The sequence below is a fragment of the Nycticebus coucang genome, chromosome 15, assembly GCF_027406575.1.
Source record: "Nycticebus coucang isolate mNycCou1 chromosome 15, mNycCou1.pri, whole genome shotgun sequence".
Classification (NCBI taxonomy): domain Eukaryota; kingdom Metazoa; phylum Chordata; class Mammalia; order Primates; family Lorisidae; genus Nycticebus; species Nycticebus coucang.
The window spans coordinates 69,510,324-69,985,283 of record NC_069794.1 but is presented as its reverse complement, the minus strand read 5'-3'; the positions used below and the strand labels follow the sequence as shown (position 1 = coordinate 69,985,283).

Sequence of the window (474,960 nt, the reverse complement as noted above, 5' to 3'; positions counted from 1 at the left end):
TTATATTCTACATTTAGTAAGTTTCACATGTACCCTTGTAAGATGTACCATAGGTGTGATCCCACCAATCACCCTCCCTCCGCCGATCCTCCCACCCTCCCTGCCCTCCTTCTTACCCTTCCCATATTCTTAGGTTATAACTGGATTATACCTTTCATATGAAAGCCATAAATTAGGGCGGCACCTGTGGCTCAGCGGGTAGGGCGCCGGCCCCATATACCGAGGGTGGCGGGTTCAAACCCGGCCCCGGCCAAACTGCAACAAAAAAAATAGCCGGGCATTGTGGCCGGCGCCTGTAGTCCCAGCTACTTGGGAGGCTGAGGCAAGAGAATCACCTAAGCCCTGGAGTTGGAGGTTTCTGTGAGCTGTGTGATGCCACAGCACTCTACCAAGGGCGATAAGGTGAGACTCTGTCTCTACAAAAAAAAAAAAAAAGAAAGCCATAAATTAGCTTCATAGTAGGGCTGAGTACACTGGTTACTTTTTCTAACATTCTTGAGATACTTTACTAAGAAGAATATGTTCCAGCTCCACCCATGTAAACATGAAAGAGGTAAAGTCTCCATCTTTCTTTAAGGCTGCATAAATATTCCATGGTGTACATATACCACAATTTATTAATCCATTCGTGGATCGATGGGCACTTGAGCTTTTTCCATGACTTAGCAATTATGAATGGGGCTGCAATAAACATTCTGGTACAAATATCTTTGTTGTAATGTGATTTTTGGTCTTCTGGGAATATGCCTAATAGAGGAATTATAGGATTGAATGGCGGATCTATTTTTAGATCTCTAAGTGTTCTCCAAACATCTTTCCAAAAGGAATGTATTAATTTGCATTCCCACCAGCAGTGTAGAAGTGTTCCCTTTTCTCCACATCCACGCCAACATCTCTGGTCTTGGGACTTTGTGATATGGGCTAATCTTACTGGAGTTAGATGATATCTCAAAGTAGTTTTGATTTGCATTTCTCTGAAGATTAAGGATAATGAGCATTTTTTCATATGTCTGTAAGCCGTGCGCCTTTCTTCAGAGAAGTTTCTCTTCAAGTCCCTTGCACACTCTGAGATGGGATTGCTTGTTTTTTTCTTGCTTGAACGTTTGAGTTCTCTGTGGATTCTGGTTGTTAAACCTTTGTTGGAGACATAACCTGCAAATATCTTCTCCCATTCTGAGGGCTGTCTACTTGCTCTACTTACCGTGTCCTTGGCTGTGCAGAAGCTTTTTAGTTTGATCAGGTCCCAGTAGTGTATTTTTAAAGCTGCTTCAATTGTCCAGGGGGGTCCTCATAAAATATTCGCCCAGACCGATTTCTTCAAGAGTTTTCCCTGCACTCTCTTCTAGTATTTTTATAGTTTCATGTCTCAAGTTTAAATATTGTATCCAGTGAGAGTCTATCTTAGTTAATGGTGAAAAGTGTGGTTCCAGTTTCATTCTTCTACAGGTCACCAGCCAGTTCACCCAGCACCATTTCTTAAATAGGGAATCTTTTCCCCACTGAATGTTTTTAATTGGCTTGTCAAAGATCAAATAACGGTAAGTAGCTGGGTTCATCTCTTGTTTCTCTATTCTGTTCCATACATCTACCTCTCTGTTTTTGTGTCAGTACCATGCTGTTTTGATCACTATCGATTTATAGTATAGTCTGAGGTCTGGTAGCGTGATTCCTCCTGCTTTGTTTTTATTTCTGAGTAATGTCTCTGGCTATTTGAGGTTTTTATTTATTCCACACATAAAACGAAGTATTATTTTTTTCAAGATCTTTAAAGTATGACAGTGGAGCTTGCCCAGCTTTTTATTTGTTGTTAGGATAGAGGGTGACTTCTAAGCTCTTGACCAGAAACTGGAATTCCTGAAAAGAGATTTTCGAAAAAGGTAAAACCCAGAATTGTGGAAAATACAATAATAGCACAATTGTAGGAGCTCAAACTTAGGTGGACAAACTCAAGAATTCTGCAACCTAAGCTGGCATCAGAGAAAGTGGAGAACCAACCTAGTTAACGTCATAAAATTCTCCAAAGGCCCAGGTAATGGCAGCACATAGAACCTGACTGAGGTGAGGAGAATGCTCCAATAAAGAGCCCTGGTCTCTTTTAGAAGTTACCTAAGGCCAGGCACAGGGGATCATGCCTGTGATCCTAGCACTCCAGGAGTGCCAAGGTGGGTGGATCCCTTGATGTCAGGAGTGAGCTGCTTGAGCTTAGCAAGGGTGAGACCCCCATCTCCACTAAAAATAGGAAAAATAGCCAGGCATTCTTGTGGGGTCTTCTCAGTGGCCTCTCAAGGTTCTCCACCTAGAGGGCCCAGCCAGATTACTTTACACTGAAGCTTCAGCCACACACTCAGAGAAGGCTTTCAGGCACCATTTAATGTCTACCTCTCAGATCTGAACCTCTGAGGACTAAATGAACCCAGGAAAGCCTCTAACATGGATGATACAAACAAAAACCCACAGACAAAAAAAGTAGCGTAAGTGAAAGAGGCTGTGCAAGGAGAACGCTTCCACAATCATTAATATTTGAAGGTGTTAAGAGAAGACATTGCAACTTTGAAACAAGAACAAGATACAACTTTTTAAAAAACAATAAAAGAGTTTAAAAAAAAAAATGAGGATCTGGCATCACATGACAGGCTCACACCTGTAATTCCAGCACTTTGAAAGGCCAAGGTGTGAGGATCACTTGGGGCCAGGAGTTTGAGGTTAGCCTGGGCAACATGGTGAGAGCCCCCCTCTACAAAAAAAAAATAGCTGAGCATGGTGGTGTGCGTTTATAGTCATGGCTACTTGAAAGGCTGAGGCAGGAAGATTGCTTGAGTGCAGAAGTTGGAAGCTACTGTGAGCTATGATCACAGTGAGGCCATGGCACTCTAGCCCAGGCGCCAGAGACTCTGTCTCAAAAAAAAAAAAAAGAAAGAAAGTGGCAGCACCGATGGCTCAAAGGAGTAGGGCGCCAGCCCCATATGCCGGAGGTGGTGGGTTCAAACCTATCCCCAGCCAGAAACTACAAAAAAAAAAAAAAAGAGTTAAGTTCTTACCTTCCATAATGGGAAATACTGTGATGAGATCATGCCTGAGATAGAAAACTCCACTGTGTTGCACTGCAAGCATAAGATTTGGATACAAATCCTTTGTAGATGTATATTTTGAGACTATTCTACCTAATTTGCTTAATGATGTCTTTTAAAGAGCAGAAAGGTTTGATTTTAATGAAGCCCAATTTATTTTTTGTTTTCTGTTAATGCTTCTTGTGTTCTAGTTAAGAAATCTTTTCTTACCCTAAGGTCATGAAGAAGTTCTCTTGTGTTTTCTTCTAGAAGATTTTTGACTGTAGCTTTTATATTAGACCTCGATCCATATCAGACTAATTTTTGTGTTTGGTGATCTTCATTAAAGACTTTTACTAAAGTCATTGCTATACCACCTGTGCCATGGCCACACCCAAATCCTTGAATAATCTTTAAGTGTACATGGTCCTTCAGGGTTCCATCACTTCTGCTTGTGTCTCCTGTATACCTCAAAAGCTGTTTCCTCCACTTTTTTACCTTGAAAACCTCTACATGCACTTAGACATCCAGCTCAAGGAGATGAAGCCTCCCTGGGAATCCCCCAGAGTTCTGACCCTACAGATCTCGATCCCAGCACACACCACATATTGTGTGGGGTGAGGGGAAACGTTGTCCTGGAACATTTGCTGAAAGATCAACTCACAATATGGCAGATGAATAAGAGAAAGAGATTTATTTCCCTTGTTCATTGGGAGAATCACAGAGTGATTATCCAGTATCCCAGTGGGGTCCCGAAATGTATAGAAAACTCATTTTAGATGGAAGGTGAGATAAATAATGCATATTGGTAATTCTGTTTAGGGGAGGGAAATGGTTCTTAGGGAAGATAAATTGATACATGAGAGGATAAATGGGTGGAGGAAATAGATCAACTTGTAAATGATTCTCTTTGCAAATTAACGTGAAAGTCAAGTACGATGTCTAAAATGATTTTGGGACCAGGTTTGGTTGCCTTCTTGATCTTCTTTCCTGTAATATAGGATGTCCATAAAGTCTGTGTGCAGTTTATAATAGTTTACTCAATATATATTGAGATAACAGGGAAGAAGGGAAATCAATTGTTGTTTGTTTGTTTGGTTAGTTGTTGTTGTTGTTTGGATGGGTCTGGTTTGCTTTGGGTTTTTATTTATTTATTTATTTATTTATTTATTTATTTATTTTTGAGACAGAGTTTCACTCTGTTGCCCAGAGTAATTCTGTTACCCTGGTGGAGTGCCCTGTCATCATAGCTCACAGCATCCTCAAACTCCTGGACTCAAGCCATCATCCTGCCTCAGCCTCCTGATTAGCTGGGACTATAGGTATGTGCCATCACATCCAGCTACTTTTTCTATTTTTAGTAGAGACTAGGTTTAACTCTTGCTCAGACTGGTCTTGAACTCCTGAGCTCAGGCAATCCATCTGCCTCAGTCTCCCAGAGTGTTAGGATTACAAGCATGAGCTACAGTTCCCAGCCAATGGATTTGTTTTATAATGAAGAAAGAGGGAAAATCCCTTCCAAGGCCTGTTGATCTCTAAGGACTTTTAATGCAAAATAATACTCTTTATACCAAGGTGTCATATTTTGGAGTGAAATCTCTTGAGTTTCTTCAGTTGTAAGGGTGGTTAGGCCAGTGGCTCTTCCTTAAATGTGAGTTCTTTGGGGCAGTCACCAAGTTCTTTTCAGTGTGGCATACAGTAGGCACTTGGGAAGAAAGGTTTGCTGAATAAATGAATGAAAATTAGTAATTATTCAAGAAGAACTTTACCTAACAAATGCAATCAGTGTAACCTGGCTTATTGTACCCTCAATGAATCCCCAACAATAAAAATAAAGAAAGAAAGAAAGAAAAGAAAAGAAAATTAGTAATTATTAATGGCTCCTTCACCCATGATCTTAATCTCTCCTTGCCTCTGTTTTGTTATCTGTAAAATGGAGGTAAGGCTAGTGTCTATTTCAGAGGTTTTATTGATAAGAACTGACACACTACAAGTACTCAGCCAATTATTGGGCTCATTGTTTTGAAATGTTAGTGACCATTATAACTGAATTTGGTTACCTTGGGTAAGTCCAATAATGTCTTCTACCTCAGTGTGCTCATTTGTAAAAGGACAGAGTAGAACGAAATTACTGTATTTCTAAAGCTATTCTAGCTTTCCAGACTTCATGTTAGAAGATTTCATGATACTCTTGAAGAGATATTTGCATATCTATGTTCATAGCAGCACTATTTATGGTAGCCAAGAAGTAAAAGCAACCCAATTTTCCACTGACATATGAATGGATGTGCCGCACATGTACAAAATCTGGTATATGCATACAATGGAATACTATTTAGCCTTAAAATGGAAGATATGCTGTCATATGCTACAGTGTGGATAAACCTGGAAGACATTATGCAATATGCTGAGCAAAATAAACCAGCCACAAAAGACAAATACTATATGATTTTACTTTTATGAAGTACTTACAGTACTTAAAATCAAAGAATGTAGACAGCCTGGGCTCAGCACCTATAGCTCAGCAGCTAGGGCACCACCTACATACACCAGAGCTGGTGGGTTCAAATTCAGCCTGGGTCAACTACAACCAAAAAATAGCCGGGCGTTGTGGTGGGTGCCTGTAGTCCCAGCTACTTTGGAGGCTGAGGCAAGAGAATTTCTTAAGCCCAAGAGCCAAGAGTCTGCGGTTGTTGTGAGCTGTGACGCCATGGCACTCTACCAACGGTGACATAGTGAGAGTCTGTCTCAAAAAAAAAAAGAAAAGAAAAGAAAAGAAAAAAGAATGTAGACAGCTTGAAAGCAACAATAAAACAATAAAGTGTCTGTCGGGATAGGAGAGGGAAAAAAGAGGAGTTGTTTAATGGGTATAGAGTTTCAGCTTTGCAAGTTGCAGGGTTGCACAGCAATGCAGATGTACCTAAAACTACTCAACCATTAACTTAGCAATGGTTTAGATGGCAAATCTTACCATAATAAAAACAAACAGATTCTATGATAATTGTCTTTATTAAGTCTATGTATAGTACACCAAATTATTCTGAAAAAGCATATATAATAAAAGACCTACAACTTAGGACACAGGAACATGGGTTAAAGTCTAAAGCAGCTTCAATATAGCTGAGAAGTGATTTTTATGAAATCTTTTTTATATAATTTCATGAATTGTATCATTTTTTTAAATTTCAGGTTAATATGAGAGTACAAACAATGTACGTATTTGTTAGGTTTCTTCTTTGTAGTTATGGCCCTCACCCAGGAGATGGGCCATATCCCTTACATTGTGCCCATTAGGTGAGAGCACACCAAGGAGACCCTTACCTTCACCCCCTTCCTGAAACTTGAATTAAATTGAGTTTTTCTCTTGTGTGGGCATGTGTTAGTTCATCTACTGGCTTCATATTAGTATTGAATACATTAAATACTTGCTTTTCCATTCTTGTGATACTTTACTGAAGAGAATGTTCTCCAGCTTTATCCAGGTAAATACAAAAGATGTAAAACCACCATCCGTTTTTTTTTTTTTTTTGAGACAGAGTCTCAAGCTGTTGCCCTTGGTAGAGTGCCATGGTGTCACAGCTCACAGCAACCTCAAACTCTTGGGCTTAAGCAATTCTCTTGCCTCAGCCTCCCAAGTAGCTGGGACTACAGGCACCCCCCACAATGCCTGGCTAATTTTTTGTTGTTGCTGCAATTGTCATTGTTGTTTTAGCAGGCCCGGGATGGATTCGAACCCACCAGCCTCCATGCCCTACCCATTGAGCTACAGGAGCCGTGCAGACCTCCATCTTTTTTTTTTTTTTTTACAAGTTGAGAAAAGGTTTAATCTCCAAACCTATTAGACTGGATGAAGTAAGATCAGTAGCGTCCACCTTGCGACATTACAGGAGGTCTCATTCCCATCAAAGGTCGAGGCGGCCCACCTTGGTAAGGGGGTACCATTGGCGGTCCCTGCCCATATGGCGGCATAGCACCAGGAAGGTAACCTGACATGCCTTGATGATGACCACCATACTGACCATGAGGTGGCATTGGTGGTCTCATTCCTTGTTGCTGTGGGATGCCTGGTTGTGGTGGCATCATACCTCTAATTAGTCCAACTGGAGGATTACCAATGGGGTCTGTCCTGGTCGAGGAAGATTACATTGATATTTAGGTAACTGTGCCCTTCTTTCTTCCAGTGATATATCCTCATCTGGATGGATCAACTTACTGGTTGCACTAGTTGTCGTTAGTGTAGCAGGCTTACTTGTTATTGAAGCTGCTGGTTTAGCTGCAGTACTATTTGTCGTACTAGTGGTTGAAGCTGTAGACTGCGTATAAGCAGGGAACGTAGGCTTTGGGGGTTCTGTAGTTGTTGCAGGGGTACTATTTAAAGGCTTGAAATCTGTACCAACAGGTCCTTGGACAGCTGCCTGAGCCTGTCCAGCACTAGGGAAAAGAGGCTTAGTAATAGGAGGCTGTGGTGCAGGTACGGTTGCTGTCGGTGCAGGTGGTCTATTAAGAATACCTGGCGCTGAAACAGCCTGCGCTTGGGTCATTGGAGGGATTCCAGGACGTGGAACAGGGGGAGGCATACCTGGTGGCATCCCAGGCATCAGAGGTGGTATTCCTGGTCCACGTGGCATCATTCCACCCATTGGCATCATTCCAGGTGGCATGCCTGGCATAACTGGTGGCATTCCTGGCATCAGAGGAGGAACACCTGGCATCAATGGAGGTATACCTGGAGGCATTCCTGGTGCTCCTGGAACTGGTGGCAGTCCTGGCTGCGCCATTGGGGGAATATAACCTTGCTGAGGTTGAACAGGCTGTGGTTGAAATGAAGTTGAGGCTGCAGAATCATCATCATCATACTCATCAGAATCATCTTGTTGCTTCTTTTTTTGACTTTCTTGTGTCTTCTGTTCAAGAAGTCGTCTTCTTTCATCCATGTCTTTCTCTGGAATACCTTCCATACCATATATTTCCAACTCTATGTCTGTTCTCCCAGGTATTGCATTTGGTACAGCATCTATTGTCTCTTTATGTACCTCCCGACTCAGATTATACTAAAAGCATGTTACAAAATTCGTAACTGCCGTTAAACCATTTGTGATCGTTATAAATAAACGCAGTTCCATAATGATCTGTTTTACATCCAGGAAATTTAGTCAATTTTAACATAAAGAGCATTAACACTTCCGGAAGCGTTGAAGGATTCCACGTTTTAGCAGTTTTCCTTGTCATGAGGCATTTCTTTCTGCTCTTTTCCGACCCAAAGGCCACCACCGCGTCCCATAGGAACCAGACACAAAATGGCCGACGGCCTCGTTCCCCACTCCCCAGACCTCCATCTTTTAATAGCTGAATAGTATTTCATGGTATACATATACCACAGTTTATTAATCCATTAATTGGTTGATGGGCACTTGGGTTGTTTTCATATCTTGGCGATTCTACTACTCTCTTTTGTTTTTTGCAGTTTTTGGTCAGGCCTGGGTTTGAACCTGCCACCTCTGGCATATGGGGCCAGCGCCCTACTCCTTTGAGCCACAGGCACCATCCATCTTGGCGATTGTAAATTGAACTGCAATAAGCAATCTAGTGCATGGGCCAGGCGCAGTGGCTCAAGCCTGTAAATCCTAACACTCGGGAGGCCGAGGCAGGTGGATTGTTGAGCTCACGAGTTCAAGACCAGCCTGAGCAAGGGCAAGAGCAAGACCCCATCTCTAAAAATTAGCCGGGTGTTGTGGAGGGAGCCTGTAGTCCCAGGTAAACAGGAGGCTGAGGCAAGTAAATCACTTGAACCCAGGAGTTTGAGGTTGCTGTAAGCTAGGACGCCACAGTGCTCTACCCAGGGTGACAAAGTGAAACTGTCTCAAAGAAACAAGCAAGCAAACAAAAAAACAATCTAGTACAAATGTCTTTATTATACAACGATTTTTTTTTCCTTCTGGGTAGGTGCCTGGTAATGGGATTATGAGATCAAGTGGAAGATCTATTTTGAGTTCTTTGGGGATTCCCCATACTTCTTTCCAAAGAGGCTATATTATTTGGCAGTCCCAGCAACAGTGTGAAAGTGTTACCTTCTCACTACATCCACACCAGCAACTGCAGCTTTGAAACTTTGTGATGTGGGCCATTCTCACTGGAGTTAGGTGATATCTCAAGGTGGTTTTGATTTGCATTTCTCTGATGATTAGGGATGATGAGCATTTTTTCATGTGTTTGTTGGCCATTCATCTATCTTTTTCAGAAAAGTTTCTGTTCATGTCTTTTGCTCAGTGATGGATGGGATTGTTGAGTCTCTTTTTGTTGATTAATTTGAGTTCTCTGTAGATTCTAGTTATCGACCCTTTGTCATATTTGTAACATGCAAATAAATATCTTTTCCCCTTCTGAACTTTGTCTATTTGCTTTAATTGTTGGGTCCTTAACTGTGCAGAAGCTTTTTAGCTTAATTAAGTCCCATTCATTTATTTTTGTTGTTGAAATCGCCCACAAAGTCATCTTCATAAAATCTTTCCCAGGCCAATATCATCAAGAGTTTTTCCCATGCTTTCTTCTAGAATTTTTATCAGTTCGTGTCTTAGATTTAAATCTTTTATCCATCTTGTGTCAATTTTTGTAAGTGGTGAGAGGTGTGGATCCAGTTTCAGTCTTTGACATGTGGTTATCCAATTTTCACAGCACCATTCATTTATTGAATAGATATTCTTTCCCCCAGTATGCTTTTATTTGGTTTATCAAGATTGGTTTCATGTCCAGGTTCCATGTATAATTTCTCTATTTTTGGATCACTGTGGACTTGTAATATAACCTGAAGTCTGGTAGAATGATGCCTCTGGATTTGCTTTTTTTTGAGACACAGTTTCACTGTTGTCACCCTTGGTAGAGTGCCATAGTGTCACAGCTCACAGCAACCTCAAACTCTTGGGCTTAAGCATTTCTCTTGCCTCAGCCTCCGAAGTAGCTGGGACTATAGGTGCCCACCACAATGTTCAACTATTTTTTGTTGTTGTTGTCATTGTTGTTTAGCCAGCCCAGGGCGGGTTTGATTAGGTTGAAACTCACCAGCTCTGGTGTATATGGCCAGCACCCTAACCAGCTACAAATGCCAAGTCTCTGGATTTGTTTTTATTACTAGAATTGCCTTGGATATATGGGGTTTTTTATGGTTCCATGCAAAACAAATAACAATTTGAGTTCTTCAAAGTATGATGTTGGTATTTTAATGGGGATCGCATTAAATCTGTAGATTGCTTTGGTTAGTACAGACATTTTAATAATCTTGATTCTTTCCAGCCAAAAGCATCGTATATTCTTCCATTTGTTAATGTCTTCTGCTATTTCTCAGAGTTTTAATTCTCTCTGTAGAGATCCATCACCTCCTTTGTTATTTGTATTCTTAGGTATTTCATTTTCTTTGAAGCTACTGTGAAAGGTATTGTGTCCTTGATTTGCTTCTTAACTTGACAGTTACTGGAGTATATAAAGAGAACTGATTTGTGGACATTGATTGTTTGTTTTTTTGAGACAGAGTCTCACTGTGTCGCTCTCAGTAGAGTGCTGTAGCATCATAGCTCACAGCAACCTCAAACTCTTGGACTTCAGTGATTCTCTTGCCTCAGTCTCCCAAGTAACTGGGACTACAGGCACCTGCCACAATGCCCAGCTATTTTCTGTTGCAGTTATCATTGTTTAGCAGGCCTGGGCCAGGCTCAAACACACCAGCTTCAGTGTATGTGGCTGGCACCGTAACAACTGTTCTACTGGCACCGAGTCTGTGGACATTGATTTTATACCCTGAGATGTTACTATATTTCTTGATCACTTCCAGGAGTCCTGTGGTTGAGACTCTGGGGTTTGTAAGTATAAGATCATATCATTGGCAAATAGAGTTTGACTTCCAGTGTCACCATTTGAATGCCCTTAATATCCTCTCTTGCTCAATTGCATTGGCCAGAACTTACAGCACTATGTTGAACAGTGGTGGTGATAGTGGATATCCTTGCTGGTCCATTTCTAAAGGAGAATACTGTCAGTTTTACTACATTCAGTATGATATTGGCTGTGGGTTTGTCATAGATGGCTTTTATCAGTTTAAGAAATGTGCCCTCTGTGCCTATTTTCTTAACCATTCTTGTTAGAAAAGGATGTTGAACTGTGTGTTGAATGCTTTTTCTGCATATATGGAGAGGATCATATTGTCTTTGGTTTTGCTTCTATTTATGTAATGAATTATATTTATGGATTTGCGTATGTTAAACCAACCTTGCATTGCTAGGATAAAGCCTACTTAATTGTGATGTATAATTTTTTTTAATGTGTAGCTGTATTCTATTTGCTAGGATTTTATTGAGTATTTTTACATTGATGTTCATTAGTGAAATTGGTCTATAGTTCTACTTTTTAGTTGGGTCCTTTCCCAGTTTCAGTATCAGGTGTTCTGCTTCACAGAACATGTCGGGGGAAGGTTCCTTCCTTCTCGGTGTTCTGGAATAGATTCTGAAGTATAGGTACAATCTCTTCTTTGAAAGGTTAATAGAATTCTGGTGTGAAACTGTCTAATTCAGGCTTTTTGTTTTTTTCCATAGAGACAGAGTCTCACTTTATCGCCCTCGGTGGAGTGCCATGGCATCACACAGCTCACAGCAACCTCCAACTCCTGGGCTGAAGCGATTCTCTTGCCTCAGCCTCCCGAGTAGCTGGGACTACAGGTGCCCGCCACAACGCCCAGCTATTTTTTGGTTTGCAGTTCAGCCGGGGCCAGGTTTGAACCCACCACCCTTGGTATATGGGGCCGGCGCCTTACCGACTGAGCCACAGTATTATTTTTTGTAATAATAGGAGATATCTCTTGTATCTTTGTGGTATCTGTTGTTATTTCTCTTTTTTATTTCTGATTGAAGTTACTAGAGATCTTACTTTTCTGTTCCTAGTTAATCTGGGCAAAGGTTTATTGATTTTATCTTTTCAAAGAACCAACTTTTTGTTTCATGAATCTTCTGAATGATTCTTTTTGTTTTCAATTTTGTTTATTTCTGATTCAATTTTGGCTATTTCTTTTCTTCTGGTAGGTTTGGAATTGGATAGCCCTTCTTTTTCCACTTCTTTGAGATGATTCATTAAGTTGTTTCTGTTTCTTGGTGCGGGCATCTAAGGCAATAATTTTCCCTCTTTGGACTATTTGTGGAATATTCAACAAGTTTTGGTAGCTTACAGCTTCATTGTTGCTTTGTTCAAGGAATCTAATAATTTTTTTCTTTCTTTTTCTTTTTTTGAGACAGAGTCTCATTATGTTACCCTCAGTAGCGTGCTGTGGTATCACAGCTCGCAGCAACCTTTAACTCTTGGGCTTAAGCAATTCTCTTGCCTCAGCCTCCCAAATAGCTGGGACTCCAGGTGCCCACCACAATGCCCAGCTATTTTCTTTTCTTTTTTTTTAATTGCAGTTGTCAGTGTTGTTTTTTAGCTGTCCTGGGCTGGGTTTAAACCCGCCAGCTCTAGTGTGTGTGGCTGGCACTATAACCACTGTACTACAGGCACCGAGCCAATTTCTTTCTTTATTTCTTCCTTGACTCAGCTCTCATTCAGCACAAGGATTTTTAGTTTCCATGACTTTGTGTGGGGATGAAGGTTTTTATTAGAGTTGAGTTCTACTTTTATTTGCTTGTAGTCTGAAAAGATATAAGGTATAATTTTGATTTTTTAAATTTTGTTAAGGTTTATTTATGTCGTAGGATATGATCAATTTTGGAATATGTTTTCCATGAGATGACAAGAAGAATGTATACTTATTAGCTTTGGGATGGTATGTTCTGTATATGACTATTAAGCCCAATTGTTCTAGGGTCACATTTAAGTCTCTTGTTTCTTTGTTTAGTTTCTGTTTAGAGGATCTGTTCAGTTCTGTCAGAGGGGTGTTAAAGTCCCTAGATATTATGGTATTGTAGAATATCACATCATTAAGACCAGTTAGGGATCATTTCATAAAGCTGGGAGCATTTAAGTTGGGTGTATATATATTAGAATTGAAATGTCCTCTTGTTGTATTGTTCCTTTGACAAGAATATAGTATCCATCTATGTCTTTCTTTACTTTTATTGCTTTAAATCCACTTGTATCTGCAAATAAAACTGTGACCCCTCCTTTCTTCTGGTTTCTATTTGCCTGAAATATTGTTTTCAACCCTTCATCCTGAGTCTTGCTTTGTCCTTTGAGGTTAGATGTGTTTCTTGAAGATAGTATATAGTTGGTTTGTGCTTTTTTTTATCCAGTCTGCCATCCTGTGCCTCTTCAGTGGGGAATTCAAGCCATTCACAGAGAGAATTTGTTGGAGTTCTGTTTGTCTTGTTTTGTGGAGGTCTGATGCCTAATTTTATTGCTTGAGCCATAGAGGAAGCTGGACTTTGACCTTTTGTTTCTGGGTGACTTTACTTTGCTGGTGGTCCATTGTAATGATCTGTGTGTAGTATGGGTCTGCGTACTTCCTACAGGGCTGGTCTTATATTGGCAAATTTCCTCAATGATTGCTTTTCAGTAAAAGATTTGAATTCTCCATCAAATATGAAACTTAGTTTGGCAGGATGCAGAATCCTAAGCTGGAAGTTTTTTTTTTTTTTTTTTACTTGAAAGTCATAGCCCACTATCTTCTGGCTTGTGAAGTTTCAGCTGAGAAATCTGCTGTTACCCTGACAGATGTACCCTTGTAGGTCAATTGGTGCTTACTCCTGGTTGCTTACAGAATTTTCTCCTTTCATGTTGACCTTAGCCAAGTTCATTACAATGTGTTTAGGAGATGCTCTTTTGTATTGAGACAAACCTGGGTTTGATATCTATCTAAAAAGAGTATGTCAGGCTCAGCACCTATGGCTCAGTGAGTAGGGCACTGTCCACATACACCGAGGCTGGAGGGTTCAAGCCCAGCCCAGACCTGCTAAACAACCATGACAACTGCAACCAAAAAAATAGCCAGGCATGTGGCAGGCGCCTGTAGTCCCAGCTACTTGGGAGGCTGAAGCAAGAGAATCACTTAAGCCTGAGAGTTTGAGGTTGCTGTGAGCTGTGACGCCACAGCACTCTACCAAGGGTGACATAGTGAGACTCTGTCTCAAAAATAAATAAGTAAAAATAAAAAGAGTATGGGTGGCGCCTGTGGCTCAGTCAGTAAGGCGCCGGCCCCATATACTGAGGGTGGCGGGTTCAAACCTGGCCCCGGCTGAACTGCAACATAAAAATAGCTGGGCGTTGTGGCGGGCACCTGTAGTTCCAGCTACTCAGGAGGCTGAGGCAAGAGAATCGCTTCAGCCCAGGAGTTGGAGGTTGCTGTGAGCTGTGTGATGCCATGGCACTCTACCGAGGGCCATAAAGTGAAACTCCGTCTCTACGAAACAAACAAACAAAAAAAGAGTATGTGAGAATCTTTGTTGATTTTTGGGAAACTTTCAGTTATGATATTCTCCATCAGGGCTTCAATACCTTTGGGTCAATCTTCTCTTTCAGGGATACCTATAATTTGTATGTTATTAAACTTTGTGAAGCCTCAAAATTCTGTAAGAGATTGCTCAGCTTTTACTCCCTCCTTTTCTGCCTCTTTAAATGCCTGAGTTAGCTCAAGAACTTTATCATCTAGCTTGAAAATTTTTCTTCTCCATGGTCTAATTTGTTATTGATACTTTCTACTGCATCTCATTTTTTTTTTTTTTTTTTTTAGATAGACTCTCACTATGTCAAGCTTGGTAGAGTGCCATGGTGTCATAGCTCACAGAAACCTTAAACTCTTGGGCTTAAGCAATTTTCTTGCCTTAGCCTCCCAAGTAGCTGGGACTACAGGCACCTACCACAATGCCTGGCTATTTTTCAAGACAAGGTCGTGCTCTGGCTCAGGCTGGTCCCAAAACTGTGAGCTCAGGCAATCCACCCATCTCAGCCTCCCAAGTGCTGGGATTACAGGCGTGAGCCACCACACCTGGCCTTACTGTGTCTTTTAGTTCCCTGAATAACTCCTTCAATTCCTTATACTCTGATGTATCCTTTCTTTTTTTTTTTTTTTTTTCAGTTATGAAAAATATGGAACGCTTCACGAATTTGCGTGTCATCCTTGCGCAGGGGCCATGCTAATCTTCTCTGTATCGTTCCAATTTTAGTATATGTGCTGCCGAAGTGAGCACTGATGTATCCTTTCTAATTTTCTATCTTTCATTCATTTCTTGGATCAATTTTTTTATTTCTTTTTTCTTGTTATCCACTTTCCCTTCAATTCTCTTCATTGCTTTTGCCATTTATACTGTAAATCCCCTTTCTGTCATTTCCCTAATTTCTTTATAGGTGGGATCCTCTGTGGTAGCTACCTTACAATCCTGGGGTGGGGGTGTTGATCTGTTCTGGTTTTTCATGTTGCCAGTATTTTTTTGTTGACATCTCATCATATGTGTTTTCTTTTTGTTCACTTCCCTTCCCTTCTTTCTCCTTTGTCTTCCTCCTTCTCCTTAATTTTCCTTGTCCCTGTGCTAAGGTGTTGGTGTGGCCTTCTAGTACAGGGACAAAAGAGAGAAAAGCAAAAAGAAAAAGAAAGGAGAAAAAAATGAAAAGAAGGAAAAAAGATAAAAGAATATGAAAGAAGAAGAGAAAAAAATGGAAAAGAGAAAAACAGTAATAATACTGGTGCTGAGCTGGGCATGATGTCCCATACTTGCAATCCCCAGGATTCTGGAGGATGGGGCAGAGAGTCCCCTGAGATCAGGAGTTTCTCATCAGCCTGAGCTAGGGCAAAACCCCACCTCTATCACATATGGAGGAAAATCAGCAGTGTGTCATCCCAGGGACCCGCTAATACAGTCCTTCCAAAGGCCAAACCTAGAGGGATGCCCTAGCCTCCTTGAACCAGGCCAATGCCATGGCACCACAGACAGGCCTTAAAGCAAGACTCTGTCTCAGCAATAAAAAAAGAATGAAATAGAACAGAACAGACCAAAAAAAAAAAAAAAAAGAAGAGGAAGGGATATCTTGGTTGTTTTGGAGAATTATGAGGAAATGATGAAAAAAGTATAAAAGTATCCACAAGAAGAAAGAAGAGAGAAGAGAGAAAAGAGAAAAAGAAAAAAAACGAGGCAGCTCAGCGCCCATAGCTCAGTGAGTAGGACGCTGGCCAAATACACCAAGGCTGGTGGATTCAAGCCTGGCCTGGGCCAGCTAAACAACCATGACAACTGCATCAAAAATAGCTGGGCATTGTGGTGGGTGCCTGTAGTCCCAGCTACTCGGGAGGCTGAGGCAAGAGAATTGCTTAAGCGCAAGAGCTTGAGGTTGCTGTTAGCTGTGATGCCATGGCATTCTACTGAGGGCGACATAGTGAGACTCTGTCTCAAAAAAAAAAAAACAAGGCAGAAAAACAGTAACAAAGGTACAAACCTCCCACGCTCTCAGACTCCCTAGCTGTCTCGCTGCCCTCACAACGATGCCTCTGGGCAGGACAATCCCGTAAGAGGTGGCTGGAACCTCCTCTCCTGATCTTCCCAAGAGCAGCTGGTGAGATGTCTCTAGTACGCCATCTTGTAGCTGATCTGTATCATATATTTCTTAAGGTCACCTTCTGCAGTTTCACCTATTGTTTCTTTTATTCCAACCGTTTTCAGCTTCACATTCCTAAGCTATTATTTTTGAGGGGTTTTGTTTTGGTCCAAGAATCTGTAGGCATCTTCAATACTGAAGATCCTGCATCCTCTCAACTGATATGCAGTGAAAGAAGCGCAGAGTTTAAAGAGAAACCTCAACCATTGCTGTGGGCTACGATGCCATGGCACTTACAGAGGGCGACAAAGTGAGACTCTGTCTCAATTAAAAAAAAAAGAGAGAGAGAGAGAAACCTCAATTATATCAGAACTGCTAAGAAAAATATCTGTGAAATCTTTTAATAAAAGTTCTTTAGCAAGGTGCAGTAGTGGGGGGCCTGTGGTCCCAGTTACTCAGAAGGCTGAGGAAAGAGAATTGCTTAAGCCCAGGAGTTTGAGATTGCTTATACTAAGGTATAATGATGTCATTGCACTCTAGCCTAGATGATACATGGAGAACCCATCTCTTAAAATAATCTTTTTTTTTTTTGAGACAGAGTTTCAAGCTGTTGCCCTGGGTAGAGTGCTGTGGCGTCACAGCTCACAGCAACCTCAAACTCTTGGGCTTAAGTGATTCTCTTCAGTAGCCTCCCAAGTAGCTGGGACTACAGGTGCCAGCCACAATGCCCGGCTATATTTTAGTTGCAGTTGCCATTGTTGTTTTAGCTGGTCGGGGCCAGGTTCAAACCCACCACCCTCAGTGTATGTGGCCGGTGTCCTACCCAGTGAGCTATAGGTACTGCCTAAAAATAAATTTTTTTTAGTGCTTCAAATGTCTATAAAAAAACAAAAATCTACTTTTCAGATATTAACCTGATATAACTGTTGATTAGTTTTTATTATAGAAAACTTCTCTACATCTGCCTCTACCATGAATTAACCATCACAGATTTTATCTTTTTTGTTTACAATGGCTGGTCACAAAAATTAAAACAGTTTACATTGAATGAGGCTCTTCAGCATTTATGCCCATGATCTCATTTAATATTTGCCACAAACCTGAAAGATAGTAAATATTTACAGCTCATTTTACTGGTGAGGAAACTGAGGACTTGGAGACTTACCTCACAACACTAACACCTGTCATCTCTGTGCTCTGAACCCTTATTTTGGATACTGGGTCTAAGTTGACATTTTTGTTTGCGAAAGAGAAATGCATTCTTATTCAAAACTAATAGCCCTCTGTTCATAGTAGCCTTATTCACAGCAGCCATAAGAGGGAAACAGCCCAATGAATGGACAAAGAAAATGTGGGATATTCATACAATAGAATATTATTCAGACTTAAAATGGAAGGAAATTCTGATATATGGGACAACATGGATGAGCCTGAAGAACATTATACCAAGTGAAATAAGCCAGACACAAAAGCACAAATACTGCAAACACCACTGTGGTGTTATAATGGTGTGAGCCGTCAAAATCATAGAGGCAGAAAGTGGAGGGATTGTTGCCAGAGGCTGGGGGGGAGGGGAAATGGGGAGTTATGGAGTTTCACTTCCAAAAGATGAAGAGAATTCTGGAGATAGATGATGGTGTTGATTGCACAGCAGTGTGGATGTGCTTATTGCCACTGAATTGCACACTTAAAAATAGTTAAGGTGGGCCGGGCGTGGTGGCTCATGCCTGTAGTCCCAGCGCTGTGGGAGGCCGAGGCGGGTGGATTGCCTGAGCTCAGAGGTTCGAGACCAGTATGAGCAGCAGTGAGCCAGAGTAAGACCCCCGTCTCTACTAACATCAAGAACATCGCCAGAGGAAGACAAAAAAGAGTACTTCAAACGAAGAAGAATGAACAAGGAAGTTGAAATTTAACATAAAAAATAAAAAATAAATAGTTAAGGTGGTGAATTATATGTTATGAGTATTTTTACCATAATTCAAAATAACAGAAATAACGCAGGGCTCAGGTGGTGCAGAGGAGGAGCATGGTCATGGTCACTGGGCCCTGGGCCTTCGGTGGGGCCAGGTCTACTACCTGGAATCCTGCATCCCTGTCACCCTCTCTGTCTTAGCAGTCCCGTGCATGCCCAGGCCTTTTCAGGCACTGCAGACCTTGAGTCCCATAGGAGGAGCATGGGATGGAGCACTCCAGCTTCCTGCAGAGCAGTTGAGGAGCATGGGAGCTCTTCAGTCATAGAAAGGACACTTTGGTGTATTTATCTTCCTGGCTCTTCAAATCAGGCGGTACCAGTTCTGACTATACTCACACAAAAGTCTCACCTCCCACCTCTCTCTGATCTTTTCTCAGTCTCTCCAGATGACGTTTCATCCCTTCCTGGGGTTTGATCTCAAGTTAGCAGCCTGTACCTAACTGTATCTCCAGAGGCTAGTTACTAAGATTGGTGCCCAAGTGAAGAAGAAACCATTTCTGACTGGGTGCAGTGGCTCATGCCTCTAATCCTAGCAGTTTGGGAGGCTTAAGATCAGGGGTTCAAAACCAGCCTGGGCAAGAACAAGACCCTGTTTCTGCAAAAACAGAAAAATTAGCCCGACACAGTGGCACATGGCAGTTACTCAGGAGGTTGAGACAGGAGGATCACTTTAGCCCAGGGGTCTGGGGTTGCAATGAGCTATAATGATGCCACTGCACGATAGCTGAGGAGACAGGGTAAGACCTTGTCTCTAAAACAACAATAACAACACAAAAAGAAAGCATTTTCCTATTATAAACAAAATCATGAAAAAGATATCAAAACCAGGATGCTGTGGTTTAAATCTCAGATCTACCACTTACTAGCTCTGTGATGTAAGGCAAATTCCTATTCATATCTGTGTTCATTTTGCTAGGTTTTGAGTATTCTGTTAAGGGTCTTAGTGTTCTCAGTTCAGTTCTATAAGTGTTTAATAAACACCTACTATGTGACTGACACTATCTTAGAGGAGGTCTTCTCTCTGCTCTTCTATCATTCAATAAATATTTAGTGTACCTTGTGTCAACTGGAAAATGACAGGCACGTACATTTGGAAAGGGGAGCTTTATTTCTCAAAAAGGGTTGCAGGCTGCAGGGTCTTTTTTTTTTTTTTTTTTTGTAGAGATAGAGTCTCACTTTACCGCCTTCAGTAGAGTGCCATGATGTCACAGGACTCACAGCAACCTTTAGCTCTTGGGCTTCAGCGATTCTCCTGCCTCAGCCTCCCGAGCAGCTGGGACTACAGGCGCCCACCACAACGCCCGGCTATTTTTTGGTTGCAGTTCAGCAGGGGCTGGGTTTGAACCTGCCACCCCTGGTATATGGGGCCGGCGCCCCACTCACTGAGCCACAGGCGCCACCCCAGGGTGCCCATCTTGAAAGCCAGGAAGCAACCACCTCTGGCCAGAAGCGATATCAAGCACTTCTAGGGAGGGGAAATGGGACAGGAACTTATGTTGAATGGGGTGGCCCACATACATATTTAATAAGCTATGGGAAGAGTCACAGATATTTAGGAAAGGAGAAACATATAATTTTAATTGAGCTTCATGCTACTTCATGGCCTCAAATTCAAAAATGGCAGCGTTAGCATGACCCAGGGTGGAGATTTGGGCCCTCTGAGGTTAAAAGCTGAAGCATATGCTGGGGTTGGTGGCTTACCCTGTAATCCCAGCACTCTGGAAGGCCAACACAGGTGGATTGCCTAAGCTCAGGAGTTCAAGACCAGCCTGAGCCAGAGCCAGACCCTGTCTCTGAAAAAATAATTGGGTGTTGTGGTGGGCACCTATAGTCCCAGCTACTTGGGAGGCTGAGGCAAGAGAATCACTTGAACCCGAGTTTGAGGTTGCTGTGAGCTGTGACACCACAGCATGCTACTGAGGGCAACAAAGTGACACTCTGTCTCAAAAATAATAATAATGCTGAAGCAAAGAGCACAAAAGCCCTAACTGCACATCCTCCATAGACTGGCCAGAACCACTCCATGGTTGGTGGCCTCTTACCAGGAAGAAATGCTGGTCATTTGTGTCAAAACTGCAAAAAGATGGCGCCTATAGCTCAAGCGGCTAAGGCGCCAGCCACATACACTAGAGCTGGTAGGTTCGAATCCAGCCTGGGCCTGCCAAACAACAATGGCAACTACAACCAAAAAATAGCCAGGTGTTGTGGTGGGCACCTGTAGTCCCAGCTACTCGGGAGCCTGAGGCAAGAGAATCACTTAAGCCCAGGAGTTGGAGGTTGCTGTGAGATGTGATGCCACGGCACTCTACCCAGGGTGATAGCTTGAGGCTCTGTCTCAAAAAACAAAAAACAAAAAAACTGCAAAAGGAAAGGAGCAGCATTAGGCAGTTGACTGAAGTCAGTGGTGGAGTGAGTCTTTCTAAAGGGAGGTTCTGGTCAACCCTCAGGGAAGAAAGCCTGATGGCAGTTCCTACCCCTCTCAGCTATGAATCAGCTGTAAAGTTTCCCTGATCCCCTGAACAGAGGGGATCTGTTCAGTCGGTTGGGGGGCTTAGGACTTTATTTTGATTTCTCACTGCTATGTGCCAGACAATATCCTATTGGGATACCAACAAAGAAGGCAGACATGCTTCTTGCTGCCTGGGACTCACGGTGGAGTAAATCACTTGGGAAATGATAATATATTTAAAATTTAATTGTCTACTCAAAGGTATGATGGAGAAGTGGAGGATGCTACCTGAGCACCTGGGGGAGGATCAGATCCAGACTTGGGAGGTCAGAGAAGGCCACCCAGGGGAAGAGATGCCACCTGAGATGGATTGACAGGAGGGGTGAGGGCATAGTGCAGTGTGGCTGGAGTGTCATAGTGCCTGAGGGAGATTTGAAGCTACAGATACAGGTAGGAGCTGGGACCCAAAGAGCCTTATGAGTCTTATTAAAGAAATGGGGCAAGTTGGTTTCTGTTGCTTGCAACTGAAGAACTCTACTGGAATCAAAATGAAGCATAGAATCATACATCTCTAAGCTAACAAGGAACATAAGAGGCAATCTTGTTTGGAACCAGCCTCTGGGCGAAAAAGGTATTATTAGCCCTATCTTCTAGACAGGTTGGATCACTTAGGTGAGGGAGCATAGGTAATCCTTCAGAGTCACAGTGAGTATGTGCCAAAGCGAAAACAAAAACCCCGGCTTCCTCTCTCTTATGGTGGAGAGGCTCACCTCCAACACCTCTTTTTTATCCCACATGGTTTCTAATAAAATGCCTGGCTTTGTGAGGGAATCATTTTAGTAGAGATAGAGATACCCAAGTTAAGTATGGCAGTTAAAAACAATAAGAGAGGAAGAATAAATAAATAAATAAATAAAACAGTAAGAGAAGGTAAAAGACACATTAACTGGTTGTTAGATGTCAAAAGGTAGGTGCCACAAAGGCTGAGTAGAGTTAATGGCAGAAATTTATTAAGAGCATCTGCAAGCAGATTGGCTGCCGCTGAAAATGGAAAACAGTGACAACGCCAAGCTAGGACAAGGGGCCTCTTTTTAAGCAATTCAGGGTGCGGTAGTGGGGCATGCCATGACAAAAATCAAAGGTCATCTGCTGGAGGCCCTGCAAAAAGTGAGAGGGCCATCTGCTGGAAATCTTCTATAGTCTGCAAGGACTATTTTAACAGAGCAAGGAGAGTTCTATTCTTTGCTTAGTCAATGCCCAGTCTCACCAGTTCTCCTTACACTTCTTCTACACATTGTCCCAGAACCTACAGGAAAGTCTAGGAGAAATATTCCAGACTACCCCTCCCCACTTTTTTTTGTTGCAGTTTTTGGCCAGGGCTGGGTTTGAACCCGCCACTTCCAGCATATGGGGCCGGTGCCCTACTCCTTTGAGCCACAGGTGCCGCCCCAGACCCTTTTAAAACTGCAGAGGGGCTGCTAGCCAGGCTGGAAAGTCCACACTCCACAATATTCTGTGGAGTAATTGCCCTGCAATATTCTGGGGACATGGGGCTTTAACCATTGTTTTGCAGTTCCCAGATGATTGGCCATTGTTTTGTGATTTGACCTTTGGCTTAATTGATTAGACTTCTGGGCCCAGTTCCTCTATCAGCGGTTCTCAATCTGTGGGTCGTGACCCTTTTGTAACAATGAAAATATATCCTGCATTTCAAATATTTACATTACGATTCATAACAGTAGCAAAATTACAGTTATGAAGTAGCAATGAAAATAATTTTATGGTTGGGGGTCATCACAACATGAGGAACTGTATGAAAGGGTTGCGGCATTAGGAGGCATTAGGAAGGTTGAGAACCACTGTGCTAGAGTATATAGTACATATTGTTGTAGAGCCCCACATTCAAGCTTGTGCAGCTAAAGACAAACGATGTGACACTGGTGCCTGGAGACAGAGAGGGTTTATTTGATTTGGACAAAGTAAGAAGACAGGCAAGAAAATCTCTTAAAGCTGTGGCTCAGTGAGTAGGGCGCCAGCCCCATATGCCGAAGGTGGTGGGTTCAAACCCAGCCCCGGCCAAACTGCAACAAAAAAATAGCCGGGCGTTGTGGCAGGCGCCTGTAGTCCCAGCTGCTCGGGAGGCTGAGGCAAGAGAATCACGTAAGCCCAAGAGTTAGAGGTTGCTGTGAGGCGTTGTGGCAGGCGCCTGTAGTCCCAGCTGCTCGGGAGGCTGAGGCAAGAGAATCACGTAAGCCCAAGAGTTAGAGGTTGCTGTGAGCCGTGTGACGCCACGGCACTCTACCTGAGGGCGGTACAGTGAGACTCTGTCTCTACAAAAAAAAAAAAAAAACAAAGAAATAAGGCAGTGACTTTTTTTTTTTTTTTGAGACAGAATCTTACTTTGTCATCCTTGGTAGAGTGCCATGGTGTCATAGCTCACAGTGACCTCAAACTCTTGGGCTTAAGATATCCTTTTGCCTCAACCTTCCAAGTAGCTGGGACTATAGGCATCCGCCACAGTGCAAGGCTATTTTTTTATTTTTAGTAGAGACATCTCTCACTCTTGTTCAGGCTGTTCTCAAGCTCCTGAGATCAAGGGATCCGCCCACCTCAGGCTCCCAAATTGTAAGGACTATAGATGTGAGCCACCACACCCAACTCCTAGATGTCTTTAAGGGCTTGGCTATCTGGGGGAAAGGCAGTTTGATAGTAGGATTTTTTGAGACAAAGTTATTGGTAGGGTGAATGCATAAATCATGCTATTGCCCTAAGGATGGACTCCTCAACTAGTTTCAAAAGTCGTAAACACCTGGGGTTGTCAACCTATGCCAGGGCGACCTGGCCATAAAATTCACAGAGGCACAGTGGGCTGTTTCCGGGATTTGAGGGAAACACAGCTGTGCCTGTCAGATGCCACTCTATAGCGTTAGTTCAGGGTGGTTCATGGCTTCAGCGTGAGAACACAATACCTTCCTTGAATTGACATCTATCTTTGCAAAGCTGGGATTTTGTGGTCATCATGATAAAAAGCAAGTACCTTGTGAAAGAAAATCAATGTGGACCTGGTTCCTTATACCCTCAATGAATCCCCAACTATATATATATATATATATATATATATATATATCATTAAAACTATATATATATATATATATATATATATCATTAAAACTATATATATAGTTGGGGCCTATGGCTCAACTATATATATATATTTTAAAATCATTAAAAATATATAAAATAAAAAAAATATATATAAAATCAATGTGGAATGGGAAGTAAGGGTGGTGGCAGTGGCCAATCTTGTTCTAGTGCTTGAGGACTTTTCAGTGCCCCAGGCCCCCTCATACCATTAGAAATTGTGGTTACTTAGGAACGAAATAAAAATAGCATTTTCTGGGCAGCGCCTGTGGCTCAAGGAGTAGGGCGCCCGTCCCATATGCCGGAGGTGGCGTGTTCAAACACAACCTTGGCCATAAACCAAAAAAAAAAGAAACTGGAAAAATAGCATTTTCTCTTTCAGTTGATATGAACTTTTAAGTAACATGGCTACTAGGTTTTTAGACAAATACTTAAGTTGTTTGAAATACTTAAGTTGCATTTGGAACTAGCTATATAATAATGGAATGTAGTTAGGTAGGGGACTGAGAAGGTTGGGAACCTACAGTGTGTAAGAATAAGTAGGTCTTTATCCCCTTGATAGGAAAAAAATTCTCAGTAAGCCCGGAAGAGGTCTCAAAGTTTCTAGGAACATAGAATGTGGAGTTCTGGCTGGGCACAGTGGCTCACACCTGTAATCCTAACACTCTGGGAGGCCAAGGTGGGAGGATCATTTGAGGTCAAGAGTTCAAGACCAGGCTTGGGGCCTATGGCTCAAGCAGCTAAGGCGCCAGCTACATACACCTGAGCTGGCGGGTTCGAATCCAGCCCAGGCCACCAAACAACAATGATGGCTGCAACCAAAAAATAGCCGGGTGTTGTGCCGGGTGCCTATAGTCCCAGCTACCCAGGAGTTTGAGGTTGCTGTAAGCTAGCTGAGACCTTGGCTCTCTACCCTGGTGGGACAGAGTGAGACCCTGTCTCAAAAAAAGTGGAGTTCTTCTCTCTTTTTTTTTGAGACAGAGTCTCAAGCTGTCTCCCTGGGTAGAGCGCTGTAGCATTATAGCTCACAGCAACCTGCAACTCTTGGGCTTAAGCGATCTCTTGCCTCAGCCTCCCAAGTAGCTGGGACTACATGCACCCTGCTAGTTTCTTGTTGCAGTTGTCATTGTTATTTAGCTGGCCTGGGCTGAGCTTGAACCCACCAGCTTCCATGCATGTGGCTGGTGCCGTAACCACTGTGCTTTGGGCGCCAAGCCAGAATACTTTGTATTTATTGATGAATTTAGTCCTCTATGATATCAGAGCTATAATGATTCTCATGTTACAGACGAGGACACTAAGGCTCAGAGAGGCTAAGCGGCTGCCCAAAGCCACACAGACAGTGATGGGGTATGAACTCGTAAACCTATGTCAACCCAAGTAAGTGGCTGAGGCAAAGGCTTCAATCAATGGAGGTTTATTAAGCCAAAGTTGAGCATGTGCCTGGGAAAAACATGAACTACAGGCCCTGACTAAACTGCAACAACAAAAAAAAATTGCCAGGTGTTGTGGCAGGCACCTGTAGTCCCAGTTACTTGGGAGGCTGAGGCAAGAGAATTGTTTAAGCCTAAGAGTTTGAGGTTGCTGTGAGCTGTGAAGTCACTGCACTTTACAGAGGGTGACAATGTGAGACTCTGTTTCAAAAAAAAAAGAAACTGATAACAGACTGGTATACTCATCTCCCAAACTCTTGCCAACCAGCCTCATGCAGTAATGGCGCCAGTCAGGCGAGGAAAGTTAGAACTAAATCATGATAGTAGCAAGTGTTAATTTAGCCTTAAGGCTTACTGATATTCTAATTGTGCTGCTCAATGTGGGAGGATTATTTCATTGAAACTTATTTTATTCTTTGGTATTTCAAATACGTTCATTTTAAAAATAAAATAAAAATACAAAAGATGAATCCTTTTAATAAAAATAAAAGGATTTGCCGGCAGCACCTGTGGCTTAACGGAGTAAGGCGCCAGCCCCATATGCCAGAGGTGGCGGGTTCAAACCCGGCCCCGGCCAAAAACTGCAAAAAATAAATAAATAAATAAAAATAAAAGTAAAAGGATTTGTTTTGTAAAATTTGGGTTCAGTCAAAAAAACCATCCTTAAGGACCTTGAAGGCCACATTTGGCTTTAATGATGCAGGTTTCCCACTCCTGTCATACATAATCTCTTTCTCTCTCTGTGTCTTTTTTTGATCCAAGGATTATTTTGTTAAAATATAATGGGTTCCTTTTTCCAAAGAAATCTGTTTTTTCAAATTAAGTCTGGGGTCTTTAAAAGATAGTTTATAAAAAAGTAGGTGAGATATACTAGGTATGTAAATATTAGCACAGGAACTATGTAACAACTAAAATAATTCACTTTATAGATTGATTTGTGGGTAATTACAAAATTATTATTTACTCTTATTGAGGAGAAATAATTAGAATTCATATTACAGATTTCAAGATGGCTTTAGTACTTAGAATGAGAAATACTTTCAGACGTAAGGCTAAGAATGAAAATGAACTGTGAAAATGAACCTTTGCCTCATCTATGACTGCAGGTTTTCTTTGTGTTAAATTTGTGTGTGTACAAGATCTGACAATTAAGTTCACAAACTTGCCACCATGCACTTATATTGGCAGCACTGTACAAACAACTCAGTAAGGTTTCATAATGTTGGTGAATCAGTGTATTACAGTTGTGTTCATGTCGACGTTTGGCAGTGTCTTGCTGAGTGGTGTTCATTATTGTGTGTTTTTGTGTGCCCTCATGAGAATGTCAGAGGTTGAATTAGAGCAATGAACAAATGTTAAACTTCTTGTTAAACTTGGCAAGTGTGGGAGTGAAATCAGGGACATGTTAGTCCAAGATTATGGGGATAATTCCATGAAGTAAACAGCAGTGAACAAATGGATTAAATGTTTTTCTTTTTCTTTTGAGACAGAGTCTCTCAATTTGTCACCCTGGGAGCACTGTGGTGTCATACCTCACAGCATCCTCAAATGCTTGGGCTCAAGTAACCCACTTGGCCTCAGCCTCCCAAGCAGCTGGGACTATAGGTGCCTGCCACAATCCCTGCCCAGGTAGTTTTTCTACTTTTTTTTTTAGAGACAGAGTCTCACTTTGTTGCCCTCAGTAGAGTGTGGTGTCACAGCTCACAGCAAACTCCAGTTCTTGGGCTTAGGCGATTCTCTTGCCTCAGCCTCCTGAGTAGCTGGGACTACAGGCACCTGCCACAACACCCGGCTATTTTTGGTTGCAGTTTGGCTGGGGCCGGGTTCAAACCTGCCACCCTCGGTATATATGGGGCTGGTGCCCTACTCACTGAGCCATGGGCACCGCCCAGTAGTTTGGGAATTTTCTATGGAGGTTGTTAACTGTCTTGGTAAGCAGGGTTTCAGAACTAATGTTATTTTGAACTTTGTAAATGAGCTTTAGCTGCTCTGCCCTGATTTTCCACATATATCTTTTCCTGAGAGTATCTGAATTTTGAGTAGTTTTTTTGCATGGAAGTTTGTATAAATAGGTAACTATTGCAAGTCTATTTCTTTGCAGTAATAGCTTACGTAATCATAGTTAAAGCTAAAACAGAGGCACTAAGATAATAAGAATGCAGTAGAAATACTCTTATGCAGGGCTGGGCACGGTGACTCACAGCCCTAATCCTAGCACTCTGGGAGGCCGGGGTGGGTGGATTGCTTGAGCTCATGAGTTCGAGACCAGCCTGAGCAAGAGTGAGACCCTGTCTCTACTAAAAGTAGAAAAATAAGGCCAGAAGAATGCTTGAGCCCAGGAGCTGGAAGTTGCTGTGAGCTATGACACTAAGGCACTCTAGCCAGGGTGATAGCTTGAGACATTATCTCAAAAAAAAAAAAAAGGGAAGAAAGAAATACTCCTATGCAAATGTATTTGGTGGTTTAACTTTTTTTCACTCTGGAACATACAGAATATACAGATATTTATATGCTTGCCTATGCCAATAAATTCTCTGCCAGCAGAGAATTTATCCTGAACTCTACGCAGTTATTTTAGTCTAGAAAGAAATGTAGCTTCTCTTTCTCTGAGTTCCAAATCAAAAGAAACAGCAGAGGGAGCTGGTGGATGTGCAAAAGCAAGTAACATCAGTGCTCATTTCAAGGGTCGAGGAAATTTCTTTGCATGTGTTGCCATGGAGACAACGTAGGTATTCTTTATCAAGCTACCCACAAACTGCAGTGTTTTCTTTTAGTTATTTCTTTTTATATCTATATTTTCTAGGAAGGTAATGTTGAACCTACAAATATTTTACACATTTCTGTTATGTTAAATCAAATTTGCTTTATGTGCCACCCCCACACACACATACACACCGCCACAAAACAAACAAAACAAAAGAACTGAACACTCTTGAATGGCATAGTGTACTGTGTTCTGGAAACAAATGGGCACCTACTATTTATTCCTTCCATGTTAAATCAACAAAAAATTGAAATATATAGAACAGCATCATGTCCCATGTAAGTAGGTTCATTTTGCACATATTGAACGCTTAGAATTGAAGCCTAAATGTCTGTAAAATTTATGGGGAGTTTCCACATAAATTTATCACAATTTTTTGTAGAATGACAGTATAGAGCAGATAAGATTATCAAATTCAGCTGAGTTCTATTGTCATTATTATTTATTTGCAACAAATTTGAAATCTGTTGCATTTACTTTCCAGATTCAGAAGAATTTAGAACTTTGGAGAACAAATTAGTTTAAGGTTAAAGAAAGAACATGGTTTTGTTAGACTGAGTGGCTTGTGCCTGTCATCCTAGCACTCTGGGAGGCCAAAGTGGGTGGACTGCTTGAGCTCAGGAGTTCAAGTCCAGACTGTGTAAGAGTTGAACTCCATCTTTAAAAGTAGCTGGGCATTGTGGCAGGTGCCTGTAGTGCCAGCTACTTGGGAGGCAAAGGATTGCTTGAGCCCAAGAGTTTGAGGTTGCTGTGAGCTGTGACACCCCACCATACTCTTCCCCTTAATTAAAAGTAGGGACAAGTCTGTAATCCTAGCACTCCGGGAGGCTGAGGCAGGTGGATTGCCTGAGCTCACCAGTTCGAGACCACCCTGAGCCAGAGTGAGATCTTGTCTCTTAAAAAAAAAAAATGGTCCAGGGCGGCGCCTATGGCTCAGTGAATAGGGCACCGGCCCCATATACCGAGGGTGGCAGGTTCAAACCCGAATAGCCGGGTATTGTGGTGGGTGCCTATAGTCCCAGCTACTCGGGAGGCTGAGGCAAGAGAATCACCTAAGCCCAAGAGCTGGAGTTAGCTGTGAGCTGTGATGCTGCAGAACTCAACCAAGGGCTACAAAGTGAGACTCTGTCTCAAAAAAAAAAAAAGAAAGAAAGAAAGAAAGAGAATAGCCTGGTTTTGTGGCTGGTGCCTATAGTCCCAGCTACTCGGGAGGCTGTGGCCAGAGGATCGCTTGAGCCCAGGAGTTTGAGGTTGCTGTGAGCTGCAATGCTGCAGAACTCTACCAAGGGCTGCAAAATGAGACTCTGTAGGACAGTCAGAAGAGCTGGTGAAGCAGTCTTTGATAGGAGGGGCCTTGAACTTTGTTGGGAGAGAACTACGATAAAAATTCTTGCAGGAGGCAGGGATGGTGTCACTGGTGAGAACAACAGTCATGTCACAAAGTGGAGGCCAGAATGCAGCTGGTATGGCTGGTCGCAGCAGGGCCAGCTTGGCTGACACAGAGCACCACTTCTGTAAATAAAATACAAACAAATGAGCTGTTGGCAAATGTCATGTTCCTTTCCACTAGACCAATGAGTCAGAGGATGCTCTTCCAAATGCACGAGCCCACTACTGCAGTTGTTCTCAAAGTTTTTGTTTTGGAATTCCTACACTCTTTTTTTTTTGTAGAGACAGAGTCTCACTTTATCGCCCTTGGTAGAGTGTCGTGGCATCACAGCTCACAGCAACCTCCAGCTCCTGGGCTTAGGTGATTCTCTTGCCTCAGCCTCCCCAGTAGCTGGGACTACAGGCGCCCGCCACAATGCTCGGCTATTTTTTGTTACAGTTTGGCCAGGGCTGGGTTTGAACCCGCCACCCTCGGCATATGGGGTCGGCGCCCTACTCACTGAGCCACAGGTGCCGCCGGAATTCCTACACTCTTTAAAGCTCCTCTCTCAGCCTACAGCTCATCCTTGGAAGCCTTTAGGTCAGGTGAATTTTTTTTGTTTTTATTCCAGGTGTTTTGTGTGGATGGCTTGGGAAAAGTTAGGGAAGAAGGCAGTTTTTTTTTTTTTTGAGACAGAGTCTCACTCTATTGCTTGGGCTAGAGTGCAGCAGCATCATCATAGCTCATTGCAACCTCAAATGCCTGGGCTTAATTCTCCTGCCTCAAAGTAACTGGGATTACAGGCAAACAGCACCACACTCAGCACCTAATTCTTTCTTTTTTCTTCCTTCCTTCCGTCCTTCCCTCCCTTCCTCTTTTCCATAGAGGCAAGGTATCTAACTACTGAGCTCAAGAAATTCTCATGCCTTAGCTAGGATCATAGGGGTGAGCCATCATGTCTATTCAAACTTTTCCCCTTGTCCTGTGGCTGCCAAGTTTGCTGATTCTGTTGGTATCAGATTCATACTAAAGAAACGGGGCTTTGTCTTGCTGAGTACAAAGCCATATGCAGAAGATCGCGGAGTGAACGTGTATAACCCACGCTTTCTGGAAGAAAGGCAAAAGAGAAAGAATGAAGATTCTGCAGAATGATTTAAACAAAAAAGAATGAGGGCTTGGCGCCTGTAGCTCAGTGAGTCGGGCGCCAGTGACGTACACCACCAGGCTGATGGGTTCGAGCCTGGCCCGGGCCTGCTAAACAATGACGACTCCAACCAAAAAATAGCTGGGCGCTGTGTCGGGCGCCTGTGGTCCCAGCTACATGGGAGAGTCAGGCAAGAGAACTGCTTAAGACCAAGAGCTGGAGGTTGCTGTGACCTGTGATGCCACGGCACTCTACCGAGGGCGACATAGTGAGACTCTGTCTCACACACACACAAAAATAATAATAATAAATAAATAAGAATGAGAAAAACTAGGAACAAAAGGAAAGAAAACATCATTAAATAGCTAACAGTTGCCTAGTGTATATGCTGTACAAAATCTTCGTCTGTATTGTAGGTCTGTTTCAGTGCTTAGCTGACCCAGAAGTTTTTTTTTTTTTTTGAGACAGAGTCTCACTATGTTGCCCTCAGTAGAGTGCTGTGTCGTCACAGCTCAGAGCAACCTCAAACTTAAATGATTCTCTTGCTTCAGCCTCCAAAATAGCTGGTACTACAGGCGCCTGCCATAATGCCCTGCTATTTTTTCTTAGTTGTTGTTGTAGCAGGACTGGGCTGGGTTCAAACACGCCAGCCTCTGTGTTTGTAGCCTGCACCCTAACAACTGACCATTGGGCACTGAGCCAATCCAGAAGGTTTTTTGTTTTGTTTCTTTTTTTTTTTTTTGTAGAGACAGAGTCTCACTTTATTGCCCTCTGTAGAGAGCCCTGGCATCACACAGCTCACAGCAACCTCCAACTCCCAGGCTTAGGCGATTCTCTTGCCTCAGCCTCCCGAGTGGCTGGGACTACAGGCGCCCACCACAATGCCTAGCTATTTTTTGTTGCAGTTTAGCCAGGATCGGGTTTGAACCCACCACCCTCAGTATATGGGGCTGGCGCCCTACCCATTGAGACACAGCTGCTGCCCGACCCAGAAGTTTTAAAAGGACCAGAATAGTTTTGGAAATTTGATGAAATACGTTAAGTTGCCTTCAATATTATATTCTGGGATTCTGGAATATTATATTCTGGGTCACAGTGGTCCAGGGGCCAGCATTTACATCACCTATATCTTTTAGGACCATGTAATATGACAACAGCGTGGTGGAGATGGCAGAATATTTGTGGTAGCAGAATACTGTAGCTTGTGGTATCACAACATCTTTATTTTAAAAAAAAGAACACTGCTGCTGAAGACTGAACACTGCCCGTACCTTTCTGAATAGAATGATGGTATGGCTGGCTTCACAACAGAAAAGATGTTTACTGGTAAAGCTCAAGAATATGAACAGAAGCTACTTCAAGAATTTTATAAATTAAAGCCAGGTGTGTTAGGTCATGCCTGTAATCCCAGCATATTGGAAGGCTATTTGAGGCTATAATGAGCTATGATTCTGCCACTGCACTCAGCCTAGGCAACAGAGTAAGATCCTAATTCTAAAAATATAAAAAAATGGCTCGGTGACCGTATTTCAGTGGTTAAGGTGCTGGCCACATACACCAGGGCTGGCCGGTTCAAAGCCAATCTGGGCCTGCTAAACAACAATGACAACTACAAAAATATATATATATATATAGCTGGGCATTGTGGTGGGCACCTGTAATCCCAACTACTTGGGAGGCTGAGGCAAGAGAATCGCTTAAGCCCAAGAGTTGGAGATTGCTGTGAGCTGGGACACCATGGCCCTCGACTGAGGGTGACATAGTGAGACTCTGTCTCAAAAACAAAAACAAAAACAAAAAAAAACCTTAAAGGCTAGGTGCCTATGGCTCAAGTGGCTAAGGTGCCAGCCACATACACCTGAGCTGGCATGTTCAAATCCAGCCCAGGCCCGCCAAACAACAACGATGGCTGCAACCAAAAAATAGCCAGGCGTTGTGGCATGTGCCTGTAGTCCCAGCTACTTGGGAGGCAGAGGCAGGACAATCGCTTGAGCCCAGGAGTTGGAGGCTGCTGTGAGCTGTGATGCCACGTGCTCTACCCAAGGCGACAGCTTGAGGCTCTGTCTCAAAACAAACAAACAAACAAAAAACCTTAAAAAATAATTTTATAAATTAAATCCCAATCTTCTCCAATTATCCATAAGTTTAAATGGTAAGAATAAGACATAAATGACAACACTGTAGAGCTCTCTTGACAAACCTTCAGATTCTGTTAGTATAGGGAAGAAACAATTCCCACAGACGTTTAAACGAGATAGGGCTTTACCAGCACCAGGTTTGTTCAAATCCAGTTATCCCCGTCAGTTCATCTGGGCACAATTCATGGTTCCACCATTGGAAGGGATAGAGTCTCTGCTATTTTCAAATAATCCCACCCCATTCTAAGTGGGTTTTCTCCTTGCCCTAGATCCCCATGGCATGCAAGGACTGGTCCACAGTCCCATCAGAGACCATGGCACTATTATCCTCTCACACCAGCAAGCATTTGGGCTTAGGGTCTTCTCAACAACCAGGGGACATCTTGGGATTTGAACTCTTGATGCCACTTGAAAAGCCTTAGTGGGCTTGCCTGAGAAGGCAGAATTGAGATTCCCTTTGCCCACATCTCTTCAATAAGTGCTCCTGACACCTGTAGCTGCCAGTGATCTGGGCTCTGGCTTCTGGTAGCCTGCTACACTCACCAACGCCCACTCCCTTATTAATGCCTTTTCCGCATTGCCATGGAGGCTCCTCAGTTCTAGCAGTATCACACAGTTTATAAGTTATTATGTTTTCCAGGCCAGCCAGGCCTTGACCCTGGATGGCCTTTCCATACAGTAGCATCATGCACTTCAATAGCACAGAAAACCACACCTCAGACAATAACTTCTTAGATTTGAGTTTCTGGCCGCACAGCACCACACAGTCCTGAAGCAAGTAGGTTCCTTGAAATCCTTTGAGAATCTGTGAATAACTCACACCTCAGGTTGTTAAGTCAGTCTCAAGAAATTTATCTGAAAAAACATGCAGGGTCTTTATCACAAAATCAAATGTTTTTAACTAGATAGATACCTTACTATATTGAGCTTCATAAGAATTGTGGGCTTTATAAGAGCTTTATAAGAAATTTCCTGGGCGGCGCCTGTGGCTCAGTGGGTAGGGTTCCAGGCCCCATGTACTGAGGGTGGTGGGTTCGAACCTAGCCCTGGCCAAACTGCAACAAAAAAAATAGGCGCATGTTGTGGTGGGCACCTGTAGTCCCAGCTACTGGGGAGGCTGAGGCAAAAGAATAGCCTAAGCCCAGGAGTTGGAGGTTGCTATGAGCTCTGATGTCACGGCACTCTACTGAGGGCAATAGGGTAAGATTCTGTCTCTTAAAAAGAAAAAAAAAAAAAAGAAATATTGTACCCGGCTATTGGTTAGGAGCATCTTGCCTAATAGGGAAGTTCCTACATTTTCATATATCATATGCATGCAAAAACAAAAACAAAAACAAAACAGAAAAAAGAAAGGGAGAAGTAATGGAAAGAAAAATGGTTTCAAATTATGGTGCTGCAAATTTTAACAGCATGGTAAAAGTCCCCATTTTATGTTTTGTTGTTGTTGTTTTTTTTAATTTAGATAGAGTCTCACTTTGTTGCCCTTGGTTGAGTGCCATGGCTTCATAGCTCACAACCACCTCACACTCTGGGCTTAAGTGATCCTTTTGCCTCAGCCTCTGAGTAGCTGTGATGACAGGCGCCCACCACAACACCTGGATAATTTTAGAGATGGGCTCTCGCTCTTTGATTTTATGCTTTAAAAGTAAACTCAGCCGGGTGGCGCCTGTGGCTCAGTGAGTGGGGCGCTGGCCCCATATACTGAGGGTGGTGGGTTCAAACCCAGCCCTGGCTGAACTGCAACCAAAAAATAGCTGGGCGTTGTGGCGGGCGCCTGTAGTCTCAGCTACTTGGGAGGCTGAGGCAAGAGAATTGCTTGAGCCCAGGAGTTGGAGATTGCTGTGAGCTGTAAAGCCACGGTACTCTACCCAGGGTGACAGCTTGAGGCTCTGTCTCAAAAAAAAAAAGTAGATATGATAGAGAATTATGCTGGTATTAAAAATACACAAGGGCGTGGGCGGCGCCTGTGGCTCAGTGAGTAGGGCGCCGGCCCCATATACTGAGGGTGGCGGGTTCAAACCCAGCCCAGGCCAAACTGCAACAACAACAAAAAAATAGCAGGGTGTTGTGGTGGGTGCCTGTAGTCCCAGCTGCTAGGGAGGCTGAGGCAGGAGAATTGTAAGCCCAAGAGCTGGAGGTTGCTGTGAGTCCTGTGACGTCATGGCACTCTACCAAGGGCGGTAAAGTGAGACTCTGTCTCTACAAAAAAAAAAAAAAAAGTAAACTCATTCAAAAATAAATTTTAGGCTTGGTACCTGTAGCACAGTGGTTATAGTGCCAACCACATATACTGAGGCTGGCGGGTTTAAAGCTAGTCTGGAAATGGGAAACACAAAACACACACACACCCAAATAAAGCTGGCCTGGGCCAGCTAAACAACAATGACAACTGCAACAAAAAATAGCCAGGTGTTCAGGCAGGCACCTGTAGACCCAGCTACTTGGGAGGCTGAGGCAAGAGAATCGCTTAAGCCCAAGGGTTTGAGGTTGCTGTGAGCTGTAACGCCCTGTGCTCTACTGAGGGCGACATAGTGAGACACTGTCTCAAAAAATTTTTTTTTAATTTTTTATTTATTTTGAGACAGAGTCTCACTCTGTTACCTGGGTAGAGCGCCATGGCATCATAGTTCATAGCAATCTCAAACTCTTGGGCTTGAGCAATCCTCCTATCTCAGCCTCCTAAGTAGGTGGGACTATATAGGCACTTGCCACAATGCCCAGCTAGTTTTTCTATTTTTAGTAGAGATGGTCTCACTCTTGCTTAGGCTGGTCTTGAACTTCTGAGCTCAAGGGATCCACCCAACTTGGCCTCCCAGAGTGCTAGGCGTGAGCCACTGCACCTGTCCCCCCAAAAATTTTAAAATGGTAATTCATGAGAGCAAGAGGGATAAATCCACTCTTTACTTTTGCAATTACTTACTTTGATACACACACATGCACACATACATCAACCCATGCTATATATTAAGATATTTAATATTAACAAGTCACATATATATGCATATGTATGTACATATATGTACAAAAATATTTTTTGTGAAAGAAAGTTATTTTCCCATTTGGTTAGTCATATATTTATTTCTGGGGGAAGCATTTTAGGCTCCTGTATATTTGATACCGTAATACCTCTGGTCTGTACTACTGCTGCTGCCTTCAAAGGTTTTAGAACTTTGAGTTATAAGATTCTTTAACATTTTTTGATATCAAGTATCTTCTATATCTACAGTAACTATTCTTTTGTAGAGACAGAGTCGCACTTTATCACCCTTAGTAGAGTGCCATGGCATCACACAGCAACCTCCAACTCCTGGGCTTAGGCAGTTCTCTTGCTTCAGCTTCCCGAGTAGCTGGGACTACAGGCGCCCGCCACAACGCCTGGTGATTTTTTTGTTGCAGTTTGGCCAGGGCCAGATTTGAACTTGCCACCCTCAGTATATGGGGCCGGTGCCCTATCCACTGAGCCACAGGTGCCACCCTACAGTAACTATTCTTATTAATAGTGTTCTTGGCTGGGTAAAGTGGCTCATGCTTGTAATCCTAGCACTTAGGGAGGCTGAGGAAGGAGGATCCCTTAAGCTCAGGAGTTCAAGACCAGCCTCTTCAAGAGCAAGACCCCGTCTCTACTAAAAATAGAAAAAATTTTCAGGTGATGTGGCAGGTGTCTGTAGTTACAGCTACTTGGGGGGCTAAGGCAGGAGGATCATCTGAACCCAGGAGTTTGAGGTTGCTGTAAGTAAGCTAGGCTGATACCAAGGGACTCTAGCCTGGTCAATAGAGTGAGATTCTGTCTTAAAAAAAAAAAAAAAAAAGTAGGCCTGCCAACCCAGCCCTTGGGAGGCCAAGGCGGGTGGACTGCCTGAGCTCATGAGTTCAAGACCAGCCTAAGCTAGAGTGAGATCTCTTCTCTAAAAATAGCCAGGTGTTGTGGCGGGTGTCTGGAGTCCCAGCTACTTGGGAGACTGAGGCAAGAGATCACTTGAGCTCAAGACTTTGAGGTTGCTGTGAGCTGTGACACCACAGCACCTACTAAGGGTGACAAAGTGAGACTCTTGTCTTAAAATAAATTACATAAAATAAAATAGAGTAGAAAAACTTTTCAGCAGGGACAAGCTGTATCCAACCTCATTTATTCTGCTCCAGAATATGTCTCTTAAAAGCAGACCTGGTGGGGCCTTGGTGTGTGTCACACTTTATGGGGGCAAGACATGATTGCAAGAGGGACTTTCCCTAACAATTGCAATCAGTGTAACCTGGCTTATTATACCCTCAATGAATCCCCAACAATAAAAAAAAAATAAAATAAAATAAAATAAAGCAGACCTGGTAGGGCGGCGCCTGTGGCTCAAGGAGTAGGGCGCCGGTCCCATATGCTGGAGGTGGTGGGTTCAAAAACCACCAAAAAAAAAAAAAAAAGCAGACCTGGTAAATAGCTTCCTTGTAACCAGACATGTTGAGTTTGGGGAGACAAGATTCCAAGCATCTCTGGCTGGTAGGATCTGCCTATAATCATCCCTTTGAGGACACAGGGAGTCAGCGAGAGACTTCTGGACCCCAAGAGGAGGACAAAAGCAGTAGAAAACTGGCAAGTGGTTGTGTGTGTTCGTTTGGTCTAATCCCGCCATCTGTTTTGGTGTTTTTGGACTTGGCGCTCAATTGAACTGCCTTGGGAGAGCATGGGTAGGAGTGTGGAGAACTTTGGGCATTGTCTAGGGCCCCAGGCTGAGCCGCTGAACCAGGCGGAGCTAACAGTGTTCGACTGTGGGCCGTGGGGAGCCATTGTGAGAGAACTGCCCCGGCAAGCTCCACCTTCAGGGTCGCAGAGCAAGGATCGGGTGGGAGCTAGTAATCTAGTGACCAAGCAGCCTAAAGGCGAGGACTGAGCCACCTTACAGCCTTAACCCTAAGGGGCAGAGTGAGACCAGTTTTAGCGCACTGGGTAAGTGGATAGCCACTTCAGCAGTGATCCCAGTGAGAAGACTTTCCTGGGAAAGCTTCTGCTTAGCCAAGTTTAGAAGTTTAAAGTGCCCTTTAAGAGGGCTGAAGAGAGATTTAGGGTCTCCAACCTGCCGGAGTTTGAGAAATCAGCTGAGGCTTTCAGTCCTATCGGCATTGTGATTAACACCTCATACCTCAGAAGATCACCTGTTGCCCAGACAATATTCAACAAGAGATATATACTGCTTTGTTTTGTTGTTGTTTTGTTTTTTAATTTCAACCTTTTCCCTACTGATTTTTTTCTTTCTCCATTTTCCTAGTTTAAATACTATTTCCATTGTTGCCTTTTTCAATAATTAGAACTTCATTTTTGCTACTGTTTCTACCCCTATTATTTGGTTTTCCCCCCAATTTTATTCTATAAAGTTTTCCATTTCCTTGTTTTGGTTTGATTTATAGCATTTTTGTCTTTCCTCTCTACTTGGTGGAGGAGGGGTACTGTGTCTCATCAGGCTAGCAAAGAGCTGCTGACCTCAAGGGAACCACCCAACCCAGCACCCACAGAGTTGGGGTTTTTTTAAGGTTGGGTCAAAGTACCCTACTGTACACCTATATTACTCTGTCTCCTCTTTCTGTGCCTCTCTTCTTTTTGTCAATATTCCCTTTTACTCTCCCCCTCTCCTTTCTCTCTTTTTCTGTTCTTTCTCTCTCTTTTTTTTCTTTCTTTTATCCCTTCTTGCTCTTTAACCTTCTCATCCTTCTGGTTCTACACCAAAAGGACTCATTGAAACCCTAGTCCACAGGCACAGCAACTTAAAGAGCAAGAGGAAGTGAAAGGAAAATTAGGGCAAGGAAACAGATAAAAGAAATAACTCATGAAGAAGAATCATCAGAAAACTCCTGGCAACATGAAGAACCAGCCCAAAGCAACCCCTCTAAGGGACTGTGAGGTAGCTACTGCAGAGGATTACACCTATAAAGAAATGTTAGGAATGACAGAAAGGGAATTTAGACTACACATGATGAAAACAATGAAGGAAATGATGGAAACAATGAAGGAAACTGCTGATAAAGTGGAAAATAATCAAAAGGAAATCCAAAAATAGAATCAAATAAGAGACAAACGATATGAAGAATAGAGAAAGGATATAGCAGAGCTGAAGGAACTGAAACAGTCAATTAGGGAACTTAAAGATGCAATAGAAAGTATCAGCAACAGGTTAGACCATGCAGAAGAAAGAATTTCAGAGGTAAAGGACAAAGTTCTTGAGATAACTCAGATACTTAAAGAGGCAGAAAAGAAGAGAGAGAAATCAGAATGTTCACTGACAGAATTATAGGACTTTATGAAGCGTTCCAACATATGAGTTACAGGAATCCCAGAAGGGGAAGAAGAATGCCCCAGGGGAATGAAAGCCATACTAGAGAATATTATAAATGAAAATTTCCCAAATATCACTGAAGATTCTGACACACTCCTTTCAGAGGGATTATCAGACCCCAGGTCGCCTCAACTCTCTAACCGAGTTTCTCCAAGACACACTGTAACGAACCCATCCAAAGTCAAGACAAAAGAAATGATTCTTCAAGCTGTCAGGAGTAAGCACAAGTTGACCTATAGGGGCAAATCCATCTGGGTGACTGCAAGGAAACTTTCTAAGCAAGAAGACAATGGTCATCTACCTTTAATCTACTTAAACAGAACAATTTCCAGCCCAGAATTCTATATCCTGCTAAGCTAAGCTTTAAAATTGACAGAGAAATCAAATTATTTACTGATATACAAACACTGAGGAAATTCGCCACAAGACCAGTTCTACAGGAAATACTTCAACCTGTTCTACAAACTGACAATCACAATAGATCAGCAGCAAAGTAAGAACTCAGAAATTAAAGGACAGAACCTAACTTCCACCCTGATGCAAAAGATAAAACTAAGCAAAGGACTCTCACAAAATAAGATGAATAGAATGCTACTACACTTATCAATTATCTCAATAAATGTTAATGGCTTGAATTCCCCACTGAAGAGGCATAGATTGGCTGACTGGATTAAAAAACACAAGCCATCCATTTGCTGTCTGCAGGAAACACACCTGGCTTCAAAGGACAAATTAAAACTCCGAGTCAAGGGTTGGAAGACAATTTTTCAGGCAACTGGAATTCAAAAGAAAAGAGGAGTTGCAATCTTATTTTCAGATACATGTGCATTTAAAGCAACTAAAGTCAAAAAAGACAAAGATGGTCACTTTATATTGGTCAAGGGAAAAATACAACAAGAAGGCGTTTCAATTCTAAATATTTATGCACCCAATTTAAACACTCCCAGAATCCAGAAACAGAACTTACTCAGTCTGAGCAATATGATATCCTGTAATACCATAATAACAAGGAACTTTAACACCCCTCTCTCAGAGCTGAACAGATCCTCTAAACAGAAATTAAACAAAGATATAAGGGACTTCAATGAGACCCTAAAACAACTGTACTTCATAGACGCATATAGAATACTGCAGCCCAAAGATATAAAATATACACTTCTCATGGCCCCATGGAACATTCTCGAAAATTGATCATATCCTAGGCCACAAAACAAACCTCAACAGAATCAAAAGAACTGAAATTTTACCTTGTATCTTCTCAGACCATAAGGCACTAAAGGTGGAACTCAACTCTAACAAAAACGTTCAACCCCACACAAAGGCATGGAAATTAAACAACCTTCTGTTGAATGACAGTTGGGTGCAGGAAGAAATAAAACAGGAAATCATTAACTTCCTTGAGCATAACAACAATGAAGACACAAGCTACCAAAACCTGTGGGATACTGCAAAAGCAGTTTTGAGAAGAAAATTTATCACTTTAAATGCCTATATTCGAAAAACAGAAAGAGAGCGCATCAACAAACTCAGAAGGCATCTTATGGAATTGGAAAAAGAAGAACAATCTAAGCCTAAACCCAGTAGAAGAAAAGAAATATCCAAAATCAAATCAGAGATCAATGAAACTGAAAACAAAAGAATCATTCAGAAAATTAATGAAACAAGGAGTTGGTTTTTTGAAAAGATAAATGAAATACATAAACCTTTGGCCAGACTAACTAGAAATAGAAAAGTAAAATCTCTAGTAACCTCAATCAGAAATGATAAAGGGGAAATAACAGCTGATGCCACAGAGATACAAGAGATCATCTCCAAATACTACCAGAAACTCTATGCCCAGAAATTTGACAATGTGAAGGAAATGGATCAATATTTGGAATCACACCCTCTCCCTAGACTTAGCCAGGAAGAAATAGAGCTCCCGAACAGACCATTTTCAAGCACTGAGATCAAAGAAACAATAAAAAAGTTTCCAAGAAAAAAATACCGTGGTCCAGATGGCTTCACACCAGAATTCTATCAAACCTTCAAGGAAGAGCTTATTCCTATATTGCAGAAATTATTCCAAAAAACTGGGGAGAAAGGAATCTTCCCCAACATGTTCTATGAAGCAAACATCACCCTGATACCAAAAACAGGAAAAGACCCAACTAAAAAGGAGAATTTCAGACCAATTGCACTCATGAATATAGACGTAAAAATTCTCAACAAAATCCTAGCCAATAGATTACAGCTTATCATCAAAAAAGTCATACATCATGATCAAGTAGGTTTCAAGGATGCAAGGCTGGTTTAACATACGCAAGTCCATAAACATTATCCAATATATTAACAGAGGCAAAAATAAAGACCATATGATCCTCTCAATAGATGCAGAAAAAGCATTCGATAAAATCCAGCATCCTTTTCTAACTAGAACACTGAAGAGTACAGGCATAGGTGGCACATTTCTGAAACTGACTGAAGCTATCTATGACAAACCCCACAACTAATATTTTACTGAATGGAGTAAAACTGAAAGCTTTTCCTCTTAGAACTGGAACGAGACAAGGTTGTCCTCTGTCACCTTTACTATTCAACATAGTGCTGGAAGTTCTAGCCAATACAATTAGGCAAGACAAGGAAATAAAGGGAATCCAAATGGGAGCAGAGGAGTTCAAACTCTCCCTCTTTGCTGATGGCACGATCTTATACTTAGAGAATACCAAAGACTCAACACAAGACTCCTGGAAGTCATCGAAATATACAGTAATGTCTCAGGATACAAAATCAATGTCCACAAGTCAAGCCTTTGTATACGCCAATAACAGTCAAGATGAGAAGCTAATTAAGGACACAACTCCCTTCACCATAGTTTCAAAGAAAATGAAATACCTAGGAATATACCTAACAAAGGAGGTGAAGGACCTCTATAAAGAAAATTATGAAATCCTCAGAAAGGAAATAGCAGAGGATATTAACAAATGGAGGAACATACCATGCTCATGGCTGGGAACAATCAACATTGTTAAAATGTCTATACTTCCCAAAGCAATCTACCTATTCAATGCCATTCCTATTAAAATACCGACATTGTACTTTCAAGATTTGGAAAAAATGATTCTGCATTTTGTATGGAACCAGAAAAAACCCTGTATAGCTAAGGAAGTTCTTAGTAATAAAAATAAAGCTGGGGGCATCACCATACCAGATTTTAGGCTGTACTACAAAGCCATAGTGGTCAAGACAGCATGGTACTGGCACAAAAACAGAGACATAGACACTTGGAATAGAATACAAAACAAGGAAATGAAACTAACATCTTACAACCACCTAATCTTTGATAAACCAAACAAGAACATACCTTGGGGGAAAGATTCCCTATTCAATAAATGGTGTTGGGAGAACCGGATATTCACATGTAAAAGACTGAAACTAGACCCACACCTTTCCCCACTCACAAAAATTGATTCAAGATGGATAAAGGACTTAAATTTAAGGCATGAAACAATAAAAATCCTCAAAGAAAGCATAGGAGAAACACTGAAAGATATTGGCCTGGGGAAAGACTCCATGAAGAAGACTGCCATGGCAATTGCAACAACAAAAATAAACAAATGGGAGTTAATTAAACTGAAAAGCTTCTGTACAGCTAAGGAGACAACAATCAAAGCAAATAGACAACCGACACAATGGGAAAGGATATTTGCATATTTTGAATCAGACAAAAGCTTGATAACTAGGATCTATGGAGAATTCAAATTAATCCACATGAAAAAAGCCAACAATCCCATATATCAATGGGCAAGAGACATGAATAGAACCTTCTCTAAAGAAGACAGACGAATGGCTAACAAACATATGAAAAAATATTCATCATCCCTATCTATTAGAGAAATGCAAATCAAAACCACCTTGAGATTCCATCTAACCCCAGCGAGAATGGCCCACATCACAAAATCTCAAAACTGCAGTTGCTGGCGTGACGTGGACAGAAGGGAACACTTTTACGCTGCTGGTGGGACTACAAACTAGTACAACCTTTTTGGAAGGAAGTATGGAGAAACCTCAAAGCACTCAAACTAGACCTCCCATTTGATCCTGCAATCCCATTACTGGGCATCTACCCAGAAGGAAAAAAATACTTTTATTATAAGGACACTTGCACTAGACTGTTTATTGTAGATCAATTTACAATTGCCAAAATGTGGAAACAGCCTAAATGCCCACCAACCCAGGAATGGATTAACAAGCTGTGGTATATGTACACCATAGAATACTATTCAGCCATTAAAAAAAAATGGAGACTTTACAGCCTTTGTATTAACCTGGATGGAAGTAGAAGACATTATTCTTAGTAAAGCATCACACGGATGGAGAAGTATGAATCCTATGTACTCAATTTTTATATGAGGACAATTAATGACAATTAAGGACACGGTGGGGGTGGAGGAAGGGGAGAGCAAAGAGAGAAAGAAGGAGGGAGGGTGTGGAGAAAGTAAGAGCAGAGAGAGGGAAGGAGGAAGCGCGGTGGGGGGGGGCCTTGGTGTGTGCCACACCTTTTGGGGGCAAGATACAATTGCAAGAGGGACTTTACCCTAACAAATGCAATCAGTGTAACCTGGTTTATTGTACCTTCAATGAATTCTCAATAATAAAAAAATAAAATATTAAAAAAAAGTATTCTTAATTTAATTTGAATTTTAGATATGTCTGCTAAAAAAAGGAGACTTTGTTCCTCTTTTGATTCTCTCAGGTGTAAATAGTCTGTTACTCTTGCATGATTCATATAATTAATTCATCCTTATTCCTTGGATGGCCTTTAAGGCAGAGCTCAGTGTTATCATCAGAGCATGCTATTGAGCAGTGAATATAATATTTACTACTTGGTGATCTGTACCAGCAAGGTGCTTCCTTAGTAAGGCTGACAGATGCATTTACAGAGATCTATCAGGATTCTTGGCTCTATTCCACTTGTGATTCACATTGGATTGGCAAGGTGAGAAGCTGGGTTTAGTGTGTAAGACTGCGGTTATAGACACAGCAAGGTTGATCACACAAGCTGAAAGGTACAGTGATGTGCCCATGGCACAGCTCACAATTACAATGGCTGTGGGTCAGATGATGGCAGCTGGCAGCCAGTCAGTCCAGACTGGCCTTTCCCAGGTTTCTCCTGCACTTAGAAGTACTTTAAGTGTTCAATTCAGTTCCTCGTACTCTCTTTATGTTTCAAGAGGGCATGTTAAACTGTAATGTTTTGTTTTGATCATTTGGAAATGTGGCATTTTCATTAATAGTAGAAGATCTCTAACATTATTTTCAGTTGTAAAATCTTAAGATTCTTTCTTTTTTTTTTTTTGAGACAGAGTCTCACTATGTCACCCTTAGTAGAGTGTCATGATGTCACAGTTCACAGCCACCTCAAACTCTTGGGCTCAAGCAACTGTCTTGCCTCCAAAGTAGCTAGGATTACAGGTGCCCACCACAATGCTCAACCATTTTTTGTTCCATTTGTCATTATTGTTCAGTCGGCCTGGGCCGGGTTCGAACCCACCAGCCTGGGCGTATGTGGCTGGTGCCGTAACCACTGTGCCATGGGAGCCCAGCCTAAAATCTTAAGATTCTATCAGCTCTACATTTTCTTCTACTTTTAAAGTATCATTCTCTGTTGTTCACAGTAGTTGGCTTTTCCTTTGCACCACAATATCAGCAGCAGAGATAGTAAGTATATTAACAAATGTTCCCAGAGAACTACCAATTTAGTAAAGACAGAAAATACAGTAAAGTTGGCTATAAAATTAATATCATAAGTTTCCATTAAAAACCCAAAATACTGGGCAGCGCCTGTGGCTCAGTCAGTAGGATGCCGGCCCCATATACGGAGGGTGGCGGGTTCAAACCCGGCCCCGGCCGAACTGCAACAAAAAAATAGCCGGGCGTTATGGCGGGTACCTGTAGTCCCAGCTACTTGGGAGGCTGAGGCAAGAGAATCGCTTAAGTCCAGGAGTTGGAGGTTGCTGTGAGCTGTGTGATGGTACAGCACTCTACCAAGGACCATAAAGTGAGACTCTGTCTCTACAAAACAAACAAACCCCAAAACACCCAAACCCAGCAAATAGTTCCAAGGAAAAGTAAAAAAAATACTTAATTAATCACCTTTGGTGAAGAATAAGTAGGAAGGATTTTGGAACCCATGGTGTCCTAATATGAAGAATACTATGAAAATAGAGAGGATGTATTTGTGAAACATCTTGATTTTAGGAACATTTTAACCCTACCCTTTTCTGGACTACAAGTATTTCTCTCATGCCTAGTGAGAATTTTTTTTCTTTCATTTATTCTTTTTGAGACAAAGTCTCAAACTTTCACCCTAGATAGAGTGCCATGGTGTCATCATAGCTCACAGCAACCTCTAACTCTTGGGCTCAAGAGATCCTCCCACCTCAGTTTTTCTTTTCGTTCTTTTTTTGAGACAGAGTCTCAAGCTGTCACCCTGGGTAGAGGGCCCTGGTGTCACAGCTCACAGCAACCTCAAACTCTTGGGCTTAAGCAATTCTCCTGCTTTAGCCTCCCAAGTAGCTGGGACTACAGGCGCCTGCCACAACACTATTTTTTGGTTGTAGTTGTCACTGTTGTTTGGCAGGCTTGGGCTGGATTTGAACCCACCAGCTCCAGTGTATATAGCTGGCACCCTAGCTGCTGAGCTACAGGCGCCAAACCAAGCCTGTTTTTCTATTTTTAGTAGAGACAGGGTTTTGTTCTTGCTCAAACTGGTCTTGAACTTGTGAGCTCAAGCAATCCACCAGCCTCAGTTTCCCAGAATGCTAGGATTACAGGTGTGAGCCAATGTGCCCAGCTGTAATTTTTTTTCTTTTGGAGACAGAATCTCACTCTGTTGCCCAAGCTTGAGTGCCATGGCATCAGCCTAGCTCACTCACAGCAACCTCAAACTCCTGAGTTCAAGTGATCCTCCTGCCTCAGCCTCCTGAAAGCTAGGACTACCGGTATGCACTACAATGCCCTGCTATTTTTTTTTTTTTTTTTGAGACAGCGCTTCAAGCTGTTGCTCTAGGTAGAGTACCGTGGCATCACAGCTCACAGCAACATCAAACTCCTGGGCTCAAGCGATTGTCCTGCTTCTGCCTCCCAAGTAGCTGGGACTACAGGCCACAACGCTTGGCTATTCTTTGGTTATAGTTGTCATTGTTGTTTGGTGGGCCTGGCCTGGATTTGAACCCACCAGCTCAGGTGTATGTGGCTGGTGCTCTAGGCTGCTTGAGCCACAGGTGCTGAGCTGCTAATTTTTATTTAATAGAGATGGGGTCTTACTCTTGAAGAGGCTGGTCTTGAACTCCTGAGCTCAAGGGATCTTTCTGCCTCGGCCTCCCAGAGTGCTAGGATTATAGGTGTGAGCCACCAGGCCTGGCCCCTACTGAGAAATAATTTGAATAGGAACAACATTCTCCTCTTCTATTTTAGGCTATGAAGAGTACAGAGCTAGGCTGGACTACTACTTCCTCTGCACCCACCCTATGAGAATGTTGTTATTGAATAATAATAAATAAAGGAATAAAAGAGCTAGGCATTGAAGAGGAGTTAACCAGTAGGCAAATCTTAAGTATCTTCCCTATTGAGATTCTGCAACTTCAATTTTTGTCCTGAAATCCACAGCTCCCAGATATGTGAGATGTCTATAACCCACTTTATAAAGCCTCAAATTTCAAAGTACTGTTAAGAGGTTTTACAGGAAGCATACTTGTCCTCACAATTGATAACGTTCTTGTCCTTCCTTTTTTCTTGCACTTTTTGGCTGGGCCCGCCACCTCCAGCATATGGGGCGGGCACCCTACTCCTTTGAGCCACAGGCGCCACCTCCCCACGCCCCCCCCCCCTTTTTTTTTTTTTAAAGATACTCTCTCGTTCTTTTTTTTTTTTTTTTTTGCAGTTTTTGGTCAGGGCTGGGTTTGAACCCACCACCTCCAGCATATGGGGCCGGCGCCCTACTGCTTTGAGCCACAGGCGCTGCCCTGTCTCATTCTTTTTGTTCTGGCTACAGTGCCATGGTAACATCATAGCCCAGTACAAGTTCTGGTGCCTGGGCTCAAGTCATCCTTCTGCTTCAGCCTTCAAAGTACCTGGGACTACAGGCACGTTACCACCTCTGGCACTTAAAAGAAAAGATTTTTAGAGATGGGGTCCCACTATGTTATTCAGTCTAAACTTGGCCTCTCAAAGTTTTAAGATTACAGTAATGAGCCACTAAGCTGGATCCTTTTATCAAAACAAATGCTTTGGAAGCCTTAAACATTTAATGTCACAAACTATTCATTTATCTACACTTTTGCAGATACAGTATTGACTTTTGGTAATTACTCTTTGTAGCAGGCAGAGTTATTTTCTAATCTTTTTGCAGAATGCTATACGTGGTTAAATATTTATTAAGTGTCTAGTTAGGCACTATGATAAACATTTAGTTTTAAAAAGGACCATTAACTGCATCTTAGCTCATTTTACCCTTTGATAATAAAATAAAAGGCACTTCCTTTGTTTCTCAAGCAATAAGAACCTTGTTAATACACTTTCTCAACTTCAGGTAGTAAAGGTGTCAAATACAATAAACAGCTTACTTATAACTGGGCTGAAAAAACATACGAAGGTTTTAACAGAAGAAACTTACAAATACTGAAATAAATTTTGATTATTTAATTTCAGAAGGCAGAACAAATACCAAAAGATAGAAGTTATAGAAATGTAGATGTCAAAGGCTGGGTGCGGTGCCTCATGCCCGTAATCCCAGCTCTGTGAGGCCGAGGACCGCGTATTGCCTGAGTTTACAAGTTGGAGACCAGCCTGAGCGAGTGCCAGACCTCGTCTCAAACAGCCGGGCGTTGTGGCAGGAACCTTAGTCCCAGCTACTCAGAAGGGTGAGGCAGGAGAATTGCTGGAGCCCAGGAGTTTAAGGTTGCTTGAGCTGTGACACCTGGACAAAGTGAGACTGTCCCCCAAAAAAAAAGTAGATGTCAATTCAAAACAAAACAAATTCTTCACCCCAACAACTTAAACTTGGCTTGCATACTGAAATAGGTGCTGTTAGGATCACTTGCCTGGAATCTGGGAAAGGCGACTGAAGCACTTGAGGAAAGGTTGGATTACTACACATTCTACCTACCTTTTTTTTGAGACAGAGTCTCACTACTTAAGGTCTTGGGCTTAAGCGATTCTCTTGCCTCAGCCTCCCAAGTAGCTGGGAGGGCGCCTGCCACAACACCTGGCTATTTTTTGGTTGCAGTTGTCATTGTTGTTTGGCAGTCCGGGCTGGATTCGAACCCGCCAGCTCCGGTATATGTGGCTGGCACCCTAACCGCTGAGCTACAGGCGCCGAGCCATAACGTATCCCTCCTTAATTGGCATTACTATTATTAATTTCTTAAACCCAACCAAACTCATCTTACTGGATTCAAAAAGCCAGTTAGTCAAAGTCAGGGTTTTCTGTCCCTCTTTTATAAGACAGCCTTTGGAAGGTGAAAAAGGCAAGAGACAAAGGGTATTTTTCTGCTACTGTATGGCAGCAGCCCGCAACTGCTCCTGCAAAAGGGCCTTGGTTAAGAAAACGAAGCGTTCCATCCCGGAATGTTCTCTCCTTACGGCAAGGACCAGAGAAGTAGCAGGCGAGAGGCAGAGATGTTCTGAAAGGAGGTTCGCTCTCAGAAGAGGGAAGCAGGGAGAGTGGTTCTGAGTTTGAGAAATCCTGCACGTCGCTGGAGAGTGAAAGGCCAAGGAGGAGCTGAGGAAGCGGTGTGAAGATCAGAGAACTGAGGAGAGGGTGGTGTCCGGGTTGTGTTCGAGCCGCGGCGGCGTGCCGGAGCTGGTGGCTGGGCGGTAGCCCAGGGGCCTGGTGGGGAGTACCGCGAGGCAGCGACGCCGGACAGTACGCATGCGCGGGGTCCGGAGTCCAGCAGGGCGCGCGGCTGCCGGAGCCTGGGACCACAGCGAGGGCTTTGCCCGGCGCGGGCTGCGGCTGCGGCCGCCCGGCCCCAGCGCCGTGGGCGGGCTCACGCTGGTCCCATCCTCGCCGCCCAGAACCAGGCAGCCTGGGCAGGCCCGCCGAGGCCGCGACGCCGGCGTAGACTACGGCTGTGACGGTCCCGAGAGCGCGTGAGGCTCCGGGGTCGCGGCGGCGATTGGCCGGCTGCGGCGCCCGCTCCCAGAATGCAGCGCATGGCGCGTCATTGAAGAGAGACCATGATGGCGGCGGCGCTGGGGCCCCCAGAAGTGATCGCTCAGCTGGAGAACGCGGCCAAAGTTCTTATGGTGAGGACGCCGCGCCCCTGGGGTCCCGGGATTCCCGGGCCGCTGGCTGGCCTTGTCACGCCAGGCCTTCTCGCCCGCTGGGCTGGCGACCGGGAAGGGCCTCCAAGGAGTCTTAGAGGAGGAGGAGATGGAGGTGGCGTGGCGCAGGATTTTCCATCCTACTTTTCTTCTGCCTTCCTACCCTCCTTCCTGGGGCTGCCCACTTCTCCTGGCTGCCCAGTACCCTACCGGGTATCGGAATATAGTGGTGTAGGAAAGAGGGTTTTCTGTGCCACGGGTTTCACTCTACACCCTGCTTTGTAGACCAGGTCGAAGATCTAGGCGCGGGGCAGGAGGTCAGAGTTTTTTCCGCTGGGTTCGTTAGGGAAAGGGCTGTGTGCGCGTCCCTGGGGAGTTGGTGTCGGGAGGGAAGGGATGGCACGGCCCGGGTGCTGTTAGCAACTCCTGTTCCCTTCGTGCATTCGGATACCCTGGCGGTTCCCAGACGTGCTGCCACCTCTGGGGTAACCGCAGCCGGCAGCACGTGGATAGACCAGCCGTAGGGAGGGGCAGGAGGGGAATCTTTGACACCAAGGTCATTGGGGCAAAAGTTGGTCCACTACCTAGCTCCTTAAAGGTCGCGCGTTTTTAGAGAACTTTATCTAAGGTGCTCTTTGGCTTCATTCTTACGCTTCAGTAAAGAGGTTAACAGGGTTGTTTACTCAGAGAGTTTGAGAAGGCCAAGTCAAAGGATAAAAGTATAACGTGCTGGGAGTAGAAGCTAAGATGAACTACATTTAGTTACTCAGTGAACTGTATTTGTATTTGCAGGCTCAGTTTTGTTTTTGTAAATTATGACTTATGCGTTTGTAGATATTTTTGGAAAGTCAAGATTGATTTGATTCACACTGTCTTAAGAATTTGATGCAGCCAACTTTGTTGCGTTTTTGAACTTTATTTTCTTTTTGATTTAGCGTGTGTTCGAACATCACGTTTAATAATATTTGAATTAATTCTAGCATAATTTCTAGTTCTGTTTATCTGGTTTTGTTTTCACACACAACACCAGATATTTTAACTTCTTTAAAAATCGCAGTCCAATAAAAGTGTTTTCTTGTTTCCTTTACGAGTGAAGTTAATGTATCGTTTTATCTCGAAAGTGACTAGTAACGTTTTCTGATTTTTCAAGGTAAGCAAGTCTAGAAATAACTTGCTAGTATCCCTGTTAATACAAGGTTCTTAAAAATCCCTGATATACGGGAAATCTCTGAAATTTTCCTAGAACCTAGGAACCACGTTTTCGTTAGATTCTAGGAGTTTCTGACCCCCCCAAAACACTGCTTTAGTTCTTACATTGATCAGATAACAATTAGTGTCCTTCCTCATTGGAGTGATGGTAAGTATTTCTGCTTGCCTGTACCTTCCCTCTTCCCTGGCAAAGCTAGTTTTATTGTCATTAAGGGGTAGGTGAGAATAATAATAGTAAATACTGTTTATTGAGTGCCAAATATTGGGCTTGATGCTTTATATACCTTAAGTATTTTATTAATCCTTCCAACAGCTTTACATGGTCGAAAAAGAGTTTAAGTGGCCAGGGTTTCGTAATTACTAAGTGACCGAATTAGGTTTTTGAATTGTTTGGCTTTAAAGCTGGATGTTTTTCTATTCTACCCCACCATCTGTCGTATATATCGTACAGAGAATCTGTTTATGTGCTTTTTATCTTAACACAGGAGGAGGAGTATTAAAAAATATGTTATATTAAAATTAGGAAATTACTTTTTGGAGATTTCCACTTAGCATTCAAAAGGATATGTAAGAGTAGCAGTTATGGCATTATTTCTCAGTATGAAAGCTGTATTCCAAATTATTAAAAATAATAGTGTGTATATATATATATATATTTTTTTCTTTTTCTTTTTTTGCAGTTTTTGGCCGGGGCTGGGTTTGAACCCCCCACCTCCAGCATATGGCCCCCTACTCTTTGAGCCATAGGCGCTGCCCAACAGCTAGTATTTATTGAGTATATACTATGTTCAAGGAACTGTGCCAAGAACTTTACATATTATTATATGTAATTAGTATATTTAATCCTCAGAAACTCTATGAGGTGATTATTACTTTCCTTTCTTTTTTGAGACAATTTCACTATGTCGCCCTCAGTAGGGTGCTGTGGCGTCACAGCTCACAGCAACCTCCAACTTCAACTTAAGTGATTCTTTTGCCTCAGCCTCCCAATTAGCTGGGTCTACTATAGGCGCCTGCCACAATGCCAGACTTTTTTTGTTGTTGTAGTTGTCATTGTTGTTTGGCAGGCCTGGGCTGGGTTTGAACCTGTCAGCTCCAGTGTATGTGGCTGGCGTCCTAGCCGCTGAGCTGCAGGTGCTGAGCCTGTCACCAGTCTGTGTTTCTTTTTCTTTTTGCAGTTTTTGGCTGGAGCTGGGTTTGAACCCATCACCTCCAGCATACCAGGCCAGCGCCCTACCCCTTTGAGCCACAGGCACCGCTCCCAGTCTACATTTCTTAACACACAGGATAGATAGTAGGACGAGTTGGCAGGTAGATCAGTTCTTTTGGGGATAGTTAAAATTGTTTATTTCTTCTTAATTTTTTGAAATTTTATTTGTTTATTTTTTTGAGACAGAGTCTTACTCTGTTGTCCTTGGCTAGAGTGCTGTGGCATCATCATAGCTCATAGCAACCTCAAACTTATGGGCTGAAATTATCCTCCTGCCTCAGCCTCCCTTGTAGCTGGAAGCCCCTACCACTTTGCCTGGCTAGGTTTTCTATTTTTAGTAGAGATGGGATCTTGCTCTTGCTCAGGCTGGTCTTGAACTCCTGAGTTCAATCAATCCACTTGCCTTGGCCTTCCAGAGTGCTAGGATTACAGGCACAAACCATTGTACCCAGTCTACTCCTTCAATTATTAAACATTAATATATACCTAAAAAAGTGATTTCAGCATGGGTAAATAAATTCTGAGTCTGAGGAAATCTTATTTATAAAAAATTGCTATATTTCAGTTGTTAATATGTTTGGCAATGTTTAAATGTTAATATGTTTTCAGATTCAATATAATTAGTAATTATTTTTGCTTAATTTTTAATTAATCCATATCGGTTTTTAATGAAACTCAGCATAGAATTTTAGTACATAGAACAATCTTGAGAAATCCTTTTTTTTTTTTTTTTTGAGACAGAGCTTCACTTTGTTGCCCTCAGTAGAGTGCCCTGGTGTCATAGCTCACAGCAACCTCAAACGCTTAGGCTCAAGTGACCCTCTTGACTCAGCCTTCCGGGTAGCTGGGATTATAGGTACCCACCACAATGCCTGGCTATTTTTCACAGATGGGGTCTTGCTCTTGCTCAGGATGGTCTTGAACTCCTGAGCTCAAGCAGTCCACCTGCCTTGGCCTCCCAGAGTGCTAGGATTATAGGCAATGAGCCACTGTGCCCGGTCCTAAGAGATTTTTTAGTACAGAGGCCTTAACTGAGAGAGTCCAGGATGGATATCAGAAGGAAATTATAACAAATTTTTTTTGTGTAAACATACATTTTTGCTAATAGGATCTATAGCTTCTATCTTCTCTCAGGGAGTAGATAGGTAAGAGCCTCATTCTCCCTTCTACTCTGCAGATGGGGAAACTGAGGTTCCAAGGTAAATCACAGAGCAAATTAATGGTATAACTGATCCAGAACTTAAATTACCAGACTCATTTTAGAACTTTTTGTTTTTTATTTTATAATGTTTTTACTTGACCATTTACTTATTAAAGTTAATGTGTACCATAAATGTTATATTTTATTACTTAATGAAATAAATGTTACATTTTACTACTTAATGGAAAATTTATAAATGCAGTTCATCTATGTTCAGTCTTATTCCCAAGCTGCCAAATAAAGTAGTACAGTCATCCCTTAGCATCTGTGAGGGATCAGTTTCCAGACCCTCCCCTCCACCTGCAGATGTTAATATGTACAGATGCTTAAGTACCATACATAAAATGGCCTGGTATTTACATATAACCTGTGCATCCTCATATACTAAAACGTAGGAGGTATTTTGGTTTTGGAGACACTATTATTGAAAAGTTCACTGGTTTGTTTTTTTTTGAGACAGAGTCTCAAGCTGTTGCCCTGGGTAGAGTACTGTGCGTCACAGCTCACAGCAACCTCCAACTCTTGGGCTTAAGTGATTCTCTTCCCTTAGCCTCCCAAGTAGCTGGGACTACAGGCACCTGCCACAACGCCTGGGTATTTTTTTATTTCATATGTATATGTATATATATACATATATATATTTATTTCATATGTATATGTATATACATATATATTTATTTCATATGTGTATGTATATATATATATATATATTTTTTTTTTTTTTAGGTAGAGCCTCAAGCTGTCACCCTGGTAGAGCGCCGTGGCATCACAGCTCACAGCAACCTCCAACTCCTGGGCTCAAGCGATTTTCGTGCCTCCACCTCCCAAGTAGCTGGGACTACAGGCGCCCATCACAATGCCCGGCTAGTTTTTGGTTATAGTTGTCGTTGTTTGGCAGGTCTGGGCTGGATTTGAACCCGCCAGCTCTGGTGTGTGTGGCTGGCGCCCTAGCTGCTAAGCTACAGGTGCTAAGCCCATAAAATTCAAATTTTTAATTAAAGAAATTTACTTTCTTATTGGAATGATCCATTATGTTGAGTAAGCATCTTTATTTCAACTCTGTCTTTTGATCCTTACTGTACCAATTGATATTAGAAAACTGACACTAACAATGATTTTTCTCAAAAAACCAATTAATGGGAAATTTTTATTTCAAATTCAGTTCAATTACGTGTGTATTTTGTTTTTGGATTTGTGTCAAATTCAAGTAATTTGAATGTAGCCAGTGATCCAGAGAAGGAACGTGAGAAGACCTTTGAAACAATCTATAGAGGTCCAAAAGGCAGTTGATAAAATTTAACAGCATGGGCTCGGCGCCCGTAGCACAATGCCAGCCACATGCACCGAGGGTGGCCCAGACCAGCTAAACAACAATAACAGCTGCAACAGAAAAATAGCCGGGCGTTGTGGCAGGCACCTGTAGTCCCAGCTAGTTGGGAGACTGAAGCAAGAGAATTCACTTAAGCCCAAGAGTTGGAGGTTGCTATGAGCTGAGACGTCACAGCACTCTATTGAGGGCGACATAGTGAGACTCTGTCTCCAAAAAAAAAAAAAAAATTAGCAGTATATTATAATAAAAGATATCTGGAAAACTAGGAACTGAATGATTTTTAACAAAAATTTTTTTTTTTAGGCTGAGTGCAGTGGTTCATGCCTGTAATCCTAGTACTCTGGGAGACTTAAGGTGGGTGGATCGCCTGAGCTCAGGAATTCGAGATCAGCCTGAGCAAGAGCCAGACCCCATCTCTACTAAGAATGGAAAACCAGCTGGGTATGGTGGTGCATGCCTGTAGTCCCAGCTACTTGGGAGGTTGAGGCAAGAGAATCTCTTGTGCCCAGGAGTTTGAGTTTGCTATGGCACTCTAATAAGGGCGATAGAGTGAGACTCTGTACCAAAAACAAACGAACAAACAAACAAACAAAACTGGATTTAGCTGATACTAACAGTGATCAGCTTATTTCTCATTCTTTTAGAAATAAAAATTGTAGGCCACTAATAAGAAATATGCACCATTTTGTAAAGAAAACTCTACAGCTTATTTGGAGAATATAAAAGACCTGAGTTAAATGAAGGTTCTATTCTTTGGTCCAAAGGGTCAATTTGGTTAAGGTGGCAATTCTTCCATTCCAATCTGTAAATCTAATGTAATGTCAATCTATTTTTTTTAATTTTTTTTTTTTTTTTTTGTAGAGACAGAGTCTCACTTTATGGCCCTCGGTAGAGTGCCGTGGCCTCACACAGCTCACAGCAACCTCCAACTCCTGGGCTTACGCGATTCTCTTGCCTCAGCCTCCCGAGTAGCTGGGACTACAGGCGCCCGCCACAACGCCTGGCTATTTTTTTGTTGTTGCAGTTTTGGCCGGGGACGGGTTTGAACCCGCCACCCTCGGCATATGGGGCCGGTGCCCTACTCACTGAGCCACAGGCGCCGCCCGTATTTTTTTTAATTTTTTTTTTTTTTTAGAGACAGAATCTCATTTTGTCACCCTCAGTAGAGTGCAGAGGTGTCACAGCTCACAGCAACCTCCACCTCTTTGGCTTAGGCGATTCTCTTGCTTCAGCCTTCCGAGTAGCTGGGACTACAGGCTCCCGCTACAATTCCCGGCTATTTTTTGTTGCAGTTTGGCTGGGTCTAGGTTCAAAACCGCACCCTTGGTATATGGGGCCAGTGCTCTACTCACTGAGCCACAGGTGCCGCTCCGTAATGTCAATTTAAATTCCTCTTTCCTCCTCACCCTTTTTTGATAAGGGAGATTAATTAATTAGAAGATATATTACGTGGGCCAGGTGTGGTGGCTCATGCCTATAAACCTAGCACTCTGGGAGGCTGAGGCTGGTGGATTGCTTGAGTTTAGGAGTTTGAGACTGGCCTGAGCAAGAGTGGGATGTTGTCTCTAAAAAATAGGAATTTTGGTGGCTACCTGTACTCCCAGCTACTGGGGAGGCTGAGGCAGGAGGATCACTTGAGGCCAAGAGTTTGAGGTTGCTGTGAGCTGTGATGAGGCCAGGGAACTCTACCAAGGCCTCAACAGAGTAAGACTGTCTCAAAAAAATAAAAAATAAAAAAAACAATAAAAAAGGCTTGGCGCCTGTGGCTTAAGTGGCTAAGGTGCCACCCACAATACCCCTGAGCTGGCGGGTTCGAATCCAGCCCAGACCCACCAAACAGCACTGACAGCTGCAACCAAAAAGTAGCTGGGCATTATAGTGGGTTCCTGTAGTCCCAGCTACTTGAGAGGCAGAGGCAGGAGAATCACTAGAGCCCAGAAGTTGGAGGTTACTATGAGCTGTGATGCCATAGCACTCTACCCAGGGCAACAGCTTGAGGCTCTGCCTCAAAAAACAAAACAAAACAAAACAAACAAAAACAAATAAAAAGAAATAGAACTGGGCAGCACCTGTGGCTCAAGGGAGTAGGATGCTGGCCTCATATGCCAGAGGTGGCGGGTTCAAACCTAGCCCCAGCCAAAAACTGCAAAAAAAAAAAAAAAAATAGAACTAAGGATAAATGGATATTTGAAAATGTAAAGTTATGAGGAAGCAGACACTATTGGTGGAAGTATAAAATGTTACCGCGAAATGTGGTTTTATAGTATTTTTAAGAAAATTAAAAAAATCTATAAATCTTTTGATCCCAGCTATTTCATTTCTAGCCATTTATTCAGCTTATGAAAATACTTTCTCATGCCGTAAGGTGTCTATTGTAGTATACTTTGCTATAGCAAAGATTGAAACAATGTAAACATTTAATTGGAAGAAATTGGTTTAATACTGTAGTATTCTATATTATAATGGAATTTTATGGAACTCTTAAAAAATATGGTAATTTCCTTTTTTTTTTTTTAGAGACAGAGTCTCATTTTGTCACCCTCTGTAGAGTGCCTTGGCATTACAGCTCACAGCAACCTCCAGCTCTTGGGCTTAGGTGATTCTTTTGCCTCAGCCTTCTGAGTAGCTGGGACTACAGGCGCCTGCCACAATGCCTTGCTATTTTGTTGTTGTTGTTGTTGTTTGGCTGGGGCCAGGTTCGAACATGCCACCCTTGGTATATGGGGCTGGTGCCCTACTCACTGAGCCATAGGCGCTGCCCAAAATATGGTAATTTCTTTTTTTTTGTTTTGTTTTGTAGAGACGGAGTCTCATTGTACCGCCCTCAGGTAGAGTGCCATGACGTCACAGGGCTCACAGCAACCTCTAACTCTTGGGCTTACGCGATTCTCTTGCCTCAGCCTCCCAAGCAGCTGGGACTACAGGCGCCCGCCACAATGCCTGGCTATTTTTTTGTTGCAGTTTTGGCTGGGGCTGGGTTTGAACCCACCACCCTCGGCATATGGGGCCGGTGCCCTACTCACTGAGCCACAGGTGCTGCCCAAAATATTGTAATTTCTAAAATATAGTAGGTTTTTCTTTCTTTTTTTTTTTTAATGGAAAGATCTGAATGGACATGGAAAGATGCCCAAAATAAGCGAGGAAAAATGTGCAGAACAGAATATATAATTTCATTTGTGTTTTCTAAAAAAAAAATTTCTGCATATATTTGTATATGCCTAAAACCAGAATTGGAAGATATAAATTCAACTTTTAAGAATGGCTACCCAGGGAATGGGATTGAAAGTGGGAAGAGTCCTGATTTCTGTTTTGATATAGTTTGAATTTTTTACAATGTAAGAATATATTGGGTCACAAGTAACCAGTATTCCATTTTTTTTTTTTTTTTGAGGTAGAGTCTCACTATATTGCCCTGGGCAGAGTGCTGTGGCATCACAGTTCACAGCAAACTCAATCTCTTGGGCTCAAGAGATCCTCTTGACTCATGTCATAGCCTCCCAAGTAGCTGGGACTGCAGGTGTGCACCACCATGCCTGGCTAGTTTTTCTTTTTCTTTTTTGCAGTTTTTTGGCTGGGGCTGGGTTTGAACTCACCACCTCTGGTCTATGGGGCCGGTGCCCTACTCCTTTGAGCCACAGGCACTGCCCTAGTTTTTCTATTTTTAGTAGAGACAGGGTCTTGATCTTGTTCAGGCTGGTCTCAAACTCCTGAGCTCCAGCAACCCACATTCGTTGGCCTCTCATAGGTGTGAGCCACTGTGCCTGGCCTATAGCTACTTTCTTGAATGCCCTATAATTTTTTTTTGTTTTTGAGACAAAGTCTCGCTGTCACCCTGGGTAGAGTACTGTGGTGTCATAGCTCACAGCAACCATAAACTCTTGGGTTCATGAGATCCTCTTGCTTTAGCCTTCCCAGTAGCTGGGACTGCAGGTGCTTGCCACAGTGCCTGGCTATTTTTAGAGACAGGGTCGAGCAATCTACCTGCCTTGGCCTCCCAGAGTGCTAGGATTATAGGCGTGAGCCCCCCGTACCTGGCTCCTATAATTATTTGTATGTTGAAGGAAATTAAAAGCTATATCATGGCTCATATTGAGTTAAGACTAGATTTATGTTTGTTTTTTTTTGTTTGTTTGTTTGTTTTGAGACGGAGTCTCTGTTGCCCATTCTAGAGTGCTGTGGCATCAACCTAGCTCACAGCACCTCAACCTCCTGGGGAGGTTCAAGTGACCCTCCTGTCTCAGCTTCTGTAGTAGCCCACCATAATGCCTGCTGGCTAATTTTTTTCGCTTTTGCTCAGGCTAGTCTTTAACTCCTGAGCTTACGTGATCCTCCTGCCTTGGACTCCCAGAATGTTAGGATTATGCATGAGTCACCACGCCTGGCTAAGATGTGTGGTTTTGAGTTTATAAATCAGGTCATTCTCTTTCCACAAATTTGTTTAATCATTGCTAGCTAAGCATAATGTTGTTGACAAGTAAAAGGAGAAATGTCTTTTGAATGAGAAAGAACCAATAAAAGATGAATAAGCTTTATTCTGGAGAAGGGACAGGATTTACTCTTTATTTATTTGTAATTGTGGGAAAAGTTAGGTCCACTGTAAAGTAACAGAATATTTTAGAATAGGGACTTTCAGAGTTTAGTATATGCATGATTAATCTAATGGTGGAGTTTTAAAACTGCAGATGCTTTTATTTTACCTATGAAGGTTCTGATCTAGTAGGCCAGTGGTTCTTAACCTTCCTAATGCCGTGGCCCTTTAATACATACAGTTCGACCCACAGGTTGAGAACCACTGTAGTAGGCTGTGTTTTCTTCAATTACCTCATCTTTGACAACTTTCTTTGTAGGTCTAAAGTTTAGCATAGTTGTTGGCCTCTGCCTCATATTACCAGCTGTGAGGCTGTTCCTATCCACTTTTCTTTGTTTTTCCGCCAGGGCTGACTCCATAATTTGAAAGGCCCAGTGAAAGTGAAAATGTGACTCCTCTTGTTCAAAAAGCTGGAAAAAATTGCCATTAAAAATTACAAATATAAAGCATTTAAAAATTGGTATTATAACGCATAATAGGGGTAAATAGGGATTTATGAATAACAAAAAACTTATTTAAGTTGCAAAAATTTTTGGTCTCAATTTTATATAATACAATAAACAATAATACTTGACTAGTCAAGATAACACATATTTCTGGCTTTTCTCTATTTTTTTTATTAGGTATCAACATTTTTTTATTTGTAGCCAAGTTCATTTTTAGTCAGTATCATTGGTAGTGACATTAATTGCTCTTGCTAAATGGAAGATTGCTAATGATTTTTGATAATTTTGGCTTTTGACAAGGATCTTTCTGCTGATGAAACTATTGATTAGGGTTGTTATATTTTATAGGTTGTGAAAACACTATGCTAAATTTCTGATTATTTTAAGATAAAAATTTTAGTACATTTAGAGATGATGATTCTTTTTCTTTTTTTTTATTTTTTATTTTTTATTTTTATTAAATCATAACTGTATACAATGATATGATTATGGGACATCATACACTCACTTCATAAGCCATTTGACACATTTTTATCACAGTGGTTAACATAGCCTTTCCGGCGTTATCTCAGTTACTGTGCCAAAACATTTACATTCTACATTTACCAAGTTTCGCAAATACCCCTGTAATATGCACCACAGGTGTGATCCCTCCGATTCCCCTCCCTCTACCCACTCCCCCCTTTCCCACTTCCCCCTATTGTTAAGTTGTAGCTGGGTTATAGTTTTCATGTGAGAGTCCCAAATTAGTTTCATAGTAGGGCTGTGTACATTGGGTATTTTTTCTTCCATTCTTGGGATACTTTACTAAGAAGAATATGTTCCAGCTCCATCCATGTAAACATGAAAGAGGTAAAGTCTCCATCTTTCTTTAAGGCTGCATAGTATTCCATGGTATACATATACCACAATTTATTAATCCATTCGTGGATCGATGGGCACTTGGGCTTTTTCCATGACTTAGCTATTATGAATTGGGCTCAAATAAACATTCTGGTACAGATATCTTTGTTATGTTGTGATTTTTGGTCTTCTGGGTATATGCCCAGCAGAGGGATCACAGGATTGAATGGCAGATCTATTTTTAGATCTCTGAGTGTTCTCCATATATCTTTCCAAAAGGAATGTATTAATTTGCATTCCCACCAGCAGTGCAGAAGTGTTCCCTTTTCTCCACATCCACGCCAACATCTCTGGTCTTGAGATTTTGTGATATAGGCTAGTCTCATTGGAGTTAGATGATATCTCAAAGTAGTTTTGATTTGCATTTCTCTGATGATTAAAGATGATGAGCATTTTTTCATATGTCTGAAGGCCGTGCGCCTGTCTTCTTCAGAGAAGTTTCTCTTCAAATCCCTTGCCCAGCCTGTGATGGGATCCCTTGTTTTTTTCTTGCTGATGCGTTTGAGTTCTCTGTGGATTCTGGTTATTAAACCTTTGTCAGAGATATACCCTGCAAATATCTTCTCCCATTCTGAGGGCTGTCTGCTTGCTCTGCTTACTGTGTTCTTAGCTGTGCAGAAGCTTTTTAGTTTGATCAAGTCCCAGTAATGTATTTTTGAAGCTGCTTCAATTGCCCGGGGGGTTCTCCTCATGAAATACTCACCCAGACCAATTTCTTCAAGGGTTTTCCCTGCATTCTCCTCTAGTATTTTTATAGTTTCATGTCTTAAGTTTAAATCTTTAATCCAATGAGAGTCTATCTTAGTTAATGGTGAAAGGTGTGGGTCCAATTTCAGTCTTCTGCAGGTTGCCAGCCAGTTCACCCAGCACCATTTGTTAAATAGGGAATCTTTTCCCCACTGAATGTTTTTAATTGGCTTGTCAAAAATCAAATAGCGGTAAGTAGCTGGATTCATCTCTTGGTTCTCTATTCTGTTCCAGATATCTACTTCTCTGTTTTTGTGCCAATACCATGCTGTTTTGATCACTATCGATTTGTAGTAAAGTCTGAGGTCTGGTAGTGTGATTCCTCCTGTTTTGTTTTTATTTCTGAGTAATGTCTTGGCTATTCGAGGTTTTTTCTGATTCCATATAAAACGAAGTAATGTTTTTTCAAGATCTTTAAAATATGACAGTGGAGCTTTAATAGGGAGTGCGTTGAAATTATATATTGCTTTGGGTAGTATGGACATTTTGATAATGTTGATTCTTCCTAGCCATGAGCATGGTATGTTTTTCCATTTGTTAACATTTTGAGCTATTTCTTTTCTTAGAGTTTCATAGTTCTCTTTATAGAGATCTTTCACGTCTTTTGTTAGGTAAATTCCCAAATATTTCATCTTCTTTGGCACTACTGTGAATGGGATAGAGTCCTTAACTGCTTTTTCAATTTGACTGTTGTTGGTGTATATAAAGGCTACCGATTTATGAATGTTGATTTTGTAACCTGAGACGCTGCTGTATTCCTTGATCACTTCTAGGAGTTTTGTAGTAGAGTCCCTAGTGTTTTCCAGATACACAATCATATCATCTGCGAAGAGCGAGAGTTTGATCTCTTCTGACCCTATACGGATACCCTTGATCGCCTTTTCTTCCCTAATTGCGGTGGCTAAAACTTCCATTACAATGTTGAAAAGCAATGGAGACAATGGGCAGCCTTGTCTGGTTCCTGATCTGAGTGGAAATGATTCCAATTTAACTCCATTCAATATGATATTGGCTGTGGGTTTGCTGTAGATAGCCTCTATCAGTTTAAGAAAAGTCCCTTCTAGACCAATTTTCTTGAGTGTTCTGATCATGAAGGGATGCTGGATATTATCAAAAGCTTTTTCTGCATCAATTGAGAGAATCATATGGTCTTTGTTTTTTAATTTGTTTATGTGCTGAATTACATTTATAGATTTACGTATATTGAACCAGCCTTGAGACCCTGGGATAAAACCAACTTGGTCATGATGTATAATTTGTTTGATGTGTTGCTGGATTCTGTTTGTTAGGATCTTGTTGAATATTTTTGCATCTATATTCATTAGTGATATTGGTCTATAATTTTCTTTTCTTGTTGGGTCTTTTCCTGGTTTGGGGATCAGGGTGATGTTTGCTTCATAGAACGTGTTGGGTAGTCTTCCTTCTTTTTCTACATTTTGGAACAGGTTGAGTAATATAGGTACTAATTCCTCTTGAAAGGTTTGGTAGAATTCTGACGTGAAACCGTCTGGTCCCGGGCTTTTCTTTTTAGGGAGGTTTTGTATAGTTTATGCTATTTCTGAACTTGATATGGGTCTGTTCAACATTTCCACTTGGTTCTGGTTAAGTCTTGGAAGGTGGCGTGCTTCCAAGTATCGGTCTATTTCCTTCAGATTTTCATATTTCTGAGAATAAAGTTTCTTGTAATATTCATTAAGGATTTTTTGGATTTCTGACGAGTCTGTGGTTATTTCGTCTTTGTTGTTTCTGATTGATGATATTAGAGATTTTACTCTTTTTTTCCTGATTAGGTTGGCCAGAGGTTTATCTATTTTATTGACCTTTTCAAAAAACCAGCTTTTTGATTTATTGATCTGTTGTATTATTCTTTTGTTTTCAATTTCATTTAATTCTGCTCTAATTTTGGTTATTTCTTTTCTTCTACTGGGTTTGGGGTTGGAATGTTCTTCCTTTTCCAGTTGCGTGAGATGTCCCATTAAGTTGTTAACTTCCTCTCTTTCCGTTCTCTTGAGGAAGGCTTGCAGTGCTATAAATTTCCCTCTTAGAACTGCCTTTGCAGTGTCCCATAGGTTCTGATAGTTTGTGTCTTCATTGTCATTTTGTTCCAAAAAATTGGTGATTTCTTTCTTAATCTCATCTCTGACCCAGCTATCATTCAGCATAAGGTTATTTAACTTCCATGTTTTTGTATGGGTATGCAGATTCCTGTTGTTACTCAATTCAAGTTTTATTCCATGATGGTCCGAGAAGATGCATGGAATAATTTCTATTCCTTTAAATTTACTGAGGTTAGACTTGTGACCTAAAATGTGATCAATTTTGGAGTAAGTTCCGTGGGCTGATGAGAAGTATGTGTATTCAGTTTTGTTGGGATGAAATGTTCTGTAGATGTCTGCTAAATCTAAATATTGGATGGTTAGGTTTAAATCTAAGGTTTCTTTGCTCAGCTTCTTTCTGGAGGATCGATCCAACACTGCCAAGGGAGTGTTGAAATCTCCAACGATTATGGAGCTGGAGGAAATCAAGTTACTCATGTCTGTTAGAGTTTCTCTTATAAATTGAGGTGCATTCTGGTTGGGTGCATAGATATTAATAATTGAGATCTCGTCATATTGAGTATTACCCTTAACAAATATAAAGTGACCATTCTTGTCCTTCCTTACTTTTGATGGTTTAAAGCCTACTGTATCTGCAAATAAAATTGCAACACCTGCTTTTTTCTGATTACCATTTGCCTGAAATATGGATGACCATCCTTTCACCCTGAGTCTGTATTTGTCTTTTAAGTTGAGATGTGACTCTTGTATGCAACAAATATCTGGCTTGAGTTTTTGTATCCAGTCAGCTAAGCTATGCCTCTTTAGAGGACAGTTTAAGCCATTCACATTGATGGAGAGTATTGATAAGTCTGGTGGAATTTTGGGTATCGAGTTTTTCAAAGGTCCAGTGGACATTTTTAATCCTTTCGCCAGTGTGGAAGTTGGAGTTTGATCCGAAGTTTCTGAGTGAGTTTACTTTTGTGGTATAGGATTGGGTTGGTCATTGTGGAAGATAGGTCTGAGAACATCCTGAAGAGCTGGTTTACTTATGGCAAATTTTTTCAACATATGAATGTCATTGAAGTATTTAATTTCTCCATCATAGATGAAACTCAGTTTAGCTGGATACAAGATCCTGGGTTGAAAGTTTTTTTGCTTTAGGAGATTAAAAGTTGATGACCAGCCTCTTCTTGCTTGAAAAGTTTCAGCAGAGAGATCTGCAGTTATTCTAATATTCTTACCTTTGTACGTTATAGTTTTCTTTCGCCGGGCTGCTTTGAGAATCTTCTCTTTCGTGTTAACTTTAGTGAAGCTAATTATGATATGTCTGGGAGATGGCTTATTGGGGTTGAATCGTGCTGGGGTTCTGAAGCTGTCTGCTATCTGAGTTTCAGATTCTCTAGGCATGTCTGGAAAATTTTCTTTCATAATTTCATGTAGAAGGGCCTCTGTGCCCTTGGCAGCCACTTCATCGTTCTCCAAAATTCCTATAACCCTTATGTTGTGTTTTTTCGAATTATCTGAGAGTTCTCTGAGTGAGTGATCCGTTTTTGCTCTCCATTTCTCTTCCTCTTTGAGAGATTGGGAGCGTTCGAAGACTTTATCTTCAATGTCAGAAATCCTTTCTTCTGCTTGCTCCATTCTGTTACTGAGGGATTCTACTGTATTTTTCATATCTTTGAGGGCTGTAAGTTCTTGTTTCAGTGTGTCTAAGTCTTTGGTGGTTTTGTCTTTAAATTCGTTAAATTCTTGAGACAATTTTTGAATTTCTCCTCGAATTCCTAATTCCATTTTATTAATCTTGTCTGCAAACCAAATTCTGAATTCGACTTCTGACATCTCAGCCAGTTGTTTATGAATGGGATCTTCAATCACATCTGCCGTATCTTTTCTTGGGGGGGTTGATCTATTCTGGTTATTCATGTTACCAGAGTTTTTCCGCTGATTCTGCCCCATGGTTTACTCCCTTTGGTTTTTCCCCTGGGGTTTTATCGAGGGCCCGTACAGTGTTGTGGCCTGAGAAACTGGGGCCCTGTCTGGTGTGGTGGAGCAAAGTGGTTCTGTCTTGTTTTCAGCTGGTTTCTGTTTGATCCTATTGCAACTTCTACTCTGGCTTGAAGTCTCAGCTGTGTGGAAAAATCAGCAATTAAGTCACCCCGCCTGCCCACCTCTGGCCCCAGTTGGAAAAGGAGAATCAAACCTTCCTACAATCGCACACCCAGGGCACCGCCTGAAAAGTCCTCAGTCTATTAGTCCAGTTCAAAAGGTCCGAATCAACTGTCTCAATCGGCTCTTGTCTCGGGTGGAAGAGTTCAAGAGGTCTCTGGGAACTGGATCACAGGGGCCTGGTGACTCCTCTGACACAGCTCACCCCAGTGCAGCGTGGAGTCGGGAGGAGCCACCCAGCAAACAGAGCAGTCTGGGAAGGTTGACGTCTCCTTCCCCACTTTGCCCCTCCGTCGGACCCAGTCACTGGTATCTCTGCAGATGGCTAACCCAGTTGCCTGCAGTGAACAGACACTCCAGATGTTTGCACCTGCCTGAATCGCAAGGAAGTCTGCCAGGCCCCCGCAGACTGCCGCTATCTAGCAGGAGGAGATGGGGCCTGACATCTTTGAGTGTTTGATGCAGGTGATGGGAAGGAGGTGTTCACTCAGGCTTAGCCCCGTCCCTGATGGATGCTGCTAACAGAACAGAACAGAACAGACAACTTTGTGAGGTTCTGTCTCTGTTCCTGTCGTCGCCTACAGAAGACGGGCTGTTTTGAGTTCAAACGTCTTTGCTGTTGGAGAATTGCGTCTGAACACCTCTCTGGGTCGGCCCCGCCCTGGAAGCTTCCCGGGTTTGTGAGCCCAGTCGCCGGTGGCCTCCTCTGGTTGCCCAGGGAGACAGGGGGTGTGGCCTCAGAATATCCAGAAGTGAGCGTTCTGCCGTTAAAGAAAAAACGGCTGTTGATCTACCTCCAGGGAACTGCTGCTCTGGTGTGGGCACTCAGGCAACCCTTTTCTCCTCTGTCCCGCGCCCCAGAGTCAGCACTGAGCGGCCGCAGTTTGTGCTGGGTCCACACCCCTTAAGAGATCCCCCAAGAATCAGAACTCTTGGGGGATGGGCCCCCAGACCCCGATTGGGAGTGGGGGGGGGGAAGCTAGAGTTTCTTTCAGTTTTACGCAATACTACGGTCCGGGGAGGGCTCCTGCACTGCACCGCAGGGAAGTGCCGCCAAGGCTTGATTTCCCCTCAGCGGAGTGCCCTCTCCTTGCTCATGTGTCCCGGAGTCAGCGCTGACCTGACGCAGCTCAGGCACTGTGCTCTCCCCTGGAGAAATCACCCAAGGAGCCGAACTCCTGGGGGATAGGCCCTCAGACCCCGAGTGAGAGTAGGGGTTCTCAGCTCTCAGCGGGGAGGCCAGAGTCTGATTCAGTCTTGGGCCCCGTATGCCTGGGGAGGGTTGGTGCACTGCACCGCAGGGAAGTGCCGCGAGGCGTGACTCCCCCTCAGCCCGGTGCCCTCTCCTCACTCGCGCGCCTCAGAGTCAATGCTGACCAGTCGCAACTCGGGGACTGTCCACTCCCCTTGAGAAATCACCCAAGGATCCGAAGTCCTGGGGGACAGGCCTCCAGACCTCAGTGGGCGGGAGGGGAGCGCCGGGGATTCAGGGTTGCCGGCAAAGGATTCCCAAAGTTTTATTCAGCCCTATGTCCGGCAGGAGAACGCCACGGCACCCCAGTAGGGGAGGTAGGTCCAGTTTTTAGAAGGTCTCTCCCGTGGAGTGTAGTGGGAGGGCCTTTAATTTCTGCCCACTTGTTCAATTGTGGGGCTCATGAGCCGGTCTCATGGGGGAGGAGGACTCCCGTCCGCTTGGTGGTGGATTTTGTACCTTTTGTTTGCGTCCTTGTGATCACAACTTGCCTCAGCGGTGTTGATGTGCGTTCTTCAGCCTTCTCTCTTGGTGAGGCTCAAGTCCACCAGGATACTTACTAAATTCCTGTCCCTTAACTCTCCTTCTGGACGGGAGCCTTTGTTGAAAGCTGGCTTCAGTCCGCCATCTTCCGGACCCTCTGATGATTCTTTTTTTTCTTTTTTTGAGACAGAGTCTGACTATGTCGCTCTTGGTAGAGTGCTGTGGTGTCAAAGCTCACAGCAACCTCAGATTCTTGGGCTTAAGCGATTCTTTTGCCTTAGCCTCCCAAGTAGCTGGGACTACAAGCACCTGCCACAGTGCCCAGCTATTTTTTGTTGCAGTTGTCATTATTGTTTGGCAGGCTCGGGTCAGGTTTGAACTCAGTACCCTCGGTGTTGTTGCTGGCTCCACAACCACTATACCACGGGTGCTGAGACATAGAGTTGATGATTCTTGCAGAACATTATTTTTCTAAAAAGATTTAACTTCCAAATCAATTTCATGTAAATTTGAATTTAATTTTAGATACAAATTCATACAATGTTTTTAGTGTTTCCTTTGACAAGTCCTGTTTCTTGTAGAGGTCATACAAGAAACCAGAAGTAGGAGCCAGGCATGATGGTACACACCTGTAGCCCCAGCTATTTAGGAGACTGCAGCAGGGGATCACTTGAGGCTGGGAGTCTGAGACCAGTCTGGATAACATAGCCTGCCCAGCCTCTAACAAAAAGAAAATCAGCCACCTGTGGTGGCATTTGCCTGTAGTTTGAGCTACTCAGGAAGCTGAGGCAGTAGGATTACTAGAGCCCAGGAATTCAAGGCTGCAGTGAGTTGTGTTTGCACTATTGCACTCTAGCATGGGTGAAAGAGTGAGATCCCACTCATCTCTAAAAAAACAACCAAACAAAAAGAAACTAAAAATAGCTTCATGGTACGTATATACTTTAAAATGCCACTTTATTCATTTTACTGCTATATCTTTACATTATAAGGAAACTTATGAGGAAAAAAGTATTTAAAAATTTTCTCAATAATTGGTTCATTCAATGCTTTTTATTAAAATAGCATTCTTTTCTTTGAGTGTGATGATCTTTAAATATAATTTCTATTTCTTTTTCTTTTTTTTTTTTTGGTAGAGACAGATTCTTACTTTATGGCCCTCAGTAGAGTGCCATGACGTCACACGGCTCACAGCAACCTCCAACTCCTGGGCCCACGTGATTCTCTTGCCTCAGCCTCCCAAGCAGCTGGGACTACAGAGGCCTGCCACAACGCCCGGCTATTTTTTGGTTGCAGTTTGGCTGGGGCTGGGTTTGAACCCGCCACCCTCGGCATATGGGGCCCGTGCCCTACTCACTGAGCCACAGGCGCCGCCCCCTAATTTCTATTTCTGAGCCTGCAGATACTTGGTTTGCAAATACCTTAACAGTTTTTTTTTTCGAGACATAGTCTCAGTATATCACTGTCGGTAGAGTGCTGTGGCGTCACAGCTCACAGCAACCTCAAACTCTTGGGCTTAAGCGATTCTCTTGTCTTAGCCTCCCAAGTAGCTGGCACTACAGGCACCTGCCACAATGCCCAGCTATTTTTTGGTTGCAGTTGTCATTGTTTGGGAGGCCCAAGCCTGGCTTGAATCCGCTAGCCTCGATGTATGTGGCTGGCGCCCTAACCACTGAGCTACAGGCGTCGAGCCATCTTAGCAGTTTTCCAAACCAGAGATTCTAAACTGAAGAATTCTAGTAACTATGTAAAGTCCTTTATTGCACTGTCCATGTATATGCTTTTGTTCTATAATTCAGTGACAAAGTTTACTCTCTGAGTGTGGCTTTGGCAGTTTCTCCTCTGGTTGCTCAAGCCCAGAAAGTTATATTTGTGCAGGTGACAGGCTCTGTGGATGGACAGGCAAGCTGGCCTCTCACTGTGGGTCCCTGCACTGTCCGTCTAGAATGCTTTTTCCCTTTGCTTCAGCCATTGTGGGCCCAGGCCCCATTCCAGCCACCTAGGGGTGGCCTGTGTTTCCCCATATTGCCCTGAGATATGTGTGTGTACCTGGTCGCCAGCCTGTCTTAATAACTCACACATGTGCTCCTTTGTCCCATGGACTTTACTTAAAACACAAGTTCAAAGATGAAATTATTTTTTATTTGTTTTTTTTTTTTGAGACATTATCACTTTTTCGCCCTGGGTAGGGTGCTGTAGTGTTATCCTAGCTCACAGCAACCTCAAAACAAGAGATCCCTTTGCCTCAGCCTCCTGAGTAGCTGGGAGTACAGGTCCTGCCACAATGCCCAGCTTGGTTTTAGAGATAGGGTCTCACTCTTGCTCATGCTGTTCTCAAACTGGTGGGCTCAACTAATCTACCCTCCTCAGCCTGCCAGAGGTGCCAAAGATAAAATGATTAAGAATTCTAGGTTGTTGATAGGAGAATATCACATTAAGCTTGGAGCCCTTATGAGAGTAGGGCCCCTATATGACTGGATAGATTGCATACTGGAAAAAGTGACCTTGGACTCCAACAGAGTGGGCTTTCTGGCTCGGTGCCTATAGCTCAAGCGGCTAGGGTGCCAGCCGTATACACCAGAGCTGGCAGGTTTGAATCCAGCCCGGGCCCACCAAACAACAATGAGAACTACAACCAAAAAATTGGTGGACGCCTGTAGTCCCAGCTACTTGGGAGGCTGAGGCAAGAGAATCGCTTAAGTCCAAGAGTTGCTGTGAGCTGTGACGCCACAGCACTTTACCTGGGGTGATAGCTTGAGACTGTCTCAAAAAAAAAAAAAAAAAAAAAAAAAGGGCTTTCTTCAGTCTTCCACACTTGATCTGCTCCCTTGTTTCAGAACTTAACGTGTATGACTTAGAACACCCTTCTCTCACCTTTGCCTAGTTAATGTTCAGTTCTACAAATCTTAGTATAGTTTACTTTGACAGAAGAAGCATCACTACTTTGAACTAGAATAAATTCCTTTTTTGTAGCACCATCTGCTTTGGTAGCATTTATTATACCTGCAGTTTTAATTATTTGTGTGATTATATGATTGACTCCTCTACTAGATTGTAAACTCCTTGAGCATGGAGTTCCTCTATGTTTTTTTGCGCGTCATTGACTCACATTAGTGTCCATAGCATCTAGCACGTTGCCTGGCACATTGTGAGCATTTGATAATAATTTGTACTAAAGTACAGGAACAGAAGGTATGTAGGATAATGGTGGTGTCCAGAGACAGATGACCTATATGCAGACTGAGGTTTTATTACTGCTTGTTCCTGTGGGACTTTGATAAGTTAATATCTTTCCAGCTTGCTTTTTCTCGCAGCAGCCACACCAGCTTTCTTCATATATTCTTCTTTCTGCCTGGAATGCTCTTTTTCACTTTCACCTCATCCTGCCTCTTAACAGTCAACTTTCTCTCAGGGAAGCCTTCCTTACCTTCCTGAAAGGTGAAATTTACCAGTTCTGTGGTTGAATAACTGTGTAGTTCTTTTATAACTACGAAGTTTAGAATCCTACCTTGATTTGTATGAGTGATTAATGAGTGTTGGTTTCCCTTGCTGGGCCCTAATGTACCTATATTTCTATAGGGATCTTGTTTGCTTTTTTCCTTGATTGTGTGTACCTAGCATCTAGCACACAGCTTGGCACAAAGTAGTTGCCCTGTAATATCTGTTGTATTAAAAAAAAAAAAAAGAATGAATAAATGATGAAGAAAATAGGGTACAGTGAGTCGAGGGAAATAGCCAGGGACTGGGTTATCTTGAGTTTTCATTTTGTCTGTATTTATCTATCTAGAGACAGAGTTTCGCTGGCTAGACAACAGTGGTGTAGTGGTGTCATCATAGGAACATGCTACCATGCCCAACTAATTTTTCTATTTTTATTTATTTATTTTTAAAATAAACTATTTAAATTAATATGAGGGTACAATATTTAGGTAACATTGTTCTCACTTTTAGGGCAAAGTTTCATTTGTAGAAGAGCCCTTCACCCAGGGGGTGTGTTACACAGCTTCACAATGTGCACATTCGGTGAGATCCCGCTTCATGCCCTCCCTCCTTCTGCTATACATCCTTTCCCCTCCTGCTTCCCTCTACCCCTGAACTGGAGAATAATAGGGTTTTATTGTTCTCAGGAACATATAATTATTTATATATTGATTTCATATTAATATGGGGTACATTGGATATTCATCTTTCCATTCTTGTGATACTTTACTAAGAAGAATGTATTTCAGCTCCATCCAGGTAAATGTAAAAGATACAAAGTCTCCATCTTTTTTTTTTGTTTTTATTTTATTTATTTATTTATTTATTTTTGGTTTTTGGCCGGGGCTAGGTTTGAACCCACCACCTCCGGCATATGGGACCAACGCCCTACTCCTTGAGCCACAGGCGCCACCCATCTCCATCTTTTTTAATGACTGAATAATATTCCATGGTATACATATACTACAGTTTGTTGATTCATTCATGGGTTGATGGGCACTTGGGTTGCTTCCATGACTTGGCAATTATGAATTGAGCTGCAATAAACATTTTAGTGCAAATGTCTTTGTGGTAGAATGATACATGTTCTTCTGGGTAGATACCTAGTAATGGGATAACAGGGTCAAATGGAAGGTCTACATTTAGATCTTTGAGGATTCTTCATACTTCTCTCCAAAAGGGTTGTATTAGTTTACAATCCCACCACTAATCCCACTGTATTAGTTTGCAGTGTTCCATTTTCTCCACAACCACATCAGCATCTGGTGTTTTGTGACTTTGTAACGTGGGCTAATCTTGCTGGGGTTAGGTGATCTTAGAGTAGTTTTGATTTGCATTTCTCTGGTGATTGAAGATGATGAGCATTTTTTTTTTTTTGTTTGAGACAGAGTCTCAAACTGTCGCCCTGGGTAGAGTGCCATGGTATCACAGCTCATAGCAACCTCTAACTCCTGGGCTTAAGCAATTCTCTTGCCTCAGCCTCCCAAGTAGCTGGGACTACAGGCACCTGCCACAATGTCTGGCTATTTTTTTGTTATAGTTGTCATTGATGTTTAGCAGGCCCACAATGGGTTTAAACCTGCCAGCCCTGGTGTATATGGCTGATGCTTTAACCACTGTGGTACGGGCTCCTGAGCCACGATGAGCATTTTTTTTTTTTTTTGTTTTGGAGACAGAGTCTCACTTTATCGCCGTTGGTAGAGTGCTGTGGTGTCACAGCTCACAGCAACCTCCAACTCCTGGGCTTAGGTGATTCTCTTGCCTCAGTTTCCTGAGTAGCTGGGACTACAGGTGCTGGCCAGGATGCCTGGCTACTTTTTTTCTGTTGCAGGTTGGCTGGGGCCGGGTTCGAACCCTCCACCCTCAGTATATGGGGCCGGCGACCCATCCATTGAGCCACAGGCACCACCCAACGATGAGCATTTTTTCATGTGTTTCTTGGCCATTTGTTTGTCATCCTCAGAGAAGTTTCTGTTCAAATCTCTTGCCCAGGTGGTGCCTGTGGCTCAGTGGGTAGGGCGCTGGCCACATACACCAAGACTGGAGTGTTTGAACCCAGCCCGGGTCAGCTATACAACAATGACAACTGCAACAACAACAACAACAAAATAGCCTGGTGTTGTGGTGGGTGCCTGTAGTCCCAACTACTTGGGAGGCTCAGAGAAGAGAATTGCTTAAGCCCAAGAGTTTGAGGTTGTTGTGAGCTGTGACGCCATGGCACTCTACTGAGGGTGACATAATGAGACTAAAAAAAAATCTGTTGCCCAGTTATAGAGAGGGTTATTTGCACTTTTCTTATTGTTTCATTTGAGTTCTCTGTAGATTCTAGTTATCAGGCCTTTGTCAGATTTACTACATGCAAAAATCTTCTCTCATTCTGAAGACTGTCTGTTTACTTAGTGGTACCCTTAGCTGTGCAAAAGCTTTTTAGCTTGATCAAGTCCTAGTTATTTATTTTTGGTGTTGCTGCAATTGCTAGGGGGGTGGTCTTCCTCATCAAGTTTTTTGGCCAGGCCAATATCTTCAAGTGTTTTCCCCACACTCTCTTCTAGAATTTTTTTTTTTTTGAGACAGAGCCTCAAGCTATTGCCCTGGGTAGAGTGCCGTGGCATAATAGCTGACAGCAACCTCAAACTCCTGGGCTCAAGTGAGTCTCCTGTCTCCGCCTCCCAAGTAGCTGGGACTACAGGCACCCACCACAATGCCTGGCTATTTTTTGGTTCCAGCTGTCATTATTGTTTGGCGGGCCCTGGCTGGATTCAAACCCGCCAGCTCAGGTGTATGTGGCTGGTGCCTTAGCTGCTTGAGCCACAGTCGCTGAGCCTCTTACAGAATTTTTATTGTTTCGTGTCTTTTTTTTTTTTAGGAGACAGAGTCTCACTTCGTTGCCTTCGGTAGAGGGCTGTGGCATCACACAGCTCACAGCAACCTCTAACTCCTGAGGCAAGAGAATTGCCTAAGCCTCACAAGTAGCTGGGACTACAGGCGCCTGCCACAATGCCCGCTATTTTTTTTGTTGCAGTTTGGCTGGGGCCGGGCTTGAACCCGCCATCCTCAGTGTATGGGGCTGGCGCCCTACTCACTGACCCACAGGCGCTGCCCTGTTTCATGTCTTAAATTTAAATCTTTTATCCAACAAGAATCAATGTTTAACAGTGGTGATAGGTGCGGGTCCAGTTTTAGTCTTCTGCATGTGGATAACCAGTTCTCCGGGCACCATTTGTGAAATAAGGATTCTATTCCCCAGTACATGTTTTTTGTTGGGCTTATCAAATATTAAATGACATATGTGGTGGGGTTCATCTCTAGATTCTTTTTTTTTTTTTTTAATTGTTGGGAATTCATTGAGGGACAATAAACCAGGTTACACTGATTGCATTTGTTAGGTAAAGTCCCTCTTGTAATCGTGTCTTGCCCCCAAAGGTGTGGCACACACCAAGGCCCCATCCCCTCCCTCCTTCCCTCTCTCTGCTCTTCCTATCCCCACCCCTCACTCCTTCTTTCTCTCTCTGCTCTTCTCTTCCCTCACCCCTGTGACCTTAATTGTCATTAATTGTCCTCATATCAAAATAGAATACATAGGATTCACGTTTCTCCATTGTGGTGATGCTTTACTAAGAATAATGTCTTCCACTCCATCCAAGTTAATACAAAGGATGTAAAGTTTCCATTTTTTTTTTAATGGCTGAATAGTATTCCATGGTGTACATTTACCACAGCTTGTTAATCCATTCCTGGGTTGGTGGGCATTTAGGCTGTTTCCACATTTTGGCGATTGTAAACTGAGCTGCAATAAACAGTCTAGTGCAAATGTCCTTACGATAAAAGGATTTTTTTTCCTTCTGGGCAGATGCCCCATCTCTAGATTCTTTATCCTATTCCATAGATCTGCATCTCTATTTTGTGCCAGTACTGTGCTGTTTTGATCAGTAGAACCTAAAATCTGGCCATGTGATGCCTCCAGATTTGTTTTTATTTCTAAGAACTGTGTTTGTTTTTCGAGGCTTTTTCTGGTTTCATATGAATCGAAGTACTATTTTTTCAAGTTCTTTAAAGTCTGACATTTATGCTTTGATGGAGATTACATTAAATCTGTAGATTGCTGTTAGTATGGACATTTTAACAATGTTGGTAATATGGTATATGGACATTTTAACAATGTTGATTCTTCCCAGCCATGAGCATGGTATGTTCTTCCATTTGTTGACATCTTTTGCTATTTCCTTTCTCAGAGTTTCATAATTCTCATTATAGAGATCTTTCATGTCTTTTGTTAGGTATATTCCCAGGTATTTCATCTTCTTTGGTGCTATTGTAAAAGGAATAGAGTGTATGATTTTGTTCTTGTCTGGACAATTGTTGGAATATACGAAGGCTGCTGATTTGTGGGTATTGATTTTGTAACCTCTGATGCTGCTGTATTCCTTGATCACTTATTATTATTATCATTATTATTTTTGAGACAGAGTCTCACTACATCACCCTCGGTAGAGTGCTATGGCGTTATAGCTCACAGCAACCTCAAACTCTTGGGCTTAAGTGATTCTCTTGCCTCAGCCTCCTGAGTAGCTGGGACTACAGGTGCCCACCACAGCACCCGGCTATTGTTGGGTTGTAGTTGTCATTGTTGTTTGGCAGGCCTGGGCCAGTTTGAATCCGCCTGCTCCAGTGTATGTGGCTAGCGCCCTAGCTGCTGAGCTACAGGTGCAGATCCTTCTTGAGTCCCTGGGGTTTTCCAGATATAAGATCATGTCATCTGCGAAGAGGGAGAATTTGACCTCCTCTGCCCCCATCTGGATTCTTTTGATCTCCTCTTGCCTGATTGAGATAGCAGTGGAGACAGTGGGCATCCTTGTCTGGTTCCAGATTTGAGTGGGAATGCTTTGAGTTTGACTCTATTCAATATGATATTGGCTGTGGATTTGCTGTAGATAGCCTCTTACCAGCTTAAGGAATGGTCCTTCTAAGTCTATTTTCTTGAGTGTTTTTATCATGAAAGGATGCTGGGTATTGTCAAAAGCCTTTTCTGCATCAATTGAAGGAATCATATGGTCTTTGTTCTTGATTCTACTTATGTGGTTTATTACTTTTATAGATTTGCATATGTTGAAACAACCCTGTGTCTCTGGGATAAAACCCACTTGATCATGGTGTATAACCATTATAATGTGTTGCTGTTTTCTGTTTGCTAATATCTTGTTGAATATTTTTGCATTGATATTTATTAATGATATTGATGTATAGTTTTCTTTTTTTGTTGGGTCCTTTCCTGGTTTGGGGATCAGGGTGTTATTTGTTTGCTTCATAGAATGTGTTGGGGAGGATTCCTTCTTTCTCTCTTTTGGAAAAGTTTATGCATTATAGTTGTACTAGTTCAAACTAGTTCTTCTTTGAGGGTTTAATAGAATTCTGGTGTGAAACTTTTGGAAAAGTTTACGTATTATAGTTCTACTAGTTCAAACTAGTTCTTCTTTGATGGTTTAATAGAATTCTGGTGTGAAACCATCTGGTCCAGGGCTTTTCTTTTTTGGGAGATTTGATATAATTGATGCTATTTCATTACTTTTTTTTTTTTCTTAGAGACAAAGAGTCTCATTTTGTTGTTCTCAGTAGAGTGCTGTGGCGTCACAGCCCACAGCAACCTCCAGCTCTGGGTCTTAGGTGATCCTCTTGCCCTAGCCTCCCCAGTAGCTAGGACTACAGGTGCCCACCACGGTGCCTGGCTAATTTTGTTGCAGTTTGGCTGGGGCCGGGTTAGAACCCACCACCCTCGGTATATGGGGCCGGTGCCCTACCCATTGAGCCACAGGTGCCACCTGCTATTTCATTACTTGATACTGGTCTATTCAAGATTTCTAAATCTTTCTGGCTGAGCTTTGGAAGGTATTGTGCTTCCAGATATTGGTCCATCTCTTCTACATTTTCCTATTTCTGGGAATAGCGTTTTTTTTGTAGTAATTGTTAAGAATCTTTTGTATTTCTGTAGTATCTTTTGTTATTTCCCCTTTATCATTTCTGATTGTAGTTATTAGAGATCTTGTTTTTCTGTTTCTGGTTAGTCTAGCCAAGGGTTTATCAATTTTATTAATCTTTTCAAAGGACCAACTTTTTGTTTCGCTGTTCTTCTCAATACTTCTTTTGTTTTCAGTTTCATTTAGTTCTGCTCTAATTTTGGTTATTTCTTTTCTTCTGCCAGGTTTGGGATTAGATTGTTTTTCCATTTCCAGTTGCTTGAGATGGCCCATTAGGTTGCTGACTTCCTCTCTTTCTGTTTTCTTTTTTTTTTTTCTTTTTTTATGGCAAGACATGATTGCAAGAGGGACTCTGCCCAACAATTGCAATCAATGTAACCTGGCCCATTGTACCCTCAATGAATCCCCAACAACAACAACAACAACAACAAAAAAAATGAACATTAGTATTGGTGAGCATTTGGAAAAATAGTTTCTCTCACATACTGCTGGTGAAACACTGGATCATTATTGCTTTTGACAAACTAATTATTACAGGTGCATATTTCTTTCAACACAGCTGTCCCTCTCGGAATCTATCCCATAAAAATAAAAACATCAATATGAAAGGACACGGGCCCAAAGTTTATATTTATAAACTGGTTTGTTCAGCAGTGAGTTAAAGTGAATGACAATCGATCGGAAAATGATTGACTTTTCACACCTGTATCATGAATATTAGTGAGCCTGTGATGAATGTAAAACTGTATCAATTGACCTGAAGACATTTCCATGCAGTATTATGAAATGAACAAAAAGGTGCAAAAGAATGTGCATGATCCATGTATAATCCCATTGTTTTTTAATAAACCACAATATGTATGTGTCAACGGGAATGCAGCTGTGTGTATATATATATTCATATGTATGCCTTTATATATCTTTTTATAGTGTTAAGTGTACATTAAATAATACAAAAAGGCACAGACTAGGTCTTTAGCATATGTCAGTTATGTTCAGGAATAAATAAGATTTGAGACAGGAAAGGAAAAGAGATAGGGAAGGAAGAGGAAGCAAATAGCAAAAATACAAAAGACAGTGGTTTCTAACAGTACCCGTGATGTATCAGCCAGGACGCCTCCAGCTGCGGCTGACAGACAGTACCGACTTAATGAGAGTATGTATTATTTCAAGTAACACAAAATACTGAGGTAAGAAAGTGCTAGTTGGATTAATTCCATAAATTATGTTATAAAAGAAAGAGACACCACTTTTTTATTCTGTCATCCCCCGGATGTCGGCTTTGTCCTTATGTCCAAGGTCACAGATGATGGTCAAAACCCCAGGCATCACAGGTCCTCATGAACATGTCCAGGTTCTATAATTATTTTTAGAAATGAAGATCTTTCTGTTTTCTTGATGAACGCAACTAATGCTATAAATTTCCCTCTAAGGACTACCTCTGCAGTATCCCACAGGTTTTGATAGTTTGTGTCTTCATTATCATTTTGTTCTAGAAATCTAATGATCTTTTTGATTTTGTTTATGACCCATGGTGGTCTGAGAAAATACAGGGGGTAATTTCTATTCTTTTGAATTTGTTGAGGTTAGCCTTGTGACCTAAGATAGGATCAATTTTGGAGGATGATCTGTGGGCTGATGAGAAGAATGTATATTCAGTTTTGTTAGGATAAAGTGTTTTATAAATGTCTGTTAAGTGCATTTGTTCTAGGGTCCTTTTTTTTTGGAGATAGTCTCACTGTTTTGCCCTCAGTAGAGTGCTGTGGTGTCACAGCTCACAGCAACCTCAAACTCTTGGGCTTGAGTGATTCTCTTGCCTCAGCCTCCAGAGTAGCTGGGACTACTGGCACCTGCCACAGTGCCCAGCTGTTTTTTTTGTTGTAGTTGTCATTGTTGTTTGGCAGGCCTGGACTGAGTTCGAAGCTGCCAGCCCTGGTGTATGTGGCTGGAGCCCTAGCTGCTTAGCTTCAGATGCCAAGACTAGGGTGTTGTTTAAGTCCATTATTTCTTTGTTTAGTTTCTGCTTGGAAGATCTGTCCAGTACTGTCAATGGGGTGTAAAATCTCCAATTATTATAGTCTGGGAAGATATTATGTTGTTCAGATCAGTTAGGGTTTGTTTATGTATCAAGGAACATTCAGATGAGGTTAACTATTGAAATCTTTTCAGGCGGCGCCTGTGGCTCAGTGAGTAGGGCGCTGGCCCCATATGCCGAGGGTGGCGGGTTCAAACCCAGCCCCGGCCAAACTGCAACAAAAAAATAGCCGGGCGTTGTGGCGGGCGCCTGTAGTCCCAGCTGCTCGGGAGGCTGAGGCAAGAGAATCGCGTAAGCCCAAGAGTTAGAGGTTGCTGTGAGCCGTGTGACGCCACGGCACTCTACCCGAGGGCGGTACAGTGAGACTCTGTCTCTACAAAAAAAAAAAAAAAAAAAAAAAAGAAATCTTTTCAGATTGTGTGTTTCCCTTGACCAGTATGACGTGTCTGTCTTTGTATTTTATTATTTTTGTTGGTTTGAATCGCATTGTATCTGCATATGAGATTGCAACCCCAGCTTTTTTCTGCTTTCCCTTTGCCTAGAATACTGTTGCCCATCCTTTGTTTTATCTTTTGAGGTAAGGTGAGTTTCTTGTAGGCAATAGATATCTGACCTGAGTTTTTGTATGCCTTCAGCCAGCCTATGCCTCTTTAAAGGAGAGTTCAAATCATTCACATTAATAGAGGGAATTGATAGATGTGGCAGAGTTTGGGTCATCTTGTTTTTCAGAAGTCCAGAGCTTGCTTTTATGCCACTTACCATGTGGAAGCTAGGCTTTGTTCTTTCATTTCTGGGTAGGTTTGCTTTGGTGGTGTACCCTCCTGTTGCTTGTTACGAAGAATGGGTATGGGTATGAATATTTCCTGTAGAGCTGGTCGAGTCATGGCAGATTTCCTCAGCATGTGGATGTCAGCAACGTATTTGATTTCTCCATCACAGAAAAAAACTCAGCTTAGCAGGGTGTAGGATCCTGGGCTGGAAATTGTTTTGTTTAAGAAGGTTGAAGGTTGATGACCATCCTTTTTTGGTTTTGAAAGTTTTGGCTGAAAGATCTGCAGTCATCCTTATATTTTTCCCTTTGTAAGTAATGCTTTTCTTAGGCGTGGCTGCTTGCAGAAGTTTCTCCTTCATGTTCACATTGGCAAAATTAATTACAATGTGTCTAGGAGATGCTTTGTTTGGATTGAGTTGTTCTGGGGTTCTGAAACTATCTACAGTTTTTGTGTCTGAATTATTGTGTCTCTTGCAATACTTGGGAAATTCCCCACCATAATGTCTTAGAGCAGAGAATTTGTGTCTTTGGGACCATCTTTATCTCCTTTAGATGTCCCTATAATTCACATCTTTGATTTCTTGGAATGATCCCATAACTCTCTTAGGGAGTATTCTGTTCTTTTTCTCCATTTTTCTGCCTATTTGAATGCTTGGGCTAGTTGAAAAGTCTTGTCTTCTTTATCTGAGATTCTTTCTTCACACTGCTCAATTCTTGTTTCTGAGGGACTCTGCGGTATTTTGAAGCTCCTCAAATACTTTTTTTAATTCCTCAATTCCTTGTGCTATGCTTAATTTTTCTTTCTTTCTTTCCTTTTTTTTTTTTTTTTGAGACAGTCTTTGTCACCCTCGGTAGAGTGCTATGGTGTCATAGCTCACAGTAACCTTAAACTCTTGGGCTCAAGTGATTGTCTTGCCTCAGCCTCCCAAGTAGCTGGGACTCTGCCACAATGCCTGGCTTTTTTTTTTTTTTTTTTAGAGACAAGGTCTAACTCTGGCTTAGGCTGGTCTTGAACTATGAGCTCAGGCATTCCACCTGCCTCGGCCTCCCACAGTGCTAGGTTTATAGGTGTGAGCTACTATACCTAGCCCACTCAAACTGGTCTTGACCTCCTCAAGTTATCCTCCCTCCTCAACCTCCCAGAGTGCTAATACTACATTCTTGAGCCACCACACTCAGCCTATGTTGAGATTTTATGTGCTATAATAATAATTATCTTGAAGGTATCTGGTATACACTAATCATACTTGTGGTAACACACAAGGTAGGAAGACCAGTTAGGCTATTGAAGTTGTTCAACAAATATATGATATGATTCTGAACAAGACCAGGTAGAACGGACTATATTAACCTTAATTTTTTTTTTTTTTTTTTTTTGTAGAGACAGAGTCTCACTGTACCGCCCTCAGGTAGAGTGCTGTGGCGTCACACGGCTCACAGCAACCTCTTAACTCTTGGGCTTACGCGATTCTCTTGCCTCAGCCTCCCGAGCAGCTGGGACTACAGGCGCCCGCCACAACGCCCGGCTATTTTTTGGTTGCAGTTTGGCCGGGGCTGGGTTTGAACCCGCCACCCTCGGCATATGGGGCTGGCGCCCTACTCACTGAGCCACAGGCACCGCCTAACCTTAATATTTTTTTTTAAATACCAAAGTAACTTTCATGGTGAAGGAGAGTGAATTTGTATTTGAAACGGCTTGTATAAGTTCAAAATTTCTTCTCTCAACTTTTATCTATAGACATTTCGTTATAATCCATAATATATCCATGTTTTAATGTAAAATTATTTGTTTGCAAACTTTGAATAAGGTTAATAATTTTAGAAAGTTGGTCTATCGGGGGTGGTGCCTGTGGCTCAGTGAGTAGGGCGCTGGCCCCATATACTGAGGATGGCAGATTCTAACCCAGCCCTGGCCAAACTGCAACAAAAAAAATAGCTGGCATTGTGGTGGGTGCCTGTAGTTCCAGCTACTCGGGAGGCTGAGGCAAGAGAATCACCTACACCCAAGATCTAGAGGTTGCTGTGAGCTCCTCTAGGTTGCTGAGAACGCCATGGCATTCTACTGTGGGCGACAAAAGTTGACACTCTATCTCTTAAAAAAAAGAAAGAAAGTTGATCTATCTTTATTTTGTGGCGTTGTGGCAGGGATTAGAGAACTAATTGGAAAATGAATCTACACGTAGCAAGATAGTGACTTAATCAGGTGAGATTTTAGAAAAAAGTCATATTGATGTTATATTAGTATACATACATGAAAAAATATCAAAACCTTAGGAATTGAAAGGCAATATAACAGAGGGTGTGGACTGTCTTGGTTCATCTTGTCTCCACCAGTGATTACCTGTGTGACATTTGGCAAGTTCCTATGTTTATTTCTTAATTTCAAAATAGAGAAATAATCTGGGTGTGGTAGCCACACCAGTAGTTCCAGTAGCTCTGGAGCTTGAGATGGGCAGACTGCTTGAGCCCTGGCTCTAAAATCCAGATTTGGCAAAATAGCAAGCAAACCTCCATCTCTAATAAAATAAAATAAATAAAATAGTAGTTGTAAACTACCTCAGGGGGATTAATGTGAATATTAAATTATTTAATTTACATTAAAAGGGAAGTGTTTACTATGGTGCCTGGCATATAGTAAGTGCTCTGTAAATGTTCTTATTTTATACTTTTGTTTGTTTGTTTTTGTTTTTTTGAGACAGAGTCTCAATCTGTCACCATGGGTAGAGTGCCATGGCATCACTGCTCATAGCAACCTCAAACTCTTGGGCTTAAGCGATTCTCTTGCCTCAGCCTCCCAAGTAACTGGGATTACTGGCGCCTGACACAACGCCAGGCTATTTTTTTGTTGCAGTTGACATTGTTGCTTAGCAGACCCAGGCCGGGTTCAAACCTGCCATCCTAGGTGTATGTGGCTGGCACCCTTGCCAACTGAGCTACAGGTGCTGCCTCTTACTTTATACTTTAATATATCAAATAATATTATATCAAAGTGCATAAATCAAAACAACCTTATAGTAAGCACTTGGTAAATATTTGTTGAGTTAATTGGAATTTTTTTCCAGTAGTGCTATCTGACAGAACTTTCTGCACTGATGGAAATATTCTGTATCTACTTACTACAATAGAGTAGCCATGTGTCTATGGAACCATGTGTGGTAGCAGCTACTGCTTTGGACAGCACAAGTCTAGAATGTGACTATATGTGTGTTTGCGTCATCTTCTAATTTATAAACATTGATTCCACATTTCAGATACTTTTCATAGGTTCTAGCGTATTATGTCTGGTTGTTGCATTCCCACAGTCAACATGCAGTACTGATTATAGATATTAAATCTTTAACAGTTTCTATCTTATTACTTCTGGTTCTCTTCCTTGTTCTAGCATCATCAAAACAGTACTTTTGAAAACACTGAGGAGGCTGGGCGTGGTGGCTCACACCTGTAATTCTAGCACTGTGGGAGGTGGAGGTGGAGGCGGGTGGGTTGCCTGAGTTCACAGATTTGAAACCAGCCAGAACCAGAGCGAGACCCCATCTCTAAAATAGCTGGGTGTGGTGGCAGGCACCTGTAGTCCCAGCTACCTCAGGAGGCTGAGACAAGAGAATTGCTTGAGCCTAAAAGTTTGAGGTTGCTGTGAGCTGTGATGCCATGGCACTCTATCTACCTAGGGTGACAAGTAAGACTCTGTCACAAAAAAGAAAAAGAAAACATTGATGGCGTGTAATATTGAGGAAGAGAGGATGGATATATTCTTTGCTTCGTAATGGTAGATAATTTTCATTTTTAGATTTATAAATCTAAAAGTAGAATTATCAAAATACTGAATTTTCACCACCTTTATATACACCTATCTTTAGCATTTGTCTCCTTGTGAACTCTATCAAACTATTTTTTTTTTTACATAGATGTCATAAAAGATGAGAGTACTGTCACACATTCTTTTTGCAAAAGAGTTGGTTCAGATTCTTGCCACAGAATATTGGGTAGTAAAGGAACTCTTGTGTAATGTCTCTGAATGAGAATAGTGTATTTCCTTTTTTTTTTGAGACAGAGTCTCACACTATGTCGCCCTGGGTAGAGTGCTGTGGTGTCACAGCTCACAGCAACCTCAAACTCTTGGGCTTAAATGATTCTCTTGCCTCAGACTCCCAAGTAGCTGGGACTACAGGTGCCTACCACAATGCCCAGCTATTTTTTTGGTTGCAATTGACATTGTTGTTTAGCAGGCCTGGGTTGGGCTCGAACCTGCCAGCTGGGACTACCAGTGCCTGCCACAGCGCCCAGCTATTTTTTGATTGTTAGTTGTCATTGTTGTTTGGCAGGCCTGGACTGGGTTCGAACTTGCCAGCTCTGGTGTGTGTGGCTGGCACACTAGCTGCTGGGCTACAGGCACTGAGCCACTGTATTTTCTTTTTGTCTTTGGAAGTATAATGTTCACTCATTGATTCCTGAGCTTGAGGAATCTAGGCAGGATTTCTCAACCTTGTCACTATGGATATTTTGGACTAGATAATTCTTTGTTGAGGGCTGGACTGTGCATTGTAGGATGTTTAACAGCATCCCTACCCTCCATCTACTAGTTGCCAGTAGCACTCCCCAGTTGTGGCAGCCAAAAAGTTTCCAGACATTGCCACATGTCCTCTGGGTGACAAAATTACCTTGAGAACCACTGATCTAAGATATCGTCTGACGACTCAAGGTCTACACTTATATGATCAATTTTACTATTATAGATGGTCTAGAGCAACTCTGTTTATAAGCATTTTCTGCAGTAATACGTATGTTATACATCTGTGTTGTCAAATGTGGTAGTTACTAGCCATGTAAAGCACTTGGAATATGGCTAATATCTGATTAACTTAAAATTTTAATTTAGTTTAAATAAAAAAAATTTTTTTTGAGACAGAGTCTCCCTTTGACACATTTGGCAGAATGCTGTGGCATCACAGCTCACAACAACCTCTAACTCTTGGGCTTAAGTGATTCTCTTGCCCTAGCCTCCCAAGTAGCTGGGACTATAGGTGCCTGCCAATGCCTGTATATATATATATATATATATATTTTTTTTTTTTTTAATAGTTGGGGATTCATTGAAGTTACAAGAAACCAGGTTACAGTGATTGCATTTGTTAGGTAAAGTCCCTCTTACAATAGTGTCCTGCCCCCAAAAGGTGTGGCACACACCACGGCCCCAATCCCCTCCCTCCTTCCCTCTTTCTGCTCTTCCTTCCCCCACTCTCACCATGTCCTTAATTGTCATTAATTGTCCTCATATCAAAATAGAGTACATAGGATTCATGCTTCTCCATTCTTGTGATGCTTTACTAAGGATAACATGTTCTACTTCCATCCAGGTTAATACAAAGGAAGTAAAGTCTCCATTTTTTTTTAATGGCTGAATAGTATTCTATGGTGTACATATACCACAGCTTGTTAATCCATTCCTGGGTTGGTGGGCATTTAGGCTGTTTCCACATTTTGGCGATTGTAAATTGAGCTGCAGTAAACAATCTAGTGCAGGTGTCCTTATGATAAAAGGATTTTTTTTCTTCTCAGTAGATGCCCAGTAATAGGATTGCAGGATCAAATGGGAGGTCTAGCTTGAGTGCTTTGAGGTTTCTCCATACTTCCTTCCAAAAAGGTTGTGTTAGTTTGCAGTCCTACCAGCAGTGTAAAAGTGTTCCTTTCTCTCCACATCCACACCAGCATCTGCAGTTTTGAGATTTTGTGATGTGGGCCATTCTCACTGGGGTTAGATGGTATCTCAGGGTGGTTTTGATTTGCATTTTGCGGATAATTAGGAATGATGAGCATTTTTTCATATGTTTGTTAGCCATTTGTCTTCTTTGGAGAAGGTTCTATTCATGTCTCTTGCCCATTGATATATGGCTTTTTCATGTGGATTAATTTGAGTTCTCTATAGATCCTAGTTATCAAGCTTTTGTCTGATTCAAAATATGCAAATATCCTTTCCCGTTGTGTAGGTTGTCTCTTTGCTTTGGTTATTGTCTCCTTAGCTGTACAGAAGCTTTTCAGTTTAATTAAGTCCCATTTGTTTATTTTTGTTGTTGTAGTTGCCATGGGAGTCTTGTTCATGGAGTCTTTCCCCAGGCCAATATCTTCCAGTGTTTTTCTTATGCTTTCTTTGAGGATTTTTATTGTTTCATGCCTTAAATTTAAGTCCTTTATCCATCTTGAATCAATTTTTGTGAGTGGAGAAAAGTATGGGTCCAGTTTCAGTCTTTTGCATGTGGATATCTAGTTGTCCCAGCACCATTTATTGAATAGGGAATCTTTCCCCCAAGGTAAATTCTTGTTTGGTTTATCAAAGATTAGGTGATTGTAAGATGTTAGTTTCATTTCCTTGTTTTGTATTCTATTCCAAGTGTCTATGTCTCTATTTTTGTGCCAGTACCATGCTGTCTTGACCACTATGGCTTTGTAGTACAGACTAAAATCTGGTATGGTGATGTCCCCAGCTTTATTTTTATTACTAAGAACTGCCTTAGCTATACAGGGTTTTTTTTGGTTCCATACAAAATGCAGAATTATTTTTTCCAAATCTTGAAAATACGATGTTGGTATTTTAATAGGTATTTTAAATCCTTAAAGTACAATGTTGTCATAGATAGCTTCAGTCAGTTTCAGAAATGTGCCACCTATGCCTATACTCTTCAGTGTTCTAATTAGAAAAGGATGCTGGATTGTATCGAATGCTTTTTCTGCATCTATTGAGAGTATCATATATATGGTCTTTATTTTTGCTTCTGTTAATATGGTGGATAACGTTTGATTGCATATGGACTTGCGTATTTTAAACCAGCCTTGCATCCCTGGATGAAGCCTACGTAATCATGCTGTATGACTTTTTTGATGATAAGCTGTAATCTGTTGGCTAGGATTTTGTTAAGAATTTTTGCATCTATATTCATGAGTGAAATTGGTCTGAAATTCTCCTTTGTAGTTGGATCTTTTTCTGGTTTTGGTTTCAGGATGATGTCTTCCTCCTCAATTTCTTGGAATAATTTCTGCAGTACGGGAATAAGCTGTTCCTTGAAGGTTTGATAGAATTCTGGTGTGAAGTTATCTGGACCAGGGCATTTTTTTGTTGGAAGCTTTTTTATCGTTTCTTTAATCTCAGTGCTTGAAATTGGTCTGTTCAGGAGCTCTATTTCTTCCTGGCTAAGTCCAGGGAGAGGGTGTGATTCCAAATATTGATCCATTTCCTTCACATTGTCAAATTTCTGGGCATAGAGTTTCTGGTAGTATTCAGAGATGATCTCTTGTATCTCTCTGGACTTGTTTTTCATGTTGCAGGATTTTTCTGCTGATTCTTTCTCATGAGTGATTTCTTTTATCTGTTTCCTTGCTCTAATTTTCCTTTCACTTCTTGTTCTTTAAGTTTCTGTGCCTCTGGACCAGGATTTCGATGAGTCCTTTTGGTACAGGACCAGAAGGATGAGAAGGTTGAAGTGCTAGAAAGGAAAAAAGAAAGAAAAAAATAAGAAAAAAGAGAAAGGAGAGGGGGTGTGTAAAAGGGAATATTGACAAAAAGAAGAGGGGCACAGAAAGAGGGAGACAGAGCAATATAGGTGTACAGTAGGGAACTTTGACCCAAGCATAGAAACCCCCATCCTCTGGGGGTGCTGAGTTGGGTGGTTCCCTTGAGGTCAGCAGCTCTTTGCTAGCCTGTTTGGACACAGTACCCCACCTCCACCAAGTAGAGAGGAAAGACAAAAATGGTATTAATCAAACCAAAGCAAGCAGAAAACTTTACGGGATAAAATTATGGGAGAAACCAAATAATAGGGGTAGAAACACTAGCAAAAATGAAGTTCTAATTGTTGAAAAAGGCAACAGTGGGAAATTATACTAGAAAAATGAAGAAAGAAAAGAAAAAAAAGACAAAAATCTATAGGTAAGATGTGGAAATTAAAAACAAAACAACAACAACAAACAACAATATGCGTTTATCAAGCCCCCCCAAAACAAAGCAGTATATATAGCTTGCTGAATATTGTCTAGGCAATAGGTGATCTTCTGGTGTATGAGAAGTTAATCACAATGCTGATATTGCTGTACGAGATAGAGACTGGAGGCCTCTGCTGATTTCTCAACCCCTGCAGGGTGGAGAGCCTAAATCCCCCCTCAGCTCTCTTAAAAGGCACTTTAAACTGCTAAGCTTGGCTAAGCAGGGGCTTTCCCAGGCAATTGCTTGTTGCTGGGATCACTCCTGAAGTGACTGTCCAAAACCAGTGTGTCAAAACCGGTCTCACTTTATGCCCCTGAGGGCTAAGGCTGTCAGGCGTCTCTGTCCCCGCCTTTAGGCTGCTCAATCACTATATTACTCCCTCCCATGAGGGCGGAGCTTGCCTGGGCACGTCTTTAATGGGTCCCTGTGGCCCACAGCCAAATAATTTTAGCTCTGTCTGGCTTAGCGGCTCAGTCTGGGGCCCTAGACAACACTTCAAGTCGTCTGTACTCTTGCCCAAGTTCTCCCAAGGTAGTTCAACTGAGTGCCAAGTCCAAGAAAACCAAAGCAGCTCACAGGTATGGCCTTTGCAGTTTGCAATCTCACTGCTCCTGTATTTACAGCTTCCAGCGGGATTAGACCGAATGCACACACAAAACCACTTGCCAGTTCTCCACTGTTTTTGTCCTCATGGGGTCCAGAAGTCTCTCTCTGACTCCCTGTGTCCTCACAGGGTTGTTTAGGGGCAGATCCCACCAGCCAAAGATGCTTGGAGTCTTATCTCCCCAGACTCACTGTGCTCAGTTGCAAGGAAGCTGTTACTCGGCTGCCATCTTGCTCCTCCCTGCCTGGCTATTTTTTTTGTTAGAGTTGTCATTGTTGTTTAGCAGGCCTGCGTTGGGATCAAACCCCCCTGCCTCTGTGTATGTGGCTGGTGACCCTAACCACTGAGCTATGGGGGTTAGCCTAGTCCTGATAAAGTTAAATTTAAGTAGCCCCATATGGCTAGTGGCTACTGCATTGGATAGCACAGGAAATATTTTTTTTGTATTCATCTTTTGATTTGCCTCATAATTATAAAACATTTTCTTTGTCACTTCTTATTATGGGTGGGTAATGAAAAATTGCTAATACTTAACACTATTCAATGAAACATCTTTAGTTTTTAAAATATTTATTTATTTATGACAGAGTCTGTCTCTGTTGCCCTGAGTAGAGTGCCATGGTGTCATAGCTTACAGCAACCTCAAACCCTTGGGTTCAAGGTTTCTTCTTAACTCAGCGTCCCACAGTAGCTCCCACCACAATGTCTGGCTAGTTTTTTTCATTTGTGTTTGAAAGTAAAATTGACTGTAAGTTTCTTTTCCTCCTCTGTTATCTGGTTTTGGTATGGACATATTTATGATGATATGTGAACCTTCTAAAGTGGCTTGAAGAGTGTTCCCAGTTATGTAATATCTTAAATCTGTATGGGATTGGAATTATTAGTCATTTTTAATCATCATACATTTGTTTGCTAGCCTTTGATATCTTTTTATTTCTGAGGCATCTGGTGTTGCTTTCTCTTTTGATTCTTGCTTACTTACATATTGTGTTCTTCTTTTCCCATTTGCTGCCCTTAATTAACCTTGCATAAGTTTTTCAGTTTTCAACTTTTTGCTTTTTTTTTTTGGCCAGGGCTGGGTTTGAACCCACCACCTCCAGCATATGGGGCCAGTGCCCTACCCCTTTGAGCCACAGGCACCACCCAACTTTTTGCTTTTTTGTATGTTGCATATTTAATTTATTTCAACAGTTCTGTTCATTCTTATTTCCTTATTTTGTTTTCTTTGTGTAGATCCTGCTGTTTTTCTAAGTTCTTAGGTTTGATGCTTAGCTCATTCTTTTTTTTTTTTTTTTTTGGCATTATCAGACTTTTATTTTTTATTTTATTTTTTGGTGTTTTGTTTTATTGTTGGGGATTCATTGAGGGTACAAGAAACCAGGTTACACTGATTGCATTTGTTACGTAAAGTCCCTCTTACAATTGTGTCTTGCCCTCAAGAGGTGTGCCACACACCAAGACCCCACCTCCCTCCCTCCTTCCCTCTCTCTGAATACCACCACTCCCACTGAATACTAGGTCATTATATCAAAATTGTCCTCATATCAAAATTGAATACATAGGATTCATGCTTCTCCATTCTTGTGATGCTTTACAAAGAATGTCTTCCACTTCCATCCAGGTTAACACAAAGGAAGTAAAGTCTCCATCTTTTTTAATTGCTGAATAGTATTCCATGGTGCACATATACCCCAGTTGGTGGGCATTTAGGCTGTTTCCACATTTTAACAATTGTAAATTGGGCTGCAATAAACAGTCTAGTGCAAGTATCCTTATAATAAAAGTATTTTTTTCCTTCTGGGTAGATTCCCAGTAATGTGATTGCACGATCAAATGGGAGGTCTAGCTTGAGTTCTATGAGGGTTCTCCATACTTCCTTGCAAAAAAGGTTGCATTAGTTTGCAGTCCCACCAGCAGTGTAAAAGTGTTCCTTTCTCTCCACATCCATGCCAGCATCTGCAATTTTGAGATTTTGTAATGTGGGCCATTCTGGCTGGGGTTAGATGATATCTCAGGGTGGTTTTGATTTGCATTTCTCTAATAATGAGGGACAATGAGCTTTTTTTTCAAATGTTTCTTAGCCATTCGTCTGTCTTTTTATCTTATTTTATTTTATTTATTTATTTTTTTATTGTTGGGGATTCATTGAGGGTACAATAAGCCAGGTTACACTGATTGCAATTGTTAGGTAAAGTCCCTCTTGCAATCATGTGTTGCCCCCATAAAGTGTGACACACACCAAGGCCCCACCCCCCTCCCTCCGTCCCTCTTTCTGCTTCCGTGCTTCCCCCCTCATAACCTTAATTGTCATTAATTGTCCTCATATCAAAATTGAGTGCATAGGATTCATGCTTCTCCATTCTTGTGATGCTTTACTAAGAATAATGTCTTCCACGTCCATCCAGGACGAAGGATGTAAAGTCTCCATTTTTTTTTAATGGCTGAATAGTATTCCATGGTATACATATACCACAGCTTGTTAATCCATTCCTGGGTTGGTGGGCATTTAGGCTGTTTCCACATTTTGGCGATTGTAAATTGAGCTGCAATAAACAGTCTAGTACAAGTGTCCTTATGATAAAAGGATTTTTTTCCTTGTGGGTAGATGCCCAGTAATGGGATTGCAGGATCGAATGGGAGGTCTAGCTTGAGTGCTTTGAGGTTTCTCCGTACTTCCTTCCAGAAAGGTTGTACTAGTTTGCAGTCCCACCAGCAGTGTAAAAGTGTTCTCTTCTCTCCACATCCACGCCAGCATCTGCAGTTTTGAAATTTTGTGATGTGGGCCATTCTCACTGGGGTTAGATGATATCTCAGGGTTGTTTTGATTTGCATGTCTCTAATATATAGAGATGATGAACATTTTTTCATGTGTTTGTTAGCCATTCGTCTGTCATCTTTAGAGAAAGTTCTATTCATGTCTCTTGCCCATTGATATATGGGATTGTTGGCTTTTTTCATGTGGATTAATGTGAGTTCTCTATAGATCCTAGTAATCAAGCTTTTGTCTGATTGAAAATATGCAAATATCCTTTCCCATTGTGTAGGTTGTCTCTTTGCTTTGGTTATTGTCTCCTTAGCTGTACAGAAGCTTTTCAGTTTAATGAAGTCCCATTTGTTTATTTTTGTTGTTGTTGCAATTGCCATGGCAGTCTTCTTCATGAAGTCTTCCCCCAGGCCAATATCTTCCAGTGTTTTTCCTATGCTTTCTTTGAGGATTTTTATTGTTTCATGCCTTAAGTTTAAGTCCTTTATCCATCTTGAATCAATTTTTGTGAGTGGGGAAAGGTGTGGGTCCAGCTGCAGTCTTTTACATGTAGACATCCAGTTCTCACAACACCATTTATTGAATAGGGAGTCTTTCCCCCAAGGTATGTTCTTGTTTGGTTTATCGAAGATTAGGTGGTTGTAAGATGTTAGTTTCATTTCTTGGTTTTCAATTCGATTCCAAGTGTCTATGTCTCTGTTTTTGTGCCAGTACCATGCTGTCTTGACCACTATGGCTTTGTAGTACAGACTAAAATCTGGTATGCTGATGCCCCCAGCTTTATTTTTATTACTAAGAAGTGCTTTAGCTATACGGGGCTTTTTCTGGTTCCATACAAAAGGCAGAATCATTTTTTCCAAATCTTGAAAGTACTATGTTGGTATTTTGATAGGAATGGCAGTGAATAGGTAGATTGCTTTGGGAAGTATGGACATTTTAACAATGTTGATTCTTCCCGTCCATGAGCATGGTATGTTCTTCCATTTGTTAATGTCCTGTGCTATTTCCTTTCTGAGGATTTCATAATTTTCTTTATAGAGGTCCTTCACCTCCTTCGTTAGGTATATTAATAGGTATTTCATTTTCTTTGAAACTATGGTGAAGGGAGTTGTGTCCTTAATTAGCTTCTCATCTTGACTGTTATTGGCATATACAAAGGCTACTGACTTGTGGACATTGATTTTGTATCCTGAAACATTACTGTATTTTTTGATGACTTCTAGGAGTCTTGTGGTTGAGTCTTTGGGGTTCTCTAAGTATAAAATCATGTCGTCAGCAAAGAGGGAGAGTTTGACCTCCTCTGCTCCCATTTGGATTCCCTTTATTTCCTTGTCTTGCCTAATTGTATTGGCTAGAACTTCCAGCACTATGTTGAATAGTAAAGGTGACAGAGGACAACCTTGTCTGGTTCCAGTTCTAAGAGGAAAAGCTTTCAGTTTTACTCCATTCAGTAAAATATTGGCTGTGGGTTTGTCATAGATAGCTTCAATCACATTTTAGAAATGTGCCACCTATGCCTATACTCTTCAGTGTTCTAATTAGAAAAGGAAGCTGGATTTTATCAAATGCTTTTTCTGCATCTATTGAGAGGATCATGTGATCTTTATTTTTGCCTCTGTTAATATGGTGGATAACGTTTATGGACTTGCGTATGTTAAACCAGCCTTGCATCCCTGGGATGAAGCCTACTTGATCATGATGAATGACTTTTTTGATGATAAGCTGTAATCTATTGGCTAGGATTTTGTTGAGAATTTTTCCATCTATATTCATGAGTGAGATTGGTCTGAAATTCTCCTTTTTGTTTGGGTCTTTTCCTGGTTTTGGTATCAGGGTGATGTTTGCTTCATGGAATGTGTTGGAGAAGATTCCTTCTTCCTCAATTTTTTGGAATAATTTCTGCAGTACAGGAATAAGCTCTTCCTTGAAGGTTTGATAGAATTCTGGAGTGAAGCCATCTGGACCAGGGCATTTTTTGGTTGGAAGATTTTTTATTGTTTCTTTGATCTCAATGCTTGAAATTGGTCTGTTTAGGAGCTCTGTTTCTTCCTGGCTGAGTCTAGGGAGAGGGTGTGATTCCAAATATTGATCCATTTCCTTCACATTGTCAAATTTCTGGGCATAGAGTTTATGGTAGTATTCAGAGATGATCTCTTGTATCTCTGTGGGATCAGTTGTTATTTCCCCTTTATCATTTCTGATTGAGGTTACTAGAGATTTTACTTTTCTATTCCTCGTTAGTCTGGCCAAAGGTTTATGAATTTCATTTATTTTTTCAAAAAACCAACTCCTTGTTTCATTAATTTTCTTTTTTTTTTTGTTGATACAGAGTCTCACTTTATGGCTCTCCGTAGAGTGCCGTGGCCTCACACAGCTCACAGCAACCTCCCACTCCTGGGCTTAAGTGATTCTCTTGCCTCAGCCTCCCAAGTAGCTGGGAGTACAGGCGCCCGCCACAACACCCCGCTATTTTTTGGTTTTGCAGTTTGGCCGGGGCGGGGTTTGAACCCGCCACCCTCAGTATATGGGGCCGGCGCCTTACCCACTGAGCCACAGGCGCCGCCCGTTTCTTAATTTATAGCTTTCATATGAAAGCTATAAATTAGTTTCATAGTAGGGTGGTGTACACTGGATACTTTTTCTTCCATTCTTGGGATACTTTACCAAGAAGAATAGGTTCCAGCTCCATCTATGTAAACATGAAAGAGGTAAAGTCTCCATCGTTCTTTAAAGCTGCATAATATTCCATGGTGTACATATACCACAATTTATGAATCCATTCGTGGATCGATGGGCTCTTGGGCTTTTTTCATGACTTAGCAATTATGAATTGGGCTGCAATAAACATTCTGGTACAGATATCTTTGTTATAATGTGATTTTTGGTCTTCTGGGTATATACCTAGTAGTGGAATTATAGGATTGGCAGGTCTAGTTTTAGATCTCTTAAGTGTTCTCCAAACATCTTTCCAAAAGGAATGTATTAATTTGCATTCCTACCAGTAGTGTAGAAGTGATCCCTTTTCTCCACAACCATGCCAACATCTCTGGTTTTGGGACTTTGTGAATTGGGCTAATCTTACTGGAGTTAGATGGTATCTCAAGGTAGTTTTGATTTGCATTTCTCTGATGATTAAAGATGTTGCGCACTTTTTCATATGTCTGTAGGCTGTGCGCCTGTCTTCTTCAGAGAAGTTTCTCTTCAAGTCTCTTGCCCAGCCTGTGATGGGTTCACTTGTTCTTTTCTTGCTTATATGTTTGAGTTCTCTGTGGATTCTGGTTATTAAACCTTTGTTAGAGACATAACTTGCAAATATCTTCTCCCATTCTGAGGGCTGTGTGGTTGCTTTATTTACTGTATTCTTGGCTGTGCAGAAGCTTTTTAGTTTGATCAGGTCCCAGTAGTGTATTTTTGAAGCTGCTTCAATTGCCTGGGGGGGTCCTCCTCATAAAATACTTGCCCAGAACGCTTTCTTCAAGGGTTTTCCCTGCACTCTCTTCTAGTGTTTTTATGGTTTCATGTCTGAAGTTTAAATCTTAAGTCCAGTGAGAGTCTGTCTTAGTTAATGGTGAAAGGTGTGGGTCCAATTTCAGTCTTCTACAGGTTGCCATCCAGTTCACCTAGCACCATTTGTTAAATAGGGAATATTTTGCCCACTGAATGTTTTTAATTAGCTTGTCAAAGATCAAATAACGGTAAGTAGCTAGAGTCATCTCTTGGTTCTCTATTCTGTTCCAGACATCTACTTCTCTGTTTTTGTGCCAGTACCATGCTGTTTTGATCACTATCAATTTATAGTGTAGTCTGAGGTCAGGTAGCATGATTCCTTCTGCTTTGTTTTTATTTCTGAGTAATATCTTGGCTATTCGAGGTTTTTTCTGATTCCATATAGAATGAAGTATTATTTTTTCAAGACCTTTAAAGTATGACAGTGGAGCTTTAATAGGGATTGGGTTAAAATTGTATATTGGTTTCGGTACTATGGACATTTTAACAATGTTGATTGTTCCCAGTCTTAAGCATGGTATGTTTTTCCATTTGTTAACATTTTCAGCTATTACTTTTCTTAGAGTTTCATAGTTCTCTTTATAGAGATCTTTCATGTCCTCTGTTAGATAAATTCCCAAATATTTCATCTTCTTTGGCACTACTGTGAACGTAATAGTGTCCTTAACTGTTTTTTTCAGCTTGAGTATTGTTGGTATATATAAGGTCATTCTTTTTACCGTCTGAATTCCTAATATAAGCATGCATTTCTCTCTAGTACTATGTTTTTTGATCAGTTCTAAACATTTTCTAATTTTCTTGTCAAGAGGCATGTTATTCTTCCACTTTAATAGATTTATTAACAGTTCTGTCAGTGTTTGTTTTATATATATTTGAGGCTGTGTATTATTAGATATTATTAAATTGTTGACCCTTTTATAATTAGGAGATGACCCACTTCTCTTTAGTAACATTTTATCTTAAATTCTGTTTTTTTTTTCTTTTCTCTCTCTGTCTTTTTTTCGGATAGGTTTCATTTTATACCCTAGACTAGAGTGTGGTTGCATCAGCCTAGCTCTCAAGAACCTCAAACTCCTGAGTTCAAGCAATCTTCCTGCCTCATCCTCCCGAGTAGTTGAGACTACAAATGCCACCCTGATACCTGGCTTACTTTTCTATTTTTTTAGTAGTGACAGGGTCTCATTCTTGTTCTGTCTTGTCTTGAACGCCTGAGTTCAAATTATTGTTCTACCAGGGCCTTTCAGAGGGCCTTCCAGGCATGAGCCACCTCAGCTAGCCAAATGCTGTTTGTTTGTTTTCTGATAGCTATGTCAATTTCATTAACTTTCTTTTTTGTTATTTTAAGAGATAGTGTCTCACTGTATTGCCTTGGCTGGAGTGTGGTGGCTTGATCATAGTTCACTGCAGGGCTCATGCAGCCCCCCTGAGTAGCTGGGACTACATGTGTGCATGTGTGCACCACCACACCTGGCCAATTTTTCTTGTTTTTTTTTTTTTTTGTAGGGAGGGTTTTTCTATTTTACCCAGGCTAATCTTGAACTCCTGGCCTCAAGCAATCTTCTCACCTAGGCTCCCAAAGTACTGTCATTACAGGTGTGAGCCACTGTGCCTAGCCTTTTCATTCTTTCTTTTGATTAGAATGTTTGTCTTTCTTCATCTTTTTACTTTCAGCCTTTCTATGCCCTTGTGTTTTACATGCATTTTTTTTTTTCCTCAGCATCCCAAGCAACTGGGACACAGGTGCCCACCACAACGCCTGGCTTTTTTTTTGTTGTTATTGCAGTTTGGCCGGGGTTGGGTTTGAACCCGCCACCCTGGGCATATGGAGCTGGCGCCCTACTCATTGAGCCACAGGCGCCACCCTACATGCATTTTTTAATTAACATGTAAGTTTACATTTTCTCTTTTATCTAGCCTGACAGTCTCTTTTCTTTGTCTAGAACAATTTGTTACATTTATGTGTGATTACTCATGAATTATGGTTTGTTTTTATCTTATTTTGTGTGTGTGTGATTTTTTTCTTCTTTTGGGGTTTGATAATCTTTTGTTTCTCGTTACATAGTTTGGATGTTATAAACTACATTCTTAATTTTTATTTTTACTTTTTTATTGACCGTGGTAGACATTTTAATATCCGTATTCAGTTTAGTCTAGTTAATATGTATAGTCTATCAGCCAGAATAGAATAAAGACTTAAAAACATCATTTTCCTGACTTAATGTGCTATTAGTGTCCAGAGTTTTGTCTTTTTTCAATATTACAAATTGATCATTTAAAAAATATGATCAGTATTTACTTATGTTTTGTCAACATGTTTACGTTTTTTTACTCTTCCCGTGTCCCTTGCATTCAAGACTTTTCATCTGGGATTACTTCACTTCTTCTTGAAGTATTATCTTAAGAATTTCTCTAGGGGGTGGAGCCTGTGGCTCAGTCCGTAAGGCGCCGGCCCCATATACCGAGGGTGGCGGGTTCAAACCTGGCCCCTGCCAAACTGCAACCAAAAAATAGCTGGGCATTGTGGCGGGCGCCTGTAGTCCCAGCTACTCGGGAGGCTGAGGCAAGAGAATCGCTTAAGCCCAGGAGTTGGAGGTTGCTGTGAGCTGTGTGAGGCCATGGCACTCTACCGAGGGCCAGAAAGTGAGACTCTGTCTCTACAAAAAAAAAAAAAAAGAAAGAAAGAGTATGTTAGTGGTAAACCCTCTTAGTTTTTATTTGTAGGAATGTGTCTTCATTATACTCTAATCCTTGAAAGATCATTTCCCTGGATATACATTTCTAAGTTAATAGTTATTTTCTGTTAGTACCCTCAAAATGTTATTTTCTGTCTGGTCTGGCTTCTCTTGTTGCTTTAAGAAATCTGTTTCATTCTGTTACACCTTTGAAAAAAGTGAACTTTTTTGTTTGGCTGCTTTTGAGATCTTCCTAAAAGAAAATTGTTAAAAGATTATTGAATTCTTTAGCTTCACTGTGATATCAGTACTATAATTTTTCCCTCTTTTTACTCAGTTTGGGATTTGTTGGACTTTCTGATTTCTAGTTTCAATGTTTCTCTCCAATTTTGGAATACTTTTGTCATTAGTTTTTGATTCTTTTTTTCTTTTTTTGCAGTTTTGCCTGGGGCTGGGTTTGAACCCGCCACCTCTGGCATATGGGTCCAGCACCCTAATCCTTTGAGCCACAGACCCTATTCAGTTTTTGATTCTTTTAATCTCCCATTTTTCTGTCTTCTCCCTTTGGTACTCCGTGCTGTGTCTGACCAGATCCTGACAGGGAACCAAAGGATATCAATAATGAGAGTTAATGAAGGGATTGTTGTCAGAGGTTTGGGGAGGAGTAAGATGAAGGTGACCACAAAGCATGCTGAAGCCATTTTTGGGCCTGCAAAGGCAGGGGAGGATAGTGGATTTGAGGGAGCTATAGCTGAAGGAGAGAGCAGCCTTTCAGGAGCTGTGGCTTTGGTGGAGAACAGGAGCTGCTGGGATTGGGTTAAGGTAGGGAGGCAGCTTGGGTGGATCCAGGAGGCCCAGCGGAGAGTGGAGAATGGATTTTCACTTTATTTTCCAAGGTTCTTCAGATTTTTGCCTTTCTACGTTTGTAATAATTTTTTATATTTGTCTTCGGTTTTCCCAGTTTTCTTTTCAGTGTGTTTAATCTGACTTTTATTCTGTATTGAGTTTTTAACATGTATTGTTATTGAAGTAAGTTAACATACAATAAAATACACAAATCCTAGGAGTCCAGTTTGATGATGATGTGTGATCATCTCTGTGACTACCACCCAAACACATATTTATTGATATTTTTAGACATTTCACTTTTATTGCTTGTAAAAGTTCTGCTGTCAGAGGTTGGGGAGGAGTAAGATGGAGGTGACCATAAAGCATGCTGAAGCCATTCTTGGGGCCTGCAAGGGCAGGGAGGGATAAAAGGAGGGATCTTGCTCCTTTTAAAAACATGTATTTAGGTAAAATACAACATAAAATTGCACCATTTTAAGTACTTTCACATTATTGTACAACTATCACCAGCATTTATCACTATGTGCATAATTTTTCCATTATCCCAAATTGAAGCTGCCTGTACCCATTAAATAGTAACTTTCCATTTCCTACCCTACACCTTGGTAACCACCATTCTGCTTTCTATGGATTTGACTATTTAGGTACTTCTGATAAGTGGGATTATACAGTGGCTTATCTTCCTTAGCATAGTGTTTTTCAGGTTCATCCACATTTCGTTTGTTGATGAACTTGGTGTCCAGTGTTCTCTTGGATATATACCTAGAAGTGAAACTGCTGGATTATATGATCATTTTGTTTGAATTTTCTGAGAAACAGCTGTACTGTCTTCCACAGTGGCTGCACTATTTTTGTTTGGCTGTAACATTTTACATTCCTACCAGCAAGGCACAAGGGTTCCAATTTTTCTACATTCTTACCAACGCTTGTTATTTTCTGGATTTTTTTTATATAGTTGTCCTTATGGATATGAATTGGTATCTCTGTTTTAATTTGCATTGATCTATTGATTAGTGATGTTAGGCATCTTTTTTTTTTGGTAGTTTTTGGCCGGGACTGGGTTTGAACCCATCACCTGTGGTATATGGGGCCAGTGCCCTACTCCTTGAGCCACAGGCACCACCCAGTATTGTTAGGCATCTTTTCATGTGCTTATTGGGCATTAGTATATCTTTGGAGAAATGTCTGTTCTTGTTCTTTGCCTATTTTTTAACCAGGTTATTTTTATTTATTTATTTATTTATGTATTCATTTAAGGATATATTTTATTGAAAAATATCATGGGGGTACAAATTTTTGGTTACATGGATTGCTTTGGAATTCTTGAGTCAGGGCTATAAGTGTGCCCATCATTCCCAGATAGTGTTCATTGTACTCCTTAGGTAGGTTTTCAGTTAACCCTTTCCCCCCTGTTTTTGTTGAGTTATAATAATCAGGGAGGAGGAAGGAATACAAATTATACCCATGTGCCTACCTCCTAGATTAACAAATGTTAATATAGGCATCTTGCTTATAATCTTTTAAAAATTAATATAGCACAGATATATAATAATCGAAGCCCCCTTTAGGACCCTTTAGACACCATTCTTCAGTCTCTACTTCTTCCTCAACAAAGGAAATCAGCCTTACAGTTGCTTATCCTTTCTCTTCCATATTTTCATACTCTTACCAAAAGGTGAATAATATACTGTTGAGTTTTTAAAAATTTTATATATGACATATTTATACATGTCATTTGCCACTTTCATTCAGAATAATTTTCAGTGTTTAAGTTGGTAAATATAGGTCTGGTTCAATTATTTAACTGTATTATAAACCTTTGTATGACTATACTGCATCGTATTTCCAGTTGGTGGAAATTCAAGTTCTCACTCTTTCTCCTTTTTTTTTTTTTTGCTATTATATGTTCTTATGCATACCTTGCTGGTCAGGACTATTAATGTTTTCTAAATAATTCTAAATTCCAAATGATTGTTCCATTTTATATTAGCATCAGTAGTTTATAATGGTGCCCACACTTTCCAAACACTTGTTTTTGTACTTAATGTTTTCCTAAGTAGTCAATCAAAGGATAGGCCCCCCCCCCCTTTTTATTTTTTTGGCCGGGGCTGGGTTTGAATCCTCAACCTCCGGTACATGGGGCTGGCACCCAATCCCTTTGAGCCACAGGTGCTGCCCCGGGATAGCCCCTTTTTTAATTTGCATTTCTGTGGTTAGTGGTGAGGTTAAATATGTTATGAAGGATTTTTTCTCTCTCTGTCTTTTTTTTTTTTTAGACAGAGTCTCACTCTATTGCCCTGGTTAGAGTGCTGTAGCATCATAGCTCACGGCAACCTCCAACTCTTGGGCTTGAGCAATCCTCCTGTCAGCCTCCCGAGTAGGTAGGACTACAGGCATGTGGCACTATGCTCAGCTAGTTTTTCTGCTTTTAGTAGAGACAGGTCTTGCTTTTGCTCAGGCTGCTCTGTAGCTCCTGAGCTTAAGCAAGCCACCCACCTCAGCCTTCCAGAATGCTAGGATTACAAGTGTGAGCCACCACACTTGGCCTGTTCTCACGTTTATTATCTACTTTTACTTTCTACTTTGTAAATTGTCTAGCCTGGGCATTTACCCAGAAGAAAAAAAATTATTTTATCATAAGGACATTTGTACTAGACTGTTTATTGCAGCTCAATTTACAATTGCCAAAATGTGGAAGCAACCTAAATGCCCACCGACCCAGGAATGGATTAACAAGCTGTGGTTTATGTATACCATGGAATACTGTTCGGCCATTGAAAGAGATGGAGACTTTATATCATTTGTATTAACCTGGATTGAGATAGAACAGATTCTTTATAGTAAAACATAAGAATGGAGAAGCAAGAATCCAATGTACTCAGTTCTTTTTTTTTTTTGAGACAGAGTCTCACTATGTGATTCTCAGTAGAGTGCTGTGACATCACAGCTCGCAGCCACTTCAAACTCCTGGGCTTAAGCGATTTTCCTGCCTCGGCCTCCCAAATAGCTGGGACTATAGGCACCTGCCACGATGCCTGGCTATGTTTTGGCTATAATTGTCATTATTGTTTGGCAGGCCCAGGCGGGGTTTGAGTCTGCCAGCTCCAGTGTATGTGGCTGGCGCCATAGCCACTGAGCTATAGGTACCGCACCCTATGTACTCAGTTCTAATATGAAGGCAGTAGATGACCTAATATATGGTGGGGGGTGGGGGACCAGGGAGTGGGGAGAGGGGAGGAAGGAGAGGGTTAGGGGTTCACGGTGTGTTGACGTATGTCTTGGGGGCGGGACACAATTATGAGGGACTTTACCTAACAAATGCTATCAATATAACCTACTTCTTTATACTCTCAATGAATCCCAAACAATAAAAAATTATTTAGCCTATTATTCATTAGCTACTTTTCAGTTGCATTGGTTTTGGATTGCAATTGGCAGCATATAACAAAAATCTCAAAAGTGTTTTTTAAAAAGACTTGTTTGGCCCTGCTGTGGTGGCTCATATTTGTAATGCTAGCACTCTGGGATGCCAAGGAAGGAGGAATCGCCTGAGCTCCGGAGTTTGAGACCAGCTTGAGCAAGAGCGAGACCCATCTTAAATGAAGAAAACCAGCTGGGTGTTGTGGTGGGTGCCTATAGTCCCAGCTGCTTAGGAGGCTAAGGCAAGAGGATCTCTTAAGCTCAAGAGTTTGGAATTGCTATGAGTTATGACACCATAGCACTCTACCTAGGATAATAGAGTGAGACTCTGCCTCAAAATAAATAAATAAATAAATAGAGGGTTTATTTTCTCTCACATAAAGTACGGTGCTGTAAGGTCCAGGGATGGCTTAGTGGTTTTTTGGATTTCATCAAGGGCTCACAATTCTTCTGTTTTTGTGCTTTACTATTTTTAGGGGTGTCTTCCATCTTCTAGGTCTTCTTATGGTCCAGGATGATTAAGTAGAACTACAGCCATCATGTCCTTTCTAGGGAGCAGGAAAGAAGATTCATTTCTATCTGAATCGTCTTTTAGGGAATCCCACCCAAAACTTTGGTAACATCTTATTGGCTAGAAGATAATTCCAAAGCTGTGGCTAGCTAGAAGGGGGACCAGGAATTGACATTTAGGCAGGTGCGTTGCTGTGTAAATAAAATAAGGGCTTTGTTCGTAAGGAAAGAGAGAGTATAAAGTCATGCTTGTCAGTTTCTGCGTAAGTGGTCTTTTTTGTGAGTGTTTTATGTTCTGAATATTAACCCTTTGTTCATTATATGTAATGATGCTTTTGTCTTCTCATTTGTGACTAATCTTTTACTCAATGGTGCATTTAAATTCAGGAGGTTATGACTTTAATATAGTTGATTTATTAAGTTTTTGTTTTTTATTTTTGTTTTAGAGGGAGGATATTGTTCTGTTCCCCAGGCTGGAATGCAGTGATGCAGTCAGAGTTCACTGCAACTTGGAACTCCTGAGCTCAAGTGATCCTCCTGCCTTGGCCTCCTGAGTAGCTATACTACAAGGGCACACCACCATGCCTGGTTAATTTTTAATTTTTTTGTAGAGATGGAGGTCTCAATATGCTGCCTAGGGTGATCTCTATCTCCTGCCCTTAAATCATCCTTTCACCACAGGCATAAGCACCATACCTGGCCTGAATTTATTAAATTTTAAAAAGGATTTTTGCCTTTTATTTATTGTTTAAGAAATTCTTCTCTACTTTGACATCTTAGTGTCCTATGTTTTCTTCCTAGTACTTTGTTAAAGTTTTGGTTTTCATTTTTAATCTTAAATTCATCTAGAATTTATTATTATGTATAATATGAATAAAGATCTAACTTTATGTTTTTCTTTACAAATAGCCAATTCTAGCATTATCAGGGCTGTCTAACCTGTGGCCTGCAGGCTACATGCAGATTATTTAAGGCCTTTTTACTTACCCATGGTGTTGGATATCTTGAAAAGTATACAGGGACCTTTTCTTTTGCTCATCAGCTGTGTTAGTGTTTGTGTATTTAATATGTGGCCAAAGACAACTCTTATTTTTCCAATGTGTGGCAGGAAAGAAAAAAGGCTGGATACCCTGGATAGACCATTTTTCCTCACTGATTTGTCATCCATCATGGGTCTTTTCCTGTGCTGCATTGTTTTTTCCTACTTTAATAATGTCCTTTAAAATGATTATTAATATCTTCATAAGTGTTCATATTTCATTGGGTATGGCCTCCCCTTTTAGCATTTTTTAAAAAAATTAATTTGACCTTATTGGGCCTTTACTTGTACAAGTATTAGGATCACTTTGTCATATGAATTTTATTAGGATTTTAATTGCAATTATACTAGTTGTTATAGATTAATTTTAGGAGATCTGTATGTACATTTTTAAGTCTAGTTCTCCTATCAATTTGTGATGAATTCATTCGCATTTTGCAGATAGGAACCTGAAGTACAAAGAGGTATCTGTCTTTGCTGAAGGTTTCCCAACTAGAGTACTTCCGAGGTAGGATTAGAAACCAAGTCTTTCTGATTCTGTATCCTTTTTTGGTCATTTAAGTGAGCTGTGAGATTGCTTTTGAGATAGGGCAGACCTATTTGTAAACACAAAGAAGACAGCCACTCCTAAAGACAACATTAAGATTAGATGAGAGAGAGAAAGAAAAAGAAAGGCAGAGAGAGAGAAGAAAGAAAAGAGACAAAGATGGAACAGTATGTAAGAGAAGAGGATGTAAATTTAAGAGACAGTTAGGGAGAAAGGAACATTTTGCAAGAAATTAGAGATGATAGAAGCAGACCGTTGGGATGAAGAGAGATTTTTGAAAAAGAAGATATATAAAAAGGAGCCTGTCTTACTGGAAGGTTTTTATAGAAGAACAGCTTTCTGATTTGAAAGAACAACCTTGAGGTATATGCTCGGGAAACGCAAGGGATTAATTAGGGCAGTTGCTCTTAAATTTGTTTAGCTGGAAAGATCTGGTAACTGAAATTTATAGTAAGCTTTGTGGAATATTAGGAAATATTGTTGGCTGGGCACAGTGGCTCACAGCTGTAATCTTAGCACTCTGGAAGGCTGAGGTGGATGGATCGCTTGACCTCAGGAGTTCAAGACCAACCTGAGCCAGAGCAAGACCTCGTCTCTAAAAATAGCTGGGCCTTGTGGTGGGCGCCTGTAGTCCCAGCTATTTGGGAAGCTGAGGCAAGAGAATTGCTTAAGTCCAAGAGTTTGAGGTTGCTGTGAGCTGTTACTCCATGGTATGCTACCGAGGGTGACAAAGTGAGACTGTGTCTAAAAAAGAAACAAGAAATATTGTTATGATAAATTTAAAGTAACAAAGTCTTTCATTTTTATATTAGTAGCCTTAAATTTAGGAAGAATCAGTGATAAACTTCAAAGGTTTAAGAAAAGATTATGGAAGGAAAGTTAAAAGTTGAACCAATTCTTATTATTAACTTAAAATTTTTAGTGAATGAGTCAAGACTACCAACATTCACATTTTTGGGTCATATATCTGTCATTTTCTAATTGGCATATGAAACCATCTATCTTAGATCATTATCTGCTGCTATAACAGAATACCACAGACGAGGTAATTATTTATAAAGAAGTTTATTTGGGGCTCAGTGCCTATAGCACAGGGGTTAAGGCGCTGGCCATGTATACCAAGGCTGGCAGGTTCAAACCTGGCCTGGCCCTGCTAAATGACAACTGCAACAGCAAAATAGTGGTGTGTTATGGTGGGCGCCTATAGCCCAGCTACTTGGGAGGCTGAGGCAAGAGAATTGCTTAAGCCCAAGAGTCTGATGTTTCTGTGAGCTGTGATGCGATGGCACTCTACCGAGGGCAATATAGTGAGACTCTATCTCAAAGAAAAAAAAAAGTTTATTTGGCTCACAGTTCTGGAGGCTGGTAAGTCCAAGAGTGTGGTGCTGGCATCTGATGAGGACCTTCTAGCTGTGTTATCCCAAGGCAGAAGGGCAAGTCAACATAGGGGAAAGGGAAGGACGAGAGAGAGGGGAGAAATGGTGTTGAATTGAACCTTTTATCAGAAGCCTGATTTATTTGTTTATATTTTTATTTATTTATTTATTTATTTTGAGACAGTGTCTCACTGTGTTGCCTTTGGTAGAGTGCCCTGGCATTATAGCTTACAGCAAACTCAAACTGTTGGGCTGAAGCGATCCTTTTGCCTCAGTTTTTCATTTTTAGTAGAGATGGGGCCTCATTCTTGCCCAGACTAGTCTCAAACTCGTGAGCTCAAGTGATCCTGCTGCCTTGGCCTTCCAGAGTGCTCCGAGATTACAGGTGTGAGCCACCTTGCCCAGCCTCAGCAGTCTGATCTAATGACATTAATTTATTAATGAGGGCCACACCCTCCTGACATAATCATCTTTTAAAGACTCCCATCTCCCAATACCATTACAATGGCAAATAAATTTCAACATGAGTTTTGGCAGAATCAATCAAATCTAAGAAATCCTTAACATGAACTCTATGGTATGACTTGAAAACATGTTTTCTTTCTACTTTTGTAGCCTATTTCACATCTACAATTTAGTGCCTTGTTTTCAATCTGACTTTAATATTTTTCCATTTTTGTTTTTTACCATCCTATAAATATTTGTAGTAAGCCAAGAATATTATTCAGATTTCTCCACTACATGTTGGAGAGATTAGTCTACCCAGCTGTGTGTCCTCATCAGCGATACTTAATGGAGGTTCAAATTATTAACTTGGTGATCTTGGGTATGCACAATTTCTTAGTCTTAGTTTCTCCATATATAAAAGGTGACATAATTCCTATAGAGATATTGCTGGGATTAAGTGAGATAATGTATATAAAGCACTTAACACATTGCCTGGCGATTAAATGATGGACATTGTTGTTAACAGTTCTAAAAGTTATAATTATTGCTGCTTAGGGAAAGAATCTGAAGGTCCTGTAGGATTTGACAATTGGGATACCTGATTTCTATGAGGAAAGGGTTAGTTATATGACGGGTTAAGAAGGCAAAAATGAGTCAGTGCAGATAAAAGTACAGACTCAGTTACAGGCAGTCCCAGGGTTATGAATGAGATAGGTTCTATAGGTTTGTTCTTAAGTTGAATTTGTATGTAGTTTGGAGAGGTACATTTACCTATTACCTATAATAGCCTCCATTTGTGTGTGTCATATGTCAGTCTGATGTTTGTAACTAGAGGACTGCCTGTATTTGTATGACTGCCTGTTTTTTCTAACGGAATTCCTTAAGGGCAGGAACTGTTTTCCTTCCTTTAGCTTCCTTAGCTTCTGGCATGGTCCTTGGCATATAGTCAGCTCTCAGATATACTTTTTTTCTTTTGAGACAGAGTCTCACTATGCCACCTTCAGAAGAGTGCTGTGGCGTAACAGCTCACAGCAACCGCAAACTCTGGTGCTTAAGTGATTCTCTTGCCTCAGCCTCCCAAGTAACTGGGACTATAGGTGCCGCCCCAATGCCCAGATATTTTTCTTTTTGTTGTAGTTGTCATTGTTGTTTGGCAGGCCAGGGCCGGTTTCGAACCTGCCAGCCCTGTTGTATGTGGCCGGTGCCCTGAGTGACAGGCCGCTGAGCCTCAAATATACTTTTTGAACAGAAACCATTTAGGTACTTTGGTGTTTTTCTCCCTCTCTCAAAAAATGTGCCATTTAATCATTCATCAGTCAGTAATCTTTAGAGTTCTAGTTTTGGATGCCTCTGGCTCTCAGTCACTAACATACTTAAAGTTTTAGCTCCTTGCGTAGCTCAGGGTGCTGGCCACGTACACCAGGGCTGGCCCTTTTGAACCCAGCCTGGGCCAGCTAAACAACAATGACAACTGCAACAAAAAAAATAGCCAGGCGTTGTTGTGAGCACCTGTAGTCCCAGTTACTTGGGAGGCTGAGACAAGAGAATCGCTTAAGCCCAAGAATTAGAGGTTGCTGTGAGCTGTGATGATAGGATATTCTACTGAGGGGAACATAGACTCTGTCTCCAAAAACAAACAAACAAAAAAAGGCCCCTTTGTTATTATTTCTTCACTGAAGCGTCACAGGGTGTGGAAAACACCCGAATGTCAATGTTGGGTCCCAGAGGAAGACTTTTAGGGGAGATTTGCTTCCTTTCTAATGGCAAACCTTAAGAATGCTGAGACATAAATTTGAGCCATGTAAATATAGTTTCTTTTAAGAGTTAGAACCCTGGAGTTGTACTACCTGGGTTTAATTTCCAGCTCTGCTTCTTACTAATATGTGACTTTGGCATATTACTTACTCTCTCCATGCTTTAATTTCTTCATCTGTAAAATAGAGGTAAATAGCAGTAATAAATATTTTCTTTATAGGGTCATTGTTACGATTAATGAGATTAATTCCTTTTCTCCTTCTGTTCTTTCTTTTCTTCTAATGCATGTATCTATCTAAAACAATGCTTTGCAATGCTAAGTACTCAATAAATGTTCATTGTTATCATTAAGTGCCTCTCCCTTTTGTATGTGGTAGGCCTAGGAATTTAGAGGTGAATAAAATAAAATCCCTAGTGTCTGAGAACCAATAAAATGAAAGGGGGAGCAAACGAAGACTTAAAGTCCATTATGCTAGGTTGGGTGGTAGAGATGGACTTGTGGTGCCTTATGAGAGATAAGCGAGAGGGGGGCAATTGTGCTCGGTGCTCAGGATGACTGGAGAAAGGTCAGGAAGGTTAAGGCAGGAAGAAGAGGCTGAAGCAGGTATTTTAAAGTTAAATTCAGATTTCTGAAGGGAAAGTTTGATAGGTGAGGATTTCTAAAGGTTAGTACTGCCTGGGAAACTTGGAGGGAAAAAAATGCTTATATTTGGTATTGACTCCCAGACTCTTGAATCTTCGGGGGCTGGAAATCTGTTTGTTTTTTAAAGTTTTTCAGGGTTTTCTGATGCAGATAACTTGGTATTTGGAAATTATTGCCAAGTTAATTTCAAGTAGGAATTAAAAATTTTGATTTTTTGGAACTAAAATGAATACCATCCTATTTAATGCATTGACTAGATTTTATTATTTATATGATAATATTTAACTAGGTGGTTAATATAAACTTTTAGATTACATTTCATTATTAATCTAAAACCTAATATTTTATAAATAGAAGATCATTCTTTATTATATTAATAATATTCAGACCTGTACTATTTAGTGGATTAATTTAGAAACAATTTTGTTTGTGGACATAACTACCATGTTAAATTGCGTAATGTACATATGTAGTGCTTTTCAAGGATAAAGAGAATATAGAATGTATGATTCAGAAATTACCTGGATAATCTATAGTTAATTTTTATTTGTAGCAGTATAACATGGGTTGTGTTTACAAACATGCCACATACGCAGAGGCCATAATGTCAGCAGACATTAATGATAAGATGTCTTACAAAAACACAAGCTTATCTTGCTCAACTATGGAAAATGGTAGGAATAAAGAATTTGAAAATGGAAGGACAGAAATACTCACTTTCAGGATATAGCCACCATTCACAGTATTTTATTAGTAGAGGTTTTCATAAAACATATTTAAGAATTTAGTAGAATTAAATGTTAAATTTAATGGCAATATTTTCATTTTTATTAAGAGAACTGTAGAGGGTGCTGTATCACTACAGATTGTAGTCTAAATTAGCTTTAGCTAGCTCTAAGAATTCTCTTAAGTCAGTTTCACAGGAGTTTGTTTTCTTGGGTGTAAATCTTTTTTTTTTTTTTAATAATTTTGACTGAGATTAGAGTCAATCTAATGTTGCATAAAAATTGAACTTCGTTATACCGTTTTTTATCTTCCAGATTCTTTGATACAGTTGAAATTATGATTTGCTGTCTTTATATGGGTTTGAATAATAAAGGTTTTTTTCCCCACATCTATCACTACCTACCCTCTTTTCCCTAATTAAGATTTTGTAGTTCAAAAGATAACCAAACTATGTAACAGTAATATTTATTTTAGATAGGTTTGGGTCCAAAGAGTATTATCTTTAGAAGAAAGTTTGTTATACCAAAATGAAATTGAGAAAACCTGGGTAGACTTTAGAAGTTGTTTTTGTTAAGATAGAAATCTGACTTTTTTTGCTGATTAATTTATTGTTCAGAGAAGAGTTCTAGAAATTCTAAACCTTTTAACTGTTCCCTATTTTTTCTGGTTTAATGGTGAGTTTAGAAACCTTAAGGTAGAATTATTTGATCCTCTCTCAAGGTTGCTTTTAGAAATTGGTTTTAGTAACTTAGATTCAATTTCCCCAGTACTGAAGAATTGAGTAATTATTTGAACTAGTGTAGGTTAGACTGAGTAGTATATCTTGAAATAAAAGGTACTGAGAAATTATATTTTAAAAAATACAAAAAAGGTTAGATAAGTATCTATTTTTCTAAAATGCAGGCAACTTTAAAGGATTTTGACCCCAGCCGTGCCAGGAATTTCTTTCTTTTTCCTGAAACTATATTTTAAATATTTATTATCAATTTTATACCATAGTTCCTTAATAAAATTAAGCAAGAATTTTTCCCTGTTATATCCCCAAAGCCGAAGTATTTTCTCCTGTTGCGGGGGATTGCTTTTATTCAAGCTTTCTCATTAAAAGAGTGTACTCTGTTTTTGTTTTTAACTCTCAAGGCACCACCTTCCATGGTCAATAATGAGCAACGCCAGCATGCAGAGCACATATTCTTATCATTTAGGAAATCAAAATCACCATTTGCAGTTTGTAAGCATATTTTGGGTAAGTATTCACTTTAAAAATATTTTGGCATAATCAGATCTGGTTTTTCTATCTTGAACATAACCCATTTTAAATTCCTTTAAAAATAAACAGATTTATACAGCTAAAATTTTTTATTAATAATCATTCTAATGCAGTGGCTTTAAAGATATTCCAGATAGGAAATTTTCTTTTTAGTTTGGATTTTTCCCCCTAGATAATAGTGTTGAATAATTTGTTTTTTCATTCACTGTAACATGAAGGCTATTAACGGTGGGGGAAAAATATAATGTTTTTTCAGTCATCTTCAAATATTATTTATTGTAGAAAATGTATTATAGTTATCTATTATCTCAGTGTTAATTTTAAAATTAAAGTTGTTTTTGAACGTTTCTACATTTTCTTTCTTTTAGTTGTTTTTCCATAGTGCTTTTTTTTTTAAACCTTTAGTTTGTAAATCAGCTTGGCTAGCAAATACTAGTTATTTCTGGGTAGGTTGTCACTGTGTATCCTAAAATAAAGCACTGCTTTTTACTTTTGTCAAAAAATGTTTTATGAATGCCTTACATTTGATACATGGACAGAAATGATCTTTTCTAAAACAATCATATCTCTTCTCCAAAGATGGCATTTTCTAAGAGTTATATGTGTATATGATCCTGCCATCTGCCTCTTAGATATTTTTCAAAATTACTAAGAGAGATCTCATTCACTGTTCTTTTATAGCTTGATTACTATTGGCTGTATTTCTTAGTTGCAGCCATCTTTTATGACACATATTAAGGCTTCACAGGCTATTTGAGTCATTCATGACCATAAAATTGTTTAGTTGAGTATTAGGAGCTAAAACATCAGGCTTTATATCCTTGTGCTTTTAGTAAGACTTATCTGTTAGACACCAGAACACTGGTTTCCAGATTGAAATAAAAGTATGTGTTTAAAATGCTACACACATAAGGGCTTATGAATGAGAGTTGTAGTGGAAAGAATGCTGACGTAGGATGAGATCCCGGTGCAAGTGGTTCCTGCTGCATCTTGTCGGCTTGAGTAAATCACTTCTTTGGGCCTCTTTTTCATCTACCATATGGGAATGATGATACCATTTGCCTTAATGGACTTGCTATCTTAAGTTGTCGTGAGGTACAAATATAATTACATAAGTAAAAACACTATGTAAGATAAATGTCATGGCAAAATTACCTAATTTGAAATAGCTTTTTAAAAAAATGTGATCAGCTGAAATATTATGTTCTCTGTCTGCAGAGAGCTAGCAGCAGTGGTGAAGGTGGCTGTCTCGTTCAGGAGTTATAGCTTACCATTAGAGGAACAGCTTCAACATTAAATTCTCAATGAGGCCATTCTAATTAATTTATTTGATTGGTCAGCTTTTATACTTTGGTCAATTTGTTTCTGGCACTAAGGCAATTTATCTTATGTATGAGGAGAATATTTAATTTAATGTTAAATTAAAAGAAGCAAAACTAAACAGCATAAGGAGTTTAAGAGCATTAACTCATCCTCACTGCCTTGAAATTGTTCAGCATTGACAGATTTAGAGAACCATTGTGTTAAACTATTCACCTAAAATAATTTGAGTCTGGTTTTCATGGCATATGCCATAACTACTTTGACTAGGATTTCATCAGTGTTTCTTCTGACTTTTTATTGTAATTTAGTTGTCATTTCATACTAGTCAGGAAATAGTTGATCTAAGTTATAAGTATTTTATTAGAGCTTATTGGTTTATATCACTCTTTCCTTTTTAGCATATTTATATTGTATGCCATACTATTGCTTTGTTATGATTGAGCTTTTTGATACTTTTGTTTTCTTACTAAAAATTTCCAAAGAGTAGTATTGCTAGCTCTGGCCATGCTTTTAAAATCAGTATCGGTTTTGAGACATTGACTATTTAAAAGGTGGAGTGCATGTATTGTAAGCATAATCATTAATGTACTGCAAAGTTCTGTGTTACATTAATGTTTACATCTAAACTTCACAGAAAATCTTTTAACTCCTTACTCAGTTGCCACCAGCACAGAAGGGTAAATTCCTCTAAGAAGACTTCTCATACAAGTGGCAGTCAATCGCAATTCAGAATTTTCACATTCTTATTTAGGGATTATATGTCATTTTTATAGAATGTCTGGGTAATATATTCTAATAAAGGGAAGGCTTTCTCTTTGACACTTCCCTTTTCTAGCCTCTTAATATTCTTCCTTCTAACTTGCGTTTTATATGTTTCTCATTTTTCTTCATTTCTTTCTCTTATCCTTTTGTTTTCATTCTGGTTTTAATTTTCCTTCTCTTTTTTGTGTGTGCATGTGTGGTGTATGTTTCTGCGCATGCATGTTGTATGCGTGTGCATTTTTTCAGAAGAGTACTTTAGACTTCCTCACCTCAGAAGTCTTTGGCATTTAGAAATTTACTGTTTTTTTAGGGTCAGATGTTCCTTCACAGAGACCTATGAGTTCTGTTCTTGTTAAGGAAATAACCAAGAACCATGAAGGATTGGTTTTACCTCTTCTGGCGCTAACTTTGTAGCATTCTTTTGTCCTCCTCTCAGAGAGAACTAGATTTCATTCACTTCTGATCTCAGAAGTAGCCAGAACATAATGAAATAAGAAATCTCCCAAATGCAGGCTATCTGGATATGGAAAATTGTTTGCTTTGCAGTGGTATCAGTTATTGGGAATTGCTAGATACTGTTTCACTGGAGACTTTTTAATTATTGGTTGGTAGGCATATTAAGTCAAAAGAGTAGATTTTTGGAGCTTACATTGCCCAGGCTTTGCACAGAAATCTTAAGGCCAGAGAGGTAATTGCGGTAGCTGTACACCTGTGGCTTGACTACTAGGATTTTCTTTTTCTTTCTTTCTATCTTTCTTTCTTTGTTTTTTAACTTTTTTTGATCAGAATGTTTAGTGCTTTTTCTCTTGTTATTTATTTCACTTTAACTTTTGTCTTCATTGTTCTATCCAGCGTCAAATGGCTGACAAGATACAAATGAATTTTATTTTTATAGTTATTATTAAAGAAAGTTACCATGGTAGCAAGTACTAAAGCAATCTAAGATACTTTATTATCTGGATAGTCTCCTAGTCAGTGGCAGATCTTCCTAAATCATGAGTTCTTCATGAAGACCTTGCAGTGTCAAGCATTGCAGTGTCAAGCATCTTTATAGCAGAGAGCAAGAATTAGGCTCATGTGTACATGTGAAGGGTCTAATCATATATTGGTAGGCTTCTAGAGTCCCTTCTAGCATCTCCTACACGCTTACATAAGTTAAGTTAATGAGGACTAATAATGGTTTTTATGAGAAAATGTAATTTGTTGGCTTAGGAAAATTCTTTCTTTGAAATTTGGGTTTCTTTTTTCCTAATTCTTCCATTTTTAGAGACAGCTTCTTATGGGAAAAGTAATTTAGAGATCTTTATTTAATACCATCCAGAGATATCTAAGAAAGAGTTGTGAAATTTCTTTGTCTCTTGAAAACTTTTGAATGTTCATCTTCTGTAATTGCTCCCTCACCCTTATCTTCCCACAAAAGGCAAGAAAAAGGCTAGGATATAAGCACAAATAGAATTAACAATGTGGTTATTGTTCATGAACATTGGAGGTGCTTATTTGGTCTCAATCTTCATTGTCCTTTAAATTTAGGGTGGATTAGTATTGGCTCAAGGAACATTTACCAGACACGTGAACTCGAATTTTCAATCTGTTTTTATCTCTTAGGGCATTAGTTTCTTTAATGCCTATAAAATGCAGGAATTAATTTAGATGACCTTTTGAGTTCTATTTCTAAAATTCTGAGAGTCCCTCAGATTTGGGGTTTCTTACACTTAAAATTTTTATTATTGCTATAGAAAATAAAGACAAGCAAACAACCATCCTTTTCCTTCAAGAAGAGTTTTTTCATGAGAGATTATTTGAATTACCTTTATGAAACAATATACTTCTCCTTAAGTGAGCTATATAGATGTAGCTGGTTTCTGTTTCAAATCTTCACTGTTTTTTACTTCTAGAAGCTGGAATACATCTTTTATAACAGGTTCACGTTTTTTAGAAGCTATTCCTTTATTTTAATTACTTTAAGATTTCTAAATTTTTGTGGATTCTGATTATCCTCATGATTAGAATTCATATTAAGATAGCATAGAATATAAAATATTTTTTTAAAAGGTTCAAATTGGCTGCTCTTACTACTTTTGGTATGTTCAAAATGCCTATGTAGTAGTATAATGTGATAAGAATTTAAATACAGTATCCGCTTTCCTATGCATTTTTATAGCTAATTGTATTAAGACCAATAGTAGGACCTGAGCTTGGAATAGGAGAGAAAGCAGTGGGCCTGTTTGTATCTTTATGCTCTTCTGATAAATTCTTGAAGGTGCCATTCTATGCCTAGAGTTAATTTCTCATGGCTTTCAGATACTCATGTCCAGTGATCTTGGCAATAATCTGGAGTCTAATCATAGACTTTGTGGATTTCACATGAAGATTATTTTTTAGAGCTTTAGAAAATTTCTACTTTTTCTTTACTTCATTTTGACTGTTTCTCCCTGTTGATAATGCTGCTTGGAAATTGATTGTAGTGGTATTGGTGAATAAAAGAAAAAATAGAAAATTAATGTAAAGTTTTTCTTAGGTATGTTAATTTTCTATTTTTTCCTCTAATTTAGTTTTTAGTTCAGATTCTATGACTTACTAGTTAAGGCTGGTTCTTTCTGCGTATAGCTTTGGGATTTTACTCAGTTTGATCAGTATTGCGATCAGAAAATTCACAAGAGCTTCTCACCTTGTGTAAATGTAACTTGTTTTGTTTTATATTTTGAGAAAAACTAGACATGATTGTGTTTATTCTGAACTTGCTATTAGAGATGGGTCATCCTGCCAAAAGCTTAATTATTTAAAAGCCAAAATATTTTAACAGCATGGCTCATCACAAATAGTAATGTTCAAAGATTAGTTTCTTAAGATATTTTTCAGATATCAAGTTCTGTTTTGCACAGGGTGAGAATCTTAGGAGATTTTCTGATTGCTTTATATTTTTATTTTTATTTTTTTTAAAGCTGTGTTATTTTTTAGTTCTTCATGCTTTGGAAGTAACAGTTGAAGAGAGGTGAGGAAAGTTTGTGAAAATTGTGATCGGTGATTAGCTGCCACCTGCCTGAGGTGTCTTCTGAGAGGAACTAACCTCTTTGTGGTGCTAGAGCAAGGTCACTGGATAAAAAAAAGAACAGGTAATCATCTTATTCCTTGTCTGAAAAGATTCTGTTTTTAAAATTAATAAATGTAAAGCGTTCAGAGTACAGTGAACTACTATGTAAAGAAAGTTTTTAATTTTCTCCTCAGAAACTAGTAAAGTGGACTATGTCCTTTTTCAAGCTGCCACAGCCATAATGGAAGCAGTTGTCCGAGAGTGGATTCTCTTGGAAAAAGGTAGCATTGAGTCACTGAGAACATTCCTTTTAACCTACGTCTTACAAAGGCCTAAGTAAGTATACACAGAGGAGGTACTGCTAAAATAATGTTGTTGCTTACGTGTATGATTTTAGAGCTTTGAAAATTTGCATTTAAAAAAAAATTAAATGATAGACATTTGTGGGTAAGCTGTATGTGGGCTTCAGTTTTAAAGACTCATAGATACCATGCCTATAGCTAATTTTGGTACTTAATGAAACAATACTTTTTATTTAAGCTCATGATACTAAGTTTTGTTTCTTTGAAAAGATTGTGCTGGATATTAAGGGTTTTTGTTCAGTTTTGAAGAATCTGGTTATAAATAAAAGTTGATAATAGACTCAGTTGAAAATCTTTTATATTTACTTGTTATTTATTTGGTGCTTGGTGGGTAGTTATTTCTTTCAATATATTAAAATTTATAATGGTAAATATTTTGGCTCAGTGCCTATAGTTCAGTGGTTAGGGTGCTGGCCACATACACCCGGGCCGGCGAGTTTGAACCCAGCCCGCGCCTGCTAAACAGCAATGACAACTACAACAACAATAAAAAATAGCCGGGCGTTGTGGTGGGCATCTGTAGTCCCAGCTACATGGAAGGCTGAGGCAAGGGAATCTCTTAAGCCCAAGAGTTAGAAGTTGCTGTGAGCTATGATACTATGGCACTCTACTGAGGGCGACATACTGAGACTCTGTGTCAAAAACAAAATAAAATAAAATGGTAAGTATTTTAAGACATAGATGAGTATCCCAAAGCAGGGTCAGAGGAGAAATTAGGTACCATTAACATACCAAATGTTACATATGCAGTAGAACCTCTGTAAGTTGACTACTCAAGGGACTGTAACAGAACAGGTCAACATATGGAGGTGGCCAACATAAGGAATTAGACCTGCTGTATTGACATGTGGTGCATGTCCAGTCTGTACAAATAAGGTCAGCTTGAGGTGGTCAGTTGTGGAGGTTCTAGGTTATATGTCCATACAGATACGCATAGAAAAATCACTAAGTTCTTTTTTTGTTTTTTTTTTGTAGAGACAGAGTCTCACTGTACCACCCTCTGGTAGAGTGCCGTGGCGTCACACGGCTCACAGCAATCTCTAAATCTTGGGCTTACGCGATTCTCTTGCCTCAGCCTCCCAAGCAGCTGGGACTACAGGCACCCGCCACAACGCCCGGCTATTTTTTGTTGCAGTTTGGCCAGGGCTGGGTTTGAACCCGCCACCCTCAGCATATGGGGCCGGTGCCCTACTCACTGAGCCACAGGCGCCGCCCCATCACTAAGTTCTTAAATAAGTTTCCTTTAAAGAGGGGGTCAGGTTTGAGGAATGGGATGAAAGTAAATTTTCTTATTGCATTATACACATCTGTATTGTTTAAACATTTTACAAGATTGTGTACATTCATTACTTGAAAAATTAAAAAAAATCTAAGGATAAGTATCAACTATACAACTTTTGGGAAGAAATTGATTTACTACTTCACATTTTGTTTAATGTTCTTCAGATACCAAGGTGTTTTTTTTTTTTTTTGTTTTGAGACAGAGCTTCACCCTGTCACCTTGGCGAGAGTGCAGTGGTGTCATCATAACTCACTGTAGCCTCCAACTTCTGAGCTCAAGCTGTCCTCTTGCTTCAGCCCCACAGAGTGCTAGGATTACAGGCATGATCCATGACCTTGTTTTGATCTTTTTCATAGTAAAACAGTTTGAAATCAAGTGTGATAATATATGCTTATTGTTGAACAGAAGTTGAGAAAACCTTTCACATTTATCTATTTATTTATTATTTATTTTTTTATTTTGAGACAGAGTCTCGCTCTGTTGCCCTGGGTCTCAGTCTCAAACTCCTGGACTTGGTTGGGCTTGATGGCTCACATCTGTAATCCCAGCACTCTGGGTGGCCAATGCAGGTGGATCTCCTGAGCTCAGGAGTTTGAGATCAGCCTGAGCAAGAGTGAGAACTGTCTCTATTACAAATAGAAAAACTAAAAAAAAAATAGAAAAACTAGCCATGTGTGTTGGTGGACGTGTGTAGTCCCAGACACTAGGGAAGCTGAGGCAGGAGGATCACTTGAGCCCAGGAGTTTCAGGTTGCTGTGAGCTATGGTGATGCCATGGTACTCTACCCACGATGATAGAGTGAGACTCTGTCCTGAAAACAAAACAAAACTGTTGGGCTTGAGCAATGCTCTTACCTTAGCCTCCGGAGTAGCTGGGACTACAGGCGGGTGCCACTATGTCAGGCTATTTTTTTTTTTTTTTTTTTTTGGTAGAGATGGCTCAGGCTGGTCTTGCACTCCTGAGCTCAAGTGATCCACCCGCCTTGGCCTCTCAGTTAGGTTATAGCTATAGGCCACTAAGCTTGGCACAAATTTATATTTGAAAGAAAATGAAAGAAAATAAACCTTACGGCGCTTTCTTTATAGGAGTTTGTACGTGTGAAGATTAAAAAAAAAATATGTTGATCCCTAGGCCTAAAATACTAGAGTTTTCTAAGGCCAGTCTTGGTGGTTCATCCCTGTAATCCTAGCTCTTTGAGAAGCTGATCACTTCAAGCCGGGAGTTTGAGATCAGCCTGAGCAAGAACAAGACTTGTCTATATTAAAAATAGAAAAATAAGCTGGGTATTGTGTTGGGCGCCTGTAGTCTCAGCTACATGGAAGACTGAGGCAGGAGGATTGCTTGAGCCCAGGAGTTTCAAGTTGTAGCGAGCTGTGATGAGGCCACTGCACTCTAGCTGGGGTGACAAAGTGATACTCTGTCTTAAAAAGAAAAGGAAAAGTTCTCTTTTCTTTCTTTTTCTTTTTTTTGAGACAGAGTCTCACTATTTCGCCTTTGGAAGAGTGCCCTGGCATTACAGCTCACAGCAACCTCAAACTTGGGCGTAAGCGATTCTCTTGCCTCAGCTTCCAGAGTAGCTGGGACTATAGGTGTCCACCACAATGCGTGGCTATTTTTTTGTTGTTGTTGCAGTTGTCGTTGTTTAGCTAGTCTGGGCTGGATTTGAACCCACCATCCCTAGTGTATGTGGCTGGCACCGTAATCACTGTGCTACGGGTGCCAAGCCAAAGGAAGTTTTCTAAAGAGCAATCCATTTATGTGCCTTTGGGAAACTTATGTAAAATCTCTGGCATATTCTGCTTTACCTATAGAACAGGGGCTTGGTATCTAACTCATAGTGTTGGTGTTAGCATTACATGGGGCGGTCATGAATACAGGCCCAGTGGGAGTAAGAGCTCTGGCTATTGAAACCATCATCATCTGGGCAGCTTTCCTGAAGGAGTCAGGGTCAGCAGGAGAACTTTTGGCCAATGAAACAGGCTCTGGAGCTGCTTGTTTATCATAATTCTTTCCCTACTCCCCCAACCTGGGAACCTCTGAACTCTGGAGAGCTTGGGAGACTTAAATGTTTAACAAAATTTCATTTGTATATGTGTGTGATTTTTTGCATTATTAAAAAAAAAATCTCATTCAAATAATTTTGATTAGTTTAGAAGCTATTTCAGAATTGATTGTAGGGTTCCACATGGAAACAGTTCACTTATTTATTTCCTCCCAAATGTTTATTTTGAAAAAAATAAAAAACTTTCATCACAGTTGAAAGAATAGTACAATGAAAATGTATGTACATACTCTTTTCCCAGTTGAGGTTCAGTTAACATTTTGTCACATTTGATTTCTGTCAGGTATATGTGCATTTCTCCCCTTGAACCACTTGAGAATGTGCTGTAGATGTTGTGATATCTCACCTTTACATTTTTGTACGTCTCTCCTAAGAGCATAATCTCAGTACTATTGATAAAATTGCTATACTTATATTATCCAATACAATTCTAATTCCGTATTCTATGTTCTCTAATTGTCTGAATAATATTTATAGTCTTTTTCCTCTTTATAGGTTACCTTACATAGGTTATTTTTTTAAATCCAGGGCTTGGTCAGAAATTATACATTGTCTTTAGTTGTTATATCTCTATTAATCTCTTTTAGTCTCTCTGTCGCTCCTCTTTTTTTTTTTTTTTTTTTTTTTTTTTTTGAGGCAGAGTGCATCATCACAGTTTACTATAACCGCAAATTCCTGGGCTCAAGCAATCCTTTTGCCTCAGCCTCCCAAGTAGGTGGGACTGTAGGTGTGTGCCACCATGCCTGGCTAATTTTTCTAATTTTTAGTAGAGAAGGGGTCTTGTTCTTGCTCATGTTGGTCTCAAATGCCTGACCTCAAGTGACCCTACTGCCTGGGCCTCTCAGAGTGCTAGGATTATAGGTGTGAGCCACTGTACCTGGACTTTGTTAGTCTCTTTTGATCTAGAATAATTCTGTTCTTTTTGCTTTTTATAAGATAGATATCTTTATCTTATAGAATGCCCTGCAATAAGGATTAGTCAAATTGCAAATTTTTGGCATATTGCATACATAGAGTACTACAAGTTATCTATATAGTATAGATTACTATATAAATAATGTTGTGTACTTCCATTACATGCACAGAATTTTTCTTTTTCATTTTTCCTACTAATTGAAGTAAAATTTGTATAGAGTGAAATGTACAATGCCCTCTTTTTAAATAAAAAAGCATGTGTAGCATTGTGATTGAGAAAGAGATTTGTACCTCGTTTCTGCCACTTAATTCTGACATTTCTGACATTGAGCAAATGACTTGACTTCGTTGTGTGTTAATTTTGTGATTATTAAATAGGGTGAATAATAGTACTTAATTCAAGATTGTCAGAAGGATTGAATGTGTTAATGTTTGTGATGTTAGTTTATATAAAGTCTTACATATTATGACCACTCAAATGTTAACTACTTATTTTCCTAATACACTAGAACCTCCATAGTTGACCACCTTCCAGCATTAACCACTTCCTTAAATTGACCAAATTTTCACAGACAGGGCATGTGCCACATTTACATATCAGTGCAATAGGCCTAGTTCCTTATGTTGAACATCTTTGGATGTCGACCAGTTTGTTACAGTTTCTTGGTGGTCAACTCACAGAGGTTCTACTGTAATTTCTGATTCTTACCAGTAGAGATATTTCACATTAGCTTTACATATTTTTAGGTCTTCAGTTTTATGTATATTTTATAGTATTTTCTGACTACCGGTATATATGAAAAACTATTATCTCCCCCAAAGTACACAAATTCCTTTTGGTCAACTAACATTCTTACACATAATAGGATCTCTGCATTTGCTTGGTTAATGAATGAATGGTTCAAATCTGTGTTTTGAAGGAATATTTTTCACTTCAGTCTTGACATAGGGAGACAGATTCATTTGTATAAATTTTAAGTAAATGTCTTTTATATGGCAGGGAGTGTGCTAGAGTGGTCGGCTAACTGGGAGATAGAGTTAAACAGTAGTAAGAGATGTGTCATGTGATGTGTGGGTGCTCTGGTAGTGCTTAGTAATTAATAACTTTCTACAGAAAATGATATCACAGTCTTGGCAGAGGGAATAGAAGTTAAAATGCCTAGCAATACAGGAGTGTGACACCAGGAACTGAAAGAAGTTGAATTTGTGTCTAAACTGGGACACTTTTGAGAGGAAAAGCAAGCACTGTTAATAATTATGCTGGAAAGCCATGATGGCTTCGACTGTTTACAGGCCATGTTAAAGAATTTGAGTTTATCCCAAGGGCATATGGTTGTTGGTTCTTTGTGGCATTCTGGAGGCTGTATTATAAAATTCAGTGTTGTCTTTTCTCAGCCTCACCTTTTAGAAAAGGTTTTGAAAAGGCAATTAAGTCTCTGTATTCTTTTGGTTGAAAGGTTTTGTATAATGCCTCAACTTGGAAGGGTGCCATCTGTCATCACAGGGAGAAACAGAACCTAAATATGAAAAAAATTTTTTTTTTTTTGAGACAGAGTCTGTCTTGTGCCGGGTTGAGTACTATTGTATCACAGTTCACAGCAACCTCAAACTCTTGGGCTTAAACAATTCTCTTCCCTCAGCCTCTCAAGTAACTGGGACTACAGGCACCCGCCACAATACATGGCTATTTTTTTATTGCAGTTGGCATTGCTGTTTGGCAGGCTGGGCTGGATTTGAACCTGCCAGCTCTGGTGTGTGTGGCTGGCGCCCTAGCCCTTGAGCTACAGGCGCTGAGCTGGAACCTAAATATGAAAATTTTGAAAAGTTTTTTTTTTCTTTTTTTACAATTTATATCTTTCTGTAATTGTACATTGGATAGTTTGCATGTTTCCTTTTCATGATAAATGGAAATGAGATTTAGGATTAGACTACAGGTTGGAGGTAGATGTTATTTATAGATCAGAATTTATCTCCAAATCAGTAGAATCTTAATCTTAAGTGATTTTTCCCCCTACAGATATCCATACAGGGTGTCCATAAAGTTTGTGTGCAATTTAAAAGAGACAACTATTGAGCATTGCACATGAACTTTAACAGGTATAACAGGGAGCTGATTTATGTGTATCAAATATTTCCTGAAGCAGTTAATATTTACATAATGCTTAGTATATACTGGTCACAGTTTTAGGAGCATTTAATCTCTTATAATAACTCTGTTAGTGTTATCCCCATTTTACAGATAGAAAACTGAGGCTCTGAGTGTTAACTGTCTTGCCCAGGGTCACACAGCCAGTAAATAATAAAGCCTGGATTTGAACCCAGGTCTTCTGGCTTTGGAGTCTGTACAAAACTAGTGTGCGATTCTACTCTCAAATGTAAGCAATATTGTTAGTAGCTTTAGGCATAGTGAGAAATTTGGAATTATTTTTATATTAGATTTATGTAAATGTTTTCACAATGATTTTTATGTTTTACAGCCTCCAAAAGTATGTTCGGGAACAGATTCTTCTAGCAGTAGCAGTAATTGTAAAGAGAGGATCATTAGATAAATCAATTGACTGCAAAAGCATTTTTCATGAAGTCAGCCAGTTGATCAGTAGTGGTAATCCCACTGTGGTAAGTGTACTGTTTGTATTTGTAAATATGAAAAAATTTATCTTTTGTATTACACAAAGAGCATTATGGCAACAGTAATGGATATCTATGTAAAAGAAAGTATCTAAGTTCAAATAATAAGCAATTTTCTTTTTTTTTTAAGCAATTTTCATTTGTTCAGGTTTTCCTCTAGTCTTTTTATGTGTACTTAATATAGATATGGTATACATCGCTTTTTCATTTGATTCTGTTTTCCATGTAGTCATAGTATTCATAATCATTTTAATGGTAGCAAAATATTATAAGTGAATATATGTAATATTCTTAATCATTTCTTTTGAACTGTTTTTTAATTATTTAATTTATTTGAGACAGAGTCTCACTTTATCACCATCAGTAGAGTGCTATGGCGTCACAGCTCACAGCAACCTCAAACTCTTGGGCTCAAGTGATTCTCTAGCCTCAGCCTCCCAAGTACCTGGGACTACATGTGTCCAACCATGATGCCTGGCTTAGAGACGGGGTCTTGCTCTTACTTACGCTGGTCTCAAACTCCTGAGCTCGAGCAATCCATCTGCCTCGGCCTCCCAGAATGCTAGGATTGTAGGCGTAAGCCACAGCACCCGGCCCCCTTATTTTTCTTTTTTAATAAATCTTTGGCAACTTCTGGTGATTATAGAAATGTTTGAATAAAATATAAAATGATATCTGACATTACAAAAATCATTAAATGTTGCTGTCCTAATATATAACATGGCTTCTAGGAGTTAACTGTCGTCAGAACAAATATGAGGCCCTTGTTCTGATGAATTACTTTAGGGAACATGATTTCCCCTATCTCCGGATCCAGACGCTTGCCCATCTTTTAGAGGGCTAGAGTTGTGCCTGGAGAGTGGTTGTTTGGTTGTAATCACTCTTCTCAGAGTCAGGAGGAACTAGAGTTGGTGTTAATGATTGCCTGTGATCATTGAGCCATTGACTTTTATCAGCTGAATATTTTAATTCTTATAGTATCATGATCTGGCCATCCTGATTCTTGGTATAGAATCTTTAAATAATTTTGAGGTTTTTTACTTTTAGAATTTCTTTACTCATTTGCAAGATCTGTGTGTGAGGCTATATGCCTTATAACTCTTTATGAATTCCTTACATCTTCAGTAGGCCCTCAGTAAGGATTGTGATTTTAATGACATGATGGATACTTTGTGGTTAAGATGCCGTGCTACATTTTGGGAGGGCCAAAATATGCCTTACTTTCCACTGTCTACAATCTCTTCTCAATCTCCTGCCCAACCTTTTACTGTACATGGTTATATACTCCCCTCACTTTCCCAGCCATCTGCTTCTACTTTCCCTAGGACCCTAGACTGTGACACCAGAGGTTTAGACAAGGAATCCGTAAGCCAGCTGGTCAGGACTTTGGAACTTATACATACATACACACAAAGTATTTTTTGTTTTCTTTTAGAATTCATCAGTGATCACATGTTTATTCTTTTTTTCCTTTTAACTTTATTGGGAAGTAATGTACATGCCTTACTGCATCTTTCTAAATTGTACACCTTGTTAAGTTGTGACAGTTATGTATGCCACTGAACTACCACACTGTCAAGACACAGAACATTTCTCTTTGTCTTTACTTTCAATTGTGTGATGTGTTTTATGCCATTTTTATGACACATTTTTTTAAAAGTAGCACTGTCCAGTATAACTTTTTTTTTGGCACAAATATTCTATATTTGTACTCTTTAATATGTATCCATGGCACTAGCCACATATAGCATGTAAAATGTGGCTAGTGTGACAGAGGAACAGAATTTTTAAATTTTTAAAATTTAACTAATTGAAATTCAAATAGCCATAGTGGCAACTGTATTGGATATATAGTTGTAGGGAGTAGGTCTAATTTTATACCCTTTTAACTTTTTGTTTTTTGAGACAGAGTCTCATTTTGTCACCTTTGATAGAGTGCTGTGGCATCATAGCTCATAGCAACCTCAAACTCTTGGGCTCAGGCGATTCTCTTGCCTTAGCGTCCCTAGTAGTTGTGAGTACAGGTAGGTGCCTGCCACAGTGCCCATCTATTTTTAGAGATGAGGTCTAGTTCTGGCTCAGGCTGGTCTCCAACCTGTGGGCTCAGGCAATCCATCTGCCGTGGCCTCCCAGAGTGGTAGGATTACAGGCATGAGCCACCTCTCCAGGCCTTACCCTTTTAATTTAATATTGTGAAATTTGTTTCTATAAAACCAACGACTAAAAAAAGTTTGAATCATTATGTTTATAAGTCATTGTGGTTTTATTTTATATAGTGAGACATAGTAATCCCCTGAATAAGTCCATTAAAATTTTTATATTATTTTATTTTATTTTTGCAGTTTTTGGCGGGGCTGGGTTTGAACCCGCCACCTCCGGCATATGGGGCCGGCGCCCCACCCCTTTGAACCACAGGCACCACCCAAGTCCATTTAAATTTTTGAGGTGAAAACTATTGAGAAACTACTTTTAACTTGTGCTATGCTTTATAGGTTTAGATCTTTCTCTTGGTAGTAGGCATGGTCTCCATTTCTGATGAGCTTTGCTCTTGAGATGCTAATGTTTCTGGGATGCCTACGTTGGGTATATAGTAGTAATCTTGTCATTAGTGTGGATTTTGTTAGTATTGCTTTCCAACTAATAGCCATGTGCACAATCCAATGCTGTCCATCATCGATGACCAGGGAAAAAGAAGTGGTAGATACAAATTGCTATAATTAGTGCAGAAAACGTTTGAAATTGAGGCTGCTATGTGACAATATTAATATTATCTTAGCCCCTTAATGCTCTGAATCAAGTTACTCTTCATATTTCCATGTTTTTGTTAAGAACATCTTGTGTTTCATTTTAACAAATGAGTAAAGGAGTCCATCTCATTGTGATGGACAGAATCTAAACTTGAGAAATTCTGCCTCTCACTAGTGATTTCCTACTACCATAGAAGTGCTTAGCCCTGTTATTAGAAATTTGGCTTCTAAGAAATCTTTCTTTTGGAGTATTTCATGAGAATATTGAATCTGTCCATTAGTCTCAAAGTGTAGACAGTATGAACAGAGCAAAATCTTCTCTAAATAAACATCTGCATCTGTTCTAATCATTGTCAGAACGTCAGTATTTCAGTGGCTCAAAAAATCCAATTGCCAGGTTACAGTGGGTTACTTTAATTTCAAGTTTGCAAGATGAATTTGTTTTGGTGACCACATTAAAAACATTAAACTTGGAAACAATATTCCATTGCCATTTATATAGCAAATTAAATGCACACCGTGTCACCATCCCTATTTGTCCTTATCTAGTAGCTTGAAACTAGCTCATTAGCAAGTTGAAAAAAATGAGGTTAAGATGCAATTATCCAATGTACTTAATACTAATATGAAGCCAGTAGATGATCTGATGCATGCCCACATAGGAGAAAAACTCATTTCAATTCAAATTGGGGGGAGGAGTAAGGAAGGTGGGAGAGAGTGCTCTCACTGAATGGGCATTGGGTGGGGGTGTTTGGCCCTCCTTCTGTTTGTGGGACATAACCACAAGAGGGACTGTACCTAACAAAATCAAACATTTTGATCTAGTTGTTTGCACCCTCATATTAACCTGAAATAAATTTACTTAAAAAAAAAAAAATTTGGCTCAGTGTCTGTGGCACAGTGGCTAGGGCGCCAGCCACATACACCAGAGCTGGCAGGTTTGAATCTGGCCCAGGCCTGCTGAACAACAATGACAACTACAACAAAAAATAGCTGGGCGTTGTGGTGGGTGCCTGTAATGCAAGCTACTTGAGAGGCTGAGGCAGGAGAATTGCTTGAGCCCAAGAGTTTGAGGTTGCTGTGAGCTGTGATGCTACAGCACTCTACCGAGGACAACAAAATAAAACTCTGTCTCAAAAAAAAAAGGAATCCCTGTAATAAAGAAAACCAGCTAACATTAAAAAAAAAAATTAAAAAAAAAAAAAGAATTTGTGGGAGTGGTTGAAGAATTTACTTGAGATTTTCTTAGTTTTGGAGACACAAATGAATAGCAGTGGAAGAGAATATTAAAATCTCAAGAAAGTAGAATAATAAAAGGATAGTATTAGCTAGAAACTTAACTTTATGAAAGTCATTTAAAGTGAGATTTGAAAAGAAGAGAAAATTAACTAGTGATTTATATTACAGATGAAAAAGGTTAACTTTTCCTTCATACCCCTTCTATTAATAGTTTCCAGGGGTCCTCAAACTTTTTAAATGGGGGCCAGTTCACTGTCCCTCAGACCATTGGAGGGCCGGACTATAATTAAAAAAAAAAAAAAAAACAAAAAACTATGAACAAATTCTTAGGCACACTGCACATATCTTATTTTGAAGTAAAAAAACAAAACAGGAACAAGTATAATCACACTGCCTCATGTGGCCCACGAGCTGTAGTTTGAGGACCCCTGGTAGACTGTTCTGTCAGCTTTCTTTTTTTTTTTTTTGAGACAGAGTCTCAGGCTGTTGCCTTGGGTAGAGTGCTGTGGCGTCACAGTTCACAGCAACCTCAAACTCCTGGGCCCATGCGATTCTCTTGCCTCAGCCTCCTAAGTAACTGGGACTACAGGTATCCACCACAACACCCAGCTATTTTTTGGCCCAGGCTGGATTCGAACCTGCCAGCTCTGGTGTATGTGGCTGGCACCTGGCTGCCTGAGCTGTAGGCGCTAAACCATGTTCTGTCAACTTTCATTAGCCAGAAACTTTATGTAGTCTGGCTTTCCCCTCTTCAATTTTGAAGAGTATTAGTTTTTGGTAGGCCGTCTCCCTAGTCTTAGGTATGCATTTATACAGGTTTAGGGGGTGTTTTATAGTATTATAGGACGTTGATTTTTGGATTCAGTCTTAGGTTTAAGTCCCAGCTCTGCTATTTTCTACCTTCCTAACTTGAGCAAATTATTTGACTTCGCTAGACATTAATTCACTGATAGATAAAACAAATGTGATAATTTTCATTTCAGGGGCTACTTGTTCAGTACATGTTTGTGTTATCTCCCTAGTAGCCTCTCACCTCTTTCTTTATATTATCTTGGGAAGTGAACTATAGTAAATCATCTTTTTCTGTCAAACAGTATTTTAAGTATTGAAAAGCACAAGAAAATATTTATGCTCTTATCCATGAGTGAAAACTAATTATTTGTGTGTTGAAAAAAACACAGATTAAAAAATACTAGCTTTCCTTTAGTTGCTTTAAGAAGTATCATATACTATAGTCTTGGTTTTCTGGTTTTCTAGTTTTCTGTGGAAAACTTGGTTTGCTAATTCATATAAAATTGGTTTTATATAGAAACTTGGTTTTCTAATTCATATAAAATTTTTTCTAAGGAGAGGATATTTTTAGACACCACACCATTTTCCATCTATCATGATATATTCTTTTTTGTTTTTTTTTTTTTTGAGACAGAGTCTCACTATGTTGCCCTTGGTAGAGTACTGTGGCGTCACAGGTCACAGCAACCTCAAACTCTTGGGCTCAAGAGTGATTCTCTTGTCTTAGCCTCCCAAATAGCTGGGACTACAGGCGCCTGCCTCAACACCTGGCTATTTTTATTTGTGGTTGTAGTTGTCGTTGTTTGGCAGCCCAGGCTGGATTTGAACCACCAGCTCCAGTGTATATGGCTGGTACCCTAGCTGCTGAGCTATAGGAGCCAAGTCAATGATATATTCTTAGTGTGATTATGCTTGTATGATTTTTTGTGTGTGTGATGGAGTTTCACTATGTTGTCCTTGGTAGAGTGCTGTGGTGTCACAGCTTACAGCAACCTCTAACTCTTGCCTCAGCCTCCCAAGTAGCTGGACTACAGGAACCTGCCACAATGCCTGGCTATTTTTTGTTGTTGTAGTAGTAGTTGTGATTGTTTTAGCGGGCCCCTGGGCCAGGTTCGAATCTGTCAGCTCCAGTGTATGTGGCTAGTACCCTAACCACTGAGCTATGGGCACCGAGCCTGCTGTGGGCAGGTAAGATGTTTTCCTTTCATGATTATGAAGGTTATTGTGATTACTTCATCTCAGTTTAGTGTCAGACCTGCTCTTAATACTAATTTGAGAGGGATATGGAAATGAAAGTAGTTAAAGTTTCAATTTTAAGCTAATATTTAAGCTAAAGTTTTAATACATTTTGTGTTGGCCTTATTTCCTTTGAAAGTGGTAGGCATATGTTAGATCACGTTTAAAGCTGTTTAATTTTGCATTTAAGCCTCCTTTCCTCCTCTTTGCCATTCTAGAGAGAAGTGGGTGAGAAATTCACTTGTCTCCAGCAGCACTATCCCTGGATGTGATAGCCAAGTTAATCTCTCTTATCATAAGTCTCATTGATGTTTGCTTAGAAGAGCAGCTGGAAGTCTGCTTTATGTATGGCAGCCTTTCATAAAGTTTATTCTTGGTAATAAAGCTCCTGGGGTAAGAGCCAGGCATTATAAGAGATAATCCTCTCTCTGAACAAGAGTATTTTATTTTGTCAGCTGGAATTAGTGTTTGAGTAACTTGTGCTTGTGATGGTAAGCTGGTGAGTAAGGAAAGCTATCTCTGGAGGGCATTTTTTCACTAGCTTGAAATTAATGGCTTTTAATAGAGATGAAAATGCTGCTATAAGACTTTTAATGTGCAGATAGAGTTACTTAAATTGTTAGCCAGTGCATTAACTTTGTGAATTTGCAGAATTAGAGTTTTTCATAACCTGGAGACCTTATTGCATTGTATTCTGTTGATTTACCTGTTTTCTTGCTGAAATTTATAAACAGCTAAAAAAATTGAGAACACTGTTTATTTTTCACTTACTCTTGTGTTAACTTAGTGCCTGGCATAGAAGTAAACACTGACTCATTAAGCAGTGTTTGCTAAGCATCTATATAATGCTGTAATGATGCTCTGTTATTAAGTGATAGCAATCAAGAAATGGGACCAAAAGCAAAATAGGTAGTTGTTATTTTACGATAATAAAAAACTGCTGTTGCTACTTTATGAAACCCTCTACATTAGATAGTACTTTAACATTCTTTATCTAATTTGAACCTTAGGGAGTCACGTAAATTAGGCAGGGCAAGGTGTAGTAGTCCTTTTTATAGATGAGAAAGCTGAGGCCAAGATCAATGAAGGGCTTTGCCCAAAGTTACCTAAGTAGGAAATCTTGAACTGTAGGAACCCAGACTTTCTGACTGGTTCAAACTATAGTATTTTTTTTTTTCCGAACTATAGTATTCTTGCACTAAACTCTTAAAAGAGTCCTTGAGAGTATTTCATTTGTAATTTATTTTATATATAATTTTTTTTTTTTTTTTTTGACAGAGTCTTACTTTGTAACCGTTGGTAGAGTGCTGTAGCATCACAGCTCACAGCAGCCTCAAACCCTTCGGCTTAAGCGATTATCTTGCCTCAGCTTCCTGAGTAGCTGGGACTACAGGTGCCTGCCACAATGCTGGCTCTTTTTAGAGGAGGGGTCTTGCTCTTGCTTAGGCTGCTCTTGAACCTGTGAGCTCAGGCAGTCCATTTGGCTTGGTCTCTCTGAGTGCTAGGATTACTGGTGTGAGCCACTGAGCCTGGCCTTCATATAGATAATTTAAAAAAAATTTGTTGTTTGGTTTCTAACTTGTTGGCAAATGAAAGTGATCAGTTTAGAACTCCCTTTTGGTGGCAGTCATATTGCCGCAGCAGTTAGTGATGGACAACAAAGGCGATGCCTGAAAAGCTGTGAAGCAGACATAGAGCAACAAGCACTGGGATCTGGCACCTGCCTTGTCAATGGATGGAAGGTCTCTTATGTTTTAGTAACTTCCAAATAGTCACCTTATTATAATATCAAATAATAACTACCATAAAAATAATTCTTTTAGAAAAATGTACAAGAAGTTTCATTAAAACTACTTACTGTATTTAGAAAATTAATAGATATTATCCTAATTCTTTACTATATTGGATAAATGAAGCATTGTCATGTTAACCTCTTAGAAGTTGAAGAATCATAGTAATGTGGTATTTTATACTAGTCAAATTTATGTTAACTTTAGTATGACAGCCTCATATTGCTTATCAGTCCGTCAACTTTTATCTGGTTTCATTGAAATTATTTACAGACGCTTTTGTTTCTAACCTTCTTAAATATCAGAGTTACTGTCTCTAACATGGAATAATATCTAGTCATGATCTTCTCTCACAAAGTCCAGAGAGACAGTACTTGAAGGTAGTGGTCAGTTGAAGGAGAGTAAAGAGGTAATGCATTGGGATGGCTATAGAGACCTAAAAGTTTGAAGCAAGCTGATAGGAACTTTCTGTCTACAAGAGAAAAAAGAAATGCTACAGCTGGGAAACTTTCTGAGGCAGATTTGATGACCCAGCCCCCTTCTCTGTCCTGAGAAGGAGCTGTTCTCTGTTCTCCCTTGGGAGTTTATTTTTGGCTTGCTTCCCTTGCTGTCTTCATTGCATACAGTATGAGAGTAACTTCATTTTAAGGGGATTTAATCAATAATTAAACTCTAAAGATGAATAAACATATTTGGAAATGAGTGTTAGACATTTTGTAATATGTTTAATACCCCTATGAATAGGGAGAAATACTTTTGATATGTGTGGAAGTACTTTGCTCTCTTAATGTATAATCAGCGATAATTATTCATCAATCTCCAGGAATTGCTTTTCACTTGGCACCTCTGAGCCAGATCAGTGTAGTATAATTAATGTTTATGATACAAATTTTATATCCTTATAGGACTTCCAAATTAAGGAGGGATTAAACCGTTTGGTATCTTTTTTTTTTTTTTTTTTCCGGTTTTTGGCTGGGCTGGATTTGAACCTGCCACCTCTGGTATATGGGGCCAGTGCCCTACTCCTTGAGCCACAGGCACCGCCTGTTTGGTATCTTTTAATGATGAAAATAACCTTATTGAATTTTAATTCTTTGAAAGCTGATAATTTTAGCTACGGTTCAGAATATTTGATTTCTGTTAATAACCTCTAATTGTGCTATATGATTATATATATATGCACATATATAAGACTGAGGTCTTTGAGTGGTATATTTGAATAGAACATACTTTTTTTAAATATTTCTTTTTATTTCATAAGTATAAAGTAGAAAAGTAGGATATAAAACAACATATATGGGTTGCTAGCAGGGGTATATATACAGAATGTATATTAGACATTAAAAAATAGGAAAGGTGTAAATAACTTATAATAATAACCTCTGGGATGGTAGGATTGTAGACATTATTTTATTAGGCTTTTCTGTACTTTCTGGTTTTTCTCAGATGAAGGTATATTATTTTTATAGGATGAAAATATTAAGAATAATAGATTCTTTCATGTTCAGGGAGCTAACTCTGTAATACTGTGTTTTGTTTTAAATTCTTATCTATTAAGAATATGCATGCCTTTATGGGTGAATTTGTATTTAGTGTGAAAGTTTGCTGTTTTGGAGGGATGTATTTATTGCTACAACTTATAAGTAATTCCATGTGATTGGGGGCTCTTTGTCTGATGAAGTTTATAGTTAAAAGAGTCTTAGAAATCCTTCCTTTTTCTGGGTAGAAACCTTAGCAAGGCTGTCACCTGTCATCACTCTGCCCCTTTCCTTCACTCTTTTGTGTCACATCATGACCATAAACGTGTATGTAATCTTGGGAAATGTTTATTTCATATGAAATTAAAGCTGTATGTGAGTACATATTGTTTTAATCATTAATTAAATATGTGTTACTGAAATTTTGAATATGGTCATGGTTTAAAAATATGCTGTTTTGTGGTGAATGCACTAGAAAACAATCTGGCAAGTTATAAATTACTTGTAGAAAATTATTATATGTTAATTTATTTGTAAGAATGACAACAGTTTGTATTTAATGAGTAAGTACTTACGGGTTCTTTTTAGCTTCCAGGTTTTTGTTTAAGTTGTACATAAATTATTTTTTCAGTAAATTAATGATCTCGTCTAAGATTCTGAAATTAATAATTTCCTTTTTTTTTTAGTAAGATAAATTTTCTCAAACATTTAGGTACCTGTTTATAATGTTCTGTTGGCTGAAGTCCTATTTAGAAAGGATAAATGAAAAGCCAAGTCCAAGACTTATAAACGTTGTTTTTAGAATTCGAAGAAGGATCTTGGAATTCATCTTGTTAGATTATTGTGAATTATTCTTTTCCTCTGAATTTTATTAATTTGATTTAATACCTACTTTCTCTATCTTGATTTCATTTCACTATATCTGTGAAGTGTTGATTGCTGGTACTTTTTGTTTCTTTCTTCTTTTTTTTTTTGAGACAGTCTCACTTTTGTTGCCCTTGATAGAGTGTTGTGGAGTCACAGCGCACAGCAACCTCAGCCTATTGTCTCAGCCTCCCAAGTAGCTGGGACTACAGGCCACAACACCCAGCTATTTTTAGAGATGAGGTCTCACTCTTGCTCAGGCTGGTCTTGAACCTGTGAGCGTAGACGGTCCACCTGCCTCTTCCTCCCAAAGTGCTTGGATTACAGGCGTGAGCCACCTCTCAGGACTTGATTGCTGGTACTTAAATCATAATCACCATTCTAAAAGAAAGCCATTTTTATTTATTTATTTTAATAATTTATTAATTTTTTTTTTTTTAGACAAAGTCTCATTTTGTCTCCCTCAGTAGAATGCTGTAGCATCACAGCTCATAGCAACTTTAAACTCTTGGGCTTGAGCAATTCTCTTGTCTCAGCTTCCCAAAGTAGCTTGGGACTACAGGCATCCCCCACAACGTCAGGCTATTTTTAGAGATGGGAGTCTTGCTCTGGCTCTGGCTGGTCTTGAACTCCTGAGTTCAGACAGTCCAACTGCCTTGGGCTCCCAGAGTGCTAGGATCACATGTGTGAATCACCGTGCTCAGCCTTGGAACATTTTTATATTAAAACAAATATACATTTTGAAGTAAGATTACAAAATATGTGTATAAGCTAAACTAGGAACATTCAGAGAACTTTTGTCATTATAGAAGACATATTTCTTCAATATCCCCAGATTTCCCAAAAAATTTTCATTTACTTACTAGAGTGGAGAAGTCTGGGAAACTAATGTATGTGAGGTAGTATGCCTTCCATAAATATTAGCTCTACAGTGATGTTTATTTTAATTAAGATTAGAGACAAATAGGAATTTATTTCTTTCTTTTCAAGTTAATGGAAAATTTCAGATGTACATAATATCAGACACACAGTATATTGGTCGCCCACAGAACGATCACTGTCACCTTCAACAAATATCTCATACCAATCTTTAGGAATTTAGTTTTGTGTATATTTGCTAAGATTTGCCAAGATAAGCATCTGTAAGGTCAAGGTACTGACATCAGAAGCATTTCTGAACAAAGATGTTGCAGTTGGTGGGTGGGTATGACTCTGTTCAGCTGTTGTATAAGCTTGCATAAATAGTATCATCTTGACTTTAATCTTTCGGTTGTTCAGAGGTACTGTGCATATTTTTGTTTAATTCTGGAAATGTGTCAACATTATGTGTATCCTTTCTCCATCCTTGGTACCTTTAATCTAAGTAGTCTGTGAATAAAATCAGTGAGTTGATAGTGGGAGCCTGCTAGAAACAATGGGAAGGAGTATCTTCATTTTTGACTTTAAAAACTTTGGGTATTACCTGGTTAATATTTGGAGACTGAAAAAACTGTTTCACTTTTCATCCTTTTGGAAATGGGTTTTTACATACATTAGAACATAAAGTCAGACAGACCTGGGTTCAGATCTTAGCTGGCTTTAGGTAATGACTTAACTCTCACCAAATCTGTCTTTTCAAGTGTAAAATGATGATATGGAATGTTGTGTGAATTAAATGAAATAATACGTTTAATGCTTATTATTTTAAGATATCATTTGAATTTGATGGTTAAGCAGGAGTGTGTCCTGAGTTTAAGTCTAAAGTAGGTCTGTATAACTGCAGTTGAGAATGTGTAGAAAGGAGAGTTAATCTTTATTTTGTCATTTCTAATTTTCTGACTAGTAGTTGTAAGATCTAAAGATATAATGGAGTATTTAAAGATAAGAAGTGTTCCTCATGTTTGAACAAATGTATTGAAACAAGATATTGAAAAAATGATGCTTCACAATTATTTCTTATCAAATAATTACAGCAAACTCTGGCCTGTTCTATTCTAACTGCACTATTGAGTGAATTTTCAAGTTCAAGTAAAACTAGCAACATTGGATTGAGTATGGAATTCCATGGTAACTGCAAAAGAGTTTTCCAGGTATCGATATTTTTGTTCTTGTGTTTTAATGGTTAGATCATTCACTCTTTACTAATCTGTTCTTATTTTAGGTAGTTGAAAGACAGCCTGTACTTGAGGATATGTTTTGTGTTTTCAAAGGATATAGTAAAATGATAGGTTTGGTGAAGATAGTTGATGGTTTAAAATTACTTTGTTTAATTCTGATCTTTAGGCAAAACAAAAGAGGAATACCACTATAATGATCCTTAGTTTCTTATTTATTTCTTAATTGTGTTTAGAAATAAGTAATTCAATTGATGGAATTCTGTTGGCCATAAAAATAGGACTGGAAAAATGCCAAAGAGGGACATGTATTTATATTTAAAATGTTATTGCAGATGGTGTGGGCTCTTTGTCTCGTCTGTATTGTTTGGCTCTGGAGTGAAGTTATGTGAAGGCATTGGCTTAAATCCTAGGGCTCTGCACTATAGCAACTGACTCCTCCAGCTCCACAGTAGTTGTCAAAGATTCTTTTATATAGAGTAGCATTTATATTACAGTAAATGTGGTCAAATTGATACCACTTGAAAGCCTGCTCTGATGTAAATTATTAGTAGAAGCCTACAAATGGAAAATGTTCTTAAAGAAATGGTGTTTTCCACTGGAAATTTTAAGGTTTTTGTTGATTTTATCTTATGGTTCTAAAAGGGAATACATTTTGGGTAAGTTTTCCATAAAAAAAAGGCTTGTGTTTGTTTTGAGTATAGGAAGAAGACCTTCGCCAGATCTTCATGTTAACTGTTGAAGTGCTGCAGGAGTTTAGCAGGCGGGAAAACCTGAATGCTCAGATGTCTTCAGTATTTCAGCGGTACCTTGCACTCGCCAATCAAGTCTTGAGCTGGAATTTTCTTCCTCCAAATTATATCCTTTTAATAAATGAATATTTGTGGTAATTTTCATAGATGACATAATTATGGCTCAAAGTCTTTTTATCTCACAGGTTTTGTAAAACATTGAAAGAAAATAAGAATTTCTTCAAAAGGTAATAGAATTTAATTTATTTTATGATGTCACAAAGTGAGAAGAGTTCAGATTCCATTTACTGCATTGTGAAAGAAGGTTGAATTATGTGGAACTATTTGATGGATAATGGAGCCACTGCTAACTTAGAAATAGCAATATTCTGTGAGAAAGAAAAAAGGGGAAAGTGCATTTTTATTGAGAAACTGAATTATTTTCTCCTTAGACATGTAATACATTGAACTTTTGGACTGACATTTCTTAAAGCTAGTTTGGAGTGTTCTAATTTAATCTTGATGGTTGGTAACATTGTTCAGATGTAAATAATAAGTTATATGTTTATTCTTCAAAAGCTTTTTACCAGTATAAAGAGATGAAAATTTCATTTTTAGAAAAATATTAATTAGTAATACAAAGTAAATTTGAATAGGTTATATTATAGATACATGTATCTGCTTTTTAATCAGTTACTGAAGTGGAGAGATTTGTATTTTAGAAAGCAGTTTCTTTAAGTTTATGATTTACTATTCTAGAGCATCAGTTGCCTGTTAACAGATTTAAATCGAAGATATATTGTGGCTCCCCATTTGTTGTATAGTTAACTCAGGCAGACCTTTATTCAAGACTCACCTGATCTTTGACAAAGATCCCTGAGTCTCAGTTTTTCCAAATCCATAATGGGAATATGGATTATTGTGTGAATTAAATGAAACAATACCTTTAAAACACCTAGAAGTGAGCTTCTGTTTACTTAGCTCTTAATAGCCTCTTTGAGTAAAATAGTTCATCATATAGCTAATCATCTGTCTTATATTCTTTCTTGATCTACTAGACTCCTTAATGTTGTAGGAAAAGTAATGTAACCTCTTCTAGATGTCTTTAATCTGGGGACTCTACTTTTCATTTAGGAGAAAAAGACTAAATGATAAGCAAACAGGAAATACGTACTGAGTCACATCAGATGTTTAGGGTAGGATACATCTTTATTCCAGTAGAACCAAGGACTACTGTTATATATTCACATTCATAGATATTACTAATTGTTTGTGGCTGGTAAAATTATGGGCTTTTAATAAGGGGTGTGGTGGATTGTAGGTAGTAGCTTTTCCTTGTATTTTCAATTTGCTGTGCCCATGTAGTAGAAGATTAACTGTAAGAGGATATATAGGATAAAGTGAGTCTGACTCCTAAAATCATGTGTTCTTTAGTTTTCTTTCCCAAGGGTAGTCACAGTTGCTGCTTTATGGGATAAAGCTATAATGAGGTTAAACTCTGTTTCCTTTTATTCCTATCCTGTAATCATTTTTTCCTAATAACCACTTTTATATTTTCTTTCTTTCTTTTTTTTTGAGACAATGGCATTTTGTTGCCCTCGGTAGAGTGCTATGGCATCACAGCTCACAGCAACCTCAAACTCTTGGGCTTAAGTGATTATCTCGCTCCAGCCTCCCAAGTAACTGGAACTATAGGCGCCTGCCACAATGCCTGGCTATTTTTAAAGATGGAGTCTTGCTCTGACTCGGGCTGGTCTCGGACTTGTGAGCTCAGGCAGTCCATCCACCTTGGCCTCCCAGAGTGTTAGGATTACAGGTGTGAGCCACTGTATCTGGCCGTCACTTTTATATTTTCAATATATTAGCTTACTTCTTTTTGGTTGCAAAGGGGTACATGTTTTCTAAGGCTTACTTTTTAAAAATATCCCCTTAGGATTGTTGCAATATTAGTTTCGTTCCAGTTTTTTGTTATTTTTGTTTTATTTTGTAAGGCAGACTTTATTCAAGGGGGCTGATGGTAATAGGGATAGGGACCGCTGAAATGGGATCTTGTAGTGAGGGAGATTGGACTCAACTGGCGGTTCCAGTTTTTTTAGTTAAAAAAAGTTGAAAAATCTTGAGACAGATTTTAAAAGTATCAGTCCATATGGAGCAATCAAAACATTAATTACATATGTAGGGAAAATCAACAAAAGTTACACTGAATATGTTATAGCTAATTTAAAAGTGTCTGTTTGAGGGGAAAATACTGTTGGTGGAGAGTGACTATTTCATAAGAGAAACAGTTCTCTGGGAGTTTGGAAACAAAGTTTGCCTTAAAAGATACACACACATAAAATATTTTATAAAGTACTTAGATAAAGCTTTGGAAACCTGTCATCGGAAAATGATAAGTACTACTATGGTGTTGCCAAAGAAGAGAATTCCTTGTTTGACTTGAACATATACTTCTTCATGGCTTAAAAGTGAGTTCTTTTGTGACCTTAGATATTCATATAGTACTATAGCTAAATATTTCTTCTTTGAGTGCATTAGCTTTAAGTGTAAGAGAAAGAATTTGACAGTGGGATTAAACAAAGTTACAGTTTTGCACAATTTCAAAGAACTCAGTTCTCACTAAATTCTAATTTTGACAATTACCTGAATATCTAACATTCAATCAGTAGGGAAAGAATTGAGTAATGATTCAGTTTTGTACTGTGGAGAGGATCTATTAATCAAATTTAACTTAGTTAAAAACGTGTCAAGTTGATGGCTTCTTAAAAGATGATTTATCTTTAGGATAGATGAATAGTAAGACCACATACAATTTTTTTAAAAGGCCACATAAAATGTGTTCATATATTTTGTGTCAAATACATTTGATCATTTAGAAGGGTATCATGTTACGCTGCGCACCCATAGCATAGTGTTTGTGACGCCCAGCCACATACACTGAGGCAGGTTTGAACCTGGCCTGGGCCAGCTAAACAATGACAACTACAACAAAAAGTAGCTGAGTGTTGTGGTGGGTACCTGTAGTCCTAGCTATGTGGGAGGCTGAGGCAAGAGAATCACTTAAGCCCAAGAGTTTGTGGTTGCTGTGAGCTGAGACACCACGGCACTGTACTGAGGGCAACATAGTGAGACTCTGTCTCAAAAAAAAAAAAAAAATTTAGACCAACTGCAACCAAAAAATAGCTGGGCGTTGTGGCAGGCGCCTGTAGTCCCAGCTACTTGGGAGGCTGAGGCAAGAGAATCGCTTAAGCCCAGGAGTTGGAGGTTGCTGTGAGCTGTGTGAGGCCACGGCACTCTACTGAGGGCCATAAAATGAGACTCTGTCTCTACCAAAAAAAAAAAAAAAATAGAATGGAATCATGTTAATCAGGTTGTATTAACTTAGTTTAATACAATAATAATCCTCACTCATAATTTTTCATAATTGCTTTCTTTTTTGTATCTTTTTTTTTTTTTTTGCAGTTTTTGGCTGGGGCCTGTGTTTGAACCCGCCACCTCCAGCATATGGGGCCAGTGCCCTACCCCTTTGAGCCACAGGCGCCGCCCTCCTTTTTGTATCTTTTTAATTTTATTTATTTATTTATTTATTTATTGTTGGGGATTCATTGAGGGTACAATAAGCCAGGTTATATATCTTTTTGTTTTAACATGTTTTCAGGCATGAAGATATCCTGAAACACTAGCTCAGAGAACTTTCATATGCCCTTTGCTAAGATTCACTAGTTGTTAACATTTTTCCCATTTATATTCTTGCTTCTTAAAAGATTATTTATCTTTAGGATAGATGAATAATGAGACCACATAAAATTAAAAAAAGACCAATGAAATATGTTTATATATTTTGTATCAAATATACTTGATCATTTAGAATGGTATCGTGTTAATTAGGTTGTGTTAAACTATCCATAACAATTTTAACATTTTTCCCATTTATATTCTATACCCCCACAGGTTTGTACAAGTACACACATATGTATGTGTATTTATATATGTGTATACATATATTTAGACTTTTTTGGGGAGGAATCCTTTGGTAATAGTTGTAGACATTATAACCCTTTACCTCTGAATACTTCATTGTATATTTTCCTAAGATCAAGATTTTGATCACTGTAGTATGATTTTGATACTCAGGAAATTTTACATTGGCTGGGAGCAGTGGCTAATCCCTGTACTCATAGTACTCTGGAAGGCTGAGGTGGGTGGATTGCCTGAACTTCAGAGTTTCAGACTAGCTTGAGCAAGAATGAGACCCCATCTCTACTAAAAACAGAAATAATAGCCAGGCGTTGTGGTGCACACTTGTAGTCCCAGCTACATGGGAAGCTGAGGCAAGAGGATTGCTCAAGCCCAAGAGTTTGAGATTGTTGTGAGCTATGATGCCACAGCACTCTACCCAGGGAAAATAGAGTAAGATTCTGTCAAAAAAAAAAGAAAAGAAAGAAAAGAAATTTAACATTGTTACAATATTAACATCTGTTATATAATCAATCCATCTTCCAAAAAAAAAAAATTTTTTTTTTTTTTTTTTTTTTTGAGACTGAGTTTCACTTTGTCACCCTTGGTAGAGTGCTATAGCAGCATAGCTCACAGTAACCTCTAACTCTTAGGCTCAAGTGATTTTCTTGCCTCAGCCTCCTGAGTAGCTGGGACTATAGGCGCCTGCCACAATACCCAGCTATTTTTAGAGATGGGGTCTCTACTCTTGCTCAGGCTGATCTCGAACCTGAGAGCTCAGGACAATTCACCTGTCTTAGCCTCCCAGAGTGCTAATATTACAGGTGTGAGCCACCACGCCCAGCCCCCATCTTCAAATATATATATTTTAGAGATAGTCTCATTTTGTTGCTCTTGGTAGAGCGCTGTGGCGTCACAGCTCACAGCAACCTCCAGCTCTTGGGCTTAGGCGATTCTCTTGCCTCAGCCTCCCAAGTAACTGGGACTACAGGTGCCCGCCACAATGCCCGGCAATTTTTTTTGTTGTTGCATTTTGGCTGGGGCTAGGTTTGAACCCACCACCTTCGGTATATGGGGCTGGCGCCCTATTCACTGAGCCACAGGTGCTGCTCCCCCCCCATCTTCAAATTTTGTCATTTGTCTCAATAATGTCCTTAGTAATCACCCCTTCTCCCAAATCCCAGAACTAATACATTGTATTTAGTTATCACATCATGTAAATCTTCTTGGATCTAGAACAGAAAACATAACGAAGAAAAAATATTATTCATTAAGTGGAAATGAGTCAACATAGAGGTTGTCATCTTCAACAGACAGAGAAGGAAGGTTGGTCTTGTCTCAGAGATGGTAGAAAGGGAAGCAGGAGAATCAGGCACACTTAGTTTAACTTTTATTGGAAAAAATCCACATGTAAGTGGACCACCTATTTCAAACCTGTCTTGTTCAAAGATCAACTGTATAGGTAATTCACTGAGCATTGGCTGTGATAGCTGAAGGGAGTGGAAGTTTGTGCCAATGGAGGGTTATGTTTTGTATTTTAAATTTTGGAGAGATAAACCTATTTATTGCCTGAGGGGAGAGGTCAGGATTTAGGAAAGAAAATACAGTATTATAGTTGAGATAGCGCAGGGCTTAGCTGCAGTTGTGAGGAAGATATGTAGCCCTGTGTTAGTGTGGGATAGTTAAATTTCTTAGCCATCAAATGCTGATTTGATCAGCTTTGCCTAGGTTTGTTCTGAAAACTAGTGGTAAAAATCATCATCTGATGGCATTTTAAAGTATACTCATATGAAGTAATTGTGAAGAAGTATTTTCTTTAATCTTCTCTTTTTTTGAATGATCAGTATTTACACCATGTATTATGTATTGCACCTGTAATCCTAGCACTTTAGGAGGCCAATACTGGAGCATTGCTTGAGGCCAGGAGTTCAAGACCAGCCAGAGCAACATAGCAAGACCCCATATCTGCAAAAAAAATAGAAACATAAGTTAAATATGGTAGTATGGCCTATAGTCCCAGCTACTTGGGAAACTGAGGCAAGAGGATTGCTTGAGCCCCAGGAGTTTAATGTTGCAGTGAGCTATGACCACGTCACTGCACTCCAGCATGGGTGACAGAGTCAAACAGTGTCTCAAAAATATAAAAAGAAAATAGCACTGTCCCTGTAATCATGGCACTTTGGGAGTCTAAGGTGGAAAAGTCTCTTGAGGCCAGGAGTTTGAGACCAGCTTGAGCAAGACCTCATCTCTACAATCAGTCTATTAAGAAAGAAAGAAAGGAAAGAAAGAAAATAGAGCCATGAAGTCCTTAATGCATTATCCCTTCCAGGGAAAATATCCAAAAGAACCAATATGAAGAATTTTTTATTTTGGGCCATTAAGAGGAAAGGGTATGGGCGGCACCTGTGGCTCAGTGAGTAGGGTGCCGGCCCCATATACCAAGGGTAGTGGGTTTGAACCCGGCCCTGCCAAAATACAACAAAAAATAGCCGGGCATTGTGGTGGGCGCCTGTAGTCCCAGCTACACTGGAGGCTGAGGCAAGAGAATCACCTAAGCCCAAGACCTGGGGTTGCTGTGAGCTGTGACGCTACAGCACTCTACTGAGGGCCACAAAGTAAGACTCTGTCTGTACAAAAAAAAAAAAAAAAAGAGGAAAGGGTATTTGGAGGAGCAGTCCCTTCAGTCTTTGGTCATAGTTGATTGTCTATTTCAGCTTACCTATATAATATTTTTATAAGTATTTTGTTTAACTTGAGAGTTCTTATATCTGTTCTGTGTCCCCTGTCCTTCTTGTCCTTTACCTGTGATATGTGCCTGTACTACCTGTTATCACATAGGTGGTGGGAGGGAAGAAATAAACCTGCCTTTCTGATGTTCCACCGCAGCTGGAGCAGAGAAAGGAAGATTTGCTAAATAGTTTGCTACTACTTGAGCTGTGTTATACTTACTACATTATATAGTTTAAATTAGTGCAGCAGCAGGGAGGAATGGATTGAATATCAGAAAAAAGTCTCCTTAATGAGGAAACTTGTTTCTGCACTTTTAAACTTTTTTTTTGGACAGTTTTACTATGTCACCCTCTGTAGAGTGCGTGGTATCACAGTTCACAGCAGCCTCCAACTTTTAGGCTTAAGTGATTCTCTTGCCTCAGCCTCCCAAGTAGCTAGGACTCCAGGCGCCCACCGCAACACCTAGCTATTTTTTGGTTGCACTTGTCATTGTTGTTTAGCTGGCCTGGCTGGGTTTGAACCCACCAGCCTCAGTGTATATAGCTGGTGCCATAACCACTGTGCTATGGGCCCTGAGCCAACACACTTTTAAACTTTGAATTGTTTAGTTAATTTTAGGGCAAAGGCAACTTAGGAGCTGAACTTCATGTCAGTGGCAACATTGTTAGGTGCCCCTCCTCTTTTGGCTTAGTAAGTTATATCATTTACTCAGTTATCAGTTGGGCAAATCAGACTTAAATATTTTATTTTATATATTTATTTATTTTTTGAGACAAAGCCTCAAGTTGTCGCCCTGGGTAGAGTGCCGTAGCGTCATAGCTCATAGCAACCTCCAACTCCTGGGCTCAAGAGATTCTCCTGCCTCTGCCTCCCAAGTAGCTGGGATGACAGGCACCCTTAACAACACCTGGCTATTTTTTTTTGGTTGCAGCCGTCATTGTTGTTTGGCGGGCTGGGCTGGATTTGAACCTGCCAGCTCAGGTGTATGTCGCTGGCGCCTTAGCTGCTTGAGCCACAGGCGCCCAGCCAGACATAAATATTTTAAATATAATATTTCTCACTAGAAAATGATTTGTTTAAAATTAATCTAGATACTTGAAAATTCATACCGTATATTCACTGACTTCTTAATTTCATGAACTAGTTTAGGTTGTTTCAGTTCAGTAAATCATAATGAATTCCACTGTTTATGGGCTGTGGTCTGAAGCTGAGAGTTTAATATTTCATTGTTTGGAAAATGGTATTGATGGGAAGATGGCTGCTCGCCAAATTTATGTTTTTCTGCCATGTAGGTTTGAGTGAGAAGTGAGTCCTCAAAAAAATTACAACTGTATAATGAATTTAAGTTTATTACTATCTAAAATGAATTCTTGAACATCATTCTATGTGTTTTAATTTTGCTAGGAGGATCTTTTTTTTTTTTTTTGGTTAGAAAACTGTTGTTGAGGGAGCATTGTGACCACGTGGTTTTAATCCTTTCATGGATTAAATAAATTTTGCTTTTCTCCTGTGTAGAACTGTACTTCCCATCCAGATAGTTGTTTTTAGCACATTTTGGTCATTGTGTGCACTGGGGTAAATTATCTATGTAAATTTATTACCTTCACACAGTGTTTTATCTTGATAATATACCGGTATCCATAAAGTTTGTGTGCAATTTAAAATAGACTATTTATTTATTTATTTAGGCAAAGTCTTATTTTGTCGCCCTCGGTAGAGTGCTATGGCGTCATAGCTCACAGCAACCTCAAACTCCTAGGCTCAAGTGATTCTCCTGCCTCAGCCTCCCAAGTAGCTGGGACTACAGGAACCTGCCATGATGCCCAGCTATTTTTAGAGATGGGGTCTCGCTGTTGCTCAGGCTGGTTTTGAACTCTTGAGCTCAGGCAGTTCACCCACCTCGGCCTCCCATAGTGCCAGCATTATAGGCGTGAACCATTGCACCTGGTACAAAAATAAACTACTTTTAATTAAACAGGAACTTTGTGGACACTGTATAAAAATCACAAATATACCCTCTGGTAAATAGTTCTTGTGATGCATTCCTATGATTAGTGTTGAAGGTAAGGCCTCACAGCTCCACCTGCATCATATTTTTAAGTTCTTTGAAAGGGAAAAGTATGATTTCGGCTCAGAGCCTATAGCTCAAGCAGCTAGGATGCCAACCACATACACTGGAGTTGCTGGGTTCGAATCCAGCCCAGGCCCGCCAAACATCAATGACAGTTCCAACCAAAAAATAGCCAGGCGTTGTGGCGGGTGCCTGTAGTTCCAGCTACTTGAGAGTCTGAGGCAAGAGAATCGCTTAAGCCCAAGAGTCGGAGGTTGCTGTGAGCTGTGATACTAGAGCATTCTACCCAGGGCGACAGCTTGAGACTCTGTCTCAAAAAAAAAAAAAAGAAAGAGAAGAGAAGTATAATTTATTTATCTTCATATCTGCATTGATGCCTAGGGTTTATAGGTAACCAATATGTTGAATATAGAATAGAGCTTTTAATCACCTGAAAGTTATCTGACCCAGGCACCAAAGCAGTGTCCAATTGTCATCAACACCTAAATGTGTAGAGTTTAACTGAATAAAAGTAATGGGAATGTAGTCTAATTAGGGTAAATATTGCTTGTGGTAGTCTTTTGAATATTTAATTCCTCTATTTTTTGTATTCATATAGGATAGTAAATATTCTTCATTATGTATCAGTTTTGTTTTGCAAGGCAGAATGAATTCAAAATTGTTATATACAGAAGACCATTATTTTTAAAATCTAATTTAATTAAAAAATTTTTTTTTGTAGAGATGGGGTCTCACTGTGTTGCCTAGGCTGGTCTTGAATTCCTGGCCTCCAGTAATCCTCCTGCCTTGGCCTCTCAAAGTGCTGGGGATTACAGATATGAGCAGTGGTGCCTGGCCAAGACCTTTATTAAGATTCTAAAATAAGTTGCTTTTGGAGTAAGTTAACCAAAATGTGTACTTGATGCATTGTCTAATCTCTTTTCATTAAAATATCAGTTATTCTTAATTGATGTTCATGTTCAAAAACATATTTGGCATTGATATCACAATTTTGAAGTACAAGAAAGCACTGTTTTTTTCTTTTTGTAAAAATTGAGATCATTTGTACCATACAAATCACCATTTAAAATGTATAATTGTTTTTTAGTTTATTCAGAGAGTTGTGCAGCCTTCACCACCCTCAATTTTTTAGGGATTTTTTTATCACTCCAAAGAAACTCTGCACCCTTTAATAGTCGCCCCCTGAAAATCCCCATTCCACACCCCCTCCACGACAGCTACTAATCTACTTTATGTCTCTATAGATTTGCCTATTCTGGGTATTTTATGTAAATGGAATCATACAATATGTGGTCTTTTGTGACTTCTTTCATATGGCATAATGTTTTCAAGGTTTGTCCATGTTTGTAGCATTTAGCAATGATTCCTTTTTTTTTTTTTTAGGACACATTAAAATTTGCTTTAATACTTCTTTGGGGAAAAAAAATCACAGTTTTAGTGAATGAATAAGAAACATTTTTACAGTAGCAGTAGGCTATTATTTTTATCTACCATGCCATGAATTCATAGGGGAAGAGGTTCCAGTAGCTCAGGGAGGCACCTTGCCATTGAATGTGACAAAGTGTTGATTGACTTTTGAATTCGTGGGAAATAGGTTCCAGCACCTGTATCACTGTTACTTGGGGTCTATTGGTTATCCTGTGTGTGCTATGCTGTACACCTATTATGCCATGAGCTCATAGGTAATAAATAGGTTCTTGCACCTAAAAACATGGGTCCACTGGTACTCCTGTGTGCTATGTTATATGCTTATTATGCCGTGAATTCGTAGGGAATGGGTTCCAGCAGCTCAGGCTCCTTTCCACTGGTTCTCACAAAGTGGGTTTCTCTGGGTGGAACAGGCTGGCGCTTCAGTTGAACCCAGGTACCTTTATTGTTGGCTTCCTTCTTTTTCTGATTATTTTCCTTCATACATTTCAGGAAGCTATCTCGGCTCTTAGAGTTCTTAACATGCTCAATATGAACATTAATCCTCTTGGCAAGAATCTTGCCCTTAACTTGTTTGTTTACAACAATGCCAGTTTTGCCATGGTAACATTTGTGTGGCATGCCTTTTTGAACAGTACCCATTCCCTTGATGTCTACAATATCACCTTTCTTGTAGATTCACATATATGTGGCCAAAGGAACCAACTCCATGTTTTCTTATAGGCCTAGAGAACATGTATCAGGTGCCTCTCCTATTTCCCTTTGTGTACGTCATTTTGGTGAATTATTGGAAGATGGCGTCGCCGGCCAATGATTCCTTTTTATTACTGAATAATATTCTGTTATGTGAAGATACCACATTTTATTTATCTGTTTATCTGTTGATCAATTGATGGGCTTTTGAGTTTTTCCTACTTTTTGGAAACAATATCTAAAATATAGGCATACCTTCTTTTATTGTGCTTCGTTTTATTGTATTTTTTTTTTTTAACAAATTGAAGGTTTGTGACAATTCTTTGTTAACAAGTCTCTTGGCTCCATTTTTCCAATGGCATATGCTTATTTTGTGTCTCTGTATCAGCATATTTTAGCAATATATTATTAAGGTTCATATACTGTTTATATAGACACAATGTTGTGCTCTTATATACCATTGTATAGTGTAAACATAACTTTTGTATATACTGGGAAACCAAAACCTTTTTGTGATTCACTTTATTGAGTATTCACTTTGTTGCAGTGTTCCGAAAAGGTACTTGCAATATCTCTGAGGTATTCCTATAATGTAGAGTTCCTGCTGTGAACATTCATGTATGAGTTTTTGCATGGATGTATGTTTTCCTTTCTCTTGGGTATATAACTAGGAATGGAATTGATAGGTCATATAGTAACTCTACATTTATCATTTTAAGGAACTGCCAGACTGTTGTCCACGGCAGGTATGCTATTTTACATTAACATTGCAGTGAATGAGGATTCCATTTTATCTATATTCTCAATACTTGTTATCTTTTTGTTTATAGCCATTATAGTGGATGTAAATGATATCTCATTGTGGCTTTGTCGCATTACCTAATGGTAAATGCTTTTGAGCATTTTTTCATGTGATTATTGGCCATTTGTATATCTTCTTTGTAGAAATGTATATTCAGATCCTTTATCTAATTTTTACTTCGCTTGTCTTTTTTAAATTATTGAGATGTAACAATTTTTTGTATTTTCTAGTTAAAAGTCTCTTAACAGATATATGATTTTCAAATATTTTCTGCTATTCTGTGGGTTAATTTGGATGATGTCTAATTTTTTGGGGGGTTGTTTATGCTTTTGATATTATATTTCAGATGACTTTGCCTAACTTAAGTTCACAAAGATTGATCGTTTTTTTCCCTAAGAGTTTCATAGTTTTAACCCTTATATTTAGGCCTGTCATCCATTTTTGAATTAATTTTCGCATATGGTATAAGGTAGGCATCCAGCTTCATTAGTTCATATATGAATATCCTGTTGTTCCAAATCCATTTGTTGGAAAGAATATTTTTTTCCCATTGAATTGTTTTGAGCTTCTTGTGGAAAATTATTTGTGTGTAGATGTCAGGGTTTTTTTTCTGGCTTCTCAGTTCAATCTTTTGGTCTACAAGTTTGTTGTTATGTCAGTACCACACTGTCTTGATTATTGTAGCTGTGTAGTAAATTTTGAAATTAGGAAGTATGTGTTTTTCAACTTTGCACTTCTATTTGAAGATTGTCTGTTTTGTGTCCTTTACATTTCCATGTGAACTGTAGGATCCATTTATCAATTTCTGCAAAAAAGGAAGGTTGGGATTTTGTTGGGATTGTGCCAAATATGTTGATCAATTTGTGGAGGGAGTATTGCTAGGTCAACATCCATTTATTAACATTTTTAATTTCTTTCAGTGAATTTTTTTTTATTTTCTCTATAAATCATGTCATTTACAAACCAATAGTTTTTTGAAAGAATTGTTCTATGTAGGTTTCCTGTACAAAAAGGTGATTTATGAAGTTCCAGCTGTCTGGATGTGGGTGATGCAGGGTTCATAGCTTCTGGGAGTTGATAAATGTTAAAATCACTCTGTGGCCCAGTGAGCTAATTGTGCTGCCAATTTCCCCCCTATCTTCACTCTTTTGAAAGAGACTGTCTGCTTCCTTCTCATTCTGTCTTAGATGACTTTTGTGCAGAGAAAGTATCCTAATCCTTTGCTGTGCCATCATACCAATTTGAGCATGGATGCTAAAATCCTGAATGATCTTATCTCTAATTCTCTCTCACAACTCAGCTCTGTGCTCTTTCTGCTGGAGCTTCACTCACAGGCCTGAGTTCCCTCTGCCCTGGTGCTTTTTTTTTTGAGACAGAGTCTCAAGCTGTCGCCCTGGGTAGGGTGTTGTGGTGTCACAGCTCACAGCAACCTCCAATTTTTGGGCTTAAGCGATTCTCTTACCTCAGCTTCCCAAGCAGCCTGGACTACAGGGCCTGCCACAACACCTGGCTATTTTTTGGTCATAGTTGTCATTGTTGTTTGGCAGGCCTGGGCTGGATTCAAACCTGCCAGCTTGGGTTTATGTGGCTGGTGCCCTACTGCTGAGCTACAGGTGCGGAGCCTGCCCTGGTGCTTTTGTACATGCTGTTTCTCTGCCTGGATCCTCAGTCTTTGCCTAGTCACCACCTTTTGTGCTTCATCTGTGTATACCTAAGCTAAATTAGGTTAGATTTTTGGTATTGTGGCTCTCCAGATGCATGTTATATATGCTTTCTTCTTATTTGGCTCACTTCTCCATTGTAATTTTTCATTCTTTAGATTATTTAAGTATAGTTGACATTCTATGTCCGAGGGTTCCACATCCTCAGATTCAACCAACTGTGGTTCACAAATATTCAGAATAAACAAAAATAACACAACAGTAAAAATAATGCCTATTAAAAATACTATTTACATAGCATTGACATTGTGTTAGAGATTATAAGTAATCTAGAAGTGATTTAAAGTATACAGGAGTATGTGTGTAGGTTTTATGCAAATACTGTTGTTTTATATCAGGGACTTGAACATCTGTGGAATTTGGTATCCAAGGGAGGTCCTGGAACCTGAGGAATGACAGTAACGTTTGTTTACCTCCCCATGAAGCATGGGCCATGCTTTTTTGCTCACTGGATCATTAGCATCTAGCACAGACAATGTTCAAAAAGTATTTATTAAGTATTTATTATTTAATTATTGAAGGAAGCTAATTCAGAAGTATTAGCTCAGTTCTTGGATGTTTGTTTACTGCTGATACAGTTAAGCTAGTAGTTCACCTGGTGTCCATAAATGCTTAAGGGTTTTGGCAATGCTAATTATAAATGACAATATCATTTTGTAATAAGAATGTTTGGCAGGTATGTGTGGTATGTTGGCTTCAGTAATACTTCTTTTTTTAGTTTGGTTACACTGTCTTTTATTGGTATTCTATTTTTGTGGATCTGATTTGGTTTTGGTAAACTTTTTTTAACTTAATCTCTTGGGGAAAGCTAACTGGATCATAAAGTAGTAACAGGATATAGAAGTTTTCACCTACATTGGATTTCCAATAAAGCCAACCTTACTGTTTGGAGGCAAGGCTTGGGAAAAGGTGAGGCCAGTTTTTCTGTATTTCAAAGGATCTGTGGTTGCTTGTACTGAGTGCTAGCTATATAGGACTGGGCTCATTGGTTCTGTGCAGTGCCAGAAAGAGAAATAGCAGTTTTTATTGTTAGCAAGAAATAATTTAAGAAAAAAAAAATGAGGCTTCTTCTTGCTCCTGAAACTGTTTTACTAATGAACTGGGATAATAAAGAACATGAGAAAATGGAGAGATTAAGTATTTATTACTTTTGTAAAATGTCAGCTGTTGCTATAAGACTGTTCTATGTTGTAAAATACAAGAAAAGGCATTGGAAGTTTTCAGACTGTCCATATTTGCTTGATGATAATGTGTAACTACTGTATGACTCCTTTACTTATCTCTTTTCCCCACTGTCAGTCATCATTACAAATTGATACCCTAATTCAGTGGTTCTCAACCTTCCTAATGCCGCGGCCCTTTAATACAGTTCTTGTGGGTCGCGACCCAGGTTGAGAACCTCTGCCCTAACTGAAAGTGTTAGTAGATAAGCAAGAACTTATTTGCATATTTAAGTGTGTTTCCAAAGATAACTCACTCCCCTCACCCCATGTTATGTGCTTACTGAAAGTACTGTTTATTGTACGAGAACTTGAGACAGAAGACTCAGTAGGATTATCCAGTGACAATAGCAGGGTACAATTAAGCTCTGTCCTTCTAGCTCTTAGCCTAGTGTGCATGTGTCTCTGGTCATGTAGTTGTAGAATAGGGCAGGTGGTACATTATATATTCCTGATTCAGAAGTTGATGAGCTTTCCTAAGCAGACTATTTTAGAGCTATGTAAGATTGTTGTGAGAGAGAGAGCAGGGAATGGAGAGTGAATTCATCACTGTTAGTGGTGCAGTTGAATTAACATGTGTTGAATTGAATGTTAGTGGTGCAGTTGAATTTGCTGTAACTGACTTTCCAGGGCAGGCGTCCTCAAACTTTTTAAACAGGGGGCCAATTGACTGTCCCCCAGACAGTTGGAGGGCTGGACTATAGTTAAAAAAAAAAAACTATGACCAAATTCCTATGCACACTGCACATATCTTATTTTGAAGTAAAAAAACAAAATGGGAACAAATACAATCACACTGCTTCATGTGGCCCACGGGCCGCAGTTTGAGGATGCCTATTCCAGGGGATTATGATAGTGTTGAGCTTAGAAGACTTGTTTGGGTTTTAGCACTTCAGAATTGTATCTCTTCCTGGAACCCTTGCTAAGAGGAAGGTTGAGTTTGATACAGTGACAGAAATATTAACTCTTTAATTTGATGAAAACATGGGAAGGTAAAGGAAGATTAGATGTGGATGACAAATTTTTTTTATTTTTTTTTGAGACAGTTTCACTATGTTGCCCTCCGTAGAGTGCTGTGGCGTCACAGTTCACAGCAACCTCCAACTCTTAGGCTTAAGCGATTCTCTTGCCTCAGCCTCCCAAGTAGCGGGGACTACAGGTGCCCACTACAATGCCCAGTGACTTTTTGTTGCAGTTGTCATTGTTTAGTTGGCCTGGGCCAGGTTTGTACCCACTGGCCTTGGTGTGTGTGGCTGGTGCTGTAACCACTGTGCTACTGAGCCAATGTTTTTTTCTTTTTTTTTTTTTTTAGAGGCAGGGTCTTGTTCTGTTACATATGCTGGAGTACAGTGGCATAGTCATAGCTCACTGTAGCCTTGAACTCCTAGGTTCAAGTGATCTTGCTTCCTCAGCCTCCTGAATAGTTGGGACTATATAGGTTCAAGCCACCACACCTGGCTTTTTTTTTTTTTTTTTTGGGTAGAAACGGGGTCTTGCTATGTTGCTGAGGCTGGTTACGAACTCCTGGCCTCAAATGATTCTTCTCCCTTGGTCCCCCAAAATGCTGGGATTACAGCTGTGCATGCACCACCACTCCTAGGTGACAATTTTTTAAGAAAGATTAATGATTATTAAAAAACCAAAAGCAGCTCTATTTGCCTTTTTTTTTTTTTAGAGACAGAGTCTCACTTGTATTGCCCTTGCTAGCATGCTGTGGCGTCACAGCTCACAGCAACCTCCAACTCCTGGGCTTAGGCATTTCTCTAGCCTCAGCCGCCCGAGTAGCTGGGACTACACGTGTCTGCCAGAACGCCTGACTATTTTTTTTTTTGTTGTTGTTGCATTTTGGCTGGGGCTGGGTTCAAACCTGCCACCCTTGGTATATGGGGCCGGTGCCCTACCCACTGACCCACAGGCGCCATCCTCTATTTGCTTTTCTTGTTATAGAATTGTGTTTTATTTGGTTATAGATGAATCATTTTCACACACACAAAAATTACACAAATTCAAATAGTTTATTTTAGAAAAAAATATAAAGTCATAGCCCAAGAAAATGATTGAATTCTTCTCTTTTATGAACTTTGGTAAAAATGATACCTGCTTAACCAGTGCTATGATTTCTATATCTCATAAAATCTGACAAGCACGTAATACATGTAATAAAAGATTGCGTAGTAAATAATTAGTTCCTTGTCAGACTGCTCTTTTACTGGTGACATAGTTACTTAAGAAAGATAAAGCAATGTTATTTCCAGATAGTATAATGTATTAAACTAGTGGCTATAGACCAAACACTTTAAACTTTTTAAATGGAAACTATTATTTTACTAAAATTATTTTTAAGTGGAACTATTGTATTACTTGACCTTTAAATCATTGTTAAAATAATGTTTTGAGCGGTGCCTGTGTCTTAAAGGAGCAGGGCACTGGCCCCATATATTGGAGGTGCCCTGCCCCCCCACCCCAAAATATATATATAATAATGTTTTGAGAATAGGAATGTTGCATGTCTGAATTCTGGTGGTAGTGGTTTATTTGATTTTTAGAGTATTATTAAGAATTATCAGGGGTAGAAGTGATATGTTTGGATTTCTTATACATACAGACAGAAATAGTTGATTATTTGAGAATACCGATTAAAACTGAATTATCTTAATTCTTTACATTATTTAAAATGTAAATATATGGTCTAAATCTTTATACAGATATTCTCGCATTGTGATATGCTCTATAGTAGTTTTGGTTTTTGGCCAGGGCTAGATTTGAACTCACCACCTCCGGCATATGGGACCGGCCACAGGCACCACTCCTTGAGCCACAGGCACCACCCTATAGTAGTTTTTTTAAAACTGAAAAATAATACATGTTGTACATTGAAAATAACAATATTTCAGGTAATAGTAAACATTATGCAATGAATAGTAAGCTCTCCCATAAAAGCCTGCACAGTCTCCTATTCACAGGCAACAACTTCAGCAGTGTCACAGTACAATACAGTGACAGAAATATTAACTCTAACTGAAATGCACATTTCTTTTTAGAATAGCGTTTTTAAAAATTTGTTCTATTTATTGTTATACTATTCTTTTTGTTATTTTTCTGTTTAACTTTTTATTAAGTGCTTTTGAGGATAAATGTTTTAGTAGAGTGGGATATTATTTGTATGTATAGGGTTGTATCTTATAAAAGTAGTTATGTGTATTTTTATTAACATGTATTATTAGTGGTATTGCCAGACTGGCTGATTAAAAAGAAGGTAGTTAAGTCTACAGTGTTGTTGATTAGCTCTTTAATGGAGAATAAATATACTGTAGCCTTTTCGCGTGGTGTTATTACAGGTGTGCTTTGTTAAAAGAATGCAAACAATATGCTGGGGATAAAAATTCTTTCTAGGTTTGGAGTTAGAAAACAAAACTCACATTGGCTTTTAAAGTAATTACGGGGAAAAGTATTTTCTGATAGGTATTACTATTAAACTCACAAATCTCCCCATGCTGTTGACTAAATGTAAAAAATTCATATCTTAACAATATTCTGGTTATCAACTTTTTAGAGAAATTAGGCCATACAGTTGGGCACCAGGGACACTGTGGTATCCTTAAAAATAGGAGAGGGGAAAACCAAGATTAAAAAAATAAGATTTGAGGATTATTTTGAACCTGATGTTTAGGTGGGTAATTGCAGTAATTCCATTTCATATCTGGAAAAGACTCTCTCTTAAACTCATATTCATTTTCCTTTAAATAAATAATTGATATCCAGAAGTCTTTATGGAGCATGTGCTTTTATAGTTTAAAAAAGGTAAAGGAGAGAATTATACAAGAATCTTTGTTAGGTTTACTTTCTTTTTGTAAGATTTCTTTTTCTTTTTCTTTTTATTGATACTTTTGTAAGATTTAGTAATCTTTGGAGTTACCACCTCCCACTTACTAAAAAACATTGTTAGTCCCCTTGCTGTATTATAACTGACAGGCTTTGTTAGACTTTCTTCATTCACTTGGAATAAACTTTTCCATATTTCCAAAGGTAGCAAACTTTAAAAATATTATTTCCTTTGGTTTTGCCACCTATGTTCTTTATCTGTACTTGATCTATTTCCTATAGTTGCAGTATCTGACATATTTTTTCCTTCTTACCCAGAGGAAGCATGCCTCTGCTAGCTACTGAAATGGCAACTCATCTGCTTTGAGGCCAATCATTTTATTATGGTTACATGAACACATTTGTATCTCATATCCTACCTAATTTAAAAATAAAATCATGATACCTTTTATAACAGCTTTTTTTTTTTTTCTTTTTTTTTGGCCGGGGCTAGGTTTGAACCTGCCACCTCCGGCATATGGGACTGGCACCCTACTCCTTGAGTCACAGGCGCCGCCCTTATAACAGCTTTTTTTTTTTTTTTTTTTTTTTTAGTTTTTTGTAGAGACAGAGTCTCACTGTACCGCCCTCGGGTAGAATGCCGTGGCGTCACACAGCTCACAGCAACCTCTAACTCCTGGGCTTACGCGACTCTCTTTGCCCCAGCCTCCCAAGCAGCTGGGACTTATAACAGCTTTTTTCAATCAACCTGTGGGTTGCGACCCCTTTGTAACAATGAAAGTACGTCCTGCATATTAGATATTTACATTACGATTCGTAACAGTAGCAAAAATTACAGTTATGAAGTAGCAATGAAAATAATTTTATGGTTGGGGGTCACCACAACATGAGGAACTGTATTAAGGGTCGCGGCATTAGGAGGCATTAGGAAGGTTGAGAACCACTGTTTTGTAAGCATACAAAGTATTAATAAGTTATTGTCCGGGTTAAAAATGTTTAGTAGTTATATACATATATTTTGTTTGATTTGGTTATCTAAAAAAGAAACAATTTAGCTTTTTTTAATACAGTTTTTGGCCGGGGCTGGGTTTGAACCCGCCAACTCTGGCATATGGCGCCGGTGCCCTACCCCTTTGAGCCACAGGTGCTGCCCTATTTAGTATCATTTTTAATGTCAGATGGTAAACTAAAATATGGAACTAGATTGTTATAATTTGTGCATTTTTGTTTAACATAGTATCTAGGATAGCTGTTTATTATTTATTGAACAGTTTGCATACCTGAAAGTTTACCTTTCAGTTAAATAAGTGGCATTTTCAAAATAAAGGGAAATAAAACTGGAAAAGGATAAATAGGATGTGTGTCTATTTTTACGAACTACAAATAATTGATTGCCTTACTTGATTTATTTCACATATTATAGCCTCACCTCCCCTTTCTCATTGTGAAAAATTCCAGGGACTTACAAATGTAGAATACTCAGCTTTCACTGCAGTAAGTTCTCAGTCCAGCTTTGCTTTATCTATACCCTGCCATCCTTGGCGTATTTTAAAGTAAATCCTAGATGTCAGTAAATTTGATCCATAAATATTTCAGTTTATTTCCATAGAAGATAATCAAGCCTTCATTTTTAAACCACATTTTAAGGATCTAGTATTCAATTAGTATATCGTATTAAATGAAGGATATAGCATTAACGTTAGGCCAGAATAAGTGCCCAGTGAGGAAATGAACCCAGGTCATATCAATAATTCTTAGTATTCATGGGGTGAAATTTTTTCTCTTCTTTTTAAAATTCAGGTGTACTTTATTTTGAATTCAATGGGTCCTTTTCTTTTGGCTTTCTCTTCTTTCCCTGCACCTCCACAAGAGGGCAGAAAAGGAAGAAAGAAGTGAAGTTCAAATAAACTTGGTTTGATTTTCACTTTTGTTAGTCTAAGGGAATTTTGAAACATTTTTGAGGTGACTTCTTGAAACAACTTACAGTGGTCTTCCTTACTCTTTAGAGACAAAATAATATTAGCTATTTTAAAGGGGGGTAGGCAGAAATCTTTTTTAAAAATGGTTCCCAATGTGTTATCATAGCCTTTAATTTTCTCTGTTATTAATAAGTTCTCTTTTAAAATAATGATTTGAGGCTGGACATGGTGGCTTATGCCTATAATCCTAGCACTCTGGGAGGCCGAGGCAGCAGGTTCCCTTGAGCTTAGGAGTTTGAAAACAGCCTGAGCAAAAGTGAGACCTGAACTCTAGAAAAAATAGAAAAATTAGCCAGGCATAGTGGTGGGCATCTGTAGTCCTAGCCATTTGGGAGGCTGAAGGCAGGGGCATTGCTTGAAGCCAGGAGTTTGAGGATACTATAAGCTAAGCTGATGCCAAGGCACTTTAGCCGGGGCAGTAGAGTGAGATTTTGTCTCAAACCTTCCCCTCTTCCCCCCCACAAACAACAAGAATGATTTGGGCTTTCATGAAAATACGGCATTTGAATTTTTATCTAATTTTTGCAAACTGTAGAGTATTGTTAAGATTTCTCATTTAGTGATGTCAATGTTGCCTAGTTAAGGTATTTTAACTGGGCATTTGATTAGTGATGGAATAGGCATACGTATGGTTTTTAGCTCTAAACTTTATTTCTTAAAAAGCTTCAGTTACTATGGCTGTGTTTTTGAGTGAATTATATTCATAAACACCTAAAATGTATTTTAAACACTTTATGTCAAAAACAGTATTCTATTTCAGGCATGTTTGACACTGAATGCCTGAATGCTCCATAAATTGCTGTTTAGTCTGTGGAATTTTAAAAAAGCTTCTATAATGTTTTTTTGTCAATGGATTATTTTGTTGTTTAGACTTGGTATTTGGATTCTGTGATCTATGGTAGTTTTTGTTCTTCAACAGGATGTATGTTTACTTTCCTTATTTTTTTGTTTTTGTTTTTTTGTTTTTCTTCTTTTCCCAGTGAATATATTTCTTTTGGAAAAAGGCTAGTTTGTTTTGTGTATATCCTTTTAGCTGTTATACGATATTGGGGAAAATAAGACAAACTTGCAGAAATTGATTCTTCTTTTTGTATGTATTTTGTCATGTCTTTTGCAATTAGTGTTTTCCTTCTGTTGTCACGATTTGGATCTCTGGTTATCAAAGTTTCTGTATCCCTGCTGCATGACACATAAGTACAATGAAACTGTTATCTTACATTCCTATAGCATTCTTTTTCTCAGCACTTAATGCCTTTTATTCCTTAGCTTCATGCATGAATTATGTAGCATATGTGAAGAGGCTTAAACTGTTACCATTACATTCTTTCTGGATGGCTCCTGATATATTTAGGATATACTTATGCTTTAGACAAAGTAAGAATGTTATTGTTGTTGACCTTGACACCAGAAACTGGGCAGACATTATATAGCTATGTTTGAATCCTCACAAAATGTGCTATTGAAGCCAACAGAGTCCTGGCGGGAGACTCTCCTGGACAGCAGAGTTATGGAGCTTTTCTTCACAGTAAGTCTTAGTCTTCATCTCTAGTAGCAAGGGCCGCAGGAAGAGGGAAATGCCTTTGTATTTTTTTATAAGTAAGATAGGAACGATTGCTTTTCTGTCCGAAAGCTTCTCTCTCAAATATATATTTGCTTAAACAGAAATTATATAAAGAGATTCTTGCTGAGAAGAGTGGCATTATTTTATGTTTTTGCAAATCTTTACGTCAGGTTTATCAGGTGCTGTTACCTTCTGCAGCCTTTAATCAGTTACATCATGTGGCCTCAGGAAAACTCTATAGTATATGACAGTGAGAATGGAAAAGGCAGATACTGTGTTATTATTACTATGAAAATAATTTTGCCTACAGACAACCTCACAGAGTCTTAGGAGGCTATAGGAGGTGTTTGTACCACATTTTGAGCACTGTTCCAGTGTAGTGTACTTTTTATGTACTGATTATATTTATCAGTTATGGGTTAAGTTGAATAGAAATTTATTTCAAGTATAACTTATTATTGGGTAAATGTTAAAAGGTAAACAGTATGTTCTCACATTTGCCAATGAGTTTCCCCAATGAAGTAGTTAAAATCTGGAAAAATATGTATGTGTCTGTGTGTGTTAGGTGCTAATTTGCAGTAATAGGATAAGTGTACAAGTTAGTTATATATAATGATTTTTGGACAAAAGCCCAAATAAAGGCCAATTAAAAAGAAAAAAGAAAGCTGTCTTGCTTAATCCCAATCATTAATTATAGTTTCTTACCTTTTCATTGTTTTAAAAATATTATGGATGAGCCTTACTACTGCCTTTTTTGATTGAACGATTTAAAATATTGTACTTATGTGGTTATATATTATAAGATATCTAGAAGAAGGTTACCCATCCTTGAGTTACATAAAAGATATTTTCTGTAGAAATATTCAGACTGAGTGCTTATTACCTTACATTTTCATTTTAAAATTGGAGAAATGCTGACTAAAAACACTATCAAGATCAAAGAGGTAATTGTAACTAAATTTTAAAATTCTGTTGCCTGCCGCATCTGACAGGAATTGTTTTGATATAAAACCAAGTTCAAGTTTTTGTATTATGCACTTGATGAAAAGTAGATCCCACTCCAGCAGTTTTTGAAAAGGTGAAAAACTTACTGGCAGTATTGGAAACAACTCTACCAAATCCGAACAGCTGTCTAGACAAACTAGACAGCTGCTTCTGTCAGCTCTGAACTACCACATGCAAATAACTTTTGAATTTGCAAGTTAACCCTTTTTACTTTATTTTAACAGTTTTATGTTTGTGACTAGTTATTTTCACTTAAACAGTTTATGAACAATTTTAATTCTGTTAATGTAAGATTTATAATGGCTAATATTTTTATTTAATTTTTGTCAAATTTATTTTCTATAATGTGAATTCATGGCTAATTTAAAGCACTTTTCCACTGGATATCACTATTGTGCTAGATTTGAATAGATAACATGTAAATATACTATTACTTCAGATCAGGACTTTAAACATGATGATCATAAGACTGTAAGTATGTTGGAACACTTTTGGTTATATTTTGCCCTTCAGAAGTCTATGGACTTCTCTGTTTTTCTTTTTTTCCATAAGGTTTTGAAAAAACCCACTTTCATCAGATTTCCTCCTACCTTTTTGACAGATTCTTCTTGATCTCCATTATGGCCTCTTCTTTCCTTGCTCATGGCATAAATATTGGAATTCCTATCTTAAATCTCAACTTTGATGACTGTGTACGCTTTGCTAGGGCTATCTCCTCTACATGTAGTCTTTCAGGCACCAGTTCACCAATGACTCCTAAGTCTATATTCAGCACAGGCTGCTCAAGAGTTCCAGAGCCTTATAATCCAAGTGCTACTGAGTGTTTCAATTTGGATGGCTCACGGACATCTCAGATTTAACATGTTCCAGTAGAATTCATCATCTTACTAACTTCCTTCTCCTTTTTATTTCTTGTCTTGATGAATAGCCTTCCCATTCACCTTAGCATATGTCCTGTTAGACTCGATTTTCTCCAGTCCCTATGCCTCTTTCCCATATTCAGGTGGTGAATTCAGTTTGTAATAGTTTCTACTGACATACATGTTCAGATATGATAGAACTCTTTTGTAATGCTGACTTTGAAATAAGGGCAAAAATTTATTCTAGAAGAATGATGAGTTTTATATTCAATTAAGCTTGAGCAATATAGGCAATCTCTAAGTACACTTATCTGTTTTTATTTTGTTACAATGTCAGCATTAGCTATTTCATTGAGAGTACTCTTTCCATTCCTTACTCTAGACCAAGAATTAACAACCATCTGGTTCTCTGGGTACAGAAGATTGTGAGATGAGTTTCTTTTGTTCCAGATTACATTGCCTCTGTTAGAATGTATCCTTGGATATTATGCTTAAATGTTGATTGGATTCCTAGTTAAGATGATAAAAGTTTAGCTGTGGATTTCAGATAAATAACTTATGAGTTGAGCTCAAAAGTTCATGAACTAGACGATGTGCATAATATAGTGGACATTGGATTTGTCAATTGTACTCTGAATTTATTATATAAAACTTAAAATATATTGGAATATACTTTGAAAAACATTTGTATTCTAGACCAGGGATTTATAGACTTTTTCTGTGTAGGACCGGATAGTAAGTAATTTAGGCTTTGCAGAACATAGGCTTATATTCAACTCTGCCCTGACCGTGGATGATATGTAAACAAATAGGTGTGGTAGTGTTCCAGTAAATCTTTATTGATGGTTGTTAAAATGTGAATTTTGTAGAATTTTCACAGGTCACATAATATTATTCTTTTGATTTCTGCTTCCTCTTCCATGTAAAAATGAAAAAACTTAGCTTGCAGGCACACAAAAATAGGCAGGAGGCCACATTTGGCTTGTGGGCTGTTCTTTGTCAATGCCTGTACTAGTCCACAGAATATAACATTTTAAGCATATCAATAGATCTATTAATTTTGTAATTTTTAGAGTCATTTTAGTATTTTAAATTTTATTACCAGAACCTTAAGAAGTTCAAGGACTAAGGATTAATGGAATCAGTCAGTGAGCAAGGATTTGAGTGGTCATTGTGGCCCAGCATACCAGTGAGTACTTATAAGAAATGTTCTAACCTCCAGTAATTTATAAATGATTTGCAGAGTCAAAGTGCACATAACCTGAAACAAATAGTGAATAATGATCAGTATTACCTATCATTTACAAAGTAGAGAATGTTGTGTAGGAAAGCAAAGGGCTAGAATAGTTAAGTGCTTGTGGAAAGTAGAAAAGGAAGGGTCACAGTAAATGTTGGGTAGATTTAGATTAATAATTATCATATAATTTCTTCACTTAAGTTTTCTTGGTTATTTAAATTATTTCAGACCACAGAAATAAAACCTTTAATATCTGAGAATAGCAATAATGTGCAATTAGGGAGCAATATTTTAAGAGCATTTCCTTCATACAGAGAGCACTGTATACCAGATGTGTCACATTCATATTACATCATTGAAATAAAATCTAGATGAGCTTTTACATGGATTTAAATATAATTTAAATAAAATTTTTATTTAAAACTTTTTAGCATTTATTATTGGCAGTGGTGTAGGATAAAATGAAGTTCAAATGAATTGTAGGCAATCTGAGAATTAATGAAAGAGTGTACTTATATGTTGGTTGAATAAATGAATGATTGGTCTAAGGATTTTTTTTTATTAGCACCACATTCTAACTAACTGAGCTAATTGGTCATCTGCTTATCTATATTTTTGTAATATATAGATCACTACGAAAGTTTTGAGATGAACTGTGTTATGGTCCATTATATCACTTCCAACAAACACAGTCAGCAGTGTCCTTTCTTACTCGTGCAAATTGCAGCATGCTTGGCTCATCAGTTTTGTTGGGAGGGCTTTAATTGTTTCCATCGGTGTGGATTTTACTTTTCTTGATTTTTGTATATCTTCAGAACTTTCCTAATGACTCCCACATTTATTGGTTTTCTAAGTGTGCAACTGTTTACTTCCACTAAAGCAGCACTTATATACTCTTGATTGAACTTGTCTGCTAACTTTAGCAAGAAGCTGTAGCTAGGCATAGTTAGCATAATACAGATGACTGTCGTTGTTGCTGTTTTTAGAAGAAGCAGTATGTCTGATGGGCTGGCATCTGTTTCTCTTTGTCATAACATGCTGGAGACATTCATTTTTAAAAATGTAGGTAGCCCTCAGTTAAAAATGAATTGATATGTTTAAAATCATGGCCTATGATATAAAGTGGACTGAGGGACAATGTTCAAATTCAGTTTACTTCAGGAATTAATTTTCTAGAAATAACTAGCTACAGTGAATTTTTTTCTTGCCTTATTTGGCATGTAGACACATGACCTTTACAAAGGAAGAATTTATTCTTATGGATTAGTAATTCTTTCTAACAGGTACATCGAAAAATCAGAGAAGATTCAGATATGGCACAAGATTCTCTACAGTGCCTTGCCCAGTTAGCTTCTCTGCATGGACCCATCTTCCCTGATGAAGGATCACAAGTTGATTATCTAGCACATTTCATTGAGGGATTACTGAATACTATCAATGGGTAGGTATACTTGCCCTTTATAACTGAAAAATGAGCTCTCCGTTTTTTTCTGTGTTCAGTAGTGGAGGAAAAAAAGAAACTAGTGATTTATTTTTCTCCCTTATATTTTGAAGTGAAGTGTGGGTAATTTGCAGTAATACACAGACTTGACATTTAAAATGAGTAAGAATATTTGCATGTTTAGAAATGAATTATTGTAACTTTTCTTCTACAGTCACTTAAAAATATTCATTGTTTGGTTTGTAGAATTGAAATAGAAGATTCTGAAGCTGTGGGAATCTCCAGCATTATAAGCAACTTGATAACTGTGTTCCCTCGAAATGTTTTAACTGCCATTCCAAATGAACTTTTCTCCTCCTTTGTTAACTGCCTCACACACCTCACTTGTTCTTTTGGGCGAAGTGCAGCATTGGAAGAAGTGGTAAGTGACTGTTTTCAAATAAATTTGTATTAGTTTTTCACAAGAAAATTTGCTGTGCTGGTGGAACATTTTTATTTCGAGTGCTAGCTATTGTTAAAATTACATTTTTGTTTATATGTACAAATTATTTGGTGACATGTGTTGGGTAACATGACTTTTAAAAACAAGTGGATTAAAATCACTTTAGTAGCTGGTAGTTATTCGTCTTAAGATTTTAATTTTGAGAAAATTTAGTACCTGAATGTAGGAAATGGAATGAAATGCTTATATTAAAAATTATGTGAATCTTAAATGCAGCTGATAAATTTTTTTTAAACATGTTGAAAGTCCATTTTAATAATACAAATTTATTAAATCGATAGGGTACTTCTGTGATATGTGTAATTTATGGCTGTGATTATGTGTAATTTTATATATTTTTTTGAGAATTTTTTATTTTGGAATTGTTTGGAAATTAAGTATAGTTTGCTTCAAATCATTGTAATACTTATTTTGATTATGCTGTGCTTTTTATTTTTTGGTGGCATAGTTTAATAATACATCTTGGTAGAATTTACTTTAAATTAAGGCCACTACCAATACTAGAAATTTTTTTTTTTTTTTTGCAGTTTTTGGCCGGGGCTGGCGCCCTACTCCTTTGAGCCACAGGCGCCGCCAACACTATAGATTTTCTAATGTAAATTTTAATATGGATATATTCCAAATATTATATTTTAGAAAATATGTGCTAAAGCACCTTGATAACGTAATTGCTTTTGTAACAATTACTGCGAATACTTAAATTAATCATGGAAAATAATTGGTGTTTTCCTACAAAGTAGTTATTAAATTGCTGAAACTAATTTTTGCTTTTATGAATTAAAATGTAGATTTTAGGAGTAAAACGACTATTTGTAGATATAGTTAAAATTCATATTGAATACTAAGTTGTTTTGGTGGCGGTCTGGCAACATGTCTATGACTTTTTCTTATCTCTTCAGATGTGTTCAGAGAATAAAGAACTCAGAAGTGACTGTGTTTATGTAATTGGGTACTTTGGTGACTTGATGAAAGGAATTTGGTCAGAGAAATATTTATATGGTAGAAGAAATGTAGGCAGTAAAGAAAGTCATCATATGCTAGGTTTGAATTTTTCAGGGGGTTAATTTATGTGGTAAACATAAAAATCCAGAAAAGTTTTAAGTAGTTAAGCTTTACTCAGACTCCTGTCAAATGATCATCAATTGTGAACTAGTCAGCTTTCATTTAACATGGTTTCTTTGTAGTTTCCCTTTCCCCCCTTGGTTTATTTTCTCTTTGCCAGGTGGATTAAAGAGCATGTTGGTCACATATTTAGGAACTCAGCCGCCTTTTAATTTCTGTTTGTAAGTTAAGGATGTTCCTAAATTTTTTAAATATTAAATTTTTTTAATATATGACATTCTTAGTTTGCAAATTTTAAGTTCAGAATTTATTTATTTTGCAGTTTTTTTGGCCGGAGCTTTGCTTGAACCCACCACCTCTGGCATATGGGGCCAGCGCCCTACTCCTTTGAGCCACAGGCGTTGCCACAGAATTTATTTATTTTGATTAGGACATTGACAGCTTAGGAAAGAAACAATTTCTCTGTTGGAATATGGGAAGCTTAGACACATTTTTAGAGAAATAGATGTATATTGTGTTTCACGAGAAGGCATGTTCTAGTTATGATGTTACTAGTAAGTTTCATTTAAGAAAAGTGCTGTTTCTGTTGATCAATTTTAAAAATTGATCTATTTATGATATGTAAATTTCTCTTTAAAAATAATTGGTCACTTTTAAAAAGGGCAGAGGGAAGAGATTTGTTTGCTTTGCATTAATCATTGAAGCCAGGTCATGGAGGTTTGGTAAATTGAGAGCTAAGGGGGTAGCGCCTGCATGGTAACTTGCCTGAAGACTAAACAAATTCTCCTAAATGTCATTTCAGCCTCATGCTTTCATTGTATCTGGTGTGTGCTTGGGGGTAGGGGGAGCCTGGGGAGTGTGTAGCTGATAGCAGGAGTAGAAAAACAAGCCCAGCCTAATCAGATTGGACCTTCTGTGTACATAGCACATACTAGTTCTGAGATGGGAAAATAGATTAAGACATGATCTTTTAAGCAAAATTTGAAGTATTGAGACATATTAAAAAAATTACTTGATGGCGGCGCCTGTGGCTCAGTGAGTAGGGCGCCGGCCCCATATGCTGAGGGTGGCAGGTTCAAACCCAGCCCCGGCCAAACTGCAACAAAAAAATAGCCGGGTGCTGTGGCGGGCACCTGTAGTCCCAGCTACTCGGGAGGCTGAGGCAAGAGAATCGCTTAAGCCCAGGAGCTGGAGGTTGCTGTGAGCTGTGTGATGCCACGGCACTCTACTGAGGGCCATAAAGTGAGACTCTGTCTCTACAAAAAAAAAAAAAAATTACTTGAGGGGTGGTGCCTGTGGCTCAAAGTGTGGTGGGTTCAAACCCAGGCCCGGCCAAAAACTATAAAAAAAAAATTACTTCAGGAGTCTAAATGGTATGGAAAGATCTTGAAATTTGAAAGGTGACAGTATAGTTATGGGCTCGGTTAATAATGAAGTACAAGAGCTTGACAAGCTGCCTCACCTTTTATGAGCATGTTTCCTCATTGTTAAAGTTGGGATAATAATTCCTTCTGCTGCTTTATGGCATGATTAATAATGAGAAAATTCCTGTACAGTATGTACGATGAAATGAAGAATAAGAATTTTTTACATTAACCCTTATAATAGCATTTATTGAGAGCTTATATGTACTGTCTTACCACATAGCATCGTATGTTGAGTTTTGTTGTTCTGTGCAAATGAATTGTTTTGATTTTAAAAAAGTTTTATAATTATAATTTTGTGAAATGTTTCCTGTTTTTCTTTAATATTGAAAGTTTCTTTTCCCAGTAGGAAAATAGGTTTCACATATCGACTTGGTTTTTTTATGATAATACTTTTTTCAGACCTATATTTGTTTAGGAATACACATAGTTATATTTTTTAAAAATAACAATTCATGTCTTTGATGGTGATTATGTTGCTATAGCAAGACGAAAGTTTCTTCCTGGGAAGAAAAATTCTTGATATTAATGTGATTTAGAAGTATGTCCTTGCCTACTGGCTTAACCTGTGAGAGAAGAGATTATTTAAAACAGGACCACCTCGACTTGCATTTACCTGAGAATCTTTATTTACAGAGAGCAATGCTAGTGTTCAGCCAAGTTGTTCTGTGGCTGTTAAAGCTTCTTGATATTATTTGTGGCTCCCCAAAGCCCAGAATCTTTTCCTTATATCCCAGAAATTAAATTATTATCTATTGCTGTACTGAAGAACTGAGTGATTATAGAGATGAAATAAAATTGCCTTAAAGATGAAAGTTCTAACAGTAATTGTTCATATTAATACATCAACTATTTTATAAAATATACTAGAACATACATTTGAATTGGTTCAGCAAAATTTGAGGAGATTATGATCTGAAATGTATATTCTAGTTTGTTTCTTGGTTTCTTTTGTCAGTAAAAAATTTGGGCGGCACCTCTGGCTCAAGGAGTAGGGCGCTGGTCCCATATACCAGATGTGGCAGGTTCAATCCTGGCCCCGGCCAAAAACTGCAAAAAAAGAAAAAAAATGAATTCTGCTCACAAATAGAAGCATCAGAGTGAAGCCATGAAACATATTTAGTTACCCGAACAGTGCAGCCATCATGGCATGAAGTACGTGCATCTTGTGTGTGGGGTGGCATGTAGATTGTTTATAAAGGAAGAGTTTTATAGTTAGTTGTAGTTAATTTGTAGCCCAATCTCAAGACCATCAGGACAAGGTAGTAAAGAACAAGTCATTTGATAAAGTCATTAGGAAGTTCTTTATGGAGTGCAATGCAGTATAATAATTGTGCAATTTGTTCAGTGATTGCATTTAAAGGTTGACAGTCTTGGCTAGGTGCAGTGGCTCACACCTATATAATCTTAGCACTCTGAGAGGCCGAGGTGGGTGGATCCCTTTAAGCTCAGGAGTTTAAGACTAGCTTGAGCAAGAGCAAGACCCCATCTCTACTAAAAACAGAAAAATTAGCCCAGGCGTTGTAGGTGCAGTCCCAGCTACCTCAGGAAGCTGAAGCAGAGGATCACTTGAGCCCAAGCATTTGAGGTCACTGTGAACTGTGATGTCACAGGACTCTTGCCAAGGGAAACAGTGAGACCCTGTTTCAAAAAAATAATAATGAAATAAAATAATCTTGATTCTTATCTAGTTTCTCTAATTACTTTGTGAAGAGGGAAGATGTGAAAAGGAATACATTGAAGCCAAATTACGCATTCAGAATTGGGGAGCAGAAATTTTAGGTATGTCAGTGATCAGAGGGAAAGTAATACTCAGCTTGAATGGTGGAAGTATTAGTACAATTACAGTGTCACTGAGCAACCTACTTTGTGCCTTCACTCATGAAAGGATGAGTTGTTTGAAAAATCCTTGCTGGCCTTCTAGAATGATTCTGATATCTAGGGAAGAATAGATTGATGATACTGGAGAGAGCAAGATGCCTGTCCATGCTCTCCCTACATATCATATGTATGTATTTATTTTCTTGCCTTATAGGTTCAAAGAAAAAAAATGTGTGAGTTTTTTTTAGACCTTGTACATTAAAGTGTATATATATTTCTTTCTTTCTTGTTTTTTTTTTTTTTTTGCAGTTTTTGAACCCACCACCTCCCGCATGTGGGGCCGGTGCCTTACTCTTTTGAGCCACAGGTGCTGCCCTTCTTTCTTTCTTTCTTTTTTTTTTTTTTTTAAGAAAGAGGCACAGTTTGCTCAGGCTAGAGTGCTGTGGCATCCGCCTCAACTCACAGCAACTTCAAACTCCTGGGCTTAAGTCATCCTCTTGCTTCAGCCTCCTTAGCAGCTAAGACTACAGGTGCCCACCACAACACCTGGCTAGTTTTTCTATTTGTAGTAGAGACAGGGGTCTCACTGTCTCACTCTTGCTCAGGCAGGTGTTGAACTCCTGAGCTCAAGAAATCCATCTGCCTCAGTCTCCTAGAGTGCTAGGATAACCAATATGAGCCACTGTGCCCAGCCACATGCTCCTTTTTAATAGTAACAGTAGCTTTAGCTAATACTAAAATATTTGGAAGAAAACTAGTTATTATTACACTTTAAATATAGATTCTTAGTAAAAAGAAATGTTTTAAAAATTAGTTCAGTGTTTTATTTAATCCCATTAAATAATTTCACCGCGCATTGTTTTTATGAATTGTATGAGTCACCTCTGATTGTTTAAATCTGTTGCACTAATCCTAGTGCAGAACCAGTGTTTCACAGAATTCTTAGACTTGCAATGGGGTAGAGAGGATTTAAAATAAAACTTACATACTGTCATAACTGGTAGTCTATACAGAATCTCTTATGTTGTTTATAATGCTAGCATTAGAAACATAACCAGATCCAATGGGTCTGAGGTTTAAAAATGAGTGACGGAATGAGATAGAAAAGAAGAGATTATCCTTCTATGCCGTGTAATTTGGGTGAGTGCCTGAGACATCAGCCCACTCTTCAATTATGTAAACATTTATTGAGCACCCACAGTATACCATGGTGTACATAATCCTTTACATTAATAATTTGGAAATTCAGCCTGGGTGTAGTGGCTCATGCCTATAATCCCACTGCTTTGAAAAGCTGAGGAACATGATCGCTTGATGCAAGGAGCTTCAGACTAGCCAGGCAATGTATGGGGAACCTGCCTACAAAACAAAGTAGAAAAAAATAGCTAGATGTGATGGTGTGTATCTGTAGTCCCAGCTACTTGGGAGGTTGAGGCAGGAGTGTCCCTTGAGCCTAGAACTTTGAGGTTATAGCAAGCTATGATTGTATGATTGGACCACATTACAAGAATTTGAAAATTCACATGCCTTTCCAAAAGGAAGAAAGCATATTAATCCAGGAGTGTAACATTCAAAATTCTTTGTGTAAATTACAATTTGGACTCTTAGTGTTTTGGTGAATAGGTTTTTTTTTTTTTTTTAAGTGATCTATATATACGATTCTACTAACAGACCAAATACTTGTCTACTAAATCAAATTTTCTTGGAGAATTTCAGAAGCCAGGAATATTATTAGCTGCATAGGTAGTCTGAAGTTAAATTAATTCTGTACTCTAAGGACTAGATGGAAAAAAAAAATGAAAGTAACTAGATGATAAGTTAATTTCTTTTGCATTTTACAAAGTCTTCTAAAATCATATATTTTTAAATGGAGAGTTCATGAAGTTTTATTTGTGACATTCTTGTCACTTCTCTTTATTATTGCCATATTTATCTTAAATAACGTACTAGGAACAAGTCTATATAATACTATAGCTCTTTCAGTCTTTAATCTTTCATATATCCTTGTTAATGTTTTATACTATGCCATATGAATATTATTTGTGATCTGTCATTAGACATGGGGTTGTGCCAGTGCATGTAAGTTTGAAGCTTATTATGAAATATTTCATTTATATGACGTACTGATTTTACATGTTATAGAAATATAAAGAATAATAAAGCAGATAGCTGTGTATCAAGCACTCAGATTAAGAAATAATGTAGGCTCGGTGCCCATAGCTCAGTGCGTAGGGCATTGGCCACATACACTGAGGCTGGCGGGTTTGAGCCCAGCCTGGGCCTGCTAAACAACAATGACAACTGCAACAACAACCAGAACAAAATAGCTGGGCGTTGTGGCGGGTGCCTGTAGTCCCTGGTACTTGGGAGGCTGAGGCAAGAGAATCGCTTAAGCCCAAGAGTTTGAAGTTGCTGTGAGCTGTGACGCCACAACACTCTACCAAGGGTGACATAGTGAGAGTCTGTCTCAAAAAGAGAAGAAATAATGTAGTATATTGATAGAACCTTCTCCCCAAATCTACCTGTGACTTTTTTCTTCTCCTGTTATTGCAAGTAAAGTTTTTGTTGCATTCCGGCCAAGTGAGTTTTTTATCATGTTCACAAGCAGATGCTGCTAGTGAACTTCTCAGCTAGTGTTCTTGGCAGTTTTTCATCAGCATCTACAATCTCTGATAGTTGAATTTGTTTTCACTCCCAAATTCTTACAAAGAATAATATAGTACATCAGCCTCAGGCTGGAAATATGGAAGTCAAAGTTAAGTAAGATTAAGGAAGTTCTTAAAGGCTATTTCTTATAAATAAAATTTTCTGTGAAAATTAATTGCCCATACTCATCTCACTGTATTTCTTATCTTTGAATTATATACTTTTTCCTATCTGTTTATGTTTACATGTAGAGATAGTTTTGATGATAAAGAGAACGTCGTAATTTCATGAAAGGATTTGGAGTTTCATGATGGTTATTTGCTATTCATGGGCAAAAAAAATAATCTATTGTGGGATGGATTAGAGCCAAATATCTGATAGTAACCACGGTATCATCTTCGTTAGGAGTACATTGATTTGGGGTTATTTGCAGTATATAATCAATCTTCTATACTTTTACAATATATACATACACACATATACTTTATATTCTTGAGCAGTTCTGGGTTCACAACATAAATTGAGTGAAAAAACGAAGTTTCCATATACCCCTATCCTCCAAACATATAGTCCTTCCCATCAACATTTCACACAAGAGTGGTACTTTTGTTGAAATTGATAAACCTACTTTGGCACATCATTTTTGCCCAGAGTTCATAGTTTCCATTAGAGTTCACACTTGGTATTATATGATCAATGTATTTGGACCAACATATAATATTCCTCAGTATGGTATCCTATAGGGTAGTTTTACCGTCCTGAAAATCCCATGCTCTGCTCCTCCCACAACCTCTGGCAACCACTTATCTTTTTATTATCCCTATAGTTTTGCCCTTTTCAGAATGTCATATAATTGGAATCATACAGTGATGTTAGATTTTAATCTATGAAATTCGATTCAATGTCAGAAGAGGGGGCAGTTTTATATAGTGAAAGTTGTCTTTCCAATGCTTCATTCAACAGTATTTTCATCAATAAAATTAATCATTACTTTGGAATAATATATTGAATATAAGTGCTAAAACATAAAAGCAGATTTTTTTCTATCAACTGAAAGGTTGCAAATTTACTCCTCCACACTTCCAAGCTAATTATGGGCATTGAAAGATAAGTGCTGATATCATATTTTGATTACTTTCTGTGCTCTGCATTTCTAAACGGAGTAAAGTGGGGTCAAGTAGTCTCATTAGCTCTAAGCCCCTCTGCAAAGCCTCTCTGGCAGTAGGCCTGACAATACCCGGGTCATGAGCACACAGTGTCTAGCTTGGTCTCCTTAGTCATCTCTGTGCACGTGCTCCTGGCTTGGCTGCTGGGTTTTAGCCAGCGTGGCCATGGAGCAGGGCCAGGGTATCATGAAAAAGCGCTAGGTTAGGTTTCAGTTCTCCGTGATTAGACTGAAAGATTTAGTTGCCAATTGTCATCAACCAAATTTCTCATATTTTGTTTGATGTGTTGCTTGTATTAGTGTCCAAAAAGAACCAGATGCCTTTTTTAGAAGCCCACAATCTTTATTTTATATTGCCATCCAAGGAGTTGGGGCTCTTAGAGGCTACCTGTGATCTTTTCTTAAATAGGAGGGATTAGAAAGGCATATAATACATTTACTTCTTATTTATACTTTTCTGTATGTGAATAATTAAACTATGATAGAATGTATTAGACATATACTAAAAAACAACAAAGATAGGTCTTAGAAAATATTCTGCTTTTTTTTCCCTGTTGAGTCATGTACTTCAGAAGATGCTATTCCTAAATTCCTCTTAAGATAAGTTACCACTGTGTTTATTTTGGCAAGATAAACTGTCAAGACTTAACAAATGATGTCTGCAAAGCACATGCTTTGTTAAATATATAAACAGGCCACAGATGTGTCTATGGTACGAAAGTATCGTATTCATCTCCATAGTCCAGTGCTTAGTACTTAGTGCTTGATACATTTTTGTTGAAATAAAACCACCTTCTCCTGCTGCTAATAAATTGAGCACCATGTTTGATCATTTTACATATATACTGTTGTTAACCTTAAAACTACATATACTGTTGTTAACCTTAAAACTACCACAGTTGATTTTATGATGTCATGTGTAGCATATGTGTAGTTCTAAAATTATTATAAAACGGCCCTGCATGAACTCACTCAAGAGCATTTGCAGTACCTTCTTGTTGTTGTCAATGTACTCTATCCGAGTTCCATCTCCCTTGCTGCTGTCACCTGCAGCAGAGATGACCACTGTTTTGAAGTTTATCAGTCCCTTGCTTTTTTTTTAGTCATATGTATGTATCCCTGTAAGACTGTGTGAGTATTATAGCATAGTTTGTTTTTTCTGTTGTGTTGTAAATGACTTCTGAGTTTTCCATTTGCCTTATAAACAGAGTTGTAATAAACATTCTTCTGCGTGTTTCTTAGTACATTTATGAGAGATTTTCTAAAGAATAAAAACCTAGGAGTGGAATTTTTGAGTCATAGGATATATAAATGTTCAGGTATACAAGATAGTGTCGAATTATTGGCTGAAGTGTTGGACCAGTGTACATGTTCACTGGTGGTGTGTATGAGTTTTCATTGATCCATGTCCTCACCGACACTCATTGTCAAACTAACTAGTATAAAATATGTCTTTTTTTTTTTTTGGAGACAGAGTCTCGCTCTGTTGCCCTGGGTAGAATGTTGTGGTGTCATAGCTCATAGGAACCTCAAACTCTTGGGCCTGAGCAATCCTCTTGCCTTAGCCTCCCAAGTAGCTGGGACTACAGCTGTGCACCACCACCACACCTGGCTAGTTTTTCTTTTTTAATAGAGTGATGGTCTTCCTCTTGTTCAGGCTGATCTTGACCTCCTGAGCTTAAGCAATTCAGCTACCTTGGTCTCCCAGAGTGCTAGGATTACAGGCATGAGCCACTGTGCCTGGCCATAAAATATGGTCTCAATTTGCTTTCCCAGGTACTAATAATACTAAGCAACCTCCAACTCCTGGGCTTAAGTGATTCTCTTCTCTCAGCCTCCCAAGTGGCTGGGACTACAGGTGCCCAGCCATATTTTGGTTGTAGTTGTCATCGTTGTTTGGTAGGCCCGAGCTGGATTCAAACCCGCCAGCTCCAGTGTATGTGGCTAGCGCCCTAGCCACTGAGCTACAGGCGCCCAGCCAGTACTTTTTTTTTTTTTTTGGAGACAGAGTCTTGCTCTGTCACTCCTAGGCTGGAGTGCATTGGGCAGTCTTACCTCACTGTAACTTACCTCCTGGGCTCAAGTGATCCTCCCGTCTTAGCCTCCGAAAATGCTGGGATTTACAGGTATGAGCCACACTGTGCCTGGCTTTCATTTGTTAAAACTAAGAAAGTAACATTGATATATTCTTAGTAACTAAACTCTAGGTTTTATTTGGATTTAACCAGTTTTTCTGTTCCAGGAGCCAATTCTGGATATCACATTGGATTTGAGTTCATGGTGGTTTTTTTCATTGTGTATTTTTTTTTTAATTATTTATAATTTTGGTTGCTCATTTGAGACACCTATCCTTTCTGTGCCTTTAAAATTTGCCTTTCTTTTAAAAATCGATCAAGTAGGGGATCCAGTTTTGTTATTTTCCATGTGGATAACAGGTTTTATTGCCACATTTACTAAATAGTCCTTCATTTCTCAATTATATACAGGACTCTAGTTTTCATCTATGAGTGGGTCTTTCCTAAGCTCTCCAGTCACTTCATTGATGAATTTGTCTATTTCTGTGCCTGTATATCACATTGTCCTAAGGGAAGTCCATGTAAGAAGCAGAACATTATTCTTCAAGAAGAGTTTTGGATATAATTGGCCCTTTAGTCTATATAAATTTTGTGAGCTGTTCATGGTAGATTATGGTTGGGATTATAGTGAATCTTTATGAAGGGTGACTATTTCCACTATATTAAGTTTCTTTATTCATTAAAGGAACAAATTTTTCCTACTTAGCTTATATTTTTGTTGCTATTGTAATAGTATCTTTTTTAAACCTTATTTTTCACATTGCTCCTGACACAGAGAAGTGCATTTGGTATTTGTATGTTGAGCTGATACTAAACTTGCATTGATTCTGATAATTTGTCTTTAAAATCTTTTTTAAATGGATAATCTTATCTGTGAATACAGTTTGTATTTCTTTCTCTTATTGTACCATACATTGTACATTTGTGTGAGTGCCCATCTTGTCATCTCTTGATTCACACATAGAACTATATGATGCCTTTTTACCTAATTATATAGAATTTTTTTTTTTTTTTTTTTAAAGAGACAGTCTCACTTTGTCACCCTCAGTAGTGTGCCATGGTGTCACAGCTCACAGCAACCTCCAGCTCTTGGGCTTAGGCGATTCTCTTGCCTCAGCCTCCCGAGTAGCTGGGACTACAAGCACCCATCACAATGCCCAGCTATTTTTTTGTTGCAGTTTGTCTGGGGCCAGGTTCAAACCCACCACCCTCGGTATATGAGGTTAGCGCCCTACTCACTGAGCCACAGGCACTTCCCAGAAATTTAATACTTTTCTAAAAATTTTGAAAAAGCAAAAGAATTGGAAGTAAACTAAATCACTTTTAATCTTCTGAAACTTAATAGTTAATGTTTTGATGTTTATTATTTCCAGGTTTTATTTAATTATACTTAAATAAAAGGCAAAGTAAAGGCAAAGTCATTGCTAGTATTAATGAGCATATTCTTAGGTGCTTAACTGTGTTAGAAATCATGGTTTTTAATGTAAAATAATGGAGAAATGATTCAGTGAATTTATTTGCATTTTTTAAAATGATGCTGCAGAAAAATTCTTCTATATTAATCACTATGTGACTTTCCTGTTCAGTAGACATTATAAAGAAAGTTTTCATTTTTGGTCTTGGCACCTGTAGCACAGTGTAAATTTATGGCACCAGCCGCATACACCGAGGCTGGCAGGTTCGAACCTGGACCTGGTCAGTTAAAACAACAGTGACAACTGTAACAAAAAATAGCAGGGCATTGTGGCTGGGGTCTATAGTCGCAGCTACTTGGGAGGCTGAGGCAAGAGAATCACTTGAGCCCAAGAGTTTGAGGTTGCTGTGAGCTATGATGCCAGGGCAATCTCCTGTGGGTGATATAGTGAGACTTCGTCTCAAAAAAAAAAAGAAAAAGAAAATTTTTCATTTTTGATGAATTCTTCCAGTGATATCCTTTCTGCCTAAGGCCACTCTTCATACCTGAATGAATCAGGCAGGTTTTAGCAGAGTCATATCCTAAAGAGAAGAAAGAAAAGTAAATGAGCATAGCAGTGAAACGATATCAGAGATGATAATTTTTTTCCTGATCCTCTTCATTGCATACAAGATTTCTGGTGGCTTGTAAAAAGAACATTTAAGATGAAGTAATCTTTTAGAGTTTGCAGAAGAGATTCAGAGTAGAAAGTCAAGACTAGAGAATAGAGCAGTCTTAAAATATAGGATGTAAGACTGTCTATAGACAATAATAAATTTGCTTTTCATATGTGGATTTGACGGACGTGGTGTGGAAAGGCAGATACAGTTCCTTAGGATTATAGAGTCTCATGCAAAAAAAGAAGAAACTAACCTGCTCAGAGGAATTTTTACAAATATTAAGTAACGGCCGGGTGTGGTGGATTACGCCTGTAATCCCAGCACTTGGGAGGCCGAGGGATTGCCTGAGCTCACAGGTTCAAGACCAGCCTGAGCCAGAGCGAGACTTCATCTCTAAAAATAGCCAGAGGTTGTGGTGAGTGCCTGTAGTCCCAGCTAGTTGGGAGGCTGAGATAAGAGAATTGCTTGAGCTCAAGAGTTTGAGGTTGCTGTGAGCTGTGACATCATGGCACTCTACTGAGGGTGACAAAGTGAAACTCTATCTCAAAAAAAATAAACAAAAAACAAAAAAAAAACCCCTCAAATATTAAGTAAAATTAAAATAGGAAAATACCTATTGAAGGTAGAGGATTAAAAATCATACTTACTGCAACAGGTACCAATTTCAGAACTCATCTGAGGAATTGCTGAGAACAAGATAATTTCCTGGCAAGCCTGGAAATCTCTTGTGACTTGGAAGGCAGGCCACCAAGTAACTCAGTATAGGAGACAGTGAATAATATGGAATCCTCAACGTGGTCACAACAGATGATGCTTGAACAAATTTTAGCTGGCTCCTTCCTTCCTTCCTTTCTTCCTTCCTCCCTGCTTCCTTCCCTTCCTCCCTTTCTTTCTTTTCCCCCTTTCTTGCCCCCGGTACAGTACCATCGCATTATAGCTCACAGCAGCCTCAAACTCTTAGGCTCAAGCTATTCTCTTGGCTCAGCCTCCCAAGTAGCTGGGACTACTGGTGCCTGCCACAATACCAGGCTATATTTTAGGGACTGGGTGCACTGTTGCTCAGGCTGGTCTCAAACTCGTGAGCTCAAGTAATCCACCTGCCTCAGCCTCAGAGTGCTAGGGTTACAAGTGTGAGCCACCCCACCAACCTGCCTGGCCAATTTTGCTGTTTCTTATATTGTTCCTTAACCCTCAGTATACCATCAAGTGGTAGCTTTTGAATTTTTATGTATAGTTCTAAATGTTTGTGACCATTGATTTGTTTTTATATCTTTTAATTTGTCTTATAGATCTTAGAGCAAAAAGGGCATTTATTTTAAACAAAGTAGAATAAAACTCATGTTTTGCAGTTAGCTATGGATACATTGGACTCTTCTTACACATGTAAAATACATTATGGAATCATAGTGTTCTGTTTTCTTATCTTGAAGCATCCTACTAGTTCATCACCTTAGGAAGTATTTTCAACATTACTCATTAATTTTCCCGCCTATAGATAATGTAGAAAAGACTAAAATAGTAAGAAAATGGAAGAATGGTAAAAATCACCTGGAAGAATGATATGGTCATGAAGTAAATCACTTGCAAGTACAATAAACACTGTTAATTATTTTTCCATTTCCTTTGTTGAATTTCTAAAAGTATGGCATGATCTTTCAAGAAGCTAAAAAAGAAGCCTAGAGATAACATCTCTCAAGTTATTTTCTTTATTTTAAATATTTCATTAGCCACTGTTGAGAATTCAGAATTTTTCACTGTGCCCTTAATAACAAAGAAAAAGAAATCAACAGAATAAGACATATCAGAGTCATTGAACAAATCGAGTGATTAATCCAAAGAGACAGCAACACCCTAGGCCCTAATAATGATAGTAAAATTGATACTATAGGTGAAATCTCAGACTGAGTTTTAGCTGATATCATAGATACATTATCTCAAATTCAATAATTGCAAGAGCAAATAATATATTTCTAAGGACAGGAAAAGTAGGTGATATTCTAATTCACTCAGTCATTCTACAGGAAAAACTTCATCACCCATTATTTTGTGATGAGAGTTAGACCATCCCATTTTCCTAAAAGGATCTTGACAGTATTCTTTCATTTTTTTTTATGTTCCTGCAACATATTTACTTAATAGGATTTACAATTGTACCAGCACTAAAAGGAATATAGATGAGGCAGGAAGGAGATGAATGATGTAGAAATGAAAAAAATCCATTACATTTAAAAGTCTAAATGAAGGCTCGGCGCCTGTAGCTCAGTGGCTGGGGTGCCAGCCACATACACTGGAGCTGGTGGGTTCGAAAGCCGAACAGCAATGACAACTACAACCAAAAAATAGCTGGGCGTTGTGGAAGGCACCTGTAGTCCCAGCTACTTGGGGGGTTGAGGCGAGAGAATCGCTTAAGCCCAAGAGTTTAAGGTTGCTGTGGTGCCACAGCACTCTACCAAGGGTGACATAGTGAGACTCTGTCTCAAAAAAAAAAAAAAAGTCTAAATGAATATTTTATTGAATCTGGCCAGGTGCAGTGGTACACACCTGTTATCCTAGCAGTCTAGGAGACTGAGGCAGGCAGATGCATTGCCTGAGCTCAGGAGTTTGAGACCAGCCTCAGCAAGAGAGAGACTCCATCTCTTTAAAAAAAAAAAAAGCTAGCCAGGCTTTGTGGTGGGTGTTCTCAGGAGGTTGAGGCAACGGGATTGCTTGAGCCCAAGAGTTTGAGGTTGTGAGCTATGATGCCACAGCACTGAACCCCAGAGTGACTGAGACTGTTTCAAAAAAAAAAAAAAAATTTTTTTTTCTTTTTTTGATTTAGGGAGCCAGGAATATGACTAGTCTTTCTTTAACAAAATTATAAACTAGAAAATTTTTCAGAATTGTGACATATGTTGATGGTGCATGAGCAGGAAGAGCAGGCATTAGTAAATTACAACCTGTTAATGAGAACTTTTACAGGGACAGTTGATCCTCTTTATTCATAGATTTCATATTTGCAGGCTTACTTCCTTGCTAAAATACATTTGTAGGGCAGCGCCTGTGGCTCAGTGAGTAGGGCGCCGGTCCCATATACTAAGGGTGGCGGGTTCAAACCCGGCCTCGGCCAAACTGCAACAAAAAATAACCGGGCATTGTGGCGGGCACCTGTAGTCCCAGCTACTCGGGAGGATGAGGCAGGAGAATCGCCTAAGCCCAAGAACTGGAGGTCGCTGTGAGCTGTGACGCCATGGCACACTACCGAGGGCGACAAAGTGAGACACTGTCTCTAAAAAAATAATAAATAAATAAATAAGTAAAATACATTTGTAATCCCCCAAATCAACACCTGTGGCATCTTCATGATCCTTTAAACTATATTGCTGCTGTCCAGTTGGCTCACCAAACTCTGTGCAGTTGGGCTTCCAACTTAGCACCCTCCTCAGGCCCTTGTGTGGGCCCTGTCTTCATCCTTATTCTTTATCAACACCTTCTGTGTGAATGCTTTTGGTTTTGCAACTTTAAAAATAAATACTTAGGTATCTGTATGGTGATGTGTTTCCATCCCTGACTGCTTCCCTAAATTCCAGACATACATCATTTATCGAACATTCCTACTTGGATTACTAATTTGCATCCCAAACTTAACATGTTCAGAAGAGAGGCTTTCATTTCCCCGTTGTATGTCATCTCACATTTTTCTTTCCCACCCCACTGCCAGTCTCTGCAGTTTAGGAAATAAACTACTCTTTTCCCAACTGCTCAGGACAAAAATCCAGGTGACACCCTTGCTTTGTCTCTCCCTTGCTTTCTTTTTCCCTTTAGGTCATACTTGTAGTTCTGTTCATGTGTCCTGTTAGCCCTTCCTCCAAAGTCAGCACACGATTTAGCTGCTTGGCAACATCATCTTCCTATCCCAGGCCAGCCATCCTTCTCAGCGCAAGCTGTTAACATTAAATCCAAGTATGCTAAAAGTCTTTTTTTTTTTTTTTTTTTGGCCGGGGCTGGGTTTGAACCCGCCACCTCCGGCATATGGGACTGGCGCCCTACCCGCTGAGCCACAGGAGCCGCCCGCTAAAAGTCTTTTAAAGAGACGTATCATGTAGTATCAGCTATACTTCAGGTATTGGAGTGAGACTTTTTGCTGCAATTAGGAGAAAACCTAGTGTCCTCATCACAGCCTGTCAAGGCCCTCTTTGATGGTCCGGTCCTTACCTGCTATCCCCCATCCTTACCCCTCATTACATCAGGACCTATCCCTGTCTGTTCCAGGTATACTGGCATTTTCTCTGAAGTGAATGTGCCAAGCTCATTCCTGCTTCCTAGCTTTGCAGCTTTTCAAAGTAGAATGTCCTTTTAGCAAAACGTTGCTCCTTACAGGGAGGTTTTGGGCCACAAAATAGTTTGGTGATTTATATCCTATTCCTTGCTTTTTTTTTTTCCTTCAAGAATATATGCCTTATCTCTCAGTGGTTTAGTTTTGGTATAAAACTTTAATTCAGAAATAGTTAAATGAACAAGATAGACTAGGAAAAAGTAAAATTAAGAATAAGGAACTATGGTAGCACCCGTAGCTCAGAGGGTAGGGTGTTGGCCACATACACCAAGGCTGGCAGGTTCAAACCCAGCCTGGGTCAGCTAAAAACCAATGACAACTGCAACAACAACAACAAAATAGCTGGGCGTTGTGGCAGGCACCTGTAGTCTCAGCTATTTGGGAGGCTGAGGCAAGAGAATCGCTTAAGCCCAAGAGTTAGAGGTTGCTGTGAGCTGTGATGCCATGGCACTCTACTGAGGATGACATAGTAACTCTGTCTCAAAAAAAAAAAAATAAAAAATAAAATAAAAATAAAAAAGAATAATGAGCGAAATAATTTCAGTAAGACTGTACTGAAATGTGTATGTACCAACATGGTCTTATTAATGGGGCCATGTGCTGATACGACTTTGGAGAGGCCTCATTTAGTTAGAGCTTTGGGCAAGGAAAGACCTGGCTTTTCCTTAACTTCTTCTCTATTTGTCCCTTTCTCTATGTTTTCCACATGTGTTTCCTTGTAAGAAAAAAAAACTAATGAAAATAAACTAAGAAGGGGGGGAGAGGTATTCATTTCCACATTCACAAAGTTTCTATGCTTATTAACTTTTGACTTTTTTCTAAGAAAGGGAAACTTCTGGTATAATTATTAAGAATTGAGTCAGTAGATATTAAATTTTTTGAAGACAGTCAATACCTTTCTACTGTATGGAATTTACTTTTTTTTTAATTGTAAAATAAGTTATCACTTATGCAGGAGCATCTATGATGTTCTCCCCGCACATTCTTAAATTTGTTGATGGACTTTAGATTCTCTAAAACATTTTAAAGTATGTAGGATATACATATTTTACCTTTTTTTTTCTTTTGAGACAGAGTCTTACTATATTGCCCGGGGTAGAGTGCTGTCGTGTCACAGCTCACGGCAATCTTGAACTCTTGAGCTCAAGCGATTCTCTTGCCTCAGCCTCCCAAGCAGCTGTGACTACAGGGGCCTGCTACAATGCCTGGCCATTTTTGTTGTTGTTGTTGTTGTTGTTGTTGTTGTTATTGTTCTTTAGCTGATCTGGGCTGGGTTTGAACCCGCCAGCCTGGGTGTATGTGGCAGGCACTGCCCATATTTTACCTTTTCTTCACTACAGAAAAATGTTAATATTATTTTCATTTGAAAAATACATGTTCCACAAAGAATTTATTTAGATTGAAAGATTTTAGAAGTTTAATAGAAACTTAATAGTGAACCTTTGTTAAAGAAAGCACTTATAAAACTATTTCTGTGAATAGCCATATGACTTGTTATAATGCCTATTTGTTTTATGGATGTGCTCTTCTTATAGCTTGATAAAGATGACATGGTGTACATGGAAGCCTATGATAAATTGCTGGAGTCCTGGCTAACTTTGGTCCAAGATGACAAACATTTCCATAAAGGCTTTTTTACCCAACATGCAGTTCAAGTTTTCAATTCCTATATTCAGTGCCACTTAGCTGCTCCAGATGGCACAAGGAATTTGGTAAGTTTTAAGTCAGATGGTAATTAATCTATTTCATTATAAGGCTGTATTTCATCATGTTATATATTATGTAATACTAGAAGTTTAGGATGAGTTCACTCAGAAGATTTGCTGAGAGCAAAAGTGGTCCTCATTGTCTAAATGACTTCTTGCTATGTGGTATGCTTCTTGTACTTAACCTCTTCCTTAGTTTTCGGTTACCCACCTCTTTCTTTCTTTTTTTTTTTTTTTTTCTTTAATTTATTTATTATTAAATCATAGCTGTGTATGTTAATGCAATCATGGGGCACCATGCACTGGTTTTATATACCATTTGACATATTTTCATAGTTACTGTGTGCATTTTCTTAGTTACTGTGTTGAGACATTTATATTCTACCCACCTCTGTCTTTCTAGTTTGCAAGAGATATAAGTGATTGGGACCATGAATCTTAACCGTCTTTTCAGCAACAGAAGTTAAATTTTCCAGTGTGGGAGGTGGGTTGTGGGTGTGCATTTAGCTGTGATTATTACATAAGGTTGGACAATTTAGTTACCAAACTCATCCTAGAAAAAAGTGCTACATACCTCATTGCTAAATATCACTGGGCAGCGCCTGTGGCTCAAGGAGTAGGGCGCTGGTCCCATATGCCGGAGGTGGCGGGTTCAAACCCAGCCCTCGCCACAAAAAAAAAATAAAAAATAAAAAAAAAATAAATAAATATCACTAAGGTCACCTTCAAGCTACTCCCCTTGAGAAGCTATGTACCGGTGCCAGCCCCTAGTCCACTTTTCAAAGCAGTTTTGAAATTCTTTTTCTGGAATGGCCATTAGAACTGCTACTGTATGAGGTCTGACGATTAGGTTCACAATGTCATCCTTGAAAAAGTGCTACATACCTTATTACTGATATCACTACACTCACCAGATGGTCAAGGGAACTTAATTGTGCAGCCTTTTATGCACCAAAGGGTAGTACCCCTACTTCCTCTACAGTTACCTGTATAGTTAGAAAGGATTTCTGGATAGCTGCCTCAGAAGCGTGGCTGTGGCTTGGCCCAGTTCTCTTTTCCATAGGCAGTGTTGACGCTGTTCTGTAGTGCCACAGACATTCATGTTTTGTTGAATAGGTAATACAGTTTGTCACAGTTTGTTTCTTTCCTCTGTAATAGACTGCCAATGGTGTGGCTTCTCGGGAGGAAGAAGAAATAAGTGAACTTCAAGAGGATGATCGAGACCAGTTTTCTGATCAACTAGCCAGTGTAGGAATGCTAGGAAGAATTGCTGCAGAACACTGTATACCTCTTCTGACAAGGTACACACAGTCCAGAGAAACCCCATGGAGCAAATACTTTCTATTCACAATTCCCTGGAGAGCATTTAAAGTGTTTAAAGACGTTTAACACCCCCACCCCGTATCCCAGCACTCTGGAACGAATGGACAAACATACTCATGATTGCATTACTTGGCTTGTACATTTGGAGCCCAGGCACTACAGCATAGATCGCAGAGAGATTATGGAAAACATGGTATGAGAAATGATTTAAACCATATCAGTAAAAACTTGGAATAACCAGTTTTCAAATGCCTGTTGTAAACCTTGATTGTTTGTAAAACAGTGTTTTAATATTACGTCATATACAACAAATCATAATTCCTATAGTGCTATGAGAATAGTTGTGTTTATAATGTTCTTATATGTGTGTTTTTATGGCAGCACATTAATTTATGTTTCTAATATATGAAAGTTTGTGTTGTTCCAGGTCTTTGCTTATTGAACTTTATGAAACTATTATTTTTTTCCTCTTTTAGTTTATTAGAAGAAAGAGTAACAAGGCTCCATGGTCAGTTACAGCGACATCAGCAACAATTGCTTGCTTCACCTGGTTCAAGCACTATTGACAACAAAATGCTTGATGATCTCTATGAAGATATTCACTGGCTTATTTTAGTTACAGGTTGGTTGGTTGTTCCTTTTTAAAATGTAATTGCCAATGGAGCAATTTAAGCCATAAAAGAAGCTTTCTGTGTTAAAAACAATAGTTCACACATAATATTGGATGAAATTTGGATACAGCTTTTGTGTGTCATAGAACTATGGATGTATTTTTAAAAAACACTGGCTAACGTTTATTCTGTGCCTATTGCACACCAATGTTTTATGTGGATCTTTTTGTAGCCCACTGAGTTAGTTCTGTTAGGTATTGTTGTTATCATCATCATCATCGTCGTCATCATCATTATCCCCATCTAATAGTTGAAAAAGCTGAGACTTAGAGAATATAAAGAAAATAGCCCATGGTCACACTGCTGTCAATTTTTGGAGCCAGAATGTAAATCTAGGCGGTCTGACTTGTAGAGTCTTCTTCCTTAACCACCATACTCTTAATCTTTGTGTATTTTAAACAATCAGGAAAAAAATCTTACTTTTTGGAAAGGCATTCCCCAATATAGATTTCTGATATAGATAATAGCAGAATTTGTTTTAACTTTACAGACTATATTACTGAAAATTATTAAAAGGTAGAAAAAAAAAAGCCTACATGCCCCTATGAGTTATAAACTTGATGAATTAAAATTTGTCCTTTGTTCTTTTCTGTATTTTTGAGGGTTATCTGAGAAACAGAAAGTTTATCAACTTGAAATTAACAGGTTAACATTTATAATTTACTTTTACATCAATTTGTATGATGGATATAAATCAAATAAAACTGAAAACATTTATAGTACAATTTGATAAATGTAGATTTGTTAAGTGTTCATTTTTAATTTTTTTTAAACTAAAGGCTACCTCTTAGCTGATGATACTCAGGGAGAGACTCCGCTAATACCTCCAGAAATAATGGAATATTCCATTAAGCATTCATCTGAAGTTGACATTAATACAACACTTCAAATTTTGGGATCTCCAGGAGAAAAGGCTTCTTCCATCCCAGGGTACAACAGAACAGATTCTGTGATTAGGTAATATGAACTCTATAGCTGTGCTCTTGTAATTTATACTGTTTTATAAATTCTGAGTTGATGGGTAGATGACTGGAGTGATAGGCACGTTGTATATCGGAAATATAAAAACACAACTTGGAGAAGCCTTGAAATACATAAGGATGGCAAGTATTGAGTGTATGTAGGCAATGCCACTCTAGTGAGAATTGACAGATACATCCAGTATTGAAGAAAATAAATGTCAAATTATTCTGAATATAATGAGTCTTAGAAGGGACATTCCCTCTAATTTGCTATAAGCATAATGTTTGTCCATCATAAAGCAGAAGTGATTTGTGTACAGGCAACCTGAATAAGGAAACCAGATGAACATTAGCAAGTATTTATTGTTCATAAAAGCTTAAACTGCATTTCAGTGGGTTTCTTAAGAACTATAATTCAGGCTTGGCACCGGTAGCTCAGTGGCTAGGGCGCCAGCCACATACACCAGAGCTGGCAGGTTCGAACCCAGCCTGGGTCTGCCAAACAACAATGACAATTACAACATTACAGCCAAAAAATAGCCAGGTGTTGTGGCAGGCACCTGTAGTCCCAGCTACTTGGGAGGCTGAGGCAAGAGAATCACGTAAGCCCAAGAGTTTGAGGTTGCTGTGAGCTGAGACACCACGGCACAGTACTGAGGGCGACATAGTGAGACTCTTTCTCAAAAAAAAAAAAAAAAAGAAAAACCAAAACTCATATCTCATAAAGTGAAAGTATTTATTCTGAATATGTGAGACATAAGAGACCTACCAGGGACAGCAGAGTGCCTCCAATGAAAGTATTCATGTTAATCTTCCTGATGATAATGGCAAAATTTTCATTAATACTTAGTGGTGAAATTAAGGAAGGCTAAAGTGGATTAAATGTGTTTCTACAAGTGGATTGAAAATATTTTAAATTTCAGTGTCTTTAAATTTAGATTGTAAGCAGAGATGCAAGTATTGATAATAACATGGGTTTTTGTCAGTTGCAAAATTAGTAACCCAAACGGTGCTGTCCCTTTCCTTCTTTTTTTAATGCAAAAATATATAGATATAATTAAACATGTACAATAGAAAGTATGATTTTTTTTAAAAAGTTGAAACATTAAGATGGTATCAGGGAATTGTTTGGGAATTTATTTCCTTTGTTGGTGCATTCTCTTGCTTGAAATAAAGAATCAATATTTATTGAAAAAATTTTATTTCTTCCTTCTGTGATTACTATAGTCATTAAATTTAGTGTCTGTGGAAATCATTACTTTGTTTGGTTTGTGATGAATGTTAATTTCAAAGACAGTTCATTTCATTTCAGGGTCCTGTCAGATTTTTCATTCTTTGTTATATTTCTTATCAGGGCTATACTGTGAGGAATGCTTTCCATGTATTTTAAATGCTTTTTCAGTTTTTCCAGTCCTAGGTGTCCATGTGGAAGCAAATCATTTTGGTATTTGAGAGCACAGACTATGGAGGAATAAGAACTTCTTATCCCCCCCTCCCCCCAATCACTATTTTTTTAGTTCAAAGAATTAATGTGAAATTTAATTTCTTGTTTGACTAAAAAGATAGATCGTATTTCTTGTAGAAAGTATCATTGAACAAATAATTATTGAAGACTTATGTACTAGGGACTGTTCTAGGTCTTTTAGATCTGTCAGTGAACAAAACAGACAAAAATCACTCCCCTTTAGAGCTCCTTATGAGAAAGAGTAAATTATACAGTATGTTAGAAGACAGCAGGTTCTATGGGTAAAAAGCCAAACAAGAGTAAGAGCATCAGGAGCAGACTTAAGGGACTATTGAGGTTGTAAGCAGTGTGATCATTACAGGCTTTATTAAGAAAGTGACTGGTGAGCAGAGACTTGAGATTGGTGAGGGAGGCCATGAAGGTATCTAGGGGAACTCTGTCCCAGCAGAATAAACAGTGACTGCAAAGGCCCTGTGCATGCCTGGAATGTTGCAGAACAGTAAGAATGCCATGCAGGTTGAAGTGAGTGTGGTGGAATTTACTAGGACTTGGAGTTAGGAAAATAGAAGGAAATCAGATATGGTCTTAGGCCTTAGTAACATCTTTGGCTTTATTTTGAAGGAAGTGGGGTGCTATTATGGGGTTTTAAGCAGAAGAGTAATTTACGAGTTAAAAAGACTACCTGTTACTATGAGAGTAAAGTATGGGACTAGAGAAACCAGGTAGAAGGTGAACTGCAGTGACCCAAGAGATAGATGATGGTGGCCAGACCAGAGTGATAGCAGTGGAGGTTGTGAGAAGTTAAAGAAAGCTCTGTTTGAGTTAAAATTGTGCTGACTTTTGGTTTACAAAAAGCAAATGTAATCAAGGATTGATTTGGAAAATATAAGAAACAGTGATACTGTCTGGAATATAAAGTACAGTAGAACCTCCATAGCTAACTACTTCCCCACCCTGACCACCTCCCACATGTACATATCAGTACAGTAGGCCTAGTTCCTTATGTTGACCACCCCGTGTGTAGACCAGTTTGTTACAGTCCTTTGGGTGGTCAGTTTACAGAGATTCTACTGTACTTTTATGTAGTAATGCATAAGAAAGTGAAGTAGGATTGGGGTATTAATCTTGGAATATCAACAATAAAAATATTTTACTGGTGGTTTTGGGTACATCTTCAACTCCCGTTTGTGCTAGGAACTGAGAATATGTGTACAATAGAAGTGTGATAAGATTGGTGTAGGAGCACCCGGGTTCACCTAATTCACTAGCAGAGGAGGACCTGAAAGAGAGCATCTTGGAAGAGATGGCATTTAAACTGATACCTAAAGAATGAGTAGAAGTTTGCCAAGTAGAGAAGACATGGGGTGTGCCAGGCAGTGACAGAAACATAGGTAGTAAGAGAAAGCATGGCTTCAAGGGAGAGGAAGTCAGGTGTGGCTGGTGTGTGGAGGGATGCGGGTGGAGAGGCAGAGAGGAGCATGGGGCTGTTAAAGTAGGAGTAAAGTGGCATCAAGGATTTGAAGTAGGGAAGTGAACTGATCAAATTGTTTTAGAAGCATCATTCCATGAAAGATTGATTTAAACGATAGTAAGGCAGATTAGGAAGCATTTTCATTAGCAGTGTTGGAGGGCACTTGGAGAGAGGCTCTTGGGTTTGAGAGGTGTTTCTGAGGTAGAAGAAAGCCTCCCTTGTGGCCTCCCCTGGATTTGCCTGCCTTAACCTTTCTCCCATTTTACAAAAGACAGACCAAAGCTCATTCCTGCATTTGACTGTGTGCCCCTACAAAGTAAAGGGACCTTTCCAAATAATGTGTTGACAGAGTGAAATAGCAGTGAGTATATAATCTTTAGGCCTTTGCATTAAATAACATAAGACCTAATAAAGCTGTCAGCTAAGAGATTATTAAGAATAATTTTTGATGCTAGATCTCTGTGGGTTTTTGCATATAACTTGGAAGAAATTCAAATAATTGGGTGACCCTGCTATTTTCAAAATACCTTCTACTCATTTATATGACTATGTTTTCTCCATGCTTATATCTATTAAAATGAAAAATAGGAATAAAATTATGTTCAACTGTAGCTCATCTGACAATACTTAATATTTATTCAAAGACATATGAGCTAAGTGGGAAAAATAAACCCTGCTACATTCATCTCATTGAGATACACAGTATTTTACTTAATGATTTATTTAAATTTGTATTTGCTCTATTTTGTAATTTTAAGCATTGTAACAATTACTTAATCTAGAAGACATTTTTAAGTACTTTGTCTTCTCATTGGAAATTAAAAAAAAAAAATTATGTTTTAGTTTGGGCGTTGTGGCTTACGCCTATAATCTTAGCACTTTGGGAGGCCCAGGTGGGTACATCGCCTGAGCTCAGGAGTTTGAGACCAGCCTGAGCAAGAGTGAGACCCATCTCTACTAAAAATAGAAAAACTAGCTGGGCGTTGTGGTAGATGCCTGTAATTCCATCTATTCAGCAGACTGACGCAAGAGGATTGCTAGAGCCCAAAAGTTTTAGGTTGCTGTGAGTTATGATGCCATAGCACTCTACCCAGGGCACAGAGTGAGACTTTTGTCTCAAAAAAAAAAGTTATCTTTTAATGTGTAGGCATTTGTATAGGAGGTATGTAGTATGATCAATAAAACATTGGAACATAAAAATTTATTCAATTAATATTCTATGGGGAAATTAAATAAAAATTTGTTTTATGTTTTGAATGAATGATGATGGATATTAGAACACTATGATAATTAAATTCCAGTGCATAAAATGAAAGTGTTAATGTAACTATTTTATTTCAAATTCTGTTAGCCTGGAAATGATGTTGAAAACTATTTAATCTTATGGGGAAAAGTTGATACATTTACAACTTAAATGTATTGTGAGATTGTTTTTTTTATTTTTTATTTTTTATATTGTTCACATACCTCCTAAAATAAATTTAAGAATTTGAGCACTGGTGGTATAGGGAATATGTGGATAGTGAATAAAGAAGAGATTCTGAAGTGAAACCTGATAAGCCTCCTGATTTAAAGGTCATTAAAAAAGTAGGCTGCCATAAAGATTGGGAAAGAAGAAGCTGATAGCTGAGGGAAGCTCAGGCATGTTGTGCTAAAGGAGGCTGAAGGGAGGACAAGGCAGAGTGGTCAGCAAGTCACATACTTTAGAGCCATCCAGTGGGATAAGACCTGAAATGTGTCTAGGCCATTTCATTAAACTCATTCCTGAGAGCACTGGGGAAAGTAGCAGAAGCCAAACTTCAGTGATTTCAGTGTCTTGGCACTAATGCTCAATAAATGGTGGCGTAATGCATTCTTTCCATTATGTCCTTTCCTTCCTTGTCTTTTGGGTAAAGTCAAATTAAACATTTACCACTTCTGATTATCTGCCTTTCTGCCAACAGAGATATTTCACTTGTCTGCATGTTATGCTGTCGTTGACACACAGTGTAGGCAAGGGCAGTGTGTGTGCTTATGTAGGTAATCTTTCTGGCAAGAATTTTATCTTAAAATATATTATGAATCAAGTTTATTAGGAGATAAGTACATCGCTTCTCGGCCTTTTGGCTAAGATCAAGTGTAGGAGATAAGTAGTACATCATATTAAGTGACAAGGCTCACTATTCAAAACATTCTGGAAAAGTTAGTTCCCAGGTCTTATACCATAATATGACCATGATATACAAACACAAACTGTGCTAACCAGGGGAGTTTTAAGTAGTGATGGAGTGCTAGAAGAATTTGGCATGTACTCTGCATGTTTAATTTGACATATTTCTCCATTTTCAATCTGAAAATTCTCTTTAGACAGTAATGCTGAGATTCGCACATCCAATTACAACTTCAGCAGAAGGATGTCTCTAGTGTTGACTCTCTCCCTTTTCTTTGTCTTGTGTTCTCCTTTGTGAAAGATCAGAGATAATATGGCATTTTGTCTGCAACCTTATTGATGAAATTTTCAAGTATAGCCTGGCCTAAATCCAGAGTTGAAAGACAAAAAAGGACTTTTAGGAAAAAAATATTGCTAGACAACTGCTAAATAAATAAAAGAATAAATGACTTCTGTTTATGTCTACAGGCTATTATCTGCTATTCTAAGAGTTTCAGAAGTTGAATCTCGTGCAATAAGAGCAGATCTCACACATCTACTAAGCCCCCAAATGGGCAAAGATATTGTTTGGTTTCTAAAACGCTGGGCAAAGACTTACCTCCTGGTGGATGAAAAACTATATGATCAGGTCAGAAACTGAATGAATTAAATTTCATTTGGGTTTATGATGATGGCACCTATAGTAGGGGGAACATTTTTAGTAGTAATTTTTTTTTCCATTGAAATATAACTGCTTTAAGCACAGTTTAACATCTTCTACATGAAGAGAACTGTTAAATGGAATGTTGGGGGTTTTTGTTGTTTTCTGTGTGTGTGTTTTTTTGGAGGCAAGAGTCTCACTCTGTCACCTAGGCTGGAGTGGAGTGGTATCAACCTCAAACTCCTAAGTTCAGGTGATCTTCCTCCCTTAGGCTCCCAAGTAGCTGAGACTGTAGGCATTTGCCACAATATCCTGCTAGTTTTTCTATTTTTTTGTAGAGACGGGGTCTCACTCTTGCTCACTCAGGCTGGTCTTGAACTCCTGAGCTCAGGGGTCTGTGTGCCTTGGTCTCCCAGAGTGCTAGGACAGGTGTAAGACACAGTGCCTGCCTGGAATGCCATTTTAATAGCTTTTCTTAGAGCACATCATTTGATTCAGTTTATTTTAGTCAAATAAGGATACAGATTATTATTTGTGTTTTTTATATTTGGTTTAAATTTTATGTTTACTGTGTTAAGAATATGAGAATAATAAAAGTTGACTGAAAAATGACGTTGGAAAACATTAGTAGATTGAGAATATCTTTGTTTTGGATTTATGAAGGTGGACACATTTATAAAATTGATGTGAAATAAGCACTACTTAAATTTAGGTGCTAATTTCGGTTTGATTTTTCAATTGGAATTTTTTTCAATTGATCATTCTTTCTGACCTTAAAAAATTTGTTTTATCTCTTAAGATAAGTCTGCCATTTAGTACAGCATTTGGAGCAGATACAGAGGGTTCTCAGTGGATTATTGGCTACCTCTTACAAAAAGTCATCAGTAACCTCTCAGTCTGGAGTAGTGAGCAGGACCTGGCAAATGACACTGTACAGCTCCTTGTCACGTTGGTGGAAAGAAGAGAAAGGTAAGTCCATTGGTAGAGGCAGGCTGTGTATGAGGGTGGGAAACTCTTCTTTTGCCTTTTAGTTTAGTTTTTCAACGGGCAGACGGTTACATAATCTTAAGTCCAAATAGAGCTTACATTTTGTAGTAGTGTATTTTTTTAAAAACCATATCACACTATTGTTATGGATGCAGATGGGGCTTTTCCATGTTATAATTGAGGATTGCATTGACTAATCAAGGATTTGGCATAGAAGAACCTTATGGGTAACACGTAAGTCATATTTAGTAATTTGTAGTTTCAAAAACACCTCCATATGGAATATGTTCATGTGTTTTCAGACAGCCTGTTGATATTATCCTGATTTTATTTATTTTATTTTATTTTATTGAAACAGAGTATCACTCTGTTCCCTAGGTGGAGCGCCATGGCCTTAGCCTAGCTCATAGCAACCTCAAACTCTTGGGCTCAAGAGATCCTCCTGCCTCAGCCTTCTGAGTAGCTGGGACTACAGGCATCCACCACAACACCCAGCTAGTTTTTCTATTTTTAGCAGACTAGCTCTTGCTCAGACTAGTCTTGAACTCCTGAGCTTAAGCAGTCCACCCGCCCCAGCCTCCCAGAATGCTGGGATTACAGGCATTAGCTACTGCGCCCAACCAGTATTATCCTAATTTTAAATCTAATATTTAAACTCTACTGTTGCAAAGTAATATTTTTACTGCATTCTATAATAAATTCAGGAAATGTTTTCATTTTTCTTTATAGGAATATCATTATTATTATTACTACTACTACTATTGTCATTGGCTACTATTTCTTAAATCCTTATACAGTCCTAAGCACTTCATATGTAGTATCTCACTTAATCATTATATCACTCTCAGCCATGTGATTTAGTGCTTTTTCTACTCTTATTATTCATATTTTGTAGATTATAGGAAACTGAATATTGAGAGGAAATAAATTTTACATTGTCAAACAATTAGTGGGATTTGAATGCAAGTCTCTGTGACTCTCAATACTGTACTGAGTTTATTGCACTATGCTTTAAAAGTTAATTAAATACAATTATCTTTTCCTAGTGGATATATATAATACATCGTTTGTTTTATTATTTCTACCTATAGGGCAAACTTAGTAATTCAGTGTGAAAACTGGTGGAACTTAGCTAAGCAGTTTGCAAGCCGAAGCCCACCTCTTAATTTCTTGTCAAGTCCTGTGCAGAGGACACTGATGAAGGCTCTAGTCTTAGGAGGTTTTGCACATATGGACACAGAAACCAAACAACAGTATTGGACAGAGGTAACACTGCCCTCTATTTTAATTCCATTTTTTGTGTATTTCTACAGTTGCTTTATTTGTTTCCTTAAATTAATCTGTGGAGACGGACATGATAAACGTTTCAGTTATGGCCTTTTCTGATATTCTTTTCCTCCTAATTAATAACTTAAAGCTTATTTTTCAAGTACTCCCTTAGTATTTTTTCATGCCTGCTTATATGATAGCATTAAATATTATCAGTTGTTCTGTACTTTAGGCACACTTTCCCAACTCAGATGAAAATGTAAACTGGTTTATTAAATCTTCATTAAGAATCAGTGAAACATTCTTAAACATGAATTTGCAAATTGAGTGCTATAATTTTTTCCGAAGGCTGCTATAAGATACCACAAACATAATATCTTTTTTTTCAAAATTAAATCCAATTTATGTGAGAATTAGTCACTATTTTCTTTTCTTTTTTTCCTTTTCTTTTCCACCACCCCCTCCCTCCTCCTCTCTCTGTCTGCTCTCCCCTTCCCCCACCCCCCATTGTGTCATTGTCGTTAATTGTCCTCATATCAAAGTTGAGTACATAGGATTCATGCTTCTCCATTCCTGTGATGCTTCACTAAGAATAACGTGTTCCACCTCCATCCAGGTTAATACAGATGCTGCAAAATCTCCATTTTTTTTTTCCCCCCCCAGGGTCAACTTTTTTTTTTTTTTATTGTTGGGGATTCATTGAGGGTACAATAAGCCAGGTTACACTGATTGCAATTGTTAGGTAAAGTCCCTCTTGCAATCATGTCTTGCCCCCATAAAGTGTGGCACACACCAAGGCCCCACTCTCCTCCCTCCATCCCTCTTCTTTTTAAATGGCTGAATAGCATTCCATGGTATAACATACACCACAGCTTGCCAATCCATTCCTGGGTTGAGAGGCATTTAGGCTGTTTCCACATTTTAGCCATGGTAAATTGAGCTGTGATAAACAGTCTAGTACAAGTGTCTTTATAATAAAAGGGTTTTTTTCCCTCTGGATAGATGCCCAGTAAGGGGGTTGCAGGTTCGAACGGGAGGTCTAGGTTGAGTTGAGGTTTCTCCATACTTCCTTCCAAAAAGGTGGTATTAGTTTGCAGTCCCACCAGTAGTGTAAAAATGTTCCCTTCTCTCCACATCCGCGCAAGCATCTGCAGTTTTGAGATTTTGTGATATGGGCCATTCTTGCTGTGGTTAGATGATGTCTTAGGGTGGTTTTAATTTGCATTTCTCTAATAATTAGGGGTGATGAGTAGTTTTTCATATGTTTGCTAGCCATTTGTCTATCTTCTTTAGAGAAGGTTCTGTTCATCTCTCTTCCCCATTTATGGGGTTGTTGGCTTTTTCATGTGGATTAATTTGAGTTCTCTATAGATCCCAGTTATTAAGCCTTTGTCTGATTAAAAATATACGAATATCCTTTCCTACTGGGTAGGTTGTCTGTTTGCTTTGGTTGTTGTCTCCTTAGCTGTACAGAAGCTTTTCAGTTTAATTAAATCCCATTTGTTTATTTTTGTTGCTGTTGTAATTGCCATGGCAATCTTCCTCATAAAGTCTTTCCCCAGGCCGATATCTTCCAGTGTTTTTCCTATGCTTTCTTTGAGGATTTTTATTGTTTCATGCCTTAAATTTAAGTCCTTTATCCATCTTGAATCAATTTTTGTGACTGGAGAAAGGTGCGAGTCCAGCTTCGGTCTTTTATATATGGATATCCAGTTCTCCCAGCACCATTTACTGACTAGGGAGTCTTTCCCCCAGTGTACGTTCTTGTTTGGTTTATTGAAGATTAGGTGGTTGTAAGTTATTGGTTTCATTTCCTGGTTTTCTCTTCGATTCCAAATGTCTGTGTCTCTATTTTTGTTCCAGTACCATGCTGTCTTGACCACTATGGCCTTGTAGTACAACTTAAAATCTGGTATGCTGATGCCCCAGCTTTGTTTTTATTACTCAGAACTGCCTTAGCTATATGGGTTTTTTTCTGGTTCCATACAAAGCGCAGAATCATTTTTTCCAATATAGGATGTTATTACTTTATTAGGGATGGCATTGGATCGGTAGATTGCTCTGGGAAGTACAGACATTTTAACAATGTTGATTTGTCCCAGCTATGAGCATGGTATGTTCTTACGTTTGTTAAAGTCCTCTGCTATTTCCTTTCTTAGAGTTTCATGATTTTCTTGATAGAGGTTCTTCACCTCTTTTGTTAGATATATTCCTAGGCATTTCATTTTCTTTGGGGCTGTGGCGAAGGGAGTTGTGTCCTTAGTTAACCTCTCATCTTGGCTGTTATTGGCATATACAAAAGCAACTGACTTGTGAACTTTGATTTTATATTCTGAGACATTACTGTATTTTTTGATGACTTCCAGGAGTCTTGTGGTTGAATCTTTGGGGTTCTCTAAGTGTAACATTGTATTGTCAGCAAAAGGGAGAGTTTGACTTCCTCTGCTCCCATTTGGATGCCCGGTATTTTCTTGTCTTGTCTAATTGTATTGGCTAGAACTTCCAGCACTATGTTTAATAGTAATGGTGACAGAAGACAACCTTGTCTGGTTGCAGTTCTAAGTGGAAAAGCTTTCAGTTTAACTCCATTCAGTAAAATGTTATCTGTGGGTTTGTCATAGATAGCTTCAATCAGTTTAAGGAATGTGCCACCTATGCCTAAACTCTTCAGTGTTCTAATTATAAAAGGATGCTTGATTTTATCAAATGCTTTTTCTGCATCTATTGAGAGGATCATATGGTCTTTGTTTTTACTTCTGTTGATATGGTGAATAATGTTTATGGATTTATGTACATTAAACCAGCCTTGTATCCCTGGGATGAAGCCTACTTGATCATGATGTATAACTTTTTGATGATAAGCTGTAATCTGTTGGCTAAGATTTTGTTGAAAGTTCTTGCATCCATAGTCATTAGTGAAAAGGGTCTGAAGTTCTTCTTTTTAGTTGGGTCTTTTCCTGATTTTGGTATTAGGGTAATGTTTGCTTCATAGAACGTGTTGGGGAGATTCCTTCATCCTCAATTTTTGGGAATAATTTCTGCAATATAGGAATAAGCTCTTCTTTGAAGGTTTGATAGAATTCTGGTGTGAAGTCATCCGGACCAGGGCATTTTGGGGGGGTGTGTGTGATTTTTTTTTTATTGTTTCTTTGATCTAAGTGCTTGAAATTGGTCTGTTCAGGTGCTCTATTTCTTCCTGGCTAAGTCTAGGGAGAGGGTGTGATTCCAAATATTGATTCAGTTCCTTCATATTGTCAAATTTCTGGACATAGAGTTTCTGGTAGTATTCAGAGATGATCTCTTGTATCTCTGTGGGATCAGTTGTTATTTCCCCTTTATCATTTCTGATTGAGGTTACTAGAGATTCTACTTTTTTTTTTCTAGTTAGTCTGGCCAAAGGTTTATCTATTTTATTTATTTTTTCAAAAAACCAACTCCTTGTTTCATTAATTCCTGAATGATTCTTTTGTTTTCAATTTCATTGATCTCTGATTTAATTTTGGATATTTCTTTTCTTCTACTGGGTTTAGACTTAGATTGTTCTTCTTTTTCCAATTCCATAAGATGCCTTGTGAGTTTGTTGATGCGCTCTCTTTCTATTTTTCGAATGTAGGCTTCTAAAGCAATAAATTTTCCTCTCAGGACTGCTTTTGCTGTGTCCCACAGGCTTTGGTAGCTTGTGTCTTCATTGTTGTTATGCTCAAGGAAGTTAATGATTTCCTTTTTTTATTTCTTCCTGTACCCAACTGTCATTCAGCATAAGGTTGTTTAACTTCCATGCCTGTGTGTGAGGTCGAACGTTTTTGTTGGAGTTGAGTTCTACCTTTAGTGCCTTGTGGTTTGAGAGGATGCAAGGTAAAATTTCAACTCTTTTGATTCTGTTGAGGTTTGTTTTGTGTCCTTAGGATATGATGAATTTTGGAAAATGTTCCATGGGGTGATGAGAAGAACGTATATTCTTTATCTTTGGGGTGGAGTATTCTGTATACATCTATCAAGCACAGTTGTTCTAGGGGCTCATTTAAATCTCTTATATCTTTCATTTCTGTTTAGAGGATTTGTCCAGCTCTGAGAGAGGGATGTTAAAGTCCCCTGTTATCATTGTGTTACTGGATATCGTATTGCTCAGACTAAATAAGGTCTGTTTCAAGAATCTGGGAGCATTTAAATTGGGTGCATAAATATTTAGCATTGAAATGTCTTACTGTTGTTGTATGTTTCCCTTGACCAATATGAAGTGACCATCATTGTCTTTTTTGACTTTAGTTGCTTTAAATCCACATGTATCTGAAAATAACACAAACATAATATCTTAAACAACAGAAGGTTATTGTCATCCACTTCTGGAGGCTAATAGATAAGATTTTAATAAGATTAGTTCCTTCTGAGGGCTGTGAGAGGAAATTTGTAGCTTCCGGGGGTGTATAATCTTTGATGTTCCTTAATTTGTAAATGTATCACCCTCTTCTTTGCCTTCATGTTTATGTGGGAGACCTCCCAGTGGAGGTGTCTGTATCCAGATTTCCTTTTTTGTTCGATACCAGTTATATTGGTTTAGACGCCCACCCAACTCCAATGTAACTTCATCTTCACTAATCACATCTACAAAAACCTATTTTCAAATTAAGGCTGTATACTGCAGTGCTAGGGGCTCAGATTTACACATATAAATTTTGGGGGAGCAAAATTCAACCCAAACAGCCACCGTAGACATTATGTATAAGCTTTAAATAAGGGACCATGAGTTACTAATATGTAAGTAGGTGGCTGGCCTGCAGTCCACATGTTTAGAGTGCTCTTAATATCTGAGAAGGGGCATGGTGACAAAATTAGGCAATCATTCATGACTTCAGAACTAAGGCAACCCAGGCTATATATTTGTACTTTAAATAACCGTATTATCACATGGACAGCTCTGAAAAGAATTATGGTCAAGCACGTTGGCTTAGTAACCATAATCTCAGCACTTTGGGAGGCTAAGGTGGGGGGATTGCTTGAGGTCAAGAGTTTCGAGACCACCTTGGGGCCCATTTGTACAAAATATAAAAAAAATAGCCATGCATAGTTGAGTGCGCGTATAGTCCTACCTACTTGAGAGGCTAAGGCAGAAAGATCACTTGAGCCCAGGAGGTCAAGGTTGCAGTGAGGTAAGATCAGAGGCCACTCCTATGATTGGGTGACAAAGTAAGACCTTATCTGTAAATAAATGGGTACATGGGCAACAAAGTAATACCTTGTCTCTAGATATACAGGTAGGAAAGGTGGGTAAGTAGGTAGGTAGGTAGGTAGATAGATGGAATGAATTAAGATACTATCCTCATGAATATGAGTACTCACTGTTATATTACGTAGATAATATAAAGTTACATTTTTTGGCAAGAGGAGAGTTAGGGAAAGGGAAAACAAATAACTGTGGAGAGCTTTGTGTTGGGTTTGTCAGTATAAAGCAGAGGTTGGTGGACTGCCGCGCATGGGCCAAATTGTCCTGCTGTCTATCTTTGTAAATACATTGTATTGAAACATGATCATGCTTGATTGTTTGCTTTTTATATATGGTTGCCTCTGTAGTATGACACATTTGCAGTTGAGTAGTTTGTGCTGAGGTAGTATAATCTGAAAAGTCTAAATATTTACTGTCTAGCTCTTTAAAAAAGTTTGCTCGCCCCTGCTGTGAAGGCTAAATTTTTTATCCCCCTCCCCACCCTTTTTTTGGGGGGCGGGGCTAATCACTTGGAAAGAGATGGAAGGAAGTGGCAAGTAGCAGAATTCTGTAAATGCCTTTGAGAAAGTCATGTTCCATGAGAATGATGTGTCATTTCTTTGTTTGCCAGAAGTTATGATGACCTTAAAATGGAGAATGTAATGTGTGGTTCAGGTATACCTTGTGTTCTGTGTTTGTCCTTGCTCCAAAAATTACAAATGTTTTGGAAAGTGAATATTTATCCAAGTTGAAGAAAAAAAGGATGTGAATTAAACTTTTAGAGAGTTTATGCTTTCTTTTTATAGGTCCTTCAGCCACTTCAGCAGCGATTCTTAAGAGTAATAAACCAAGAAAACTTTCAGCAGATGTGTCAGCAAGAAGAAGTCAAGCAGGAAATCACTGCCACACTGGAGGCTCTGTGTGGCATTGCTGAGGCTACCCAGATTGACAATGTAGCAATCCTTTTCAATTTTTTAATGGACTTCCTTACCAATTGCATTGGGTTGATGGAAGTTTACAAGAACACACCAGAGACTGTCAATCTCATTATAGAAGTTTTTGTTGAAGTTGCACATAAACAGATATGTTATCTTGGAGAGGTAAGTGCTTTCTAATCCCTTCAGGATTAAAACTTCTTAAGGCAATAATAAAATAATAGACTCTTTTCTTCAATTTTAATCATTATTATATGAAATAATATTTTTGTTCCTCCAAAAGATTTTTCAAAAAGACTTTTTAAAAAGAACTCATAATTTAGAGAAAGTCATGTTAAATGAATATAAGTTCTTGTCCTAAAATTTACTGGTTAAAAAGAACAAATATTTTAGGGCGGCGCCGGCCCCATATACCGAGGGTGGCGGGTTCAAACCCGGCCCCGGCCAAACTGCAACCAAAAAATAGCCGGGCGTTGTGGCGGGCGCCTGTAGTCCCAGCTACTCGGGAGGCTGAGGCAAGAGAATCGCCTAAGCCCAGGAGTTGGAGGTTGCTGTGAGCTGTGTGAGGCCACAACACTCTACCGAGGGCCATAAAGTGAGACTCTGTCTCTACAAAAAAAAAAAGAACAAATATTTTAAATGTAACTATACCCTTATGCGTTTTAAAAATTATTGTTAATGTTTTCACGTAGTTAAAAGCAAGTATTAAGGCTAGGTGTGGTGGCTCATAACTGAAATCTTAGCAGTGTGGGAAGCTGAGATGAAAGGATCACTTGAGCTCAGGAGTTTGAAACCAGACTGAGCAAAGAGAGACCCTGTCTTCACTAAAAATAGAAAAAATAGGCAGGCATTGTGGTGTGTGCCTTACAGTCACACTACTTGGGAGGCTGAGGCACGAGGATTGCTTGAGCCCAGGAATTTGAGGTTGCTATGAGCTAGGGTGAGGCCACTGCACTCAAGCAAAGGCAACAAAGTGAGACTCTGTCTCAAAAACACAAAGGTACTGAAGCTACTATTGGAATTCAGAGTAAGTTTATCTAGATATTTTGAAGTTTGTTCACTATGTATATTTGATTCCCAACTGGATTCTACCAAGTAGCGTAATTTGTGCACATTTTCTTACAGTCCAAAGCTATGAATTTATATGAAGCCTGCCTTACTTTGTTGCAAGTATATTCTAAGAATAATTTAGGGCGGCAAAGAATAGATGTTACAGCAGAAGAAGAGCAATACCAAGACCTACTTCTCATTATGGAACTTCTTACTAATCTTCTATCAAAAGAATTCATAGATTTCAGTGATACAGGTAAAGTGTAGTATGATGATTTTTAATCTTTGTTGTTATTATCATTTTTATTAAAGTAAGGGATTGCATTCATTAAGTGAAATCTCTTGAGGAAGTTTAGCTTACACAAATGAAAGAAGATCTCTTTGGTTGAGGTAAGGATGTGGACAATTCTTCCAGCTTAGGTTTCCTTTTATAAGAACACTGCTAATAATATCTTTCATTACTAAGTGCTAAGCATTGTTCTTCTCACAATGGTGTGAAGTAGGTGTCATTATTGCAGGCAGAATGGGGATGAAAGACCCCATTCTTGGCAAGGGAAACCACCCGCAGAAAAAGGGGAAAATAAGTGCTCACTTCAGCAACACATATACTAAAATTGGAACGATACAGAGAAGATTAGCATGGCCCCTGCACATGGATGACATGCAAATTCGTGAAGCGTTCCATATTTTTGTGTTATAAGTTGCTAAAAAAAAGGGGGGGGGAATAAAAAAAGTAAGCTGAATAAGTTGGAACAAAGGAAAAGTCAGCTAGTTTACCTTTAAACCAACTGCTGCTAAATTTCTTTTTCTTTTAATTTTTTTTTTTTTTTTGATTCAATTTGCTTGTTCATTCTTCTTTGTTTGAAGTACTCCTTTTTTGTTCATTTTCTTCTTCCTCTGGCGGTGCTGGCTGTTTTTGATGTTGTTAGTAGAGACAGGGTCTTACTCTGGCTCACTGCTGCTCGTACTGGTCTTGAACCTCTGAGCTCAAACAATCCACCCACCTCGGCCTCCCACAGCGCTGGGACTACAGGCGTGAGCCACCATGCCCGGCCTGCTAAATTTCTTATCTGAGCAGGTTTCCTGCTTTTCCTAGAAGCCTGGCCTATAGGGGATATAGCTTGCAATCACCCCTTCTGGGTCTGTAAACACTCTGAAGGAATAATGGTCACAGAGGATGCAAGGCCTAGCAAAAACCATTAATAACTAGGCTGTCTCCTGCCCAGTCAACAGCCAAAGCAAATACCCATTGTGGAGTTTTGTATTATAGCTGGGGCAGAGATCAAGGGAACAGCTCCAGCCCTGAAATATGGGTAGGAAGACTCATATCTCTTATCACGGAGGAAGACCCTCTGTGGTGGTGATGAGAGGAAAATTCTTCTTTCCCACTGATTGTTTACAGGAGATTGATGCCAGTGGTGTTTTACTCCCCGGTGAACTGACAGATATTAACAACACCCCTCCACCCCACCCCCATGTGATCTGCATACAATGTATGCAGGTGTTTGTAGTAGTGGACATATTTTACTTCTTACTTGCATGTTTCTCTTTCTAGGCTAGGTACTGTAATATCCTCCACACCAAGGCTCAGATTCCAGAGATCTCAGGACTGCTCAGACCCTTAAAGTTACTGATTGTAGAAACAATAGGGGCTGATATGCTTGCTCAGAGAAACTGCTGGCATCTTTGTTCCCCTTCCTCAGCTTACCATCTGGGCTAATGAGCAAATAGCCATCAATAAAAGCTGAGTGGAACTGACACTCGGGGCCACTGCCACTGGAACCCCACAAACAGGCAGTGGTCCCCTGTGCTCCCACCTTTGCAAATTCTATTCTGTGTGTCTTGTCTCTTTGTCTCTCATTGCCGTTTCTAACTTTACTTTTCCCCAGTTGATCACTGCCAGATCCAATTAGTATTCTCATTTTTCAGATGAGGAATCAGAAAAACAGACAGTTTAAGTCACTTGCCCATCATGGTTACTTGCCACTAAGTTGCAGGCATGAGATTAAAATCTCACCATGTAACTCGAGACACCATTTTTTTCAGAGTAATGCTTTGTTAACTCACCTGTATTCTCAGAGGTGGCCACTCCTGCAACCCAAGTCAGGAGTGAAGCTGGAGAGGTTTGTGGGGTGGGAAGCCCTGGCCTCTGCAGTTGACAGGCCACACTTGGAATCCCCAGGCCTACTAGCTTATCGGCCCCATGAAGTGAGAGGTCACTTAGCCCACCTGTGCCTTTACCAACTGGTAAAAATGGGTGTGATAATAAATACCTCTCAAAATGTTGTGAAGATCAGTTATAAAGTATCTTTGGTGCCTAGCATCATGCCTGGCAATCAGTATGTAAAAGACACGTTGTTACAGTCAAGAACCTAATCAATACTGAAAATCTCATTTGTTTGTATAGTTTTCGGTGCTGTACAGTACTTCTTTATTTCTGTCTTACCGCACTGTGAACCTTGCCTTCAAACAAAATAGATCCGTTATTGTAACAGAAAAATCATATCTGGCATCTCCTTTTGTATGTCATACAGTGTATGCAGGTGTTTGTAGTAGTGGACATTTTTTACTTCTTACTTGCATGATTCTCTTTCTAGTCTAGGTACTGTAATATTCCGCTTTATACATTACTCCCAATCCCTGAGATTATTGTTTCTCTGTTTCCTTTATTAGTTAATTTTCCTTATTCACTGAACCATGGTTTTTCCAGTGTGTGCCCTGTGCTAGGTACCATCTGCTGTATAATTTAGAAGGTTCACTTTCCTGTGCAGTTAAATAGGGATACCAAGGTGAAATGCTTTGGAAACTATGGTCCAAACTTGCATCCAGTGAATTCTTTCTACTCTTTATTTTCAGTTCAAGCCTCTCATCTAAGTGTCAATCCTGTGTCTTCTAATTGCTTTGGGTCATGCTTCTCAATCCTGGCATTCTTAACCTTTTCTAGTTCATAAGTATCATTCTCTTGAAAACTATACATTATACCATTCCACAGTGTTTCACATCTGGTAGTAGTCATGGATTCTTAGAAACTCATTCTGTAGACTTTTCAGGGGTGTTAGGACCCCTTAAGAACCTTATACTCAGAAGAATGTGTGACTCAGTGATAAGACCCAGAGCTAAAACATGTACAATTTAGATGATTTACTTTCATGATTACCCCTGTGTATCATAAATCAGTTCATTGTTTCAGATTTCTCTTTTTTAGAAATAGGATCATTGTTTTCTTGGATCTTTGTTTTATGCTCAGAACATTCAGGACCCATCTCAGACCTACTAACTCTAGAAATCTAATGAAATTTCCTAAATGTTTCTGATATATTACCAGATCTGGAACATAATACTGTGCCCAATTCTCAGAATAATTTTCCTAAAATAAAAATTCTTTCATCTTCCTACTTAAGTACTACAATAGATCCCAGCACTGACCAGCTTATCAAGAAAGAGAGTAGCCTATATTTCCAGAATATTCCACAGTCCTATTGAAAATGGGGAAGTTATTAACAAGTAAGTATTTAGAGATAGTATTAGGGAGCTCTGGCCAGTTTGTAGTCTTCCCTTTTCTTTCTACACTGAAGGCCTCTTTAGGATATTAAGACTCTTTCTTGCTGCTGCTTCGGAGTCTGGATGGAGGCTCCTCCTAGTATAGCCTTCCTGAGCTTTGCTTTTGTGTAGCACACTTTCTATACTATTTACCCTGGCTTAGTATAAAAGGATAGCCATTAGTATTTTATAAATATTCTTTTTAAGATTAGAAATATTTCACATACTTAAGGGATCAAATATATATTACTATAGGAATTATTTAGTAGTATGGCCAGTATGTGAGTAAGTTTTATGTTTCAAAACATTGATTAAGCATTAATTTTATTTCTAGACTATCCCCTCCCTTCAACCTCTGCAATAATGCTACATCAAGTACTCAATCTCTAATAGAAAAAATACAAAAGGATGACACAGGGCTAGAGTTACCAGGTTTCTTTCTTATCCACTCATTGATTTATGTAGGATGGCTTTAGGGCTCGAATTTATTTTTATTTTCATGTGAGTAGTATAAAAACTTTAAAGAATTATAGATGTTACATTGATAAGACTGTATTATTCTTATTTTACTAGATGAAGTGTTTAGAGGACATGAGCCGGGTCAGACGGCAAACAGACCTGTCTCAGCAGCAGATGTTGTTTTGTATGGAGTAAATCTCATTCTGCCCTTGATGTCACAAGATCTTTTGAAGGTAATCGAAGGAAATAAATATTAAAACTATATGTGCTTCAAGTTCAAGGATATTTTAGACAAGAATACATCTTATTTAATTAAGGCATTGTATCTGTTAAGTGCACACAACAAAATTTTTGTGTTTTTCTAACAGTTTTTTGTGCGTGCTTCCTAGTAACACAGACCCTACTTAATCCTATGTTCCTGCTCCAGAGGATATATTAGTATATATTTTGTTGGGGAGGGCTACAGAAAAAAATCTGTCTTTTTAAATAGGAGATCTATTAGCAGTTATGATTCGTCTTTAAGGGAATGAAAGTTACATGTTTAGGTGTGGTCCTCAGATACTTTTTGAGCATAATTCTCAGGTTAAGGAATTAAGCAAAGAAAGGCATTTTCCAAGCCACTCCATATAACAATGGGATAATAAGAAACTAAGACTAATGCCATTCTGACTATACTGTGCCTTGGTTTCGCCAGTCAATACCCAGGGTATGGTGGTAGTGAGGCTGCCTTTTCCTTTTTCTCCTAAGTATCAGAGAGGAGGAGAGGTCTCTTGTCACAGAAGGTTAAGGTGAGGAGAAGGATATGGATACACAGAAGAGAGGTATGTGTGCATGTGCACACATGAAGTTGAGGGGGCGAGGTAATGGGAAAGAAGAGAATGGAGATTAAGAAACACTGGGAAAGTGGGTGTAAGAAGAGTAAGAGCTGTGAGGTTCTCAGCACAGGAGTCATGTGCTTCCCTCCTTGAGAAATGTTTCCAAATATTGGAAATAGTCCTGATGACCTGTGAGCCAGGTGTTCAGGCAGCAAGCGGTCAGCTCTGTATATTGGTTCGCTTTTAGGGTTGGTTGGTTTGATCAAATAAATCATTAAACATAGAGGTGTATATTTTTCTTATGTATGGTTTAACCAAATTTCCTACCTTTAACTCAGTTTTCCAGGAATATCTAACTGGAAAATAGTTTTTGGAAGTGTAGAGAACTGAATACTCAGTTTATGCTTCGTCTTAACAATGTGCATTATCTTCTACTATTTTTCTAATATGCTTGAATGGAAGTAAATACATATACAAAAGATTTTTCAAGTCACTTAATAATTTTAGATTTGGCTGCTTTGTTTACTTTATCAAGATAAACATAGAATATCTAGAATTAACTGCACAGAAGTTAATTAACTATACAGAAGATAATTGTTTCCACAGAAGTTTATTAACTATACAGAAGATAATTGTTTCCACTGTGTATTACTTTCTTTCCGAGTAGTTACTGAAGTATGCTCTTGATTGTATCTTATTTTTTACTTTTAATTAGGTCTTAATATTTTCTACATCTTGGATCTGTGTTGAAATCATCATACTAAGAAGCTTATTAGTTACTTTATTAATGAAAATAAAAATTAGATATTATTGAGCATCTAAATATTAATATTTCTTTTTCAGTTTCCAACTCTTTGTAATCAGTACTACAAATTAATCACATTTATCTGTGAGATTTTTCCTGAAAAAATACCGCAGCTTCCTGAGGATCTGTTCAAAAGTCTGATGTACTCCCTAGAATTAGGAATGACCTCATATCCTTTAAACATCATTGTCACTTGTGTTGTGGGAAAAGATCTTACTTAAAGAAAAATGTTTTAATTCATTTTTTTCTTTTGTGGTTCAGTTTTATTTCTTCAAAAGCTTACACCTCCATAACTGCTCTACTTCTGCTTTTCTTCTTTCAGTTTGCCTCATCATGTCCTTCTTTCACAGATCACTAGGGCATTTAACCCCTGGCCTCAAAGTCACTGTTTCTTAGGGCCCCAGTTAGTAATGTCATATACTGTCCTGGGTCTCTGGTCTTAGCTTTCTGACCATAGAAAAGGTGAATATCACTTTTCGCCAGTTGTATGCATCATAAGTAGAAATATGGTACAAACCACCCCAGTCCCAAGCCTAAAACTGTTATAGGTCATCTGAAAAATTGACTGAAAATATTTTTTTTCTTACACAACTCAGTAAAAATGAATCTACTTATGTATCTGTTTTCATTTCTAGAAATAGTCACCCATTTGATATTAGCTCTATACTCTTTTGATCTTTTATATGTCAAGTATATCCTTGGGTATGCTCTTTGACCTTAGTGATCAGAATGAGTTCGGAAGTGTGCCAGCTTTGCCTGGAGGCCTTGACACCGTTAGCTGAACAATGTGCAAAAGCACAAGAAACAGATTCACCACTTTTTGTAGCAACACGGCACTTTCTAAAGGTAAGATGTCACCAAAAAATCATCTACATTTAGTATAATCGGTGTAGATAATTCTGTGTTCAGAGGATGAAAAGCTTACATTCTTTCATAGGGGAAGAAATATTTTCTGTTCTTTGTTTTGTTCTGGAGAACAACTCTTCATGGACACATTGTCACCCATTTTTATTTTGTGTTATTGAAAATTGATGTGGTAAATATAATGGGGAATTTGGTAATTTGATGATTCTGATATCACAGCAAATAACAATAGCTGAAGGTTGTTCTTGAAAACATTTTCTTTAATTTTCAGATTGATTTAACAAATAGAATAACTACCAACCCTCTTTTTTTTCTTTTTTGGACTAGGGAAGGGCTAATGGATTATATGATTATTCTATATTCTTATTTGGAAGTCTTATTGTATAATTTCAGCTGGTTTTTGATATGCTGGTTTTACAAAAGCACAACACAGAGATGACCACTGCGGCCGGCGAAGCTTTCTACACGTTGGTGTGTTTGCACCAGGTACTAGACACATCTCTCTTTTCATTCCATTTCTCAAAGAGATTGTTCAGAAATGGTGGGTTATTAATATCACAGTTTTCACAGGATTTGTGACTCAGTGCTTCAGTTCTATTTCAGTGAGTCAGTATTTCTTAGATTCCTTATTAGCTCTAACTTTTCATTTTGTGTTTTTTTAACAGCTGTTTGTCAGTTCAAAGCATTTACTTTCCCTCTGCTACCAACATGAGCCATCTTTTGCAATGAATGTTGCCCCAAAGCTTGTCTTTAAGCAGCTGTGCTAAGAACCAGGAATATAAACCTGAGTGAATGATGGGTATTATTTCTGTACTTGAGGAACTTGCAATTTTGTATGAGAGACAAGATGAGTAAGATAGAGGACCAAGAGGAGTCTGCCTTCAGAAAGCATGGAAGACAGTTATTATTATATAAAATATTACATAATATTTTATTTACATAATATTTACATAATAATAGACATTATTACATAAAATATTATGGAAAATAGTATGTTTTGTTTTGTTGATCTTTTAAAGACCCTTGAGGCATCACTGCTAATAGGGTTAATGTAATACAGCTCATCTGTCTCCCCTTTTCTGATAGAATTGGCACCTGTCAAGTGTATTAGAAGAACCATATTGGATCATTTGACACCTGTCAAGTGTATTAGAAGAATCATATTGGATCATTTGCTGCCTCAGTTTCCCACCCCCCCTTCTCATATGCACGTGTATACCTCTCAGTATGGCCAAGTGATTTGGTATAGAATCTTTGGCATTTTATTTTTCTTTCAAAAAAGACAAAAGTTTTGATGGGGTCCTCTAAACTACTTGAATTCAGATCCCCTTCCTGCAGACTTCTATACCATCTGTGCCCTGAACCAGGGTGCTCTAGCATTTGATGTCTTATTCTCTGTTAGAACCAGTTACTCCCTCCAGATGGTACTCACCCTAGGATCTGTGGCTTTTCTCTGTCATTTGATGTCTATATTCTTTCTTGTCCCCACATGTTTAAACCATTACTTTCTGAATGCCTTTCCCCCCTCTTTTTGTTTTAATATACTCACACAATGGCTTGGTGCCTGTGGCTCAAGCAGCTAAGGTGCCAGCCACATACACCTGAGCTGGCAGGTTCAAATCCAGCCTGGGCCCGCCAAACAACAATGACAGCTGCAACCAAAAAGTAGCCGGGTGTTGTGGCAGGTGCCTATAGTCCCAGCTACTTGGGAGGTGGAGGCAGGAGAATCGCTTGAGCCCAGGAGTTGGAGGTTGCTGTGAGCTGTGATGCCATGGCCCTCTACTCAGGGTGATAGCTTGAGGCTCTGTCTCAAAAAAAAAAAAAAATATATATATATATATATACACACACACACACACACACACACACACACACATTCACACACACATTCACACTGCAGAAAAGAGAGCTAGGACTTGTGAATAGCTAGTGTGATGATACCCTGCTGGCCTGGCCCCAGAGGCACTACTCCTGTTTCTTGTGAGTAGGGAAATGACTGGAAATTACATTCAGTACCCTGTGAGCAGGTCTGTCCCTTGGATGGGGTAATTAGGGCAGTTACTCTGGCTCCATGATTACAGGTCAGGGGTGGGGATGCTACACCTTACTCTTCTTTTTCAAACAATTAATATGTGGTGTCACCATTTGGTGCTATCATGATATCCCAAGAAACTAATGAAAAATAATGGCAGGCCACCTTTTTTCAAGGCTTTATCTCTGTCCTGGTTGAGTTTCCTTTATGCTCCCACTCCCCTATATAAGGCTTTATGACAGAGCATATTAAAAATAGAAAACTCTACTCCTTTATTCCTGTATTTATTAAAGTCTTTTTCCTGGTCTTACTCTAAGAGCTTACTCTAACCCTGCAATCTAATGACGGATACAATCTACTTGTATGATAGTCTACGGAAGACAATGTTCTTATATATGCTAGCTTGGAGCTTTTAGGGTGGTCCTCCTCTACTTTGAAAAGGCGCTGAAATACACTCCACCCCCACCCTCTTCCAGGCAGCTTCTGCCTGTCCTTGTCGCGCATCTGCTGTGCCCAAAACAGAGTGGACAGAATGTACCTATGAACTTTTGGGGAACTATTGAAAGTTACATTGTAGACTTAGGTTATATACAAAATGCAAAATAAATATGAATAATGTGCTTTGAAAACACAGAAGAGACAACACAACAAAGTTAATAATCACACAGATCCAGAAGCCAAACTGCCTGGAGCCTTGTTTGAAGGCAGTGTGATTTGGAACATATCACTTCCCATCACTGAATGTTAAACCCTTATCTCTAAAATGGGAATATAAATAGTACCTGTCTCATAGCATTATTAGACTTGATAAATGAATGAATTCATGTAAAAGGTGAGAACCATAGTACCTGGAATAAACATTTAGTAAATGTTAACTCTTAAAAAGTCATCAGCCTCTACCTTTCAGAACCCTGCAATCTAATGACGGATACAATCTACTTGTATGATAGTCTACGGAAGACAATGTTCTTATATATACCTTATCTTGTCACTAGGCTGAATATTCTGAACTGGTCGAAACATTACTATCAAGTCAACAAGACCCAGTTATTTACCAGAGATTAGCAGATGCCTTCAACAAGCTCACTGCAAGCAGCACTCCTCCTACGCTGGATCGGAAGCAGAAGATGGCCTTCCTAAAGAGTTTAGAAGAATTTATGGCAAATGTTGGTGGTCTTCTTTGTGTAAAATAAACAACAAAACTTTATGTTTAATTTAGATCCTTTCTGCAAAGTGCACTGAATTGCTGAAAGTTGACTTGAGTCTTGTCCTCCTCTTCAGTTCATTTGGCCATTTTGGATTTTGGAGAGCCTGAAACTTTGATATGTAATACAGTGAAACAGGAGAGGTCAACTTTGAGTCAGTTTTTGCTGTTAGGTGTTAGCCACAGTCTGTCATATATGTGTCTCCTAGATTTTTAATGGCGATTTCAAATTTTCAACATGAAATTCCATATATGTGCAAACAGATATGGGCACCATGAAATACATATTCAGTGCCTTTCCCCCTTTTATCAAAACATAGGTGGCTAGCCAAAGTTTAGAATTTTTAGGTGGATGGATGTATGCTGGGCAATGTTTCTCGAAATGTCCATAGATCACCTGTGTCATGTGAGGAGCTGTGAAAAGGTAAATTCCTAGGCTCAACTGTAAACCTTCAGAATCAAAATTTCTCATTTACCCTGGAGTCTTCATTTAATAAGCTGCTCCCTTCCTTCACCCCAAAAGTTTTAAATCAATGTAAGAGAAACATCAAAAATTCTTAAAGAGGTTCTGAGCTTTCTACCTTTTCCTCTCATTGATGATTAGGTTTGTAAGTCAGCAGGAAGAAACGACGTCACCAGGGGTTTGCTGGCTTTTTCTTAGTTTCATCTCCCCGTGTCCCCTTCCCCCACCCCCCCCAACCAACCCAGTGTTGCAGGTTTTGTGTAATACAGGTTTCTAATCATACGCTGATGCCTGAACTTGAGGAGGAAAATAATGTGTATATTTTTGTTCCATAAAAATAACTTAAGGAACTGTAGCCATTTCATTGCCTTAATTTTAAGAGGAAAATACAAAAAAGGAGCAGATTTATTTTAGTGAGAAATCAAATCTTGATGCTTCAGAGTTGGTTTAAGGTGTTAGCTGCTATAAGCCTGTTGCCCTTTTGATCAAGTATTTATGTAGGTTTAAGAGTGGAATGAAAGGCTCATTCCTAGGTTGTCTAACTTTTTAAGTGTGTTTCTACCCAGCCACATAGACCATATCTATTCTGAATGGCTTACTTAAGCAATAACAGTTTTAAAGGATGTGAATTACTGATTCACACAGACTATTGCACGTTGGGGCATTAGGGGCAATAATTATGCTAGAGTGGATGTCATCTTTATGTCATGGGAGCTACATGAATTTAATTTGAGATTAAAAAATTCACTTTAGGGTCCTCTAGTTTGATCTTTCTAATCAGGATTTTTATACTGCTGCCATGGTCCCTTAATTCTGTGTGCCAGCTTAAATAATAGAAATGAAAGCTAACTTAATAAACTGCAGGCATATGAAACTCTGCCCACTGCAATACCAGACTCACACCAACACAGTGGCAGGTGAGGGCTCTGGCACAGGTGCACTCTGAAATTGCTTAACGTGTTCTGCTACACCATCCTGCAAATACAGTTTTTAAACCTGAATTGCATATAGCATATACATCTTTACATGTAATGCAAAACTTTGTACAACTCTGTGCTATTAACTTATAGTTAACAAAACTGGAGCATCTACATTACATCCAACCTGTGCATGTGATGATAGGTATGGGTGAATGTAGGGCCTAGGGTCATAACTTTTTAAGGAACATTTATCTTAATTTGACCACCATTGAGTAACATGGGGGAGCAAAATATGTCTTTAAAGATTGCTAGGAAGAAAACTAATATCACTCTTTATGAAATACATGTTTTCGTATTTTAAAAAATACTTTGATGCATGTATTTTTAGATTTTTTTTTTCCTTAATGAACTTGAAGTGGTATGCAGCATTAATAGATTTGTTTTAAATTGTTGTTGGTGTTTTGTTTTTCGTGTCTCCTAAGCTTTCTCAGTAGTTTTGAGTTATGTGTATCCGTGTGTGTGTGTGTGTGTGTGTGTGTGTTAAGTATAGCCTTTATCACAGGCACTGAAACACATATCTGACTGGACAGCTCCACTGGCCATGATAACACCATAATCAAGTTATTATTAAAAAGAAAGGTAACAGGAACGTAATGCCTTGGTAAGTAAAAAGGCATCTATCTGTATTTAGTAATTTTTCCCCAGATGGAAACATACTTGCTAAATTTGCCCAGATATTATTATGAGCCTGCAATTTTGTTAGAACAGGTTTTTTTTTTTGTTTGTTTGTTTTTCAGGCAGAGTCTCAGTCACCCTTGGTAGGGTACCGAGTGCTCTGGCATCATAGCTCACAGCAAACTCAAACCCTTGGGCTCCAGCGATTCTCTTGCCTTAGCCTCCCGAGTAGCTGGGACTATAGGAACCCGCCACAGCACCCAGCTATTTTTTTTTTTTTTTTGGCCGGGGCTGTGTTTTAACCCGCCACGTCTGGCATATGGGACTGGCGCCCTACTCCTTGAGCCACAGGCGCCGCCCGCACCCAGCTATTTTAAAGTTGGGGTCTCAGACTTGCTCAGGCTGGTCTTGAACCCATGAGCTCAGGCAATCCACCCGTCTCAGCTTCCCGGAGTGCTAGGATTACAAGCGTGAGCCACCACACCCAGCTCTGTTAGACCAGTTTTATTTATTTATTTATTTTTGAGACAGAATCTCAAGCTGTCACCCTGGGTAGAGTGCTGTGGCATCACAGCTCACAACAAGCTCCAACTCTGGGGCTTAAGCAATTCTCTTGCCTCAGCCTCCCAAGTAGCTGGGATTATAGGTGCCTGCCACAGTGCCCGGCTATTTTTTGGTTGTAGTTATCATTGTTGTTTGGCAAGCCTGGGCTGGATTCGAACCCACCAGCTCCAGTGTATGTGGCTGGCGCCTTAGCTGCTTGAGCTACAGGAACTGAGCCAACCAGTTTTAATTAAAACAAAATTTATTTCAGATTGGACCAAATAATATTTAACAGATCACCAGAATGACTACCATTTTTTTAGGTAATGGGGATGCCACTTAATTGCAGTCTCTTCAGGGTATTCGTGTGTGCTTTTCCCTCATTATTTGTTTAGGTTGGGTCTTTTATTTTGTCCAATTTTGTCTTTAGCTATGTTTATTAGCTTTTTAGACTTGTTTCATTTTAATGCTCTTGGTCAAGTGAGTATCAAGAACACTGTCTTAATTCTAGTGAACTGATTTTTCCCCTATTAAGACTTCTCGTTGTCAAATGATTTTTAAAAACCAAAACATTATTTGTGCCCTTTTTTATATATGTTAAGGAACACTGTCGAATTTTGATTTTTAGATTTTTGTGTTTACATAATTTCTGTTGTTCACATAGTATTCTTTAACTTCTATTTTCCATACTTCCATTGTTCAGTTTATTTCTTTTTTTTTTTATAGTCTTTGACCCTTTTGTTTCTCAAAACACAAGCTCTAAAGACTTTTTACTTTTACAATTTGAATTATTGTTAACAGCACTGGTATTCTTGTCTCTCTGTTAAAAGGGTTGGTTTGCTTTTATGATTCTTATGCTGGATGAGTGGCTGGCTGCATAAGTAGCAAAACTCTTTGCCAATATTTGACAGTGTCCTTTCCAACACAGTTATATGGGTCTTTCTGCCTGAGTCTCTTAATCCTTTGGGGGCAGTGGCATGTTAGTTTTCATCTAGTGTAAAGTGTGATGTTCTGTACAAACTTCACAATTTTTTCAAACTGATTTTAAGAATTCAGCCTTATTTCTTTGTAAACCATATATCTAATTATATTACATTACTCTTTTCAGATTAGATGGTTACTACTTCCCCCTACCCCCAGTTTTCATTTCACCATCAAGTATCTCTGTAATTTCCCCCATTAGCATTGTCTAACACTTCTCTTACTGTCTTTGGATTTCCTCTTTTACCAAAAATGTCATCTTTATAAGTCTAATATCACCATTTCTGTTAATACTTCTATGAACCCCCCAAGTATTGAAGGGAGCTAGTTTTCAGTTTTGAGGAGTTCAGGTTGGAGTCTCCAGTATTTAGTGTCAGTTGAACCCTGGAAAATACTATTTTTCTTTGTTACAATACTGTCTGTTTGCTGCCTCTGTTGTTAGAGGTGGTTGTCATTAGACCTTACTGAGTTAGCTGTCTCTGACGGGTAATTGTTTGGTTCAATTATTCAGTTGAATTCAATTATTGGTTCCTGAATAAAATAAGTCAGAAGGAACCTCAGTACTTCTTGGGGTTTGTTTGTTTTTTAAACCAGAGAGTAAGGAACTTATTTGAATATGAAGTTTAACATTATAATTTTCTGTAAATTTTTCTACGAAACATAGTTGATTTGAGGATATAATAATGCTTTAAATTATTTTTAAATGTAAGTGGATATTCTCTGACTTGGTAACTGTGTTCTGAAAATACTGCATTTAAGAATTCTTTAAAAATTGATGTTCTAAAATTTAACAATGTCCAAATTAGGCATATTGCTGAACTCGATTTGAAGTGCCATGGTTCAAGTTGAACATTAGACATGTTTTAATTTAGATGTACGAAATGTGATTGATTATAATGAGAAACCCATGACATAGTTAGCCAAAGAATATATTTGGTTTAGGTAAAGTTACAAACTTAATGAGCATTCATTTTATTTTAAACAGAATGAATGAAGAAACTGATTTCTTGTATCTTGCACTCTACGTGGAAGTTTTTGCAAAGATGAGAATGCTCTAAGCTAGGTGATTCCCTCCTAGGAATTGGGAGGAGTGGCCTGCCCATTATACCCTTGAGGTTGTACCACCAAACCAACCATCTTGACCCCACTCCCCATCCCCTGATGTGGTTTGCGCTTCACCTATTCCCAGGTCTTTCCAGCAATGGGGAGGTTTTGTTTTCTTGTCAGTCTGCATTTTTAGTCCTCTTAGCTATTAGGAGCTGTTGGATATGTACTAATTTGCCTAGCCTGAGATTAAATACCACATCTGCACTGTGTACCTGCTGGGGATCTGACCTCAAGTGTGTTCTGAGCCCAGGCTTCCTAGTGTGGTATCTTTTACCACATAAAATTATGACAAATTGCAAATACTGGTATCATGATTTGGTTCTGTACACAAAGAAAGAAGCTCTATGCAGTGAGTTGATGGTTTAATGGTCACAAAATGTTAGCACTGCTACCACTCAGCACGTGTAAAATTTTTTAAATTTATAAATATTAAAATTTTAAACTTACTTGAACACTTTTCGGTTTTTATTTTTAAAGAAACCCGGGGATGAGTGTCCTATTTCAATATTTACCTCTGTTAACATTAATGAAGGTATAAAGTTGCATTTAATTTCTCAAAGGATGCTGGGGTATGATTTTAAGAAATTTAGGAAATAAAGCTATGTATAGAGCCAGTTACAAGTTGACTGTCAAGTTGACACAATTTAATTTTTGAAATCCATGAATGGGAGTTAAAATGTCTTTTCACTAAATATTTTTATTACATTTTTGTTTTGACCATGTGTGATTTATTCATGGGTACTTAGCTGGACTGTTTCATGAAACTTTTTGAAATGGTGCTACTTCATTTCCTGTCATAGGATGATTGACACTGGTGACATTACATGGTCCTGAAATAAATTAAAAAAATGAAAGACATCTGTACAATAAAAATCAAGATTTATAGTATTGGTGTGGCAGCTCATGCCTATAATTGAAGCACTTGAGGAGGCTGTGGCTGGTGGAATGCTTGAGCTAAGGAGTTTGTGACCAGCCTGAGCAAGTGCAAGACTCCATCTCTACTAAAAATAGAAAATTTAGCCAGGTAAGGTGGTGCATGCCTGTAGTCACAGCTACTCAGGAGGCTGAAGTAAAAGGATCCCTTGAGTCCAGGAATTTGAGGTTGCTGTGAGGGTACCCTAGCCTTGGGCAACAGAGTGAGACTCTGTCTCAAAAAAAAAAAAAAAAAAGATTTGTATTACCTTCTGAGATAACCCCCCAAAACCTTTTATAATACCCCAGTATTCAGAAAGAGGATCAATATTGTTTATATCCTGTATTATTTATCTCAGCCCATAGTCTCAGAAACAACTTCAATGTAAGTTAAGTCATTAGATTCTGTGCATATTTGCAATAAATATTTCTAGTAGTTTGAGTCATTCTTTTTGGCCTTTAAGGAGAAGTAAAGAATTAACATTCTGTTGTGTGCTAGACAGACTTAAACCTTTTGTCGAATTTTAAATCTTGTAAACATGCAGCAAAAAGTTAATTTTTAAAGAAAATTCATTTTGAAAATATATTAACTTTTAGTTTGATTTTGTTTTGAATATTTGATTTATAATGTTGTATCTTAGGTTATACCAAGACTTGATTCCCCTCCAAGGGTAGCTAAAGAAAAAGTTAAGTTGTTAAAGAAAACTTGAGTTTGTTTGAATTTTTGTTTCTCCTCTTTATTACTAAGGGTGGGACCATAGGCACAGGCTACTCATCTGTCATTTGGTAGCCATAGATGATTTTAAAGATTGCAAATATAAAAACCATTAATAAAAAAGATTTTTAGGGGTGGCGCCTGTGGCTCAGTGAGCAGGGCGCCGGCCCCATATACCGAGGGTGGTGGGTTCAAACCCAGCCCCAGCCAAACTGCAACAAAAAAAATAGCCGGGCGTTGTGGTGGGCACCTGTAGTCCCAGCTACTCGGGAGGCTGAGGCAGGACAATCGCCTAAGCCCAGGAGTTGGAGGTTGCTGTGAGCTGCGTGACACCACGGCACTCTACCAAGGGCAATAAAGTGAAACTCTGTCTCTACAAAAAAAAAAAAAAAAGATTTTTAATAATTGTGCTCCCCCCAAATACAATCATTTTCTAGAGTGGCTTGTGAGTGATGCCTTTGGCATGTTGATTAGATTATGAAGCACTTTTGTTTGTTTTCTAAACATAGACTCTCAGATTTGGTCCTGTGCTTTCTATGTAATCTCAAATGGCTGTTCACTTTGACTTTTTTTTTTTTTGCAGTTTTTGGCCAGGGCTGGGTTTGAACCCACCACCTCCTGCATATGGGGCCGGCACCCTACCCCTTTGAGCCACAGGCACTGCCCCACTTTGACTTTCTTTTAAAACTAAGTAGGAACAAAGAGCTTATTTGGTGAAGTTAATGAAAGAATCCTTTGCTGGGAAATTCCACATAGCAGTAATGGCAATTATGTCCCAGTACTGACATATAAATCACCTCCTCCTGAGCTCTTTCCCTGTAAATTATTTTTTAATATCTAGCATGATAGTAAATTGAGGTAACTTGCTGATGTTTCCCAGGGTTGATGAATGAAAACCTGAAGCAAGTAGAGCTTAAATAGGGATGTGCCAAATATTTTTATTCCCATAGTAGTATTAGCAGTTGTGTTCTTAACTTTTGATGTTTACTTCTGCCTACTTTACCTAGTTAGGCTTCATATACTCCTTTTAGACTAAGCCTAAGACGTAATATTGCATATTGGAACTTCTCATTTGTACACCTATTTATAGCACTGTGCTAGATGTCATGGTCTTTTCGGAACACTGACATGGTACTGTGCAGGGTAAAGGCAGAGAGACCTAAGATTCAATTATGAACTAAGCTACTTAGAGTTTACATTAATTTCCACAGACCCATGCTGTTCTTCCCAAAGAACAAATTTAAAACAGCGATGGATAAAATGTAATGTAGATGTTCGATAAATTCCATTATATTTAAAGATTATTTCTGAAAACACATTCTACTTCATTGGATAAATGTATCCTAATATGAAGTCTAATACCTACCCTGCTTCCCCGAAAATAATACATCCTCTGAAAATAAGACCTACTTACAGGAAAAATAAGACGGAAACAGGTTAGTAGTTACTCTTAAGTATATAATTCATATTTTCACATCAATACATGATCTTAAAGCCATAACCACAACCACCACTGTAATAATTGTGATAAGAGTTCACCAGACTATTTACTTTGTTACCTTTTTTTTTAAATGTGAAATTAATCTATTTAAGTCAACGCTCTTAATCCTTTTGTGCTGCTATAATAGAATACCTGAGACTGGGTAATTTGTAAAGAACAGAAATTTATTTCTCAAATTTCTGAAGACTGAGAAGTCCAAGATGAAGGCATTGGCATCTGGTGAGGGCTTTCTTGCCCTGTCTTCACCTGGTGGAAGCTGGAAGGGCAAGAGAGAACCAACCCCTCCCTTAAACCCCTTTATAAGGATTTTATGAAGGAGGAATCCTCCTGGCTTAATCATCTTATTTTTTTGGAGACAGAGTCTATGTTGCCCTCAGTAGAGTGCTGTAGCGTCACAGCTCACAGCAACCTCAAACTCCTGGGCTTTAGTGATTGTATCGCCTGAGCCCCCCAAGTAGCTGGAACTACAAGGCACCCGCCACAATGCCCAGCTATTTTTGTTGTTGTTGTTGTTGTTGTCATTTTTGTTTGGCAGGCCCAGGCGCTGAGCTACAGCTGGCTTAATCATTTCTTAAAGGCCTCACCTCTTGATACTATCAAAGTGGCAACAGCTGAATTTTGCAGGGAACACATTCAAACCATAGCAACATGATTTGTGGAGTTTAGAAGATCTTAATTGATTTTCCTCATCGCATTTAATGCAGTCTTTTCTCAAAGTACTTTTTGGGACTAGTAGTTATCTAAAGGATAACTACTTGAAGAATGGCAGAAAAACACCTGAATCATGTTTTTGTATTAATAGGTAATTAGTGATTAAAAACTAAGAACCGAATTTAATTTTGTCTTTAAGAGATCTTTCCAGAGTGATCCTTATTTCTTATTTGCACCATTTCTGGAGAGAAGCAAAAGTCTTTTGTTAAACAAAAGACATTGCTGATACACAGAAGGGCTAATTACTGACTTAAAATTGATTTGAAGGTATCTTCCAGGTCCAATTTAACTACACAAGTAACTTCAAAGAGAATCAGTTTATCTTTGGTATTTAAATTTCTGTGATTTCTGAAAACTATTACATTACAATGCATAGGTTTCACCAGGGAAATAGTAATCTTCATGTATTAACTGATAAGCTGAGTAATTAACACTATTGGAGGAGATAGATAGAAAGGTAACCTCTAACATCTATGGTCAATTTTTTTTTTTTTTTTTTTTAGACAGAGTCCCACTATGTTGCCCTCAGAGTGCTGGTGTTGTCACAGCTCACAGCAGCCTCAAACTCTTGGGCTTAAACGATTCTCTTGCCTCAGCCTCCCAAGTAGCTGGGACTACAGGCGCCCCCACAACGCCCCGCAATTTTTTTGTTGTAACTGCCAGTGTTGTTTAGCAGGCTGGGCAGTTTGGAACCCCCCAGCCTCGTTGTATGTGGCCGGTGCCATAACCACTAAGCTATGGGCGCTGAGCCTATGTTCACTTTTTTTTTTTTTTGAGACAGAGCCTCAAACTGTCGCCCTGGGTAGAGTACTATAGCATCACAGCTCACAGCAGCCTCCAACTCCTGGGCTCAAACGAGTCTCCTGTCTCTGCCTCCCAAGTAGCTGGGACCACAGGCGCCCTTCACAACGCCTGGCTATTTTTTGGTTGCAGCCGTCATTGTTTGGTGGGCCCGGGCTGGATTCGAACCCGCCAGCTCAGGTGTATGTGGCTGGCGCCTTAGCCGCTTGAGCCACAGGCGCCGAGCTGAGCCTGTGTTCACTTTAATAGTAAAAACAGCCTGTAGTAAAATTTATAAAGGTAAGTATTGTTTCACATGCTGTTGAAGCAAAAGACGCTTTAAATGCCTAAATTGATACAGGCACTTAACTAAAAAGTAAATTTAGGGCCGGGCCCAGTGGCTGGTGCCTCCTGGTACTCTGGGAGGTGGAGACGAGTGGATCACCTGAGCTCAGGAGTTAGAGACCAGTCCCAGCAAGATTGAGGTACCGGCCAGATACACAAGGCTGGCGGTTCAAACCCGGCCTGTGACAGCTAAACAACAGTGACAACCTTAACAAAACAAATTAGCTGGGCGTTGTGGCGTGCGCCTGTAGCCCCATGTACTTGGGAAGCTGAGGCAAGAGGATCACTTGAGCCTAGCAGTTTGAGATTGTTGTGAGCTATGATGCCACTGCACTCTATCCAGGGCAAAAAACAGACTGTCTCAGAAAAACGAGTAAGACCAAAAGGAATTTGCTTTTAAATTATAATCCAAGGCAATCTCTTATGTATGAAGCACTACCGCTAATAAACAAAACACGCATAAAAGTTTGTTAATTGTTTCTTTGTTCATGTTAATTAGTTTATTTTAAATACAGTATTTTCTTCCTGCTCCTCTGTCAAGTTATACCTGGTCTTGAAATACTTGGTTTTATGCTCGGCGCCTGTGGCTCAAACAGCTAAGGCATCAGCCACATACACCTGAGCTGGCGCGTTCGAATCCAGCCCCGGCCCCCAAACAACAACAATGGCTGCAACCAAAAAATATCAGGCGTTGTGGTGGGCGCCTGTAGTCCCAGCTACTTGGGAGGTGGAGGCAGGAGAATCGCTTGAGCCCAGGAGTTGGTGGTTGCTGTGAGCTGTGATGCCACAGCACTCTACCCAGGGCGACAGCTTGAGGCTCTGTCTCAAAAAAAAAAAAAGAAAAAGAAATACTTGGTTTTAATAGCCTTATAGTTAAAACAAAGTCAAAATGAGCATGGGTCATTACAGACTGAAAACTGCACTAAAATTAGAAACTGGTACATCCAAAGTTATAACCCTCTGTTTTCATGAACTACTTACTAAATGGCATCATTTGGTAGCTGAACAAGTCACATCCTCACCTTACACTAGAAAGAATTTAAAAGTTGCTCAGCAGAATATATAGAATTTAGCAAGAAAATGCAGGAAAGGGAGGTATGAACATATATATATAGATTGATTTCCTTGAGGAATGGAAAACAAATACTGTATATCATTTATAGTTTAGCCGAACGGGACCTTATTTTTAATTAAGTGCCTAATCTCGGTATCCTTGACCAAAATAGATATTACAGTGCTAGATTTTTTTTTTTGAGACGTAATCTTACTTTGTCGCCTTCAGTAGAGTACTGTAACGTCATAGCTCACAGCACCTTCAGACTCCTGGGCTCGAGCAATTATCTTACCTCAGCCTCCCTGTAGCTGGGACTGCAGGCGCCCGCCACAACGCCCGGATACTTTTAGAAACAGGGTTTTGCTCTGGCTCTGGCTGGTCTCGAACTTATGAGCACGCAGGTGATCCACCCACTTCGGCCTCATGAAATCAACACTGAAGGCTCTGAAAGACTGAGTTTGAAGGTTCTTTTCCCCTCTAAAACCTATCAATATCACCAAAACCTAAATTTAAGGTATAAAATCATTTGGATAAGACCAAGTAGACTAGCAAACTGAGAAATGAAGACTTGGGCGGCACCTGTGGCTCAGTGAGTAGGGCGCAGGCCCCATATACCGAGGGTGGCGGGTTCAAACCCAGCCCTAGCCAAACTGTAACAAAAAAATAGCTGGGCGTTGTGGCAGACACCTGTAGTCCAGCTACTCGGGAGGCTGAGGCAAGAAAATCACCTAAGCCCAGGAGTTGGAGGTTGCTGTGAGCTGTGACGCCAAGGCACTCTACCGAGGGTGACAAAATGAGAAAAAAAAAAAAAAAAAGAAAAATGAAGACTTGATGGTGAAAACTTACATGCTTCATCGCAAAATAGTTAAACTTTTTTTTTTTTCCTTGAGACAGAGTCTCCCTATGTCACCTTCGGTAGAGTGCAGTGACGTCACAGCTCACAGCAGCCTCAAACTCTTGGGCTTAAGCGATTCTCCTGTCACAGCCTCCCAAGTAGCTGGGACTACAGGCACCCGCCACAAAGCCCGGCTATTGTTTGGTTGTAGCTGTCATTGTTGTTTGGCAGGCCCAGGCTGGATTCGAACACGTCAGCTCCGGTGTATGTGGCTGGCGCCCTGGCCGCTGAGCTGCAGGCGCCGAGCCAAAATGCTTAAATTTATATGTAACTAAAAATCTTAAACTTTTTTTGGCCATCATTCTTGGAGGCAAGTAAGAAAATAGAGAACTATTCACATCAGGAAACCACCCTGCTGCAGGCGCCGGATCCAGACTCTCCTGGAAACCGGCTCCCTGGCGGAAGCGCCCTCGTCCGGAGGGTCTGCGCCTGCGCGAGCGCAGCTCTGGCTGGCCCCGCCCACGTTACTCGCCTCACCGCGGTGACTGAGCCCACGCGGCTGGTGAGTGGAAGGTTTTGGCGCGGCAGTGGGCTTGGCTACGCGCCGACCAGGTCATTTGGAGTCGGTCACGCGTCTTCTTTTTGTTTCTTACCCTTTGTCCATTGCAGTAGTGGTGGAAAGTTTTAAGTAACAAGTCGCGGTGGCTGGCGCACGGTCGGCTAGCAGGAACTGAACCGAGGGCCTCACTGGGAGGGCAGCGAACTGCACCGCGCATGTCCGCGCCCAGCTCTTGACGGGCCTGGCGCCAAGCGGGAGATGAATCCTCAGCTGGGGCAGCGCGAGGAGGCCAACCCCCTTTCCGAGGAAACAGGACTAGGCCTCCTGTGCATTCATCTTTGCCCCCACATGTTCGCTGAGGCAGTTTGTAAATTCCCAGCCAGGTTTCATTGCTTCTAGGGGCGGTGACCACTCTGCATCCGTGTTTGAGGGCGTCTGAGGTGTGTCCTTCCTCTGTGCGGGAGTGTGGGGTTGCATGGATGGCTGTGCGGGCAACTTCACTGAGCAAACCGGGCAGCGCTTGAGGGGGTGCAGGCCTAAGTGCTGTTCCTGGTGACGAGCAAGGGTCCAGTTGGATCGTGGTGGGGCCCAATCCTGGGTGGGAAACAGGTCAGAGAAGACTTCCCGAGGGACCGTGTGTAAAATCAAGGGTAACTTGATAGGAGTTGTGGTTAAAAACTTAACCGCATTGTACATTTATGATTGGCATTTCACTGTCACTTTTACCCCCTATTTTTGTTAAAAGTTAGCCTAAAAATAACAGGACAAACAATTTTAGAAAGCAAAAGGGAAGAAACTTTGAGGCAGAGGAACTGCATTTACAAAGATGAAAAGAGAAAGATTTTGGCCTTTTTCTAAAGTTGGATTAAGGGTAGAAACATACAGCACTATCCATAAACTAGAAAACATCTAGAACTTTTCCAATCATAGAGCTTCACGGACTAGTCAGGTACTCTTAATTTCTTACAGTTTTCTGAGGAGTATGGGATAAATCCTAGGTTTGTGCTCTTTCCTCTGGATTACACTTGTCTTGACCTACATTTTGTGCAGAAGGCAGTATGATACCAAGTGAAATTGTAGCTTGATGGTTTTGCTTTAAGCAAATTTGATACTTGGAAATCGAAATGCTTTGAAGAAGGCCTCAGTGCGTAGTTTCCCAAAGGAGTACCTCGAAGATAACTGTAGTGATATTCAGCAATGAAGAGGGTAGCACTTTTTCTCAGAAGAGTTCACAAACTTAATTGTCAGACCCTGTACTTAAATCTGCTTTTAAAAAATGCTGATGTCCTACTATATCCATTTCATAACAATGAGAGGATCAAGCTATGGTATAAAGAAAACTGGTAGAGGAAATTCAGATGAGTTATTTCATACGAACGGTTTTACTTTAATGAGGTATCACATTTTTTGGAAGTCATTTCAGGAATTATAGAATCAAATCCACAGATCTCTGCTAATATGTAAAAAATAAAAATGTTTGTTAAATACTTTTATAATTTTATAACAAATTTTATAGTTTGTTTAATATAAGTGTAAAAAACAGTTTTATTAAAAGTTTAGTGATAACAGTAACAGGAACATCTGTGTATATACCACCACCTTACTAAGTACATTATCAAGACTATTCCTCCCTAAGCCTGTCCCTTACACCTATAGGCAATCACTTATCTTTTATCTTGAGTTTTTCAATTGCTTTTATCTGTATGTTTTGGAGTTTTTAAAATGAAATCATCTATATTGTGTATATATATATATATATATATTTTTTTTTTTTGCAGTTTTTGGCCAGGGCTGGGTTTGAACCCACCATCTCTGGCATATGGGGCCGACACCCTACTTCTTTGAGCCACAGGTGCTGCCCTATTCTGTGTATTCTTAATGTGACTTTATAACTTAACATGTTCCTGAGATTTTTCCTTGTTAATACATACGAATAGACCTGTAATTAATTATTTTTCACTGTTGAGAACCTCCACATGGATTAAACAAGAACTACTAGGGGTGTCCAACCTGTGTGCCATGTGCTGCATGCTGATTATTTGACAACTGTTTTGCTTATCCATGATGTCAGATAATTATGAAAATTATGCATGGAGTTTTCTTTGCTCATCAGCTTCATTAGTGTTTATGTATTTTTTCTTCTTTTTTTTGAAGAGACAGGATCTCACTTTTTTGCCCTCAGTGGAGTGCCGTGGCATCACACAGCTCACAGCAACCTCCAATTCCTGGGCTTAGGTGATTCTCTTGCCTCAGCCTCCCGAGTAGCTGGGATTACAGGCGCCCGCCACAACGCCCAGCTATTTTTTTGTTGTTGCAGTTTGGCCGGGGCTGGGTTTGAACCTGTTAAGACCAAATTCCACCACTGAGAAATCACCAGACACACATGTAAAAAACAAAGGAGTGACTTTATTCGAGCATGCTCCAGCCGTACCTCTGGCAGAACTCTGCTCAGAGGGCATGACCCTGAGGTAGAAATGATGGCAGGTTTTATACTCTTTGGTGTGATGCATTTTGGGTTGCAACAAAAGGCGGGAGAAATTTCCTGGGGGAAACCGGGACCAAGTTGGGGGGATGGTCGGCGCAGGGACTGAGGTAACTTAGGTGGTTTAGGATTGGCTGGCTGTATCCCGGACTGGCCCTACCTGGAGGCTGTGAGAACAAAGGAGTGCATGTTGGATTGGCTGGCACTATCTGGAACTGACGCTGCCCGGAGTCTATGAGACCCCGGAGGGCAGGCCCTCACTGGTTGTGGCTGGGGCACAAGGGCCAACTTTTCTTTCTTTTTTTTTTTTTTTTTTGGCTGAGGCTGGGTTTGAACTCCCCACTTCCAGAATATGGGGCCAGCGCCCTGCTCCTTGAGCCACAGGTGCCACCTGATTTTTTTTTTTTTTTTTTTTTTACAAGGGCCAACTTTCACCCAGGGGGTGGCCGCTGAGAATCTCTCAGCCCCTGGTGGAAGACTGACTCTGCTCAGACCCCCACCCCCACTTTACCCTGCTAACTAGCCGTTTTATCTTCTCTCTCTCTTATATCCCCTATGTCTCCCACTACCTTTAACATCTCTGGTTGAGAGTTAACATTGTACTGTAAATAACCCACTTGTAGTTAAAACCCTCTCCTTCCAGCAGTTAAAGAGTAACTACAGAGTTTTTATTTATTTATTTATTTTTTATTTATTTATTTTTTTGGCCGGGGCTGGGTTTGAACCCACCACCTCCGGCATATGGGACTGGCGCCCTACTCCTTGAGCCACAGGCGCCGCCCAACTACAGAGTTTTTAAAAACTATTTCTTTTGGCTGCTAGAAAAAACCTGTGGTTGCTATGTTACAAGTAGTCTTGAGATAAGGTGCTGACATTCAGCAAAAGACTCAAGGTCAATTACTTATTTAGAACTAAAGAAGAACAAATGGTCCTTTTTAAACTGTTAGGATTAGGGTTAGGATTCGGCACTGGGCCCTTCAAACCTACCACCCTCGGTATATGGGACCAGCACCCAACCCACTGAGCCATAGGTGCCGCCCTTTTTTTTCCTTTTTTAATAGTTTCACTGTGTTGCCCAGGCTAGAGGGCATCATAGCTCACAGCAACCTCCTGGGTTCAAGCTATCTTCCTGCCTCAGGCTCCCCAGTAGCTGAGACTACTGTAGCCCACCATGATGTCTGGCTAATTTTTCTATGTTTAGTAGAGATGGGGATTTCACTCTTGCTCAGACTGGTTTTAAACACCTGAGTTCAAGAGATCCTCCCATGTCAGCCTCCCAGAGTGCTAAAATTGCAGGCATGAGCCGCCGTCCAGTGTTTGTGTATTTAATGTGTGCCCTCAAACAACTCTTCTTCTTCTGATGTGTGACAGGAAAGAAAAAAGTTTGGACACCCCTGTAACTTCCCTTTCCATCTGAACAGTCAGGCAAAGAATTTTTTTTCTTTTCTTTTCTTTCTTTCTTTTTTTTTTTTTTTTCAATCAACTAGGGTGAAGGGTACTGGCCAAGTCATAGCTCACTCAACCTCAAACTCCTGGACTCAAGTGATTCTCCCACCTTACCCTCCCAATTAGCTAGGACTACAGGTGCACAAGACCACACCTGGCTAATTATTAAAAAAAATTTTTTTATTGTTGGGGATTCATTGAGAGTACAGTAAACCAGATTACACTGATTGCATTTGTTAGGCAAAGTCCCTCTTGCAATCGTGTCTTGCCCCCTAAAGGTGTGGCACACACCAAGGTCCCACCCCCTCCCTTCTTCCCTCTCTCTGCTCTTCCTTTCTCCATCCTTCCCTCTTTCTTTCTCTCTCTGCTTCCCTCACCCTCACCATGTCCTTAATTGTCCTCATATCAAAATTGAATACATAGGGTTCATACTTCTCCATTCTTGTGATGCTTTACTAAGAATAATGTCTTCCACTTCCATCCAGGTTAATACAAAGGATGTAAAGTCTCCATTTTTTTAATGGCTGAATAGTATTCCATGGTATACATATACCACAGCTTGTTAATTCATTCCTGGGTTGGTGGGCATTTAGGCTGTTTCCACATTTTGGCAATTGTAAATTGAGCTGCAATAAACAGTCTAGTGCAAGTGTCCTTATGATAAAAGGATTAGTTTCGTTCTGGGTAAATGCCCAGTGATGGGATTGCAGGATCAAATGGGAGGTCTAGCTTGAGTTCCTTGAGGGTTCTCCTTACTTCCTTCCACAAAGGTTGTGCTAGTTTGCAGGCCCACCAGCAGTGTAAAAGTGTTCCCTTCTCTCCACATCCACACCATCATCTACAGTTTTGAGATTTTGTGATGTGGGCCATTCTCGCTGGGGTTAAATGGTGTCTCAGGGTGGTTTTGATTTGCATTTCTCTTAATAGATAGGGATGATGAACATTTTTTCATATGTTTGTTAGCCATTCATCTGTCTTCTTTAGAGAAGGTTCTATTCATGTCTCTTGCCCATTGATATATGGGATTGTTGGCTTTTTTCATGTGGATTAATTCGAGTTCTCTATAGATCCTAGTTATCAAACTTTTATCTGATTCAAAATATGCAAATATCCTTTCCCATTGTGTAGGTTGTCTCTTTGCTTTGGTTGTTGTCTCCTTAGCTGTACAGAAGCTTTTCAAGATTAATTAAGTTCCATTTGTTTATTTTTGTTGTTGCAATTGCCATGGCAGTCTTCTTCATGAAGTCTTTCCCCAGGCCATTATTTTCCAGTGTTTTTCCTATGCTTTCTTTGAGGATTTTTATTATTTCATGCCTTAAATTTAAGTCCTTTATCCATCTTGAATCGATTTTTGTGAGTGGAGAAAGATGTGGGTCCAGTTTCAGTCTTGTACACGTGGATATCCAGTTCTCCCAACACCATTTATTGAATAGGGAGTCTTTCCCCCAGTGTACGTTCTTGTTTGGTTTATTGAAGATTAGGTGGTTGTAAGTTATTGGTTTCATTTCCTGATTTTCTCTTCGATTCCAAATGTCTATGTCTCTATTTTTGTTCCAGTACCATGCTGTTTTGACCACTATGGCTTTGTAGTACAGCCTAAAATCTGGTATGCTGATTCCCACAGCTTTATTTTTATTACTAAGAACTGCCTTAGCTATACGGGTTTTTTTCTGGTTCCATACAAAACACAGAATCATTTTTTCCAAATCTTGAAGATACGATGTCAGTATTTTAATTGGAATGGCATTGAATAGGTAGATTGCTTTGGGAAGTGTAGACATTTTAACAATGTTGATTGTTCCCAGCCATGAGCATGGTATGTTCCTCCATTTGTTAATATCCTCTGCTATTTCCTTTCTGAGGATTTGATAATTTTCTTTATAGAGGTCCTTCACCTCCTTTGTTAGGTATATTCCTAGGTATTTGATTTTCTTTGAAACTATGGTGAAGGGAGTTGTGTCCTTAATTAGCTTCTCATCTTGACTATTATTGGTGTATACAAAGGCTACTGACTTGTGGACATTGATTTTATATCCTGAGACATTACTGTATTCTTCGATGACTTCTAGGAGTCTTGTTGTTGAGTCTTTGGGATTCTCTAAGTATACGATCATATCCTCAGCAAAGAGGGAGAGTTTGACCTCCTCTGCTCCCATTTGGATGCCCTTTATTTCTCTGTCTTGCCTAATTGTATGGCTTGAACTTCCAGCACTATGTTGAATAGTAAAGGTGATAGAGGACAACCTTGTCTGGTTCCAGTTCTAAGAGGAAAAGCTTTCAGTTTTACTCCATTCAGTAAGATATTAGCTGTGGGTTTGTCATAGATAGCTTCAGTCAGTTTCAGAAATGTGCCACCTATGCCTATACTCTTCAGTGTTCTAATTAGAAAAGGATGCTGGATTTTATCAAATGCTTTTTCTGCATCTATTGAGAGGATCATATGTCTTTATTATTGCCTCTGTTAATAGATTGGATGACATTTATGGACTTGCATATGTTAAACCAGCCTTGCATCACTGGGATGAAACCTACTTGATCATGATGACTGACTTTTTTGATGATAAGCTGTAATCTATTGGCTAGAATTTTGTTGAGAATTTTTGCATCTATATTCATGAGTGAAATTAGTGTGAAATTCTCCTTTTCAGTTGAGTCTTTTACTGGTTTTGGTATCAGGGTGATGTTTGCTTTCTGGAATGTGTTGGGGAAGATCTTCCTCCTCAGTTTTTTGGAATAATTTCTGCAGTACAGGAATCAGCTCTTCCTTAAAGGTTTGATAGAATTCTGGTGTGAAGCCATCTGGACCAGGGCATTTTTTGGTTGGAAGCTTCTTTATCGTTTCTTTAATCTCAGTGCTTGAAATTCGTCTGTTCAGGAGCTCTATTTCTTCCTGGCTAAGTCTAGGGAGAGGGTGTGATTCCAAATATTGATCCATTTCCTTCACATTGTCAAATTTCTGGGCCTAGGTTTCTGGTAGTATTCAGAGATGATCTCTTGTATCTCTGTGGGATCAGTTGTTATTTCCCCTTTATGATTTCTGATTGAGGTTACTAGAGATTTTACTTTTCTGTTTCTTGTTAGTCTGGCCAAAGGTTTATCAATTTTATTTATTTTCTAAAAAAACCAACTTCTTGTTTCATTAATTTTCTGAATCTTTTGTTTTCAATTTCATTGATCTCTGATTTGATTTTGGATATTTCTTTTCTTCTACTGGGTTTAGGCTTAGATTGTTCTTCTTTTTCCAATTCCATAAGAATGCTTGTGAGTTTGTTGATGTGCTCTCTTTCTGTTTTTCGAATGTAGGCATCTAAAGCGATAAATTTTCCTCTCAAAACTGCTTTGGCAATATCCCACAGGTTTTGGTAGCTTGTGTCTTCACCTTGTATCTTCTCAGACCTTAAGGCACTAAAGGTGGAACTCAACTCTAACAAAAACGTTCAACCCCACACAAAGGCATGGAAATTAAACAACCTTCTATTGAATGGCAGATGGATTGTGTCTTCCTTATGCTCAAGGAAGTTAATGATTTCCTGTTTTATTTCTTCCTGCACCCATCTGTCATTCAATAAAAGGTTTTTTATTTTCCATGCCTTTGTGTGGGGTTAAATGTTTTTGTTAGAGTTGAGTTCCACCTTTAGTGCCTTATGGTCTGAGAAGATACAAGATAAAATTTCAATTCTTTTGACCATCTTTGTCTTTTTTGACTTTAGTTGCTTTAAATGCACATGTATCTGAAAGTAAGATTGCAACTCTTCTTTTCTTTTGAATTCCATTTGCCTGAAAAGTTGTCTTCCAACCCTTGACTTGGAGTTTTAATTTGTCTTTTAAAGCCAGATGTGTTTCTTGCAGACAGCATATGGATGGCTTGTGTTTTTTAATCCAGTCAGCCAATCTATGTCTCTTCAGTGGGGAATTCAAGCCATTAACATTTATTGAGATAATTGATAAGTGTGGTAGTATTCTATTCATCTTATTTTGTGAGAGTCCTTTGCTTAGTTTTATCTTTTGCATCAGTGTGGAAGTTAGGTTCTGTCCTTTAATTTCTGAGTTCTTACTTTGCTGCTGATCCATTGTGATGGTCAGTGTGTAGAACAGGTTGAAGTATTTCCTGTAGAGCTGGTCTTGTTGTGGCAAATTTCCTCAATGTTTGTATATTCATAAATGATTTTATTTCTCTCTCAATTGTAAAGCTTAGCTAAGCAGGTTATAGAATTTATTGGCTGGAAATTGTTCTTTTTAAGTACATTGAAGGTAGATGACTTCTTGCTTGGAAAGTTTCATTAGGGAAGTCTGCTGTCACCCTGATGGATTTACCCCTGTAGGTCAACTGGTGCTTACTCCTGGCACCTTGAAGAATCTTTTCTTTTGTCTTGACTTTGGACAGGGTCATCACAATGTGTCTCAAAGAAGCTCGTTTAGAGTTGAGGCGACCTGGGGTCCAATATCCCTCTAAAAGGAGTGTGTCAGAATCTTTGGTGATATTTGGGAATTTCTTTTATAATATTCTCTAGTATGGTTTCCATTCCCCTGGGGCATTCTTCTTTCCCTTCTGGGATTCCTATAACTCGTATGTTGGAACACTTCGTAAAGTCCCATAATTCTGTCAGTGAACGTTCTACTTTCTCTCTCTTCTTTTCTGCCTCTTTAAGTATCTGAGTTATCTCAAGAATTTTGTCCTCTACCTCCGAAATTCTTTCTTCTGCATGGTCTAACCTGTTGCTGATACTTTGTATTGCATCTTTAAGTTCCCTAATTGACTGTTTCAGTTCCTTCAGCTCTGCTATATCCTTTCTATATTCTTCATATCGTTTGTCTTTTATTTGATTCTGTTTTTGGATTTCCTTTTGGTTATTTTCCACTTTATTAGCAGTTTCCTGCATTGTTTCCATCATTTCCTTCATTGTTTTCATCATGTGTATTCTAAATTCCCTTTCTGTCATTCCTAACATTTCTTTATAGATGAAATCCTCTGGACTGGTTCTTCATGTTGTCAGGAGTTTTTTGCTGATTCTTCTTCATGAGTGATTTCTTTTATCTGTTTCCTTGCCCTAATTTTCCTTTCACTCTTCTTGCTCCTTAAGTTGCTGTGCCTGTGGACTAGGATTTCAGTGAGTCCTTTTGTTACAGATCCAGAAGGATGAGAAGGTTGAAGAGCAAGAAAGGATAAAAGAAAGAAAAAAAGAGGAAAGAAATAAAAGAAAAAGTGAGAAAGGAGAGGGTGAAGGTAAAAGGGAATATTGACAAAAAGAAGAGAGGCACAGAAAGAGGAGACAGAGTAATATAGGTGTACAGTAGGGTACTTTGACACAACCTTAAGAAAACCCCAACCTCTGGGGGTGCTGGGTCAGGTGGTTTCCTTGAGGTTAGCAGCTCTTTGCTAGCCTGATCAGACACAGTACTCCACCTCCACCAAGTAGAGAAGAAAGACAAAAATGCTATTAATCAAACCAAAACAAGCAAACGTAAAACTTTGCGGGACAAATTTGGGGGGAAAACCAAATAATAGGGGTAGAAACAGTAGCAAGAATGAAGTTCTAATTATTGAAAAAGGCAACAATAGGAAGTTGTATTTAAACTAGAGAAACTGAGAAAGAAAAAAAAGAAAAGAAAAATCTGTAGGGAAAATTTTGAAAACAAAACAACAACAAAACAAAACAAGTAAAAAAAAATACCAATAACAAAGCAGTATATATATCTTGTTGAATATTGTCTGTGCAACAGGTGATCTTCTGGGGTATGAGATGACAATCACAATGCTGATACGACTGCAGGCCTGTGTTGATTCCTCAAACCCTGGCAGGGTGGAGACCCTAAATCTCTCTTCAGCCCTCTTAAAAGGCACTTTAAACTTCTCAAGTTGGCTAGCAGAAGCTTTCCCTGGAAAGTGCTTGTCACCGGGATCATTGCTGAAGTGGCTATCCACTGACCCAGTGTGCTAAAACCGGTCTCCCTCTGCCCCGAGGGTTAAGGCTGTAAGGCGGCTTAGTCCCCGCCTTTAGGCTGCTCAGTCACTAGATTACTAGCTCCCGCCTGATCCTTGTTCTGCGACCCTGAGGGCGGAGCTTGCCAGGACAGTTCTCTCACAGTGGTTCCATGCGGCCCACAGCCGAATACTATTAGCTCTGTCCGGCTCAGCGGCTCAGTCTGGGGCCCTAGAGAATGCCCAAAGTTCTCCTTATTCCTTCCCAAGCTCTCCCAAGCCAGTTCAACTGAGTGCCAAGTCCAAAAACATTAAAATGGCTCACAGGTAAGGCCCTTCCAGTGTGCAGCCTCACTCCTGCTGTACTTACAGCTGCTGGTGGGATTCGAATGAATACACGCAGCCACTTGCCAGTTTTCCACTGCTTTTGTCCTCCTCTTGGGGTACAGAAGTCTCTCGCTGACTCCAAAGGGATGATTATAGGCAGATCCCACCAGCCAGAGATGCCTGGAGTCTTGTCTCCCCAGACTCACCATCTCCAGTTGCAAGGAAGCTGTTCTGTTACATATTTTTTATATATACAGAGTCTCTCTATGTTGCCCAGGCTAACCTCAGACTCAAGCGATCCTCCCACCTTGGCCTTCTGTAGCGCTGGGATTGCAAACATGAGCCATCATACTTGGCTAAAAGCATTTCTTCATTGGAATGAATGCTTTTAGCCAATAAAAGCCAAGTATGAATGCTTTTAGCCAAGCGAAATATTTTTGAATACATTAGATGCTAGGAAACAAAAGGCAGAGATCCCTGGAGAAGGAAACAAACTGAGCTTAATGGTTGCTCCATCTTGTTGTCCTGACAGTTTTCAGGCTGCTGTGTGGGGAGGGAGAAACCAAGAAGAATCTAGCAGACTTCCTCAGTTTGAGATTTTGCTGAGAATCTGGGTAGGCTAAGGTGACTAGAGTGCAAAGCAGAGTACCAGATACAAAGAAACTGCATAGAGAAAACTGCAGATATCTACAGAGGGACCTCCTTGAGAAACAACTAGCAAATAGGGAAAGAAACATCTGATAGTAGCAGAACTCATTCAAGACCAAGAATAGTACCTTTTCCTACCAGCTGGACTGGAAAACCTCATTCATTGGGCATTGAATAGAATTCTTTTTTTTTTTTTTTTGTAGAGACAGATTCTCACTTCATGGCCCTCGGTAGAGTGCCGTGGCCTCACACAGCTCACAGCAACCTCCAACTCCTGGGCTTAAGCGATTCTCTTGCCTCAGCCTCCCGAGTAGCTGGGACTACAGGCGCCCGCCACAACGCCCGGCTATTTTTTTGTTGCAGTTCAGCCAGGGCCGGGTTTGAACCCGCCACCCTCGGTATATGGGGCCGGCGCCTTACGGACTGAGCCACAGGCGCCACCCTGAATAGAATTCTTAGCAAGGATTTGCTTTAATAGTGGGGAGTCAGCAGCCTTGACTGAATGCAGCTCAGCTCTTGCCTAACAGTTAAAATAAGATTTGAGAGGTTCACATTGTTTCCAAGTAACTTAACTGTGTCCCAGTATAAATCTCTAGAGTATTTATAGGAATAAAAAATTATATGCATCCAAGAAGTTAAAATTCATAACTTGGCATTCAATAAAAAATTACCAAGCATGTGAAGAAATTAGTAGATAAGGACAACGAAGTAGTAAAATTTTATTTTGGGCTTTCACGAAGCTAAGGAAAGAGTGAAGATGAAAGATGTGAAAAAGACTCATATAACTTTAGAGATTCTGAGATGTAAATTACACCATATGGAACTAACAGAGTAGACACTGAAGAATGAAAAGATAAGGAAACCTGAAGACTAGAAATAAGAACACCTATTACAAATGAAATACAAAGGAAAACCTTACAACGAAGGAAGCATCAGAAAACTGTGGGACAATTTCATGCTTCTTACTACACGTGTAACTGGAGTCCTTGAAAGGGAAAAGCAATAGAAAAGTATTTGAGAAATAGTGGCCAGATGTTTCCAGATTCATAAAGAATAGTAAACCCATAGATCCAAGAAACTCAAAAAAGCCAGAGTAGCTGGATGTGGTGGCTCATGCCTGTAATCCCAGCACTCTGGGAGGCCAATGCGAGTGGATTGCCTAAGTTCCAGACCAGCCTGAGCCAGAACAAAACCTTGTCTCTAAATAAAAAATAAATAAATAACCAGGTGTTGTGGCAGGTGCCTGTATTCCCAGCTTCTTAGGAGACTGCGGCAAGAGAATTGTTTAAGCTCAAGAATTTGAGGTTGTGATGCCACAGCACTCTACCAAGGGTGACAAAGTGAGACTCTGTCTCAAAAAAAAAAAAAAAAAAAAATACAATAAATTAAAGGCAGATTATAAAAAACGTTGAAAATCACATCAAGGCACATCATTATCAAAAGCTCAAAACCAGTAATAAAGAGAAAAATCTAAAGGCCATTAGGAGAGAAAGACACATAGGAAGAAAAATAAGAATTATAGCAGATTTTGTGTTTGAAACAATGCAGTGACTAGACAGTGGGGGGAGTATCTTTAAAGAAAAAAAAACACCTGTCAACTTCTGATTCTATCTGTGCCCAAGGTGAAATAGACATTTTCAGATACATAAAAGCTGAGAGAATGAATCACCAGCATCCTCTCATTTTCATTCTGTCATTCATGAAATACTATTATTAAATACTGTCAGCTGGCAAATACTAATCTATACAACAGAATGAAGGGTACTGAAAATGGTTATTATGTAGGTAAATAGATGAGTTTTCATTTCTTTCTCTTCCTCCCCTGACACTTGCTCTGTTGTTCTGGGTAGAGTGTAGTGGTGTGATCATAGCTCATTGCAACCTCAAACTCTGGGGCTCAAATAGTCCTCCTGCCTCAGCTTCTTGCATAGCTGGGACAATAGGCATGACCCACACACTTGGCTATTTTTTTCTATTTTTTGTAGAGTTGGTGTCTCACTCTTGCTTGCGTGATCTCAAACTCCTGAGCTCAAGCAGTCCTCCTGCCTCAGTCTCCTAGATTAGTAGGATTACAGGCATGAAACACTTTGCCTGGCCAATATATGAGTTTTTAATTTAACATTACAGTGTGAAGTTTATGAGAAATGTAAAAGTAAGATGTATGAGAACAGTAAAACAAAGTCTTGGAGAAGATAAGTGGATGTGGTTACACTAAGTCTTACACGGTACACAAGGTGGTTTAATACAATTTGAAGGTAGATTTTGATATGCTAAAGAATTATTATACTGTTCCCCTTCAACAACTAGTTAAATAACAAAGAGTCACAGTAAGCCAACGATGAAGAAAATAGGGAATCATTAAATGTTTCCATTGCTGTGTAATGAATATACGTACATAGGAATATAAATATACAGCATATAATGTCTAATCATTAGACATTTTGGTTGAATTTGATTTTTGCTATTATACATTTCTAATTAAGATATCTTATACATGTCTATTCATAGGAATTATAGGAGTTTCACATATTTATATCCCTAGAAATAGAATTGCTGAGATGAAGGTTGTAGGGTTAATGTCAAACTCTTTTTCAGAGTGTTTGCATCAATTTACATTTCAACTAGCAGAGTAGGCCATTTTTATTACTCCATATTCTCAAAAACACTTAGTATTGTCAGTCTTCTTAATTTTGTTAGTCTGGTAGGTGTGTAGTGGTATCAGATGAGATCATTTGATTATAATTTGCATTCCCTGATGGCTAACAAGGTTGAATACCTTTTTTTTTTTTTTTACTTCATTGCTTTTTATTGCTGAATGAGTATTCCATTGTATAAATGTACCACTGTTGTGCGAGGGATGGTGGAGTGACTGGCGTCACAGGTGTAAAGCCCACTCCTGAAATGGTATGAAAACAAGAAACGGCTACAAGTCCATGATGGCAAGTAGCCAAGGTTGAATACCTTTTTAAATGATATGTTGCTTTTTGTATGTCATCTTTTAGGAAGTGCTTATTTAAGTATTTTGCCTATTTGTCGTTTGGTATAAATGGAATTCTAAAAACTTCATATAAGATATAAGAAGGTCAGAAAATTAAATAGGAATGAAAAACAGAGGAAACAAACAGCAAATAGTAAAATAGCAGTTTTAAGCACAATGTATCAATAATAAAATTAAATGTATATAAAAGGTCTAACTATAACAATGTAAAAAGTTTACTGGAATGTATTTTTTATTTTATTTATTTATTTATTTTTGAGACAGAGTCTTACTTCGTTGCCCATGATAGAGTGCAGTGGTGTCATAGTTCACAGCAACCTCAGACTTTGGGGGTCAAGTGATTCTCTTGCGTCAGCCTCTCAAGTAGCTGGAACTATAGGCACTCACCACAATGCCTGGGTATTTTTAGAGATGGGGGTCTTACTCTAGCTCAGGCTGGTCTCAAACTTGTGAACTTAGGTGATCCACCTACCTTCGCCTCCCAGAGTGCTGGGATTACAGGTATGAGCCACCATGCTGGGCCCTCAGAATGGATTTTTTAAAAACATAACTGTATACTGTCTAGAAGAAACTTCAAAAAAAATTCTGGTGCATATACAAAGGGTATACATATTTAAGAAATATACACATTTTAAGAAAAGGAAAAGAAATTAAATTGCAACACTCAATACATATCGGTAACAAAAGATGAATATAAGTCACATTGAGCACCTATTGTAATTGCAGAAGTCAAATGTGACTTGAGTATTACAAATTTGTACAGTTTTTTCCTTAAAATATTCCCTTTTTTTGACACCTCTGTGTGCTTGTTTGTGTGTATCTACATATATATATGAATGAATAGGAAGGTGAAAGGAAGGGCCTGGTGAGGTGGCTCATGCTGATAATCCTGTATTCTTGGAGGTCAAGGCAAGTGGATTGCTTGAGCTCGGGAGTTCAAGACCAACCTGAGCAAGAGGGAGACCCATTTCCACTAAAAATAGCCAGGCTTTGTGGCAGCCACTATAGTCCCAACTACTCAGGAGGCTGAGGCAAGATGAGTGAGCCTGGGAGTTTGAGTTTGCTATGAGGTAGGATGACTCCAGGTCACACTAGCCTGGGGCACCAGAGTCTAAAGCATTTAACTGTCTCAAAAACAAAAAAAAGAAAGAAAGAAAGAAAAAGTATGTCCTATAGAAACATCTTTATGCAAAGGGATGAGTACCTTTATTAATACCAGAAAAAGTAGAAATGAGAGTAAAGAAATCATCAGCAACAAAGAAAGACATTATATAATGAGAAAAGGATTAATTTATCGAGAACACTTAGCAGTTCTAAATGTGCATGCACAGAATGAGAGCGGTTTAATTACATGAAACATGAAGGAAAAACTGATAGAACTGAAAGAAGAAATAGACAAATCCATAACTACAGTGGGGACTTCAGTTCCCTCTCTCAACAATTGATAGAACTACTAGAAGGGAAATCAGCAAAGATACAGGAGAACTTGTCACCATTAACCAAAAGGATCTATTCACATTTACAGTACCCTCTGACCACCAAGAGCAAAACAGACAATAGTCAACATAGACATTCACCAGCGTAGACCGTATCCTGGACCATAACATAAATGTCACTTTTAAAAGAATTGAAATTATATAAGCTAGAAAACAAGTAGCAGGAAAATCTCCAAACACGTGGGAACTACACAGTGTATTTCTGAATAATGTATGGGTCAAAGAGGCATTCCCAAAAGAAATTTTAAAATATATTGAATTGAGTGAAAATAAGCAAAAGTACAAACTTGGTGAAATGTCACTAAAAGGGAAATTTCTCTCATGATTGCATTGATGTACACAGCTATGATTTAATAAAAAAAAGGGGGGATTTCTAATATTATACACTTAAAAAAGAAAAAAGTTCTCAAATCAGTATTCTAAACTCTTATATCAAAAAAGTAATTATAGAAGAACAAATAAATACAGAGAAAGCAGAAGGAAGAAAACAAAGACCAAATGACAATTTAGTGATAGTAGTGGTTGACAAATTTTTGTATTAGGCTTATGCTGGCTTCATAAAAGTTGAGAATTATTCCTTTCTTCTCTGTTTTACATAAAACTGCTGTCATTTCTTCTTTAGATGTTTGATAGAATTCATCAGTGAATCTTCTCAGTCTGGCTTTTTGTATTTGGGGAGGTTTTTGATAACAAATCCATCTATTTGTTTTGGTTTAGAGACAGGATCTTGCTGTGTTGCCAGGCTAGAGTGCAGTGGCTATTCACACTGTCATAGCTCACTGAAGCCTTGAACTCCTGGTCTCAAGTGATCCTCTTTCCTCAGTTTCCTCTGTAGCTGGGACTATGGATATGTGTTACCACAGCAAGCTCAAAATCCATCTATCTTTGATAAACAGAAGGGTGTGGCATCCTTAAACTCATCTCTTAGTTGTACTTGTTTTTGAACTTTATATATAATTGTATTGTATGTATCTTGGGTTTTGCTTCTCTTTTTCCTAGAGGGGGAATTGCTTATTCATAGAGAGCTTATTTGTATTTTTAGATTAACTGTATCATGGGATGTTTATTGGAGCAAGTTTTTATACAAGTAAGTCTTTGATGTAGAAAAGAAGGAAGGCATCAACAAGTTATTTTTCCTTAATGAAATACTGTGGGTTTCACTAGTTGGTACATACAAGGTTTTTGTTGTTATTTTAAGGATCTTGGTCAAATGGCTAGCTCTCTGATTCTGAAAAGAAAAACAAAAGCAGCATCTAGTAGATATTTTTCACCTTAAATGGCTGCACGGAATCTTTTGAATAGTCATCCTAAACTTGGGGTATTTCCCACTTTCCCACTTTCCCAGCCTCCCTTGCAGTGAAGGCCCAGGCACATGCTGTAGCCTGTCAATCAGATGTACCCAGGTAGGCCTTCCAGTGGGAAGAGAGTAGCGGGGGAGGCTCTTGAATAATCTTCCCTGATTTTGAACATATCACTCACTATAAAACTTAGGCACAATATTTTAACAAGGAAACAGGATGCTGATTTTTCTTTTATTGTATAATTGGTAACATTTGGTTTAGAAATGTTTTTGATACCTGGGTAGTAAGGAATTTGACTTCACCAAAGAGAGGCCTGGTCTTTATCTTAGCTCCTGGTGGTAACCTCTAAACATTTGGAATTTCCCAAGTGATAGGAGTGTCTTGTCATGGCGGGCCCCTCAAATCACATCTGATACTTTATGCTAATAAGGTGACTCATGAAGGACCCCTGAGCCCATACTCTAGGAGGGACGGGACTAGAGACTGACTTTAGCTAGTTTTACAATTTTTCCATCAGTAATGAAACCTCAATAAAAACTGGACACTGAAGCTCCAGTGAGCTTCCTGGGTTGGCAGTTACTCCATGCATGTTGTCAAACATCAATGCCGGAGGACGATGAAAAGCTTTAAGTTTGGAACTCGCATGGACTCTAACCTATGTTTTTTGCTTTGGCTGGTTCTAATTTGTGTCTTTTCTCTGTAATATATGTAACTGTGAATATAATTGCTCTCAGTGAATTATTTGAGTCTTCCTGGCAAATTATTGAACCCAAGCGTTTTTGGAACCCCCTAAACTTGCAGTTGTTGTCAAGTACCTTGGCAGTCTTGGCCATCTGGGGACTGTGTCCTGACTTCATGGTTTGGTTTACTCTGGAGAGTGCCTTAAGAAGAAGCCATTGTGCCTGGCCATCAGTGTCTGCAAAAACATCTTTTCTCTATTTCTCTACTTTATTCTTCTTTTTTCCCTTTCTCCTTATTGTCTCTTTTATTTTTCACATCTCTATTAATACCCCTTGTTTTTTATTGATAATTCATGCCCACTCATAGGGCTTGATTCACATAAACAGTGACATTCAAGCATGGAAAGGTCTCTGATCCATGGATTCTACTGTGAAATGTAGATATTTAGATAGATGTAGAAACTATCTAATGTAGATTCAATGTAGAATCTTTAGATATTTATGGTAAACATTTCCTTGTGCAATGAATCATGAAAATGAGAAAATAATATTTACAAAAACAGGATATATTTAAAAGAAAAGCCTGAATTGGTTGAAATGTAGTTCAGCAGAAGCCCTCTGTTAGATATTCGGTCTCAGAAGTTTTAAATATGTATGTTTCCTATATGAAACTCACTTCAGTTTGATGAAATAAAAAGTTATTTAAAATTATTATTTGATAAGAAAGGGAAACAAGATCTGTATAGAACATTTATTCCTCAACCTGCAGGTTAGAGCCAATTTGTGAAATGAGTGACTCTGAAGATGATGAGACCCCACAGCTTTCTGCCCACACCTTAGCAGCTCTCCAGGAGTTTTATGCTGAACAAAAGCAACAGAGTGACCTGGGTGAGGATGATAAATATAACATTGGAATAATAGAAGAAAATTGGGTAAGTAAATACATTCCATATCCATCGGAAAATATTGATGTGGATCCTACTCTGTCCGTGTTTTTCTGTATCCCACCTAATACTGAAATCTATATTTCTTGTCACTTGTGATCTGATAATCTCTATGGGGAACTAAGAAAACAGTCAGTGAACCTTTGAAGACAGCATAAATTGAGATTGTACTGATTCTGATTATCAGGCTGGTTGGTGATCATAAGTGTGGGTTTCTCAGATGGAGGATGATGTGTTATGTCCAGCACAAACTTGTGCTTCATTATTGGGTAGAGATATACCCTATTAGATTTTATGGAACTCAGAAATCTGGTGGAAAGAGAAAAATATGTCATTGCCTTAACTGGTGGAACTGAATTTAAACATGTAATGAAAAATTCATGAGAGGGTGTTTTTAAGAAAATGTTAATAGTTTCTGGTGTATAATATATACTTCAGTTGTATTTTTATAGTTCAAATAAAAATAGAAATTAAGAAAAATGAGGGAAACTACTAACATAAACTGGAAACTAGAAATTTAAAATTTTAAATGATGATATTTGAGAAATAGACAAGCCTCAAAGGTTGTCTGTGGCTGCCCCTCAAAGTAGTTCTGTTTTCATCACTTTGCGATCAGAAGGAAACTTCTGTATGCTTATTCTTTTTTTTAACAGTCTTTTACATTTTGTGTCTAGTTTGGATTTCTAAGTTATATAAAAATTTCCTATTTACCCTCTGTTTAAAACTATGATAAAAATGTTTCTTTCCACTTACTCCACATGTTCCACCTAAAGTCTCTTACTCACTATTTATCTTCTTTATGTATTTTAGTCTTATAGCTTGAGGCTTCTGTAGATTATAAATATTAGAAACCTAATGTACTGCATTTTTCTTGAGGTGTTATGTCCATTTCTTTTTTCATTCTGCTTAATTTTTAAAATACTATAAGTTTTTCTTTTCTGATTCTAAAAGTAGCCTGCAGTTGTAGAAAATACACAGAAATGTGAACACAAAAAGAAAAAGTAGTCCTAATCCCACTAGTTAGAATTAACAATTTTGATACTTTGGTTTGGTTTATTTTGTAAAATTGAGGAAATACCCTAGGAAGTAGAAAAAAATGACAACGAGATAAAATTTAGTCAAGAAAGCTGGCGCAGTGGCTCTTGTCTGTAATCCTAGCACTCTGAGAGACTGAGGCTAGAGGGTCACTTGAGCCTTAACCCGAGGAGTTTGAGGTTGCAGTGAGCTATGATGACACCACTGTATTAACTGCGGCAACAGACTGAGACTCAAAAAAAGAAAAAATTAGTCAAAATAGCTCACTAGAGGCATCTGGTACTTGCCTCCTCTACAAGAAGAACCAAAATATCAAATAGGTAATCACACTTCAAATAGATCATCTAGGAGATCTAGAGAATGCTGGAATTGAAGAGAGACATGACAAAGATTCACCTAAGGCAAGGGAGAGGGAAATAAGGCTGCTTGTCCAGCCAGAATTGGCTGGGAGCCTAGAAAGGCTCCCTAATGCTGGGAAAAGGTAACTGAGTGACTCCTATTCTATATTCCCACAGCAGACTTGTGTACTCCTAGTTACGGGGAACCCCTCAACCCACTCAGGCCCTGAGACAAACACAAGTCTATCTGGAGACCACAACATTGCTCTAAACAGGGAGCTCATGCTGGGTCTCACAGCCCACCCTTTGAGTCCTTAAGAGATATTTCAAGGTGCTATTTTGAGAGTTTAGCTTCCACCAGGCTACATCCTTGCATGGAGCCCAGTAGCCCTTACATTTTCATATCTCTGGAGGTCCATTGACCCCACCTGCTGGGTTCACCAGCTGGCTGCTGCTCACCAGGTGAGCCACTGGGAACAACCCCACTGCCCCCAGTAGCTGGGTTGCTGTGCATTTATTCGTACCCTGAGGAAAGGCTAACCCATTTATACCCACAACATAGGGCCATGGTGCATACTCCTCAACTGCCTGTTTAAGGCAGTGGTTCTCAACCTTTTAATGCCACGACCCTTTAATACAGTTCCTATAGGTCACGACCCACAGGTTGAGAACTGCTGGTTTAAGGCCACTGCCCTTGAAAGCAACTTTCCCCTTCCCAGGAATAGGGGTGCAATATAGCCACTGCCAGCCCTACCTGAGCATTCTGCTGAGGGCTTGGGGAATCACCCTATCCCTGCCTATACAACCAGTGCCCAACCACTTGGGGGCTTGAGGACAGGCCTGCTGGGCCTGGCAACACTCTCCCATTGCCCAAGCATGACATCTGGGGGTTATCCTATCCCTGTACCACTATTGTTACCAGAGATGTAAAGGTCATTGGAAATTAGGAACGGTAGGGGGAGGAGTACAAACTTAAACCTGTCAGGTACAATGAATACTATTCAGGTGATAGGCACACTAAAAGCCCCAATGTAGGCATATAAAAGGCATCCATCTAACAAAAACATTTGTACCTTATATTTTAAAATGAAAACAAAGATAACTCAGAAGTGGCTTATCTCATTTGGGGAGGTGTAAGGAGGATTGCTTGAGGCCAGAAGTTCAAGACCAGCCTGGGCAATATAGCAAAACCTTATCTCCACAAAAATTAAATTAACACGGTGGCATGTTCCTGTAGTTCCAGGTGCTCAAGAAGCTGAGGCAAGAGGATCACTTGAGACCAGGAGTTTGGGCCAAGACAGCAAGACCTGTCTCTTTGAAACAAACAAAAAAGAATAACTCAGTCTGATGGTGTTCCCTGAAATAGTTTCTGTTAAGTAGGAAACACCTGTGCTTATATATCAGTTGCAAGCTATTTGACACCTGTCATTTTTTTCTTAGCAAATAGTTCCTACAAATCAGTCATAAAACAATAGCCTAATGAAAAATTAGAAAAGGGAAGAAACAACAATTTATAAAAGAAGAAATAAAAATAAGAAAGTAAGTCTGGGTATGGTGGCTCATGCCTGTAATTCCAGCACTCTGGGAGGCCAAGATGGGCTGATTGCCAGAGCTTAGGATTTCAAGACCAGCCTGAGCAAGAGTGAGACCCCCGTCTTTAAAAAATGGGCGTTGTGGCTCATAGCAACCTCAAACTCTTGGGCTCAAGCAGTCCTCTTGCCTCAGCCTCTCAAGTAGGTGGGACTATAGGTGCCCGCCAGAATACCCATCTGTTTTTAGAGACAGGGTCTCACTTTTGCTCAAGCTGGTCTTGAACTCCTGAGCTCAAGCAATCCACCTGCCTTGGCCTCACAGAGTGCTAGGATTGTAGGCATGAGCCACTGTTACCTGGCCCTTATTTATTTATTGTTTTGAGATGGGGTCTTGCTCTGGTCTCGAACTTGTGAGCTCAAGCAATCCACCCACCTTGGCCTCCCAGAGTGCTAGGATTATAGGCATGAGCCACCATGCCCAGCCTATTTTTATTTACTTATGTTTTGAGACAAAAGTCTCATTCTGTCACCTTGGTTAGAGTGCCATAGCATCATCATAGCTCACAGCAGCCTCAAACTCTTGGGCTCAAGTGATCCGTTTGCCTCAGCCTCCTGAGTAGCTGGGACTACAGGTACCCACCACAGTGCCCAGCTTGTTTTCTGTTTTTAGTAGAGATGAGGTCATGCTGTTGTTCAGGCTGGTCTCAAATTCCTGAGCTCAGCCTCCTAGAGTGCTAGGATTACATGCATGAACCACTGTGCCCAGCTAGTAATATCATTTTAAAAATATGTATTAATTAGTTTGGAATTGATTATTTGGGGTGCTGGGCTGGTCACATGAATTATCACTTTTCCTTCCTATTGAATGAATAAAGATGTCTTTAAAAAATTATTACAATGGCCGGGTATGGTGCCAATTATGCCTGTAATCCTAGCACTCTGGGAGGCCAAAGCGGGTGGATTGCCCTAAGCTCAGAGGTTTGAGAACAGCCTGAGCCAGAGTGAGACCCGTCTCTACAAAAAAAAAAAAAAGCTAGGCGTTGTGGTGGGCACCTGTAGTCCCAGCTACGAGGCTAAGGCAAGAGAATTGCTTAAGCCCGAGAGTTGGAGATTGCTGTGAGCGGTAAGGCCACAGCACTCTACCAAGGGCCACAAAGTGAGACTCTGTCTCAAAATAAATAAATAAATAATTACAACATTAGAAAACAATGAATGGACAGAGGATGCCTTTGGCCAGAAATTTCAAAGTATTTCTGGAAGAAAGTAAATGGACATTAGATGGTCTATGAAAGAGTAAACTGCCACCCAGGGTGAGAACTGTGGCAAAAACAAGAGCCTTTCTTTCAGTGGAACAGAGACTCCAGATTACAAACTCAGGGCCTGTTGAACATAAAGGATAAAAGTGGCACATGGTTCTGTATCTGTGTGATCCTGCTAGTTGGGCCAGTTGGTCTCTGTCTCATCTTCTAATCTTATCAGGAAGTCATGCATAGTATGGGAGGCACCTTCTTCTAAGCCAAATCTCAGAGAATTTTTTACTAAACAAACTGGAAAATCTGCTTTGGGAATGCCCTAGTTTAGGTATGAAATTCATAAAGAGACACAGAATAGAAAAAGGGAAAAAGACAGTTTCATTCAGGAAGGAAATACACAAAAGTCTTCCATATTTAGAGTAAAACTCTCTTTTTTTGAGTAGATTTCAGTTTTCTTGGCATATGATCACATACCATACAGTTCACTTTTTTATTTTTTTTGTAAAAAATTTTTTTTTAGAGATAGTATCACTTTGTCACCCTCGGTAGAGTGCCGTGGTGTCACAGCTCACAGCAACCTCCAGCTCTTGGGCTTAGGTGATTCTCTTGTCTCAGCCTCCCGAATAGCTGGGACTACAGGCGCCCGCCACAACACCCGGCTATTTTTGTTGTCGTTGTTGCAGTTTGGCCAGGGCCAGGTTTGAACCTACCACCCTCGGTATATGGGGCCAGCACCCTACTCGCTGTGCCACAGACGCCGCCCATACAGTTCACCTTTTTAAAGTGTATAATTCAAGTTTTTAGTCAGTGCACAGAATACCCTCTACCATTTATCACCTATGAATCCATAATTATCCCAACCCCTGGCAACCACTAATCTAGTTTTTGTTTCTCTAGATGTGCTAATTCTGGATGTTTCCTATAAATGGAATCATAAATACATAGTCTTTTGGTATGTTTTATTCACTTAGAATAATGTTTCCAGTAGTTATACATGCTATCTAGCTTGTATCAATACTTTGTCCTTTTTTATAAGTGAATGATATTCCTGGATGGATGTATACCATTTTGTCTGTCCATCCATCAGTTGATGAGTGTTTGAGTTGTTCCCACAGGGAGCAGATTTTTTTGTTGTTGTTTTATCTTTTTAGACAGAGTCTCACTATGTCACCCTCAGTAGAGTGCTGTGGCGTCACAGCTCACAGCAACCTCTAACTCTTGGGCGTAAGCGATTCTCTTGCCTCAGTCTCCCATGTAGCTGGGACTACAGGCACCCTCCACAACGCCCAGCTATTTTTTTGTTGTTGTTGTTGTTGCAGTTGTCATTGTTGTTCAGCAGGCCCATGCTGGGTTTGAACCCACCAGCCTGGGTGTATGTGGCTGGCGCTGTAACCATTGTGCTACAGATGGGTGCCTACAGTGAGCAGATTTTTACAGCAAGAATTGTGTCTTCATGTCCAAGATATTCCTGTAGTTTTATTTTTGGATTTTTTTCCTTCTTTGTCTTTTTTTTTTTTCCTGGTCTCTTTTGTTCTGTTTCGTTTTGAATTTTATGTATGGGACAAAGCCTCGCTTTGAGGCCTAGGCTGAGGAGCCATAGCATTGGCCTGGCATGGAGAGGCCTTGAACTCCTGGGCTAGGGCATCCTTCTGGTTTTGGCCTTCTGAATAACAGTATTGTGTAGGTCTCCACTGCAACACATTGTTGATTTTCTTCTATATTTGGCAGATGTGGGGTCCTGCTCTTGCCAAGGTTGGTAAGGAGATCTTGGCCTCTGGGGACTTGCTTGCCCTGGCTCCCTAGAGTCATGGAATAGCAGGTGTGGGTCAACATGCCCTGCTGAATACCATTATTATTCCTGTTTTTCTCTGTCTATCCTTCTCTCCTTTTTTTTTTTTTCATTTTTCTTTTACTTTTGCCTTTTCTTTCTTCTTTCTCACTTTTTATGTTTCTCTTCCTTTTGTCCCTGTACCAAAAAGGCACTCCATCAGTCACACACAGAGACAAGTAAAATTAAGGGAAAGGAGGAAGTAAGAGGAAACAGTAGGGGAAGGAAGTGAATGAGAAGAAAACATACATGAGGAGGAACCAACAAAAATAATTCTGGCAACATGAAAAAGCAGAACAGATCAACTCTTGCAAGGGATCATAAGATAGCTATCATAGAAGACCCCACCTGTAAATAAATTATGGAAATGACAGAAAGGGAATTTAGAGTATAGATGGAAAAAACAATGAAGGGAATTAAAGGGAAAATGGAAAACAAACAAAAGGAAATTAAAAAATTGACCTAAGAAATGAATGAAAGACATGATGAAATTAGAAAAGAAATATTGGAGCTTAAGGAATCGAAGGAGTCACCTAGGGAACTTAAAGATGCAGTACAAAGAATCCACAAGTGGGTGGCGGCTATGGCTCAGTGAGTAGGGCACCAGCCCCATATACTGAGGCTGGCGGGTTCAAACCTGGCCCTGGCCAAACTGCAACAAAAAAATAGCTGGGTATTGTGGTGGGTGCATGTAGTCCCAGATTCTGGAGAGGCTGAGGCAAGAGAATCACCTAAGCCCAAGAGCTGGAGGTTGCTGTGATTTGGCGTCACAGCACTCTACCGAGGGCGACAAAATGAGTCTCTGTTTCTAAAAAACAAACAAACAAAAAAGAAAGAAAAGAAAGAATCCACAAGATATTAGACCATAGAGAAGAAAGAATCTCAGAACTAGAGGATAAGGCTCTTGAGCTAACTTAGGCATTTAAAGGTGCAAAAAAGAGAGTAAAAGCAGAGCAATTGTTTAGGGAATTATGAGACTTCACAGAGCATTCAAACATATGAATTATAGGTATTTCTGAAGGGGAAGAAGAAATACTCAAAAGGATTGAAAGCTGTACTAGAGGATATAAAAAATGAAAATTTCCCAACCATCACAAAAAATTCTGACATAATCCTTTTAGATGGGTATGAGACCTCTGTTTGTCTCAATACAAACAGAGTATCTCCAAGACACATTATTACCTAGCCAAGGTCAAAGTGAAAGAGAAAATTCTGCAAGCAGGCTGGAGTAAGCACCATTTTCCTCTACTTCTAGGAGTAGATCCATCAGGGTGACAGCAGACTTTACAACTGAAACTTTTCAAGCCAGAAAAGGGTGGTCATCTTCCTTTAGCCTTCATAAACAAAAGAATTTCAGCCCTTGATACTGTATCCTGCTAAACTAACCTTCAAACTCAACAGAAAAATTAATTATTTTACTGACATGCAAACATTGAAGATATTTGTCACAAAAACAGAAGTACTCAGACCCATTCTTCATAGACCCTTTCTTGACATTGACCATCCAGCAAGGTAAAACACCTAGAAACTAAAGGACAAATCATAGTTTGCATAATGGCAAAAAGATAAAACTAAGCAATAGACCTTCACAAAATAAGATGAATAGAACTCCACCATACATATCAATTCTCTCAATAAATGTGAATGGCTTGAAATCCCTTTTGAAGGATTGAAGAGGCATAGGCTTGCCCACTAGTGAAAAAAGCATAAGCCATGTATATCACGTTTTCAGGAAACGTCTAACCTGAAGGACAAAAAAGACTCATAGTGAAAGATAGGAAAACAATATTTCAGGCAAATGGAAATCAGAAGAAAGGTGGGGTCATAATTTATGTTCAGGTACAAGTGGATTTGAAGCAAAAGGAAAGAATGATGGCTAGTGTGGTGGCTCATGGAGGCTGATCAGGGTGAATTGCTTGAGTTCAGGAGTTCAAGAGTGAGACCCCCCATCTCTAAAAATAGCTGGGCATTGTGGCAGGTGCCTTTAGTGTCAGCTACTAGGGAGGCTGAGGCAAAAGAATTGCTTGAGCCCCAGAGTTTGAGGTTGCTGTGAACTGTGACTCCACGGCTCTCTACCAAGGGCGACAAAGTGAGACTTTTTGAAATATCAAAGACTTCAAGATGATATTTCACTTCTAAATATATATGCACCCAACTTAAATGCTTTCAGATTTGTGGAAATAAACCCTAACTGGTCTCAACAATACGATATCCTACAACACCATAATAGCTGGGACTTAAACACCCCTCTGACAGAACTGGACAGGTCCTCTAAACAGAAACTAAACAAAGAAACAAGGGACTTAAATGTTACCTGAGAACAATTTGGCTTAATAGACATAGACAGAACCTACCATCCCAAAACTAATGAGTATGTATGTTCTTCTCATCAGCCCATGGATCATACTTCAAAATTGATCATAATTTAGGACATAGATCAACCTAAACAAAATTAAAAGAAATGAAATTACACCTTGTATCTTTTCAGACCAAGCAAATAAAGGTAGGACTCAACTCCAGCAAAAACCTTCAGCCCCACACAAAGTCATGGAAATAAATCAGCCTTATGCTGCATGATAATTGGGTCAAGGAGGAGATAAGGAAATTACTAGATTCTTTAAACACAACAAAAATAAGCCACAAACTACCAAAAGCTGTCTGACACTGTAAAAGCAGCCCTAAGAGGGAAATTTATCTCATTAGATGCCCACAGCCAAAAAACAAAAAGAGTACACTTCAACAACCTAATGAATCATCTCAAGGAAATGGAAAACGAAGAATAATCCAATTCCAAACCTTGCAGAAGAAAAGAAATAACTAAAATTAAATCAGAAATAAATGAAATTAGGGCGGCGCCTGTGGCTCAGTCGGTAAGGCGCTGGCCCCATATACCGAGGGTGGCGGGTTCAAACCCGGCCCCGGCCAAACTGCAACCAAAAAATAGCCGGGCGTTGTGGTGGACGCCTGTAGTCCCAGCTACTCGGGAGGCTGAGGCAAGAGAATCGCTTAAGCCCAGGAGTTAGAGGTTGCTGTGAGCTGTGTGAGGCCATGGCACTCTACCAAGGGCCATAAAGTGAGACTCTGTCTCTACAAAAAAAAAAAAAAATTAAAAAAAAAAAAAAAGAAATAAATGAAATTATAAACAAAAAGAATTCTTCAGAAAGTTAACAAAACAGGCCAGGCACAGTGGCTCATGCCTGTAATCCCAGCACTTGGGAAGCTAAGGTGGGTGGATTGCTTGAGCTCAGGAGTTCAAGACAAACCTGAACAAGAGCAAGACTCTGCCTCTAAAAAATAGCTGGGCGTGGGCAGTGCCTCTGGCTCAGTGAGAAGGGTGCTGACCCCATATACCAAGGGTGACGGGTTCAAACCCGGTCCTGGCCAAACCAACAAAATATAGCCAGGTGTTGGGGCGGGCGCGTGTAATCCCAGCTACTCAGGAGGCTGAGGCTAGAGAATTGCCTAAGCCTGAGAGCTGGAGGTTGCTGTGATGCCACAGCACCGAGGGCAACAAAATTAGACTCTATCTCTAAATAAATAAATAAAAATAAAAATAGCTGGGCATTGTGGTGGATGCCTGTAATTGCAGCTACTTGGGAGGCTAAGGCAAGAGAATCGTTTAAGCCCAAGAGTTTGAGGTTGCTGTGAGCTGTGACACCATGGCACTCTACTATGGGCAACAAAGTGAGACTTTGTCTCAGAAAAAAAAATTAACAAAACAAAAAGTTGGTTCTTTTCAAAGATAAACAAAATTGATAAACCTTTGGCCAGATTAACTAAAAACAGAAAATTAAGATCTGTAATAATTTCAATCAGAAACAAAAAAGGGAAAATAACAACTGATACCTCAGAGATACAAGAGATCATTTCTGATTACTACAAAACCCTCTATACCCAGAAATTTGACATTGTGGAGGAAAGGAACCGATACCTGGAATCACAAATCACACCCTCTCCCTAGACTTAACAAGGAAGAAATGGGTCTCTTGACTAGACCAATATTAAGCACCAAAACTGAAGAAACAATAAAAAGCTCCCAACAACAACAAAAAAGTCCTGGACCAGACAGCTTCATACCATTCTATCAAACCTTCAAAGAAGAGCTTGCACCTATACTGCAGAACCTATTCCAAAACATGGAGAAGGAAGGAACCTTCCACAACACCTTCCTATGAAGCAAACAAGGACCCAACAAAAAAAGGAGAAATACAGATGGGTTTCACTAATGAATATCAATGAAAAAAATACTCAGTTAAATCCTAGCAAATAGAATACAGCTTACACATTATAAAACTTATACATCACAATCAAGTAGGCTTTATCCCAGGGATGCAAGTTTGGATTAACATATGCAAATCCATAAATGTAATTCACCACATAAATAGAAACAAAATCAAGGACAATATGATCCTCTCAATAGATGCAGAAAGAGCATTTGATAAAATTCAGCATCTTTTTCTAACAAGAATGCTTAAGAAAATAGGCATAGAGGGCACATTTTATTTTTTTCTTTGAGATAGTCTCTGTCGCCCTGGGTAGAGTGCTGTGGCATCATAGCTCATAGCAACTTCAAACTCTTTGGGTCAAGCAATCCTCTTTCCTGAGTATCTAGGTCTATAGGCACCTGTCACAATGCCTGGCTATTTTTTTTTTTTTCAGAGATGGGGTCTCATTGTTGCTCAGGCTGGTGTCAAACTCCTGAGCTCAAGTGATCCATCCTCCTCAGCCTCCCAGAGTGCTGAAATTATAGGTATGAGCTACTCAGCTCGGCCCTGAGGGCACATTTCTTAAATTGGTAGAAACCGTCTATGACAAACCCACAGCTAATATTATACCAAATGGAGTAAAACTGAAAACATTTCCACTTAACTACTGGAATCAAACAAGATGTCCACTATCGCCACTTCTATTGAATAGTTTTGGAAGTATTAGCCAATTCAGTAAAGAGAAGGATGTTAAGGGGATCCAAATGGGGATAGAGGAGGTCTAACTCTCACTCTCTGCCAATGAAATGATCTTATACTTAGAAAACCCCAGAAGAGACTTAACCACAGAACTCCTGGAAGTGATCAAGAAATGCAGTAACATCTCAGTGTATAAAATCTGTGTCCACAAATTAGTAGCCTTTGTACATCACCAACAGTCAAGTTGAGAAACAAATCAAGGACATAATACCCATCACAGTAGCTTCAAAGAAAATGAAAAACCTAAGAATATACCTAATAAAGGAGGCAATGGACCTTTACAAAGAGAATTGTAACACCTTAAGAAAAGAAATACGAAAAGATATTAACAAATGGAAGAACATACAATCCTCTTGGCTGGGAAGAATTGACATTGTTAAAATGTCTATACTACCCAAAGCAACCTACAGATTTAATGCAATCCCCATTAAAATACCAAAATCATACTTTGAAGAACTCTGACAAATAGTTCTTCATTTTGTATAGAACCAGAAAAAATCCTATATAGCCAAGGCAATTCTTGAAAATCAAACAAATCTGGAGACATCACTGTACCAGATTTCAGGTTATATTTGAAGTCCACAGTAGTCATAATAGCATGGTATTGGCACAGACATATGGAACAGAATAGAAAACCTTCAGATGAAACTGGCCTCTTATTGCCATCTGATCTTTGATAAACCAAACCAAAGTATACACTGGGGGAAAAAAATCTCTATTCAAAAAGTGGTGCTGGGAAAATTGGATAACCACTGAAATTGGACCTGCACCTCTCACCAGTTACAAAAATTAACTCAAGATAGATAAAAGATTTAAATCTAAGACATGAAATAATAAAAATCTTAAAAGAAAACATGGGAAAAATTGATGGTATTGGCCTGGGGAAAGATTTTATGAAGAAGACCTCACTGGCAATCACAACAACAACAAAAATAAATAAATGGGACTTAATTAAGTTAAAAAGCTTCTGCACAGGTAAGAATACAACAATTAAAGCAAATAGACAACCTTTAGATTGGGAAAAGATACTTGCATGTTACAAATCTGACAATGGGTTGATAAATAGAATCTACAGAGAACTCATATTGATCAACAATAAAAGAGCAAATAATCCCACTTATCATTGCACAAGAGACATGAACAGAATCTTCTTCCAAGAAGACCAGCAAACATGAAAATGGCCAGCAAACATGTGAAAAATGCTCATCGCCGGGCACAGTGCCTCATGCCTGTAATCCTAGTACTCTGGGAGGCCAAAGGTGGGTGGATTGCCTGAGCTCAGGAGAGACTAGCCTGAGCAAGAGCAAGACCCAGTCTCTAAAAATACCTGGGCGTTGTGGCGAGTGCCTGTAGTCCCAGCTACTTGGGAGGCTGAAGCAAGAGAATCTCTTGATCCCCAGAGTTTGAGGTTGGCGTAAGCTATTACACCACGGCAAAAAACAAAAGAAAAGAAAAAAATGCTCATCATCCCTAATCATTGGAGAAATGCAAATCAAAATCAACTTGAGATATTATCTACCCCCAGTGAGAATTAGCCCACGTTGCAAAGTCTCAAACCTGCTGATTCTGGCAAGGGTGTATAGAGAAGGGAATACTTTTACACTGTTGGTGAGACTACAAACTAATACAGCCTCCTTGGAAAGAAGTATGGTGAATCCTCAAAGAACTCAAAATAGACCTTCCATTTGATCCCATTACTTGGCAACTACCCAGAAGAAAAAAATAATTTTACCATAAGGACGTTTGCTCTAGATTATTATTATTATTATTATTTTTTTTTTTTTCAGTTTTTGGCCGGGGTGGGGTTTGAACCCACAACCTCTGGTATATGGGGCCAGCGCCCTACTCTTTGAGCTGCAGGCACCGCCCATGCTCTAGATTATTTATTGCAGCTCGATTTACTTGTTTTTTTTTTTTTGAGACAGAGTCTCATTATGTCACCCTCGGTAGAGTGTCTTGGAGTCACAGCTCACAGCAACCTCCAACTCTTGGACTTAAGCGATTCTCTTGCCTCAGCCTCCCAAGTAGCTGGGACTATAGGTGCCTATCCACAACGCCCAGCTCTTTTTTTGGTTGCAGCCATCAATTGTTGTTTGGCGGGCCTGGGCTGGATTCGAACCTGCCAGCTCATGTGTATGTGGCTGGCTCCTTAGCCTCTTGAGGCACAGGCACCAAGCCAATTTTTTTTTTCTTTTGTTGCCGTTGTCATTGTTTAGCAGGCCCAGGCTGGACTTGAACCCGCCTGCCTTGTTGTATGTGGCCGGCGCCCTACTCAGTGAGCTACCGGTGCTGCAGCTCAATTTATAATCTTAAAGATGTGGAAACAGACCAAGTGCCCATCAACCCATTAATAGATTAATAAACTGTATACCATGGAATACTGTTAAGCCATAAAAAAGATGGAAAGTTTTTTGTTTTGTTTTTTTTTGGCCGGGGCTGGGCTTGAACCCGCCACCTCCGGCATATGGGACCGGCGCCCTACCCGTTGAGCCACAGGCGCCGCCCAGATGGAAAGTTTTTATCTTTTGTACTAACCTGGATAGTGTTGGAGAACATTCTCTTTAGTAAAGTATCACAAGAATGGAAAAACAAGTGTCTAATGTACTCTGTACTAATATGAAGCCAGTAGATGAATTAATACATGCTTATACAAGAAAAACTCAATTCAAGTTCAGGGGAATGGGAGAAGGGAAGGGAGAGAAAAGCAGAGGGAGGAGGATTGGTGTGCTCCCCATTAATGGGCATAATGTTAAGGGTGTATGGCACACCTTCTCGTTGCGGGACACAACTGCAATAGTGTCCTTACCAAACAAACGTAAGTGTTGTAATCTAATCGTTTGTATCCTCACATCATCTGCAGTAAAAAATGTTTATATATAAAATATGAGTTTGGGGGCGGCGCCTGTGGCTCAGCGAGTAGGGCGCTGGCCCCATATACCGAGGGTGGCAGGTTCAAAGCCCCAGCCAGACTGTAAGAAAAAATAGCTGGGCATTGTGGTGGGCACCTGTAGTCCCAGCTACGTTTTTCTAGACGGAAAAACACATTAAATAATAAAACACATTAAATAGCTATCAACATTAGGAATAACTTTCAACCTTGCCAGCATCACTGGTATGATGTATATTTAATTAAAGCACACTTCCCCTACCATATACTTAAAATGACAATTAAAGCCATTCTTTTAAATGTTTGTGACTCTTTCCTAAAGCCAAAGTTTCTGTTGAAATATGTATTGACACACCCCTGAGTACAAGGTGGCATGGTTGTGTACATATGCTGCCTTCCTGGGGATTCAAAAACTGGTTTTTGATTTTGAATAGTTAGTAATATAGTGCTATTTAAGCTATTAATGATTAAAGTTAATAACATTTTGTACACTTTCCATATAGTCTGTTCATTAAGTAATCTTTTTACAGTTACATCAGGCCTGAACTCGTCCATTCAGAAAGCTTCAAATTATAGAAACAATACTGTTCTATACGAGTGACCGATTATGCTTTCTTTGGCCTACCTTCTTTATTCTGTGGTGAAGTTGAGGCTTGTAAGTCAAAACAAAGGAACTAACTTACTATCCACCAATTTATACAGAATTCACAGTATCTATGACTTTTTTAAACTAAGATCTGTTAAAAAGAAATGTTTCAACAGATGACCGTGTATAATACCATGTGGTGAAAATGCATTCAGACTTATTAAATGATGAACTTGTTAAAAAAAAAAAAAATGCTGAGGCAAGGGAATTGCCTAAGGCTGAAAGATGGGGGTTGCTGTAAGCTGTGATGCCATGGCAAAGTGAAACTCTACCTCTAAAAGGTTGAGGCAAGGGAATTGCCTAAGCCCGAAAGATGGAGGTTGCTGTGAGCTGTGATGCCATGGCAAAGTGAAACTCTACCTCTAAAAAAACAAAAAATTAAAATATGAGTTTGTTAATTTTCTTATATGTGGTGCCCTTTGGGACACCCTGTATTACAGAGGAAAACCAAGCTATTTTTTTCATTAAAATCGTCCTTAATTTGTAAATACGAATAAATAATCAAGTATGACTAGAAATTTTTTAAAATCATTAGTCAGCATGAAACCGAATAAGCATGAAAAGAAACAACTGGCCCCTGAGGGAAAAGAAGGTAATTCCAGGAAACATGCATAAGGTAAAGATGAGGCCATGAATTAGAGCTGATTGCATCCTGTGGTATTATTTAATGTGTTTTTCCGTCTAGAAGCTTAATCAGATTCAAGTTCAGTTTGCTTGGGAAGACTCACACATAGGTGGGAGTATGATCTTCCATTAGGAGAAACATTGACTGTAAGTCATCCTTTTTATGATGTTAGTGGCCATTGACACTCAATGCATAGATTCCATTAATTCATTAGTGGCTGGTATAATATTAATTTAAAATAATTTCAATATGGAGCGAGACAGGTCACATCTATAATCCTAGCACTCTGGGAGGCCAAGATGGGCAGATTGCTAGATTGCTTGAGCTCAGGAGTTCAAGACCAGCCTGAACAAGAGCAGACCTCATCTCTACTAAAACTAGAAAAACTAGCCAGGTTTTGTGGTGGGTGTCTGTAGCTACTCGGCTGCTAGAAAGGTTGAGGCAAGAGGATCTCTTGAGCCAAAGTGTTTGAGGTTGCTGTGAGCTCTGATGCCATAGTACTCTACTGAGGGCAACAGAGTAAGACTCTGTCTCAAAAAAAAAAGTTCCTACCAAAGGGCATGGGCATTTTAAAGGTCTTAATGACTATTATCAAATATTCCAGTAGGGTGTAACACTGGAAACTCTGTCTAAAAGAATTTAGTGTTTAAGAATGCCTCTTTCTCATGCTTGCTGTCTGGTTACCTTTTTTTTTTTTTTTTGAGAGAGTCTTACTCTGTTGTCTGGGCTAGAGTGTGACGGCCTCAGCCTAGCTCACAGCAACCTCAAACTCTGGGGCTCAAGCAAGGAATAAAAAAATTTTCTATAAATTTATATTTTATATAAATAAAAGTGAATAAATAAAATAATTTCAAAGAAAAATTAATTTTTAAAAGAAAAATTTATTTAAAATACATGCATGCTGGTATAGTAGGTATAAATTAAAAGGACAAAGTTTACGCCAATTCTAAAATGATCCCAACCCATTCCTCTGTTACAGCAATTAAGCCAGTTTTGGTATAGTCAGGAAACTGCTTTGCGACTTGCACAGGAAGTCATTGCTGCTACTGGAGAAGGTGGCAGGTGAGATTCATTTTTAATTCTCTTTTTGTCTTCTAGTCTAAAGTAAATTTAGAATGTCCTTCCTAGTAGAGATGGTTTGCAGCACATGACAAAGATGTGCTGCAATACTGAGTTTAGGGACCCACTCCAGTATCTATACATTGTAGGATTTCTTATCTCTGTTTTAACATTTTCTAACCTGATTCCTATCTTTATAGTTTTACAGTTTGCTTTAAAAGAAAAAATTGTAATGTTTGAGTCTTCTGAAATTTTAAGAATATAGGTTTTTCTTTTCTGTTAATTTTATTTTTATCAAAACTTTGTGCGAAAGTTCTAAAAGATTTATCTAAAAAAATCTATTGCTTGTTTCTCCTGTAGCTACCTTCACTTTCATCTCCCTTTCAATTTATTCCTTGGTATTAGGACGGCTCCTGTGGCTCAAAGGGATAGGGCGCCAGCCCCGTATGCCGGAGGTGTCGGGTTCAAACCCAGCCCTGGCCAAAAACTGCAAAAAAGAAAAGAAAAACCTTGGTATTTATCATCAGACTTCAAAAAAACGTTTATATTGTTATGACTACGTAAGTGTTCTTTACAGTTGAGCCTCTTCCTTTCTTTTCATTTTCCATGAAAACATAGTTCTCTTAATTTTATTGTAGTCTATCTCCATGTCACTAAATTACCCCTTAATTCTCTTTCTAAATCTGCTATAAATAAGTTAAAACATACTTCAACTTTTTTTTTTTTTTTTGAGACAGAATCTCACTTTGTCACCCTCTGTAGAGTGATGGGGCATCACAGCTCATAGCAACCTCAAACTCTTGGGCTTAAGTGACTCTCTTGTGTCATCCTGCCAAGTAGCTGGGATACAGGTGCCAGCCACAATGCCTGGCTTTTTTGTTTGTTTGTTTGTTTGTTTTCTTAGAGACGAGGTCTTGCTCTGGCTCAGGCTGGTCTTGAACTCCTGAGCTCAGGCAATCCACTCACCTTGGTCTCCCAGAGTATTAGGATTACAAGTGTGAGCCACTGCACTGGCCTGTTTCAACTTTTTTTATTTGAGACAGAATTTACTTTTCTGAGACAGAATCTTACTCTTTCTAGTGCCCAGGCTAGAATGCCATGGCATTAGCTTAGTTCACAGCAACTTCACACTCCTCGGCTCAAGTTATCCCCTCCTGCCTCAGCCTCCAGAGTAGCTGGGACTATAGGTACCTGACATAATACCCCACTAATTTTTCTATTTTGAATAGAGATGTGTTCTTGCTTTGCTCAGGCTGGTCTAGAATTCTTGAACTCAAGGGATCCTTCCACCTCAGACTCCCAGAATGCTAGGATTACAGGTGTGAGGCACCACTCTGGTCTGGTCTTGTCTCCTCATCGTGTAGTATTGTCTTCTCATCGTCTCATCTTTAGAAAGTCTTACTTTTGTCTCCTGGGTAGAGTGCCATCGCATCATAGCTCACAGCAACCTCAAATTCTTGGGCTCAATCAAGCCATCCTCCTGCCTCAGCCTCCTGAGTAGCTGTGACTACAGGCACCCACCACAACACCCGGCTAGTTTTTCTATTTTTAGTAGAGATGGGAGTGTCTTGCTCTAGCTCAGGCTGGTCTCGAACTCTTGAGCTCAAGCAATCCACGTGCCCCTGCCTCCTAGGGTGTGAGGATTACAGGCGTAGTCACTGCACCAGGCCTTTATTTTTTTTAGTAGTGATGGGGTCTTAATCTTGCTCAGGCTGGTCTTGAACTCCTGAGTTCAGGGATACTCTCACTTCGGCCTCCCAGAGTGCTAGGATTAATAGGCATGAGCTACTGCACCCAGGGTTTCAACTTCTTGAATAAAATTCCTTCCAGGGTTTTGTTTGCACTCTGTTCCAGTTTGTACCCATTGGTTTCTAGCTTTGTTCAGCTCTTATCTTGGTATCTCCCTTCACTGTCATATTGGAGTCCTTTTACCTCTATCTTATTCAGGATTCCCTGTTTCCCGTACCCTGATTCTTAGTTGACAGTGTTATGATGGAGGCATACATCCTCCTGTAGCTTCTACAGGGAAGGTATATGGGATTGAAACTTTCATGTCTGCAAATGCTTTTGTCCTCCCCTTACTCTTGATTGTGATAGTTTTGTTGGATAGCTCATTCCAGATTTTGAAGACATTTTTCCCTTGTCTCCAGGCTTCCATAGGTACTGGCAAGAAATCCAACATCATTCTGATTTCTTGTAGGAAACCTGCCTTTTTCCATCCTGCCTGCTGCAAATTTAGGATTTTCTCTCAAGCCCCAGTATTCACTGTGTCTTGGTGTGGAGCTTTCATGTACTGTCCTGGGTGCTGGGGAGCCCTTCATGTTCATCATTCATGTCCTTCAGTTTGAGAAAATTATCTTAAATTAGTTATTTGATTTCTTTTCTCACTGTTTTTTTTCTGTTCCTCTTTCTGGAACTTCTATTATTTGAATATTGGACCTATCTTCTAATTTTCTTCTTTTGCTATCTACTGTCTCTTTATACTACTTTCTGGGAGAATTCCTCAGCTGTGTCTAAACTTTCTACTGAGTTTACCCTATTTGTTACTAATTAGTTATCTGTAGCTCTTTTCTGGCCTGTAAATATTTCTTTCTTTTTTTTTTTGGCAGTTTTTGGCCAGGGCCAGGTTTGAGCCCACCACCTCCAGATATGGGGCTTGAGCCCTACTCCTTTGAGCTACAGGTGCCACCCAGTAAATATTTCTTTATTATTGTATCTCATTCATCCTTCTGAGGATGTTACAGGATCTTTGAAAAAGTTTTCTTCTCCCTGTAGAGTCCGTTTAATTACAAAAGGCTGTTTTCTGTTTATTTAATATTAGATATTTATCTAAGATGTGCTCCTTGCCTGCTGTCCCCCAGCTGTCTGTTCTCATGTAAGGAAGGAGCACTCAGGAGCTGGAAGCTGGGACACAGGGTAGACTCATCTGCATGGTCCCTACACTTGGAGGGTCTGCACGAGCTGTCTCTTAGGGACCCTCAGTGTCAGTGTGGCTAGGCCCTTTCTTGCAGTTGGGTCAGAGGTCTGGGGATGACACTCAAAATTCCTACCTGGAAGTTTAGCATGCAGTTGCTGTCATTCTTGGAGGAACATGACTGAAAGAAGGCTGGTAGTCTCAGATGCAGTGGCTTTAACTTACTCCTCCTAATTGCCACGTGGCTCATCCTCATCAGCTGTGCCTGGCATCCCCTTCCACACATCCCCCAATCTGGAGAATATTCCTTCAGTTTTCCGTCTCAGTTGTGTAGAGGCAGATTCATCAAGGCTTGGGATGTGGAATTTCCTTGGAACCTAACTGCTTCCTAAATAGGCCTTTCAACAAATCCTCCTGGTTTTGCCCCCACCTTCACCCCTTCTCCTTGAGTTACCTAGTTTGGCAGTTTCCAGAGCCCTGGGGGATGCCGTGATGTAAGTAAGCCAGGGTTCTCCTCAGCTTTCTGGGATGCCAGTGCAGGATTTGGCCTCTTCCGATGTGCTGACAATCACCACTCACCATTTGCTTTTCGGTTTCCCAGCTGTGGTTCTTAAGTATCCTCTGGTATCCCCTTCATTCTGGGAGGTATATGCCTAAATAGCAAAACTGATTGAAATTTTATTCTATTTGATTTAGTGCGCTTTCATGGGTGAGAAAATCAAAATGCATGCATTCTGTCTTCCATCTTTAACAGAAATCTGTTTTTCATTTTTCTGTTCTTTTTTAATGATTGTATATAGTTGTTTATTATGTTTTTCTTAATAACTGGTTTTACATATAGTTTTTGTTCTATTAATAATAAAGGCTTTGAAAACAATTTTTTATTTTTCCTGAAAGGCAACTCCATTATTTATAGAACATAAATGATAATTTTAGAGAGGTATGATAACAGGCAATATTTATTGAGCACTTACTGTGTGCCCTCTCATTCTTTCCTTACATCTCTGTGAGGTAGTTATTATATTACACTCTGCATTTTAAAGAGAGCCTCTAACACCAGAGTCAACTATCAGAAAGTTGGGGTTTCAATTCAAGGCCTTTTATCCCATGGCTACCTAATAATCTCTGCTGTCTCTGCCATATTCACTAGTCTCTCTGCTCTCATTCCTTCTTGCATTCTGGACCACTAGGCTGCCTTACTTTATATGCACTGTCCTGCATCCTTTAGAATTTCTCAGGGAAAGTTTGCTAGAGGCAAACTCTCAGATACTGTTTGTCTGAAAATATCTTCATTTCACCTTCTTTCTCAGAAGATATTTTCATTGTGTTTATATAATCCTCAGTTGCTGCTGTTCCCTTGCAGTGCAGTGAAGATGTAATCCCAGTGTCCTTGGGCATCTTCTCTCCCCCGGGGCCTAATCCAGAGCCACTGCTCAGGGACAGTTGTGCCCTGCTGGCCAGGCTGGGACACACAGGTTCCCCACAGAATTCTTGAGCCTTTGTTTTTTGTTTTGTTTTTTTTTGGCCGGGGCTAGGTTTGAACCCACCACCTCCGGCATATGGGACCGGCACCCTACTCCTTGAGCCACAGGGGCCGCTCCCCCACAGAATTCTTATGTGACATCATGGACTTTATCTGCTCCAAGTGTATTTGAGCTGAGAAACATTTTTAGCCTAGCACAGATACCTAACTGGGATGGGTAACACTGTCTCTATTAAAAAAAAAAAATGTATCCATTTTTTGAATTACAGTATATGCACATCATAAAAGTTCATAAGTGACAGAGGGAATTTAAAGGAAATGTCAGTCTCTTCCCCACTGTGTCCAGGTTCCTTAAACCCCCTCCCATGCCTTCCAGAGGTTGCCTATGCATCTGTGAGCAAATATTGCTGTATCCATGAAAGCATATTTTACACTCTTGTGTTCCTTGAATAGATCTTGGATATTGTTCCTTATCAGCATAGAGAGGGCTACTTCAGTCTTTTTAAAATGGCTACAGAACATTCCATTGAAAGAGGTATACCAGAGTCAACTCAACAGTTCAATGTTTAGGTTACTTCTAGCTTTTTCAGCGGCTAATTTTAAAAGTTAACTCTTAGAACATTACTCATTCACAGAACTGAGGACTGCCTGTAATGAAACAGATACTTTAATTTCCTTATAAAAAAAAGAAGCAGAAATTCAAAATAGCTTATCTGAAGTGAAACCTCATTTTAATGTATACTTTTGGAAACCACAGCAGATAGGAGTATTTCAGTATGACTTCAAAATATTTAGTTGGAACTACAAGTATTTGAAATAAATATTAAAGGCCCAACATGAAAATAATGGGTAGATTTAGGCTTTGGGCTAACTACATCTAACTTTTGTTATAGTGTGTTCATGATATTTTACATTTATTACTGTAAAAAGCACATTTATCTTTTCATACCTCAAAATTAGGAGTTGCAGATTAATAGCAAATTCCTTAAAAGTAAGGAACTATAAATTGTTTACTCAAAATTTACTATCACATTAGTTTGCACTATGATTTCCTTTAAGAAAATCTGAACATTAGGGCCTTTTGGCGGGGGTGGTGGTGGTGAAGTAGTTATTTAATTCCATAAGCTATCTATTTAATATGAAGGCCATTTTATGAGTGTGTTCGTTTTGTCTTCTAGAATAGCATGTGTGAGTGCCCCCAGCATTTACCAGAAACTCAGAGAGCTGCACAGAGAAGACTTTTCAATATATATCTTCGAATATGACAAAAGATTTGCTGTGTACGGAGAGGAGTTTATCTTTTATGATTACAATAATCCATTGGATTTACCTCCCAAAATTGCTGCTCATAGTTTTGACATCGTAGTAGCAGATCCTCCCTATCTTTCTGAGGAGTGTCTCAGAAAAACATCAGAAACCATCAAGTACCTGACTCAAGGCAAGATCCTGTTGTGCACAGGTAGATGCTACATTTCATTATTTCACAAAAGCCAGTGACAGCTGATATATAAGTCTTAGGTTTCAAAAGTTGGAAGAGATTTAAAACTCAAATTCTCCAGCACTCTGGGAGGCCAAGGTGGGTTGATTGCTTGCGTTCAGGAGTTCAAGACCAGCCTAAGCAAGAGTGAGGTCCCCATCTCTAAAAATAGCTGGCATTGTGGTGGGCTCCTGTAGTCCCAGCCAATAGGGAGACTGAAGCAAGAGAATTGTTTAAGCCCAAGAGTTGGAGGTTGCTGTGAGCTATGATGTCACACCATTCTAAGGAAGGGAGGCAAGAAAGTGATACTCTGTCTCAAAATTAAAAAAAAAACAAACCTCAATTCTTGGGCCAGTCCATGGTGGCTCACACCTACAATCCCAGCACTTTGGGAACCTGGAGGATTGCTTGAGGCCAGTAATTTGAGTCTGGCCTAGGCAACATAGTGAGACCCTATCTCTACAAAAAAATAAGTACATTTAGTCACACGTGGTGGTGTGCATTCTTGAGTCCTAGCTATTCAGGAGGCTAAGGTGGGAGGATTGCTTAAGCCCAGGAAGTCAAGGTTACAGTGAGCTGTGATTGCACCATTGTACTACTCTAGCCTGGGTAGTAGGCTCAAAACAAAACTCAAATCCTGAATCTACTACTTTGTATGTGACCCTCAAAAGGTTATTAACCTCTCTGCTCCCAGTTTCCTTATCTGTAAACTAGGTAATACTACTTGTCTTTGTGGGTCATGGAGAATTCAGTGATACAATTCACATGAAGTTCTTATCTCAGTGTGTGGTACATAGCGACTGCTTCATGAATATTAGCCATTATTTTTACTTAATCATCATTATCATTATCATCGTCATCAACATTGGTAGTAGTGTTTGATCCAGACAATCTACTGGATAAAAGAGAAATTTAGAATCTGTAGAGTTAGAGTGAATTGCATAAGGTTATATATAGAGGTAGACAAATGATGAGGTTCCTTAAATTAAGAAGAATTTGAGATTGATATACTTGTTTGAGGTGAATATAGTAAAATTGGGGAACTGAAATGTCACCTCCCAATCTCTTTACTCCAGGGCACTCCAGGAATTCAGGCCCATGGGTGTTGTTCCTGGCCCTGGGCTTGGGCCCTCAAGGGTACACTTCTCCCCTGAGCACATAGCTTTGAGCAGGGGCTGAGCCACTCCCTGGAGCTTCAGGGAATCTACTTTGATGTTAGAAATTGGTTATTTGCTCAAAAATGCTACTCTTTGATCACACAAAAATGGTAATTTATTTAATGCTTATTAATTTAACTGCTTACTAACATAGGCAGTGCTCTGACCTCACGGTGTATACATTTTAGTTTTAGGAGCTAGGTTACAAAAAGGTAGCAAAACATACTGAAGAAATGACATTCTTATTCTGACAAGTGTAATGAAAGAAGCAGAGACCAGGGGTGCTGGCACAGTAAGTCTAGAGGGTCACGGAGCTATGGGGGCTGCACCAGGCCAGGCACAGAACCAGGCAGGAGTCTGGTGAGGGTAGAGTCATGGGCATGAGGATCCCCAACAGGTAACAGTTGGGAGTTGGAGTTTTCTTTTCGAAGTGTTCAGCCTGAAATCACAGGATCTAATTTGTCTAAAGAAGTTGGCTTTAACTTTGTACAGAAGAGATTTCATGGGGGAAGTGGGTGCAGGCACCGTATGGACTGTTTCAGTGTCCAGGTGAGAGACAGTAGCTCTTTGGACAAGGTTGTAGCAGTGGGGGGGAGGGGGCAGGAGATGGATTAAAAGATGCTTGAAGATAAAATTGGAAGAGCTCACTGGGCTCTGAGTGTTGGGGAAGAAAGGGCAAGAATGGGGCTGTCCCAGGTTTCTGGCCTGTGAGGGCTGCCAGGGCCACCTCCTGCCAGGGGATGTTGAGGGATCTGGCTGTATTGGAGCAGGGGGTGAAATTGAGAGCAATTGGGGAAAAGGTGGCAGTGCATTCATACTAGTTTGTAAGATTAGATATTACCAAAAAAGAGGTTCTTGACTCCATGGTGGGAAACCCTGGCTTTTAGCAATGAGTTTTGCTTTCCTTATGTTTATTTGTGGGATATAATCTACTTCTAAATTTCTATGTGAGCCCAACTATGAAACTAATTTATGGCTTTCACATGAAAGCTATAACCCTGTTATAACCCAAGAATAGGGGGAAGGAAGGAGGGAGGTGGGCGGAGGGAGGGGGATTGGCGGGATTACACTTGCAGTGCATCTTACAAGGGTATATGTGAAACTTAATAAATGTAGAATATAAATGTCTTAACACAATAACTAAGAAAATGCCGGGAAGGCTATGTTAACCAGTGTGATGAAAATGTGTCAAACGGTCCATAAAACCAGTGTATGGTGCCCCATGATCGCATTAGTGTACACAGCTATGATTTAATAAAAAAATAAAAATTAAAAAAAATTAATAAATTTCTATGTGTCTCAGCTTTGCAAATTAGGAAAATTAAATTTTTTTTTTTTTTTTTTTTTTTTTTTGTGGTTTTTGGCCGGGGCTGGGTTTGAACCCGCCACCTCCGGCATATGGGACCAGCACCCTACTCCTTGAGCCACAGGTGCTGCCCGGAAAATTAATTTTTAAATAAAAAAGAAATGGAGAAAAGTAGGTTATTTTTAAAAATGTTGGAGAAGGTAAAAGGGACCATAGAGACCCTCCTGCTCTATTGTCAAGTGATTTTCTGGGACTTAGAGGCCCTTCCTTGTGGTTGTGTTGATGCTGAAATCTGGGGCTGGTGATTCACCTTTTAGATTCATTTAATTTGTTCTCTTTAGGGGCCATCATGAAAGAACTGGCAGCAGAACTCCTTGGAGTGAAGATGTGCAAGTTTGTTCCAAAACATACCCGAAACCTGGCAAATGAGTTTTGCTGTTATGTGAATTATGAATCTGGGCTAGATTGTGGTCTGTAAATATAGGGAGTAACATGACACAGTCAGTGCCCCTGGCACATTTCTCCTCTTTTTTTATTTTCCTTTTAGATTGAAAAGTTATACCCTCCTCCCCTCCCCACCAAATAAGAGCTGTCCTTGGCCTGATTTTCAAAATAAGATCACAACCTGTCATTGTTTCCTTAAGGAGAACATCTAGTTCAGTCTTCTGCCAACCTGAATCCATGGAATTAGAGTTGGAAGAAACCTTAGAAACTGCCTAATCCACTCTCATTTAATGTATGTAAAATCAGAAGAACAGTTTAGTGGATTGCCCAAGGCCTCCTGAATTAGATAGCACCTCAGCCATGGCCTCAGGCCATAGGTTCCCTTAAATGGGCTCCTTCTGACTGTCTGGCACAGTCTGGTAGCATCCTAGGGCTCGTAGGCCCCCACCCCCATCTTGTACCAACCCCACAGGGAGGTACATTGGTAATCCCAGGAGCTAGTATCTGGGTGCCTACGGGAATTCTCCTCTTCCCAGTTCTGGAAGGGCTAAGATAGTGAAGAGAATGGAACACTGATGGCTTCTGTGCAGCTTAGTCTTGGCGCCCTCACTTTGAATGGCCTGGGAAGATGAAAGTTCTGTCTGTAAACCAAACCCCAGAACCAAAAAGGGAGATGGGAAATATGTGTGTTGTCACTGTTCAAAGCATATTCATCATACACCTGCACCCCAGAGGACGTCAGCAGCCAGAAGAGATGATGGCCCGTTGATTGACGCAAGTGGGATGGACCTCAAGAGCATCAAACTAAATGAAAAAATCCCCAAAGATCATACATTGGATGTTGCTGGTTATAACATTCTTGGAGGGGAAACAGATTAGTGGTTGGTAGGGGTCATGTAGATACAGGAGGAGTCCTCTTGTACTGTAGTAGTAGTCTGTGTCTTGCCTATGGTGGTGGCCTCACGTATCTGCACATGTGACAGCATTACATGAAACTGTACATACGCACATATGTGCATATCTAAAACTGGTTACCTCATACTGGGGTCTGTGAGTTGAACCAGTATTGTTTCCTGGTTGTTACATTGCACTACAGTTAGGTAATTTGTTAGCAAGGGGAAACTGGGCAAAAGGTATGTAAGACCTATCAATAGTATTTTTCCAATTTCTTAGGAATCCACAATCATTTTAAAATAAAAACTTCTAGCTGGGCATTGTGGCAGGTACCTGTAATCCCAGCTACTCAGGAGGCCGAAGCAAGAGGATTTCTTGAGCCTAAGAGTTTGAGGTTGCTGTGAGCTATGATGATGCCATGGCACTCCACTAAGGGCAACAGAGTGAGTCTGTCTCAAAAAAAAAAAAAAGACAATAAAAGCTTTCCAAAAAAAATTCCTTTTCTCTGGGAAAGGATTACACTTCCCCACCTCATACCACTTGCTTTGGCCAACACAATGTGAAAGGAAAGGAAATACATCACTTCTCTTTGGCTGTCCCTTTCTTGTGTGGGGCAGGGCCACAGCCCCCCTGCAGGGTGTGTGTGGGGTACAGAAATGAGCCTATGCCATAGGACATTACTCACTGTCCTGACTGGGCCCGAGAAGAAGGCCAGAGCACAAAGCCCTATTCAGCAAGCCTGGGCGCACTTGCTCCTTCCCCTTGTTTCTCAGATGTCAGCTGTCATACTTCTGGATGACTTTTAATTTACTTTAAAAAATCACTCTGTTTGTATGAAATACTGGTATTTTTAACAGTACTGCCTGGCACATGTTAAGTATAAATGTCTATTCTTTTAAAAATAACCCCTATTATTTCCTTATGAATCAGTTTGCTAAAAATTACCTGGGCCAGTAATAAGTTGTAGTAACAAATTGCATATAGAAATGCAATGTTGGGTGGCGCCTGTGGCTCAGTGAGTAAGGGCACCGGCCCCATATACCAAGGGTGGCGGGTTCAAACTCAGTCCCAGCCAAACTGCAACAAAAAACTTGCCGGGTGTTGTGGTGGGCACCTGTAGTCCCAGTTACTCGAGAGGCTGAGGCAAGAGAATCGCCTAAGCCCAGGAGTTGGAGGTTGCTGTGAGCTGTGTGACACCATGGCGGTCTACTGCGGGTGATAGGGTGAGACTTTCTACAAAAAAAAAAAAAAAAAGAAAGAAAGAAAAGAAAAGAGATGCAATGTTTAGGCCAGATACAGTGGCTCACATTTGTAATCCTGGCACTCTGGGAGCCGAGCAGGTGGATTGCTTGAACTCAAAAGTTCCAGACCAGCTGAGCAAGAGCAAGACCCCATCTCTACTAAAAGTAGAATAAAAAACTTAATGCACATGGCGGCAAGCGCCTGTAGTCCCAGCTATTCGGGAGGCTGAGACAAGGTGATCGCTTGAGCCCAAGAGTTTGAGGTTGCTGTGAGCTGTGATGATGCCGTGGCACTCTGCCCAGGGCAATAGAGTGAGACTTTATTAAAAAAAAAAAAAATGCAATGTTTAATGTAGGAATTCTGACAGAGTAGTAGCACCCTGGAAATAATAGAATTGTAATTGTCCTGTAAATGTAGCACTCAGTTAAAGAGAAACATTTCTTCCTAAGAGGTAAGTGGTGGAAGTGCAAGCTTGACTCCCTTCAGAACTGGACATAAGACTGGATACCAATATCTCTGTGGTTAGAGTGCCAGCCCTGTGCACTAGGAGTGGTGGGTTCAAACTGGGTTGGGCCTGCTTAACAACAACAAACAAAAAACTGGACATGTTAAGAGGCTTATGAAATGAAGTAATTGCTCTTTTGTTTAATAAGCAGCCAATGTGTTGTTTCATGGCTTTGGAACCGTGATGTGATTTTGATTTTAGCAGATCTTTGTTTGTAAGTGACCTACTTCTGGAGAAGAGCTGCCGCTATAACTCTGCAACCTTTAAAAAAAGACTTGTCAGGCTTGGTGTGTTCCTTGGGGCCCGTCTTATCAAATGGGAGGTCCACAGGGGACAAATGATAGGAGGGTAGGCCAGCCCATCCTGTTGCCCCACCTGTGCATTGCAAGTGCAGACGTGGAATGAACTTCACGAATGCTCACAAGGCTCCCTCGCCTCTTCTACCTCACCTCCAGACTTCAAAGCCTGAATGAATGTTTTCATAGACATCTTTGTAAGTCCTTTCTGATTCAGAAATTTGCACTGAGAGACAAATTAGCCATCACACAATGGGAAGAGACAGGATAATTTCATTTTGCTAATAAAATCCAGAGAGTTCCTTGTAACTGCTCAACTGTGTGTTGGGGGCAAGAACAGAGGGAACACACAGGAAACTTTAAACTGTGGAGACAGGATTATATGCTCGTTTCTATGGTCAGAACTGGAGCAAGTTACTAAAATTGGCCATTCCCCTTGCCCTTTGCCCTACTGAAAGATGTAGCAAAACAGGAAGTGTGGGTGTTTGGCACCTGAACATGGCACTGTTGGTATTTGCAGAATGTTTTTGGATGCCTGTTCCCAAGTGATTCCATGTGTACAGGACAGGTATACGATCAAGGTACCGTCAGTTGGTTGGAAAACACCTTCAGTAACCAGCAAAATACCTCCATTCCAAGTGTTGCCACAGAATCCTCAAGACAGAATTCATTTGATAAGAACATGCACTTTTCTGGAGGAGGAAGAAACACTGAAATGTATAGCATCAAGGTTGCACCTCTGCAAAGCCTAGAAATGAACAGTATACATAAAGACAATCCCTAGTCAAGTGGAATTTGGGGGGAGGGGAAATGTCTTTGAATTTTGACTGGCATAGTTTCTTCAGTGTGTAAACTTCCCTTTTGTTTGATAAAACACAATACCAACACCACCACCACCCCCAAAAGACTTTAGTGTTAAACGAGAACAAAATTCTGTTCAATAAAATATTCATTGAAACAGCACCTCCCCAAACTTAGCCACCACCTCTAATTTCAAAGTGTATCCAATAGCAGCTATCTAGTGAAAGTTCTACAGATTTCATTTTAAACGTAACCTTTTTTTTTTTTTAGACGAGTCTCACTATGTCGCCCTCAATAGAGTGCTGTAGCGTCACAGCTCACAGCAACCTCAAGCTCTTGGGCTTAAACGATTCTCTTGCCTCAGCCTCCCAGGTAGCTGGGACTACACATGCCTGCCACAACAGCCGGCTATTTTTTGGTTGCAGTTGCCATTGTTTAGCTGGCCCAGGCTGGATTCAAACCTGCCAGCCTTTGTGCATGTGGCCAGTGCCATAACCACTGTGCCACAGACAGCCTAAACTTAATTTGTTATACCAAAAAAAAAAAAAAATCACATCTGACAGATGCCTACTACAGCAATAAATATAATACAAAGGAGGCTTAGCTTGATTTTTATTTTAAATGTAGCTTATACATGTTTGGGACAATGTTTTAATGCCTACTGTATTGGGTACCTGTATACTGCAGGCCAGGCACTGCTGGGGGCTTTACCAACTTCCATGAGGTGGGTGTTATGCGCTTATTTCCCAAATTAGGAAAATGTAGCTCATCAAGGAAAAGGAATGCAGATTCATACATAAGGCAGCACCCTAGCATGTAAGCAGTTGGGGGCTTATAGTTTTTGTTTTAGCTAAAGAAAGAGATTGTATCTAGTTGACAATTGTCTTGTAGAAGCTCAGTAACTGGAACCAGGGAAGTGCCCAGTAGGAATTTACTAAGTGGATGAATATGCCGTTAAGAGAAAAAAACACAGGGCAGCGCCTGTGGCTCAGTCGGTAGGGCGCCTGCCCCTGCTGAACTGCAACCAAAAAATAGCTGAGCGTTGTGGCAGGCGCCTGTAGTCCCAGCTACTCTGGAGGCTGAGGCAAGAGAATCGCTGAAGCCCAGGAGTTGGAGGTTGCTGTGAGCTGTGTGATGCCATGGCACTCTACCGAGGGCCATAAAGTGAGACTCTATCTCTACAAAAAAAGAAAAAAACACAGAGCTTGCTTTTCTAAATTTTTGAACGGAAAGCTAATTTCTTCTGAGAATATGGTAACTTTTAATAAGCTAACTCATAATACAATGAATAAAATTGTGACATTTTCCCCATGCAAATAATTTGCTCTACTGAATGCACCTTCCTCTTAGCTTACGCTATTTATATTTAGGAGTAGCCTGGAAAATATTACACAACAGACTGAAACAATATCCACATTACTGGATTGAATGGCATTTTCCTATTAATATATGGATTTTTGTAGTTGCTTTAAACCTTGTTTTCTCACAGGAATGTATTCTAGACATACAACCACGAGAGGATCCCATTCCTCTCCCCCAGGTTGAACAAGGAAGTAAAATTTCCCAAAGTCTACAGAGCTATTGCTTTCAATTGTGAATTTTTTATTTGGACAATGTGGATTTTACCAAGTGATGTTTTCATACAAAATTTCTGTCAATATTTTATAGGAGCTTAAAGTTCCCCAAGTGACCCTTCTGTTGGGATCAAACTAAAGCTGATAGTTGGAAATGGAGGGAAGCCAACTCTTTTGTTTCTATGGCGATAAAGCTTGTGTGTGAAATACATTTGAATAAAGAACACTTCTTGGTCTTAGTTCGGAGTGTCACAAAAGATCAAAGAGATTGTCATGACTAATCTTTCTAGGACCAAATCTTTATGAACTTAAATTTTAACTATAAGATTAGATAAAGGAAAACTATAGTTAACATTATTTCTTCTAAAACTCAGTCGAGCCCACCCAAGCAGAATCCAGAAAGAAATGCACACAGCCAGCATATCTTTTACTTATAATTGTTTTTAATGATTACTTATAATAATTTTAGAAATAATTGTTTTTAGGGACAATTTCAACATAAGAGAATAAGGACTTAGCTCATGTTGAAGTTTGTAGAAAAAGAAGCCTCAGAATGGATCTCTAAATTGGCCCACTTTCTCCTCATAAATGGCTGATTCTGAAGCCCTGATAACCATATGCCATTACCTGCTTGGATTGTTCCTGAAAATTGGCAAAGATGTCACATTGCACCTCTTATCTCACCACCCTGTATCCACAATTGGCTCTTGTGGCTTTCAAAAGTGAAAAACTAACCAAAATTTAGACTGTATAAGTTTGAGACCATTTATATACTCATGAATAAAACCAAGTTTGAGATTTCTGGAATTCTTAGCCCATTCTGGGATATAAGCCACCTGCACATCCCCTTGGTTCACCTGGTGGCCTGTGAAGATCTTCAGTGGGAGTAACAGCAGGTCCAATTCACATGTGTCCATTTCAGTGTCACACTGGCAGTGGGTGAATGACTGAACTAGGAGACCCCAGCCAGAGCACCAGCTAAAAAGTTTATGAAGGATTCTAAAATATTCCATCAGAATAAGTGAAAACTGAATATTTATAAAATGTTTATATGTCAAGTAAAAACAATTTAATATATTTGCTCTAAAGTGCTAATATAAAAATAGTTTATTCCCCTATTCAAAACAGTTGACTTAAAAAGTAGGTATATGCTCTACTTAAAATAAAATAAAAAAAAAAAAGGAATTCTTTAAAAAGCAGTCTCTCCCTCTCAGGGTACCCGCTGCAGCTGGAAGATCCCCCAGTTCCTGGAGGGCCTTCTCCAAACCCCAGGCGGCTCCCGGGGGCTGCCCGTGCCGGGGTCTTTCCCCACTAACTTTCAGCGACTCTGCCCACTTTTGCCTAAACGTAAGCCAGGGACACGCTGCGCCGGAGCCGCCGGCTAACTACGCTAGATGGAAGGGCCGCCATCCCCGGGCAGCCAGCACACGCGCTTCGCCTCGGGGCCCGTGGGACCAAGCCAGCTCAGGGGCGGGCCGGCTCATCGTGGGGGCCGAGCAGGAGCTTGGCGCCCTGTTTGTCGATGCTGGAGTTGAGGCTGTCCGCGTCCTTCTCCTGCTCAGGGACGCAGGTGCAGCCCACCGGGATGGTGACGTAGTCCTCGGTGTAGACGGCGCGGCCCCCAGCGCAGGCGGCCGTGCGGCGCAGGACCACGGTGGGCACGTAGACCGGGGCGCTGCGGAAGCGCAGGTCCTCCTCCCCGAACAGCCCGGTCAGGCAGCCCCGGCACAGGCAGTAGGCTTCGGGCAGGTACTTCGGGTACCTCTTGGGGTCGTAGGAAATTCTGCCGGGAGAGAGCAGAGTTGAGTTCATGTCGACAAAGGGCAGCCCAAGAAAGATGTTTGCTTCCGAGACCAAGAAAACAGGTCGGACACTCTGTTGAGATCAGGGACTAAAGGGAAGAAGGAAGAAGGTCGGGCTCGTCAAGCCCTGGTCTCAAACGCCAGGAGAGTATCTGCTGATGTGATCTGCACATGCCACCTGCATGTGACAGAATGAGACACCCTGCCTGGCTGTGGACGCAGCTTCAGCCCCAGGGGTCACCTCAGTGTCCTGAAGAGCCACCCCCAGTGCGCAGGGCTCTGCAGATCCACAGGCGCAGGTAGGGCGGACATTTCCACCCTGGGGTGCCAACCCGGGAGCCAAGCACCTGTGCAGGAGGCCACCTTCCTCTGCCAAGAGCCCCAGCTGGCCCAGCGGACAGGACCCGCCAGTCTGGAGTCAGCTAACTCCCATCAGCTCTGCCCGCCTGTGGCCACGGTGTCCACAAGTCTTAGGGACCAGGGGACTCCTTGGAAGGAGGCGACCACCCTCCTGGGCCAGACGCTGCCACAACCCTACAGCCAGCAGGCCCCTTCAGAGTGTCCCCTTTCTCATGAGGCAGCATTAATCTGTCCATTTACGATATGCACTGTCCTCAGTGCACAATGTTTCTTTCTCAGCAGCCAAGTCCCACAGACCCACACATCTCATGGTCACTGCCACGGCCAGAGAAGCAGGTGCGCATTTGCAGGCACACGACATCCATGACCAGGAAGGACTGGCCCACCGAGGAAAAAGTGAGCTGCAAGGGAAGTACCAAGCCCTAAAACTGGAACGGGGGTCTGACCTCTTGTGGGGCCAGCAAAAGTCCATGGCCTATGGGCCTTGGAGAGGGACAGGGCCAGAACACTCAGGCATCTGGGGAGGCAGGGGGTCAGGGGCAGGCAGCCTGGAGGCTGGTCTGCAGAAAGGGAGAGCCAGTGACTGCTGCCTGGCAGGCAGCATAGCCAGAATGAGTCTTGGACAGGATAAAATTTGCTAGATCAGGCCAAGAGCTTTCTCATCGGGAGACTTTTGTCAGTAGTCAACATCTTTAGACCTGGATGGGCTGAAGCATGCCTGGGTGGTGAATCTAGACATGGTGTATTCTTTCCACAGGGAATCTATGTGAAGGACCCAGGTGGGCTTCTACAGAGGAGGGCAAGCAAAAGAAGAAGCTGTTGATCTGGGCCCAGGAACCTGTAAGGCAGAGGTAGCAGGTGGAACCCCCTGCTGGGACACCACAGGCCCAGCTGCCCCTTCACACACACTGATGCTCAGAGGGACATTTCCAAGTACTTGGCCAGTTTGAACGTGGGGCATGAGGTCAAAAGAGGTCAGTGATGACTCCAAGGTTTCCAATCAGGGTGTCCAGAGGAGGGGCAGGGGAGCAGAAGCCTAGGCTGAGGCCCTCCTGCTCCACACGAAGAGAGTACGGAAGACAGAGGCAGGAGTCCAGGGCCAAGACTAGTAAGTTGGGAGAAGGGCAAGGGAACCATCAGCAAAATGCACAAGTTGTCTCCAAAGCAAAAACCAATTTTGTCCATTCACATCTCCCTCCAAAATGCACACAAACAGCTCCTCAAGGCTGTTTCCTCCGTTCCACCACCAGGAGCTCCTGAAGCACAACGACCTTACGGAGGCAGGAGGAAGCTGTCCACGTTCACATTCCCAGCAGTGCCAGTCTTCTGTGGTGCCTCACTCGGCCCCCTCAGTTCTGCGGTTCCCCAGCCCACACCTCTCATGCTGCAGGTGTTCACATAGGAAAAACCCAAATTCCTCTGCTTTGCTGTCAGAGGCCTCCAGGTTTAGCCCACACTTTCCTGTCCAGCATCCCTCATGCGTCTCCAAAGTGGAATGCCCTCTGCATGGCCAATGACCAGGCTTTGCTTGAGAGGCTTCTTCCCCACACATGTATCAACTCAGTGAAGCCTGAATCTAATATTAAGGTCCAATTCAAGCCATTATTTTAAGTTTATGTTCAATTATTAAATTTCCTCAGTTGAACTCTACTCTCCCTGTGTGCTCATAATGGATAATTCCACATCTAAGCCTGCCCTGTGAGGGAAGGGTTGACGCCTCCTCAGGCTCTGACGTGACATTCCAGAGCCTTCCACAAAGGAGGAGCTTGGAGCTGGATGGGGAACCTGGCCTATACCAGCTTCCCGCACCTTCACACCTGAGCTCTATATAAGCCCCTAACTTAATATATGAAGGACAAGGAAATCCTAAACAGTTAGGATTTATGATCTCCAAACATTTTCAGCATATAACCAACAAATACGTGTGTGCTCTTTCAGGTGAAAGGGACACAGACAAAACACCTCCTGGCCAGTAGCTCAAACTCTGGGGACAAACATGCAAATCATATGGCCACAGGGAGCCTCCTGGCAAAGGTGGATCCTGGGTCGGTTTATGTGAAGAAGATGAAGGCCCTGGGGGCACAGTTCAAATCCGGGGAATGTGTCATAGCTAGTATGAGAAAGGGCCAAAGCCCAGAAAGAGAGTGGAGCCATGAGGCTGGAGCTCCTGCATACCCGACCAGGAGGGCCTGGCAGGAGTATTCAGGAGCCTGGCTTTGGCCCTAAAGGCAATGGAAGGGATCTGGTCAGATGGAATTTTAGAAAAACCCCTCAGATTACAGAGTGGAAGAAGGTCTGGAGCCCCAGGGGGAAGATCTTAACCTGAAAGTGGAGCTTTTTTTTATTTGTTTGGGCTTTTTTTAGACAGAGTCTTACTATGTTGCCCTTGGTAGAGTGCCGTGGTGTCACAGTTCACAGCAACCTCAAACTCTTGACCTTAAGCTATTGTCTTGGCTCAGCCTTCCAAGTAGCTGGGACTACAGGTGCCCCCACAACGCCTGGTTATTTTGTTGTTGTTGCAGTTGTCGTTGTTTAGCAGGCCAGGGCTGGGTTCAAACCAGCCAGTCTCGGTGTATGCGGCTGATGCCCTAACCACTGAGCTATGGGAGCCAAGCCAGGTGGAGAGTTTTTACCATTGTCCCTAAGACAATTCAAGGGAGTGTGGAGAGGGAGAACAAATGGGGCACAGGACACCAGGGCACACCAGCTTTCGTGGAAGAGCTAGCCTGGTGGATGAGACTGTTGGACACAGGGTGTCTTAGTGGGTGGAAACCTGACCTGGGGAAGTTACAATAAATTAAGCCCCTTCCATTCTCAAATGTCTATGTCTGGAGGATCAATTACGTGGATGCTTAAAAAACACATCCAACCCATACTGAGACACATTCTACAAAATCTTTGGCCACCTGAGGCAATGAGTGAGTTGTGCTGGATCCTAGGACAGAAAAGGGGCATCTGCAGGTTACTCTAACTCAGGTCTGCAGGTTAGATCAATTTTGAGCCAATGTTCACTACCTGATTTCACTGTTTTGCTGAAATGAGTCATGACACTAATGTTTGTGGAACCTGGGCAAAAGGTTCCTTTTCCTAATGCACAAATTATTTCAAAATAAAGAGTTAAAAGTAAAACAAAACAATGAAGAAAAGTTTTAAAAATCACTTATGGGACAATCAGGAAAATCGGAATGTGGCTTAACATTTGTAGATGTGCAGGCATGGTGAGGGGACTAAGGCCTGGTTGGCAAAGTCCTGAGCTCTAAGGCTGCCCTTGTTCAACTATCAATGCTAGTGAGGTCTCTGAGCATCCTGGCATCAGCAGTGTGCAGGTTGGTATGGGTGTTAATTTGGGAACATTCTCAAGTCCCATCCTCGCATGTGGGCACGAACAACCATGTGGCACCACATGCACAGTCTACTGCCAGCCCTAGGAGGGCTCAAGGACAATGAGGGCTTCACAAACAAGAGAGGGAATGAAGAAGCTCCAAGCAGAAAGAAGCAACACACAGCAAGGCCAGAAAGCAGATGACCATGGTGGGCTCTGAACTGCCAGTGGGACTTTGTAGCTGGTTTGGGGGTGGGGAGTGAGCACCTGAGTGTGTGTGCTCACAGACCTGCATGATGAGTGGAGACCGGTGAGAGATTCTCAAGTCCACAGGGACCCAGAAGGCCAGAGCAGAGCCTAGATTGGATGTCCCACTAGGGACTCCATGAGGGCATGAGCAGCCGAGGTGAGCTCCCCATATGGAAAGTGCTTCTGACAGCAGCACAGGGAACAATTCGATGAGGACCAAGGGTAGGCATGGGCCCAGTATGGCCTCAGTGGATTCTTTTTTTTTTTTTTTTTTTTTGTAGAGACAGAGTTTCACTTTATTGCCCTCAGTAGAGTGCCGTGGCGTCACACAGCTCACAGCAACCTCCAACTCCTGGGCTGAGGTGATTCTCCTGCCTCAGCCTCCCGAGTAGCTGGGACTACAGGCGCCCACCACAACGCCCGGCTATTCTTTTGTTGCAGTTTGGCCGGGGCTGGGTTTGAACCCGCCACCCTCGGCATATGGGGCCGGCGCCCTCCTCACTGAGCCACAGGCGCCGCGCGGCCTCACTGGATTCTGCTTCCTCATTGGTACTGGGAGCTGGACGGGAAGGCACTGCCAAGCCCTTGCAGTTCTCATCAACTGGAACTTGTCCATCCATGCCCACAGTGTGGAGGTAACTGCTCCCTGTAGGCCATTTGGAAACAGGTGTCACCCTGCTGGTTTTGCAGGTGAAGCTGACAGGCACTTAGATACACTGAGGGTCAGAGGTTTATCCAACTAAAAATGTCTCCCCCCACATCCCCCAGCCTTTCAGCCGGACAGACTGAAACTTCTACCATCACGACCACCCTATGGGCTAAGGCCTTTGACAGAAAGTCATCTGCCCCAGTCTGTCCCGCTGCCAGAGACCATGAGAGGCATGAATAGGGCAGAATGCAAACTGCCAACAGGGGGCTAAGACCAGTGGTTTCTTTCACAGCAAGAAAGTGCTGCCAGTGGGGTGTAGGACACCTCTAGCACCCCAGGCACCCAGGGTGGCAACGTCCATGCCAGCAGGCCATTATCCAGGCAGGGCAAGGGGCTGACGGAAGAGCACCCCAGTCCTCCTGGAGGGAGTTGCAGGGGTTGGGGTGTGTGTAGAGGACATCAGCTGGGAGAGCTGCTACAGAAAGGAAACAGAACAAACTCCAGCTGAGAACCTTTTCTCTTACCAAACATGGAAATGCAACTGAGTAAGAACTCTGCAGGCCGCCTCGCCTCCTGTGAGCAATAATTCTTTTGTCTTTACATTTTCTGCATGCTGTTCTGTGGAAGCTTGGCACAGGGACATGCTTGAGACACATCAAGTTTTCCCCTCTGACGGATCTCAGAAGCGTCCCAGCCACGTGGGAAGCTTGGCTTGAGTGAATGACAGGTGGTTTAATCCAAGAACAAAGGACAAGTCCTCTAGGGATGATTAAAGGTGATGGAAACCAAGCTGGAGCTCATGGAGGAATGTAAGTGACAGCAGAGACAGAAAAAGAGCTCTGCCCCTGGGGCCCAGACGCAGTAGGAAACAATTTGAAGCTGTTCAGCCCACTGTCCGGAGCTCTGAGAACAATGAGCACGTGGGGGTGGGGGACATGGACACCTGGTATGTTCTCTATCTGATGCCCAAGTATGGCTGGGCACTTGATGGCACCAATGGCGAGCCTCCTGCTTTGCAAAATCTGAAATTAATTTCAAAGTGGCAGGGGGTGAGTAGGATGATTTCTCTTACCACAATCAGAAGACTTCAACCCTGTGAACAAAGTAGGGAGAAATGCCTTCCCCAGTCCCGACTAGAAATCCACACGTACTGACAAGTACTGAAGTGACGTCAATGAGTTCAACCCGACTGACTTAAAAAGGTGGGAAGGAATCTATAAGAGTCCTGGACCTAATGTTTTGGTCCAACTGAGTCACCAACCAGTGACCTTGGGCAAATTGCCCTCCCTGCCTAGTTCTTTACAGTGTAGGAGATAGACTTGACAACTGGGCCACTTCCCCCACCTTCCTGAGGGGCAGGGATGTGATGTTTTAATCAACGTTTTAAGCTCAGAAAAGACACAGGCAATACATCAAGTCTCTAAGGTCTTAGAAAATTCCACCAGTTAATCTATAAAGTCGGTACAATTCTAGCCAAATCCCAGAAAGATTTCTCTGGGAACTTGGCAAGGTGATCTTGAAATTTGTAGAGAAAAAAGGGCCAAGAATAGTCAAGACAATTTTGAAGAATGAGGGGGTGGACTCACTCCAGCTGATCGCAAGACATTATACAACTATGGTAATACCAAGATGCCCGTGGGCTGCTGGGGACACTGAGGGACATGTACTCTCCCTTTCCAAGAGCAGAGATTCTGTTGAAAAACACCATCTTTCTGGAAGACAAGATGGCGGCAAAAACAAGATTTCCAAAGCTTGGGTCTGGCTATTTGCGTCAGACCACCACAGAACTCTTATTAAAAATGTAGGTTCTCAGACTTCACACCATGCACACTGGGAAGCTCCGAATGGGAACAGTGTCCATGCCATCCATTTTGTTCATTTAAATGGGGAGTTACTGGATTCAGATGCATCAACAGAAACCCCTTCCTGGCTGTGCAATGTGCAGTAGGCATCATTTCTAAAGAGCAGTTAGCTCTTTCTAAGTATCACACTGATGCAGTGACGGCTGGCAATGAGATGACGGCATTGTCCGAAGCACATGTGAATGTCACAACCACACTAGCCAGCACTTTCCTAGCTGCTGCATCTAGTTAGTGCAAGAAAGTCATTAATAACCCAGTAAGCAATCAGCATTGCCAATGGAATGGCTTCCCTAGAGGCATAAAAGTGAGCTTTTAAAAATAGTGATCGCTGTTCCCCCATCCCCAGAGATTCTGAATGAATTGCTCTAAAGTGTGTGTGTATAGAAGGGAGGTGATGATAGTTTTTAAAAGGTCCCCAGATAGGGCAGCACTTGTGGCTCAAAGAGTAGGGCACTGGCCCCATATACTGGAGATAGTGGCCAAAAACTGCAAAAAAAAGGTCCCCGGATAATTCTAATAGACAGCCTTGGTACAGGCCAGTCAGTCTCCACATTTAAGAAATGTAACAAGTCACTCAGACAGGGGTTTGTATTAACATCCGATCTCTCACTTTCCCTTCGGACCACACTGGGCAGCAAGAGCAGAGCAGCTACGAAACTGCAGGGGAGGGCAGCATCTACCATGCTCAGGTGGCCTGGGCTGGGGGCCGGGTAGAGTATGGCTCTGCTGGCCAACCAGGGAGTAACTGGAGACCACAAACAGCTTCCCTCTGCTGGAAAGTTTTTGCTAGCAGGCCCATCAGCTCCACCCTCCTTCCATTGGCTAAGGCCCCAGGGAGCCAAAGATCTTCAATATGCACTGCCAAGAAGCTCTGAAAAATGCTTTTCTGGCCCCTACAAGAAACATTAGTTACACATATGTCATGAGAAAGGACATGGAGAATCAGCCTGGGGTTGCAGTAAGGCCTGACCTGGGCACTGATCCAGCCAGTTTCCCCTGACCAAGGACAACTAGGGGTAAGTCCTGCCCCCATCAGGAGACTGAGGATGACTTTGGTGTGATCCTGAACTTGGCATTGAGGTCAGTCCTGAAGTGGAGCCATGGGGACAGGTTCCAGAACAATCTCGGCTCTCCTGCCAACTGAGCCAGCTTAGGGCTACCAGGAGCAGGAGGGCTCATGAGAAAATTGAGGCACTGACATGGAGATAGCCTGCCCAGCATCCTCCAGCTTTCCTGGGTTAGCCCATGGCCTGCACTGATGGCCCCATATGGCCAAGCTGCCTAAGCCACTCAGTGACAACAGGCTCTGGGCTGAGGTTTGTGGCTATTTAACAACTAGCTAGGGCTTGGTACGTGGTAATGTTGCAACCAGAAATCCATTTATTCCGTGTAAAATCTGTTCATCTGGGAGATCTGGGAAGAGGAAAGAATAATGCTTTGGAACAGAATTTGGAAGATAATTCAAAGAAAAAATGTTTTGCAAAGGGAAAAAGAGACAGAGAAATGAGAATGAGAGCCCACATTTCTTGAAAGGTTTTATCCTTTTGTCATGGCAAATGCCATACATTCAGTGCAGATGGGAAACATTTCTTCAAAGGAAAAACATGACTCATGCCCACGGGATAGCTTGGCTATCTGTCTGGGGAAGCTGCACAGGCTAGGTTCAGAGCCACCTTTGAAGTGCCCACTCTTGGCAGTGGGGTTAGTGCCCATGTACACAAGGCAGGGAGCTTACTTGGCCCCCAGGGAGTCAGCTGTCGCCACTCGTGGGTTGTGAGGAATAGTTGCTATCACAACACTCACCTAAACTCTAATTCTGGAAGAGTTCTTGGTAGGTTGTTTTCTCTTTGACCTCGTATTAATTAAGTGAGCAGTGGCTCATTGCCAATTTTCACATGTCATTTCTGGAAGACAGACACACAAGGAATTTCACTTCATGGCATGCACAGAACTTCCTGGACTTGCCCAAACTCTTCTACTGGCATTAAGGGCACACACATTTTCTTCAGGTCAAGAACTTTGAAAGAGGTGCTGATGGAATGAAATATTATCATTATCCCTGGCTACCATAAGAATGTTGAAGTAAAACCCAGGCAGTTAGGGAAAATAACCATCAAAGCAAAATGAACACATCTATTTTCAGAACAAGAGGCTTTAAATCCCATGACAATGCCCCGTGACAATGCTTTTATTTTTGCCCCATGGACAGTGATAGGGGCAGTAGAGCCTGCTGTATTTTGAGAAGCCAGGGGTTGGGGGATTAGTCTATGTAGGGCTTAGGCCAATTCAAGGTCACCTATACATGAAAATATGTTTTAGGGGAAATACCAACACTTACATAAGCTGCTTTAAACAGTGAGCAGCTCCTTTTCTCCCAACAATAAATGATGATGAGCAATGACCCACCCAGACAAACTGTGACTGGGCTAGGCAGCCCTTCACTCTTTTTTTCCTTTTCTTTCTTCCCGTCCCTTCCTCCACCTTTGCCTTATTAGCAGAACGTTATCATCCTAGTGGAAAGGACACAGCACCTGTGCTCATCTACTGGAAAACATACCCCTAGAAAACAGATTTGTTGTTTGCTTTAAAGTCATTAGAATGACCCACAGGACTGCGGGCCCCAAGACTGCGCCCAGGCTGGCCGCCCCGGCAGCGGCCATAGGGACACTGGCGCGGCGCTGCCCCCTATCGGCCGCAGACGCTGCTGCAGGCCCTCCACCTGCCCAGACTGAGCCCGGCCTCCGTCCCGCCGCTGGGAGGCGCGTCCCACCTGGTTGTGCAATCCCCGCCTTGCATTTTTGGAGCAATAAGGAACGCGGGTGCGTTTGAAAAGCGCTAAATGGGAATCAGAAAGAGGTCACTTTCAGAGGGGATGACGTTCTCTAATATTATACTCCTGACGTCGTCTAACGTTACGTTCCTTTGATAATATTTTTGTTTTTGAGACAGTGTCACTCTGGTGCCCTGGGTAGAGTGCACTGGCGTCACAGCTCACAGCAACCTCAAACTCTGGGGCTCAAGAGATCCTCTTGCTTCAGCCTCCCAAGTAGCTGGGAATACCGGTGCCCGCCACAATGCCCAGCTAGTTTTTCTATTTTCAGTAGATACAAGTCTCTCTCTTGCTCAGGCTGGTCTGAATCCTGAGCTCAAGTGATCCGCCTGCCTCTGCCTCCCAGCGTGCTACGATTACAGGTGTGAGCCAGGGTGACAGGCCTCCTTTGATAATTTTTGTAGAAGGAAGGCGCCAGGGCCTGTGGTTTTCGGCTCCCATGTACCCTGGTTAATGTTAGATGCATGAATGTGACCCTAAGTTTCTGTAGGGGGAAATTGGAATAATAAGGGGTAGTCCACATGGAAAATGATGTTTGGCTTAGCTGCATTTAAGGATTAGAGGAAGGATATGCAAAAATATCCTTTTTAGAAATCCAACCTTTCCTGATGAAAACTGCTAATATACACTATCACTAAATATCAGATGATGGATTTATCCGAGAACGAGGGTCACTCTGAGAATATGTCACCCCTGATTGGCCCACAAAATACTGGTCCATTTAGAGCTGCCTCAATCTTCTTCATCACTGTATAGCATTTTATCTGACTAGTTGATTTTTGATGTCTATTTACAGATGCTTACATGATTTTCAGTTCTTTGCTATTATAAACTTATGCCCAACACTGCTACTGTGTGCCTTACAAATGAAATCCTTCAGGATTTATCCTCTTCCTACCTGTCACCTGATTTATCAAGTTCTGGTAACATGGCCACAGGAAAATACTGAATTTCCTTCAGCCTTGCTGTCTACTCTGGTCTGCTTTTCCTTTGCAGCCATGCCTTGCCCAGCACCCCTGTACCTGCACCTACCTGCTGGCGGTGGGCTCTCTGCCTCCTCAAACCTAAGTCATTCAACCTCCACATCCCCTATCCTCCCTTTCTTACATTCCCTGCAATAGTTTGAATGTGTCCCCCCAAAATTCATGAGTTGAAAACTTTCTAGTTTTAATTTTTGTTTTAGACAGAGTCTCTCACTCTGTTGCCCCGGGCTAGAGTGCTCTGGTGTCTGAGCTCACAGCAACATTAAACTCTTGGGCTCAAGTGATCCTCTTGCCTAAGCCTCTCGAGTAGCTGGGTCTACAGGTGTGTGCCATGACACCAGCTGATTTTCCTATTTTTTAAATAGAGATAGGGTCTCACTCTTGCTCAGGCTGGTCTCCAACTCCTGAGCTCAAGCGATCTACCCACCTTGGCCTCCCAGAGTGCTAGGATTATAGGTGTCCATGGTGCTCAGCCATGAGTTGAAAATTTAGTTGCCACTGTAACAGTGCTGGGAGATGAAGCCTTGAAAAGGTGACTAGGGCACAAGGGATCTACCCTCATGAATGGGTTAGTGCTTTACCCCAGGAGTGGATTCCTGATAAAAAGGGTGAGTTTGTCTCCTTCCTTCTCTATCTCGTGAGCTCACTTCCACACTGTGCCTTCCACTATGGGGTGACTCTCACCAGATGCCAGCTCTCTTGGACTTAACCAGCCTCCAGAGCTGTGATGTGAAACAAACAAACTTCAGTTCTTCATAAATTACCCATCTGTGGTATTCTGTTACAGTAGCACAAAATGGACTAACATACTCCCTATCCTGTTTCTTTGTTTTTCTTTCCACTTACTCCCTTCTTGGTACAGCTATCCATAGAATTGTTTATTGCAAACTAAATTTAGATGTAGCCTCTTAAATTCCCTGGAGGAAAAGAGTTAAATAAAAAAAGTAACAAATAAAGCCTAAAAATAAAATGTTGTACATTATTCATGTCCTAGAGAAAAGTTATCTTTAGACTACTACCAAAAATTGAAAAATATAAACCATTAAGAATTATTATTTAGAGTTCTGGTAGGTGTTTATCTTTGGAGTTTCATCAGAAATGAGTGATGTATATCTTGATACTTTAACAAGCCTCTGCTCCTACAATGTTATTTCTTAATATGTCAATTTGGCTTAAAAAAACTTACTGAGCAATGCAATTGATTTTATTTTTGGCATTTTTGTTTTGAAAACTAAAGAGAAACAAACATTATGCCACAAAGTAAATGAAAAAATATTTTTTCTTTTTTTTTTTTTTGTAGAGACAGAGTCTCACTGTACCGCCCTCGGGTAGAGTGCGGTGGCATCACACGGCTCACAGCAACCTCTAACTCTTGGGCTTACGCAATTCTCTTGCCTCAGCCTCCCGAGCAGCTGGGACTACAGGCGCCTGCCGCAACGCCCAGCTATTTTTTTTTGTTGCAGTTTGGCCCAGGGACTACAGGCGCCTGCTGCAACACCCAGCTATTTTTTTGTTGCAGTTTGGCCGGGGCTGGGTTTGAACACGCCACCCTCAGCATATGGGGCCGGCGCCCTACTCACTGAGCCACAGGAGCCGCCAAGAAAATATTTTTATATTCTGGAAGTTGAATGTTGCTTTTCTAATGGCCAGCCTGAGTCAGGGAGGTCTAGGATTAGATTCTGACTCTACCATCTCTTTCTAGTCACCTGGGGCCAACAACACCTTAGTCTCTCCAGGCCTGGACTTCTCACCTATAAGCCTAGACCAGCTATGGAGTGACTGAGGCTCTGAAATCTCCACCCACCCAGCTGTTACCAGGGTGGCATCTATAAGCCTGAGAGCCTGTCAGAGCAAATAGTTCCCTTCACACCAATGCTCTTAGTATGTCCAAGGCTGTTATTATAAACTGAAGCTTCATTTGTCAGTATCCGTTTTTCTCATTGTGTGTTTCCTTTTCTGCTCTCAACTTAAAAATTAAAATGTCTTTGAAAAAATAATACCTGCATATGGCAAAAATGTAAAATATTTAAGAGTGAAAAGTAGGTCTCCTCCCCAACACTGTTCCTAGCTTCCCAGAGCCCTTCATAACAGGCACCATAATAACCACATTCCAAAGATGCCAGTGTGTGTGTGTAGGTAGACATTTAAAATATCACGTATCACAAGTATATGTTATGTCATATTTTCTCTTTTAACACAGAAATGGCAGGATGCTATACACACCTTCCCCTTTATGTTGGTGACTGGTCTACTCAGGTAGCTTTAGAGCTGCCTCACTTTTCCTTACAGCTGCAGAATATTTTATCTAAGGTATTGTCTATTGGGGGTGTTTAGACGGCTTCCAATCCCTTGCTGTCACAGCAACAAGCTCACATCCCTGTATACTTATCATTTGGCATATGAGCTATGTGTCTGTAGGAGAATTGCTAGGTTAAAGGGTGTGTGAATTTAAAATTTTGACAGTCAGTACCCAATTGACCTCCTTAAAAGTTATGCTGACTCATGCCTGGATGAGAACGCCTTTCTCCTCACACCTTTGCCAACATAGCCTGCTGAGTACCCTTGCCAAAAAAAAAGGTTCTCAGTATAGTCTTAACACACATTTCACTTAGTGTGCCTGAAGTTAGCATCTCATCACGAGTCAAGCATCTGAGTCATTTGACTTCCTTCCCTGGGAACAGTCCCTGACCTTTGCTCATCTTTCTGATAATATCATTGTTCTTCTTCTGATTGGTTTATAGGAGCTCTTTAGGAAATGAACCCTGAGCAATTTGTGACAGGGGTTGCAATCATTTTTCCATAGTCTGCTCTTGTATTTTTCTTATTTTATTTTGCCAAGAAGAAATGGTATGTAATTACATAATTGCATTTCTTGATCTTGCCTTTTATGACTTTAGGGGACTGCGAGCTGCTAAATAGGCCTCCTCCACTCTAAGATTATAAATATCATTGCTTGTGTTTTTCTCTGGTTTTGTGGTTTTAGTTTTTACATTAAATCTTTGAATCATCTGGAATTTACTTTCACATAGGAGTGAGGTCTAGGCTGTCCCAACACCATTTACTGTATGATCCACCCTCCCTGCAAAGATATGGAAAGCCACCTTATTATACAGCAATGTCTATTTTAAAATGTATCTTATCCTCGGGTGGTGCCTGTGGTTCAAAGGAGTAGGGCACTGGCCCCATATGCTGGAGGTGGTGGGTTCAAACCCAGCCCTGGCCAAAAACTGCAAAAAAAAAAGAAAAAGAAAGAAAAATGTATCTTATCCTCCTACAGTGATCCTTTCTGTGCCTATCAGCACTTCTGACCTGCAGCCCATTTCCCCATCTTTCTCATTCTCCCTGTCATGCCTTCCGAAATACCACCCAGACCTGAGTGGTAATCAGCCTGCAGGTTAGCATTCTTCCACAGTTCTCTCTTTGCCCAATCTTCCAAGAACTTAAGAGGTGGTGAGAAGTGATGAGAGGCACAAGGTCAGAGAGGAGTCTCCTGGCAAGAGATGAGGCAGGGCCAGCGTTAGCGGCCAGCCGTCTGGAGCTCTGGCCCAGCACCTGTCTCCTGAAGGCCATCTTTCCTTCAGGGAGTACAAGGTACCCGGCATCCATTTCCCTACAGAGAGCAATCTTATCACTGTCACTAAAATAGTGTGAGAAATGACGCACAAGACACCTTAAACCACCTGATGCAGCCGCAGCTCCTTGCTCCTGGGGCTACACAACACTGGCTCTAAACCTAACAGATCTGGGTAGCCAAGACACCCCCACCCCCAGCCCTTTTTGTCCTTCTCATCGGTAACCTCCTGCTGCCCCCACCCGAACCCCACCCTTCCTCGCTCCCCCCTCCCCGGGCCAGGTCTGCCCCATCAAGGGCAGCTCAATTAAATTTACTGCATGCAGAATTCTAGGGTTGCTAACTCCCCATTTGTCCTCCAGCATTGCTCTCCCTCCTGAGCTTTGACACCCACTTCCATGGCTAAAGGGTCATTGTCACTGGTATGCCTCTCAGGCACGTAAAACTCAACGGGTGCAAGATTAACTCGTTCTTTCCTTTCCAAACACTTGCACTTAATTCTGTTTCCCCATTTTGCTTCATCTCAGCAAACCAAGCTGACATGGGAGATGTGCATCACAGGAGGCCTGGCCCTCACCACTGCTTAGTACTCTTATGCCTCTGGCCTAGCCCAGGGCAGGCCTGGACTTGCTCACAGAGTTGAGCCTTTGCTACAGGGAGATACAGAGGCAGCAGCTTCTGTCCGGAGAAGCCATACTGTAGTCCTCAGGTCCTCAGTGCCTTTACTCCTACTCAGCATACCAAAGACATGATATAACATGGGAGGAAGAAGGGTGAAAGCATAGCCCACACTTTTGGGTCTTGGGAATGGTGGGCAGAGACAGGAAGAGCAAGAAAATGAAGCTACCAGTATGAATGGTCCTATGGTGGGTCCTGAGGAACCAGGTGAAGGAGGGAAATGACAGGGCAGCATCCTGGCCAGGGCCAGCTGTCTACACTTGGGGGAGGTCTGAGAGGACAGGCCACAGTGAACTCTGCAGAGTAGCCAAGTGGAGGGAGATCCTACCATTTAGCTTCCCAGGGTAAGCTTGGTTCCTGCATGGTGCTGAGTAAAAGGAAAAGCGGGGGTTGGGGGTGGAGTGGGGTAGGTGGGGAAAGCTGGAGAAGCCCAGAGGCAATATAAGCAGAATCAGTACTTTCTCTGACTCTCCCTTTGGCAATATGATTAAAGCCTTGAGCCATGACACATTGTGTGTCCTTCTTCCATTGCTCCCATAGAATCAGTCACCCACTAAATCCTGTCCCTATGCTTTTTTTTTTTTTGAGACAGGGTCTCACTCTATTGCCCTATCTAGAGGGCAGTGGCATCATCATAGGTCACTGCAACTTTTGTAGAGATAGGGTTTCACTCTCTTGCTCAGGCTGGTCCTGACCCCCAGCAGTCCTCCCATCTCAGCCTCCCAGACTGCCAGGATTACAGGCATGATTCACTGTGCCTAGCCCCTGTAGTTCTTTAGCATCTTTCACATGAAGCCTAGTCTCCCCTTCTCCCCTGCATGGCCTGAGAGATCCTCTCTGCCTTTTGCTGGAAGCATTACAATATCCAACCCATTCTCCATCCTAAAACCCCCTCCCAAAATGCAGTGGCTTTACACAGCTTCCTTGATCAAAGAACATCCACTGGATAAGTGTCAAACTGTGCGTACTGTCAACAAGGCCCTGACCCAGCTCCTGGGCTGCCTCCAGCCTTAGCTGACACTTCACCACAGGCAAACACCCTCTACCTTAAGCTGTCCCTTTTCCCCAGGACAGCCTTAGTCTGTGGGAGCTTGTCTTTGACTCCTTAGGGCTGCCCCTGCTAGCCTGTGAGCCCTTCCCTTAAGAGGAAGGTTGGCCACAGTGCCAGCTGAGGATGCTCTAGCCACTCCCAGCACTCCTAGCCTTCCCTTCTTGTAGGCTGTTCCTTTCTTCTGAAATGACCTCTTTACCAGGCCAAGCTCAGAATCTTGCCCATTCACTAAAGTGCATTTCAAATGCCATTTGGATCTTCTAGAATTGCAAGTATCAGTCCCCGGCCTGCAGTATCACTCCTTGAGCTCCGCCTCTTGTAAGATCGCTCCACTCCCATCCTTGGAAAATCTGTCCCTCCCTGGTCCCAAAAAGGTTGGGAACCACTGCTCTAAAAAGTTATCTCCCCACCCCCAGCTTTAACAATCACACTCAAAACTTTTCCCATCATATTCTGCCTGGTGTTATGGTTTCCTTCCCAATTATCCCCACTCTTCCCCTAGCCTAGAAGCTACCTGGGTTCAGAGTGTGCTTCCCAGGCCTCCACACCAGCAGTCTCTGAGACCCATGGGCGACTCAAGGACTGTCCGTACTTCTGTACTATCCACATGCAGGTCAGTTCCCTTGGAGGGGACTTCCACAGGTCCCTAGGGCAAAATGCTATAGAAATTAATAAAGGATCCCTAGACTTAGTTCCTTGTTCACAACTTACAAGCCTGGCAAAGAATAGGTGTTCAAGAGATATCTGCGCTTATGAAACAAGGGAAAGGTAAATAAGGTAAACAGGATTCCTCCTACGGGAGATAAACAGCTTTTGTGCTAATGAGCTACTCCCCACTCCCAACTCCGACTCTCCATTAATCCGCCTCGCCCCCGTTAGCCCCGCCCACAACTCAGCATCGCCCCGCCCCATCCCTCCGCAATCCACCTACCCCGTCCCTCCCCCTCCCGTTTCACCCCTCCCACCTGCCCGCATCGCTCCGCCCTCCCCCGGCCGCCGCGCGCCTCGCTCACCTGTAGGCCCAGGGCGAAACGCTGCGCAGGTTGGTGGGCGGACGGAAGCGGCGGTCGGCCGGCCTGCCCCCTGCCGGGCAGCTCGCGTTGCGCGCTTGCTCGCGCGGCCCCAGCTGCAGGGTGTGGTGGAAGGCGCCGAACACGCCGGCCGCCAGCCGCCCGTAAAGCTGCTCAAGAAGCTCCTCCGGCCGGTCCGCACAGCTCCGCTGCCGCGCCGGGCGCCTACCCACTCTCGCTGTGCCTGCAGCCCGGCAGGGTGGCAGCGCCAGCAGGAAGCCGGCCACCAGCATCCAGACCTGTGGGACAGGCCGTGCTCAGCGCCCGCGCCCCAGAGGAGCTTGCCCGCGTCCCACGTCCCTCCCGCGGCGTCTGGAGCCGGTGGGCGCCTCCCATCCCCTCGCAGACCGTGGGCCGGCCCGGAGGATGGGTGCCGCGCGGGCGGGCCCCAGGGCGCCCTCCCCGCCTGCCCGCCGCCCCCGGGGCCCCCGGGGCCCCGCCCGGCGCCGACCCGCGCGTCCCCGGCCTCCGCCGCCGCCGCCGCCTCGAGCTGGGGGGCGCGAGGGGGTCGGGTGTGGGGCGCGCGTCCACGTGTGCGTGTGCCTGCCCGGCTGCTGCGCGGCGGGCTGCGAGTGCCTGTGACGCCGCCGCGCCGCTTACCCCGGGGCACGCCATGCCGGCGCCGGCCCCGCCACCTCGACGCTGCGCCCGCGGAGCCCGCCCGTGCCAGCCGCGCTCGGACCCGCCGCCTCGCAGACTCACGCCCCTACGCCTCGTCATCCGCCCGCCCCCGCGGCGTCTGGCCTGCCAGCCCGCGCGGGGTCCCGGGACCTGCCTTTCCGCAAGAAGCCCCTGCGGCGTTCCTCCGCGGTGGCCGAGGACGCGGACGGAGGGGGGCGCCGCCTGGGCGCTCTGCACCCTTTGCCTCCGGGAATTTAAAACATTTTGTCACTTACGAAGTGTACTTACCAGGGTCCCCAGCATTTCCCCGAAACGTTTTCAGACTTGTTTTGAGGTGGTGGTATGCGGCCGTTCTTTAGCGGAATAAATAAAAGGGCCACGCCAATCGGAGAGCTCTAAGCAGCGTGGATCCCGACCGCTTGGCTGTCTGAACTCCTGGGGCCTGGATGCCGCGAGCCCCCGACTGTGTGCGGTGCCGGAAGGAGGAGAAGTCTGGCTCTGCCCGCAGACTGGTGCGGGCCTTACTGTCTGAAGGAGGAGGTGGTAACTGGCCCAGGAGTCTCCCGAGCAGAGAAGTGAGGTCGACAGAATGGAGTTGGGGGAGGCAGATTTTGGCTCAGAGGAGAAAGATTTCTCTAATAACTAAGGCTATCCAAGAATAGAATGGGCCACCTGGAAAAAGAAAGCTCAAAACCTCAAGGATCCTCCGCCTTATGGCTACTTCCTCTTCTGAGATTCCGTAGGTCAAAGAAATATTTTGGAGATATTTTAAAATCTCTATTTTTAATAAGGTCAGAAGAGGCTGTTTCCCTTTTCTCCCGAACACCCATGATGTGATCCTGTGCCTCTATCAAACAACTCTTGAAAGTACTAAGTACTTCCCCCAAGTGACACTTTTATGGCTCAAAGTGGCCATCACTTGGTCTGTTATTACAGTGTTGGAGAATTCCTACTCCGTGATGATAAATTCTGAACGCAAGCAGTCATTTAAAATGAGCCTGATAATTCTGTGAATAAATTCAAGGAAATATACATAAATGAAAGACTATATTGCACATTGTAAGAAAACTTGCTCATTTGTTCATTCTACAAATCCTCAATGCTCTTTTAGATGGCAAGCTAATGAATAAATATCATTTTAAAGAACTCATGCTTTGAAAATAAATGACCGAGCCCAGTTGAAATCTTTATGAATGTGTACAAAATATGTAATTTATGATCCCCGAAGTGGTCTGCAGCTTTGGTATTTGAATCGTAAACCATTGGTTAAACTACATTTCAGTTATGCTGTGTAGAAAAACTTTTATATGCTTTGGATGTAACTAAGGAGTTTAGTAATTATTTACTGCTAAAATCCCACTGGAATCTCCAGTTTAAGCAACTTAAAGCTCTTGGTGAGTAAACACTTGTTTTGAGTCATGAAACACTTGTTTTTTCTGACTAATAGGTGAAGTGTTCATGTTCTTTCCAGTAAAATGGGAATAAAGATCCATTAGTTCTCAACTAATGTTTTATTTTATTTGAAAAGGAGAAGCGTGGGAGGCCTTTAGGAGAGATTATTATTACAAGAGTTTCACAGAAATACTGAGTATGTATTTCAGCATCCATATGATAGGTAAGGTGCCACAGTGCCAGACTTCATTCTCTATATTAAGTAATAAAATATTCCATTGTCTGGTAACGTGGCAACTTTTTTTCTGATTACCTTGGGAGTGGGAAAGAAAATATTTGCTTTCCAACAATTTTCATTTTGTGAAAGATCATAAATTACTGAAAATGCTTGCCTATTTGCAAAGTAGAACATAATATTCATCATAGACTGAACAGTTCAGAAAAAAGTCATTAACAGGAGCAAATATTTTAGTTCCTTATAATGAATTCCCTTCAAATTTCAACCTATATGAAGATGCAAAGTAAACATGTTAATAAGCCCAAATTTAAGACATACAAATGAGAAAAAAGCAACCAAGTACTCAAAAGCTAGGGCATCATATTCCCTTAGAAACTAATGTATCTGCAAGTGTTCTCTGCTGAAGATGTTTACATCACGTAGTCAGGCAAGCTGGATTTTAAGTCATCGCTCTTCCCTTTCTCTCATCTCCTGGTTTACTCAGCAACCATATCACTAGCACAGCTGCAACACTGCTTAGCCAGGGCCAAACTGTTGGGGAAAATCTTTTAAAAAATTCTTAGGCACCATAACTCCAAAAGCCAACGTGTGGTTGACTACCTCCAAGCTTCTCTTTTTGGGTTACTGATGTGCATATCTACCCAAACCTCTTGCTCTCATTTAAAGGACTGTTGTCAGACTTGCCTGTTATTCCATTCATTCACTCATGATTTTAGAACCTGAATCTGCGACTATTTCTGTTAATCACTTCTGGTAACTTTAAAATGCACACAGATGAAAAACAAACATACAAACAAAAAAACCCAAGTTAATTCTTGGGCAGCGTCTGTGGCTCAAAGGAGTAGGGCATCGGCCCCATATGCTGGAGGTGGTGGGTTCAAGCCCAGCCCTGGCCAAAAACTGCACACAGATGATTTAACATACTGATTTTTGAATGACTAAGTAGTTACAGTTGTCTTTTTTTCTGGTTCAACTATGAAATCAAATGGTCATCTCCAAGGTATCATCACCAATCACTATACCACATTCAAACGTCAGATTTCAAATATCCTATTCCCCGACACAATCACCTGTCCTTACCCACTCCTGTAGTTCTCTGATCTCATCAAGACTTCTACCTCTGCCACTTTTTACTAATTATTCCACTCAAGTCCTTACTTCCTTTTTGGTCTAGTTTAGATTTCACACTTCAGCACCTGTCTGTGCTAACGTACTTGAATTCAGTTACATATATCCCCACTTCTTTCCTGATACATTTGACGGATCCTCTCTTGACCAGATCTTGCTCTACTTCCCTTTACAGCAAACCATTCTGAACTATCTTTATTCTCTGGTTCGAAAACCTCACTTCCCATTTTCTTAACCTGCTTTAATTGGGCATTTATTCTCAATTCTTCATTGCAATGACTTTTAACAAAGTTGCAATGATAGAATTATTGCCAAAGTCAGTTAATCTCTATCTTACTAGATTTTTCTACATTTTTAGACAAAATTGACTACTCCCTTATTACCTTTTAAATAAAAATATTAATAATGATTCTATTTTCTTGCTTATTACTTTTGATTAATATTTGTATAGTATCTTATTTCATCATTCCTTTTCTTTTCTTTTCTTTTTTTTTTGTAGAGACAGAGTCTCACTTTATGGCCCTCGGTAGAGTGCCGTGGCCTCACACAGCTCACAGCAACCTCCAACTCCTGGGCTCAAGCGATTCTCTTGCCTCAGCCTCCCGAGCAGCTGGGACTACAGGCGCCCACCACAATGCCCGGCTATTTTCTTTTTTTTTTTGGTTGCAGTTCTGCCAGGGCCGGGTTTGAACCCGCCACCCTCGGTATATAGGGCCGGCGCCCCACCGACTGAGCCACAGGCGCCGCCCCATCATTCCTTTTCTAACCTACCTATGCCTATATACAATTGAGTGTCACTTAATGACAGAGATATGTCCTGAGAAATGTCGTTTGGTGATTTTGTCATGTAAGCACCATAAAGTGTGCTTACACAAACCTATATGGTAGACCTACCACACCCCTAGGCTATATGCCTATTGCTCTTAGGCTACAAACCTGTACAGCACATAACTATACTAAATACCATAAGCAATTGTAACACAATGGTATCTGTATATTTAAACACATTTACACATAGAAAAGGTACAGTTAAAATAAATAATCTCATGGGACCACTGCCACATAAGTAGTCTATTGTTGACTATAATGATATGTGACACATGACTATATTTATAATGTGTCTCTCATAAGTAACATACAGTTGAGTCTTGTTTTCTTCTTTTTTTTTTTTTGAATATGTAATGTTTCTTCCAATTGTTTATTTCCTGATATTGATTAAGCAGTGGTAACTGGGTAAACACCTTGCCATACTGATTATATTTGTACATTTTGGCATCTGATGATAGTATTTGTTGGTGGAAGGATAATAAAGTTTTAATGAGAGACTCATCAAATCGACCACATTTAGAAATGTGGTCTTCACTTTTAGGTCTCTGGTCTTCAGAAATATTTGACTGAACACGTAATCCAATCTCATATCCAAAGTCTCGGGTATCTCTGGGGCTTCTGAAAGACTGGTTATTGCTTCCTTTACTATGTAGTGCTTTTCTCTTCCATGAGAAGGACCCACTTCCAACTCACTTTGGAAGTGCTCTAAACTTTCTCTTTGTACTTCCCAGATAAAATCTGTTACCTGTTTCCTGCCTTCCATGTCCTCCCGGCATCTTCCTTACACATCTTGCAGTATCTGCGAGTCACAGGGTGACAGGGACCGAGGAGAGACACGGGGGCCTTCCTGAGGAAAGCGGGAGCAGCAAACACTGACTGACTGTGGCGTCCCTGAGTCATGTTTTCTAATAGTTTAATAATCTTTGTCACTTAATTGGCGTATTTATTCAATCTATATTTACTGTACTTGCTAGCATACATAATTACTACAATAATTAGTATTTGTAAATTATGTAGTTACTAATATTATTATGTTTAAGCTCTACCATCTTTTTTTTTTTTTTTTTCTAGAGATAGTCTCACTCCTTTGCCCTCGGTAGAGTGCCATGGCATCACAGCTCACAGTAACCTCCAGGTCTTGGGCTTAGGCGATTCTCTTGCTCCAGCCTTCCTAGTAGCTGGGACTACAGGCGCCCACCACAACTCCTGGCTATTTTTTTTGTTGCAGTTTGGCCGGGGCTGAGTTCGAGCCTGCCACCCTTGGTATATGGGGCTGGCCAGGCCCTACCTACTCAGTGAGCCACAGGTGCCACCCAGCTTGATACTTGATACCATCTTGATACTTGTTTCTTCTTTGTCCATCTGCTCTTTATTCTTTTTTTTTTTTTCTCCAATACTTGTTTTCCTTTAGATCAGTGGTTCTCAACCTTCCTTATGCCTCAACCCTTTAATACAGTTCATGTTATGGTGACTCCCAACCATAAAATTATTTTCGTTGCTACTTCATAACTAATTTTGCTACTGTTATGAATCATAATGTAAATATCTGATATGCAGGATGTTATTTAGGCGACCCCTGTGAAAGGGTTGTTCGACCCCCAAAGGGGTCGTGACCCGCAGTTTGAGAACTGCTGCTTTAGATTGTATTTTGTATCACTATATATCTTCCATTAGCTTAAAAACTTATATTTTGAAGTAACTTAAACATATAGAAAAGTAGTAAGAATAGTATAAAATAACCTTCATTCAGATCCACTGGGTTTTTGTTTGTTGGTTTTGAGAAAGACAGTCTCACTTGGTCGCCCTGGGTAGAGTGCTATGGCATCACAGCTCACACCAACCTCAAACTCTTTGGTTCAAGCAATCCTCTTACCTCAGTCTCCTGAGTAGCTGGGATTATAGGCCACCACTATGGCACCCAGCTAGTTTTTCTGTTTTTAGTAGAGACAGAGTCTTGCTGTTGCTCAGGCTGGTCTCTGAACTCCTGAGCTCAGGTGATTCACCAGCCTCGGCCTCCCAGAGTGCTAGGATTACAGGTGTCAGTTACTGGGCCTGCCTCAGCTCCACTATTTGTTAACATTCTTCCACATTTGCTTTTTCTTTTTTCTTTCATTTTTTGAGACAGAGCCTCAAGCTGTTGCCCTGGATACAGTGCTGTGGCATCACATCTCACTGCAACCTCCAACTCCTGGGTTTAAGCGATTCTCTTGCCTCAGCCTCCCAAGTAGCTGGGACCACAGGTGCCCACCACAATGCCTGGCTATTTTTTGGTTGTAGTTGTCATAACTGTTTGGCAGGCATGGGCTGGATTCAAACCCGCCAGTTCTGATGTATGTGGCTGGCGCCCTAGCTGCTTGAGGTACAGGTTGCTGAGCTGACACATTTGCTTTTTCACTGTACTTTCTTTTGAACCATTGAGCTGCAGAAATCAGGACCCTTTGTCTCAAACAGTGTGTATTTTCAGGAACAAAGACATTCACTTATTTAACCATAGTGCAATTACCAAAATTAGGACATTTTACAGATACAATACTATTTGATGTAGATGGTCTCCAACTTACGATGGTTCAATTTAATGATTTTCAACTTTATTATGCATTTATTGGGACATTACCCAATTGCAAGTCAAGAAGCAGCTGATACTACAATAGTTCAAATTATGCTTTTTCAACTTTAGGATCTGTTTATCAAGGTATTCAATGTATCTTCAACTTACAATATTTTTGACTTAATGATAGGCTTATTGTGATGGGACCCTATCATAAACCGAGGAGTATCTGTATACTGCTATTCACATTTAAGCAATTGTCTTTATGAAGTAGTTTTAAGTTAGTTTTCCCCAGTCCAGGATCTGATCAAAGTTTATGCATTTTGTTGTCATGCTTTTTAGTCTCCTTTAACCTGGCATAATTTCTCAGATATTGTCTTTCACAGGTTTGACAGTATTTTGTAGAATATTCCTCAATTTGGGATACTTTCTCATGGTTAGATTCAGGTTAGTTTTTGGGGGGGCAGGAATATTAACTTAATCTGTGTCCTCTCAATGAAGGAAGTAAATGGTTTTTACATGTCCCGTTATTAGCCGCATTAACTTTGGTCACTGGTTAAGGTACCACCAGTTTTCTTTAATATTAACTATTAATATATCATATTAACTATTTTCCTTTATAATTAATAATTTTGGAAAACTGAGGCCATTTGAAAATACTGTTCTCATCAAACTTTCTTTCACTTGCTTTAGCATCCATTAATAATGATTCTGCTTGAATCAATCACTACTGTGGTGGTTGCAAAATGATTTTCTAGTTCTGTGTTAATTAGTTGTATTCTTAACTTTTTAAATATACATTCTTCCTCCCCCACATTGTTGGGGTCCAGACCCTTTAATTCACTATCATGTAGCTCATAACCCTCTAACACATCCAGATTATTTTTTTCAGCAAGGGTGTTGGGCATTTGCTGTTGCTTCTTCCTAGAACATTGCTTTCTTTTCATCGTTCTAATGTTAATATAAAGGTCACCTCTAAGAGACCCGCCTCACAATCACTACCTATTGCATTACTCCATTTTATAACTGTACTTAACAATATCTAAAGTCATTTAAAAATATATTTATTGTCTGTCTTCCCCCCCGAATTTAAGCTCCTTGAGGGCAGCATATAGTTCTTTCTTGGTCACTACTGTGTCCCCAGAATTTTGAATAATTCTCTGCATATACTTGATGTTTAGTGTATTTGCTGGTTGTATGCTTCATTAGATCATAACCTATCTTGGAAGCAGGGAACATGATCTAATTTTGATTTTCCTGCTCCTGCACCTAATGGCATGCACACTATAAAGATAATGTTAAGGGTGGTGCCTGTGGCTCAAGGAGTAGGGCGCCAGTCCCATATGCCAGAGGTGGCGGGTTCAAACCCAGCCCTGGCCAAAAACCAAAAAAAAAAAAAGATAATGTTAAATAAGATGAAGGGTCCCATTCTCTCTAGTGTACTGTTAAAAATGAACCACTTCTTCTTATTGCCCGATCATTATAATTCCTTGGACAGTATCTAGACCAGCCAAACACAATGGGAAAGAAAAATGCAGGCAATCTTGCTTTCTACACCATGCCCTAAGTCACAAATGGGAAAAGCAATCTTAAGAGATGTCCTTGCTCTGTGCTATTGGTACATACCACTGGGCTGAAAGCAGAAAGGAACTACAGAAAGGAGTGATAGGTTGTGGTTTGGTATTTTCTCTCATTATACTTTACAGTGCTTCCAAAACATAATTGTTTTAATAGTGTTATAATCCTCATGAGACAAAACTCACAAAGACTTACAGTTTCTAAATTCCATGGAATTTAGCTTGATAAAGATTCATCATGGGCCAGGCATGGTGGCTCATGCGCGTAATCCTAACACTCTAGGAGGCTGAGGTGGGTGGACTGCTTGAGCTCAGGAGTTGGAGACTAGCCTGAGCAAGAGCATGACCCGGTCTTTACTAAAAATAGAAAACCCAACTGGGTGTCATGGTGGGTGCCTATAGTCTTAGCTACTCAGGAGGCTGAGGCGAGAGGATTGCTTGAGCCAAAGAGTTTGAGATTGCTGTGAGCTATGATGCCATAGCACTCTACCCAGGGTGACGGAGTGAAACTGTCTCTAAAAAAAAAAAAAAGGGGCGGCGCCTGTGGCTCAGTGAGTAGGGCGCCGGTCCCATATACCGGAGGTGGCAGGTTCAAAGCCAGCCCTGGCCAAAAACCACAAAAAAAAAAAAAAAAAATTAAAAAAAAAAAAAGATTCATCATGCATATATTTTAACATGGTATTTTTCAAGCTGCAAGCCATGAAATCAATGTAGTGATTTTACTACTAGTATTTTATTTTTAATGAAATTATAGAAAAATCAGCATGTGCTACAATAGAAAGGGCACACTTCTGTGAATTTAAATATAATATATATTTATATTTGTGCATGTAGGTACCAGGCTGTGCTACAAAATTTATTTTTTCATGTAGGTCAATGTCTTCACAAAAGTAAGGAAGTCTCTAGACTAACTTATATATACCAGAAAATAACAATACCTATATAATGGACAAAGTATAGGAAGATAATTCCAAATGTAAAGGAAACGTAAGGAAGTCTCACATGTTTTTATTCTATAAAAAAATTCATACAACTTAAATCCAAATTCATAAAACAGAATATACTTAAAGTTTTGACAGTGTACAAAATTAAAGTTTGAATATTTAATAAAAACTTTAACATGAGTATTATTTTTTATGGCAATTTCTTTCCTTTAATAAAGAACATATTAAGGCATATATTATTCTGGAAGCAAATCATCTCCTAACTCTTCATCAGCAAAATCATCCTCGTCCATTCTTTTTTTGGCTGCAGTTTTTGGTCTTTCTATTTGAGGGCCAAGTGGATCCACATAGGAGGCATCTAGGTTTCAAAATAGAATGTTACACTGGAGTTACATAGAAAAACAAATGTGCAACCAAGTAGTCTCATCATCAAACTGAATAACTCAGAGTGAACAGAAATGGTCTCCCAAGTCATTTTAAATTTTGTGTATAAATAGGAAATTCTTAATAATTCCCAATTACACATTTTTTGCCATCTCACCAATCTTCTTCAGACCTGCTATACCTGTAGGAACTGGGTGGGGAGTACCAGCACTTGCCTATTTCTTTGTTACTGCTACTTTCATAAGGTTCATTTGTCCCAGGTAAAGCTCTGAGTTTGGCACTTAGTCGTTCACCTTTACTACTGGCACTACAGTTCTGGCCACTATCTGAAAACACAAAAATAAAAATGCATTTGTTTAATACGTTGAGAAAATATAACACTACATTATGCATCTTAAAGAATACTTATTTGCCAAGAAATAGGCAAGTTGTTTCATCTGGAAGCCAACTTCTTAGGGATGTCATTCTTGATTTCTGATAGTTAAAAGAACTCTCTTGTAGGAAATCTATAATATAGATATAACATCACATACAAAGAGTAGTCTTTATATGTATTCTTTCAAATGTATTCTTACAGGTTTCAAGTTTATAGAAGAATTTGTGAAAAGTTAAAAGACTACCCTAACTAGTATAATCTAGCAAAGAACAAATAACATCTGAAGAAAGAACAAACAGCAAGTCATAAGGTCAGTATGAGCTCTATCATCAACCTCATATCAAGACTGATGAGAGGTCCTAAAACCACATCATATGAAAAATAGCAGAGGAGGCTAGGTAAGCTTAACCTGGGTGGCAGACAACCTAGATCACACAGTCACTTTTGTTAAACATTTGAAGAATGTTCATACAGAAGAGGATTAGATTTTCTCTGGATAATAGGATAGATTTTGGCTAAGGAAAAACCTAAAAAGAATTACAGCTGCTCACACTTTATGGGGGCAAGACATGATTGCAAGACGGACTTTGCCTAACAATTGCAATCAGTGTAACCTGGCTTATTGTACCCTCAATGAATCCCCAACAATAAAAAAAAAAAAAGAAGAAGAATTACAGCTGCCAAAACATGGAATGGCTATGTTGGGATAGAATGCTATCTGTATGTATCACTGAAGATGTTGAGATAGTTCTGAACACTTAATGTACTTTTTTAACCCTAAGTTTCTATTATATTTTTTAAAAGAATCATTCCTTTAATCCACAAGTTTTCATTCCCTTAAAATTCCTACAGTGGTATTATTTTTTTAATATGTGAGCTTTACTTTCAATGGAAGTTGTCCACTGTATATACACTGATCATTTCCTTTTTTGAGTATACTCCATATTTTAGTTTACTGGTAATGTCTCTGGGAATAAATCTGAATAAGACAGTCTTTAAAATTCTCACATTTTGGCGGTGCCCATAGCTCAGTGAGTAGGGCGGGGCAGGTTCAAAGCCAGCCCGGGGCAGCTAAAATCAACAATGACAACTGCAACAAAAAACAGCCGCGTGTTGTGGTGGGCACCTATAGTCCCAGATACTGGGGAGACTAAGTAAAGAGAATCATCTAAGCCTAAGAGCTGGAGGCTGCTGTGAGCTGTAACTCCACGGCACTCTACCGAGGGTGACAAAGTGAGACTCTGTCTCTTAAAAAAAAAAAAAAAATACAGTAACTGATTTGAAAAATTCACTAGAGTAGTCACTAACAGATTTGAACAAGCAGAAGAAAGGATCAGTGGACTCAAAGACATGTCATTTGAAATTATTGAGTCAGAAGGACAAAAAGAAAATAACAATGAAGAAAGCCTAAGGGAATTGTAAGACATCAAGCGGACCTATATATGCCTTATGGGAATTCTGAAAAAGTAGATAGAGTATAAGGCAGACAGCTTATGTGAAGAAATAATGGCTGGAAGTGTCCCTAACTGAGGAAGGAATGGACAACCACCTTCAAGAAGCTCAAAGGACTCCCAACTATGATGAACCCTCACAGGCTCACTCTTTATATAATCAAACTTTCAAAAGTCAAAAACAAAGAGAATCCTGAAGTCAGCAAGAGAAAACCAAGTCATCATCTATAAAGGGAGCTTCCCACAAGATTACCAGTTGATTTCTCAAAAGAGTCATTACAGGCAAGCAGGTAGTGACATGATATATTCAAAGTGCTAAACGAAAAAACCCTGCCAATCAAGGATACTGTATTTGGCAAAACTGTCCTCAAAAATGAAGGCAAAGTTAATTATGTATAAACTGCAGCTGAAGGAGTGCATCACCACTAGAACTGCCTAACAAGAGTTGCTAAAGAGAATCTTTCAAGTTGAAATGAAAGGATACTAGACAGCAACATAAAAGCATATAAAGACACAAAACTCTCTGGTAAACGTAAATATAGAGACAAATACAGAATCCTGTAATACTATCATGGTGGTATACAAATTACTTTTAATAGATGTGCAGAATTTAAAAGATAAAAGCATTAAAATATAACCATAACTATAAAACTTACAGAAACATAACATAAAAAATGTAATTTGTAATAATGAGGCCTGACAATTAAGTTCATGAACTCATCCTAGAAAAGGTGCTACATATCTTATTGCTGAATATCACTATGGTCACCTACAAAGTACTCCCCTACTATGCCAGTGCCTAGTCCACACTTCAAATAAATTTTAGAACTCTTTTTCTTTTCTTTTTTTTTTTTTTTTTTGTAGAGACAGAGTCTCACTTTACCACCTTCAGCAGAGTGCCATGATGTCACAGGACTCACAGCAACCTCTAGCTTGGGCTTCAGCGATTCTCCTGCCTCAGCCTCCCGAGCAGCTGGGACTACAGGCACCCACCACAACACCCGGCTATTTTTTGGTTGCAGTTCAGCCAGGGCTGGGTTTGAACCCACCACCCTCGGTATATGGGGCTGGCGCCCTACTCACTGAGCCACGGGTGCCACCCTTAGAACTCTTTTTCTAGAATGACCATCAGGGTTGTCACATGGCACACAAAACCATGCAAAAAATGTGCATGGTTCCCAAGAGGAGTACTTTGAAGGTGACTGTACTGATATCCAGCAATGAAGTATGCAATTTTTCTTTTTTAAAAAAAAAAAAAAGCTCTCCAGCCCAAAAGCAGGAGGTTGCTGTGAGCTGTGACATTACAGCACTCTATTGAGGGGGACAAAGTGAGACTCTGTCTCTAAAAAAAAAAAAAAAAAAAAAAGCTCTCCAGAAGACAGACAGACAGACAGACTGATTTGGAGACAAGAGTCTCACTCCATCACTTTAGGTAGAGTGGTGGGGCATGATCATAGCTCACAGCAACCTCAAACTCTTGGGCTCAAGTGACCCCTCTGACACAGCTTACCATGTAGCTGGGACTACAGGCACCCGCCACAATGCCTGGCTAGTTTTATTTTCTTTTTAGTAGAGACGGGATTTTGATGTAGCTCAGGCTGGTCTCAAATGCCGGAGCTCAAGCAATTTACCCATCTTGGCCTCCCAGAGTGCCAAGATTACAGGTGTGAGCCATTGTGCAGGGCCAGATATGCATGTTTTCTAGAACAAGTTCACAAATTTAATTGTCAGACCTTGTATAGTTGGGGGGGAGATGTGAAAAGAGTACATATTTTATATATGACTGAAATTAAGTTGTCGTATGTTAAAAATAAATTGTTATAACTATAAAATGTTTTATGTATTCAACAATAAAAACAATTGTGGTATATGTATACCATGGAATATTATGCAGCCTTAAAACAAGATGGAGACTTTACCTCTTTTACATTTACCTGAACGGAGCTGGGTCTTCCAAGAGTAAAAGAAAAAATATCCAATGTATTCAGTACTATTATGAAATCAATTTACAATCACTCACACTTTCATATGAAGAATAGATCACAACTATGGGCCAAGATGAAGGAGGGAGGGGGAATGGGAGGGCAGTAGAGAGGTTAGATGGAGGGAGGGTGAAAGGTGGGATCACACCTATGGTGCATAATGCAAAAGTACATGTCGGATCTATTAGTATGGAGTATAAATGTCTTAACACAATAATTAAATAAACAAGATGAAGTATATATTAAAAAATAACTATAATTGATATAATCTCTTTAGGGGATAATTTTTTAATATTTTCTGTAATTATTATAAGTTTTGGAATTTCTGCTTTAGGATTATTTATCCATTTTGTCAATCTGTCTATATATTTGTTTTCTTAAGGATGTTTTTAGAAGCTCTTTTTTTATGTTGAACTTTTACTTATTTCAAGATCACTGGTTGTATTTTAAACACTTAATGCATTTTTACATCAACAGTATAGTATTGGATTTTGGCAAAATGTAAAAACATGAAATGGATATTTGAGTTTCAAAAAAAATGTTTTATGTAATCTCCATGGTAACTATAAAAAATTAAAAGATGCAGAAAAGAAAATGAGATAAGAATTAAACCATGTCACTACAAAAAAAAATCAATGAAACATAAAAGAAGGCAACAAGAGGAATGAAATAACTATATGATACACAGAAAATAATGAACAAAATGGCAGTAGTCTCTAGGCTTTACTTTATGATTACACACTATCTTCTGCTAGAAAAAAATAATGGTAGTAAAAAACTGACAGACTTGAAAAAAGAAAACAAAAAGTAAATGCTTGTAATGCCATGTCACCTTGGTAGAATCTAATTTTAAAACATGAATTGCTTGGCAGAAGCCTATTCAGTAGATGTTTCTTTGTATTTTTTATGGATTTATTATTAAAATGCTGCAGTTGTATTGAATGAAAAAAAGACCTACATTATTGCTTATAAAGAAATAAAGCCAGCATTGGTCATTTAATCTTGTTTCTCAGGTCCAACCAGAAAAAAAGAAATTCAGTGCCTTAAGATAAGATTAAATAAATATATTTACATTTTTTTAATAGATGTGCAGAATTTAAAAGATAAAAGCATTAAAATATAACCATAACTATAAAACTTACAGAAACATAACATAAAAAATGTAATTTGTAATAATGAGGGGGGTAAGAGGTAATTACATGTATGTAATGCTTTATTAAATTTCTGAAATATTTGGTAACTAAAATTTTCTTTTTAGAAATTCAGCTAAATCCAGGTACATTTTTTTTTTTTTTTTTTTTTTTGCAGTTTTTGGCTGGGGCTAGGCTTGAACCCACCACCTCGAGCATATGAGGCCGGCGACTTACTCAGTTGAGCCATAGGTGCCGCCCAATCCAGGTACATTTTAATGTTAATATGACTAAAAACTAATAGGAAAAAACTGAAATTTCTATTTCACCAACGTGTAGAGCTGCTGTTTTACCACTAGGAGAATGTGAAGTAAAAGCTGGATACTGAAGGTTTTCCTTCCATTTTCAACTCTTTTAGAGAAAATTGTAAGTGTCTGCTGTCATGGGAGAAAAATAATTATCATCATCAGTAAGTCTTGAGTTCACTAACATTGTGACCTTGTGGAGGGAGAGTTATTGAGGATATTGAGGTGATATTCCACGTTTGGTCTCAGATTCAAGTGATATGCACAAACTGAAAATACAGGTTTTCAAAGCACATATTGCTCGAAATGCATAATACTATACAACTTGCTGCCAGAACCAGAGTGTTGAAGAAAGAAAAAACCACCTCCTTTCCATAGCCATTAAAGCAGTTTACTGCTTTGTTCCAACACGAGTGTATTTTATTTTACATTACCACACATCTGCTTATGTAAAAAACAATATCCCTTCAGCAGTAATGGTTTAGTACCAGTAGGTATTACAGCTTGATGCTTGTGTGTCCTAGGTATCTTTTATTCCAGGTCATATAGAGGAGTTAAGGCAACTGTTAACAGCATTTTAAAAAAATATATTGTAAAATAATAAATGATAACATAATTAAAATTGGATAGAGATTTTAAAAAATGGTAATAGTGAGTCCTTCACTATCAGTAATTACTTTAAATGTAAATTGATTAAATTTCCCAATCTAAGGACAGGGTGGCTGAAAAGATTTTTTGAAAAAGATTCAACTATATGCTTTACTTTTTAAAAAATTTTTGCTCTTTTGGGAGACAAGGTCTAGCTCTGTCATCCAGGCTGGAGTCAGCAGCCAAATAACAGCTCACTGTAATTTTGAATTCCTGGACTCAAGTGATCTTCCAGATATGTGCCAGCATGCCTGGCTAATTTTTAAATTTTTTGAGGAGATGGGATCTCCCTATGTTGCTCAGGCTGGTTTCAAACTTCTCTCTTCAAGCAATCCTCCTGCCTCAGCCTCCCGATGAGGTGAGATTACAGTCATGAGTTACCAAGCCTGGTCAAGACTTTATTTTATCTATTTATTTTGAGACAGAGTCTCACTTTGTCACCCTTGGTAGAACGCCATGAAGTCATAGCTCATAGCAACCTCAAACTCTTGGGCTCAAGTTATCCTCTTGCCTCAGCTTCATGAGCAGCTGGGATTACGGGTGCCCGCCAAAATGCCCAGCTATTTTTTAGAGATGGGGTCTTGCTCTTTCTTAGGCTGGTCTTGAACTTGTGAGCTCAAGTGATCTGCCTGCCTTGGCCTCCCAGAGTGCTATTACAGGTGTGAGCCACCTAGCTAGACTTAACTTTAGATACAAGGCCATACATGAGCCAAAAGTAAAAATCATGGAAACAGATACCATGCAAATGATAAGCAAAAGAGAAAAGTGATTGTACTTGTTTGAGACAAAATAGACTACTCTCACTATTTCTATTTAAAAGAACAGTCAAGCAAGAAAAAAAAAAAGATAACCAAATAGAAAAGTAAAATTATCATTGTTCACAAACATGATGTTATGTGTAGAAACCCCTAGAGATTCCATTAAAAAGCTGTTAGAACTAGTAAACAAATTCAACAAAGTTGCAGGATACAAAATCAACACACAAAAAGCAGTTACATTTCTTTTTTTTTTTTTTAGTAGAGACAGAGTCTCACTTTATGGCCCTCAGTAGAGTGCCATGGCCTCACACAGCTCACAGCAACCTCCAACTCCTGGGCTTAAGCAATTCTCTTGCCTCAGCCTCCCGAGTAGCTGGGACTACAGGCGCGCGCCACAACGCCCAGCTATTTTTTGGTTGCAGTTCAGCCAGGGCCGGGTTTGAACCCGCCACCCTCAGTATATGGGGCCAGCGCCTTACCGACTGAGCCACAGGCGCCGCCCAGCAGTTACATTTCTAACACTAACAATGAATAATCTGAAAATGAAAGTAAAAAAAATCCCATTTACAACAGCACTGAAAAGAAGAAAATATTTAGGAATGAATGTAAGTAAGGAGGTGAAAGAATTGTACATTGAAAACTATAAAATGTTGCTGAAAGAAATTAAAAACATAAATAAATGGAAGGCCTCTCCTGTCACAGACTGGAAGACTTAATATTGTTAAAATATCCATACTACCCAAGTGATCTACAGATTTAACACAATCTTTATCAAAATACCAGTGCCATTTTTTGCAGAAATAGAAAATGCCACTCTAAAATTCATATAGAATCACAAAGGATTCTCAAACAGACAAAACAATCTTGAAGAAAAAAATAGCAAGCATATGATCCAGCAATTCCCCTTTGGGTATATACTAAAAGAAATGAAAACAGGATGTCTAAGTAATATTTTCATACCCATGTTCAATATTGCATTATTCACAATAGCCAAAAGATAAAAGCAACCTCAATGTCCATCAACAGATGAATGAATAAAGAAATTATAGTAAATATATATATGTAAAATGGAATATTATTCAACTTCAAAAATTAGGAAATCCCATTATGTACTACAACATGGTTGAATCTTGAGGACATTAAGCTAAGTGAAATACACCAGTCACAAAGAGACAAATGCCTCATGATTCCACTTATGTGTAATATCTAATGTTAACCAACCCCACTTCTTGCCTTAGTAATGAGACTTAGGACAAATGTTACAAGTATTTCTATAATACTTGGTGGCAGACTAACTGCCTTGACCAATGCTTTTACAAGGTAATTCATACTAAGATGATAATAGGCTCTATTCACAGACTAAATTATGTAAGATTAAGGGGCTAACTACATAAACTTTGTTGAAAGTTTCTCTTTAAATAAATTTCCAAAGGCAGTCTTTACTTATTTATAAATATTCCTATGAGCATGAAAATAATTTATAAAAGTAAAAAAAACTATAAAGAGAAGATGAAAATCAATGTCTTCATTTTTGTTATAGTAATTTTCTACACAGATTATGGCAGAGATTTTTTTATCATATTTAAATTCACTGATCACATTATACATTTACTTGAGTAATGAAAATAAGAAAAACGTAAAGCTTTCCATAACACCATCAATGATGTCTTAAATTCCAAGGAGTGTTAACTATGTTACCTATGGTCCTGCTCAGTCAGTACCTCATGCTGTTCCACACACAGCCAAGGCAAAAGGAGACAGGGCCACTACCTTCAGGATCTTCACAGTCTGTGGACTTGTACCTTAAACATTTTCTATAAATAATTTCCATAATGTCACACCTATAACACATTTTATAAATCCCCCAAAGTCTGCATTTCCTGCATTTTTCTCCTTTTATTGATTTCTGTACACTTTTTTGTGTGTGTGTGTGGTTTTTGGCCGGGGCTGGGTTTGAACCCTCCACCTCCGGCATATGGGACCAGCGCCCTACTCCTTGAGCCACAGGCGCTGCCCAATTTCTGTATACTTTTATGTGAACATTTTGTTTAGAGAGAAAGGAAGACACTGTGTAATTACTACAATTTATTGCATTCAAGTTGCAAGTAAGATTGGTTTTTGAAAGTTATATCATCGGGCGGCGCCTGTGGCTCAGCGGGTAGGGCGCCGGTCCCATATGCCGGAGGTGGTGGGTTCAAACCCAGCCCCGGCCAAATTAAAAAAAAAAAAAAGAAAGTTATATCATCTTTTGAAGCTGTTATGTTAAATGATCCAAGTCTCTAGGGCTCCCAAGAGCAACATAATCCCTCTGAAAGATCAGCCAAGGAAGCCCAATGAAGGATCTAGGCCAAAAGGGAGGACAAAGGGGCCTGTGGTAACTACCACGAGTAGCAACTGGAGAGATCGTAATTAAAGTGGGAATTATTTCCAGTTTAAAATATAATTTATTCCCAATGTTTCTAACACAAATGTGATCAATATGTGTACACATAATTTTTTGCAAGCATCTTATTTCTTTAAAATAAGTTCCTAAAAGGGCGTGGGGCATTTTAAAGGTCTTAATGAATATTATCAAATATTCCAGCAGGGTGTACACTGAAAACTCCTTCCAAAAGTATTTAGTGTTTTGAGAATGCTCATCTAATCTCATCCTTGCTGTACTTTTATCTTTTTTTTTTTTTTTTTTTTGAGACAGTCTTGCTCTGTTGCCTGGTCTAGAGTGCCATAGCCTCAGCCTAGCTCACAGCAACCTCAAACTCCTGGGCTCAAGCAATCCTCCTGCTTCAGCCGCCTAAGCAGCTGGGACTACAAGTGCCACTATGCCTAGTTTATTTTTCTCTTTTTAGTAAAGACAGGGTCTTGCTTTGCTCAGGCTGGTCTTGAACTCTTTTTTTTTGTAGAGACAGAGTCTCACTTTATGGCCCTCGGTAGAGTGCTGTGGCCTCACACAGCTCACAGCAACCTCCAACTCCTGGGCTTAGGTGATTCTCTTGCCTCAGCCTCCCGAGCAGCTGGGACTACAGGCGCCCGCCACAACGCCCGGCTATTTTTTGGTTGCAGTTTGGCCGGGGCTGGGTTTGAACCCGCCACCCTCGGCATATGGGGCCGGCGCCTTACTCACTGAGCCACAGGCGCCGCCCTGGTCTTGAACTCTTTTTTTTTTTTTTTTTTGCAGTTTTTGGCCGGGGCTGAGCTTGAACCCGCCACCTCTGGCACATGGGACCAGCGCCCCACCCCTTTGAGCCACAGGCGCCACCCTTGAACTCTTAAGCTCCAGGTGATCCTCCTGCCTCAGCTTCCCAGAGTGCTAGGATTACAGGTGTGAGTCACTGCTCCCAGCCAAGAATTATCTTTTTTTAAAAAAAAATCATTGCTCACTTTATAGGTTAGTATGCATTTATTTATTGGTGTGGCTGCACATGCATGCACCAACATGCATGAGAGAATACTTTATGTCCTCTTCTCTACCTCCCTGCCACCCATTTACTTCTTAAATCACTGGACTCCGAATTTTGTTTCCAACAGTGTATTGAGACTGATTTACAAAGGGCTATCAACATTATGTTGGTTGAAATATCTAATAACCCTTTGTTGTATTCAAGCTCAATTAATCAATACATATTCAATAATTCTTCACTATTCCTTGTACTCTTAAAGTTAGGAAGCCTATCAACTAACCCTTATCAGTTTCTCCTTCTTCTTCTTCTTATTTTTTTTGAGACAGAGCCTCAAGCTGTTGCCCTGGGTAGAGTGCCACGGCACCACAGCTCACAGCAACCTCCAACTCCTGGGCTTAAGCAATTCTCTTGTCTCAGCTTCCCAAGTAGCTGGGACTACAGGCACCCGCCACAATGCCCGTCTATTTTTTGGTTGCAGTTGTCATTGCTGTTTGGTAGGCCCGGGCTGGATTCGAAGCCGCCAGCTCTGGTGTATTTGGCCGGCGCCTTAGCTACTTGAGCTACAAGTGCCGAGCCCAGTTTCTTATTTTTTGAAAGTGGTATTTTAAAGTGAAACTTTCTAAAAAAGTCCGCCCATTCCTCTGAATGTTACAAATATAGTGATCCTTATTCTTTCAAATCTCTTTGTAAACGATTTTCTTTTGGTGAGCTAAAAATTGATTTCATGAACCATTAGACTTTTTTTAAAAGTTTTGGTCTCTCTTCTCCTTGTTTGTTTATGAGACAGAATCTTTTTTTTTTTTTTTTTTTGCAGTTTTTGGCCAGGGCTGGGTTTGAACCCGCCACCTCCGGCATATGGGGCCAGCGCCCTACTCCTTTGAGCCACAGGCGCTGCCCGGTCTCTCTTCTCCTATTCCTGATATGACACTCAACTTAGCAACTACTAAGATGTAATCACTAAGAAAGATCCTTCTCATTCCTTAAGTATAAGGAAATTTTTGTTTATGTCTAAAAATACTGAAGAATGTCAGAAACACCTTTGAGACTGTTGGTGTCTGTTGTCTAATTTACTTCTAGGTACTCTGTAGTCTGACTTGGAAGTGCCTTATCCTCTTGTTATAAGGAAGCTGATCTTCCTTTGCTCCTGTCCCTTTGCAAAGTTCAGGGGCAGCAGAGTATATCTACAAATCCAAAGTACCCTTCTAACCCCCACTGACTAAGAAAGCAATAACATCCTCCACTTGGATGACATAACTCACATATTTTACAAGGACCATTGCTTGGGTCTAGTCTCACACTGAGAATTTTAGCTCATTCTTACATTGTTACAGTCATTTTACAGTGACTCTCAGTTTGCAGTGACCTCTTACCCTCTTCTTTTACTGATCCAATTATAGTATTACCCAACAAAATAGGTAACAAGGATATAGCAAAGATGGAAAAGTTGACCCTGCTAACTATTGTAATAGGCAAGTGAGAGGGGGCTGGGGAGGGACTCAGTGAAGATGTAAGCAAAGGAGGTAACTGATTTACTATATTTTTATTACATTTTGCAACTTAAATGCTTAACTCAATTGTTGGCATGTAAAGAGAATATGGCAGGAGAAGCTGGAAGGATGTTGGTATTTACAGAGCACCTACTATGGCCACAAACTTGATAAATGTTTATTTGCTTACAGAAAGGCAGAGAAGTAGGAAGAGAAAGAAGGAAAAAAGAACTGATGAAGTGTATGTGTTACATGTGTACATGTGTGTGTATATAAGATACACATGTGTATACATTAAAGATATATATGCATACATATGTGTCTATGTATATATGTGTGCTTATATAGATACCTTTCATAAAAATTTTATTATTATTATTTTTTGAGACAGAGACTCACTTTATTGCCCTTAGTAGAGTGCCGTGGTGTCACAGCTCACAGCAATCTCAAACTCTTAGGTTCAAGTTACCTTCTTGCCTGAGTCTCTCGAGTAGCTGGGATTGTAGGTGCCTGCCACAATGCCCGGCTATTTTTAGAGCCTCATTCTTGCTCATTCTGGTCTCATTCTGAGTTCAGACTCATCCTGGTCTCAAACTCCTGAGCTCAAGCAATCCATCCACCTAGGCCTTTCACAGTACTAGGATTATAGGTGTGAGACACTGTGCTCCACATTTTTGTAAAAATTTTAGATTGGATTCCTTGTGTTTTTGTAATTTGCCTCTGATGGCAGTTTAAAAAAGGAGTTTTACAAATGTTTTGATTACCAGCAATGTTACTGGAATAAATATCCAGCTTTCCAAATTGGTACCTCAAAAACCAACACTAGTTTTTATATATAATTTTTAGGATTTTTCTTTTAAAAATCAAAATTAAATTCCATAGTAAGACAGAGGTACATTTGTTTACCTTTACCTTCATGCACGGATAAATGTGACCCTGCAGTGGTAGGAAAAAGCACTGATGATGACATAGTCAGAGGTCCCATAGCAGCTGCAGTAAGAACACAGACACTGGAGTTGGAGTGGATCCTAGGATCCCAGGTACCACCGTGTGCTCCCTTGTCAGACAGCAATCATGATAACCACATTCACTCTTATGGATGCTTGCGCATGTCAGGAATTATTTTAGAGGCTTTCCATGTATGAATTCATCTTCTTTTCAACTTTATTAGGTAGATGCTATTTTCATTCTCATTTTACTGATGAGGAAATTGTAACAGAAATTAAGTAACTTGCTCAAGGTCACATAAGAAGTGGTGTATTTGAGAAAGGGGGATCCATGGATGATGAATGAATGCCAAGGCTGAAGAATTACTCACAGTAACCTTAAACTCAGGGCAGTGGACTAAGGCCAGGGGAAAGGAACATATTCTGTTGAAGACACAAAGCTTCATAGACTTTATTTTAGTGTATTGACATATTTGAAGGTAGTTGAATTATAAACAGCTAAGACAGTTTTAAGAAAAGAAAGAAATTCACTGATAAAGAATCTTACTCAGATTAGATGCTATGTACTTTGACCAAAAGGCTAATTCTTAGACTCCACCTATCATTACGAGAATATTCAAGGAAAGTGTGCCTTTACAACAGAGATTAGCAAACTCTAGTCTGTGGGCCAAATATGGCCTACTTTGTTTTTGTACATCCAGTGAGCTAAGAATGCTTTGTACATTTTTAAATGATTGGGAAGAAAAGTAAAGAATATTTCATGACACACAAAAATTATATGACATTTAAATTTCAATGCCCAACAATTAAGTTTTATAGATACTGTCAGACCATTCACTGGTTGTTTACAGTTGCTTTTGAGACCCAATAGTGGAGTAGAGCAGTCCCCACAGAGGAGAGGTAGCCCATAAGCCTGAACTACTTACTCTCTGGCCCTTTATAAATAAAGTGTGCTAACCTGGGATTAAAGAATTAGAACACAAGGGACTCATTAGCAGATAAGACCAGCAGGGGACACTAATATATGCAAATTTCTTCTGAAACTGTAACATTGAAACATTACAGTACTGTAAATATTTACTACTTATCAAGCTCCCCTAAAGTCTTTGGATACAAGTGTGTCCAGCAGGACTATGATTTAAATCTCTGTGGTGAACAGGTGCTCAGTTGAGACACCCTTTGCCTCCCAAGACTCTCTCCTCCTAAACATGCCCAGTGCTTCCTCTGTGTAATTCGCTGCATTTTGTTGATCTGGTCCTTTCATATTTGGGCATATGCACCTACTCAGAGTATGCTTCTTGACAATAATCTGTGTCTCTCCATCCCTGGTGGGCACTTAAAATGACTTATTCACTCTCTGCTTGTGACACCATCTAGGCCTAGCAAAACTGCAGAAAGGGGTTCTAGCCACCCCTGGTTTGTATTCTTAAAATACAACTTCAAGTTTTTAAAAGGGAATATAGCCACCCCTGGTCTATATTCTTTAAGTTTTTAAAAATAAAATAAAACCTGGTTACAATATACTTTACAAAAGAAATGTTCCTCAAAAAGTGACCATAAAGTGAATTTCTGTTCACTGAGTCATTTACCCTGATTTTAATTATAAAATTATTTTCATTGTAAAACTGATACATTTTCATAGGAAAATTTCATACCCAAGACATAATTAAAATCAAACTAAAAAAATAGCAAGCCATTAAAAATCAACAGTCAACAAAAAAGCAATTTATAAATAAAACCTTAATAATGCCATACTCAAAATAAGTCACAAAATGTCACTCATGCAAAAATATAAATGCCATATGAGAAGGCATCCTTGTGTCTTGAGGACAGCTACACATGAGAAGCAGATAAGTGTTCTGTGAATTTCCTGCCCTTTTAAATGTAGTGAACATAATAGGAAGGAATATGGTTATCTTCTTCGTCAGTTTATCCAGTAGAATATAAATACCTTTAACTATCAAGACTTTGAAATCACAGAATATAGCCTTGCTTTTGAAAGTGTGGCTTGATTTTATTTTAATTTTTCTGAATCAATGTTATGGCATTGAGTTGCTAAAGCCTTACCCTCAAATTGTGCCTTTAAAAAGTAATGCATTTTTACTTCAAATCATTAAAATAAGTTCAATTCAAGTTAATTCTGCAAGAACAAACTAAAGTACTAAAAATCCTGGGATAGAAAAAATTCTAAACCAAGGCCTAGTCATTCTAATGCAATCTGTACCAAGTAATGACAGTAAAAGTAGCTACTATTTACTCAGCATCTGGGATGTGCTAGGCAGTGTGTAAGCTGGTTCCATAGATAATGCTCACGCTACCTTATTGAGGGTCTCCAAGGTGACACACTAAGAGTTACAGCACCAGGGTGTCAGGCTATAGACTGGATGACTAAAGACTGCCACATACTGGGAATATGGCTATGGTGGTAATAGCAGTAGTGACATTTATCCACTCTAGCACATTGAGTCTTGCACTACCTCATTTAACATAGCGCTGTGGTTCTCCTAGTGTGGTTCCAGGACTAGCAGTAGAAGTAGTGTCACCTGGGAGCTTGTTCATGTTCCGAGGCCTCAGCATAGGTTGACTGAATCTGAAACTCTGGGGATGGGGTTCAGCAGTCAGTTTAACAAGGCGTCCAGGTGATTCTGATACATACTAGAATTTGAGAATCACTGAAGAGGAAGGGAGCTAAAGTGCACTTAACAAATTAACAATGATAATGAGGAGCAATAAAACTATTCTGATCCAGAAAACAAAAAACAAAAAATTTTCAAGGGCCCTTAAACATTTCCAAAACAGCTATATAATATAAATCAATAATTTTTTTTTTTTTTAATTTTTTTTGTTTTTGAGACAGAGTCTCACTCTGTTACCCCAGGCTAGAGTGCTGAGTATCAGCCTAGCTCTCAGCAACCTCAAACTCCTGGGCTCAAGCAATCCTCCTGCCTCAGCCTTCCAAGTAGCTGGGACTATAGATGCCTCCTGCAATGCCTGGCTAATTTTTCTATTTTTAATATATACAGAATCTTGATTTGCTGAGGCTGGTTTCAAACTCCTGTGCTCACGGGTTCCTCCTGCCTCAGTCTCCCAGAGTGCTGGAATTATAGGTGGAAGCCACTATGCCTGGACATAAATCAATAATTCTGATACACTAAAGTTCCCAATGGTCCTCTCTTCTAAGAATTACTTTAAAAATCCAGTTGGAGGTGCTGCATTTGTTTTAACATATTATATTTAAACTAGCTTAAGGCAGGCCTCTTATAGATTCACATAAAAACTGTCCCTTCCCCGGATCTGAATTGTGAATAGAATGCAGGCAGAGGGCTGAATATTCCATTCTAAGATGTAAAGGTGCATCTCTATGTTTCACAGGTTAGAGGTGGAAGACAAGAGAGATTGAGCTCCCTTTTACCTGTTGCTTTGTCCCAGGAATTCCTAAATGGGGAATGAGAATGAATAAGGGACACTATCCACAGAGTGTCTTGGGAAGGTGGCTGCTGTGAGGATGGGGGTACATCCACAATGGCCATAGGTACTCTGGGAGAGCCCACCAGGAAGAAGGAAGGAGAAAAAGAGAGAGGCATCATAGCTTGATTTATTCTGACTTTACAGCTAGGGCCTGCCTTGGAGCATGGGCTGTACTGAGAACTGGAGAAAGGAGATAGAAAACATGATACCTGAAAAAATGTCAGGTGGAGCCAGCATAAACACCATAAGGAGGCATCCCAACTCAACTGCAGGATGAAGGGCAGAAATCTACAATGGTATGTAACTCAAGGTATCAGGAAATCAGGAGCAAAAAGGCAAATGATAGGAAGAAAAAGCATCCTAAAAGGGACTGTCTAGTACTTTAAGCTTGTGTCAAGAGAACCAAGCAACCCGAACCCTGCTAGTAAAATGCCAAACAAGCACAGAATTTCTACTCTGAAAATCCCTCAGATGAGAATAAAGCTTATTTGTGCACCAGAACTATTTGTGTTGAACTGAAATGGACTGGATGAGAAAAAGGAAATTGATTAAAAATGAAAAAGCAGCTGTAGGGGGCCAGGATAAAGGAGATGGCTTTTCAACAAGAAGGCCTCTCTTTTCCTGAACACAGGTATCAGCCCTGGGGTGGCAAGCCCTACCTCCTCCTTCCTTTGCCCCTCTTCCCTGCCCTAACACTGACTGGAGCGGGTCCCAGGAAGGGCAAAGAACTCTCCTGTTCTAAGCCAAGCATAATTGATAGGGAACAGGTCACCAGGGAGGCCAAGGATTCCTCATGCCAGAGTATCTGAACTTTGTTGGATGTTCCAAGAGGCATCCACCAGTCTTCCTGGAGATACTTACTTGGGGTGAGTCCCTGGACACTATCCTCTAGGGCAGGGCCACACTATGCAGCAGTACTCAGGGCATGCTCCAGCATTTCTTTGAGAGACAGATTTTCAGAGAGAAGACATTTGAAAACTGAGGTTCAGTTTTAGGGTAGAGATTTTATAAGCCTAAGAACTACCAGGGACAGCTCTGAAAACTTAACATAAGTTTACTAATGTTTGGAAGGAACAGATTGCTTATTATGAATTTAAGATTTTCAGAAGAAAGTATAGGGTCCTTAGGGTGGTACTAAAATTTTAATAAATAATTAATACTTTCCTAGAGGTTATTCTTTAAAGGAACAATTTCAAAAGACCTCCTTCTAAGAGCACAGATGAGCAAGTAACATTAAGAGTTTCTTTTAACTAATGCACAATGACTTGTCTGCTGACTTTTTGACTGTTAACATTTCTGGTATAGGTCCATGACCCCTTATCTATAATACTAAATTCCAAACAGTTCTGAAATTGAATTTAGCCAAAAGGCTAAGAAGCAATTCTAAAGAGTTCTGAAAGCCACGTTTTCAGGTGGCAGTACCTGAATTTCTTGGGCGTAAAACTTGAGTTGATTTGAAGATGTGAAGATAGTTATAGTCTTCATATATCCTTAGTTTCAATATTTGTATTTCACTGAATTAATAAGGAACAGGATGTTTCATTATGAGACGCTCTCCATGAATAATACATGATACATGCCTAAGGTACCACAACTCCAAAAGTTCTCTATTCTACAACACACCCAGTCTCAGAGGTTTTGCATAAGGGGCTGTGGGCCTTTATAGCTGTCTCTGATTTATGAAGACTTGTGGGACCATAGGTCTCAGATTTAATGTAACACCAGATGGTCAAATGCATCTATTAAAGCATGAGTTTTGGGGAAAGTGTGTATGCAGCAGAAGTAAGGAGATACCTGGGGGTCAGAAGATAGGAAGAAGACAGCCACAGAGGCTGAAGAGGTAGGATTGACTGCTCCTTGAAGTGGCAGGCTGCTTTTACTAAGCCCTGACTTATGTAATGACTCTTGTGGCTTAAATAAACAGGATAGGACTATGAGGTTTAGGTGGAGATGGACTAAGCCCTGGGGAATCAAGTGGTCTGGCTAGAGCTAGATGTTGTTGATAACTGTAACTGCCTAAACATACATGGCAAAGCAGATCTCTAAATTCAAGAAGTCTTTGTCTCAACTACAGTTTCTATCCCCAGGAAAGTAAGAAAACACACGTGCATTTTTCTATCATAGCAGCACTCACAGCAGCATTAGAAGCTTATGTATCTTTCCAGCTAGATTCTAATTTTCTTGAGTACGGGAACCACAATGTCCCCATGTCCTTGGCATTTAGTATACAATATGAATCCTATAAATGTGTGAATGAATGAAAGGCTTACCTTCTTTGGATGTGGAGGCTCATGTCTGTAATCTTAGGACTCTGGGACATGTAAGCAGGTAGACTGCCTGAGCTCAGGAGTTCGAGACCAGCTTGAGCAAGAGTGTGAGACCCCTGTCTCTACTAAAAATAGAAAAACTAGCCAGAGGTTGTGGCTGGCCCCTGTAGTCCCAGCTACTTGGGAGGCTGAGGCAAGAGGATCACTTGAGCCCAAGAGTTTGAGGAGGCTGTTGTGAGCTATAATGCCACTACACTATACCCAGGGTGACAGAGTAAAACTCTTGTCTTCAAAAAGAAAGGGGTTTACCTAAACTAAGAGCTACATTTGTCTTTGTTTTGCCTCCAAGATTACAAAAAGATAAGAGAGTACTGGGTAGTTACATGGAGCAGGGTCACATATGCCTGAGAGAGTGCTGGGTATGGATAGGAGAGAATGTAGGTATAGATTCCCAATCTCAGATTTCTTTTTTTCAATTAGCTGCCTTAAAAATCACCAAATTTCTACTAAGTTTAATTTATACTACCTACTTAGAGAAAGAAGGTAGATTTTTGTTGATGGGTAGAAAGGATAAAAAACTATAAAACTATAAAACTTATTAAATAAAGATGTCACAAGAAGTCACAGAGTTAAGTAATTTAAGAGATGAAAGAACTTCAGAAATCACTCAATGTCCACAGCATTTATGTGCCCAAAGGAATATATATATGCTGTCATGATCAAGATTGGGCGTTGCACCATGTCTCCTCACTCATAGATTGGCACTGTTGCTACACTGAAAGTCAGACTAAAGATTTGGGGCTGCTGGTGTTCTAGAAGACCATCCTACTTCTCATGGTACTTCCTTCAGATGGAAATTTTACAGTGTAACACAGTAAAACCTCATTAGTATGCTCATCAATGATAATCTATCCAACCTGACAGGTTGATTAATAAATAAAAACTTGTGTATTAACCAATTAGAATGGTTAACAAGCCATGGTTATTTATAAACTAAAATCTTCTAAACATATATACTAATTTACATATCAGATTGTTTACCAAATTAATTAGAATAAGTGAGGTTTTACTGTGTATATAAAACAAACACAAGCTAAAGGACACTTCTGGATTATTTCAAGATGTTTTCCGTGGACCAGGAATGTGTGAGACCCACCCTTTGAAGGAAACAGGAAGCACTTACCGTTGCTGGCGCTCCCCTCTCTTTTGCCACGGGAGGCCCCACTGCCATCTCTGCCCGACTTTATGCGCTAGAGCAATAGGAAAACAAGTTTAGAAGAAGTGCTATTCCTTCAAGGCTAAATTAAACTAGCGGTTGGTTTTTAAAAAGAACACTACTATGTAACCCTTTGGGCTAATTTATCATATCTGAGAGCTGATTCTATTAAAAAAAAAAAAAAAAAAAAACCCGGGCAGCGCCTGTGGCTCAGTCGGTAGGGCGCCGGCCCCATATGCCGAGGGTGGCGGGTTCAAACCCGGCCCCGGCCAAACTGCAACCAAAAAATAGCCGGGCGTTGTGGCGGGCGCCTGTAGTCCCAGCTACTCGGGAGGCTGAGGCAAGAGAATCGCTTAAGCCCAGGAGTTGGAGGTTGCTGTGAGCTGTGTGAGGCCACGGCACTCTACCGAGGGCCATAAAGTGAGACTCTGTCTCTACAAAAAAAAAAAATAATAAAAATAAAAAAAAAAAAACTGAGTTGTTATGTAAGTAAAGGATTCAAAGCTTGCCCTCCAAGGCTTTTAAGAATATTCAAGTGGCACTTTAAAAGTGTAGTCATCTTTGTTTACACAAACAACTCAAAAACTAAACAGTATTTTCTGTTTTTTTTTTTTTTTTTTTTTTGAGACAGAGTCTCAGTATGTCGCCCTTGGTAGAATGCCATGGTGTCACAGCTCACAGCAACCTCAAACTCGGGCTTAAGCCATTCTCTCCCTGCAGCCTCCCAAGTAGCTGGGACCACAGGCACCCACCACAATGCCTGGCTATTTTTTTGTTGCAGTTGTCACTGATTTTTAGCAGGCCTGGGTGGGGGTTTGAACCCGCTTGCCTCGGTGTATGTGGCCAACACCCTAAGTGCTGGGCTACGGGTGCTGAGTCCAAACAGTATTTTCTTGATGTGAAGGTTTAGGGCTTAACCAAAATACTTAGCTTAAGGGAGGGATGGTCAAGGAAAGGAAGAGAACCTATATAAAGGGCCACTTCCCATTTTAGGCTTAACCTGTAATGGTGGGACCTAAACTATTTGAGGGTTAAAATGAGGTAAACTGGCTTTTGAAGTTCAACATGTAAAATAAAGGCCCTATTAAAATCTTACAAAATCCTTAAGATCTGTCCAATAGTTGACTTTCTTAGATCTAAACCTATCATCATAAGAAATATCTCAAAGCTGGGCAGCGCCTGTGGCTCAGTACGTAGGGTGCCAGCCCCATATACCTGGTGGCAGGTTCAAACCCGGCCCCAGCCAAACTGCAACAAAAAGATAGCCTGGCGTTGTGGCTGGCACCTGCAGTCCCAGCTCCTCAGGAGGCTGAGGCAAGAGAATCGTCTAAGCCCAAGAGCTGGAGGTTGCTGTGAGCTGTGACGCCATGGCACCTTACTGAGGGTGACAAAGACTCTGTCTCTAAAAACAAACAAACAAACAAACAAAAGAAATATCTCAAAGCTGTGATATTCTTAGGTTTCTTCCTACATTTTATGGTTCTTTTGTGCTTTGCCTAAGTGTTAGAATTTTTGTATTAACAATGAATGTGCCTCAAGTCACACTGTCAAATTTTCATATGAATAATGATTTACAGAGATATAGTATGGTTAGAAAAGATAGATGATGGCTTTTCATAGGAATATATAATTGAATTAAAACTTCTTAACATAGGCAAATATTTGTATTTAATTCAAAGGACAAATGACTTGCCCCTCAACCCTGACAAATGTTGGGGAGCCTAACATGGCCCTACACAAACACTTCCTGGCCTTCTCTCTTCTAAAACAAAGAACACAAAGGACCTAATTAGGCCCAACCCTGAAATTAGGCCCAACCTAAGAACCCTAACCCACTTTGAGCAAGTTGTGGAACTTGTCCACCCCTAACCTCCCCTCTCAAAAGGTGGCTCCAACTGCCCCTGGAGGCAGATGCCATCTTTGCCCTGCCTAGGCGGGTCACTGTCCCTTTCAATAAACCTGGCCTGAACCTCTCTGCTCTGGGTCTCTCATCTTTGGGTACTGCTGCTCCACCTTTCAACAACTTCCCAAATAATTATAAATTACCAGGTCATAGAGGAGGTTATTGCCACTGGTCTGCTTTAGGAAGAAAAAAAATTTCCTTTTGATAATTCAAGACTCAGATTTATGGAATTAACTGTTTTTCTAAAACTTCCAAACATTCCATATATTATGTGTAAGACTTCTAAATACATAAATATGTACATAATACATAAATATAGCCCATTTTTTAAATTTCAGGTTATTGTGAGAGTTTAAAAAACCAGATTATAATATTTGAATCTGTTAGCTGGAGTCCATCTTGTAGTTGTATCCCTCACCCAAAAGGTGTGCCATATACTCCTACATTGTGCCCATTAAGTGGGAGCACACCAATTCCCCCTTCTTCCCTACTCCTCCCTCTCCCATGCCCCCTCCTCCCAACTTGAATGGAATTCAGTTTTATTCCTATGTGGGCAAGTCAGGGATCCTCAAATTATGGCCTGCAGGCCACATGTGGCGGTGTGATTATATTTGTTCCCGTTTTGCTTTTTCACTTCAAAATAAGGTATGTGCAGTGTGCATAGGAATTGGTCCATTGCTTTCTTTTTAAACTATAGTCTGGCCCTCCAACAGTCTGTTTAAAAAGTTTGAGGATCCCTGTTACTGGTTTCATATTAGTATTGAGTACGTTAGATATTTGCTTTTCCATTTTTGTGATATTTTACTAAGAAGAAAGTGCTTCAATTCCATCCAGGTTAATACAAAAGATGTAAAGTCTCCAAACTTTTTTTATGGCTGAACAGTATTCCATAGTGTACATATACTAGAGTCTGTTAGTCCATTCCTGAGTTCATGGGCATTTCAGTGGTTTCCACATTTTGGTGGTCATAAATTGAGCTGCAATAGACAATCTAGTGCAAATGTCTTTATGATAAATGATTTTTTATTTTCTGGGTAGATCCTAGAAGTGGTATTGCAGAATCAAATGGAAGGTCTACTTTCAGCTCTTTGAGGATTCTCCACACTTCTTTCCAAAGAAGCTGTGTGAGTTTGCAGTCCTACCAATAGTATAAAAGTGACCCCCTCTCTCCACATCCATGTTAACATTTGCAACTTTGGGAATTTGTGATTGGGCTAATCTTACTGGAATTAGGTCGTATCTCAGGGTAGTTTCTCTGATGATTAGGGATGATGAACTTTTTTTTAATATGTTTGTTAGCCATTCATCTGTCTTCTCCTGTCAGATTCCTAACACGCAAATATTTTTCCCATTCTGAAGGTTGTCTATTTGCTTGTTTGTTTATTTATTTTTGAGACAGAGTTGCACTTTGTCATCGTTGGTAGAGTGCTGTGGTGTCATAGGTCAGCGCAACCTCAAACTCTTCGGTTAAGTGATCCTCTTGCCTCAGCCTCCCAAGTAACTAGGACGATGGGCGCCCACCACAATGACTGGCTATCTTTAGTGATGGGCATCTTACCCTTGGCTCAGGCTGATCTTGAATTCATGAGCTCAAGCAATCTGCCTGCCTCAGCCTCCCAGAATGCTAGGATTACAGGCATGAGCCACCACACTTGGCCTTGTCTATTTGCTTTAATTATGTCCTTGGCTGTGCAGAATCTTTTCAGTTTAATTAAGTCCCATATGTTTATTTTTGTTGTTGCAATTGCCACTGAAGTCTTCTTCATAAAATCCTTCCCCAGGCCAGCATCCTCAGGAGTTTTTCCCATATTTTTTTCTAGGATTTTTATTGTTTCCTATCTTAGATTTAAACCCTTTATCTATCTTGAGTCAATTTTTGTAAGTGGTAAAAGGTACGGTTCCAGTTTCAGTCTTTTACATGTGGTTAGCCAGTTCTCCTAGCATCATTTGTTGAATAGGGATTCTTTTTCCTACGCTTTTGTCTGGTTTATCAAAGATCAGATGCTGATAAGAGACTGGTTTCATTTCATGGTTTTCTATTTGGTTTCATATATCCATGTTATATTTTTGTGCTAATATCATGCTGTTTTGATCACTGTGAACTGGTAATATAGCCTAAAGTCTGGTAGAGTGATGTCTCTGGTTTTGTTTTTATTACTAAAAATTGCCTTGGCTATATGGGATTTTTTCTGGTTCCACACAAAACAAAGAACTATTTTTTCCAGTTCTTCAAAGTATTATGTTGGCATTTTAATGAGGATTGCATTGACTCTGTACATTGCTTTAGGTCAGTGTTTCTCAACCTTCCTAATGCTGCGATCCTTTAATACAGTTCCTCATATTGTGGTGACCCCTAACCATAAAATTAGTAGCAATAAAAATAATTTTATGGTTGGGGGTCACCACACATGAGGAATTGTATTAAAGGGTCACGGCATTAGGAAGGTTGAGAATTACTGCTTTAGGTAGTATACACATTTTAACAATGTCAATCTTACCAGCTAAGAACATGATTATGTTCTTCCATTTGTTAATGTCCTCTGCTATTTCATTTTTAATTTTATTTATTTATTTATTTTTGACAGGGCTAAGTGGCTTTTTAATTAGAGAAAGCCAGCATTACAAAGAACTTTTTTTTTTTTGTCTCCTGCTATTTCATTTCTTAGGGTTTCATAATTCTCTTTGTAGAGGTCCTTCACCTCTTTTGTTAGATATATTCCTAGTATTTCATTTTCTTTGAAGATACTGTGATCTTCAGATGATCTTTCTTGCTCTTATCAGCAAGAAATTAAATCATTTCTTGACTTGGCTACTATTGGTGTATAAAAAGGCTACTGATTTGTGGACGCTGTATTTTATATCCTGAGACATTATTGTATTTTTTTGATCACTTCAGGAGTCTTGTGATTGAGTCTGTGGGGTTCTGTAAGATCATATGATCAGCAAAGACTGAGCATTTGAGCCCCTTTGCTCTCATTTGGATACCCTTTATTTCCTTCTCTTGCCTGACTGCATGGACTAGAACTTCTAACACTTTGTGAGTAGTAGTGGTGATAGAGGAATCCTTGTGTAGTTCCAGTTCTAAGTGGAAAAGCTTTCAGTTTTACTTCATTGAGTATATTAGCTGTGAGTTTGTTATAGATGGCTTTGATCAGTTTAAGAACTGTGCCACCAATGCCTATACATTTTTTTTATTTTTTTGTTGTAGTTTTTGGCCAGGGCTGGGTTTGGACCTTCTATCTCTGGTATATGGGGCTGGTGCCCTACTCTTTGAGTCACAGGCGCTGCCCTATGCCTATATTCTTAAGTGTTCTTATTAGGAAAGAATGCTGAATTTTATAAAATGCCTTTTCTGCATCTACTGAGAGATCAAATGGTCTTTGTTCTTGCTTCTACTGATACGGGTAAATGACATTTTTGGAATTGCGTATGTTAAACCAATCTTGCATCCCTAGGATGAAGCCTGCTTAATCATTTTTTAATGTGTGTCTATTGGCTAAGATTTTGTTGGGTATTTTAGCATGTATATTCATTAGTGAAATTGGTCTTTAGTTCTCCTTTTTCACTGGGTCCTTTTCTGGTTTTGGTATCAGGGTGATGTTTGCTTCATAGAACAGGTTGGGGATCCTCCCTTCTCAATGTTTTGAAATCGTTTCTGCATTATAGGTACCAGTTCTTTGAAGATTTGCTAGAATTCTGGTATGAAGCCATCTAGTCAGGGTTTTTTTGTTGTTGCTGTTGTTGGAAGATTATTTATTGTTTCTTTGATCTCAGTGCTTGATATTGGTCCGTTCAAGAGATCTATTTCATCTTAGTTAGGTCTAGGGAGAGGGTGTGATTCCACATATTAGTTCATTTCCTCCATGTCGTCAAATTTCTGGGCATAAAGTTTCTTGTAGTAGTCAGAGATAATCTCTTGTATCTCTGTGGTATCTGCTGTTATTGCCCATTTTTCATTTCTGATTGAAGTTGTTAATTAATCTGGCCAAAGGTTTATCACTTTTGTTTTATTTTTCGAAGAACCAAGTTTTTGTTTCAGTAATATTCTGAATGATTCCTTTGTTTTCAATTTCATTTATTTATAATTTGATTTTGGTTGTTTCTTTTCTTCTGCTAGGTTTTGGATAAGATCGCTCTTTTTTTATCCATTTCTTTTTCTTTTTTTTTTGCTTTGCAGTTTTTGGCTGCAGCTGGTTTTGAACCCGCCTCCTCCAGCATATGGGGCTGGTGCCCTACTCCTTTGAGCCACAGACGCTGCCCTCTTTTTCCATTTCTTAAGATGATTCATTAGGTTATTGATGTACTCTCCTCTGTTTCTCAGATGTAGGCATCTAATATGATAAATCTCCCTCTTGGGACTGCTTTTACAGTGTTCCAAAGGTTTTGGTAACTTGTAGCTTCATTGTTATGTTTGAGGAATTTAACCATTTCTTTATCTTTTCTTGGAACCAACTATTATTCAGCATAAGGTTGTTTAATTTCCATGCCTTAGTGTGGGGATGAAAGTTTTTGTTGGAGTTGAGATGAATCTTAATTGCTTTGTGGTCTGAGAAAATACAAAGTATAATTTTAATTCTTTTAATTTTGTTGAGGTTTGATATGTATTCTAGAATACCATCTATTTTGGAGTAGGTTCCATGGGCTAATGAGAAGAACATATATTCCTTAGCTTTGGGAGGGTGTGTTCTGTATATGTCTATTTAAGCCCATTTGTTCTAGGATCACATTTAAGTCCCTTGTATCATTTTTTAGTTTCTGCTTAAAGGATCCATCCAGTTCTGCCAGAGGGGTGTTTAAGTCCCCAGTAATTATGATAGGATATCCTATTGCTCAGCCTAATCAAGGTTTGTTTGAGAAATCTAGGAGCATTTATGTTGGGTACATAAATATTTAGAATTGAAATGTCCTCCTTTGTATTATTCCCTTTACCAGAAAGAAGTGATCATTTTTGTCTTTCTTAACTTTAGTTGCTTTAAATCCACTTGTATCTGAAAACAGGATTGCAACTCCTTCTTTCTTCTGCCTGAAATAATGTTTTACATTCCTTTATCCTCAGTCTTGTTTTGTCCTTCAAAGTTAAGTGTGTTTCCTAGAGACAACATATGGATGGCTTGGACTTAGTTTATCCAATTGGCCAGCCTGTGCCTCTTCAGTGGAGAAGTCAAGCCATTAACATTAATGAGAAAAATGATAAGTGTAGCTGAGTTCTCTTCATCTTATTTTGTGAAAATCTATTGCTTAGTTTTGTCCTTTGTACCACTATGGAAGCTGGCTTTTGTTCTTCCGTCTCTGGGTGTTTACTTTGCTGGTGGTCCACTGTAATGGTCAGTGTGGAGAGTAGTCTAAGTATTTCCTGTAGGGCTGGTCTTGTTGTGGCAAATTTCCTCAATGTTTGCATGTTAGTAAAACATTTCATTTCTCCATCAATTTTGAAGCTTTAGTTTAGTATAAAGAATTCTGGGCTGAAAATTGTTTTGTTTAAAAAGGTTAAAGGTAGATGACCATTCTCTTCTGACTTGGAAAGTTTCAGCTGAAAAGTCCACTGTTACCCTGATGGCTCTGACTCTGTAGGTCAATTGGTACTTATTCCTGGCTGTTTGGGGAATTTTCTCTTTAGTCTTGACTTTGGATATGTTCATTACAATGTGTCTTGGAGATGCTCTATTTGTGTTGAGACAAACTTGGGTTCAATATCCCTGTAAAAGGAGTATGTCAGAATCTTTAGTGAAACTTGGGAAATTTTCATTTATGATATCCTCTAGAAGGGATCCATTCCTTTGGGATGTTCTTTTTCCCCTTCAGGGATACCTATAATTCATATATTTGAGTGCTTCATGAAGTCCTATAATTCTCTGAGTGAGCGTTCTGCTTTCTCTCTCTTTTTTTCTTCCTCTTTAACTGCCTATGGTGTAGCTCAAGAGCTTTATCCTCTAGCTCTGAGATTCTTTCTTCTGCATGGTCTAATGTGTTATTGATACTTTCTACTGCATCTTTAAGTTCCCTGATTGACTCCTTCAATTCCTTAAGCTCTGTCATATCCTTATATATTTCTTCATGTCTTTCATACATGTTTTGGTTCTGTTTTTCTTGTCAATTCCCTTTATTGCCTTTATCATCCATATTTTAAATTCCCTTCTGTCATTTCCATTAATTTTTTATAGGTGGAATCCTCTGTGGTAGCTGCCTCATGGTCCCTTAGGGGCTTGCTCTATTTTGTTTTCTCATGTTGCCAGAATTTTCCTATTGGTTCCTCCTCATGTGTGGTTTTTTTCTTGTCCACTTCTTTCCCCTACTTTTTCTTTCTCACTACCTCCTTCACTTTAAATTATCTTGTCTCAGAGCTTAGGTATTGAAGTGGCCTTTTGGAATAAGGCCAAAAGAAAGAGAAGGGTAAAGAGCGAGACGGGAGAAAGAAAAGAAAAAAATTATGAGGGGGAAAAAAAAAAGAAGGGTGAAGGAAAAAAATTTCAGAGAAGGACATAAAGAGGGAAAGAGTGATAGGAGAAATGGTGATCATCAGCAGGGTGCTATGAGCACACTGCAAATCTAGGCCTTTGGAGGACCAGGGTAAGTAGTCTCTTGAAGTCAGGAGCTCCTTACTAGCTTGGGCAAAAGCAAGACCCCACCTCTGTCAAATATAGAAGAAAATGAAGAGAAAAAAAATCAGCAGTATGTCATGGTGGGGACCAACCAATACTGTCTTTCCAAAAGGCAAAAGCTAGAAGGACATCCTAGACTGTGAGCTCATTACCTCTTTGAGCCAGACCAATGCCATGACCTCCCAGCCAGATCAATGCTGTGACCCCCCCAGCCAGACCAATGCTATAACCTTGCAGTACTCACAGAAAAGGAAGAAAAATTAAAAAAAAAATAAAAAATAAAAAACAACAAAAATTAATACTATTACAAGAGAAAAAGTGGGGGATATCTTGGCTGTTGTATGCAAAATTTATTTGGGAAAGATGAGAAAAGCAGAAAAATCTCTACCAAAGGACAGAAAAAAGGAGAGAAGTAAAAAAGGAAGAAAGAATAAAAGGGGTTAAAAAACTGTAACAAAAATGGAAGAGCTCTTGCTATTAAAGAAAACAAAAATGAAAAAAAATAAATGCAACTACACCAAAAAAGGAAACAAAACCAAAACACAAAATAACCGCAACAACAAGAAAAGGAGAAAACAAACTATGAAAAATCTTGCTAAAAGGACCAAAAAAGGGAAGAACTACATATATATGTGTATAAATATATATTACAATATATATATTTGTAGGTGGCGCTATGGTATTAGGAAACAGAGAACACATGGGGCTTTTGCTATATATAAAATGGAAGCTAGAAGTCACTTTCTGGCTGCATAGGAGATTGGGTCCTGTATTCCTGACTTATTTGCCCTCAATCACGGCCTGGTCATTTGGTCAGCATTCAGTGCTCCCATGATTGGGGGCCTAAAGCTCTCTACAGTTTCTTTAGGAGGCATGTCAAACAGTGCCCCTGACAACCACGTGACCTTCCTGGGGCTGCAGGGTCTGCTTAGCTTACCACAAAGATAGTTTCCAGAGCTCAGCAAGCATACCAGAGTCAGCCATGCACTATGACCCCGAGAACTGTTCTATCGGCAGGGCCTTCCCACAATGGTGCCACCCAGTTAGCAGCCAAGCAGATGGGAGATCCATCCCAACCAGTATTCAATCTCAGCCAGTGACACTGCTTGAGTCCCATCACTTGTTTGAGCAGTTTAAACTGCTCACTGGAGCTGTTTAGCCCAAAATCAATAACCTGCAGGATAGTCCTTTCCTGTCCCAAAATTGAGTGAGGGCCTGTTGGCTGGCCCCTGCTTATACACAAATACTTGATTTCTGTGCCAGCTCTCCTCAGCTTCAGGCCTTCTTGTTTATTCCTGGAGTCCACCACTGCTTCACTGTGCCCTTGGCGTGATGTCCCTGCGTAAGCTCCTCCAGCAAGATGTGGCTGGACTTCTAGTTCCCTTGTCTCACCTTGAGTGGCTAGTAAGAAACTGTTTCTAATCTGACATCTTGCTCCACCCCTGTTTTTCAGCCCCCTAACTTTATTTTAAATTTTTATTTTATTTTATTTTGAGACAGAGTCTCACTGTGTCAACCTGGGTAAAGTGCCATGGCATTATAGCTCCCAGCAGCCTAAAACTCTTGGGCTCAAGGGATCCTCAAGGGATCCTCTTGACTCGGCCTCCTGAATAGCTGGCTACAGGCACCCACCACAATACTAATTTTTTTCTATTTTTAGTAGAGATGGGGTCTTGCTCTTGCTCAGCCTGGTCTCGAACTCCTGAGGTCAAGGAATCCACCCACCTTGGCCTCCCTGAGTGCTAAGATTACACACATGAGCCACCATGCCCAGCCCTAAATTTTTATTAAAAAGAAATCTCTCTTGAAATTCTATCTTTCTTCTTGCCTTCATAGAATTAAAATTTTGCCATCACACAATAAGAATCTGAATTTAAATGTCTATAATCTGATTTTGTTTCAAAACTTGATTTTCATCTATCCAGTTTGATTATCTATAGCATTTATCTAAAAGATCTATAAATGCTAAAAGTAAAACTTTTCAAGACAAATGCCCCATGTATCTGGACAATTTATCAAATCACATGTGAAAATAGATCTTACCCCTGTTTGTGACCACATGTTCAGAACAGGACAATGTGGAAAGGCAAGCATTTCCATGATCACTACATTCTTTACCCATCCCCCTGCATGCACCTGTTTTGTGTCCTCACCTAAAACTTTCTAATCCTCTGGCTCTCATCCCTCTTTTCCTATTTATCTCTCTAAATCCCTACTTTCCACCCTAGACTTGAGGCCCACCACATTCAGTGTAGCTCCATCAGAACTTCCAAGGCCCTCACTTGCTTCACTCACCAAGAGAAACCTAAGCCTGCCTTGAATCAGTGGCTGGGGAAAAAACTTTTTGAGCCTGAAGACTAGAGCCTCAGGATTCTATCAATTCAATTCTGTTCTTCTCCCCCTACACACCCAATGCATGCCATCTCACACACACTATGTTCTGTCCACTTCTGGAACTGACCGTCCCGCCTCCTTAGAGGATACAAAAAAGGCAGCATCTCCTTAGATATGCTGCCCTGATCCCTGTTACTGGTGGTTACTCCATCTGCCTGCCCTTCATCATTTTTTTAATTTATTTTTATTTTTTTATTTTTACATACACATGTATTTATTAGGTTTCTATTTTTTGCCTTCACAAAATTAAAGAGGCTTAAAATTTAATGACAATAACAATGTTTAAGATAAGGACTAGAAACAAAAAACTCATAAAGAATGAACGAACATAAATACATTCACAAAAGAAATCAGAGAATTGCTGCATCAAAATATTAAGCAATAGGGGGGAGGAGACAAGATGGCTGACTGAAACCAGCTTTCCACAGAGGCTCCTGTCCAGAAGGAGAGTTAAAGGACAAAAATTTAGCAAGTAACCTGGTGGATTTGAGCTGCACCAAGAGAGAAGGTTGAAGAACACACGTCAACCCCGCTGAGGTAAGCTGCGACCATAAGGATACAAACAAAAGGTACAGAATCCATCACCAAGTGGACGGGAGTCCCCTCCCCCATGAGAATGGCTCAGAGTGCCCCACAAACAATTGGGCAGAGTTCAAAGGTCCTCCCACTACACTCCATGGGAGAGACCCTCTAAAAATTGGACCTACCTCCCCTAGTAGGGTGCCATGGCATTATCCTGCCAGGCATAAACTGTATAAAACTGTATATATTCTTTACCTGAAACTCTGAGCTCCCAGCACTCCCCTCCACTCTCACTCTGATTTCTGGAGACCTGTCCCCCAGGAGTTCAGATTCTTGGGTGATTTCTCGAGGGGTGTGGACAGTGCCTAGACTGCAGCTGGTCAGCGCTGACTCTGGGGCACGGGAGCGAGGAGAGGACAGTTGGCTGAGAGGGAACCACACCAGAGAGGTGATTCCCTGAGGCACAGTGTGGCAGCCGTCGTTTGGCGACAATATGGCCAGGCATAAAACTGTGTAAAATTGTATATATTCTCCACCTGCAACCCCGAGCTCCCAGCACTCCCCTCCACTCTCACACTGAGGTCTGGAGGCCTGTCCCTCAGGAATCCAGACTCTTGGGTGATTTCTAGAGGAGTGTGGACAGTGCCTGGGCTGCAGCCGGTCAGTGCAGACTCTGGGGCGCAGGAGCGAGAAGAGGACGGTCGGCTGAGAGGGAACCACACCAGAGCAGCCCTCTTTTAGCAGTAATATGGCTCACCCCCGGATATTCTGTAGCCACACCCACTGTCTCCCTGCACAACCAGAGACCATGAGTCAAAGATTTGCCTGAGGCAGCACCGGCTTGCAAACCGGGGAAACTCCCAGGGCGGGGCTGACCCAGAGGACCGCTTTACTGAGACTAAGATGCACCTGGCCCTCAGGAGATCGTCAGCCTATGGACAAAGGAAGGCAGCAGGACAGAATTGACAGCTAACTGAATACAAACCTGCAGGAGCAAAGACAAGCTGATTTGAAACTCAAATCAGCTTATCTTCTGCAGGGGAACCACAAAGTTGTTCTGTTCTGTCAGTAGCATTAATCAGGGGCGGGACTGGACCTGAGCGAACACCCACCAACCTTCGTCAAGTGCCCGAGGCTGTCAGGCCTCACCTCCTCCTGCTAGAGAGAGGCAGGGCGCAGGCAGACTTCCTTGTGATTCAGGCAGGTGCAAACCGCTGGAGTATAGGTTCACTACAGGCAACTGGGTCATCCAACTGCAGGGCTATTAATGACTGGGTGTGACAGTGGTGCATGGTGGGGAAGGGGGCATCAACCTTCCCAGACTGATCTATTGACTGGGTGGCTCCTCCTGACTCCACACAGCACTGGAGCAAGCCACATCAGAGTGGTCACCAGACCCCTGTGATCCAGTTCCCAGAGACCTCTTAAACTCTCTCACCTTAGACAGGTGCAGATTGAGACAATTAATTTAGACCTTTTGAACCGAGCCAATCGCCTGAGGACAAATCAGGTGGTGCCCTGGGTGCGTGGTTGTAGGAAGTTTGGATTTTCCTTTTCCAGTATTTGTCTGTGGTGGGCAGGGTGACTTAATTGCTGATATTTCTCCACAGCTGAGACTTTAATCCAGAGTATCTGTTTCACTAGGGTCGAAACCAGCTGAAAACAAGACAGAACCACTTAGCCCCACCACACGAGACAGGGCCCCAGTTTCTCAGGCCACAAACTGTACGGGCCCTGACAAAGCCCCAGGGGAAAAATCAAAGGGGGTAAAACAACCATGGGGCAGAATCAGTGGAAAAACTCTGGGAACATGAATAACCAGAATAGATCAACCCCCCCCCCAAGAAAAGCTATGGCAGATGTAATTGAAGATCCCATTCATAAATAACTGGCTGAGATGTCAGAAATCGAATTCAGAATTTGGATTGCAAACAAGATTAATAAAGTGGAGGAAAACTTGGAATTAAAACTTCAAGCAGCAATTCAAAAGTCGGAATTAGGAATTCGAGGAGAAATTCAAAAGTTGTCTCAAGAATTTAATGAATTGAATGACAAAACCACCAGACTCAGACACACTGAAGAATTTGCAGCCCTCAAAGATCTGAAAAACACAGTAGAATCCCTCAGTAACAGAGTGGAGCAAGCAGAAGAAAGGATTTCTGACATTGAAGAAAAAGCCTTTGAATGCTCCCAAACTCTCAAAGAGGAAGAGAAATGGAGAGCAAAAATGGATCATCTCTCAGCGAGCTCTGGCATAATTCAAAGAAGGCTAATATCTGACTCATTGGAATCCCTGAAACCAATGAAGTGGCCTCGCTAGGTACAGAGGCCCTTCTCCATGAAATTATGAAAGAGAATTTTCCAGATATGACTAGAGATTCTGAAATTCAGACAGCAGACAGTTTCAGAACCCCAGCAGGACTCAACCCCAATAAGACATCCCCCAGGCATATCATAATTAACTTCACTAAAGTTAATATGAAGGAGAAAATTCTCAAAGCAGCCAGACATAAGAAAGCCATTACCTACAAAGGGAAGAATATTAGAATGACTGCAGACCTCTCTGCTGAAACTTCTCAAGCCAGAAGAGGGTGGTCATCGACTTTTAATCTCCTACAGCAAAATAACTTTCAACCCCGGATCCTGTATCCAGCTAAACTGAGTTTCATTTATGATGGAGAACTTAATACTTTAATGACATTCATATGTTGAAGAAATTTGCCATAACCAAACCAGCTCTTCAGGATATTCTCAGACCTATTCTCCATAATGACCAACCCAATCCTCTACCACAAAAGTAAACTCACTCAGAAACTTTTGATCAAACTCCACCTTCCACACTGGCGAAAGGATTAATAGTTGGAGATTTTAACACTTTTTTGGCAGTGTTGGATGAATCCTCCAATAAGAAGCTGAGCAAAGAAATTTTAGATTTAAACCTAACCATCCAACATTTCGATTTAGCAGACATCTACAGAACATTTCATCCCAAGAAAACTGAATACACATACTTCTCATCAGCCCACGGAACATACTCCAAAATCAACCACATCTTAGGTCACAAGTCTAACCTCAGTAAATTTAAAGGAATAGAAATTATTCCTTGCATCTTCTCGGACCACCATGGAATAAAACTTGAGCTCAGTAACAACAGGAATCTGCAAACTCATACAAAAACATGGAAGTTAACCTTATGCTGAATGATAGCTGGGTCAGAGATGAGATCAACAAGGAAATTGCCAAATTTCTGAAACAAAATTACAATGAAGACACGAATTATCAGAACCTCTGGGATACTGCAAAGGTAGTCCTAAGAGGGAAATTTACAGCACTGCAAGCCTTCCTTAAGAGAACGGAAACAGAGGAAGTTCACAACTTACTGGGACATCTCAAGCAACCGGAAAAGGAAGAACATTCCAACCCCAAACTCAGTAGAAGAAAAAAAATAACCAAAATTAGAGCAGAATTAAATGAAATCGAAAACAAAAGAATTATAGAACAGATCGATAAATCAAAAAGTTGGTTTTTTGAAAAGGTCAATAAAATAGATAAACCTCTGGCCAACCTAATCAGGAAAAAAAAGTAAAATCCCTAATCTTATCAATCAGAAATGACAAAGACGAAATAACAACAGACCCCTGAGAAATTCAAAAAATCCTCAATAAATATTACAAGAAACTTTATTCTCAGAAATATAAAAATCTGAAGGAAATTGACCAATACTTGGAAGCACATCACCTTCCAAGACTTAGCCAGAATCAAGTGGAAATGTTGAACAGGCCCATATCAAGTTCTGAAATAGCATCAACCATACAAAACCTCCCTAAAAGGAAAAGCCCAGGACCAGATGGTTTCACATCAGAATTCTACCAAACCTTTAAAGAGGAATTAGTACCTATATTACTCAACCTGTTCCAAAGATAGAAAAAGAAGGAAGACTATCCAAGACGTTCTATGAAGCAAACATCACCCTGATCCCCAAACCAGGAAAAGACCCAACAAGAAAAGAAAATTATAGACCAATATCACTAATGAATATAGATGCAAAAATATTCAACAAGATCCTAACAAACAGAATCCAGCAACACATCAAACAAATTATATATCATGACCAAGTCGGTTTTATCCCAGGGTCTCAAGGCTGGTTCAACATCTGTAAATCTATAAGTATAATTCAGCACATAAACAAATTAAAAAACAAAAACCATATGATTCTCTCAATTGATGCAGAAAAAGCTTTTGATAATATCCAGCATCCCTTCATGATCAGAACACTTAAGAAAATTGGTATAGGGCGGCGCCTGTGGCTCAGTCAGTAAGGTGCCGGCCCCATATACCGAGGGTGACGGGTTCAAACCCGGCCCCGGCCAAACTGCAACCAAAAAATAGCCGGGCGTTGTGGCAGGTGCCTGTAGTCCCAGCTACTTGGGAGGCTGAGGCAAGAGAATCGCTTAAGCCCAGGAGTTGCAGGTTGCTGTGAGCTGTGTGAGGCCACGGCACTCTACCGAGGGCCATAAAGTGAGACTCTGTCTCTACAAAAAAAAAAAAAAGAAAGAAAAAAAAAGAAAATTGGTATAGAAAATTGGACATTTCTCAAACTAATATAGGCCATCTACAGCAAACCCACAGCCAATATCATATTGAATGGAGTTAAATTGAAATCAATTCCACTCAGATCAGGAACCAGACAAGGCTGCCCATTGTCTCCATTGCTTTTTAACATTGTAATGGAAGTTTTAGCCACTGCAATTAGGGAAGAAAAGGCGACTAAGGGTATCCATATAGGGTCACAAGAGATCAAACTTTTGCTCTTTGCAAATGATATGATTGTATATCTGGAAAACCCTAGAGATTCTACTACAAAACTGTTAGATGTGATCAAGGAATACAGCAGCGTCTCGGGTTACAAAATCAACATTCATAAATCGGTAGCCTTTATATAAACCAACAATAGTCAAGTTTAAAAAACAGTTAAGGACTCGATTCTATTCACAGTAGTGCCAAAGAAGATGAAATATTTGGGAGTTTATCTAACAAAAGATGTGAAAGATCTCTGTAAAGAGAACTATGAAACTCTAAGAAAAGAAATAGCTGAAAATGTTAAATGGAAAAACACACCATGTTCATGGCTGGGAAGAATCAACATTGTTAAAATGTCCATATTACCCAAAGCAATATATAAATTTAACGCAATCTCTATTAAAGCTCCACTGTTATACTTTAAAGATCTTGAAAATACAATACTTCATTTTATAAGGAATCAGAAAAAACCTCGAATAGCCAGGACATTACTCAGAAATAAAAACAAAGCAGGAGGAATTATGTTACCAGATCTCAAACTATACTACAAATTGATAGTGATCAAAACAGCATGGTACTGGCACAAAAACAGAGAAATAGATGTCTGGAACAGAATAGAGAACCAAGAGATGACTTCGGCTACTCACCATTATTTAATCTTTGACAAGCCAATTAAAAACATTCAGTGGGGAAAAGATTCCCTATTTAACAAATGGTGCTGGGTGAACTGGCTGGCAACCTGCAGAAGACTGAAACTGGACCCACACCTTTCACCATTAACTAAGATAGACTCTCACTGGATTAAAGATTTAAACTTAAGGCATGAAACTATAAAAATACTATAAGAGAGTGTAGGGAAAACCCTTGAAGAAATTGGTCTGTGCGAGTATTTTATGAGGAGGACCCCCCTGGACAATTGAAGCAGCTTGAAAAATACACTATTGGGACCTGATCAAACTAAAAAGCTTCTGCACAGCCAACAACACAGTAAGTAAAGCAAGCAAATAGCCCTTTGAATGGGAGAAGATATTTGCAGGTTACGTCTTCGACAAAGGTTTAATAACCAGAATCCACAGAGAACTCAAACATATAAGCATAAAAAGAACGAGTGATCCCATTGCAAGCTGGGCAAGGGATTTGAGGAGAAACTTCTCCAAAGAAGACAGGCGTGTGGCCTACAGACATGAAAAAACGCTCAGCATCTTTAATCATCAGAGAAATGCAAATCAAAACTACGTTTAGATATCATCTAACTCCACTAAGATTAGCCCATATCACAAAATCCCAAGACCAGAGATGTTGGCATGGATGTAGAGAAAAGGGAACACTTCTACACTGCTGGTGGGAATGCAAATTAATACATTCCTTTTGGAAAGATGTATGGAGAACACTTAGAGATCTAAAAATAGATCTGCCATTCAATCCTATAATTCCTCTACTAGGCATATACCCAGAAGACCAAAAATCACATTATAACAAAGATACTTGTACCAGAATGTTTATTGAAGCCCTATTCATAATTGCTAAATCATGGAAAAAACCCAAGTGCCCATTGATCCACAAATGGATTAATAAACTGTGGTGTATGTACACCATGGAATATTATGCAGCCTTAAAGAAAGATGGAGACTTTACCTCTTTCATGTTTATGTGGATGGAGCTGGAACATATTCTTCTTAGTAAAGTATCTCAAGAATGGAAGAAAAAGTATCCAATGTACTCAGCCCTACTATGAAACTAATTTATGGCTTTCATATGAAAGCTATAACCCAGTTACAACCTAAGAATAGGGGGAAGGGGGAAAGGGAGGGGAGGGAGGGGGGATGTGGGCAGAGGGAGGGGTATTGGTGGGATTACACCTGCGGTGCATCTTACAAGGGTATTAAATGTGGAATGTAAATGTCTTAGCATAATAACTAAGAAAATGCCAGGAAGGCTATGTTAACCAGAGATGAAAATGTGTCAAATGGTCTATGAAACTAGTGTATGGTGTCCCATGATCACATTAATGTACAGAGCTATGATTTAATAAAAAAAAGAAAGAAATATTAAGCAATAATAATAATAATGCAAAGAAAGTAACATTCACATTGTCAAATAAGAGTATGTCTATTACAGAAGGCTTTGACTCTGAGATTCAGTATGGAGTCATCAGTTAACTTCTTTTTTTAAGTCTCAAAAAATAGACAACTAATATTTATAAATAAAAGTAAAAGATAATTTCAAAAAACAGATCAAGCCAAATCTTATAGACAATAGAAAAAGAAGAAATACTTCAAAATCATTCTACTTGATCTGGATACACCTGATATTAAATTGGAGAGGATATATTATTATAAAGGGGAAATTACAAACATATTTCACTTATAAATGAGGATGGCATATCCCAAACAACATATTAACAAGTTGAATTAAAAATTAATATTTATGTAATATACTTTGGTCAAAATTAAATCTAATTTATGAGAGAATTAGTCACTATTTTCTTTTCTTGTTTTTTTTTTCTTCTTTTCCTTTCCCTCACCCACTCCCTCCTTCTCTGTTTGGTCTCCCCTGCCCCCAAGCCCCACTGTGTCATTAATTGTCATTAATTGTCCTCAGATCAAAATTGAATATGTAGGATTCATACTTCTCCATTCCTGTGATGCTTCACTAAGAATAATGTGTTCCACCTCCATCCAGGTTAGTACAAATGCTGCAAAATCTCCATTTTTTAAATAGCTGAATAATATTCCATGGTATACATATACCACAGCTTATCAATCCATTCCTGGGTTGAAGGACATTTAGATTGTTTCCACATTTTAACAATTGTAAATTGGGCTGTGATAAACAACCTAGTACAAGGTTGTTTTTTTTTTTTCTGGATAGATGCCCAGTAATGGGATCGCAGAATGAAACAGCATGTCTAGATTGGGTTCTTTGAGGTTCCTCTGTACTTCCTTCCAAAATGGTCGTATTAGTTCGTAGTCTCATCAGCAGTGTAAGTGTTCCTTTCTCTCCACATCCGCACCAGCATCTGCAGTTTTGAGATTTTGTGATATAGGCCATTCTCGCTGGGGTTAGATGATATCTCAGGGTGGTTTTAATTTGCATTTCTATAATAATTAGGGATGATGAGCATTTTTTCAAATGTTTGCTGGCCATTCGTCTGTCATCTTTAGAGAAGATTCTATCATCTCTCTTCCCCATTGATGTATAGGATTGTTGGTTTTTTTCTTGTGGATTAACTGCAGTTCTGTATAGATCCTGGTTATTACGCGTTTGTCTGATTCAAAATATGCAAATATCCTTTCCCATTGGGTAGGTTGTGTATTTGTTTTGGTTGTTATCTCCTTGGCTGTACAGAAGCTTTTCAGTTTAATTAAATCGCATGTATTTATTATTGCTGTTGTTGCTATTGCCATGGCAGTTTTCCTCATAAAGTCTTTCCCCAGACCGGTATCTTCCAGTGTTCTTCCTATGAGGATTTTCTTTGAGGATTTTTATTGTTTCATGCCTTAAATTTAAGTCCTTTATCCATCTTGAATAAATTTTTGTGAGTGGTGAAAGGTGTGGGTCCAGTTTCAGTCTTTTACATGTGGATATCCAGTTCTCCCAGCACCATTTATTGAATAGGGAGTCTTTCCCTCAATGGATGCTCTTGTTTGGTTTATCAAAGATTAGGTGGCTGTAAGTTGCTGGTTTCATTTCCTGGTTTTCATTTCCAAATTCCAAATGTCTATGTCTCTATTTTTGTGCCAGTACCATGCTGTCTTGACAACTATGGCCTTGTAATATACGCTGAAATCTGGTATGGTGATACCCCAGCTTTGTTTTTATTACTAAGAACTGCCTTAACTATGCGGGGTTTTTTCTGGTTCCATACAAAATGCAGAATCATTTTTCCCAAGACTTGAAAGTAGGATGTTGGTATTTTAATAGGGATGGCATTGAATTGGTAAATTTCTCTGGCAAGTACAGACATTTTAACAGTATCGATTCTTCCCAGCCATGAGCATGTTCTTCCATTTGTCAATGTCCTCTGCTATTCCCTTTTTAGGGTTTCATAATTTTCTTTATAGAGGTCTTTCACCTCTTTTGTTAGGTATATTCCTAAGTATTTCATTTTTTGGGGGGCTAAGATGAAGGGATTGAGTCCTTAATTAACCTCTCATCTTGGCTGTTGTTCGTGTATACAAAGGCAACTGACTTGCAGACATTGATTTTATATCCTGAGACATTACAGTATTTTTTGATGATTTCCAAGGTACTGTGGGGCACTGTGTCTGACTCAGCTGGCAAAGAGCTGTTGACCTCAAGGGAATCACCCAACCCAGCACCCCCAGAGGTTGGGTGTCTTCAAGGTTGGGTCACAGTACCCTATTATACACCTATATTACTCCTGTTTCTTTCTTTCAGGGCCTTTCTTCTTTTTGTCAATACTTCCTTTTACTCACTCTCTCTTCTCTCTCTTTTTTCTTTCTTTTAAAAATCTTTTTTCCCTTCTTGCTCTTCAATTTTCTCATCTTTCTGGTCCCGTACTAAAAGAACTCATTAAAACTTTACAGCGGCACAGTAACTTAAAGAGCAAGAAGAAGTGAAAGGATAATTAGGGCAAGGAAACAGATATAAGAAAGCACTCATGGGGGCGGCGCCTGTGGCTCAGTCGGTAAGGCACCGGCCCCATATACCGAGGGTGGCGGGTTTAAACCCGGCCCCGGCCAAACTGCAACCAAAAAATAGCCAGGCGTTGTGGCGGGCGCCTGTAGTCCCAGCTGCTTGGGAGGCTGAGGCAGAAGAATCACTTAAGCCCAGGAGTTGGAGGTTGCTGTGAGCTGTGTGAGGCCACGGCACTCTACAGAAGGCCATAAAGTGAGACTCTGTCTCTACAAAAAAAAAAAAAGAAAGCACTCATGAAGAAGAATCAGCAGAAAAATCCTGTTAACGTGAAATACCAGTCTTGAGTAATCCCTTCTAGGAATTGAGAGGTAGCTATAGCAGAGGATTCCTCCTATAAAGAAATGTTAGAAATGACAGAAGGGGAATTTAAAATACAGATGATGAAAACAATGAAGGAAATTGCTGAGAAAGTAGAAAACAATCAAAAAACAATGAAGGAAATTGCTGAGAAAGTGGAAAATAACCAAAAGGAAATCCAAAAACAGAATCAAATAAGAGATGAACGATGCAAAAAGTATAGAAAGGATATAGCAGAGCTGAAGGAACTGAAGCAGTCAATTAGGGAACTTAAGGATGCAACAGAATGTATCAACAACAGATTAGATAATGCAGAAGAAAGAATTTTAGAGGTAGAGGATAAAGCTCTGGAGATAACTCAGATAGTTAAAGAGGCAGAAGAAGAGAGAGAAAGCAGAATGTTCACTGTCAGAATTATGGGACTCTATGAAGCTTTCAAACATATGAGTATAGGTATCCCAGAAGGGGAAGAAGAATGCCCCAGAGGAATGGAAGCCATTCTAGAGATTATAAATGAAAATTTTCCAAATATCACCAAAGATTCTGACATACTCCTTTCAGAGGGATATCTGTTCTCTGGTCGCCTCAATTCAAATAGGGCCTCTCCAAGGCACATTGTGATGAATCTACTGAAAGTCAAGACAAAAGTAAAGATTTTGCAAGCTGCCAGGAGTAAGCGCCAAATAACATACAGGGGCAAATCCATCAGGATGACCGCAGACTTCTCTAATGAAACTTTTTAAGCCAGAAGACAATGGTCATCTTTTTTTAATCTACTTAAACAGAACAATTTCCAGCCCAGAATTCTATATCCTGCTAAGCTAAGCTTTAAAATTGATGGGAGAAATCAAATCTTTTATTGATATGCAAACATTGAGGAAATCTGCCACAACAAGACCAGCCTTACAGGAAATATTTCAACCTGTTCTCCACAATGACCATCAAAATGGACCTTCGGCAAAGTAAGCACCCGGAAATTAAAGGACAGAACCTAGTTTCCACAATGATGCAAAAGACAAAATTAAGCAATGGACTTTCACAAAACAAGATGGAAAGAACGCTATCACACTTATCAATTATCTCAATAAATGTCAATGGCTTGAATTCCCCACTGAAGAGGCAGAGATTGGCTGATTGGATTAAACAACACAAGCTATCTATTTGCTCTCTGCAGGAAACACACCTCACGTCAAAAGACAAATTAAAACTCAGAGTGAAGGGTTGGAAGTCAATTTTTCTGGCAAACGGAATTCAGAAGAAAAGAGGGGTTGAAATCTTATTTTCAGATGCATGTGGATTTAAAGCAACTAAAGTCAAAAAGGACAATGATAGTCACTTCATATTGGTCAAGGGAAAAATACAACGAGAAGACATTTTAATTATAAATATTTATGCACCCAATTTAAATGCTTCCAGATTCTTGAAATAGACCTTGCTTAGTCTGAGCAATATGATATCCTATAACACCATAATAACAGGGGACTTCAACACCCCTCTCTCAGAGCTGGACAGATCCTCTAAACAGAAATTAAACAAATATATTAGAGATTTAAATGAGACCCTAGAACAACTGTGCTTGATAGACGTATATAGAACACTCCATCCGAAAGATAAAGAATGTACATTCTTCTCATCATCCCATGGAACATTCTCCAAAATTGATCATACCCTAGGATACAAAACAAACCTCAACAGAATCAAAAAAATTGAAATCCTACCTTGCATCTTCTAAGACCACAAGGCACTAAAAGTGGAACTCGGCTCCAACAAAAATGCTCAACCTCACACAAAGGCATGGAAGTTAAACAACCTAATGCTGAATGACAGTTGGGTGCAGAAAGAAATAAAAAAGGAAATCATTAATTTCCCTGAGCATAACAACAATGAAGACACAAGTTACCAAAACCTATGGGTACAGCAAAAGTAGTCCTGAGAGGAAATTTTATCACTTTAGAAGCCTACATTTGAAAAACAGAAAGAGAGCATATCAACAAACTCACAAGCCATCTGATAGAACTGGAAAAAGAAGAACAATCTAAGCCTAAACCGAGCAGAAGAAAAGAAATATCCAAAATTAAATCAGAGGGCGGCACCTGTGGCTCAGTCGGTAAGGCGCCGGCCCCATATACCGAGGGTGGCGGGTTCAAACCCAGCCCCGGCCAAACTGCAACAGAAAAATAGCCGGGCATTGTGGCGGGCGCCTGTAGTCCCAGCTTCTCGGGAGACTGAGGCAAGAGAATTGCTTAAGCCCAGAAGTTGGAGGTTGCTGTGAGCTGTGTGATGCCATGGCACTCTACCCTCTGTCTCTACAAAAAAAAAAAAAAAAAAAAAAATAGACTTGCCATTCAAAATTAAATCAGAGATCAATGAAATTGAAAACAAAAGAATCATTCAGAAAATTAATGAAACAAGGAGTTGGTTTTTTGAAAAAATAAATAAAATAAACATTTGGCCAGACTAACTAGAAATAAAAAGTAAAATCTCTAGTTAACCTCAGTCAGAAATGATAAAAGGGAAATAACAACTGATGCCACAGAGATACAAGAGATCATCTCTGAATACTACCAGAAACTTTTGCCCAGAAGTTTGACAATGTGAAGGAAATCGATCAATATTTGGAATTGCACCCTCTCTCTAGACTTACCCCAGATGAAACAGATCTCCTGAACAGACCAATTTCAAGAACTGAGATTAAAGAAATGATAAAAAAGCTTCCAACAAAAAAATGCCCTGGTCCAGATGGCTTCACACCAGAATTCTATCAAACCTTCAAGGAAGAGCTTATTCCTGTACTGCAGAAATTATTCCAAAAAATTGAGGAGGAAGGAATCTTCCCCAACACATTCTAAGAAGCAAACATCACCCTGATACCAAACCAGGAAAAGACCCAACTAAAAAGGAGAATTTCAGACCAATCTCACTCATGAATATAGATGCAAAAATTCTCATCAAAATCGTAGCCAATAGACTACAGCTTATCATCAAAAAAGTCATACATCATGGTCAAGTAGGTTTCATCCCTGGGATGCAAGGCTGGTTTAATATACACAAGTCTATAAACGTTATTCACCATATCAACAGTAGCAAAACCAAAGACTATAAGATTCTCTCAATAGATGCAGAAAAAGCATTCGATAAAATCCAGCATCCTTTTCTAATTAGAACACTGAAGAGTATAGGCATAGGTGGCATATTTCTGAAACTGATTGAAGCTATCTATGACAAACCCACAGCTAATATTTTACTGAATGGAGTAAAACTGAAAGCTTTTCCTCTTAGAACTGGAACCAGAGAAGGTTGTCCTCTGTCACCTTTACTATTCAACATAGTGCTGGAAGTTCTAGCCAATACAATTAGACAAGACAAGGAAATAAAGGGCATCCAAATGGGAGCAGAGGAGGTCAAACTCTCCCTTTTTGCTGAGGACATGATCTTATACTTAGGCAACCCTACAGACTCAACTACAAGACTCTTGGATGCCCTTCATCTTTTTTCCACCTCTTTTCTCCTTTCTCCTTTTTAGGAGACTCCTTGTGTGTCCCACATAGGGGCTGGCTCTGTGTGCTCCACCGCACTATTTGTTCATCACACTCGGGGGCAAGCTCCTCAGGCTCATCTTTCTCCTCCACTGTGCTAATTGTCACAGATGCCAACCAAATGCCTATTTACAGTTAAAATCAGTGAATTCCACCATAACAAGTCTTGTGCACCAACCACTATGATAGTTGTAGCAAGGATTTAATGTGTAAGTTACAAAGATGGAAAGTAATACCAAACATTTATCAAAACCTTAGTTTGATAAGGTTCTAAGTTCAAAGAAATGTCTAATACTCCGGGGGCATCAGAGAGTCTGTCCCATAGCCTGGCAGGGCAGACTCTGGCGCCTGTAATCCTAGCACTCTGGGAGGCAGAGGCAGGAGGACTCCCTGAGCTTAGGAGTTTGAGATCAGCCTGAGTAAAAGTGAGACCCTGAATCTACTAAAAGTAGAAAAATTAGCCAAGGTTGCAGGAGGCACCTGTATTGCCAACTTCTCAAGAAGCTGAGATAGTAGGATCTCTTGAACCTATAAGCTTGAGATTGCTGTGAGTTGGACTGATACCACAGCACTCCAGCCTGGGCAACAGAATGAGACTCTGTGTCCATAAAAAAAAAAAATCTCTAGGAATGTGCCTATAATATTAGGGAAAAAACCACAGGGAAATCTCAACTATCAACACTGCATAACTGCTCATCTCTTATACCATTTACATGATTGAGGTCTGATCAGTAATGATCTAAGTTTTTCTTTAGTAGATGCAAAGTAAAGCCCTCAAACAGAACTACTGTGAACAGCAATCCTGCTAGGCTATGGGACAGACTCTGTGATGCCCCCAGTGTATTCCAGGGCTGTGATAAAAGGTAAAGTTTTGAAGGAGCCCAGAAGAACAAGAAAACTAGGAAGGGGTTTGTCACAGGAGCCAGAACCACAGTCAGGCAGAGGGAAAATGAAAACAGAGTGTTATACATATTTATCAACATGTAGGTGATTGACCTTGGTGAGGGGTAATTTTAGCTGTGCAAAATGGACAGAGTCAAGGTTAAATTTGATTTGCAAAGCACCTGAGAGGTGAGAAAGTAAGGATCAATTGTAGCCCATATTTTTTTTTTTTTTTGTCTGAGACAGGGTCTCACTCTTTTTGCCCAGGCTAAAGTACTGCAGCATCATCTTAGCTCACCTCCAGCACCTGGGCTCAAGCAATCTTCCTGTCTCAGACTCCCAAGCAGCTGGGAATATAGGTACATGTTACTATGCCCAGCTTATTTTTTAAGTAGAGACAGGGTCTTCTATGTTACTTAGGCTGCCCACCTTTTCAGAGTTTTAACATTTAATAAAGCTCACAGAAATTCAGTTTGGAGTTACATGAGGTAAGACCTGATAGTAGGTAAGAGAAGATGCATTTAAGTAATGTCTTAATTGGGTATATGTACCAATTACATAGACAATATGATTCTCATCACATTAATGCTAACATGAGAAGGAAATACTATATAATAGAATATGGAGAAAAAAGAAATGACATGGAGAGTTGTCCATGTTGCTTTGCTAAATGGAAGGAAAAGGTTATAAGACAGTAACAAAAATAAAGTCTCATTTAAAAAATATAGGTATCAATTTATCATGTATCTATTTGTAAAAATCCTTAGGAAGATAATATGCTAACAGTAATGTCTAAGTAGTAGAATGGGTGATTTTCACTTTTGTCTCTATAAATTTTTACCTGAATTAAAAATATGGTGCCATTATTTCCACTTTGAAAAAAAAAAAAGAGAGAAGGAGGTATGGAATAGAGAAGCAAAATAGATACAAGTAAAATAATGAAACATATCAAACAAATGTTGGGAGAAAGAAAATAAACATTTTTTTTCTCTTTAAGCCTACTCTTAAAATATGAATTTATGACCATACATGTCACAACCACTCTTCTGGAACTGAAATAAAATCAGAACTGTTACAAGCTGTTGGATCCCACGGGTCATCCAGAACAGTGCTACCCTGTGTGTAGTTTGGAAACCTCTGCTGGCAACAAACAGCCACTTATACTCAATGAGATGAATGTAGGGCAACCACTTACAAACTTTTAGTGATGTGACATTGCCAACATCCAAGTGCATTATCATTTTTCTAGTAACATCAGTGACAGGGAAAAAATCACCACAGATAGTTTGAGAAATAATGATCTAAAACATTCTCATTTACAGCTAACAAGAATGATGTCCAGAAAGTTCAATGTCCACTCCAGATCACAAAGATGATCAATGACCAAGTCAGGAAAAAGTCCAGGGTTCTGTCAACTACACACTGTGTTTTTATTCCATAAGAATTGGGGTTTGTCCAATGGAACAAGAAAGTTACTTGTCACCTATAACAAGATTGGCTCTAACTTCAAATTCAAGAGAAAACAGAATTTAAAACATTTCTTAATGGCTTCAGCTCCCAAGAACCCATGAGCATGGCCTTAACTTCCTGCCCTTACACCTCTGCCCAGATTTTTTTCTTTGCACATCAAACTCCAAGGTCTAATCATACCTACTCCAAATAGGAGCTCTCCCAGAACTACTTCTGAGTTCCTCATCTGGAGCTGAGCCCCACATCGGTTCCACAGCTCTGATGTTGTCCTCAGATGCCACACATCTCTGTGCTGGTGACAGACTAACTCGAGTTTTTCTTATCCTTCTACTGTGCTAGAATACCTTCAGCACCAAAGAGAACTCTTCCGCCTCACTGTATCCTCCATAATGCATGGATTTTAATAAATGCTGAGCAAACGAACCAAGAAACTAACACAAGGCAATCCATAAAAGCACTTGAAATCAATGACCTTGAAAAAAAAGCTATTGGTAATCTTACCACAGAAATGTAATCAATGTGTAAATCACCACAAATTTGATACCAAGTATATATTCTATTTTGTATTTTTTTAATTTTTCCCTTTTATTAATCTATTTTGTATTTTTGTTGAATTTTGTCAGTATAATAATGCATTACATGTGCAAGACATTCTTGCAGACTTTATTATATATATGAACTTTAAAAAATTTGCATTTTTCACTATAGCCTATTTTAAAGCTATGCCTTTATGAGACCTGAATGCTAAATGTCTTTCAAGAAATATAATCAAAAGGGTTTCCATTCAATTCGACTGCATACTTATTTTAATTGTTTTTTTGTTGTTTTAACTGGAAATTTGAGTACATATACCAATTATATATTATATTAACTTTGAATGTCACATTCTTGAAATTCTTGAAATTGCTTCCTGATTTCTTTTGGGGAAAAATAGCAAATACTGGAATGGTATTTCTCTATTTGATATTTTGAACATTTAGAAATTTGATTTTAACAACTGAATTAATTTATTTTTGTTTGTAGACTAGCAATTTCAACTTTCTGTATTCTGTGTATTATTCCTCTATTTTCTTTTTCTTCTCAATAGTTTACTTTTGTTCTCTACCCTCTTTGGTATTTTGGCTGATAATTTTCTCTTTCTTCTTATTTAAAATATTCATTCCTTAAGTTCTGCTCTTCCCATTTTTCTCTTATCTAGACATACTGAGAGCACAGGTAGTGAGAATAAGATGGAATCAGTTAGGCTAGGGCCGACATGACATAGCTGGTCTGGTTGGTTTAGGTCCTAAGTGACCTTTACCTCATATCTCCTATTCTTTTTGTTTTATAAACTCAGCTTTAACCTAAAAGTACACATCTTGAGTAGTTTAGGGGCAACTGATTTAGGAGATTAATTTTTGAATTAGAAGTGTTGTTTTGGGTCCTGGTCATAACAATTATTGTTTATTATGTGTCACAGGTTATGGTGATCACTATTGTTTTTTTTTTTTTTTTGCAGTTTCCGGCTGGGGCTGGGTTTGAACCCGCCACCTCCAGCAAATGGGGCCGGCGCCCTACTTCTTTGAGCCACAGGCGCCACCGGAGTGATCACTATTGTTTAAGGTAAGTGTTAATTACTTTGTTTAAGATAAAGGTTAGTATGGTTCTTGCTTTTAACTTTTATGTATAAAACTGTGATTTTGGAAATGGAAAACAGAACAGTCTTCTGTCTGGAGAACTCTCACTGTTCTCCAGATTGTTGGCCTTCTGACAAAGTTTGGTGGACCTATCCCTGGCTGACACTCACAAACGATTGGACCCTCGTCTGTTAACAATACAGTCTAGCTTTAAGAGGCTTCCTTGTTTGTTTGCTAATGTTTTTCATCTTCAGTGAAGTGGAAAAGCACAAACATCTTTTAAAAAGCAGCATGCTTAGGGGCTCACAGTTTTCAGGGGCTGGTTCATACCACTGCAGGGTTCACAGTGCTCAGGAGTGTGTCTCATTTGGCCAGGAACTGTATGCCTGGAATTGCTTCCTGCTGGACTAATGAATACAGAAGGTGCAAAGTTTTCTTGGAATGTGGACTGCTCCCCCACCCCCCAAGCATAAAGAAAAGAACAGTCTTCCTTTCTACAATAGCTCAAAAAAAAAAAAAAAAGAGCTCATTTCTATATCTCAAAAATCAGTTTATAAGGTGGGTGCAGTAGCTTACACCTGTAATCCTAGCACTCTGGAGAGTTGAGGCAGGTGGATTACTTGAGCTCAGGAGTTCAAGACCAGCCTGAGCACCAGTGAGACCCCATCTCTCCTAAAAATAGAAAAACGAGCTGGGTGTTGTGGCAGATGCCTGTAATTCCAGCTATTTGGAAGACTGAGGCAAGAGGATCCTTAAGCCCAGGAGTTAGAGGTTGCTGTGAGCTATGATTCCACAGTTCTCTAGCATAGGGCAACAAAGCAAGACTCTGTCTCAAAAACTAAATAAATATAAATAAAAAGTAAAAGGGGTCAATGCTGGAAATCTAATAAATCTTAAGGCAAGAGGAGAATTATGTATGATCCATGTTTGCAACAGGTTTGGGTTCACTGTTTAGTATAACTAACTTAAACTACTGATGCTTAAACTTGTGAGTGTGAAGAATTTGACTCTTTACCATAACTTATATAATGAAATAAGTTCCAAAGAATATTCTTGGTTTGAAATTCATAGTACCAAAAAATGCATATACATTTTAATAAAGAAAAAAACTATATTAAAATTATATTACTTAATATATCCTGATAACAAAAGATGAATACAAGTCACATAGAGTGCCTCTTATAATTGTACAAGCCAAATGTGATTTGAGTATTACAAATTCAGTAACAGTTTTTTCCTTTCTTAAAATGTACTCTCTGTATATACTTCTTTTCAATTCTTAATAGTGAAACACATTTAATAGTGATTATGATGAAAATTATAATCATTCAAACTTCAATTTATACCAGTTTATATTTTACAAAGTTTTCACACACATTACCTAAGTACAGGGCATAAATTGGTCATTACAGTAGATTTTAACTATATATGCTAGCATGGCATTTTAATCTCAACTTGATATTTTACAGAACTTTTAAAGTAAAAAAAAAAATCTATCTTTTCTCAGATGCTTTTACAACTGATACTCTTAAGAGAATAATCAGATAACCATATTTTGAAAGCATGTATGGAATTTAGATTTTCTCTATAATTTTTTCTTTTCCAAGACAATTAAATTATTGAAAAAGTACTTTGTCACTATATTTTCACCATGTAATAAGAAAAAAGAAACAATTTAGTTCTTTTTAAACTCGAAATACTTTCATGTACAATTGTTAATATTATTCACCATGTTATAGGGGTCCTCAAACTTTTTAAACAGGGAGCCAGGTCACTGTCCCTCAGACTGTTGGCGTGCAGGACTATAGTTTAAAAAAAACTATGAACAAATTCCTATGTACACTGCACATATCTTATTTTGAAGTAAAAAAACAAAACAGGAACAAATACAATCACACTGCCTCATGTGGCCTGTGGGCTGTAGTTTGAGGACCCCTGTTGTAGGCTAGCCTCTCGTGGACCACCGGAATCTCCAATTAATATTTAAGTCTTCAAATTAACTTATAAGTTATTTCATGTTGTGGGAAATTATAATTATTTGTCTGTTAGTAGCTATCTATAATAAAGTATATACAGAATCTATTGTACTTCCTCCTATAAGGAACCCACTTTTATTAGAATACTTTCCTAAAACTAGAATTTTAGTTATTCCTCTCATTATGCCAGAGCAGATAAAACTTTCAACTCTGTTTTCAGACAGAAGATCCTAACATCACATGATTGAGCCAAAGAAGGCTGACATAACACACAGGGGTGGTGCCACCCATATACCAAAGGTGGCAGGTTCGAACACAACCCCGGCCAAACTGCAACAACAACAAAAATATACCTGGGTGTTGTGGCAGGCTCCTGTAGTCCCAGCTCTTGCCTCGGGATGCTGAGGCAAGAGAATCACCCAAGCCCAAGAGCTGGAGGCTGCTGTGAGCTGTGATGCCACAGCACTCAACTGAGGGCGACAAAGTGAGACTCTGTCTCTAAAACAAACAAACAAACAAACAAAAAAAAACCCAGGAATTTTCAGCCCATATGAGATACCTGTTCTCTTATTTCTTTCATCTTTTCCAACCTCTTGAGTTTTGTGGCATATTCTTGAACTTCTTTTAATCCAATATCTGTGCAGAGACGAACCAAGAAACGCAAACCTAAAATTGTGAAAAATATATTTAAGAAAGACGATATTCATAGTGTAAAAGTGCAACAAATCAATGAGCTCAGTCTTTTAAGATACTGGAACAAATGATGCTGACAAATACTGTTTCTCTTATGAAAAATAATTATACTTTGCAATCTCTGGACCTGGGTGAACTGACTTCCTTAGAAGGGGATTTAAAGGAACTCTCTCTACATGCCTGTCCTTATGCTGCCAGACCCTAGAAGGAACATGGCACAGGACATGCTGGGACAGAACAGAAGAGGCAGATGCAACATTTATTAATGTTCTAAGATAGTTTCATAAATACAAACAAATAGTTATAAGGGAGACTAGGCTAAAAAATGTAAACAGTCTGTTAATAATAATACTAAATGTTTTTTTTTTATTTTTTTATTATTTCTTTTTTTTTTGTGATTTTTTTTTGGCCGGGGCTGGGTTTGAACCCGCCACCTCCAGCATATGGGACCGGTGCCCTACTCCTTGAGCCACAGGCGCCGCCCAATAATAAATGTTTTTACTGTCAGAAAATTCATGTTAGTAACTATTATTCACACGATATGCAAAACACTGGGAATGTACAAAAGATGTTTATACTCCCAGCAAAAGCTCACAGGAAGTCTCACTGCTTTATTTTCCTTAAGAGTAGAATGCTGCTCATGCAATAGGGAAGGTTGGTATTATTATATTTTCCTACCATCATCAGGATTCAAATGATACTTTTTCACACTTCTTACCATGATTATCACCTAAAGTAGGCTTTATAATTTAAATATTTAAACTTAACTCCACATTATATTAATTTCTACTCTGTCTACTTGTTCTGATATAAAAACATTTCCCGTTTTGAGTGCTAAGATTTAATTCAATTTTCCAGTGAACTTCCTAATTAAGTTTTTAAGTCAACTTTTTGTTTCTCCAAGAAGAGGAGATAATATTTTCCAAGCCCTTATATATCTAAGAATTTCTCTCTGTTGTTTTTACATGCAGAAGTAAAGAGATTCTTGAAACTCGGTAGAGACACTGCTTGATGCCTTTGGTATGCAGCGGTCAGCGTTAAGTACTGCTGATAACCATCCAATCTTTCTTCCTTTGTAGATAACAGATTTTTTTTCTATTCTAGAATACTATATTTTAGATTTTTTATTTTAGTGCAAGTATTGTGGTTTATTCCTTAGCAACATCTATAATTCTTAGTTGTATATCTCTCTTGACTTCTTTATCGAACCCTCTTCTTCAATTGTTCTTTTCTCTGAATTCTAGAAGAACTGATCAGTTTTCCAATTACTCATTTTATTTTTTGCTCTTTTAGTGTCTTCAGGTAGATTTTAATTCTGCTACACATTTTTAGTTTCCCTATAAATCATCCTATTATCATCCTCCCCTTACTTTGTATTAACATGTTATCTTTTCATCTCAGCTTGTGGCTTTCTGCCTTTAAGGTAGAGATCATCATATGTTCTCTGAATCTTACCAAAGGGGCCAAACATTTCTATACGTTTTCTTTTGGTTCCTGTCATAATTTTTTTGAACTCTTCTACATATTTCTCTGGGTCATAAAAAAAATTTGTATTTCCTTTTTTTTTTTTTTGTGAGACAGAGTCTTACTATGTTGCCCTCAGTAGAGTGCCGTGCTATCACAGCTCACAGCAACCTTAAACTTCTGGACTTAAGTGATTCTCTTGCCTCAGACCTTCCAAGAAACTGGGACTACAGGCACTCTCCACACCTGACTACTTTTTGTTGCAGTTGTCCTTGTTGTTTTTGCTGGCCCAGGCTGGGTTTGAACCCGCCAACTTTGGTGTATGTGGCTGCCACCATAAACACTGTACTACTTGCACCGAGCCTATAATTCCTTTTTAAATAGAATTTTTCATAACTCCATGTTGACATTTTTTTCTCTTACTTGGAAAGAAATGAGAAGAAATCTATTTAGACTTTGTATTTGCCAAGAAAGAAGCATATGGCTTTCCCTTGATCCTGCTCTTGGTCTGTAAGGATGTTGATAAAATGTCCTTCTCTTGCTTTGCTAGACTGACTTTTAAATATTGTCTTATATGAGAAATGCCCTAGCACTTTTCAAAAGTTAAGCTATTCACCCTGTTTCGTTCATTCTATTCCCTTAAACTTTTTTTCCATCAATATTCCTTCTCTGGTATTATTTTCAATTTCTCTTTTTCTTCTAGATCATTCCCCTTAGCCAGCAGAAATATTCTTTTCTTCTCATCCTTAAAAAACCAGTTTCCCTGCACCCTTCTCCTTCCTTGAACTATAAATTATACAAAGGTGCCCTATTTCCTAAACTTCCGTTTCCATTTCAAATCCACTATGATTCTGCTTCTGTCTCTACTATTTCCCTGATGAATTTCCAAAGTCAAGGGCTTTTTTCCAATCTTACCTTTTATATAGTTTTTAAATTTTACAAACTATCATATCTTTGTTGAAATTCTTCTCCCTAGGTTTCTGGGCCATCACTCTTTTCCCCCCGATCTTCCTTCTCTTGTGTCTTTACTATTTCTTCTATTCCATCTAAATGTCAGCATGCCACAGGGTTCTACTCTTGGCCTTTCTCTTTACTCTAAAAACTTCTCTGGGATGTTTCATTCTTTTTCAAGTTTCAACTAGTCTACTTGTTGATGATTTAAAACTAGTGTATAACTCCAAACTGGACATTTCTCCTTAGCTTTTACTAGAGAAAGTAAAGGAGTATTGTTTCATATGCATTATGGCAGCTTTGCTAAAATAGACTGACTAGAACCTCCACTGACATCCTCAGTACCTCAAAGACAACCTACCCCAAACTGACATTATCATTTCCTCCAAATTCTCTCTTCTTCCTGTATTTTCTCTTGAACTTTATCCCCATCTACATAAATCAGACATATTCTTTTCTTTCTCCTATCTTTGCAATTAATCATTTTGACTCTATTGGATATCTTTCAAATACATCTCTCCATATCAGCTACCAACATCATTATTGTACTATGCCTAAATTACTGTTGCACAGTTTAGGTAGGGGATTTGGAGATCTAGCTGTTCCTTATATAGACTTTCAGCTAACCCTCCTCTTTTCAGCACCAGTCAGCAGATCTACCCTTTTTGATGCCTCCAATACTTGAGATTTAAATTTATTTATTTATTCATTTTGAGACGGAGTCTCTGTCACCCAGGATGACAGAGTGCTATGGTGTTATAGTTCATTGCCTCAAACTTCTAGGCTTAGGTGATCCTCCTCCCTCAGTCTCCTGAGTAGCTGGGACTACAGGCATGTACCACCATGCCAGGCTAATTTTTTAGTGATCCTAATGCCTGGGCCCAAAGTGCTGAGATTACAGACACAAGTCATTGCACCCAGCCCCTCCTGTGGTTCTATGTCATGAACTGTTTTGCTTCCTGTTGACCCCTCTACTACCACCCTACAACTGCAGTTTTTGGCCGGGGCTGGGTGAATCCGCCACCTCCGGTATATGGGGCTGGCGCCCTACTCACTGAGCCACAGGTGCCGCCCCTGCAGTTTTCTCAAACTTTAATTATCTTTTTGTCCTTGTGCATTTATAATTCTTATAAAATGTATTTATGTTGGTAGGATAAGAAAACATATGTTAAAGCTGTTATATTTTTCAAAATAGACTATCTTTCAAAAAAGACTCTGCATTCTTACATCTCTTTGCTTTTACTAATGCCATTCTTCTACCCACCTGGAGTACCTGTTTCTGTCTTCCCTGTCTGGCAATAGCCTCTGTCCCCTTCAAGGCTACTTCAAATGTCACTTCCTCTGTGGCATTTGGCAATCATCCTCTAATTATGGCAGAGTTAAGAGCTCCTTTGTATATCATTTTGGACATTTTCCCATCATCTCACTTGTTATATTGTATCAGTTAATTGACTATTTAACTGATAGGGGGTACTTAGGGGGCAGAAATCAAGACAACATCAATGCTATATCCCTAATACATAAGAAATAATAGCTTAAAATATGGGGGACCGAATGAAACAGGGAAGTCTTAAAACTAACAAATGACAACTTTTTTCAAAAATATTACTCATAATTTATATGGTAACAAAAGAACAAAAATATGTGCTAAGTAAATGTATATGCGTATGACCTCTAGCTGCCTCCTATATGCCTATTTAATACATCCTGTTGGACATCTAAGAGGCAGCTTCAACATAACACATCCAAAATAGAGCTTTTCATCTTTCTCCCTGAGAGTACATGTAGTGAGAATGAGACGGAGTCAGTCAGGCTATGCCGATATGACACAGCTGGTCTGATCAGTTTAGGTCCTGTGTGACCTTCACCTCATGTTCTCCATCCTTGTTGTTTTGTAAATTCAGCTTTAACCTAAAAGTATATTATCTGGAGCAGTTTAGGACAATTGACTTAGGAGATTAACTTTTGAATTAGAAATGTTGTTTTGGGTCATAGGTTATGCTGATTATTATTGTTTAAGATAAGGGTTATTTGAGGTAAGGGTTGTCATGATTTTTGCTTTTAAATTTTATGTATAAAACCGTGGTTTTGGAAATAAAAAGGCAGAACAGTCTTGGAGAGGCTACTCTCAGTTTTTTCCAGAATCTCTAGCCTTCTGGTAAAAAAGATTGGTGGACCTATCTCTGTCTCTGCATATTGGCTGATAGCACAGGCGGCCAGATTCTCTTTGTCTGGTAACACCTCCAAAACCTCTTTACCCAGTGTTCTAAGGCTCAGTGAATGGCAGTTTCATCCTTGTAGCTGCCCAGTCCTAATCTGTGCAGTCATCCTTGACTTCTTCTCTTTCTCAAGTCTCACATCCAAATAGCAAGCAAATTCTGTCAGCAAAACCTGAACACACTGGGATCTAACCATCTTTCACCACCTCCAGTGCAATCATGTTAATCAATGCAAGCACTGTAATTTCTCATTCTGATGTTGCCTATCCATTTATTCTCCAGATAGCCTCCAAAATGATCTTCTGACTTGAACCTCAGGTACAAAAGTTTGAATTGATCATACTCTACTGATCCTTTAAAAATATATGTTAGCTCCTATTACTCTCTCTTTCAAAATCCTCCTTGCCTCACCATTTTCCTAAAACACAATTCAAAGCCCTGACTCAAGGCCTGTAAGGACCCACAGGATCTGGCCTGCCCACACTGCCACCTCTCTCTGATTTCAGCTCCTCCTACTCTCCCATCATGTTTATTGCACTCCCACCACAACCTCCACATCTTTTTGGCTTGCTTCTTTCTATTCTCCCAGGTCTCTGCTCAACTGCTACCTTAACAGAAAGCTCTTCCCATGACCATCCTGTCTAAAACACAGTCTCTCTCATGTTCTCTATCACGTTACCTGTTTTTCAGTCACACACTTAATGACATTATATTATTTGTTTATTATCTCTTTCTTCCAATTAAAATGCAAGTTCTATAACACCAGGGATTTTGGTTTGCTTTGTTTTCTACTACATCTACAGTACAATATTATCTGGAACACAGTAGTTACTCCACAAATATTTATAAATATATAACCAATTTATGGCTATTAAAGTATTACAAAAGTTTATAGTACTAAAATAGTTTATTAATTGTCCTCATATCAAGATTGAGTACATAGGATTCATGCTTCTCCATTTTTGTGATGCTTTACTAAAATAGTTTAAAATATCATACAACGCTATATAAATTACCAATGTATACATTTATAATAATTCATAATAAAAATGTAATTTTATTTTTTGCAAATAATATACAACTATTTCTCTTATCTACTAAATGTCAGAAGTGTGAAGGCTGAGAAACTCTTTTGCTTAGCAGACTATTAGGTTATTACTACTACAAAAAGTTATTACTACTATCTCTCATTTAATCTCTAAAGTACCAGTTCCCTAATGTGACTGAGATTAAAAATCACATAAGTTTAAAAAAAAAAATAGGAAAAATTATATCCCTAGGTCCCCTGCAAACCTAACTGAAAATCTCTGTAGCCAGAGCCAGAAATCTGTACATTAAACAAGTTTTATGAGCAATTCCCATCTTTCCTGACTAGCATTTAGAAACTACTGCTCAAAGCTGATGAATCTATTTCTAATTAACTTGGAGAAGACCTTGCTCTTGCACTGTGCTGACTGAACTATCTGCCATTGTACTTCTGTCAAAGCCAAATGGAGAAATATGTCAATGAAGGAACATGTAGTACATTCTAATCCTTCCTTCAGTCTGAGCCATCAAAAAACTTGGCTCAGAAAAGATTTGGTTTTACTGAATTGTAATGTGTTGTTTTGTATTCATTGTCACTGACGAACAAATTTTAATTGTCTTTTCAAACATGTTACTTGGTTTGTCGTAGAAAAAAAAATTTTTTTTGAGACAGAGTCTCACTATGCCACCTTCAGAAGAGTGCTGTGGCATCACAGTTCACAGCAACCTCAAACTCTTGGGCTTAAGCAATTCTCTTGTCTTGGGAGACTACAGGTGCCTGCCATAGCACTCAGCTATTTTTCTCGTTATAGTTGTTATTATTGTTTAGCAGGCCTGGGTCGTGTTTGAACCCGTCAGCCCTGTTGCTGTGGGTCCAGCCTGTAGAAATGTTATTAAAGAAAGTATTGGGTGGTGCCTGTGGCTCAAAGGGGTAGGGCGCTGGCCCCATATGCCAGAAGTGGCAGGTTCAAACCCAGCCCCGGCCAAAAACTACAAAAAAAAAAAAATAATAATAAAGTATCTATTGTATCTTTCAATGACTTTATCTACTTTATCTCTCAGTGTCTCAACGTGAATAAAGAGTTAGAAAATTTTTTTCCACCCGAGGAATTGTTTTTATTTTTTTGTTTTTGTTTTATTTGTGTGTGTGTATGTGTGTTTGTTTTTCAGAGACAGGGTCTGTTGCCTATCCTGGAGTGCAGTGGCACAAAAGTAAGTCACTGCAGTCAGAACTCCTAGTCACAAGCAATTGTCCTGCCTCAGACTCCCAAAAAGTTGGAACAACAGGCATGTCACTGCATTAGCTAATTAAAAAAATGTGCATGTCTCACTGTGTTGCCCAGGCTGGCCTTGAATTCCTAGACTCTATCTTCCTGCCTCAGTCTCTCAAAGTGTTGAGATCAGGTGTGAACCACCTGGCCTGGCTGGAACGGATTTTCATTTCCTTATCAAAGAGTAAAAATTATTCAACTGACACTAAACTTTTCATTTTCCTTTGGCTACAAGGCTATTCAGGGCCTAATTTACAGTTTAGTGGGCAATGGAAAAAATTTATATTTTTAATTATATTAAATATACATATAATAATATTTTAATAATGTGATATTTTTCTTGATACTGATTTTCTTGTTATTGTTGTAATACTTGATATTATCATTGTAATCTGCAAATCCATTGTGCAATAAAATGAGAAATGAATATTTTCTACCTAGCTGACTCTACAAATGACAAATAATTAATATATCAATATAACATTTAAAAATTAAAAGTAACATTAAAAATAATTTGTTATCAGCATCAGCAAGATTATTAGCATTCTATTTTCATAAACTCTAAAAGTGTTTTCTCAACTTCAAAAAGTTATATAAAAAATAGACACTAAATATGCCTTTCCTGGGCAGTGCCTGTGGCTCAACAGAGTAGGATGCTGGCCCCATATGCCGGAGGTGGTGGGTTCAAACCCAGCCCCGGCCAAAAACTGCCAAAAAAAAAAAATTGCCTTTCCTATAAAATAACATAGTTTATGAACTTTAAAAAATTAATATGCTGAAATTTATTCTGAAAATTTTATAAAACTTTGAGATATAGACTTATTTTTGAAGAGAATTTGGTGGCATGTTTAAATTCATCAATTAGTTCTATAAAAATGTGTACTTATTAGTCAAAGTTTATGATCCAATAAACAGATATACCACAAATTACAGGTTGCTACTTATGTATTCAATTATTATAGCAAAGGTAATTATATATTAGGGCATAAAATGTGAGAAACTTACACTTTCAAAGTTACAAAATGTAATGTCACTTACATTCAACATTTTCTGGAAATTTTCTGTGAATATCTTTATAAGTATCTAATGCTTTTTGGTAGTTACCTGTAAGTAAAAAAGAGAAAAACACAAAACACTAGCAAATTATGGAAACTAGTAAGATTCAGAAAAATATTAATTTTAATTCAAAATACTGGTACACTTTAAGGGATCAGTAGAAAGTTTCATGTTTGCCACAAACATATCTATATATATCTATATATATCTATATATATATATATATATATACCATTCTCAATATCACTTTTGGAAAAAAAATACGATAAAAATAAATTTGAAAAAAGGGTTAAAGCAGAAGTAAGTGGGTAATGGCAGAAATTCAGTTTCGCTGTTTGTTTTTTCTCCTTTCTTCTTTTTTTTTTTTTTTTATTTTAGAACTGGAGTCTTGCTCTATTGCCTAGGCTGGAGTGCACTGACTATTACAGGTGCAATTATAATGCACTTTAGCCTCAAACTCCTGGGCAATCCTCCTGCCTCAGCCTCCTGAGTAGCTGAGACTGTAGATGAGATACTCTGCCTGCTTTATTTTTAAAAATAAATATTTTTAGTGGTGAAAAATTAAGATCCATTCAATTTCCTACAAAGGATTATTCCAGATGGACAACTGACAAATTTAAAAATAATTTAAGAGATCCTGGGCGGCACCTGTGGCTCAAGGAGTAGGGCGCCGGTCCCATATGCCGGAGGTGGCGGGTTCAAACCTAGCCCCGGCCAAAAACCAAAAAAAAAAAAAAAAAGAGATACACTAGTAGTAATTTCAATGTTATTCATTTGGAAAATATGAAACATTGCTTTATTAATAGTTTTTTTGGACATTACAAAGTATATAGGATGGAATTTGTTTTTTAACAAAATAATTTAGCCTCACACACTGACAAAGAATAGGAGAAATGAGTTTGGGCTAAGGATCTTTGCTAAAATCTCAGCAAGCAAGTTATTAACCTTCTGGGCCTCACTGTACAAGAGAGACAGATATTCTAATCCTTCAAAGAGTTGTTGTAAGACTTAAACGAAACAGGGATAGGCAGCACCTAGCAGGTTCTCCATGCTGGTGGCACTTCTAACTTGCACTTCCATAACTCAAGCAGCTTTGTCAACTATGTCTTTAAACTATTCAGAATAATTCTCAGAATAATTATATATATATAAATAAATATATATATCAATAATTATATATATATATATAATTTTTTTTTTTTTTTTTGAGACAGAGCTTCAACCTGTCGGCCTGGGTTAAGTTCCGTGGCATCACAGCTCATAGCAACCTCCAACTCCCGGACTCAAGCAATTCTCCTACCCCCGTCTCCCAAATAGCTGGGACTACAGGCACCTGCCACAATGCCTGGCTATTTTTTGTTGCAGCCATCATTGTCTGGCGGGCCCGGGCTGGATTGGAACCCACCACCTCAGGTGTATGTGGCTGGAGCCTTAGCCGCCTGAGCCACAGGCACCGAGCCAGAATAATTCATATTTATGTACGCTTTACATATATGACTGACACTGAAATGAACAGACAATTGAGAAGTCACATTGAAATGAAATAAAAAATATATGATATAATCATGTTGTATACCCAATAGGAAATATTGTAAGGTAAATTATCCCCCAAATGATTTGAGGACTACGCTGAGTATATATTCAAACAATTCTGATGCCACTCTGAAGGTGCTCATAGAGATAAAGAAAGAAACCTCTCATAAGACTGAGTGAGAACACACTGTCAACACTTTTAAAATTTGTGCTTCCCTTAAACTAAAGAATTTCATTTCCTGGGTCATATTTATGTTCTATAAGATGGATTACAAATTTGTTAGCATTTATCGACTGGCTTAATCTCTGATATTATAATCATATCATTCACTGCAGTCAAAACTAATAGAATCTCTATCCTTTAGGGCATGTGTCATTAGTACAGAATGTAACAAAAGCAGTAACAAAAAACACACATCAAGGTAACTAGTGATCTTTGGTATAAAAAATGGAAAGTCCCAGTTGTCCTAGTCTGAGCTTTCCTTAGGGCTTTTCAGGTGAGAGGGTTTCATCACTTTTGCTGAGCACACAGGACATTTATAATCAAGTAAGTAGAAAACAGAAATACAAATTAATGTATACAGAAGGTCTAATTTTTTCTTGAGTCTTACTTATAAAAATGAGTTACATGATACAAGTTACAAGTTACGTGTTAACTTTGAAAAATAAAAAAATTTGTTTTTAAGAGAAGTATGGGAATACATTAATAACCACTTTGCAGGTATAACCTTTTCTGATTTTCATGTAATTATGTTTTTCATATAGTGTTTCAAATCTGTATAGTTGTCAAAAGCTAGTATTTTAATAAACAGATACAAGTAGACAACTGGAACCCATTTACGTAATTACCTAAAAGAAGGGAAGAGGCAAAATATCTGAAAAATGAATAAAATTAAAGCATTTACCACTTCTTCTAAAACAACTAGCTACCATCAGCTGCCATTTCACTTGGGTAGGCCTATAAAAGAAATTAGATAAAATTAGAGATGAAAACAAAAATAATTTGTTTTCTAAAGCTGTATGTCTATATATTTTCAATAATTGTCTGACTTTCTTTTAGATGATTTTTATTATTGAAAATAGCAGATATTAATACATAATTAATAGCAGATATTAATACATAATTTCCTTCACTATTACTTCACTATTACTTGTTATATTTACTTGTTATAGTTATATTAGGACATTTAAATTTAAGAGTATTTCAAACTTCATCTAGTTCATGCATTTATTTAGATCTTCTTATGAGAACCACTTAACCTGTTTGGTTAAAAACCACTGCATTCTATTTCAAACATGATCATTACTTATGCCATAATCTTTAATCATAATACTTTGGCTTAGTGCCCGACCAGCAATTTTTGAACTTGTATTTGAACAATCAGGCTTCAACAAAAGAAATAGTATAAAATTCTTTTCTAAAATAAATAAGCATAACCATAACTTCTAAAGACTTCTGTAAAAAATATCTAAGAACAGCAAGACTTAAAGAAAGGCCTAGGGAACAATTTAATACTCCCGTCATTTATTTCAATTCCCTTCCAAGTTGAGCCTGATGGCTTCAAAGACAGCCTCAATTCCTACTCAACTTGATGGAAAATTTACTAGCTTTGGAATCAGATGGATAGATCCTTCCTTCCCTCCTTCCTTTCTTTTCTTTCTTTCCACCAAGCTTTATTGTCAGAAAGTCAGCAATCTGGTGAGCAGTAAGAGTAGCCTCTCAATTCTGTTCTGCCTCAGTTACAATTCTAATAGTGTTTACAACTGGATATGAGGAAACAAATTGAGAAAATTTTAACTTTATCTTAAAGAATCATCAAAGAAAACAACATAAAAGGAGCCTTTACTCTGACAATACAATATTTAAATGACATAAAAGTAACCTTTATTCTAACAACAACACTGTCTAAGTATTACTACCTTCCCCAAAGTCTTTTGAGATAAACATCCTCATAATCAAGATGTAACCTTAAGTAGATAAACATGAAAGGTATGCAGGAAAAGAATGTGGGCTGAGCAAACAAGTTCAGCTGTATTGCTTCAGCTTGGCTTCTGAGACTCCATCTTGTAGGCTGCTTTTCTGGGTTCAGACTTTGCTAATGGTAGAAAATGTTCATCTGAAATTTCCTTTTGAAGAAGTATTTTGAGAAAAGATAGCTTTTTTTGAAATGTTTGGATTTCTTTTTTTGGTCACATATCATACAGCCTTAGTTTTAACTTACGAAGAAATAGTTAAGTCATTTTGACTTGACACCTCACACAGAAATGATGCATTCCTATAGAAACTCTTCCAATAATTCTCATTGCTGATTCTGTTCTTTATAAAACTTAATATATCTGGCTTTAAATTACAAAACTGCTACTTGGGCAAGTTATTTAACTTCAAATCCATTGCCTACAAGGCCACCCACTGTAATCTAAATAAAATACATATCTAACCATATTATTTCCCTCCTTAACACCTGTCACTCTCTCTCTCTCTCTCTCACACACACACACACACACACACACACCCCTACATGCTGTATCACAGGCTCTAACCCAATTTATCCGCTTTCTAGTGCTTGTCTACCTCTCCAGCTCATGTTCCACCATGCCTTGCTTAACCTGTCAGCTCTGGTGTATCTGGCTGGCGCCCTAGCTGCTGAGCTACGGGGCACCAAGCCTACTATCCTGACTTCTAACATGATGATTCTAGCCTGTTTTTGAACTTTTAATGACTGAAATCATACAGGTATCTTTTTTGTTAATAGCTGAATTATTGAGGTATTCACATGCCACATAATTCAACCAAATTATACAATGGTTTTAGCATATTACATTAATTTTGAAAAATTATGATAAAATATCTACAACATAACATTTGCCATTTTAACCACTTTAAGAGTACAATTTAGTGACCTTAATTATATTCACAACATTATACAACCATCACCACTATCTATTCCCCAAATGTCTTTATGACACCAAACAGAAACCCTACAACCATTAAGCAATAACTTTTCATTCTTCTCCCTACCCCTGTTCCTGGTAACCTCTAATCTGCTTTCAGCCTCTATAAATTTGCCATTTTAGACACTTTGTTTAAGTGGAATCATCTGATATTTGCTCTTCTGCGACTGGCTTCTTTCACTTAGCATAATGTTTTCAAGGACCTTCTATGTTGTAGCATGTATCAGAACTTCCTTTTTATAGAGGAATAATATTCCATTGCATAGATCTTTAGTATTCCCCCTCTTATCTGCAGGGGGATATATTTTAAGACCCCAAATGGATGCTTGAAACCACAGGTACTACCAAACTCTATGTTATTTCCTGTATAAACATATCTACAATAAAGTTTAATTTATAAATTCTGCATGGCAAGAGATTAACAATAACAACATAGAACAATTATAACAATATACTGTAATACAAGTTGTAGGAACATGGACTCTCTGAAAATATCTTCTTGTCCTGCACCTGTAGATAACTGAAATTGTGGACAGTGAAACAATGGAGATCAAAACAATGGATAAAGGGAAACTACCATATCACTTTTTGTATTTCCATTCATTCTTGATGGACACTTGGGTTGTTTCCACCTTTTGGCAATTGAAAATAATGCTGCTGTGAATACCTAACTGCACACAAGTATCTGTTTGAGTCTCAGCTTTCTTTCCTTTGAGTATGTACTTAGGAGTAACCTCCTAGATCATAATCATTAGATTGTTTGAGGAACTGTCAAGCTGCTTTTCACAAAAGACCTTTTTATTTCTTTCAGACAGTGTCTTGGTCTCCCTCTGTCACTTGGGCTAGAGTACTCTAGTGTCAGTCTAGATCACAGCAACCTCAAACTCCTGGGCTAAACCCATCCTCCTGCCCCAGCCCCCCTAGGAACTGGAACTACAGGAGTGTGCTACCCCGCCCAGCTAATTTTTCTATTTTTTTGCTCAAGGTGGTCTTGAACTCCCAGCCTCAAGCAATCCTCCCCTTGGCCTCCCAAAGTGCTATGCTAGGATTACAGGCCTGAGTCACCGCACCTGGATCCCCAAATGCACAAAGGTTCCAATTTCTCCACATCTTCAACATTTGTCATTTTCATTTCTTTTGATAACAGCTATCCTGAAAGGAAGGAAGTGGTATCTCACTGTGGTTTTGATTTCCATTTCCCAAATAACTAATGATGGTAAGCATCTTTTCATGAATTTACTGGTCATTTGTATACCTTCTTTGGAGAATTTCTATCCAAATTCTTTTCCAAAATAAGTCAAATTATTTTCTAAAAACAAACATCACTAGGACTTCTAAAGACTTCTATTAAAAAACATATAAGAACAGCAACATTGGAAGAAAGAAAAGCCTAGAGAATGATTTAATACTCTTTTCAGTTCTTCTGGATCTCCCTTCTAAGTAGAAGCCAGTAACTTCAAAGACAGCCTCAGTTCCTACTCAATTGGAACTGCGTTGGGTTTTTATTGTTGTTGAGGAATTATAGAATGTCTTTATATACTTTGGCTATTAATCCATTACTAAATGTGTGATTTATAAATATTTTTCCCACTCAGTGGGAAATCACTCTGCTGATTTCTACCTTTGCTAAGCAGAAATTTTTAAGTATAATTTATCTATTTCTTTTATTTCTTGTGTTTTGGTATCATACTCAAGAAATCATTGCAAAAGTCAATGTCTTTTAAGATTTTTCCCTTATGTTTTCCTGTAAGAGTTATATGTCTTTAATCCATTTTAAGTTAATTTTTTGAATAGGAATAGGTAAGAGTCCAACTTCATTCTTTTGGATGTGGATATCTTGTTTTCCAAGCACTTTTTGTTGAGAAGATCGTCCTTTCTCCATTGAACTGTCCTGGCACCTTTGTTGAAAAATCAACTTACCATATATGTGAAGGTTTACTTTTGTGTTCTACATTCTTTTCTATTGGTCTGTATATCTATCCTTCTGCTCATAGTACCATACTGTTTTGATTACTGTAGCACTGAAGACAATTTTGCAAATCAGAAAGTGTGAGTCATCCGACTTTGTTCTTTTTCACATTGTTTTAGCTATTCTGGGCCCCTTCAGATTCCATGTGAATATTTCAATGGATCTTTCTATTTTTGCAAAAAAAAAAAAAAATCATTGGAATTTTGATAAGGATTGCATTGAATCTATAGATCACGTTGAGTAGTACTCTCATTTTAATAATATTAAGTCTTCCAACCCATGCACCTGGGTGTCTTTCCATTGTTTTAATTTCTTTCCACAATGTTCTGACATTTTCAATATATAAGTCTCTTGCCTACATGGTTAAACTAATTTCTAATTATTATTTTTTTTTGATACTACTCTAAATGGAACTGTTTTCTCAATTTCCCTGATTGTTCATTGCAAATGTATAGAAATACAACTGATCTTTTGTGTGTGCTGATTTTATATCCTGTGACTTCACTGAATTCATTTATTACATCTGAAATTTTTTTATTTGGATTCCTTATGGATTTATACATATAAGATCATATAATCTGCAAACAGGCTTAATTTTACTTCATCCTTTCTATTTGGATGCCTTTTATTTCTTTTTCTTGACTAACTACTCTAGCTAGACCTTGTAGTATTATGTTGATTAGAAGTAGTGGAAGCAGGTATCCTTGTCTTGTTCCTAGAAGAAAAGTTTCCAGTTTTTCACCATTCAGTATCCCGTTACCTATGAGTTTTCTGTATAAAACTTTATCATGTTAAAGAAGTTCTTTCTATTTCTTTTCTTTTTTTTTTTTTTTTGTAGAGACACAGTCTCACTTTCTGGCCCTCGGTAGAGTGCCATGGCATCACACAGCTCATAGCAACCTCCAACACCTGGGCTTAAGCGATTCTCTTGCCTCAGCCTCCCGAATAGCTGGGACTACAGGCGCCCGCCACAACACCCAGCTATTTTTTGGTTGCAGTTCAGCCGGGGCCAGGTTTGAACCCGCCACCCTTGGTATATGGGGCCAGCGCCTTACCGACTGAGCCATAGGCACCGCCCTCTATTTCTAATTTATTGTTTTGGTTTTTCTTTTTTTTTTTTTGGTCATGAAAGGGTGTTGAATTTTGTCAAATGCCCTTTTTGCTTTAACTGATATAATCATATAGGTTTTTTCTTCATTAATGTCATATAATATATATATATTCATTGATCTTCATATATTGAGCTATCTTTGCATTCTGGGAATAAATCCTACTTGGGAATGAAGAGTAATCCTTTTAATACGTGGCTAAATTTGCTTTGCTAGTATTTTGTTGAATATTTTTGCATCCATATTCATAAAGAACATTGGTCTGTATTTTTTTAGGGGGTATAGTATCTTTGCCTTTTTTATAAGGGTAATATTGGCCTCACAGAATGAGTTAGAAAGTGTTACTATCTCTTCAATTGTTCAAAAGAGTTTGACAAAGATTGGAGTGAATTTTTCTTGAAATGTGTCGTAGAATTCACCAGTGAAACCGTGTGGTAGGGCTTTTCTTTATTAGAATATTTTTGATTACTGATTCAATCTCTTTACTGGTTATATATAAGTCTATTCAGATTTTTCTATTTCTATTCTTGAATCCATTTTGGTTGGTTGTGCTAGGAATCTATCTATTTTATCTAGGTTATCTAATTTGTTACAAAACTATTCATCAAGGCACCTGTAAACCTAGCTACTTAAGAGGCTGAGGCAGGACCAAGATGGCAGCCGAGTAACAGCTGCCTTCCATCTGGGCACCGTGAGTCTGGGGAGATAGGACTCCAGGCATCTCTGGCTGGTGGGATCTGCCTATCATCACCCCTGAGAGGATACAGGGAGTCAGTGAGAGACTTCTGGATCCCAAGAGGAGGACTAAAAAAGTGGAAAACCGGCAAGTGGTCGCGTGTGTTCAATCCATCTAAACCCGCCCGCAACTTCCACAGGCACGAGACCTTAAAGAGCAAGAGGAAGTGAAAGGAAAATTACGGCAAGGAAACAGATAAAAGAAATCACTCATGAGGAAGAATCAGCAGAAAATTCCAGGCAACATGAAGAACCAGTCCAGAACAACCCCGCCAAGGGACCATGAGGTAGCTACTGCAGAGGATTCCACCTATAAAGAAATGTTAGGAATGACAGGAAGGGAATTGAGAATACAAATGTTGAAAACAATGAAAGAAATGATGGAAACAATGAAGGAAACTGCTAATAAAGTGGAAAATAACCAAAAGGAAATTCAAAAACAGAATCAAATAAGAGATGAACGATATGAAGAATATAAAAAGGATATAGCAGAGCTGAAGGAACTGAAACAGTCAATTCGGGAACTTAAAGATGCAATGGGAAGTATCAGCAACAGGTTAGACCATGCAGAAGAAAGAATTTCAGAGGTAGAAGACAAAGTTTTTGAGATAACTCAGATAGTAAAAGAGGCAGAAAAGAAGAGAGAGAAAGCAGAACGTTCACTGTCAGAATTATAGGACTTTATGAAGCGTTCCAACATACGAGTTATAGGAATTCCAGAAGGGGAAGAAGAATGCTCCAGAGGAATGGAAGCCATACTAGAGAATATTATAAAAGAAAATTTCCAAAATATCACCAAAGATTCTGACACACTGCTTTCAGAGAGGTATCGGACCCCAGGTCGCCTCAACTCGAACCGAGCTTCTCCAAGACACATTGTGATCAACCTGTCCAAAGTCAAGACAAAAGATAAGATTCTGCAAGCTGCCAGGAGTAAGCGCCAGTTGACCTACAGGGGCAAATCCATCAGAGTGACCACAGACTTCTCTAATGAAACTTTCCAAGCAAGAAGACAATGGTCATCTACCTTTAATCTACTTAAACAGAACGATTTCCAGCCCAGAATTCTGTACCCTGCTAAGCTAAGCTTCAAAATTGACGGAGAAATCAAATCATTTACGGATATACAAACATTGAGGAAATTCGCCACAAGACCAGCTCTACAGGAAATACTTCGACCTGTTCTGCACACTGACCACCACAATGGATCAGCAGCAAAGTAAGAACTCAAAAATTAAAGGACAGAACCTAACCTCCACACTGATGCAAAAGATAAAACTAAGCAATAGACTCTCACAAAATAAGACGAACAGAATACTACCACACTTACCAATTATCTCAATAAATGTTAATGGCTTGAATTCCCCACTGAAGAGACATAGATTGGTTGACAGGATTAAAAAACACAAGCCATCCATTTGCTGTCTGCAAGAAACACACCTGGCTTCAAAAGACAAATTAAAGCTCCGAGTCAAGGGTTGGAAGACAATTTTTCAGGCAAATGGAATTCAGAAGAAAAGAGGAGTTGCAATCTTATTTTCAGATACATGTGCATTTAAAGCAACTAAAGTCAAAAAAGACAAAGATGGTCACTTTATATTGGTCAAGGGAAAAATACAACAAGAAGACATTTCAATTCTAAATATTTATGCACCCAATTTAAATGCTCCCAGATTCTTGAAACAGACCTTACTCAGTCTGAGCAATATGATATCTGATAATACCATAATAACAGGGGACCTCAACACTCCTCTTACAGAGCTGGACAGATCCTCTAAACAAAAATTAAACAAGGATATAAGAGATTTAAATGAGACCCTAGAACAACTGTGCTTGATAGACACATATAGAACACTCCATCCCAAAGATAAAGAATATACATTCTTCTTATCACCCCATGGAACATTCTCCAAAATTGATCATATCCTGGGACACAAAACAAATATCAACAGAATCAAAAGAATTGAAATTTTACCTTGTATCTTCTCAGACCATAAGGCACTAAAGGTGGAACTCAACTCTAACAAAAATGCTCGACCCCACCCAAAGGCATGGAAATTAAACAATCTTCTGTTGAATAACAGATGGGTGAAGGAAGAAATAAAACAGGAAATCATTAACTTCCTTGAGCATAACAACAATGAAGACACAAGCTACCAAAACCTGTGGGATACTGCAAAAGCAGTTTTGAGAGGAAAATTCATCGCTTTAGATGCCTACATTCGAAGAACAGAAAGAGAGCACATCAACAATCTCACAAGCGAACTTATGGAATTGGAAAAAGAAGAACAATCTGAGCCTAAATTCAGTAGAAGAAAAGAAATATCCAAAATCAAATCATAGATCAATGTAATTGAAAACAAAAGAATCATTCAGAAAATTAATGAAACAAGGAGTTGGTTTTTTGAAAAAATAAATAAAATAGATAAACCATTGGCCAGACTAACGAGGAATAGAAAAGTAAAATCTCTAGTAACCTCAATCAGAAATGATAAAGGGGAAATAACAACTGATCCCACAGAGATACAAGAGATCATCTCTGAATACTACCAGAAACTCTATGCCCAGAAATTTGACAATGTGAAAGAAATGGATCAATATTTGGAATCACACCCTCTCCCTAGACTCAGCCAGGAAGAAATAGAGCTCCTGAACAGAACAATTTCAAGCACTGAGATCAAAGAAACAATAAAAAATCTTCCAACTAAAAAATGCCCTGGTCCAGATGGCTTCACTCCAGAATTCTATCAAACCTTCAAGGAAGAGCTTATTCCTGTACTGCAGAAATTATTCCAAAAAATTGAGGAAGAAGGAATCCTCCCCAACACATTCTATGAAGCAAACATCACCCTGATACCAAAACCAGGAAAAGACCCAAACAAAAAGGAGAATTTCAGACCAATCTCACTCATGAATATAGATGCAAAAATTCTCAACAAAATTCTAGCCAATAGATTACAGCTTATCATCAAAAAAGTCATTCATCATGATCAAGTAGGCTTCATCCCAGGGATGCAAGGCTGGTTTAACATACGCAAGTCTATAAACGTTATCCACCATATTCACAGAGGCAAAAATAAAGATCACATGATCCTCTCAATATATGCAGAAAAAGCATTTGATAAAATCCAGCATCCTTTTCTAATTAGAACACTGAAGAGTATAGGCATGGGTGGCACATTTCTAAAACTGATTGAGGCTATCTACGACAAACCCACAGCCAATATTTTACTGAATGGAGTAAAACTGAAAGCTTTTCCTCTTAGAACTGGAACCAGACAAGGTTGTCCTCTGTCACCTTTACTATTCAACGTAGTGCTGGAAGTTCTAGCCAATACAATTAGGCAAGACAAGGAAATAAAGGGAATCCAAATGGGAGCAGAGGAGGTCAAACTCTCCCACTTTGCTGACGACATGATCTTATATTAGAGAACCCCAAAGACTCAACCACAAGACTCCTAGAAGTCATCAAAAAATACAGTAATGTTTCAGGATATAAAATCAATGTCCACAAGTCAGTAGCCTTTGTGTACACCAATAACAGTCAAGATGAGAAGCTAATTAAGGACACAACTCCCTTCACCATAGTTTCAAAGAAAATGAAATACCTAGGAATATACCTAACGAAGGAGGTGAAGGACCTCTATAAAGAAAACTATTAAATCCTCAGAAAGGAAATAGCAGAGGATATTAACAAATGGAAGAACATACCATGCTCATGGATGGGAAGAATCAACATTGTTAAAATGTCTATACTTCCCAAAGCAATCTACCTATTCAATGCCATTCCTATCAAAATACCAACATCGTACTTTCAAGATTTGGAAAAAATGATTCTGCCTTTTGTATGGAACCGGAAAAAACCCCGTATAGCTAAGGCAGTTCTCTGTAACAAAAATAAAGCTGGGGGCATCAGCATACCAGATTTTAGTCTGTACTACAAAGCCATAGTGCTCAAGACAGCATGGTACTGGCACAAAAACAGAGACATAGACACTTGGAATCGAATTGAAAACCAAGAAATGAAACTAACATTTTACAACCACCTAATCTTTGATAAACCAAACAAGAACATACCTTGGGGGAAAGACTCCCTATTCAATAAATGGTGCTGGGAGAACTGGATGTCTACATGTAAAAGACTGAAACTGGACCCACACCTTTCCCCACTCACAAAAATTGATTCAAGATGGATAAAGGACTTAAATTTAAGGCATGAAACAATAAAAATCCTCCAAGAAAGCATAGGAAAAACATTGGAAGATATTGGCCTGGGGAAAGACTTCATGAAGAAGACTGCCATGGCAATTGCAACAACAACAAAAATAAACAAATGAGACTTCATTAAACTGAAAAGCTTCTGTACAGCTAAGGAGACAACAACCAAAGCAAAGAGACAACCCACACAATGGGAAAGGATATTTGCATATTTTCAATCAGACAAAAGCTTGATAACTAGGATCTATAGAGAACTCAAATTAATCCACATGAAAAAAGCCAACAATCCCATATATCAATGGGCAAGAGACATGAATACAACTTTCTCTGAAGACGACAGACGAATGGCTAACAAACATATGAAAAAATGTTCATCATCTCTATATATTAGAGAAATGCAAATCAAAACAACCCTGAGATATCATCTAACCCCAGTGAGAATGGCCCACAGCACAAAATCTCAAAACTGCAGATGCTGGCGTGGATGTGGAGAGAAGGGAACACTTTTACACTGCTGGTGGGACTGCAAACTAGTACAACCTTTCTGGAAGGAAGTATGGAGAAACCTCAAAGCACTCAAGCTAGACCTCCCGTTTGATCCTGCAATCCCATTACTGGGCATCTACCCAGAAGGAAAAAAAATCCTTTTATCATAAGGACGCTTGTACTAGACTGTGTATTGCAGCTCAATTTATAATCGCCAAAATGTGGAAACTGCCTAAATGCCCACCAACCCAGGAATGGATTAACAAGCTGTGGTATATGTATACCATGGAATACTATTCAGCCATTAAAAAAAAATGGAGACTTTACATCCTTCGTATTAACCTGGATGGACGTGGAAGACATTATTCTTAGTAAAGCATCACAAGAATGGAGAAGCATGAATCCTATGTACTCAATTTTGATCTGAGGACAATTAATGACAATTATGGTTATGGGGGGGAGCAGAAAGAGGGAAGGAGGGAGGGGGGTGGCGCCTTGGTGTGTGTCACACTTTATGGGGGCAAGACATGATTGCAAGAAGGACTTTACCTAACAATTACAATCAGTGTAACATGGCTTATTGTACCCTCAATGAATCCCCAACAATAAAAAAAAAAAAAGAGGCTGAGGCAGGACCATTTGAGGCAGAAAGTTGGGGCCAGCCTGGGCAACATAGTGAGACTATCTCTAACCCCTGCCCACCAAACCCCCTCCTTGTTCATAAGGTTTTCTTATAATTCTTTTTATTTCTATAAAATTGGTAGTAATGCCCCCATTTGAATCTCTAATTTTAGTAATCTGTGTCTTGAACCTTCCCTTTTACTTCATCCACGTAGCTAAAAATTTGCCAATTCTGTTGATCTTTTCAAAGAATCAATTTTTGGTTTTGTTGATTTTTTTCTATAGCTTTTCTAGTCTCTATTTTATCTATCTCTGCTCTAACCTTTATTATTTCCTTCCTTTTGCTAGTTTTGGGTTTAATTTGCTCTTCATTTTCTAGGTTATTGACTTGAGCTCTGTCTTCTTTTTAAATACATTTACAGCTATAAATTTCCCCCTTCGGATTGCTTTTACTAGATCTTGTAAGTTTACGTACATTATAGATTCATGTCTTTCCTGAAATTTGACAAGTCTGTCCATTATTTCTTCAAATAGTCTCTCTCCTCTTTTTTGTCTCTTTCTCTTATGAAATTCTCATAATACATATATTGGTCCGATGATGATTTATAATAAAAATCATGACAAATATTAAACAATGTTCTCTAATGCTGCACAATAATGGAATTACATTAAATGTACTAGTTAGGTAAGACTAGAATTTCTTGAAGTCTTAAGACGTGATCTATGAACATAGAGAAAAACAATACCATAGGCTTAAACTTACGACAAAAAATACCAGATTACTAAAAACCATAAAAATCTTAAGAGATATAGCAAGGCGAGAAGTTGCTATATTAAAGAAAATCATAAAAGAAAATTTAACTTAGGCTTGGTGCCTGTAGCTCAGGGGTTGGGTGCCAGCCACATACACGGGGGTTGGCGTGTTTGAACCTGGCCTGGGCCTGCTAAATAACAATGACAACAAAATAGCCAGGTGTTTTATGGTGGGCACTTGTAGTTCCAGCTACTCGGGAGGCTGACGCAAGAGAATTGCTTAAGCCCAAGAGTTTGAGGTTGCTGTGAGCTGTGACGCCACAGCCACTCTACCAAGGGTGACATAGTGAGACTCTGTCTCAAAAAAAAAAAAGAAAATTTAAGTTAATAACACTATATGCCACATTGACTATGTAAAGAATATTTAAAACACTATGTAACACAAGAACTAAAATTTCCACCCCCGAAGAGCTTACATTTTTATATTAGAGGTAAAACTTACATAAAAAATAAAGGGATAGCATATAAAATAAGAGAAAAAGTGAAAATTAAGATATATAAAACAAAAGCTCAAAAGAGGAGTGGAAATGTAATTAATGTATATTGGATGCTTCTCGCACTGAGACAGAAACTAAAAACAGGTACAAGTGAAAGTAAGTTTAAAGGAAAGTAGCAAGAAAGAAATGTTAGGGCTCAGCACCCATAGGCACAGTGGTTACGGTGCCAGTCACATACACCCAGGCAGGCAGGTTCAAACCCAGCCCAGGCCAGCTAAACAACAACAACAACTGCAACAAAAAAATAGCTGGAAAAATAGCCGGGTGTGTGGCAGGTACCTGTAGTCCCAGCTACTTGGGAGGGTGAGGTAGGAGAATCACTTGAGCCCAAGAGTTTGAGGTTGCTGTGAGCTGTGACATCACAGCACTCTACCGAGACTCTGTGTCTCAAAAAAAAAAAAAAAAAAAAAGACAGAAAGAAATGTTAGGAGAGTTTCTACAAAAGGCTTTCATTTTCTAGTTGAAACATAAAATAGGGGGAAGAAATGAAGAGACTTGAGCAGTGTTAACCTAACAGATTTATGTGGCATCCATTTTCCTGGTCACATAATTTATCTCTCTGATAATGCTTCACAGACTATGGTATAGAAATGAAATGAATGGCTGAATTAACCCAAGATCTGAATTTGGGGGGAACAAATTGGGTAGAAAAGAGAAGAAAAAGGAACTGAGGATATCAGCAAGAAAGGGACTAGAAGTGATCAATTAAGTAGTCTAGAAGGAGCAGTCTTAGAATTAAAGCCAGAAGGAGGCCAGACTACAAGAAAAGGGGAGGATTAAGAGGTTGGAGATCTCAGTATTACCAAAGAAAAACTTAACTGGAAATTAGGGAGTATGAAAGAAAGTGAGGAAGTTATGTTCTGACAGCTGGATATCATAATGTAAGATTTTATTTATGAAATATGCTAGTGATAATCAAAATCAGGTAATTGTAGGTGACTGAACTGCAGAGATGGTCAAGATCAATAGAGTTGGGGAGGTCAAAACTTGTGAGGCTAAGGTATTTATGGGATGGAGAGAAAAAATATAACGTAGACTAGGTAAGGGGATGCCTATTATATCAACATATGACGTCCAAAAAAAGGAGTCAAGGATGGAACTGTGGTGGTCTGAGGCTTAATGGAGGAAGGGTCTTATATGAGCTAATGGCTAAGTCTAAGGGGATTATTAAGTGTAATAAAAAAGCTTAAAGTGTATTATGTCTTGAACAAAAACAAAAAGGATGTAATTAAGTTAAAACTATCCTCCTATCCTTGGTAATTAGTATATTTTTTCCTGAGATAGGGTCTCACTCTGTCACTAGAGTACAGTGGTATCACCATGGCTCATACCAACCTCAAACTCCTGTGCTTAAGCAACCTTCCTGCCTCAGCCTCCCAAGTAGCTGGGATTACAGGCAACTGCCATCACTGGATTATTTTTCTATTTTTTGTAGAGATGGGGGTCTCACACTTGTTCAGGCTGGTCTTGAACTCTTGGTCTCAGGCAATCCTGCCTCGGCCTCCCAAAGTGCTAGGATTATAGGCATGAGCCACCTAGTCCAGATGGTAATTAGTTTTATAATTCTCAAAACATTTATATAAAACACATCATAAAAATTATCTGACTAATTCAAATACCACACAGAGATAATTTAAATAAGCATTCTTTTGGCTCAATGCCCGTAGCATAGTAGTTATGGAGCCAGTCACATACACTGAGGCTGGTGGGTTCAAACCTGGCTCAGGCCAGCTAAAATAACAATGACAACCGCAACAACAACAAAATAATATCCGGGAGTTGTGGTGGGTGCCCGTAGTCTCAAATACTTGGGAGGCTGAGGCAAGAGAATCATTTAAGCCCAAGAGTTGGAGGTTTCTATGAGTTGTGATGCCACGGCACTCTACCAAGGGTGATATAGTGAGACTGTCTCAAAAAAAAAAAAAAAAAAAGCATTCTTTTATCATTTAAATGATTTTAAGTTATATTTCATCTTAAAATCAATATAGCTAAGTATGAAGCAGAACATGATGTATTTCAATTATTTCTGAATCACCATGTGCAAACGAGTCTCCTAAGTGCTTAAAGACACTTAAAACAAGTTAACTTTTAAAATATTACATATTATAAATTAAAATATTTTTCTATTAGGACTCTTCCAGAAATAAAACTTTGTCCTAGAACTAAGTCATTTCCTGACTGGTATAAAGAAATAACTGTTTTCTGAGATGTGACTAAGAAAAATACATAAAGAAAAGTACCTTTAATAAAGCATTTTTTAAATTCCATGCAAAGGGAAATACATTTATCACAACAAAGACCACATAAAATGGAACAAAATATAAGAAAATGAAAATAGTTCAGAAATGTTAATGATCTGTTCTTGAATTTACTAGGTTTACCAGACACTAATTCTAGGGATAAATAGAAATCTCTACATAAGACATTAACCAAACATAAAATCCTAGTAGTTACTTACTGTATAAGAGAAGCTCTTTCAAAGTACTGAATGGCTTTCTCACAAAACTGGGTGTCAATGTAATAGGCTCCAAGCCATTCAATGACTTCAATATTAGAGGGGAAATACCTATATGACTGAGAAAATATTGATTATGACAATACAACTTCAATGGCAACATACAATTTACTTCTTGAATATTTTAACTATTAAATGGATTAATTTACCCAATGTAACATTTCTTATAAAGTATAAGTTGTCATAAGTACTTTATAAATTTCGAAACTATACATGATTTAGAAAACCTAAGCTTTGACACACTTTTCAATTATCTATAAATATCTTCTTGACATATTTATATCTGACCTGTGTCAAATTAAGTATTACAGAGAATCAAAAAGGGATGCAAATCATGCTTGAAGAGAAAAGTGAGTATGTACTTTATTGTTTTTATTAAAATTAAATAAAAACTAACTTCATACTCTAAGAATGCTTTATTTTAGGTAAATTGTTATTAATAATATTTTAATAAACTAAGATTTTATAATATATTTTATTATTTACTAATAAATCTTAGTTTATTTACATAAACTAATAAGATTTATCATTAAATAAATCTTAATTTATTTAGATTTATAATAAATCTATAATAGAAATAAACTAATAAGATTTTATAAATTTTTAATGACCTGCCATCTTTTATAATAATTTATTAAAATGTTAAAACATAGAAGAAAGTAACAAAACATACCCACCTCATAGTAATATTGAAATGCTTGGGATTTATCTCCTTCACTATCGTATAATTCTCCTAGTTTAGATAAAGCTCTAGAATCAGTTGGAACAACACTGATCAGCTGCATTAGCCATTCAATGGCTTGATTGGGATCTTCCATTAATTCATATCTTGGACAATGTCAGTTAAGGATAACATAATTTTTCTAAATTCATTAATCAATAAACATACCTAAAAACAACATTACAATAAAAATATTTCTTAGCGTACAGGATATGTGCTATTTTATATTGGTTACTCTGGATTTCTTCCCATGTGGAGATAAGAAATGGATCAGTACTGTGTATAACACTCTTGTTCCCTATATATATCTTGCTTTCCCTTTTGCTTCATTACTATCTACTAAGATAACCCCCAAATTTCTAGTAGAACTATTCAATTATTATATAAATGTACCCTTAATAAAAATACCTGAATGTTGTATTCAATTATCCTATCTCTCTTAACATGCTCAGCATATTAAGGGAATAGTTTTCATGTATTTTTCCTATGAGTTCTCCCTAATTAGATTATGAGCCTAAGGATAGGTTATTTCTGAAACTTCCTCTAATATCTAGTAAGTCATATGCATATATTCAAATAATTTATTGATACCAATACTTATTGACTATTTGCTACTTATTTTTATATTAGATGTCTCAATGAAATGCAAACATTCCAACATTCTACTGAAAAAGAGGGGTCTCTTGGTTTTAATGATGACAAACGTGACATGATGAGAAAAAATAAATCAAATAAAAGAATATTCCAATAGTCTCAAGCATATCAACTGCCTGACCATATCCAAACTTATCATGAACTAGGTAGTATAAGAATATGATACCGGCAGTTTAATAGAAATTAAATAAATAATAAACAAAACAAAATAAAAAGACTTTTAAAAAAGAATAACTATGACACCACTTGGTTTAAAACTAAATTTTTTACAAAAAATTTTAATCTAATCTATCAAAAGTACAGCAGATAGTATGTAAAATTATTAAAAGTATATCTCACAATATGTTTTTAAAAACATATTTATATAAAACTTATGTCATGATAATAGATAATTTAAAAACCTACCTATGATTTTAACCCTTCTCAATGTGTGGCCAAAGCTTATGAAAATAGGGAAAGAAGTGCTTTTCAAATAGCATGAAAGGCATTAAAACATTAACAAATTTCTGGTTTTCTGACTAAAGGCAGGGATTGAGCAGGGGAACTAAAGAAAGATGAGAGTTATAGAAGAAACTGACACAAGAGAAATGTTTTATTGTCCTATATTCCCCAGAGTTCTGAACATAACATTGATATACATTGATATACTATATATATCAAATAAATGACTACTGAATGAACAGAATTATTGAGTCGGTTCATATAAAGTACTGCATAATTTTGGAGGATAAAGATCTTTGAAGAGTTACATTTATTGTATCTACATGTTAGTTAAAAAAAAAAAGATGAATTATCCAAACTCAATCAATAATACTAATCAGTAATGAACAGTATTTTCCTTTTAATAGTAAGTTACCTCAGGTTTAATATAGCATTCTAACGTATCTAATTGACTTTCAATGAATGAATTATGAGTACTAAAATGTCATACTCTATTATTTCAATTATTTCCAAAAATTCATAATAGCTTTAATCTTTAACTAATTCCTCTTAAAGTACAAATGATTTTTTAAAACAGTAGCACTCAAATAATATTTTATCACATTACTCTGCTAACTAGATTATCCTCCTTACTTACTTCAAATATTATCCTCATCAATTACTTCACTGGTTAACTTTTTTAATAATCTAATCCTCAATCACCAATAGAGTGAATTAATAACTGCCTTTAAGTTTTTCAAATAAGATACACATTCGCTATCTGGTAAAGAACTTGGGCGCTGTTTCGTAGAATTGCATGAAGTTTCAGGAAACAGTCCAAAGCCTCATCTAACCGGTTTAGCTTCTTATAGGTAAGGCCTTAAAGAAAAGGGGCGGGGGAAAGCCTATAAGCATTATTACTGACATTAATTTGCCCAATGTAACAGAATCAATCTTTAAATATATGTAAATATTCATCCAGAAGAGAAAATGAAGATGAATTTTTAAAAATGGGAGTGAGGCTACAAAGCTTCAGTGGTTTAAAAGTGTGTGTGTGGGGGGGCCAGGGAGGGGGCAGCGCCCATAGTGCAGTGGGTAGGGTGTCAGCCACATACACCAAGGCTGATGGGTTCGAGCCCAACCTGGGCCTGCTAAACAACAACTGCAATAAAAAAAAGAAAATAGCTGGGTGTTGTGGTGGGCGCCTGTAGTCCCAGCTACTCGGGAGGCTGAGGCAAGAGAATCACTTAAGCCCAAGAGTTTGAAGTTGCTGTGAGCTGTGATGCCACAGCACTCTACCGTATGCAACAAAGTGAGACTCTGTCTCAATTAAAAAAAAATGTGTGGCAAGGGGGGAACAGACAAAAAGATCCACAGAACAGAAAAAAGTTCAGTAATGGGCTCAAAGAATTAAGTTTATGGACATTTAAAATCAGTGAGGAGGAAGAGACTAGTAAATAAATGGTGCCAGGAAACTGACTACACATGAAGGAAAACAATGTAGATTATTATTATTTTTTTTTTTGTAGAGACAGAGTCTCACTTTATTGCCCTTGGTAGAATGCTTGCCATCACAGCTCACAGCAACCTCTAGCTCCTGGGCTTAGGTGATTCTCTTGCCTCAGCCTCCCCAGTAGCTGGGACCACAGGCGCCCACCACAACGCCCAGCTATTTTTTGTTGCAGTTTGGCTGGGGCCGGGTTTGAACAATGTAGATTCTTATTTCACAAAAAAAGAATTCAAAGTTTACTTTCAAACTAAATAGGAAAAACAAAGCTGTAAGAATATGAAATGAAAATATACAGAACAAACAATTATTAATATTAATAATAGAAACATTCTGTTTGATAAAAGACATTATAAATGAAGTCAAAAGTCAAGCAATGCAGTAGGGAAAAGTATTTAAGACTTAACAAAGCAACTAAGTAAGGATGTGTCTAGGAAGCAAGTGCTCTCCTCCCTGTGCCAGTAGTGCTCTCTTCCCAGATGCCCAAATGGTCATGCTCTCCCTTCCTTCCAACATGATTAGGAACATTACATTGTCAGAAAGGCTCTCCCAGATTCCATCTAAAATTGCTACTCCCTCACTGCCTCCCCTATTTTCCAAGGTTAGCAGTAGGCCTGCCTTCTTCCTTTAGGGAAGAGACTGAAGGAATCAGACTTCAGGAGTCTGACTGAAGTAAAAGATCCAGCTGACTGATGGGAAGGTCCTCAACTGAACAAATCAGATAGATTAGTTTATAGCACAGTGCCAGCCCCATCAACCTCACTTATGAACTCAGAGATCCTATTCAGCTTTTAGCTGAAAACTCCTGAATATCAGGAGATGGCCCAATTTCATAAGATCATCAGATATTTGGAGAAAAGCTATAACATGAAAAAAGAGAATAAAATAAGCAAACCAAAGAAAGCAAACAATACCTATGCAGTGAGAAGAAAATTTCAAAAGAAAACTTCAGTAATAACCTAGAGACAGAATACAGTACTGCACGGATGTGTGTTGCAACACTGCAAACCATGCCTAGGGAGTGATGATGCCCACTTTAGGTGACCTCCAAAAGGCAGGGAAGAGAATGTGATGGTGATGAGCCTTCATAGCTTGCAGTATTTTATTAAAAACAAAATCTTAAGTAAATATGGCAAAATGATAAAACATGTTAAATGGAATGGAAGGTATGTGGGTATTTATTTTTTCTGTCTACTTTTTTTGTATGTTTGAAATTGTCCATAATTAAAAAGAAAGAAAATTAGACTTTTTTTCTACCTCATAGTTTTGCAAAAGTTAAAAAGAATGCCAATATCCAGTATCATCAAGAATTTGGGAAATCAGTCTTATATACATACTGTGGTAGAAACAGAAATGGGAAAAGCATTTTAGGAGGGCAGTATGGCAATTCTGCCCAAAGTTGGCAGTATTGGCAACTCTGACCCAAATTTTACATGTGCATAGCTCTTTATTTTATTTTTTTTTCTTTTGTCACCCTTGGTGGTAAAGTGCTGTGACATCATAGCTCACAGCAACCTCAAACTCTTAGGCTCAAATCATCCTTTTGCCTCAGTTTTTCATTTTTAGTAGAGACGGAGGGTCTCACTCTTGCTCAGGCTCGTCTTGAACTCTTGAGCTTAAGCGATACACCCATCTTGGCCTCAGAGTGCTACGATTACAGGCGATAGCCACCATGCCCAGCCAATGTACAAAATTTCTGAATCATTAATTCTACTTAAAATAATCTATAATCCATGAAACAGTAGTGTTTAATTTTTTGTTAGAAGGAAGTCAATTCCTCTTCCTAATGCGTTACAGCTCTTTATACAAAATTAAAACAAAACACAGACACACACCCCAAAATAAACAAACAATGGAAAAACAATTTTGCCTTACCGATATTATAAAGTGCTTCAGTACAAGAAGAATCATTTCTTAAAGCCTCTTTGTAGAATTCAGCTGCCTTCTCATAATCACCATTTGCAAATACCGTATTCCCTTTATTAGTAAGAGCTGATGGATTGTATCTATCAGAGTTCACAGCTAAATCTGCATAGCTGCTGGCTTGTGCAAATTCATTTTCCTAAATAAAATAAAAAATGTATAGAAATTACTTAAATTTCATCTAATATCTTTTCTGACTATTCTGAGATTAGACATAAACAGACTTTTTGAGATTATAGATATGATGAACAGAAACAAATATTTTACTTAGCTTGGTCTTGATAGGCTGATTATACAAAAGAGTTTTAATCATCAGGATCAACTACCCAAGTTTCCTATGATTGACTCCACAGCCTCATGGTTTGAATCACAACACTATATGTATAGGTGGTTCCATGTTCAACGCCCAAATCCATGTCGTCATTTTCCGCAGAGCTCCCCTTCCCACTTGAAGCCTTGAAATAGCTGTAAAGGCAGCACTATCCCTCCTGCCCCTAGCACATGGGCTGTGTCACCTACTAGGTCTCTGTGTTTCTAGCACTCTATTGTTTTTTCTTCCTCTCCACTGCCAAACAGTTGGTTAGGACCTTGCCATCAATCATGTGAGCTTCAGGAACCTTTCTATTCTTAAATACTATGGCAGATTTTGCCAGGTCACCTTGGTTAAGCCAGGAGCTACATTTCCTAGAACTCCCTGCCCTGAATGGCTCTTATCTAGATTTGGCCAAAAGAGGAATCTGGGTTGCATGAGGAATGCCACCCTGACACAGCAGCCTTTTTCTTGTCATCAGATGTGAGACAGATGCAAACATGCCTGTGAGTGCTAGCCCTTCTTCACTCACCTCTACTCCACATCCAGTTTTTCCTCCCAACTGTGCTGACCATGCCCTATCACAGTGCTTGGGTGTGGACCCACAAGGAGGCAGCTGCACAGAGGCATTTGCTTGCCACAGACCTCCCCATGGAGGCCCACCAGGTTCTGGGGTGGCAGCTGGACACATATGCCAATCACTGACTGATGGTGACTCTTCCTCAGATTCCCCTCCCTGTGTACTTCCCCTGCGATGGCTCCTCCACCAAGTGTGAGCCCTGATTCTCACCATCCTTTCTCCCATAACACTTATAGTCCCCTGGTTAAACTCTTAAAAAACTGAGAATAACTCATAAAATGAACCCTTTTAAAATGTACAATTCAGGGGGATTTAGTACATTTACAATGTTGTGCAACCCACTGCTGACACTGTTGATGTCTATGTACAGACAATTTTCCCCAATCCTATACCCATGGGCAGTCGTTCTCCATTCTCCCTTTCCTCAGCCCTGACGATCACCAATCTGCTTTCTGTCTCTATGTTTATTCTGGACATTGGACATGAAAGAAATTATACATTATCTACACTTATACATTACGTCTGGCTTCTTTTCCTTTGCATATTTTTGAGGCTCATCCATGTTATACTGTGTATTAGTACTTTACTCCTTTATATGGCTGAATGCTATTCTGTTGCATGGTTATATCACATTGTTTTTATCTGTTCATTGTGATGGACACTTGGGTTGCTTCCAGTCACCTTTCTGTTACTCTGAATAATAGTGCTATGAACATTCACATGCAAGTTTGTATGTGGATTCTGAATGTACTCTGACTGATACAAAAACTTGTACCTTCAAGTGGGGTGCTGCTGTTTTAAAAACTAAAATATCTAACATTGTCTTTTGGACTGGGCAGCAGGCAAAATCTAGAAAAGATATGAGGGGCTGGAGAGGTGAACCATGAGTGGCACCTAGAAAGGCAGGAAGGAATTTTCATCAGAGGCTGGGTAAAGGGCAAGCCATGTTGCAGTGGTGAAACACTGGCAAAAGTGGTACCTATGGGGTAGTGTGGAGACAGGAAATGTACCTAATGAACATGTGCATGTGGCCAAGATGATTTCTACGCAGAATGTGAAAGGCCAATTAATTTATTTTAACTGGGTATGACAGGGTACAGGAGGAGAAAGATGAGCTAAGGAGAGAATTGTTCAGTTTGCAGGTAGAATTTAGAGGAAATACAGAAGAACCAGGACTTGCTGGGCTGGAAAATAAAATTATTTCATGTCTGTACTAGTTTTTCCTGGTGGCAAAAGACCATCAAAGTAGGAAATGATTACAGGGTAAGGATCAATTCAAGGGTGTGGCTATAACACTTTTTGTAAATGTTTAAAAAGATTTAACGTTGCACCTTGCAGAGCTTCTCTCTCAGGTTAAAAAAGGGGGAACGCTTCTAAGACTTTTCAGGGCTCTGTTCCATAGTACTTATACACCTAAGTGGAAAGGGATTTGTCCTGAAAAGAAATGGATGTGAGTTTGGGGGCATCAAGAAAATCTCAATAAGCTTTAAAGAAAATCCTCCAAGTTTTTAAGGGAGTTGTATCAACAAAAGTGTTTGTGGTTTGGATTAAAGGAACAGATACAGTCTAAAATGAAAAACTTCCTCTGAGCTCTAAATTTCTCTGGGCAGAAAGTGCAAACATAGGAAAGGAAGATGTTCTCAGAGGGCAGAGCCAAAAGCCACACAAGAAAAAGGATCAGGAAACCACTTCCAAGGAGCAGAGTTGGGCTCTAATGAAAGAACATTCCCTTTCCCACATTAGGGGACCCCTGACCACATGTGTTTAGCAGTTTCATAACTGCTAAGACCAATGACTGCAATGTGCTACCATCCTTTCCCTTTCTGAATGAAAGTGTTTGTTACAGTTATCCTGTTTTTATCTCAACATGGTATATTGAGTGTATGGAGGGCAGGTGACAATCACAGATCTGGGGATAAAGATAAAAGAGGAATTGTGCCTGAGAAAGCCCCATCTCTATCCAAACCTGATGCAGAACATGATTTTTGAGTCTGATGCTGTGACTGAATGAGGCTCTGTGAGTCTTAGGAGGAGTAAATACATTTTGCCTATGGGGGGGACATTAATAATTGGGGCTTTAGTACAGGCAGTGGATCATACTGGGATTGTACCTCCCAATACTCATGTCTTAGTATGGTTTTCTCCCATGTTTGCTTAGCCCCTCAAACTACTAAACCCAATGTATGCAAGAGCCTGATATGTGCCTGTGCATTGGTGTTTGTTCTCATAGAAAATCCAGTCCCATGTAAGAAATCTGGTATCTCCTGCTGGAATGGCTTCGAGAGAAGACTGAGTCTTCCTGGCCAATAGCAAAGTGCCAGATGTGAGGGAGGCACCTGGACTACCCATCCTCAGTTAAGCCTCAGATGATGGCAGCTGCATGAGTAATTACAGGTCATTAAGTTTTGGGGCAGTTCATTATACAGCAACAGAAAACTGATGTAACTATATGCTGGATACCAAAAATATACTTTCAACTATATGTCATACACAACTATATACCAGACTCATTAATTTCATCAAAACATTCTTAATTATAACCAATTTCTTCAGAATCAAGTATAAGAAGTTATTGTTCAGATGCCCCAACACATCTGCTCCTTTGATTAATCTAACAATTCTCTTCCTTGCTTCTCTAAAATTTTTATTAGTCTCCTTCTGCACATCCATCAAACTTGGTAAAGATTTGGTCACAAAATTCATTAGTGGTTTCCTAAATTCAAAATTTAAGAACCCTTATAGATACTGTTCTTCAATCCCCAGATTGATCTCTAAGAACTGCTAGAAATGGATCCTAGAAGCAGACCCCAAGAGAGGAGTTTATTTGGGAATTGATCCCCGGAAACATTTCCATGGGTGTAAGAAAGCAAGAGAGGCAAGGAAAGGCAGGAAATAGAGGGCAAAATATCAAGTAGGTTACCTCTGGACAGAAGCTCAGTTCTGCTAGTGAACCCTGGGAGCCAGTGAAGAGCACATGCCTGGTGTTGAGGGTGGGGAAGAGCTCTGGTAGGTGGATACAAACTGATGTTGTACATCTTCTTGATGGATTGAACTTTGTATCATTTTGTGCTGTCCCTTTTTATCCCTGAAGATACACTATATGTTGTAACAAAAGTGAGAAGAATACCTAATTTCTACAAGTTTTCTGGAATAACTATCTCCGAGTTTCCATGTTGTATGAACTAGCTTTCCATTTTCTATTAAAAAAAATAAGACTAGAAAGTAATTGCCCTTGAGGTGGACCAAGATGGCAGCCGAGTAACAGCTTCCTTGCATCTGGGCACCGGGAGTCTGGGGATATAGGACTCCAGGCATCTCTGGCTGGTGGGATCTACCTATTATCACCCCTGAGAGGATACAGGGAGTCAGCGAGAGACTTCTGGACCCCAAGAGGAGGACTAAAACAGTGGAAAACCGGCAAGTGGTCGCGTGTGTTCAATCCGTCTAAACCCGCCCGCAACTTCCACAGGCACGAGAACTTAAAGAGCAAGAGGAAGTGAAAGGAAAATTACGGCAAGGAAACAGATAAAAGAAATCACTCATGAGGAAGAATCAGCAGAAAACTCCAGGCAACATGAAGAACCAGTCCAGAACAACCCCGCCAAGGGACCATGAGGTAGCTACTACAGAGGATTCCACCTACACAGAAATGTTAGGAATGACAGAAAGGGAATTTAGAATACACATGTTGAAAACAATGAAAGAAATGATGGAAACAATGAAGGAAACTGCTAATAAAGTGGAAAATAACCAAAAGGAAATCAAAAAACAGAATCAAATTAGAGATGAACGATATGAAGAATATAAAAAGGATATAGCAGAGCTGAAGGAAATGAAACAGTCAATCAGGGAACTTAAAGATTCAATGGAAAGTATCAGCAACAGGTTAGACCATGCAGAAGAAAGAATTTCAAAGGTAGAAGACAAAAGTTTTTGAGATAACTCAGATAGTAAAAGAGGCAGAAAAGAAGAGAGAGAAAGCAGAACGTTCACTGTCAGAATTATGGGACTTTATGAAGCGTTCCAACATACGAGTTATAGGAATTCCAGAAGGGGAAGAAGAATGCCCCAGACGAATGGAAGCCATACTAGAGAATATTATAAAAGAAAATTTCCCAAATATCACCAAAGATTCTGACACACTGCTTTCAGAGAGGTATCGGACCCCAGGTCGCCTCAACTCTAACCGAGCTTCTCCAAGACACATTGTGATGAACCTGTCCAAAGTCAAGACAAAAGAAAAGATTCTGCAAGCTGCCAGGAGTAAGCGCCAGTTGACCTACAGGGGCAAATCCATCGGAGTGACCGCAGACTTCTCTAATGAAACTTTCCAAGCAAGAAGACAATGGTCATCTACCTTTAATCTACTTAAACAGAACGATTTCCAGCCCAGAATTCTGTACCCTGCTAAGCTAAGCTTCAAAATTGACGGAGAAATCAAATCATTTACGGATATACAAACATTGAGGAAATTCGCCACAACAAGACCAGCTCTACAGGAAATACTTCAACCTGTTCTCCACACTGACCACCACAATGGATCAGCAGCAAAGTAAGAACTCAGAAATTAAAGGACAGAACCAAACCTCCACACTGATGCAAAAGATAAAACTAAGCAATGGACTCTCACAAAATAAGACGAATAGAATACTACCACACTTATCAACTATCTCAATAAATGTTAATGGCTTGAATTCCCCACTGAACAGACATAGATTGGTTGACTGGATTAAAAAACACAAGCCATCCATTTGCTGTCTGCAAGAAACACACCTGGCTTCAAAAGACAAATTAAAGCTCTGAGTCAAGGGTTGGAAGACAATTTTTCAGGCAAATGGAATTCAGAAGAAAAGAGGAGTTACAATCTTATTTTCAGATACATGTGGATTTAAAGCAACTAAAGTCAAAAAAGACAAAGATGGTCATTTTATATTGGTCAAGGGAAAAATACAACAAGAAGACATTTCAATTCTAAATATTTATGCACCCAATTTAAATGCTCCCAGATTCTTGAAACAGACCTTACTCAGTCTGAGCAATATGATATCTGATAATACCATAATGAAAGGGGACTTTAACACTCCTCTTACAGAGCTGGACAGATCCTCTAAACAGAAATTAAACAAAGATATAAGAGATTTAAATGAGACCCTAGAACAACTGTGCTTGATAGACGCATATCCCAAAGATAAAGAATATACATTCTTCTCATCACCCCATGGAACATTCTCCAAAATTGATCATATCCTGGGACACAAAACAAATATCAACAGAATCAAAAGAATTGAAATTTTACCTTGTATCTTCTCAGACCATAAGGCACTAAAGGTGGAACTCAACTCTAACAAAAATGCTCGACCCCACCCAAAGGCATGGAAACTAAACAATCTTCTGTTGAATAACAGATGGGTGAAGGAAGAAATAAAACAGGAAATCATTAACTTCCTTGAGCATAACAACAATGAAGACACAAGCTACCAAAACCTGTGGGATACGGCAAAAGCAGTTTTGAGAGGAAAATTCATTGCTTTAGATGCCTACATTCGAAAAACAGAAAGAGAGCGCATCAACAATCTCACAAGAGATCTTATGGAATTGATCTAAGAAAAGAAGAACAATCTAAGCCTAAACTCAGTAGAAGAAAAGAAATATCCAAAATCAAATCATAGATCAATGTAATTGAAAACAAAAGAATCATTCAGAAAATTAATGAAACAAGGAGTTGGTTTTTTGAAAAAATAAATAAAATAGATAAACCACTGGCCAGACTAACGAGGAATAGAAAAATAAAATCTCTAGTAACCTCAATCAGAAATGATAAAGGGGAAATAACAACTGATCCCACAGAGATACAAGAGATCATCTCTGAATACTACCAGAAACTCTATGCCCAGAAATTTGACAATGTGAAAGAAATGGATCAATATTTGGAATCACACCCTCTCCCTAGACTCAGCCAGGAAGAAATAGAGCTCCTGAACAGACCAATTTCAAGCACTGAGATCAAATTAACAATAAAAAAGCTTCCAACCAAAAAATGCCCTGGTCCAGATGGCTTCACTCCAGAATTCTATCAAACCTTCAAGGAAGAGCTTATTCCTGTACTGCAGAAATTATTCCAAAAAATTGAGGAAGAAGGAATCCTCCCCAACACATTCTATGAAGCAAACATCACCCTGATACCAAAACCAGGAAAAGACCCAAACAAAAAGAATTTCAGACCAATCTCACTCATGAACATAGACGCAAAAATTCTCAACAAAATCCTAGCCAACAGATTACAGCTTATCATCAAAAAAGTCATTCATCATGATCAAGTAGGCTTCATCCCAGGGATGCAAGGCTGGTTTAACATACGCAAGTCCATAAACGTTATCCACCATATTAACAGAGGCAAAAATAAAGATCACATGATCCTCTCAATAGATGCAGAAAAAGCATTTGATAAAATCCAGCATCCTTTTCTAATTAGAACACTGAAGAGTATAGGCATAGGTGGCACATTTCTAAAACTGATTGAAGCTATCTATGACAAACCCACAGCCAATATTTTACTGAATGGAGTAAAACTGACAGTGTTTCCTCTTAGAACTGGAACCAGACAAGGTTGTCCTCTGTCACCTTTACTATTCAACATAGTGCTGGAAGTTCTAGCCAATACAATTAGGCAAGACAAGAAAATAAAGGGAATCCAAATGGGAGCAGAGGAGGTCAAACTCTCCCTCTTTGCTGACGACATGATCTTATACTTAGAGAACCCCAAAGACTCAACCACAAGACTCCTAGAAGTCATCAAAAAATACAGTAATGTTTCAGGATATAAAATCAATGTCCACAAGTCAGTAGCCTTTGTGTACACCAATAACAGTCAAGATGAGAAGCTAATTAAGGACGCAACTCCCTTCACCATAGTCTCAAAGAAAATGAAATACCTAGGAATATACCTAACGAAGGAGGTAAAGGACCTCTATAAAGAAAACTATGAAATCCTCAGAAAGGAAATAGCAGAGGATATTAACAAATGGAAGAACATACCATGCTCATGGATGGGAAGAATCAACATTGTTAAAATGTCTATACTTCCCAAAGCAATCTACCTATTCAATGCCATTCCTATCAAAATACCAACATCGTACTTTCAAGATTTGGAAAAAATGATTCTGCGTTTTGTATGGAACTGGAAAAAACCCCGTATAGCTAAGGCAGTTCTCTGTAACAAAAATAAAGCTGGGGGCATCAGCATACCAGATTTTAGTCTGTACTACAAAGCCACAGTGCTCAAGACAGCATGGTACTGGCACAAAAACAGAGACATAGACACTTGGAATCGAATTGAAAACCAAGAAATGAAACTAACATTTTACAACCACCTAATCTTTGATAAACCAAACAAGAACCTACCTTGGGGGAAAGACTCCCTATTCAATAAATGGTGTTGGGAGAACTGGATGTCTACATGTAAAAGACTGAAACTGGACCCACACCTTTCACCACTCACAAAAATTGATTCAAGATGGATAAAGGACTTAAATTTAAGGCATGAAACAATAAAAATCCTCCAAGAAAGCATAGGAAAAACACTGGAAGATATTGGCCTGGGGAAAGACTTCATGAAGAAGACTGCCATGGCAATTGCAACAACAACAAAAATAAACAAATGGGACTTCATTAAACTGAAAAGCTTCTGTACAGCTAAGGAGACAATAACCAAAACAAAGAGACAACCTACACAATGGGAAAGGATATTTGCATATTTTCAATCAGACAAAAGCTTGATAACTAGGATCTATAGAGAACTCAAATTAATCCACATGAAAAAGGCCAACAATCCCATATATCAATGGGCAAGAGACATGAATAGAACTTTCTCTAAAGATGACAGACGAATGGCTAACAAACACATGAAAAAATGTTCATCATCTCTATATATTAGAGAAATGCAAATCAAAACAACCCTGAGATATCATCTAACCCCAGTGAGAATGGCCCACATCACAAAATCTCAAAACTGCAGATGCTGGCGTGGATGTGGAGAGAAGGGAACACTTTTACACTGCTGGTGGGACTGCAAACTAGTACAACCTTTCTGGAAGGAAGTATGGAGAAACCTCAAAGCACTCAAGCTAGACCTCCCATTTGATCCTGCAATCCCATTACTGGGCATCTACCTAGAAGGAAAGAAATCCTTTTATCATAAGGACACTTGTACTAGACTGTTTACTGCAGCTCAATTTACAATCGCCAAAATGTGGAAACAGCCTAAATGCCCACCAACCCAGAAATGGATTAACAAGCTGTGGTATATGTATACCATGGAATACTATTCAACCATTAAAAAAAATGGAGACTTTACATCCTTCATATTAATCTGGATGGACGTGGAAGACATTATTCTTAGTAAAGCATCACAAGAATGGAGAAGCATGAATCCTATGTACTCAATTTTGATATGAGGACAATTAATGACAATTATGGTTATGGGGGGGGAACAGAAAGAGGGAAGGAGGGAGGGGGGTGGGGCCTTGGTGTGTGTCACACTTTATGGGGGCAAGACATGATTGCAAGAGGGACTTTACCTAACAATTGCAATCAGTGTAACCTGGCTTATTGTACCCTCATGAATCCCCAACAATAAAAAAAAAAAAAAAAAAGGAAGAAAAAAAAAAAAGAACTGCTAGAAATGCCATTGGCCACCAGTTTCAGAAGGCAACCCTCTCTGGCAACTTACCTATGCCAAAGAAAAGAGGCAACTTGCCTGCTTCCTGGAGATGCCTCCTTCAATCCCGTGACTGGTTGATATAGGAGAACAAAGGACAGAGTTGGGGGGCCACCCCAGCTTCAGAGCATGCTACAGGGTTGGCTAAAGTGGTAAGGCCAACTTCTGCCTCTGCTCAATCCTCTTTCCCCCAAGGCTGTTGGCACCATGTGCTGATCTAGAGCTCTACTAGGTAGCAGGCGTATCTCCATCTCAGAGTCTGCTGTCTGAGCCTTTTTTCTCTTGATACCCTGTATCAGCAGTACTGATTTCAATACTGCTCCTCTTTTGTGCCTTCAAGACATCATACTACATTGTTTCTTTTCTTGTCTTCTTGATCTGATTCTTACTCTGGCTTTCTTAGTTCCAAAGGTAGTACTTAGTTCTGTGCTATTATCTTGACTAGGAAGAGGTCATCTATTATCAAAGCTTTAACCTCTACAGAGATGATTACCAAATTTCATCTCCACCTGGTTTACCTTCTGTGATAGATCTACATGCTTCCTAGATACTTCTATTTCCATCACTACAAAAAAATGTTTAACTATATTTAAGAACAAACTCAGCATCTTTCCCCCTAATCAGCACCCCCTTCTGGACATGTAACTGGCACTATTCTCCTGCCAGCAGATTTGTAACTCTGGAGTCATTCTTCAACCATTAGTTTTGATCTCTTTCTTCATCAGAAAACCTGAGGGATGTAACACCTTTCCATCAGCAACCATAGTTCAGCACAGCAGTGATTCTTAATGGTGCACAAATCAGAAGCTTTAAGAGGCCAGCCCCGGCCAAACTGCAACAAAAAAATAGCCGGGCATTGTGGTGGGTACCTGTACTCCTACTACTCAGGAGGCTGAGGCAGGAGAATTGCCTTAGCCCAGGAGCTCAAGGTTGCTGTGAGCTATGACGCCACAGCACTCTACCGAGAGCAACACAGTGAGACTCTGTCTCTAAAAAAAAAAAAAAAAAAAAAAAAAAAGAAGAAGCTCTAAGAAGGGCTAAAAATGTGGTTTAACAATATACAATGACTCTTATGTACATCTCCCCTCATAATACTTTCTCACTTCTGTGCATTTAGTTTGTCAGTCTCCCCACAAATGCCCCTTTCACTCTTATCTATATTATGACCTTCAAGATCAACTTCTTTATGAAATCTTTCCCAAAAGTCCTAAATTAAAATGTTATTTGCCTCCTCTGAATTTCTGAAGCCTTTATTATCTATGATAATTTATTGTTCCCTACTTTGAACCTTCCTTCCTAATCTACCCCCACCTGCCTCCTTTGTTCCAAATTAAGAAAGCTCCCTTTTAAGGAGCTATTAGACTTTTGGTGTTCCCAATGATTGGCATCCAGTAGATGCTCAATGAATGCTTGTTAAAGATGATTCCCTGTAACCTTATATAAATCATTTAACCTAAGATATCACTTTCTTTATTACTATTACAAAAAAGCTGAAATATATCTCTAGCTTATTTTCCAGCTATACACTCCACAACTGTATAATGATGCTTACCACCACAATTTTTCTTCCTTCTCTTCTCGCAACCTTTGATCTGGCACTTGCCATGATCGGATCCACTATACACCCCATTTTGCTTACATTCTCCCACAATATTCTTTGGGGTCTCTCCTTAGTCATGATCTTCAAGTGAAATTTAGCAATATAGAAATGCCACATGGTCAATTGTTAGTTGTGAAAAACAAAACTTACCAAATAATACAGGAATGAGAGGTTGGTTGCAGCTGCACTTTTCACTCTACTGTCCTTTTTTTCAAACATTTTTAAGGTCTCTACAGCCTAGAAATAGAGTATCTGAAGGTTATTATCACTGCAATATGATAGTACTCCAGCTTATGGTTGGAGAAAAAAATGCACAAGAGGGGTGGATTAGTATGTTCAAGAAAATAGATGAAAAAAGGAGAATTTCACTGAAGAATTAAAATTTCAAAAAAAGAACAAACAGAAATTCTGGAACTAAAAAGATAACACCTGAAATTAAAAACATAGATGGGTCTATGGCAGCTGAAAAGAGGACTGGTGACTGGAAGAAAAGTTAGTAGTAAATATTGAGCCTTAGGAGTCATGTGATGCAATTTAGCGTTTATCCTACACAATGGGGTAGAGAGGAGCCTGAAAGGTTTTTCCCAAGACACATAATCAAATTTGCCTTTTGCAAAGTAATTTTGGGATTTCTGTTTCTGGCCTTAATAGTCTATAAAAGGCCATTTTCTCAAGAAAACTTACTAGAGAGAAGTTATATAAAATAATATTTCTTGAAGGCACTGGAGAGCTACCAAGGCAATCAGGATTTGAAAACCAAGATGCCAGAAAATGTTTAGACTAAATAAAGCACAGCAAAAGAAAAGGCTAAAAATATGTTCTTAAAAAAGAACATAAGAGACATAGGAACACAGTGAAAGGGTCTAATATAAATGTAAATGGAATTTCAGAATAGGAAGAAAGACAATGGCTAAGAATTTCCCAAAAACCAATAACCAAAAATAATTTTGATAATATTACAAAAAATCATCTAAAGTATCAGGATGGTGCAAAAGTAACTATGGTTTTGTACTCGGGATTTTAAATCATTATAACTGGGCGACGCCTGTGGCTCAGTGAGTAGGGCACGGGCCCCATATGCCAAGGGTGGCGGGTTCAAACCCAGCCCCGGCCAAACTGCAACAACGACAACAAAAAAAAAATAGCCGGGCGTTGTCCCAGCTGCTCGGGAGGCTGAGGCAAGAGAATCGCGTAAGCCCAAGAGTTAGAGGTTGCTGTGAGCCGTGTGACGCCACCGCACTCTACCTGAGGGCGGTACAGTGAGACTCTGTCTCTACAAAAAAAAATAATAATAATATAACTAGGCTCAAATACATTTTTACTATTCAAAACAGGAACCATTACAATCAACACATTGTTGCCAAGGAGAAGTAAGTTTGTTTCTTTCTGTAGTATAAAAATCCATGCCTCTGGATCCAATCAACTCTTGGAAAGCATTTTTTTTTTGCATCCTGATGGTTGTTTTCCCTACAGAATGTTGTAAAGATGCTTGAAGAAGTGGTAGTTGGTTGGTGAGAGGTCACATGAATATGGTAGATGAGACAAAACTTTGTAGCCCAATTCATTCAACTTTTGAAGCGTTGGCTGCGGAATGCACAGTTGGGCATTGTTGTGGAGAACTGGGCCCTTTCTGTTGACCAATGCTGGGTATAGGCGATGCAGTTTTGAATGCATCTCATAGATTTGCTGAGCATAATTCTCCTGGTGTAATTGTTTCACCAGGATTCAGAAAGCTGTAGTGGATCAGATCAACAGCAGACCACCAAACATTGACCATGACCTTTTTTTGGTGCAAGTTTGGCTTTGGGAAGTGCTTTGGAGGTTCATCTCTATCTAGTCACTAAGCTGGTCATTGCTAGTTATTGTATGAAATCCACTTTTTGTCGCAAGTCACAATTTGAATAAGAAATGGTTCACTGTTGTTGCACAGAATAGAAACCATACCTGAAAACAACTATTGTTCTGATTTTGAGTCAGCTCATGAGACACCCACTTATCGAGCTTTTCTGCCTTAATAATTTGCAACAAATGCTGAACAACTCAACTGTTCTTTGACAACTTCTCATAGTTGTCAGAAGATCAGCTTCGATGACTGCTCTCTACTGGTCATTGTCAACTTCAGATGGCTAGCCACTGCTCTCCTCATCTTCAAGGCTCTCATCTCCTTTGCAAAATTGCTTGAACCACCACTGCACTATGCGGTCATTAGCAGTTCCTGGGTTAAATGTGTTGTTGATGTTGCAAGCTGTCTGAGCTGCTTTATGATCCATTTTGAACTCAAATAAGAAAACTGCTCAAATTTGCTTTTTTGTCCAACACCATTTCCATAGTCCAAAATAAATATAAACAGTAAGTCATTAGCAAAAAAGCATAAAACGAGAAATGTGCATTAAAACGACATATAACTACATTTAAGAATGTATTCCAGTATCAGACGGCAAATTTCAACAATGCAAAAACTTCAGTCCCTTTTGCACCAATCTAACAGATCCAAATATAATTACATTTTCAAGTCACGAAAAATGAAAAGTACATTTTCTATCACCTGGAAGGTCTTGATAATTCTAATCAAACAAGATTTGTGGAATGGTAAGATAACCTTGCATGAAGGGTGAATGAGTACTCAACCTGGAAATGACTTCAGAATATCAAAAAAGGAAGAGAAAGGAAATGGCTTTTTCTTAGTTCTTTCTTTTAACACACAATTACTAAATAAAAGATGTTCAGCCTCTTGGTACCTCCTGCTCCTGGACAGTATTAGTGTTCAAGCAAAAGCCCTGCTTCAGCTTTTACAACTGTCATCAGCTAAAGTTACTGCAAATATCTGGCAAATTTTGAGATGTGTGCTGTGTAGGGTTTAACCTCAAATAAAGTACATCGAATGGTGTACCAGTAAGTATGTTGACTCAATTTCTTTGTAAGATAAAAGATTTTAAAATACCAGATACAGATCCCTGGGTTATGATATAAATAAATAATTTATTTTATTTTTCTTACATAATAAAGTATCAAGCAGTTATTTTATTATTACTATTTTTGTTGTTGTTGAGACAGAGTCCCACCCTATGCCCCTGAGCAGAGTGCAATGGCGTCATACCTCACTACAACCTCAGACTTGGGCTGCCGGCATCCCTCTGCCTCAGCCTCCAGTAGCAATTAAAGGTACTTGCCGCAGTACCTGGCTGGGTTTTTCCATTTCTTTCTTTTCCAGTACCCGGCTGAGACACTGCGCCCAGCAAGCAATTATTCTTTTAAAGCCGTTTTGATGACTTTAAAGAAAATTGCTGGAATTTTCTAGGCCAGTAATTTATAATTCCACAAAGTAAAAAATTGGAAAAGAAAAACCTAAATATGCTGGGTGTGGTAGCTCACACCTGTAATCCTACCACTCTAGGAGGATGAGGTGGATGGAGTGCCTGAGCTCAGGAGTTTGAAACCACCTTGAGAAAGAGTGAGACCCTGTCTCTAAAAATAGCTAGGCATTGTGGTGGGCACCTGTAGTCCCAGCTACTTGGGAGGCTGAGGCAAGAGGATTGCTTAAGCCCAAGAGTCTGAGGCTGCATTGAAGTATGACTCCACGGCACTCTACCAAGGGAGGCAAAGTGAGACTCTATCTCGAAAAGAGAGAGGGGAGGGGAGGGGAGAGGAGGGGAGGGGAAAGAAAAGAAAAGAAAAACTTTAAACACCACATCCTCACTTTTGAGATTCTATTTCTCATTTACTTCCTTGGAAAAATCTATCATAAAACTGCCAAGAAGTTCCTTAAACTCACCTCAAAAATCACTGCTGCTTATATTGTTCATCCTGTAGAAACTTAACTCACTAATCCTTTACACAACCTCCACAGCTATTAATGTAAAAACACTGCTGTTTTGAACCTCTTAAGTTTCATAAGCTGCATTTCACATTGAATATGTTTTAGTCCTCACTTTTAAATCAGATTGTGTCACAATAAATGTATGTGCTACTTCAAAAAGGCACTTGAATAGGTATCTCAGATATTCATTAAACTCTCTAAAGTGTACAGGGAAAGAAAGCTGTTCCCTAATGTTTATGACATCCATAAAACAGATTACAAAAAGAAAGCTAATAAGCAACAACAAATTTTTAAATAAAAGGAATATTGGTTTATATCATTCCTTTTAGAGCAGCCCTTTACATTACAGTCAAAGAAATGTGTTGAGGGCGCCACCTGTGGCTCAGTCGGTAAGGCGCCGGCCCCATACACCAAGGGTGATGGGTTCAAACCCGGGCCTGGCCAAACTGCAACCAAAAAATAGCTGGGCGTTGTGGCAGGCACCTGTAGTCCCAGCTGCTCGGGAGGCTGAGGCAAGAGAATCGCTTAAGCCCAGGAGTTGGAGGTTGCTGTGAGCTGTGTGAGGCCACGGCACTCTACCAAGGGCCATAAAGTGAGACTCTGTCTCTACAAAAAAAAAAAAAAAAAGAAATGTGTTGAATTTTAAAATTTTGATATTTATTGCTTTGCAGCTCATTAATAACAACACTTTAAGGCTACATTTAGCACCAAATCTATTTTCACCCAAAATAGTTATTCACCCAATAACATGTAAAAAGCAATACAATCCAAAGTTATTATTTAAAAGAATTAACAAAGATATTTAGAACTTAAAACTGCCATTTGAAAACATTTAACAGAGTAAAGACATTTCATATTGTAAGTTACTAAACTATGAGCTATTCTAAAAGACTATATTCTTATTCTATTAAAAGGAACACTCTCAGGGTTTTTGGCTAAGAAATTTGTTTTGAAACAGACTATTTTCACAACTGTTTTATAAATGTCCATGAATGTATATCCAATAATTGTTTTTAGAAGTAAAGCTCTATAAATTAATTTATAAATGAAACTGATAAAAGTGCAACAAATGATGAGAATAAACATTGCTAGTTTGGACTTTTTTTCCCCCTAAAAGCAATGAGAAAAATGTCTATTTTGGCTTCTTTTCCAGCTGATGGCATCTACCTCCTAGCTTCAGCATTTCATCCTGTCTGTTCCTGTACTATGACTGGCCTTCAGCCCATTTACTTCATTTCATCTCCGCTGGCTTTCTAGCACATTTTTTTTTCCTATTACAAAAGTGGCCACAAATACTACCATTATCATAAAAAAATCATATGTTTTGATTTTAGCATATTTTTCTTTTAAAAAGTATTTACAGAGCTAACTCTGGAACTATACCCTTATAGAAAGACATAATTTTTTCTCTTTTACTTTGAATTGTAAATAAAGTAGTCTTCATCACATATGTTAACCCAATCTTTTTTTTAACCTAATAGTGTTCCTTTCAAACTAAGATTATATTACACCCACCTCATCATACTTACAATACGCAAACAAAAGAAACACAAAGTGAAAGCAGCAATGTTGAAAGAAAGCAGAGATGACATTTTAAAAATATTGATAAACTAATTGATATTAAAAACTTAAAAATGCAAATGGAACAAAAGATATTCTGAATGAAAAAACTAAGAAAGGAGCAGACAGTAAGATCTGAGTTAAACAAATTTTAATGTGAAAAAATTAAGAATGTTTCTTAATGGACATAGTTTTACAACATTAACTGTAGCAATGCATTGTTCGTTCCTTCTAAAAAGATCATTGAAAAATAAAGTGTCAAGAGAAAAATGGCAACATGCTTTTTTTCCCTAACCCATTCTGCCTTCTACATTAGTATATCTCACACACACACATACATGTTTTTTTTTTGATCATGTATCATGTCAGCAAGGTAATAAACACCAATCTGTCTTACTTCATTTCCACTGAATGGCATGACAACAACGTTAGAGAGTTATCAGGGGCAAGGATGTGATGACAAATGAAAGGATATTAGACAGAAAGATACTTTGAAGAGTGTTTTTCTTTTTCTTTTTTTTTTTATTTTTATTTTTTATATATATATTTTTTTGTAGAGACAGAGTCTCACTGTACCACCCTCGGGTAGAGTGCCATGGCGTCACACGACTCATAGCAACCTCTAACTCTTGGGCTTACGCGATTCTCTTGCCTCAGCCTCCCAAGCAGCTGGGACTACAGGCGCCCGCCACAACGCCCGGCTATTTTTTGTTGCAGTTTGGCCGAGGCTGGGTTTGAACCCGCCACCCTCAGCATATGGGGCCGGCGCTCTGCTCACTGAGCCACAGGCGCCGCCCTGAAGAGTGTTTTTCAATTGCTTAACTAAAAAGTTAAGCCAAGTAGATTAATATATGCAACAGGAACATTCCATGGTATTGTACTTCATGATGCTGCAGTTGCTTTTTCCTATTCGCATATTCTTTGAGTAGATGGGGTTCTCCCCACTCCCTGGTTAGTTCTTTCTGTTGTCTCCCAGACAAGAGAAAGATCCTTAGATAGGAAGAGAAACTGAAGCACAGGCTTGGGACAAGATGTTGGAAATATGTGGTGGCTTTCTCTAGCCCTTGCTCTCTGAGTCTAACCTGGAAGAACTGAGCTGAAACATGACATTAACCACTAGTGTTACAGCCAAGGACATCAAGTTTCATTGTGTTCACTTTCTTTTGCTGCCCCCTCATTTTCTTTCAGCTGTCTGAGCCTCCTGATCTTGTATCAGCTCTGTAGCACCTGAGAGACTACTGAAGGGGAGCGCCCTCCACCTGCACCCAAAGCAGCAATGTAGCAGGGCCAGTGAGACAGATATCCACAGGGTTAAAAAACCATGTCCGGCAAAGAGAACCTCTTATTTCCAATGATACATCAATGAGGAAACACATACAAGGTCTGACAATTAAGTTTGTAAACTCATCCTAGACAAAAAAGTGCTACAAACCTCATTGCTGAATGTTGTAACCTTCAAAGTACTCCCCTTGGGAAGAAATGAACCTTGTCTATTCTTCAAAGCAAATTTGTAACTCTTTTTCTGGATTGGCCAGCACAGTTGTCATATTAATTACCCTTGATGTCCTGAATGTCATCAAAATATTTTCCTTTCGGGGCAGCTTCTGTGGTTCATTGAGTAGGGCACTGGCCCCATATACTGAGGGAGGCGGATTCAAACCCGGCCCCAGCCAAACTGCAACAAGAAAAAATAGTCGGGTGTTGTGGCGGATGCCTGTAGTCCCAGCTACTGGGGAGGCTGAAGCAAGAGAATCACCTAAGCCCAAGAGCTGGAGGTTGCTGTGAGCTGTGACACTACAGCACTCAATCAAGGGCAACAGAGTGAGACTCTGTCTCAAAAAAACATAAATAAATATTTTCCTTTCAATATTTCCTTTTTCTTTGGGTAAAGAAAAAAGTCATTGGGGACAGATCTGGTGAGTAGAGAGAGTATTCCAACACACTTATTTGTTTGCTGGCTAAAAGCTCCCTCACAGACAGTGCCACATGAGCTGGTGCACTGTCACAATGCAAGAGCCATGAGTTGTTGGCAAAATGTTCAGGTAATTTTCATTTAACTTTTTCACACAGCCTTTCAGCACTTCCAAATAGTAAACCTGCTTAACTGTTTGTCCAGTTGATATAAATTCATAATGAACAATCCCTCTGTTATCAAAAAAGGTTAGCAGCAACATCATTTTGACACTTGATTTGGATTGATGGAAAATGGAAATTGTTTGGTTGTAGAGAATTGACTGACTTCCATTGTGGACTTTGACGCTTTGTTTCAGGGTTATATTGGTACACCCATGTTTCATCACCAGTGATAATATGGACCAAAACATCATCTTTACCTCATCCAAAAGGTCTTGGCAAACTGACTCTTCTTTGCTTTTGTTCACTGATGAGCTCCTTTGGAACTACTTTCTTGGCACCTTTCTCATGCCAAGATTTTCAGTTAAGATTTTCTTGTTTTTCTATAGATCTTTACTTGGTCTGCTATGCTTCTCACAGTCAGCTGATGATTCTGACACACAATTCAATGGATTTTTCCAAAGTTTTCATCAGTCCTGCTCATTACCAGCCACCCTGACCTCTCTTCATCAGTGACAATGTTTAGACAGAATACTGCTGTCTTCTTCATGACATTATCCCCATAAACTTGAACTAACATGTCCCTGATTTCACTTCCACTCTTGCCAAGTTTAACAAGAAATTTAATGTTTGTTCATTGCTCTACTTGAAGCTCTAGCATCTTGGTGGCAGCACACAAAAACACACAACAATAATGAACACCACTTGGCAAGATACCACCAAATATCTACAAGAACACAGCTATGAGACACATATACCAAGGTTATGAAACCTTACCAAGTTATTTATATAGGGCTGCCAATATAAGAGCATGGTGGTGTTTGCAAACTTAATTGTCAGATCTTATAAAATAGATAACAGGAAAGTGGCTTGGTGAGGACAGCAGGATGGAAACACAGCAGGATGGGAACACATCAGGCTACTCTTCCAGCTCCTCTCCTTTCCTGTTCTCCATGTACAATAATACTAATCCTTACTGCTTTGGGGAACAGTCTGAAAACCTAGAAACTTAATTTTCAGAGTAAAATATGGTTTGGTAATTTAGCAACCATGATGTACAAAGAAAGCATTTAGACCAAATACGTAAAAATCAATAAAAGTTTAAAACTATGTTAATGGAAATTATGTTAAAATAGAAATAATATTATCCAACCTTAGAATAATCACAGGAAACATTATTCTAGAAAGCATTTCCCTATTTTTATTGCTTTTATCTATTAACACATAAAATTCCATCTAAAAGTTTTTAAAAACTTACTTGGTTAAAGTCCTTTTGTCTCAAGTATGTAATTGCTTTATTTATTTCCAGATCATTGGCTAGCTCTACATATTGAGAAGCTTTCACTACTTCTACGCACCTATAAAAGAAAGCATAAAAAGGTTGTTTGATTATGTTTTAGTATATTCATGATGTTGGTCTAAATATGACATTTCAAAGATTTTTGTTTTTTCTGAGACAGAGTCTGACTTCTTGCCTTAGGTAGTATGCTGTGGCATCACAGCTCACATTCAAACTCTTGGGCTTAAGCAAATCTCTTACCTCAGCCTCCCAAATAGCTGGGACTACAGGTACCCACCACAACACCCGGCTATTTTCAAAGGTTTTTGAAAAGAGTCGCTAGTGCTCTATAAGGTTAAGCAGGTGGTTTCTTCCAAGACAGGCTTTAAATTACTAAAGTCTTCAATTCTAAACTAATTTCCTTATCCAACTTCTCAGTAGCCTACTGTCAGTTCTAATTATTTATGGTATTTTAAATAAAAATTGGATTGATATATACACTCTCATTTTTTAATATCCTAAAAAGATTTCATTTTGTGACAGGTAACATTGTTTCTATATTTTTTCACCTCTTAAATGCTCTCATGGAAGAAAAATTCTATACAAGTTATAGAAGACATTTAATTCTTTGTATCCCATTTGAACTATTGTAGATCTGTTTATCAAAGGATAGAACATTTACTTTTTACCGTATGTCAGGAATTGTGCTAATTGCTTTATAAGCACGTTGAATTTTCATAAAATGCCACAAAGCATTGAGCCAGGAGCTCTGACACTAAATGTGTATTTCTTTTATTTTTTTTTTTAGAAATAGAGTCTCACTTTGTTGCCCGCAGTACAGTGCTGTGGCGTCACAGCTCACAGCAACCTCCAGCTCTTGGGCTTAGGCAATTCTCTTGTCTCAGCCTCCCAAGTAGCTAGGATCATAGGCACCCGTCACAACACCTGGCTATTTTTTGCTGCAGTTTGGCTGGGGCTGGGTTTGAACCCGCCACCAGCGGTATATGGGGCCAGTGCCCTACACACTGAGCCACAGGCACTGCCCTAAATGTGTATTTCTTATAATGACAAAGGTTTAGACAAGACCATCAAGGTAAGTAGAGAACTTGGGGAAGTGAAAAGAATAGAGGGCTGACAAGAGTCAGGGGAACAAAGGCTTTTCTGTGACCAGAAGAGAAGAAGGACATGATGTAGTCTGACAGGAAATGGCAAAACAACCAGAAGAGGATTTTTGACAGTGTGCAAAGATCATTCAGTGAGGAAATGAAAGTCTTTTTTGCAAATTGTTTTGGCAAAAACCAGCTATCTGACTGTCAAAAGAATGAAGATAGATGCTTGCTTAATACCATATATAAAAATTAACTAAAGAAGACCTAAATTTAAAATCTAAAACTTTGAAACTCTTAGAAGAAAATATAAGGCAAAATCTTCATGACTATATTTGGCAATGATTTCTTGGATATGACACTAAAGGTGCAGACAACAAAAGAAAAATAGACAAAGTAGATCTCATGAAAAAAAATGTCTTTGAGATAGGGTCTTATTTTGTTGCCTGGGCTAGGGTGTTGTGATGTCATCAGATCTCTTGTCCTCAAGTGATCTGCCTGCTTTAGCAGCCCAAGTAGCTAGCTGGGACTACAGGTGCACACTATCATACCCAGCTAAAATTTTTCTGTTTTTTGTAGAGACCAGGTCTTGCTATGTTGCTCAAGCTGGTCTTGAACTCCTGACCTCAAGTTATCTTCTGACCTCAGTATCACAAAGTGCTAGGATTACAGGAGTGAAACACCAACCCCAACCATCATGAAAATTTAAGAACTCTGTGTATCAAAAGAACTATCCACAGAGTAAAAAGGTACAGAATGGGAGAAAATGTTTGCAAATCATATATTTGATAAGAGATTAATACCCAGAATGTATATAGAACTCCTAAAATTCAACAATTCAAAAATGGCAAAGGACTTGAATTTCTCCAAAGAAAGTAGACAAATCACTAATAAGCACATGAAAGGATGCTCAACAGCACTAATCTTAGGGAAGTATATTTCAAAACCACAATGAAATACCACCCCACACCATTCAGATGGCTACTATCCAAAAAACAGAAAATAACAAGTATTAGATATGGAATAATTGGAACCCTTAGGCACTATTAGTGGGAATGCACAGTGGTGCAACCACCGTAGAAAACAGTATAGCGGTTCTGCAAAAAACTACAAATAGAACTACCATATGATCCAGCAGTTCCACTTCTCAGTATATATTCAAAAAACTGAAAGTGGAGTCTTGAAAAAGTATGTCACAGCAGCATTATTCACAGTAGCAACCCAACTGTCCATTAATAGATAAATGGATAAGCAAAATATGGTATATCCATATAAAATATTTTTTCAGATTTAAAAACAAAGGAAATTCTGATAATAAGCCATACCATAAATGAACCTTGAAGATACTATTCTAAGTGAAACAGCCAGTCATGAAAAGAAAAATACTGATAATACTGTAAAATTTGATGAAAATATCTATAAACATATAGCAAATATAACCCTTAATGGTAAATTGTTAAAAGCTTTGCTCCATGAGATCAGAAACAAAACAAAAATTGACCCTTCTATACAGCACTAAACTGGATGTCTTAGTGCAATAAAGCTAGAAAACAAAAAAGAGCATAAAGATTGGAAAAGAAGAAATAAAACTGTCATAATTTATAGATGGCACAAATGTGTATGTAGATATTCCAGAAAAATCTAGAAATATCCATTCAAGTCAGTAAATTAATTTATGAAGGCCACTATGTAAAAAATAAGTATCTAAAAATCAACTATATATCTATATACCAGATAAACATAAGTATAAAATTAAATTTAAAAACTATACCCCTTATAACCAAAAAAAGCATCAAATACTTAGGAATAAATATAACAAAAGATATGCATATCTCTCAACATAAAACTATATTATTAAAAGAAATTAAGAAGACCTAAAAAACGGAACATATAACATGATTCAGATTGGAAGACTCAATGTTTTAAAAATGTCAATTTTCCCCACCATGATCTACAGATTTCAATGAAATCCTAACTAATCTCCGATCACGTCAAGACAAGGAAAAGACAAACGACAGACTGGGAGAAAATGTGAAACACTTATCTGATAAAGAACTATTATCTAGAGAAAATATGTAAAAAATACAGGACTACATAGACGTGAAAAGAAGGATACTCATTGACAGCACGGGAGCAGAAGTAAGAAGCAGAGCGCGGCCTCATTCAGCCTCAGCAGGGATGTGCATATAAGGCCACTCAGCCCACCACACCTGCTCTGCATGAGCCTGAGAACAACTGTCAACAGGAGTGATTTGGGATCACAAATGAATTTTTAGGGCTCCCATCCAGAAGGAAAGTTAAAGGACAGAAATTTAGCAAGTAACCTGGCAGATTAGAGCTGCGCCAAGAGAGAAGGTTGAAGAACACACATCAACCCTGCTGAGGTGAGCTGCGACCCCAAGGATACAAACAAAAGGTACAAAATCCATCACCAAGAAGACAGGAGTCCCCTCGCCCATGAGAATGGCTCGGAGTACCCCATAAACAAATGAACAGAGTTCAAAAGTCCTCCCATTAAACTCCATAGGAGAGACCCTCTAAAAACTGAACCTACTTCCCCTACTAGGGTGCCATGGCACTCTCCTGGCAGGCATAAAACTGTGTAAACTATATATATTCTCTACCTACAATTCTGAGCTCCCAGTACTCCCCTCCACACTCACCCTGAGGTCTGGAGGCCTGTCCCCCAGGAGTCCACATTCTTGGGTTATTTCTCGAGGGGTATGAATGGAGACTGGACAGCTGCTGGTCAGTACTGATTCTATAGCACAGAAGTGAGGAGACGATGTTCGGCTGAGAGGGAACCACGCCGGAGAGGTGTTGCCCCAAGGCGCAGAGCAGCAGCCATTTTTGGCAACAATAGAGCTCACCCCTAGGTATTCTGGACTCACACCCACTGTCTCTCTGGGAAACCAGAGGAGGCCAGGCATCTTCTCAGGTGGTAACAACTGGCTAAACGCAGGCCCTGTGAGTAAAGTGTTTGCCTGAGGCGATACTGGCCTAGGTGAAGTGCGGGCACTAGAAAACGCACACGCAGTGCTGGTTGACTTCCCAGGCGGGGCTGACCCAGAGGACCGCTTTACTGAGCCTAAGAAGCACCGGCCCCCTGGGGATCATCAGCCTAGACAGAGAAGGGCAGGAGGCTAGAACTGACAGCTAACCGTGCTGAGAATAGAAACCTGCAGCAACAAAGACATGGCCTGAGGCGCAGGTTCTGTGAACACAAAACAGCTTCTCTTCTGCAGGGGAATTTAACTGGGACAGAAACAAATTCCGCAAAGTTGTTTTGTTCTGTCAGTAACATCAATCAGGGGTGGGGGTGGAACTGAGTGAACACCCCCAGCATCCATCAAGACCTCACCTCCCCTGGCCAGATAGAGGCAGAGAGCAGCGGTCTGGCTGAGGAGACAGATTTCCTTGTGATTCAGGCACATGCAAACCCTTAGAGTATCTGCTCATTGGAGTGAACTGGGTCACACCCTACAGGGTTATCAGTGACTGGGTGTGACAGAGGTGCAAGGTGGGGTAGGAGGCATCGACCTTCCCAGACTAATCTATTTGCTGGGTGGGTCCTCCTGACCTCACAGAGCACCAGAGCAAGTCATAATTCGAGTTCTCAGCCGACCCCTGTGATCTAGTTGCCAGAGACCTTTTAAACTCTTCCACCTGAGATAGGTGCTGACTGAGACAATTGATTTGGACCTTTTGAACTGAGCCAATCACCCAAGGGCTGTCCAAGTGGTGCCCTGGGTATGTGATTGTAGGAAGGTTTCCTTTTCCTTTTCTAATTGTTGCCTGTGGGCGGCGGGGTGACTTAATTGCTGGTATTTCTCCACAGCTGAGACTTCAACCCAGAGTAACTCTTTCACCAGGGTCAGACAGAGACCAGCTGAAAACAAGACAGAGCCACTTAGCCCCACCACACCAAACAGGTCCCCAGTTTCTCATGCTGTAGCACTGTACAGATCCTCGGCAAAGCTCCAGGGGAAAAGTCAAACAGTGTAAAATAATCATGGGGCAGAATCAGTGGAAAAACTCCGGTAACATGAATAACCAGATTAGATCAACGCCCCCAAGGAAAGATATGGCAGATGTAACTGAAGATCCCATTCATAAACAGATGGCCTAGATGTCAGAAATTTGGATTGCAAACAAGATTAATAGAATGGAGGAAAATTTGGAATTAGAAAATCGAGGAGCAATTCAAAAGTTGGAATTAGAAATTTGAGGAGAAATTTAAAAGTTGTCTCAAGAAGTCAACGAATTTAAAGACAAAACCACCAAAGATTTTGACACATTGAAGCAAGAATTTGCAGTCCTCAAAGACCTGAAAATACACCAGAATCCCTTAGTAACAGAGCGGAGCAAGCAGAAGAAAGGATTTCTGACATTGAAGACAAAGCTTTTGAACGCTCCCAAACAATCAAAGAGGAAGACAAATGGAGAGCAAAAACAAATCATTCTCTCAGAGAGATCTGGGATAATTGGAAGGTGGCTAATATCCGCCTCATTGGAATCCCTGAAAGAGATGAAGTGGCTTCGCAAGGCAGATAGGTCCTTCCCCATGAAATTATGAAAGAGAATTTTCCAAACATGCCAAGACATTCTGAAATTCAGATACCAGACAGTTTCAGAACCCCAGCAAGACTCAACTCGAATAAGAATCCCCCAGGCACATCATAATTAACTTCACTAAAGTTAATATGGAGGAGATAATTCTGAAAGTAGCCAGAGGTAAGAAAACCATTACCTACAAAGAAAAGAATATTAGAATGACTGCAGATTCTCTGCTGAAACTTTTCAAGCCAGAAGAGGGTTGTCATAGACTTTTAACCTACTAAAACAAAATAACTTTCAACCCCGGATCTTGTATTCAGCTAAACTGAGTTTCATTTATGATGGAGAAATTAAATACTTTAATGACATTCACAAGTTGAAGAAATTTGCCATAACCAAACCAGCTCTTCAGGATATTCTCAGACCTATCCTCCATAATGACAAACCCAATCCTCTACCACAAAAGTAAACTCACTCAGAAACTTTTGATCAAACTCCAACTTCCACAGTGGTGAAAGGATTAAAAATGTCCACTGGACTTTCGAAAAACTCGATACTCAAAATTTTACCAGACTTATCTATATTCTATATTAATGTAAATGGCTTAAACTGTCCTCAAAAAAGGCACAGGTTAGCTGACTGGATACAAAAACTCAGGCTAAATATTTGCTGCATACAAGAATCACATCTTACCTTAAAAGATAAATACAGACTCAGGGTGAAAAGATGGTCGTCCATATTTCAGGAAAATGGTAATCAGAAAAAAGCAGGTGTTGCAATTCTATTTGCAGATACAATAGGTTTTAAACCAAAAAATGTAAGGAAGGATAAGAATGGTCACTTCATATTTGTTAAGGGTAATACTCAATATGATGAGATTTCAATTATTAATATTTATGCACCCAACCAGAATGCGCCTCAATTTATAAGAGAAACTCTCACAGACATAAGCAACTTGATTTCCTCCAGTTTCATAATAGTCGGAGATTTCAACACTCCTTTGGCAGTGTTGAATAGATCCTCCAGTAAGAACCTGAACAAAGAAATTTTACATTTAAACCTATTCATCCAACATTTGGATTTAGCAAACATCTACATAACATTTCATCCCAACAAAGCTGAATACACATACTTCTTATCAGCCCACGGAACATACTCCAAAATCAATCACATACTAGGTCACGAGTCTAATCTCAGTAAATTTAAAGGAATAGAAATTATTCCATGCATCTTCTCGGACCACCATGGAATAAAAGTTGAACTCAGTAACAACAGGAATCTGCATACTCATACAAAACACGCAAGTTAAATAACCTTATGCTGAATGATAGCTGGGTCATAGATGAGATTAAGAATGAAACTGCCAAATTTTTGGAACAAAATGACAATGAGACACGAATTATCAGAACCTCCAGGATACTGCAATTTCCCTAAGAGGGAAATTTATAGCACTGCAAGCCTTCCTCAAGAGAACGAAAAGAGAGGAAGTTAACAACTTAATGGGACATCTCAAGTAGGAAGTGAACAACTTCAAGGGACATCTCAAGCAACTGGAAAAAGAAGAACATTCTAAGCCCCAATCTAGTAGGAGAAAAGAAATAACCAAAATTAGAGCAAAATTAAATGAAATTGAAAACAAAAGAATTATACAACAGATCGATAAATCAAAAAGTTGGTTTTTTGAAAAAGGTCAATAAAATAGGTAAACCTTTGGCTAACCTAACCAAGAAAAAAAGAGTAAAATTTCCAATTTCATCAATCAGATATGACAAAGACGAAATAATAACAGACTCCTCAGAAATTCAAAAAATCCTTAATGAATATTACAAGAACTTTATCTAAGAAATATGAAAATCTGAAAGAAACTGACCAATACTTGGAAGCACATCACCTTCCAAGACTTAGCCAGAATCAAGTGGAAATGTTGAACAGGCCTATATCAAGTTCTGAAATAGCATCAACCATACAAAACCTCCCTAAAAAGAAAAGCCCGGGACCAGATGGTTTCACGTCAGAATTCTACCAAACCTTTAAAGAGGAATTAGTACCTATATTAATCAACCTGTTCCAAAAGATAGAAAAAGAAGGCTGGGACCAGATGGCTTCACGTCAGAATTCTACCAACCTTTAAAGAGGACCTAGTACCTATATTACTCAACCTGTTCCAAAGTATAGAAAACAAAGGAATACTACCCAACACATTCTATGCAGCAAACATCACCCTGATCCCCAAACCAGGAAAAGACCCAACAAGAAAAGAAAATTATAGACCAATATCACTAATGAATATAGATGCAAAATATTCAACAAGATCCTAACAAACGGAATTCAGCAAAACATCAAACAAACTATACATCATGACCAAGTCAGTTCTATCCCAGGGTCTTAAGGCTGGTGCAATATCCATAAATCTATAAATATAATTCAGCACATAAACAAATTAAAAACAAAGACCATATGATTCTCTCAACTGATGCAGAAAAAACTTTTGATAATATCCAGCATCCCTTCATGATCAGAACACTTAAGAAAACTGGTATAGAAGGGACATTTATTAAACTGATAGAGGCCATCTACAGCAAACCCACAGCCAATATCGTATTGAATGGATTTAAATTGAAATCATTTACACTCAGCTCAGGAAGCAGACAAGGCTGCCCATTGTCTCCACTGCTCTTTAACATTGGTATAGAAGGAGGCCATCTACAGCAGACCCACAGCCAATATCATATTGAATGGAGCTAAATTGAAATCATTTTCCACTCAATCAGGAAGCAGGCCAGGTTTCCCACTGTCTCCACTGCTCTTTAACATTATAAGGGAAGTTTTAGCCATGGCAATTAGGGAAGAAAAGGCGATCAAGGGTATCCATATACGGTCAGAAGAGATCAAACTTTCACTCATCGCAGATGATATGATTGTATATCTGGAAAACACCAGGGATTCTACTACAAAACTCTTAGAAGTGATCAAGGAATGCAGGAGCGTCTCAGGTTACCTAATCAACATTAATAAATCCATAGCCTTTATATATACCAACAATAGTCTAGCTGAAAAACAGTTAAGGACTCTATTCCATTCACAGTAGTTAGTGCCAAAGAAGATGAAATATTGTGAGTTTATTTAACAAAGGACACGAAATATCTCTATAAAGAAAACTATGAAACTATAAGAAAAGAAATAGCTGAAAATGTTAACAAATGGAAAAACATACCATGCCTATGGCTGGGAAGAATCAACATTGTTAAAATGTCCATACTACCCAAAGCAATATAAAATTTTAATGCAATCCCTATTAAAGCTCCACTGCCATACTTTAAAGATCTTGAAAAAAATAATACTTTGTTTTATATGGAATCAGTAAAAACCTCGAATAGCCAAGACATTACTCAGAAATAAAAACAAAGCCGGAGGAATCATGCTATCGGACCTGAGACAATACTATAAATCGATAGTGTTCAAAACAGCATGGTACTGGCACAAAAAAAGAGAAGTAGATATCTGGAACAGAATAGAGAACCAAGAGATGAATCCAGCTACTTACCATTATTTGATCTTTGACAAGCCAATTAAAAACATTCAATGGGGAAACGATTCCCTGTTTAACAAATGGTGCTGGATGAACTGGCTGGCAACCTGTAGAAGACTGAAACTGGACCTATACCTTTCACCATTAACTAAGGTAGACTTTCATTTGAGTAAAGATTTAAACTTAAGACATGAAACTATAACAATACTAGAAGAATGTGCAGGGAATACTCTTGAAGAAAATAGTCTGGTTGAATATTTTATGAGGAGGACCCCCCGAGAAACTGAAGCAGCTTCAGAAATACACTACTGGGACCTGATCAAACTAAAAAGCTTCTGCACAGCCAAGAACACAGTAAGTAAAGCAAGCAGACAGCCCTCAGAATGGGAGAAGATATTTGCAGGTTAAGTCTCCGACAAAGGTTTAATAACCAGAATCCACAGAGAACTAAAACGTATTAGCAAGAAAAGAACAAATGATCCCATCTCAGGCTGGGCAAGGGACTTGAAGAGAAATTTCTCTGAAGAAGACAGGCGCATGGCCTACAGACATATGAAAAAATGCTCATTATCCTTAATCATCAGAGAAATGCAAATCAAAACTACTTTGAGATATCATCTAACTCCAGTAAGATTAGCCCATATCACAAAATCTCAAGACCAGAGATATTGGCATGGATGTGGAGAAAAGGAAATACTTCTACACTGCTGGTGGGAATGCAAATTAATACATTCCTTTTGGAAAGATGTTTGGAGAACACTTAGAGATCTAAAAATTGACCTGCCATTCAATCCTATAATTCCTCTACTAGGTATATACCCAGGAGACCAAAAATCACATTATAAAAAAGATATTTATACCAGAAAGTTTATTGCAGCCTAATTCATAATTTCTAAGTCATGGAAAAAGCCCAACTGCCCATCGACCCAGGAATGGACTAATAAATTGTGGTTTATGTACACCATGGAATATTATGCAGCCTTAAAGAAAGATGGAGACTTTACCTCTTTCATGTTTACATGGATGGAGCTGGAACATACTCTTCTTAGTAAAGTATCCCAAGAATGGAAGAAAAAGTATCCAATGTACTCAGCCCTACTATGAAACTAATTTATGGCTTTCACATGAAAGCCATAACCCAGTTATAACCTAAGAATATGGGGAAGGGGAAGAGGGAGGGGAGAGAGGGGGAGGATGGGCGGAGGGAGGGTGATGGTGGGATTACACCTACAGTGCATCTTACAAAGGTACATGTGAAACGTAGTAAATGTAGAATATAAATGTCTTAACACAATAACTATGAAAATGCCAGCAAGGCTATGTTAACCAGTGTGATGAAAATATGTCAAATGTTCTATAAAACCAGTGTGTGGTTCCCCATGATTGCATTAATGTACACAGCTATGATTTAATAAAAAAAAAAAAAAAAAAGAACTAGGAGGAGAGCAAGATGGCGGCCGAGTAACTACTTCCTTGCATCTGGGCACCGTGAGTCCAGGGAGATAGGACTCCAGGCATCTCTGGCTGGTGGGATCTGCCTATCATCACCCCTGTGAGGATACAGAGAGTCAGCGAGAGACTTCTGGACCCCAAGAGGAGGACTAAAACAGTGGAAAAACGGCAAGTGGTCACGTGTGTTCAATAGGTCTAAACCCACCCACAACTGTAAGTTCAATAGCAGCGAGACTGCAAACCAGAAAGGCCTTACCTGTGAACTGTATTGGTGTCTTTGGACTTGGCACTCATTTGAACTTCCTTGGGGAGAGCCTGAGCAGGAATGTGGAAAACTTTGGCGGTTGTCTAGGGCCCCAGTCTGAGCCGCTGAGCCAGACGGATCTAACAGTGTTTGGCTGTGGGCCACAGGGAGCCACTGTGGGCGTTCCGCCCCGGCAAGCTCCGCCCTCAGGGTAGCAGAGCTAGAATTGGGTGGGAGCTGATAAGCCAGCCACCGAGTAGCCTAAGGGTAGGGTCTGAGCCGCCTTGCAGCCCTAACCCTCAGGGACAGAGTGAGACCAGTTTTGGCACACTGGGTAAGTGGATAGCCACTTCAGCAGTGATTCCAGCGACAAGCACTTTACTGGGAAACCTTCTGTTCAGCAAGTTTACAAGTTCAAAGTGCCTTTTAAGGGGGCTGAAGAGTGACTTAGGGTGTTTACCTGCTGGGGTTTGAGAAATCAGCAGCCTCCAGTCGTATCAGAACTGTGATTAACATCTCATACCCCATAAGACCACATGCTGCCCAGACAATATTCAACAACATATACATACTGCTTTGTTTTTGGTTGTGGTTTTGTTTTTCCTATTTTTTTTTTTTGGTTTGGTTGTTTTTTTGTTTATTTTGATGTTGTTGATGTTGTTTTGTTTTTTAATTTCAACCTTTTCCGTACACATCTTTTTTCTTTCTCATTTTTTCTAGTTTAATTATAATTTCCCGTTGCTGCCTTTTTTAATAACTAGAACTTCATTTTTGCTAGTGATTCATTTTTGCTATTATTTGGTTTATCGCCCAATTTTATTCCGTGAAGTTTTCTGTTTGCTTCTTTTGTTTTGATTTATAGCATCTTTGTCTTTCCTCTCTACTTGGTGGAGGTGGGGTAGTGTGTCTGATCAGGTTAGCAAAGAGCTGCTGACCTCAAGGGACCCACCCAACTGGCCACCCCAAGAAAATGTTTTTTTTTAAAGGTTGTGTCAAAGTACCCTACTGTATACCTATATTGCTCTGTCTCCCTCTTTCTGTGCATCTCTTCTTTTTGTCAATATTCCTTTTACCCACCCCCTCTCCTTTCTCTACTTTTTTTTTCTTTTCACTCGGTCCTCCTTTCTTTCATCCCTTTCTTGCTCTTCAACCTTCTCACCATTCTGGTCCTGTACCAAAAGGAATCATCTAACCCTTAGTCCACAGGCATGAGAACTTAAAGAGCAAGAGGAAGTGAAAGGAAAATTAGGGCAAGGAAACAGATAAAAGAAATCACTCATGAGGAAGAATCAGCAGAAACTCCAGGCAACATGAAGAACCAGTCCAGAACAACCCCTCCAAGGGAACATGAGGTAGCTACTGCAGAGGAGTCCACCTATAAAGAAATGTGAGGAATGACAGAAAGGGAATTTAGAATACACATGATGAAAAAAATGAAAGAAATGATGGAAACAATGAAGGAAACTGCTAATACAATGGAAAATAACCAAAAGGAAATCCAAAAACAGAATCAAATAAGAGATGAATTATATGAAGAATATAAAAAGGATATAGCAGAGCTGAAGGAACTGAAACAGTCAATTAGGGAACTTAAAGATTCAATGGAAAGTATCAGCAACAGGTTAGACCATGCAGAAGAAAGAATTTCAGAGGGAGAAGACAAAGTTCTTGAGATAACTCAGATAGTAAAAGAGGCAGAAAAGAAGAGAGAGAAAGCAGAACGTTCACTGTCAGAATTATGGGACTTTATGAAGCATTCCAACATACGAGGTATAGGAATCCCAGAGGGGGAAGAAGAATGCCCCAGAGAAATGGAAGCCATACTAGAGAATATTATAAAAGAAAATTTCCCAAATATCACCAAAGATTCTGACACACTGCTTTCAGAGGGATATCGGACCCCAGGTCGCCTCAACTCGAACCGAGCTTCTCCAAGACACATTGTGATGAACCTGTCCAAAGTCAAGACAAAAGAAAAGATTCTGCAAGCTGCCAGGAGTAAGCACCAGTTGACCTATAGGGGCAAATCCATCAGAGTGATGGCAGACTTCTCTAATGAAACTTTCCAAGCAAGAAGAAAATGGTCATCTACCTTTAATCTACTTAAACAGAACAATTTCCAGCCCAGAATTCTGTACCCTGCTAAGCTAAGCTTCAAAATTGATGGAGAAATCAAATCATTTACGGATATACAAACATTGAGGAAATTCGCCACAAGACCAGCTCTACAGGAAATACTTCAACCTGTTCTCCACACTGACCACCACAATGGATCAGCAGCAAAGTAAGAACTCAGAAATTAAAGGACAGAACCTAACCTCCACACTGATGCAAAAGATAAAACTGGGCAATGGATTCTCACAAAATAAGATGAATAGAATACTACCACACTTATCAATTATCTTAATAAATGTTAATGGCTTGAATTCCCCACAGAAGAGACATAGATTGGCTGACTGGATTAAAAAACACAAGCCATCCATTTGCTGTCCGCAAGAAACACACCTGGCTTCAAAAGACAAATTAAAACTCCGAGTCAAGGGTTGGAAGACAATTTTTCAGGCAAATGGCATTCAGAAGAAAAGAGAAGTTGCAATCTTATTTTCAGATTCATGTGGATTTAAAGCAAGTAAAGTCAAAAAAGACAAAGATGGTCACTTTATATCGGTCAAGGGAAAAATACAACAAGAAGATGTTTCAATTCTAAATATTTATACACCCAATTTAAATGATCCCAGATTCTTGAAACAGACCTTACTCAGTCTGAACAATATGATATGCGATAATACCACAATAACAGGGGACTTTAACACTCCTCTTACAGAGTTGGACAGATCCTCTGAACAGAAATTAAAAAAAGATACAAGAGTTTTAAATGAGACCCTAGAATAACAGTACCAATTTCAAGCACTGAGATTAAAGAAACAATAAAAATGTTTCCAACAAACGAATGCCCTGGTCCAGATGGCTTCACACCAGAATTCTATCAAACCTTCAAGGAAGACCTTAATCCCGTACTGCTGAAATTATTCCAAAATTTGAGGAGAAAGGAATCTTTCCCAACATGTTCTATGAAACAAACATCATCGTGATACCAAAACCAGGAAAAGACCCCACTAAAAAAGAGAATTATAGATGATTTAATTAATGAATATAGATGCAAAAATTCTCAACAAAATTCTAGCCAACAAAAGGAGAATTTCAGACCAATTTCACTCATGAACATAGACGCAAAAATTCTCAACAAAATCCTAGTCAATAGATTACAGCTTATCATCAGAAAAGTCATTCATCATGATCAAGTAGGCTTCATCCCAGGGATGCAAGGCTGGTTTAACATACGCAAGTCCATAAACGTTATCCACCATATTAACAGAGGCAAAAATAAAGATCATATGATCCTCTCAATAGATGCAGAAAAAGCATTTGATAAAATCCAGCATCCTTTTCTAATTAGAACACTGAAGAGTATAGGCATAGGTGGCACATTTCTAAAACTGATTGAAGCTATCTATGACAAACCCACAGCTAATATTTTACTGAATGGAGTAAAACTGAAAGCTTTTCCTCTTAGAACTGGAACCAGACAAGGTTGTCCTCTGTCACCTTTACTATTCAACATGGTACTGGAAGTTCTAGCCAATACAATTAGGCAAGACAAGAAAATAAAGGGAATCCAAATGGGAGCAGAGGAGGTCAAACTCTCCCTCTTTGCTGATGACATGATCTTATACTTAAAGAATCCCAAAGACTCAACCACAAGACTCCTGGAAGTCATCAAAAAATACAATAATGTCTCAGGATATAAAACCAATGTCCACAAGTCATTAGCCTTTGTATACACCAATAACAGTCAAGATGAGAAGCTAATTAAGGACACACTTGCCTTCACCATAGTTTCAAAGAAAATGAAATACCTAGGAATATACCTAACGAAGGAGGTGAAGGACTTCCAGAAAGAAAATTAAGAAATCCTCAGAAAGGAAATAGCAGAGGATATTAACAAATGGAAGAACATACCATGCTCATGGATGGGAATAATCAACATTGTTAAAATGTCTATATTTCCAAAGCAATCTACCTATTCATTGCCATTCCTATTAAAATCATACTATTAAAATCATACCAACATCATACTTTCAAGATTTGGAAAACTTGATTCTGAGTTTTGTATGGAACCAGAAAAAAATCTGTGTAGCTAAGGCAGCTCTTAGTAATAAAAATAAAGCTGGGGGCATCACCATACCAGATTTTAGGCTGTACTACAAAGCCATAGTGCTCAAGACAGCATGGTACTGGCACAAAAATAGAGACATAGACATTTGTAATTGAATAGAAAACAAGGAAATGAAACTAACATCTTAAAACCACCTAATCTTTGATAAACCATACAAGATCATACCTTGGGGAAAGACCCCCTATTGAATAAATGGTGTTGGGAGAACTGGATATCCACATGTAAAAGACTGAAATTGGACCCACACCTTTCTCCACTCACAAAAATTGATTCAAGATGGATAAAGGACTTAAATTTAAGGCATGAAACAATAAAAATCCTCAAAGAAAGCATAGGAAAAACACTGGAAGATATTGGCCTGGGGAAAGACTTCATGAAGAAGACTGCCATGGCAACTGCAACAACAACAAAAATAAACAAATGGGACTTTATTAAACTGAAAAGCTTCTGTAGAGCTAAGGAGACAACAACCAAAGCAAAAAGACAACCTGCCCAATGGGAAAGGATATTTGCATATTTTCAATCAGCAAAAGCTTGATAACTAGGATCTATAGAGAACTCAAATTAATCCACATGATTACAGCCACATGAAAACAGCCAACAATCCCATATATCAATGGGCAAGAGACATGAATAGAACCTTCTCTAAAGAAGACAGACGAATGGCTAACATGAAAAAATGTTCATCCCTATCTATTAGAGAAATACAAATCAAAACCACCCTGAGATACCATCTAACCCCAGTGAGAGTGGCTCACATCACAAAATCTCAAAATTGCAGATGCTGGCGTGGATGTGGAGAGAAGGGAACACTTTTACACTGCTGGTGGCCCTGCAAACTCGTAGAACATTTTTGGAAGGAGTATGGAGAACCCTCAAGGAACTCAAGCTAGACCTCCCATTTGATCCTCCAATCCCATTACTGGGCATCTACCCAGAAGGAAAAAAATTCTTTTATCATAAGGACACTTGCACGAGACTGTAGCTCAATTTACAATTGCCAAAATGTGGAAATAGCCTAAATGCCCGCCAACTCAGGAATGGATTAACAAGGTGTGGTATATGTATACCATGGAATACTATTCAGCCATTAAAAAAAATGGAGACTTTACATCCTTTATATTAACCTGGATGGAAGTGGAAGACATTATTCTTAGTAAAGCATCACAAGAATGGAGAAGCATGAATCCTATGTACTCAATTTTGTATGAGGACAATTAAGGACATGGTGGGGGTGGGAAAGCGGAAAGCAGAGAGAGAAAGGAGGAGGACAGGGTGGAGAAAGGAAGAGCAGAGAGAAGGAAGGAGGGACAGGGTGGGGCCTTGGTGTGTGCCACACCTTTTGGGGGCAAGACAGGATTGCAAGAGGGACTTTGCCTAACAAATGCAATCAATGTAATCTGGTTTATTGTATACGCAACCAATTCCCAACAATAAAAAAGAAAGAAAAACTAAATTAAATTCAAGTAAGGGGAGTGGAGGGGCTGAGTACGCCTCCCAGTGTAAACACTGCATGTATATATTGCACATTTCCTGAGTGAAGGGCACGATTACCACCTGGACTTTAATCTTACAAAGGAAACTATGCAACTAAATCATATGTACCTCCATATTAATCTGAAATTTTAAAAAAATTATTCATTTTTCTAATGATATTAATTTTAATTCAAAAATATAAATTATGAAAATACCATATCCATGAAGTTTTATTGAATTTCTTCTCTCTTACCAGTCATAACCTACAGCAAAAGATGTTTCAATCACAGGAGCAATGAGTTTTGCAGCTGTCATGATGTATTTTTCTGCCATGGCTTTCCTATAGCAAACAAACAAAAAAAGTTACATTTAAAAATACAGTGTAAAAATAGTTTGGATTTACTTTTTAAAATTTAAGTGTAACCATTACCTATCAAAGCTAACTTACCACAAAAACCTATTAAATGATGGACTAGAAATCTATTTATAAGTCAGGCTAAAAGCCATGTCCAGGAAATGAGATTAGCAAGCCATGACTGCTTTCTCGGTCAACAATGTTCATATCTTTTCTTTTTTTCCTTTATGATGCCTTCTGACAAACCGAAGAAAGAGACACTAGAGAAAGAGACACTGCCCTAGAAGCTACATAGCCTGCACTGTGGGCATCAAAGTACAGAGTGAAATGGCCACTGAAGAAATAGGATGTGGTAAATAGTAAAACTGAATTACTATTATACCTGTTGCTTTGGTATGTGGTATATACGTATCCATCTATAGGTATGTGTGTGCATACATATCTATTGTGTACATATATGAAATGTGCATGATCACCATTACTGAAAAATGGCAAAGTACTTTTCAAAGTGGATATTTGGATACCCAATTTATAGGGTAGATAAAAATTCTTTGTCATTTATTCTTGGACTTATATATACAGTTGTTATATTCTGCTCTTCATACTTAATATGCTATACTAATATAGAAATAACATCTTTCCAAGTCATTAAACATTCTGTAATAGTTATTCTTGCTTTTAAACTTTTTGAGACAATTGCAGATTCACATGCATTTGTAAAAAATAACAGTGATCCCATGTACCCCTTACCAACTCTCCCCAATAGTAACATCTTTCAAAACTATAGTATGATATCATAACCAGGTTACTGGCTGCTAACCAAGATACAGAATATTTCCATCATATTTCCATGACCTTACGTTGCCCTCTTATCCCCACACCCCCAACTCCTGAAGACGACAAACCTGGTCTCCATTTCTATAATTTTATCATTTTAAGAATGTTATATAAATGGAATCATTTAGCGTATCTTTTGGGATTGGCTATTTTCATAAGGTACAACTCCTTTCAGATTTATTCATACTGTTGCATGTATCAACAGTTTATTCCTTTTGTTATTAATACCGATGTTACAAAAAGTGATGCAGAAAAAGTATTTGACAAATTCAACACTCATTCATCACAGAATCATAAAAAGAAACAGAGAAAAGGTTCATCTTTTTTCAATCATGATTGTTTTTTCTTCTTCAGCTTGTTAGCATGGTGGATCACACAGACTGATTTTCTAATAATGAACCAGCCTTGCATCCTTGATATTAATCCTATCTGGTCACGGTGAGTAATTTTAAAAACAGACTTTTGAATCCTTCTTTTCTTTCTTTGAAACCTTCAGAGAGGTATAACTCATATACCATACAATTAACCTATATAAAAGCTGTAATTCAATGGTTTAAATATTCTGGCAGATTTGTGCAGCAATCACCACAATCACTCTTAGAACATTATCATCACCCCAAAAAAGAAACCCAGTACTCATTAGCAGACATTTCCCTATATCTACAAACTACCTACCCACTACCAACCAGTAAACTACTTTGTCTTTTTCGATCTGCCAAATCTGTACTGACATTAACAGAATCACAGAATAGATAGCTTTTGTGACTGGCTTTTTTCACGTATCATCTTTTCAAGGTTCATCTGTATTGTAGCACGAATCAGTACTTCATTCCTTTTTATGGCTGAGTAACATTCCACAGTATGGATAGAACATATGTTACCTATCCATACATGAGTTCTTGGACATTTAGATTATTTCCACTTTTTCATACTACGAATAATATTACTAAGAACATCTGTGTACCAGCCATTAGGTGGACACATGCTCTTATTACTTTGGATATATACCTAGAAATGAAATTTCTGGGTCACAAAGGTATATTTTAACCTTTTGGGGAACTTCCAGACTGCTTTCCAAAGTGCCATTTTATATTCCCATCACCAGCATATAAGAGTTCCACACCCTCACCAACACTTCTTATTTTCTCTCTTTTTTTTTTTCACTATAGCATATTAGTGTGAAGTGGTGGTATTGTGGTATCTCTCATTGCTTTAATTTTAGAGGCAGGGTCTCTCGCTCTGTCACCAGGCAGAGTGGCATAGGTGCACACCATCACTATGACTGAGTAATATGTAAATTTTTTGTAGTGACAGGATCTCATTGTATTACCCAGGCTGGTGTGGAGCTCCTGGGCTCAGGCAATCCTCCTGCCTCAGCCTCTTAAGATGTTGGAATTACAGGCATGAGCCACTAGGCCCAGGCTGATTGTCTTTTTTTATTCAGGTTGGAATCTTCCTTCCTTCCTTCACAAGTGATGGATTAATGAGACATTTCTGAATTATGAGACCCTGGATTTTATTTAAATCTGTTTTAGCTGGCTTTCTGGATACCACTCCAGCAGAGGAAGGAGAGAAACCACCTTATCACTACCAGATGAAGACAGAAATCCCTCTGACACTATCCCAAGAGAAAAGTGGAGGGGTACGTCACAATTGCTGGGTGGGGGTAGATTTCCAGGCACCCCTCATTAGTCATCCGCTGACACCACAGAACAGACTTCAGGGATTAAAGTCCTGGCTCCCTACTTGCCCTCCTCTGACACCAAGAGAAGCAGGGTGGTGTTTAGGGGCATCTTCTCACAGCTTTGCAAGGATGAAGTCTAGGCTCCCTTCCAACTTGGCTTTTGCTGGTGTACATGGGGGTACAGACACTTTCTTCTGTGGTATTTATCTAAAAGTTTTCAGTACTGCTAGCTTATTCCCTTCCTGATCCTTTGGCTAGAGAAAGCAGATTTTACTTGGTACTTTCTTGTTTTGTCTTGTAATGTACCCATTGGTTTCGATTGCCACCTGCTTTAGCTCCCGAGATGTATGAAGGGAATTCAGTACCTCATTCTGAGGCCCTTTGCTAATTTGCCTTTCTCTTTCCATCTTCTTATATTTGCTTTATATATAAAGTTTCCAGGGTTTTCAGTTGTTCTTAGAGGAAAGAATAGGAAAAACTATGTCTAATTCATCTCCCTAGAAGTGTAAGTCTGTGTTTTAATTTTAAGGCAAAACTAATTCCTCAAGATTAAGGGGCCTCCATACATACCATAGAATATCACTCAGCCTTAAAAGAAAGGAAATTCTAAGACAAGCTATACCATGAATAAACTTTGAGGATATCATGCTAAGTTCAATAAACCAGTCACAAAAAGAAAATACTGTATGGTTCCACTTATATGTAGTATGAGGTACCCAGAATAGTCAAAATCATAGAGACAGTACAATGGTGGTTGCCAAGTCTAGGAAAGAGGAGCTATTGTTTAATGAGTACAGAGGTTTATTTTAAAAAGATGAATAGAGTTGTGGAGACTGGTTATACAAGAATGTGAATGCATTTAATACGACTGAACCATACTCTTAAAAATTGTTAAGGTAGTAAATTTTATATTATATGTGTTTTAACTACAATTAAAAAAAAAAGATTAAGGACCCTCCATCATATGATATACTCTTAATATACCCAATGCATGTTCAATAAATATTAAAACTTTCGTGTTTTTTTTTTTTTTGAGACAGAGTCTTACTCTGTCCCCGTGGATAGAGTGCTGTGGTATCAACTAGCTCACAACAACCTCAAACTCCTGGGCTCAAGGGATCCTCTTGCTTCAGCCTCCTGAGTGGTTGAGACTACAAGCACCTATCATTAGTTTTTCTATTTTTAGTAGAGATGGGGTCTCACTCTTGCTCAAGCTGGTTTCAAACTTCTGAGCTCAAGCAATCTACCCGCTTCAGCCTCCCAGAATGCTAGAACTGCAGGTGTGAACCACTAGGCTCAGCAATATTAAAACTTTTCAAACCATACTTGGAAAAGACTAGGTACCTGTGATGTGATATAAGAAGTAATATATTGGTCTTCATCCTGGTTCCTGACACACACTTCCTAAAACCCTTGAAATTTCTTGAGTGATAGAAGTATCTTTTGCTCCTCATAATAAGCCCCTTTTACACATACCTGAGTTTATGCTAATGAGATAATTTCTTGGTGGTCCTCAGAAAACTTCAAGATAGGGGCTGGTTGTCACAGGAACCAACCATGATATGAGAGAGTTGGAACTCTCAAGAGCTGGAGATCGAGTTCATTCAATAATATAATCAATCATGCCTACACAATGGAACCTCCATAAAAACCCAAATGATGGAATTCAGAGAGCTTCCAGGTTGGAAAACACACAGAGATACTGGGAAAATGGTACATCCAGAGAGGGCATGGAAGCTCTACACCCCTTCCCACATGCCTATGCATTTCCTCCATTTGGTTGTTTCTGAATTATACTTTTTATAATAAAGTGGTAAATGTAAAATGTTATCCTAAATTCTATGAACTGTTCTAGAAAATTACTGAACCTGAGGAGGGGTTCACTGAGGATGGGGTACTGAGAACCCCTGATTTATAGCAGGTCAGTCAGAAGTACAGGAAGCCCAGACTTAGAACTGGTTATCTGCAGTGGCGAATGGGACACTGGAGCAGACTTATCAGACAGAGCCCTTGGTGTCCAGAGAGTTGGATAATTAAGGTAGTTGGTGTGGGGAAAACCAGACATTTAGTGTCAAGTGTTCTAAGTAGAAATAGGTTGTAATATCACATCAGAAGAAAAAAGAAATGAAATAAGTACAATTTTGTCTCAGAGTTGATATTTAATTGGGAGGCAGGACAAAAATACAAAAGGCATAATTTTTAAAATAAGGGCAAAGTTAAGTTTTAATATTATACCAAATACAGAGGGAAAGAAATTACAGAATTGAGTAATAAATAAATAAAATCAGCATGAGAGCTGAGATGAGTTGATGGAGAAAATAGAATCTAGTAAAGTGCAGAAATGGTGAAATGATACCACTATTCAAGAAATATATTGAATTTAACAAGTTTTATAAGAAACAGTCAGAAATGAATATTCAACTCTTTTATAAAAATTAAAACTATATTATTATGTTTTAATTATTAATTGCCCGAGGTATTACCTGTCACGTTCCATTTGCCTGAGATGATCATTTTTTATAGCTTCAATCACTAAGTTAGTATGGGGATCATCCTGGGAAAATAAAATTGAAAAAATGAATAATTGTGAAGTAAACACCATGAACTTGGATTTCTAATCAACTTCCTCACTTAACTTACTAGTTGTGTAAAACAGAAAGTAAATTAATCCTTCTTAACTATTTTCCTTTATGTAGAGTAGAACTTTTTTTTAATATTTCTGATTATCCATCAGATATCTATGTTCACTGAACTAAGCTTGATTCCAAGACACTGATAAAACAGGCTGGAAAGATTAGGGCCAAATATATAGAAGCTGTGGTTATTAGTACCACTGTCTGGTATTTTAATTCTAAATATAAAACCTCAAATATAATTACTTAGTATGATCCATAGCTCTACTCTCCATTAAAAGTACATTCTCCATATGAAAATATATATAATTATTCACATTTACCCAGCACTTAACTAGGTTCTAGTACTATTTTATGCATTAAACATTACTCATTTAATCTTCACAACCTTTTAAGGCAGGTTATTATAATTAGTTCCATTTTATATATAAGGGAACTAAGGCACAAGAAGAGTAAGAACTGCACAGTGGAGCCAGGAATCCAGTTTAAGAGCCTGCACTCTGTACCACTGTGCTACAGTACCCTTATACTCTACTAGGAAAATCTATAAAGGTTAACTCTATGAAACTAAAAACATACCCTTTTGATCTATAAATACAGGCAATTTTACATAGTTTGATTTAATATAAAATAATATAAAGTATACCAATATTTTATATATAAAAATCTGGAAAATTTATTCAAATCATTAAGAAGAAAAACAATCTCATAGCCTAGAAACTACTATTTCTACTTTGGTGTATGTTATTCTAGTTTACATTCATGTAGGTGTGTATATATATTTTTTCATTTAACATTATATAATGTTTCCCTTGGTCTTGAAAATATGATAGCTGTATAATGTGTTACTGTATCAAGGAGAAGGAATTACTTTATTTCACTCTTGATATATTTAGTATACAAGCAGTCCCCAAGTTAACAAACATCTGACTTATGTACACTCACACTTATGAATGGAGGCTATTGCAGTAATTCCCCAAGTTACAAACATCCAGCTAATGTATGATTAGCACTTATGAACAGAGGCTTTTATTGGTAATAAACATACCTGTTCCAACTTACATATAAATTCAATTTAAGGACAAACCTACAAAACCTATTTCATTTGTAATCTAGGGATTGCCTCTACATGGTTTAAGTTCTGTCTACTCACAATGACTCATAAAAGGTCAAAACAAGAATTTGGGGGTTCCTTGGTCAAGATATTACCTTTAATGAATGATATGCCATTTTATGTTTAATAACATTTTTTTCCTCTTAATGAAATAATTAAGTTTATTTAAACCATAATCTTTATCCAATTTTAATAAATTCCCATTCTCAAATAATAAATGAAATATATCAATAACAAAACACATTAATAACCCAGCCCCGGCTGAACTGCAACCAAAAAATAGCCGGGCGTTGTGGCAGGCACCTGTAATACCAGCTGCTTGGGAGGCTGAGGCAGAAGAATCGCAGAAGCCCAAGAGCTAGAGGTTGCTGTGAGTCCTGTGACATCATAGCACTCTACTGAAGGCGGTAAAGTGAGACTCTCTCTCTACAAAAAATATATATATATATATATATGCCTGGGGAAAAACCCAGGAAGTAATGTATTTCAACTTTCTTATTCTGAACACAGAAAAACACAGATAACTGGAAGGTGGCTACATAACTGTCTTTTTCATACTCACGCTTGGTGAAATATATTTGTCATCTTCATCAATTTCTAATGGAACAGCAATCAATTTTTGGAATGACTTCTTCATTTTCTCTCGGTCTCCAATGGCAAAATAACTGAGAATTAGGTTGAAACCTGCCTTCAAATTTGGTGCCATACTCATTATGTGCTCAAATGAATTAATGGCGTCTGAATACTGACCAGTCCTAATAAATGTAACTCCAATGTTCTGCATTATTTTAATCCTAAAAAAAAAGATAGGCTTTAAAATTTTAAACTCTTTAATATGGCATTCAAGCCTCTCCACAAGTAATTTCCTTTTTACTTTTGCCACTTTAAAAGTTTTTGCTTTGTTAAAAACTTTACTGATGAAGCTTTATACACACACACACACATACACACCACATACACCATAAAATTATTTAAGTATGTGATTCAATAACTGTTGCTGTATTTATACAGTTGTGGAACTATAACCACATCCTTACTTTAAGTCATTTCCATTACTCTAAAATGAAAACCTATGCCCGTTAATAATCTCCATTTTTTCTTCTAGCCCTTTGTAACCACTAATCCATTTTCCGTCTGCCTTTTCTAGACATTGCATGGAATTATACAATATGTGATATTCTGTCTGGCCTACTTCCCTAACATAATCTTTTTGAGGTTCCTTCTTATTGTAACATGTATCAGTACTTCATTCCTGCCAAAAAGCAATATGTAGTATGGATATATATCATACTTTATTTATCCTTTGCACTTTTTTGCTGTTATGAACATTCCCAGATAAGCCTTTGTGACAATGGATGTTTTCATTTCTTTTTGGTATAAACTTAAAAGTCGAACTGATGGTCATATGGTAAATTTGTGTTTCACTTTTAAGAAACTGCATGTTTTCCAAAGTAGGTGCACCATTTTATATCTCTAAAGAGTAATGTTTCTAATCTTTCTACACTTTGACCAAAAATTTTTTACTGTTTTTCTGATTAAAACCATTTTAGTGGATGTGATCTCACCTTATTTCTAACCAGTCCTCAAAATAATCCCTCTACCAAATTAGTTTATTCAGAATCCTCTGATCATCATGGATATCTACTTCCCTCAAAGTGTACCCTTTGTATAGAATGTTACCCCTTCTCTTCTTTTCACTTAAGGAACCTATCTCAACTACACCTTCCTCATAAAGCCTCCCTTGATTATTCTTGTTCTCAATAATGATTTCCTCAACTTACAGCACCGATTGTCTCAATTATTGATTATTAACCACTTAATATCTGCTACCCAATATTATTACCTTTTTCTAAAATGCTCAATTCTTGGCCTCACCTCAAAGGCATTGTGTTTTGTAAGCTAGATAATGTCTGCTGATGATAAGGAGAGAGCATGCAAAATTCAAAAACAAATGATCATGAAAGGTGGCATTACAAATAAATTAACTTTCACAAAGGAAATGTACTGGGTCTAGGGAATTATGTCCAGTAAATATGCTGAAAACTTCATATGTTCCCTTAATTACTAAGAGTCTAGACCATAAGGTAATTTACTGTTTTTACACCTAAATATTATAGGAATAGAAAATATCACAGTTTCCACCCCTCCTCTGAAATTCAGATGTAATCCTTTCCTCTCATTATTTTAATCTCTAGCTATAGTAACAACATAAGGGTGTTTTAATTTCTAGCCCTGTATTCTAGAATTTTATATGTTCTGGAGGAATGCTATTATGATTCCAGGTTGTAATTAAGTTGTATCATGTACTAATGGCTGGCAGGGTTAATCGCTCTATCAGTCAATTAGCTTAGTTTAATTTCCCTTGGTTAAATACAACACCTTTAACCTTTAATTTGTCATTATACAAATGTGTGCAAGTAGCAACAAGGGAATAGATCAAAATACACCACATATAACATAAATCTAACACCTTCATGTATAAGCACTTCAAAACCATTCAACCCACTAAAAATAGATCAGAAGAGTTACTTTGTTGTGGAAAAACAACACAAAAGAAAAAAAAAGAAAGAAAACAACACTTAAATTTAAGTTATCATAATATAAACTTACCTCATTTCCTTATGGACACTTGGAATTTGATCTAATGCCATTCTGTAGAATTTAATGGCTTTGGAATAATTTCTTTGCTTTAAATAAATATTTCCCATATTCACTTTCAATCTTCCTAATTAAAAAAAAATAATCAATGTATAATGGTCCTATTTTTTCACCTTTTCCACTTTATATGACTTTAATTCATTCATATTTTCTAAAGCTTTTCTCAAGTTATGACTTCAGACACTACCTAAAATTCTAATGTTAAAACAATTATACTATTTTCACACTTATCTTCTCTGAGGAAAAGGAACTTAAAGATAGGTTCCTGAAATATGGCTGTTAAACAACTAATCTACCTTATGAAGTTGGAGGCGTATTCTTCTAAGAAAAACAATGGGTTTAAGAAATATAAGATATTTTAAAAGTAGACTCAATAATGCCACATGAATTTTAGTATATTAAAGGAAATGATATCCTGATAAACATTAATACTATCAAAAAATTACACAATGTAAATGCTAAATATAAATTATAGTCTCTTGTGTATAAGTTTATATTAAAGAAAGCATGTTCTATGAGGTTGCCATGGCTCATTCTACTTGTATTAACATAATATAGTTTTTGTATCCTATAAGGCAGTAATACCTCATACCAACTATATTTCTTCATATGTATTTGTATAGATTTTCATATAAATAGTATCATTAAGCAAAGACCTCTATCAAATACCCATTTGCTTAGCATTTCATCATTTCAAAGGAACTATAACTATTGGTTCTTTTGTAGTGATAATTTATGTCTCCTCATTTTATAAAACTGATTATATCCACGTACCTGCATTGCTAAACATCTTGTTTTTCACTATTACTTGATATGTGTTTAGTGCTTCAGCATACATTTCATTAGCTGAATACTGACTGGCCAAGTTGAAAAGAACCTAAGGAAAAACATATTGCAAAAAAGACACATAATGACCATGTTAAGCCTCTTTCTCCTGTAAGCTTTCTAGAGATTAAATTCCTATAGCAAAGTTACCTGTTTATATTAAGATACCAAAGCAATTAGAAAATTAAGTAAACAAAAAATGTCTTGCATTCCAAATGAAGCAGAACAATACATGAAGAGTGGTCCCCTAAATTTCAACTTAATTTTTTATGTATTCTATTTAATTAAGTAGTATTTGCCATCCATAAATCTCTGGAAGATATACAAAGAATAACTATATATCACTAATGCTGCTGGTGATAAAAGAAATCAGAAAGATACTGGGCTAAAATCTCTTTGTAAATAGGTGCTAAATATTTTGTGGAGAGCTGGGTGCAATGGCTCTTGCCTATAATCCCAGCTACTTGGAAAGCTGAGACAGAGGATCACTTGAGCCCAGGAATTTGAGGCTACAGTAGTAAGCTACGATCATGCCCCTGTACTCCAGCCTAGATGACAGAGACTCCCATCTCCTACCAAAAAAAAAATTAATACAATTTTTTAAAAATTAAAAAAAAACCCATGTGGAAATATCTTAAACCTTAAAGTAGATTAGGAATTTGCACAGTAAAAGCTCTATACACTAAATTCTAATTTAAGTTATTAACTTACAGTAAATTGTTTCAGAGGTAAAAAATGAACATCACAAATTATCCCTGTAAGATTTCAGAGAATTTAAAAATATTTGCTCTAAACAGTAACATTCTAAAGTTTCAAATCACCTTTTTCCCCATTTGTTTAATGCAAGAAAATTGAGCTCGCTGAAAATACACCCTTTAGGTGGTGCCTGTAGCTCAGTGAGTAGGGTGCCAGCCACATATATCAAGGGTGGCAGGTTCAAGCCTGGTCCTGGCCTGCTAAACAACAATGTCAACTGTGGCGGGTGCCTGTGGTCCCAGCTACTCGGGAGGCTGAGGCAAGAGAATCGCTTAAGCCCAAGAGTTTGAGGTTGCTGTGAGCTGTGACACCATAGCACTCTACCGAGGGTGACATAGTGAGACTGTCTCAAAAAAAAAAAAAAATACACCCTTTAAAGCAGAAGGAACATCAGGGAAAATTAAGAACATTTTGCTAGAAATTAGAGGCACTATCATTGTTTTACCCACTACCCATCTTATTTGCTTAGTTTGTTTTGAAGTCCTTGAAAAATCACTGACTCACAAGCTTGTGAGTCTATGTCCTAGATAGAGCATAAATACTAACACACTTCAAGAAGTAGACCCTAAAGACCCCACCGTCAATTGAAAAAAAAAAAAAAAAGAAAAGAAAAAGAAAGAGAGCCATTGGACAATGGATATTTTCCAAGTACTTACTAACTTATTTAACAGCTAAATAAATAAAAGAGGTCTTTGCACAAACCAAAGACGAGAGTATCTCGTGAACTAAAGATTATTATTACTCTTGATCTTAGCCCAAATGCCAAAAGGTGATAGAGATTATTATTAATCTAATTCTGGCACATGAAGACCAATAAGATCTTTAAAGTAAAACAAGAAAGAAAAAAGAAAGAAGTCTTTGGAATCCACAAATCCTAGCCAAAATAATTTTTTTCAGCAGGTATTTCAACACTTACTGAGTAAGTTAAATCCAAATTGATATTTTCTGGAGTTGTAACTTGTTCTCGTTGTCTCACCAGGACTCTCTCTTTTCTTCCTGCATCTTTTGCCTTTTCTAAGGCCTGAAATCAGATTTATACAATGTAAATCACTTTGAGCCTTCATCAACTTTTATGCATTTGGGAAAACTCTACACAAAGCTTGGCTAAATTCATTTTCTATCCCTGGACTTCCCAGGATGTCACTCTATACTCTTACCATAATTTTGCCTTGAAAACATAGAACTCAGAGTATTTGTTTAAACTGATGCTCATTGGCATAGAAATGTCGGTGTGGTTTTTCTGGGAAAGAAGGAGAAAATATAAGGGATCAAATGTGGGGTGTATTTATCCCAAGTCCAGTTTATTATACGACTTGCATCACCGTTTTGGCTTGACCATGCTCACCAACCTTTTTGTCTTCCCAGGTTCTTTATGTTTGGGTATTTTAATTCAATTTTGCAAGGTAGGAATTTAGATGAATTTTATTTGCTTCTGGGGTGCTCAAAATACAGACAAGTCAAGAAATAACTGTTGCCCAGTGTTACAACAGATGCTTAGCTTGGCTCATACCTTACTCAGAATGCCAAGAACCTTTCTCTGATTCCTACTGAGTCTAACCACAGACAAATTCACCATGGGAGTATTTTTTTTTTTTTTAGGGCTACCAAAAAAAAAAAGCACCAGTTCTTTGAGCAATAAAAGTCGCTTTTTTATTTCTTTATTTTTCTCTAGAATTTTTTTTTTTTTTTTGCAGTTTTTGGCCAGGGCTGGGTTTGAACCCACCACCTCTGGTATATGGGGCCAACACCCTACTCCTTTGAGCCACATGCGCTAAAAGTAGCTTTTTTAGATTGACTATTTCTCTCTAATAGTATTCATTAATCCAATAATTAAGTCACAGAAATTAAATTTATATGGTACAACAATGAAAGTAATGTGATTAAAACAAATTAAAAGACAAAACTTTAAAAAATAGGGTTGGATTGCCAGGAAGCAAACCATGGTTTTCTAGTTTACTTAGGAAAAAATATTTCAGGGTAATGAGTCTTCAATAAGAAAACCATAATTAGTACCATATATGGCTCAAGATAGCTATGCCTTTCAGCAACACATTGGCATCTTATTCAGTAGTTTACCAGGCTGCAAAATTAAATCAACCAGTACATTAGAATTTTTTCCCTACCCAAAATATCAATGTCAAAAACTACAAAATCAGCCAATTATTTTGACACCCACACTCATGAAACAGAGTTACAACTCCTGGTTCTCAAAAATAATCACTTCATTCAAAATTCAAAGACCACTCAACAATAAAAGTATATATCTATACATACACGTGTATATACAAAAGCCTATACACACTTCATGACCTGCATTCTATTAGTATCTAAACGTACCAATTTTAAGTCTCCACAACTGTTGGCAATACAGCTCTCTTCTACCAACTCATTTACTTTCTTCTCTAGTTGTCTAATCTTTTCCTCTGGACTATTAAAGAAAAAAATAGGCATAACTTAAATTATTCAACTACTAAGAATTTATACTAAAATTTAATTTACTTTTAACAGTGTCCATTATATTCTTTTAAACTTTTAAGAATAAATCACAGATAAGACAAACTTACATACATTGGAAATGCACCATTTTTTAAATAACTACATCAAGTAATTATTTATAGTAATAGTAAAAACAGATAAATTAGTAATTTAACACCCAGCTTTACCCTAATTATTTCATTTAATCATATAATAACCTCAAATAAATTTACAAGAACTACCATCATTCCCATTTTATTGACAAGGAAAATGAAGTTTAGAAAGTAAAGTATTATGCCCAAGATCACAAAGTTAATGAATTATGGACTCAGGATTTAAAGCCAAACTATGTATTCCAGGACCCAGGCTATCATATTACCACCCCAAGAAGGAAGCACATTTTTTTTTTCAGATATTATGGCAAATGAAAACTTTATTTTATGGTGGAAAACTGAAAGCCCTATAAAGAGATACTACATAAAAGTTTTATTTACTAACAGAAAAATGCTATAGAGAAAACTTCTTCATTTTTGTTTTTGTTTTTTTGAAGAGATGGGTCCTCCTATGTCGCCCCGGCTGGAGAGGAGTGCAGTAGTGATTTATAGGTGTAATCATGAGGTACCACAGCCTCAATCTCTTGGGCTAATGGGATCCTCCTGTCTCAGCCTCCAGAGTACTATGACTATAAGTGCACCACACTCGCCATAGAGAAAGTTTCTAACAAGGTAAAGAAGTTTAAAAATCGTGGCTTCAGGCTTAGCGCCTGTAGCTCAGTGGCTAGAGCGCCAGCCACATACACCGGACCTGTCAGGTTCAAATCCAGCCTGCGCCTGCCAAACAATGACAACTACAACTAAAAAATAGCCAGACGTTGTGCTAGGCGCCGGTACTCCCAGCTACTTGGGAGGCTGAGGCAAGAGAATCAATTAAGTCCACAATTGCTGTGAACTATGATGCCATAGCACTCTACCGAGGGCAATATAGTGAGACTCTGTCTCAAAAAAAAAAAAAAAAAAAAAATCCTGGTTCCATTAATACCAACACATGTATCCCCAAATAAGTAACAAGAGGAAGTGAAATGAAAATTAGGGCAAGGAAACAGATAAAAGAAATCACTCATGAGGAAGAATCAGCAGAAAACTCCAGGCAACACGAAGAACCAGTCCAGAGCAACCCCTCCAAGGGACCATGAGGTAGCTACTGCAGAGGATTCCACCTATAAAGACATGTTAGGAATGACAGAAAGGGAATTTAGAATACACATGATAAAAACAATAAAGGAAATGATGGCAAAATAAAGGAAACTGCTAATAAAGTGGAAAATAACCAAAAGAAATCCAAAAACAGAATAAAATAAGAGATGAACGATATGAAGAATAATAGAAAGGATATAGCAGAGCTGAAGGAACTGAAACAGTCAATTAGGGAACTTAAAGATGCAATGGAAAGTATCAGCAACAGGTTAGACCATGCAGAAGAAAGAATTTCAGAGGTAGAAGACAAAATTCTTGATATAACTCAGATAGTAAAAGAGGCCGAAAAGAAGTGAGAGAAAGCAGAACGTTGATTGTCAGAATTATGGGACTTTATGAAGCGTTCCAACATACGAGTTATAGGAATCCCAGAAGGGGAAGAAGAATGCCCCAGAGGAATGGAAGCCATACTAGAGAATATTATAACTGAAAATTTCCCAAATATCACCAAAGATTCCGACACACTGCTTTCAGAGGGATATCGGACCCCACGTCGCCTCAACTCTAACCAAGCTTCTCCAAGATACATTGTGATGAGCCTGTCCAAAGTCAAGACAAAAGAAAAGATTCTGCAAGCTGCCAGGACTAAGTGCCAGTTGACCTATAGGGGCAAATCCATCAGAGTGACTGCAGACTTCTCTAATGAAACTTTCTGAGCAAGAAGACAACGGTCATCTACCTTTAATCTACTTAAACAGAACAATTTCCAGCCCAGAATTCTACATCCTGCTAAGGTAAGCTTTAAAATTGACAGAGAAATCAAATCATTTACGGATATACAAACATTGAGGAAACTTGCCACAACAAGACCAGCTCTATAGGAAATACTTCAACCTGTTCTACACACTGACCATCACAATGGATCAGCAGCAAAGTAAGATCTCAGAAATTAAAGGACAGAACCAAACCTCCACACTGATGCAACAGATAAAACTAAGCAATGGACTCTCACAAAATAAGATGAATAGAATACTACCACACTTATCAATTATCTTAATAAATGATAATGGCTTGAATTCCCCACTGAAGAGACATAGATAGGCTGACTGGATTAAAAAACACAAGCCATCTATTTGCTGTCTGCAAGAAACACACCTGGCTTCAAAAGACAAACTAAAACTCCGAGTCAAGGGTTGGAAGACAATTTTTCAGGCAAATGGAATTCAGAAGAAAAGGAGAGTTGCAATCTTATTTTCAGATACATGTGGATTTAAAGCAACTAAAGTCAAAAAAGACAAAGACGGTCACTTTATATCGGTCAAGGGAAAAATACAACAAGAAGACGTTTCAATTCTAAATATTTATGCACCCAATTTAAATGCTCCCAGATTCTTGAAACAGACCTTACTCAGTCTGAGCAATATGATATCCGATAATACCATAATAACAGGGGACTTTAACACTCTTACAGAGCTGGACAGATCCTCTAAACAGAAATTAAACAAAGATATTAGAGATTTAAATGAGACCCTAGAACAACTGTGCTTGATAGATGTATATAGAACACTCCATTCCAAAGATAAAGAATATACTTTCTTCCCATCACCGCCTGGAACATTCTCCAAAATTATCATATCCTGGGACACAAAACAAATATCAACAGAATAAAAAGAATTGATATTTTACCTTCTATCTTATCAGACCATAAGGCACTAAAGGTGGAACTCAACTCTAACAAAAACGTTCAACCCCACACAGAGGCATGGAAATTAAACAATCTTCTGTTGAATAACAGATGGGTGCAGGAAGAAATAAAACAGGAAATCATTAACTTCCTTCAGCATAACAACAATGAAGATCCAAGCTACCAAAACCTGTGGAATACTGCAAAAGCAGTTTTGAGAGGAAAATTTATCACTTTAGATGCCTACATTCAAAAAACAGAAAGAGAGCGCATCAACAAACGCACAAGCCATCTTATGGAATTGGAAAAAGAAGAACAATCTAAGCCTAAACTCAGTAGAAGAAAAGAAATATCCAAAATCTAACAAGAGATCAATGAAATTGAAAACAAAAGAATCATTCAAAAAATTAATGAAATAAGGAGTTGGCTCTTTGAAAAAATAAATAAAATAAACAAACAATCGTCCAGACTAAAGAGAAATAGAAGAGTAAAATCTTTAGTAACCTCAGTCAGATATGACAAAGGGGAAATAACAACTGATCCCACAGAGATACAAGAGATCATCTCTGAATACTATCAGAAACTCTATGCCCAGAAATTTGACAATGTGAAGGAAATGGATCAATATTTGGAATCACACCCTCTCCCTGGACTTAGCCAGGTAGAAAGAGAGCCCCTGAACAGAACAATTTCAAGCACTGAGATTAAAGTAACAATAAAAAAGCTCCCAACCAAAAAATGCCCTGGTCCAGATGGCTTCACACCAGAATTCTATCAAATCTTCAAGGAAGAGCTTATTCCTGTACTGCAGAAAGTATTCCAAAAAACTGAGGAAGAAGCAATCTTCCTCAACACAATCTATGAAGCAAATGTCACCCTTATACCAAAACTAGGAGAAGACCCAACCAAAACGGAGAATTTCAGACCAATCTCACTCATGAATATAGATGCAAAAATTCTCAACAAAATTCTAGTCAATAGATTACAGCTTATCATCAAAAAAGTCATACATCATGATCAAGTAGGTTTCATTCCAGGGATGCAAGGCTGGTTTAACATACGCAAGTCCATAAATGTTATCCACCATATTAACAGAGGCAAAAATAAAGATCACATGATCCTCTCAATAGATGCAGAAAAAGCATTTGATAAAATCCAGCATCCTTTTCTAATTAGAACACTGAAGAGTATAGGCATAGGTGGCACATTTCTAAAACTGATTGAAGCTATCTATGACAAACCCACAGCTAATACTTTACTGAATGCAGTAAAACTGAAAGCTTTTCCTCTTAGAACTGGAACCAGACAAGGTTGTCCTCTGTCACCTTTACTATTCAACGTAGTGCTGGAAGTTCTAGCCAATACAATTAGGCAAGATAAGGAAATAAAGGGAATCCAAATGGGAGTAGAGGAGGTCAAACTCTCCCTCTTTGCTGACGACATGATCTTAACTTAGAGAATCCCAAAGACTCAACCACAAGACTCCTAGAAGTCATCAAAAAATACAATAATGTTTCAGGATACAAAATCAATGTCCACAAGTCAGTAGCCTTTGTATACGCCAATAACAGTCAAGATGAGAAGCTAATTAAGGACACAACTCCCTTCACCATAGTTTCAAAGAAAATGAAATACCTAGGAATATACCTAACAAAGGAGGTGAAGGACCTCTATAAAGAAAATTATGAAATCCTAAAAAGGAAATAGCAGAGGATATTAACAAATGGAAGAACATACCATGCTCATGGATGGGAAGAATCAACATTGTTAAAATGTCTATACTTCCCAAAGCAATCAACGTATTCAATGCCATTCCTATTAAAATACCAACATCATACTTTCAAGATTTGGAAAAGATTCTGCATTTTGTATGGAACCAGAAAAAAACCCGTATAGCTAAAGCAGTTCTTAGTAATAAAAATAAAGCTGGGGGCATCAGCATACCATGTTTTAGGCTGTACTACAAAGCCATAGTGGTCAAGACAGCATGGTACTGGCACAGAAAATAGAGACATAGACACTTGGAATCGAATAGAAAACCAAGAAATGAAAGTAACATCTTACAACCACCTAATCTTCGATAAACCAAACAAGAATATACCTTGGGGGAAAGACTCCCTATTCAATAAATGGTGCTGGGAGAACTGGATATCCACATGTAAAAGACTGAAACTGGACCCACACCTTTCCCCACTCACAAAAATTGATTCAAGATGGATAAAGGACTTAAATTTAAGGCATGAAACAATAAAAATCCTCAAAGAAAGCATAGGAAAAACACTGGAAGATATTGGCCTGGGGAAAGACTTCATGAAGAAGACTGCCATGGCAATCGCAACAACAACAAAAATAAACAAATGGGACTTCATTAAACTGAAAAGCTTCTGTAGAGCTAAGGAGACAACAACCAAAGCAAATAGACAACCCACACAATGGGAAAGGATATTTGCATATTTTGAATCAGACAAAAGCTTGATAACTAGGATCTACAGAGAACTCAAATTAATCCACATGAAAAAAGCCAACAATCCCATATATCAATGGGCAAGAGACATGAATAGAACCTTCTCTTAAGATGACAGACGAATGGCTAACAAACATATGAAAAAATGTTCATCATCCCTATATATTAAGGAAATGCAAATCAAAACCATCCTGAGATACCATCTAATCCTAGCGAGAATGGCCCACATCACAAAATCTCAAAACTGCAGATGCTGGCGTGGATGTGGAGAGAAGTGAACACTTTTACACTGCTGGTGGGATTGCAAACTAGTACAACCTTTCTGGAAGGAAGTATGGAGAAACCTCAAAGCACTCAAGCTAGCCCTCCCGTTTGATCCTGCAATCCCATTACTGGGCATCTACCCAGAAGGAAAAAAATCCTTTTATCGTAACGACACTTGTACTAGACTGTTTATTGCAGTGTTATTGTCAATTTACAATTGCCAAAATGTGGAAACAGCCTAAATGCCCAGCAACCCAGGAATGGATTAACAAGCTGTGGTATATGTATACCATGGAATACTATTCAGCTATTAAAAAAAATGGAGACTTTACATCCTTCGTATTAACCTGGATGGAAGTGGAAGACATTATTCTTAGTAAAGCATCATGAGGAGAAGCATGAATCCTGTGTACTCAATTTTAATATGAGGACAGTTAACGACAATTAAGGTCATGGGGAGGGGAGGAAAAGCAGAGAGAGGGAAGGAGGGAGCGGGGTGGGGCCCCGGTGTGTGCCACACCTTCTGGGGGCAAGACATGGATTGCAAGAGGGACTTTACCTAACAAATGCAATCAGTGTAACCTGGCTTATTGTACCCTCAATGAATCCCCAACAATAAATAAATAAATAAATGAATTAGCATATTTTCCTAACATTTTACAATCCCATGTGGCCTTCAAGAGAGTCAATACTGACACCCATATAAATAAGCACATATCTTCAAGTCAAATAATATTACAATAAATTCCCACAGAAAGCACACAGCTATTCTTAGACTTGATTCTTTTGTTGCTTCCAACATGTACGGATGATTACACAAAGTTTTAAAATAATAATTACTTATTTGGAAAAGAAAAAATATGTAATAATAATAAACAATACATAAGGACTTGCATACCTATCTTCATTTTTGGTTTCCAAAGGAGGAGCAGGACCCCTTGACTGACCAAGGGGGTCAAATGCAGAGCCTTAGACACAATTCAACAGTTCATATTTAGTTTGTGACCCAGAAAAATTGAAAACACTATGAAAATATGAAAACTTGCTATGAAACTATGAAAATGTGAAAATTTATTTCATTTACTCATTTATTAAATGGTTTAGATTATGTATTTATTGAGACATTTAATGTGTCTACATAAATATTTCAAATATTGAAAAACCAGCAAGATAATTTGAACATAACATTGTATATTAAACTATGTAAATAAAACCTATGTGCTAAAACAAAAAACAAAAGCAAGATACTCTCTCAGCATTTACTTTCTCCCCCACCTATCCCTATTATAAATTCTGTATTAGTAATCATATGATTTATAATCTGGTACTAGCTTTTTAATTTTCCTTGTTGGTATACTAACATTAACATTTTTATACTAACTTTATTTTTAAATTATCATCTAATAATAAATGATATAATATTGCATACTAATATTTAAATATTATTTTTACCTTTCATTTTTTAAATTGAACTCTAACTCACATAAGATAAAATGTACATATTTAAAGTATAAAGTGTATAATCTTGACAAATTATACATCAGTATAATTACCACCCTCAACTGAGATATAGAAGGTTAACCCTTTCCTTTCTTAATGGCACCTATAATAATTGTCTTCCTTATAATCAAAAGCATGTTAGATTTTTATTAAAAACTACTAGCAGTAATATTCATACTCATAAAACAGTACAAAATAAAAGATCTCAAAAAGATTATTAGTAGAAATAGTGAAACAAACCTCTCAAAGCTGCTTTGGTAAAACCAGCTGCTCTTACTGCTGTCATGGGTCTAGTAACTCCATCCTTCAAAGAATAGGAATCACTTAAAAAGTATTCTTAAATAAGATCTACCTCCTATTTTCAGTTTTGCAAATGATACATACCTTAATAGCCCCAAGTTATAATACATATTTTTAGTCACTATCTGCTTATTCCTTCCTTCTGCCTCCTCATGTATTAATCCTGTCTCTTCTCTTTTCCTTTTAAAATTTCCATTCCTTGATCTAACTGGGCTTATAAAGAAAAACTAATTAGCATATCAGCACATTACTCTTACTTTGGTTGGTCTTCCGTATGTTTATGAGAGAAACCACAGAAATTGCTGTAGATGGTTGCATAGGAAAAATGGGTCCCAGAGAATAACATATAAGCAAACTATCAGTCCTATGTTCACTCCCTAGTGGGATTTCATCTGAGATCTGAGTAAACAAATCCAAAAGATTTTCCTTCCAAAGATATAGAACAGTTCAAACCTTAGTCCACATTTTAAATAATCAATGTACCTACAAAAGTAACATCTTAATATTTTAAAATAATATAATAAAAAAAATTGGTAATCAATTTCAAGTCACAAGAAAGGCACAAAATGTACAACCATATGATAAGAGATACCTGAATAGCTCCTGTCATCGGTCTTCCCATTGATGATGCCAGTGATGTCTTTGACTAGTGAACAGAAAAGTATGTTAAAAGGATTCCTAAAAACATCTATCTTTAGTTTTAAATACCAAGTTAAAGTTTTCTTCATAACTTTTTTCATTAATCTATTGGCAAGTGAACAAACAAAGACAGGGTCAGCAAACCACAACTCACAGCCTTTGTAAATAAAGTTTTAGAACACAGCCATGCCCCATTCATATGCATATTGTCTATGGCAGCTTTTGCATTACAAATGCAGAGTTGGATAGCTGCAACCTAGAACATATGACCTGCAAAGCCTAAAATACCTGTCCTTCACAGAGAAAGTTAATTGTCTCTTTTTCTGAAATACCACCAAAAATCAAATTTATGAGTAACACATGCTCAGGTTGATTAATAAATCATATACAATTATATTATGTAGAAGGTTACTTTCTTCACACATATAAAGGAACTATAAGGCAAGTAACCTGAATCTCTAGGCTTTAAAGGCATTTTTCTGACCTCTAAGAAAAATATTATCATAAGGATGAGGAAGTGCTCTTCTAAATCATTCTGCCATTTTTCTCATTCCTGTAGTATTTCATGTAAGTTAAAATATCCAAATTATGGGTAATTTGCTTTAGATTAAAAGCTTTATTACTTTTATGGAGTTTTCCATAATCTCTTTCCTTCAAAGATCTTAAATATAAGACCTCACTCATAGCTCCAAAATGTTTTACTTAATTAGTTTTTTTACAATAAATAACATTACAGTTACATAACATCAAACTTCACATGAAATAAATGAATGAAACACACATGAAACTTGGTTATATTATGTAGAAAATGAAAGGAAGTCAATCAACAAACATAAGGTCTACAAATGGAAAAAGGTAATAAAATATTTTTCTGATATATTTACAAATCAAAGTGACTAGAATATTTGAGGCTATTAATCAAATTAGACTTTTATGATGTTCATAACTATCTAAAATGGATATCTGGGTCATGAACTGAAATAGTCAAAATTACTCAGAACTGACTAAAGTGAAGTAACTATGTATGAGAAAAAGCATCTTGATATTTTCAGCTTACAAAAACCTACCCCATATCCAGTAGCTATAGGTCTAGTAACTGCAGTGCTTGGTATTTTAGCAGTTATCTTAGGGAGGAAAAAGAACATAGTTAACAGGATTCAGATTAAACTATATAATAGAAAACTGGAAAAAGAAATGGAAAATATAGACTCACAAATAAAGAAATATTTCTATAATATTTAGATTTCTTTTAAATTATCTTAAATATTATGGAGCTCAAGTATTTTAAGTATTTGAGAAGGATAAAAATATTTTATTGCTCATTCTGGAATTTATTTTAAAGGAGAAAGGGGACTTTAAATGACCCGAGGTGCCAATAAGAAAGCTATGTTTTCATGCTTGCATCTGTCATGCATTAAACATTCACTGCATGCTTATTACTGCCAGCCAATAGGTCAATGACAGACACAAGATGTGAAGTCCGAGAACCTGGGTTTGAATCTCAGCTCTCAATCAACTAGATGTGTTTTTTAATCTCTTCGATCCTAAATTTTTTCACTTTGATCTATTATTTATTTATTTTTAGAGACAGGGTCTCCCTCTGTCACCCATATCTTACTGTAACCTCTAACTCCTGGGCTCAAGCAATCCTCCTACCTCAGCCTCCCAAGTAGCTGGGACTACAGGCCCATGCCTCTATACCCACCAAATCTGTAAAAATTTTTCTATAGAGACAGGGTCTCACCATGTTGCTCAGGCTGGTCTTGAACTCCTGGCCTCAAGTGATCCTCCCTCCTCTGCCTCCCAAAGTGCCAGGATTACAGGCATAAGCTATCACACCTGGCCTTACCTTTTAAATAAGGATACTGATCACAAAACTAGTTAGAATCATAGGTGAAAGTGTACTAAACATGTTAGCTGTTAAATAGATTTGTTTAAAATATTTGATTAAATATCATTTGTGGAGGAATTCTACTTTGGGCTATGATGGACTACTGTTTTTTAAAAAATATCTTCTGACGAAGAACAATTTAAAGAGCTGAAGAAAAAAATGTTTATTTCTTAAATCAGTTTGAATACATTAGAGAACCATCAAGACAGAGCAAAATTACAAGTTCTCAAAACTAAAAAAGACAAGGGAAGGCTAAACAGGTGAGCCCACATTTGGGCCTTCTTTCCTCCTAGAGGCATCTACTAATTCGAAAGGCATGACTGAGATGCTGAGCACAGTTTTTGACAGGCTCACAGCTTCAGGGGAGGAACATGGGAGTTGAAGTCCTGTCAAGGAAGCAGCCCTAGTAATCTTCTAGGTTTTAGAATGTGATCTCTAAATGCTACATCCTAAGAGCAAAAGGAAAATAGAAGTATACCAGCTCTCATAAGGGCCAAAGTCCAATTTAGAATCATCTCAAACTCAACTGGATCAAGGTAATCAGAGACTCCTAGTGTTAGCAGGGCCACAGGAAAAGTCAATTCTCCACAGTGAAAAATAAGATCCTCCAGAGCAGGCGTCCTCAAACTTTTTAAACAGGGGGCCAATTCACTGTCCCTCGGACCGTCGGAGGGCCAGACTATAGTTTAAAAAAAAACTATGAACAAATCCTATGCACACTGCACATATCTTATTTTGAAGTAAAAAACAAAACAGGAACAAATACAGTTCACACCGCTTCATGTGGCCCACGGGCCACAGTTTGAGAATGCCTGCTCTAGAGTTGTTTTATCCAGCAGAACCTCCTGCAGTGATGGAAAAGTTCTATATCTGCTCTTTCTGATAAGACAGCTACTGGCCACATTTGAAATGAGCATTTGAAATGTAGGCAATGCAACAAGGATATAATTTTTTTATTTTACTTTTAACTAATTTAAAAGCCAATAGTTACACGTGGTGAGTGGCCCTCATGTTGAATAGTGTAGACACAGAGCCATAAATTATCTCTAAAAGTTTTCACTTACAATGTCTGGCATTCAATCAGAAACAACCAGACATGTAGGAGGCAAGAATACCTAACACAAAGCAAAAACAAACAAAAGAATAGAAAGGGAACACAAAGAATGGAAACACCACACACAGATTTTTTTTTTTTTTTTTGCAGTTTTTGGCCGGGACTGGGTTTGAACCCGCCACCTCCAGCATATGGGGCCAGTGCTCTACTCCTTTGAGCCACAGGTGCTGCCCAGACACAGATTTTAACATTAACTATGCTTAATATATTCAACGAATTAAAAGACAAGATTGACAATTACAGCAAAGAACTGAAAAATATAAAAAAGAATACATATAAATTATAGAAGTAAAAAAGTTACAAGTAATATGAAATTCAGGTATGGTCCAGAAGTAGTAAAACTACTAATTTTTAGTAGACTTTATTAAGTTAAAGAAGAGTGTTATCTTCAGCAAAACATTAAAAGAATGGTCAGAGAATAAAAATACTAAGATAACAGAGAAATAGAATAATAAAAAACAAAAGAAGTCAAAAAAAGAGAAAATGAAACATTTTCAAAAAAGGCAGAAAAAAATAGTAAGATAGAAAATTTTAAACCAAATCAATAATCTCATTAAATATAGATGAAATAAATGCTTCTCTGAAAGAATAAAACTGTCAAATTATTAAGAAAACTAAATCCCTTTACATGCTGCTAACAAATACTTCTAAAATAAATGGATATGGAAAAGTTGGAGATTAAAAAAAATGGGAAAGACATATAATGCAAATGTTAAACAAAAGAGAGCTTTTATAGCTATTTCAATATACTAAGTGTCTGACAAAATAGACAAAAAGCATTACGAAAAAGAGAGGGACACTTTATAATAATAAAAGGCTCAATTTAGTTTGAAAATATCACAATTCTAAATATTTTTTGCTCCAAATAATATGAAACAAGAACCTAAAAAAGAAATATGCTAATCCACAATCATAGTAGAAGAGGTGATCATACTTTCTCATTAATAATAGAACAGACAAAAAAAATGAGTAAAACTATAGACCATATAAAAAAAACCATTAATACACTTGCCCTAATTGACAAACATTGTACCCACCAACTGAAGAACATATATTCTTTAAAAATGCAACTGGAATATTAACAAATTTCTAGGAGCTAAAATCATACAGGTTATGCTCCTTATCTAAGAATAAAGTTAGAAATCAATAACACAAAAATAACAAGAGAATTTTAATATTTCAGAAATTAAGAAACATGTTTCTAAATAACTTGTAGGTCAATGAAGAAATTACCCTAGAATTTAAAAAAAAATGTTTTGAACTGAATAATAATGAAAATATTGTTAGAGGGAAAAGTATGGAAAAAAAACACACAACTGTTAATTCTGTAGGAAAATAGATGCCTGTACTGCAGGTGTTAACATATAAAGTTGTTAGATAAACTTTAATCTCTGGTTCTTTCCCTTATTATGGAAAGACATTTTTTTTTTTTTTTTTGTAGAGACAGAGTCTCACTGTACCGCCCTCCGGTAGAGTGCCGTGGCGTCACACGGCTCACAGCAACCTCTAACTCTCGGGCTTATGCGATTCTCTTGCCTCAGCCTCCCGAGCAGCCTGGGACTACAGGCGCCCGCCACAACGCCCGGCTATTTTTTTGTTACAGTTTGGCCGGGGCTGGGTTTGAACCCGCCACCCTCGGCATATGGGGCCGGCGCCCTACTCACTGAGCCACAGGTGCCGCCCTATGGAAAGACATTTTAATTTTATGCATATTACAGGGCTTAAAACTCATGCTTGATAAGGTTGGCTCCAGTTATTAGAAAAAGCTGAAAAGTAAAGATATATTTCCTCATTTCTATGAGGAAATGAGGAAAAGAGACCATTATCCTTAACTGTCACCTGATGACTAAATCTTTTGTTTGTTTTCTGTTGTAAGCACTGGGCAGCTCCTTCACTCTCTTGCCTTATTCCTCTTGCGCCCTCACTTTGCAATGACAGTATGTCAAGGTCAATCTCAATTTTATACATCCTTTAATATTCAACTCTGAATTTATCTTTTAAGTAGTTTCTTCTGATTGTCTCACCTAGTGGTAAATAACCTCTCTTTGTAGTCCCTTAGAATTCATACTCTTTTTTACAACTTATTACATTATGCCTAATAAATATTTACTTGTGTCCATTTGATCTTCCCTGTGAAGACTATGTTCCTTGGGAGGATCTTTTATATGAAACATATAAAACTTTTCCCGACTTAAGTAGGGAGTGATTCAATACAGGATCAAGAGACCTAAGCTCTACCCCAGTTACAGACAGGTACAGATAGCTAGGAGACCTTTGCTTTTCTAGGCTTTAGTTTCCTCATCTATAAAACAAGGATCTCTGAAATCACTTCTAAAGATCTTTGAAGGGACAACCTGACAAAATTATCACCTTCTATCCAATACATGAAATCACGTAATTTCTATCCAATACCTGAAATCAGTTAACAGAAGACGAAGTTCACTGATGTACTAAGTTATTCAACAAAACCCCTACAGTAGACAAGGAAAAGAATGATAAGACAGTCTGCTTCTTCAAAAAGCTCACAGTCTAGTCACTAGCCTACTGGAAGAATCTGGAACCTATGGTACTTCTTTCCATAATGAAGATAACCCTATAATTAAAAAATGGGCTGTAGGATGAGTAGTGAAGTTTTTTTTTAAGACAGTCTCCTTCTGTTGCCTAGGATACAGTGCAATGGTACCATAATAGCTCGCTGCAACCTCAAACTCCTGGGTTCAAGTGATACTACTGTTTCAGCCTCCCAAGTAGTCCAGCTTAGTTTTTCTATTTCTTTTTTTTTTTTCTTTTTTACTTATTTTTCTTTTTTTAAAACAGAGACAAGTCTCACTTGTGCTCTTGCTCAGGCTGATCTCAAACTCTTGACCTCAAGAAATCCTCTCATCTCTGGCTTCCCAGAGTGATATGACTACAGACATGAGCCACGGTGCCTGGCCTTTGTAATGAAGAATTAACTTCACCCAAAGAGAGGTCTCACCTTTGCTACTAGCTACTGAGGGGTGATTTGTACACCCCTGGAATGTTCTGCTGAATAAGATTACTTTTGTTTGCCCGGGCTTTGGCCATCAGACACTCTACCAGTGTGATATATGATGGGGGCTTTGGGATGGTATCACCTTGTGGAGTATAAGCCCTACCTCTGGAAGGGCTAGAGACTACAGGTTAGTCGCATGGTTGGTCTGTGATTGAGCCCTAGTAAAAATTCTGGACACTGAAGTGTTGGGTGGGATTCCATGGTTGGCAATACTGAGTACTGTCACACACAATGATTAGGAAAAGTTACTACCAACTCTGTATTCACAGAGAGAGAATGACCCCCTGTTTTGATTGATACTAAACTCTGCAATTCTTTCCTTGGTGATTTTAACTTATATTTTTCCCCTGTAACAAACAGTTAGTATAGCAGATTTTAGTGAGATTTGTGAGTCCTTCCAGAGAATTATCAAACCTGAGGATGGTTCAGGAATATCCTGAACCTGCAGCTAGTGTGAGAGTGGGGGCAGTGCTGTGGAGGTGTCCTCTACCTGTGCAGTAGCTTGGCCAAATTCATTGCAGGAAATCACACTAAATTCACTTACACTAAATGGAGATGAGCAAGCTACTCACAAGATCCTTTCAATTTTAAGTGGTTTAATGTTTGCTAATAAGTATGCATGGCAGGAAAGAGGAAGAAAGTGACAAAGTGAGGGAAGGTAAAAGCAGCAGGACACCTCATCCAAAGCAGAGGACAGTGGCCTGGATAGTTCTTTACTGCTGGGGGCTGGCCTATGCCTTGTAGAATGTATAGCAGCATCTCTGCTACCTACTCAATGCCAGAAGGACCCACTCACATGTGAACACCAACATTATCTTCAGGCATTGCCAATGATTCCCCCAGGGTGAGATACTGTAAGATTGCCCTCAGCTGAGAACCACTGCAATATATTGAATGGTGGGGTGATAATTTTTTAAAACGGAATATTAGGCATAGAACATTAGGAATGAAGCTTTTTATATTTCACTATTATATTTAGCGTCAACCTAGTTTATTTTCAACTACAAAGCATGGCAGAATTCACGTACTGTTGAAGGCTGATAAAAATGCTTTGTATGATATATACAACAACTTGCATAGAAATACTGCAAAAAACTATTCTAGCAATGTTTGTACTTGTACAAGAATTAATGGAGAGAGTATTAATACAAAAGAATAATTGGTAAATTAAGTTCTCATGTTTTGAAGAATCTGTTTATGTTACTTTAAAATTCAGAAAGGCAAATATTTTTAAAATAATGAATGTTTTAGGTAAAAACATCCAATGCCTTATATAAATAATATTTATGTTTTCAAGAACAAAGAAATCCCCTTATCTAAAATACATTAATATATACTTCATAGATACACTGAAAACTATAAAACATTGCTGCAAAAAACTAAAGATGACACAAATAAATGGAAAGATATCCTGTGTTCATGGATTGGAAGATTTTATATTAAAATATCCATACTACTGAAAGTGATCTACAGATTCAACACAATCCTTATCAAAATCCCAATGTCATTTTTTGTAGCAATAGATTCATCCTAAAATGTATATGGAATATTAAGCAATCCTGAATAGCTAAAGCAATTTTGAAAAACAACAAAGTTGGAAGGCTCTCTCCACTTCCTGATTTCAAAACACATTAAAAAGCTACGGTAATTAAAACAGTGTGATGCTGGCATAAAGACAGACACACAGACCAACAGAACAGAATAGAGAGCCCAGATGCAACACACGATTGTAAGAAGGACTTTACCTAACAAATGCAATCAGAACAGAATAGAGAGCCCAGAAATAGAGAGTCCTTGCACATATGGCCAAATGATCTTCGACAAGGGTACCAAGACCATTCAGTGGAAGAAAGAAAAGTCTGTTCAACAAAAAAGTGCCGGGAAAACAAGATATCCAGGTATAAAAGAATATAAAAGAATGAAAGAAACCATACTGTTATCCTACTCCCTATGCAAAAACTAGTTCAAAATGGATTAAAGACCTAAATCCAAGACTAAAACTATAAAACTTCTAGAAGAAAACATAAGGAAAAAGTTTCATAACATTGGTCTTGGCAATGATTTCTCAGCTAATAACATCAAAAGCATAAGTGACAAAAGTAAAAATAGACAATTGGGACTATATCAAACTAAAAAAACCTTTGGCACATCAAAGGACACAATCAACAGCATTAAAAGCAACCTACAGAATGAGAAAATACCTGCAACTCATACATCTGATAAGAAGTTAATATCCAGAATATATAGAGAATGCTTACAACTCTGTAACAAAAATGGACAAGTTTCCATTGACCAAAGAATAAATAAACAAAATGTGGTATATATATATACAATGGAATACTACTCAGACAAAAAGTAAAGGAATTCTCTCACATGCTATGACATAGATGAACCTTAAGGACATTATACTAAACAATATAAGCCAGTCATAAAAAAAAAAAAATTCTATGATTCCACTTACATGAGGTATGTAAAGTAGTCAAATTCATAGAAGTAGAAAGTAGAAGAGGGGTTACAAAGGGGCTTGGAGATGGGGGAAATGGAGGAGTTTTTGTTTAATGGGTACAGAGCTTCATGAATGCAAGATGAAAAATTTCTGAAGATTTTTTTCACAACCATGTGAACTTAACACTACTGAACTAAACAGGTAAAATGTTTCTTTACTGCAATTAAAAATTTTTTTTTTCACTTACTGGAGGTCTTCTGCCATGACTAGTTCTCACAGCTTGCTGAAAAGCTGTGTCATTCTCCAATTCCTAAAACGAAAAAACAAATTTAACACCATTCAACATGAAGCAAGAATCAAGGGTGGGGGGAGGTAGTTTAAACTCCTGTTTTTCAAGATCCTCTATAATTCATCTTACCCCAAATGTTGACATTTGGGTAGCGGCTCAAGGTCTCTTGCCCTCAAACCTCTCCTTTTCACACTACCCAAAATATAAAAGCTCCTTCCTCTCCTAGGAAGAGGAATACTGAATATGTTAGTCAATTTTAAGGGACATTTTATACTGCAATTGAAATGGACGGTATCATACTGCTTGGGTAAAAGATTAAGTAGGGCCAGGCATGGTGGCTCATGCCTATAACCCTGGTACCTCAAGAGTCCAAGGCAGGAAAACTTGAGCCTAGAGGTTTGAGGTTACCACAAGCTGTGATCACACAACTGATCAGGTATATAAGGATACAGCCTTTCTTCTGTTTCTTTCTTTCTAGGGGCCAGAGCAGTAAGAACTGATATTCACACCTCTTTCTTTCTTTTGATCTACACTTCTCAATCTTACCAACCACTACCCTTCTACCCAGACTTTATTTCCTACTTCTTCCTCAACACACACTCTGGTTCTAACCCTTCAGGCACACTTTATAAAAAATTCTTTGGCCTTTGATTTGTTTAAATCTACTTCCCACAAAAACATGCATGTAAATTATTTTAAAATAAATATAATACATAAAATAGAGTTGCTATCAATTAACTTTTTAAGAATTTGCAGATAATCAAAACAAAATGTTTCTAACCAGAATGCTAATACAAGACACTATTTTATACCCTGTTTCCCTGAAAATAAGACAGTGTCTTATTTTAAGGTGTGCTCCCAAAGATGCGCTAGGTCTTATTTTCAGGGGATGTCTTATCTTTCCTGTGAGTAGGTCTTATTTTCGGAGGATGTCTTATTTTCGGGGAAACAGGTTATTTAGAGACAGGGTCTCACTCCGTCAGGATCATAGCTCACAGAACCTCAATCTTCTGGGTTCAAACTATTCTCCTGCCTCAGCCTCCAAAGCAGCTGGGACCACAAGTGTTCACCATCAAACCTGGCTATTTTTAAAACATTTTTTGTAGAAATGGGATCTTACTATGTTGCCCAGGTTGGTCTCAAACTCCTAGTCACAAGCAATCTTCCCACCTCAGCCTCCCAAAGTGCTTGAATTATAGGCATGAGCTACCATACCCAGCCACAACACACTTTAAAACATGACTTTGTTACATGCAATCATTATTCTTTAATTTTTACCTTAAGTTATCTTTATAACCTTTCATATTAACTACATAAAATTTAGTTAAGTACATAATTCTCAGTCAGCCATAGAAACTGAAAAGTTATATATAAAATAATAAAGACAAAGGCAACCTTCAACATAATTTTACTTTGGCAGATCTTTTGGTAAAAGGATATCTACTAAGATTCCTAAACTATGAGTAAAACTTGATTAATCAGTTCAATAAATTCTACCTAAATAACAAATTAAAAAGAACAATTAACAAATTCTCCAATTACAAAGACCAAACTAACACAACTTTTGTAGTTTTGTCTTTGTAACTTGATTAACAAATCACATATTCGATTAACATTATTAGGCAGCTGTTTCAAGTATTTCAGTTATATATTGAACTTATTAAGATCAAAGAAAACCATGCATAAAGCAAATATTTTTATTTCACTGTCTAATTTAATTTGGGGTCTAACATTCTGCATATCTGCTCCAGATTAAATCACACAGCCACATTGTGACAACCTGAGGATAAGAAATTTCTATGGTGCTTTAAAAAATGATTACCTTCACAATCTATTAATTCAATTTCTGGGACTCTATCCCAGGAAATGCTAGATCAAAACACAGAAAATTATTTATGCACAAATCTGTTCTTCATCAAGTAATTCACAACAGTGGAAAACTGGAAAAAAAATTCTAACATGAGAATATACTTCTAATCAACTACATATTTTCAAAATTATACAGCCATTAAAACCTTATTCATTTAAATATTTAGTTCCAAACACTGGTTATGATGTAGCTGAATTAAAAAACTGTGTATATATACACAAAGAAAAGACAAAGCAACAAAATGTTACACAAGTCATTTCTGAGTGATAAGATTAATTACTGGTAACTGTACAAAAAAGATAAGCATGTCTTTTAACTGGTAGAATGGAGAGATTTTAATGGTTTTCATGGTTTATACTAATCTCAGAAATACTTTTGTTACAACGCAAATTTTGTAAAGGGGACTATATAATAATCTCTGTGTGTATTTGTATACTGGGAGAGAAATATCTGCATATATAGTATTAAAGGAAAAGGGAATACAGCAAAACATCAGATATGATCATAGTACATCCAATGTAGGTGGATCTTTGGGTGACAGGATTTATGTCATTTTATTTCTTCTTTCTACACATTTCAAGTTTTCTGTAATGATCAGTATCACCTGGATTTTTTCCTTTTTCTTTGAGACAGAGTCTTGCTACATTGCCCAGACTGCAGTGCAGTAGCTATTCAAAGGCGTAAGACCAAGGCACACTACAGCCTCAAACAAGCAATCCTCTCACTTCAGCATCTCAAGCTCTAGGTGGGACAACAGGCGCACCTTGTTTTTAACTGGATTTTTATTTTATATAGAAAAAGTGAATGGTTTCTATTTTCTTTTCAGGTCTCAAATTCATAGACCATCATTTCACTCCAAAGGAAAATATACACTTCAAAAATTATTAAAAACTACAAGAAAAACTCTAGAATAGCATGAGATTTCCTCAATTATTTTTTATTTTTATTTCTTCGTTTTTTTTTGAGACAGAGTCCCACCCTATGCTTTGAGCAGAGCGCAATGGCATCATAGCTCACTGCAACCTCAGACTCTGGCTGTGGGCATCCTGCTGCCTCAGCCTCTGGAAGCCACTGGGATTACAGGTGCTTGCCACAATGCCCAGGTGGGTTTTTCTTTCTTTTTTTGTTTTTTTGCAGTTTTGACTGGGGCCAGGTTTGAACCCGCCACCCCTGGTATATGGGGCCGGTGCCCTACTCCTTGAGCCACAGGCGCTATCCCAGTTTTTCATTTTTTTGTGAGTCGGGGTCTCACTCTTGCTCAGGCAAGTCTCCAACTTCTGAACTCAAGCAATTCTCCCTTCTCAGCCTCCCACAGTGCTAAGATTAGAGGCGTGAGCCACCGCACCCTAATTAAATTCCTAAATTACTAAATTAAAGGCTTACAAATGCTAATATAGTTGTCCCTCAGTATCCATGGGAGGTTGGTTCCAGGACCACCTCCCTAACCAAAATTTGCCAATGCTTATGTGCCTAATATAACACAGTATACGGTATTTGCACATAACCTACAAACATTCTCCAGAATATTTTTAGATCATCTCTGGATTACTGTAAAATTGTTTTTTTTTTTTTTTTTTTTGAGACAGAGTCTCCAGCTGTCACCCCGGGTATTGTTATTGTTTTTCTTTTTTGAAACAAGAGTCTCAAGCTGTCCCCCCCGGTAGAGTGCCGTGGCGTCACAGCTCACAGCAACCTCAAACTCCTGGGCTTAAGCGATTCTCTTGCCTCAGCCTCCCTAGTAGCTGGGACTACAGGTGTCCGCCACAATGTCTGGCTATTTTTTTTTGTTTGTTTGTTTGTGGTTGTCGTTGTTTGGCAGGCCTGGGCTGGATTCGAACCCGCCAGCTCCAGTGTATATGGCTGGCGCCCTTGTGGCTTGAGCTACAGACACCAAGCCTATAATACTCAATACAATGTCACACAGTGTACATTCAACATAGTACTCAGCATGATAAATTCAAGTTTTGCTTTTTGGAACTTGTTCATTTTTTTTTTTTTTTTGAGACAGAGTCTCACTATGTCTCCCTCAGTAGAGTGCCATGGCATCACAGTTCACAGCAACCTCAAACTCTTGGGCTTAAGCAATTCTCTTGCCTCAGCCTCCCAGTAGCTGGGACTACAGGTGCCCACCACAACACCCGGCTATTTTTTTGTTATTGTTATCACTGTTGTTTGGCAGGCCCTGGCTGGGTTTGAACCTGCCAGCCCTAGTGCATGTAGTTGGCACTCTAACCACTGAGTTACGGGTACTGAGCCACACTGTGGGGTTTTTTTACTGAATATTTTTATTTCTTTTCTTTTCTTTTTTCTTTTTTTTTGAGACAGAGCCTCAAGCTGTCACTCTGGGTAGAGTGCCGTGGCATCACAGCTCACAGCAATCTCCAACTCCTGGGCTTAGGTGATTCTCTTGCCTCAGCCTCCCAAGTAGATGGGACTACAGGCGCCCACCATAACGCCCGGCTATTTTTTGGTTGCAGTTGTCAATGTTGTTTGGTAGGCCTGGGCTGGATTCGAACCTGCCAGTTCTGGTGTATATGGCTGGCGCCTTAGCTGCTTGAGCTACAGGGGCCAAGCATACTGAGTATGTTCAATCCAAGGTTCACTGAAACCATGGATACAGAACTACAGATATGGAGGGCCAACTGTATTTGGTTCTTAGATACTCCCAAGTAAATTACCCATATTTTTCATCTTTACTTTTCTCCCCACACTACTTCAAGGTGACTTCATAAAGATTTTTTTTGTTATGTGTTTTTTTATTGTTGTTGCAGTTTTCTTTCTTTCTTTCTTTTTCTTTTTTTTTTTACAATTTGGAAACTATAATTCTCACAAGAGACTAAACAGATTTAAAAATCCAAATTTATTTCAGTAACAATTTCATCTTTTAAATTACCATATCACTAAATATTAAGCAGATACAATTTAGTGAAATAAATGGATATTCATGAAATACAAAAAGCAGGTTATAAAACAGTACACACAGTATGAGCCCAATTTATCAAAAAATGTAGAAACATACATAAATTTGCATAGGAAAATGTTTGGTGAGGTAAGCACTATAAGTTAGTTAATGGTTATCTCTGAGGTAAGCACTATAAGTTAGTTAATGGTTATCTCATCAAGTTCCTATGATTTTAATTTTTTTATATTTATCTCTCTTTCCTATTTTTCTATAAAATACAATTTAAAGAAGGAAAAACAACATGACATTTCAAGTTTATAGCATTTTTACTTTTATTTTTTTTGAGACAGAGTCTTACTCTGTTGCCCCAGACTACAGTGCCGTGCTTTTAGAGCTCACAGCAACCTCAAACTCCTGGGTTCAAGCAATCCTCCTGCCTCAGGTGCCTATAGCTGGACCACAAGAGCCCACCACAATGGTTAGGTTTTCTATTTTTAGTAAAGATGGGTCTCACTATTGCTCAGGCTGGTCTCGAACTCCTGAGCTCAAGCAATTCACGCCTCAGCATCCTAGAATGCAGGATTACAGGCATGAGCCACTCTGCCCAGTCCATCATTAAAAAAAAAAAAAAAAAAACCTGACTGTAGGTGCCATCTAAGTCTTTTACACATTTGGATAACAAGTGCTGAAGAATACAAGTCACCTTAATTCATTTTCATAACCTGTCTCATGATCTTCCTCTCTGCTGCAATTATTTTTTGGTAGAAGTTAGCAGAACCTTTGCTAACACTTTTAAAGGCTTATTAATCACCTTATCTAATCTAAATCATAATAAAGCAGTACTCTCAAATCCAAAGTCTTCATAAACCAGCTTAACCAAGACTTTTTTACCTCAGTATCGTAGGTTGGATTGTAGTCATTATAACCAGAATAAAGATCATCTTCATCTGTCTCTGGAGCCAGGTGCACATTTTGCATCATTTGTACCTATGACAAATTGGGAGTATAAATATGTTCTTGGTATAAGAAATAAATATTAATTCCTATAAATACAGTCATTTAACTACCACTCTGGTCAAATCTACCCATACCTATTTTTATGCCTTGAATGTTTTTTCAAATTCCCAAAACTGTCAAAACATTCATCCATTACCCTGGTTTCACATTTATTCCACACCTACACCATTGAAGGAACAGTGACAGGCACTATAGGGGGTTCAGCTGGTTGTCCTAATTTTCATGGAGTGCAAAATCAAGTGCAAAAGAAAAGCATGAAAAAGTCAATTAAAATGCAAGGCAGAAATCATGCACACCCACTAGAATGTTTAAAATTAAAAAGATCAACAACAAATAAGGTCAGCAGAGTATGCATACATCGTTGGTGAAGTATAAAATGGTATAGTTGGGTGGCGCCTGTGGCTCAGTCAGTAAGGCGCCAGTCCCATATACCGAGGGTGGTGGGTTCAAACCTGGCCCCGGCTGAACTGCAACCAGAAAAAAATAATTAAAAAAATACATTAAAAAAAAAAATGGTATAGTTTTGGGAAAAGGTCTGGCAGTTTTATAAAACTCATATATACCTTTTATGACCCAGCAGTTCCACTCAGAAGGATTTACCCAAAGAAAAATGAAAGCATATGTCTACAAAAGAGATTAAGAATGTTGTTCAGACAACCTTCAGAATGGGAAAAGATATTTGCATATTAGGAGTAGGATAAAAACTTGGTAATTAGGATCTATCAGGAACTCAAATTAATCAAAAAAAGACTCAACAATCCCATATATCACTGGGCAAGAGAGATGAACAGAACCTTCTTTAAAGAAGACAGATGAATAACTAACGAATATATGAAAAAATGTTCATCATACCTAATCATCAGAGAAAGGCAAATCAAAACTACCCTCAGATACCACCTAATCACAGAGAGAATGGCCTATATCACAGTCTCAAAGCTGCAGATGCTGGTATGGATGTGGAGAGAAGGGAACACTTTTACACTTCTGGTGGGACTGCAAACTAATACAACCTTTTTGGAAGGAAGTATGGAGAATCCTCAAAGAACTCAAATTAGACCTCCCATTTGATCCTGCAATCCCATTACCAGGCATCTACCCAGAAGAAAAAAAAATCCTTTTATCATAAGGACATTTGCACTAGACTGCTTATCACAGCTCAATTTACAATTGCCAAAATGTGGAAACAGTCTAAATGCCCACCAACCCAGGAAGCTGTGGTATATGTATATAATGGAATACTATTTGGCTATTAAAAATGATGGAGACTTTACATCTTTTATATTAACCTGGATGGAGGTAAAACACATTCTTCTTAGTAAAGCATCACAAGAATGGAGAACCACAAATCCAATGTTGTCTATTCTAATATGAAGGCAGCAGGTGAGCTAACACAGGGGTGGGGTGGGGTGGGTAGGAGGATAAGGAAGTGGGGAGAGGGGAGGAGGGAGGGAGATGGGAGGGTCATGGTGTATGGCACACCTCTTGGAGGTGGGGACACAATTTCTTATCCAACAAATGCCAACAATGTAAACTAATTCTTTGTATCCTCAAAGAAACCCAAACAATAAAAAAATAAAATAAAAAAGGATGTTCTTAATGTTTTCTTTAGGTCACAGCAAGTGTTGACCTAAAGAAAAAACTGAAGCTAAAATATAATTTAAAGAGTTTGGTGAGGGGGGGGCGGGAAGAGTTAACTTGAGACAAGGTAAGTGTTAGGCCTAGGCTAAAGTAGAAAAATACCAGTTAACTCCTGACAAATTCCTGGGCTGCAAGTCCTCAACAAAATGGAGTAAGTCTGGTTTACTCCCAAGATAGATGGAAAGTACGCACTAACTTTTTGCTTGACTAACTCCTGGGCCTGGGGAACGAACCGACTGTTCCCAGACTAACCTATAGACAATACCAGGTAGAGAGAATACTGAGACAAAGATGTATGGAGGAAAAGTACTGGAACTAAGATGTATGACGTATGGCTAACTAATCTCGAAATTCTGCTTCTGTGCAGTGCTTGCTTGCTACCCCCACCTGCATGCACCTGGACAGCCTGTGTGCCAACCAGGATGCAGACTAAGCCTTAAAAACCTGACCCCCGGGTGGCGTCTGTGGCTCAAGGAGTAGGGCGCTGGCCCCATATACTGGAGGTGGTGGGTTCAAACCCAGCCCCAGCCAAACAGCTGCAAAATACATAAATAAATACCCGACTCCTTAAAGCATTCGGAGGTGCTCTCAGAAACCCCAGGTTGGGAGACTGAGGCAGTCACCAGCCGGCTCTTCAATAAAAGGACTCTGCTGTAAATTTGGCTCCTTCGGCAGTGTGGTCTTTGTGGAACTCCTGGGCATAACATAAGGACAGCTGCCTGAAAGACTCAGACCCAAGTAATGTTGGTTATGAACTCCATTTGGCCTTTGTTAAAATCAGGGTTTTAAAGGGAAAAGGAGGGTCAGGGAGTGGATGATACTGAATTTTTATCAGGAAGTCTTGCTGGTTTACAGAAACAACATTGATTATGATTAGTTGTACACTGTAAGGGCTATGATGTCCAGCCTGCAGCACTGTGAGGTAAACTGACAGATACTTGTGGCCATAGCAAGCAGTTTTAAGAGATGATTACTTAGCCACAGAAGGGAAGTGGGATGTGACTGCTGGCTCATTCTCATGCCTATCTGGGCCTCATAATTTAGTGGAGCTTCTCATTCCTTAGATTAAATGTTTCTTTTCTTTCTTATAGCTTGATCCATAATAGCTAAAAATGAAAAACAGACCAGGAGCCCATCAATAAAATGGATAAGCAAAATGTGGCATATATGTAATGAAGTTCTATTCAGCAATAAAAAAGAATGCACCAATGACATATGTAACAACATGGAAGAATGTCAATTATGCCTAGTGAAAGAAACTGTACATAAAACTGTACATTGTGCACTGTTTCGTTTATATGAAATTCTAGAACAGGCAAAGCTACTAGATGATAGAAAGTGGTTGCTTCTTGGGGGTGGGGGTTAGAGACTGAATGGAAAAGGTCATGAGAAAATTTTCTGGGGAGCTGATATATCTATTGCCTGGCAAGAGTTTGGGACAAAGTGTATGTACTTGTGAAAACTCAGGAAATGCATATTTGAGATTTCTGCTTTGTAAATTTTAAAACAACCTGTAGGGTGGTGCATGTGGCTCAAAGGAGTAGGGCACCCGGCCCCATGTATCAGAGGTGCCAGGTTCAAACCCAGCCCCAGTCAAAAAACTGCAAAAAAAACCAAAAAAGAACAACCAGTAAAATACTGAACTATAATTAATGTGGATGTGCTGAAGCATTTAGGGAAAGCTTAATATTTTAAACTTAGCTTGAAATGCACAAAATAAGACGGATTATTAGATGGATAGAGGCATAGGTAAATGGACAGATACATGATAAAGCAAATCTAGAAAAGCATTAATGGTGGAATCTATAAGAAGGTAAATTGTTCATTGTAAAATTCTTTAAACTTTGCTACCCATCTGAAAAATTTTGTAATGAAATGCTGAGGAAAAAAGCAAGACAGAATAAAGTAGATGTCAAAGCAAAGTAAAATGGAAGTGCAGAAGTTGATCATAGAAATTGGGTCATTCTTGTCATACCCAACTAAAATAGTCAATAAGCCAGGGGCAGGGGGAAACCCATTCAGGACACATAACTACTTCAAGAATAGAATTTTCTGCAAGTCCAGCTGCTAATGCTGCCTATTGTAGCCTGAGACCGGTTTTATCTACAGCTGTTAACATAATTTGCTGCAACTCAAGGACCATCTTAGGCCACTGTCAAACTTCCAACTTTCTTTTTATTTTTTGTACATACTGAAGACAACCTGGTCTATGTGTGGCCTGAATTGCAATCTTGTCTTCCTAAATAAAATATTAAATTTAGAAATTTGTCTCTACCTTTTTAAAAACTTTATTTTCATGTTTTGATTTTTAGACCAGATCTTGGGCTCAAGCAATCCTCCTGTCTCTTGAGTAGCTGGTAATACAGGTGAATGCTACCGCACCTGGCTATTTTTTAAATTTTTACATAGTGATGGGGACTCACTATATTGCCCTGGCTAGTCTTCAAACTCCTTAGCTTCAAGAAATCCGCCAACCTTGGCCTCCCAAAGTGCTAGGACTATAGAAGTGAGCCACCACACCTGGCCTCTGCATTTTATTTTGACTTCAACAAAGCCTGGGAGAAATGTAATTACTATATATATATATATATACACACTGTAAATGTAAAAATTACTAGAGAATCTGACAAGAATACCCAGAACTATCATTCAGATCAAGTCAATATTTCAAGTAATTGTGTGTGTGTGTGTGGGGGGTAGTTATCCAAGACATGTACCATTGAATTATTTTGTCTATCTTAAAATAGATAATAGTATAGTTTAGAGCTTGTACATTTTACATGTGCTGTTAAAGTCCTAAAAAAGTTTCAGCATAATAACAAATATATGTAGCTTCTATGATTCATACTTGATATGTTTTCTCATAACCTTTAAAAAATTATTTATATATACTTAAAATACTAATTACTTTTTTGAGTCCTTGGTGAGAACAGAGAAGTGAAAAAAATTATTTGAGCTATAATTCACATACCATAATCTACTTTCTGTGTCTATGTACTTATCAATTCTGTACATATGTGGGTTTTTGTGTCTGGCCTCTTTTACTTAGTGTAATGTTTTCAAGGTTCATCCATGTTGTAATACAGATCAGTACTTCATTCCTTTTTAATAGCTAAATAATACATTGACATTTTACTTATCTATTCATTTTATTTATGTATACTTTTTGAGACAGGGTCTCACTCTGTCTCCCTGGGTTGAGTGTGGTGGCATCATAATAGCTCACAGAAACCTCAATCTCAGGCAATCCTTTTAGTGCAGCTGGTGGCAATAGGGGCCCACCACAATGCTTGACTAGCTTTTCTATTTTCTTTAGTAGGTACAGGGTCTTGGTCTTGCTCAAGCTGGTCTCAAACTCCTGAGCTCAAGCGATCCACTTGCCTTGGCCTCTCAGAGTACTAGGATTACAGGCATTAGTCACTGTGCCCCTGGCCTGCTTATCCATTCATTAATTAAAGGACATCTGTACTTTTTGGCTTTTTTTTTTTTTTTTGCAGTTTTTGGCCAGTTTTTTGAACCCGCCACCTCCAGCATATGGGGCTAGTGCTCTACTCCTTTAAGCCACAGGTGCTAACACTGCTATGAACATTCTGTGTACAAGTTTTAGCAGGGATACATATTTTCAATTCTGTTGGATACATATCTAGGAATGGAATTGCTGTGTCACATGTTTAAGTTTTGGAGAACTGCCAGAGTGTTTTCCAAAGTGGCTGCACCATTTTACTCCATTTTTTTCTGCAATGTACAAAGGTTCCAGTTTCTTCATGTCCTAGACAACACTTGGTATTGTTGTTCCTTGATACAGCCATTCAAATAGATGTGAAATTGTATCTCACTGTGGTATTTAGTTGCATTCCTCTGATGACTATTCAGGTGTTTATTGGCTATTTGTATGTATCTCTTTGGAAAAATGTACATTCAGATCTTTTATCCATTTTTAAAACCTAGGTTGTCTTCTATGAATTATAAGGATCTGTTATATATTCTCAATACTAGACCTTATATATATGATTTGTAAATATTTTCCCATCCTGTGCCTTATCTTTTGACATTCTTGACTGTATCCTTTGAAGCACAAAAATTCTTAATTTTCATGATGTACAATTTATTTTCTTCTTTGGTTGCTTGTACTTTTGGTTATCACATCTAAGAAACAACTGCCTAAACTAAAATCAAGAAGATTTACAACTATATTTTCTTCTAATAGTTTGCAATTTTAGCTTTTATATTTAGGTCTTTGATCCATTTTCAGTTAATTTCTCATTACTTTTTTGAAGATGAAAATTCACTACTATGAAAGCAAATGCCAATCAGATAAAATATGTCCAAAAGGTATTAGATGTCATTGGCAGAAAACATATAAAGTATTTTCAATAAAAGCTTTGGCTCAAATAATACTAAAGTTCTCAAATTCATATCGTTGCTTCCCAGCCACTAGTGTTTCTTATTCACTAAGAAACACATTGAGTGGGGGACACATTATCACCTCCTTCATCCCTTAGAATGTTGATTTTTATTTAGAGTCTAGGTCTCACTCTGTTACCCAGGCTGCAGTGCAATGGCATCATCATAGCTCACGGCAGCCTCAAATTCCTGGCCTCAAACAATCCTTCTGCCTCAGCCTCCTAAGTAGCTGAGACTAAAGGTGCCTGTCATCACACCTGGCTAGTTTTTTTAATATTTTTTATAGAGATGAGGTCTATGTTGCCCAAGCTGGCCTCAAACTCCTGGCCTTCAGTGATCCTCCTGCCTCAGCCTCCCAGTTGCTCAGATTACAGCCCTGAGCCACACACCAGGCTAGAATGTGGATTTCTAAAAAGTTCCCAAGTGATGCTGATGCTGTTAGTCTGGGGGCCACACTTTGAGAACCACTGTGCTAAACAAGAACTTCCTGATTGTAAGCCCTATTTTAGTCAGTCTAGCTTATACATAAGTCATAAAAAATGAGCAACTTTTATTTTATTTTGTTTATTTTTTGAGACAGTTTCTGTTGCCCTGCATAGAGAGAATGCCACAGCATCACAGCTCACAGCAACCTCAACTCTTGGGCTCAATCAATCCACCTGGCAACCTCAAACTCGTGGGCTCAAGCAATCCACCTGCCTCAGCCTCCCAGAGTGCTAGGATTACAGACATGACCCACTACACTCAGCTTAAAAACAAAACAAAAACTGAGCAACTTTTAGAACTGATTATCCACATGTAGAAGACGGAAACTTGACCCACCTCTCATCATTAACAAAAATTGATTCTCGTTGAATGAAAGATTTAAATTTAAGACATAAAACAATAAAAATTCTAAAAGAGACTATGGGGAAAACACTTGAAGACAATGGCCTTGGAAAAAATTTTATGAGGAAGACCCCGCCCCCATCACAGCAACACCAAAAATAAATGACTGGGATTTGATCAGGCTAAAAAGCTTTTGCACAGCTATGGGTATCACAAACAAAGCAAACAGCCTTTGAAATGGGAATGCATATTATGAATCTGACAAAGGCCTGATAACTAGAATCTACAGAGAACTCAAACAATAAGAAAAGTGCAAACAACCCTCTCTGTAAGTGGGCAAGTGATTTGAACAGAAACTTCTCTGAGGATGACAGATGAATGGCCAAAAAACACATGAAAAAAATGCTCATTGTCTTTAACCATCAGAGAAATGAAAATCAAAACCACTCTAAGAAATCACCTAACCCTAGCAAGATTAGCCCACATCACAAAGTCATAAAACACCAGATGCTGGAGTGGATGTGTAGAGAAGGGAACACTGCTGATGGGATTGCAAAATAATACAGCCCTTTCGGAGAATCCTCAAAGATCTAAACGTGGACTTTCTATTTGACCCTGTAATTCCATTACTATCTACCCAAAAGACCCAAAAATCATTTTACTACAAAGACATTTGCACCAGAATATTTATTGCAGCTCAATTCATAATTGCCAAGTTGTACTACTATTAAGAAGCAACCTAAATACCCATCACATGAATGGATCAACAAACTGGTTCATGTATACTATAGAATATTATTCAGCCATTTAAAAAGATGGAGACTTTACATCTTTTACATTTACCTGGATAGAGCTGAAATATATTCTTCTTAATAAAATATCACAAGAATGGAAAAATAAATATCCAACTATACTAATATGAAATCAACATATAAATAATTACTCCATCCTAATACTCCATACTAATATGAAATCAACATATAAATAATTACATGCTTATAAGAACAATAAAACACAAATATAGTCTAGTATGGGGGTGAGAGAAAGGAGAGGGAGAGGGAATGAGGCGGGATCTCACCTATGGGCACACTGTGAGGGTGCATAACACCCTCTTTTACAAATGGAACTTTACCCTGGAAGTGAGAACAATGTAACCTAAAAATTTGTACCCTCATATTAATTTGAAATAAAAAATAAATTAAAAAAATACAAAGTAGACCTTAAAAAGTAGAGGCTATAAAATTAATCAGATTTCTTTTGAAAGAAATGTGATGCTTCTTTTTTTTTGAGCCAGAGTCTCACTATGTTGCCCTTGGTAGAGTGTCGCAGCATCATAGCTCACAGCAACCTCAGACTTTTGGCCTCAAGTGATTCTGTCATCTCAGCCTCCCAAGTAGCTGGGACTACAGGCACCTGCCACACGCCAGGCTATTTTTAGAGACGGGGGTCTCACTCTTGCTCAGGCAATCCACCTGCCTCCGCCTCCCAGAGTACTAGTATTACAGGCTTGAGCCACCAAGCCTGGCCCTTGTTAACAGGTTTTAAAAAGGCTTTAACTATAAGATAGGGTATCTGAACATCTGGTGAACATACAAATCTTAATGATGTGGAAAATGAGCCCTAGAAAGGTAAAGGGAATCACCCATGACTAACAGCTATGGGTTGCAGAAAAAGATGTTGTTATACAACTCAGAGTTTCTGGATTCTCCAAACTATTTCAAAAGAAGCTTATGTGCATAACAAGCCTCTCATGTTGAAACTATTTGGGGATAATTCCACCTATATTCAATATAAATTAAATGTCAGTAAAACCTTTTTTAAATGTTAAAGTTTTTTTTTTTTTTTTTTTTTACACTCTGCTATTAGTATCTATGATATAGACTACTTCCAAGATGCCTAGTGTAGTTTCTCAAAAGTCCACACACAACCAAAAAATCAGCCTGGTGAAAAAAAACATGTGGAATCAACCCAAGTACCCATCAATGCATGAGTGGATTAATAAAATGTGGTATATACCATGAAGCACTACTCAGCCATAGAAAATGGTAAACTAATTAATACCTTTTGTAACAACCTGGATGGAGCAAAAGACTATTCTTCCAAGCGAAGTATAGAAAGAATGGAAAACTATCACATGTATTCACTAATAAATTGAACTGATTAACACTCATGGGTACATATGGCAGTAAAACTCAACAGGAAACTAAGCAGGTGGGAGTGTGGAGGAGGGGACTGGTAAATTGGCACACTTATAACTTTGACACAAAGTGCACAAAAGCAATCCATGTAACCAAAACATCTGTACCCCTCATGACATTCTGAAATTAAAAAATGTATAAAGAAAATACAAAATTTGATGCAAAAAATGGGACTCTCAATAACCCTCTGATACCATAAAAAAGAATGATGGAAATATAATTTGTGACAGCTAAGGGACTTGGGAATTAATGCATTCCAAAAGGAGAGACAGCTACTTCTGTCTCTCCTTTTTATATCACTCTTTGCAGAATAAGTGGATGTGATGTTAAATACATCATCTATAATAATTTCCTTTAACTTAATCACATTACTTAAAATATGTAAGACATGCACTTTGGCTATGTACACAACATGATAATTAATGATAGTATTCTAATATAATCTACTGTGGCCATGAGAGCTATTTTTATTTATAACCTTGACAACTCACCAGGTTCTCCATATTTCTAGATATTTTATTAGTCTACTGAAATGCATAATTATATGATTGTGACAATAAGGCCCTATTCACAAAATAAAAAAGAAATCCAATTAAATTTGAATTTAAAAGTCAGCAAAACTGGGGGAAAAACATTTAATTTTAGGCTTAGCAAGAATCTTTGGAAAAGAGTATTTCATGGCTTTTGAATTTTTCCATCTTTGGGAAGCTAAGTATATGCCTTGCGCATTCTGTTGTGTATTTTCACCTTCACTGCTGGTTCAGCCTCTATTAGGCAATTTCAAATACAAACAAAAATTAAAGAGAAACGTGCACCCTATCTGCTGTGAAATTCAAGAGTTGATGCAATGGTCCAAATGGGTCTGGAGTCCTTGCCGCGGACTGTAATATGGGACAGCCATACCAAGAGGATAGCAACGCCTATCCCTGTCCAGAACGCAAGAAAAGCCTGTAGCCTGAGAACCGCGGTGCAAGAACCGACGTCTGTTCTCCGGGACGCTGTCACCACAGGTGGCAGAGTTGGGGGGAGCAGGGACTGTGCCCTCGCGACCTCGCCGCAGACGCCCCCACATCGCAGCCGCGTGATGGTCAGAAGGGGGCCCGCAGCGACGCATGGCTCCAAGCCCTTCCCTACCTCGCGCTGAGGGGAGCGGGGTGACCGCGAGTCCAGCCCTGCGAAGACGTGGCGTTTGCCAGAATCTACCCAGAGCCTCCGCAGGACCAGCACCGAAGGCCGCTCCCAGCGGTTGCCAAGCGCGGAATCCAGGGAAGCCGTTCCCACAGTCCTCCGCGCGGGGGCGGGCGGGGCCGGAAGCGCGGGGGTGGGGCGCGGCGCGGCCTGCGCGCGGTGCTTGCGTGTGGGCTGGAGTCCCTGAGGGGGTCCGGGCTGGAGGCCTGTTGGGGAGGAGGAGAGAAGGGTGTTCCCCGCGGAGGTCCCGGCGGACGGCTCGTGGGAAGGAGGAGCAGGGCCCCGGAGGTCCCAGCGGGCGGCTTGTGGGAAGGGGGGTGTCCCGAGAAGGTCCAGGCGGGAGGCCCGAAGGAAGGAGAAGGGAGGGGGTTCCGGGCAGACGGCCTGTGTGGAGGGGCAGAGAGAGGGGACCGGAGGCCTCTGATGAGCCTGGAAGCCGACTTTCCGTGCGGTCGCTGATGCGGGCTCGCCCTGCACCGGTGTCCTCCGACGTTGCGGGCCTGGGGGCCTCCCGCTAGTCTTTCTTCCCGGCATCTGTGCCCGCCTTGGCGCTGGCTCTGGATGTCCTATTAGTTTTCCTCACTAGACAGCGGCCAGAGCCCTAAAAGGCAGGGATTGAACCGGGTTGTCCCAACCACCTGAGACCGGGGCCACAGCTCTGCTTAACAAATGCAACTAAGAATGAGGAATTAAATTCGTAATTGTTTAATCACTCTTTACATTTTGCCTTAGAATTAAAAGGTAATGGGGGGTCAGGGTGAGTCTAAAATAATTAATGAATTTTTTTAAATAAGGACGGGTGGGGGCGCTGTTTTTGTTCGTTTGTTTTTTAAATTATCTGCTGTAACAGAAACCAACCTTGTGGGCGGCGCCTGTGGCTCAAGGAGTAGGGCGCCAGTCCCATATGCCGGAGGTGGCGGGTTCAAACCCAGCCCCGGCCAAAAACCACAAAAAAAAAAAAAAAAAAAGAAACCAACCTTGTGCAGCATACACCTCGACTGCCCCCATGAGACTGGGAAAGAAGAAGAATCAAAGGGAAGATGAAGCCCACTCTGCCTGTTGTGTGTGAATAACGCAGTCCTTTATATCTTACCCAAGTTATCTTCTGACAGCATTCATGGAAATGTTAGGCTAGCCTGTTAACTGGCAAGTAGAGTAAAATTCTAACACAATTGTGGATAGCATCTATCTACGGTGCCCAGCTCATAGCAGATATTCAAAAATATGTGTTGAATCAATTAGTAAATACCGCAGAGCGCTTCTTTCAAGTTACTGCACTTCAACAGAGAAAATCTTCATTATCTCTTTGTGTCTCCAGGTTATAAATTTCCAGTCCCCACCGCCCACACCTTTTTTTTTTTTTTTTTTGAGACAGTCTTACTCTGTACCCTGGGTAGAGTGCTGTGGTATCATCATAGCTCACAACAACTTCAAACTTGGGCTCAAGCCATCCTCCTGTTTCAGCCTCCCCAGTAGCTAGGATTATAGGTGCTCACCACAATGCCCAGCTAATTTTTCTATTTTTTTTTTTTTTTTTGTAGAGACAGAGTCTCACTTTATCACCCTCGGTAGAGTGCCGTGACATCACACAGCTCACAGCAACCTCTAACTCTTGGGCTTAGGCGATTCTCTTGCCTCAGCCTCCCGAGCAGCTGGGACTACAGGCGCCCGCCACAACGCCCGGCTATTTTTTTGTTGCAGTTTGGCCGGGGCTGGGCTTGAACCCACCACCCTCAGCATATGGGGCCGGCGCCTTACTCACTGAGCCACAGGCGCCGCCTAATTTTTCTATTTTTGATAGAGATGGGGTCTCACACTTGTTCAGGCTGGTCTTGAACTCCTGACCTCAGGCGATTAACCCACCTCAGCCTCCCAGAGTGCTAGGATTACAGGCATGAGCCACCATGTCTAGCCCATGTATATATTTTTTTATTAGTGATTCAAGTTCCACTTGGTTTCTCTTTAAGTATGATACAGTTACTTAACCAGAGAGTAGTCAATCCCCCCCTTCATCTTAAATGTTGTAATGCAACTAACATGTATTATATTTTTATTTTTTATTTTTGCAGCTAACATTGAACACATGCTATTATTGCCAAACTGTTAGGGTCACATAGTTTGCATTACTAGAATATTAAATATAAGCTCCACAGAAAATAGCAACTTTTGTCTTTTTTGTTCTAGACTGTATCTCCAGTTCTTAAAAAAGTACCTAAAAATAGTTTGGCTCTCAACAGTTGTTTATTGATTGAATTATCAGGGCTTGCAATTGATTACATTATGTGTAGAGTTGGGAGTGAAGGGGAAGCAAGCAACAAGCATGAACCCTCAGTTTGGTATGTGTATTGGGAAAAAGCCAGCGCCATTTATTAATATGCAGAACACTACCAAAGAAGCATGTTTGAGAGAGAAAATAAGTTTACTTTTGAACATGTTGAGTTTCAGATGCCTGTAAAATATCAATAGAGATGTTGACGAGGCAATTGTATATAAAGATGGAAAGCTCAGAGAAAAGACTCCAGTGTGCTGTTTTTCACTGGCTCCTAAAATAGATGAATTCGAAGCCTAGGAGTGAGATTGCTTGCAAGGGAGGAGGATATAGAGCAGTAGTTCTCAACCTGTGGGTCATGACCGACAGGAACTGTATTAAAGGGTCGCAGCATTAGGAAGGTTGAGAACCACTGATACAGAGGGACAAGAAAAGAGCGAGGACTGAGCCCTGGAAACTTAATATTTAAAGGTTTTGTAAAAGAGGAGTCCTTAATTATTCTCCCTCAAGGAGCAAAACCAGCGAAGTGGAAGTTAAGGGAAGAAAACTTGTCATAAAGGAGGGAGTGGCTGGGCACAATGGCTCACACCTGTAGTCCTAGCACTCTGGGAAGCCGGCAGGAGAATTACCAGAGCAAAGGAATTTGAAATTAGCTGAGGACAGTAGCACATGCCTGTAGGCCCAGCTACTCAGGAGGCTGAGTCAGGAAGATGGCTGGACCCCAGGAGTTTGAGGTTGCAGCAAACTATGATGATGCCACTACACTCTAGCCAGGTTGACAGAGTGAGACTCTTGCCTCCAAAGAAAAAAAAGGAAGGAGTGAATGTTGAATTCTGATGAAAGGTCAAAGAAGTTGAACCAAAGGCATTTTACTGTGACTAGCAATAGCAAGAGCTGTGTCAGTGTAAAGGTGGTGTAGAATACTGACTGTACTAGGTGGACTGAAACTGGTGATGAAATGGTTACTACATGTTGAAAGAAGCTGGTGTGAACAGAAAGAAAGACAAGGCAATCATAGGAGGTAGGGGAACCTAGGGGAGTTTTTAGTCTAAGAGAGGTGGCTAAGAGTAAGGGGAAGTAGTGGAGGTTCCAAGAAAAGGTTTCAGAAAAGAGGAGTAAGGAGAGAGGAGGAGAGACATTAACTAGAGAAACACAGTAACTTTAATTTAGACCAGTGGTTCTCAACCTTCATAATGCCGGGAACCTTTAATACAGTTTCTGTGGGCTTCGGAAGGGCTAGAGCAGCTTACAGCCTTGTAACCCAGGGAAATGGAGGAGTGGAAGGGGTTGACTTAGAGCCCACACACAGTTCTATCAGAGTTCTGCTGTGGCCTATAGGGAAGCTCAATGGCTCTGGCAAGAGGTGTGGTGTCTCCTTGTTCACATTCCGCTGGTGGCACAGCTGCAAGTCACCTTTGGTGGCTGGCAGCCAGGGACAAGGGGGCACAAGCCTGTGAGCATTTATTCATCAGAAGGGGGTGGAGGGTAGGCACATTCAGTCTAGTTTTTACTGCCAGTTATGCCACCTCTCTCCTTCCCCTAAACCTGGAGGGTCTACCAGGGGTCCTCAAACTATGGCCTGCGGGCCACATGCAGCGGTGTGATTGTATTTGTTCCCGTTTTGTTTTTTATTTCAAAATAAGATATGTGCAGTGTGCATAGGAATTTGTTCATAGTTTTGTTTTTTTTTTAAACTATAGTCCGGCCCTCCAAAGGTCTGAGGGACAGTGACCTGGCCCCCTGTTTAAACAGTTTGAGGACCCCTGGTAGGCTATCTCTGCTCTTGCCTGTCCTGTTAGCAAAGCTTCCCACCTTTCCCACAGCTGCTTTCTTGTCTGCTCTTCCGTCTCCCAGTCTGCTCTCCTTTGGGCTGTTCTCCACACGGCAGCCAGGTGACCCTCCTTAAGTGAAAATCTATCTGATAACATTATTTCCTTTTGGCATGCCTTGTCCACACTGTGCCTTGACATCTGGACAAAGCTAAACTCCATGATGTGGCTTTGAAGGCCCTTTGCAGTATTAGTGATCCCTATGGTGTCACTCAGGATTCTTTTTGCAGCTGAGAAAAACCCAATTCTTGCTAACTTATGGAGAAATCTTTTTGGAAAGGTATCAAATAACTCATGGAACTGTTGGGGAGACTAAGGAACAAGGCTTAGAAAAACAACAGAAGACATAGCCAAAACGTATCACAGGAACCACCTGCTTCCCAGTTCACTAAGGACAAGCTATCACCCCACTTGGTCTGCTGCTGTGAACACCTGCCATCTTGACGCTGGACATTTGTTGCCATATAGGGTGCCATTTCTAACCACCTGGGGCTTGTCTTCCCCCTCCAAGTCAAGGTCCAGGATGGAAGTGTGAGCTGACCGCCTTTAGGTCAAAGTTGTAGCTGCCAATAACTCAAAGAAGTGGTATCTATTCTCCTCAACCTTCCTTCCACCTTGTAGGGATTCCTGTGAAATGGAAAGGGCGTTCAGATTTCAGGCAGCCAAAATTGCGACTGTCCTTGCTGCCCACCTCTACCTGGTGACTTCTACAGAGTGCCCCTGCTGTACACAATGCCTTTCAAGCCACTGGAGGGTGGCACAGCCTCTCTGGCCGCTAGGCCTTAGCACACACGAGCCTCTTGTCCTAAAATTGCCTCTCCTGATTGCCTCTGAGCTTGGCCATCCCTCCTTCTAGGAAGCCTCTGGCAAGTCTGTGACATGTTATTCTCCTGGGGCTGCCCATATCTGACTAACACAGGCTGGGTGGCTTAAACAACAGAAATTTATCTTCTCGTGGATTTGGTGCTTAGAAGTCAAAGGTAAGTTATCACCAGGTTGGTCTCTGCTGAGGCCTCTTTCATTGGCACACAGATAGCCACCCTCTAGCTGCTACTTTACCTGGCCGGCCCTCCTGGCATGGCACTCCTGGTTTCTCTCTGTCTGTTCTAATCTCTTATGAAGACACCAGTCAGATTGGATTAGGACCCAACCCCGGTGCTTCATGTTAACTTAATCACTCTTTTAAGGCCCTATTTCCAAATACAGTCACACCAGTGTTTTGGGCTTCAATGTGTGGATGGGGGTACTGGCAGAATTCTGGTGTGTGTCAGGTCCTGTGTGTTCCTGTAGCATGTTGACCTTACATTGTCATAGCAGATAACACAGTTACTATTTATCCATCATTGTTTACCCAAGTCTACTATCAGCTGTTGCTGAATTTCCAACAGCTCTCATGGCAAAAACTGGAGTTTATCTAATATTTATTAGACACTATGAAAAGCTTTCACCTGTTCTGCCCAGTAAAATACCAGGAAGTGCAGTGATGTCTGTTAAATATTTTAGATTGAAAAGTATTATGGGAATTTTAAAAGTTAAAAGCAAATTAGCCTAAAAATACAGAGTAAAATAGTTTTTTTCTCTTTCAAATAGCTGAGATCAGCGCTTTCATGAGGCTAATGACAGGACCAGTAAACCTTCTGATCTTTTTTATATGTATTAGGAGGATAATCATCATTCCCGTGTGAAAATATAGTCACTGCAGTTCTAACCCATTTATTATTTTACTGTTTGACACAGCAGCAATGTGGGTGTTTTGCCAAGGGTTCTTGTTGCATTGAAATATTTAAAAAGAACCATTTGGTCCAACTCTGCATATTTCGTATCAAATGTAATGTACACTTTCCCTTCAGAGTCACCTCGGTGAAATCCATATTCCTTAACATGAAAATCACTGTTTTCCTAACTGACACCAATCCAGTCTAGGGAAATCATCCTCTCGGCCTTTGGATAGGATCGTTAGACCCTAAATTGTGAATAGACAGTGTACTCACATTTTAAACCTAAGTATCATACTTTGAGCTCAGTTTTACAAGATTTCTTACTTGTAAGTTACCATTAAGTTTACCCAGCCAGTAATTTCAGTGTGTTTTAAAATAAATGGACATTGGACTATAAACCACACTAATAAGAGTCCTATGTCCATTCACCCCATGAAAACCACAGCCATTAACAAGTTGGAGTTAATATGTAGTACACAAGAAACTATAAGGTATTTCAGGCTGTACTGTGCTCACCCAGGCCCCAGAGGTAGCATCTGAGCTAAATTCGATTTTATCTAAGAAATTCTATTTTTAAAGCAAGGAGTACTCACTGAAGTCCAAACATTAATTTTATTTATTTATTTATTATTATTTTTTTTAATGTTGGGGATTCATTGAGGGTACAATAAGCCAGGTTACACTGATTGCAATTGTTAGGCAAATTCCCTCTTGCAATCATGTCTTGCCCCCATAAAGTGTGACACACACCAAGGCCCCCCCCGTCCCTCTTTCTGCTTTTCCTCCCCCCCATAACCTTAATTGTCATTAATTGTCCTCATATCAGAATTGAGTACATAGGATTCATGCTTCTCCATTCTTGTGATGCTTTACTAAGAATAATGTCTTCCACTTCCATCCAGGGTAATACGAAGGATGTTAACGTCTCCATTTTTTTTAATAGCTGAATAGTATTCCATGGTATACATATAGCACAGCTGGTTAATCCATTCCTGGGTTGGTGGGCATTTAGGCTGTTTCCACATTTTGGCGATTGTAAATTGAGCTGCAATAAACAGTTAGTACTGTCTAGTACTAGCAATTGTAAATTGAGCTGCAATAAACAGTCTAGTACAAGTGTCCTTATGATAAAAGGATTTTTTTCCTTCTGGGTAGATGCCCAGTAATGGGATTGCAGGATCAAATGGGAGCGCTTTGAGGTTTCTCCATACTTCCTTCCAGAAAGGTTGTACTAGTTTGCAGTCCTACCAGCAGTGTAAAAGTGTTCCCTTCTCTCCATATCCACGCCAGCATCTGCAGTTTTGAGATTTTGTGATGTGGGCCATTCTCACTGGGGTTAGATGATATCTCAGGGTTGTTTTGATTTGCATTTCTCTAATATATAGAGATGATGAACATTTTTTCATATGTTTGTTAGCCATTCGTCTGTCATCTTTAGAGAAGGTTCTATTCATGTCTCTTGTCCATTGATATATGAGATTGTTGGCTTTTTTCATGTGGATTAATATGAGTTCTCTATAGATCCTAATTATCAAGCTTTTGTCTGATTGAAAATATGCAAATATCCTTTCCCATTGTGTCGGTTCTCTCTTTGCTTTGGTTATTGTCTCCTTAGCTGTACAGAAGCTTTTCAGTTTAATGAAGTCCCATTTGTTTATTTTTGTTGTTGTTGCAATTGCCATGGCAGTCTTCTTCATGAAGTCTTTCCCCAGGCCAATATCTTCCAATGAGTACACTGTTTTTCCCATGCTTTCTTTGAGGATTTTTATTGTTTCATGCCTTAAATTTAAGTCCTTTATCCATCTTGAATCAATTTTTGTGAGTGGGGAAAGGTGTGGGTCCAGTTTCAGTCTTTTACATGTAGACATCCAGTTCTCCCAACACCATTTATTGAATAGGGAGTCTTTCCCCCAAGGTATGTTCTTGTTTGGTTTATCGAAGACTAGGTGGTTGTAAGATGTTAGTTTCATTTCTTGGTTTTCTATTCCATTCCAAGTGTCTATGTCTCTATTATTGTGCCAGTACCATGCTGTCTTGACCACTATGGCTTTGTAGTACAGACTAAAATCTGGTGTGCTGATGCCCCCAGCTTTATTTTTATTACTAAGAAGTGCTTTAGCTATACGGGGTTTTTTCTGGCTCCATACAAAACACAGAATCATTTTTTCCAAATCTTGAAAGTACGATGTTGCTATTTTGATAGGAATGGCATTGAATAGGTAGATTGCTTTGGGAAGTGTAGACATTTTTAACAATGTTGATTCTTCCCATCCACGAGCATGGTATGTTCTTCCATTTGTTAATATCCTCTGCTATTTCCTTTCTGAGGATTTCATAATTTTCTTTATAGAGGTCCTGCACCTCCTTCGTTAGGTATATTCCTAGGTATTTCATTTTCTTTGAAACTATGGTGAAGGGAGTTTTGTCCTTAATTAGCTTCTCATCTTGACTGTTATTGGCGTATACAAAGGCTACTGACTTGTGGACATTGATTTTATATCCTGAAACATTACTGTATTTTTTGATGACTTCTAGGAGTCTTGTGGTTGAGTCTTTGGGGTTCTCTAAGTATAAGATCATGTCGTCAGCAAAAAGGGAGAGTTTGACCTCCTCTGCTCCCATTTGGATTCCCTTTATTTCCTTATCTTGCCTAATTGTATTGGCTAGAACTTCCAGCACCATGTTGAATAGTAAAGGTGACACAGGACAACCTTGTCTGGTTCCAGTTCTAAGAGGAAAAGCTTTCAGTTTTACTCCATTCAGTAAAATATTAGCTGTGGGTTTGTCGTAGATGGCTTCAATAAGTTTTAGAAATGTGCCACCTATGCCTATACTCTTCAGTGTTCTAATTAGAAAAGGATGCTGGATTTTATCAAATGCTTTTTCTGCATCTATTGAGAGGATCATGTGATCTTTATTTTTGCCTCTGTTAATATGGTGGATAACATTTATGGACTTGCGTATGTTAAACCAGCCTTGCATCCCTGGGATGAAGCCTACTTGATCATGATGAATGACTTTTTTGATGATAAGCTGTAATCTATTGGCTAGGATTTTGTTGAGAATTTTTGCATCTATATTCATGAGTGAGATTGATCTGAAATTCTTCTTTTTGTTTGGGTCTTTTCCTGGTTTTGGTATCAGGGTGATGTTTGCTTCATAGAATGTGTTGGGGAAGATTCCTTCTTCCTCAATTTTTTGGAATAATTTCTGCAGTACAGCAATAAGTTCTTTCTTGAAGGTTTGATAGAATTCTGGTGTGAAGCCATCTGGACCAGGGCATTTTTTTGGTTGGAAGATTTTTTATCGTTTCTTTAATCTCAGTACTTGAAATTGGTCTGTTCAGGAGCTCTATTTCTTCCTGGGTAAGTCTAGGGAGAGTGTGTGTTTCCAAATATTGATCCATTTCCTTCACATTGTCAAATTTCTGGGCATAGAGTTTCTGGTAGTATTCAGAGATGATCTCTTGTATCTCTGTGGGATCAGTTGTTATTTCCCCTTTATCATTTCTGATTGAGGTACTAGAGATTTTACTTTTCTATTTCTCATTAGTCTTGCCAATGGTTTATCTATTTTATTTATTTTTTCAAAAAACCAACTCCTTGATTCATTAATTTTCTGAATGATTCTTTTATTTTCAATTTCATTGATCTCTGATTTGATTTTGGATATTTCTTTTCTTCTGCTGAGTTTAGGCTTAGATTGTTCTTCTTTTTCCAATACCATAAGATGGCTTGTGAGATTGTTGATGTGCTCTCCTTTCTGTTTTTCGAATGTAGGCATCTAAAGCGATGAATTTTCCTCTCAAAACTGCTTTTGCAGTATCCCACAGGTTTTGGTAGCTTGTGTCTTCACTGTTGTTATGCTCAAGGAAGTTAATGATTTCCTGTTTTATTTCTTCCTGAACCCATCTGTTATTCAACAGAAGATTGTTTAATTTCCATGCCTTTGGGTGGGGTGGAGCGTTTTTGTTAGAGTTGAGTTCCACCTTTAGTGCCTTATGGTCTGAGAAGATACAAGGTAAAATTTCAAGTCTTTTTTATTCTGTTGATATTTGTTTTGTGTCCCAGGATATGATCAATTTTGGAGAATGTTCCATGGGGTGATGAGAAGAATGTATATTCTTTATCTTTGTGATGAAGTGTTCTATATGCGTCTATCAAGCACAGTTGTTCTAGGGTCTCATTTAAATCTCTTATATCTTTGTTTAATTTGTTTAGAGGATCTGTCCAGCTCTGTAAGAGGAGTGTTAAAGTCCCCTGTTATTATGGTATTATCAGATATCATATTGCTCAGACTGAGTAAGGTCTGTTTCAAGAATCTGGGAGCATTTAAATTGGGTGCATAGATATTTAGAATTGAAATGTCTTCTTGTTGTATTTTTCCCTTGACCAATATAAAGTGACCATCTTTGTCTTTTTTGACTTTAGTTGCTTTAAATCCACATGTATCTGAAAATAAGATTGCAACTCCTCTTTTCTTCTGAATTCCATTTGCCTGAAAAATTGTCTTCCAACCCTTGACTCGGAGTTTTAATTTGTCTTTTGAAGCCAGGTGTGTTTCTTGCAGACAGCAGATGGATGGCTTGTGTTTTTTAATCCAGTCAGCCAATCTATGTCTCTTCAGTGGGGGAATTCAAGCCATTAACATTTATGGAGATAAATGATAAGTGTGGTATTATTCTATTCATCTTATTTTGTGAAAGTCCATTGCTTAGTTTTGTCTTTTGCATCAGTGTGGAGGTTAGGTTCTGTCCTTTAATTTCTGAGTTCTCACTTTGCTGCTGATCCATTGTGATGGTCAGTGTGTAGAACAGGTTGAAGTATTTCCTGTAGAGCTGGTCTTGTTGTGGCAAATTTCCTCAATGTTTGTATATCCATAAATGATTTGATTTCTGCATCAATTTTAAAGCTTAAGTTAGCAGGGTACAGAATTCTGGGCTGGAAATTGTTCTGTTTAAGTAGATTAAAGGTAGATGACCATTTTCTTCTTGCTTGGAAAGTTTCATTAGAGAAGTCTACAGTCACTCTGATGGATTTGCCCCTATAGGTCAACTGGCGCTTACTCCTGGCAGCTTGCAGAATCTTTTCTTTTGTCTTGACTTTGACAGGTTCATCACAATGTATCTTGGAGAAGCTTGGTTAGAGTTGAGGAGACCTGGGGTCCGATATCCCTCTGAAAGCAGTGTGTCAGAATCATTGGTGATATTTGGGAAATTTTCTTTTATAATATTCTCTAGTATGGCTTCCATTGCTCTGGGGGCATTCTTCTTCCCCTTCTGGGATTCCTATAACTCGTATGTTGGAACGCTTCATAAAGTCCCATAATTCTGACAGTGAACGTTCTGCTTTCTCTCTCTTCTTTTCTGCCTCTTTTACTATCTGAGTTATCTCAAGAACTTTGTCTTCTACCTCTGAAATTCTTTCTTCTGCATGGTCTAACCTGTTGCTGATACTTTCCATTGCATCTTTAAGTTCCCTAATTGACTGTTTCAGTTCCTTCAGCTCTGCTATATCCTTTCTATAGTCTTCATATCATTCATCTCTTATTTGATTCTGTTTTTGAATTTCCTTTTGGTTATTTTCCACTTTATTAGCACTTTCCTTTATCGTTTCCATCATTTCTTTCAGTGTTTTCATCATGTGTATTCTAAATTCCCTTTCTGTCATTCCTAACATTTCTTTATTGGTGGAATCCTCTGCAGTAGCTACCTCATGTTCCCTTGGCAGGGTTGTTCTGGACTGGTTCTTCATGTTGCCTGGAGTTTTCTGCTGATTCTTCCTCATGAGTGATTTCTTTTATCTGTTTCCTTGCCCTAATTTTCCTTTCCTTCCTCTTGCTCTTTAAGTTCTCGTTCCTGTGGACTAAGGTTTTGATGAGTCCTTTTGGTACAGGACCAGAAGGATGAGAAGGTTGAAGAGCAAGAAAGGGATGAAAGAAAGGAGGAATGAGTGAAAAGAAAAAAAAGATAGAGAAAGGAGAGGGGGTGGGTAAAAGGAATATTGACAAAAAGAAGAGAGGCACAGAAAGAGGGAGACAGAGCAATATAGGTGTACAGTAGGGTACTTTGACACAACCTTAAAAAAAACAATCTTCTGGGTGTGCCCAGTTGGGTGGTTCCCTTGAGGTCAGCAGCTCTTTGCTAACCTGGTCAGACACAGTACCACACCTCCACCAAGTAGAGAGGAAAGACAAAAATTCTATAAATCAAACCAAAACAAGCAAACAGAAAACTTTACAGGATAAAATTGGGTGAAAAACCAAATAATAATGGTAGAAACACTAGCAAAAATGAATTTCTAGTTATTGAAAAAGGCAGCAATGGGAAATTATAATTACGCTAGAAAAATTGAGCAAGAAAAAAAATTTAAAAAATCTGTACAGAAAAGGTTGAAGTTAAAAAACAAAACAACATGAAAATAAACAGAAAAACAACCAAACCAAAATAACAGAAAAAAAAAACAGCCAAAAACAAAGCAGTATGTGTATGTTGTTGAATATTGTCTGGGCAACACGTGGTCTCCTGGGGTATGAGCGTTAATCACAGTGCTGATACGACTGGAGGTTGCAGATTTCTCCAACCCCAGTAGGTAGACACCATAAATCTCTCTTCAGCCCTCTTAAAAGGCACTTTGAACTTGTAAACTCGCTGAGTAGAAGCTTTCCCAGGAAAGTGCTTGTTGCTGGAATCACTGCTGAAGTGGCTATCCACTTACCCAGTGTGCCAAAACTGGTCTCACTCTGCCCCTGAAGGTTAGGGCTGTAAGGCGGCTCAGACCCCGCCCTTAGGCTACTCAGTCGCTGGGTTACCAGCTCCTGCCTGATTCTTGCTCTGCGACCCTGAGGGCGGAGCTTGCCAGGGCAGATCACTCACAATGGCTCCCTGTGGCCCACAGCCAAACACCAATAGCTCCGTCTGGCTCAGTGGCTCAGACTGGGGCCCTAGACAACAGCCAAAGTTCTCTGCACTCCCGCTCAGGCTCTCCCCAACCGAGTGCCAAGTGCAGTTCAACCGAGTGCCAAGTCCAAAGACACCAAAACAGTTCACAGGTAAGGCCTTTCTGGTTTGCAGTCTCGCTGCTACTGTACTTACTTACAGTTGCTGGCGGGTTTAGACCGATTGAACACACGCGACCACTTGCCATTTTTCCACTGTTTTAGTCCTCCTCTTGGGGTCCAGAAGTCTCTCGCTGACTCCCTGTATCCTCAAGGATGATTATAGGCAGATCCCACCAGCCAGAGATGCCCGGAGTCCTATCTCCCCAGACTCATGGTGCCCAGATGCAAGGAAGCTGCTACTCAGCCACCATCTTGCTCCAAAGCCCAACCATTAATTTTTTTAATAGTAAATTGTCAAAGAGGAATTAGGCAAAATAGGAGGTAATGACATGGCACCACCCACAACCTAATGGATGAAAAAGGTAAGCTCTTTGCCTTCTAATGATAAGGTAACCCAAGCCAAAGTCACATATAAAAATAAACTTGCTATTGGCTGTAAGTCACTCCATGTGCTAGTTCTGCAGTCAGCACAAAGCAGGCAGTTGCTTATGTCTCTTCATTCTTTTTCTAAACTTGAAGTGCTAGATCGTTTTTCCACTTCAGTTCAGTCTAAAATGCCACAATCATGCTTCTAACCTTATTTCCATTCAAAACTCTTAATGTCCACAACAAGGAAGAGCCCAATAACTGACTTGATTTGTATAATCATCCAGAATTATCTAAGTATTTATCATAACTCTTCAGTTTTAATTTCTCACTTAAAAATGATAAATTTTCAGTAAGATTGCCTCAGTTACCTGGATATTTCAAATGGATTTCTGACAACTGAATTGAATTTATCACTTTCTAGGTATTAGCAAACTTCAGTTTCTATTTTTATCAATTTTGCCATAATTTTGTAGGTCTTTACTCAACCTGCATTCAAAGGTCTCCCGTATGCTGAATCCCACCTGCCTTTCTAGCTCGCTTTTCTGCTGAGGAGAAATAAAGACTCTGGAAGTAAAGGCAAAGTTCTGAGAAAGGTTTACTAGCAAGCAAAGAGCCTGATCCAGACCAGAGTTTCAGCTCTGTGAGAAGCAAAGCCTGTGGCTTCTGGAACTCTCTGAACTGCCTGGGTAAGCCTCACAGTCTCTGTCAGGAGGCGCCTTCTCTGCATGGAAAGTGCTTGTCTCAGCATAATGCTCCTCACTGTCCTATCCCTGGAGTCATTTTAGAAGGTATCAGGCCTGTATTGCTTCCCACCTCTCAGATGACATCATCAATATCATTGCAAGCTTCTGCAG

General features: G+C 39.2%; 4 protein-coding genes, 2 non-coding genes and 1 pseudogene across 19 annotated transcripts; 3 read left to right on the top strand and 4 right to left on the bottom strand.

Annotated features, from left to right (window-relative positions):
* Positions 1-6,905: 6,905 nt before the first annotated feature.
* LOC128566672 (BUB3-interacting and GLEBS motif-containing protein ZNF207-like) lies at positions 6,906-8,010 on the bottom strand (annotated as a pseudogene).
* A 7,085-nt stretch (positions 8,011-15,095) lies between these two features.
* On the bottom strand, positions 15,096-15,202 carry LOC128567171 (U6 spliceosomal RNA). Its single transcript, XR_008374808.1, has one exon. It is a non-coding gene; the product is annotated as a U6 spliceosomal RNA (small nuclear RNA).
* Positions 15,203-49,420: 34,218 nt separating this feature from the next.
* XPO4 (exportin 4) lies at positions 49,421-213,129 on the top strand. The gene is made up of 23 exons (XM_053563297.1): positions 49,421-49,558; positions 109,378-109,483; positions 114,818-114,959; positions 121,722-121,860; positions 133,971-134,087; positions 134,816-134,969; positions 156,675-156,787; positions 161,209-161,366; positions 161,613-161,787; positions 179,982-180,158; positions 181,311-181,453; positions 181,952-182,097; positions 182,926-183,103; positions 188,662-188,821; positions 189,633-189,802; positions 190,912-191,086; positions 197,096-197,389; positions 198,350-198,530; positions 202,388-202,506; positions 203,932-204,063; positions 204,623-204,739; positions 205,151-205,243; positions 207,785-213,129. Exons 1-23 carry the CDS (start codon positions 49,490-49,492, stop codon positions 207,980-207,982), a joined length of 3,456 nt encoding a protein of 1,151 aa, XP_053419272.1. The 5' UTR covers positions 49,421-49,489; the 3' UTR covers positions 207,983-213,129.
* LOC128567038 (U6 spliceosomal RNA) lies at positions 198,859-198,965 on the top strand. The gene has a single exon (XR_008374713.1). It is a non-coding gene; the product is annotated as a U6 spliceosomal RNA (small nuclear RNA).
* EEF1AKMT1 (EEF1A lysine methyltransferase 1) lies at positions 207,940-264,658 on the top strand. 4 transcript variants are annotated; one of them, XM_053563292.1, is made up of 6 exons: positions 207,940-207,955; positions 209,939-210,037; positions 238,162-238,324; positions 254,424-254,506; positions 260,079-260,359; positions 263,182-264,658. In XM_053563292.1, the coding sequence occupies exons 2-6, from the start codon at positions 210,030-210,032 to the stop codon at positions 263,316-263,318; spliced, it is 672 nt and encodes a 223-aa protein (XP_053419267.1). In that variant the 5' UTR covers positions 207,940-207,955; positions 209,939-210,029; the 3' UTR covers positions 263,319-264,658. The 4 variants fall into 4 exon arrangements, with proteins under 4 accessions (XP_053419267.1, XP_053419268.1, XP_053419269.1 ...); XM_053563293.1 differs by lacking the exons at positions 207,940-207,955; positions 209,939-210,037 and adding an exon at positions 220,052-220,097; XM_053563294.1 differs by lacking the exons at positions 207,940-207,955; positions 209,939-210,037 and adding an exon at positions 220,087-220,147.
* Positions 264,659-269,019: 4,361 nt separating this feature from the next.
* On the bottom strand, positions 269,020-289,273 carry IL17D (interleukin 17D). Of its 4 annotated transcripts, none has more exons than XM_053563288.1 (4): positions 287,624-289,273; positions 286,967-287,262; positions 286,468-286,599; positions 269,020-270,379 (listed from the first exon to the last, which is right to left on the bottom strand). In XM_053563288.1, the coding sequence occupies exons 1-4, from the start codon at positions 287,741-287,743 to the stop codon at positions 270,061-270,063; spliced, it is 867 nt and encodes a 288-aa protein (XP_053419263.1). In that variant the 5' UTR covers positions 287,744-289,273; the 3' UTR covers positions 269,020-270,060. The 4 variants fall into 4 exon arrangements, with proteins under 4 accessions (XP_053419263.1, XP_053419264.1, XP_053419266.1 ...); XM_053563289.1 differs by having other exon boundaries at positions 287,933-289,273; XM_053563291.1 differs by lacking the exon at positions 286,468-286,599 and having other exon boundaries at positions 287,933-289,273.
* A 7,076-nt stretch (positions 289,274-296,349) lies between these two features.
* Positions 296,350-460,940, bottom strand: IFT88 (intraflagellar transport 88). 8 transcript variants are annotated; one of them, XR_008374646.1, is made up of 27 exons: positions 460,809-460,940; positions 450,481-450,576; positions 444,776-444,838; positions 437,111-437,167; positions 435,997-436,050; positions 435,345-435,408; positions 434,503-434,572; positions 427,862-427,952; positions 426,441-426,545; positions 424,718-424,820; positions 423,896-424,010; positions 421,848-422,079; positions 420,022-420,092; positions 414,916-415,002; positions 398,041-398,140; positions 389,483-389,569; positions 378,079-378,265; positions 375,467-375,575; positions 373,579-373,729; positions 372,845-372,960; positions 357,892-357,944; positions 355,436-355,501; positions 347,333-347,439; positions 316,084-316,150; positions 297,089-297,189; positions 296,899-297,005; positions 296,631-296,657 (listed from the first exon to the last, which is right to left on the bottom strand). XR_008374646.1 is itself a non-coding variant. In XM_053563849.1 (26 exons), the coding sequence occupies exons 2-26, from the start codon at positions 450,568-450,570 to the stop codon at positions 296,536-296,538; spliced, it is 2,478 nt and encodes an 825-aa protein (XP_053419824.1). In that variant the 5' UTR covers positions 450,571-450,576; positions 460,809-460,940; the 3' UTR covers positions 296,350-296,535. The 8 variants fall into 8 exon arrangements, 6 of the variants coding, with proteins under 6 accessions (XP_053419824.1, XP_053419826.1, XP_053419825.1 ...); XM_053563849.1 differs by lacking the exon at positions 297,089-297,189 and having other exon boundaries at positions 296,350-296,657; positions 296,899-297,009; XM_053563852.1 differs by lacking the exon at positions 296,631-296,657 and having other exon boundaries at positions 296,873-297,005.
* Between the last annotated feature and the right edge of the window lie 14,020 nt (positions 460,941-474,960).

Bases quoted from the DNA above. Each gene is read 5' to 3' on its own strand.
- EEF1AKMT1 (XM_053563292.1), top strand. The intron at 238,325-254,423 runs GTAAGTAAATAC...CCTCTGTTACAG, and splicing joins GAATAATAGAAGAAAATTGG to CAATTAAGCCAGTTTTGGTA. The intron at 260,360-263,181 runs GTAGATGCTACA...TGTTCTCTTTAG, and splicing joins CAAGATCCTGTTGTGCACAG to GGGCCATCATGAAAGAACTG.
- XPO4 (XM_053563297.1), top strand. From the start codon at position 49,490: ATGATGGCGGCGGCGCTGGGGCCCCCAGAAGTGATCGCTCAGCTGGAG. The intron at 134,088-134,815 runs GTATCGATATTT...TTTTGAGTATAG, and splicing joins ACTGCAAAAGAGTTTTCCAG to GAAGAAGACCTTCGCCAGAT. The intron at 188,822-189,632 runs GTCAGAAACTGA...TTATCTCTTAAG, and splicing joins ATGAAAAACTATATGATCAG to ATAAGTCTGCCATTTAGTAC.
- IFT88 (XM_053563849.1), bottom strand. From the start codon at position 450,570: ATGATGCAAAATGTGCACCTGGCTCCAGAGACAGATGAAGATGATCTT. The intron at 415,003-420,021 runs GTAATACCTCGG...TGTTTGCTATAG, and splicing joins AGGCAAATGGAACGTGACAG to GAAAGCCATGGCAGAAAAAT. The intron at 297,010-316,083 runs GTAAGTGCTTCC...TTGTGTTTTCAG, and splicing joins AGAGGGGAGCGCCAGCAACG to ATAGTGGCCAGAACTGTAGT.
- IL17D (XM_053563288.1), bottom strand. From the start codon at position 287,743: ATGACGAGGCGTAGGGGCGTGAGTCTGCGAGGCGGCGGGTCCGAGCGC. The intron at 287,263-287,623 runs GTAAGCGGCGCG...CCTGTCCCACAG, and splicing joins CCGGCATGGCGTGCCCCGGG to GTCTGGATGCTGGTGGCCGG. The intron at 270,380-286,467 runs GTAGCTTCTAGG...CTCTCCCGGCAG, and splicing joins GAAGCACACTCTGAACCCAG to AATTTCCTACGACCCCAAGA.